The sequence below is a fragment of the Anabrus simplex genome, chromosome 4, assembly GCF_040414725.1.
Source record: "Anabrus simplex isolate iqAnaSimp1 chromosome 4, ASM4041472v1, whole genome shotgun sequence".
NCBI classification, from domain to species: Eukaryota; Metazoa; Arthropoda; class Insecta; order Orthoptera; family Tettigoniidae; genus Anabrus; species Anabrus simplex.
This window is the reverse complement of record NC_090268.1, coordinates 306,300,211-306,876,926: the sequence shown is the minus strand read 5'-3', so window position 1 is coordinate 306,876,926 and position 576,716 is coordinate 306,300,211.

Below are 576,716 nucleotides of genomic sequence, written 5' to 3'. Positions count from 1 at the left end.
AGTACTTTAAGTAATTCTAAGGAAGAGGTAGATAAATGTGTAGAGGAGGAAACTGATATTAGGAGCGAAGATAGCGAAGGAAATAAGAGTAGGAATGACGAAGTTACGTTAGATTCAGACGATAGTACGTTGGAGGGCGAGGCGGAGGTTAGTCCTAACATTGAGAGTAATAATAATCAGTTACTTGAAATGATGCAGTTAATGTTAAGTAAGATAGAGGATAGTAAATCTGAAATAAAAAATGAAATGGAACAAAATAAATCTGAAATAAAAAATGAAATGGAACAAAATAAATCTGACCGGGCGAGTTGGCCGTGCGTGTAGAGGCGCGCGGCTGTGAGCTTGCATCCGGGAGATAGTAGGTTCGAATCCCACTATCGGCAGCCCTGAAGATGGTTTTCCGTGGTTTCCCATTTTCACACCAGGCAAATGCTGGGGCTGTACCTTAATTAAGGCCACGGCCGCTTCCTTCCAACTCCTAGGCCTTTCCTATCCTATCGTCGCCATAAGACCTATCTGTGTCGGTGCGACGTAAAGCCCCTAGCAAAAAAAAAATAAAAATAAAAAAATAAATCCGAAATAAAAAAGGAATTGGAACAAACTAAATCAGAAATTGAAAATGAAGTAGAACAAACTAAACGAGTATTAAGTAAGGCATTGAATGAACACAAGGTCGAAGCTAATAAAAGGATGGACGAGCATAGCAAACAGTTACAAGAATTATTTATGTAAAATGAAAGATTTAACAAGCAGATAGAGGAACAGAAAGAGACAACTAAGCAAAACAAAAAAGAGGTAGAAAAGAAATTTGTAGAGCAGAGGAGTGAGTTGTTGGGATTAATGGAAAAAGAAAGCAACAACACTAGAAAGGAGTTAGAGACACAGGTGACAAGTATTAATGATAAAGTTGAGATACAAAGGGAAGAAATAAAAGAATTTAAAGATCAGGTACAAAGCAATATCGATACGGTTAAGTGTATAATAGAAGACAACACTAGGGAACAAAGAGAAAAGTTTGCGATGATAGAAGGCAATACAGTGGAGATTAAGACCTTGAAAGAAAAACAGAACACTGTACTGTAGTGAATGAAATTGAAAGAAGAGATAGAGATGTAGAGAACCGCATAGCGGTGGCAGAAGCACGCATGCGACGATAAGTAAGAGAAAGGCAAGGTAACACTGAGAGGCAAAGCCATGGATGGATTTACAGTAAGGAAATCGAATTACCGAAATTCAATGGGAAACAAACTAACCCACTAGAATTTCTGAAAACAGTAGAAAAACGGTTTGGGAAACGGATTGAGGAAGGGTTTATGGACTGGGAAGAGGCGATCGACATTATTGATCATGCTTTTGTGGGAGAGACGCGTTCCTGGTTTTCAGTCTATAAAAATAACATGAAAAGTCTGAAGGAATTTAAGACGAAGTTCACAGACAAATACTGGAATGAAAACGTTCAAATCCGTGAAAGAGAAAGGGTAGTATTTGGGAAATTCAAACATAATGAATGTGTCTCTATGACTGAGTATTTTTTGTCACATGTTATGATTTGCCAGAATTTAGACGGAATCACGGCTGATTCAGATGTAGTCAGATTACTGTTACGACGTTTTCCAGACAGGGTGCGCGAAGCAGCGTGTATGCAAAGTATTAAAACTATTCAGGAAATGGAGCAGTTATTAGGGAGTTTTGATGCGCTAGGAAACATTGGGCATAGAACAGGAAACGCACATAATTTTGTTCCTCATAGTGAACCAAGGGACAATAGCAGATAGCCAAACTACGAGAATCGTAATCAGTTTCAGCCAAGGAATAACGGTAGGGGTGGCGCACCTGAAAATAGAACGGGAAATGCCCAACAAGTCAGAGGACAAGTTACTAACGAGCCAAGTGTAGGTACGCGATCGTAACCTTTAAACTAAATGCAGGCTGTAATGATGGGTCAGAATTCCAGCCTTACCAGGAAGTAGTTAGGAATTGTGTTATGAAACTATTGCCATATGACCTAGATGTTAAGGAAGATCTTATGTGTGAACCAGATAATAATTATTTAGATTCGGGTGATGAAGTGATTAATCCTGTGATTCAATTAGAAGTTTCGGGGGCGTATGTTAATGCGTTAATTGATACAGGAAGTCAGAAATCATGTATTAGTTCAGAATGGTATGACTCTTTAGTTAAACAGGGTATTATGATAGAAGAGATGCCTGTTAAATCTACATTCATTATTACAGCTGTTGGTAAAAAGTCGAAAAAATATGCAAGCAGGTTGCGGTGCCGATTTGTATAGAGGGTTTTATTTCAGTACAGGTATGTTTGGTTATTCCTCACCTTGTATTTTATCTCATCTTGGGATGTGACTGGCTGACTTTAAAATCGGCTCAGCTAGATTACGATGATGCAATGGTAAATCTGAAGTGGGGTAATAAGTATGTCAAACTCGAACTGAGAAAAGGAATTCAGAGGAAAACGAATATTTGTGCTATATGGAGTGTTATTGAGGTTTCTAGATGTGAGGAGAAACCCAGTGAGGGGTTTAATTTATGCCAGTTGTGGTTGAAAGGGGATCAGAAGGATGCCTTATTTGAAGCTGCGAGTAACAGTAAATTAGAGGAAGTCCAGAGGGACGAATTGTTGGCAGTGTTATGTGAACACGCTGAGATTTCTTCTAAGAAACCCGGTAAAACACATGCTTATGAACATTCTTTTTCAGTGCTGGATGACAGTCCTTTCAGCGGGCCACGGTATGCTATCCCACACAAATATGCCAAGGGAGTTGACGATCAGATACAAGCTATGTTAGCTGATGGGATAATTGAAGTGTCTAATAGCCAGTATGTAAATTCTTTAATCGTTGTGCCTAAGAGTGATGGGAGCGTCAGACGTTGTATTGATGGGAGAGATATGAATAGACGTATATGTGCTGACCAGCTAAAATCACAGACTATTGTTAATTCAGGGCTTTGTGGGTAAAAAATGGTTTTCATCTGTTGATTTAAGTAGTTTTTGGCAGATTCCTTTGAGAGTGGAGGACAGGCCTCTGACAGCATTTAGTCATAAGTACAGCTTGTATCAGTTTCAGCGCGTTCCCTACGGGACGAAGACAAGTTCTGCAGCTTTAATTAGGGCATTATGGTGCTAATAAGGTTCTGTTTGAAATCCAACAGAATTTTATCTGGGACAAGATGGGAAGAGAAATCAGAAAGGTTCTTGCCACTTGTGATCTATGTCAGAGAAGTAAGATACCGAACCGTTATTTAGAGGGACCTCGTCAGGCAGTAATTGCAGAAAAATCTGGTGACTTGGTGTGTATCGACCTTTTCGGTCCTATTGTAAAAGGACAATACGGCTTTCAATATATTTTCGTTTTGATAGACGCTTTTTCTAAATTTGTCAGATTATACTCTATGAGGAAAGCAACAGGAAAATCCTGTAGTCGTATAATCCAAGAGAAGTATGTCCCTGAATTAGGTACTCCTCAGAGAATACTGTCAGACAGTGGACCACAGTTTGCATCGAAGAAGTGGAAAGCCGTAATTAGTGAATTAGGTATTACTCAGGTCCATTCATCCATCAGAAATCCTCAGGGGAACATGTGTGAACGGGTGATGAAGGAACTAGCGCGCATGTTTAGGTCGCTAGTTCACGAGAGGCATTCCGCCTGGGTAGCGCAAATATCCCTTATTGAGGCATGGATCAATGCCGTACAGCACGAAAGCACTAGATTAACACCTTTGCAAGTTCATTTCGGTACTAATCCACAAAATGAATTGGTGAGAGTATTGGGTTTTACTGAGGTATCGCAGCGTAATGCTGAATTTTATGTTAGATTGGCCAGAGAAAACCTAGTAAAAGCTGGCAACCTTCGAAAGAAGCAGCAAAAACGTAAGGTACTGGATGAATTTGAGGTAGGTGACCTTGTTCTTTTGAGAGTTCCCATATTATCTAACAGCGAAGATAAAGTCACAAAAAAGTTTTTCCTTTTATATCAAGGACCTTATCGTATACATAAGAAACTAGGACCTTGTGCTTACAAATTATCTGACGGCGATTGCATTGTAATGGGTACGTACAACATCAGAAGTTTACGTAAATATATTACGAGTCCGGTGGATTTTCCATAGTGCTGGAATATAGGTCAGTGAGCCAGGCCACGCTTATCTCTTATATAATATACACCTGTCGCAGCGTGGATTTGACCGCTCTCTGGAAAGTGGAGTTTCCCAAGTTTTGTTTTGCTTGCTACACGATGTATGTGTATTCGATTGACACGAGTGCATTACCAAGGTTACGTCTGTTCTCTTTATGTAATGCCATGTATGGGTTATCTGGTAATTGGATCTAATATAACGAGGATCATTAATATTGCAGTTTAAGATTTGTAAATTCCCCGTAGAATATATGAAGTCATCATAAAGACTTGCAATAATTCTACCCTAGGCTAAAACCACGTGAATGTGTTGGCGTGTGTGAAGTGATAGTCATACAGCAAGAACGTATTAAACACTTGATAGAGTAATACGATATATTTTGATTGTGTAAATTTTGTACAGATATACATTGAATTGTCAAGTGTTGCATACACTGGATTCATGAAATCAGCAAGATATGACGAACATTTGAGAAAGCGAGACATCAGAAACTCGCTAAGTTGTAATATTGTGTTTTAATGGAAATTTTGAAGTGTTATATATTATTTGTTATTAAGTTGTAGGTGAAAGCATCAAGTTGTAATTTTGTAAAATAGTGTTATGTTGTATACAGTAATGAATGAATGTACATTTGTTTTGAAAACAAGTGAAACGTAAGTGGCAAAGTGTAAGTGTGAGCCATCAACGGAAGTACTACTTGTTTCCAGGCCCAGAGGGGCGAATGTGATGTTTGAGACATCACTGCATGTTTTTAATTATTGAACTATGTAATTAATTGATAAATGTGTATATTTAATCACTGATAGGTCATGTTTACATTAATATGTATATATATATAGGTTTTTTATCATCCATTTCAATCATCATTTCATTTCTTTGTATCGCGGCTATAACGTATTCTGAAGGAACAAATTATTGGGTAAAGTGTTTCAACATCATGCAAATTTATAACTTGCAGTAAATTTTCCAATAGCCGTTGTGAGGTGACCAGAGTCAGCAGGCTAATTTCAGCCCAGTTCCAGGAAAAGTACGTCATCGAGGTTACGAGAGATATTACCCTCTCCACCTCATGAAGAGACAGTTGATACATTATTAACACCCACTTTTCAAACTCCGCTTTGGGACGCTTTATTTCAGCGGGAAAGTTCAGCCTATTGAATGAACGTAATGAAGCAACGTGATGGATTCACAGCAATACATCGGAGAAGGGATGAGACCTCGAATCTTACTGGGCCATGTGATATGGCTGATGGAAGGAGACTTTTGAACCGATATATACCACCGACAAGAGCTGGAGAGGACATTAGCATTCTTATTCACATTCAGATTCACATTCACATTCTTATTGGACATTCTGATTCTCACTCTTGGAAGATACTCTTACTACGATTCTACGTCTGCACGTCGGAGAAGATTTTAACTTAGTTCACTTCGCATCTGAGTATATTCTATTCAAAAGTTAGTCTCATTGGGACTTGTTATCTCAATGACGAGAGGTAGTCAACGGAAGACCGGTTTTGACTAGTTAGGGGAGGAGAGTTTTTATTATGAATTTAGCTACGCTACTGTTCCGTAATAAGGAAGAATAGAGTGTATTCTCTCTATGAACATAACCCATGGTGGTTTTGCATTTAAAATTAGGACTCATTACGACTTTATGTAAGGAGTACAGTAGGATGTGTTAAAGACAGGAAGTAGGACTGGAATCCAACAACAGACGAAGCAGCCGGTACGAGAGATCCACCCATCTTCAGCTTCAAGACAACAGTCTACAATGGGTGAGCTAAAGGCATAAGTTACTGCAAGTCTTTGCGCAACAGTTCATTTTTAAAATTAATCTCATTCAATTTTTCTTTTGCTTCCGTAAGTTCAGATTTCGTTAAAACGCCGTTACGTCACGTTTTCTATCTTAATAAATAGCTGTTTTAATTTGTATTTTATGAAATGATTATTAATGATCCTTAAATTCCAAGTTAGTGTACTTAATGATTTGTGTTCCGTTCACCTCACCCCTGGGAGTTTTTGAGTCTCATTATGTATTATTGTTATTATTATTAATTATCTACTTTTGTCTTCAAGCCATAAGCTTGAAGACTGGCGCCCATGGGATATTGTTTATGGAGAAACAAGGAGATATCTTTTATTTATTTTAATATTAAAGTGACCCGCCACGTTATAATTTTGTCTAACATCTGTGGGCCAAGTGGGTACCTCACATAGTGAGTGGTGTAGTGGTAAGTGTGATTAACTGCCACATCTGGAGGGGATCTCGATTCCCGGCTCTGTCACTACATTTGAAAGGTGGTACCAGGGCTGGAACGGGGTCCACTCAGTCTCGGAGGGTCAACTGAGTGGAAGGGGGGGATTACTACCTCAGCCTTCCTCGAAGTGGTTTTCGGCAGTTTCCCACTTCTCCTCCAGGCAAATGCCACTTAAGGCCACGGCCGCTTCCTTCCCTCTTCCTTGTCTATCCTTTCCGATCTTCTCATCCCCCACTCTACAAATCCACCCTTACGCATAGAAACTAAGGCGGCCTGGACGAGGTACTTGTCCTCCTCCTCAGTTGTATCCCCGACCAAATATCTCGCTCTCCAGGATACTGCCCTTGCGGTGGTATGGGTGGTATCCTCGCAGAGTCCGAGGGAAAAACCTAATTGGATGGTAAACGGATTAAGTATATAGACTATTGAACTTTCAGGTTTACAGTTTAAAAATCTACAAATTGGTAACTGATCCATGTGAATTTTACAACAAAAATCCGCGGTGTTAACGGTTAAGTCGAATATTCACCAAAATTTATCTTTAATGTAACCATTATTGACGTTACAAGCGCACTTGGCCACATTAATGCAGTAGTATACAATAGTAAAAATGTCTGCAAAGCGATGGTTCACTATAATACTGTAAATCTAACGTACGATTTAGATTTTTTTTACAATTGGCTTTACGTCGCACCGACACAGACAGGTCTTACGGAGACGATGGGGGAGGAAATGGTTAGGAGTGGGAAGGAAGCGGCCGTGGCCGCCTTAATTAAGGTACAGTCCCAGCATTTTCCTGATGTGAAAATTGGAAACCACGGAAAACCATCTTCAGGACTGCCGACAATGGGGTTCGAACCCACTATCTCCCGATTACTGAATATTGGCCACACTTAAGCGACTGCAGCTATCGAGCTCGGTGTACGAATCAGAAATAGCAAACTTCTTTTAACTAGCATCATTTGCTCTAACAGGCCACTAGTCATTATTATTAAAACCAAACCCAGTGGCGCAACAATCTCAAAGGGCCATGGCCTACTAAGCGACCGCTGCTCAGTCCGGAGGCCTTCGGATTACGAGGTGCCGTGTGGTCAGCACGACGAATCCTCTCGGCCGTTCTTCTTCGCTTTCTAGACCGGGGTAGCTATCTCACCGTCAGAGAGCGTCTCAGTAATTGTAATAACGTAGGGTGTGTGGTCCTGGAACCAGCCCTCAATTCAGACACAAATCACTGACCTGGCCGGGATCGAACCCGGTTCCTCCCAGTAAGAGGTACACATGGTATCCCTACACCGCGGGGTCAGATTTATTATTATTAACAGAAGTTTCCATCTGTCGGATTTTGCACTGTCTAGTGAGTAGTGAGAGAAAAGGAAGGAAGAAAGGAAGGAAGGAAGGAAGGAAGGAAGGAAGGAAGGAAGGAAGGAAGGAAGGAAGGAAGGAAGGAAGAGTAGGTGGGTGGGGGGCGCATGATATTTTATGCTCCAGAGGTGTGTGTGAGTTTTGGACGGGGAGGGGTATAAACTTTTTTTGGAGGACTGCTTTAGGGGATGGTTGCTCATTCGTATTTCGTCTGAAAAACCCTGTGGTGGGGGCGGTAGGATAACAACCACAGTATCCCCTGACTGTCGTAAGTGGCGACTAAAAGGGCCCCAGGGGCTCTTAACTTGGGAGTATGGATTTGTGATCACGGGGCCCTTAGCTGAGTCCTGGCATTACTTTCACTTGCTTGTGCCAGGCTCCTCGCTTTCATCTATCCCCTCCGACCTCCCTTGGTCAACTGTTATTTTTTTCGACCCTGATGATATTACGTATGGAGGCCTAGGAAGTCTTTCAGTTACACGCCCTTCGTGGATCTAGTATTTCTTTGGCCGATATCTTCATTTTTGAAATGTCAGACCCCTTCCATTTTCCCCTCTGATTTGTATTAATAGATGATGGTTGCCTAGTTGTGCTTCTTCTTGAAACACTAATCACCACCGCATCGTCTTAAAACAATAACCACAACCGCTTCGCCTTAAAACAATAATCACCACAAATCACCACTGTATGATCCATGACTATTTGTAACAGTCACAGGTATATCCTGCAGTGCTTGGTGTAGTTTTAAATGTCCCATCACCGCTTGCTTTCGAGGTGAAGCCAATAGCAACATATGCAGTACTGAGCCGTATCCTGACGGCCCATAAGAGATACTCAGATTATTATTGGGCATAAAATATAATTTTATTGAAATAAATTTCAGTCATATTTGGAAAGAGTAATGAATCGCAGGAAGGCGGAGACCGGAAGCCCATGGAGACATCAAGTCGCTGGATGTTGCGCGATAATTCCTCAGGACCGTGAGAAAGGCTTAGCGTCACCAGAAGTTAGCACATCTCGGCACGTGTACATGATGTTGGTCAAGACTAATATTCAGCCAATGAGAACGCGTAGGGGTGGCAAGTATGGAGTCTGAATCGCGTGAAGTCATAGTACCAGGTTAACAAACATGAACAGTTGCTTGATATAAATTCTGTTATTTGACGAATTTCCACAGGTCTACAAGTGAAATATAATCAGGAGTACGCGACAGAAATAATCTGCAGAAATTTGATGTTATTTGCAGTGTGTTTTATGGTATGTTATAATTAATATTAAGTCATGATGAATGGCAAGCACGCTGATTGGGTTTTTGTCTAAACATGCGGGAATCCCATAGCTACAACGGCGTTAGCCACGCTTCCTTAGCGTCACAAGCTCTGGAGAGCGTCACTCTGATCGCGGAAGCCGACGTGATGTGAACGTTGTTCGGTGTTGCTCCGATACTTGTACGTGAAAGTTGCCACGTGATTATAAAAATAACATTGTATGGTTTTTAAGACCGATAAACAGTGTTTTTAGTCGTGCAGTTGAATAAATTAACTGGTGCAGTGTTAAATTGCAGATTATGTTATGGCGCAAAGTTCACTACAGATAGACGGTAATAATTAGCCGCAGACTGGAAAGTGAAGAAGAGACGCTCAGTTGTTTCATATTTTCGTGTCGGTCGCGTTTCGCGAGGAACTCTCGATCCGTACCGCGAGCCGCTCTCAATAACTGTATATAGAAACCCTAATTTGTTAAATTTCAAGTGTATTTGTTTTGTCAGTGTGTTGGCTGAGTTCATAGCTAACAAGGGTTTGTTCGGCACGTGCAGAATTGAGCGATGAAGAGACATTCATCTTAAGCCTTCTGTGTTGCAGTGTTCAGTAACCTTCAGCAAGAAGTTGGCACCGCCCATGGAAGAAGGAAGATTGTTTCTATGTGTTAAAGCAGTGATCAATATGGAGTAACCACATAACAGCAGGGATGTGAGCTGTTGCCAGTGTCCTGAGAGTCGTCCAAGATAAGACGCATGTTTTAATTATGGAATGTTATATGGGTTATGTTAAAATACTAGTGCAGTTTAGTGTAGGGATTTTCTTTAACGTAAATTAGGCCTGACGACATGTGTTTATTTCACCTTTGTATTGTTGTAGATACGGATAAGAGAGGAATGCATGATCTCTATATTTTTATTTTTATTTACGATTAGTTAGATGGGATAAAGAGGGAGTTGTTAGGATTATTTTGTTGTTATATTATGCATGAAATTAGCTTAGTATTATTCCGAGTTTTCCTTGTATATTAGTGATAGGAGGATTGGATTGACAAGATCATCCAATTTCCAAGTTAAACTCTTGCTACGATGAGGGTAAATTCAATTTAATTTTGGTCATTTAGAATGTTAGTAACAGTTAGATTGAATAACGCATGGTATTTCAGAAGCTGACACGAATGGAGCTGCATAACAACGTTGAAGGAATAGGATCTTCAAATGTAGGTTGCAAACTGTTTCGCCCAATGATTTGTACGGGAATCGAACCTAGATTCATAATGGAAAAGGCTAATGAGAACTGTAAGAAATATAAGAGGTACTAATGCATGCTAAGTTATGAAGTAGATTATGCAGGCCGATTGCATGCCTGATGAAGTGAAAAGAGTGATGTGCAGTGAATGTGTCCCTGCTATTGTCTTCTGAGAGAATATTAATTATCAGAATTGACGGAAATTGATTCCAGACCAAGGAGTCTGATGTGTGTAATGAATTATCGAAGCATGCCAGTAAGAAGTACGATTGTACGTGAGCTTTCATGTAGTCGAAGAAAGATGATATTGCCTCACAAGCTTACTTGTTAGCCGTGTTTACATAGACAGCGTGAACGAGATAGTATTTCCGTGATACAATCTTGGCGAAGAGAATCCAAGCCTCAGTACAGTACTGAATTATAACATTTCCTTTCAGCCCACAGCACAGCAGGACGTATGTGTCGAATGAACGCGCTTTTGGGTGCGCAAATGCAGCAGAAGAAGGAAATGTTGTCCATTGCTTTCCACATTAATAACATGTTTTCTCTTACAGGATGGTGTTTTGTGATATTTCATGTTGTTTGGAAGTATTGTCTGGTTGTTTAATGGGGAAAAGCCCGAGTGCTGAGTAATATTGATGGTCAATCTAGTTCTCACTAGATCCTTTGGTGAACCGCGTTTCACGTGGAGTCAGTGTAGTATGTAAGTTTTTCCTTTCTTTATCCGATGTAGATATGTGAGATACTTTGATTATTTTGTGTTTATTGTAAATACAGCGTAGGGAAATGCCACTAGTATTTTTCATAATTCATATTGTGTCCCATTGCGTCTTAGTTTTCCTTTTTCTCGAGAGTTTCATTTTATCTTAAATTTTCCTTTTAACGTTTAATCTTGCGACGACTCTATAAATTTAAAAACCCGTATTAATGTGATACTTTAAATGATGTGGCTCCATGCGAATCGATTACGAATCAGTATACGCGTACGTATACTGTTACATAAAATAAACACTGGACAATCAGATGAAGAATATTTTGAAAAGTTTACAAGTATTTTATGTTGTGCTTGAAATTTCATTTTACATTTGATTTTTTTGACTAATGAACGTTTTAATGTCAGTCTTTCTTCGGATTTTGAAATTATGCCAATGTCATCTTTATTTATGGTTTTCTTGTCTCATATTAGTATGGTTCGGGGCTATTTTGTGAATAAATTCATCCTACCCCATATTATTGTTTCTCATTCGAGTTATACCTCCATTTTCCTGTCATTTACTTATATTTAAGTGAGAAACTTCGACTTTTAGCGTGGCCCATCGACAACCAACCCACTTCTCTGCCCAACCCTGCGTTATTCGGATGTTCATACAGGAATGGAGGCATCGTCCTAGGTGGTTATGATCCCTGGGTACGGTACAGTATAACGTATATACCCTTTCTTATTGTGCCTGTACAATAGTAGGATGTGCAGGACTGTTGTTTCGAGCCATAATATCCTTGTCACTTCAAGTAAAACATAGCTTACTAATCCAAAATAAATAGTGAGGAGAACATAATTAAGATAAGTTCAAACATTTCTACAATTATTAGGAAGGGTGTTCACAGAATGTTAACATAAATGCATTTCTACTTGGTCATAATACTCATCAGTTAATGATTATATTACTACTTCTACTACTAATTATAATAATAAAAAATTAAACTCGTGTCCTCATCCCGAGGTGGTGCAACTTTTTCAGGCACACCCCCAATGGAGGTGAGTTGCATGTACAATTTCAACCACATACCAGCCCTCTTGTCATTCTTAAATGTCTCGCAGTACCGGAAATCGAACCAGGGCCTCCGAGGATGGCAGCTAATAGTGCTTACCGTTACGCCACGCAGGTGGGTAACAACAACAACAACAATAATAATATTAATGGGGCCTATTACCTAGATGTTAGGCCCCTTTAAACAACAATCGTCCGCCTGTGTGGTGTAGTGGTTAGTGTGATTAGCTGCCACCCCGAGAGGCCCGGGTTCGATTCTCAGCTCTGCCACGAAATTTGAAAAGTGGTACGAGGGCTGGAATGGGGTCTACTCAGGCTCGGGAGGTCAACTGTGTAGAGGTGAGTTCGATTCCCACCTCAGCCATCCTTGAAGTGGTTTTTGCGTGGTTTCCCACTACTCCTCCAGGCAAATGTCGGGATGGTAACTAACTTAAGGCCACGGCTGGTTCCTTCCTTCTTCCTTGTCTACCCCTTCCAATCTTCCCATCCCCCTGCAAGGCCCCTGTTCAGCATAGCAGGTGAGGCGGCCTGGGCGAGGTACTGGTCATCCTCCCCAGTTTCATCCCCTGACGCAGAGTCTGAAGCTCCAGGACACTGCCCTTGAAGCGGTAGATGTGGGATCCCTCGCTGAGTCCGAGGGAAAAACCGACCTTGGAGGGTAAACAGATAAACTATAAGAATAAGAATAAGAATAAGACGAATAAACAACAATCACCTTCATCATCATTAATAATAACATGGCCTCGGCTACCGAGTGCAGGGACTTTATTTGACGCCAGTTAGGCTGCCGGTGTGTCAATCTCGACGTTCCGTGTTATTCTGTCAGGCAGCAGAGAAACTGATTCCTGCTGAGCGATCTATGGCTGAGTTTTAATTAATTTTTTCAGGTAAACTCCAAGTGTGTCACCAGATATCTATTGCGTGCAGGCATCAGGCATGGGGTGCTGAATGGACTAACCTTGCCCTAACAAGCGACCGCTTCTCAGCCCAAAGGTCTGCAGATTATGAGGTGTCGTGAGGTCGGCACGACGAATCCTCTCGGCCATATTCTTCTACCGCTTATAGTATTATAAAAAAATATAATTTTGTGACATATTCGGCGACTAAGACATCTAGTTAATATAAATATTCTTATCTAAGATGTGTTGAGTCTGTGGTTCACTGGGTAGTGTTATCTACTGACCTCGTGCCATCTGCTCTTGATAAAGGAGTAATTGCTCTGTTTTCATTCATTCATATCACTTGACTTCAACCTGACCTTTCTTACTGACCCTCTTTATCACTGCTTACTGCGCGACATTCTATAAGTTATAAAACATCAGCACTTGCGGCAGACGGTGCCAGTGATCTGATAACGAACTTCCTTTTCATTGACGTGTTCACTGTTTGACCACTACCACTGCAAATGCTAGAGAATGTACAGCGTGGTTGGGAGATACGCACACCAAATATTGTTTCTACTTGTAATTGGTAGAGGGCTTTGAATACATACACCGTCAACATAATGTCCGCTTTAAAAGAATTTTAAAATTAATTTGATACTTAGATGTTTGTAGCTCAGGAAGCTCATACACTTGGGGTTTTGCTGACATACATTACTATATTTTCCAGCGTGAAAACGTTCGCTTCTTGTAGCCAGAACGTTTTCATACAAGTTAGGCATGCATACATTCTGAAGTCGCAGTGAAATGATGTATACAGCTAGAGTGCAATGGTATACTTAGAATGAGTTCGGTCAAATTAAAAAAAAGCTCTAACCCGGGCATTAAGAAATAACAGCTTAACATTGGTCGAAATATCGAGGATGATGTCCTAATTGAAAATCCCAAAGTCCCAAATAATCCTACATGGGTAAAATCCGTCATCTTGTAAAAACCGATGACATCCTGGATTTGGAGTTTTTTTAGTATAGCGTTTGAAGCAATCGTCCGATTTTCTTTCTTCCTGGGTTAAATTGCTTATTTTATTGCCTATTATCATCGTTAAGAACACGCATGAATATAAAACAGGCATTATAATGTTATACTGGGTTTTAATGTAATTTTAAACTAAAATCCGGTCGAAAAGTTCTTTTGACTAACTATGAATGATATTGATTTTACTAGAGTGTACATGCGAATTATATTGAAATAAATATAAGAGGCTTTGTCATTTATGATTAACATCAAAATGCACTCTTCAGACAAAACGCAGATATGCCGATTCAAATTCACCGTTTCTAGGCGCCGCGGGTGGTTAATTATGGGAAACTGTGTACGCAAGGAATATGGTGACCCATATACTATAGTGACCGGCCATGCCTGCACTCGACCTATCCGGGTGCGCATTTTCTGACACAAATGTCGTTATCGATCTTGATTTTGCAGGATAGGAAATAAGACTCATCTCAGTGATCGTTTTAAAAAAAAAGCGCACATTGACTTCCTTTCTGAAGATATTTCTGTGGACGACATTCTTTCGTCAGAGTACATCGCCGAAGCAGCAACTTTGTTCGACGAAAAGCTGAAGAGCCTAATTTCATCTGGATGACAAACTGCGAAGCTGTGGATGCACTAATTTCAAGTGATAGGCATCAGGCGACTGTTTGTTAGAGCTGAACGTTCTGTGTCTATTCTGTGCCCAAAGTACGATACCATATTTCCATTGAACAGTGTCGTCATCCATCAACCCACGCCCATGTGTTAGCCCACCCGCTGTCTTCCTGTATCAAATCAACACCTATTCAATGATCAAGTTAGAGCTGATCAAGTAAGATGCTGAAATGGCTACTGTCTCGCCATCCCTTTGACGACCTAACAGACCTTCTTTTCCTTACCTATGGGTGTGGCTGCCGACCACACTGTTACCTGTGATAAGGCTCTGCATGCTATAAGATCGATTGAGAGTCAACGTCTTAGTGACGTCCATTTAACTAGAAAACAAGTCACGACTCTTCCCAGTGTGTCTGAAACGACTAAGATCAAAGACACTGTTGTTGAAATCAGTTCTAATCTATGTGTTATATGTAACGACGATGGCCTTGATAACGTCCGAATTTGCAAGGTCTCCTGCGCTTTTTGACGGAACACTGATGCGAAAAGGCACCAAGTCCGGGTTGGTCAACGTTTCTTGAAGAAATAGCGTCGTCTAAGAACACCTTTCCAAACAATGCGGTATTCATAGTTGACGTTGGGTTCCTACTGCATGGAGTCGTGCAGTCGCCTCCAGCCAATTACAGCCAAATCTGCCTCCAGTACGTCAAGTCGGTGAATAGTAACCTCGGTCGGATGTCACTGCGATTTTTGATGGTCACACCTCTCCAAGCACTGAGGACGACGAACATTCTAACAGAGACGTCAACGGAGTAGAGGCAGAAACTGTTATTGACGCTGTCACACCTTCAACCACACTTCAAGGACCGTTTTTGGCAAACATGAAACATAAGCAGTGCTTCATCAGTCAGATCTCATCGGACCTGAAGGCAAGGTCATTCAAGCCGCCGATGACGCGGTTGCTGATTATTGAAGACGGCTGTGCAAGCTGCCAACAACGGTGTGGGATCAGTAGTAGTAAGCGAGGACACTGTCCTTCTCGTCTTTATGGCTACTACGTCCAAACCTGGAACTAACGTCCGAATGTTAATACTAGAAAGAAATAATGCAGAACCTCAGGTCTTCAACAGTGAGAATCTGACTGCCGTCTTGAGGATCTCCGTAACTATCTGCAACTGAAAGTGATCCTTCGAGAAACGTCAAGAATACGCTTGTTTAAGGAAAGAAGTGTCCGTCTACAACCAACTGGATGCTACACACGAGGAAATTGCAGCACCAGGGGAACAATTCCTTCTCACAATTGTACAGTTGTGATGCTCAAAGGCATCTTAAACGACATCATACAACGGATGTGCCTGAGAACATTTGTTAAGCTGTACGTCAGAACGAAATTTGACTTGGCTGCATTTTCACCTACATCCGCAGGGGCTGAACAACATTCGTACCGGGTTTACCACCAGGTTGTGACCAAAATATGTAATTCCCTCTGGTTAAAAAGCTCTGTTTTAAACTAATTTAGCAAAACTAACTATACATTCAAGTACGGAACCGCCAACCGGGGAAAGAATGGGGGTGGATGATGCATAAAGGTCAACTAAAACCCATCCCGAGTGAAGAAGATCCAACGCCGGAATGTGTACGCCCAATCATGTCTTGCAAATGCAAATATGGTTGCAAAAAAGAAATGGGAATGCGGAAGAAGTGGTCTCAGTTGCACAATTATGTGCAGCTACTGTGTTGTGCAGATCGCATGGATTTGGTCGACTTAGATATCGATGACAACGTCAAACCTTTGGCTGACATGTTGCCGTAGAAACTTCAAAATATAGAACGTCCTTTTCTTTTCCTTCTTTTCACTCTCGTTAATCAAAGGAATTCTAATGAAGGTTATATTGTCGTCATCTTTTCGACAAACAAGTGAATACCGCATAGTGTCACTCACTTTTTCGAAAACAAGTACTGCTTGTTATAGTTTTCTTCGCTTTGTAAATAATTTATTTTGTATCCATTTTTACAGTATATTATTTTAATATTCTTGGTAAAGTTAATTGGATTTTGACTATGTTTAAAAAATTGCACACATTTTTGGTCAAAACATTTTTTCAACATTTGTTACATAAAAATGAACATTATTATTTATCAAAGACAAATTTCGTCCATATTCAGTATTTGGATTCAAGATGATAAATGAGCGTAAATGAATAAATTCGACGCCAAAACGAACGCTATGCTCAAAACTCGAAATATCCAAGGCGGCGGCAGTTTATCAAAGATGGCGGATTTTCACAAAGTGAGATTTTTGGGGACTTAATGGATTATAGTTTGGAGATGATCCTCAATTTTTCCAGCAATTTTCAGCTTGTAATTTCAAGTGTCCGTCTCAGTATCTAATACGAAAATGAAAATCCACAGCCTGTTTCCAGTTATTCGACAGGGTTAGGAATGAAATGAAGGAAGCCCCCATCTAGTGGTGAGATTAGGAAATGTGCTGGCTGCCGAAGCCTGTCGCACTCCTCTGGGGAAATGATTAATGAAATGAAATGATATTGGAGAATGTTGCTGGAATGAAAGATGACAGAGAAAACCAGAGTAACCGGAGAAAAAACTTTCCTGCCTCCGCTTTGTCCAGCACAAATCTCACATGGAGTGACCGGGATTTGAACCACGGTATCCAGCGGTGAGAGGCCGGCGCGCAGCCGTCTGAGCCACGGAGGCTCGGTTCAATGTCTAATATGACTGAACTAAAATTGCTTCTTACTCATTACACATACATAAGAGGCCAGAGTAAAGTGTAGCTTCCATCGAAGTCCCAGTCAACATCTATGGCTGTGACAATATGGAAGTTGCTGGGGTATGGGTAGTGCTGGGTAATGACATTCGGAGCATGACTAGTGCATCTGAGTGTTATGAAAGGTGCTGCTCATAGGGTCAGCCGTGCTGCAATAGTACTTTCTGACCCAGTGAGGAAAGCAAAGGCAAACTACCTCACTCCTCATCTTGCCTAGTACGCCTCATGTTGGTGCTTCCATTGGTTTTTGGGGTTTCCTTATAACCGCATAACCTTTTGGTGCTATTTGAGGATCCAACCAGCCTCTGGGCTGATGACCTAATAGACAAACAATTATACTGCCTGAAGTATGGTACGGCGGGTGGTATACGCCGAGGGGCAAACGAATCTATCTCAAACCTCTCTTCCTCACAAACATCGCATTCAACTTCAAGATACTTCCTCGGACAAACAATTCGCTAAATAAATAAATAAATAAATAAATAAATAAATAAATAAATAAATAAATAAATAAATAAATAAATAAATAAATAAATAAATAAATAAATAAATAAATAAATAAATAAATAAATAAATAATAAATAAATAAATAAAAACACATTTTACGAATTACGGACATTCATTCATACTGTACCCGCTCAAAGCCTGAGTCCCAACCAGCATTTATCTCAGGGAGTGTTACGGTCCGAATCTATCGCAACTAATCATCATCATCTGTTGACCCTCCAGGTTCGGTTTTTCCCTCGGACTTAGCGAGGGATCCCACCTCTACCCCTCAAGGGCAGTGTCCTGGAGCTTCAGACTCTTGGTCGGGGGATACAACTGGGGAGTATGACCAGTACCTCGCCCAGGCGGCCTCACTTGCTATGCTGAACAGAGGCCTTGTGGAGGGATGGGAAGAGTGGAAGGGATAGGCAAGGAAGAAGGAAGGAAGCGGCCGTGGCCTTAAGTTAGGTACCATCCCGGCATTCGCCTGGAGGAGAAGTGGGAAACCACGGAAAACCACTTCCAGGATGGCTGAGGTGGGAATCGAACCCACCTCTACTCAGTAGACCTCCCGAGGCTGAGTGGACCCCGTTCCAGCCCTCGTACCACTTTTCAAATTTCGTGGCAGAGCCGGGAATCGAACCCGGGCCTCCGGGGGTGGCAGCTAATCACGCTAACCACTACACCACAGAGGCGGACTATCGCAACTAATACACAATAAAAAAATATTTTTGAGATGTAAGATCTCAAACTAAATGTAAGGGCGCCATCCAATCAGTACTACAGGGTTGAACGGGACACTCTAATTTTTAACTTTAAGGCTCATCATAAAACACACAAATTATATATATATATTCAGATCAAAGGGAACTTATGAAGGCTCCGTCCTAGGAATGGGGACGGATATTTAAACGGTCACCAAGGGTTTACTATTCTACAAGAACAAGAACCTGGAACTGTTTCCTTGCAAATGCTAAAGGAGCATTTTATTTAAGTAAACAACATAATTTTTACACACAACAAAATATGTCGACCCTTGATTTGCCGGTAATTTGGCAAATTATTTCTGAAAATGATTACATAATACTTATCACTTCTGAACACCCTTCCATTTGGGTGGTGGAACCGTTGATATCTGAAGGTATCAGATTTACCTTCGTTAACACCATGACCATAGTTGGTCGTGGACCAATTACCTGTTGGCTAAGTGGGCGCGATCACATGGACCATGTTATCGCCTCCACTTTGATTGAGATGAGACCAACCCGGGAGACTACAAACACTCCCCGGGTTCCTAACCAAGATATGCTAATCATTAGTTGAAGGAAACGACAAAGCGGCTCTAACCTAATGGTCCAGATGTAGGGATTTGCCTTCATTTTACAACTATTAACTTAACTTATTATTCACAACAAATTGACATTATTACGTTAATTCGCCAGTTGACTTCCCTAGTATCATTCATCATCAGCATCCGAAATAATAAAATAAAATAAAAAAATAAATTATTATTATTATTATTATTATTATTATTATTAACTTGAAAAAATAATTTCGCTTGTTACACGGTAGTCCAGTCTATAAATGTTTATCGCATAACCCCTTTTACAATCCCGATTTATTTTGGCACTAATCAATCCAGATATGATTTACTTGGAATATTATTATTATTATTATTAATATTCTTATTCTCTCGAGAACTATTAATTTTATTCTCCATCTTTATAATTTAGTCACATACGTTCTCTCCCAAACAGAAATCACCAAGATCCGAATTCACATCGGTCGGGACATAATAATGTTCGAACCCGCAACCTTATTTTCGTACTGTCGTTAATTCATGGAGACCATATGCTCCTAAGACAATTCTCAAATCCCATAACACCTCGCAGTTGGGCAAATACCTCCAATCTCTGCAAGTGTTAAATTATTCCTTCCTTTTCCATTTTGAAGTCCATTTATCCATTGGAACTCTTCAAAACATTTTCATTAATTAACCCTCGGTACGTGGACTCTCTTCTGCCACTCATATCACCGGTATAGAAATACAACCTCTATGTAGGCCTTAAGATCCATCTATTTCTTCATTAACATCAGTACAATTCGCTTTCATTTCGGGCCGGATTTCTGTCCCACAAAACTCCAAATCTCAACTTTTGGCTCAAATCACTCTGGGCCTCAAACATAGCGTGACCATATTATAAAAGTGCCTATCTCGTTTCTACAAAATTATTTTATGATTATTATGGAGTACAAAAAAAAAACTTGTCCGCCTCTGTGGTGTAGTGGTTAGCGTGATTAGCTGCCACCCCCGGAGGTCCGGGTTCGATTCCCGGCTCTGCCACGAAATTTGAAAAGTGGTACGAGGGCTGGAACGGGGTCCACTCAGCCTCGGGAGGTCAATTGAGTAGAGGTGGGTTCGATTCCCACCTCAGCCATCCTGGAAGTGGTTTTCCGTGGTTTCCCACTTCTCCTCCAGGCGAATGCCGGGATGGTACCTGACTTAAGGCCACGGCCGCTTCCTTCCCTCTTCCTTGTCTATCCCTTCCAATCTTCCCCTCCCTCCACAAGGCCCCTGTTCAGCATAGCAGGTGAGGCCGCCTGGGCGAGGTACTGGTCATTCTCCCCAGTTGTATCCCCCGACCAAGAGTCTGAAGCTCCAGGACACTGCCCTTGAGGCGGTAGAGGTGGGATCCCTCGCTGAGTCCGAGGGAAAAACCGAACCTGGAGGGTAAACAGATGATGATGATGATGATGACAAAAAACTTTAAATCAACAATTAGTGTTAAAATCGGATTTACTATACAAATTAATTATTCACGGCACATGTGATCTCCACATTTAAATTACTTTAATTTGCAATCATTCTATCCAACTAGGCCCGTGCCTTTATTCTCAAAGATTATCATTAAACACGCCTTTACACATTACCCAATATTAACTTATTTCTCCGACACTTCTACCGATTATTATTATTTTATCCACTGGCGAACTTCGCGATATTTACAAACAAATCAATGGACTTCATCCCCTCCCACAACAATTTACATCACTTGGCAACCCTACCTCTGGATTATCTTAACAACATGCCTTAATATCTATAAAAGTTCCGATAACGCAAAAACACTTTGGAAGCACTTCTAAATGAATATTAACATTACGTGAAACGTGCTCCATATCATATTAAACAACTCAAGCACTTGAATGAATAAAGAAACCCTACTCTACTCTATTTAATAATCAAAATTATGATGAGTGCTTGATCTAATTATGTACATATTAATTTGTCCCTTTGTCTATCTATCTTTGAATTTATACGAGCCAGAAACGGCTCGTTTCACAATTAAGTTACATGATAAATTAATATGATTTCCTCCCCTTAACGATAGCAATCTACAAATATCTCAAAAGGTTACTCATCTCTGCCTTGTAGTCTGCTAAAACCGGACAAGGAGCCTAGCCCCTCCGGTTTTTAGCACTGCATCTTACTGGTATTCATGCCAGCTTGAAGAATTAATCCTTGACCCTTTTCAACTTAACACATTTTTAATAAAAACAAATAAAATAACTGTTGCACTCTGGAATAATTTCCACCCTAAATTATACTTCAAATTTTACACTCTCGGCCTTGTATCTAGCCTACTTAATTCCTTCATTCCTTCATTCCTTCATTCCTTTCCCGGACACTAGGAACATGGGATACCTCGGGATCCCCTTTACAACGGCCCGTGCGCGCACTTGAATTTCCGTCACGCGTTCACACAGCTGACCAGGTATCAGTTTATAATCGACTATTACTAGGTGAAATACATCGAACACTTGGGACCGTTCTCACGTAACGCACTTCCTAATCTGTTGGTAGAATCTCACACTCCGTAAGTTATGCTTTACTGAGTCCTGTAACTATTTGAAACACTTCATACTAGTATACTGCTCAAGACTGTAATATGAGCTACATCACGTCATGAATCACTGTACTATGTAACAATATAATACTTCGAACCCTACTCCACGAGTAAGTACACACATGCTCGTCATGCACGTCATGAATCACTGTACTATGTAACAATATAATACTTCGAACCCTACTCCACGAGTAAGTACACACATGCTCCCTGTCGTAGTAACGGCACGGAATATTCACCAGTAAGTTACGCACCCCTGGCGTGGTGACAGCTCGAATACATTATCATAAGTAGTAAGTCCGTCTCCACGACCTCATATTTATACTTGTATCCCCTCTCTTCCCAGTTCACGGGAGGTCATCTTAGGACGCACAGTCCCGATATCCTCATACGATAATTTGCGGTTCGGCCCGTGGCTTAAATATGAGATCCAACGATGTAATTATGTTCTTAAAGGCTCTATACCAATTGTCAACTATTATCGTTCGCTGGTATTTGATATATTTGCGAATTTATCTGCCGTATCCCGGCCTGGGATTTCGCGCTATATTGTGGCGTCCTTTGCCTCCAGCCAATCAGCGGATAGCATTCATTAATTCTCAGAATTTCGCCAATCAATCTCCCCCAGTTAGTGAGTTTTAATAACTTTTATTACTTGGTTAGGCTTATAAATTCCACCTTATTCCGAATATATAACTCACTTACGTTTATAAATTGAATCCGTGGAGTTCAGGTTTCTCGTGCTTCTTACAATACGAAGTTGGCGTACCTGCGACTGGTCGATGAATTTTACTATTGGTCCACATAACCAGGGGACCGGGAAGGCTCATATTTTTTTTCTTCAAGTGCCAACCCCGCGTTCAACTCCCGCTAGTACATGGAGATACCCTGCCATCCTTTCTAAGAAATCTGCACCCGGCTCTTTGCGCTGTTGCCACTACCTATTTCGCTCGAGGCTATGAAAACTTTCCGCAAACTTGTCAACAACTCGTGCCTTTCTCTTTCCCCCTTCGTCACAATTTCTGAGAATTCTAATTCTGCTGTTCGTTGTGTTTGTTAATCTCAGTGGAGACAACAGTCTGGGGTATGTTTCACAACATCCTCTCGGCCTGGTCTGTACTTATATAAAATACGATCTTCTCGCTTCTGAAAATGAAATATATAGTCCTCCATAGATAATTACAATTGCATGACGCTTATCACACCCCCGCCAGGGCGCAATACTATTCTTGTTAATGAGCTGCTCCTCAAGAGAATCAAGTCCATGTCACCTACCGAATTCCAAAGAATACTCTGTTGTCAACTTTCCTTATACGCCTGGGTGATCATGAGGTTGTTAACCAGAGGTGTTAGTGGTGGTGGTGGTGGTGGTGGTGAATATTGTTTTAAGAGGAAGTAGAACGAGGCAACCATCCTCTCTTAGCAGTAATCAGAGGGATCTAAATGAATACGACGGACTATAAAGAGAAATCTTTGCGAACACCGCTATAAGCTCTCCAGTGCCCCTGAAATAATGCAACGCTCAATCACCGTAGGAGACACATGCACACGTAAGTAGTTGCTGCATCATTGCTACTGGAGAATAATGCAAATGGATGTAACTCATTGGTAGGATGAGGAGAAGCAGGTTCTGTTACTCCGTTAACATTGCCACTTGCTGTTACCAAAGGTCTGCCGGTCCTTAACGAGGGTAGTGCGCGTGAACAGTGTCCCATTTTTTTCAGTATTCAACTGGAAAGTTATGTATGGGGAATGCTACCAAAGTCGTTTGTTATTATTGTCAGAAAAATAATATAATAATTCTATGAAATTTCAGCGAAATGAATCGTATGTAGTCCATAGGGTAAACCTACCTTATTTCGTGACATACTTTATTTCGTGATACGCGACATATTGTTGATCCTGAAGTAAGGTAGGCGTTTTACACTTAGTTCCAACAGTCCTCAGTACATAGTAGGAGTGCTTTTACACGAGGAAACTATTTTGAGCGGGAATTTCAGCTGGGTGAAGGACAGGCAGTTGTTTGTATGTTGTGTGGATGGAAACACGCTACTATTTGGTCTGTCCCTGTAGTAAAACGTTATTAAGGTTAGTTGGTCAAGTAATTATTCAAACAAGTATATGCACTTATATTCTCTAAGGAACACACTTATAATATCAGTAGCCAGAGTTGGATTTAAGTGCGTTATTAATGATATAATTGCTTAAGAAAATGACTACGACTCTTACGTTTTGTGTCCATTTCAGACATAATGGCTCCAGCGTTAAGCAAATGTGTGAAGAAGGAAAACAGCAACAAGCTCAAAAAAACGGGTCTTGTGACCTAAGAAGACAAACCTATTCATCAGTTGACCTTCGGGAAGTGCTTCAGAAAGTTTTGCAGGAAAAGTGGTCTATACACAAGGCTGCTAAACATTTCACCGTTCCGTGGAGTACTCTAAAAGAAAATATGACTATTGGAAAAAATGGGTAGACCGTTTGCCCTTACGAGTGAACTGGAGATTAAGTTCGTTAATTTCATAGTAAAAATGCAGCAAATAGGGATCGGTCTGAACGTTTACCGAATAAGACATGTTGCGTATGCTATGGCCAAAAAACAGTATGCAAACAATGACAAATTTCCCATTCAGTGAAGTGAAAAATTGTGCAAGCTGGAAATGCTACAGGTGAATTCGGTCCACTTCTAATCATTTTTAAAGGAGTGAGAATGTCAGATTCATTGACGAATGGTGCCTTCCTAACGCCTCAGTAGTCCTGTCACAGAGTGAATGGATTAACAGTGAACTTTTCTTAAAGTGGTTCTTCTGATGCTATTGTATTTATGTGTAGTATTTGTGAATATGTCAATGACAACAATACCGATACTAAAAATGAGTGATAAGTGCGTGAAGTGAACTGTAACAATGCTCAGAAAAGTTATCACGGAGTTAAGTACATTATCACGAAGTTAGGTATACTGTGTCACGGAATTAGGTATGCTATCACGAAATTAAGTAGCACGCCCACTTCGCTTATTACATGTTATAACTCCAAATGTTTTGCATTTTTTGAACGTTCTTTATCTTGTGTTTGTAGAATAATGTATAGGTACTCAGCATGTAAAATATAAAATTCCTAGATCGAGTATTTGTCCTGATATATTACTTACAATCCTTAATATCACGAAGTTAGGTAGGTTTACCCTATAGCCCATTAAGCCGGACTGAGTAGCTGAGACGGTAGAGCGTTGGCGTACTGAGCTCAAGTTGGAGGGTTCGATCCCGGCTCACTCCGGTGGTATTTACACGTGCTCAATATGTCAGCCTCGCGTTGATCAAACTAACTGAGCAGTCATATATTTAGTGCACTTCTGTACCTGGCGAAAGAGCTGGATGACAGAGCACTGGATATAAACAAGATTGATGCCTGGCTTGGATGAGTGCACTATTTTGAACACGCATTTCTGGTATCTCGGCGTCTTCACAAATCTTCTTTCTCTTCTCCCCAATTTATTCAGGTATGCACTTGACGTGGATTTGGCCCTTTTTTCCCGAGATAGAGGAATTAATCATACGCAGTTCAAAACCTCGGCGCGGTCGGGACTCGAACACAGAGCCCCCTGAACCGAAGACCAGCACGTTGAACATTCAGCCAATGAGTCGTATTATTTAAGAGTCCACTTTCAAGACGACCACTGACCAGTCAGAAGGCCTGTCGATATTCAAGTGGCACATTCTTCGATTGTATCACCTAGGTCTTGGCCTGGAATCTACGGTGAAATGTTCGTCGAGTTTCAGAGTTCTTCACAACCACCACTACCACTATCACCACCACAAATGCCGAAATTACCAGAGGTGCAGTGATACCCAGCACACAGTGGCATTTTATTCAAGGCAGGAATTCAGGAAAGAAAGCTTGTGGATCGGTTACAACCAGCTGTCGCTGACTATAACTAGACTAGGAGAACCAGGGTTACCGGACGTACTCTTTTGTGAGTACATCTGCCTTTCTTTGAGGTGTCTACTTTTGTACTCATTCTTCTCCGTTTTACTCTGCTCTTACACTGAGTGTCTTAATAACGAACAAATTAAAATTAATTAATACGCGGAGCTAAGGGAGGAACATTAGCTAATCAAAAGAAATGGCGTATGTCTTTTGTTTAGTGCCACAGGAGACAAAATTGGCCGTGGCCTTAGTTAAGGTACAGCCCCAGCGTTGTCGTGCAAAATGATGGGTGGGTTCTGCAGAAAGTGTCGCTACTTCTTTCTCAAAGCTGGTCCCAGGTTGTGTTCCAAAATTGAACAGTAATACTGCGCATTGATGGTCTGCTGTGGAGGAACGTAATGCGTAGGGATAACATCATCACAGTCGTACACGAGAATAATCATAACTTTTACACTTCTGGAATTACGACCTTTCTATCTTCGTAGTGACTCGTGATGACGCCATTCGTTTGATTTGGTGACTCGTACGATTTGACCCATGTCTCATTGAGCGTAATGATACGGTGTAAGAAACATTCTCCTTCGTGCTCAAAGCACTCCAAGTGGTTACGAGCAGCGTCGTATCGTAACCATTTCTGCATTTGCGTCAAATCACACGGAACCCATCGTGATGCAATTTTTCTCATGCCCAGACGTTCCTTCAGAATGTGAAATACAGTCGTATGCGCTAATCCGGTGTCTCGGGCCAGCTCACGAATCGTATGGCGTCGATGAGTGTCCAGTAACGCGGCAAGAGCATGCACTTCTTCTTCACTGACACTAGGACGACCTGACCGACGCATGTCTGCCACATTTTGGCGCCCCACTTTGAAGGCTTTTACCCACCGTTCCACTGTTCTGCAGATTCCCCGCAAACCTCTTGAAACAGGGCGAGTTGGCCGTGCGCGTAGAGGCACGTGGCTGTGAGGTCGCATCCGGGAGATAGTGGGTTCGAATCCCACTGTCGGCAGCCCTGAAGATGGTTTTCCGTGGTTTCCCATTTCCACACCAAGTTGCTGCGCTTGCGTCTGGTGGCATAGTAGGGGTCTACATGATTGAAACTGCGGCTTGCGGCTCAATTGCAACTCGAGGAATTCGTTCCTTCCGTAGCAATACGGGGTTCTCACGGCCTATGGCACGGCCAGCAGGGTTCCTTCCTTCACCCCCGCGACTCCATAGTGCGCTAAATAAAATTATACCACAGTGTTATTACAAATAAATTGAATCTATTATGACATGGTTCACTTCATTTGCACCTCGTCTATTCCTAACGTCATTCAATGACCTTCTCCATTTTCTCGAAATGGCCACGTGGTCTATCTGATTTTCCGTCACACCATCGAGAGATATCCATGTTTATCTTGTGACAATTCTTGTGCGAGAAAGTAGATCCACCTATCACAAGATCCCTCTCTGCACAAAAGTCAATGAAACGTTCTCCGGTGTCGTTCCTTTCACCCAAACCACGGTTTCCCATTATATGTTCTACTCCTTCATTGTTACTGCCCAGTTTAGCACCTAGATCTCCCATCAAAATTGTTATATCTCTTTTCTTAATTAAATTTATCGTTTCATTTAGTGAGGAGTAAAAATGATTCTTGTCTTGGTCATCTGCTGCTTCACTTGGTGCATGACACCGAATTATGCTGACGTTCCTAACATTGGTATTAAATCTTGCTGTCATAATTATTCCCGAAATTGGTTTCCATTCTATAAGGCTTTATATTAGCTGTTTTGCTTAGGAGCATTCCTGTACCTTCTTTATGGCCATTTCCCTCTTCATTGCCAGAATGTAGGAAGGTAAAACTTTCTGGTGTTCGATGATCTCCAAAGTATTTACATCGGACCTCACTTAATCCCAAGATAGCAAGTTGGTAGTTCTTCATCTCTGCGCATGTCTGGTTTAGTCTTCCTGTCTGCTGCAGTGTTTGTATATTTCAACATCCAATTTTCGCGACCTGTTTCCGGCCAAAAATCGCCATCTGTTTTTCCCTCCGGTTTCTCTTTGTTGCAGTTTCAGTAATAACGTTTTCTCGGAGATGAGGGTTATTGGCCTACCAGACCCCAAAGCACGGGGGGGGGGGGGGCATCTTCTATGTCCGCCCTCTGATTACTTCACGATTTGGTGTTCGTCGCTATTCCCTGCTCGTACTCTGCAGAGTCCCTCCTCCTTTCTCAACCGGGCTTGGGACCGGATATGGTGGAGTTATAGTGACACTGACTTTATCGAAAACATTCGCTGCCTCTCCATGATCTCCCTCTGTTGTTCAGTGGTAGAATGTTGGTTTCCGAATCTCAAGATCTCGGGTTTAAACCCGGCGTTCGGATTTTTAATTTCTTTGTTTATTTTGATAATTATACTGCTACTGGTTTTTACGTCCCACTAACTACTTTTATGGTGTTTTGAGACGCCGAGGTGCCGGAATTTTTTCCCATAGGAGTTCTTTACGTGCCAGTAAAAGTATCGACACGTTTTTTGACTGAGCCAACATCGAATCGTCCAATTTGGGCCCAGAAGGCCACCACTCTACCGTCTGAACCACTCAAGCAGGCGAGATAATTAGGACAACACTGATACCTGTTGTAATGTACTTAGTCGGTAATGTACGATCCAAATGAAAGAATAAAAACATGACTTCTGAGAATCAAGCTATAAAATAGGACGTTAGTGTTACTCAAGACAGTTCAAAATAAGAAAACCACGAAGTTGAGCGGTTAGCAAGAACAATATCATGTTTAGTCCGCCCTACTTACCTCGTGTAATACTCAGAACGCTGCCGCCTAGTACGCAGATGTTACATCATTATCACAGAACAGTTCGTCCGACTCGTTGGCTGAAGGGTCAGCGTACTGGCCTTCGGTTCAGAGGGTCCCGGGTTCGATTCCCGGCCGGGTCGGGGATTTTAACCTTAATTGATTAATTCCAATGGCACGGGGGCTGGGTGTATGTGTTGTCATCATCATTTCATCCTCATCACGACGCGCAGGTCACCTATGAGTGTCAAATAGAAAGACCTGCACCTGGCGAGCCGAACCCTTCCTGGGATATCATCATCATCATCATCATCATTATCTGTTTACCCTCCAGGGTCGGCTTTTCCCTCGGACACAGCGAGGGATCCCACCTCTACCGCCTCAAAGGCAGTGTCCCTGAGCTTCAGACTCTTGGTCGGAGATACAACTGGGGAGAATGACCAGTACCTCGCCCAGGCGGCCTCACCTGCTATGCTGAACAGGGGCCTTGTGGAGGGATGGGAAGATTGGAAGGGATAGGAAAGGAAGAGGGAAGGAAGCGGCCGTGGCCTTATGTTAGGTACCATCCCGGCATTCGCCTGGAGGAGAAGTGGGAAATCACGCTAACCACTACACCACAGAGGCGGACTCCTGGGATATCCCGGCACTAAAAGCCATACGACATTTCATTTCACAGAACAGTTCAATTGTACAGTTCAGACGTTAGCAGCCTCAGAATTGAATAGCATGAACTACGCGAGATATCCGATGTTTGAATCCCGGCTCTTATGACGGTCTTTCCGAGTGTGACTCTAGTTCTCCGCTCCCAGTATTGGTAAGTGATATGTCATTTTTTTTTTTTTTTTTTTTTTTTTTGACGCAGAATAAGTCTACCGTTTTGTTCCAGTGCTGGGTCCTTCGGTAAACATCCGTGTGTCCCAGTTACTTCAGTAATTTCAAAACTACAAAAGCTAGCAAATATGTGACTTGAAAAGGGGATTGATAGCGGCTATGACCTATAATTTATAATATAGGTACCCTTCCAACGTTTGCCTAACATGATAAAACCACAGAAAACCACTTCAGGATTGATGAGAGTAGTATTTCAAATTATTCTCTTCACAATCGTTGTTGTCTTATACCCCAAAACAAGACAAGGGCAAAACAAATGGTGATTTCCGACAAAAGAATAGTGTTACGAATACATTGCAAACTTTGGGATAGGAAGACTTGGAAGTAAGGAGACGAGCTGCTCGACTAAGAGGTATGTTCTAATCTGTCAACGGAGAGACGGAGTGAAATGACTTTAATAGACTAATAAGCCTGAATGGAGCTTTTGAAAGTGGGAAAGATCGTAATAAAGTTGGAATTCAAGAGGACTAATTGGGGCAAATATTCGTTTATAGGGAAAGGAATTAGGGATTGGAATAAATTACCAAGGGAGAAGCTCGATAAATTTCCAACTTCTTTGAAATCGCTTAATAAAAGACTGACAACTGATAGGGAATCTGTCTCCTGGGCGACAGCCCTAAATGGAGATCAGTACTGACTGACTGACTGACTGACTGACTGACTGACTGACTGACTGACTGACTGACTGACTGACTGACTGACTGACTGACTGACTGACTGATGATGAAGAATATCCAAAGAGGCTGAATAAATACAGCAGGACCGGGCGAGTTGGCCGTACAGTTAGGGCCGCGCAGCTGTGAGCTTGCATCCAGGACATAACGGGTTCGAACTCCACTGTCGGCAGCCCTGAAGATGGTTTTCTGTGGTTTCCCATTTTCACACCAGGCAAATGCTGGGAATGTACCTTAATTAAGGATACGGCCGCTCCCTTCCCACTAGGCCTTTCCTATCCCATCGTCGCCAAAAGACCTATCTGTGTCGGTGCGACGTAAAGCAAATTGTAAAAAAAAAAAAAAAAAAAATACAACAACAATACAGTACAGATGGGGCAACAGTCAAGGGCGCACGCATTTTGTAGTGAATTCGGAGCTCGGAGCGTGCAATAAAATTACGGCTAAATGGTTAGCATGATGGCCTTTGGTCCAGGGGGTCCCGGGTTTGATTCCCGGCAGGCTCGGGGATTTTAACCTTGTGTGTGTGTTGTCTTAAGCATTATAAATCATCCTAGGTAAGGCTCCTCCTCACAGACGTGCAGGTCGCCTATACGGCGTCAACTCGAAAGATATGCACCAAGACTCTTCGGGGGACACATGCAAGTTTTATTATTTTTATTATTACTCGGCAACACGACGGAACAGATCACGCATTGTGAGGTGTCGTTCGTATCGTCTACACGAGATATCTGTGGCAATATTTGTGAGAAAACTTGACTAGGTGCGTGAAAACTTGTGAAACGGTTGAAAATTTTGTGAAAATTTCCGAAATGTATTAATATCTTAATTTAAAGAAGGTCCAAGCTTAACGGAAATTTTTATAAAATGAAGTAGAATGAATAAAAGAGGATCGTACAACTTGGGATGTCTGACGTAAGAGATATGTACAACGTAAGAAAGACGAGACGGCCGAGCGTCGCCAGCGACAACAACACCCAGAAGGTGCAATAGAGTCGATGGAGATTGGAAATAGTGTTATTCGATGAATTTTCAGGAGGACAACTCAGTTGCTCTAAACCGTAACTCCGCGCATTCACTTATTACTAACGTCTACCCAACACCTACGGGACGTCCTAAACTCTAATTGCACCACACTGGATTATTAGGAAAGAGATTTTTTACAATTGGCTTAACGTCACACCGACACAGATAGGTCTTATGGCGACGATGGGACAGGAAAGGGCTAGGAGTGGAAAGGAAGTGGCCGCGGCATTTGTCTAGTGTGAAAATGGGAAACCACGGAAAACCATTTTCAGGGCTGCCGACAGTGGGGCTCGTACCCACTATCTTCCGAATGTCAGCTTACAGCTGCGCGCCCCTAACCGCACGGCCAACTCGCCCGGTTATTTGGAAAGAGAAAATCTTTCTTTGGTCTGCTGCTATATGAAATAATAGGGGATGCCTAGGAAAGTCGGTAAAGTCGAGCTTGGTTCACCCGGGAGGACGTAGGTTCGATTCCCCGTAATGAAGTAGAAAAAAATAAGAAACGAGATTTCCATTTCCGAAAATGCATATGTCCCCGAGGTTCGTTCAGCCTACATAAAAAATGAGTAGCCTTCCAGGTTAATTCCTGAGGGCAGAAACCGTCGGGGCATTCTACCCCATCAAGTGCCGAGGTTACGGATAGTGGAAGCCTTTACTTTCCACGCCTCCAAGGGCCTTCATGGCCTGCACGGAGATAATTTTGCATTTATATAAAATCATATTTTACTGCATATACTCAAATTTAGCACAAACCACAGAAAACAGTCCATCTTCCATATAATCTCTGCCTGTCAGGTGGATGGTAATTTCGTTTATTACAACAATGATCATTATCATCAATTAATTATTTTTGCCTTCGGCTGTATTAGTCATACAGTCAGAAAAATATTGGATATGAATTATTGTACATTATAAACTAACATGGCATTCCTTATACCTGAAAAAAAAAATATTGTCGGGTAAACGATTTAAATTTGAATGCCTAGCATTTGCTGACGATGTAGTGTCTTTTGCGGACAACCTAGAAATTGCATCTAAGCAGATAGGAGTTTAAAGGAAACAGCAGAAGAAAATACAGGTTTGCAAGTATATTTCGAATAGACAGAGTATATGAAAATAAATGCCATAGATCCTTCCTGAACAATGAAGACCAAGTATGGTGACATCAAGAGAGCTATGGAATTCAGGTATTAGGTGAGATTCTGATTCTAAAAATCAATGAAAAGGCAGCAGTTGAAGAACGGGCGAGAGAGATGGAGACAGCATTCAGATTATTTCAGAAAGCTTACAAATCGAAATCACTCTCCTGCCAGGCCAAATTTATGCATTACAGTAATGCACCCGCTCACGTCTGAGTCCCGACTAGCATTTATCTCAGGGGGTGCCCTGTTCATCTCCAAAAAACCAAAAACCAGTGTACATACTCTAATAAGATGCTCAAGTAATACGACAGGGTTGAACGGACTACGCAAAATTTATAAGGGTAATAGCTCATCACTAGGGCCCGGACATTTTAAAAATGCATATGCGCATATGCAAATGCATATTTTGAATGTTAGTGCATGTTTTGAACGTTAATGCATATACAGACATATTTTTCTCTTATGTATGATCGATTATCTAAGATTTTTGTACAAAATGAAAAATGTAATGAGCTCCGTATGTTGCACATCAATTGGCAACATGAGAAACCTTCCCTGATCAAGGAAAGTGCTTTCAGTGTCGCAATACAAGTAGGTAGATGGATAATAACGTTTTTCACAACAACATTTTCCTTCTTTCTGACATTCCTTTCTCCTTCTCCTTACAGTAGTCTCGCAAGGTTTGCTTAAACAAGTGCGTTCCTCTGTTAACTTGCTATTCGTCTATTGCAGTGTTTTGCCAGATTAAACTGTAAAAATGCCTAAAGTCTTTGCCAGAAGAACGTTCCGAGCAGCGAGTGCCGGTGTACAAGTATTGCCCAAGTATGTCCGTCGACAGAGAACGATCATTTTCAATGCATAAATTAATTTTTTTCCGACAACAGAAAGTCATTGACTCCTGAAAACATTGAAAAACTGTTGAAGCGTATTGTCATGCATCATTTTGCAAGGAATGAAATTTGTTTATCAATTTAACACTGAGTTAAAATTAAATAATGTGTTTGGTAATTATATTTTATTTTAGTGCATATTTTCGTGCATATTTTCAACATTTTTAGTGCATATGTGCATGCATATTTTCGAAGTTTTTAGTGCATATGAATCCGGGCCCTACTCATCACGTTCAATCAAAAGGGGGCTGAGATGGGAGGCTCCACAATAGAATTGGAAAAATAATGTTATCGATCACCATGGGCAGGACCAACTATCTACAAGAAAATATAGTAGAACTGTTTCCTTCTCAAATGAACAAACAGCAATTTATTCAATGGAGTTCATGCAAGGTTTGTCAATGAGTCGAGATGACACAATTTTCATTTCAATCATGAATAAGCCTGAAAATTAGCATATCAAAATCATTCAATATCCATCAGATCATTCTGATGGCCGAAACAATGACCAACTGGGTTAAAACAGCGACCCTTATAGTACGACACGACCTGTATCAGACGAACCCTGACCCGTACGGGGCCATTTGGGAACCGAGAGCGCGAATGCAAAGGTAACCTTGAAGTCGCCTCCATGTTTCCCGAGATGAGCTACCCCAGAACTGGAATATTAACTAAGAAATGCTATCGTTAAGAAGAAGGGATTCGACGGATGGACTCTAGCCTAACCGTCCAGATGTACGAGCATGCCAGTATTAGATCGCTTGAATGAATCTCATCTTACTATTTACATCATTAGCTCAATATATAAAATCCTAGGAAGGTGTCTTTGATGATTATTACATTCACCAGCAATGGTCGTTATCACAAGGCTCCCAAGGAAAGTCTAACTTGTTGGCGTCTACATAGCCAGACTCACGGCATCCACCACTATTATCACTATTTTTGTTATTATTTTAATGTCGGCATCGTCATCATTATTATTATCATCAGGGTAAGTGGTTATTATTATAATTAGTCATTTTACTCTCATTGAGATTTTATTATTACTGTTGACCATTCGTTTAAATTGTAATAATTCGCATTCCACCACATTATCACACATACGGAGCGATAACCTCTATGATCTCTTGGGTCATGATACTTAAAAAATAACCAGGACACACAGCCTGTCCTTGTTCCTTCGTACTGGACTAGAGTGCAATCCCATGCACGCTCCGTAACTCTGTCTTAATTCCCATAAGCCCGCGGGCCGATAATTCAATATTACCCGCCCCCACCAGATGCTTATATATTCCTTATTTATCACGTAGATTCCTTATTTCTCTCGTAGCTTCTTAATTAATCTTGCAGCTCCTTTATCTATCTTCATGGTGCGGGGATCCTTCTCCCATTCTTTGTTACGTAATTTTTTGTACGTACGTGACGCTGTGGTACTAAATTGTAACGTCACCTAAGAGGTAACGCTAATGTAGACGAAGACTAATTTTCAATGAAGTCCCAGTAAATGTATATTTGTGTGCAGTGGAATGAAAATAAGAGCGGCTCAGAAAAAGAGGGCCGCCAGGACCGATGATTATAAGGGCAAATTAAGATAATTGGATTACAAATAGCATGTATATGTTTTTTTCTTTTCGAACCAACGGAAAGATAACAATATAAAATCTAGCAGGATTTTTTTATAAATAGAAAGACTACAGCAAAAAAGAAAGGGACGTACAGATAGATATCAATTAATTTTTGGTAGGAATCAGAAAATGGAATGTACAAATTTACATCATAACAATTAAAGAAGAACTGACTAAAAATTGAAAACTGTCCAGTGAGAATGGAATATACAAATGGATTTGAATTGATACTTGGTAATATATTTGAGTGCAGATGGTAAAAAAGGAGTGTACAAATAGATACAGATAAATTTATAGTATAACAATTAAAGAAGATCAGACTGCAAATCAAAAGGCTGCACAGTGAGAATGGAATATACAAATAGATATCAGTAAAGTTAGGATATACATTAATTCTCAAAACATGACTGATAAGTAACAGGAGTATATAACCCGTTGACTTTTATTCCTTTATTATCCCAATGAAGGGTTTCGAATACATCTTCCAAGGCAAGGCAAGCTTTGAAGAGATTGTGTCACCTTGTCGAGCTCCTTTGCCAACTGGGATTTTATTGGTGATGAGGTCTTCGTCCACTCTGACTACCATTGTTGCTTGATCATAAATGTTTTCCAGGAGCTTTATATATCTTGAGTTTATCATGGAATTTTGAAGTGCCTTCATGATTGCCCAAATCTCCACTGAGTCAAAAGCCTTTTTATAATCAATGAAGGCCAGATGAATCTTGATGTTGTACTCAGTGATTTTCTCAAGAAGAAGACGAATAGTCTGGATGTGTTCAACAGTTGAGACACCTTTACGAAATCCCGCTTCCTCGGCAGGTTGATAAAAATCCAGTTCTCTTGTGAGGCGGTTGGTTACAATTACAATTTTAGTCAGGAGCTTGTAAAGGTGTGATAACAAACTCACAGGACGATAGTTCTCTAAATTTTCCTTATCACCTTAGACCTCGAATACTCTAATGCCATCGGGGTCGGGAAAGAACAAGAGTTGACCAAGGGAGGTCGGATAGGATAGATGAAAGTGAAGAGCCTTGCACAAGGAAGTGAAAACAATGCCAGGACTCAGCGAAGGGCCCCGTAGTCACCAACCCCCGCTCCCAAGTTAAGAGCCCCTGGGGCCCCTTTTAGCAGCCTATTACGACAGGCAGGGGATGCCATGGATATATTCTACCACTTCTACCCAAAAGGAGGAGAAGAAAGAGATGGAGAACTTGAGAAAAATTATGGAAGTTGTGTAATGGCACACCCACACCCACAGGTGGTTCAAATAATAATAATAATAATAATAATAATAATAATATGGCCTAAGTTACAATGGGCAGTCATTTTAATAGACACACTCTAGGCTGTCTGCCTGTCAATTTTTGACGTTCCATTTCACCTCCGCCAGATTTATTAAGGATAGCCCGGACCTCTGTTGGGTGATTGATGGGTGAGTTTTCATTAATTTCGTCGGGTAAACTTTAAACGTGTCACTAGGGATATTTTAAATGTCAGCATCGTACGATATGAAATATCGAATGGACTTTCTTCCACCTATCAAAATCCGACTACCTCTGCCGGTGTTGAACTCGCGACCTTGGGATCCGGAGGCCGGCGTTGTACCACTGATGCATAGAATATAATAATAATAATAATAATAATAATAATAATAATGCAGGGCTGAGTTACTCAGATGAAGAGCGCTGGCTTTCTGAACCAAACTTCTCAGGTTCGATCCTGGCTCAGTCTGGTGATATTTGTAGGTGCTCAAATATGTCAGCCTCGTGTCAATAGACTTACTGGCACGTAACAGAACTCCCGCGGAACAAACTTCCGGCATCTCGGCGTCTCTGAAAACCGTAAGAGTAGTTAGAGGGATGGTAAAATCAATAACATTAAATTGATAATAATAATAATAATAATAATAATAATAATAATAATAATAATAATAATAATAATAATAATAATAATAATTTGTTAAAGAAATGAGTTAACAGATGACGACCCTTACAGAAAGCTTTTTAAAACAATTTCCTTCACTGCATTGTCTAACGTACACAGTTCATTCTTTTGGATCATCTCGTATCAGAAACCCGGTACAGTGCTATTTTCATTGAAAATATATAATATATACAACATTATAAAAAGGCGTAATTATTTTTAGGCCACCATTTATGAGAAATTCAGCTAAAATTGTGATCAATAATTTGTTCATTCAGTAGTTATCCTGTTCCAGTTATTCATTTTTGATAGATGATCCACTCTTCAAAATAGAAATTACATGAGAGACGGGCCGGAAAAGCAAGTACTTTTGAAACGAAGTACTGTAAGTACCGTTATAACGCATTGTTAAGTCCAAAAAAGTATAGTTAAATGGTTCGTTATTACGTTTAAGAATCTCCCCTTAATAAGTGTGTACGAGCTGGCAATATCGCCAGCAGTCCATTGTTCTGCGGGGAGGATAGATAAGATTAGTTTGAGGCGTCCTCCATAAACATGAGCAATTAACAGTCCAGTGACAGCTGTGGTTGGCAGCACTGGCGAGCAGGGTAATTACTAGCGCGGTCCCTTAATAGCAAGGTAGAGTTTATTTAGTAATGAGTCTGTGATCATGATTTTACAAGTTCAAGTTTAGGTGGCTGTTATCTCCCCTTCCTACTCTCCCTCTGCAGACTGGATTACGGTTACAGCGAATACATCGCCCAGCTACTCAGCTGAAGGGAATCTGAATCCTTCATCATCACAAACCACGATTATGATGATTTTTGTTTTATTTCGACTCGGCCAGCCAGGACCACGTTATTTCAACTGTTTTCTTCTTCATACATCTTCGGTGAGTTTCGTTTCTCTCTACAGTTCTCTTCTTGCCTGTTTTCAGTTTGGGCTTTTCCTGCAAACCACGGTGTCCTCCAATTTTTGAAGAGGATTACTTTTCAGGAGTCAACAAGAGTGTTCTCTACTTCTGGTAAGTCCTGTTTCGACTCAGGCTCCTTTAGGCCCGTATTCCAGCGGCGTAGCCAGGGAGGGGGGGTTACTGGGGTCGGAGTTAGAACCCAACCCCCAAATGGAACTTTTATAAAAAGAAAAAAAAAAACATAAACTGACAATGAAAAATAAAATAAACAAACATTCAAAAACAAGATTGTAAAATCAACAGATCTGTCTCTGTTAGGTCATCAGCCCAGAGGCCGGTTGGATCCTCAAATAGCACCACCGAAGGTTTTGCGGTTATAAGGAAACCGCAAAAACCAATGGCAGCACCAAAATGAGACGTACTAGGCAATATGAGGAGTGAGGTAGTTTGCCATTGCTTTCCTCACTGGGTCAGAAAGTGCTATTGCAGCACGACTGACCCTATGAGCAACACCTTTCATAACACTCAGATGCACTAGTCGTGCTCTGAATGCCATTACTCAGCACCACCCATACCCCAGCAGCTTCCATATTATCACATCCATGGATGAGACTGGGACTTCGATGAAAGCTACACTTTACTCTGGCCTGTGCCAAGTGAAATCAACAGATATGTTGAACCTATTTTCTAAGAAGCCTTGAAAATTGGATTTTAGTTTGTAAGCTGAACATACAATTCGCTATAAAACTGCTGACGTTGATCGTATTGTTCTTGTTCTGTTTTTTTTTTTTTTTTGCTATTTGTTTTACGTCGCACCGACACAGATAGGTCTTATGGCGACGAAGACGTAGAAAAGGCCTAGGAGTGGGAAAAGGAAGCTACCGTGGCCTTGATTAAGGTACAGCCCCAGCATTTGCCTGTTGTGATAATGGGAAACCATGGAAAACCATCTTCAGGGCTGGCGACAGTGGGATTCGGACCAACTATCTCCCGGATGCAAGCTCACACCTGCGCGCCCCTAACCGCACGGCCAACTCGCCCGGTGTTCTGTATTTTAATGTAAGTATTTGTAGCGTACCGAAATCTGAATATCAACATAATTCACTTGTTCTGAATCAATGTCTTTATAATGACAACTCATGCATGCGCACACCACACACGCACCTTCGCTATGTTCTGTCAGCATTTTGTAACAATAGCCGGCCCCGATCGGCCGATCCTGACTACGCTACTGGCATATTCACCAACGTCAGTTGCTTTTGCTGTTATCTTAGATTTCCGAAAAATCGCATAACGTCATTATATCGGATAACGGTCGCTTCTGTATTCAGCACAGAATTTATCTCGGCTTATCAAACCTAAGTTTTCGTTTCGAACTGAATTTGAACCTTACATTTTTCATACTGACGTACGGAAAATAAATTGCTACGTCCTGCCATCATTACCGAAATGTAAACAAATTTTTAATTTATTCGGTGTTTGCAAATACACTGACTGACAGAGCAAATGCAACACCAAGAAGGAGTGGTTCGAAAGGGATGAAAGTTGGGGGAAAAACAGAGACGGCACGGACGAATAATTGATGTTTATTTCAAACCGATATGCAGGTTACACAATGCGCACGGCATCGACTCAGTAGGATGTAGGACCACCGCGAGCGGCGATGCACGCAGAAACACGTCGAGGTACAGAGTCAATAAGAGTGCGGATGGTGTCCTGAGGGATGGTTCTCCATTCTCTGTCAACCATTTGCCACAGTTGGTCGTCCGTACGAGGCTGGGGCAGAGTTTGCAAACGGCGTCCAATGAGATCCCACACGTGTTCGATTGGTGAGAGATCCGGAGGGTACGCTGGCCACGGAAGCATCTGTACACCTCGTAGAGCCTGTTGGGAGATGCGAGCAGTGTGTGGGCGGGCATTATCCTGCTGAAACAGAGCATTGGGCAGCCCCTGAAGGTACGGGAGTGCCACCGGCCGCAGCACATGCTGCACGTAGCGGTGGGCATTTAACGTGCCTTGAATACGCACTAGAGGTGATGTGGAATCATACGCAATAGCGCCCCAAACCATGATGCCGCGTTGTCTAGCGGTAGGGCGCTCCACAGTTACTGCCGGATTTGACCTTTCTCCACGCCGACGCCACACTCGTCTGCGGTGACTATCACTGACAGAACAGAAGCGTGACTCATCGGAGAACACGACGTTCCGCCATTCCCTCATCCAAGTCGCTCTAGCCCGGCACCATGCCAGGCGTGCACGTCTATGCTGTGGAGTCAATGGTAGTCTTCTGAGCGGACGCCGGGAGTGCAGGCCTCCTTCAACCAATCGACGGGAAATTGTTCTGGTCGATATTGGAACAGCCAGGGTGTCTTGCACATGCTGAAGAATGGCGGTTGACGTGGCGTGCGGGGCTGCCACCGCTTGGCGGCGGATGCGCCGATCCTCGCGTGCTGACGTCACTCGGGCTGCGCCTGGACCCCTCGCACGTGCCACATGTCCCTGCGCCAACCATCTTCGCCACAGGCGCTGCACCGTGGACACATCCCTATGGGTATCGGCTGGGATTTGACGAAGCGACCAACCTGCCCTTCTCAGCCCGATCACCATACCCCTCGTAAAGTCGTCTGTCTGCTGGAAATGCCTCCGTTGACGGCGGCCTGGCATTCTTAGCTATACACGTGTCCTGTGGCACACGACAACACGTTCTACAATGACTGTCGGCTGAGAAATCACGGTACGAAGTGGGCCATTCGCCAACGCCGTGTCCCATTTATCGTTCGCTACGTGCGCAGCACAGCGGCGCATTTCACATCATGAGCATACCTCAGTGATGTCAGTCTACCCTGCAATTGGCATAAAGTTCTGACCACTCCTTCTTGGTGTTGCATTTGCTCTGTCAGTCAGTGTAATTTATCATAATGTATGCCCGCTGTTGACAATAAGCGAAAAAAGAAACCTAATATGACGTTGGAGAGAAGGAATTGTTATTGAATTTGGTGGCACAAAGTATTAACATAGATAGTAAGAAAACAAATTACAGCCTGCATATAGTACATTCCACTCAACAACTAAAGCAATATTCTTTACCTCTTATTAATTAAGAAATCATCCCCTAGCGTGTACCGTATAACATATAAGTAGGGCCCGGATTCATATGCACTAAAAACTCCAAAAATATGGATACACATATGCACTAAAATGTTTGAAAATATGCACTAAAATAAAACAAAATACACTTACCAAACACATTATTTAAATTTAACTCATTATTAAATCGATAAAAGTGTTCCATTCCTTGAAAAATGATGCGTTATTGTAGTTTATTAACACTTTTTCAATGTTTTCACGGGTCAATGACTTTCTGTTGTCGGACAGAATTAATTTATACGCTGAAAATGATCGTTCTACGTCGAATGACGTAACTGGGAATTACTTGTATACTGGCACTGACTGCTTAGAACATGAACTGGATGTCAGAAAGAATAGAATAGCGGTTGTGAAAAGGGCCATTATCCGCCTGCGACAGTGAAAGTGCTTTCCTTGATCACGGAAGGCTTCTCGTGTTGCCAAGGGAAGTACAAAATAAATAGAGTTCATTAGAGTTTTCATTTCGTTCATAAATCCGAGATAATTGATCACACATAAGAGAAAAATATATCTAAATATGCACTAACGTTGAAAATACGCACTAACGTTCAGAATATGCACTAACGTTCAGAATATGCATTAACGTTCAAAATATGCACTAACGTTCAGAATATGCATTAACGTTCAAAATATGCACTAACGTTCAAAATATGCATTTGCATATGCGCATATGCATTTAAAAAAACCCGAGCCCTACATATAAGCCATAATCGAGAATTCATCTTTGGCCTACCTATGCGCTGGGAATTCCAGGTAATGTTCGATCATGGAAGAGACTGACTGTGTCGAAGTTTCAGATAACAAAAATATATTCCAAAATCAGGGTCATCGCAGTTTTCTAAGTTTTTAGCGCGTTCTTTTTATCCACCTAGGACGTTTTCTTGTATAATCCTGGTCATATTTCTCGTCGCTGTGATTTTCTGTTTCAGATATTCCAGTCGTCTGCGAGCTGCCATCTTGAAAGGTAAATTTCTTGTTTTACCGGACAACCTTTCTGTGGTAAAATATTAAACCGAGGTAATACTGTTGATGAACTCAAATATCTTGGTTTTCTTAGCTTTAAAACAAAGATGATTTTTTTTTTTTTTGCTAGCTGCTTTACGTCGCACCGACACAGATAGGTTTTATGGCGACGATGGGAGAGGAAAGGTCTAGGAGTGGGAAGGAAGCGGCCATGGCCTTAATTAAGGTACAGTCCCAGCATTTTCCTGGTGTGAAAATGGGAAACCACGGAAAACCACTTTCAGGGCAGCCGACAGTAGGGTTCATACCCACTATCTCCCGAATGCAAGCTCACAGCCGCGTGCCTCTAACGGCACGGCCAACTCGCCCGGTATAAAAGCTTGTACTCGCGTTGGTGAATACGGACCTAAGCCTTCTTATCCAGAAAGTAGGCAAAGAACCGATTGGACAGTTTGACTGAACTCACTAGTGTCAAGTGATCATAGAACGCGATCCTTTTCTCGAGTGCTGTGCGTTATATTTTCTACGTGTCAATATAGCACATGGTTGTGCCTCTTTTTTCTTCTCGCCATTTTCTTTGACCGAGGTCAAGACTTTTCTCAGGAACATCCTTTCATTTGGTTTCTAGTTTTTCTACCAAACCTTTTTTGTTCAACACGGGGCATTCTGCTGAGTACAGGCCTCTCGCCCAATTACTATACAGAATTGCCTGCACTTGGCGTTGAAGGCCACTGAGCGCTGATTGTAGATGTCTTTGGCTATATGGTATGCCATTTCCATCTTATTGATCCTTGACACGAAGGCTTCATCTTCAGACATGTTAGACTCTATCCACTCTTCTAGGTATCTGAACTCTGCCTACTTTATTCTCTCCCCCGTGTTCCCCCGGTAGTTCTCAGGGTGCCGACCTGCTTTTTGCCGATTGTACCTTGAGTTGGATATCACGTTCATATTCTTTCAGCCCAGTCTATCCCCGAATTCATTAACATTATTCAGCCGTTTGCGCCACCCGCGGACAACTTTCTCAAGCACACAATTCAAGAGGAGAGAGCCCATCTCGCTGTAGAACTCCAGTTCTGATTTCAAAGGTGTCTGAAATTTCTTCTCTAAATTTCACTTTGGATTTGGTATCTATCAGGGTCTTGAATAATAATAATAATAATAATAATAATAATAATAATAATAATAATAATAATAATAATAATAATAATAATAATAATAATAATAATAATAATAATAATAATAATAATAATTGAAAATTTGCTTTACGTCGCACCGACACAAATGGGATAGGAAAGGCATAGGAGTGGGAAAGAAGCGGCCGTGGCATTAATTAAGACACAGCCTCAGCCTTTGCCTGGTGTGAAATTGGGAAACCACGGGAAACTACATTCAGGGCAGCCAACAATAGGGTTCAAACCCACTATCTCGCGAATGCAAGCTCACAGCCGCGTGCCTCTAATCGCACGGCCAACTCGCCCAGTGATAGGACCACTAGGCTAATAAGTAATAACATATATATTTATGAATTAAATTTCAGGCTTTCCTCTAAACTACCATTTTGCTCAGCGTGAATAAAATTATTTATTGCCTAAAGTGTAGTGCCTTACTGCCCGAATTTACATACCGATTTTCATTAAATCTTTTCAGCAATTTTATGGTGATGCGCGTACAGACAGACAGACAGACAGACAGACAGACAGACAGACAGACAGACAGACAGACAGACAGACAGACAGACAGACAGACAGACAGACAGACAGACAATTTAAAATTGTACTTCTTTCTTACCGCGGACATAACCGGTACAGAAATGCCATTCTTTTTAATCCCTATCGATGTACAGACAAACTATTATTTTATTTATATAGATTATATCTTATATTTCTTAAATAATCATATATTATCATCATCATCATCATCATCATCATAGGCGTTCTGCGAGAAATACACTTTCCAGAAGATGAAATATACAGAAGCCACTGGAATCATTATTCTTAATTATTCAAAAGCAAAAGCGCCGAAAATGTTGTCACCCCTGCACTTGATCCGAAACCCTGCACTCTGCAAGCCTGGATACTTGGCGTCCTGGGCACAGCTTATTTTCGTGCCCCCTACTAGTATATCATGAGTGAAGCCTTAGAGGATAGTAATAAAATTCGATATTTAACGCATGGTTATGATGCATTACTTCTATCACAGAAAAATGTGTTCTATGTGTAGTTTGTGAAATAGATACTGTGTGATATTTCCCTAATATATTTTCTTCTGTTGATGGAGAGTTTCACAAGAGGTCACGTCGTCAACCTAGAACTGACACAGCCAGACCTAAAGAAAAGGTGTCACTCATATCTATCTGAAATGTTCTAGCAGGTATACAAGATTGTCAGTCGTATAAGACTTGACATGACAGTGAGTGTTTTAGAGATTAATGATAGATGATTATTGATCTAGAAAATTAGCATTTGATCATAAAGTGAATTGTTAAAAACACTTTTCAGTTTTTGGTATTATAATAAATTATTAGTCTACGTACAACAATTTCCCATAACCTGAATATTTAATTCATTCATTGATTTGGGAAGGTTTTGTAAGATTTACAATGTGTATAGCGTAGGAATAGTATTAGTGTTGCTACTTGAAAAGCAATGTTGATCATCACATCGTTCGTATGAGTCAAGTCGGTGGCTTCTAGAAGGGACACAGTCCAAGTCAATGAGTTAACAGAAATACAATGATAACTTTAAATGATAACAATAATACATTATTACGTTTTGGCCAATTTTGCGCCCCACAAAATGACGCTCTGGGCTTGAGCCTAAGGGGCCAGTTTATAAATCTGACGCTGGCTCTCTGGACGGTTGCTTTAACTGACTGCACTAGGATGATCAACACGTTTGAGAAATTTACTGAGTTCTTTGATGTTGAATGTCACATTACACATTATCATGATCATTCTGTACATATTAAATTAAACGAAAATTCTTACCATTTTTTAGTAGACAAGCTGTTTTAAGGAGGACATGACACTTACCTGTAACAAAGAGTTAAAGTAATCTCAGTACGATCAGAATTTTTATTCGTACATATAAACCAACAAGAGAGACTTAGCGGAATAATTTAACATCTATTAAAAGTCACTAAATTATTGTGAGAGCCATTTCAAGTAATGCCTGTTCAAACTTCAACATTTTCCCTCGTTCCAAAATACACATGACTTGCAGATGAACAATAAATTTAGTCACATATAATTGCTGTTCGATCATTGTTTTCATTATCAATGTCCGTCTCCATGGCTAAATTGTTAGTGTGCTGGCTTTTGGTCCAACGGGTCCCGGGTTCGATTCCCAGCCAGATCGGGGATTTTAATCTTCATTGGTTAATTCCGATGGCTCCGGGGCTGGGTGTGTGCCGTGTTCATCATCAGAATTCATCCTAGGCAGGGCCCCATCCTCATACACGCGCAGGTTGCCTATACGGTGTCAACTCGGAAGACCTGCACCAGGCCTCTTCGGAGGCCACACGCCATTAATAATTAATTCTTATCAATAATTACGTATCCATATAAGCAATTATTCTTATATGTACAAAAAAAACACTTATGATAACATAAATGTATTTTTTTATCGTATGGCTTTTAGTGCCAGGAGTGTCCGAGGACATGTTCTGCTCGCCTGGTGCAGCCGATGTAAGGCAGACCTTCCAACGAGGGTAGGCAGGATTTGTCGTGTATGGGAACTGCGTTTTTTTTTTGTAGTGGAGGATAGTGTTGTGAGTTGCAGGAATGTTGGGAACAGTACAAAGACACAGTCCCCAGTGCCAGGGGGAAATAACCATTTAAGGTTAAAATCTCCGATTAGACCAGTAGTCGATCCCAGGGCCCTCTGAACCGAAGGCGACTACGCTAATCAGCTTAAGAGCCGGACATTTACACATAAATTATAATCAACTCTGGCTTACTTCTCATTACTTGACGGGATGGAACACAGCACTCGTTATAACTGTGAACTGTAGAACTAGTCTTATCATTTTTGTTATACAAGAAGTTGGCATTGCATGATTCAATAACAATCTACATTTTCACCGTAAACAAGCCACTAGACTGGCATTTTCATCTCTTCTACAACCATCAAAACTTTTATGCAGCCAATCAATTTCATTTGAAGCTGACACTCCGGCGGGCTATACGACTCTGGCAAGACGGTGTCCGAGTTGCTAAGGACCTCGTCCTTTCACGCCTTCCTGACTTTCTGTTTGACAATTCCGGTTTCTTTGCTACACGTGAGCCTGTTTTGGATCGATAGATCGGGAGTTCTCGCTTTAAAGATATCTGCAGAGGTCTGTTTGGTGTACGAAATAAAGTTACGGGAACACTTCACACCAATTTCTTCTGTTCTCCAGTCGTAAATTGACTAGCTTGAAAATCCTTAAAATGTAACGATTTCATTTATTAGCTTTTTTGACAATTTCCTTTACGTCACATGGACACAGACAGGTTTTATGGCGACGGTGGAATAAGAAAGTGCTAGTGGTGGTGGTGGTGGTGATTATTGTTTTAAGAGGAAGTACAACTAGGCAACCATCCTCTATATAACACTAATCAGAGGGAAAATATGGAAGGGATCCGACACTTCGAAAAATGAAGATATCGGCCAAAGGAAGAAGAGGGCTACGAAGGGCGTGAAAATGAAAGACTCCCTAGCCCTCGCAAACCTAATAGCGTCGGGGTCGGAAAAGAACAAGAGTTGACTAAGGGAGGTCGGATAGAATAGATGAAAGTGAGGAGCCTGGCACAAGTAAGTGGAAGCAATGCCAGGACTCAGCTAAGGGCACCGTGGTCGCCAAACCACGCTCCAAAGTTCAGAGCCCCTGGGGCCCCTTTTAGTCGCCTCTTATGACAGGCAGGGGATACCGTGGGTGTTATTCTACCGTCCTCACCCACAGGGGGGTAAGAAAGTGCTAGGAGTGAGAAGGAAGCGGTCGTGGCCTTAATTTATTAAAGTATGGCCCCAGCATTTGCCTGGTGTGAAAACTGGAAATTACGGAAAGCCATCTACAGGGCAGCCGAGAGTCGGGTTCGAACCCACTATCTCCCGAATGCAAGCTGATAACCACGGAATCCATACGACGCGGCCACTTCCTCGGTTTTACTAACGCAGGTAGGTATTCAGAGACGGTGGGTGGGCAATGGGCTGGGAATGGGAAAAAAGTGGCCGTCTTAAAATGATGCTACGGAAAGGTAATAATAATAATAATAATAATAATAATAATAATAATAATAATAATTTTTAATTTCGTGTGGCTATTTCTAGCCGAGTGCAACCCTTGTAAGGCAGACCCTCCGATGAGGGTGTGCGGCATCTACCATTTGTAGGTAACTGCGTGTTATTGTGGTGGAGGATAGTGTTATGTGTGGTGTGTGAGTTGCAGGGATGTTGGGGACGGCACAAACACCCAGCCCCCGGACCATTGGAATTAACCAATTGAGGTTAAAATCCCCGACCTGGCCGGGAATCGAACCCGGGACCCTCTGAACCAAAGGCCAGTACGCTGACCATTCGGCCAATGAGTCGGACATAATAATAATAATAATAATAATAATAATAATAATAATAATAATAATAATAATAATAATAATAATAATGTAAATTCCGAGGTGGTGCAGCTCTTTTAAGGCATATCCCGAACAGGAGTGAGCTGAATGTGCCTCTTTTTCAACCACGTTCCAGCCCTTCTACCACTTTTCATTTTCTGGTACTATCGGGAATCGAATCCACCCGGGGGTGGCAGCTAATAGCGTTAGACTAAGAAGATGGACATTGTTACATAGTACCGGTACATGAAAATAGCGTGGGATCAATGGCAGGAGGATGTTCGGAATGAGGACATACAGACAAACTTAGGAATGAACTCGGTGGATTAAGCTGTACATATGAAACAGCTGCGGTGGTGGAATTATGTGAGCTGAATGGAGGAAGTCCGCCTCTGTGGTGCAGTGGTTAGTGTGATTAGCTGCCACACCCCGGAGGCCCGGGTTCGATTCCCGGCTCTGCCACGAAATTTGAAAGGTGGTACGAGGGCTGGAATGGGGTCCACTCAGCCTCGGGAGGTCAGCTGAGTAGAGGTGGGTTCGATTCCCACCTCAACCATCCTGGAAGTGGTTTTCCGTGGTTTCCCCACTTCTCCTCCAGGCAAATGCAGAGATGGTACCTAACTTAAGGCCACGGCCGCTTCCTTCCCTCTTCCTTGTCTATCCCTTCCAATCTTCGCATCCCCCCCCCCACAAGGCCCCTGTTCAGCATAGCAGGTGAGGCCGCCTGGGCGAGGCACTGGTCATCCTCCCCAGTTGTATCCCCAACCCAGAGTCTGAAGCTCCAGGACACTGCCCTTGAGGCGGTAGAGATGGGATCCCTCGCTGAGTCCGAGGGAAAAACCGACCCTGTAGGGAAAACAGATTAAGAAAGAAACAATGGAGGAAAATAAGGGACTCGGCCATGGAGGTAAGAAGATTCGTGAGAGACCAGCGCTACGATGTTTAGACTCAGTTTTTAATTACTTATTGATAAGAGATGTGGAACTAAACAAGGCCACATAACTAGTTGGGAACAGAGGATTGCAGCGACGCACAGTTAATTCACAGAGGCTAGCACTACTAATAAATTATTTTCATTCCTCCCTGAAGGGCCCCCTAAACGGTAACGATGTCTCTCAGCCTAGATTTTTATCGGAGAAGATGTGCGGAGAAGGTGAGATGGTTGGTGGCCGTGGCCTATATTAGGAACTGTCCCAGCATTCACCTTAGTGCAGGAGGATGGAAAACCACGGAAAACTATCCTCAGGACTAGCCCCTCTCCTTCTCCTGAATGTAGAGGCGTACAGCCACGGTAGAGCGTGGCCACCACTCCTCTGCTCGGTTGGCCGGTCGGAGTGCAGAGCTGTCGGACCACGGACTAGCCGTGGCCACTTATGGGCCGAGACCCACTCTGCATCCGCCGACCGAGGCTAGCAGACTGGACGGTGAAAGGCATGAGAGTCTGTAATGAAGGTGTACGGGTCGTGAAAGCATAAATGCCAACACAATAATAATAATAATAATAATAATAATAATAATAATAATAGACACGATAGTGTATAGGCTTTTGGGCTTATGCCGTGACAAGAAAATAAGGTGAAATTCTTAACATTTCGCAGAGAACTGTGCTCTGCGTCCTCAGAAGAAATCTCGACTGTCTACGGGAAAGGCTTCTTAAACACTTTTTGAAGGGCAGTCCCAAAGCTTTGCAATAGGGAACATGCATGATCCGGGGTTTTAATTAAAAATATGCTAATCTGATTCAAAATTGCATGCAGAATTCAAAAATGTGATCAGAATGTACAAATAATAACTCCAAACATGATAAAAATCTAGGAAAATGTCACGTCACGCAAGTACGCGATCTCATTGGCCTGACGTCATCGTACAGGTTGACTGAATTAGCAGACGAAATAACACATAGTGTGCTGTGAGAAGCAGGATACACTTCGCGTATTTCTACTTTACGTTAGTGTCTAGTATGGTTAAATTCGAGGTCTATACATTGGATAATAATCTGAGTGGTATATGTTAGACTTAAAATGAATCCTGCCCAGACAGTGAGGCAGAAAACTTATAAATGGTGTAGAGTTCCGATGTGCAATAGCACATCGCATACCATAGCAAACAAATTGTTTATAAACGTTCCAAAGACGCTAAAATTAAGGAGAAATGGATTTTGGCGAGCTGGAGAAATGCTGGTGATATATCGGAAAAGTCTACAGTTTATTTTTTTGAAGATTTTAACGTAAGATGAATTTGTTTGAATTTTCAAATCACTTTTCCATGCCAGATGTTCTAGTGGTAAAACTTTAAATTTTAATGTATGATGCTTTATTTAAATGCTTCAATTACATCTTGGAATATGAAAGTAACAAACAGTGCATTAAATAATGCTGATTATTAAAGTATTCTCCAAACCTAACCTATGTTTTGGGTGATCCATATCAAGATAATAAATCGAAGGGGTTATGAACCATTTTGACAGCTCTAATTCTACCAATATATCTCGGCATGGGACAGTTATGTATGTCTTTATTGAAGAGCTTAATTGGTAAAGAAATGTAGCTATATCTAAATACTCTATAATGTAACAAAGAATAGGCGTGTACATCATGAAAGGAAACAACGTGAATTTAACAAATGTATAACTCTACACAAAACCAATGCTTGTCTGTTGGGGTCTTATAAGTTAACAATGCTCAATTATAATAATTATCATAATATTAATGAAAAAACATAATTGCACACAGGTGAAAATAGTGATGTAGGTGTTTAAAATATAATCCAACTTAGCCTAAGTTTTAGGTTATACAAGCCAAGTCAATAAACCGAAGGGTAAAAATACCGCGCGAGTTGGCCGTGCGGTTAGGAGCGCGCAGCTGTGAGCTCGCATCCGGGAGATAGTGGGTTTTGAACCCCACTGCCGGCAGCCCTGAAGATGGTTTTCCGTGGTTTCCAATTTTCACACCAGGCAAATGCTGAGGCTGTACCTAAGGCCACGGCCGCTTTGTTCCCATTCCTAGGCCTTTCCTGTCCCATCGTCGCCATAAGACCTATATGTGACGGTGTGACGTAAAGCAAAAAAAAAAAAAAAAAGTAAGTCACAGCACCCAAAGACATTCCTGTATTGAGCGACTAAAATGTCACCAGGACACTTTTCTTTCCTGATATGCTCAGCTTGTTAAAAGCCCCGCTAACTACTTCTACGATTTTCGGAGACGCCGATGTGCAGGAATTTAGTCCTGCAGGAGTTATTTTACGTGCCAGTAAATCTACCGACACGAGGCTGACGTATTTGAGCACCTTCAACTACCACCGGACTGAACCAGGATCGAACCTGTCAAGTTGGGGTCAGATGGCCAGCACCTCAACAGTCTGAACCACTCAGCCCGAGTTGTGAAAACTAGATGAAGTCATATTTATCTTTATAATGTTTAACTTTTTCCCTCCACAAAGATATTTAATTCTCTTTCATGGGCCCCGGAAGTGGGTAGTCCAGTTGTCCCAACCATAAATATATATTTTTTTGGGAATGATAGATTATAGCCCTATAGTACTATGATCTTTCTTTCTTTCTTAATCAGTTTATCCTTCAGGGTTGGTGTTCTCTCGGACTCAGCGAGGGATTTCACCTCTACCACTTCAAGGGCAGTGTCCTGGAACGTGAGACTTTGAGTATGGTGATGAAACTGGTGAGGAGGGCCATTACCTCGCCCAGGCGGCCTCACCTGTTATGCTCAACAGGGGCCTTGTTGGAGGATGGGAGGATCGGAAGGGATAGACAAGGAAGAGGGAAGGAAACGGCCGTGGCCTTAGGTGCCTGGAGAAGTAGGAAAATACGAAAAACCACTTCGAGGATGGCTGAGGTGGGATTCGAAACCCTTCTACTCAGTTGACCTCCCGAGGCTGAGTAGACCCCGTTCCAGCCCTCGTACTATTTGTTTTCAACTTTCATGGCAGAGCCGGGAATCGAAACCGGGCCTCCGGGAGTGGCACACATTAACCACTACACCACAGAAGCGGACTAGTACTATAATGCAACCTATATGTTTATGTTAGTGCTGAAATCCGATTTCTTACTTTACTAATGCTGAAAGCCCGAAAATGTAATGTTATTCTTTAATAGGGGAATCAGTCTAGAAGGAAATGTTGAAAGTGATGTGATATCTATCCAGGTTCGTTGTTATCCTAATACTATGGGTTACAGTACATTGCACATATATAAAAGACGCCACTTACAAACTTGCTTGTTATCCGCGAATTTCTGCGGCCACAAAAGTCACTATTTTTCAAGAATGATGACATTTACACATGATAGATTGTCTGATTGTGCTGTTTTGAACCTTTCTTCTGCCATTTTGAAGTTATTCGCGATCATGAATAATAAACAATCGGCTTTTAGCAACGGCTGATGCACAACGGCTGGTAGAGCTCCATGCGGTACTGGATCGTGACGTCACAGCGCGCCGCTTACGTCAGAGGCCGTTTCACTCGCCTTGCGGAAAGGCACTATTAAATATTTTTTTAATGGTAGAAAACAAGGCAACATACCACAATGTAATACGTTTACGTACTATTTCATTGGTGTACTTTTCAAAAAAAATATTTTTGAAAATGATGCATGTTCCCAATTGTTTAAGAAGTCTTTCTCGTGGACAGTAGAGATTTCTTCTGAGGACGCAGAGCACAGTTCTCTGCGAAATGTTAAGAATTTCACCTTATTTTCTTGACACGGCGTAAGCCCAAAAGCCTATACAGTATCATGTCTATAAATATGGGCCTTGAAAGCATTAATGGCAACATAATAATCATAATAATCGTCACAATCAGCAACATCATCTTATGATCCAGGCTACAGAGCTTCAGAACTTCTGAAGTGGTGCTATCTAGGCGGCTGTTTACGAATTTTGATATTGCGAATGCGCTGCTGCCTAGCAACGAAAGCGGAATTGTACTGGACGTATTCATTAATTTAATTTTGCCGGGTGGAACTGAGTGCGCTATCAGATTCGAGGGTAAACAGATTAAGAAAGAAAGAAAGATGACATGGGGTGCGAAGCTTTGTGACTGCCCTTCAAAAATTGATTACCCGAACCGGGATCAATCCAGTGAACTTCGGGTCATTAATCGGGCACTCTGGCAATTATACACTGAGGTAATATGTCCATATTTCACTGATTTTGAAACGATGTTTTAAGGATACTGTCACTACAGTTCTAAAATTATAGTAAACCCTCACTATTTCGGATTAATGGGGGTGAAACCTGGTCTGAACTAGAGGAAGTCCGAATTATAGAGAAGTTTTCTAAAATAGTTCTATGAAGTTATAAAAAGGTATATAATACCATATTACAGTACGTATGTGTATATTGCAGGTAATGGTTAAATAAAAACTAATATTATCTGAAATACTGTCCGGTACAGTACACTTGATATAAACGCTAGTAATGTTATGGCAGTGCAGTAGGATTAAACAAATTAAAGTTACGACGTTCAAAGGTACATTAAACAGGCTTGATAATACACTACTACACATACACGTCATAAAAAAATGAAAGGTCTGTATTGGAACTTCACAGGCAACATGGTACTTAACCAGTTATTTGCTACAGTCCATAGTAGCTGCCACTGCCTGATGCTCAATCCATGGATATGTCGTTATACCCAACATCTGTTGATATTGGCGTAAAGAAGGAACCGATGTTTGGTTAATTCTTTTCCTGCTCTGTTCTTTTATCACTTGTTGTCATGTCTCTTTTAGCGTTAGATAATGGTTTTGGTAGTCAGGATGAATATCAATAAAACCGAGAAGAGTGTCCAAATTTTCCCTTGTGCTTGGCAATTTAAACTTTGTTCCATTACTTTCATGTTATCATCGGCTTTATCTTTCTGTCTTGGTGCGAACACGCATCTCGGTACAGTATTGCGGTGTTTTACTGCGCGATGAAAAGTCGTCCGAATTATCGCGAATTCCGAATTAGTCATCGTCATCATCATCATCATTATCATCTGTTTACCCTCCAGGTTCGGTTTTTCCCTCGGACTGAGCGAGGGATCCCACCTCTACCGCCTCAAGGGCAGTGTCCTGGAGCTTCAGACTCTCGGTCGGGGGATACAACTGGGGAGTATGACCAGTACCTCGCCCAGACGGCCTCACCTGCTATGGTGAACAGGGGCCTTGTAGGGGGATGGGAAGATTGGAAGGGATTGGCAAGGATGAGGGAAGGAAGCGGCCGTGGCCTTAAGTTAGGTACCATCCCGGCATTCGCCTGGAGGTGAAGTGGGAAACCACGGAAAACCACTTCGAGGATGGCTGAGGTGGGAATCGAACCCACCTCTACTCAGTTGACCTCCCGAGGCTGAGTGGACCCCGTTCCAGCCCTCGTACCACTTTTCAAATTTCGTGGCAGAGCCGGGAATCGAACCCGGACCTCCGGGGGTGGCAGCTAATCACGCTAACCACTACACCACAGAGGCGGCCGAATTCCGAATTAGTGAAGTACGAAATAGTGAGGATTTACTATTCTTCACACGTAATATCACATTACACTGCAGGAGTATTTCGGCATTATTATTACCGAGCGGGTTCGCCATGCGGTTAAGTGCGCGCAGCTGTGAGTTTGCATTCGGGAGATAGTGGGTTCGAATCCTACCCTCCGCAGCCCTGAAGATGGTTTTCCATGGTTTCCCCATTTCACACTAGGAAAATGCTGGGACTTAATTAAGGTCACATCGATCTCTAGCCCTTTCCCACCATTCCGTCCCTGAAAATCTTCGATGTGTTAGTGCGACGTTAAACAAGCAGCAAATATATATATTAGTGTTACGTGAATTAGTGGCATAATTTTATATTTTGTTCTCTACTTCCCAAGAGTATTGAAATTTGTGTCAAGTAGGCCTACTAAACTTTATTTCGCACTCCATGGCCTACTCTGGAGCTATGCTACGATGTTCATATTCTTATCTTATCAGGTGAACTGTATTCAGGCCGTGCGGGTAGAGGCGCGCAATTTGAGCTTGCATCCGGGAGATAGTGAATTTGAACCCCACCGTTGACAGTCCTGAAGATGGTTTTCCGTGGTTTCCCATTTTCAGTGTTGCCAACTTAGCGGATTTTCCGCTAAATTTGGCGGAATTAGAAGACTGTTGGCGGAGAAATATATCGTTTAGCGGACAGCGGATTTTTTGGCGGAATTCTAGATTTATTATAGCGGAATTTAGTGTTTTATCCATTTTACGTTCTTTTTTAATTCGTACTCCAGTCTGTCTCCGGGCTATTCCGTATTTCTTGTTTAGCAGCTAGCAGTCACATGAGGAAAACATGTTATTTCGATTTGATGTTATGAGATAAAGGTATCATAAATTTGTAACGCGTGGGAAATGGGTACTTATCTCTTAGTTGACGAATGACGACAGATAATGAAACTGTGAGAGAGCAGCATTAATATTTATGCTATGAAGGAAGACCGTTTAATGAAGTAGCCCGTTCTGTGTGTGGCCCCTGAGGTATGGGATTCACCTAGTTTGCACCCGGCAGTAAAACAAGTTTTAGCTCGCCGGCTCCCAGTGAAACTCACAGATCTGGTGAGTGCAGACATTTACTTTTATTATTATTATTATTATTATTATTATTATTATTATTATTCGAGATCAGATTTCTTGGAGGAATTTTGGCGGATTTTTATTAGTATTTAGCGGATCTTGAAAAATATAAGTTGGCAACACTGCCCATTTTTACACCAGAAATATGACCACGGCCGCTTCCTTCCCACTCCTAGGCTTTTACTGTCCCATCGTCGCCGTAAGACCTATGTATGTCGGTGCGACGTAAAGCAAATTCTAAAAAAGAACTGTTTTCGCATCGTCAAATGTCTCCATTATTGAAACTCTTGAAATTGCTCTGCAGTTAAACTAATTTTGAAGCCCGATGTGATTACTGCTTCTTCCTTATTTCGCACGACTTGTTATGCAGAGAGCTTGGCTTCGCTTTGTGGTGTGTCGCGATGTTTATGTAGCCTGTATGGCAATGCATATTGTGGTTTTCATTTAAACCGTTCAGTCATGTGGAAATAAGGTTTAAGTGAATGTTTAATTGCATTCACGGTGTTCGTATGTTGTGGCGATCAACTGCATTTTAATTAGGATGTGATGCGTCACATTTATAGCTGGAGGACGGCTTACTGATGATGTGTTCCGACTTGATCACTCTGATGAAATTTTCCTTTCCCATATTACGTTTTTAAAAATATCCTTCTGTGCTAGTATTTTAATCTTGATTCAGTATTTTCCTTGAGGCATTTAAATCTAGTCACTTCCATCTCTACTGTTATCCTTAATCATTTTAATGATAAGAAATCCGGATTTCCCCTTAAACATGATTGCTGTTGTTATTAGTCGTAAGTCTGTCTGTATCTATTGTAGCTGAACTAAATAGTCTCTATATTCAAAGTCGTATTATTGCTCAAAGGCAAGATAATTATAAACGTTCAGTTTTCAACCAAGTTGGTTACGTTAAGTCAGTTTTTGATTTCTTAATATTTTAATTTTAATTTAATTAAGGTTCCTTTTTTCCTGAAGTGTGTTTGTTTATTTGACATAATTGCTTCTCAATTGATCTCTTTAGACCGGGAGAGTTGGCCGTGCGCGTAGAGGCGCGCGGCTGTGAGCTTGCATCCGGGAGATAGTAGGTTCGAATCCCACTATCGGCAGCCCTGAAAATGGTTTTCCGTGGTTTCCCATTTTCACACCAGGCAGATGCTGGGGCTGTACCTCAATTAAGGCCACGGCCGCTTCCTTCCTAGTCCTTTCCTATCCCATCGTCGCCATGAGACCTATCTGTGTCGGTGCGACGTAAAGCTCCTAGCAAAAAAAAAAAAAAATGATCTCTTTAGCATAAGCGTGGATATGGTCCCTTCCTTTTCTTTCGGGTATGAGTCTGTTTGCTGAGACTCGCTGTAAGTACTAAGTGATGTTGGTGTTGTTAAACTGTTCCGTGTACTTTCTGGGTCACTTTCGGTTTTCTTCCCTTTATTTTATGGTCTCAATTATTCTTTCTTCCTTTCTTAATCTGTTTACCCTCGAGGGTTGGTTTTCCCCTAGGACTCGGTGAGGGATACCATCTCTACCGCCTCAAGGGCAGTGTCCTGGAGCTCGAGACATTGGGTCGGGGATACAACTGGAAAGGAGGACCAGTACCTCGCTCAGGTGGCCTCATCTGCTATGCTGAACAGGGGCTTTGTGAGGGGACGGGCAGATTAAAATGGATGGACAAGGAAGAGGGAAGGAAGCGGCCGTGTCCTTTAGGTAGGTACCATCCCGGCATTTGCCTGGAGGAAACGTGGGAAAGCACGGAAAACCACTTCGAGGATGGCTGAGGTAGGAATCGAGCCCCCCTCTACTCACTTGTCAGTTGACCTCCCGACGCTGAGTAGACCCCGTACCACTTTTCAGTTTTCGTGGCAGAGCCGGGAATCGAACCTGGGCCTCCGGGGGTGGCAGCTAATCACGCTAAGCACTACACCACAGAGGCGGACGACCTCAATTATTATTATTATTATTATTATTATTATTATTATTATTATTATTATTATTATTATTATTATTATTATTGTTGTTGTTGTTGTTGTTGTTGTCGTCGTCGTTGCCGGTGTAGGAATATTATACCTAAACAACTGATACCTACTTTATCCGTGCTTCTTCCAATATAGGCTTATTAATACTTTTAATTTAATGAAAGTGTAATTAACTGTACAGGTTCTAATGTCGTGTATTCGAGGAGAGAATTCGTCTCTGTGGAAAGTCTGCATGACAATAATTGTTATGGGAGCACAAACTTTCAGTGTTGCATTATACTAGAAGCTCCGTTCAATTTCATTACCTAGAGTCCGACTCCATGGCTAAATGGTTAGCGTGCTGGCCTTTGGCCGCAGGGGTCTCGGGTTCGATTCCCGGTAGGGTCGAGAATTTTAACCGTCATTGGTTAATTTCGCTGGCACGAGGGTTGGGTGTATGTGTCGTCTTCATCACCATTTCATCCTCATCACGACGCGCAGGTCGCCTACGGTCGTCAAATCAAAAGACCTGCACCTGGCGAGTCGAACATGTCCTCGGACACTCCTGGCACTAAAAACCATACGCCATTTCATTACCTAGAAGTCAAACAATTCGATCCACGTATTACACGGTGACTACGTGACCCTCAGGGGAACTGGTTGGGCAGCAGTCGCGTCGGCCGGCCTAATGCCCTTAAATGACATTTAAGAATCACGAGTTTGCTTCTCTGTTTCTTTGTGAGGGGGGGGGGGATAATACCATATTTTTAATATTCCATCAACTACTAACGTAATTAAAATAAGGTTGAAGTGGGATTCTTTAAAGCACCACTAAAATACTTAGGCGTGTCGTTCACATGTAAGCAGTCTTAAACGGCAACCGACCGCGCCGGGGTTCGAACTCATAATCTTCAGCACCGAGTGTCGAAGCAACTACGCTACTCAGTCGGTCGGTTACATTGATGATGATGCTTCTAAAACGCTTTGTTGAAGCTATATTTCATTCCAGTGATTCTTCGAGTTTTAGGTTACTTGATCATTAGCCCAGTATTTTAGTACCTGTGCAGTTTTGTTCGGTAAGTCGCCTCAATTTTCCGTCGCTTTTGGAGGGAATATTCGTAATTAATGGGGCCCGGACTGGGAATTAATTGCCTGTGAGCATTTTTACTCCGGTATAAACTATTAGAACCTTTACCCAAGAATCTCTAATATCCTTAATCAATTTCAGTCCAACATTTGACAGTGTTGATTATAGCCTCAACATAATAATAATAATAATAATAATAATAATAATAATAATAATAATAATAATAATAATAATAATAATAATAATAATAATAATAATGTTTCATGGTGTGAAACCCTCTTTACAAAGATTCGAAACCTGAACATGGCGAGCAGCTCTTTGCACCCGTTCAAATCTTACCTCAGAGATATATATCAAAGAGAATTTTGGCTATAACCCGTCTTAAGGTGCTCTTTGAAGTCCAGTGCTGGGCCCGTACAACACAACACTTCGGTTACGCCTACATGTAAGTATCTAGCATCTAGATACTAAGTTCCATATAAATGAACACTAAACACCCGTTCTCATAACTGGAATACTCTGAACATCCTTGCACAAACCACCCAGCAGAACAACCACTCCTTCAACGTGGGCGATACACACGTCTGGAACTCTATACCGGAGGAGTTACGGAAAGTGGCAAACCTTCTTCTATTTCGGAAATAATAATAATAATAATAATAATAATAATAATAATAATAATAATAATAATAATAATAATAATAATAATAATAATAATAATAATACCTGGCGAGTTTGCCGTGCGGTTAGGAGCGTGCAGCTGTGAGCTTGCATCCGGGATATAGTGGGTTCGAACTCCAAATGTTAGTTGACAGGTTCGTGATCCAATCCGTGCAGCCACTAGCTCGGTCATATTCACTTTCAACCTTGGTTTAGTGCAAGAAACGGTTTAAGAACAGTGGTCTCAAACTCAGATCCTATGAACGGTCGTTTGTAGATTTGTGGGATATTTGGGGCCGCACGGATAAAATCAGAGTCTTAAGGAAAAATGACTGTTTTTCACGAGGAACGAACTTTTAATTAGCCGTTTATTTGCCCAAGGACCCAAAATCTACATCTAGTGCGATATCCGCTTATGCTGGAGAACAGTTCGGAAAGCAAGTGACAGACACTCCGAGGAATAAGACGTGTCATCAATCGTGCAGGATACAGAGCTAGAATTTCCAGAAAGAAGCTGTATATCAACATGAAGAATCGGGTGAGCAGATTAAAGTTCACAAAACCTTATGAAAGAAAGGGCCTCATTTCTGGAACAGCGTTGTTTTCTCAGACGAAAGTAAATTCAACCTGTTTCATAACGATGGCCATGTTTTAGTTTGGAGGAGCCCCAATACCGGCCTTGACATCCGGAATCTTTAGGCTACTCCTGCTGTGAAGCATGTTGAAGGTGATGTTATGATCTGGGGGTGTATGGCCGCGACTGGTGTCAGAAAGCTAGGAGGGAACTATGGCCAGATTTGCTTATTTACATATTCTGAAAGAAAATTTGAAGAAGGTTGTAGAAAAACCCGGTTTGGGAAATGATTACTGCTTCCAGTACGACAACGATACCAAGTATACAGCCGAGATTGTCTGACTGTGTGTGCTTCGAATACGCCTCAGATCCACACAAACTCCAGGACAGTCCCATCAAGCACCTCTGGAGTGAACTGGATACAAGAATAGGAAAACACATCTCTATAAATCTCAGCTAAAATGATTGTTTCTGAAGGAATGGAATAATACTGGAGTAGAAACACCTAGAAATCTGGAGCACAGTATGAGCAAGAGGCAGGGAAGTAGTTTACAGATGAGGTAGCCACACCAAATACAAAGGGCACTAGGAAAGTTTTGCAATACGCAAAAACGGCTGGCTGGACACCCCTGTTATGGTGAGGGATGAAAAGAGGGGTGAAAACCGGCCTGGAAGACAGAAGGCGCAACCTTCACACCAGTTGTTACCAAGCAGTGGGATTGAAAGCAAGTTAAGATGTCATTGTGGTCTAAAGGTGAATATCGCGCAATTATCCGCTACAATTTTGCTCGTGGATTAACTGTTGACCAGTTCCTGGAGGAAATGACTCCTGTGCAAGGGAAAGACTGTCCACACCGGACAACAATTTTCCGCTGGTACAAAGAGTTCCAGAGGGAAAGTTTTGGGGTTGAAGACGAGCCTCGTTCTGGGCGACCGTCTGAATCAGTGACTGAGGAAAACATTGAAGCTGTGAGGAAAATGTTGCAGCAAGAGAGGCGGTTGACATGTCGGCAGGTAGAAAAGACCCTCCACATCCCTGCATTCAATTCTACATGACCATCTCCATGTTAGAAAGCTTTGTTCCCTTTGGGTGTCCCATTCACTTTCAGAGGAACAAAGGGCACACAGAGTGAAATCGTGCCGAAAAATGCTAAAACAGCCTGAAAATGGGACTTCGCGTAACGTCAATAGCATCGTTACAGGTGACGAAAACTTGGTTTTATTATTACGATGTCCCAACAAAATCTCAGAACAAGGTGTGGCTGTTTGAAAATGAGGGTACTCCTGTGACTGTGAGAAAGTCAAGGTCAGTGAAGAAAAGGATGATTGCAGTATTCTTCACTAAACGGGGCATCCTGATTCGGGTTGTGCTAGAAACACAAAGGACAGTTACTGCGAAGTGGTACAGTGAGACTTGTCTGCCTCAGGTCATCCAGGCTCTCAAGCAGCTCCGTCCAAGGTCACGGCTCAACACTTGGCTCTTGCATCATGACAATGCTCCAGCACATCGTGCTAATGTAAGAATGGATTTTCTTGCCAGATCAGGGTTGACTGTGCTTGATCACCCTCCATACAGTCCTGACCTTACCCCATGTGACTTCGCACTCTTTCCAGAAGTGATGCTGAAGCTGAAAGGGCGACGTTTTGCATCCGACGAGGAGCTTCTGGCAGCATGGGATCAAGAGTGTGAAAATGTAACCGAAGAAATGTGGCAGAGTTGGTTCAGTGATTGGTTTCGAAGCATGGAGAAGTTTATTGAGTTTGGTGGAAATTATTTTGAAAAAATCTAAAGCGTTCACTCACATTGCAAGACTTTCCTAGTGCCCTTTGTACTGAGGAACAGAATTCACCATTGTTTTTCGTTCGAGAAGATTGTTACGTGAGTGTACGAATACTTCCTCCAGCTTAAACCTCATTTTGAGAACAATATTTACTTATTTGAATGAAGAACGTTAAAATTGTATCATTACTGTGTTCAACGTTCAAGTTATTAGCTACCTGTACGTATGTACGAGGGCGAATCAAAAAGTAAGTTACAACAGCTCACCGCGAGAGCGCGCTGTGTGTCGTGACCGTAGTCAATGCGGAGCAAGCTACAGTAACTGCTGTCACGTCCGATAGGAAGGTTGGTGTTGTATCCCGTCGTGTTGTGTGTTCAGAGCGCGCTAGGCTCAGTGGCGCGTCAACTGGATGTTCACTCCAAATTGGATGTGCATGCAACGACCAGATTTCTGTGGGCTAAACGACTCAATTGCACAGACATTCATCGTGAAATCACTGCTGTAGGCCCATATGGTGCGCGTGCAATTTCTCGCCCAGGTATTTTAAAGTGGTGTAAGCAATTTGACGCCGGACGCACGAATCTCACGGACGAATATCGTGAAGGCAGGCCTGCAACGTCCAGTACCGTTGCAAATATTGGCCATGTGGATGTGTTTGTGTGAAAATGGGAGACCATGGAAAATCATCTTCAGGGCTGGCGATAGTCGGGTTCGAGCCAACTATCTCCTGAATGCAAGCTGACTGCTACGTGACCCAAAGAACGCAGCTCCCCATTCGGTTTGTAGAGGTTTATATGGATCACCAAATATAAGAACAAATATTGTTTCTGCTGGTTATTGGTAGGGCCCTGGATACATCTGACGTCAACATAATATCCTATTTCAAAAATAAAGAAAATGAAGTTGAAAGTTTGTTGTTGGTAGCTCAGGTAGTATTTAATGACGAACGACTTAGGGCTTTGCTCACATACATTACAATATTTTCCAGTGTGAAAACGTTTTCATGTACGTTGAACGTTTTCACAGAACTTGTGCATGAATAGGCCTACTACCTGAAGTTGCAGTGCAGTGATGTGCTTAGAATAATTGTTTCTTATTCATTAAGCATGGTCCGGCGGATGGTATGAGCAGAGGGGCTTATGAAGCTACGACCTTTCTCACGAACATCACACTCTATTTCAAGCTCTTCCCTCGAACAAGATATTCGCTATTTTTAAAATCATATTTTACGAACTTCGGACATTCATCCCGACCTTCCATAACGTTATTTGTGCTTATCTTCCGAAAATCATGTATAAAACATATTTAAAGAGTTATAAATAAGACTGGTAACTGTGAGACGAAATTACAAAATATAGTGCAAAAAAATTGACAATTTCGAGGTATATGGTAAATTTATTCAAACTGATTTTCTGGAAACGACAATTAGAAGAAAGATCAGGGAGAGAAAAATCGTGAGGAAGCGTGAAGACACCGACCAACCTCGTACCAGTTTAAACATTACCGAAGTGGTAAAAGTAAGTGATCTAGTGATTAATGTGAAATGTGAGTTGGAACACGTAAGTATAGTTAGCGAAGAAAGTTATGCCGGATTTTAGAAAAAATAAGGCACAGGAATGTTGTTATTATTATTATTATTGTGGCCAGAATTTAAAATCACAGTAAAATACAGTGCGCCAGGGAAGTTTCACCGCAGCGTCTTCACGCTGGAGAAAGCGCTAGTAATAACAGTTATGCTGGTAGCTCAAACACGCGCTTGTAACAAAACAAAACGTAATTTGTGTACTCAACACAGACATAGCCGGAGAGGTGAAGCCATACCTCGCCGTAAAGTAAGTTAATTTTTTAAAAAAAATAGAAACTCGACTTATGAATTTCTGCAACCATTCACAATGCATCAACTTCTTTGCATGATTAGCTTGTTTTAATTCTTCAACCACAGTAATTTTAGAGGGATACAGTCAAAAAATTTCTCTTAAAATTTCATTTACTGTCCACTTAGAGATTCCGGACTCTTGTGGTAACTTGTGCGTTGATTTTTTAGGACTCCGCAAGCTTATATCCGAGATTTGATCAAGTTTTTCGTCTGTATAAATCGAAAGCCTGCCACTTCTTGGTACGTTGTGAACTGAACCGGCTACACCAAATTTACGTCTCAAATTACGTGCAGTATAGATTTGGACTCTTGGAACTAGTACACCGTGTAGGGGCCTACAGGAAACTGTACTTTTATATCTTCGTAAACTGATCACCTTCGCGAGAAACGTGTTCCACCAAGAATGCTCTCTCTCCCTCTCTTCAACAGTGAGCGTTATCACCGGTATTCTGTCGCAGTCACCAGTATTTTGTCCTAACGCACGCACACTGCACTGTTCACTAACTTTCCTGAAACAATCCACCTTTCGGGTACCGTTTGCCTTCACCATTCAAGCCCGTGCCAATGATCCGGTCTGGCTGCTTCAGCCAACTTAATGCTTTCTCCAACAGCAGCTCGTTGCTGATAAAGTGCTGCTACGAAGGTTTCCCACCGTTATATTTGCACAGAGGGGTGCTTAGCTCTCATTTCATGGACTTTACTCTAGTTGTCGGGAATCTGTAAACAGTAGGGGTGTAAAATATACACTAACAATTGAAGGGTTTCGTCAGAGATGGTAACAAGCCACACTGTGCGTGATTTTAAGTTTCATTAATGGCTGTGATGCTGTGACATTTGGTGGCAAGTTCAGTTATTAAAATCCAGAGTTGTAAATTAAAAATGTTATTGCTTTTTACGTCATACTAACTACTTCTACGGTTTTCGGAGACGCCGAGGTGTCGGAATTTTGTCCCACCGGAGTTCTTTTACGTGCCAGTAAATCTACCGTCACGAGGCTGACGTATTTGAGCACCTTCAAATAGCATCGGATTGAGCCAGGATCAAACGTGCCAAGTTGAAGTCAGAAGGCCAGCCCCTCAACGGTCTGAGCCAGTCAGCCCGGCCAAAAGTTATCTACTAACCTGCTTGCCTCTCAGTTTTTAGGGTTTTATCAAACTTTGAAAACGCTCTATGAAACAGAAAAAAGTGTTTGTGGCGTATGATTATCTCTGACGGAACCCTTCAATTGTAAATGTTGCTGCGGTTAATGAGATATGCAATTAAAATTAAAGAATAAAAATAATTAGTGTACTGCTGTTTTTGTCCTCCTTCAGAGGAAAATAATTATGCAGTAAGTGGGCAGTTCAATTAAAACGGTATTTGCTTTTTAAAATGATATTCGAGAAAAAAGGTTGACGAGGCTTTTACGTTACATAATCCTTTACCGTATAAAAATGTTTATTATACTTCGTGTTTTATGTTCCATTTTAACAGTATATTTATTATCGTTAATTTAATTACATGCCCAAGGCTGTCGAACGTTTTACGTGTTGACAAACTGGATAGCGCTAGTTATTTATCGAGCGAGTTCGCTGCAGGGTATGGGTCGTGTTTTAACCATGCATTTGAGAAATGTCGAACTCTACTATCATGAGCTTAAAGATGGTTTTCTGTGGTTTCCCATTTTCACACCTGGTAAATGCTGGAGCTGTTTCCCAAGTGAAGACACGGCTGCTGTCTTCCCTATCTCAAAGTCGCCGGCATGAGCATTGAGTATTTGTACTATCCGCGAAACTTTTAGTGACACTTCCTTTTACGGGGGTGAGGAATAAGGAGGGAGCTACAACGGTTCTTTTTTTTTTCTATTTGTTTTACGTCGCACCGACATAGATATGTCTTATGGCGACGATGGGAAGGAAGTGGCCGTGGCCTTAATTAAGGTACAGCCCCAGCATTTGCCTGGCGTGAAATTGGGAAATCACGGAAAACCATCTTTAGGGCTGCCGACAGTGGGGTTCGAACCTACTATCTCCCGATTACTGGATACTGGTCGCACTTAAGCGACTGCAGCAATCGAGCTCGGAACAACAGTTCCGATAATACTGCCAACTGAATGGAAACGAAATCTGAATTGAATCGATAGTATGATCGATCGATATGAATGTTCTAAACCGTCGTTTCCGTGTAGGAGTTCTAGGTTGTTCCTGTGATGTACTTTGATTTTCCTCACTCATGTTCAAGCTTAACCTATATTTTGACTTTGCTGTGTAAATAACATTATTATTAAAGTGTTGCAATTATACCGCTATATGTCTCACAGCGATGAATAATCGGTTCATATTTTTGTGACAGAGGTTGCCAATACGAATATCAAAGATAACCGAGGTCTACCGATTCAGCATTAGGGAGCCGAAGTATCACTAAAAGTTTCGCGGATAGTACAGCCACTAGGAAACAACCAAAGTATTTATTTGTGGAACTCTCAATAGTAGATACATCTCCTCTACATAAAAATAACTACCCAGCGGAGTGGTCGTGCGTGTTAACGCGTTACAGCTATGGAGCCAAGCTCTGCATTCGAGAAACGCGTGGATTCGAAGCCCACCGCCGGCTGTCCTGAGAATGGTTTTCTGTGGTTTCCCATTTTCACTTCCAGGAAAATGCTGGGACAGTTCCTATTCACAGGCCACATCCGATTCCTTCCACCTCCTTACCTATCTGTCTCGGTGCGACGTAAAGCCAATAGGCCTTACCTAAATTCATTCGCCATCATTAACTTCATCTTCAATAGCTCCTCAACCGAGATTGGCGTCATGAAGAGCATCCGGGCGTAAAATCATGCCATAAAATATCATCTCACTTCATCGCCGACCCCATATCAAGAAAGGAGACTAAAGGGGTAGACACACACATCCATCCATCCATCCATCCATCCATCCATCCATCCATACATACATACATACATACTGCACCCATATCCTAAACAGATGAATTATAATTGAATTAATGAGTTTCAATATATTTCATGTACAGTATTACGAATGTCTTTCATCGTAGAACAAAGTAGACTACCGCCCATTAATCCAGAAAACACACTTAGAGAAACGGTCTGTTTGCTGTTCTTTCAGATAAGGGTTTTCGCACCTACAGAAAAGGTAAACTAAAAGCAAGCAGGGGAGCTGTTCGTAAAGTTACGACGCAGTAAGAGTGACAGAGAACGAAACTGTACGAGGGAGAAAGACATATCGACTCCCCTACGAAACTGCTCCAGAAAATTCGAATATTATTCATCGCAACATTTCGATATCGACTTGTATGATGCCACAGGCCTAGGATATATAGTACATTTTTAGCTATAGGCAATACTTAATAGTACTTTCAAGTTCTCAAGAATCGCATCTAATTATGTGAACTTCTACATCACCCAGGAAGGTTATTAATGAGATGGTTGATTTATTTCAACAAGTGCGACGTACTGTACTTTGCTGTCCTAGCTACGACCACGTGACTTGTAATGAAGCCATTATGGCGTGTCTCCGCCGAAAAATACTTTACTAAGGCCGCACGTCAGTTTTTAAATAGTTGTTATGATCAAAACTGGAAAATTGCAACCTGTGATGTTTGTAAATATATTTGCGATGTGAAATAGCTTACGGCAGAGTGTAGAACTCGAATCAGTGATTTGCCGAGAAGGACAAAGTGGAGCCTCTCCTTTCGCGCAATAAAGTAGTTCTGGCCGAAAGGCTTAAATACAGGAGGGGTGTCTATGTGGCACTCATTCTTTCACTCAGTCTTACGATTCTTGCGTGATCCTCATGGGACGATTGTTCACGCTCGGTTGTATTAAAGCCCTGTGACAAAGGAGCTGTCCGCCTCTGTGGTGTAGTGGTTACTGTGATTAGCTGCCATCCCTGGAGGCCCGGGTTCGATTCCCGGCTCTGCCACGAAATTTCTAAAAGTGGTACGAGGCCTGGAAAGGGGCCCACTCAGCCTCGGGAGGTCAACTGAGTATAGGTGGGTTCGATTCCCACCTCAGCCATCCTGGAAGTGGTTTTCTATGGTTTCCCACTTCTCCTCCAGGCAAATCCCGGGATGGTTACCTAGCTTAAGGCCACGCCCGCTTCCTTCCATCTTCCTTGTCTATCGCTTCCACTCTTCCCTTCTTCCCGCAAATTGCAACCTGTGATGTTTGTAAAGATATAGCAGGTGAGGCCGCCTATGCGGGGGTACTGGTCATCCTCCCCAGTTGTATCCCCAGACCCAGAGTCTGAAGCTCCAGAACACTGCTCTTGAGGCGGTAGAGGTTGCATCCCCCGCTGAGTCCGAGGGAAAAACCGACCCTGGAGGGTAATCACATAAAGAAAGACAAAGGAGCTTCATTGAATAGCACAGTTTAAACATTTGTCCCCATTGCGGTGCATTTGAGAAGTAAGTTGTTATAGTACTGTAATTCAACGCGTGGAACAATTTTACAACCGTACATATGTGTTTGTTACATAGCGGCAGATGCTTATAGACACTTTAATGAGTGATCACAATGAAAGAGTAAGGGAGCGTTGAACACATTAACATTATCCGTTCCAGTATTGAAAAGTCATCATCATCATCATCATCATCATCTGTTTACCCTCCAGGTTCGGTTTTTCCCTCGGACGTAGCGAGGGATCCCACCTCTACCACCTCAAGGGCAGTGTCCTGGAGCTTCAGACTCTTGGTCGAGGATACAACTGGGGAGTATGACCAGTACCTCGCCCAGGCGGCCTCACCTGCTATGTTGAACAGGGGCCTTGTGGAGGGATGGGAAGATTGGAAGGGATAGGCAAGGAAGAGGGAAGAAAGCGGCCGTGGCCTTACGTTAGGTACCATCCCGGCATTCGCCTGGAGGAGAAGTGGTAAACCACGGAAAACCACTTCCAGGATGGCTGAGGTGGGAATCGAACCCACCTCTACTCAGTTGACCTCCCGAGGCTGAGTGGACCCCGTTCCAGCCCTCATACCACTTTTCAAATTTCGTGGCAGAGCCGGGAATCGAACCCGGGCCTCCGGGGGTGGCAGCTAATCACGCTAACCACTACACCACAGAGGCGGACAGTATTGAAAAGTGCGTGGTAAATCAATTGTCAGGCGGAGTTAGACTCGAAAAATTTAAGTACCCGTCACAGCTGAGAGTCATAAAGGTATTTGCCCCGTGCCCTACTGAGAGGAACAATGCCCCTGCAATAAGAAATTTGAACCGGTCGATTCAAAGATTACGACAAACGAGTGCTACAGTGAATGAATTAGCATATAAGATTGTGATCTGTGCGTCATTTATATTTTACCTATTGTGAGTGTTACCAGTGTATTAAGAAGATGTATCTGCAAATGTGTGTCCGTTGGATTATCCTGAGTCGCTTCGCTTTTCACATGGACGAAATCCATAATCTGGGTGCAGAGGTACGTGAAAGATTGCTGACCAGGACGCCATTATCAACATTAATTTAAGAACGTTGCTCGGATTTGCGTTGGCCCCGCGGTGTAGGGGTAGCGTGCCTGCTTCTTACCCGTAGACCCCGGGTTCGATTACCGGCCAGGTTAGGGATTTTTACCTGGATCTGAGGGGTGGTTCGAGGTCCACTCAGCCTACGTGATTACTAGGGCACGGATATTTCTGTGGCTTGGTTCTAAAAGGGCCAGTGTCTTTTTTAAAAATCGAAATTGAGATATTAACTGATACAAACGTGTTTTATCGTGGCTTGCAACATGTTAAAAGGGCCAATGTCTCTGTTAAGTACTAAACGAACAGTTAACGTTTAATTAAATAAGTCCTTGCCAATAATGTTAGATTACCAATAAAGATTAGAGATCTGGCAGTTTTTAAAAAACACGATAGAAAAATTAGCGTTTAATAAGGTGACTTCCATAAAAGAAAGTACAAAGTTCTTTAAAGTTAGTTGTTGAAAAAAATAATAGGAAAACTATAAGCAAAACTTCAAATGCTCATAGCTCAAAAACAGGTTTTTTGACATTGGCCCTTTTAGAACCAAGTCACAGATTTATGACCTAAAATGTATTAAAATATGACAATAAATATGACATTTTTTGGTCACATCTTCGAGATCTTCAAAATTTGCCACCGTTTAAACTAACATCATATTAAAAATATAATTTTAAAATCTAGAACATTCAATAATAATAAGTAATAATATTAATACTACTAATAATAATGTTATTTGCTTTACGTCCCACTAACTACTCTTTTATGGTTTTCGGAGACGCCGAGGTGCCGGAATTTAGTCCAGCAGGAGTTCTTTTACGTGCCAATAAATCTACCGACACGAGGCTGACGTATTTGAGCACCTTCAAATACCACCGTACTGAGCCAGGATCGAACCTGCCAAGTTGGGGTCAGAAAGCCAGCGCCTCAACCGTCTGAGCCACTCAGCTCGGCAGTAATAATATTAATTTCCTTATTATATTTTGAATGTAATTAATGTCCGCCTCTGTGGTGTAGTGGTTAGTGTGATTAGCTGCCACCCCCGGAGGTCAGGGTTCGATTCTAGGCTCTTGCCACGAAATTTGAAAAGTGGTACGAGGGCTGGAACAGGGTCCACTCAGCCTCGTTAGGTCAACTGAGTAGAGGTCGGTTCGTTTCCCACCTCAGCCATCCTAGAAGTGGTTTTACGTGGTTTCCCAATTCTCCTCCATGTAAATGCCGGGATGGTACCTAATTTAAGACCACGGCCGCTTCCTTCCAATCTTCCATCCCTCCGCAAGGCCCCTGTTCAGCATAGCAGGTGAGGCCGCCTGAACGAGGTACTGGTCATCCTCCCCAGATGTATCCCTCCCGACTCAGGGTCTGAAGCTCCAGGACACTTCCCTTTAGGCGGTAGAGGTGCGATACCTCACTGAGTCCGAGGGAAAAGCCAACCCTGGAGGGTAAGCAGATTAAGAGGTAACTCTCGACTCTGCATAGAATAAAATAAATGTCACAATATGATGAGCGATCAGAAAGAATCACGACAGCAAAGTGCATATATTTTAAAGTTCTCAAATAGGAATATTCTTCTATTTTCACGCAACATTGACTTGTAACGGGAAAAAGACCGCTCAACATCGCAGGATGTTATTGGGCCATATTTGAAATGCGTCATTGAGGCTCTCACTATTCTGTCGCTTTATACACATCTGTCCACAGCTTACTCTCCTAGTTCACATAAATATATATTTCTAAGAAAATGTTAGAAATTACAGACAACAATTAGGAGATGTGAAAAATCCATATTTGAGACGACTGAAAGCAGGTATTGCGAAAACGTGATAAAAAGACAAAAATATGACAAAAAACACAAAAATTCACGGGGAAATATGACCATAATATGAAAAATTAACGGAAAATGACAGAAACGTTTAACCCTCTACTGCATGAATTATTTTTCGTTTCCGTTTGGTGAAGAAAATTTCCAGCTTTAATGTTCAACATACGCTCAGTGTTTTAGATGTACCAGCAATTCTTAACTGGGCCTAATAGCTCAACACTCGTATGTGATGTGGATTGCCATATTGGAATATATATACGATTTTTCACGATTTACGTCTAAGCTTTTAACATTCAAAGACCGAACATTACTGCCTACTGGCGATGGGTACGTATTGCAGGGCGCAAGTATACTTGCACGACCGTAGGTCGGTAATGTCTTTGAGGTTGAGCCAGAGGTGGACGGGGTGGAAGGAGTACCTTTGGTTGTAGGGCTGTTTTGTCTTAAGTTATGTAAAAAAAAATACAAGGCATCACTGGAATATATGTTTAATTGATTGTACAGTTGACGTAAAACTATCTCTACCTACAATATTTATCCATGTATACAGGTGAAAAGTTATTTGTTGCCTAATGACAACAGTATGTAGTAGAGGGTTAAAGAGCCAAAATATGACTTTATATGACCCGTGAAAATTGCACAGTTTTAGTCATCGTAGATAAAATCATGCTTAACTTGTATTTTCCATGGCAAAATATGGCACATCATAAACATCCGGGCCCTAGTGATTACAATTGAGGAGCTATTGACGGTGAGATGGCGGCCGCGCTCTGTAAAGCCAACCCGCTACCTCGTAATATGCAGGCCGTCAGGCTGAGCAGCCGTCACTTGGTAGGCCAACACCCTTCGGGGCTGTTGCACCATGGTGTTTGGTTTGGTTTTCTTTGTTCATACTTGTAAATATGCAAAATAATCGTAGCTAGTCGTCATCCGATTTGATAATAATAATAATAATAATAATAATAATAATAATAATAATAATAATAATAATAATAATTTTTCTTTATAGTAAGTCAAGATTTATACTATTAGGAGATTTCACGTCCATTTTTTTTAATGTATTCAAAGTCCAAAGATGATGATAGAAAAGTTGATAATACTTGAAAAGTTATAAGTAAAATGTAATTAAATGGAGTTCGATTTTATTTACGGTTAGTTTTATTTTCCTTGTTTAATGACTGAACTGCGGTGTCAAGTATTCAGCATTGTTATATCGTTTGGGAATAATAATAATAATAATAATAATAATAATAATAATAATAATAATAATAATAATAATAATAATAATAATAATAATAGCTGCAACAAGTCTTGCAGTAATCGAATAATAATCATGGATTTCCCCGAGATAAGAGATGCCTAGAATTTGCTAATGCTAAAACAATGTGTTTACTACAGGAAACAATAAATTAGTTGGGATCAAAATTTGAATAGTGTGTAAAGAAATACTTGTGAGGTAATGTAAATAAGTGAATGTAATACAGAATATTTGGATGTGCTCTAATTATTGAGTCAGGTATAGTAATACACGATCTGGAGAAAATACTGAGAAGATGGCTGGAGTACTTTGAAAGACTATTGAATGAGGAAAATGTGAGAGAGAAGTGTGGGGATAGGGAGGTAAATGGAGTAACCCAAGCTATAAGTAGGGAAAAAGTGGAATACGTGACGAAGAAAATGAAAAATAGAAAGTCAGTCGGCGCAGATCAAGTCCCAATAGAAGCATGGAAAAGGCTGGGAGAACGGGGCACTGATATTCTCTGGGATTTAATGGAGAAGATTTGGAAATGAGAAAGAATGCTGCATGAGTGGAAAAGCAGTATACTTTTCACCATATATAATGGGAAAGGTGATATCCAAAACTGTGGCAATTATAAAGGGATAAAATTGATGTCCCACACAATGAAGACATGGGAAAGGATCACTGAAGCGAAGTTACGTTTAGAAACCGAAGTTTGCGAAGAACAGTTTGGATTTATGACAGGAAGAGGATCAACCGACGCAATACTTGCACTAAAGCAACTAATGGAGAGGTACAGGCTGAGCTACATATAGCCTTGATTGATCTGGGGAAGGCGTATTACGGTGTGCCCAAGCAAGAGTTATAGAGAAGTATAAGAAGTAAAGGCCTGCCAGAAAAGTACGTGAGAGTGATGAAAGAAAGGTACGCAAGTCAGGAGCAATATAGGTACAACGATGGAATTTCCAATGAGAGTAGGACTACATCGGGGATCTGCACCATGGAGCATGATGTTAGCCGACGACGTTGTACTCTGCGAACCGACCCGAGAGAAATTACAAGAGAGGGTTGAAGAGTGGAGGAAAGTTCTGGAAGAAAGAGGAATGAGGATCAGCAGGATGTAAACAGAATATACGTGTACGAAGGAAGCACAAGATCTATATAGTAACCTGCAAGAAGAAGAACTACCATTGATCAGGAAGTTTGAATATCTGGGTTCATACGTACGAAGTGATGGAGAACTGGAAGCTGAAGTACAGCACAGGGTAAATGGAGGATGAATGAACTGGAAGAAATTAAGTGAATACTGTGTGACAAGGAGGTCAGTTGCCGGATGAAAGGAAAGCTCTACAAATCTGTGGTGAGACCTGCGAAGCTGTGTAGTGCAGAAACTTGGCCGATCACAAAATGGTTACTTCAGAGGATTAGTGAAAGTGGGACCTATATGAAAGAAGGTTCAAGAAAGTAGGCTAAGATGGTTCGTCACGTACAGTGAAGAAGGGAGGACTACGTGGGGATATGTGTTGGAAATATGGAAATTGAAGGGTCGAGGACGAGAGGAAGACCATAAATGAGATGGAAAGACAAGGTGAGAGGGGATCTAAGAGGAGAAAGTTGAAAGAGGGAAGAAGCATTGGATAGACATTTATGGAAGGATAGAATCCACCAAAGCAACGCTGACCCTGCGTGACGTAGGAAAAGGCTAAGATAAAAAAGAAAATGGTAACATTATTGGAGGGGTTACAGAAGAGTGATGTATGTCCGCGGATGATATTTAGCAGATGCTGATTCATATGATAAACTCTTAGCGATGAAATATGTCCCCGTGCAAAAGGGTGGATTTATAGATATTTTCCTCCAGAGAAGAGTGTGATATTCTACGTCGAATAATAACAGAAAGAGACGAGAAGTCCTCAGTATACAGTTGATTTTAAAAGGGGAAAATAAGTGGAGAATATGACAAACGAAATGTCGATGTTCTAAGATATAAATGCTCTCCGTTAGTCCAGTTTATGATGATCACCACAACATGTGTGTAAATTCCATTCGCGAGTCAATGATGTTTACTTGGCTCTGTTGATAATAATAGGTGCTCATTAAGATAGTAGGAGCAATAACATGACAGTCCGATGCTCAATTTTAATAACAAGGAAATTTAAGTGAATATGTAGAGCATGATTTTTACTATGTTTGATTACTTTTTGGGTGAGATTGATTTTTATGTGTTTTGGAGTTATCATTTCATTAGTAATTGAGTAGGACAGAGTCTATTATTGTGTTTAAGATTTTTGTGTTTGGTCAAGGTAATTTAATTAATGCAAGGAAATTTTGTAGCACGTGAAATTGAAAGATATAATTCTAATTTTGATTATACTCAAACTATCTATGATAACAATGTTTCGCCACGGTCAGTAGATGCCTCGAGTGAAACAATTGCATTGTTACCGAGGTCCACTGAAAAAACTCAAGTGATAATAATATTTTATGACTACATTTTTCCATTAAAAAATAATCAACGTTTAAATCAAAACGTGGAAGTTTAACACTTGTGCAGAAGTTTTAGTATGTGTATTTCTATATCTTATTTTATAAGTCTTGATGGGTACTGCATGGGATTTAATTTTTTTAAATTTTTCATATATGAGTGTGTTTAATTGTGCGTTGTCCGACTCGTTGGCTGAATGGTCAGCGTACTGGCCTTCGGTTCAGAGGGTCGCGGGTTCGATTCCCGGCCGGGTCGGGGGTTTTAACCTTAATTGGTTAATTCCAGTGGGCCGGGGGCTGGGTGTTTGTGCTGTCCCCAACATCCCTGCAACTCACACACCACACACAACACTATCCTCCACCACAATAATACGCAGGTACTTACAAATGGTAGGTGCCGCCCACCCTCATCGGAGGGTCTGCCTTACAAGGGCTGCACTCGGCTCGAAACAGCCACACGAAATTATTATTATTATTGTGCGTTGGTAAGTCTGTTCGTGGTTTTGTTGCGTCAAGCCAATGTTGTCTATAGTGTACATAATTCACCGGCGATGCTATTTGCAGAGTGATAGAATGGGGATTAGGATGTCAACTAGTGCAGGTTTTTAAAATGTAATTCAATTACTGCAAGGAAACGTTGTTGCATGTTAAATTGAAAGTTATAATTATAATTTTCATACTGAATTGGAATTGTAAACGAAAGAAAACACACGCATGGCTAAAGTTAAATAGTGTATTGTTTTGTGCGGATAATAATTCCTGAGGGAAGTTTCAAGCCAAGATAGTCCAAGAAGACCAATTTAGTGGAAGGTCCAGTTTAACGTTCAGAGTGACACAACAATGTTCTTGTAAACACGTTTCAAATGCAATTGAGCATGAAAATTGTGTGTGCTTCATTACGGTAGTTTAACATCACGACATTTTCGAAGTTTGTAACTATCGTGTAGATTAAATTTCAAGCAACGTTATTATAATCGAGTTAATTAAATATTTATTTAATGTAATTCAACGCCTATTCAAGTAATTCCAATTTAATTAAATTTATATGAACCACTTAATCCACGTGTGAATAATTCAGAGTGATGTTACGTTTGTTAAGTGGCATAGTATGTTTATGTTTTGAATCACTTCTTTTTCAAAATTGAATCTATGTTGTATCTCAGTCCGACTCATTGGCTGAATGGTCAGCGATGAGGCCTTCGGTTCAGAGGGTCCCGGGTTCGATTCCCGGCCGGGTCGGGGATTTTAATCGTCTCTGACTAATTCTTCTGGCTCGGGGACTGGGTGTTTATGTTTGTCCCAACACATTCCTCTTCATATTCACACAACACACTACACTACCAACCACCACAGAAACACGCAATAGTGATCACATCCCTCCATATAGGGCTGGCGTCAGGAAGGGCATTCGGCCGTAAAACAGGGCCAAATCCACGTGTGCGACACAGTTCGCACCCGCGACCCCACAGGTGTGGGAACAGCGGCAGAAAAATAAGAAGAAGATTCTAAGTTGTATCTCAGTTTGTTTTATTATAATGTTCTTTTCATTCCACGGTTTATATAATTGAATGTTAACTTTTTCTTGATATTCGAAACTACTACAGTTGGATTTTTTTTGCTATTTGCTTTACTTCGCACCAACATAACAATGGGATAGGAAAGGCTTAGGAATGCGAAGGTAGCGGCCGTGGCCTTAATTAAGGTACAGTACAGCCCCAGCATTTGTCTGGTGTGAAAATGGGAAACCACGGAAAACCATCTTCAGGGGTGCCGTCAGTGGGGTTCGAACCCACTATCTCCCGGATGCAAGCTCACACTTGCATGACCCTAACCGCATGGCCAACTCACCCGGTACAGTTTCATTTAATCCAATTCAGTTCCAATTAATTTCGATTTCCATTGTTAAATAAATTAATTCAAGTAGAGTTCAGCTCCATGGCTAAATGGTTAGCATGCTGGCCTTTGGTCACAGAGGTCCCGGGGTCGATTCTCGACAGGGTCGGGAATTTTAACCATAATTGGTTAATTCCAGTGGAACGGGGGCTGGGTGTATGTTTCGCCGTCATCATCAATTCATTCTCATCATGACGCGCAGGACGCTTACCGGCGTCAGATCAAAAGACCTGCACCTGGCGAGCCGAACTTGTCCTCGGACACTTCCGGCACTACAAGCCATACGCCATTTCCATTTCATTCAAGTAGAATCAGTTTGGTCTCCTCATTTATTAGTTCGACAAATACATTAGGATCCTTTATGAACCCAAAACGAAGATGAAGTAACAGATAGTCTGCGCCCTGGGATGAGAGAAGAAATGGTAGGTATTTTGAGCAGCGCCGAGGCAAAATCCACAAGACTACCAACTAATGCTAGAAGAAGACATTCCAAGGGTACAATACATACATTCATACTCAACCCTCTACCCTTCCAGTCTTTGAAATGTGGCACCGGCAAGCGTCCCATATCTCGATATCGTTCCGGCCTTTACTGCCTCGTCAAAAGTTGATATTGTGAGACTATCTCACCAAATTCTATACTATTTCCACTAGCAGTATCTAAGTGAAAATGAAATCCATCGGATCCAGTTATATTTCGTCACTAGTTAAGGTTATTAGGCTGAGAAATGCTCAAGATTTTATTCTACAGCGAACACCATGCGCCTTCCGTCCGACTCGTCCCGAATCACGCAGCAGAGTGTCTCTCCCAAGCAGCGCGTGGCTTCCTCCTGCACGTACGGAGTCCAGGGAGTCCCCTCATCAGTGGTGCAATATCCCGTCGTATATAGCTACATTTATTAGTCGCGATAGTTCATCAGGAAAATATCGTCTTACATTCTTATCCATGTAAGAGCCTGAAATTGATTCTACATTGTCCTCCGGCGAATTTTTTGTCAATATTGGAGGGCTTTCATGCGGGCGTCCATATTTCTTTTCCCCATCACCTCAGGCGTGCTGTGCTCTGATTCGCTACTCAGAAGTCCTACCAACTTAAAATCTCAGTACCTCGATCACACACCTCTCTCACTCTAGCGTGGAATATTCCATTCCTTCCATATTACGCCATCAAATGACCCTGACACATGGACTCTGGCTTCCAGCTTAGGCAAGCGGAATTACAACACACATCCGGCCTCTCATGTAACTTTGCTCCATTCTTCCCGTAAATTCTCTAATTTACAATATTCTATGCCAATGATATGAACCATTCGGGTTCAATACATACATACATACATACATACATACATACATACATACATACATACATACATACATACATACATACATACATACATACATACATACATACATACATACATACATACATACATACATACATACATACATACTGCACCCGTCCACCCTCTGAGTCCCAGACTAGCATTTATCTCAGGGGTGTCGGTTCATTTTTTAAGTCGTCAAAATATAAATATAGAGGCATCAGTGAACACAGGGATGAACGGGGCATATAAAAATGAAAGGTGGGGAAAGCTCGATTGTAAGCATGAATTTAAGGACTCCATGATAGGACTAGGAAGTGACATTTAATTTTCAAAAGGGCATAACATCTAACTACAATAAAAATATTATGAGAATGGTTTCCTTTGAAATAATTGCCAGAAGGAGCAGTTTATTGCGCCATCCGGAGCGCTGAATTTCGATACACTTAATAAAACAATTAATTTGACAACACATTCACTCAACAGGTCACTTGCTTCACCGCAAGTGGTGACAATACGCTTATAATGTTCATCCTGAAAATAAAATACAACTGTGGGGTATAATTCACGGATCGATCACGTTAAGATCCATATGACCGGATGGTCCACAAGAACGAGCCTTCTTCAGATCGAGAGCCCGAGCGTAAACTAGGTTTATCGTCGGCTTCTCGATTCAGATTGAGTACCTCCGACTATCTACATTACCCGAGGTCGGCACTCGGGATGGGTAATGTTACGATGTTTTTATGGAAGTGTAATTCACTAACGGGTCCTATATTATGTATCCAGCTGATGTCATGCCCCTAGAACTAGCATCTACAAATTATTTACACATGATCTAAATTACTGCCAAGCTCGACCACATGGTCTCATTAGGTTACCGTCACTCTGCCATAACAAATGATGTAATGGAAATCCCGGCCGATAACCTTTTCTCACCCCGCAAGCAAAAATAAACAAAACGGGTCTTACGCTAGTTACGAGACACCATATGATACTCATCTCCGTTCCAATTCTTACACTGAAGAATATCGCCGTCAGTAATTTAGATTATTATTATTAAAATTATCATTCATTCATGAAATTATCATTTGCATCCATTTATCGTACTTATGAGAACGACGTTCCCGTAACTTTTAACTTGTCCCGGCCAAACATTATTATTATTATTATGGCGTCTATTGTTATTATCTACAATTTCTGACACTGCCACACTTTGATTATGATCATTATTATTACTGGACGCAAAATACAACTGTCATTATTATTATTATTATTATTATTATTATTATTATTATTATTATTATTATTATTATTATGAGTTGGTCACGCCCGCATACGTCTCAATATACCGGTCGCGTTTACAAATATTCAATGGTCAACAAAAAGAATGTCATTACTATTATTATTATTATTATTATTATTATTATCATAATAATTATGATTCTGATATTACTCATGATATTATTATTATCATTATTTATGAGTTGGTCACGTCCGCAAACGCCTCAATATACCGGGCACGGTACAAATTTTCAATGATCAACAAAATAATGTCATTACTATTATTATTATGATAATAATGATTATTATTCTGACCACGACGATTTATCGCCGTCCTAACATTATTATTATTATTATTATTATTATTATTATTATTATTATTATTATTATTATCGGTTTCATATCATGTTATATTCCATTTTAACACATTTATTTAACACGGTCCAACTTTTGATCTGCAATATTTATTATTATTACGGTATCATGATTATCATCACTCGTCATTCTTAACTATCACAACATACGATCATTTATGTGGAATCTGAACCTCTCGTTATATTTAGGTCCGTAGTATTTCAACGAATATCTGCGCAGTCTATTTATTTCGTACATGCTGTCACGGGTTCGAATCCTGCCCTCTACGTAATTCAATTTTACTCTGTTACATTGCCCGTGATTGTACACTCATTTCTCTGTGTTTATCATTAATTTCATACCTTCCTTCGTATCACATTATATTTCAACACAGCTTCATTATACGGTAAGTGTCCCCATACGGAATTTATCTCTCTTCCTATCTCAACATTATTTTATTCATTTATTAATCACAGAGTTTTCAACTGACTTATTTTCTCATCGACAACCTCGTATGACATTTTGATATCCTGACTGCGTGATCTTTATAACATCTCTCTTCACATCTAATTTACTTCTGAGGACATTCTCCACAAATAATCGCAACAGCCCGAAGTAATGTTCGCCAAAATTTGACAATCATGATCACGTAAATGTTAGTCCCACGTGTTCCGGCTAATACTTGCAAATTAAATATCTGACATTTATTTATAAAATATTGGACCGTAATTGAAACATTACGTTTATTAACATTTAAGGTTTATTAGCACCAATATTATTGCTCATGATTATTAATTCACCAATTTAAATTATCACCTTTTAAGTCCGAATTAGAAAACTATACCGTCATTAACGATTCCCGATAATCGCAACATATTATCCTTTAAAAATTTAATATCACCCACTGTTCACTTAGAAAGACGATATCTCATGAAATATTATTGGTATTATTATTAGTTTGTGACATTTCCTACAAATTTTGACGTCAGTTAGAGAATATTAACACAACAACACAACCGCAGCTGGCATGACACATGGCTGGATTTTCCATAAACCTTATTATATAACGTGTCGTCAAATGACTGACATAAAAGTAAACTCCGGGTCGAATTGAACATTACACAAAATCAAATGTCGAAAAATCTCGACTATCAAATATGATAATACATGCATGACTTAACTCACTACCCTACGCTTACAGAATTATATATACAAGAAAATGAATACATTATTCGAGCCGACATTTACGTTATTATCATTTAATCCCGTCCGTTACACAAATTTAGAATGGCATCGGGAATCGATCCATTTTGTTACATGACGTAATCAATTCAAAAATCAAACTACTTCCCTTCCCTTAATCACGGTAACATTTCCCAAATATATTTACATAGAGGTACTCATCTTGTAGTTGGAATCCTTGGCGGGCTTAGCAGACGAGAGACCCATCTGGCCCTTTCTGCTTACTCCTCCATAACGGCTGGCTTCCTTTCACATTACATTTCCTGGCGTTCCGCCATCATTACACCGATTAAATAATTATGACACTGATTTACTATTGCAAATCTTAACACTGATACATTGATATTCATCTGAATAATATAATAACACTTACGCACCCTAGACCCAAATTAATTAATTTATACTATTTTACCTTCGTCCCTTTTCCGCACAAAGGGACTAGACACAAACGGCGGAGTGTCGATTTGATCGCCCGACGCGGTTCACGGTGTCCGGCACGGCACGTCCGAATCACGTCGCACTCTTGAAGTGTTCATTATGATGGTGGTTCGACTCCCTAAAGTACAGGCTCAATTAATTACTGTTATTCCCATGTACTGTTCGTCACACAGTATCGTACCTCTGCGTTTACTGTTTTAAAAGAAGAATTATATTTCTCACCCCCTTGCAAATACTATCTATTTACTTGACTTCATATTACACCTAATTCGGAAGCTCAGATCGTAACATGATCTGGAACATCTAACTTTACTCGACTGACTGGAACACAACAACCCGATTTAAATATTACAAGTCACTTTGTCCGAGCGTGAGCACATTATGTAGAACCTGCGGTCGTTCGTACAAATGAATGTTGAATCAGCGGCGCACGACGATTTAGCGTCAAGAGGATTTCAGAATAAGCTAGTGAGTGTTCCTTGCGCTCGTATTTATTGATGAAGGCCTTCCTGGTGGCTTAGCTGACGTCATGTCTTGGAGAGAGGGGGGTGGATTTCTCAAATTGGCATTTGCATTCCGAACTGGAAATTATAATTGATATCAAACTAACCCCCTCCTCTGGAACACACACTGAATTGAATATGATCTCCTAACGATCATAGATTTCGGAGATATGGACAGATATCGCTTCCTGATTTTTCGCGGGTTTCATAGCGTCTCTTACGGCCTGGTTACCCTTCGGCCAATAGCATTTGAGATGCACTGTTTCCAAGAATTTCAGTCTTCAATCTAATTTGGAGCTTATTATTTATTATTCTTCTACGCATGACATCGAAAAATCTCCTTAATTTGATTCATATACTTGCAATAATTGATTAATGATTACTTTGGAAATTAATTGACACTTTATTTCATATCTTTCAAGATGGTACTCCTGGCTGGCCAAATGAATTTTGTGGTTGGACAAGAACAAGCGGTTCATTTGAATTTTCTCTTGTAACAACTTGACAAATACATGCCTTGAGGCTCTGGTCATTCCCATTCTCCAATTTCGAGAATACGTGACGTCACGAAAAGTTTCTGCTCGACACAAATATACCTTCGCAGCGCTAATGTTGCAACCTTCCCATTGTTTTCTGGCTTGCCTTTCACTTCTTGTACGAAACATATTTGTGGACATCCGTATCTTCTGGTCGCTAAATTAATAGGCCCCATACCGAGACAGCACTCTACCCTTTGTGACAGTCTTAATCCTCACGGCTGCTCAATGTCGCGTACACAGCTAGTATTTCAACATTACCTAGGTCTGAATATTGTCAACCAATTTTCTTCATTTCAGTACGCGTACCATATTTTACTTCGGATATCAAATCATGATTAAATTACGACCCCTATCACACAGGTTCAACACATACATACATACATACATACATACATACATACATACATACATACATACATACATACATACATATATACATACATACATACATACATACATACGAGGGCGAATCAAAAAATACGTTGCACTTCCAAGTTATGGCCATTTATGAAACCACGTACATAAAGGCAACACGGCTATAACATCAGCTCACTTTTCCACATAGTCCCCAAGAGACTGCAAACATTTCTCGGAACGGTCAACCAACTTTTCGATTTCGATTGCGTAGAAATCACCTCCAGTGCTATGTAACCACCTGGAGACAGCTGTTTTCACCTCTTCATCGTTTCCGAATCGTCGTCCACCGAGATCCTTTTTCAGCTTAGCGAACACATGATAATCGCATGGTACTAGGTCTGGACTGTACGGAGGATATTGCCATACCTCTCACTTGAATCAGTTCGGACGTTTGGCGGCCTGTGTGAGGTGTTGCGTTATCGTGCAACAAAATCACACCGGGGCTCAATTTTCCAAGCCGCTTTTTCTTTAATTGCCTTACGCAACCGGTTCAACGTTTGACAATGCAAAGCCGAGTTGGTTGTCGTGCTTTTCGGCATAAATTCTACGTGCATCACACACTGCATGTGAAAGAACACTGTCACCATTATATTGGCCTTCTTTTGTGGTGGTGATGTGGTGTACAGCCATTCCATCGATGTTCTTTGTTACGGGGGCGAAGTGGTGGACCCACGTTTCATCCCTTGTGATGATTCGCCGGAGAAACTCGTTGCTCTCCACAGAATACCGTTGAAAAAATGCCAGTGACGATTGATAACGTTGTCCCTTGTGAACACCAGTGAGCAGACGTTGGACCCATCTTCAACAAAGTTTACGAAATCCAAGGTGCTGGTGAACAATGGAGAACACACTGCCATATGGAATGTTCAAGATGCTGTAAATTTCCTGCAGTGTTATGCGCCGATTCTCTCTAATGATCCCAACGCCATGGTCGTTTCCTTCCCGCTCCTAGCTCCTTCCTACCCCACCGTCGCCATAAGGCCTATCTGTGTTGGTGCGACGTATTTTTTTTTAAACATTACAATTTTAATGAATTATAATTTACCTCTGGAACCTAGTATAAACTTGAAATTGAGTTTAATGTTCTCAGTGGCTCTGGGAGATTCTATATCGGTACACCTACCATACACTTTTGGCTATTATAACTTGGGGCCGAATACCTATGTAATTACATATTTCATTCCTTTATTTGTAGAACACTTAAAATGAACAATATCGACGAACTGTGCTTCTGATATGGTTATATTTGCTTTTATTTTACATATCTTCACATTCTTGGTAATACATTATTGCATATTTTACATATTATGTACGCCCTTCCCGCGTCCAGGATGTGCTGCCGCTTAAGTGCGGCCGGTATCCAGTAATCGGGAGATAGTGGGTTCGAATCCCACTGTTGGCAGCCTTGAAGAATGTTTTCCGTTGTTTCCCATTTTCACACCAGGCAAATGTTGTACCTAAATTAAGGCCACGGACGCTTCATTCCCATTCCCATTCTCATTCCCAGGCCTTTTCTTCCCCATAGTCGCCATAAGACCTATCTGTGTCGGTGCGACGTGAAGCAAAAAAAAAACTATATATATATATATATATATATATATATATAGCGTCCAGGATGGGTTACGTAAAAGAAATCTTGGCCAGTCTCTCAGGGTCATTGCTTGGATAGTTGTTTTACGTGGGATCAGGAAAGAAATTCGATACGCCGATTAATTATTTTATGTACCATTAGACTCGGTGGACGTCTCCATCCGACATACGCATAAATCATATGAATACCCAAAATTTTATCACTTCTATTTTATGGCATCTTATGTTATCATAGCAAGCTATAAATAAGATATCCAGTAAATCTTAACTACTATGATTTATTAATAAAAGTAAAATTTTGGAAGGGAGACGTGGAATAATAAAATAAAACAAAATTCAAACTTAATTAACAAGTTAACATTTGGTAGGTTGGAATTATTTGTTAGCAATCACATTCATCGTATCATATTTTTATATTACCATTGAAATAAGCTCATGATTCATTGCATTTATAATATTTGCAACATAACATTGTTAATAAATGCAAGTTGATCATGGGAAGCTTTGTTATATTAAGGTATCATATTCCTTGCAGCTAAGATTCCCTATCCATTGTAATATTCTTATCTGTTCATAGAATATTTTGATAAGATGTTGTTTAGTGACTTCTAATCGTGAATTATCTCATATTTACTATATCTCCTCACAAGCCTACGGAAAAAGTGATAAGTTTCCGGTTATTCAGCAAAATATTGCTTTAAATCAGTTGGAAATATCTATTCTCTCAAATTCATATCTCAAAATAACCTTCCTATTTACATAAAAGAAATCATTAAATCTAGCATGGTATTTATAACCTTTTTTTTATTTTTTATTTTTTTTGCTGGTTGCTTTACGTCGCACCGAAAGAGATAGGTCTTATGACGACCATGGGATAGGAAAGGCCTAGGAGTTGGAAGGAGCGGCAGTGGCCTTAATTAAGGTACAGCCCCAGCATTTTCCTGGTGTGAAAATGGGAAACCACGGAAAACCATCTTCAAGGCTGCCGACAGTGGGATTCGAACCCACTATCTCCCGGATGCAAGCTCACAGCCGCGTGCCCCTGACCGTACGGCCAACGCGCCCGGTTTTATAACCTATAGTGTTTTTTTTTTGCTAGGGGTTTTACGTCGCACCGACACAGATAGGTCTTATGGCGACGATGGGATAGGAAAGGCCTAGGAGTTGGAAGGAAGCGGCCGTGGCCTTAATTAAGGTACAGCCCCAGCATTTGCCTGGTGTGAAAATGGGAAACCACGGAAAACCATCTTCAGGGCTGCCGATAGTGGGATTCGAACCTACTATAGTGGATTTCAACATGATTGTGTGATCTCGCGTGATTCAATTAAAGCATTAGGGAAAATTCGTTCTTGAAGATACTGTACGGAACCAACTTATCTGCATTCTTATATACAGTAGCAATGGTCCTTCATGTTAATCTAAGTATGCCTTACTCAATTTTAGAGGAGTGCAACTTTACAGAAGAAGTCCTAAGTGAGTATTTCCAACTGTAATGCATATTCGTTCTTATAATGATATCTTTGGATGACCACGTTCTAACATCCTATTCTATGAAGGTTAAGATACGCCACAATGATTGTTATATATGGATTCTTGACAAAACATGCAATGTTATTCCACCTCGAACATAATTGATCCTAGTCTGCGCCAATCATCTCATTAAAAAACTTCTGCTTTTATTTCATCGTGGGATATAATTCATTTAACTCATCTTTCATTTCTTTCATATAACATACCAATATCCTCTTCATTTACTCATTTCAATTCGCATCCCTTCCCACCATTCCCAACCTTCAACATAATCACTTCATTCTGGCTCACAAATAACCCCATTCTCATGTTTTCTCATCATTGGATCTATATCCTGTCGAATTACAATAACATTCCCCCTGTCTACTGACATTTCCATATTTCGTAAAACTCTTCTTTATTACAGCAACGTATCACCTACCCATATTATTTCAATATTTAATCTACATTTATATTAACCTATCACTTGAAATCTATACAATATCATTAAGTATTCTTCTTGTCAGAACTTCACATCTGCTATGGCATTACTTGGATATTCGTTTCTGTATCAAGTGTTTGGTTATATTCCTATAGAAGACCGCCTAATTTTTTATATCATACTCTTTTTACACTTTGCTTTACGTCGCACCGACACAGATAGGTCTTATGGCGACAATGGGACAGGAAAAGACTGGTAGTGGGAAGGAAAGGACCGTGGCCTTAAGTAAGGTACAGCCCCAGTATTTGCCTGGTGTGGAAATGGGAAAACGACAGAAAACCATCTTCAGGGCTGCCGACAGTGGGATTTGAACCCACTGTCTCCTGAATACTGGACACTGGCCGAACTTAAGCGACTGCAGCTATCAAGCTCGGTAATTTCTTCATATCAATCTAATGAGAAATCACTCGCAAGATTCTAACATGATATAGTTTTAATTTGAAGATTAAACGACACAATCTCAACACTTCAGCTAACAATTATGTACTTATAATTATATCTAGCTAACAACACGTTTTTTTGTGAAACTTATCTCTTTCCCGTTGCTTTTTGGGATGATTTATGCATAATTCATTCTCCGTTGCCTAGGGCGATCTCCATGCTGCGTGGCTGGCTGTGCAGACGTCATCCGCGATGTCGGTCATTATCGTCCAGCTCAGGTTATCCCAGGTACACTGTCACCCATCTTTTAAAGAGCCGTCATCTTGTCTCGTTCAATTATAGAAATACAGAACGTAAATGTAATCAGCTGATACATGTGGGTGCTAGCAAAGCATTCTGATTTAACAATTTATATCGTTTTAGAATTTCTTTGACTGATCTGTAACTTTTATCAGACTCCCAATATGTCTGCAATATTATCAAAATATATGTCGAATGGATTTGCTTTATGATTTATGCTAACAATGGTATTGCGTTCTTGCGACTTATTGATTCTCTAGTTGATTCTATTCCCTTGGCGTCTTCAATCTGGCTGATTTTCAACTCCTGGTAAATATTTTAAGTGAAATTAACGCGTTTTTGTGTTCAGATATTAGTTGCGCGTTGTTTCGATGTATAACCGTAGTTGATATCCTTTTTAACCAAACTCTCTTCTTTCTTGATGCTTTTATCTGATTTAATTCGCTCCTTACTTGCGATACGTCTGCTCACTGAAAAAGTCAGTCATCTTGTTATTTTCTATAGTGTTGGGTCCATTTTTTCAACAATCCGGCTCCTGTTTTTTTTATTTTTTTTACTGCCATTATGATTAAATCTACTTCGATATTGCGTCAATTTTAACTTCTATGAGGTTATTCATTTTGCTTAATCTCAATGTGGGTAATCGCTCTTACTCCGACTCGATTACATTTTCACTTCGGGAATAGTGTAATGGCACATTCGTTAAGAAAGATACATTTTTGTACATATGAACGACCTTGTCCGCCTCTGTGGTGTAGTGGTTAGCGTGATTAGCTGCCACCCCCGGAGGTCCGGGTTCGATTCCCGACTCTGCCACGAAATTTGAAAAGTGGTACGAGGGCTGGAACGGGGTCCACTCAGCCTCGGGAGGTCAACTGAGTAGAGGTGGGTTCGATTCCCACCTCAGCCATCCTCGAAGTGGTTTTCCGTGGTTTCCCACTTCACCTCCAGGCGAATGCCGCGATGGTACCTAACTTAAGGCCACGGCCGCTTCCTTCCCTCTTCCTTGTCTATCCCTTCCAATCTTCCCATCCCCCTACAAGGCCCCTGTTCAGCATAGCAGGTGAGGCCGCCTGGGCGAGGTACTGGTCATACTCCCCAGTTGTATCCCCCGACCAAGAGTCTGAAGCTCCAGGACACTGCCCTTGAGGCGGTAGAGGTGGGATCCCTCGCTGAGTCCGAGGGAAAAGCCGAACCTGGAGGGTAAACAGATGATGATGATGATGAACGACCTTTATTTAGTAACGCTTATTTATATCATTTCCAGGGCATGAGGGCAACAGGCAATTAGCTACAAGAATAAATTGTGTGAAAAAATCTGCGATTGACAGTGCAGCCCACCTGATGGCCATGATCGCTAAGGCGTCAAATCTATAATGGTATGACACCATGGTTGGACGGTTCGTGTCTCGTTGGTCTAAAAACGTTTTACCATCAGAATGCTGGCGGCAGGGTGGGAGAGGTGGCGGTATACAATTTATAATCACTAGATTGCGTGTTAGAAGCCTGGATTCAATTCCAAACCACTCCTCAGTGTTCAAGTGGAGTGAGGGCATGTGACGTGACGGTGCTGACGGTGATTCGTCCGTCGGATGGGGATAGCAGGCCCCTTGGTACCGACTATTCGGCAGGAGTAGGCTGTATACCAGCACTGGGTTTCGCCTTCTCCCTTCCTGTTATTATATACCACGTCATTTATTTCATCTCATTAATTTTTCTCATGAAAAATTGACGTCAGGAAAGGCATCGGGTCTTACTCTTAATGATAGTTCATCTCACTTCATATCCGACCCCGTACAGAAACGGGCTCTGGGTTGAATACAGTATACTGTGCGCAATTTACAGTCCATGCCATTCCTTTTATATTTTTGAAGTACTTTAATTTGATTATTAAGTAACTATACGCACTGTCAGAATTAGAGAACGTTAGGCTATGTAAATTATTTAAAGCAAACAACGATAACTTTGTCGGAAAATATGGAGGTGTCTGTCTGTTAGGTCATCAGCCTAGAGGCTGGTTGGATCCTCAAATAGCATCACCAAACGCTATGCAGTTATAGGGAAACCACAAAAACCAATGGCAGTACCAAAATAAGGCGTACTAGGCAAGATGAGGAGTGAGGTAGTTTGCCATTGCTTTCCTCACTGGGCTAGACAGTGTTATTGTAGCACAACTAACCCTATGAGCAACACCTTTCATGACACTCAGACACACTGGTTGTGCTCTGAATGTCATTAATCAGCACCACCCATACCCCAGCAGCTTCCATATTGTCACAGCCATGGATGAGACTGGGACTTCAGTGGAAGCTACACTTTGCTCTGACCTGTGCCAGAAGATGGATGCAAAAGTACTGTGTCCATCAAGAAATGACAGCAAGTAGAATATGGAGGTATTTAACACAATTTAATTGTCTCATATCTTAACCGTGAGTATTAATAAAAGGAATACATGAACGCTTTTGTTAATTTAATGTATTAATAGTGCTACATATTTAATTACTAGAGCCCGGATGTTAATGACCTAAAAAAGTTAGAAATATGCAAGCATTTATGACCTAGAAATGTAATAAGTAATAATATTAATTTTATTATTATATTTTGAATTTATTTAATTACGCATTCCAGAAGCAACTCTCGACTCTGCACAGAATGATATTAAATGTCACATTTTGATGGGCGATCAGAAATAATTACTATAGAAAATTACATAGATTTCAAGTAGGAACGATCTTCTATTTTCACGCAACATTGACTTGTAACGTGACAAAGACCGTTCAACATCGCAGGATGTTACTGGGCCATATTTGAAATAAGTCAAATAATTAAGGTTCAGTTGAGGCTCACTATTCTGTCGCTTTCTACGCATCTGTCTCCTTCTATACAGCTCACCCTCCTAATTCACATAAATATAATACATTTATAAGAAAGATAATTGTAAGAAATTACGGATAATTAGGAGATGTGAAAAGTCTGTCCTTGAGCCGACTGAAAAAAAAAGGTATTGCGAAAATGGAATAAAAAGATTTAAAAATGTGACAAAAACACGAAAATTCAAGGGGAAATATGACCATAACAGGAAAAATTACCGGAAAATGACAGAAACGTTTAAAGGAGACAAAATATGACTTTTACGCGACCCGTGAACATTGCATAGTTTTAGTCACCGTACATAAAATCATGCTTAACTTGTATTTTCCATGGAAGTAATATAAAGAGTCTGCCTCTGTGGTGTAGTGGTTAGTATGATTAGCTGCCACCCCCGAAGGCCCGGGTTCGATTACCGGCTCTGCCACGAAATTTGAAAAGTGGTACGAGGGCTGGAACGTGGTCCACTCAGCCTCGGAAGGTCAACTGAGTAGAGTTGACCACCTCAGCCATCCTGGAAGTGGTTTTCCGTGGTTTCCCACTTCTCCTCCAGGCAAATGCCGGGATGGTACCTAACTTAAGGCCACGGCCGCTTCTTTCCCTCTTCCTTGTCTATCCCTTCCAATCTTCCCATTCCCCGCAAGGCCCCTGTTCAGCATAGCAGGCGAGGTCGCCTGGGCGAGGTACTGGTCATCCTCACCAGTTGTATCCCCCGACCCAGAGTCTGAAGCTCCAGGACACTGCCCTTGAGGCGGTAGAGGTGGAATCCCTCGCCGAGTCCGAGGGAAAAACCGACCCTGGAGGGTAAGCAGATTATGAAGAAGAAGAAGAAGAAGAAGAAGAAGAAGAAGAAGTAAAATATGGCATCTCATAAACATCCGGGCCCTATTAATGACGTTTTCCGCACCTTGATATTACATAAAATTTTGGCCCTTGACTGTTATGAATTATTATTAAATAGTTCTTAGTTTGTAGCTTTTGCAGTCATAACACGAACATGCAGTATTGAATGACAAATTCCTTGATTGAAACATAACAGGTATTTCGGAGAGGGTTCGATGTGCGCGATGTTCCAACCACGGCAACCATTTTATCGGTGGTAATAAACCTGGAGACTAATGGCCCGTTCCTCAGCGAGAGTGGGAAATACACACCTGGAGTGAGTTAAGGTTGTGTTGATGTTTGAGGACGTTTACAGGACTCATCACTGCGCTGATTGAGCCAGGAAACTGGCTGCTCATATGGCACATGTCAGAGAGCTGCGAAGGGGGTACGAGCATACAGAGTACATGCAATGGAGGAATTGAATTGAAAGAACCAGACGTGGAAACCTCCCACATTTGTCTGTATTTGAGAACAGATTGCACACGTTTGCTGTTATTGGTTCACCGGGCAAGGTGGCCGTGCGATTAGGGGCGCGCAGCTGTGAGCTTGTATCCGGGAGATAGTGGGTTCGAACCCCAATGTCGACAGCCCTGAAGATGGTTTTCTGTGGTTTCCCATTTTTACTCCAGGCAAATACTTGGGCTGTGTCTTAATTAAGGTCACGGCCACCTCCTTCCCACTCCTAGGCCTTGCGTATCACACCGCCGCCATAAACCTATCTGTGTCGGTGCGACGCAAAGCAAATTGTAAAATGTATTATTGGTTCGAAAACTATAAATCATTACAATTTTACAGGTTAATATGGATCACCCTGTAGTGCACTTCTTCTTCTTAAATCTGTTTTCCCTCCAGGGTCGGTTTTTCCCTCGGACTCAGCGAGGGATCCCACCTCTACCGCCTCAAGGGCAGTGTCCTGGAGCTTCAGATTCTGGGTCGGGGGATACAACTGGGGAGGATGACCAGTACCTCGCCCAGGCGGCCTCACCTGCTATGCTGAACAGGGGCCTTGTGGAGGAATGGGAAGATTGGATGGGACAGGGAAGGAAGCGGTCGTGGCCTTAAGTTAGGTACCATCCCGGCATTAGCCTGGAGGAGAAGTGGGAAACCACGGAAAACCACTTCCAGGACGGCTGAGGTGGGAATTGAACCCATCCCTATTCAGTTGACCTCCCGAGGCTGAGTGGACCTCGTTCCAGCCCTCGTACCACTTTTCAAATTTCGTGGCAGAGCCGGGAATCGAACCCGGACCTCCGGGGTGGCAGCTAATCACGCTAACCACTACACCACAGAGGCGGACCTGTAGTGCACTTCTGCATAAAATATAGTTTATTTTACTTAAATCGCGGATGCTCGCTACACATTCTCAAAGTAGACTGGCAGATCGTACAACTAAGCGCCAAGAATCTGTTCACACTAAATTGGACATTTTTTACACTCCTCACCTCCAACATACTCCAAATGACAGATACTCTCGAGGAAATTAAGGAGCAAAGATAAAACCAGACAAAAGAAAACAATTGCAGAAGAAGAATGAGGAGTGCAGATTTGGATTGAGAGGTTAAAAGAATGCAGTATATTTAGATATTCGTTCGTGCAACACATCTGTTTTAATTTTTTTTAGACATAAGTTAATTTTAATGTACAATTTATGTATTTTTCCTCTAAACTAGGGAATTCATTTTGATAATAATAACATTTTGAAGCGTAACTACTGCAATAGACGGTCCTCAGTCTATTAGGAATGGGAAAGGAAATGTTGTTTACTAGGGAACCAATTGCTGTACTGATCCTTGAATAGTTTGGGAACCAACTTGAGTGTTCCTCCAAAACTGTCTGGAAACCAACTAACAGATTTAAGAATCAAATCAAATCAAATCAAATCAAATCAAATCAAATCAAATCAAATCAAATCAAATCAATCCCCACTGATCTATAATAAGGGCTGTCGCAGATGGCAGATTTCCTATCAGTTGTTTACTTACTATTTTCTTCAATGATTTTAGCTGCAGCTGATGGTGGATATGTTCAAAATCCAACCAACCCTCGGACTAAAGTCTCAATATCCACACACAGTACGGTATAATTCACATCAAAGTGGCAACTTCTAGAAGTTTATCTATAGTACTACTGTACACTTTTCATGGCACACTTCACATAATGTACTTTCTCTGTGGGTCAGCGGTACAGTAGAGTGTCGGCCTTCAGATCCTAAGATCGTGGGTTCAAACCCTGCAGAGGCAACTGAATTCTTTAAGGGTGGAAAATGTCAATTCGGCACTCAGTGTTGTACGATGTCGTCAAATAAAAGATCCCTGGTGATGCATATGGTGTTTATTTTAACTCAGTCTTAGATCGCCCAACAGGATCTGTTTCTCCGCCATCCGGTAGACTAAAACGGAACGTCGAAATTGACAATCAAGCAGTCCTAAACGGCGTCAAATAAAAATTGCTTGCACAGGATAGCTGAGGCCTTATGATTTTTTATTTTTGTTGGTGTGTATCGAGTTGAGCCTCGATGAACTGCGTGGCAACAACCAATTTCACGTTGGTATTTAGGTCTTGTTCTTTTTCTGGCTTTGACTTCCTATCGGTGTTTTCTGAGCCCACCAACAAGACCGTTTCGTATTATTATTATTATTATTATTATTAGTCCGCCTCTGTGGTGTAGTGGTTAGCGTGATTAGCTGCCATCCCCGGAGGCCCGGGTTCGATTCCCGGCTCTGCCACGAAATTTGAAAAGTGGTATGAGGGCTGGAACGGGGTCCACTCAGGCTCGGGAGGTCAACTGAGTAGAGGTGGGTTCGATTCCCACCTCAGCAATCCTGGAAGTGGTTTTCCGTGGTTTCCCACTTCTCCTCCAGGCGAATGCCGGGATGGTACCTAACATAAGGCCACGGCCGCTTCCTTCCCTCTTCCTTGCCTATCCCTTCCAATCTCCCTATCCTTCCACAAGGCCCCTGTTCAGCATAGCAGGTGAGGCCGCCTGGGCGAGCTACTGGTCATTCTCCCCAGTTGTATCCCCGACCAAGAGTCTGAAGCTCCAGGACACTGCCCTTGAGGCGGTAGAGGTGGGATCCCTCGCTGTGTCCGAGGGAAAAGCCGACCCTGGAGGGTAAACAGATGATGATGATGATTATTATTATTATTATTATGAAATGAAAAAATGAAATGGCGTATGGCTGTTAGTGCCGGGAGTGTCCGAGGACAAGTTCGGCTCGCCAGTTGCAGATCTTTTGATATGATGCCCGTAGGAAACCTGCGCGTCGTGATGAGAATGAAATTATGATGAAGACTACACATACACCCAGCCCCCATGCCAGCGAAATTAACCAATGATGGTTAAAATTCCCGACCCTGCCGGGAACCGAACCCGGGACCTTGTGACCGAAGGCCAGCACGCTAACCATTTAGCCATGGAGCCGGACATTATTATTATTATTATTATTATTATTATTATTATTATTATTATTATTATTATTATTATTATCTGGCTCCTTGGCAGAATGATAAGGTTAGTTGCCTGTTGTTCAGAGGGACGGGTTCGATTCCCAACCAGACTGGGGATTTTAACCGTATTTGGCTAATTCCTCTAGCTCGGGGGCTGGATATTGTGTTCATCTTAACACACATCTTCCTTTACATACCACACTACCACCTGCCTGGTGGCCATAACTGTTAGAATTACAACATTATGTGCCAAGAGCCTGGATTCAATTCCAAAACTCTCTACAGAGTTCATATGAAGTTAGGGCATATGAGGCTGTTGGCGGTGATTGATCCGTTGGATGGAGACGTTAAGCCTTATGCAAACCCCTTGGTATTAGTCGACTGGAGTGAATTAGTTCTGACAACGGGTTTCACCCTCTCCTATCTCATGATTATCATCCCCCCAGACACATATCCAGACGCACAGGTCACCCATGGGCGTCAAATAGAAAGACCTCCACCAGGCGAGCCGAACATGTTCTCAGACACTTCCAGCACTAAAACCCATACGATAAAATGTATCGTTTATTATTTCATTTAATAAAAGAAAAAACACACTATCAATCACTACAGTAATATGCAAAGTGGAATACATCCCATAGGGTTGTCATCAAGAAGTGAAGCCGACTGTAAAACTGGACTTAAATACATTTTAGTGCCGATCCCAGATAACTGGAAAAAAGGCAACAACAAGAAGAGGAAGAAGAATAAGAAGCCGACGACGAAGATTTCTTTACTATTTTCATAGCACACTTTGGATAAAATATTTACTACAAAGGCGAAAACTAGAGCTCTGGATGGCGTCAGTGATATATCACACGAAATGATTGGAAGTGTCAAAGATACAAAAGTTGTGGTTTCCGTGCTTCTCGCCTAGTATCACTAAAGATAGAAGCGCAACAAAACTTCAATCAGATTAAAGATATTTTAGATGTAGTGCATGTTTTGTTTAGAAACTGCGCCTGTAAACATGGCACGGGAGCCTCCACACTGCTGCAATGCTAAGGGTGTGGTCGAGGCGAGGCGAGGCAGCGCAGCACACAATCGATACCCTGCCCCTCCGCACCTCATCAACTCGGCTACGGGAACAAAGGCGAGGGGAGTGAGACGGTCGGGGTATATAATCCCTGCAAGCTTTCGGATATAAAAAGAAACACATAATATGGTTCCATCCTTTTCCTTTTTACGATCCAGAGGAAAATATTGTATTCATTCTTCAACCAAGGCTGATTTCAAAAACCCCCTCACTCTCAACAGTATATAATAATCATATTGTTTGTTATTACATGTTTTTTGTAGGCTCGCGTACCATTCACTTCCTTTGATATAAAATAATAAAAGCATGCAAATGAAGAGAGAACTGTCGTGTTAAATGTAGGAGGGGTAGGGCGAGCACGAGTGTTAGCGACTTACAATACCACATAATTGATTCTGCTGTTTATACACCGGTCGCAATATCTAGCCTCCCATCGTACAAATGCTTTCACGCAGAACAAAACAATAACGTCTGGTATGCCTAATTACAAATGATGTAATGCATTAACTTGCCTTGTCAGTGGTCGATAAACAGCATCGATTATTAAACAACAGCTTTAACTTAGCGTTATGGTTTCCTACATTCACTGGCTCACTCACAGGTTCTGAGCTGCAGCGTGCTTGGTTTAATACCCGCCGCTTACAATGAGGTTTATGTTTCATGTCATGAATTACGAGACTACTTACTTCGTGCTGGAGTATAGGAACACCTGAAAGTTGCTAACCACCATTTCCCATGTAAATACAAATGAAAATTCACTGATAATATCAGAACTTTTGTATACTGGCACTCTAAAAGCATGGACGCAATGTAATTGAAAAGAGAATTGCCCCTAGGGGACTCACAATAATCACTTGCGTGGAAATGAAACATGACATTGTTCAATAGGCATTCCTATCACACTTCTAGTGTTACCCAAAATTATAATGAGTCGATGTTTCTACAACATAACAGGAAAGGATCTTCACGTTATTCCTGAGGTAACTGGAGCCATGCTGGACTTTTCTTCTTCCAGGGTAAGATATTCTCTCAAAGACGGACGCGTTTCAAATTTCGACCAATGCATGTGGGATTTTGGTTTCGATTTCGAGTAAAACAGTTGGTCTCATGTCTGTTATAGTCTATAACGTAAATCTACAAGCTTGTTTACTTCTTCTGCTTCTTATCCTGAATGTTCCTTTCCTATAAAGGGATCCTCTTGCTCTTTATGAAACAAGCTTGATGATACTACTTAGGTGAGGAATTGGTGATTATTCAGCCAACCGGGCGAGTTGGCCGTGCTGTTAGTGGCGCGCAGCTTGCACCCGGAAGATAGTGGGTTCGAACTCCACTGTCAACAGCCCTGAGGATGGTTTCCCGTGGTTTCTTATTTTCAAACCAGGCAAATGCTGGGGCTATACGTTAATAATAATAATAATAATAATAATAATAATAATAATAATAATAATAATAATGTTATTTGCTTTAAGTCCCACTAACTACTTTTACGGTCTTCGGAGACGCCGAGGTGCCGGAATTTAGTTCCGCAGGAGTTCTTTTCGTGCCAGTAAATCTACCGACACGAGGCTGTCGTATTTAAGCACCTTCAAATACCACCGGACTGAGCCAGGATCGAACCTGCCAAGTTGAGATTAGAAGGCCAGCACCTTAACCGTCTGAGCTGTACGTTAATTAAGGCCACGACCGCTTCCTCCTCACTCATTGCCCTTTCCTATCCCATCGTCGCCATCAGACCTATCTGTGTCGGTGTGACGTGAAGCAAATAGTAAAGATTATTCAGCCCCTTAACTGAAGAGGTGTCCGGCTCTGTGGCTAATCGATTAGCAAGCTGGTCTTTGGTCCAACGGGTCCAGGGTTCGATTCCTGGCCGACTAAGAGACCTTAACCTTCTTTGGTTAATTCATTTGACTTGGAGCTGGATGTGTGTGCCATCTTCAACATTCATCCTAGGTAGGGCCCCATCCTTATAGATGTGCAGATTGCACCGTCAACTCGAAAGTCCTGCACCAGATCCATCCGAAGACCACACGCCATAATATATAATGATTTCTGTTATTATGAATTCTGGAGCATTTTTTATATTTGACATACGTGTGTTTATTACTATAGAAAATTTTAACCCTGTTTTGTTGGATATCCCTTCCAAGAGATTGACTTATATTGCTGCATTTGTTAGGTTTTTTGAAAGTATGGCGAAATCACCTGTGGATGCTACACTGTATATTTCAACTACTCTATTCTTTCTTCCCAGTGTTATTGATGATAGCTTGTGTTCATTCAATTTTTAATTCCAAATTCTTACTATTTTCTCCCGGGCGCAGTTGAAGAGGACTGGAGACAAACCATGACCTTACCTTACACCTGTATTTATTCTGAATGGTTTAGGCATTTCACCCATAATTTTTACTTTTGATATGGTGTTAGGAAGATGTTTCTGAAGACTTTCATCTGGAGCGTGGCACTGTGTGGAAGTAAAACATGGACGATAACTAATTCAGAAGGAAAGAGAATAGAAGCTTTTGAAATGTGGTGTTACAGAAGAATGCTGAAGGTGAGATAGATAGATCGAATCACAACTGAAGATACTGAATCGAATCGGTGAGAGGAGTTCGATTTGGCTAAATTTGACAAGAAGAAGAGATAGAATGATAGGACACATCTTAAGACACCCAGGACTTGTTCAGTTGGTTTTTGAAGGAAGTGTAGGTGGTAAGAACGGTAGAGGTAGACCAATGTACGAATATGACAAGCAGATTAGAGCAGATGTAGGATGCGATAGTTACGTAGAAATGAAAAGGTTACCACAGGATAGGGTGAGATGGAATGCTGCATCAAACCAGTCTATGGACTGATGACTCAAACAACAACATGGTATTTGTGAGGGTTTTATATATTAGGTTTGCCAATGTGGTTTGAACTCCCAATTCTAGGATTATTTTATCTAGAGTTTCCTTATCAACAGAATCAAAAGCCTATTTAAAATCTATAAACATTACTACTATGTCTTTGGAGTTCATTAATCTGTGACGCATTATGGAATTCAGGTTGAATATTTGTTCTGGGCATCATCTGCCCTTTTGTAATTCCAGTCTGATATTCACCCAAATGACTGTCAAGACTTACTTCCACCGAGCTCGATAGCTGCAGTCACTTAAGTGCGGCCAGTATCCAGTAATCGGGAGATAGTGGGTTCGAGCCCCACTGTCGGCAGCCCTGAAGATGGTTTTCCGTGGTTTCACATTTTCACACCAGGCCAATGCCGGGGCTGTACCTTAATTAAGGCCACGGCCGCTTCCTTCCACTTCCTAGGCCTTTCCTATCCCATCGTCGCCGTAAGACATAAGTTATCTGTGTCGGTGCGACGTAAAGCAAATAGCAAAAAGAAAAAAAAAACTTACCTCTGCCCTGTTTATTAATATTATTCAAAATATCGTATAAACCACTGGAAAAAGGGATATACCCCTATAGTTGTCGACATCTTGCTTGTTATCGTCCTTATGCAAAGCATGCATAAGAGCCACTTTCCATTCTTCCGGGGTCTTCTAGGTTTTCCAGATATCTTCAAATATGATTTTTGGTTGAGACCATTTTATAAGTTCAGCTATAATAGAGTCTTCTCCACTAGTTTTTCTTTTTTGGTTTTAATAGCTTTTTCAGCTTCATCAACAGTAGGTGGTGGATCTGCTTCTAGGGTTTCATTAATCTCTGGAAGTTCTAACTTGTGGTTCGGTTCTTCGCAGTTCAGAAGTTGAAGTGTTTTGCTAGTATTTCACAGTTCTTGGTATTGGTTAGACCCATTCTGTAAATTTCATCTCTGCTGCAAACACTTGGAGCTTGATAGTCCTTCAGGTTATTTTTAAACGGTTGAGAGAAATTCAGTGAGTTTTGCAAAGTTATCCTGTTGTGATTATTCAAAAGATCGTTTAATAATCCTCAGTATTCTTGCTGTTTCTTTTCTTTGATGCTTAAATTGCTTAAAGTATTATTTCTTTCTAGAGCATTTCCATTTTATCTAAAGTCTTGCTTTATCTGTTAGCGCTTCTTCAGAAGTTTCATTCCATCAAACTTTCGTTTTAATTTTTGCTGATCCTAATATTTGCTGCACTGTTGATTTCTTTGGATAATTGTCGCCAGTAAATTAAATGGCGTATGACTTTTAGTGCCGCGATGTGTCCGAGGACTTCGGCTCGCCAAGTGCAGGTCGTTTGATTCGACCTGCGCGTCGAGATGAGGATGAAATGATGATGAAGACGACACATACATCCAGTCCCCGTGCCAGGGGGAATTAACCAATTATAGTTAAAATTTCCGACCCGGCCGGGAATCGAACCCGGGAACCCTGTGACCAAAGGCCAGCACACTATCCATTTAGCCATGGAGCCGTACATTCTTGCCAATTACCATACTGAGATACTAGAATTATATCTTGAAAACACGTTATTGTTTCCTGTGTGAGATTGAGTCTATGATATATCTCATTCACTTTTTGTCTTCTTTGATTTTTATGAGGGAGAAGTTTGAGTTTAACTTAAGAGAGGTAGTGATAAGAGTCAAATTCTCTAGTTCTTATCAGATTTACAACCGAGCGAGTGGCCGAAGGGTTAGGGGCACGCAGCTGTGAGCTAGCATTTGGGAGGGGGTGGGTTCAAATCCCACTGTCGGCAGCCCTGAAGATGGTTTACCGTGGTTTCCCATCTTCACACCAGGCACATGGCCGCTTCCTTCCCACTCCTAGCCTTTCCTATGCCATTGTCGCCATAAGACCTATCTGTGTCAGTGCGACATAAAGCGGATTGTAAAAATAATATAAAAAATAATTTTACATTCATAATCGTCCGCCTCTGTGGTGTAGTGGTTAGTGTGATTAGCTGCCACCCCCGGAGGCCCGGGTTCGATTCCCGGCTCTGCCACGAAATTTGAAAAGTGGTATGAGGGCTGGAACGGGGTCCACTCAGCCTCGGGAGGTCAACTGAGTAGAGGTGGGTTCGATTCCCACCTCAGCCATCCTGGAAGTGGTTTTCCGTGGTTTCCCACTTCTCCTCCAGGCGAATGCCGGGATGGTACCTAACATAAGGCCACGGCCGCTTCCTTCCCTCTTCCTTGCCTATCCCTTCCATTCTTCCCATCCCTCTGCAAGGCCCCTGTTCAGCATAGCAGGTGAGGCCGCCTGGGCGAGGTACTGGTCATTCTCCCCAGTTGTATCCCCGACCAAGAGTCTGAAGCTCCAGGACACTGCCCTTGAGGCGGTAGAGGTGGGATCCCTCGCTGTGTCCGAGGGAAAAGCCGACCCTGGAGGGTAAACAGATGATGATGATGATGACATTCATAATCTTTAATATTACTTTGAGAAATAGCCACATGATCCAACTGGAATTTATCTAACATTGGATTTGAAGATATTCATGTCTTACCTCTTCTTGATTGTTTCCTGATGAAAGTCGACATTCAGTTCAACAGAAAAGTTTTACAGAGATTAATTAGTCAAATTCCATTGTTGTTCTTTTATGGGTTCGATGATAATAATAATAATAATAATAATAATAATAATAATAATAATAATAATAATAATAATAATAATAATAATAATAAATTTCCCTCTTTGTACATCAAAATCTCCCAGTAGTAACGCAACATTTAATTTTGGAATTTTGAATATTTCCTCTTCCAGAAGTTTCCAGAATTCTTCTACTTTACACAGATTTTTCTTGTTATCTTCAATTATTGGGCGGTAGAGGTGGGATCCCTCGCTAAGTCCGAGGGAAAAACCGAACCTGGAGGGTAAACAGATGATGATGATGATGATCTTCAATTATTGGTGCATGGCAACTTTTTTGCATTTCATTGCGAAATGAGATGTTCTTTTTAGAACTGGAATTGAATTCTGTTACATTATCTATTACACTTTTATGAACTTAAAAAATAAGTAACTAGTAATGGAATTCCTTTCATAATTTTGATTGCTGGTGTACCCTCAAAATTCTATGGTTCTTGGTTTCTTTTATATTTTCACTTATTATTGAAAATGAAGACCTACAAACTGTTTTCCAGTCAGTGACCAGGTCAGGGATGGAATGAATGAAGCCCCCATCTTGCGGCGAGGATAGGAATTGTGCCAGCTGCCGAAGCCTGTCACACTCCTCTGGGGCAATGATTAATGACTGACAGATGAAATGAAATGATAGTGGAGAGTGTTGCTGGAATGAAAGATGACAGGGAAACCGGAGTACCCGGAGAAAAACCTGTCCCGCCTCCGCTTTGTCCAGCACAAATCTCACATGGAGTGACCGGGATTTGAACCCCGGAACCCAGGTGAGAGGCTGACGCGCTGCTGCCTGAGCCACGGAGGCTACTTCACTTATTATTATTATTATTATTATTATTATTATTATTATTATTATTATTATTATTATTATTTCTTTTCTCTAAATCTTCTTCTTACCCTATGATCAGAATTAAGAGGGTATGATTATCACTTTATATTTCCTCTACAGTGATCATCAGTAACCACCATCTTCACCATTCCTCGAAGAAAGAAAGAAAGAAAGAAAGAAAGAAAGAAAGAAAGAAAGAAAGAAAGAAAGAAAGGGACGACATGATTAATCAAAGAACGAAATCAGATAAAAGCGGTCTAAGTGTTTGCGAAGTTATTCCTGGCCCAGTTGGTCCGGGTTCGATGCGTAAGGCTGGTATATAGCGCGACTTTCTGGAACAGTGTAGACTGTAACACAAGTGAAAAGCGTTCCCCCTGTGGGTGGGAGCGGCAGAATACATTCACAGTATCCTACGATGCGACTGAAAGGAGAACCTCCAGTTGTTCTGATCTTGGGAGTGTGAATTGACTACCACGGGAAGCCTAGCTGAGTCTGGCATTTATTGTGCCATACTCCTCACCTTTCTTATGGGACTTCGCTTGGCCAACTCCTGTTCTTTTCCGGCCCCCACGGTTTAACGCTTGCGAGGTCTATGGTACACATTTGAGGTCTTCCCTTTTCTTTTGCCGATATCGTCATTCTTCGACGGGCCAGTCCTTTTCCATTCTTTTCCTCTGAAAGAAGAGAAGATGGTTACCCCACTGTATTTCCCGTTAAAACAATAATCACCACCACCACCAACCGAGAAGAGAAGTAGGTAAGCCCTAACTTACTCTCGATCATCCTAGACATCTTAAATCCTGGCGCGAGTTGGCCGTGCGGTTAGGAGCGCGCGGCTGTGAGCTTGCATCCGGGAGATAGTGGGTTCGAATCCCACTGTCGGCAACCCTGAAGATGGCAAATGGCTGTACCTTCCGCTTCCTTCCAATTCCTAGGCATTTCCTATTACATCGTCGCCATAAGACCTATCTGTGTCTATACCACGTAAAACCATTAGCAAAAAAAAAAAAATCCTTGAGAGTGCTGCGATGGCACTTAACATATTGTACTGGTCACGCCTGCTTCCTTCTGACTCTAGCTCGAAAACACGAGTTCAGATATTACATGATGTAATGACGATGATGATGATGATTGTTTTAGGAGCCATTTAAGAATGACACAGGTGAAAATGGTACATGTAGCTCACCTCCATTGAGGGTGTGCCTAAAAAGAGCTGCACCGCCTTGGGGCACGAATTTACTTTGTCCAGCTCCATGGCTAAATAGTTAGTATGCTGGCCTTTGATCCAAGAGGTCTGCGTTCGGTTCCCGGCCGGGTCGGGAATTTTAACTTTCATCGGTTAATTCCCCTGACTTGGGGGCTGGGTATTTTTGCCGTCCTCAACATTAGAATATTCAGCTTGGGTGGGGCGGAGGTCGCCTATATGGTCTCTTAGGAGGTCACACGCCATTACTATTTGGAAGAGTAACAGGTATTATTATCCACAAGGATATCGGTTATAGAGACGTCCAAAAATTAATAAGAGTGAAATATCTCCCGGAACTAATGGCACAGAAGACGCAAGTGAACCCTCTATAGCAGTCATCGGCCCGGTGCATGAGTGTGCGTGGGAACAGTGTAGTTACTTGTAATGATCTGACGTAGTTGTGTACCTGAGGTGGTGATACGTGCTCTGAATCTTGAAATAATAATACTACTATTCCATCACTTCCAACGAGAGAGTGTAGAAAACCACGCTCAGGGTGTTTTCCTGCCTGTCGTAAGAGGCGAATAAAAGGGTAACTTCCAGGGGCTCTCAACTCGTGAGCGTGATGTGGCGACCACGAATTCCCCTGGTAGAGGCACACATTGCTTTCATTTACTTAGCCAGGCTCCTCACTTTGATCTTTCAACCTCCCTTGTTCTCTTCCGACAGCGGTGGCATTTGTTTTGCGAGGTCAAGGGTGTTTTTATTTTATTTTGATGACCTTTGCCGTCATTTCGCTTTCTCTTTCCGATACCCTCAGTCTTCGGAGGCCGGGCTGAGTGGCTCAGATGGTTGAGGCGCTGGCCTTCTGACCCCAACTTGGCAGGTTCGATCCTGGCTCAGTTCGGTAATATTTGAAGGTGTTCAAATACGTCAGCCTCGTGTCGGTAGGTTTATTGGCACTAAAAGAACTCTTGCGGTACAAAATTCCAGCACCTAGGCGTCTCCGAAAACCGTAAAATAGTTGGTAGGACGTAAAGCCAATAACGTTAGTCTTCGGAGGGTTGGACCTCTGCCATATTTTTCTTCTCATTAGTGTTAATAAAGGTTACTTACACTCTTGTACTTCCTTTTAAAACAACAATCACCACTACTACCACTGTCAGGATCAGGATTCGAACCTCGAATCTTCGAACTGCTAGTTTTGTCGCGGGACGGACTCATCAGTAAGGTGAGTGTGGACGGATGAGGAAAGGAAAGACCAGAGTGTAATCCTAGTCCACGCAAGAGGAAACAATCCTTGTCCCTGTGGATAATTAATCTTTCACGAAATAGACGTTCAGCTTATTACATGGTGTCGACTGGTCGAGTATATGTTGTACGTATAGTACGTATAGTAAATGCCGAAGGGATGTTAAGTACAGAAAACCAGAAATGGCCGTTTTTTTTCTCTACTTAACATCTCTCCGACATTTACTATACGTACTAGCAAAAGCAAAGCAAAGTCATCTCCGTACAGGCCATGAAGGCCCTTGGAGGAATGGAAGGTAAAGGCTTCCACCATTCGTAACCTCGGCACGTGATGGGGAGAGTGGTTAGCTCTACCCCCGGCCGCCTTTGCTCCCAGGAATTAACTTGGAACTCATTTTTGGTGCAGGCTGAGTGAACCTCAGGGCCATATGCACCTCCGGAAGTGGAAATCTAATTTCTTAAATTATACGACTCCCTGACGGGGATTCGAACCCATGTACTTCAGGACGAACCGGGCACGCCTTTACCGCCTCGGCCAGGCAGCCTCTTTATACGTACTAGACACGTCCTAATAAGTCTATTTCAAATCCTTACCCCAGCTTGTAATCCGATGTAAAGGGTGTCCCTAGTGTTTTTCTTTTTCGTGGTAGACATTTAAGCTACTCAACATTCGGCCCCACCTCAGCCATCCTGGAAGTGGTTTTCCGTGGTTTCCCACTTCTCCTCCAGGCGAATGCCGGGATGGTACCTAACTTAAGGCCATGGCCGCTTCCTTCCCTCTTCCTTGCCTATCCCTTCCAATCTTCACATCCCCCCCCCCACAAGGCCCCTGTTCAGCATAGCAGGTGAGGCCGCCTGGGCGAGGTACTGGTCATACTCCCCAGTTGTATCCCCGACCAAGAGTCTCAAGCTCCAGGACACTGCCCTTGAGGCGGTAGAGGTGGGATCCCTCGCTCAGTCCGAGGGAGAAACCGAACCTGGAGGGTAAACAGATGATGATGATGATGAACATTCGGCACATGACTGCGGAACAGTAATTTCAAAAGCATTGATAGAGTCTAGCAAACTTGCCGTCCTGATGACTACAAGACACGAAATACTCTTTATGGTTGTGTAATATTCATAGCATGTCGTGTCGTTCATGGCAATCTGTCATTTGTGAAACACGCAAATAAACAATACTGAATGACGTACAGTACCTTTGCTGCTAGCACTTCAAAGAGAGAGAGAGTCCACACTATCTACTCTAAAAATAAAACATCGTATCTTCCGGACTCTTGCTTAGTTTCATGCTTCCTTTCATCCATTTCAATCTCAACAATGTTCACCATACCGAGTGAACTCTGCGACGAGTAACGGCATTTGAATCTAGGGTAGAAAGTACTTTATAAAAACCGGAAACCATAAAAAACGTAGCGACTCTTTGGCGTCGGGTTTCTGAAAAGTTCTGATATGTTTGAAGTGTAATTAGAACTTTTCAATGAGACTACACTATAGAAAATATTGCTCAGCAGACCTGGAGGTAAAATATTGGTACTTGGAAAATTGAACATACAAGTATGGGCGCCTTTCCGATTGCGCTTGCCCCCCCCCCCCCTGGAATTCTAAACTAAAAAGGTTGATGTTCAATTGTTTAATATCATACCAGATTATTTCATAAACTGTCCGACTCGTTGGCTGAATGGTCAGCGTACTGGCCTTCGGTTCAGAGGGTCCCGGGTTCGATTCCCGGCCGGGTCGGGGATTTTAACCTTCATTGGTTAATTCCAATGGCCCTGGGACTGGGTGTTTGTGCTGTACCCAACATCCCTGCAACTCACACACCACACATAACACTATCCTCCACCACAATAACACGCAGTTACCTACACATGGCAGATGCCGCCCACCCTCATCGGAGGGTCTGCCTTACAAGGGCTGCACTCGGCTAGAAATAGCCACACGAAATTAAAAATTAAATTTCATAAACTTAACTTACTGACAGTCATCTAGCATCTGTTATAACCAGAAATTTCTGTAAACAATTTAATGTTGCTGACGTTATATTGGTTATCCTGCGGGCGCCCATGCAATACAAGGCTGTTTTGCTATCTCGGAAGCCACGTCACTAGTTGAAACAGTTTACGGGCTACTACCATGTGCCGTCGTACTTCATATATATCTCATAGTAAGCATAATCTAGAGTAACCAAGGACAAAACGGTGATCAGCTTAGAGGGGTAATAAGCTGACTTCCCGAAGGCCGCTAGGCTACCCGGAGGTATGCCGTGAACGTACATAAGCAAAAACTAAATAGGATATTAGAAGCGTCAATAAGCACAACACAGAGTTGAGGAACACCGCAAAAGGAGGTACTTGATATGAGATCAAAAAATCACAAATACTAACTTCCAGAATAAATATATAAACAAAGATGATGCCTATTCAAAATTTACAATTCTCAAATACGATGTTACATGAATACGTTCAGTTGGCATACAAGTACTGATTTGAATGAAGTTTTCACAATACATGTTAATATCTTTATTTGTATATTGATGCCCCTTCACTACTGTTGTCAACAGAAATAATAATAATAATAATAATAATAATAATAATAATAATAATAATAATAATAATAATAATAATAATAATAATAATAATAGTAATAATATATGCCTTTGCTGCCGGGACATAGTGTTTACAGTGCACTATGTCTTCTGGTATAGGCTAGAGCAATTTTGTTACTTTCACTGATCTGTCTCTGTCTTATCCTTGGCTCTGACAATATGAAAGTGCCTGAGGTATGAGTGATCCTAGTAATACCACTCCTTATGCAGCCAGTCCCTGCTATGAATGTTGATCATAGGGTCAGTTGGTGCATGCATTTCAGTGGGTTTGGCAGACTGCTATGTAATAGTAACTTCTGAATCGGCGAGGAAAGCAACGGGAAACTACCTCACTCCTCATTTCCCTAGTATGCCTCTTCAGTGATGCCTAGGCCTTCTATGATAGCTGATGGCGGAGCTGTTGAGGATCCAACCAGCCTTAGGGCTGAGGACTGAACATATAATAATAATAATAATAATAATAATAATAATAATAATAATAATAATAATAATAATAATAATAATAATAATAATAATAATAATCCTGTCTGGGCAGGTTTCCCTGCCATGGTAACGGAGTAGATCATACAGCCAACGATTCCACGCCGAATGTGGTCAATGAAGTTGGCATCCTTGGGACAGGTGGGACTGCAATGGCTTCCGGCGGAGGAGTCATCCCCGCAAAGGGAGGTGGCCCTCAGTGGAGGAAATACTTGCCCCCGAAACCCATCTTAGTGCAGAACTGCAGCTTCAACAGAACGGGGTTGAGGACGAAGAGCGTTCACGACCAGACAGTCTCATGCTGAGCTGTAACAACAGTGCAGGCGTGATATTGCAATGCGGAAGGCAACGGAAAACCACCACATTATTAATTATCCGGAGCAAAATCAGCATGGTTGAGAATACAACCATCTATAGTACCAATGTAGAGCGACTGAACAAGCTCCGTTACGCGGACGACACGGTGATGAGCTGATGCTAGTAGTAGACAATGGAGATGACCTGTAGATATGTATTATTACATATACACAGTGTACAGGACTTATAGCAGAGGACTGAAGATTAACATTAAGAATACTCAGGTCATTTCATCAGCGGACCTCGGATTTTAGGCAAAAACCTAGTTCGTTTCTGAAGAGATAACTTAAAATGTTGTATTTACACGTTTCATGTATTAATAAGGCCCTATAATGCATGAACATGCCTAAATTGGCGTTAGAACCTATATTTGCATTTATTCATATAATTCTTATTTTTTAACCCCTAAATCGATTAAAAAGGCTTAATTTATTCCGAGATACTAAGATATTTGCAGAATAGTTTACAGTATCTTGAAATAGTTTTCAAACAAAATCTTAAAATAGGGAAAACTGTAAACCATAGTCTCCGTAAGCCTTTCCTTAAGAACCTCCCGCAGTACACTACCGCTGTTCCCATATCTGTGGGGTCACGCATGTGCTTTTAGCCACGTTTTACGGTCGGATGCCCTTCCTGACGCCAACCGTAAGTGGAAGAATGTAATCACTATTGCGTGTTCCGTGGTACTTGGTAGTGTGGTGTGTTTCTGAATATGTTGGGACAGACACGAACACCCAGTCCCCGATCCAGAAGAATTAATTAGACGCGATTAAAATCCCCAAACAGGACCGCGAATCAAAACCAGGACCTTCTGAACCAAAGGCCTCAACGCCGACCATTTAGCCAAGGAGTCGGGCTGTAACATTAGTATAACGAAAATGAAAATCCACACCCTGTTTCCAGTCATTCGACCGGGTCAGGAATGGAACGAATGAAGCCCCATCTAGCGGATAGAAATTGTGCCGGGTGCCGAAGTCTGTCGGTGTCCGGACATTCCGTACCACTTGATTTTTGAGGACATTTCGTACCACCTATGTCGTTATCTACCTGCGAACGGTTTTCCCGTAATCTCCAAATATTTACGCCAGGACAATCCGTACCACTTGATGTCAAATTGGAATTTCATGTCCAAGCCAACGGGCATAATGAGCCTCACATAAACACTTTATAAACCAGAACAAAAAATATTTACAACATTTGCAGAAGAAAACTACTATACAATTTTAATAATAGTCCTTTAAACCATGCTTATAACTTATTCTTCTTTTCCTGCCGCTTTTTCCCACGAACTGCGTCGCACATGTGGATTTGGCCCTGTTTTACGGCCGGATGCCCTTCCTGACGCCAACCGTATATTGAGGGATGTAATCACTATTGCGTGTTTCTGTGGTGGTTGGTAGTGTGGTATGTTGTGTGAATGTGAGGAGGATAATGTTGGGACGGACATATAACCACAGTCCCCGAGTCGACTTAATCAGAAGCGATTAAAATCTCCGACCCGGCCGGGCATCGAACCCGAGACCCTCTGAACCGAAGGCCAGTACGCTGACCATTCAGCCAACGAGTCGGACTATACTTATCACTTATGTTAACGTAAATAGGCCCTATTAGCACGAGAAAGTAGAATTTTTCAAGTATAAATCCTGAAACAAAACAATGCAGTAGAAATACACATCGTGTTCGGGCACAATGTGCCTGACGAGCATCAGGATGGATAATATTACCATTATTGTGAATATTTATAAACTCCTGCATTATTTCATTATCAAGTAAGTAAATAAAAGATTCTGATGAACTGGCCGATATGAGCTTGAAGGTCACGGGGAAATGGATACTACTAAAAGGTGGAAGTAGCTCGTATATAGCCCCCCACCTCCCCCCCCCCCCGCGCATGACGAATACGAGATGAGAAGTAACCCGTGTGCCAGTCAGATCAGTTGTACTCGACGAAAGGTTAACATTAGTAGTGGACAATGAATATACATATGAATTACATTATTTAGGATATTGTTTTTACTTCGCAATATTTCTCACTCTTTCAAGTGGTACGAAATGTCCTCTCCTAAATATTTTAAAGTCGTCGGTTGATACTTCGCAGGTAATCAGACGGTCAAGTGGTACGAAATGTCGTAGAACCAGTCTGTCACAGTCCCCTGGGGCAATGATTAATGTCTGACAGATGAAATGATAATGGAGCGTGTTTCTGGAGTGAAATACGGTAGGGATAAACGGAGTACCCGGAGAAAAACCTGTGCCGCTTCCCCTTTGTCTGGCACAAATCTCACATGGAGTGACGGGGATTTGAACCACGGAACCCAGCGGTGAAAGGCTGGCGCACAACAGGCATTAACAATACGAGTTAAAGTCCCCTGCCCGGCCAGGGCCTTCTGAATCGAAAACCGGTACGCTTGCCATTCAGCCAAAGAGTCGGGTTCATAGATAACGTTCTATAAATTGTCAGAATTTAGTCCCCTTTGAGATCACTGCGCAGTTCATTTTCTATTACAAATTGACTATCAGACTTAAAAATCAATACTGGAGAGTATCACCACTTTCTAACATGTATGTAAACTTGTGGTACTCACTTAGCTTCGATCTACCGGTCCAGTACCGGTGAGTACCACTCAGGTAAAGCCGAGGCTAGGTACTTATGGATGTTACACTGCACGTCAGCACAGGAACGGTCAATGACCAGGGGACGGACGGTACTTAGTTCTATTCTTAGATGATCTGATGACATAGTGCAGCATGATGTGTAACAAGGAGAGGGTATGTAAACTGTACTTAAATATAGCCACGTCAGTTTCATAACTTCCATGTGGAACATGCATCTGTTGTACCACAAGACGAATGTGCGCTAGAAATAAGGTCATTTGAAAACGTCCCACCATCGACAATTATATAATCAGTTCCCAGGCAAATCTTTTTCTTCCTGGCCAATTTATTGCTATCGGCAATCGATGTGGACTGAGCCCAGTTTTACGGCTGGACGCCCTTCCTAGTGCCAACCCTTATGTGGAGGGATGTATTCACTGATGCATGTTTCTATGGTGGTTTCTCGTCTGGTGTGTTCTGTGTACGCTAGGTGAAGAGGAGTGTATTGAGACTAATGCAAACACCCAGACCCCAAGTCAGATGAATAAACCATATGCAGGCAATCGAACCCGAGATCCTCTGAACCGAAGGTCTTGACGTTGACCATTCAGCTAAGGAGCCAGACAGTTCTTAGGTAAATCGAAATAAATAACATTATAAGTTTGTTTGTACACTGCAAATTCTTGCCTCATATTTCGTTTTTATTAGGTATACAGAGAACGAAAGTAGGTTCTGTACAAGTTTTGTCTGCTGTCCGTTTGTTACATCACGGGAAAACAGCTACACAGAATTTCCTGAAACTCTTGGTATTTAAATTCAGCGATAGCCAGATTGTTCTAGGGCTAGGCTATTATATTAGAACAGTGGTGTAGCAATATGAAGGGCGACAAAAAGGAAATGTCAATTCCTTTTTTTAACTAGTTGGTATATTGTAAATGATACTCTCGTTCGTCAGCTGTTAATTATAATTACATTGTACCACTGGTCAAGTAATTTTCAAGTTCCCACCGTCATTGTTGAAGAAGTCTTAGTCGTGGACCGACATGTTTCTCTTCCGAACACACAGAGCAAAGTCTTTGTGCGAAATTTCTGTTTGAAACGGCAAAATATCACAATATTATCATGTCGGTTCTCCATTAATATAAGCAGTATCCAAAAATCGCATATAATAACATTTGAGAAAAAAATATATTTTCCGATCATTCATATTTCATATACTTTTATTATAGAGGAATAATTTCGGAGATATTCACGATTATTATATGTATTTACAAATTTCCAGTCAACTCCGGAAACGGTCGTTCTGTCTAAAGGGCGCACTTTTACTGTACGACCTGTACTAATGGAGACGGTCAAGAATTTAGATTTTTATTACATTCTTTCTTAATCCGTTTACCCTCCAGGGTTGGTTTTCCTTTCGGACTCAGCGAGGGATCCCACCTCTACCGTCTCAAGGGCGTGTCCTGGAGCGCAAGACTTTGGGTCTGGGGATACAAATGGGGAGGAGGACCAGTACCTCGCCCAGGCTGCCTCACCTGCTATGCTGAACAGGGGCCTTGTGGAGGGATGGAAAGAACGGAAGGGATAGACAAGGAAGAGGGAAGGAAGCGGCCGTGGCCTTAAGTTAGGTACCATCCTGGCATTTGCCAGGGGGAGAAGTGGAAAACCAAGGAAAACCACTTCGTGGATGGCTGGCGTGGGAATCGAACCCCCACTCTACTTAGTTGACCTCCCGAGTCTGAGTGCCCCCCATTCCAGCCCTCGTACCACTTTTAAAATTTCGTGGAAGAGCCGGGAATCAAACCCGGGCTTCCGGGGGTGGCAGCTAATCACACTACCCACTACAACACAGAGGCGGGATTTATATTACTATGCCCATCAACGGTGAGCATAGGTGACGTAGAAATATTGTTCAGTCGTCATGGTAACTAGCTAACTGCCGGGCTGATTGCCTCAGACGGTTGAGGCGCTGGTCTTCTGACCTCAACTTGGGAGGTTCGATCCTGTCTCAGTCCGGTGGTATTTGAAGGTGCTCAAATACGTCAGCCTCGTGTCGGTAGATTTACTGGCACGTGAAAGAACTCCTGCGGGACTAAATTTCGACACCTCGGCGTCTCCGAAAACCGTAAAAAGTAGTTAGTGGGACGTAAAGCAAATAGCATTATTATTATTATTATTATTATTATTATTATTATTATTATTATTATTATTATTATTATTATTATTATTATTATTATTATTATTATTATTATTATTATAGAGCTAACTATTAATGGTGGTGGTTGTAGTGTTGCTTTTATGGCTGTAAAATGGAGCGGCGTGGTCATTAGAACCTGCTCATTATATAAATGAGAAGAAACACCTTGAAGGAACGAAGGGAAAAGGGAGTGATAAAAAGGTGGGGTGTGGAACGAAGAAGCGTTGAAAGCCTAAGCCTCGAATGCTCAAATGCGAGTGTATGTTCTAACACATCTCTGGAACGCATGGATCAATTTCAACCAAACTTGGTACACTTATGACTCACTATCTAAAAAAAAAGTTGTGGATTAAAACACCGCACGAGTTGCGGGTGGGAAGGGGTGACATGTAAAAATAATCGAAAAGACCAATATTAGTGTCGAATCCGTAGTTTTTTTGGGGGGGGGGGGTGCAGAAATGAATAGTGACACTCCGGATGAAATTTAAGTCCAAGTTCAGCCCCTATCGGCTGAGAAGAGGTAAAATAGGAAATGTCAAAAATGACCAAGAGTATGAATTTGTTTATGTTACAGCATATATCTCGACCTAACTTGGTGCACGTATGACTTACTATCTGGAAAAAAATGCTGTAGGGGTAAAATGCTGTCGCCCTCTCCTCAACCCCACCCCGAGGGGTGTCGAGGTGGGGTTGAAGAGAGGGCGACATTTAAAAATAACCGAAGACAACCAATGTTAGTGTCGAATCCATACTTTTCGGGGGTTGCTGAGATGAATAGCGACACTTCGGATGCCGTTTAAGTCCAAGTTTAGCTCCCATCAGGATGGGGGTAAGGAGGGGTAAAAAAAATGGAAATGTCGAAAATTACCGAGATTATGGATGTATTTGTTTATGTTTCAGTATAGCTCTCAACCAATCTTGGTACACATGTGACTCATTATCTGGAAATATATGCTGTGGGGGTAAAATACCCCTAGGGGTAGGGACGGGGTGACATGTAAAAATAATAAATAATGTCCAATATTAATGTCGAATCCATAGTTTTCGGGATCGCCAAGATGAAAAATGACACTCCGGATGCCGTTTAAGTCCAAGTTCATACCCCATCGGCAGGGAGGGGGGGGGGGGGGGTGAAAAAGAAAATATCTAAAATGACCGAGATTAGTGTTGCACCCACAGTTTCGGGGTCACAAGACTGACTGGCGACAGTTCCAGTGACAGTTGCAATCGTGAACATCATACAGTATACACAGCGCGACCCGTGAATACATTCAGTTCTCACTTGTTTGTATTATTTATTTGAAAGTATCAATTACTTACAAGGCAGTGAGGGCTGCCGCAAGGACAAGGTTGAACGCGGAACAAAATGATTTAAAACTAAAACTTACAATTAAACGCATCAGACAACCAGTGGCTGTCGAAATAAGAACGAAAGCAATAAACATACAAAAGTACACTTTAGTCACCTTCCATTGGGTCAAAGGACATACCGGAATACAAGGAAATGAAAGGGCTGACTATCTAGCAAAACAGTCGCAAGCTATTGAAACACGATAGTTTACAATGCAACTCCACTCAGCAGGGGAAAGGAGCTACTGAAGAATTGCTATACAACAATCTGGAATTTAACATACATTAACTCTGAAGTTGCAGCCCATACCAAATTATTCAGACCCACAGACTAACCCTACAACTACGGCCAAGCTCAGTATATACTTATACAGTTTTTGACGAATCATTGAAATTTCTAATAAACAAGGCTCCCTTACCTGGTTGTGTCTGTCCGGAATAAGCAGTACAAACGGCACATCATCTCATGACGGGATACACATTATTTTCCAGAGAAAAATTTGCAGCATTTCGAAACCTCCCACTACATCAGTATTGCTGAAATATCTACATTAACACAGCCAAAGTTATCAGATTTCTGAACTTCATCTTCGACACACTTCAAGATTAATAAGTTCTAATTGGAATAATTTATCAAGGGAGATTGTTTGATAAATTTCCAACTTCTCTGAAATCGTTTAAGAACAGACTAGGTAAATAACTGTTAGGGAACCTGTCACCTGGGTGACAGTCGTAAGTACATATCACTGGTGGCGTTTGATTGATTGATTGATTGATTGATTGATTGATTGATTGATTCACAACAGCTAGTAAACTATAAATTTCAGGTGCTGCCCATTACGTAGACTAATGGGGAAGTGTAGTTATCGTAGATGGTAAGGTGTGAGCTTACTGTGCTCAAGTCTTCGGCTCAGATTCTGGCACGATTGGTTGGTATTTAAGAACGCTTAAACGTGATATACCGATGTCAATGAATTTACTGCCACGTTAAAGAACCCATTTTGATTCCCGATACGGGAGTTATGATCTTCGTAAACTTCGCACTCCTTTATCTCCTCATTAGGAATCGTTCGAAAACTTTTATTGTGTCCTCAATTTGGCACTAGAATCAATTACTGCGTAAAATGTCAAGCGAGCTTGCTGTTAGAGGGCCTTCAAGGTGTTGGGCAGGAAGTACATTATGCCTGAACAGTTCCTAGCAAGACTTCAGCTTTTTTGTGTACTCTTTCGATCTCTTTCATTTTAGGTTATGGAAATTGTAACGATCGTACGTAGTAGATGTAACAATAATAACAGTAACATTTGCTTTACGTCCCACTAACTGCTTTTACGGTTTTCGGAGACGCCGAGGTACCGGAATTTAGTCCCACAGGAGTTCAATTACGTGCCAGTAAATCTACTGGTACGAGGCTGACGTATTTGAGCACCTTCAAATACCACCGGACTGAGCCAGGATCGAACCTGCCAAGTTGTGGTCACAAGGCCAGCACCTCAACCGTCTGAGCCACTCAGCCCAGCTGTAGTAGATGTAAAACGGCTTAATAAACTTAATCTTGACAGTATAAATAAACCGATCTATCTAGCTATCTATTGAGGGATCGAATCCCAATTTGTTGACTGACAAGTAGATTTTCTGGCCCGTTAAAGAAAGCCTATTCCGAGCATAGTTCAGACACTTCGGCTTCTCTTAAAATCTATAGTAATTTGAAAGGGTAAACACATAGAAGTATTATTATTCCACATGGGTAGGTGAACATTGCACTAAGGCAAGATTAACGCTAGGATTATTATTATTATTATTATTATTATTATTATTATTATTATTATTTAGATAAACCCCTTTAAGCAACAAGCATCATCTTCATCATTATCATCATCATAATCAACAATTACACTGGCGGAAAAATCCAAACACCATGAAATAAGGTTTGTAGAATACGGAAATGTTGGCAATATATTTGTCGAGGTAACATATTTCATTGATTAAAGGTACAAGACTACAGGTTAATATCCGCTTGAGAAAAACCATCGCAAATGTGCCATTTTGGTCCATTAATATCCGGTGTAATCGCCTGACTGTTGAATGCATTGTGTCGTACAGGTGCCGGATGTCAGCTTGTGGGATGGAGTTCCATGCCTGTTGCACTTGGTCGGTCAAAACAGGGACGGTTAATGCCGGTTGTGGATGATGCTGGAGTTGTCGTCTAATGATATCCCATACGTGCTCGATTGGGGACAGATCGGGGATCGAGCAGGCCAAGGTAAAATGTAGACACTCTGTAGAGCACGTTGGGTTACAACAGCGACATGGGGGCGTGCATTATCCTGTTGGAATACACTCCCCGGTAATGCTGTTCAAGAATGGCAGCACAACAGGTCGAATCACCAGACGGACGTACACTTCTGCAGTCAGGGTGCGTGGGATAACCACGAGAATGCTCCTGCTGTCACAGGAGATTGCTCCCCAGACCAGAACTCCTGGTGTAGGTCCAGTGTGTCGTCGCCACAGACAGGTGGAATGCAGGCGGTCACCTGGCCTCCTTCTAACCAACACACGGCCATCACTGCACCAAAGCAGAACCGGCTTTCATCAGAAAACACAAGGGACCTCCACTCAATGCTCCAATGGGCTCTCGCTTGACACCAATGACGTCGCAGACGGCGGTGGTTTTGAGTAAGTGGAACGCACGCCGCAGGGCGTCTGGCTCGAAGCTCTCCTTCAAGTAACCGATTTCGAATAGTTTGATGCGTCACTGTGGTGCCAAATGCCGCTCGAATTGCTGCTGCAGACGCAGTCCGCTGCGCCACAGCCATAGGCCGAATAGGGCGGTCCTCCCTCTCAGTGGTGCCACGGGGACGTCCGGAGCCCGGTCTTCTTGCGAGCGTACCTTCTCGTGAACACTGCTGCCGGCACGCATGCACGGTGGAGACATTCGTGCCAAGTCGTTCTGCAATAGCGCGGAAGAAAAATCCGCCTTTATATAGCCCTATTATACGGCCTCGTTCAACCGCAGTGAGTTGTTGATATTGGCCACTTCGTCATCGTAACGGCATTCTAGACCCAGTCGCAGTCACTCCGTCCAATCTCACAGGTAACTAACGCTCTCTGTAGACCACGCGTCCCGTAGGATTCATGGGTGGGACACAGATCTATGTGAGCAAATTATAGCCCTTCGGCCTTATGAGCCTTGAGTGCAACTTTCGATAAGAATTTAGCTAAACTGCATAGAAGTTGAAAGTGGTGGTACTTTTGATCGGAATCGCACCGGTCAGGATGTGACCTGCCCCCCTAGGGGGTGGTTTAGTTTAGGAGAGACTTGGGCCTCCTATGGCGAAGGCCTACGGTTTCATAATTTCCCAGGTTTGAGATGAGTGGGTTGGGATTTAAGTTTGGGTTATGGTAGAATTTTCTGGCTGAGATCATAATTCTGGTGTAGATTTCATCTATATGAAGATCATTCATTATGTATGTCGCGATTCCGTTCGTACCATTGCGCACCAGTGATCATGCGGAGTGCAGATTTTGCAAACGCTGAATTTTGCTAAGGTGCGTTCACAGTACAGCCCGTATTTAAAGTAAACCTGACGCGCAAGGTCATGGGGCCGCTACTAGTGCCACGCGGGAAATTCGAATCAGTCATCTTTCAGACGTATAAACACGCCTACCAACGTTCGTTAATCTAGCACAACCCCTTCTTGCCCTTTTCCTCCAGTTTAATTTGAGTAGTTGCTATATGTGCATTGAGTGCAGTTTTATGGCCTGATGCCTTTCCTAACGCCTGTCAAAATCCCTTTGTGAAGGAATATATTCACAATTACGTATAACTGTGGTGTTTGGCAGTGTGGTATGCATTGAGACAAAAATAGGCCTATATATCCCTGTACCAGAAGAAATATCTAAACGCGGCTAAATCTCCGAATCGTCCGGAATCAAACCCGGAGCCCTCTGAATCGAAAGCCACAACGTTAACAATTCAAACACGGAGCCGGACTTTTATTATTATTATTATTATTATTATTATTATTATTATTATTATTATTATTATTATTATTAGCTAGTAAATAAAACCATTAACACGTCGCTCCTGGTAGGACCAAGTCCAAACGTGCGATATTCGTTCCCGCGACACCTCCAGGGTAGAAGAAGAAATAAACAATTAATATCACCTCAGATGTCCTTAATTTTATGATTAGTGCCGTATCACCCAGAGAAGAGTTGTACTTTTGTGTGTCTCTGTTCGGATTATTATAACAGATAAACTGCTGAAGATAAACTTCCACCAAACATAACCAATTCAGAAAAAGAAAAGGGTACATATCATTTCAGAATCACAAAATGGATACTTAAGCAGTTTTTTTTTACTATATCTCGATCAATGTTGGTTTTATGTGAGGTACTGTAAATAGCCAATCACTGACAATTTTACGCAAAGTATAGATGCGCATGTTTTAAAGTGATTTGATAGAATATGAGGATTTTTTTTTTTTTTTGCTATTTGCTTTACGTCGCAACGTCGCACCGACACAGATATGTCTTATGGCGACGATGGGATGGGAAAGGCCTAGGAAGTGGAAGGAAGCGGCCGTGGCCTTAATTAAGGTACAGCCCCGGCATTTGCCTGGTGTGAAAATGGGAAACCACGGAAAACCATCTTCAGGGCTGCCGACAGTGGGGCTCGAACCCACGATCTCCCGATTACTGGATACTGGCCGCACTTAAGCGACTGCAGCTATCGAGCTCGGTAATATGAGGATCATTTTACAGAACGAAACATCGCATATTTTGTTTAAGAGTGTGTATTGTTTTTTTAACAGATATGTTATAGTGGTATATGTGTTATGATTAGTGTTTTCGACAGACTGTTTTAATGTTACATTAGTGTTACCTGGCCAACGGCCATCGCTGTGTTGAAACACCGGATCCCCTGAGACCTCCGAAGTTAAGCAACATCGGACGTGGTCAAGATTTGGATGGGTTGCCACGCGCCGTTGGTGCAGGGTAAGGGAATGGAGGAGCGGAAAGGAAGTGGCCTACCGTACGTAAACTCCGGCTCAGGCACACCTCTGAGGAGGTTCGGACCTGCCTTCGGGCAGAATGCACCCTTACCTTTAGTGTTAGGTGCGGCAATGTATCATTCAAGAGATGGTTTAGTTTAATGAACCTAATAAATAACAATTTGATGTCATCAATGGGGGCAGAGAGCCTTATTAATTTAATGCTTATTAACATTGATAGAGAACTTGGATATTTCTAGAAAAGGGAACAATTGGTATTTCAGTGTTCAAACTAAAAATCTGCATGGGAATAAAGCACACAAAACACACCCTGTTGCTCTGCAAAACTTCGCTTATATAGCCTTCATTTGCTGTAATCTTTGAGGGGTAGCCTGTAGGCTACACTAAGGGCCTGTACTACGACTGTCAGATAAACAGCCAGATACGTAGGCTGCAGTTTTGCAAACTAGAAGTTAAATATTTTCTTGCGTGCTACCAACGGATTTTAACTACGGTATTGTAATGCGGAAGATGTAGTAACATTTTTATTGGGTTGGTAATAAGGTTACTGAAAATATAGTGAAATTTAGCGCGGTGGTATACGTGTTCCCTGGTGTTTTCGTTTGTTTAGCGCTATTCCTTTTGAAATTGTATTACTAGAATCCAATATCAGACTCTTATTAAGCTATAATGTGGAAGTCCAGGTCAAGAACAGAATTAGGACTGAAATCCACACATACGAAGAAATGTTAAAATTATTTAACTGTATAACGAAACTGTTTTAGAAAATAAAAAGACTGAGAATGTAACCTGGACGCAAAAGTTAAGATTCAGGTTATGTATCTTTTTTGTCTAGTACTATTTACGAGGTTGCGCGAAGTTTATATTCGTAATTAATACACTGATGCAGCGTAGGATCATTAATTTTATTATTAATTCAAAAATTGTTTGCTCATTGAATAAGTAGTTAGTTTCTTTCTTTTCAATACAACGTGAGAATAGTAACTGGCAAGCATTTATCTCACTTTAGCGTAAATACTTTTGTAGCAAGTTGTTATGAAGTAAAAGAAATATAACCTCCTTAACATCCTCATTCGACGAACGAATCGCCATGAACAGCGTCGTATACCTTTACTCAATATGTGCGTCGCGGATAGATTTGGAATAGAACCCACACTTTTGGCACGCATTTTAATGATTAGAAAATGTGTACTATCACCTCTAGTACCCTACCGACTACCATTTACAAAGTGAAAAAATGTTAGACTATTGGGACTCGAACCCACGAAAAACTGTTTATCATCAAACTTTGCTGCCTAAACGACCACGGCTACCCACAAAGCTTTGCGGTTGGCTGCTTGTGTACTACTCATATACTCAATAGCAACAACTTATTACCTTGGGAAATCTTTAAGAATTCTGTGATAGCTGGACAGGAAGCATGACATACTTCATAAATATATACATAAATTACATTGTAACAACTTAATTTCGCACAGCATCATGCAGATGTAGATTCATTTTCATGAGTAGCCATCTTGATTCTTTACAGAAGCGTCCCCGATAAGAGCTAAGTCCCAGATAAGAGCGTTAACAGCCTCTCCATCTTCGGCATAGCTATACTCGAGAATATTTTCCCAGATAGCACATAAACGAAAGTCGTAGTACGCGGTTTCAACCGAACTTCCAGATAAATGTCCAAACTGCCAAATAAATTTATACCGCACTTTTATCTGGCTGTCGTAATACAGGCCCTAAGAGTACCGATCCGTTACCGGATGTTGGCGGTCCACAGGACAATCTTACTTTTGTTGACTGCATTTTGAAGTAGTTCTGTCGTTGAAACATTTCATACCATTAACTATAATTTGAGGCCAAAACATGCACCACACTGCATTATAATTCATATTTTTGATGATTGCAAATACTGTACGTCATCGAGTGCTTCCATAATGTTCGAACATTACCTCGACATCCCTATCATGGAAATCTTTCACTCGTTAAATTACCATCAATTCAGTGATAAATGCGATTACATGTTAAAAATCTACAATACAAAAATATATTACCATCTGGTGTCGAACTGAGATCCCGTCTGTTAGCAACACATTGCAACGGATTTCATGAAGAAATAAATATAATAAAAACCTATATTATATTATGCACGTTCATTAACAACGTTGAACCTTCTGAATTGAGGATTCTCCAAATATTTCCACACAAAAATAATCGTTTGATAGCAGACCATCACCTACTGAAATAACACCGGACACAAATTATCCACACACAGAATATTTACATCTGGGATACTCAGGTCCCTCGTTAAGAATCGAACTGGGTCTATCAATAAGGAAACGTCCAGAAGACAAATCGTTCCGTGTACATCTGCTGTTTTTAGATGACACATTCAAGCAATCCCAAATTGAACATTATTTACTGGCATATCAACAGTAACGTCAATGCCCCAGTACTCATTACATTAAGTTAACTTGAAAATATATTCATTCAATATTAAATAGCAATGACATGAAATTTATTAAAGAAGGAAATAATCCACTTAGCTTTAATAATTGTAAGAAGAATTTGCCAGTTTCAAAGCAGCGGCTCTATAAGTTATACATATTTACATGATTGCGTATAGTTTATTTATTCATGAAGCACAGATGCATTGAGCGCATGTCACTTGTACTTTCGACAGACTAATTAACAAATGTAAACTTTCATAATAAAATATAACAAGCATAACAAAAGATAACAAGATCACCGCCTACTAATAACAACTGTTCGAATCGAAAATGAGAATGTCCATGTCCATAGCCAAGTCGTTGTGTGTCAAGATGGCGGTGTAACTACTTTACATCAGCTTATCCTTAAGAGATTATTTACACCTCTCAGGAATATAATTTTAGTTGATGCTTTATCAAGTTCTTGTCTCCTATTGATAGTGTTAAAGAGAGTTGGGAGGCGGATTAGAAAAGACCATTGAAGTATTCGGTGCCGAGTGTGGGGAATGTGGAGAAATTCTTTGACTCTGATGGAGCGGGAAGGAACGCGGAAACAAGAAGTTCCGATCGTAGTGTCCATTTACGATTCCGTGAAGGAAACTCAGGTCAGCTGCCTGTCGCCTGATGTGCAGCGGTGACACATTTATTGTCCTTTATACTTGCTGCATAGATAGATTTCTGAGCTTGGCGTTTCTGTTCCTTCCAATTGCAGCAAAGGAGGACACTGCTCTGTCTAACTGGTTAATACTGGAGGGGGAGGCTGTTTTCCAAATCGGAGAGCAGTAGTTCAAGAGAGATTAAATGATCGTGAGGAAGAAGTGGCGAAGAGCAGTGAGATCAGACATTTCTGTGAAACGGTAAATAATGCGTAGTAATTTCAGAGCCTTGGTTGGATATGTTTGTTTGTGGTTCTTGAATTGTAATTTCTTATTGAATATTACACCTAAGTCACGCTGTTGCGTAACTATGGCGATGCGTTGGTCGAGTACGTAATATATCAGCAGGTGAGATTTGCGTAGGGTTATGGTCATATGGCTGTGTTTTCGTGGATTGGGGATAAGTTTCTAAGTACGGCACCGGTTCGAGAGGACGTTAGTGAGGACTGTAGAAGAGCTGTATCGCCTGGATTCATGATTCATGATCGGCCTAAATATCTTGCAGTCGTCAGCAAAGAGTTTGAGTTTGAGTTGAGTTTGAGATCGCCCGTAAACAAGGAAAGCAGCAAAGGACCAAGAGCACTGTCTTGTAGGACAGCGAGCATGACAGGTAACCATGAGGATGATGTACCTGATATTAGCGCTCTCTGCCAACGGTTATGTTGGAAGCCAGTAAGAAGGGTCAGAAGCCTGCCATGTATATTATATCGTTCGGGGAGTTTATTGAACAGCAGAGTATGATCTACAGAATCAAAAGTTTTCGAAATGTCTACGTAGCATCGTTGTATCGTTGTGCTTCGCGCTGGCAGGAATCCGTTCCGTTTATTTAAAATTCAATTATTTGTTCTTCAGTTTTCATTCATTAATTTTTTAAAAATTCATAATTTTTAAGTAAAGTTTAATTTACTGAAATTTAATTTTGCTTTCATTTAGTAGTTAGCAATGTTGACCTGACAACACCTCAAGTAGCCAGTTTTGATCCTGCCCTTTTCCTTTATGTTCTGTGCCCTCCACGCTAGTATATTTAATGCTGCTGCTGCTGCTCGATGGTAAGTATTTTGCTTCTTGTGCTCATTTTGTGCTATTTATGGGTTTTGATTATCATTCCTGTTTTTCTTTTCATCGGGTTGCAACCCGATTCACGTTGTTTCCAACCATCATATATATGGTAAATAGAAGCTTCCGTTGATATCATGCCAAGTTCAAGCTAGGATCGTGTCCATACGTGTTGTTGTTGTGGTGGTGGTTGTAAAGTGTTTCCTTCAGATCATATTGCAAAGGTAACGTAACTTCTGTAGGAATAATTTCGTGTCTATATTGTCGTAAATGCTTGGGTAGAATTTTCATACAGGGCATGTGGATCTTTGCGCTATTGTGTTAAACTACGAATCATCACACAAAGGCCAGTGAAGACTGTTTTACGAATTGCATGTGTTGTCGATAAGCCTTGGTAGTTGATTTAGGAATTAGCAGGTCGTTAATGTTCTAATGTATTAAAGTAACCGAGCGTCAAATTAGGACCTAGAGTTGATTAGGCCAGTGTTTTTATTTGTATTTGGCTACGAATTTATGGAGGAGGTATTTTTGGACGTGTATGTGTATTTAGGAGTGTCTTATTTCGTAAAGTATCGGCCTGTGTTGTTGTTATGATTATTATCCACATTCATGATCTGTGTAGGCCCCAGTGCCATCATAAAGGAATTCCTACTGGTGAGAAGTAAACTTGTTCTGATATCTATGTGTGATACTTCCATATAGTTCAGTTTGTTGTTTTCCATAGGATAGATAAACAGTGTAATTTTTGGATTTTCTTACTGGGATTATGATCACAATATTGGTATAGTTTGCTGATTTTAGCATTTGCAATTTCAGAATATTTCTGGTATAGTAGGTGGATTATTTAGTTTTTAAGTATCATCACAGGCCCGGATGACCTATGTCCACATTTTAGTATTTGATGTTGCGCCGTTCCCGGCTCCCTGAGAGGACGCATAATACCCAGGCTAGCTTAATTATGACCTTTCCGACTAATATAATTCTATCATTTGGGCTATGAGTTCCGAATAAGAGAAAGACATACCAAACGGAGCCAAAGAAAAACTTAAATCACATATAGAAACGATTCTCATATGTTGCTTATTCTAATTCTTATGCTATCAAGTTGTTACCGCATTCATTCACTTAAATCTAAGTCTCTACGCTACGAAACACATTGAGAGACCTGTTTAAAATTTTACATATTTGTTTATTATATAAATGTTTCAATCCAGAAGTCGAATGTTGAGCTATCCTCCCACAAGAAAATCTGGTAGAGGAAACTGCATAATCATCTGATCACTTGGCCTATTTCTATCGAACATGGACCTAACTTCATAAGTCTACCTATTTCTTCATTCGATTATATAATTATTCATTTCCTTTCCTCTTCTAATTGCTCCATATCACTCTTTCATTCAGCACTTCCGCATTTCTGGGTAAAAATAAAGAACCGAAGAAATGACGGTATCGTGCAAAAATATATGTAAGCAATGTTTATCGAGAATATGCCGGTATTTGGCACATCCGGCACCCACTATGCATTCTAAAGGAAAAGTTGCTTGATTTCGTCATCCTTTACAATAGATCTACTGAAATCCTTTGCACTAAGTGCTCAGGTCTTGTTTGCCCACAAAATCAGAGACAGAATACAATATACGGCAAATTATTAAGTTCCGCATAAGCCATTGTTCAGCTGAATATTATTATGATCCAGCTCATAATTATCAAATTAAAAATCATGAGTCCAAAAGAAAAATATCAAATTCATCCTCTTAGGCCCTTGAAGAAATAATCAAATCGAAATAAAGTGTGAAATTAATGGATTGAAACGATGAAGTCAAATATGTTTGGATACTTAGACTAGTGAAATAGTTTACAACATAGGTGAGAAATTAAAATTCGTATAAGTAACTAAAAACTTACTTGGGTAACTAAAGAAAAACTTATCTGGATAACTAAAAACTTATCTGGGTGCACCCTAGCAAAGGAAAAGAAACATATTTACAACTTGAGTCCTAACAAGCTAAAATATAGACTGAGGATGTCTTTTTCATGGTATCCAGGACGCGATTTGAGATTTATAACCATATCTCATGAATTGGAATTCTCCTCTATAGCATATCAGGTTTTGAATTAATTATTAGCTCTCCCTCGGAGCTCATATTCATTTACTGCCATATAATCATTCCTATCTTTCTCAACATATCAATAGATATCTAAGGATATTAACCTGGGAGGATAGTTCCCTAATATTTTTTATACATAACTGGGTTACAATGTTGAATATTCATGCTCCTTATTTATGTTGTTTTTCTGCGTGAAGATTGATAAGTCCTCCTTTAAATCAATGTAATTGTCATAAAAGGTTCAATCAGTACCAATAAGATACTCATACCATTTTAAGATCCGAATCCTCTTATCATTTTAAGTTGAACATACGTGCGATCTTATACTTGCTAACGACTACTCTACTAGTCTCATCTGAAATATACTATCTAAAGTGGTGCATGGTGTGAAGACTTGACCGTCGAATATAATTCCTACATTTTCATTCAGTCATCAGTGATAGGATGTTGCCTAAGAAGTTACTACATTTCCTCTCGTCTGAGAATAGATTAGAATTAGAAAACAGTTGTGACAGTACATGTGTTTAGTTCATCCTCCTAACTGAGATTTCGTTGACACTACCAAGTGTGCACGTTAACCAACAGATGTCGCTCCGATTTTATTTGAATTTCTTTATGCTTGCCCGTAAGATAAACAGTACATGAAACTGCTACACATTCATTTCCTTATTAGCAAAACTCAACATGAAAAACCATTAAGTCCACTACTACATCACCGTGCTCATCCTCGCGAAGAATCAATAACTACCACTATTCTAAATTATCAATCACGTATCAACTTCTCTTAAAATATCATTATTATACTTTCAAATATATATTCCGTCTCCTTACTAAATACTGGTTCACTTCTTTCAATCGTGGCCCTTATTATTTTAATCACGGTTCATGTACATATTTCAAGATACTATGACCTTCATTCCGTCATAACCTCCAATTATCATGAACACATTTGTCTATTTAGCAAGCATATCCTACTGCTGGTTCCTAACTTGACATTCATTGGTCATAACCAATGTACCCACGTACCTACATCGCTCTTTGACATATCATACAACTCACTGTCACCTTAACGAACTCAGTATTTCACACTACACGGATCACATCTCGAACGTAGGCTTTCATCACTGATTGACTACCTATCCAAGGATTTGTCATACATATCTGAAGATTACCTATCCACCTTTGCTCTAACTCATCACACCACTCTTGTTGCTTAATTATTTCGCACGGAACAAATTAACAAATCATATTACACTTACATATGAATATAAACATTATTACATTAATTTAAAAGTAAGACTTATCTGAATTCAGCAGCTCCAGTCGTCGGCATATGTCCAGCTGACAGGACATATTGAAACGTCGCCTCTTATTTCCCTAGGTGAACAGGAAATATTGGCATAATTCTCCTCTGGGCTTAGTCATCTCTCGGTCGGCAACGTCATCCAGCGGCACCCATTTGGGCAGTCTGGCCTATCATCTTCTTAGAACATCTCGCTCAGCTCTGGACTAGTTGGAATAGAATAGCAAATAAGATTAATTAGCATTTCCATCGTGAACAGCTGTGAGAAACTGTCTAATGCAAAGATTGTTTCCTTTTGAAAGAGTTGATCTACTTGTCAAATATTCTTCTTGGGGTAATGTAATTTTATGATTTGAAATGAACAAATTCTCTTCTTCAATCTATTCCGGGTTATTGTAGGATTCCCTTTCTGTAACTCTTTAACTTCGGTAATATCGTGTAATACGTCAGCAGAGACTGCGGTGACGTAAGCTTGTTGCCGTTATTTCAACTTTCCACGTATCTTGGAGTTCGCTGAATGAAATTACTAGTCTTCTACTTAATTCGCAACGTAGCTTCTAAAAAATCCGTTCTTTGTCCCACTGAGCTGATTTCTTGTTGTACCGTCCTTAAAATTCTGATGTAGTTACTTCCGTCTTCGACTCGTATTTTTCAAGTAGCAATTCAATCTCGTTTTTCTAATTTTTTTAAAAATAATTGTTAGTAACAATCTTCCCGTTCGATCCTTTTCACTGCCTTCTGGATCTAAATTATTTTTCTCTCCCGCCTGATGTGAATACTTTCGCCTTTGCTTGCGGTATGATCAGACCTTTTGATGTTAATTACTCTAAGATACCTGGGTTCCATCTTTGTTCTTCTTACGGACGGAACTTCTTATAACAGTGAAATGGCACAATGTCTAGGTCCTGGTCTTTGGTTTGAGATGATAGTGAGAGCTATCAGCTGTTCTGATGTCTGTTTATTCTCAGCATGAAGTGTACATATGTGATTAGCCTACAGGTTCCAGTCATTTGTTGTTGTTTTATGAGTGTAAATGTTTTTCAGATGTGTTTTTAAATGTAAGTGTAAAGTGAGTGGTTCAAAACCACCAGCGTTAGATTTCAGATTTATTCATTTTGATTCAAGTTTTGTGTGTGTGTATTTTATGTTAAAGTAAATTACCGACCCACTTAATTTGATAGGACTCTTAGCAGCAGCTAATCCGCTAGATGCGTAAGCAAGCATGATTAGGATTTCACCGTGATGTTTCATGGAAATGGGATGGAATACTCATCCAATGTAACTTCGAATAAATTACCGGGCGAGTTGGCCGTGCGGTTAGAGGCGCGCGGCTGTGAGCTTGCATCCGGGAGATAGTGGGTTCGAATCCCACTGTCGGCAGCCCTGAAGATGGTTTTCCGTGGTTTCCCATTTTCACACCAGGCAAATGCTGGGGCTGTACCTTAATGAAGGCCACGGCCGCTTTGTTCCAACTCCTAGGCCTTTCCTATCCTATCGTCGCCATGAGATCTATCTATGTCTGTACGACGTAAAGCCACTATCAAAAAAATTACTCATCGCCAGGTATCAGAATCGTTTGAACGCTAGCATAATTTCTGTTATAGTTTAGCGTACTTACCTTATGACAATAAATGTGTGTGTGTTAAACCTGTCTGCCCGAGTTCACTTGTAGTAGTAGTTGTATCTTGCCGCATTTCCTTTTAGTTAGTTATATGTTTCTTGGCCACATAATTATATTTATATTACGAACTCAGTACGCCTGAGTTCTGAGTCAGACCGGGAGCATTAATACATTTTAGAGGCATACGGGGAAAAAATATATTGTATATTTGAAACACACAACAATGTTGACCAGGGTAATATTACTTCATGTTGGATAGTTTGATGGTTCGTTAGACATAATTTACTAATTGTGCTGCGGTCGGATCTCCATATTTCCGACAGCCTTTGGCAACGTTATTCCCCCCAACCACATCCACTGGCATAAGCAATTAAATATACATAGCTTGAGGTAACTTCTTCACAGCGCTCTTCAATCTGATCTGCTGAAATATTAAGTGATCCATCAATACAGAAAGACGAGTTACTTGCATGAGATGCGTGACAGGAAACAAGCCAGCAAAGTAGAACAGAGCACAGAATTAAATTACCATGAATGAGAAATACTTGGCCGCGATACATATCAACGTCAGACCAACAGAATTTAAACACTAGTTGTTACCGCGAACCGCACGGTATAGCTCAGAGCATTTATGCGGCGGCCTCAGAGGGCTGTCCCTAGCTCGGGTGGCACATCAAAGCGAACGGGTCTCTGAAGCACAGATTTACACACCCTCCAACCGTGTAGGCGCACCCTCTAAGTATCACAGGCGGCCTTCCTCGAAACAAGCGTTCTGCCAAATATCTTTCCTCTTCACTGTGTCCCTGTATCTAAAGTAGTACGCGCGGGTTTTAGTTCTCTTTAAAGAGGTCTTAGGATTTTATGCAACTGTGCTCAAGTTAATTGCAGAAGCCCAATATTTTAAAATGTGTTTATAAACAGGTGCCTTTCTGCGAGGGTGAGCAATCAAGGCCAAGCTTGGCAGCAACCTGCTACGAGAACCAATGTACGCACAGTTAATAGCTTTCAAGTGAGTCAGGGCAAACGTCATCACGTACTTGCTCTAGGGAGCCGGTGTTACTTGCTCCGCTCGGGACGCCTGTCAGTCACGTGAGAAGAGATCAGCGGACAGGCGAGTTGCATACTGTGGCGGTACTGTACCTGCCGCTCAGAAATGTTACCATATGAACAATAGCAATGAAATACATACCGGTACATAAATAAATCATTTCTGAGGAGTTATCAAACATTATTGTACACCATGACACGGAGCCTTCGTTCCAGGACATCCCAGATATGATCGATAGGGTTCACATCGGGGCTCCTGGGTGGCCATGGCAGTCGTTGGACCTCCGCTGCATGTTCCTGGAATCATTCCCGGGTGACGTGGGAGCGATGTGGCGGCGCGTTATCATCTTGAAACACCGCAGAACCGTCTAGGCGCTGGAAGGCCAGACATGGGTGGAGATGGTGTCCGAGCAGCTCAATATACCCCGTACCCTCAAAGTCTCTTCCAGAATAACTAGGGGGCCCATTTCATACCAGGAAAATGCACCCCAGACCATAACAGAGACACCAGCGCCCTGGACCACACCTTCGAGGCAGGCGGGATCCATTGCCTGATGTGGTCTGCGCCATACACGGTGCCTCCCATCGGCATGGCGCAGTTGAAATCATGATTCGTCCGACCATATAACGTTACGCCATTGTTCCAATGTCCACCCCTGGTGACTGGCGACAAATGCTCGTCGTTGTGCCCGATGACGTTGGGTTAACAGTGGCACCCGTGTGCGGCGACGGCTCCCATACCCCATAGAACCCATGTTCCTACGGATTGTCCACTGGGAGACGTATCTAGCACGGCCTGCGTTGAATTGAGCCATGATTTGTTGCCCGGTTGCCCGTCTGTCACTATTGACAATCCGTCTCAGATGTCGCCGGTCACGGTCATCGAGGGTGGCTGGACGGCCGGTCGTTCGTCTGTTGTGGACGGTGACATCCGCATTCAACCAATCGCGATACACCCTGGACGCGGTTGATCGTGTGAAGCCGAATTCCCGCACTATTTCCAAAATCGCACTTCCCATCCGTCCGGCACCGACCACCATACCCCATTCGAACGGTGTCAGCTCACGACGACGTTCCATGTTACACCTGTCACATGCACAGCCACTGCTCACAAGGTCTCCTATACAACTGCCGCTGGCACAGTGGGCGTGTGGTGTGCAGATAACACACCTGCGCATCAGTGCTCCACTATCCCATGACATTTGCTCAGTCAGTGTAAATAGAGTTGAGTAGGGTAATATGAAATGTACTTACATCCTCAAATGTGTTGTTTTCAAGTTTTTCTAGTAACGCTATCCTTTCCCGGCCTTCATATTTATCATATTTGTTGACGTGACATAAGGAACAACGGCGCTGTAGATTAATTTTTTTATGTGATTCAATATTTTATTACATATTAAACATTTGTGTGTTATTTTCTGGAAGTATCCAATAATCTTCTTCCCAAGAAGGTTTGAAACTTGTTGGCGTCGATGGCCTACGCTGTGCTGAACTCTCTTCCTTAGTAAATGCAACATTAACCGACTAGACTTGAACGTCGTGTGGTGTGAGGATAAAGGAAGGAACACACTGCTGTCACTTCACATGAGTTCACGCGTATCGTGTCGCAATCTAACCTGTCCAGAAAGATGCGCTATACCTTTACGCCACTGACCTTCAGTACATACTACGTCGTGCACTTCCCCTACTTCTTCCCCTACTTGCTCGCTAAGCTGCTCTCGTTTCTCAAGAGCGGGGGGCAAACTGACTCCGAAGGCATTTCGCTCTCTATTGATGATGCCTGACTTAGGGGGCAAAAGCAAGTTTTATGTTGCAACTCAAAGGCCGCCGGCTGGAGACAAAATGCCCGTGGCATCTATATCTGACCCTTAACGTATAGAATAAGATGTGTGAGTATTTCATGACTTGCCATGGTCCACCGCCCAGTTGGAGCTGCTAACATCTGAGACGTAGTGCGACGAACAGTGGCATGCTTAACTACAGATAATTGCCTAAGACACACATACATAGAAAACACACTTATGGAAGATTTCAGCAGCTGAACAATTTGGAGTTTTTGAGAGATGATTTTACTTTCATCGAGGTAGACGAAGAAGAATATCAGCATTTGAAGCAGCGGAATACAAGTCTGGGTAGTGAACACAACAGATGATCCCCACAGTATCCTGATTGCAAGGATTTCACTATAATGAATTACACTTACATATTTAAACACTCAAGGAATATATTTATCCCATGAATGATTAGCATATTGGTACGAATAAAATACCGTCTGTTTTATCGCTGTAGTTTATTTCAGGATGGCCAATAAATGCACGCACACACACACACAATTATATTCTTCCATGAATGATCACACTCAGTGGAACACCTTGCATTTGAGTGTCCTTTGCGTAGTTACAGAGGCTCTATTGAGGACTTAAACTGTGTCTCAAACGAAGCTCTTCTCTGGCTATTCAATTTTGACATGGAACTTTAGTTACGAGCTTGAGATGGTAGTTGTATATATTGTAAATAATATTGTATTCATCATACGCTAAATAAATAAATAAATTGCTGCCTGTTTACAAGTCTTTGTCCTCTTCACACAGTAGGTAGTCCGGCTCGTGGATATTACCTGAGACCGTTATACTCCTTATTGACAGGCTCACCTTACTTACACATCTCCAAGTCCAGTCACCCCACACAGCAGCTGGGTGTAGACAGCTAGGGGAAAGTTCTCGCTCTTCTTAATATATGTGCTGGGGGTCAGTATGTTTCTCACAATATTATCATACAGTGGTTTTCGCAGGCGCAACAACGATATATTGACACCTTCTCCGGCTCTTTGGTTGAATTGTCGGCACAATGGCCTTCGATTCCCACACGGGCCAGGCGTTTGGTTCATTCCTGTAGCTCGGGGCCTGTGTGTTTGTGTTCGTTTAAAGATACATCATTATCTATATGAAACACATCACACTACAAACAACCACAGAAATCATGCAACAGAGAATACATCCCTCAAGCATGGTTGGTGTAAGGAAAGGCATTCGGCCGTAAAACTGGGCTTATTCCACCTATAGTACCGAGCCCAAGTAGTTGGTAAAAGCTAGGAAGAACTGACAACCACTTATCAATGAGGTGGATCTAAAACAACGCAACGAACAGTTTAGGCATCGGACGGGAAAAAATATAACAGCAGAAGGCTTGCCCGAGAAAGTAGAAGCAGTTCCAGAATAATAATAATAATAATAATAATAATAATAATAATAATAATAATAATAATAATAATAATAATAATAATAATATGCGTTTGCTGGTGAGATGTAGTGCTTACCGTGCACTATGTCTTCTGGTATGGGGCCAGAATAAATTTGTTACTTTCATTGACCTGTTTCAGTCTCTTCCTTGGCTTTGACAATATTAAGTGACCGAGGTATGAGCGATGCTAGTAATACCATTCCTAATGCAGGCAATCCCTGTTATGAATGGTGTGAAAATATCACTCATCGGGTTAGTTGGTGCATGCATTTCAGGGGGCTTGGTAGACTGATATGTAATAGCAACTTATGGCTTGGTGAGGAAAGCAATGGGAAACTACCTCACTCCTCATTTCCCCAGTATGCCTCTTCAGTGACGCCTGGGCTAACTATAACAGCTGTTGGTGGAACTGTGGAGGATCGAACTAGCCTTCGGGCCGAATAGCCAACATACAATAATAATAATAATAATAATAATAATAATAATAATAATAATAATAATAATAATAATAATAATAATAATAATAATAATAATTTCGTGTGGCTATCGCTGGCATGGTTTGGGAAACTGCGTGTTATTGTGGTGGAGAATAGTGTAGTGTGTGTTGTATGAGTTGCAGGAATGTTGAGGACAGCACAAACACCCGGTCCCCGAGCCAAGGGAATTTTTTTGCTAGTTGTTTTACGTCGCACTGACACAGATAGGTCTTATGGCGACGAGGGGAAAGGAGAGGGGTAGGAGTGGGAAGGAAGCGGCCGTGGCCTTAATTAAGGTACAGCCCCAGCATTTGCCTGGTGTGAAAATGGGAAACCACGGAAAACCATTTTCAGGGCTGCCGACAGTGGGGTTCGAACCTACTATCACCCGAATACTGGATACTGGCCGCACTTAAGTGACTGCAAGCCAAGGGAAATAGACGCATTAGTGACATGGGATTGGCGTTAGAAAAGGCATTTGGTCGTAAGACTCGGCTTAATCCACACTTGGAGCCGACACAAAAAAGTTGAGAAAAGGCTATCATGGCATAGAATATAAATAAGTTATATATTATCCGTCCGGCTTCAGAGTGACGTTCGGTTCAGAGGTTTCCAGGTTCCATTCCCGGCGGGATAGGGGATTTTATCAGAGTCGACTTAATTCCTGAACTGGGTGTTTATGTTCATTTACACACAACATATTACATTCTCTACCACCATTGGAATATTATATTTTTGCTTTGGCCTGTAATGAGGTACAAATTTACATGACCCGTACCATGCAGCTAACTCGCTCAGTACGTAGTAGTTTGATACATCCCTCCACAAGGGTTATAGTCAAGAAGTGCATCCGGCCGTAAAACTTGGCCAAGTCCACGCGTGCGACACAGACCGTACCCGTGACCCAAAGAGGGTGTGAGAAAAGAGACAAGGAAAGAGGTAGTTTTATTTATTTTACGTCACACCGACACAGACAGGTCTTATGACGACATTGGGATAGCACAGGGCTCGGACTGGGAAGGAAGGGATCATGGCCTTAATTGAGGTAGACTACACTCTGTTATGAAAATGGGAAACCATTGAGAACCATCTTAAGGACTGCCAACAGTGGGATTTGAACCACAATCTCTCGAATGCAAGCTCTCAGCTTCGTGATTCAAACCACGTAGCTTAATCGCTCGGAAAACGAGCAAGACTAAACCTTGTCCATGTGTTTTTTTTAGTTTTTTTTTTTTTTTACCTTCTGGACGTTCTTGTCTGTTCATAATATATTAGTAAGTGCTACAGTTCCATGTCCATATTTGCATAAAACGCACCGATTTCCCTTATTTTCTTGGAAGTTTCTTGTATACCTCCATTAACCACTGAATTACCCACTTTAAGAGATTCATTCTCACATTCCTGTCTAACTGCTTGCCATGACCATTAAGCCTAATTCCTACCTAATACATGAGGCAGTCAAAGCGATAGCCCGATCATTTATTATATCTGCCTGAAACTCAGCTCTATTATATCCTCTCATACTAGTGCGGATGGCTTACGACTGCAGTTTCATTTTCTACAGGGCTTTCTGAACTGAATCTGTGCTCACTTCTGACCCTGACCAGGTTATTCACTGTAGTACGATTGACCATAAGCCACTGTACTCTCAACCTGTAGACTGTCACCCAAACCATCCCTTCTCAGCACAATAATGACCCCTTCCCGTTTTCATAGCAAAATAAACAGATTTTGGCTATTGATTCCCGTTCTTTATTAAATCGAGTTTTAGGCTCAGAGGAACACCACGATCAATGCTGTAATGCTACATAATGATTTCTTAGCGGCCACATGACGTCGCTTGTCGACCCAAACTGTACGAAATAAGTAGCAAGATACAATCTGTCTTCTCGGCGGACATGCCAGAGTCCAGTTTTAACCCTTCCACATCAAGTAGCACGACAATGTGCAGTATAAACATGCTAGCAATTGCTCAAGGTGCCGTTGATTGATGAAAGTGGCGTAAGTCTTGTTCCTGACAAGCATCGCAATGTGTTTTGAGAGAATCTAAGAAAAACAGGATATCCGAAGCAGTGTAAGGCGGGTGCAGTGAGATTACATGGTGTCACTGTACGTTTATCCTGATCATTCAGGGCAACGTCAAGGCTTCACAATAGCTACACAAGATCTTACACACATTTTTCAATCGGAATGCCGCTATTTCGGAAATTAGTTCATATTTATAATAATTCGAGCGTTTAACGCCAATGACATTTTTAACAACGTCGGTACGGTTTGACTAGAGTGCCTCTTTGTTCATCAGACATGAACAGTATTGAAAATTTTCTTACATCGATTAAGGTAGACAGTATCTGGATCAAGCAAATTGCAAAACTTGCACAGAATCGCCACTGTCAAATGGGACAAATTGGAGCAACAACGGCTTGCCAGATTGGCGTATGTGTCAAGAAGGGTACATGCATGCAAAATAGTTAATTTAGTATTGAAATTTGCAGGACTTAGTAGCTCAGACAATAGATCACTGGTCTTCTAAGCCCCAATTGGCGGGTTCGATCTCGGCTCAATCTGATAGTATTTGAAGAAGCTCAAATACGCCAGCCTCCTGTTGGTCTTCCTGTGGGTGGGGGTGGTAGAATACATCCACGGTATCTCTTGACGGTCGTATTTCATTCATCGTTGTCTGCAACTTAGACACTTTAAGATCCGAAGGGTTATGCCGGATAGTAGCCCGTGGTACGACTCCTGGGCTGAATGGTTAGCGTTCATTCCTCAAGCTCGGGGACTGGGTGTTTGTGTAAGTCTTAATAGACATCGTCATTTAAATACAACAAATAACATTACAAATTGTAATCGCAACTGGCTTGATTACACAAATAAAATAATAATAAATAGTGACATTTTAAACACAGTGAAAGGAAACTTGAGGTTCAACAAAACATTGCAGCACAAAACGTAAACAGACAGGTTAGGAAACATGACAACTACAGAATGGGTGTGGAAAGCGGCATGGAACCCTGAGAGGTAATGGAACGTAACCTTTTCCGAATAAAGAAAACGTAGAGGGTAACTGCCCTTGGATTACACACATTTATTTTAAGAAAAAAGAAACAAATCAAAACTCATAATAGAAAGATCTTTACAAAGGTAAATGTAAGTGTTATACCGCGCCTGGAAACATGCGCAGTGTGCTAAAAGGAATTTAATCACGGATTTTGAATTCATATAAAGAAAATTATCCAACGATACTTGATGATAAAATGAGGGCTAATCCCAATCTACGCAAAGGTAGAAATAAGACCAAACACAGAGGTACAGAAAATTTGCATCACTACCTAAAACACTTCAGGTAACGTGCATAGATTGTCAGTACTTATGTAAGGCGACACGGAAAAACGGGGAGACAAACCCGAAGGATAATTACATTATAAGTTACAAGATGAAGGAAGAAAAAAGGTATTGCCTCCGAAACAAAGGTACAAGATCTTAGCTGAAAAGCTAAGCCATCTCGACAAATCTAGCGGTGAACGTGAAACTCGAGGATAAACTCGTGCGTAAGAAAAGAAATTATTAAATTTAAATGAAGTTAGAAACCAAAATAAACGTAGAAACCGGGTACCCCACAAGGGGACCAAGAGAGGAGCATGTCCGCTCACTAAGATGGTCAGATGATCAAAGACACAGATCCTACCTCGCTGCCACCGAAGGAGCAGGGAGAGATCCAGAAACAGGAATTGGTGCAACCACTAAACAGAACCAATCAGAAAACAGGATTTACCCTCGACTTTCACATTCACCAGTTACATTAACTCTTATTTTCTCGAATCAAAAGTCTCTTCGTTCTTGCTGACAAATGTTCGAGAAAAGTCTTGGTTTACGCAGAAGGAACTGCACGTGTAGGTACACGCCGTTTCACTCATTTTCACAACAAAAAAGTTAAAATTCACAGATAAATTATAATTTTGATACAACACATAAAAAGAAGGGTTTCTAAAACAGAATTCTTCCAAGTCCAAATGTCCAAACAAAATAAAGTCTTATACAACAACAAAAAGTTAAGGCAATACATTAAGAAATGTCAATCAATTCCCACTGCTGTCTTAATACTGCCACACAAATAATCACAGTACCACGCAATAAACGCTTATTTTACACATTGTGTGATTTAATTTGAAAATACAGTAGTAAACAGTTGTAAACAGTGAACATGATGCTCAGCGCCTAATTGCAAAAATAATTTCTACACAAATAAAGATAAACGTTTTAAGCTTTCTAAAGGACCAGCAACGGCAAGTAAAATGAGTTTATTAATTAATAAATTATCATCAACATAATATTCAGAATCAAATAAAATTCTGCAACGTTCATAAATTACCTACAGGTTCAATTATAAAATAGTAAATCCTATTTTTTGACCAGTGCAATGATATGGACGGTATACTTTAAAAGATGGCATTTGTTTAAAAAAAAGGAACGATGTAACATAAAATTGCACGATATGTACTATGCACTTTGAAGATGTTTGTTGCTACATTTTCTAAGATAGCAGTTGAAACCAGATGCTGTTCCAACATTATTTAGCACACCAAACCTAAATCTACCAAACGAATATCACTTAGAGAGAGGAACAGTGAAAAATATCAAGTGACAAACATTACATTTTGTCTGAAATACGTAGTGTTTAGCTTTCTTTTGGCAGTGAGTATAGGTAGTAAAACATATTTCTTTGAATAATTTTATATACGTAGGTCGAGTCATAAGTCATGGCAACTATTTTTTTTCTCGCAAACAGGAGACAACACGGAAAATCTAAGATGCATTTGGAAACGTACGGTATGTACTTGCGTATGATGCCACTAGATGGTGTATGTAAACAATAGTGTGGGCCTAAGCATGCCGTCAAGTTCAGTGTGTGAGTGAGAGCGTCGCAAAATGGAAGTCAACAAGTAGGAGCAATGATCGTATAATAAAATAGCAGTTCTCCGCGGCAGAAATGCACGCCAATGTCATGCAGAGCTGCGGAAAGCATTAGATGTGCATGCCATGCCCTATAGAACAGTGGCGAGGTGGGTGGAGACGTTCGAACGGGGTAGAGTATCAACTGTCGATTTGCGCCTGCCCCACCGCTTGCAATGCACAGTGGAAACCTTGGGTGATTATTTCGAAGGTGTCTATACCATAATAAAACAATGTTTACCAATGGCCTGTGTTCTGTCACTTTCCTACGAGAATCTTCTGAAGTCAGAATTCGTCTTCAGGCACTATGCATAAGTACATGCCCTTATTTCCAAATGCATATCTTATGACTTATGACTTGACCCTTGTATCTTAAGGATTAGAACAACATATGAATGGAAATGCTAGTACTAGCATTAATACAGTCCTTGAAATTTCTGCAGAGTGTTCTAAAACGACTGTTTTGTTGTAATTCAAGTATTTATTAGTTCACAGCCCTAGGGAAGAGCAATTGAAAAGACAGTTAAAATGCCTTCGAGAAAAAGTCCGTTATTTATAGAAAAGTCTGTCCTCATCTACAGCAGAAATGAGTAGTGAATTTCAGATTACAGGTGTAAATAGGCCAATTTAAAAGTTTATGTAACAGACTTCCATACTGTACCTTACTGGGTTGGCAACCAAAATAAATCACTAAAAAATAAAGTGGGACATCACTTAATAAGCCACATTTAACCATATTTCCTGTCCTCTTTTGACCTGGCTAGTTCAGCGGCATCGCCCGCGGAACGTCCGTAATATTGGTCTCCAAAAATCACCAAATAAGATCTCTTAAAGATGTAAGTAGGACAGGAATTACATTTGTGTGAGTGAATGAAGACTAAATTTTGCTTGAAAAATGTTAATATGCTAAAACATAAAAGATGGATAAGAAAAATAAATTCCCTTAGTTAATTTGATACAATTTATGTTACAATTAGTGTTGTTAGCCATCAAGTGGAAACAAGTCAAAAATTATTAACCTTGGAATCCGTGGGGCGTTACATAAACACTGTGCTGTATATTTAAATAAGTTTGAACAGACTCGATTATCTGCGTCGTACTTAAACGTCGTGGTACATGAGATAAGCAACAGAAAACTTCGCAATTATAAGAACACTAAGATAAAAATTATTCCCATTTAATTTGGGACACATAATCCACAAGAATTCCCAAAAAGACACTGAAGCTAATATGAACCCGATCTCATAATCAAAGACGAGGATTGAACCTCTCAACCGCGAAAATGCGTACGTGCTTCCCCTCTAGCAATGTATAATAAAATGACCAAACACGAATATTGACACGCAACAAAGCAACAGCAAAAACAAATCACAAATATTCCACTGGATCTGAAAAAAACACACAAAACAAACACTGGTCTTGCGGAACTGGTGATGTAATCGCATCTCTGGGTCGTCTTCTGGAGCGACGTACATTGACTTTACCTTTACTGAGGGAACAGCAAGGTAGTCTCCCCTCGTTGTTTCAAACAAAAACATATCTGTCTGCAGATACACATAGCTACACGGCGAATCCTTTTTCACATCTGCTTATTGTCACATGGCTAATGGGCCTCCTCTCTCCGCCTGGCAGTCCAAGGCAGCTCTCAGCTGAGCCAAATCGCATCCCTTCACTAGGGACAAGCGGCGGGCTTGTATGGCCTTTCATTAATACAAAATAGCATATCTCTCTAGTCTGGAATATTTTCCTCAGACTCTTAATTCACAGGTCCACATACTTGATCTCACTTCAGGCCATCCAGACTATCCGGAATATAATCAGTAAATCTCTTTTCTTCATGCAACGGACCCCGGATAATGCCACGTGCATAGCCATGTGTTAGCTTGCCGAAATTATTTCGAAAACCCTTTCTAGTGCAACGTTGGGATTTCTTCTGCATATCTGAAAAGTTCATGCTCATTAACATAACATGCAATTCCTATGCTTTAGGTCACCCGGCACTCCAGTAAGAGTCTCCGCATTCGATACTCATAACGCACCTCCGTCCTTCAATTTTCAATGATCCTAGCTCCTCAAGCTTCCACAAATAATCCCCAATAAAAATAACACTACTTTAACAGAGAACACATGCATTAGTTCTAATCGTATATAAATGATCGTAATTAAGGCATAATGAACGTTTATTTACAAAGAGAAATATGCGAAGCTGAACTGTCCCTCTCTCATGTTAAAAGTAAAATCTGTTCAAACTTATGTTACACTGCGACCTCACGGCCCCTCCATGCTGGACTGTGTATGGATTTAGCCCAACATTTCGCTAGCGTCGTCTTAGACTGCTGGTCCTCGGATCAGTTCCATGGTATGATCCATCGTGCTGCCGTCTACTTGAGCACTAGTTTGTAGGAAGGCCTCGTGCTTAATCAGCCCTTGTCGTAGATTCCCGTACCGCCAATAACTGCAATTTTACGCACACAATTAAGATGCCTGTTTATGCGCTCTCGTCACTCCTACTTCAGAATGTCATGGGTTAGAACTGAACAAACTATAGAACATATCTCCCATCCGGGATTATAGTTCGTACCGTAGAGCTCCTAATCATAAGTGGAAAGTACGAGGATTGGGGCAAAATATATGACAACTATTTTTTTCTTGTAGATATGTGAACGGATCACAAACGTATATGTGTCGTGTGGAAGTTCATCAGGCATAGTGTGTATGCAGAACAACAGATGGCTCTGTGATAGCCGGTAGCAGCGCAGCGAGGGCTGTGAAATCAGTCAGTTGGTGAGTGTCGTGCGAGATGGAAGTAACCCGTGTTGAGCAGCGCGCTTACATCAAAATAGCCGTTCTCCGAGGGAGGAATGCGATGGAATGTCACAGTGAATTAGTGGAAGCCCTTGGGAATAATGCCCTACAATACTTTACAGTAGCACGGTGGGTAGGAAAGTTTCAGCAAGGACGTGTGTCAACCAGTAATGAGCAACGTTCGGGACGACCTGTGGCACCGAGAAACGCACCGTACACAGGATATTGCGTAATGAGCTGCAACTGCGCAAAATCGCATCGCGGTGGATACCGCATGCACTGACGGAAGTTCAAAGGTGGGTGCGCTATGCAATATGCTCCGACTACCTCGCACGCTGGCAACAGGACGGCGATCAATTCTGGTCACGAATAATCGCCATCGATGAATTTTGGCCAGGGCATACGAACCAGAACTGAAACGTCAGTCCGTGGAGTGGCGACATGCTGGATCACCAAGGAGGCAGAAGGTCCGTCAGAATCCTTTCCCAGTCAAATTGATGGTGATCGTCGCGTATGACGTCAGGGGTGTCATTTTTGCCACTTTGCTCCACATGTCAGTACAGTGACCGCACAGTACTACAGGCACTTCCTGGTGCGACAGGTACGGCGTGGCGTTCGGGAGAAACGTCCGGATCTTGTGGACAGTGCAATAATCCTGCACGACAATGCAAAATCACATAAAACAGAGTGTGTCGGGCAGCTACTGCGACGTTGGGGATGGGAAGAATTGGAGCACCCACCGTACTCTCCCGACATTTCGCCCTGTGACTTTGATCTCATTCGAAAGATTAAAAAACCACTACGTGGTAGGCGGTTTGCAACACGAGAGGACATTGCTAATTTCTGGATCAAAGTTTATTAAAATATTACTTCCTAGCTCCGTGTAATTGCTACTTCTCCAGGCTACGAATGATAAAAACTGATCGACACTATATATTCTAATACTGGCTTTGTGTCATTGCTACAAACTCACGACGCACCCTGTCTCAACGTCTGTCTTCTAAAAGAATGCCATCTCCTCTCACTGCTCCTTTATATATGTTCTTGACAGAGACGGAACACACGGGGAAACCCTATGATACAAACACTTCTCCTTTCTGCAAACGAAAGCTTGGTTCCCACACTCATCCCGCTCAAATCATACTAAGAAAGGCAATTATATACTTAGCACATCGGATCAGCTCGGGGCACATAGTAAATTACTACAAAATTTTCTGTTATTTTAATTTTGTCGAAATTTGTTCACAGGAGTAATTATCGTCATATTTTCATACCTTGTCAGGTCTGCTTCATGCCGCGTTTCTTCTTATAAGTGTGGTATCGGTGAATCCCCAAACAGTACTCTAGTCTTTCCTTCTTCGCTCTCTCACACATCTTGCCACGCGCTGTCTAGCTTGCCTTGCCCCCCTTCGAGCTCCAAGCTACTTTTCACGCCCTTCCAGTTTCGACTCCCGATACAGCGTTCCTGATGCCTTAACTAATATCTCTATCACCATGAAACGATATGGTTCAATGCCAAAGTTTATCACAACTCGTTATAATTAAACTGGATTTTAAGAGATCGTAGCAAGAAAGAAATACGACATCCAAAATATTTCAAAACTGTTCGTCTAACTCTTTTAAGTTCTAAGGAAAAGTATACTATATTTGTCCACAGCAAGGTGCTTAAGACCCACGACATAATAATTACAATAATAATAATAACAATAATAATTGTTCCGAGGTATCTGTGGAACAGCAGAGGTGAAGGAAGGTGTTGGAGTGAATGGGTCTAACTACACAATCAAAGTTAATTTAAAACTGTAACAAAGGTTATATTTTTCTCTCTTTTAAAAGAAAAAACAAGTAACAAGGTACCAGTAACAACAATTTAAGTCTAGGAAAGACAAGATTGGCGGTGTAAACAGAACTTGGGCTTCAAGCCCTCACCTTACATTTCCTGAGCTCTCAGTTCACACAACACATATTTATCAAAGGGCAGAAATCCCCTTCATACATGGAGCACTTACTCCCAACTTTTAATATCAAGCCTCTCTGAGGCACGTTTCCCACAAATAAAAGAGCTGACCCGCTCTCAATTTTCTGAGCCTATTAAAGGCCATAACAGACTTTACTATTAACTGCCGTCAAGGCACAACTTACAAGGAAGCAGGGGTATCTTGTACCCAACCTACTGGGCCTTAGCAGAAAAGAACAGGTTAAGTAAATGGCCCACAATACAAAGATGAATGGAGGCGTGTACTTGCACTCCTACATGAAACTTCTTAAAACCTAAGAGGCACTAGGCCGATGAAACAGGGGCTATTCCCAAACTATGGAGGTGACTCGTATAAGAAAAATTTTAAGGTATTACAGAAGGGAAGAAAACCAGTTACCAAACGTAGTCATCTCAAACCAATATGAAGGGGAGCTCGAGAGGGTAAAGCACTCTCTATCCCCGAATTGCAGTTACAGATCCAATGAAGTTTTTACATCAAACAGCGATAATTACATGTCGAAAAGCGTTTACATTGTCAAGGGATTCGGACCTTTCCCGAGGGTTAATCTGCTGAGCTAGCAAGAAATAAAAATGTTAAACGGCCATTACCTTATTGAAGTGCTGCTGCCTGATGAAAGAGGCGCTTCCCGCCTCCTGCTACATGTCCATACACTAGGTTAGAAGTTGATGAAGTGGCCGAGAGACAAGAAAATCAGCAGTTTTTATACCCTCGGGGAAAATTCGAGACCTTTCATGAATAAAACAGCCACATCCACTCAATTTTATTGGTCAGTGTAGACAGTACACTCCAAATCGAAGAAGAAAGACATGATTGGTCAAAAATTAATTACAGAAATTCTGGATTGGCTCAATTCAAAACAGGCGGAAAGAAAAGATTAATATTGCCAACCCAAAAATGAAAGAACGAAATTTAGTAAAGTGAAAACTTATGAATACAAAATTTCTTCAAATAAAGTTCTTCCACTTCGCACCAGGGTGCATGGTCATAGTTTTTTAGTAGAGACATCTATAAGAGAATGTCCATACTTCTTGATCAATGGAAAACAAAACAAGTTGAAATCCACACAGTATTGACAACTTTGTAATCACAAAATTTACTGTAGTGACACCTTCTGAGAAACTAATGAGTTGATCCCGTTTTTAAAGTTCAGAGTTTCTCCTGTAGAGGAGGATTTATTGGCGCAAGATTTAAAACTGCGGCATAGGGATGTGCCGCCCGGTACAATAATAATAATAATAATAATAATAATAATAATAATAATAATAATAATAATAATAATAATAACAATAATAATAATAATAATAATAATAATAATAATAATTGTACCGGGCGGTACACCTCCACGCCGCTAATTTAAAATGTGCGCCAATTGAAACTCCTCTGCTGGAGGAAGTCTGAACTTTATCTACGGTATTAATTTTCTACTTTCTCAGAAGATGTCACTACCTGGAAATTTTGGAGTTTTTGAACTGTGTCATTTTCGACGTATTTTTGTTTTGCTTATAGTAAGAAGTGTGAACTTTCTCTTCTAGAGGACACTACTGAAGATCAACAATAGTGCACCCTAGTGCGGAGTGAAAGAACTGTTTTTTTTGGAGAAATTTTGAATTCAAAAGTTTGTTCTTTGCTAAATTTCTTTCAGTCATTATTTAAGTTGGCAATATTATCCCTTTCTTTCCCCTTGTTTTGTATCTTGCCAATCCCGAATTTCTTGAATTAATTTTCCACCAATTAGGTGTTTCTTCTTCATATTGTGTAGGGGTTTTCTTGGTTAGCCAATAAAGTTTTTGTGGGAGCGTGTTCTCATTCCCCAAACGCCTCGAACTTTCCGCGAGAGTATATAAACTGCTGATTTTAGGGTCTCCGGGCCACTTCTGTTCCATCTTTCAGTGTGTAAAGTACATAGCAGGGGGCGGGAAGCGCCTCTTTCGTCGGCAGCGGTCAACAACAAGGTAATGGCCGATTAATAACTTCCTTCTTTGCTAGCTCAGAAGTTTAACTCTCGGGGCGGGTCCGAAGTTGTTCCATTATGTAACCTTCCTTAAAGTGTAAAGAAACTTGTATCTATTCTATCTTTTAAACTACATATTGGGATAGAGAGTGCTTAACCCTCTCGAGCTCCCACTCATATTGCTTTGAGGTGAACTTATTTTGTTTTCTCTACCTATTCTTCTTCAACGTAATGTAAATTGTTTCCTTCTTAAGTCACCTCTGTAGTATGGGATTAGCCCTTGTATTAGCGGCCTAGAGCCAGATTAGGTTTTTAAAAGAAAACAAATGCATTAGGAGAGCAGATCGCCTCCTCTCTAATTGTTATTTTAGAGGTCATGTAATTACCCCCTTTTCATTTAATAGACCTCAGTAGGTTGGGTATGTTACCCCTGTGTCTATGTCCTGAGAGGACAACTTGAATGTGGAGTTTGGTGTGGCCTTTGAGAGGCTTAAAGTTTGAGAGCGTGTGGCTCTTTCTTGAAAATTAAGTGTTGTATGCCTCGAGGAGGCCTTTCTGTGTAATTTGGGGCAAGTGCTCTTGAACATGAATGGGGGTTTTCGGCCCCTCTGGTAAAACTTATTTTGGAGTAAAGTTGGGCTAATTGCCCTAGAAGTGTGAAGTCGGGGCGCGAAGCCCAAATCCAGTAAATATTGTAACTACATTTTGTTGACTTGCTACTCTGTACCTGCCGTACTTGTTATTTCTTTATTTTGAAAAGAAAATATAACCTTGTTAAATTTTTAAATTAATTTTACTTTCGTAGCTTGAGACCTGTTCACCACCCCGCACCTTCTTTCACCTCTAACTACCACGGAAATCTCCGTAACAAGTGGTAGCAGAGCGTGGTTGAATGGGTCTCATTTTAGCCCCTTTTGACGGCTAAACATTGTTTTGGTTCCGAACACTAACCATTTTCTCAGTTGCTGGAATTTTTTGAGTTTTTCAAAATTGTTCTGTCATCATGCCCAGCCCTCGCGATGTTCTCCATCTTAACTATTTGCGCAAAGAGGAGTTGATCTATGAGTTAACTATCAGAAATGTGCAATCTGGAGGCACGGTTGCGATAGACACCAACAAGCTTAGAGAGTCCCTTGATTTGCCCATTACCATCCCCAATTTGGGAGAGAAAGAAATTGACGACTCTCTTTCCACGATCACCGAGAATACTACTGGGCTAGCATCGGTAGTTAGTTTTTTGACGAAAATGATCCTTCTCCTAATCAAATTAATCGTGTGCAAGCCAGGCTATATCATTTTTCAAATAGAGTTAACGATCTGTTGTCTCTGAAGTTGAATGACGTTCAGAGGAAGGAAGCTAGTACGTTGCTTGAAAGTATTTCTGAATTATCTAGCAAGGTCACTCAATTGTTAACTGGGGAAGTTCCTCCCAAAATTGATCAACCCACCACGATGAATGTAGGTAGCGAGGAAGAGCCTCCTAAGAGAGAAGCCAATAGGATAACCGTTGCCGCTCAAACTATCTCTGCCCCATTGGACAACGAGTCTGAACGCCGTGCATCGTTGAGTAATATTCGTTCTGAATTAACTTCCTTGCCATTGAAACCTTTACCTACTATGTCACCCGGGTTTAGCAGCTTGCCTCATCCGTTGGCAATGTTGCTCAGAGGTATCTCTAAGTTTTCCGTTAATACCACCAGTGACGTAATTTCATTTTTAAGATTTTTAGTTGAATTTCAGGATCATGCCCTTGTGTTTTCTCTTTCTCCATGTCAAATTTTGCAAATTATCTATCCCTATGCAATAGGTATTCTCTCAGACAAAATAGTTAGAGCCATTGCCGAGCAATCATCGATTGAAGACTTCCACGCCCACTTGCTAGCTAACTTCATCCCGGCTAGGGCCAGGTCCTCCCTTATTCAGAAGTACTATTATCGTGTACAGCGTTTGGATGAAAACTTGGCAGACTTCATCCAAGATATTAAATTCTATACTAGGGTGTTTGCTCTTCACTTCCCTGAGGATCAGATTGTACAAGCTATTGTGGAAGGAATTTCACCATCCTATAGGTCATATTTGTGTTTCGCGGCGTGCCCGCAAACCTTCTCTGAACTTGAAGCATTGGCCGTCTCAGCGGAAGGAGTTAGATACGCCGACTCCTTGCGTGTCGCGAAAGAACCCCCTCCCTCTTTTAGTAATCTTCGGCCTCCACCTCGCCGACCAGTCACACCCCGTAAATGTTATGCTTGCGGGTCGCCCGACCATCTGCGCAATAAGTGTCCACTGATCAAGCCGAGTGGGACAAGGAATGGGGCCGGTTCATCACAGGGCTGTTTTAAATGTGGGGCTTTCTCACATATCGCCAAAAATTGCCCAAATTCAAATAGCACCCCCTCCTGCTCTACTTCAGGTGCAACTTCCAACAACAATCAAAAGTGACTAGTGGCTTCGGCTGAGTCGACTAATCCATCTTCCCGAGGCTCAGCCCCTGGCAAACTCGTCGTAAATTCAGGGAATGTTCAATCTGCAAATCTATCTTTTGAATGCCCCAAAGAGTGTCTTAGGATTGCGGCGGATACCCCCGCACCTGTTCCTTTTCTTAAGATTGAGTTGAATAACGAGCCTATAACCGCTCTATTAGATTCAGGCAGTGTTTGTTCAATTATTTCGGACCAATGGTATTCTAAATTGAAGTCTGTTTGTAAACTACCTGACTATGGTTCATCTACTGTTCAATATGTTTCGGCTAATTCATCTCCATTAGAAATTCTAGGTTCTGTACAGGTCCAAATTCGTATTCTTAAATTTACATGGAAAACCAGATTGTTTGTGGCTAAGCACCTGTCTTGCCCCATCATATTGGGAGCTGACTTCATTTCTCACACTGGCCTTGTGCTCGATCTTCAGAGTAAGTCGTGCACATTCAAATTTGCTTCCAATTGTAAAATTCCCTTGTTAAAGTGTAATTCTGTATCATGTTCATCTATTTCGCCTACCCAGGATGAGATGTTGTTAGACCTTAGACATCTACCTGAGGAGCAGGCTGATAGTATTCGTAAATTATGTCAGTCATTTCCAGAGGTGTTCTCTGATACTCTTGGTGTTACTGACCTTATTGAATACAAAATTGAGGTCACGGATTCGATTCCTGTCCGTTTTCCACCTTATAGACTATCTCCACCTAAAATTAAGGCTCTGAAAGAAATCATCGATCAGATGTTGAAGGATGGTATTATTAGGCCCTCTAAGTCGGCGTATCCTTCGCCTATTCTTCTAGTCCCGAAACCCCAAGGAGGCTTCAGGCCTGTCATTGATTATAGGGCTCTCAATCGGAAGGTGGTGTTGCAATCCGTGCCCCTTCCTGACCTTCATTCTTGTTTTTCATGGTTTCGTAAGGCCAAGTTCTTTACTATCTTGGACTTGAATCAGGCCTATAATCAAATTCCCCTTGCCGAAGAGTCTAAACATCTTACAGCGTTTGCCACGGACTGGAACTTATACGAATACAACCGCGTGCCTTTCGGGCTCCCCACGGGAGCAGCTGTACTCACTAGGCTGCTAGATAGGGTCTTCTCCGACATCAAATTTGAGTACTTGTATCACTACTTGGATGATGTCGTCGTATTTTCGGAGACATTTGAAGAACATCTAGATCATCTGCAAGAAGTTCTCAATCGCCTTCGTAAGGCTGGGTTAACTGTCAAGTTGTCCAAGGTTGCCTTCGCTAAGCCCTCTATGTCATTCCTAGGGCATATTGTGTCACCTGATGGTGTTGCAGTCGATCATTCTAGAACACAGGCCATCCGTGATTTTAAACCTCCCAAGGACGTTAAAAGTATCGCCAGATTCATTGGTATGGTCAATTTCTTCAGGAAGTTTATTCCTAACTTCGCTAATAGAGCGGCGCCCTTAAACCTTCTTCGTAGGAAAGGCATCAAATTCGAGTGGGGACCTTCTCAACAAGCCGCTTTTGAAGATCTTAAATTAGCGCTCTGTAATGCCCCTGTACTTGCTATGCCTGATTTCTCGAAGAAATTCATCGTCCAAACCGACGCGTCGTCGTCAGCAGTAGCTGCAGTCCTTCTTCAAGAGACTGAACTAGGGAGGCGACCCATCGCCTATGCATCTAGGACTCTATCGGCTCAAGAAACCAAGTATTCTATCTATGAGCTCGAAGGGTTGGCAGTCTTATTTGCCTTAGAGAAGTTCCGTCTCTATCTGGAACATGTCAAATTCGACCTGGAGACAGATAATCAACCCTTAAGCTGGGTCTTAGGTAGGCCGCGTCGTACTGGTCGTATAGCCCGTTGGGCCATCCGTGTTTCTGCCTTCCAATTCGATGTTCGGCATATCAGAGGTACCGAAAATGTTGTGGCTGATGGACTCAGCCGAATGTTTTCCAACGACGTTGAGAACCATGAACCGGTCGATAGCTCATCTCCTCCCGAGTCCATGCTATCTGATGTTAATGCCATCTTAACAGATGCTCCCATGCTCTTTAGGGATATCGAGAAATACCAACGTTAAGATCCGACGCTGGCTCCGATAATGGAAACCCTTTCTTCTGGGGAACATGTTGTCCCTTATGTTCTGAGGAATGGTGTTCTATGTTGCCCTTCGAGGCATGATAAGATGATGAAGGTTGTCGTTCCAGCTGTTCTTGTGCCTATGATCTTCAAATACTATCATGAGACCCCATTAGGGGGGCATCTTGGAATCTTTAAAACTCGTGAAAAGATTCGTGAAATGTTCATCTGGAAGGGTATGGACGGTGAAATCCGTGAACTAGTAAAAGCTTGTAAATCTTGTTTGCTTAGTAAACCAACCATGTCCACCAAGGTAGGCCTTTTGTCTTCGCATCAAGCGTCGCGCCCCATCGAACGCCTGTATATTGATTATGTAGGACCCTTCCCCCAGTCAAATTGAAATGCCAACAAGTTCATCTTTGTATGCGTAGATGGGTTTACAAGATTTTCCTGGTTATTTCCGACCAAGCTGGCTACCGCTCAGTCCACCATTACTTGCCTAAATTCTATTTTTGCTTCTTTTGGTCCGTGCCAATATATTGTGTCTGATAATGCTAAGGCGTTCACATCAAATCTTTTTCGTAAATTCTGTTTTGACTTGCCCATCTCTCATGTAACTACTTCTGCTTATTACCCTCAACCATCTCTGGCTGAACGGGTTAACCGTAATCTCAGGTCCGCGCTTATTGCCTATCATCATGAAGATCATTCCAGGTGGGACACGTCCCTGCATTGGTTAGCTTTTGCTTTGAATTCGGCGGTTCATGAATCACATAAATTTACTCCAGCCTCTTTGATGTTCAAGTTTGTTCCCAACACGCCGCTCACTAACCTCTGGTCCCTGAGTGACATTCTACCTGAGACAATAGATCCGGACAACATTAAAGATCTTTGGAAGAAGGCTAAAGCCAATCTCACTGTGTCTCATGAAAAGGTTAGGGAAAGGTATGATCGTGGACGGAGACCCACCCCTTTGAAGGTAGGTGACCAAGTAATGGTCAAGAATTTTGTTCCCGCGGGCAAGCTTGCCCCCAGATTCCATGGGCCGTGTGTCATTCTCGATTTCCTTACGCCGGTTACGTTGTTATTAAGCAATCCAGCCACCGAGAGGATATTTAGGGTTCACCTGTCACAGGTGAAACCGGTGTAATTTCTGGGTTAACTTGCTTCATATAATCGTGAAAGGAATATGAAGGTTATATTTTTTTTTGAGTTTCACTTTTAAGGCTTTCTGCCCCTTCTCTAGTATTTTGTTTTATATGTAAGCATTTTTGTGAAACCTGCCCCGAACCATTAAACTGCCATCCTGTCCTTGCCACGGCCATTACCACGCTCCCGTCTCCTGCTCCACTACACACAGTGGCTCGCATCTGAAATGAATTTCTGCACGCCGCTGGCCCCTCAACCTCTCCACAAAGCCTGTGCCCTCAAAAAATGATGATGGTCCAACAATTCTGCCGCCTAGCTTTAATGTTTCAGTGCCCCCGCAGCCGCGCGGCGCCGTGCTGCGACTGGGTTAGAGGAAGGGCCCCCTCGGCCCCAGCGAGGACGACATGTGCACGGCGAGCCGGAGCCCTCCTCCCGGCCAAGGCTGATGTGCGGTGCACTACCTGCTACTTGCCCGCAGCCTGTACATGTTCACCGCGGGCGCGGCGTGCTTCAACACCACTGCTCCCCTCATAGTGCGGGCGAGCGGTATCTCAGGGTACTTGAGGGGTCCGAGCGGCCGCCTTTGGATGCAAGCTGCAACGGCCGGTCTGGCCATCCAACTTAATCGACATCAACCATATGGACATTCCAGATCAACTTTACTACCTTTTCTTGGGTATTCTACTGCAATATTTGGTGGACTTAGAAAATTTTCCTCAACTTTAAAAACTAAAGTTTTCCTTCTGAATTTCTACAAACATAAAGACTTTACTTCGCCTGTCACAACACAAAATTTGAAACTGAATCAAACCAAATTAAGAAAATCCTATAAATACTTCTGCAATTAATCTCCATATCAAAATCAAAACTTGAAACTTGTTTCCAAACAAATTGCCAGTGTCACCCCTGGAGGAACTTTTGGGGGGGGAGGTCTGTACCGGGCGGTACACCTCCACGCCGCTAATTTAAAATGTGCGCCAATTGAAACTCCTCTGCTGGAGGAAGTCTGAACTTTATCTACGGTATTGATTTTCTACTTTCTCAGAAGATGTCACTACCTGGAAATTTTGGAGTTTTTGAACTGTGTCATTTTCGACGTATTTTTGTTTTGCTTGTAGTAAGAAGTGTGAACTTTCTCTTCTAGAGGACACTACTGAAGATCAACAATAGTGCACCCTAGTGCGGAGTGAAAGAACTGTTTTTTTTTGGAGAAATTTTGAATTCAAAAGTTTGTTCTTTGCTAAATTTCTTTCAGTCATTATTTAAGTTGGCAATATTATCCCTTTCTTTCCCCTTGTTTTGTATCTTGCCAATCCCGAATTTCTTGAATTAATTTTCCACCAATTAGGTGTTTCTTCTTCATATTGTGTAGGGGTTTTCTTGGTTAGTCAATAAAGTTTTTGTGGGAGGGTGTTCTCATTCCCCAAACGCCTCAAACTTTCCGCGAGAGTATATAAACTGCTGATTTTAGGGTCTCCGGGCCACTTCTGTTCCACCTTTCAGTGTGTACAGTACATAGCAGGGGGCGGGAAGCGCCTCTTTCGTCGGCAGCGGTCAACAACAAGGTAATGGCCGATTAATAACTTCCTTCTTTGCTAGCTCAGAAGTTTAACTCTCAGGGCGGGTCCGAAGTTGTTCCATTATGTAACCTTCCTTAAAATGTAAAGAAACTTGTATCTATTCTATCTTTTAAACTACATATTGGGATAGAGAGTGCTTAACCCTCTCGAGCTCCCACTCATATTGCTTTGAGGTGAACTTATTTTGTTTTCTCTACCTATTCTTCTTCAACGTAATGTAAATTGTTTCCTTCTTAAGTCACCTCTGTAGTATGGGATTAGCCCTTGTATTAGCGGCCTAGAGCCAGATTAGGTTTTTAAAAGAAAACAAATGCATTAGGAGAGCAGATCGCCTCCTCTCTAATTGTTATTTTAGAGGTCATGTAATTACCCCCTTTTCATTTAATAGACCTCAGTAGGTTGGGTATGTTACCCCTGTGTCTATGTCCTGAGAGGACAACTTGAATGTGGAGTTTGGTGTGGCCTTTGAGAGGCTTAAAGTTTGAGAGCGTGTGGCTCTTTCTTGAAAATTAAGTGTTGTATGCCTCGAGGAGGCCTTTCTGTGTAATTTGGGGCAAGTGCTCTTGAACATGAATGGGGGTTTTCGGCCCCTCTGGTAAAACTTATTTTGGAGTAAAGTTGGGCTAATTGCCCTAGAAGTGTGAAGTCGGGGCGCGAAGCCCAAATCCAGTAAATATTGTAACTACATTTTGTTGACTTGCTACTCTGTACCTGCCGTACTTGTTATTTCTTTATTTTGAAAAGAAAATATAACCTTGTTAAATTTTTAAATTAATTTTACTTTCGTAGCTTGAGACCTGTTCACCACCCCGCACCTTCTTTCACCTCTAACTACCACGGAAATCTCCGTAACAATAATAATAATAATAATAATAATAATAATAATAATAATAATAATAATAATAATAATAATAATAATAATAATAATAATGTATTATTATCATTATTATTGTCATTATTTTATGTTGTACAGGGCATTTATTGTGATATTGTATTACTGTTTCCTGTACCAAATATTTAAATCATCAGAGAACATTTATATTGGCCTATATTCTCATAATTCGTCTTAATGCTTAAGATAATAATTTAAGCCTGCAATATATCAGTTAGGTATTATCAGTAGTTATGTTGTTATATGTACCTATTTCAGGTCATACTGTGAACTGTTTTCCATGACTATACCGCCACCATTTTGTCAACAGAAGTGACTGTACTCTGTCATATACCGTATGAAGTTTATATTGACAACACTGTGAAATTTCAGTCTTCTGTGCCCTAAATTATGGGTTCTGTGCTTTTTAAAATCTAGTGATATATTCACGGTTACATTCCCCCTTACAGTGCAGCTATGCGGTTGTGGTCTCGTAGCTATGAGTTAATGCTTAGGAGATGCTCTGCTCGAATCTCACCGTCTGTAGCCCTAAATATTGTTTCCCGTGGTTTCCCATTTCCACGATTGCTGGGGCTCTACCTTACTCAAAGCTACGGCCGATAACTTCCCAATGTAGCCCTTTCCCATTCTTGCGTCGCCGTAGGGGGACGGATTTTATGTTCAAATATTCTCTAATTTTTAAATGACATGATTGGAAACACTGCAGTACGAACAGAGGGTTGATATTTGAAGAGGATACAAGGAACGACACCCTAAATGGACTCTGCGGATCAGAGTGGAAAGACGCGATGAAAATGCAATACAACCTGGTACCCGTACGTGCCCTCCCTGGACGTAGCCGGGATGGAGTCCACTGCAGACACTGCAGTGAGCCTGAAACCCTAGCTCATGTTCTTGGTCCATGTCCACCGGGGGACTTGCTTAGGAATGTTAGGCACAACAGAATAAGATCTAGAATTGCAGCAGCATTCTACCAGAAAGGTTACGAGGTACATGAAGAGGTGCCATGAGTTGCTAACGGTGGAAGCAACCGGAGAATAGATATGATCGCAATTGACGGAGAAAAGGACTTTGCATAGCCTATATTCTGGACCTCACAATTAGAGGTGAGGTCGACTCAAGTCAGTCAGCAGGATTAGATGCGGAGAAGCGAGCCATCTATGAACCAACCATCAGCTACTTCAAAGAATCATACATCTCCTGTATAAGTGTTGTAGGACATTTCATCGGAGCAACAGAAACCATATCAAAATTGGTCTGCCACTGCTAAACGGTCTTGGACGGGCGTGCCAATCCAACTGATGAGCCCTAATGGCACGTCTGGGCGAAACTCTGCAAACGCACACGGCCTAACCACCCAAAAGCTGGTTCTGTTCCCGTGATAGTCATATCCAAATTCTTGGTTGAGTTTTTCAAAACTGTGGGCATTCCCAAGAATCTGTACTGTGATTTAGTCGTCTTGGCCATTAAAGCCAGACTATCGTTGTAGGAAGTACAGATAAATAAAAAGAGGAAAAGAAAACGAACGCTCCTCAGCGGTCTCGCCCCGGAAAACAGGAAATAAATAGCAGGGTTGTTTTCACGCGCTTGAATGGGTCACTGAGAGACGTGGGTTAAAAATCCTCCCTTGGTCATCCTTGAAGTTCCCCGCATTTCAATTTCAGACGAATGCTAGGATGGTACCTAATATATATGTAGGCCACATGCTGCGCTTCCGTTCCATCAGGGTTTAAGCCACAGTCGCATTTGTCACATTTACTTACTTGACTTCTAAGAATGCGACAACCACATTGGACCTGAGAGTTCGATTGCACCAGTCAAGACAAACCGGCCAACCTCTGCAGTGTGTTCTATTGCTGCTTTGTTTTAGTGTCTTTCCAGATGACTACACATTCATTTGTCACTTCAGAAAGTAGCGTGTTGCTTTTAACCCAATCACTTATCACTCTAATAATGGTGGTTAAACAACAATTTTACAATCTGGTTTTACGTCGCACCGACACAGATAGTCTTGGCGACGATGGGATAGGAGAGGGCTACGAGTGAAAAGGAACCGACCGTGGCCTTAATTGAGGTACAGCCCCGGCATTTGCCTCTTGTGAAAATGGGAAACCATCTTTAGGGCTACCGACAGCGGGGTTCGAACGCACTATCTCCCGAATTCAAGCTTATAGCTGCGTGGCCCAAACCACACATCTACTTGCTCGGTCGTTTATATTGTATATCAAATGACAGAAACGATTTTAATCAGAAATAAAGGAGCGGATTCATAGGGGCCTAATGCTAAATTACGAAATTAATGTAAAAAAAGGAAATTGGAAGTGAAATTTAATTCTGGAATATCAACGCAATTAATAATAATAATAATAATAATAATAATAATAACGTTATTTGCTTTACGTTCCACTAACTACTTTTTAAGGTCTTCGGAGACGCCGGGGCGCCGGAATTTAGTCCCGCAGGAGTTCTTTTACGTGCCAGTAAATCTACCGACACGGGGCTGTCGTATTTGAGCACCTTCAAATACCACCGGACTGAGCCAGGATCGAACCTGCCAAGTTGGGGTTGGAAGGCCAGCGCCTTAACCGTCTGAGCCACTCAGCCCGGCATCCACGCAATTAATTAAGAGAAATGTAGAAATACTTATTATAAGTGGTGTAGAGTTTAGAGTTCAGTAATAAAGCGGTACTCTATTATTTGTGTGCTCTACGTGCGAAAAACAAAACAAATCATCATCATCATCATCATCAGGTAACTTTGCTATTTATAACATTCCAAGAAGCAAATTACATAGGATCTGTTTCCGCAACATTTTATTAATTTTATCTGTCAGCATGACGATTTGCCGCCAGTTGTAGTTTGTTGACAGATGCAGTATGTTTGCATTTGTCTCTTGGCGCAGGCCGGAGCGAAATTTAGTTTTCTTCGAAGTCTCAGTCTCATTTATGGCTGTGGCAATATGGATGCTGCTGAGGTATTGTAATAATCGTGGTCGCCACGACATTTACATAATTTGATTGCCCACCCGAATTCATCATCATCATCATCATCATCTGTTTACCCTCCAGGGTCGGCTTTTCCCTCGGACACAGCGAGGGATCCCACCTCTACCGCCTCAAGGGCAGTGTCCTGGAGCTTCAGACTCTTGGTCTGGGATACAACTGGGGAGAATGACCAGTACCTCGCCCAGGCGGCCTCACCTGCTATGCTGAACAGGGGCCTTGTGGAGGGATGGGAAGATTGGAAGGGATAGGCAAGGAAGAGGGAAGGAAGCGGCCGTGGCCTTATGTTAGGTACCATCCCGGCATTCGCCTGGAGGAGAAGTGGGAAACCACGGAAAACCACTTCCAGGATGGCTGAGGTGGGAATCGAACACACCTCTACTCAGTTGACCTCCCGAGGCTGAGTGGACCACGTTCCAGCCCTCATACCACTTTTCAAATTTCGTGGCAGAGCCGGGAATCGAACCCGGGCCTCCGGGGGTGGCAGCTAATCATGCTAACCACTACACCACAGAGGCGGACCCCACCCGAATTAATTGTATATATATGTATCATGTATCATATGTAATTTTATTCATTATTAACGTCCATCATCATCATTTATGTAATTGTACGTAAGAACGAGAAATAAGTTTTAATTGTAATATATTAGAATATTCCGTGGTAATGTCAAGACAGGTCTTGCGCTAACAGGCTACTTGGTGTCTCGCAACAGTCCAGGAGGGTTAATTTTGGATGGTTCTTGGAAACGTACGCAACAGCAAGAGGAAGATACCTAATTTCGTTGTTGCGACGCTAAATTACCCCATATCACGTGTTCCTATCAGGAGGGCTTTTTCTGTCAAGGACAGACACTTCATCTATATATCGACAGGATAGTGACGTATATCGGCTCTCATTGGAACGAGATGTCATTGACACCAAGGGAGGAAGTGGGAATCTGGAGAGGATTTATATAGATCTACACGGCGTGGTGAAGATCATTCGGTATTCTGATTCTGGTTCTGATTCTGTATTCGGCATTCTGCATCCAACTCTGCTATTTGAGTGCATCGCTTACGATGTGCTTATACTCAACATTTCTTATCGGGTCTGTGAGACTTACTCAGATTATTTAGAAAGACAAGTTCAAATAATATAGAAGGACTGGATGTTTTCCGTTCTCTCTGTCCAATTAATTCCGATGTGGAATTTCACGTTGGAAGGCTGGCACTATGTTTTTGGTACTCAGCCCAATAGGGAGTGATAGATTCAGGGTGGAATCCATTCCATGAAGCAGATGCCAAGGATGATGCTGGTGGAAGAGGGACGACAACGATCAACCACGGAAGCTGACGACGAAAAGATCAACCTACGGTGAGCATTAGTAATCCCTGTTAACGCAAGTCCGCGCGTGTAGTAATGAATTGTAATCTCAGTCAGTAATTTTTAATTTTGGTAAAAACTCGTTTTTACGTAATTTCATCTTTTTTTAAATAAAACTTTTTCTGTTTACGTCGTTAAATAATTGACTTTTTAGTAGGTTCCCTATGTTTTTCCACATGGTATTTAATGGTTTAGTATCCCTATACCTCACGACTGAGATAGTCTCATTAAATTATGTTTTGTACTTTTTATATCTAAATTCGGTTTCAAATTACATTTAATTTCGAAGCCTGGCGTCCAGCGTGCAATTGTTTGTGTGGTGATGAGTAATGATTCTAGGAGCACTACCAGTGCGGAAGGGTGCTACTGATAGGACCAGTTGTGCTGCAATAGCACTTTCTGACCCAATGCGCAATGCAATGGCAAACTACCTCACTCCCCATCATACATTTTACGCCTCACTATGGCGCCGCTATCGCTGTTTTCCCCTATAACCACATATCCTTTGATTGTGATATTTGAGAATCCTTTGATGGTGATATTTCAGGATCCAACCAACCTCTGGACTGAATACTTAACACACACATACCGATTTGGTATATTGCACGAGATTTTCAGTTTGCACAATTATATGCTTTCCTTTTGTGCTTTGTGCTTTCTTGCCGTATTTTTATTTATTTTCAAATAATTGGAGCTCCAATCAATAGCAAAGTTATCATATCGATCCAGGCTAAATCGGCGCTCACTAAGTTCAGACGGCTGTAGGTTACGATGTCTTCAGACTGTTACATGGAATAAACATGCGTTGTAATGTTCTAGTTACACTCTCACTGAGTGGTTAACATCGGCCTCAATACACGGTACTGTCTATTCTCAAGAGCAACTCCCTGTATCTGGGACTGCAAATATATGTTTAATCGAGAGGACAAGACGCGTCAAGAGATAAGAGCTACAGCGCTCTCCTTATATACCACTGCCACACAAGGAGATGATTTTACAAGCACAGATTGCTTGTCAAAGGAGTGAAGTTACCGATCCCCTTGAAGGCACAGGAAGTTTTTTGTGTGTTCACTCATGATAACTTGGCAAGAGGTTCTGGTTAGCTTACGGAACACGTAATCCCCTAAATAACAACTCGTTTCCTGTTGAGAACAGACCACAATACTAACTCGGGTTTGATACATTAAACCTCAACAGCATTAAAAGGAAAAACACAACAACAACACCATTTGGTGAACAACGTGAGTCAGGCACATATGTCCTGGTCCCCTAGCGATGCTTCTATAATAAACACAATGGACGATGAAAAAGCTATTAACATGCGGAAGTAGGGAGTAGGGTAGGGGGCATCAGATGATCTTTCAAATAATATTTTCTTTAACATGGACAAGTTCTATCGTCCTTAAGAACTAAACACGGCACTCACTCAAAGATATGCGAGTGTTCAGATCAATTCTCTGTAGCTGAACGATTATTTCCGTGAGAACTTAATTTGCCAATTTTCGTGTTTGCCGCGTTTAGAGGTAATGAGTCTACCTCTTATCGGGGAGCCCTGCATTCGATTCCCGCCCAGGTCAAGGAATTTTACCTCGATCTGAAGGCTAGTTCGAGGTCCACTCACCCTACGTGAGAACACTGGAGCATTTATCTAACCCTGAGATAGAGGCCAAGAATAACGGCCGAGAGGATTCGTTGCACTGACATCGCTTCACCTCGTAATCTGCAGGCTTGTGGACTGCAAAAATACATATCTGTCAGAGTCCAAAATAAAGGATCTGAGGATTGCAAAATTATATATCAGAGTTCAGAATACAGTACCTGAGGACTGCAAAAACATCTGTCAGTCCAATATACAGTACCTGATGATTTCAATAATACATCTGTCAGTCCAGAATACAGTACTTTAGAAGTGTAAATATATATCTGTCAGAGTACAGCATACAATACTTCAGGATTGCTTGACCGTTTTTCGTGGTCCCTTGACATTCTATAGAACACATTCGCGTTTAATTCGAATATTATATTGTTTAATTCGAAGTATAAATAACATATTATAACGCTCATATTTTCAAAAATAATGTTGAAGTCTTTGTTGAAGAGAAAAGTAGTGGAGAATCGTGCTGATGCGGGAAACGCGATTCTAGTTGCTGCGAAAATAAGAGAATGTTTAAGCTCTTCGTCACCTGAGGAATGTACCTCGAATAGTCGTCTAGGTACAATAGTGAACTTTGAGTTTCGGTGACCGGGACAATCCACTCACTGGGCCTAAACCCAGAACTCCACATGGAGGCTAAGCTTTGACCAACCATACAGTAAGGTGCAGTGCAGCAGGGATGGTTTTGAATTCGCGATTCGAGTGAGTATTGTGTGTGATATTGTTTAATTCTACTACTCCTGGGTCCTTGTGGTTCGAAATAACCAAGTTATACTGTCCATATTATAGATGTGGAATATCATGTTATTACAATTTTACGTGACATAAGCTGACGATCTGCCTACTGCAGTTTCTTGATGGATGCAGTACGTTTGTATCTGTCTCTTGGCACAGGCCATAGCAAAATGTAGCTTCCACCGAAGTCTCAGTCTTATACATGGCTCTGACAGTATGGAAGCTGCTGGGGCATGGGTGGTGCTGAGTAATAAGAAATGACATTCGGAGCACGACCAGTGCGTCTGAGTGTATGTAAGATGTTGCTCATAGGGTTAGTCGCGCTGCAATAGCACTTTCTGGCCCAGTGAGGAAAGCAATGGTAAACTATCTTACTCCTCATCTTGCCTAGTATGCCTCATTTTGGCACCGCCATCGGTTTTTGCAGTTTCCTTAAAACCAAATAACCTTTGGAGGTGCTTTTTGAGGATTGAACCAGCCTCTGGGCAGACGACCTAACAGACAAGCTGAAGATTGTTATACTGCTTTAGGAAGTTTGATCCAAGTATAAAAATAGTTTTGAAGGCGAAAACTACTAACAGCTCAACAGTGAAGGAGAGGCGGAACAGAAAGACTGAAAAGGAATACTTCTGGAAGAAAAAACTGCGGGATATTTCTAGAATCTGTTCTTACAAACGCATCGATGCCTTCAAATACATCAAGTGAGAGGGAAAGAGGTATTGTAATATCACTGCAAAGTAAACCTGGTAGCAGCAATTACAAGAATCCTGTTTTATTAACCTAATTGGTGAAAACAAAACGTTGTTAACAGTTGTTACAGGAGATATTCTCCCCGTATAAGGCTCGAGGTTTCCTTCTTTGTTCCGCTGAGTTAGGAGTATTAAAAAGTCTGCCTTCTCCGAGCACGTACAACCTCCACTACATACCGATGTATTGAAAGCAAGAAACGGAGAGCAAAAAGAAGTGAAGCGTCCACAATTAATCTCTGCACTCTCTTTGTTCTTTTCTATTTCCTTCTAATGTTCTGTATTCTTGGGTCCCCATCCTCCTTCGCTTTCCGGGCATAGGGCTTTCTTATCCACCTTCTCAAGTAGACTTCTCGATGAAAATGCAAATAAAATAGATATCAAATAAATAAATAAATAAATAAATAAATAAATAAATAAATAAATAAATAAATGCATGTTTTAAGTACTACAACTGGCCAAACATTCGCTCTTAACACAAATCATTGGAAAAATGGAAAAGGTTCGATCCTTCGGAGAATGAAAGTATCAACAAAATACAGAAAAGAGCCATGAAAGGCGTGAAAATGACAGATACCTTTGGTCTAGCAAACCTAATACCGTCGGATTCGGAAGAGAACAAGAATTGACCAAAGAAGGTCACAAAGAAAATGTGGGAGCGTGTAAATGGAAGCTAGGGACATTGTGGTTGGTATCCCACTCTACCAAGTTAAGTGCTCCGGGGTTTCCCCTATTACTTACGACATGTAGGGGATACCATGGATGTATTCAATATATTTCCCAATTTTTGAAATTATTTAAGAAAAGACTAGATAAATACTGACAGGGAAGCGTCCACCTGGGCGACTGCCCTAAATGTGGATCAGTGGTGATTAATTAATTAAGCCACGGCCGCTTCCTTCCACTTCCTAGGCCTTTCCTACCCCATCGTCGCCATAAGACCTATCTGTGTCGGTGCGACGTAAAGCAAATAGCAAAAAAAAATATATATTGATTTATTGATTGAATTTTCAGTGTAACTTCTTTATAATGTCCACATATTTTAAAATAATGCAAAGTAATAATAACTTTTCCCCGATGTAAGTTGAACATTAAAATTATGAAGATTATATTATGCTGTGTGGCATATCATATTAAGTTGTTGATTCAAACATTGATATTTTAGAAATTTTTGTAATCAGAAATAGCGTATTTCTGAGATTATGATGTTATTTAGCACTTTGTGATATATGACTATAGGCGCAATCACTTTCATAGTATTTTGCGTAGTATAATCAGGAAACGCCTACCCTTGTAGAGATATTGGGTACTGGAAATATTCCAAGATGATTACTGATGAATTTCGTTGCTACAATTTGTGATATTTGCGATATTTTCAAATGTTTATTGTGTGATCTGAGAGTTCTTCTAACACATTTTCACTAAACGATTGAAATCCAGACACCCTTCTTGGCGTACTGCAATGAATCTACAGGACAGCTTCTTTATTATATCGGACGCCTGGAAAGAACAATGGCAACAGCAATCCTCGTTACCACATCATCACATCATTGAGAACCCATGCAAGTGCCCAGTTGGATTTTTCCTTCCCAGACGGCAGTGGAGGATGCTAAACCGAATTAGGACCGGCCAAGGTAGATGTGGAGCCACTCTCTTCAAATGGGGATGGAACACATCACCGCAATGTTACTGTGGAGAAGAGGAGCAGACAGTGGATCACATTGCATTTGAGTGTCCTTCGCGTGCTTATAGAAGCTCTATAGAGGACTTACACTGTGTCTCAAGCGAACCTCTTTTCTGGCTCTCAACTTTTGACATGGAACTTTAGTTATGAACTTGAGATGGTAGTTGTACATATTGTATATAATATTGTATTCATCATACGCTAAATAATAATAATAATAACTGTGGGGTCGAGCTATGCAACTTTTAGGTTATATTTCTCAAGACTACATGGTCTAACATATCAATGTAAAATTTCTTAGACTACATAATTTATTTTATCGTAATATTTTTCCAGACCATAGAAGTAATTTTTATTATTATTCAAGACTGACATCGGATCTGAATTTTTATTCAGTGGATTTATGTGAATATTTATTTTCGATTATGACATTTTTCTGAGTCGTATCTTTTGATGCCGATGTCTCGCTTTAATCATTGATAGTGCCGCTACATGATACTGGTTAGCTTGGACGCAATGAGGTACTTATTTTGCATTTAATGCAGTGGTTATTACGATAGTGATATATACTTTGTAGATAGCATTTTGTGGTTGATTATCTGTATTTCATGTCATGTGTTTACAGCGTGTGGTATCCGCTGATTGTTTTTGCGCTTTGCTGTTTTTCTTTTGTATTATCATCGAATATTGTGATGTAACCAGCGATGATATTTGTTTTTGTCCTTACACAGAGCGAGTTTGCTATGTTTTTAGAACTGATATTCAAGCAGTCAAGTAAATGTACACTGACTGACAGAGCAAATGCAACACCAAGAAGGAGTGGTTCGAAAGGGATGAAAGTTGGGGAAAAAACAGAGACGGCACGGACGAATAATTGATGTTTATTTCAAACCGATATGCAGGGTACACAATGCGCACGGCATCGACTCAGTAGGATGTAGGACCACAGCGAGCGGCGATGCACGCAGAAACACGTCGAGGTACAGAGTCAATAAGAGTGCGGATGGTGTCCTGAGGGATGGTTCTCCATTCTCTGTCAACCATTTGCCACAGTTGGTCGTCCGTACGAGGCTGGGGCAGAGTATGCAAACGGCGTCCAATGAGATTCCACACGTGTTCGATTGGTGAGAGATCCGGAGAGTACGCTGGCCACGGAAGCATCTGTACACCTCGTAGAGCCTGTTGGGAGATGCGAGCAGTGTGTGGGCGGGCATTATCCTGCTGAAACAGAGCATTGGGCAGCCCCTGAAGGTACGGGAGTGCCACCGGCCGCAGCACATGCTGCACGTAGCGGTGGGCATTCAACGTGCCTTGAATACGCACTAGAGGTGACGTGGAATCATACGCAATAGCGCCCCAAACCATGATGCCGCGTTGTCTAGCGGTAGGGCGCTCCACAGTTACTGCCGGATTTGACCTTTCTCCACGCCGACGCCACACTCGTCTGCGGTGACTATCACTGACAGAACAGAAGCGTGACTCATCGGAGAACACGACGTTCCGCCATTCCCTCATCCAAGTCGCTCTAGCCCGGCACCATGCCAGGCGTGCACGTCTATGCTGTGGAGTCAATGGTAGTCTTCTGAGCGGTCACCGGGAGTGCAGGCCTCCTTCAACCAATCGACGGGACGGGAAATTGTTCTGGTCGATATTGGAACAGCCAGGGTGTCTTGCACATGCTGAAGAATGGCGGTTGACGTGGCGTGCGGGGCTGCCACCGCTTGGCGGCGGATGCGCCGATCCTCGCGTGCTGACGTCACTCGGGCTGCGCCTGGACCCCTCGCACGTGCCACATGTCCCTGCGCCAACCATCTTCGCCACAGGCGCTGCACCGTGGACACATCCCTATGGGTATCGGCTGCGATTTGACGAAGCGACCAACCTGCCCTTCTCAGCCCGATCACCATACCCCTCGTAAAGTCGTCTGTCTGCTGGAAATGCCTCCGTTGACGGCGGCCTGGCATTCTTAGCTATACACGTGTCCTGTGGCACACGACAACACGTTCTACAATGACTGTCGGCTGAGAAACACGGTACGAAGTGGGCCATTCGCCAACGCCGTGTCCCATTTATCGTTCGCTACGTGCGCAGCACAGCGGCGCATTTCACATCATGAGCATACCTCTGTGACGCCAGTCTACCCTGCAATTGGCATAAAGTTCTGACCACTCCTTCTTGGTGTTGCATTTGCTCTGTCAGTCAGTGTATTTATCTTTAGTAATGATGACGACTTTAATCTCAAGTAAATGCTAAACAGTGTTAATACGGGGGCGGCATAAATAATATAAATATATTTTGGACCCGAGTGATTCCGCAGTTTTAACAATGTAAAGTCAATGAAGGTAAATTTTGTAATTTTTTGAATGGCCTTCACCATGTGTTAATTATCGTCACTTTTTAAAGGTTTTCAAACTTAGCCGAGCCACAGGATCAGCTTAATTCGAAGAATTACTTAATGATTTAATAGGGTTGTAATGAATGTTCTACTAATTAATCAAAATGTATTAGTTGGAATATTGTGCTGTAATTCACCCCGTTAGTTTACGATGGATTTATATTAACTTTGTTCAGGTTTTATTTTATGTTAGTCAGGATTAACGCAGCATTCATTGGAATAATCATTCAGATAGGAATTGTTGTTTTTCAAAATGTATTTTATTATTTTTATAATAAATTAAAACGTTCTCAGGCGTCTGTTTTATGGGTCCTGATATTTTATTTCATAGTTATTATGAAACCAAGTTGTCCTTTTATCCCTGTATTCCCTACATCACCCAATACGACCTGAGGATTAGAGATTCAGAAGTGCATAATGTATACATACATGCATAAACTGAGTGGCCGAAAATCATGGGAAGACACTGAATGTGATGTTAACAACGAGCCCTCAAAACGGCAGCAATAGGGCGAGGCATCGACTCTACGAGGTGTTGGAATCGTTCTGGAGTGATCTGGACCCACATATTTTGCACTGCTACCCACAACTGGTCATGTGTAGTTGGTACAGGGTTTATGGAACGTACACCGGCATCGACAGCATCTCATAAATGCTCGATTGAATTTTGATCGGGGGATCTGGAGTGCCAAGCCATGGTCGTAACTTCACTGGAGTGCTCCTCCAACCACCTGCGTGCCACCACAGAGCGGTGACATGCCGCACTGTCCTGTTGAAACATGGCATCGTCATAAAGGTACTCTAGTGCCAGAAAGGGATGCAGATGGTCTGAAAGAATGTCCACCTAACGTGCACCTGTCAGCGCTCCCTGTAGTCGGACAATGGGGCCTAACTGCGACCACAAGAACGCCGCCCAGACCAGAATGGAGGCACCTCCCGCCTGGACACAACCTTGTTGACACGCATGATCCATAGCAGGGCCTCTCAGGGTGCATGCGCTTGGTGCATGCACTGTGCACGGTGCAAAAGACGACTTCGCTTGGTTGACCAGAGTGCAGACCCCCCACTCCTCGATTTGGAGCAATAACGCTGTCTCTCTCTTTCCCCACGCCTGTCTCGCTCGCTCCCCCTGTCTCCCTCTTCCTCACTTGCTGCGTAGCGCTCCAAATCCGAGCCGAATTGAGCCGAGTTGAGCCGAGCTTAGCCGAGTAGCCCAGAGACGAAGCGTTGGTCCGAGCCGTGCCGAGCGGGAGCGATGCAGAGTACACGGAGCTCTTGCGCCTCAATTTGCACGCGTGAGGTTTTGGGTGTTTGAGAGGCCCTGATCCATAGCTTCATGGGGCATACGCCACACTCTCACGCGCCCATTAGCTCGATACCACTGGAAGCGGGATTCATCGGACCATACCACATGCCGCCACTGTTCCATGGTCCATTGCCGGTGTTCGCGGGCCCATGCACGTCGTCGAGCTCTGTATTGAGGTATCAGCAAAGTGACACGAGTTGGTCGTCGGCTGGCGAAACCTATGCGGTGCAATTGCCTTCTTAAGGCCACCACACAGAGAAAGCAAAGCTACGTTATACTATGCTACGCTAAGCAATGCCAAGCTGTGGTGTGCTATGACACGAATAAAAAGCTAAGCTAAACTATGCTGGCAGCACTTTTATTGTCTCGCTGTTGTAAATAATCAATTACTCTCTCTGCACTACTGCTCGGTGGCATGATTCTTTTTCGAAGGGTTTCGATTGGCTGAGATTGTGTAGCTGTGGGGGCGGACGGAATAGGTGATAGATATATGTGATAGGGAGTGTTCCTCGTCACATTCCGGACTCTCACAGACATCTGGGTGGATACTTCAACTATCTTTTGACGTCGATATGTTTCCTGTCTGTCAATGTTTGAATGTGGAGCTGTAAGGAAAATTAAGCTATTAATACGCATCTAAACGTATATTAAGAAATGACACATGGAGATCTGTTTATGGAGAATGAGCATGCTGAACTGTCCTAGTCCTTGTGCTTCAAACGCAATTATTCATGTTGTTAATTTTACTAGTGAAATGTTTATGTCGTCTTAGCTGCAAATCATAACAAACCGAGACGTTCTTATTTTCTTATAACCTCGAATGAATTACGTGCGTTTTAAATTATAATATACTCAACATATAAATTCACTTATAATTTCATCAATTTTTAATATTTTAAAACTAGTTTAAATATTAGTCATACTGCATTAAAATGACCGCTCACCTTCTTGTAGATATATAAGGCAGAAGGAATTCCATTTGTTTGTGGAATCTTCACTCCTTCATTTTTTCCCTTCCCGTCCACTTTTACTCTCTTTTTGTCTCGTTAGTGACTCCCTAAAACAGTCTCTCAGTCTTTTTCATGAGTTTTAAAGCTCTTTACCTAAAACAATATATATGCTATTATTTTACCTTTCACTTTCTTAGTAACTGTTGATATATTTAAGAATATGACATACCGTTGCAGAACAGGCGCTTCAACTGTATCTGCTAAATTGTAAATAATGTGCGTAAAGCCATGTATTCTTCTCAAATAATTAGAACTGTCAAAATTGCGATTATATATCTAATTTATAAATTGTAGCCTACTTACAATCAATTTAAAGTACTGAACTTATTTCCTGGCAACAGTTTTCCTTTCTTATCAAATCTCTGTAGTAATTTGATGACATAACATAAAGGCAGGGATATCTTTCACCTCCTCAATTAGCCGTTCTTCTTTTGGCCCGTTATCCATTGTATTAAAATATCAAAGTAGTATACCAGAAGAGACTCACACGACACGACTAAACACACACGACAGCCCGCCAGACCAACTGCTCAGAAATTAAAAGCGCATGCGCCAGGCCAGTACGGCCAAGAAAATCGCCTGCCTAGCGATCTGTCTAGCTTAGCTTAACTTAGCTTGGCATAGTATAGTTTAGCATAGCGGCCTGTGTCTGTCATCGTACTTAAATGCATTGGGAGCGATATTTTTCACAACACCGCGTAGCTTAGCTTAGCTTAGCCTAGCTTTTTGTGTGTGGTGGCCTTTACTGTCCTGGTAGAAATGAGTTCCTGACTTCCAACATTCAGCTGGGTGGTGATCTGTCTCAAAGTAGCCCTTCGAGCGCCCAATATGGTTCTGCGGAGGCGACGTTATGTCCGTTCGTTAGACACCTGTGGCCTTCCAGTGCGGCGGTTTACGCGGGTGGTAACATTCTCTCTGCGATATTGAAGATCAACCCTCGGCACAGTTGACCTCGGAAACCCGAACTGGCGTGTAATCCCCGCAATGTCATGACCCAGGCGCCGTGCGCCGATGATCATCCCACGTTCAAAGTCGGTTAATTCCCGACGTGTTGCCATCTGCATGACGCTGATATCTGTGACAGACTACTCATCTACACCGCACCTAGTCGCAACGCTTAGGGAGCATACACGGCACATTTTCTAATGGAACACCCTTTCCCGTGACTTTTGGCCAGTCAGTGTGCATACATACGAGTACATACATCTTCTTTATAGACTGTTATGACTTTCATACTTTAGTTTGCAAGCCTCCGCGAATTAACTACGTGCCCAAATAATCCTCTGTTTGCAATTAGCTCCGTGGTCTCATTTAGTTTTACACATCTATCATTTAAATTATTAAAAACGGAGTCCCTCATCTTGGTCTCTCTCTGCCTCTTTTATCCTCCATGGTCGAGTCCATTATTTTCCTAGGAAACCTATTCATCTTCATCGGTCTCACATGACGCCGCCACCGTTGCTGTTTTATGCCCACAGCATCATTTATCGAGTTCAATTATAACAGCCCATTACGAAAACCCTCCTACCATTCTTCTCACCTTTTGGTACTAGAAATCGTTCTCGCTACCTTCGTGGATGTTACTTCCAGCTTATGAATAGGATATGCTAAGTCCACCCAACTTTCACTGCCGTACAGCAAAGACGGTCAGAAAAAGACCGATGTAAGGATAGTTTCGTCCGAGAATTCACTTTTCTCTTACGGTATAGCTTTTATCACGACTGTGGGCTCACTGCATTAGCTTTGCTGCACCTTGATTCATTCTCACTTACTAGACTATCGTCCTGGGAGAATATACAGTACATCCTAATGGTTCACCTGTTGCAGTTTGATATTCCCCATTAGCATTCAATACTCTCAGGTTTCCTCCTGACTGGCATCAGTTTAGTCTTATACCATACTCGCTACACCTCTTTTCAAGTTCCAAAATATTAGATTGTAGGTTCTAACTACAGTCTGTCATTAAGACCAAGTCGTCGGCATAGGCCAAACTGCTTACTACATTTCTACCTAACTGAATCCCTCCCTGCCTTCAGTAAATGATCCATATATACTCTAAACAACAGTGGTGAATGTCTGTTCTTACCCCTTTAACTACTTTGAACCAAAACTCATTCTACCATCAAGTCTCACTGAGGCCCAATTGACAGCATAAAAGAAAGAAAGAAAGAAAGATAGATAGATAGAATTTAAGATAGAAAGAAGAAAGAAAATCACAGAATATGTGCAACAGATGGTCTGAGGTGGTGATAATTGTTTTAAGTGAGTAAAACAACAAGATTATCACACCTTGTCACCCTAATGGAACGTGAAAAAGGAAGAGGTTGGGCCTTTAGAAGAATGAAAGCATCGGAAAAAGAAAGTTAAAGGCCATGACGTGCTGGCCCTTTTTTTTTTGCATTATATTAGGGTCGGTAACTGATGTGGATTTGACTCAGTTTTTTAGCCGAACGCCCTTCCTGACGCCAAGTCTATATGGAGGGATGTGTTCATTATTGCGTGTTTCTGTGTTGGTTGGTTGGTAATGTGCTGTGTTCTATGTATCAAGACGAACACAAACACCCAGTCTCAGAGCCATACGAATTCATTTCTACAATTGGCTTTACGTCGCACCGATACAGATAGGTCTTATGGGGACGTTGGGACAGGAAAGGACTAGGAGTGGGATGAAGCGGCCGTGGCCTTAATTAAGGTACATTTGTCTGGTGTGAAAATGGCAAACCACGGAAAACCATCTTCAGGGCTGCAGAGAGTGAGGTTCCAACCCACCTTACGTAGTTAAAATCCTCAGTCCGATCGGGAATAGAACCGAGGGCCCTCTCAACCGCAGGCCAGTACTACTGACCATTCATCCAAGGAACCGGAAGAGCAACTGCCTTCACCTCAGGAGCCAAATTCTATCTTTGAAATACGTGGATGTCTACGGGCGTATCCTAGAAACTTGGTAAAATAGAACCTAATACCCCAAAATTCCTAAGAAAAAAATCGTAAATTTCCTAAATTACTCGATAAGACGGGGGGTGGGTTCTAAATTGGGGCTAAGAATCATAACAGCATCGGTAAACAACATTAATTAATTTCCCCACCTGTCATGGTATTATTAGGACACCTATCTTCAGCCAATAACCGTATTCTTCGAATGGACGAACCACTTCTCGTTTCTAATAAGATTAGTACTAATAGTGAATGACAATGCCGTTGTTTTGTCGTGTAAGACAACAATCACCACATCAGCTTTATCGTGGAGAGTTTCTTGTGGAGGTAGCTTGAACAGTACACTGTTCTTTCCATATGTGTGTATAATGCATAACTGTATTGTCCATAAAGCGTCTTACGAACAGCCTACGTTTACTAACACACTTTGAACAGAATGCCTCCTATATGACACGAATGATGCATTGTGAGGAAGTTTATTGGCAGGATTACTCTGCCGCTCTGTAGAGAACAGGACAAAGACTAGGAGCGTCCCTTCCCCGTTCATCAGTCTTACACAGTGGAGTGCCCAGGAATTTTCAATGAGAAAGGGATCAAGTGAAGCCTGAATCACTTAGAGCTGCCCCAACAGTGCGCGTTTGGGCTTGTGATCTAACTCTTCGCTTAGATGTATTAGTAGCAAATTCCCTTTATCTAGTTAATTCTTAATCCATATTTAAGTTAACTTGCATGATCCTTACGAGGGAGAATACATAAGTTAGTAGCGTTTCTGTTTCCCATGGCAAGAATGCTTCGTAAGACACGTGACGGGGGTGGTTATTTTCACCGTAATGTCATATTGAACACGTCTTGAATTTTTGAAGGAAGTTAGCCTTATATTGTGCAATAAATGGACCGTATTATTATTATTATTATTATTATTATTATTATTATTATTATTATTATTATTATTATTATTATTATTATTATTATTGTTGTTGTTGTTGTACCAGGCGGTACACCTCCGCGCCGCTAATTCAAACTTTGCGCCAGTTGAAACTCCTCTACTGGAGGAAGCCTGAACTTTAACTACAGTGTTAATTCTCAAGAGAAGATGTCCCTACTTGTAAATTTTGAAGTGTTCTGAACTGTGTCGTTTTCGATGTATTTTTGTTTTGCCTGTAGTAAGAAGTGTGAACATTCTCTTCTAGATGGCACTACTGAAGGACTACCATTATGCACCCTAGTGCGAAGTGAAAGAACTGTGTTTTTGGAGAAATTTTGTGTTCATAAGTTTGTTCTTTGTTAAATTTCCTTCTGTCATTGTTTAGGTTGGCTGTATAACCCTTCTCTTTCCGCCAGTTTTGAATTCGACCAATGAGTAATTTTTGTAATTAATTTCCCACCAATCCTGGTTTTCTTCTTCAGTTTTGACATGTAATCTTTTGGCCGTCCAATAAAAGGCTTGTGGGCGGGTGTTCTCATTCATGAAAGGTCTCGAATGTTCCGCGAGGGTATATAAACTGCTGATTTTCGGGTCTCTGCGCCACTTCAGTAACATCTATCGGTGTGTAAATTATGTAGCAGGGGGCGGGTAGCGCCTCTTTCTTCGGGCAGCGGTTCATCAATAAGGTAATGGCCGTTTAATAACTTCTTTCTTGCTAGCTCAGCAGTTTAACCCTCGGGGCGGGTTCGAAACCTTTTCCATGTAACTTTCCTCTAAAATGTAAAAGACTCTTGATTTAAATTCTGTCTTTTTAAACTAAAAATTGCGATAGAGAGTGCCTAACCCTCACAAGCTCCCACTCATGTTGTTTTGAGGTGACTACGTTTTCATAACTGTTTCCCTTCTACTCGTAATGTCATAAAGTTTTCTATTGTGTCACCTCCGTAGAATGGGATTAGCCCTTGCATAAGTGGCCTAGGGCCAAATTAGGTTTTAATAAAATGTATTAGGAGTGCAGTTTCGCCTCCTCTCAAGTTGGTATTTTGGAGGCCATGTAATTGACCTGTTTCTTTACTTAATAGGCCTCAGTAGGTTGGGTATTTTTACCCCTGTTTTAATGTACTTGGAGGACAGCTTGAAAGAGTTTGGTGTGGCCTTTGATAGGCTTGAACTTTGAGAGCGAGTTGCTCTTTCTTAAAATTTGGTTTCTGTATGCCTCGAGGAGGCTTTACCGTGTAAAGGGGAGCAAGTGCTCCTAGGCATGATTGGGGTTTTCTGCCCCTTTGTTGAACCTTGTATATAAGTAAATTTTGGCTTATTGCTCAAGAATTGTGTGTCTGGCCCTCGGAGCCCAAATCCTGTAACAACTGTAATTGTACATTCTCGATTTGTTGCTAGGCTACTGAGTACCTGTTATATTTGTTATTTCTTTATTTTGAAAAAGAAAATATAACCTTGTTAAATTTTAAATTAACTTTAATTTCGTAGATTGAGACCTATTCATCCCAGCACCTTCTTTCACCTCTAACTACCACGGATAACTCCGTAACAATTATTATTATTATTATTATTATTATTATTATTATTATTATTATTATCGTTGTGTTTCTCGCTCATTTCAGGCCTACTGCCGTGACCTCGTGAACGCTAGCGCCTATAGTAGTATGTGAGAAGTGTAGTGTGTGTTAGCACGCGAGGACTCGTGGTGCCGTGCAGACGATACAGTCACGTAAAGTCGTGAAAGTGTTCAGCGTTACACATCCCCAGTAAGTAATTAGGCGGGAGATGTGCCACAGATAATGGCATATTAAAGGCAATTAATTTTCACGAGGAGGAGGCAACACAGCGAGTGGGCAGGGAACATGTTCCACAACCAGTTTGCACTTGTGTTCAACAACCGCTGTCTTAGAATCAAAACAATTCACAAAGGAATAAATTGTGCGGTTTTATGAGGTGTTGAGAACAATGCCACTAACCTCCAAGACCGCTGTGTACTTAAAGAGAGGAGAACAACCTGTTCTTAGCAAAGTAATTCGTTCAAAGTTTTATTAGTCTCCATGCCTAGAATCTTATATTCTATATAAACAAACAATTCACGTTCTGTTAATAAGGAATTATCCGTCTATAGTCCGGCTCCATGGCTAAATGCTTAGCATGCTGGCCTTTGATCACAGGGGTCCCGGGTTCGATTGCCGGCAGCGTCGGGAATTTTAACCATCATTGTTTAATTTCACTGGCACGGGGGCTGGGTGTATGTGTCGTCTTCATCATCATTTCATCCTCATCACGACGCGCAGGTCGCCTACGGACGTTAAATCAAAAGACCTGCACCTGGCGAGCCGACCATATCCTCGGACACTCCCGGTACTAAAAGTCATACGCCATTTCATTTTTTTATCCGTCTATACAAACGTCATGTTCTAATGTTAAAACATACTCACTGAGTTGAAAATGTTTGATTTGCTGAGGCATCGAATCTGAAACGAACCTTTCGTTTTTTGGTCAGAAATGTACTAGTGAGGCCATCTTGATATGAGCTACTACTTCAGTCGTAATGAAATTTATTTATTTAATTAATTAATTAATTTATAACAAGGCACCCGAGCACAGGCTCATTTATTTAGCTTATGGTACAAATTACGCCGCATACAAATTGCATAACATGTAAAAGCAAAACATAATTTACAAAACAGAATAAATATAAAATATCAAGGTAAAACACAAAGAAGAAATCGAGAGGGATATGAACAATACAGAAAAATAGAAAGGAAAAACACACAAATACAAAAATGATGTAAAATATATCTATAAATAAATAAATAAATAAATACATAAATTAACAAATGAAAAGTGAAAACTAAACTAGGATGTCCAGTTGTTGCAGCCATTGAACAGCCGTTGTTGAAGCTGTCAGGAGGTCGTCGATAGTTCCGCGAAAGGCTCTATGTGGGTATCTGAAGGTGATATGTCGCATTGTCTGGAATTCTTCACCACAGTCACAGATTAGAGAAGGTCACAGGCCCCAAGATAGCATCGCAGAGCCGCTTCTTCCATGCCCAGTGCACATTCTCTTTAAGTGGGACCCATACACTCCGCGGGAGATGAAATCCGGGTGGAGGCTGCGTACGGTCAAAGATCGATCTCCATTCGTCAGGAGCCTTAGCAGTCCATTCTTCATTCCAAGTTCGCAGTCCGCGGTGATTTTCTTCCATAAGTTTTTGAGCCAGCAGCAGGGGAGGGTGTATGGATTTCAGTCGGGTTGAAGCGATTCTTTGGATGTCTTGGTGAATTGGAAGTAATATATTGACCTGTAGTTTACTTGCTTCTCGGACGAGAATTTTCATGCGGAGTAGATCTAGAGTAAGGATGTTGCTAAGGACTGGAAGTCAGCTCAGTGGGGTTGTTTTGATGACACCGCTGATAATCCGCATTGTCTGATTCAGGGCGGTGTCAATTTTCTTGGTGTGGGTGCTATTCAGCCGGACGGAAGAGCAGTATTCAGCTGTTGTACAAACCATACTTACGGCAGAAGTACGCAAAGTTGCCTCTGTGGATCCCCATGTGCTGCCAGATAGCTTAGATAAGATGTTGTTTCTTGTACTTAGTTTGGCTGCAAGGTTAGAGAGATGTTTACTGTATGACAGTGTCCGGTCTAGTGTTACACCGAGATATTTTGGGTTTGGGTTGTACGGTAAAATGCTGTCATAGAGAGTCACTTTCAAGGTGGTATGAACCGGTATGTTACTCAGATGAAAGCAAGGTGTTTCTGTTTTGGTTGTGCTAAGTGTCAGGTACCACTTTTAAAAGAAATTTGTCAGTAAGCAGAGATCTTTCGTTAGTGTGTCCTCAAGGCTGTGGAATGTTGTATGTTGCGTGGCTATGCAAATATCATCGGCAAAGGGAAATTGACTTGATATCGTTTCTGGGGTGTATGCGAGATAAGCACTAAATAACAAAGGGGCTAATATGGAACCTTGCGGGAGTCCATTATTTAGTCTTCATGGTTTGCTCAGGGTATTGTTTATGACCACTTGAATTATTCTATCTGAAGGCATGCGATTGTAACGTTTTCAGGAGTTTATACACTAACCCGTCCCTCCCTACAGTGTCAAAAGCAGCAGTGAGATCTATGAACACCGCACCGGTCGTTGGCTTCTCTTCAAATCCAGCTTCAATGAATATCGTCAGAGTAAATACTTGGTCTTCGCAACTTCGTTCCGGTCTAAAACCAGGTTGTTCTGTGGGGAGGATCTTGAAGATTGCTGGACTGATTCTATTGTAGATCAGCCTTTCCAGTAGCTTGTATGTTGAGCTTAACAATACTATGGGTCTATAGGTTTCGAAAGCATTGTGCGGTTTTCCAGGTTTCAAGAAAGCAATTATCTTTGATCTCTTGAACTCCGGTGGGATGTGTCCTGTGCGTTAGATGGATGAAAAGAAATCAGCAAGCCATTGCCTACGTTTTTACCACAGTGAAAGAGAAACTCATTATGAGTGTTATCAAAGCCTGGTGCCTTTACTATTTTGTAGCTTTGAAGGGCTATTGTGACTTTATATTGCTTTAATAACAGTTTGAGATTTAGTAAATTCAGCAATGTACATATGCACTTGCGTCACAAAAACATACACAGTACCAACAACATGATTAGAATAATAAAACAAATAACATAAAATGGTTAGCAAAGCAGTCGCAATCATTGTACAGAACGGTATGGTACTTCCGGTAGGCGTTTCTTTATTACAGATGTGAAAAGTGTCGGGGAGGTAGTTTGTTGTATAGAACAGTCGAAAAGTGCAATAATGAACTGATGCCATATTTATACGAATTATACGATGGATTTTATGGGAGTTTCGTGTGGTCATTATGCAGGCCTATATCTGAATATCTGCTGCATATAGGTGGATGGAGGAGGAGGACAGGTTGCCTAGAAAAATAACGAACTCGAGCATAGAAAATATGAGAAGCGGAGGGAGACTAAGACGACGATGGTTCGACTCAGTTTCTAAACACTTAAAGATAAAAGGTGTAGAACTAAACGATACTAGGGAGAAAGTTGCAGATAAAGAGAAGAGCCATGTTACGCACAAGGTCAAGGTAAGGAAAAAAAGTCGCTGGAACGAAACGACATAGTCATATTGTACACAGTTGATATTTTGTTACGTACAGCCACTGTCAGCATTGCGTACAGGTGAACTTACACCTGCGCTCAGCGCAATAATGAAATGCAATTTTTCTTCACATTTTGAGATATCTAGGTTAGAGACTAGCAGAATAATGGAATAATATACTGCTAATATGTTTTTATATTATTTCGGGGGTTTGAAAATAGTTTAACAATTCAAAGTGACTTCAGCAATAAATTAATGATATTACGTCACCGAGGTTATTGTTATGAATATAACCTGTAGTAGTGAGCGTAATGAAACTAAAGCGAGTTATTTGTTCCAGTTGATAAAGATGGATAATTTCACTAAGATACTTCTATCTTTTGAAGTGCTTACGATTTCTAAAATTGTTGTTGCTTGTTGTTGACATACATATTGAACCCGTCATCCTACCCCTCAAAGGTCTCCGTCATTTTTATCAGGGTCGTATAGTAGTTGTGGGCGAGATATATATATATACAAATATATATATTATATATTATATATTATACATATAATATATATAAAATAAGAGTTTTGTCTGTACATTGCTCAGAATTTGAAAAGAATGGTATTTCTGTATCAGTCATGTCCACAGTAACAAGAAAATGCACTTTTCACTTTTCCGTAATGTCTGTCTGTCTGTCTGCCTGTCTGTCTGTCTGTCTGTCTGTCTGTCTGTCTGTCTGTCTGTCTGTCTGTCTGTCTGTCTGTCTGTCTGTCTTGTTTTAAGAGAAAAAATACAACTAGGCAACCATCCTCTACTAATATTAATCAGAGGTGGTGATGGTGGTGATTATTGTTTTAAGAGAAAATACAACTAGGCAACCATCCTCTATTAACACTAATCAGAGGTGGTAGTGGTGGTGATTATTGTTTTAAGAGGAATTACAACTGGGCAGTCATCCTCTATTAACACTAATCAGAGGTTGTGGTGGTGCTGATTATTGTTTTAAGAGGAAGTACAACTGTGCAGTCATCCTCTATTAACACTAATCAGAGGTCGTGGTGGTGGCGATTATTGTTTTACGAGGAAGTACAACTGGGCAGTCGTCCTCTATTAACACTAATCAGAGGTGGTGGTGATTATTGTTTTAAGAGGAAGTACAACTGGGCAATCATCCTCTATTAACACTAATCAGAGGTCGTGGTGGTGGTGATTATTGTTTGAAGAGAAAATACAACTAGGCAACCATCCTCTATTAACACTAATCAGAGGTGGTGGTGGTGGTGGTGGTGGTGGTGGTGGTGGTGGTGGTGGTGATTATTGTTTTAAGAGGAAGTACAAATGGGCAATCATCCTATTAACACTAATCAGAGGGAAAAAGTGGAAGGGGTCCAACACTTCAAAAAATGAAGGTATCGACCAAAGAAAGAGAAAGACCACGAACGGCATGAAAATGAATGACTCCCTAGCCCTCGACTGCTCCAATAGCGTGGGAGTCAGAAAAGGGAGGTCGGACAGGATAGATGAAAGTGAAGACCCTGGCACAAGTAAGTGGAAGCAATGACGGGACTCAGTCAAGGGCCTCGTGATCGCCAATCCACACTCCCAAGTTAAAAGCCCTTGGGGTCCTTTTGTTCACCCCTTACGACAGGCAGGGGATACCGTGGGTGTTATTATACCACCCCCACCCACAGGGGACTCTAATCGGAGAGAAAATGGAAGAATGAATGTATCAGTAAAAGAGGGTAGGGCCACGGGTGTCAAAATGAAAGAGTCCCTAGGCCTCGTAAGCCTATTACCGTCAGATCCGAAGACAAGAGTTAACCAAGTGAGATCAGATAGGAAAATATGTACCATCTCCCGAATGCGAGCTCACAGGTATGCGACCCTAATCGCGCAGCCAACTCGATCGGCCATTTCCTGTTTAAGTCCCCTTAATATTTGTACGCCACTATAGATTAACCAAATAACATATAGCTTAGTGGCACTCTCCGTAAATCCCTGAACTTTTAATATCGAGTTTCAAGAAATTCTATCCAACAGTTTGCCCATGACGTTCATACGAACTGAAACAGACAAACTGAACCCTCTTTCGACTTTTGTATACCTAATCTGAGATACAAACGAAGTATGAGGCAAAAATTTGAAGTTTATAGATAAAATTAAATAAGTGCATAATAGACACTTTTCAATAATCCACGGGAAATTTTCTTTTTATTCAAGTCTTCATTTAGTTGCATTGCAGAGTTTCTGTAGCGCTGCAATTGGAAACTCACAACTATGCAAAAAAAAAAAAAAAAAAAGAAAGCTAATTACGATCAGTTCTGACTCTGCTCTATAGGCAATGGACCACCGACACCCTGTGCTGAACTTACAACTTGGAAGCCAAGTGAAGTGTGTAATTTTTCGGGAATATTGACAAAATGGTCATGGTCATGGGACTACCATTCTACGCAGAATTCCAATCAAAGGTACGTGACTTTTCACCTAGAAAACTCAATTTGCATCGACCGGTGAGAAGCTAATTACGAAACCATTCAATTGTCACATTAAACACGTCGCCAAGAACATGGCATCTCTAAGTAAAACAACAAAAAGTATCTGACTTAAACATGTCTTAATTCACGTTGATCTGACTTTGAAAACGATTAATAATAATAATAATAATAATAATAATAATAATAATAATAATAATAATAATAATAATAATAATAATAATAATAATAATAATAATAATAATAGACATTCACTCCCATTAGGCATTCTGGTTTGACTACTGTGTTATATTTTGAGGTGTTTAGATAAACACTTTTTGTTGTAGATATTCCTATTCATACTGCATGCTTATTATTTCAATTATTTTACCGTATGTTGTTTCCATCTTGTGTATCCTTTCGTCTGGAGCGGATTTTTCTAAACCGTTTTCTTGACTTGTTTCTCCCACACATTTGAATTTCTGTACCTTTCTTATTCGACCAATTTCTGTTTTTATAATGTTTGAAGCATATTTTATATTTGCCATAATTTTTTTCTACAGAAATTCTTAAACCGCTTCTGCTGCCTATATATTTGAATATTTTGACTTGTATTGCTGCATTTGCCAAGTTTTCTGACATTATAGCTAAATCATCTGCAAATGCTAGACAGTTTATTTGAACACCTCTGTTATTTATTTATTTATTTATTTATTTATTATTTATTGATGTCTTTACTTGTGGCGAAGTTAGGGCTCTTGGCCCTCTCTTACACTTAACCACACTATGCGGCTTAATACTGAATCAAACTTAATATTCAAACTTAACACACAGTATATAATATAATAATAATATAACTTAATATAGACTAAAACTAAAAGATTACATCCTAAGTCTAAAATTAGAAAAAAAAAAAAATTCAATAACTACTCTAGGTGGAATTCATATAATATAACAGTAATTTATGTAAACGTTTGGGAACTATTTGTTCCAGACATTCACTCACACATTCACACATAACGACATGATATAGCCTACGTATTCAAGAGGAAATCTTTAGACTGTCTTTTGAAGGTAATTAATGAGGAACAATTTCTAATTTCAGGGGGTAAAGCATTCCATATTCTAGCGCCCGACACAAGGAAAGAGTTACTGAAGGCAGATGTATGATGTGGAGGTATTGCAATTCTTGACCCAGATCGCGTGTCACGGTCATGAAAAGAAGATAGAAAACGGAAATTACTGGAGAGATATTCAGGTATATTTTCAGTCAAGAGTCAATAGATAAGGGTTGATACATGGTGATTTCTCTGCTGCTCTACTTTTAACCAAGAAAGTTGTGCATAAAAAGGGGATACATGCGAGGCAAAATTCAATGAAAAAATAAATCTAATGCAGGAGTTTAAAGCTCTCTGTAATTTCCTATTTTGTTCACTGGTAGCATCCAGCAACACAACATCACAATAGTTAAAAATTGGAAGTATCAATGTTCTTAGTTCCAAATTCTTACTATTTTCTCCATGATTATTATAATAATAATACGTATGCAAAATCAAAGCAAAGCAAAGTCACCTCCGTACAGGCCATGAAGGCCCTGGGAGGAGTGGAGGGTAAAGGGTTCCACCATTGTTAACCTCGGCACGTGATGGGGTAGAGTGGTTAGCTCTCCGCCCGGCCGCCTTTGCCCCAGGAAGTAACCTGGTACTCATTTTTGGTGTAGGCTGAGTGAACCTCAGGGCCATATACACCTCCGGAAGTGGAAATCTCCTTTCTTAAATTTTACGACGTCCTTCCGGGCGAACCGAGCACGCCTTTACCGCCTCGGCCAGGCAGCCCCTAACAATACGTATGAGTCTTTCCATATCAAAGATTGACTCTGCCTCGGACACAATTTTTCAGGAGAACCAATGTATTGTTTCATATATATATATATATATATATATATATATATATATATATATTAAATATTTTTCAGAACCTTTTACACTTAAATTAGCTTTAGCCATGCAGAATCACTTTTAGAAACCTGTTATCAATATTAAACTAACTAACTAACCCCATGGCACTACAGCCCTGAAGGGCCTTAGTCTACCAAGCGACCGCTGCTCAACCCGAAGGCCTGCAGGCTACAAGGTGTCGTGTGGTCAGCACGACGAATCCTCTCGGCCGTTATTCTTGGCTTTCTAGACCGGGGTCGCTATCTCACCGTCAGATAGTTCCTCAATTCTAATCACGTGAGCTGACAAGTGAGTCGACCTCGAACCAGCCCTCAGATCCAGGTAAAAATCCCTGACCTGGCCGGGAATCGAACCCGGGGCCTTCGGGTAAGAGGCAGGCACGCTACCCTTACACAACTGGGCTGGCGTTATCAATATTACTTCACGTTATATGTTTCAATTTTATTATTGAAAATCAAGGTGTCCGTGTTTGGTTGGGAATTTGTTGTTTGTCCGTTTTGTTGTTTTGATTGGAAAATAACAACAGAAGTCCGTTTTGGAAACAAACATGTTGAGAGTGTTTTATTAAAAAAGGGACGTTATCTTACAATTTGATCATTACTGCTAAATTACAATTACAAGAGCTAATAAGAAAATGTAATGCTTCAAATAGAATGCACACTCTTAAGAATACAAATGAAGTAGAAGTAAATTTGTTATTAGATTTTAATGAATAGCCATAAAACAATTCATAAAATGAAAGTTAGGTTCAAGTGCGGTATAAAAATATTCATGAGGTGACTCTATGAAATTCATCCTAAACATTCAAAAACACAGGTTTAATGGTAGTTTAACAATTAACTGCCATGGCCACAATCTCCACTTGGTCAGCAAACCCTGGATCACTGAGGCACTCACACTCATCACAATTTTCATCTCTACAAGGTGTTTTCTCATTCCGTGTACTACTTCACCTTTTCTACGTCTCGCCCAGCTGTGCCAAAATGCTTTTGAAGAAGATTTCACATCTTGCAGTTTGTCGTTTTTCACAGTGATTCCGAGACCAATGTCACCAGGTTGTATGTCGTGGAAATATTTTCCCTTCTTTGTTATTGTGTTTGCTACACCAGTTTACAAGTTATATGCGAGTTCACCTTGGAAAAGAATTTTTCCTTTTATAGTTTTACGGACAATGATTTTCTTGCACTGAAAGATCTTGAAGTGTAACTGTGCAGCTGATTTGACTGAGTCTTGAGCTGCAAGTTCCCAATTTAATGGTTTCCAATTCTGCCACTACCACCTTCACCTTCCCATGTTCAGCAAAAAACAGTGTGGTATTCCGCAATATTTAAATGGTTTTCATCTTTTTCAACCTTTTCTCAATCGTTCCGTAAACACGGTCAGCAGGCAAGAAGGAATGACCAGTTACGGGGAAAACTAGTTCCATTTGTGTGATACCAGTGGGTGCATGATCATTGATCACACAACCACTTTCCAAACATAGTGAGACTGTTAATGTTCTTTCTAGGAACGTTAGTTTTCACATACTTCAATATGAATGCATCGGGCTTCCTTGTATCAGCAACAAGTTGTCACAGTGAGTCAATTCAACTCATTAAAAACAACCGATGCAACTTCGTTAGATGATTTCTTTCACTAATCTTCAGTGAAGTGTATATTGTAACATTATCAGGGTTCAGGGAATCACTCAACACACCTTTCATGACAGAACAATTTTAGCAATACAACTGCCTACTATAGTACGCAGATTGGTCCCTAAGCTTTGGAAGAACAAGGTTCTCTTGACATTCACATTGCTTGTTTTGTATGGATTACTTTCTCAGTCAACAGTTTTTCATCCCATCAATGCCTTCCTTAGCTTCCTCTATCTTGACATCAAGTTGCAAGCAAGTGCTACATTCACCTGCAGTAGGTGTGGAAAATCCTATGTTTAATTTACTGCTAAAAATCCAGTAAAAGAAAGACTTCTTAACGTGTAAGTCTGACCGCCCATCCGAAACTTTCTCTTCATAATAGGTTCTAAGTTTTCCAATACTTAGTTCTGATGAAATAGATCCTAGAATTCTTTTCCCTACTGCAATGACTTTCAGACCTTTGATAAATGATTTTACAACTTCTTGCTTTCCTCCATACTTTTCTTCCTTGTGATCTCCTCCACGAGTTTCAACAGGCACTTGAGCATTACCACTTCTGAATCTTATAAACACACCTATTATTCTATGCTTAGTAATTTTGAGGACTTTTCTAAAAGTACACTGACGGACAGAGCAAATGCAACACCAAGAAGGAGTGGTCAGAACTTTATGCCAATTGCAGGGTAGACTGACGTCACTGAGGTATGCTCATGATGTGAAATGCGCCGCTGTGCTGCGCACGTAGCGAACGATAAATGGGACACGGCGTTGGCGAATGGCCCACTTCGTACCGTGATTTCTCAGCCGACAGTCATTGTAGAACGTGTTGTCGTGTGCCACAGGACACGTGTATAGCTAAGAATGCCAGGCCGCCGTCAACGGAGGCATTTCCAGCAGACAGACGACTTTACGAGGGGTATGGTGATCGGGCTGAGAAGGGCAGGTTGGTCGCTTCGTCAAATCGCAGCCGATACCCATAGGGATGTGTCCACGGTGCAGCGCCTGTGGCGAAGATGGTTGGCGCAGGGACATGTGGCACGTGCGAGGGGTCCAGGCGCAGCCCGAGTGACGTCAGCACGCGAGGATCGGCGTATCCGCCGCCAAGCGGTGGCAGCCCCGCACGCCACGTCAACCGCCATTCTTCAGCATGTGCAAGACACCCTGGCTGTTCCAATATCGACCAGAACAATTTCCCGTCGATTGGTTGAAGGAGGCCTGCACTCCCGGCGTCCGCTCAGAAGACTACCATTGACTCCACAGCATAGACGTGCACGCCTGGCATGGTGCCGGGCTAGAGCGACTTGGATGAGGGAATGGCGGAACGTCGTGTTCTCCGATGAGTCACGCTTCTGTTCTGTCAGTGATAGTCACCGCAGACGAGTGTGGCGTCGGCGTGGAGAAAGGTCAAATCCGGCAGTAACTGTGGAGCGCCCTACCGCTAGACAACGCGGCATCATGGTTTGGGGCGCTATTGCGTATGATTCCACGTCACCTCTAGTGCGTATTCAAGGCACGTTAAATGCTTAAATGCCCACCGCTACGTGCAGCATGTGCTGCGGCCGGTGGCACTCCCGTACCTTCAGGGGCTGCCCAATGCTCTGTTTCATCAGGATAATGCCCGCCCACACACTGCTCGCATCTCCCAACAGGCTCTACGAGGTGTACAGATGCTTCCGTGGCCAGCGTACTCTCCGGATCTCTCACCAATCGAACCCGTGTGGGATCTCATTGGACGCCGTTTGCACACTCTGCCCCAGCCTCGTACGGACGACCAACTGTGGCAAATGGTTGACAGAGAATGGAGAACCATCCCTCAGGACACCATCCGCACTCTTATTGACTCTGTACCTCGACGTGTTTCTGCGTGCATCGCCGCTCGCGGTGGTCCTACATCCTACTGAGTCGATGCCGTGCGCATTGTGTAACCTGCATATCGGTTTGAAATAAACATCAATTATTCGTCCGTGCCGTCTCTGTTTTTCCCCAACTTTCATCCCTTTCGAACCACTCCTTCTTGGTGTTGCATTTGCTCTGTCAGTCAGTGTATCTCGACAGCCAACTGTGTAGTTACCAACTTGGTTTCGAATGATATACTCGTATGTGAAGCCCTTAGGTTTCAGCATGCATCCTGCATTCACCTTCCTACGAACGTTAGCTCTCACATACTTCAATATGAATGCATCCTGCTTCCCTTTATCACGACGGATTTCATAAAAGGAATCGTGAAGCTATTTAATATCGGTCACAGTGACAAACCTACATTGGAATTCACTTCGGTGGCTGCATGTGGGATACGAAGGCGGACCTTTAGCTGAATACCTGCAGAAAGGGAAAAAAGGCATCACCAACTACGGTTCTAATGTAAATTTACTGACCAAAAGTACAAAAATTCTGTGCACTATGTTGTAATCTGCATAGGAAGACAGTCGGCAATAGCTTACCTTTGCTTCTTTTGAATATTACGTTTCCATTTCGCTAGGCCCGATGTGGAAATCGTACATTATCTGGAGTTGCTTCTTCTAAAGATTCTATTTTTAATTGACTTGTACTAAAGCTGAATCATTTGAACAGAATGTTTACACAGAGACACGCTAAGAAAATCTAGTAGGTCCATTCCCATCAAAACAAAGTATAGCGGTGGCTACCATGACAGTTTTAGCCGGTCACGTAATGAAATCGAGATATCTGATAGGTTTATAATCAAGTGTCCGCTTTTGGTTGAAACTATACTGTCGTTTGTCCACTTTTTGTTTGAACTACTGCTGTTTAACATTCATTTATTTATATTTATGTCCGGATTTGAAGCAAATAATTAACACCGTTTCTACAGGAATCAACTCATGACTCAATTTCCATCATGCGATCTTTGATATGGATGGACTCATATACCTTGAAAAGTAATTTTTAAACTGTATGTTCTGAATTTTTGTTAAATATTTTATGACTTATTGTTCTAGTTATAATTTTCCAGCACATCATTTACCGTTTTGTTTCTTTTTATGTTTTATAGCTGCTGTAAATAAACGTTTAATTTTGCTGTGAGGTGGCCGTATAATGAACGGTTGTACGTTTACATCACAGTCTCCTGGTGAATACGCCGTTATTACGTAAATGGCTCTACAAAATAAAACTGGAAAATTTAAACTCTGTTACACCAATACAGACGGGTCTTATGGCGACGATGAGACAGAAAAGGGCTAGGAATGGGAAGGAATCAGGCGTGGCCTTAATTAAGGTACATTCCCAGCATTTTCCTGGTATGAAAATGTGAAATCACGTAAAACCATCTACAGGGGTGCCGACAGTGGGGTTCGAACCCACTACCTCACGCATTCTGGATGCTGGCCGCCCTTCAGCTACTGCAGCTATCGAGCTCGGTCTAATAACACCAATCAGAGAAAGGGATTGAAGAGGTCCGACACTACAAAGAATGAAGGTATCGTCAAAAGAAAGTGAACGACCCCAAAGGTCATGGAAATGGAAGATTCCTTAGCCCTTGTAAACATAATACTGTCCAGTCTGAAGAGAACAATAGTTGACCAAGGGGGTCAGCTGGTCAGAGAGGAAAGATGAAACTGAAGTGCCCGACTCAGCTAAGAGAACTGTGGTCGCCAACCCACGCTCCCATGTTGAAAGCTCTGGTCCCACTTTTAGTCATCTCTTACGACAAGCAGGGAATCTATGTATTCTACCGCCCTTACCCACACGGGGATATAATCTCGACACGATGATGAATGCTGCTTTTAGGGGTTAAACTTCTAGGTCATTGGCCACCAATTCTGACATGAACCGACTGAGGGTGATTTAAGTGGGAAGTTACACCTTTTTGGTACAGAAAATAGCATGTTCAATTTCTGTATTTTATTTGACCCTTACAGGTCCAACTGACGATATATCGCCATTCCTCGCCCTTGTGAAAAAGACCGCACGAGGCAATAAGACGCTATTTTGTCGATGGAATACATATACTGAACCCGAGTGATATAGGTCCATAGTCAGTCATGATTTGATTGATAAAATAATATATGGTACATTTATTGAAATACAGAAATGTAGTTGAAAATATTTCATCTGTGTAATGTCGAAATATGAGCGAGGAAGGACGACAGACTGGAGCCTGACGGATTAGCTCGACACAACAACATTTAGCTACTTCACAGCAGGGGATCTCATTAGTTGGCGAACAGGGAAATACAAGTCCACAAATAAGTCTTGGTCAGAAAGAGAAAGGGACAGGTGACACAAAGGAAGCTCGCAACATGAGTAATGCGCTGGGATATTTTTGGCAGGACGGAGATTCCGTGACGTCATGGAAAGCTACAGCGGTTGCGAGGACATTCGCTAGCCAAGGTTCGAGCAGGTGGAGATTTAAATCATGTGACCGTTTGCCGGCCAATCGCTAAAAGTTGATGGAAGACTCAGGGATACCATCTTAAGGAATGATGGATGAGATATTCTCGTAACTACAAAAATAATCAGTAATAAATTATTGTGAGTACACGGATCGAGGTAATGAATTTATTAGATGTCACGCATGGAAAAATAATGAATAATTATTGGCAAATTAAATAAATTGAAGGCTGGATTTCTTGGAAACCAGACAGCTTGAATGTCATTGGCTGGACGAAGACCACGTTGTAAGGGACGCTTCCAAAGGCGCGAAATGTGAGGAGCTAAATCCATCCGTATCTCCTAAATCTGTGATCGTTAGGAGTTCATATTTAATCCAGCAAATATGCTAGCGGAGTGGATTAATTTGATATAAATTTTAACGTCCAATTCGGAGTGCGAGTACCGATATTAAAAATCCACCCCCTCCCTAAGGGGTATGACGTCAATGAATCCGCGAGGGAAAGCTTCATCCATATATACGGGACAAGGGATACTCGCCACCACACTTGAAATAAATCTCGGGAGCTGAACCGTCGGTCGCAGCTAACTTAGAATTCTACGGGCGTACAGTAACTCAACATTTAATGGCGCGAGCATCCGCCAGTGTTTATAAAATGTGATCGCGCTCAAGCAACATGAACTGGAAATAGTTAACGTAGGACAGTGTTTGTCAGTTATAAATATCAGTGAAGTAAATTAATTGCACTGTAAGAGAGTAATATAAATTGCACCGCAATAAGTACGTAAATAACAGACTGTGTGACGAACAGTACTTTAAGGAAATAATATCCTGTACTTTGCAATATCGAACCGCTATCATGAACACTTCAAGAGTGCCGTATGAAACGGGCGCATCGCGTCGGACGACATAAATCGCGACGGGCGTAAAATTTGACACCTCGTCGTACGTGTCCAGGTCCATTGTGCGGTAATTGGACGAAGATTAAAATAGTGTAAAATATTAAATTTTTGGGTCTAGGATATTAATTTGTTGTATAAAAGTTAAAGTGTTCAGTGTTAACGTTGTCAATGGTGAAGTTTTGTGATAATTAAGGTATTAGTGTAAAATGGTAATGTGCCAGGAAATCTTTTGTGGAACTACGCCATCAAGAATGGAGGAGTAAAATGCAGAGAGGGGCCGAAAGGAGCCTCTCATCTGCAAAGCTGTAATGGAATACCGAGAAACTAAGATGAGTACATAATGTAAATAATATTTGGGAAATGTTATCGTGATGGGAAAATGGGAATAATTTGATTAGACTTGGTTACCTTCTGTAACAAGATGAGTCGCTTAACGACCCCATCCTAAATTTGTAGCACGGACAGTAGTAAATAATAACAATGTAAATAATCGGGTCTTTTTTTATGTATTCAGTTTGTTGGAGATGTAAATTTTGTAGATATAGGGTAGTACGTTAAGTCATGCATGCATTCATATTTTCTTTGTATTCAAGAATAATTTTCTTTACATTTGATTTTGGTTATGATAGTTAAATAGACCCGATATGTGTTTTTCTGTTTGTCATTTTAACGAGCTATGTAATGACATTGAAGGAAAGTCCAGCTTCGTCATACTAGTTGTGTTTTGTTGTTGATTAGTATGTTCATATTTTCAAAGTGAAGTTGTTAAATTTGTGAGAAGCGATTATAATAATAATATTCCAAGTAAATCATATCTGGATTGATTAGTGCCAGAATAAATCGAAATTGTAAAAGGGGTTATGCGTTAAATATATTAAGAGTGGACTACCGTGTAACAGGTGAAAAATAAATTTTTTAAAATTAATAATAATAATAAATATAATAAAACTACTTTTTTAAAGAAGAATTTACTTTTTTTTAATAATTTGGGTATAATAATAATTCATGTGATATTGGAATTTTTAGTGAGCCGTGCGTAATAATAAAATTTAAGTGATCAGGTGTTGAGTTTATCGGGAATCATTAAATGACGGGAGGTCGTTTTTAATTCGGATTTAAAGTGTGTGGTAATTTAACTTGATAAATTAATAATATTGAAAGGTAGATCGGTGCTAATAATCCGTACATGTTAATGAACGTGTGGTTTAAATTACGGTCCAATATTTTTTTTACGTATAAATGTCGTGTCTTAAAGTTGCAATTCATTAGCCGGAACACGTAGGACTAATATTACGAAACCATGATTGTCAAATTTTGGTAAATATAATTTCAAGATGTTACGATTATTTGTGGAGAACGAACTAAGGCGTAGATCAAAATGAGATAGAAAAATGTTAAAGAATCTACAGTCAGATAATAAAAGATCGTACGATGTCAGAAGTGAATAAATAAGTCAGTTGATAATTCTGTGAGAAATAAATGAATCAAGGAATATTGAGATAGAAAGGGATATAAATTCCGTACGAGAGACACTTAGGATATTGAAATGAGTGTAAAATGTACGGGCAGTGTCACAGAGAAATACTGAGTTACGTAGCGGGTAGAATTCGAACCCGTGACAGCATGTACGAAATAAATAGACTGCACCGCTATTCGTTCAGATACTACGGATCTAAGGATAATGAGAGTTCAGAGTCCACATAAATGATCGTATAGTGTAATCATTGTAATGACGAGCGATGACGATCATGATGTCGTGATAATAATAATAATAAATATTGCAGATAAATGATTGGACCGCCTTAAGTAAATGAGCGTTGATAAAGATGTTAAACGGGAATTTAAATGAGAATACGCAACCGATATATTAATAATAATGTAAGGACGATGTTAAATCATCGCGGTCAGCTTAATAATAATTGTCATAATCATAACAGTAATGATGCCGTTGGTTGATCAGTGAAATATTTGTAATTGCGACCGATATCTTAAAATATTTTGGCGGAAGTGACCGGTTCATTAATAATAACCTCTTGAGTGACGTGAATAATAATAATAAAATCTGGAGTCACCTATTTAATAATAATAATAATAATAATAACCACAAGAGGGATATAATAATAAAAATAACAGTAATAACCATTTGTATTTGCGTCCCGCATAATAATGACGATATTAATCAAACGTGACTGTGCCAGGAACCGTTGAGTAATAATAATAATGATAATAATAATAATAATAATAATAATTAAATGAATATTCTGACGATAGTGAATTAATTAATTGGTGACAACATCCCTCTACTCTTATGTTTCAATAATAAGAGTGATAATATTATAGTCATTTGTTACCTCGTTATCGTACGGTTTCCGCACGGTATTTCCCACCGCTTCTCGTTATCTCATCTGTGGCAGTAGTCTACTGAGGCTACTTTGTAACATTTCAGATCATATGTAAATAAAATATAAATGCTAATTCAGTGGTATGGCATCAGTTGGACATTGTAAGATAGGAACTGTCCGTGTAATCCATTTTTCGTAATTCACGAGAAACATTACCCAGTCCGAGTACCGGTCTCGGAAAAATGTATATAGCCGGGGTACATCATCTTAGTTAAATCGGGAAGCCGACCGTAACATGGGTTATGCTCGGGCTCCCGATAGAAGGAAGCTATATCCTTGAACAACGGTTCGATTCAAATGGAATCGATCCGTAATAATAATAATGTTATTTGTTTTACGTCCCACTAACTACTTTTACGGTCTTCGGAGACGCCGAATCGATCCGTAAGTTATACTCCACTTGTAATTTCTTTCAGAAGCAACCCAGCAACATATTGATACCACTTGCGGTATAGCAAGTGATTTATTTATGTAACATGTGTGGGAATTTAAATATCGTTGCCAAATGTATCAAAGTTTCGTACGTCGGATGGCGTAATAAACTGCTCCTTCTGGCAAATTATTTCAAAGGAAACCATTCTCGTAATCTTTTTATTGTAGTTAGATGATGCCCTTTTTAAAGTTAACAGTCACTTCCTAGTCCTATCATGGAGTCCTTAAATTCAATTTTACAATCGAGCCTTCCCCATTTTAATTTTAAATTGCTCCGTTCATTCCCGTGTTCATTTATGCCGCTATATTTATATTTGATGACTTAAATAATGAACCGACACCCCTGAGATAAATGCTAGTCTGGGACTCGGGAGGTGGACGGGTGCAATACAAATTTTAAAATAGTTATGTTGTCGAAAATTTCTCGTTTTCTAGCAATTCATGGGAAATACGGTAGAGTTCTCAAAACTTTGCAGAGTTTTTAAATGTTTGCTTTTACTTCGCACCGACTCAGACATGTCTTATGGGGACAACGAGATCAGACACGACCAGGACTGGGAAGGAAGTGAAAATGGCCTTAATTAAGGTACAGCTCCAGCGTTTGCGAAAACCATCTTTGCTATCCCATCGTCACCTTTACAATTTGCCTTACGTCGCACCGACACAGGAGGTCTTATGGCGACAATGGTATAGGAAGGAACTAGCAGTTGGGAGGAAGCGGCTGCGACCTTAATCAAGATACAGCCGCAGTGTTTGCCTGATGTGATAATGGTAAACCACAGGAAACCATCTTCAGGGCTGCCGACAGTGGAGTTCGAACCCACTATCTTCCGAATACAAGCTTACAGCTGCGCGCCCATAATCACAGGGTCAACTCGCTCGGTACCATAAGTACTCTTTGTGTCGAAAGGACGTAAAACAAATAGTTAAAAACACCCAGTCCCCAAACCAGATGAATTAACCATACACATACCATCAGTTCTCTTTAATTTCTCTGAAAATTCGAGCTTAAAAATCGGGGTACGAGGAATATGCGGGAAGTTAATAAACTTGATTAGAATTAAAATAATTTTTAAAAGTAATAAAGCCTCATGATTTTGGATTTTATTATGTTCAGTGCCGCCTCTGTGGTGTAGTGGTTAGCGTGATTAGCTGCCACACCCGGAGGTCCGGGTTCGATTCCCGGCTCTGCCACGAAATTTGAAAAGTGGTACGAGGGCTGGAGCGGGGTCCACTCAGCCTCGGGAGGTCAACTGAGTAGAGGTGGGTTCGATTCCCACCTCAGCCATCCTCGAAGTGGTTTTCCGTGGTTTCCCACTTCACCTCCAGGCAAATGCCGGGATGGTACCTATCTTAAGGCCACGGCCGCTTCCTTCCCTCATCCTTGCCTATCCCTTCCAATCTTCCCATCCCCCCTACTAGGCCTCTGTTCACTATAGCAGGTGAGGCCGCCTGGGCGAGGTACTGGTCATACTTCCCAGTTGTATCCCCCGACCAAGAGTCTGAAGCTCCAGGACACTGCCCTTGAGGCGGTAGAGGTGGGATCCCTCGCTCAGTCCGAGGGAAAAGCCGAACCTGGAGGATAAACAGATGATGATGATGATTATGTTCAGTAACATGTCAGTGAATACTAACAAAAGTAGTAAAATTTGTAGGATTCAATTCGTAGCCGAATATGTACCCCGCCCCCTACTGTTTCCGTTTCCATTTCACTACACGGAAGAACAAGAAGAATATTAGGACTGCTACCAGCACTCGTTATATAATACGCCTATTTTTATTTGTAGGTATACCTGAAACTGTGGCATTAAACTCTTCACATTACATCCTCGGCCCGCGGCATGATTACCGTGTTATTTTCCAACCTGAATCACTTGAATTTTAAAACTTGCCGTAAAGAAACATGTATAATAAGATCCCCAGGTATAGGAATCAACCAACTCAGCTAAGATACCCGAACCGACTGGCAATCGAACACGGAATCGTGCATACCGAAGGACCTATGCTGACCATTCAACCGAGGATTCAGAAGACACAAATTATTTCACTTTAACAATAAATAAAAAATCGACATTGAAAATTTGAATTTTTGGTAAAAAAAAAAAAAACTTTCAGTGATGACTCTCCTTAAAAGAAATGCACCGACTTTTATGATTAAGGACCCCTCTGAAGCACCCCTTCTGCTGATTTTTTCTGATCGAGTTATTGCTGTGATTCTACTCGCTCTTCTCCTGTACTTAAACGCCAAGTTACATGAAAATCCACTAATTCATTCCCCAGTGATGCCGTCAAAAAACAAAAAAAAACAAAAACAAAAAACAAAAAAAAACGAGCTCGATAGCTGCAGTCGCTTATGTGCGGCCAGTATCTAGTATTCGGGAGATAGATTCGAACCCCACTATCGGCAGCCCTGAAAATGGTTTTCCGTGATTTCCCATTTTCACACCAGGAAAATGCTGGGGCTGTACCTTAATTAAGGCCACGACCGCTTCCTTCCCACTCCTAGCCATTTCCAGTTCCATCGTCGCCATAAGATCTATCTGTGTCGGTGCGACGTAAAGGCACTAGCAAAAAAAAAAAAATAAAATAAAAAAAAAAAAAAAAAATCAACTGAACCCGGCACAGGCTATTTTTATCTTATCCGGTTTAAAAACCAAGTCACAGGTTAATATTCGAAAAGTACAGACAGAAAAGCATGTACAGTCGCTCAAAACAGAATGAGCGCATGGTAAGTTGCTCGCAGCCACACTTTTCTCAGAAACAACTGTACCTACAGATATAAGGTTTGTTGTCGGTATCCATTAGAAGGTTTCCGCTTGTAGGCTAGTCACATTCCACACTAGGCGGCTGAAAGAAAGAAAAAAAATAATTTTATGAAAGCGCCTTCGTCCTTGCGTGGGCGGGCTTTGCATGTTTACAGTGAGATAATTGATGTCGTAATATTAATTAAGTGGAGCATCTTGTCACGAGCAGTTACCCGAAATATTTCTAAGGAACGTGTTTTCAGAGTAATTACCAGTTTATCATTCATCCTGCGCCTGTATTCAGCCAAGCACGTTTCCTGTGTTAGCCGCGGGAAGCCAGCTGAAGCTAATTACAGCCAAGGGCTTCTTATCTCGTCCGCAATTGTCTTGACGAACTCCAGCTCATTTGTAGCTGTGGGAAGGTGGTATGTTACTTCTTTCGAGAAATGTGCCGTAATCCAAATGTATTATATAACTAAGAAAATTCAGACTGTTTCAAGAAGAGACATTGAAAGAAATATGACTAAGTGGAGCCGGGTACTGGGCACCATGTTGGGGGGCGGGGGCAAAGTTCAACTCCTACACCGCAAGCCCACACCCCACATGGCGCTACACCCAGATGGGCCTACGTCTACCGAGCGACCGCCGCTCAGCCCGAAGACCTGCAGGTTAATGGGTGTCGCGTGGTCATCGGCAGATAGCTCCTTAATTGTTCTCTTAAAGGCTGAGTCAACCTCGAACTAGCCCTGAGTTCAGGTAAAATTCACTGACCAGAACAGGAATCGAGCTCGGGGCCTCAGTGTGAGACGCATTCTTACTGTTGCATAAAGGAATAGTGTTATAATGTTAATTAACTTAATTTTCAATTTAAAATAAATACTTATTACATTTTATAAATACAAACAATAATCATATTATTAAAAAGATTCCACATATTTTAAAATAGTCTTTTTTTGCTACTAGCTTTACGTCGCACCGATACAGATAGGTCTTATAGCGACGATAGGATAGGGAAGGGCTAGGAGTTGGAAGGAAGCGGCCGTTGCCTTAATTAAGGTACAGCCCCAGCATTTGCTTGGTGTGAAAATAGGAAACCACGGAAAACCATCTTCAGGGCTGCCGACAGTGGGATTCGAACTTACTATCTCTCGGTTGCAAGCTCACAGCTGCGCGCCCCTAGGCGCACGGTCAACTCGTCCGGTTTTTAAAATAGTAATTTGAGCACTGTTAAAACCCGAATACGTCACTTCAGTGAAGCTGAAGCTACCTATGACAGCTGAAGTTGGATCTGTTGAGGATCCAACCAGTCTTCAGACTGAGGATACAACATACAAATAATTATTCTCTACCAGTTTCCTCACTTTTCCAAATGTATATTGTTTCAATATTGTCCTAATCATTCATGATGCTATATTATTGTGATAATATGCATATACATGGAGTATATTTTGTGTGTAGGCCTACTTCACGTGTTTTAATACTTTCACAGGGTATGAAATATGTGACCATTTAATCAGATAAGTACAGTACAATATCAATAGAGCCTACAACTGTAATTATTTTCCTTAGGGTAATTATTTGTTAAGTTGCATGTGAATTCTCTTAGGTCACATTAGATGGAATGTTCGTTTCTCAGCTGCTACAGTTCCGTAGCTCTAGGCTGAGAGCATTAATTAATTAATTCGATACTAAGGTCTCTCTCTCCCCAGTTGGTGGTTATGCTTAACTGGGAGAGACGAGTGTCTATTCATTCATGCATGCATCATGAATACAATTCAATCTTGCAAAAATTCATTGATTGATTAATTCATTCAATAATTATTTTTTTACAAATTGCTTTACGTCGCACCGACATAGGTCTTATGGCGACAATGAGACAGAAAAGGGCAAGGAATGGGAAGAAAGTGGCCATGGCCTTAATTATGGTACAGCCCCAGCATTTTCCTGGTGTGATAATAAGAAACCACGGAAAACCATCTTCAAGGCTGCTGACAGTGGGATTCGAACCCACTATCTTCCGAATGCGCCCCTAACCGCACGGCTAACTCCCTCAGTATAATGTTTCATTCGGTTCATGTAGTGTTCTGTGTGTGTTGGGTCAACGGTCTGCCATGGACGTGTCCATAGATCACGAAACGGAGACACGACAAAGAAATAAAAAACTATAACTATATATTAGGTTCAACTTGAGTGCGTTTAACGGCTTCGTTTTAATTAAAAGTGCGCTTTCCAGTCCTCTCTGCAATGGGAAGGGGCGCCAAAATGGACTGTGCTCAAGGCGCCAAGTGCCCTAAATTAGGGCTTGTGTACAGAACGTAAGTAGAGCCATTAATTAACGGCGATTAGCTCAGTAGATGAGTGACATCGGTAGCCGGGCGGAGTGGCTCAGACGGTAGAATGGTAGCCTTCTGAGCGTAAGTTTGGGGAGGGGGCTCGATTCAGTCTCGTCAGTGGAATCTGAAACTAGGCTTCGTACGTCAGCCTCGTCACGGTAAATTTATTGGCACGTACAAAAACTCCTGCGCGACAAAATTATCATTATTATTATTATTATTATTATTATTATTATTATTATTATTATTACATCGGTACTTAGTAGCTGTCCGTCTTCTTGGCTGAATTTTAAGCGTACTGACTTCCAGTCCAGAGGGTCTGGGGTTCGATTCCCAGCCGGGCTGGGGATTTTAGCCGCGTCTGGTTAATTTCTCGAGGTTCTGGTCTGGGTGTTTGTGTTTCTCTTAATGAATATCTTCATTTACATTCAACAGCCATAGAAACACGTAATAATGAATACATCTCTCCACCGGTCGGCGACAGGAAAGGCATCCGGCCGTAGAACTGGGCTTAATCTGCATGTAGGACCTACAGCAATGGAAAAAGGCCAAGAATAAGAAAAAAAGAAGAAAGAGAAGAAGGAGAAGACCTGTAATTCATTTATGCTGTTTGGACTTTGCAATGTACTGGGTATTTTTAAAGCACAACAGAACAAGGAAATAGGGACGAAACGAATCACTTTAACAACCTCTCTCCTCCTTCTTAATGCAATAATGCTTTTCGCTCTTTTGTTTTACGTCATACTGGCACAGATAGGTCGTAGGGAGATAGTGGGTTCGAACCCCACTGTCGGCAGCCCTGAAGATGGTTTTTCGTGGGTTCCCATTTTCACACCAGGCAAATGCTGGGGCTGTACCTCAATTAAGGCCACGGCCGCTTCCTTACCCACTCCTAGGCCTTTCCCATCCCATCGTCACCATAAGACGTATTTGTGTCGGTGTGACGCAAAACAAATTGTAAAAAAGGAAAAGATAGGTCGTAGGTGTATGGCAGCGATGGAATAGAACAGAGCTAGGACTGGGAAGAAAGTGACCGTGGTCTTAATTAAGGAATAGTCCCAGTATTTGACTGGTGTGGAAATGAGAAACCATGGAAAACCATCTTCAGGACTGCCGACAGTAGGGTTCGAACCCATTATCTTCCAAATGCAAGCTTATGGCTACGTGACCTACACGCGCAGCCAACCCGCTGGGTTGCAGTAATCATAACCGCATATTCCCCAAGCGATAATTTTACTTAACTATAAGAAAGATTCTGGAGTTTGGAGAATCTCAGGCGTCGCCAGCTGGTCTGTAGTCTTGTTTTGTTAATCACTGATTTGCGGCGTTTGTGCATGTGGGCGGAGACAACTCATTCACTGCAGGGGCGGGCTGGTTGACAGAACAGTAAATGAGACTTACTGTAATATCGGAGGAGGGGGCTAAAACTGTAGGTGTTACAATAAGTAAAGCAAAGAATTAGATTGTGTTACTGGGCATGACTAATGATAGTTTATTCATTTTTGTTAGTTTCGTACTTGGGCAGCACAGCCATCAACACTGCGAACATCAGCACTGGAGTTACGCCCATCAGCTGCAGAGTGTGCAGCTCCTGTTTGGAAAGCGGCCGCTCACACACAGCGTGCTGATGTGGCACTCAATGAAACTGACCGGAACATCACAGAATGCCTTAAAACAACACCTGTGCACAGATCCACACTCTTACCAGAATCACACACACTGATGTACGAAGAGAGATACCGAGCGCAGAAAGCAAATGGAAGATCCATTGTATGAACACCATCCACCTGAAGTCTAGGAAGAACTTCACCAGATATTAAGCTCTTCAAGGATCTCAAGAGACCATCAGCGTTAATTTGAGGAAGGAGGAGATCTAGCCCTAGAGGAGACCTCACTTACACAATTTGGAATTCTCTAAACAGGCTCAGAACAGATGTTTCCAGATGCAGTGCATATCTTCAAAAGAAGGGACCACACCCAGTAGAAAGCAGCACACAGTGCAAGTGCGGAGCCATCCACTGCACAGCTCAAGACATCGTGGAAGTAAATTATAAGGCCATATCTGTTTGTAACTTCTGGAAGCTTTGCACCTGACCTTGGATACTGAAAATAAATAAGCAGTAAGTTTTGTTCTGTATTATTGAAATAAATACTACATTTCTATGCTATATACCTAACAAGCTACGAATGCACTAATTATAGGGGAATTACATTACTGAATATCATCTATAAAGTATTTTCAAATATACTTTTACAATATCTGACTCCATATGCTGAAGAGAGATTGGATGAAGTACAGTGTGGCTTCAGGCGAAATAGTGTAACGTTCCAGACGTTACAGTGTAATTATGTTAATTTTATTATGTGTAATTAATTCAGGAATTTAACGTCATGATATTTATTTTGGTATGTAATTGTATTATAATTCATGTTTAATCATTTGCTCACTATCATTTCATTATTTTGTAACTACGACTTATAAACGAGGGCTGAATATCCTAATATTCACTTAGATTCTTGCGACAGTTGGTTAAAATTAACTTGCAGTAGATTTCAGTTATCTTGCCACATCACCGAGGAGGAAGGGAGGACAAATTTAGACATCAAGTTCTGAGAAAAGCGAGCACGTGTTCACGCGTCCTAACGTAAGCTACCGTATTTCGACCAGAATTATTCGAACTGATCAACGCCTATATTTTCAAAGGAGCGTCATGTTGCCATGGATACTGATTGAAAGGACGAATAGAAGAACAGTTGATATCTTGTGTGGGACCCATCTACTCTAAAATCTAGAGTGGGGAGAGAAGTGTCATCTGATTGGACCACGTGTAGTGGCCTGTAATTAGCGCGAGAGAAAGTTATAAGAGGGCGTGTTGGAGCTCCTGGAGGGTCTCTCTACAACGTCTTATTCGCTTCTGCGAGTCTCTTTACATTATTCTACGATCTTCTACGAGACTTCTACATTATGTTCTACTTGATTCTGCGTCTCGATACTTAGAAATTCTGAATGAGGTGTGTATAGCCACTCTCATGAGGAAGTACGTACAGCACGGCTACAAGACCGGTTTGAACCAGTCTAAGTCAATAGATAGTTTTAATCTAGATAGAAATGAAACTTCAGAGAACGTTATCAGTAAAGTTGGAAGGATTCTTAATTGAGTATCCTCTCCATATAACCCAAGGTGGTTCTTCTAACTATGACTTAGGGCTTATCTCCAATATATGGGATAAAGCATAATAGGGAGTGTTAGTTTTGAAGTCATCTTCCAATTAGTGGTGGGTGCAATTTGCAAGGCAGGAATGGTACTGAGCTGCAGATGAAGAGATATCAAAGACGGACGGTGATGTTCCCGCTACAAGGAGGGAAGCTTTCCAAGGACCAGCAGAACAAGACGACATGGTGAGCAAGCGAGTTAAAGATATTGCAAGTTTTCGCGAAGTAGAGTCATTCAATTTTTTGTTAAATTCATTTTCTATGTTAAATTCAGTTCTCGTTAAACCGTCGTCATTCATCTTAAATATAATAAATAGTATTTTTCTAGTTCATTGTAATCAATCTGCCTTAATTAGCCTTTTGATTTCTAATTCTCCTACTTAATGATTAGTGTACTATCACCTCACCCCTGTGATAAGAGTCTGTCCAAGCTTGATTATAAATTTTATCTTTAAGTCCTCAACTTAAAGATTGGCGCCCGTTACTTGCTTGGTTGCATTTCTCATTTGATGATTGTTCTCCGAGAGGGGAAGTCACATAAATGCCGCTCCAACGTGTGGCGAGAAAATCATTAAGTACGGAGCAGTTAATAACAGTAACAATATCAGAATTCGTATTATGGGCAAAATTTGGATATCCACGTTTCATTAAGAGTGTTTGATTGTGGGAAGGGTCATGGCTGATCAGACGAAAGAGGAGAGGATGTTGCGCAGTGGACGGGCGATAAAAGGCAATAACGTATTGAGTTCAGAGGAAGAGTTGTGTAGTCTTGTAGAGGAAATTGAAGATAGAAGTGTAAGTAGTATGGAGAGTGAAGGCAAACGGAAAGAAGTCAGTATGGAGTCAGATGATAGTAGGATGGGGGGCGAAGCGGAAGTAAACACTAACAATGAAAGTAATAATAATGATCAGTTAATGGGAATGATGCAGTTAATGTTAAGTAAGATAGAGGACAGTAAAAATGAGCTTAAAAGTGAATTAGAACAAACTAACACTAAAATTGAGAATATTAAATATGAACTTAAAGAACAGTTAGAGCAAACTAAAGCTGAATTAAGCAGGGAGATGAGAGAAAATAAGGAGGAAGCGAATCGGAGAATGGACGAACACAGTAGGCAGTTACGCGATCTGGTGGTAAAAAATGAACATTTTAATAAGCGATTAGAGGACCAGGAAAGTGAATATGTACGGCAAGGGAAAAAGGTAGAAGAAAAGTTTGCGGAACAGAGAAGTGAATTCCTGGAATTATTGGGGAAGGAAAACAACTCTACTAGGGAGGAAGTAATGAGGCAGGTCACTAGTATTGATAAGAGAGTTGAGACTCAAAGAGGGGAATACGGATATTTAAAGACCACGTCCAACAAGAGATTGACACGGTAAAGCTTAGAATAGAAGATGAGACCCGGGCAAGTGAAGAAAGGTTTGCGATAGCTGAAGAGAATAAGATTGAAATTAGGACATTGAAAGAGAAGCAGGTTAATTTGGAGAGAGAAATTGATAGGAGAGACAGAGATGTAGAATGCCGGATGGAGAGAGCAGAAAATCAGTTAAAACAGGTGGCAAAGGATAAACAGGTTTTCACGGGAAGGCAATGTCTAGGAACTAGCTACATTAGGGAAATTGAACTACCTAAATTTAATGGGAAACAAACGAACCCGCTAGATTTCCTTAAGATGATAGAAAAACGGTTTGAAAAGCGTCTAGAGGAAGGGTCTATGGACTGGGAAGACGTTATGGAAAATATTGACCATGCTTTTGTAGGAGAAACTCGGTCTTGGTTCATGGTATATAGGCAGACGATGACGAACCTGAAAGAATTCAGAAATAAGTTTAGAGAGAAATTCTGGAATGAAGCGATACAAGCTAGAGAGAGAGAAAGGGTGGTATTTGGGAGGTACAAACAGCATGAGGGAGTTACTATGACCGAGTACTTCCTGGCACATGTCATGATTTGTCAGAACTTAGATGGTATAACCGAAGGGTCTGATGTAGTAAGACTACTTTTAAGACATTTTCCGGACAGGGTGAGAGAAGCGGCCTGTATGCAAAAAGTTGGAACTATTCAGGAGATGGAGAACCTACTAGGCAGTTTTGATGCGTTAGGTAACCTTAGAAGTAGAACGGAGAATATTCAGAACTTTAGTCATCACAACGGAATGAGACATAACGGTAGTACACAGAATCACGAAACTCGCAATCAGTTCAGACCTCAGCAGAACAGCAGGAGAGGAGCAACTGAATATAGGACAGGAAATTCCCCACGGAGGCCAGAGCAATGTACTAATGAGTCCAACGTCAATACACAAAGGGAACCTTTAAACTAACGAGAGGCTGTAATGTTAGGTCAGAATTCCAGCCTAGTAAGAAGGTAGCGAAGTGTCTTGCCATGAAAGTGTTACCATATGACCTCGATGTTAGAGACGATTTGTTGTATGAACCCGAGCAGAATAATGGAGATTCAAGTAATAAAGTAGTATATCCCGTTGTTAAATTGAAAGTTTGGGGGGCGTGGGTTAAAGTTTTGATTGATTCTGGTAGCCAAATATCATGTATTAGTTCTCAGTGGTATGAGTCATTAGTGAAACAGGGTATTCAGTTGGAGGAAATGCCTGTTAAGTCTACTTTCATCATTACGGCTGTTGGAAAGAGGTCTAAGCAAATTTGTAAACAAGTAGCTGTCCCGATCTGTATTAATAATTTTATTAGCGTTCAGATATGTTTGGTAATTCCGCATTTAATATTTGATCTTATCTTGGGATCTGACTGGTTAACGTTAAAATTGGCTCAGTTAAATTACAATGATCTAGTGCTAAATTTGAGGTGGAATAATGAGGATATTAAGGTCAAGTTTGAGGAGGAAATTCAGAGGAAAACGGAAGTTAGTACAGTGTGGAGAATGAAAGAGGTTTCTAAAGTAAATGAAGAGGCTAGTGAGGGCCTGAAGTTGTGTCAGTTGTGGATTCATGAGGATAAAATATGTGGCTTGAAAGAAGCCGTAAGTAGAAATGAGTTGAATGAAGTCCAGAAGGACAAGTTATTTGAAGTGTTATGTGAACACGTGGAGATTTTCTCCGAGAAACCTGGTGTTACCCATCTGTATGAACATTCTTTTTCTGTGCTGGATAAGACTCCATTCAGCGGACCGCGATATCCAATACCACACAAATATGCAAAAGCCGTAGAAGATCAAATTCAAGCTATGTTAGCAGACGATGTGATTGAATTATCAAACAGTCAATATGTTAATCCCTTAATTGTTGTGCCTAAGTCTGATGGATCAATACGTTTGTGTATTGATGGCAGGGAGATGAACCGACGTATTGGTGCTGATCAGTTGAGATCACAAACCATTGAAGAGTTGATACAGAATTTTCAGGGTAAGAGTTGGTTTTCTACGTTAGATCTTAGGAGTAGTTTTTGGCAGATACCTTTAAGATCAGAAGACAGGCCTCTTACTGCTTTCAGCTATAAGCATAGTTTGTACCAATTTAGGCGTGTTCCTTTTGGGACCCGTACGAGTTCGGCAGCTCTTATTCGCGCACTTAGTATTGCCTTGGGAGATGATACTGGAGATTATGCTACTATTTATATCGATGATTTGGTTATAGGATCTAGTACCTTTGAAGAGCACTTGGACCACTTGGAGAGGGTTTTTTCTAAATTAGAGTATGCTGGTTTTACTCTGAAACTTGACAAATGTGTTTTCAGTAGACGAGAGGTGACTTTTTTGGGGCACCGTGTATCGGCAATGGGAGTGACGCCTGAGAGCACAAGAATTGAAAAAATATTGAATACTACGACACCTAGAAATATTAAGGAGCTCAGATCGTATATTGGTGTATGTAATTTTTTCAGACGATTTGTAGTGAGATTTGGTAACTTACTAGAGCCATTTAGAGAACTATTGAAAGCTGGCAGTAAGTGGGAATGGACACAAGATCATGATAGAGCTTTCCTAAAATTAAAAGAAGGATTCAGGCAGGCAGTTGTTTTGAGATACCCTATGCCCGATAGGAAGTATGTGTTGCTGACGGACGCGTCTCACTGTGGTATCGCTGGTGCATTATGTCAAGTAGATGATGATGGTAATTTAGGGATTGTGTCTTTAGCTTCCAGAGGTTTAAGTGCTGCTGAAAAGCGTTATACTATAACGGAACTTGAATTCCTAGCTATCGTATACTCCCTGAGTAAATTTAGGATGTATGTTTTAGGTACCGAATTTGAAATTAGGACGGATCATCATGCTCTTTCTTTTGTATCCAAGTGTAAATTATCATCTAACAGAGTTAGTAGATGGATACTCGCCCTACAAGAGTATGATTTTAAGGTAACTCACATTAAGGGAAAGAATAATGTCCTTGCTGATTTATTGTCACGTGATCCGAAGTTGTGCGAAGAAGGTAGCCTTCTAGAGCCACGTGAGGGCATTATTATATGTACATGTCTGTCTAAGGAAAATGAAACTGCTCTAAATAGACTACGTAACCTATTGGTTGAACAGTCGGTAGACGAAGAATGTCGGGAACCTTTGTCTGTACTTCAGGGAGGAGAGCAGCTCACTGTGTCGCATGGTAGGCACATGTACAAACTGGTTAACGGGTTTCTAGCCAGGAAATGTGGCGAGGATCTCTGGGGGATTTGTGTACCCAAAGCGCTACGTGTGGAATTGATTTGGTTTATCCACAAGGAATTAGGACATTATGGAGCTAATAAAGTTCTGTATGAGATCCGACAGAATTTTATATGGGACAAGATGGGAAGAGATATAAGAAAAATTCTTTCCACTTGCGATCTGTGTCAGCGTAGCAAAGTTCCTAACCGCTATTTAGAAGGACCTCGTCAAGCAGTAATCTCAGAAAGACCTGGTGACTTGGTGTGTACTGATTTATTTGGACCTGTGGTAAAGGGACAGTTCGGCTTCCAATATATTTTAGTCATTATTGATGCCTTCTCGAAATTGGTCAGATTATACGGTATGAGAAAAGCCACTGGAAAATCTTGTAGTCGTATAATCAAAGAGAAGTATATACCTGAATTAGGTACTCCTCTTAGAATATTATCAGACAGTGGACCGCAATTTATTTCGAGAAAATGGAAGTCCATAATTAGAGAGCTAGGTATTACACAGGTTCATTCATCTATTAGATACCCTCAGGGCAATATGTGTGAGCGCGTTATGAAAGAGTTATCTCGCATGTTTAGATGCTTAGTGTTCGATAAGCATACAGCCTGGGTGGCTCATTTATCCCGCATAGAGACATGGATCAATGCAGTTCAACATGAAAGCACGAGATTGACGCCGTCACAAGTTCATTTTGGTTGTAAGCCTCAGAATGAACTAGTGAGAGTGTTAGGTTTGCCTGAGGAACCCCCTCGTAATGCTGAATTTTACGTACGACTGGCACGGGAGAACCTGATTAAATCTGGAGATAAACGTAAAAGGCAACAAAAACGTAAGGTACTGGATAACTTTGAGGTAGGTGATATGGTTTTGGTGAGAGTTCCCATGTTGTCAAACAGTGAGGATAAGGTAACGAAGAAATTTTTTCTTTTATATCAAGGCCCGTATAAAGTACATAGAAAACTTGGACCCTGTGCTTACAAGTTAGCGGATGGCGAGAGCGTAATGAATGGTTCATATAACATTAGTAGTTTAAGGAGATACCTGTCGTGTGAGGTGGCTGAACCGGATTGTGAGATATAGGTCAGTAACTCGGGGAAGTTGCTACTTGTTATGTCAGACTACGAGCGGTATGTGTTTACGTCTCAATCGTGGTGGTATTTCCTAGTTGTGTTTGTAAACAAGGAAAGTGTTTGTGTGACGGTAGATTTACGCTCGTTCATTAACGATAGATCATCTGTTTTCCGTATGTGAGGCCATGAAATTTTATATATTTGTTTTCTGAGAGGTTACATAAGGCTAATTAAAGCTGACGACGGCAAATAATTAATTTTCCCGTATGTGCATTTCTAACTTGCAATAGTTTTACCGTGAGCTTAAATCACGTGTGTATGTGTGTGAAGTGTATTACATCCTGCTTCAAGATAAGGTGAAACATTCGAAAGAGTGATAAAAGTGTAAATTGTTTGTATCATATGTTTTCCATTTTTTTTAATGTAAAAGATTGGAAGAGAACGTGTTACTGCTATCTAGCAAAGATGTCGGAAAGATGGGGAAAAAGGACAAAAAGACACTCGGCAGAGTTTGTAATCTGAATTGTATATATTATGTTATATTCTCTAGGATAATCTTGTTTTTTTTACAAAAGTGAAAAGTTGCTCATGATGGGCATAATTTAGCATCTAAACCTCAAGATGAACTGAAATAACAGACAGTCGCAATGGGAAGCAGTCTAAGCGATATATGGAAAAAGAGTGAGATATAATTAATTGTATGAAAATAATGTCGCTCGTTATGGGCAGGTAATAGAGGTATTTCAAGTCAATGTGGGAGTAAGTGTGTGAGTTCTCAACTCATGTGATATTTGTTAAGAACTCATGGGGGCGTATGTAACGTTCCAGACGTTACAGTGTAATTATGTTAATTTTATTATGTGTAATTAATTCAGGAATTTAACGTCATGATATTTATTTTGGTATGTAATTGTATTATAATTCATGTTTAATCATTTGCTCACTATCATTTCATTATTTTGTAACTACGACTTATAAACGAGGGCTGAATATCCTAATATTCACTTAGATTCTTGCGACAGTTGGTTAAAATTAACTTGCAGTAGATTTCAGTTATCTTGCCACATCACCGAGGAGGAAGGGAGGACAAATTTAGACATCAAGTTCTGAGAAAAGCGAGCACGTGTTCACGCGTCCTAACGTAAGCTACCGTATTTCGACCAGAATTATTCGAACTGATCAACGCCTATATTTTCAAAGGAGCGTCATGTTGCCATGGATACTGATTGAAAGGACGAATAGAAGAACAGTTGATATCTTGTGTGGGACCCATCTACTCTAAAATCTAGAGTGGGGAGAGAAGTGTCATCTGATTGGACCACGTGTAGCGGCCTGTAATTAGCGCGAGAGAAAGTTATAAGAGGGCGTGTTGGAGCTCCTGGAGGGTCTCTCTACAACGTCTTATTCGCTTCTGCGAGTCTCTTTACATTATTCTACGATCTTCTACGAGACTTCTACATTATGTTCTACTTGATTCTGCGTCTCGATACTTAGAAATTCTGAATGAGGTGTGTATAGCCACTCTCATGAGGAAGTACGTACAGCACGGCTACAAGACCGGTTTGAACCAGTCTAAGTCAATAGATAGTTTTAATCTAGATAGAAATGAAACTTCAGAGAACGTTATCAGTAAAGTTGGAAGGATTCTTAATTGAGTATCCTCTCCATATAACCCAAGGTGGTTCTTCTAACTATGACTTAGGGCTTATCTCCAATATATGGGATAAAGCATAATAGGGAGTGTTAGTTTTGAAGTCATCTTCCAATTAGTGGTGGGTGCAATTTGCAAGGCAGGAATGGTACTGAGCTGCAGATGAAGAGATATCAAAGACGGACGGTGATGTTCCCGCTACAAGGAGGGAAGCTTTCCAAGGACCAGCAGAACAAGACGACATGGTGAGCAAGCGAGTTAAAGATATTGCAAGTTTTCGCGAAGTAGAGTCATTCAATTTTTTGTTAAATTCATTTTCTATGTTAAATTCAGTTCTCGTTAAACCGTCGTCATTCATCTTAAATATAATAAATAGTATTTTTCTAGTTCATTGTAATCAATCTGCCTTAATTAGCCTTTTGATTTCTAATTCTCCTACTTAATGATTAGTGTACTATCACCTCACCCCTGTGATAAGAGTCTGTCCAAGCTTGATTATAAATTTTATCTTTAAGTCCTCAACTTAAAGATTGGCGCCCTTTACTTGCTTGGTTGCATTTCTCATTTGATGATTGTTCTCCGAGAGGGGAAGTCACAATAGGAGCACATTAGATCAAATATTCGTGGTACGTCAAAGATGGAAAAATTCTATGAGCATAATATAGATCTACATTTGTAGATTTTAGACAAGCATTTGACAGTATATACAAGGATAAGATATATGAATATATGGAGACGATAGGAATACCACAGAAACTGATTACGATGATCAGAATCACTTTAGGAGAAGTAAGGGCAAAGGTGATGGTGTATGGAATAATTGGAAATGAGTTTGCTCTTAATACAGGAGTCAGACAAGGTGATAAACTCTCAGCTACTTTGTTTAATCTGGCAATTAACCAAGTCCTTGAAAAAATAATGGATACCGGAAATATTGTATATAAATTTAAACAAATTTGTGCGTATGCAGATGATGTAGTGTTAAAGGCCAGGGATGATAAATATTTGAAGGAAATGTTTCTTGAAATGGAGGAAGCAGGAAAACGGATGCGATTGGAGGTGAATGGCAGTAAATCTAAGTATATGCATGTGACTGTTATAGAGGGCAGAAGTAGTCAAGATAATCTGACAATAAGTGGGCATAATTTTGAGAATGTACGAAGTTTTGAGTATTTGGGAACCATGTTGACAAACAATAATAGAATAAATGAGGAGATACATCATAGAATAATAGCTGGAAACAGGGCCTATTATGTAAATCTTACATTATTTAAATCTCGTCTATTGTCTAAACCTACAAAATTCAAAATACACTGACTGACAGAGCAAATGCAACACCAAGAAGGAGTGGTTCGAAAGGGATGAAAGTTGGGAAAAAAACAGAGACGGCACGGACGAATAATTGATGTTTATTTCAAACCGATACGCAGGTTACACAATGCGCACGGCATCGACTCAGTAGGATGTAGGACCACCGCGAGCGGCGATGCACGCAGAAACACGTCGAGGTACAGAGTCAATAAGAGTGCGGATGGTGTCCTGAGGGATGGTTCTCCATTCTCTGTCAACCATTTGCCACAGTTGGTCGTCCGTACGAGGCTGGGGCAGAGTTTGCAAACGGCGTCCAATGAGATCCCACACGTGTTCGATTGGTGAGAGATCCGGAGAGTACGCTGGCCATGGAAGCATCTGTACACCTCGTAGAGCCTGTTGGGAGATGCGAGCAGTGTGTGGGCGGGCATTATCCTGCTGAAACAGAACATTGGGCAGCCCCTGAAGGTACGGGAGTGCCACCGGCCGCAGCACATGCTGCACGTAGCGGTGGGCATTTAACGTGCCTTGAATACGCACTAGAGGTGACGTGGAATCATACGCAATAGCGCCTCAAACCATGATGCCGCGTTGTCTAGCGGTAGGGCGCTTCACAGTTACTGCCGGATTTGACCTTTCTCCACGCCGACGCCACACTCGTCTGCGGTGACTATCACTGACAGAACAGAAGCGTGACTCATCGGAGAACACGACGTTCCGCCATTCCCTCATCCAAGTTGCTCTAGCCCGGCACCATGCCAGGCGTGCACGTCTATGCTGTGGAGTCAATGGTAGTCTTCTGAGCGGACGCCGGGAGTGCAGGCCTCCTTCAACCAATCGACGGGACGGGAAATTGTTCTGGTCGATATTGGAACAGCCAGGGTGTCTTGCACATGCTGAAGAATGGCGGTTGACGTGGCGTGCGGGGCTGCCACCGCTTGGCGGCGGATGCGCCGATCCTCGCGTGCTGACGTCACTCGGGCTGCGCCTGGACCCCTCGCACGTGCCACATGTCCCTGCGCCAACCATCTTCGCCACAGGCGCTGCACCGTGGACACATCCCTATGGGTATCGGCTGCGATTTGACGAAGCGACCAACCTGCCCTTCTCAGCCCGATCACCGTACCCCTCGTAAAGTCGTCTGTCTGCTGGAAATGCCTCCGTTGACGGCGGCCTGGCATTCTTAGCTGTACACGTGTCCTGTGGCACACGACAACACGTTCTACAATGACTGTCGGCTGAGAAATCACGGTACGAAGTGGGCCATTCGCCAACGCCGTGTCCCATTTATCGTTCGCTACGTGCGCAGCACAGCGGCGCATTTCACATCATGAGCATACCTCAGTGACGTCAGTCTACCCTGCAATTGGCATAAAGTTCTGACCACTCCTTCTTGGTGTTGCATTTGCTCTGTCAGTCAGTGTATATAAGACCCTTATTAGACCTGTAATGACATATGGTTCAGAAGCCTGGAACCTTTTATTTGATGATGCGAATACATTAAGAATATTTGAAAGAAAGATTATTAGACGAATATATGGCCCAATTCAAGACCAAAATGGTTGGAGGATAAGGACGAATGCTGAAATAGAGAACATATTAGACCAGGAGGATATGGTTAGATTTATTAAGGCACTTGCGATGGCTTGGCCATGTGGAAAGAATGGAGGAAGATCGAATGCCAAGGAAAGTAGTCAAATCCAGAGTAGATAAAAGACGCGACAAGAAAGGCCCCGTAATAGATGGAGCGATGTTGAAGCCGACCTGAGGCCAATGAACATCCGCCCATGGAGAGCAGCCGCTCAGGATCGAAGTAGATGGCGGACTATCGTAGAAGAGGCCAAGGCTCACACAGGGCTGTAGCGTCGGATAAGTAAGTAAGTATACCTAACAAGCCGAAGAATGATTTCTGTATAGTATACTTTCAGGTACAACTCCGATGAAGAGTGGGTTGCGTGGAAGACCTTGAATAGCCTCCGCTTCAGAAGAACAAGAACAAAGGACAACTTGTTCAAGTGGGGTTTCTACAAGGACTCGCTAGGTGTTTGCGGTGAAGAACAGTCCGTACCTCGCATAATGAACTGTCTAATCTGCCCATCTTCTTGCATCATAGACGATGTTTTGATCCAGTCAGGACAATCTATAGTAGATGTAGCTAAATGTTGATCTGAATTTCAGTACATCAAATTTAGTCATGATCTTGAACATGCTGTATTATATTTATAATTTCTGTATTTTGAGATGGACGTACAGTATTATTCTTTTGCTCCAGTTACATGTAGGCTTACATACAGTATGTTCTAGATGCCATTGACACGAGTAATAAAAAGTACAAAGCGTACTATTAATAATTTAATTTATTATTGGGCATGCATTAAACACAATAATAATACTATATGACCAAACCTACTTTCAGGCTCGATTTACAAAATATATTATGTCACAGGAAAGATCACTGTTTACATGCTCACAGTTACTTTAAAATGAAACAGCTATTTCGTCCTAAACTGGTTTAATATGAATTAAGTATTATGATTACCATTCCATTGAAAAAAGTCATTTTCTTTCCTGTAAAATATATCTTATTTGCTTTAATTGTATCGATTAAAATTACGATTCCTATTCAGTAATTGACTGCCTGGCAGAACGCCACTCTTATCACTTCTTTCCCTGCTGCACAACAGGGTAGCGATACGTCGTGAAAAAGCAGGATTGTCCTGAATTTGAGCATGTGCCCGACGTCCTGACTGAATTTTTAAAAATTCCTCGATGTCCTGAATTTCAAAAATCAAGTTATTTGAAATTTCGCTCAAATGTTTTTGAAAGTGAATGGATGTTTATTGGTTGGTCATCTTGAAGCAGAGTCTGACGTCATTACCGGACGTTGTCATGGTGTCAGGCTTGACCTACCGTACGCTATCGCTATCTACTTCCGCCCGGGAGCAGCGTGTTTCCGCTTTGGTTAATATTGCTAAGCAGATATTTTTACGGTGCTCGACGTGGTTTCGGCTTATTATATGTCTTCAAAATGGTATATTTTAGTTTATTTGCGTGTTTCTGTAATATATCATTCACTGAAAATAGTTGTCAAGGTATTATTGCCAACGGATCTTTTGGCAAATTTGTGCTTTGGTCGAAAAATGGACTTTCAAAACTGAACGAAACATAGACAACATTATTTAATATCCATCTTATTTGCATGGATTTTTAAGTAACAGATGGGATACCTCGCGTGGAATTGCTGGAAGTAGAATATGCAAAGTCATTATTATTGCTGCAATTTAATTTTAAAGAAATGTCTCGTCAGGAATTTAATGGTTAATTAAAAATGATGAGTTGTTAAAAAGTATGTCAAGTTCAGAAATGTATGGTTGTTATCAGAATCAGCACACTTCTGTGTCATAAATATCTTTAAGCAAAGGTAAATAAATGCTTCTTTTTGTTTTCACTTACTCGTGTTATTGAGCAATGAGTAACACTTCGTGAGCTGTCCCACCTGTTGTTACTTAAACATCTATGCAAATGACATTCAATATTATACAATTTTGGAGTGGTATGTAAAGTAGGTATTTTACTTAAAGTATGATTTATTACTATTTTTCTATTTCATTTGTAACATTAACATCATAAAATAATGTGTATTTTGGCAACGGACGGGACAGTTCACATGGAATTAACCAAATACACTCGTTGGAACCATATGTGTCCACTTTTGGTATTAAGCACGGGGGCAAGGATAAAAATATCAAATATTTTTACGGGGCAAGTGCTCCCGTGGAGTCGGCGCCTATGGTCGATGTTGGTGTCCTGAATTTCATCCTAAACCTTATGGCAACCCTACACATACATCATTTGAAGGACATGCCCATATAACTACAGCCTTCACGGTCGTGCACGCCCTCCCACCTACCCAGAGCTCGTGAGGTGATACAGGAGAAAGTTATCAGCATTAACTGAATTTAAAGATAAGCTTTAAGGTGAGATACTATGCTAATTGGAAAATACAACACTGAAGCGTAAGAAGTTCACGAACACGAACTGCTCCCATGATCTAGATATCGGCACGTAACGTGGGGCGCGTGTTCAAGGGTTGCAGCAGCACACCAATAAATGTACAGTCTCCTGTACAATTCATGACCTAAAACGCATTTACTGAACTCTCACAGCGTTGATTAGATACCAACCATGCTTATTCAAGGCCCGTCTAGTGACAATGAGGCTTTAAATACTATACGTTTCGTAAGAATAGTATAATAGAACAGATTTTACTTTAGTCCCCATGTATTCGTTGAATAGCAGAATTGCATTTCACTTAATGAAAAATTGATAGAATGACTTGATTGATGTTATGGTTTAAAGGCAGATGGTCGTGAATAGAACAGCATTTCGAATTGTGTTCACTCTTATTTTGAAACTTATGTCCCTCTGATCATTATTGTACATATAGCCCAGCGCCTCTCAGAGTGCATGCACCACTGTGCACGGTGCAAAAGACGACTTCGCTTGGTTGACCCGAGTGCAGACCCCCACTCCTCCATTTGGAGCAATAGCACTGTCTCTCTCTTTCCCCACGCCTGTCTCGCTCGCACCGCCTGTATCCCTCTTCCTCACTTGCTCCGTAGCGTTCCATATCCGAGCCGAGTTGAGCCGAGTAGCCCAGAGACGAAGCGTTGGTCCGAGCCGAGCCGAATGGGACCGATGCACTGTACACAGGAACTCTGCGCCTCAATTTGCACGCGTGAGATTTTGGGCGTTTGAGAAGCCTTGTATAGCCTATATGCGAATTCACAAAGAAATTAAGAAAGTAATGAAGCTTCGTTTTGAGACAGTTGAGTGTTACACAAACTTCAACTGCAGTTTTCGGTAAACTCACTTTTCTTTTTTACGTGTTAACGTCTTTCGAAACATGCACCCATAGGTCCTCCACGTCGAATCTAACAGTGTACGAAAACATGGGTAATTTTCCCTACATTTTCATTCCATTCCAATAGAACAAACGGCACTCTACATAGCAGTAGCATCAGAATGTCATAACACAGTTTTGTACGAATTAATATTTGTAGATATGACGTCATCACGAACTTAGAAAACGAAAATCGTTACTTCGAAACTTTAAAGAGCTGTAATTTCTAAAAATGAAAACATGAAAGCGAAAGCTTAATTAAAGGTGTTAAAACACTGTTTCGTCAGAAAAAGCATTTTTTGTTAAGAAAGCAAAATATTTCTTAAAATATCGAAAAGTCAAAATTGTCTTGCATCGAAAATATGGCTCACATAAAAGAGAAATACCACCCAAAGCAGCAAAAAATTCAGGGACGAATTGAGTACTAAGAAGAACCAGCCAAGTCCAAGGCGGAGTGGATGCGCGAACTCGGACGACGTCGGAAGTACGCTCCGTTCGTCACGTCGCCATTTGCACTCTGACACTAAAACTCTACAATTTTTAATACACAGTAGCTTTTATTTGCGCTATTTATAAAACATTTATAATTTTCTAAGTTAATTGATCAGTGAAGTAGTAAATATTTATCAAATGTATAAATGAACACGTTCTAAGGCCTGGGATCGAGATGGTAAAATCTGTCTGCACGTGAATTAGGGTAGAACATTTCCAGGACGAGGAAGTTAGACAGAAGTTGTCATATCCCGATAGGCTGCGCCCACATCAACCACACCATTTATATAGAAACTGTTTTATTTTTGGTTTTTCAGTTTTTCATCTGTTGAATTTGTATTATGATTGTACTATGTGACGATTTCAATATAATTATTTTTGTAGGCAGTGGGTGCCTACTTAATTATCAATTTAATTCTTGTCTGGTCGTAAAAAAATGGTGGAGAGGATGGGATTCCAAAGTCGGCTTTTATTTTCTACAGGAAGAAGTTATTACACAAACATATGGCGTCAGCCATATAATAGACATTTTTCAATATCACGACTATCCACATTCAAATAAATTATATGCTACAGTTCTTAGAGAAGAAAAACCCCAGAGATCTGAAACAGATTCTGGGACGCGTTTGACCTTGCTGTCACGTTCTAGTTTCAAAGCTCTTGACTCAAGTGCTCAACTTCAGAAATCACAGGTTGCATTTCGTTCATATAACAAGAACGTTACTTTTTCTTATCAAAAGATTACTTCGTCTGAAGAGTTATATGTAGTACCAGAGGTCTTCGAGCCACTTCTGGAGCGTGTTTGGATACGTCACTTTGATATTAATTTTCAAGAAATTGACCGTAAAGCGGAATCAAATACTAGTCATACCGAGATTCAGTCAGTCAGTAGTATTACTGAGGTAATCAAGAGATTTCCAGAAATTTTCAAAGAAAAGTTAGAGTGCTTGCCAAATTTTAAATTGTCTCTTCACCTCCATGAAGATGCCAAACCAGTTTTTCATAAAGAACGCGACGTTCCGTATGCCTTACGGGAGAAAGTAGAAAAATAATTAGATGATTTAGAAGCTGGTGGGATAATCTCAAAAATCAATTACTATGATTGGGGTTAGCCACTAACAGTAATTCCAAAGTCCGATGGTGGAGTTCGACTTTGCATGGATTACAAGATAGGAGTTAATGAATAATTAGTCGCAGCAAAATACCCAATTCGAAAAGTATATAACATCCTAAATAGCTTGAGAAATTCGGTGTACTTTTGCCTCCTGAACTTATATAAAGTATATCTTCACCTCCAGGTTAATGAAGAAGACAGCAAAATCCAAACCATATCAACACATCAGGGTACATATCCCATGCGTCGTCTTTCCTTTGGAATAAAAACAGCTCCGTCTGAATTTAACAGAATCATCGAATACCTTCTATCGGGGTTTTCAAAAAATCATTCATATTTTTATGACTTTGTTATTCATGGCTTTACCAAAACAGAATGCCAACAAAACCTACGTGTGCTTTCTTTGACATCAGCATCGAATCATCTTCTTCTACCGTTTTTCCTCACACCTGTGGGGTCGCGGGCGCGAACTGCGTCACACGTGTGGATTTGGCCATGTTTTATGGCCGGATGCCCTTCCTGACACCAACCCTATATGGAGGGATGTAATCACTACTGCGTGTTTCTGTGCTATGTTGTCTGAATATGAAGAGGAGTGCTGGAACAAACACAAACACCAAAGTCCTCTAGCCAGAAGAATTAATCAGACGCGATTAAAATCCCCAACCCGGCCGGGAATTGAAGCCACAACTCCCTGAACCAAAGGCCTCTAACGCTCACCATGCAGCCAAGGAGTCGGACTGAAATCAGCATCGTATATCTGAAGCATATTGTTGAATATAACAAATTGATGCATTCCCGAGCAAAAGTTAAAGCAATACTTGAAATGCCACGTCCGGTCAATACAGACGATGTAGGAAGATTTCTTGGAATGATAACATATTGTTTATTATTCAATCCAAATACTTCTACTATGACATACCCTTTGAGGAAGCTTCTCCACAAGAATGAGCAGCTTCATTGGACTAGTTCATGTGAATAAGCATTTGCAAGTGATCGAGGTTTCCGACTCGTTGGCTGAATGGTCAGCGTACTGGCCTTCGGTTCAGAGGGTCCCGGGTTCGATTCCCGGCCGGGTTGGGGATTTTAACTTTCATTTGTTAATTCCAGTGGCCCGGGGGCTGGGTGTTTGTGCTGTCCCCAACATCCCTGCAACTCACACACCACACATAACACTATCCCCCATCACAATAACACGCAGTTACCTACACATGGCAGATGCCGCCCACCCTCATCGAAGGGTCTGCCTTACAAGGGCTGCACTCGGCTAGAAATAGCCACACGAAATTATTGTAGTGATCGAGTGCTGACACCAAGACACCTTATAATACAGATCTACCACTGTGACGACAGTCCAACAGGTATTGTTGGTGTCCTGTCGCGCATTGTTGATGATGCTGAGAAGCCTATCGCATTAGCTTCAAGCTCATCGTTTTCAGCTGAGCGCAACTACAGCCAGCTTGATCGTACGGCTCTAGCAAATATATTCGCTGTCAATCGTTTTTAAGTGTATATTTGGACGTTAATTTAATCTGATAACAGACAATAGTCCACTTACCAGAATATTCCACCAGAATGAAAAATTACCGGCCATGACTTCTGCTAGATTGCTAAGATATGGATCATTTCTTTCGGGGTTTGACTATGAAGTTGAATATAAGGAAGGTTCAAGCATACCAGCATCGATTGTTTGTCAAGACCTTCTGTCAATCAATTACACATTTCAAAAGATATCGTGTTCAGTTAAGAAGTTCATAAACTCTGTTATTCAAATAACTAATGGCTGAAATAATAACCACTGAATTAAATCCTGGAGTATTTGAATTTCAACAGAAAATGACAAATTGTTATCAATAATCAAAGCCGAGGTTATGTCATCTGAATCCATAGACAATGAATTCACACTAGATGCTGGGACCTTATTCAAAGGCCAAAGAGTCGTCATTCCATCAAAGCTCCAGCAATTAGTCCTGAGAGAATTGCACAGCACACACATAGGGATTACAAAATGAAAAAAATTAGCAAGGCGGCATTGCTACCGGAAGAATATCGATAAAGACATTCAGAAAATGGCAAAATCTTGTCAGACCTGCGCTGACATTCGATCTTTCCAGTGAAGGCACCGATACACCACTGGGACGTCCGTACAGAAAACTGGGGCCGAGTCCGCATAGATTATGCAGGTCCATTTCAAAGTTGCTACTTCCTTCTAGTTGTTGATGCAGAATCCAAGTGGGCAGAAATAAAAGTAATCCAAGAAGCTCCGACATCTGATCAGACAATTGAATTATTAAGATCATGTTTTCATTTAATGGGTTCCCTATAACGATATTCCAAACGCCACAATATTTGTAAGTTATCTCTTCAAATCCATCTGTAGGAAACACGGCATCCAGCAACGAACGGATGGCAGAACGAAACGTCCAGACGCCCTTGACTGTATCCAGAAAAGTGCTTTAGATCATTCTGAAATATCGTGCCACCCCACAAGATGTCCGACTCGTTGGCTGAACGGTCAGCGTACTGGCCTTCGGTTCAGAGGGTCCCGGGTTCGATTCCCGGCCGGGTCGGGGATTTTAACCTTAATTGGTTAATTCCAATGGCACGAGGGCTGGGTGTATGTGTTGTCTTCATCATCATTTCATCCTCATCACGCCGCGCAGGTCGCCTACGGGAGTCAAATAGAAAGACCTGCACCTGGCGAGCCGAACCCGTCCTGGGATATCCCGGCACTAAAAGCCATACGACATTACCCCACAAGATTGTGGAAAATCACCGCTGAATTGTACCTGAATAGACTGGACGTTATTCGACCTCTCAGACATGAGAGAAATCAAGAGGAGACTCCTGGAGCTCCAATCTAAGCGTGGGAGACAGAGTCCAAGTGAAGTTCTACAAAGAGAACAAAATGTCATGAAAGTAGGGAATAGTTATTGGAAAGTTTGGTCATTTACACTACCAGATTAAGCTAGACGATGGTTATACCCTCAAAAGACATGTTGACCAAATACTTATGGCAGAGGTTCCCAAAAAGACGGAAACATTCACTGATCAGAAACTAGTCCAAAGTCAACAAGAGGAACATCCTGAATATAAATAAGCTTTCATCTTCACTGATGAATGAACCAATCCCTGGGAGAAATCAAGGACTTGAAGCAGAAGAAGACTTGCCAAATCGAGGACTTGAGACAGAAGGAAACAAACCACAAACCTGCACCCCAATCCTTGCCCACCGACCAGATAGGCAACCCAGTACCTTAATGACTATGTCACTTAAATGATAACCAAATTCTCGTCTTCAAAATAAGCGTTGGAGGCTGTCATATTCCTATCGGCTGCACACATGTTGACCACACAGCATTTAAATGGAGATTTTTCTATTATTAGTTTTTCATCTGTTTAAGTTATTCAAATTTATTATGATTGTGCAATGTGACGATCTCAAGATAATTATTTTTGTGTGCCTACTTAATTTAATTATTGTCTGGTCATAAAAGAAGTACATGGTTATGATTAGTGGAAAGTTCCAAACAATAGACAGTAAGCAGGTTCAGAATACATAAAGAGAATGGGTGGCACAGAGGGATGCTGTAGTAGAAAGAGCAAGGGAATGCCCAGGAACAACTGTATGTAAAGATGGGAAAAGCGAACATCTTGGTGGAATGATGAAGTGGGGGAAGGTTGTAAACATAACAGGGAGGCGTATCAGAAATGGCCCAAAACAGGGACTGAAGCAGACAGAGAATTGTATGCAGACGAAAGAAACAGACGGAAACAAGTAATTGTTGAATCCAAGAAGAAGGCATGGGAGATTTCGGTAATAATCTCGAAAGGCTACGTCAAGCCAAGGTAGATAGAGTATATTAGGTAGGCCATTCCCGCTCACAGCGCTCTCATTGGTTGATCGCGCGTGACGTAGCCGGGAGGGCTAGAAGCGCGCGCCTGCATTGCCTGCATGCAGCATAAACCTCGATAATTAGGTAAAATAAGTTCAATTTCTTATAAATAATCAAAAATTATAATAAAGTGGTACCGTACTTTACACACCACCTGCAATCAGTGATATAATACTGTTGATAGAAAAATAGAAGAAACTCTGAGTAATTACATCTTAAAAGCCGACTGTAAGAACAATACATACATAGAAACACTGGAATAGTTATTGGTTTAATTGTATTTAAAACTCACGTTTTGATGACTTAGGAAGTTGTTGTAGAAGCTGAAGCTGCCCACAGTCGACTCTTTTTCGCTGAATACTTCTTCATAGCATCTATATAACGTTTTTTGTTGAGGTGACGTATTCTAATAAAAGTCCTAGTTCTGACGTATAGTGATATAATATTCTCGTCAAGTTCTGGAAATTTTGATTTAATTATAGAAATCAAAGTCTGCATTACTCTTTCACATTTAGAGATATAAATCCCGTGAAAACTGTCAAACAGTACCTCAAACTGGATAACTTTTTGATACCATTCTTCGGTTGGACGAGTAAGGCCTCCTTTTGAAATGATTGATAACCAGTCGTGAGGCACTTCCTGTGGCAAGGCAAACATTTCACCTTTATCACCCAAGCTGTCATCAACAGAGCGACATTTGAATGCCAAGTAGCCTGCAAGGTATTTAATTGCATCCTGGTTTACGTCTTCAGTTTCGAAGTCCTGGCTCAAGTCTTCCATCCTTAACAACTCTAACGTTTCTTCCTGTTCATCTACGGGTACAGTTGTTAACGGCCCCTCAAAAACATCTATACATAGTTCATTGGTTACGAAGCTCAAGAAATCTTCTTCATTATGAGCATCAGGATGAAAAATACCCGTAGCACACGGCGATGAATTATTTTCGGCTTCCACTGACACACTACAGGAGAGAGGGATTTCATTACTCCCTGTGAGTAATAGAAGTCGAATTCTGTTACGAACTTCAAAAGGGGACGGATTGCTATAAAAAAAAACTCCTAGGCCACGGACACGTGAAAAAAAATTCTCCAAACAGTCTTGGTTTAATCTGGCAGTTAAAATATAAGACATATTTGCGTGTTTCATGTCTTCAAAAAGCCCTAAGAGAGAATTTATAGATATTATGAACCCCTTCTGAAACGGAAGTAAAGTTTTCCGTTTACCAAATCTCACTTGTGTAATCACCTCCAGAAAGCGCTTCAGAGTATTTTCCTGACTCCTTAAGTTTAAGCCGTACCCACTCCTAAGGGGAGTCTTTTCATCCTTAGGCGCCCTGGAGTTCAACACGTCGAAGGTGTCATTGACTAGCTCGATGAAGTTGCTTTCAGCGTCCTTGTTTAAAGTATACCGCACTGCCAGAGCTGTGCGCCTGGAAAATAACTGCGCAGCCATTCTCACATTTTGACGGGATCTGCCTGTTACACTCAGATGAGCCTCATTAATATGATGTGTAGTTGATAGATCCCCTGTTTGAGTTTGTAATAGGTGTTCTATTGTCTTCTTCTGAAATTCTGAACCATCAGCTAACGTCAAACCTTCATCTAAAAAGTGGTTTCTCAATAATTTCAAGAGGTGGGGTACATCACAGAACACCCACACCTTCCTTTTATCGTCCACTGGATTGGTAAAAAAGCTCTTGCCCTTGTGTATATTTAATTCCTTCCACACTTCGGCATTTTTGCCCCCCATGTCACAAGTTACTGCGACAATATGAATGTCACAAGCCTCAAGTTTACAAATTATGTTTCTTAACAACTCTGACGTCATTGTCAGGTCGAAATCATAAAAAATGGGCTGCTTCCATGCAGCAAAGAGCCCTCGAACCATCGCTACCTGGACGTTGCTGTGAGGTCCTAGTATGCGGTCATCAGATGAATCGTATGAAATGCGTCCGTCTATATTCATTTCATCAAATGTCAAAACCGCGATCTTTTCAGACTCCTTGTAATTTACTGCTCTGGCTTTCAACAGATATAGCACCTCTGTTAAAATTCCGGGCCTACATTTAAAGCGCCGAATCCATTTTTGTAAGGTTGACCGACATGGTAAAGGAATGTTCCGGTTCCTCAAATAATCATATGCTTTTCTGGAAAGCGATCTCAAAGACAAAGCATTTGCTATGTCCTCCGAGGACCATTTCACTCGTTTATTGCCTCCCAAGAGACATCGAATCTGACCTGGCGTAAAACATTTCGACAGAATCTTAACTACTTCCTCTCTGTGTGCACTCTTCTTTACTTTCGGGAGAGACGGTTGTTGTCTTTTTGAGACTAGATACCTAGATCCCTTGAGCTTCTTTAGAGCAGCCTCCCTTCGTCTTAAAATCGCGTTTTCCTTTTCCAAAATCTCCACCCGCTTACGGAGTTTTAAGATCTCCTCATTTTGAAGCGATTCAGTGCTAGTCGCCTGGTCAACTTTCCTTTTCTTTGGTGACAAAGTCTCTAATGTTGATCGCGCCCGCTTCTTCACGCTCCTGACTTCATGACGCAAATCTCTATCACTGGAAATCTGTAAAATGAAGATAAACCTTTATGAGCGATCACGTTTTAAACATTTATAAAATCTAAACTACGATCGTTAAGTAAAATAAGCCTTAACTACTTAACGTTCGAAGTATATGAAGAGTTATAAGTTAATATACTGTCGTAACTCGGTGTTCTCACATAAAACGTTCTGCTGGTAAACAACAGAACAATGTAAAAAAAATCGAAAAATTGTTTCAGTACCAGGAATCGAACCCAAGCCTTCTAAACGTAAGTCAGCTACCCTAGCCGGTATACAATACCGTAGTACGACAGAATAAGTTTATTCATACTTCCACGTAGCTGGTCAAATTTATTACGATTTATTAAATATTGTATTTATTAATTATTAAATATTGTATGAAAATTAGTAGACATACCTGCTCTGCTGTTTGGCTGGGAACGGTGCTAGTGGTTGAACACGAAGCTTTATCGCCATGCCAATTTGCAATGTACAGAGATGGAACAGCATCTGCCCGCAAGATTTTTCTCTGTGGTAATCCCAGTAGTTCATTTCTCACATCTCGTTCATAATCCTCTTGACGAAAATGTATGGAACATACCCTGGCATTATCAGGATTAAATTTGTCACTTCGCTTACAGCGCAACACCCACACTCGCCTAATCTCCTCACGTTTTGGAAATCTGTGGTACAAGACACCACTTGTTTTCGATCCCCAATTAGTACATTGTGCCATCGCACAATTAACTTTATAGTTAGAAACCTTACTCATCTTTAACACAACAATCAACACAATACGGAAAATCTTACAAGACTGCGTACCGTACCGCAAAATAGACCTATACTGAAAGCGATTTCCTTATCGTTTACCGCAACAGCTGCTGACAGGAGACCTCCACGTGACGTCAGCATGAGGCGATGCTACGCTGGAAGCAAAGCGCGGGAGTCGGGAATGAGCCCCCCTGACGTCAAGCGCTTGGGAAATGTTTCTGGACAGTAATAAAGAACCTGGGTATGGTGCGCAAAGGTATCACCGAGATATCACTATAAAATTTGTCACAAATGGAACATAACAATTGCTTTTACACATATCAAGTGAAAAATCCCTGGCAAATTAAGAAATACCGTCGTTATTTGAGAAATATGAAAACATACTTAAGGCTTGTAGACAGGACTGGTTTATGTCGTATTCCGCTGCTGATGCCGTCTTTTGTTCTTTTCTTGAGGTCCAGGGCTAGCACCGAGGAATGCGAGTGCTATGTCTGTGGATTCTCATTATCTTTGTGCATTAAGAGTAGAGCGGGTAGTTCAAAAAGCAAAATGGAGGTGAACAGTATTCACGACGTTATTTCATTTTTCGATGAGGCAAGTGAACAGGTTATTGTTAAATTACAAGACCTTAAGCTATTGCCGAAGGAAGGGAGATGTGTGAGCACCAACTGTAGAGGAAACTGCGCTTTGGTGAGGAAAGAGAGGAGTGGATTACTAGGATTTATTTTCAGATGCAGAAGGTACACGAATTTCAGAAGCCTAAGAAAAGGCACATTCTTCATCAATTCCAAATTAGAGTTGAAAACTATCTTTATTTTAATGTGGTTATGGGCGTCGAAAACACGCGTTTTAGCGAGTGCAAATATTCTAAACATGAGGAGGGCCTGTGTACTGCAGCAGTATAGATATTTCCGCGACATTTGTTCGTGGAAATTGATCAATGATAAAGATTACTTTCAGTTCGGTGGTGTAGGTACTGTAGTTCAATTAGATGAAAGTGTCATTACGAAAAGAAAATATAATGTTGGAAGAGTAGTTCAGCACAAATGGATTTTCGGCCTTTATGACACACACCAAAAAGGGGAATGATTATTTACGTAGATAACAGAAAATCTAAAACATTGACTGATATTATTTTGGAACATGTTCTACCTGGCACTGAATTATGGACTGACTGTTGGCGGGGTTATTCAAAATTGTCTACTTTGGTGGGGGGGGGGGGGGTTCACCGTTCATACACAAAACCGTTAATCACAGCCGAAATTTCGTGGATCCTATCACTGGTACCTGCACCAACCAAGTTGAAGGCTACTGGGCACGACTAAAACGTTATGCCAGAAACATGGCAGTAATGAACTCCAAACTGCTCCCAGAGCACATTGACCAGTTCATGTGGCTGGATATCTACGGGAAAACCACTAAGGACGCTTTCAACAACTTGGTGCAGCAGATTACAGAGAGATATCGTAAGTACCACAAAAATTTATTTTTGTTGAAAGAAATATAACATGATCCCTGGACCAATAAATATTTTTTATTTTTTTCGAACGAAAGTAGCATGATCCCTGGACCAATAAATAACTTAATGAATCAGTTAGGGCACAAGTCCACAACTCGTCCTAACGATATGTCATAATATGTTCTTTTCCGCAAAATATCCATCCTTTTTTCTTCAACACATTTCTCTAACCATTTCCAGATTCCTATAAATTTCGAAATTTTTTTAGGAGTTAGGACGTTACTCTTTCTTCTGCATCCTTTGAGAAACTCTATGAAAAAGTCCATAGGACAGCCATTTCCCAAAAAAACACTGTGATCGGTAATCTGTCTCTGTATTTTAGTTCACTAGTCCACAGAATTTTTCTTATGTACATTGGCCATAGATTTTTGTCGCCTATTAAATCTTGCATATCCCGATACAATTCACGAAATGATGTCATTTTTTTCTTCTTTTTACAGCAGTACCGTGAAAATTACAGCACTAGTCGACAACTCGTGATCAAAGAACTTCAGCGAACAAAGACATTACACACGAAATTGTTCACCGTGTGAGACAAAAGACATACGTGTGTCACTGTGAGCGTAACACCAAATGTACTTGTAAAGTGGTAAAGTACGCATACATAATATACTCCAAAAATGAAATATTTCTTAATTTGCCAGGGATTTTTCCCTTGATATGTGTAAAAGCAATTCTTATGTTCCATTTGTGACAAATTTTATAGTGATATGTCGGTGATACCTGTGAGCGTAACACCAAATGTACTTGTAAAGTGGTAAAGTACGCATACATAATATACTCCAAAAATGAAATATTTCTTAATTTGCCAGGGATTTTTCACTTGATATGTGTAAAAGCAATTGTTATGTTCCATTTGTGACAAATTTTATAGTGATATCTCGGTGATACCTTTGCGCATCGTACCCAAGAACCTTAGAAAGGGAAGGAAAAAGGAAATGAATAGTGTTTTGGGTAAACTAGGTAAAGTCGTACTGTAGTAGATACCAGGGAATTACTGGACAGGTGGAAGGAATATTTGGGAATCTTTTCAAAGTAAAAGGAAATATTTCAATTAACGTCGCGAACAACCGAGCTCACGGGGGAAAGGGCAATGTCAGTGAAGTTAAGCTTGGGGAAGTGGAAAGGATGGCAAATAAACTCCATTATCATAAAACAGCAGAAATAGATGACATTAGACACGAAATGGTGAAATATAGTGTGAAGGCAAGGGTAAAATAAAGAGTAATTAGCATGAAATATTAATAAGGGACCTTCTGATTGTAAGAAAGCAGTAATTGCACCTACTATCTATAAGCAAGGGAAAAGAAGGGACTGTAACAACTATCGAGGTATTATTTCATTGATCGCTATATCAGGCAAGGTATTCACTGGCATTTTGGAAGGGAGAGTGCATTCAGTGGTTGAGAGAAAGTTGGATGAAACCAGTGTGGTTTTAGACCACAGAGGGGCTGTAAGGATCAGATTTTCAGTATGCGCCAGGTAACTGAAAACTGCTACATGAAAAATAAACAGTTCTGTTTATGTTTCCTGAATGTAGAGAAGGCATATGAGAGAGTACCGCCATACTGTTCGCCATACTGGGGGACTATGGGATTATTAAAAGCGATCAAAGGAATTTATGTTGACAACTGGCCTGCGGTGAGATTTGACGGTAGAATGAGTTCTTGGTTCAAGGTACTTACAGGGGTAAGGCAAGGCTTTAATATTTCACCTTTGTTGTTCTTAGTTTACGTGGGTCATCTACTGAAAGGTATTGAACCCATGACCTTTGTGCCCTAAGAACATTATGCATAATGTAACAAAATAATTAAAAGTTGGATTCTTGATAGCATGGATTTGACACGTGACGAGGGGGTGATTACCTTCGGTCCCACGCTCTGGGGTACGTGACGTCAACCACACGTGTCGACGGCGGAAGAATCTCAAGTCATTTTTATGAACTATTTCAAAGCGCGTGTACACGGCGTGACAACGCCAAGTCAAAAAATATAGTGCCTATCAAAGGAGGTCAATCATCTCACAAATCGAACCCGTAAAATTTTTAAATGTCCATGAACACTACCGCCAGAAATGTAGCAAGCATGTAGTCACTTTCAAAACTCTTGAAATTACAGTTTAGGTAAGTCAGAAAATTTATAAAATTTTTCTTGGCGGCAAAGGGAGAGACCTGAAGAGAGGGGGTAACTGCTATAAATATGAAGGGACGCCATGACGAAGCTTCCTTCTCCGGCATTTGTGATACAAAGCGGACGAAAAATTGTTGAGCTGCTCTGCTAAATCAAACCAACGAAAGTAGACTGAGTTCAACTGCAGATTTTAGCCATTGCGGCTAAGTCTTGACTCCATGGGGAGATAGTTTTCTTGAGAGAAATAAGTGTATCAGATAGGACGGTCAAAGTACTGAAATATTCTAATGTGATTAAGTAATTCGTGTGCGGGAATAATTATAATCCATCGTGTGCGCTCCGCAAACAAGTGAAGGGTATTTCTTTTTTTTTTATGCTTTATTCCAGGAAACCTGAAGAAACATAATGAGATGTGCAGCCATGAATGTAAAGATGGCTAAATAAAATGCCAGGGTCACAGGTGAGCCCTAAGACGAATACTGGCGTGACGACATGAGGTAGGTGGCTTTCCATCTTACTACCTCTTATATCTCGTCTCGTGATTTCTAAAAGTGTATTTTGCATGGGGACATACGACGCAGTGGTCACCCCTACTAAGTTTTGTAAATGTGAGAGTACGACTAAAAGAGTCATTTGTTTTATTTTCCACTTGGATAAAATTTTTGAAGTTTTGCGAGGGCCGTATAATGTTGTAAAAAGTTATTGAATAAGGTTCTGAAGTGATATCACGTCCAATGTAGATCGTCATCCGTGTGAGTGTACTGCCTGTATTTTGTGATGTCAATGTAAGATGTTCATTCGATGTAAAATTCTTCTGTCTGCAATTTGACGTTAATAATAATAATCCATGGTCACTCATCTTCAATCGAGTGGAAGCGCGCTGTCGGGTGAGAGCCAAGGGTGATGAATTTGGGTCACGGAGAGAAACGTTCTTTTTTAATGCCCATTTTAAACTGTGTCTGACTGACAATAAAAGATCTAGTAGAATGTTTCAGTCATTTCTCGTAAAAATCAAGTTATTAAATACGATATCATTTATGCGAAGTTATTCATGAGTAATGCATTGTGCGATATTAGATGTTGGGATTTCTAGTGGGGATTTTATTCCAGTTCTTGGTCGATGATAATTGTGGAGCTGGGAAACAGAGGCTAGTTTTGTGAATCAGGTTGGACCTGTCATTGAAGCCGGGGCCCGGAAGCCCGAGGAATGTTTTATATGAGTTGAGATGAGATGTGCGAATCAGGTTAGAGTCATGTCATTGAAGCCGGGATATGATAGCCCGAGGAATATTTTATAATGTTGAGAATGGAAAGAAATTCATAGAAATCCATAGCGGTATAATTGGCGACGCGTATAATTAGTGTGGGCATCTTGAAGCATATCTGTGCATTTTGTTGGTTAGAATATCGTATTTGTTTAATCATGTCGGCAGAGTTTAAAGGGAGCATTTTGAGAAGTCAGTCAGGTAGAACGAACCGGGTGGTTTATGTAACTGCCAAGCGAACTTGGGGTGAGAGACCTAAGCGGACAGCGGGGATGATAACGGGAATAGGAGTGGAGTCGAGATTGTACTGTAATTCTCGGCCAGGGAAAACGTTAAAATGCTGGATTTAGTTGAAAATTCATAGCCGGTAATGATCTAAGTATTGTGAAATACTGTAATTGGGGACGTAATGAACATTGGAAACCATGAACTTTGAGTATAAGGAACAGAGTAACCCAATTTCAGGGTTGTCCAAAATATAGAGCGATGGTCGTGATTGATCGGTTTGTCTGCGAGGGGTGTGCAAAATTCAGTGATGACGAGATATGACATCGTAATTATATGGCGAGTTGTTTGGTTTGTACGTAGATTATTAGGATATCCAAGTGTTAATAACGGTTAGGATTAGATTAGATTTTAAAGTGTGATATCACGATACGAGATATATATAGCTGGACATGAATGATGTAACAAATTCTTTTCCAGCCAGATAAACATCGCAATATTGAATTCACATCACAGCTGCGTAGAAACTTGTGAAGAAACCAGAGTCCGCGGAGATAAAATTTACTGTTCTTTACCATTTCGATAAATCATTTAAATTTATTAAATTATTGAATTCAGTGAAACCGCATTTTGAAATAACTTTAATCAAGCGAATCACTTGGAGATGCATTCTAGAAATTTTAATTTGTTGTCTGGGGAATATTAAAAAATAAAGTAAAGATAAAAGGGACATATCCGAAGGAAATGGATTTTTCTGCCACAAAGTTTGTGAGCATTGTTGTTGTTGTAATTATTGAACTTTGATTGATTGAGCAGTGAATGTGCTGGGGATAGTAAAGTGGAACTTTGGTCATCAACCGATGTAACTTAATTGTGTTTAGCCTTCAGCTTAGAAACTTGGATGGTCAGGGGGTCATCAACCTCAGTGACTTAGATTAGGGCCATATGCCATTGTAGCATCATTTCCTTGCGGTCATCATCCACAATGACTTTAAAGTAACTTAGAAGATTAGATGTCGGTCCATGACATAGACGCAGGTCACATCGATTCAATTAAGGGTCCATGCCGTAGAACCACTGTGTGGCACACACCGATTGGACGGCCTTAATTATAACCAGAGTCCAGAGTTCGTGTTACGAGGGCTGGACCATAACGAATCACTATGATGGTACATGTGGTCTCACATGGAAGCCGAATTTAAGGATTTCCAGACTTTCCTTTCTTAAATGATTAATAATTGAGATAATGGTTTCTAGTAAGAATGCCCATCAGGCAGTTACGTTAAAGTCTCACACCAGTGTTCTGACCATTATGTAAAAATGATTGTGGTGTCCAGTGGATACAGTTGACTTCTATGATACCAGTGACAGATTGCTTCAGAATTTCCTGAATAAATAGGAATCTTTTAAACAGACCTTTCATTCCAGTAGATAGATTAGAATTAATGAACCCTACCTTTACCTCAGCAAGTGACGAAGAACCCGAAACGACCCAAGAGACAGATCTCATGAACTTTGCTGATAGGTAAGGAAAGTAGGTATCCCTCAATATGGACCTAAAGGGTTCATTAAAATGTCGCACGAACGATGGGGCATAAGTCACGATAACGATGAGGGAACCTAAGTCACGATAACGATAAGGATATTTTGGAAAAATCGTGTACTAGAGGAAATGAGAAATAATGTTGAGGCTATGCCACATTATGGATGATAAAATCGTGCGCCAGACTTGATAGTGAACTCGAAGAAATAGATAAACGCCCGATGAGCAAGGCTAGGAGATACCACTATGAGAATAATTTATCTACTGAATGAAAGGTATAATTTAAGTGTGTTAGTGTAATTTCCCAAATTTTTTAATACTGGTTTGAGTGTTTTGGCTGATCACTTTGATCGAGTGAACATTGCATTTCACGTTTTATTAAATAAATTTTTTAGAGAATGTTGCATTAACAGTGTGATGTGTTAGATAGGAGGATGTTGTGATGTTTATCGTTGTAGTCTTATTATACGCCGTTGAAGTCTCGGGCTCACCGATGACCTATCGTTCTGTTAAATACAGTATGTTTATGCAGGAGGGAGAATTGGCCCAAGGGCAGGTGGCCCAAATGATCAAGGACTTAATGGAGAGGATGGAAAATAATAAGAAGGACTTTATGGAGAGAATGGATGTCGATAGGAAGGACTTAAGTGAGAGTGTAAAATCTATTAACAATGAGTTAAAAGGTATGAAGGAAGTCGTAGGAACCATGGACAATAAATTAGATAGTGCAGATGTAGAATTAAAAGGTATGAAGGAAGTTGTTCAAAATGTTGACATTAAAGTGCAGGACACTCAGGATAGTTGTAAGGAAGCTAGCGTTGATATTAGGAAGGACATTGGTGACTTTAAACATGAAATAAATCAGCAGTTTATTGAAACTCGCGAGCTACATCGTGTTCTTAGTGAAAATCAGGACAAAATTAGAGGGGACCTCGATAGGCACGTCAACGAAAGTAGGGAACTACATCAGCAGTTGATGTCAGATCAAGCTGAGCTTAAGGCCGATCTGAAGACAGAGGTAGAGAAGTTCAACATCATGCGTGAAGACGATAAGTCAAAGGTCTTCACAGCAATGAATGAACATAAGGAAATGTTGTGTAAAGAGATAGCCGTCGTAAATGACAAAGTAGACCAGGTAGCCGAAGACGTCAAGGCAACTGTAGGCCAGCGTATTGAGGCCATTGACTCTAAATTAATCCAGATGAATAAAGAGGATATGAGAAAATTAGGTACAACTCAGGAAGAAACGGCTAGGAGTATTGAGGAGATACAAGCAGATATTGAGGAACTAGGAAAAGATCTAGGCGATACAAGGGTAGACCTATCGAAACAACTTAAAGACACCCAAGATAAGGTCATCACACTGAGCGACATCTGTTCATGAGGCTCTTAAGGGGGAAGTTAGTGCCCGGAAATTGGAACTGGATGGGTTAGTGAACAATATCGTAGGAGTCCAGGCCAAGATAGAGGAAGTGGTTAGTAAATCTCGCCGCCCCTCAGATATGTCGTTCAGTTGCCCTAGCAACGCTAGTAGTCCCATACATCCTACAGGGAACGGACACTTTGACAATTCTACCCATTCTCAGGGGCAAAACGTCACTAATGTTATAAACATGATTCGTCTCAAGGAAGATCAGCCTAAGAAATTCGATGGCAGTGGTACCCAGACGCCAAAGGGTTTTCTTAGAGAACTTAGGGAGTATATTCGCGATAATAGGATACCTGAAGAGAGGCAACTAAGGACTGTGGAACGGTACCTAGACGGAGTTGCGTCGCTGTGGTTCAAAGGTTTCCGATATAGCTTTGACACGTTCGAGGAATTTCAGACCGCATTTTTGGGCAAATTTTGGAATTCTGAGATTCAGCAGAACCTAAGGCTAGAGTTATATAGTCGCCGGTATAACACAGCAGGACCGCCGAAATTTTCGCTTTACTTTACCGAACAATTAGTTAAGTTCAAGGAACTGGAATCAGCCCCAAGTCAGCAAGAACTGGTTCAGGCTATCCAGAAACAGTTCCCACCGGATATCCAGAGAATATTAATTGCTGCGAAGGTCGAAACCCCGATGCAGGCAGAATTGATATTGCGACAGCTGGACCAGACCCATTCACATCAATCAGCCCCGCGAATAGTCAGGCATTCAGAGCCCCAGGTGAATGTCGTAAATCACAGCCAGGAGAGCGCGCCAGATAGGGAAGTTTCACGAGCACCGAGATATGAGAATGAGGGGCGGCGGTTCGACACCAGGCCATACCAAGGTAGGAAGAACTGGGAACAGCCCAGATACCATCACGAAGAGTGGGACAGACGCCGAGAACAATGGAGAAGAAACCAGGGTCGATACCAGGGGAACTCAGATCTAAGACGAAGGAACCCACGCGGGAATGAAGGCAACAGAAGAGGGGATGGCTACGAAAATTCCAGACGTTCTGACCGTTGGCACGGGCCTGAAGAGAGAAGGAGAGAAGGGGACCAGTATTTGAGAGAGCTGAGGTCAGGTACCGGACAGGACAAATGGAAGGACAGCATCCAGCGAAGGGAAGTCAACACTGACTGTGTACAAGCTCAAGACATGTCCCATACTGGAGCTATCCGAAAGACCTACCACCAGGATAGGGAATTAAACCCTAACGCGCCTCATTTCGACGAAAATCTGAATTCGTCAAATGAGCGGGAAAAAAACGCCAAATTTCCAGTAGTGGTTACGAGACAGGATTCCCACACACAGCCTGAATATGTTTCTCGCGACGGCTGGATAGTAGCCCAGATTGACTCCTGGATTATACAACCAGATGAATTAGTGGAAGACCACCTCAGACAGGAGGTTAGGAAAATAAGAGAGCTACCAATCATTAATGTCAGGATATGCAACTTTAAGGTGAGCTGTTTATTGGATACAGGCGCCAGCATCAGCTTAATTTCACAAAATTTCTTTAACGAATTGTCTACTCGGAAGAAATTGCCAGAAATTCCTGTAGCAAATATCAAAATTAGAGGAGTCATTCCCGACAAAACTGCCATTTGTAAAACGCAGACATTTTTGGATTTGCAGATAGGAGACATGACATTTTCGCATCCTTTTGTCATAATTTCAAAACTGCACTATAATGTTATTCTGGGGGCAGACTTCATTTGTGAAAGTAATGCCGTCATCGATTTAGGAAGGAGAGAGGTGAAATTTAGGAAGGATGACGGACCGGAATTAGTAGCTCTAAACGAAGAATCATTGGGTCAGACTGGGAGAAGAATGTGTGAGGAAGAAGTCCATTTCACTACCGTTTCTAAGGAGGCAGAAGAGGGGATAGAACAGGGAACAGAAGAGGTCAACCAGGAAGAGTGGGATGTCCTCGAGACTGAATTGGGAAAGGCTGTAGAAGATTTAATAAATCAGAAAGTATCAGAATGCCCAGGGACGGCGGAAGAGAAGATGAAGTTGAGGGAACTACTTCTCAAATATCAGGATGTATTCGATTCAAAGCCAGGATGCATTCCAAATTTCAAATATGTGTTGGCTGTAAACAGTTGGGAGCCGTTCAAACGTAGACCGTATCCCATTCCGGAGAAACATCGCCAGGAGGCTGGAAAAATTATTAAAGAGATGGAAGAAAGTGGGTTGATTTCCAAGGCAAATACACCATTCGTTAATTCCTTAGTTACCGTTCAGAAACCCGACGGGTCCCTGAGGGTATGCTTGGATGCAAGGGTCGTAAATGACAGACTAATCCCTGAAAATGATAGAGCTCCTCCCATCAAAGAAGTTATTAGGAGGTTTAGGGGCAAGCGCCGCTTCACTAATATTGATCTGACCTCGTCGTATCATCATATAATGCTCGATGAGAAGTCAAGATTGTTTACTGGATTCCTGTATGACCAGCACACGTATGTTTTTAACCGTCTCGCGTTTGGGATAAAAAACGCCGGTGCAGCTCTCATACGCGCCCTAGATCGCAACCTCACCGAACAGGTTAAGGCCATAACTACGCGCTATGTCGATGACATATTGCTTTCGTCGAAGGATTTCGAGGAAAATCTTCATCATCTCGAGTTGCTACTCGAAAATCTCAGGGTGGCTGGTTTTAAGATCAACTTGAAAAAATCAAATTTCGGACAGGAGGAAGTTCTCTTCTTAGGACACATCATTGATGGTGAAGGAGTACGCCCTAACCCAGTGAAATTGCAGGCAATTGACAACTTTCCAAGGCCTATCAAGGTAAAGAACGTCCGACAGTTCTTGGGTATGAGTCAATTTTTCAGTGATCACTGTCCAAATTATACGGAGGTTGTGGCTCCATTGCAAGATTTGCTAGTAAAGAACAATCGATGGAAATGGTCTAGGGAACATGAGATTTCTTTTCGGGATACTAAGGAGATGTTAGCTAGAAGTGTGAAGCTAGGGTACCCGAATTTCGATAAGGCCTTTATCTTGCAAACTGATGCTTCCACCGTAGGGATTGGTGCAGTTTTATACCAAGAGGAAGGAGAAGAACCCAAGAAGAAGAACTACTTGGCATTCTTTAGCCGTAAACTTAGGAAACACGAGCTAAAATACAGTGTCACTGAATTAGAAATGCTTGCAATTGTACAATCACTACAGCACTGGAGAAAGATGATTTTTGGATTCCCTATAACCATTAGGACGGATCACAAGGCCTTGACCTTTGTGATGAAGACGGTAGTTGCTAGCGAGAGAGTAGCTAGGTGGGCACTGTTTATCCAGCAGTTTGATCTGACCATCGAGCACTGTTCAGGAATGTCAAATGTCCTGGCGGATGCCCTAAGTCGAAACCCAAACGATAACGAACATGAGGTGAACTTCGTGGAGTTAACTGACGAAGATAGAACCTTTCTAAATGAGCTGACACGATTACCAGAATGTCAACGACAGGACCAGTTCTGTGGCAGGTTAATTTCGTTGTTGAAGGGAGAACTTCCACATGACGACCCAGGACGTGGAGAAGTTGAGAAGCTAGCTGAGAGCTATTTGTTTGTCGACAACACCTTGTTGAAATTCATAGACAAGGATCACACTAAATCTCGAATTGTGGTACCACCACCACTTAGGAAGGGTCTTATATGGCATGCCCATAGGATAACCGGTCATGGTGGGATTGACAAGGTCACCGCCACCCTTCAGGAAACGTTCACCTGGGTTCATCTACGAGAAGACGTGAGAAGCCTTGTAATTACATGTGACACATGCCAGAGGGTTAAGGCGAACCCGTACCTCATTCGACAGGCACCGATACCTCTCTTACCAGCTAAACCTCGTGAATTGTTCGCGATGGATATTTACGGAGTCCTTCCCAAGTCACGTAGAGGGAATAGATACGTCTTGGTAACCGTGGACGTATTCTCTAAGTTCACATCGTTATGTCCATTACAGAAAGCAAACACTAAATTGGTATTAAGAGCTATAAATAGGACCATAATTCCAGCTATGGGGAAGCCCATGTTTTTATTAACGGACCACGGTACACAATTTACCTCAGCTCAGTTTAAACAGGAGTTGCAAAGGCTTGAAATTCGACATATTCTTAGTTCAGTTCGCCATCCGGAGGGAAACCCGTCAGAGCGAATTATGCAGGTCATCGCGAAGTTCTGTCGGATCTTCTGTGCTCAAGAGCATTGGAGATGGATGGATGTGTTGCCTATCATAGAAGATTGCGTGAATAACACAATCCACGAATCTATAGGGTGCGTCCCAAATGTGGTTCATTCCAATGTTTATCCTCTGAGACCATGGCACGCAGTGGTGAAGTGTCCGAGCGACCCACGGCCGACTCAAGCGATGCGCATTGAAGAGACAGCTAGGCATCTTCGTCAGCAAGCTGACCGACGTTTGAGACGCGTCAAAAATAAGAGATTTCATCGGCCCTTGAAAGAAGGCGAATATGTGCTTGTTCGTAAACCCGCTCTCTCAAAACCTGAGGACAAGTATTACGCGAAGTTTGCACCGTTGTATATGGGTCCATTTAAAGTCATCCAGAGTTTCCGAAATAATTCCTATAAAATCCAGTCGTTAGATGGACGCTCTGAGGCTATTTTCAATGCAGCCAACTTGAAGGTTTATCGCAAACCTGAAGATATGGCGGACCAGGAAGTTAACCTCATTGAATCAGTGGTGGATCAAGATGTGGAACCGCTCGAAGAAAAGCAGGATGACCCACTGAAACGATGTAGGGAATGCAGGCAAGTCCCAGACTCTGTGATATTGAGAGCATTTGAGGAATACTGGAATCTTACAGAGAAAATCTCGATAGAACAGGGAGAATTTGAGGAAGGTTCTGAGGAGGAAGACTTTGACAGCGAGGAAGACTTTGACGGCGACGAAGGGATAAATAGCTCAGTCGAAAACTCAGTGGAGAACTACCAGGAAGCTGAAGGCATCAACCAGTATCCGTACACCAGAAGATGACCAACTGCATAAGAGAGAAGAAAGGAATTTATGTTCAAAGGTCATGTTTCATCACACGTCAAAATGAGAAATTTCGCCATCTGGAGTATTTAAAGGAAATTCCTTGTCACTGTGCGAAAGGAATTCGTGTCTTGGGGGAAATATGAACCCATGAACTTTGTGCCCTAAGAACATTATGCATAATGTAACAAAATAATTAAAAGTTGGATTCTTGATAGCATGGATTTGACACGTGACGAGGGGGTGATTACCTTCGGTCCCACGCTCTGGGGTACGTGACGTCAACCACACGTGTCGACGGCGGAAGAATCTCAAGTCATTTTTATGAACTATTTCAAAGCGCGTGTACACGGCGTGACAACGCCAAGTCAAAAAATATAGTGCCTATCAAAGGAGGTCAATCATCTCAAAAATCGAACCCGTAAAATTTTTAAATGTCCATGAACACTACCGCCAGAAATGTAGCAAGCATGTAGTCACTTTCAAAACTCTTGAAATTACAGTTTAGGTAAGTCAGAAAATTTATAAAAATTTTCTTGGCGGCAAAGGGAGAGACCTGAAGAGAGGGGGAAACTGCTATAAATATGAAGGGACGCCATGACGAAGCTTCCTTCTCCGGCATTTGTGATACAAAGCGGACGAAAAATTGTTGAGCTGCTCTGCTAAATCAAACCAACGAAAGTAGACTGAGTTCAACTGCAGATTTTAGCCATTGCGGCTAAGTCTTGACTCCATGGGGAGATAGTTTTCTTGAGAGAAATAAGTGTATCAGATAGGACGGTCAAAGTACTGAAATATTCTAATGTGATTAAGTAATTCGTGTGCGGGAATAATTATAATCCATCGTGTGCGCTCCGCAAACAAGTGAAGGGTATTTCTTTTTTTTTATGCTTTATTCCAGGAAACCTGAAGAAACATAATGAGATGTGCAGCCATGAATGTAAAGATGGCTAAATAAAATGCCAGGGTCACAGGTGAGCCCTAAGACGAATACTGGCGTGACGACATGAGGTAGGTGGCTTTCCATCTTACTACCTCTTATATCTCGTCTCGTGATTTCTAAAAGTGTATTTTGCATGGGGACATACGACGCAGTGGTCACCCCTACTAAGTTTTGTAAATGTGAGAGTACGACTAAAAGAGTCATTTGTTTTATTTTCCACTTGGATAAAATTTTTGAAGTTTTGCGAGGGCCGTATAATGTTGTAAAAAGTTATTGAATAAGGTTCTGAAGTGATATCACGTCCAATGTAGATCGTCATCCGTGTGAGTGTACTGCCTGTATTTTGTGATGTCAATGTAAGATGTTCATTCGATGTAAAATTCTTCTGTCTGCAATTTGACGTTAATAATAATAATCCATGGTCACTCATCTTCAATCGAGTGGAAGCGCGCTGTCGGGTGAGAGCCAAGGGTGATGAATTTGGGTCACGGAGAGAAACGTTCTTTTTTAATGCCCATTTTAAACTGTGTCTGACTGACAATAAAAGATCTAGTAGAATGTTTCAGTCATTTCTCGTAAAAATCAAGTTATTAAATACGATATCATTTATGCGAAGTTATTCATGAGTAATGCATTGTGCGATATTAGATGTTGGGATTTCTAGTGGGGATTTTATTCCAGTTCTTGGTCGATGATAATTGTGGAGCTGGGAAACAGAGGCTAGTTTTGTGAATCAGGTTGGACCTGTCATTGAAGCCGGGGCCCGGAAGCCCGAGGAATGTTTTATATGAGTTGAGATGAGATGTGCGAATCAGGTTAGAGTCCTGTCATTGAAGCCGGGATGTGATAGCCCGAGGAATATTTTATAATGTTGAGAATGGAAAGAAATTCATAGAAATCCATAGCGGTATAATTGGCGACGCGTATAATTAGTGTGGGCATCTTGAAGCATATCTGTGCATTTTGTTGGTTAGAATATCGTATTTGTTTAATCATGTCGGCAGAGTTTAAAGGGAGCATTTTGAGAAGTCAGTCAGGTAGAACGAACCGGGTGGTTTATGTAACTGCCAAGCGAACTTGGGGTGAGAGACCTAAGCGGACAGCGGGGATGATAACGGGAATAGGAGTGGAGTCGAGATTGTACTGTAATTCTCGGCCAGGGAAAACGTTAAAATGCTGGATTTAGTTGAAAATTCATAGCCGGTAATGATCTAAGTATTGTGAAATACTGTAATTGGGGACGTAATGAACATTGGAAACCATGAACTTTGAGTATAAGGAACAGAGTAACCCAATTTCAGGGTTGTCCAAAATATAGAGCGATGGTCGTGATTGATCGGTTTGTCTGCGAGGGGTGTGCAAAATTCAGTGATGACGAGATATGACATCGTAATTATATGGCGAGTTGTTTGGTTTGTACGTAGATTATTAGGATATCCAAGTGTTAATAACGGTTAGGATTAGATTAGATTTTAAAGTGTGATATTACGATACGAGATATATATAGCTGGACATGAATGATGTAACAAATTCTTTTCCAGCCAGATAAACATCGCAATATTGAATTCACATCACAGCTGCGTAGAAACTTGTGAAGAAACCAGAGTCCGCGGAGATAAAATTTACTGTTCTTTACCATTTCGATAAATCATTTAAATTTATTAAATTATTGAATTCAGTGAAACCGCATTTTGAAATAACTTTAATCAAGCGAATCACTTGGAGATGCATTCTAGAAATTTTAATTTGTTGTCTGGGGAATATTAAAAAATAAAGTAAAGATAAAAGGGACATATCCGAAGGAAATGGATTTTTCTGCCACAAAGTTTGTGAGCATTGTTGTTGTTGTAATTATTGAACTTTGATTGATTGAGCAGTGAATGTGCTGGGGATAGTAAAGTGGAACTTTGGTCATCAACCGATGTATCTTAATTGTGTTTAGCCTTCAGCTTAGAAACTTGGATGGTCAGGGGGTCATCAACCTCAGTGACTTAGATTAGGGCCATATGCCATTGTAGCATCATTTCCTTGCGGTCATCATCCACAATGACTTTAAAGTAACTTAGAAGATTAGATGTCGGTCCATGACATAGACGCAGGTCACATCGATTCAATTAAGGGTCCATGCCGTAGAACCACTGTGTGGCACACACCGATTGGACGGCCTTAATTATAACCAGAGTCCAGAGTTCGTGTTACGAGGGCTGGACCATAACGAATCACTATGATGGTACATGTGGTCTCACATGGAAGCCGAATTTAAGGATTTCCAGACTTTCCTTTCTTAAATGATTAATAATTGAGATAATGGTTTCTAGTAAGAATGCCCATCAGGCAGTTACGTTAAAGTCTCACACCAGTGTTCTGACCATTATGTAAAAATGATTGTGGTGTCCAGTGGATACAGTTGACTTCTATGATACCAGTGACAGATTGCTTCAGAATTTCCTGAATAAATAGGAATCTTTTAAACAGACCTTTCATTCCAGTAGATAGATTAGAATTAATGAACCCTACCTTTACCTCAGCAAGTGACGAAGAACCCGAAACGACCCAAGAGACAGATCTCATGAACTTTGCTGATAGGTAAGGAAGGTAGGTATCCCTCAGTATGGACCTAAAGGGTTCAGTATGAAGTGGCAGGGAGGGATTCAGTTAGCTGGAAATATAGTATGCAGTTTGGCCTAAGCGTAGACTTGGTCGTAATGGCATTTTGTGCTGAAATCATACAATCTAATACAATTTGAACTTGAAAATATGTGCACTGAGTATGATATGGCTTTACAAGACTAAAATGATGTCAGTAGGGAAGAAACCTACGGGAACTGAATGTCAGGTTGGAAATTCAAAACTGGAACATGCAGATCTTTTCAAGTATTTATAATGTGTATTCTCCCACGATATTAGTATAGTAAGTGAGACTGAATCAAGGTACAGCAAAAATAATGCAGTGAGCTCGCAGTTGCGGTCCGCAGTATTATGAAGAAAGAAGTCAGCTCCCGGGCAAACACCGGTCTGTTTTCATACCAGCTTTGCTTTATGAGAGTGAAAGCTGGGTGGATTCAGGATATCACTTTGCTGGCAAGATGCAGTGTTTACAGTGCACTATGTCTTCTGGTATGGGCTATATCAAATGTGTTACTTTCATTGATCTGTCTCAGTCTCATCCTTGGCTTTGACAATATGAAAGTGGCTGAGGTATGAGTGATGCTAGTAATGCCATTGCTTATGCAGCTAGTCCCTGTTATGAATGGTGTGAAAATGTCGCTCATAGGGTCGGTTGGTGCACGCATTTCAGTGGGCTTGGCAGACTGATATGTAATAGCAACGGCTGGCTCGGTGAGGAAAGCAACGGTAAACTACCTCACTCCTAATTTCCCTAGTACGCCTCTTCAGTGACGCCTAGGCTATTATGACAGCCGTTGGCGGAGCTGCAAAGGATCAAACCAGCCTTCGGGCTGAATACCCAACATACAAAAAGCTATAACGAATAGACATGAAAGTAGAGAGAATGATCGCTGATATAAACAGGTGGGAACAATTGCAGGAGGGCACTCGGAATGAGGAGATTTAGGCTAAGCTAGGAATGAACTCGATTGATGAAGCTGTACGCATATACCCAGGTTCGGGGGTAGGTCATGTGAGGCGAATATAGGAGGACAGGTTCCCTATAATAGGAGAATAAGAGGGTAAGAGAAATAGAGGAAGACCAAGACGACGATGGTTAGATTAACTCCCTAATGCTTTTCACTTGATAGGTATGGAACTAAACGAGGCAACAGTGTTAGTTACAAATAGAGGATTGTGGAGGCGTTTAGTAAATTAACAGAGACTTGCAGACTGAACGCTGAAAGGCATAACAGTCTATAATGAAGTTGTATGTATGTGTGTATGGCTGTATAGATACATTTTTATATAGGTGTGATTATATTTAATGTGTGGTGAAAATCTGGCGACAATGGAATCAGCCTTCAAAGGAATGGCTAGCTATGTAATGAGTTCATGACTTGTTTCAATGGGACCTTGAACAATCATGCAATCTTGAACAGTGATTGGAGCAAACGAAAAGTCTAAATCCATTGAACTTTAATTCGTTGGAATTAATAAGGCTTTGATTTCATAGTGTAAAATTTTGGCTTTTCAGTCTTTCAAATTTTGGAAGATGGTGTTGTTTAGGTCATTAGTCCATAGACTGGTTTGATGCAGTTTTCCATGCCACCCTATCCTGTGATAAGCTTTTCATTCTTACGTAAATATTTCATCCTACACCTATTCTAAGATGACAATATACAGTAATTCTAGCTGCTGGTGTTTTGAAACACACATTTTGTCATAGATTATTGAAGTGTCTATTATGCACTTACTGAAAGTTAAAGTTATATACTTATGTGATTCACATCGGGGGTTGTTGCAGCGAAGATTTTGCAGACAAGAGCACTGAAAATAATGTAACTTGCCTATGTTAATACCATCCTCCCAAGTATACAAACTGCCACTTGACGGTCTTCGACAGAAAGCCTCAGTAACCATGATTTTCAAGTTATACACAAAATTCGCATTATCACAGCGTATAAAGTACATTCAGATATGCATAATTGTAATATAAGAAACACTATTCAAATTCATCGCACTATTACTAACTCCTGCAAATATAGTATCAAATCATCATGGCACTATTCGAATATTCTATATAATATAATATACATTTTTTTAAATTTTTTTTTATATTTTTTTTTTTTTGCTATTTGCTTTACGTCGCACTGACACAGATAGATCTTATGGCGACGATGGGATAGGAAAGGCCTGGGAGTTGGAAGGAAGCGGCCGTGGCCTTAATTATGATACAGCCCCGGCATTTGCCTGGTGTGAAAATGGGAAACCACGGAAAACTATTTTCAAGGCTGCCGACAGTGGGACTCGAACCCACTATATCCCGATTACTGGATACTGGCCGCACTTAAGCGACTGCAGCTATCGATCTCGGTAATATAATATACAGAAATCCACTTTAATCGTAATATAATGTATTAAAATAAATACGTAATGGAGGCGTAATGCGAATTGTATAATAATTTTCATTATTTTGTTATCTTTTCTGTATTATTTGTTTTATGGTGCTGTTTCTTTTCTCAGTAATTTTCTTCTTCGATGGAAATCCATATTGTTAAATTCACTTACTCTCCAACTGTTACTAATGCAATATAAACTGCACTGCATTTAAATGAGCCTGCGGTCAGCTGCCTCGGTAAGCTTTTTTTTTTTTTTTTTTTTTCTTTCGGTATGGTAGCTTTGCCATCATTTCATTGTGCTCTCATAGCCACCTTCCCTTAAGGAGCATCGAGGTCATCAGATCCAGAGTTCAAGGACTAAATGAGAAGTAAGGGAAAGAACAGTTCCGATCTCTGAACGAATCAGGTATTGGTGAAAGAATGAGTCCGACTACGGAACACAATTGTCTAGACCAGGGATGGCGAACCTTTTCCAACTAGTGTGCCATTTTAGGTCTGGATCATTATTTTCAACTGTCTACTGTGCCACTTGTTATTTTCGTTTGTAATGGATACAACTCTCGCCTCCACTCACCATCGCCACCAGCGACTTCCATCCCTAATTCCAAATTATGTTTCATAATATATTGTATTGTAAAATACCAAATACATGTGACGTATGATGACCCAAACAAAGTAAGTAGCGCTCAAGTAAGTTTCTTCATGGCCGAAAACTTTTGAGGGAGGCCCATCCACTGTTCAAGTGTTAAGTTCTTCGGCTTCTGGAGAGAGTATTCACCATCAACAGCACACTCGATTTTCATTAATGCTTCAAGTTGTACGAACATTTTCACCCATACATGCTTTCTTAAAATTCAGTCAACTCCATTTCTAAACTATCAGTATCGAACCAGTAAAAAAACCCTCATTTGTGCAATATGAGGTTTTGAAGTAAAGTGCGATAGTTCCTCCAAATCTCGAAACTGGGATAATTTCTTGGCAACTATTTATCTTACAAAGTTCACAACAATAAACAGTTACTCACTAAGAATAATTACGCGATGCTGGCAACCACACACAAGCCGAACTTCACTCATTCACTGATGTGGGTGAGCGAATGGCTCGTCGGCCGCATCTGACATTTATATCACTTCACTTCCGGACCTATCAGTGTTGTAGTGTTACCATAATGCACGTTCGAATGGAAGTAGAATTTAGATTTTCGGTTTTTATTTCTTAAACCTGAAACACTACGACTATACGATGCACGAGATATGTATAGTCTATAGTACAAAACGTACATAACAGTTTTAATATGTGCATGTGGTGTGCCACCGAAATCGTGTTCGCGTGTCACCTAATGACACGCGTGGCATAGGTTCGCCATCCCTGGTCTAGACTCTAGGTGATCGATGAAAAAGCCTTTTCTACGACAAAATTCCGGCAATATTGCCCCTCGTAAGCCCTATTATAGTTAAGGGGACGTTACGCATGTATCATCGCCGTTATTACACAACTAGCCACATTGTCCAGTATTTTCATTTTTCACAGTTTTTTTGGTGTAACCAATAGCAAGGAAATTATCTCAGAATTTTTTGTTCAGACCGAGTTTGTGACACTTACGTAGAAGCCAGTGTCCTCGTAAGTCTGCTATTGGAATAATTTTAGACGGTTACACTGACACTGAGGCTAAGGACGTAAGTGGATGGAGTTGGGAAATTTTAACCCATTCAGAAGATGAATGTTGTACCTTAATGCAGGCCACGGCCCCTACGTTTCCTATATAATGTCACCGAAAACCTGTATATGTTAGTACAACTTTAACGTTAAACAGCTAGCAAAGATATGTTATTGCCTTTACGTCCCACTAACTACTTATACGGTTTTTGGAGTCGTCGAGTACCTGAATTCAGTTGCGCAGGAGTTCTTTTACGTGCCAGCAAATCTACCGACACGAGGCTGACGTATTTGAGCACCTTCAAATACTGCCGAATTGTGTCAGGATCGAACCTGCCAAGTTGGAGTCAGAAGGCCAGCGCCTCAACCGTCTGAGCCACTCGGTCCGAGTAAAGGATAGAAAATGTCACGTCAAACAGAGGAGAAAAAAAAACACTGTCTAGGTCTCGAAGACTAACGGACCGCCCGGGTCGGAAAAGAGCAGGTGTGTGAGAAGCAGAGGTGTGAGAGAAACGGAGGCAAGCACGGAAAAGTGAAAGCATGGTTTGACCCCGCTGAGGTCAACATATTTCTCACAATATTGAGTCTATTAAGAGTTACATTAAAGGCCTTCACCGCTACTTAGTTTGTAAACAAGTGGTAAATTGTACTCGTCTGATTGCTGGATGTTATTTCACCTGTAACCTCTATTTTCGTAGGGTCTGTTTTCACAGCTCAAAAAGTTAGGTGCCACATAAATACTTGGCTTGTTTTTATAAATCACATTCCATCCAAGGAAATACGAGGACATGGGACAAGAAGAGGCTGAAAGGATAATAATTTTTAACTCTTACAAATGATATTCCCCTCTCTCAGAATATGCCTCAAGCATTCTCACAGCTATATCACGGCTTGTCGCCTTCTCATTTGTCAGAGCCACCGTTAACATCGGTATCTCCCGCACTGATCTCCGGCAGAGAACAAGCCGTGAGACAAAAATAAGCTTTACCAGCTGGGTTCAGCCCCTTCATCATAAGGCGAATGGTAAAGCACATTGACTAAATGGAGAGAGGCTCATATTTATAAGACGTACAAGAATACATTATATTTTATGGATAAAGTACATTGTGAGGCATACATAAAAACACACACACACACAACTACCTTCATGAATGGCAGATTACGTGCAACCCGGAATCAATATACTACAATAATCATACATGTACAATTTAGGCCTACCAGCTGCTTACTCTCTCACCGAACTCGATAGCTGCAGTCGCTTAAGTGCGACCAGTATCCAGTAATCGGGAGATAGTGGGTTCAAACCCCACTGTCGGCAGCCCTGAACATGGTTTTCCGTGGTGTCCCATTTTCACACCAGGCAAACGCTGGGACTGTACCTTAATTAAGGCCACGACCGCTTCCTTTCCATGCCTAGGCCTTTCCTATCCCATCGTCGCCATAAGACCTATCTGTGTCGGTGCCACGTAAAGCAAATAGCTTACACACTCTCTCTCTCTCTCTCTCTCTCTCTCTCTCTCTCTCTCTCTCTCTCTCTTCGTATGAAATAGTCATAGTATCAGTTACAGTATAACTGGAGCCCAGATCTTTATACACTGAAAATGCTTCAAATATGCATGCAATTATGCACTAACATGGGGGAAAATATCCACAAAACTTAAACAAATATTCATCATGTAATTTTATTTACTCGTCTATTTGCATGTGTCATTCATTCCAGAAAGTAGCATCTAGAAGTCCTTCGACGTTTTCTATAAACAATTCTGATCTATTGTCAGTAAAAATGACTTTATAAACTTAAAATGAAAGTGCGTTACTTAAAGCTGAAAATAGCGTGTTTTTCTTGTTAGCAGAGAATGTTCAAAAGACAGGACAAATCTATTTTGTTCGACATTCTTGAAACTGTCCTTAATTCAAATTTAAATGGTGGAATATGCTGTTTTCTTTAGAATAAGCAATAAAGCCAAATGCCCTCCAAATATTCAATTGCATGTGGGAGTATACATTTTCAAAAATCCGGGTCCTAGTTGTAAATAAAGCAAGTTCCCAATGTTTTGTAGGTGAAGAAGTAAAGGACGGTCAACACTGCTTTATTTCTCACTGTTACCTACACGGCTACCTGTCATTAAATTTCACACCCCAGACGGTTCCCACTTTTCCCACTTCCCAGGTGACTTCCACGCATTTAAGGTCAAGGCGATTATTGATATGCCTATTATAAATAAAACTGCTCTTCTAAATCAAAGGCGTGTCTTAAAGTTTTAAACAATCAACACAGTTTAGTCCAACATAAAATTGACTAATGAACTGCTTAATATTAAATCAGTGGCCAACTATACAGCGCGCTTGGCCCCCTTTTTCCGAATTAAGAAATCTTCTCTGAAACTACTGAACTTTGCAATGCGCAGGAAATCACGGCCTGTGCTACTATGAGAAGCAAATTATCAATTAAAATGGATGTCTTCTCCAGTACATAATTCTTGTTTGAAACTTAGGAAGATGAGATGCGAGTTGATTCTACCGTCTGTTGGATTCCCTGATTAGTGAAATCGGCGTAAGATATGAACAACAAAGTGTTGCGGTAGTCACCTCAACGAACATCATTCGGAGTTAATTACAAGTTAACATTTGTCATTTTGTCTGAAGTTTTGAAAGTGAAACTTGATGCTCTATCAACAGGTATAAAACTTCCGAAAAATAACCCATCTGTCACTTTAAAGGAACGGTATCAGCCGCTTGCAGTTAAGCAACACCGGGCGTGGTTATGGTTTGGATGGGTGACCACCCAGGCCTGGCCCTTGTCGCTGGCACAAAATAATTTAGAAATATTTATTAAACACACAACCATGGTAAAAAACGCATGCGAAAGTTAAATGGACCCAATTCTCACTTTACAGTATATTACGATACAGATATAACTCTTACCAATTTTATTATTATTATTACTATTATTATTATTATCATCATCACCATCTTATTATTTTTATACTTATTTATCTGAACAGACCAGGTGAGGTGCGCAAAAGCGCACCGGTATTGTACCACACCCCCCTCGGGAAATCAACCATGCTCGTAAATTCGCCTATCGCATTGATGAAATCAACGGATTTTGCAATCTCTCTCTCTCTCTCGCTCTCTCTCTCTCTCTTTCCATTCAGTACAATTAACTACGCCAATTTCTCTTATGTTTGAGTAAGATGCACCTTTTTTTTCTTCATAATATTCAGTTTTCACTACAATCTTTCGCAGAACAACTAGTGAGTGTATTTGTAGAAAATGTTATTGAACTCAGAAAACAGAATCGTTAGAGCTTTGCGTGATCCATTGGGTCCATACGCACATAATAATAATAATAATAATAATAATAATAATAATAATAATAATAATAATAATAATACTAAATAAAGTGCCCCAGCTCCGTAAGTTTTATTATGTGTGAAAGGCAAGCAAACTCTTCTTCTAAGTTTGCAGTTGCAATATGAACCTATTTCAAGACGGTAGTTTTAGAAGATCGAAATGTTGTGCCATTTGGTTTCCTTTAACGTAAGACCATCCAAATACACACGTCCAATTGTATAATATAAGACGCGGCTAGCTGATGGTGTCTTTCTCATAAGAACACCGTTCATTTGGATTTGTTACATTATCAACGCTACCAAAGGATGTCAGGAAGTAGCGATGCATTCTGCCACGTGTCATGACCTTTAAGCATAATTATATAATTTCGCAGCAGCATTCAATTCCATGGGCTGGTACACTGTAGCTAAATGGAGGGTAATTCCTCCTGATCACATATAGCGTCCCCTCTGACTGAGCTCCTGGCTGATTCATCTATTGTCAGACAGAACTTCTCACTTCACGATGTGTGTGAGGGACAGAATAATGATTGTAGACAAGTGCACTCCATCCGCAACCAGTACTGTATACAATAGAAGGGGAAAGTGGGATACACCTCGTGGCGGGATTGCCAAAGAAACCAACGAAGTAATCGCAAAAACGTGAGATTTCCAAACAGTTTCTCTCGTTTTATGCTGTATAATTAATTACCTACCCTACAATATCTTCTTCCTGTACTTCTTCCCACTTCATTGGGGTCATCAATTTATGTATAGGCTTTGGCCCAGTTTTACGGTCGGATGTCCTTCCTGCGCCAACTCACTGTTGTGTGTTTTGTGGTGTTTGGTAGTGTGATGTGTTCATCAAGAGGAGTGTACTCGCTCCTGAAGTGCTTCTTTGTCCAGTCCATTTTTCATGATGATCTCACCCAGGTATTTGAATTTGTCTACTCGGGTGATGTCCCCGTATTTTGTATGGAGTTTTGGAGGAGCCTCTTTGATGTTAGTCATTACTTCTGTTTTCTCAAACGATATCTGAAAACCAGTTTGTTCGGCAATTTCCTTTAAAATTTCAACTTGAGCTCTAGCGGTTTCTATGTCGTTTGAGAGAACAGCAATATCATCGGCAAATGCTAAGCAGTCTGTTGCGATCCCCTTGGATTTGGTTCCTATTCTCAATGGACTATAGTTGGTTTCCTGTAATCTCATCCGCCAGGTTCTGATGATCTTTTCAAGAACACAGTTGAAGAGTATCGGGGATAGCCCATCACCTTGTCGGACTCCTGTTTTGATGTCAAAGGAATGCGAGAGACATCCGTGGAACTTAACCTTGGATTTTGTATCGGTCAGGGTGGCTCTAATTAATGCCAACAGTTTCAAATCAACTCCGAATTCATTTATGATGTTTAGCAGGACTTCCCGGTCAATGGAGTCGTACGCTTTCTTAAAGTCCACAAAGACAGACACATACTGCTTGGACCTTAGTGTACAATATTTGATGATCGTTTTGAGATTTTGGATCTGCTCGGCTGTTGAGCGACCTTTTCTGAACCCTCCTTGGTATTCACCTATTTGATGTTCGACTTGTGCTTCCAAACACTCCAGGATGGCAAGTGATAGAATTTTGTAAGTCACGGGTAGCAAAGATATTCCTCTGTAGTTGATGATGTTCTTCATGCTGCCTTTATTGTGTAATGGATGGATCAAAGCTATTTTCCAATCTTCGGGTAGGGTCTCCTTGTTCCAAATTTCTTCTATTTGCTTTTGCAAGATATCAAGTGATTCCTCTGGGGCATATTTCCATAATTCTGCTACTACTGAGTCTTCCCCCGGCGCTTTGTTATTTTTGAGACGGGCAATGTGGCGCTTGATTTCATCTCTGTCGGGTGGTCTGGAATCTGGGTACCTGAGTAAGGGTTCCTTTGTCTCAATGGGGCTTTGCGGTTTAGAGCAATTAAGTAAATTCTTGAAGTAGTCTGCCAGAATGCTGCAAATTTCTTCATCTGACGTCGCCAGTGTGCCGTCCTTTCGCTCAAAGCATAGAGATGGTGGTTTATAGCCAATGAGTTTGCGTTTGAAGGCTCTGTAGTACTCTCTGCTTTCATTCTTCCTAAAGTTTTGTTCTATCTTTTCAGTGAGAGATTTTTCGTAATTACGTTTCTCAGTTCTGAACACCCTAGCTGCTTGGGCACGTTGGTTTTTGTAGGTTTCCCAATCATTTTCTGATTTCGTAGAGTAGTACTGTTTCCAAGCATTGAGTCTTTCTTGGAGGACTGATTCGCAGGTACCATTCCACCAGGCATGCTTTTTGCTTCTCTTGATTTCTGCAACGTCTTTGGCGGCCTCAACAAGGAACGTTTGGCGTTGTTAAAGTCACAGTCATTTGGTCTAGCCTTCTCCTGGAACTCCTCGACCCTTTGCCGAAGTTTATCATTGTCTAAGCGTGTGATCTGTTTGGTTGTCTTCCTTGTGTTTGCGGGAATTGGTTTGAATTTGATAAGAGACATATAGTGATCTGAGGCCACATTGATGCCTTTCTTTACCTTGACATTCATAATCTCAGGGCTGTTTCTCCTGGAGATTGCAACATGATCAATTTGGAACTCTCCGAGAGTTTGGACGGGAGAACGCCAAGTCATTTGCTTTCTGGGTAGATGACGAAAGTGGGTCGACATGACCTGCAGGTTGTGATTTTCGCAAATGGACACCAGTCTTTTGCCATTGGGATTGGTTCTTTTGTGAGCAGGGTAATTTCCTATAACTTTCTTGTACTTCTGTTCACGACCTAGTTGGGCATTGAAGTCACCCAAAAGAAGCTTGACATGGTGTTTGGGGATTTCGTTTAATTTTTCATCCAGTAGGTCCCAGAAATTATCAACTTCGTCTGGATCAGACTTGTTCTTATCGTTTGTAGGAGCATGTGCGTTAACTAGGGCGTAGGTTTTGTTCGCGCATTTAATTGTGAGTATAGACAATCTGTCATTCACAGGTTCGAAATTTGCAACCGATTTAAGGATCTTGGTTCTAACAGCAAACGCAGTTCCAAGCATCACAGCTCCATTGAGGATTCCTCTTTGCGCTTTGCTCTTGAAAAATCGGTAGTCTTCGGATTCAAAAATCTCTTCATCTGGGTATCTTGTTTCCTGTAGGGCCATTATGGATATCTGATTTTCGTGAAGGTTTTGGTGAGGGTTTTCAGCTTGCCAGTTTGTGTAAGTGAATTTATGTTGAAAGTTGCTAGAAAGGTTTTAGATTTTGGCCTGAGTTTTTGACTCTTCAGGGTACACCGAGACGCTCCGACTCGTCTCTTGCATGATGTCGAGTCTCCCCCAGAATCCGAACGAGACTCGTGCGCCGTGGCGTTCACGACAAGGGATTTATCCGAAGATTTACCCCCTGGGGTATGTTTCTTGAAATGTTGTGCCATCATGCTTTTTGACTTGACTTTGCTTTGGACGGGTACCCATCCTTTTACACCTAGGGTTGTTAGCCCTAGAGGTTGCCTCAAGATGTTTTCTGGCTTCTGGTCATTTACCAGTCTTCGCCGTAACCCTGGCAAGGGACCAATTTTTTTTTCACGGTGGTATTTTTTTTCCTACTACCCTCTGACTCTGCTGGCGGCAGAGCCAGCGAGCTTCTCCAATTCCAATGGGACGCGCCCGATGGAGGTAACTGGTAAATCCCTACACGGGATTATTATTATTATTATTATTATTATTATTATTATTATTATTATTATTTATTTAATCCGTTTACCCTCTAGGGGCTGCCTAGCCGAGGCGGTAAAGGCGTGCTCGGTTTGCCCGGAAGGACGTGGGTTCGAATTCCCCTCAGGAAGTCGTAAAATTTAAGAAACGAAATTTTCACTTCCGGAGGTGCATATGGCCCTGAGGTTCACTCAGCCTACACTAAAAATAAGTACCAGGTTAATTCCTGGGGGCAAAGGCGGCCGGGCGTAGAACTAACCACTCTATCCCATCACGTGCCGCGGTTAACAATGGTGGAAGCCTTTACCTTCCACTCCTCCAAGGGCCTTCATGGCCTGTACGGAGGTGACTTTGTCTTTTTTTTTTGTTTACCCTCCAGGGTTGGTTTATCCCCCAGACTCAGCGAGGGATCCCACCTCCACTGTCTCAAGGGTAGTGTCCTGGAGTGTGAGCGTGAGTCATTTGGTCTGGGATACAACTGAGGAGATGGACCAGTATCTCCCCTGGCGGCTTCACCTGCTATGCTGAACAGGGGCTTTGGGGAATAGGAAGATTGGAAGGGAGAGACAAGGAAGAAGGAAGGAAGCGGCCGTGGTCTTAAGTTGGGTACCATCCCGGCATTTGCCTGGAGGAGAAGTGGGAAACCACAGAAAACCACTTCGGGGATGCCTAAGACGGGAATCGAACCCACCTCTACTCAGTTGACCTCCCGAGGCTGAGTGGTCCCCGTTGCAGCCCTCATACCACTTTTCAAATTTCGTGGCAGAGCCGGAAATTGAACCCGGGCCTCCGGGGGTGGCAGCTAATCACGCTAACCACTACACCACAGAGGCAGACGTTATTATTATTAAGGTTTAAAACATGATGCATAACGTTTTATGTAAACAAAAGTAAACATTAAAAAAGACAGCTCTTTCTAAATTGAAATTAATGTACAAAAGTATTAAAATTTCATGTTTCGGTTTTTACTTTATATTTAAATAAGAAATATTATTTTCAAATAAACATAGTGAAATATTTCGTATGGACTAGCTTGAAATTATGTGACACCTACTATGTGCAGAAAATGATTCAAATTTGAAATAGTATCCTCAGTAAAATAATATTATTAAAAATTTTCGTGACACTTCAAATGCAAATGTTTAGTATTAACAAAAAATCTGTGTCTTACCACGTCGACAAGGATTAACTGATTTTTTATTTCCTAAATCAATGTTTTTGCACGTAGGAGAATTGTCAAACCAGCGACGATATCACAATATTGTTATTGATACCGAGTGTGGGATGGCGCTACAATTCTTGGTAAAGTATTTACTCTTAGCCTGTTAGCTCCTGTAAATAGGCCATCATATCAGTCCCTCTCCCCCCGAGCTATTCACTCAATTACAGCTCCGTCCACATCCGACAGTGTGAACTGGAGTTCATTCTCTTTTACAGCGAAGCCATTCAAGTTTATCTGTGCTGTGATGGGTTCGCTGCTAAGAAAGCAGTCGTCTGGCTCTGCTATACAATCAGAGAGAGGGCGGAAGACGGGTGTGCACAAAGCTGTAGAGAGGGGAGTTAGGGTAGAGCTGCTCTACAAACAGGACCGGGAGAGATTGGATAGTCTCACTCCCCTGTACAGATATACGTTCAGCTTTTATTCATGACTGTGAAATACAACGCAAGTCTCTCACCTGTCACGTTTGATAGCACTGACCTTCTGTTCAAACCACAAACCACTTCTCCAGCTGCAGCTCATTCACTTTTATTTCCCCTGCTCTGACAAAACTGGAACAGCGATGGATGGATGGATGGATAAATAAAGGGCTGTGAAAGTCAAGATATCCACCCAAGTGTTGACTTCTCAAGAACATATGTCAGTGCTTTTAGCTGGGATAACATTTTTGGAGGGTACCGGTACTTCCAAAGAGCATGAGTAAATTGAACTGAAAAATGGGAAATTGTACCCGAAAAAAAGTACGTACATTGTGAACAGCCCTAGGAAACGAAGGGTTCCATTGCACTGAGGAAGATCGAGCTCGATAGCTGCAGTCGCTTAAGTGCGGCCAGTATCCAGTATTCGGGAGATAGTAGGTTCGAACCCTACTGTCGGCAGCCCTGAAGATGGTTGTCCGTGGTTTCCCATTTTCACACCAGGCAAATGCTGGAGCTGTACCTTAATTAAGGCCACGGCCGCTTCTTTCCCACTCCCAGCCCTTCCCTGTCCCATCGTCGCCATAAGACCTATCTATGTCGGTGCAACGTAAAGCAACTAGCTAGCACTGAGGAAGCATGTTGATAATTTTTCCGCGGACTGTACTTTTGCACTTGACCTTCGAAACACAACCTCCATTTCACCTTAGTACCATAAAACATGTTTTAAAACGTCCATAATTCCTAGTAAATGCACTGTATGTCTACCCTTTAGTTCTGTTTTCCTGATACGGCAAGATGAAGTTAAATGGCATGTTTTACGGCAGGATGCCCATCCTGAAGCCGTCATCTGAGGAGTTAAAGAAGCTGAAATGAATGATGGTGAATAAAATTGGACAAGGTGGAGGAAAGAATCGGCTGCGGCCTATGAATAGGAAATATCCCGGCATTTGCCTGGAAGTGAAAATGGGAAACCACAGAATATCATTCTCAGGAGAGCAGACGGTGGGGTTCAAACCCACTCGCTTCCAGGATGTAGAGCTTGACTCTATAGCCTTAGCATGTGAACACGCGCGGCCACTCCGCTCAGTACTTAAAACCTAGAACATGTTGTTCATTAAAAGTAATGGTCTCATGGCTTTCTTTCTTCCTTTATTTCTGTTCTTCTTCTTCTTAACCCCTTCAGACCCAGTGGACTTTTGAAGTGTTTTTGACTATTTGTCCATCTCACTTGAGATGTATAATCCATATACAGACAGTGCTGCAGCCAGTTTTGTCAGCTGGAACTACAGGAATAAACATTCTGTACAAGATGGCCGCCTCTTGCAGAGGCAGTGAAGGTATGCTATTTTTATCTTTCTATTCTGAGTATTTAAATGATCTAGTTTATCTTTTGTTTTAGCCTCATTCGTTTCACCGCTTGAGAATATATTGTGAGTTGTCAAAATATGATGTCCACTATAATGGACATTACGTCACAGTTGTTGCTGTGACTGTGGCAGACACATAACCTTACAATGACTGTTCAGGTGTTATTTTATGTAACTTACTATCATCAGAGTATCATTGTGTTATGTTCTACTTTACGGTTATTCAGTGAATGATACATTCTTGTTTGAATAATCAATCAATCAATACTCAATCAATCAATACTGATCTGGATTTAGGGCAGTCGCCCAGGTGGCAGATTCCCTATCTGTTGCTTTCCTAGCCTTTTCCGAAATGATTTCAAAGAAATTGGAAATTTATTGAACATCTCCCTTGGTAAGTTATTCCAATCCCTAACTCCCCTTCCTATAAATGAATATTTGCCCCAGTTTGTCCTCTTGAATTCCAACTTTATCTTCATATTGTGATCTTTCCTACTTTTATAGACGCCATTCAAACCTATTCGTCTACTAATGTCATTCCACGCCATCTCTCCGCTGACAGCTCGGAACATACCACTTAGTCGAGCAGCTCTTCTTCTTTCTCTCAATTCTTCCCAACCCAAACATTGCAACATTTTTGTAACGCTACTCTTTTGTCGGAAATCACCCAGAACAAATCGAGCTGCTTTTCTTTGGATTTTTTCCAGTTCTTGAATCAGGTAATCCTGGTGAGGGTCCCATACACTGGAACCATACTCTAGTTGGGGTCTTACCAGAGACTTATATGCACTCTCCTTTACATCCTTACTACAACCCCTAAACACCCTCATAACCATGTGCAGAGATCGGTACCCTTTATTTACAATCCCATTTATGTGATTACCCCAGTGAAGATCTTTCCTTATATTAACACCTAGATACTTACAATGATCCCCAAAAGGAACTTTCACCCCATCAACGCAGTAATTAAAACTGAGAGGACTTTTCCTATTTGTAAAACTCACAACCTGACTTTTAGCCCCATTTATCAACATACCATTGCCTGCTGTCCATCTCACAATATTTTCGAGGTCACGTTGCAGTTGCTCACAATCTTGTAACTTATTTATCACTCTATAGAGAATAACATCATCCGCAAAAAGCCTTAGCTCCGATTCCACTCCTTTACTCATATCATTTATATATATAAGAAAACATAAAGGTCCGATAACACTGCCCTGAGGAACTCCCCTCTCAACTATTACAGGGTCAGACAAAGCTTCACCTACTCTAACTCTCTGAGATCTATTTTCTAGAAATATAGCAACCCATTCAGTCACTCTTTTGTCTAGTCCAATTGCACTCATTTTTGCCAGTAGTCTCCCATGATCCACCCTATCAAATGCTTTAGACATGTCAATCGCGATACAGTCCATTTGACCTCCAGAATCCAAGATATCTGCTATATCTTGCTGGAATCCTACTAGTTGAGCTTCAGTGGAATAACCTTTCCTAAAACCGAATTGCCTTCTATCGAACCAGTTATTAATTTCACAAACATGTCTAATATAATCAGAAAGAATGCCTTCCCAAAGCTTACATAGAATGCATGTCAAACTTACTGGCCTGTAATTTTCAGCTTTATGTCTATCACCCTTTCCTTTATACACAGGGGCTACTATAGCAACTCTCCATTCATCTGGTATAGCTCCTTCGGCCAAACAATAATCAAATAAGTACTTCAGATATGGTATTATATCCCAACCCATTGTCTTTAGTATATCCCCAGAAATCTGATCAATTCCAGCCGCTTTTTTAGTTTTCAACTTTTGTATCTTATTGTAAATGACATTGTTATCATACGTAAATTTTATTACTTCTTTGGCCTTAGTCTCTTCCTCTATCTCGACATTATCCTTGTAACCAACAATCTTTACATACTGCTGACTGAATACTTCTGCCTTTTGAAGATCATCACATACACACTCCCCTTGTTCATTAATTATTCCTGGAATGTCCTTCTTGGAACCTGTTTCTGCCTTAAAATACCTATACATACCCTTCCATTTTTCACTAAAATTTGTATGACTGCCAATTATGCTTGCCATTATGTTATCCTTAGCTGCCTTCTTTGATAGATTCAATTTTCTAGTAAGTTCCTTCAATTTCTCCTTACTTCCACAGCCATTTCTAACTCTATTTCTTTCCAGTCTGCACCTCCTTCTTAGTCTCTTTATTTCTCTATTATAATAAGGTGGGTCTTTACCATTCCTTACCACCCTTAAAGGTACAAACCTGTTTTCGCATTCCTCAACAATTTCTTTAAACCCATCCCAGAGTCTGTTTACATTTTTATTTACCGTTTTCCACCGATCATAGTTACTTTTTAGAAACTGCCTCATACCTGCTTTATCAGCCATATGGTACTGCCTAACAGTCCTACTTTTAAGACCTTCCTTTCTATCACATTTATTTTTAACTACCACAAAAACAGCTTCATGATCACTAATACCATCTATTACTTCAGTTTCCCTATAGAGCTCATCTGGTTTTATCAGAACCACATCCAAAATATTTTTCCCTCTGGTTGGTTCCATCACTTTCTGAATCAGCTGTCCTTTGCATATTAACTTATTTGCCATTTGTTGGTCATGCTTCCTGTCGTTCGCATTTCCTTCCCAATTGACATCTGGCAAATTCAGATCTCCCGCTACAATCACATTTCTTTCCATGTCGTTTCCCACATAGCTGACTATCCTATCAAATAATTCCGAATCCGCATCAGTGCTACCCTTTCCCGATCTGTACACTCCAAATATATCAAGTTGCCTATTATCTTTAGAAATGAGCCTTACACCTAGAATTTCATGTGTCTCATCTTTAACTTTTTCGTAGCTTACAAATTCTTCTTTCACCAGAATGAAAACTCCCCCTCCCACCTTTCCTATCCTATCTCTACGATACACACTCCAGTGCCGTGAGAAAATTTCTGCATCCATTATATCATTTCTCAGCCATGATTCAACTCCTATTACAATATCTGGTAAATATATATCTATTAAATTACTTAATTCTATTCCTTTCTTTACAATACTTCTACAGTTCAACACTAACAATTTTATGTCATCCCTACTTGATTTCCAGTTCCCTGTTCCCTTATCACCGCTCCCTAGGCCATCCCGTTTCCCTGAATGTACCTCCCTATTACCCTTCCAAACAAATTTCCTAACTTATACGTACCACTGCGGTTTAAATGAAGGCCATCCGAGCGCAGATCCCTTTCTCCTACCCACCCATTAGGATCTAGAAATTTCACTCCCAGTTTCCCACATACCCACTCCATAGTCTCATTTAAATCCCCAATCACCCTCCAGTCAGTATCCCTCCTACACAGTATTCCACTAATAACAATCTCCGCTTTCTTAAACTTCACCCGTGCTGCATTTACCAGATCCCACACATCTCCAACTATGTTGGTACTTATATCAGCTTGCCTTACGTTGTTGGTACCAACATGAAACATGTTTTGTTACCTTTTTGTGAACAGCATTAGTTTATATAAGTAGGCCTATGTTGTGCAGATATTTTATCACTGAATTTTTTATGCTTTTCAATTGCAAAAGACGACTTTGCTGCCTTTAATAAGAAATATAACAATGTGGTTGCATTGTTTCAGAATAATACAATCCTTCGTCTCCATTAGAAGCAGAAAAAATTCTTGACCTTTTGGAAAATGGTAAATGATCAGATTTGGATGTATTAGAAAGTGATCAGAGTGACATTGAACAACCAATTCCAACTCGGCGCTGTACAAGAATTGGTAAGCAAATAAATTTGTTTCCAAACAATGTCCTGTATTTTAATTTGTTGGTATGGAGCTGTTAAAACATCTTTTTAGTTTTTGTGTATGATTTAGATCATTCCTCTGTTTAGGTGCTGATGTACTGCGAATGGGAGAATTAGAAGAGGAATTTGAAGAGCCTGATAATGAGTATGAAGAGGCGACCCCTGCGGATGATGAAGACTACGGTGTAGGATTATCAGCAGAGTGGTCATACACACAGAAGAGTGAAATAAGTTGGAGACGAAGACCATTCGTGCCACCAGATATTCACTGGGAACCTCCTGAGGACTTGTTCGACGCTGATGTATTGACTCCAATCACATACATCAGTAAGTACGTATCTGAAAAGGACTTCGAATTAATGCACACACAAAACATATGTGCGCTGCAAAAGAATATTCCTTTCAAGATGACAAGTGCTGACGAAATGCAATCTCTAATTGGACTGCACATTGTAATGGGGTGTTTAAAATTTCCGAGAGCTCGTTTATATTGGTACAATGCTCTTCATATAGATTATTTTCGGATACAATGTCAAGGGATCGATTCTTCACGCTGAGGTCCAATCTGCATATGGTAAATAACCTAGATATTCCAGAGAACTGCAGTGATAGACTATTCAAAGTGAGACCTATTTATGACAGCATAAGGAAACGCTGCCTTGAACTAAAAATGGAAGAAGAGCTATATATAGATGAACAGATAGTTCCATTCAGAGGACAGCCATCTAACAAGCAATACGTTAAGAGCAAACCATCTCCTTGCGGTGTAAAGAGTTTTGTATAATATGGTAGGAGTGGACCAGCCTATGACTTTTTAAAATACTGGGACCTTTCCCATTATCTCCCATAGCTCATGGGACCATGTGACAACACAAATTTACCCCGCCCGGGTCTTAACATATGGGACCACGCGCTACAGAAAACAACAGTCAAGGGACCTTTTCTGCCAAGTGACAAATGCCGCCTCATTTGGATTTTAATGACTAATCCGAACACATGAGATGACAAATGCCCATTACAGCATAGCGAGGTCTACCGCTACCCTTCCGTTCCAAGATATGAGCATAATCCTCTCAAGGGCATGGTGCGTCCGCGGATACGAACTAGTACCAACTTATATCTAACTTATAGGCATAAAATGAACGGAAGAGGTCAGAATGCTAATATCGGCAAAGATAGGCACAAATAATTTTTTCCTAAATATTTAATTAGCTCTCGTTGAAACATACTTTACACTCTACAACCCTGATGATGAAATTTTAAATAAATACATTTGACATTCAATAAAGCAACGGAAAATCAGGTCCGGGCTGTCACTCAAGTAAACTTTTCATCCACATCTTCACAAGTGTCTCTATGTGGACTACTGAAATTACGGCATTGAATTTAATGATAGACCAAATCACGCATTTAAAAATTAAGCACTTGAGTGTTACTTCATTTCCATCCAAACAAATCGGAGAAGGTTGAATTACCTTCCTAAAGTTTCACATTGTATAATTGGTTTCGTTGTTCATCGGCCCTATATTTTATTTCAGGTGTTGAATACGACAAACAATATCATAATAAAACACTTGATTATTTACAGTGATAAGCTACGACCTTGCGACTGCGAAATATTCCCCGGGATTGACTCCCAATTTACATATTTTTAAAAAACACTGGTTTACTCTGAGATTAGTCTTAGAGTGGCCGCCTAAATTAAACATAGCACGATAAATGATATATTAAAACCCTTTATAGCTTGGTGGGACATATGTGGAACACTTCCGTATTTCTTTCATAGAATCTTTGGGATCTATTTGGAACACATGAAGCTGGTGCTGCTATCTACTGAAAGGCGTGTATAATGATGACACACGGAAGTTATATACGGACATTCACTGTAGATCGTGGTGGCAGCGCCTAATCTCTGTGGAACAGCTGATTCACCAGAATATGGAGGCTACACAAGTCTGTTTTGGCACAAATTGGTTATTATCTAATGTTCATCATAGATGAAGTGAGTACACTGACTGACAGTAACAATGCAACACCAAGGAAGAGTGGTTCGAAAGGGATGAAAGTTGGGGAAAAAACAGAGACGGCACGGACGAATAATTGATGTTTATTTCAAACCGATATGCAGGTTACACAATGCGCACGGCATCGACTCAGTAGGATGTAGGACCACCGCGAGCGGCGATGCACGCAGAAACACGTCGAGGTACAGAGTCAATAAGAGTGCGGATGGTGTCCTGAGGGATGGTTCTCCATTCTCTGTCAACCATTTGCCACAGTTGGTCGTCCGTACGAGGCTGGGGCAGATTTTGCAAACGGCGTCCAATGAGATCCCACACGTGTTCGATTGGTGAGAGATCCGGAGAGTACGCTGGCCACGGAAGCATCTGTACACCTCGTAGAGCCTGTTGGGAGATGCGAGCAGTGTGTGGGCGGGCATTATCCTGCTGAAACAGAGCATTGGGCAGCCCCTGAAGGTACGGGAGTGCCACCGGCCGCAGCACATGCTGCACGTAGCGGTGGGCATTTAACGTGCCTTGAATACGCACTAGAGGTGACGTGGAATCATACGCAATAGCGCCCCAAACCATGATGCCGCGTTGTCTAGCGGTAGGGCGCTCCACAGTCACCTTTCTCCACGCCGACGCCACACTCGTCTGCGGTGACTATCACTGACAGAACAGAAGCGTGACTCATCGGAGAACACGACGTTCCGCCATTCCCTCATCCAAGTCGCTCTAGCCAGGCACCATGCCAGGCGTGCACGTCTATGCTGTGGAGTCAATGGTAGTCTTCTGAGCGGGCGCCGGGAGTGCAGGCCTCCTTCAACCAATCGACGGGAAATTGTTCTGGTCGATATTGGAACAGCCAGGGTGTCTTGCACATGCTGAAGAATGGCGGTTGACGTGGCGTGCGGGGCTGCCACCGCTTGGCGGCGGATGCGCCGATCCTCGCGTGCTGACGTCACTCGGGCTGCGCCTGGACCCCTCGCACGTGCCACATGTCCCTGCGCCAACCATCTTCGCCACAGGCGCTGCACCGTGGACACATCCCTATGGGTATCGACTCCGATTTGACGAAGCGACCAACCTGCCCTTCTCAGCCCGATCACCATACCCCTCGTAAAGTCGTCTGTCTGCTGGAAATGCCTCCGTTGACGGCGGCCTGGCATTCTTAGCTATACACGTGTCCTGTGGCACACGACAACACGTTCTACAATGACTGTCGGCTGAGAAATCACGGTACGAAGTGGGCCATTCGCCAACGCCGTGTCCCATTTATCGTTCGCTACGTGCGCAGCACAGCGGCGCATTTCACATCATGAGCATACCTCAGTGACGTCAGTCTACCCTGCAATTGGCATAAAGTTCTGACCACTCCTTCTTGGTGCTGCATTTGCTCTGTCAGTCAGTGTATATTCAATATCACTGTGTTGAATAATGTGTCTGAAGTAAAATGAACCAGAGTTTGATAATCAGGTGTTATATAAATAATTTCAATGGCGGTTTTTTCAAGTGTTCCCTAACCTCAAAATTCGCACTATAATTTAGCAAATACTATCGCCAAACTTCTTCATTTAGTAAACATATGTTAATTTTATTGATATATTTATGCATAAAAATCAAGTAGTATTTATACTCGTTCATAAACGTAAGAAATAAGTACTATAGTGACGTGGTGGACGAAAACATGTGCTAACTTGATGGTATTTACTTTCTGAACTTGTGATGTTTCTTAATGAATTTTCTTTTAAAATTACATTGACTTATTATTAATTAACTAATAATAGTATTCAGGCGAGTATATTTCAAGAAATTTATAAAAATTGCTTCCCTTCCAGAGATTGCGGGAGGAAGACATTTTTCAGTACCTGCATGCCTTGCCAGATGATACAACTTTTTCTGATGTTGAAGGAGATGATAGGGACGATTCTGAAGATAACGAAACCGTATCAAGTGGCAATTCTTCCCTGTTGCATGCAAGTGGTTCCGTTGTGTTATTGATGGCTATTCATCCAGGAAGGAAAGGGGAGTAAAATTTCAGTTTATGGCACGTAAAAAGCTTGGTCATGTAGGGGTTCCTGATGTTCGACTCCAAAATATGGGCAACCATGTTCCCAAGCAATCTGAGAGAAGAAGCAGGTGCAGAATGTGCAGCACAAAAGAGGAACAGAAAAAATTAAAATATTATACAAAGTCCGCAATATACCCTTGTGTGCTAGCCCATGCTTTGCACATTTTCATAATAAGTAATATGCCTCACTATTAAGGACCAGGTGTATTTTCAACTTTGCTAGCCTATTACTAAGAAGAAAAGTGCTTTGTAACTTTGCAATTGTAGACTCTGTATTTCTAGTATAAGGGTATTTTATAGCAATGTTCCATTTGCTAGACAAATTTTGCTTCACATCCTTGTTTGCAAATTGAAGTCAGTATTATTTTATGGTACTTAGTATTTTGTGATTTTCTTTCTTATTTTACAGCTTTTTTACTGGTAATAAATTCATTTTGAAAGTATGATATGTTACATTGTTTATTTGAAAACTATTCCCAAAATATTTAGAACTCGTAAAATACAACAATGCCTATGTCACGTTTGGTGGGACATATGTGTCCCACTTCAAATATTTGTTAGAATTGACCATCCAAAATTTTGAAAACCATGTTTTATCAAAAAGGACCTTCTAAGGAGCTAAAAACTACAAAATATATTTAATTACACCTATCATAGAATTTTGAGCTATAAAGGGTTAAAAATATATAAAATTAGAAAAACAATAAGCAAATTCTACGGAATTACAACATATTCCCACAAATAATAAAAATGAACATAATTCTGGTGACTACAAACCACCTCATTTGATGAACTAACTGTACACGTCATAAGGGTCTCAGTCCTTCACTTATACAAACTATCAATGGATTGTCACGAAAACTAGCTTCAAGATATCGCAAATTATCTAAACATCATGTTCACACACTTCTACCACCTGAAAAAGAAAAACACTTATAATACAAATAATGGCTGCATTTTTGTTTTATTATAATCCGCAGCCGCGTGACTAACAATTCTTATCGTGCCCCATGGTTTGAAGTAGTGACCTCGGTTCCTTCCAAATCAGGTCTCCTGAAAAACAAAACCCTGTCTGCCGCATCATTAGGGGTAACAATTAAATGTTCCTACATTAATTTCGACATAGCTTGTTGTGAATGTGGTAATCAAGTAAAAATATGTCTTCTACTGACAGAAGAACGCAGTGTCTGAAAAACAGTCATTTCTTTGTCAACCGGCATAGATATCCCGGCTCAGCTGTCTTTCTCACAAGAAGCTACAACCCTCGTGTCGCCAGCCGTAAATCTCTCGTGACAGCACTCTCGACGGGACAATAACCTTTTTGAAACAAACATATCCATTCATTAACGCACTCTCAATGAATGGTCACCGGCTCATTATATTCACGCGATAGTACTGGGGCACTTATAAACATGCTAAAATCAGCTCGGTCGTTCATCATCCTATAAATATCTCTCAAAAATTATGACGCAATATCACTTTACCTTTCCTCTACTTTACAGAAGTCCGGAGTTCAAACATCGTTCCTTTCACTGCAGAGTTGACCACAATTTCACAAGCTCACAAGCTAAAATTTCCTATTATCTCAGGCCAAAGAGATGAGAAATGTGTACCTGATATAAACTGATACTACGTTCAGTAAATCTGCATTTAATATCCAACCAAATAAATTAACTTAAATAAAATGAAAATACCAAACAACAACAAACAAGAAAAACACAGGGGCCTAGCTAGTGTTTGGAGGGTGGATATTCGAACTTGGGCACACTGAATTCTTCACACACATCTAGATACAGCTACGTATTAACCTACCATGCAACAAAATCTACTACTTTACATTAGGAAAAGAGTGCTGTGAATACCCCACATTAAAATACTGTTCAAAGGCAGTTGGCGAAAATCCTACCGTCATATTATCCTGACACATCTTGAATAGTCACTCAGAAGAAGGCTACTTCATTATCTCAGCAAAATTCAATACTCTCTTCACCCTTTTCCTCTGACAGCACTCGGAAATACAAATATCCAAACATGCACAAGCAATAAAATAAAATGGGCCAAAAATACATGCAATTATCCTAATTTGTTTCCTTCCCGAATAACCTCAAGTAGTTAAATTAAAAGGGATCCTTCTGACCACTCTAAGCGAACTAATCTAACAATTCAATACTAGAAATTCTCCTAACCCTATCCTTACATTTCTACTTATTTACAAAGCGAATATTAGCATTACAAAGTCATAACTTGGTACTCAACAGTTTTTGATTTGTCCTCCATAATCCGAGCCCTCAAGGGACTGGCTTGAAGCGTCTACTCCATGTCGCTGAGGTGGGAGGTCACGGGTTCCAGACGTCCCTCGATGACTTGAGTAATCCATGGTCTTGGAGTCGTGAACACTGGAAAGATACTACTCACACTGATTTTCACAAAGACTTCTTCTGCACACGTCACAGTAAAAATTCTTACAGTCTGGACGCAGCTAGACTACCTCAGTCAGACAAAGCTAGTACAGAAACTCACGGTGTCGTCCCTGCAATAGTTTATTACTCTGAATTACCGTGATATTGGATTCCTATATTTATTTCAAAACCCTAACTCGTACGTTTGTTTCTCTGTACTTCTACAATTACGCCGTCATTCAGCACGATAACTTAGTACTGGAATTCTGTTTATTTTATATGACACGGACTTTCGTGCTACCCTTTTACATGTCCACCTTCACAAAGTTTCAAAATTACTATCACACTCCACGGACTTTCTCTCTCTCTCTCTCTCTCTACTACGGGAGATTAATTGAAGAACAGTTTTCTCCGTCCGTTATTCGGCACATCATACCGTCACAGTTTCGCGATGCGAATATACGACGTAATTCACGTAATTACGTGCCGTGTCGCGATCGATCTCTAAGGGTGCGTCCAGACAGGATCCGTCTTGTCCGGCAATCCGTCTTTTCAGGCAACTGCGCTATGTGCGTCTTGAACAAACCTACCTGTGTTAGTGGAGGTGGCCGCACAGAATGCGTGCGCGGCTTATCAGTCTTCTCCGCCGAGTCCGTCATCCGTCTTATTTCAAAACAGTTTGTTTCTAGACGCAGAACGGACAAGACGCAGTGACTATAATGAGTAGTGAGCCATCCAAAGAAGACATTATTTCACGGGTGTTCAAGTAACCGCCGCTGTGGGATTCATCCAATAAAGATCACAAGGACCGCAATGTAATCCAACGTATCTGGCGAGATTTAGCGACAGAATTAGGAGCAGACGAAGGTATGCAAATAATGTTATTAAAGTGCATTTAATTTAATATTGATACTGTATTTAATTAATATTAACTAATATTTCAAAATGTAATAATTCAGTATAGCAGAAGCAGAATGTATGTTTACAAAATGCAAGCACATGGAAGGTGTTTATTGTTCTATTTCTATAACAAACGGTACTGCCATGGAATTTCTCCCTCGGAACTACAAAAGTACTGTGTGAATCTCTGCCTTATCAATTTCGCTGAAGTGGTATAACGGTTGTGAGCTCTTGTTACTGGAATATGGTCCACAGATGTTGTCTCACAATCGGGCAAATTATCTGTTGATGTTACACCGTCATGAGTCATCACAATGTTATGAAGTAAACAGGCTGCTTTAACTATTGACACAGATGTTTCTACACTTGTTTCTATAGCTGAATTAAGCACTCGCCATTTGGCTGTAAGAATTCCGAAACTGCATTCGACCATTCGACGGGCTCGTGCCAGTCTGTAATTGAAAATTGTTTCTGAATCCCCCAGTGATTTTCGCGGATATGGCCTCATGACGTGTTCCATCAATGGATAAGCTTCGTCGGCTACAAAAATGTACGGTGTTTTACATGTTGTTCCCGGTAAATACTCATCTTCAGGAATATTCAGGCAATTACTTCGTAGCTGATCGTACAAAACAGCTCTTCTGAACACTCCATCGTCACTTTCACTACCGTAGGCACCAATATCCAACACAGTAAATTTATAGTCCGCATCACTGACGGCTAATATGTTGATGGAATAGAACTGCTTGTAGTTATAATATTTCGATCCAGATCGAGGGGGGCACTTGATAGCTACGTGCTTGCCATCCAGGCTGCCTAGGCAGTTGGGAAAATTCCACTTTTCCCAATACTGTTTTGCTATGGCAAGCCACGTATCAGCTGTCGGTGTTTCAATATACATACTACTTAACAGGTCCCATAGTACATCACACGTTTCCTTCACTATTTCTGCGACAGTACTTTTCCCCATGCAAAATGAGAATGCCAGTGCCCGAAACGAACTGCCTGTAGCCAGATACATGAAACAATTTTTTTTTCAGAGAACCTCAAGATGAAATGGCGTGGAATACGGGACTATTACATAAAGGAACTGAAGAAACTGGAGAAACCCCGATCGGGTGACGGAGCTGATAGCAATTCAACCTCCAACTGGCCCCTTTTCCCCCTGTTATCATTTTTGAATGATTCAATGTCTACTCGGCCCAGGACAACAAATCTTGAGTCAACAAGGAGTGAAGATTCACTGGAGCCAGCGCAAGAAACTATTGAAAATGCCAGTAATGTCTCCGTTACGGAAATCAGTCAAAAAGCAGGACCCAGTCAAGACATCACACAAAACTCTAAGTCATTATCTATAGAAAGAAACACTCAAAGGCAAGAGGGACCGATCTGTACCGGCAGTCCATGTTGTAGTTTGAAGCTAAAAAAGTTAAGATTCTTGAGAGGGACTTAACTGAGGATGAAGATGAAGATTTATGATTCTTTAAAAGCATGTTAAAAGATTTCAAATCCCTTCCGAGAGAGAGAAGAATGTTACTAAAGCTTAAATTTCAAGAGATGCTGTACAAGGAAATTACCGGTGGCTCAGTAGCTGACGGATTAAATCAACAACAATACTCCACGTCGCCAATTACAACATTATCAACATGGAGTGAACAGACTGACACTAGTATGGGTGACTACCAGGCTCAGTTCTCTTTTATTAATAATGAATAACTCACAGTGAATTGTCATTATTTTGTATCTATCTGTACTTAATTTTTTTAAATAAAAAGTCAATGATAGTGAAACTCTAAAGAAAAGTCTGACCTTAACGTAACTGTACCGGGTGGTACACCCCCATGCCGCTAATTCAAACTTTGCGCCAGTTGAAACTCCTCTACTGGAGGAAGTCTGAACTTTATCTACTGTGTTAATTTTCAAGTTTCTCAGAAGATGTCACTACTTGGAAATTTTGAAGTTTCTGAACTGGGTCGTTTTCGATGTATTTTTGTTTTGCCTGTAGTAAGAAGTGTGGACATTCTCTTCCAGATGGCACTACTGAAGAACTACAATTGTGCACCCTAGTGCGAAGTGAAAGAACTATGTTTTTGGAGAAATTTTGAATTCATAAGTTTGTTCTTTGTTAAATTTCTTTCAGCTATTGTTTAAGTTGGCAATATTAACCCTTTCTTTCTGCCAGTTTTGAAACTGGCCAATCATAATTTTCTGTAATTAATTTTCCACCAATAAGGTGTTTCTTCCTCATCTAGTGTAGGGGTTTTCGTCGTTAACCAATAAAATTTTTGTGGGAGGGTGTTCTCATTCCTGAAACGCCTCGAATCTTCCACGAGGGTATATGAACTGCTGATTTTCGGGTCTCCTGGCCACTTCAGTAACATCTATTAGTGTGTAAAGTACGTAGCAGGGGGCGGGAAGCGCCTCTTTCTTCGGGCAGCAGTTCAGCCACCAGGTAATGGCCGTTTAATAACTTCTTTTCTTGTCAGCTCAGCAGTTTAACTCTCGGGGCAGGTCCGAAGCCTTTCCACCATGTAACTTTTCCCCTAAAATGTAAAGACACTTGTATCAGTTCTATCTTTTAAACTACATATTGGGATAGAGAGTGCTTAACCCTCTCGAGCTCCCACTCATATTGCATTGAGGTGAACTTATTTTCACAACGGTTTCTTCCTTAACGTAATGTAAATTGTTTCCTTCTAAAAGTCACCTCTTTAGTATGGGATTAGCCCTTGCAGTAACGGCCTAGTGCCAAGTAGGTTTTATATAAAGTGTATTAGGAGTGCAAGAACGCCTCCTCTCAAGTTGGTATTTTAGAGGCCATGTAATTTACCTGTTTCTTTACTTAATAGGCCTCAGTAGGTTGGGTATTTTTACCCCTGTTTTCATGTCCTTGGAGGACAACTTGAACGTGGAGTTTGGTGTGGCCTTTGATAGGCTTAAATTTTGAGAGCGAGTGGCTCTTTCTTGAAAATTGAGTTGTTGTATGCCTCGAGGAGGCCATACCGTGTAAAGAGGAGCAAGTTCTCCTAGGCATGATTGGGGTCTTCTGCCCTTTTGTTGATTTCTGTATATCGTAAGGTTGGGCTTATAGCTCAAGAATTGTGTGCCTGGCTCTCGGAGCCCAAATCCTGTAATCACTGTAATTGTACATTTTCGAATTGTGTTTCGACTACCGAGTACCTGTTCTATTTGTTATTTCTTAATCTTGAAAAGAAAATATAACCTTGTTAAATTTTATCTTAACTTTAATTTCGTATTTTGAGACCTGTTCACCCCCGCACCTTCTTTCACCTCTGCTAATCCACCAAACCACGGTAACAGTAACTACTAGCCTTTCCTCCGCAGAAATTGGACCACGGTAATTTAATTTCACTTTTGACAGTCTGTCTCGAATACTCTCATGAATAATGTGAAAGCAGTACTTCGACATCCTGAAGTACTCAGCAAATTTTTCATCGTGCTTCAAAAGTTTCGGAAATAATGTATGGTATTTGCCATAACTTCGTCTATCATTATGACACCAACTTCTCTCTTCACACAAACTTAATTTCAGTGCAACATTTTCACCTCCGTCCTATCCTTTCCAGTGGCATGGTGAAGACTGACAAAACGGATGACTGATCCTGTGTGGCCACGCCGTATAAGACTGATAAGACGCTGTCGTATAAAACGCATCACGACGTGTTGCACGCAGCGGAACGGATCCTGTCTGGACGCACCCTAATTCATACAGTACTATCGCTCAGTTAAGTTCTCTACTGACAATTCGTATGAGAAATTATACGTATTGCACACCCGTTTATTTGCACATTTTCTATACAAAGAACAGGAAAGTCCGACCACAGAACGACCGTCTGGTCACCATAAAGACTGCCTGTTGACTCACTAGCCATCCTCAGAGTGCGAGCATATATGGTCTCACATGGAGTGGGGGTTGGACAGAGGAACGCCCCCACTATAATTTTGAGATCTCCAGATACATTAAGTTTATGGAAATCAGCGATGCGGCAGATTGTGTGGCTCGCCAATCACAAATACTAGATGTAATGCGGAACGTAAAACGATCAGTGGTTTAATCGTAATTCGGCCTATAAATCAAGAGCCTAACGGGGAACCCCTGTTGGGTGTCTGGTTCACAGGTAGCGTTAGGAGGCCAGAGCATCTTACGTAATTTCTTTGAGACGTAATTTCATAAATAATATATTTTTATTTATAATTTTGTCAATGATCCATTATTCTTGCTATTATTTCGACATATGCTTCATGATTTAAGCGTTATTATCCCGAAAGTACTTCTAAAATCACCTCCTCACGTTGGTTCTTCTGTGAGTCGGCATTTTTTTAGGGCAGAGTCAGCAGAAACTATACTTTTTTTTTGTCTTCCCTCTTCACGCGCGCTCAGTTCGGGGGTTTTATCAGCCATAATTTGCGTGCGTTAGGCGCCAGGCTGGCGAAGATGTTACGGAACATGATGCAACTGAGCCCCCATACTAACAAAGAAGCTCCAAGCATACATATTTCCCACATATATATATATATTTCCGAATAAATATTCAATGTGACGATACGGTCACAATATCAAGGAAACACACCCGAGCTGGACGAGACTATTGTGAAAACGTTTGGCCTCGGTGCTGTAGTAGTGCTCCATCTGTCAAACAGGATTCATGGAAATCACCATAAGCTATTGTTTGACAACAATTTTACTACCTGCAACTTGTTGGAGATACTAAAATGTAAGAACATCCATGCGGTTGGTACTGTTAGGGTCAACCGATTTGCCAGTCCTCATTTAGTGATAAAGAAGCAAGCAAGAAAGAGAGAGGCTATAATGACCAGGTGACAAGCCGGGATGGGAACATTGTGCTGTGCAAATGAGTTGATAATAGATCTATAGTACTAGCCTCAAACTTTGTTGGAACTGGTGAAGAAGATGAGGTACAGAGATGGGAGAAGAAAACTAGGAAATACATTATGGTGAGGAGACCAGAAATTATAAAGTTGTATAACCATAGCATGGGTGGTGTCGACAAGATGATCATCTTCTTGAATTTTAATAAAATCAAGGAATTGGACATTACGCATGTTCTTTCATGCAATTGATATGGCTTGGGTCTGGCTTGAATACAAACGTGATTGTAAAAAAATATGGGATCCAATCCAAGAAGATCCTGGACCTGCTGCATTTTAGAATGAGGATTGGAGAAGCCCTAGTCAAAATGAATAAACGAGCAAATCTCCAAAGACGAGGTCGTCCCAGCTTCAGTGACATCAAAACTCCACCGTCTGTGAAAAACCAGAAGGTTGAAATTTGACCAACTGTTGAGATCCAGAGAGATTTGACAGATCATATGCCCAATTATGATGAGAAAGATGAAGCAGCGCGATTTAACACCGGGTTCACAGGGAAAACCCATGTGTATTGTGACAAATGTAATGTCCATCTTTGCTTCGTAAAGAAGCAAAACTGTTTCCTGTCTTAGCCTCACGAATCATGAGAGAAAAAAAAGAAACCTATGTCATATATTAAATAATGCCATATTATGAACCTTGATCAGATAACTTGAAATAAAAGAACTTCTAATGTAAATCTACTTGTACAGTTATAACAGTTCAATTGTTACTGTTGAAACACTTGTGTCCACTATAATGGACATGGCATATTTCTGAATAAAATTTTAAAATATTCAAAGAAACATAATATTTCATTTGTTTGGACTATTTTAAGGTGGAAATTACAACCGAATAATGTTTAGTGCCTGTAAAAATAATTCATGTCTGAAGGGGTTAATCTATTTACCCTCCAGGTTCGGTTTTTCCCTCGGACTCAGCGAGGGATCCCACCTCTACCGCCTCAAGGGCAGTGTCGTGGAGCTCCAGACTCTGGGTCGGAGATAAAACTGGGAAGGAGGACCAGTACCTCGTCCAGGCGGCCTCACCTGCTATGCTGAACAGGGGCCTTGTGGAGGTATGGGGGGATTGGAAGGGAGAGGCAAGGAAGAGGAAGGAAGCGGCCGTGGCCTTAACGAAGGTACCATCCCGGCATTTGCCTAAGAAGAGAAGTGGGAAACCTTGGAAAACCATTTCCAGGATGGCTGAGGTGGAAATCGAACCCACCTCTACTCAGCTGACCTCCCGAGGCTGAGTGGACCGCGTTCTAGCCCTCGTACCACTTTTCAAATTTCGTGGCAGCACCGAGAATCGAACCCGGGCCTCCGGGAGTGGCAGCTTATCACACTAACCACTACACCACAGAGTAGATGTTATGCCCCTTTAAACAACAAGCATCATCATCAGTATCTAAAGCAGCACGCGTGCGCTTACTTCTCTTTAGCACTTTCAAGTTTTTATGTAACTGTGTCTAAATCTGAAATGGGGTATTTTGAAGACAAATACGCGGAAAGTGTGCAGTCAAATATTAACTGAGAACAACTAGAAGCCCAGGTACACGCCGCTAATGTCTTTTAAGGGTGTTAAGGGACAAGACCAAGCGTTCCACTACAACTCAAAGGATCTAATGGGCGTGACGATTAAACGGCCGTAGATTTCCTGCATGCAGTTTTATCTGCTGACCTCCTTCCTTCAAAAGCCTCGTGCAGCCATACGGCGCTAGGTCGGAAGTAGTCGAAGGTGCCCAACTGGGGAAATAAACACTAGATTTTGGCGTCTTCAGTCTCCTCTTCTCCGACCGTGATTTATATTTTTAACTAAAATTCAATCTATTTATTATCATTCTTTAAAATTACAGGTATATCTTTGGTCATATTTTGTCATTTTAACGTCGAAATGAGCTATTTTAAGGTCATATCCGCATGCAATATCTATTTTTTTCTTGTCATAAACATCTGAATTCTTATAAATATGCACACTGCGGTAGTGCTGACAATCAACGTTCGAACACAAGTTTTGAGACTATCGTCCATATTTTTTACCGGCATTCCTTTCCATAGCTCTACAGGGCGCACTTAATATTTGATTCATGGTTTAGTTGTTCAGGCAAGATTAAGGCCAAATGACCTCTATAAAATCCAACCAGATTAACATAATGCTATAAATTATATTTACAAACGCTTAACACGAATATTTCTTATTCAGTATATGACAACTGATACGGCAGTTTGTAGTACGTAACTTACATATGGCGTGTGGCTTCCGGAGAGACTTGTTGCGGGTGTTTCGAGTTAACCCGCGCGTCTATGAGGATGGGCCCCTACCTATGACGAATTCTAGTGCACGCACACCCAACTCCCAAGACATCGGAGTTAACCAATGAAGGTTTAAGTCCTAAACCCGGCCGGGAATCGAACCCGAAACCTCTTGGACTAAAGGCCAGCATGTTGACCATTTAGCCATGGAGCCAGTCTCATATACGATAAAAACACAAAAGCACAAAAACTAACACATGTATTTAATTCAGTCTGCTGAAACGTGTACTGACTAATCACGAACTACGAGAAGCCTAACGTTATGACGGATTAGGCGTACATGTAGATCTTCTTCTTAATCTGTTTACACTCCAGGGTCGGTTTTTCCCTCGGACTCAGAGTGGGATCCCACCTCTACCGCCTCAAGGGCAGTGTCCTGGAGCGTGAGACATTGAGTCGGGGGATACAACTGGGGAGAATGATCAGTACCTCACCCAGGCGGCCTCACCTGCTATTTTATACAGGGGCCTTGCGGGGGGAAGGGAAGTTTGGAAGGGATAGACAAGGGAGTGGGAAGGAAGCGGCCATGGCCTTAAGTTAGGTACCATCCCGGCATTTGCCTGGAGGAGAAGTGGGAAATCACAGAAAACCACTTCCAGGATTGCTGAGATGGGAATCGAACCCACCTCTACTCAGTTAACCTCCAGAGGCTGAGTGGACCCTGTTCCAGCCCTCGTACCACTTTTTCAAATTTCATGGCAGAGCCGGGAATCGTACCCGGGCCTCCGGGGGTGGCAGCTAATCACACTAACCACTATATCACAGAGGCGGACCCTACATGTTAATAATTAATAAAATTAAGGAATAAAGTCAGCCTTTGTGCTGTTGTGGTTAGTATGATTAGCTGCCACGCCCCCCCCCCCGGAGGCCCGGGTTCGATTCCCAGCTGTGCCACGAAATTCGAAACGTGGCTCGAGGACTGGAACGGCGTCCACTCAGCCCCGAAAGGTCAACTGAGTAGACGGGGGTTCGATTCCCACCTCAGCCATCCTCGAAATTGTTTTCTGTGGTTTCCCCGCTTCTTTTGCAGCCAAATGCCGGGATGGTAACTAAAGGCCACGGCCACTTCCTTCCCTCTTCCTTGCCTATACATTCCTATCGTCCCATCCCCCAAGAAGGGGGATAGCAGGTAAGGCCGCCTGGTCGTGTTACTAGTCCATCTCCCCAGTTGTATCCTAGACCAAATGTCTCACGCTCCAGGACACTGCCCGTGAAGCGGTAGATGTGGGATCCTTCGCTGAGTCGGGGGATAAGAACCATCCCTGGAGGGAAAATGGATTAACTAATAAAATAACAGTGATATAATTTAGATGCATATAGGCTATACGGACAGTAAGATACGTACACCATGAATATGGGTGCTTGAATTTAACATGAGTGAGGGAGTAAAATTGTGACTTTCGATAAATTAAATGCTTTAACGACTAAAAGCAATTCGTAAGTTCACTCAGATTTGGCCATACAAAACTTCCACACAGTTGCTTTAAATGTGTTATTTTGTGATTAATAAAGATCTGGAAGAACAGAGGAATTGCTGATAATATAAAGGTCCGTTTCGTTGAAGCCCTTGTATTCTCTGGCTGTGAGACCTGGACCTTACAGGTTTTAGAAGCATCGATGCCTTTGAAGTGTGGTGCTGGCGTAGAATGCTTGCATGCGCCTTGGACCACAAGAAGAACCAATGCGTTCCATTCTTGAGGAGCTGAAGATTGTAAAACGCCTTTCATCTGGTATCGATGAAAGAATATTCCAGTTCTTTGGACACATTGCGAGACGACCTGGAGAAAATCTAAAGAATTTGATCATGGAAGGGACCGTTGAGGGCAGCAGACGACGGAGAACAACTGCAACCAGATGATGAGACACGTGAAGACTATCACCGATTTATCTTTCCAATGTATCCTGAGGAAAACTGAGGATCGCCCGAGATGTGATCAGCAAAGAGAAAAGCAGTGGGATCGCGACACTTGGAAATAAATAAATAAATAAATAAATAATAATAATAATAATAATAATAATAATAATAATAATAATAATAATAATAATAATAATTGTACCGGGCGGTACACCTCTACGCGACGCAAGTTCAAATCTTGCGCCAATTGAAACTCCTCTACAGGAGAAGCTCGGAACTTTAAAAACTGAACTAACTCTACTGTTTATCAGAAGATGTCACTGTGTGTTTTTTGATTGGCTTTTGTTTCTTATTAATCAAGAAGTGTGGACAGACTCTAACAGAGGTCTCTACCAAAAACTATGGTAATATACTCTGGTGCAATGGAATGAACTCTCTTGAAGAAATTTTGTATTCATAAGTTTTGTCTTTACTAAATTTGGTTCCGTGGTTTGTGGATTGGCAATATTAACCCTTTCTTTCCGCCTGTTTTGAATTTAACCAATGAGTAATTTCTGTAATTAATTTTCCTCCAATCATAGCTTTCTTCTTCAAATTTCCATGTGTAATTCATAGTCTACCAATAAAAATTGAGGGGGTGTGTCTACTCATTCTTGAAAGGTCTCGAATTTTCCACGAGGGTATAAAAACTGCTGATTTTCTAGTCCCCGGGCCACTTCAGTAACATCTAGCTTAGTGTGTGGATATGTAGCAGGGGGCGGGAAGCGCCTCTTTCTTCGGGCAACAGATCTCCAACAAGGTAATGGCCTTTTAACATCTTTATTTCGTGCTAGTTCAGCAGTTTAACTCTCGGGGAGGGTTCGAAACCTTTCATATGTAAACTATTAAACATGTAAACCTTTTTCCTGGTAAACTTCAGTTTTCTTGAACTTTAATTCGGGGATAGAGAGTGCTTTACCCTCTCGAGCTCCCCTTCATTTGAAATTGAGGTGACTACGTTTTCATAACCGTTTCTTCCCTTCCTTAATGTATTAAAGTTTTCTCATACGAGTCACCTTCCTAGCTTGGGATTAGCCCCTGTGTATCGGCCTAGCGCCACTTAGGTTTTAAAATGTAGATTTAGGAGTGCAAATTCACGCCTCCATCCTCTTTGTTTTGGGCCATTTAAATTAACCTGGTTTTTGCACACTAAGGCCCAGTAGATTGGGTACGAGATACCCCTGTTTCTTTATTATGCCTTGATGGCAGGTTGCGTAAATGTTTGTTATTGCCTTTATAGGACTGAAAGATCGAGAGCGGGTCAGCTGTTTATGGTGTTGTGGTAAAAATGCCTTAGAGAGGCTTGAAATGTAAGGTTGGGAGCTAATGCTCCATTTAATTAAGGGTTTTCTGCCCTTTGGTGTTTTGTGATTGTGAGCTGAGAGCTCAAGGATTGATGAATTTGGGCCCGTAGCCCAGAATTTGTAAAGACCACTTAACTGGTGCTTTCTTGTAAAGCGGCATTGTACCTGATTTTCTTTGTTATTTCCCCCTAGTGGAAACTGTTTAAATTTTTCTTTTGGTTCTGTACCTGATTTAACTTGGTGTTATTTGTTGTACGCTCAAAATTCTATGTCACCATCGTTAAGTTTTGAAAATATAACCTTGTTGAAGTTTTAATTCATCTTTCGAACTTGTAGTTAGACCCATGCCAGCCAGCACCTTCTTTCACCTCTGTCTTCCACGGATAACTCCGTAACAAGTGGTACCAGAGCGTAGTTGAATGGGTCTCAATTTAGCCCCTTTTGACGGCTAAACATTGCTTGTGTTTCGAACAATTTTCTCCGTCGCTGGAATTCTTCAATTTTTTTAAGGGGACTTGGGACACATTTTTTTCGGTAAATGGATGAAATTGTCGGAATTTGAATTCTGGCATAAATAAATTATATTAACCTTGCTCTACATAATAAAAGTGGTTTTGTGCCGCTGTGACTATTTTTGACGTAGTTACGGCCGTTTTTAAGTGGCTCTGCATGGTCATTTGATTCTCCACCACGCCCCCCTTTTCTCTGTACGCTCGGCTATCCGTGTCCCTTCTGTTACCATTAATTCCCTCTTTTCAGTAGCACTGAGATGACACAATTTTTGAATATTGGAATATATACTGCCATCTGTTGGCTATGTTATGAACTACTTCAACCTATAATTTAGTCAACATAAAACTTTATATTTTAGAACATGTTTATAATTATATCCATTCTAGTGACATGTTTGACTTGAAAAATTCTATGTGTTTATAGAAGTAGTATTTTAATATGTTTGAGAGTTGTAACCAAATGCATATATTTAATAAGTTAGTGGACAGCCTGACATCAGCATATACACTTCCTTGTTTACTATTGATTTTGTTTTGGTCAGTTTTGTGAATTGCAAGCAAGGTTGCAGGAAATTGTTAGTGAATATTATATCAAATCATGAGGAAGTAGATCCATCCAATGTAGGTAAACAAGTGCTTGACATTGCTGCATCATTTGACGGAACATGGCACAAGCGTGGCCATACATCTCTCTATGGCATTGGCATAGTGACTGACATTCTGAGTGGATTAGTTATAGATTACCATGTGTTATCTAAATTTTGTCACATGTGTGTTGTAACTGCTCATGAACTGGGTGAAGATTCTCCAGAACATAATGTATGGCTGGAAGGTCATAAAGCATGTGGGGAAATGCTCCAGAATTATGAGGGATCATCTGTAGCAGTGAAAGTATTTGCAGCTGATAATTTATGGATAAGATCAGTGGAAGAATGTGGCATGCGCTACACAACTGTGCTTTTTGATGGGGATGCCAAAACATTTCTCCACCTGTCAAATGATGCAGTATATTGACCAGATGTACAATTGAAAAAAGAAGAGTGCATTAACCATGTTGCAAAAAGGATGGGGACTGATTTGAGGAATTTGGTGAAAGAGTGGAAAGTAAAAGGAACTACACTTGGTGGAAGGGGGCCTGGAAGTTTGAAAGAAGCAACTATTGTGAAGCTCACAAATTATTATAGGCAGGCAATATGTCCAAATATTCCCTCAGTAGATAATATGAAATCTGCAATATATGCCTTGTAGCAGAGTTTAGAAGGCAGTGAAAGACAAGAGACAAAAGAAATAACAAAAAAAAAAAGAAGGTAGGAACCCGATATCGCGAATTCATTAAGATGATGTGTTGTGCTTGTAAAATCTTTGTTGTACATACAGCAGTGTAAATAAATGCATTAAATAGTGATTAGTGACCAGGAGTTATAAGCAGTAGCATTGGTGACCCCGACGTGATACAAATAACGGCAAGTTTTCGAAGTGTAGTGAAGTGAAACATAAAGAAGTCACCAATGTTACTGCTTATAACTCCTGGTCACTAATCACTATTTAATGCATTTATTTACACTGCTGTATGTACAACAAAGATTTTACAAGCACAACACATCATCTTAATGAATTCGCGATATCGGGTTCCTACCTTCTTTTTTTTTTGTTATTTCTTTTGTCTCTTGTCTTTCACTGCCTTCTAAACTCTGCTACGTCACTCTCCTGCCAGTAACTAAGTTACGTTAACAGAAGATGAAAACTTTTATGAACTGTACATGACAAAAGGCTAACCTAACCTAACCTAACCTAACCTAAGAAGCCATTAACTGAATTCTGTCCCGATATCTGGTAGGAAATCTTATCACTCTACCACTACGTGTAGTCTTGACTCGTGCACTGTCCTGGAAGGTATTTTCCTGTTTCTGGTTGGCATGGTATTTTTCGGAAACAGGGGGTGTTATAGGAGGTAGGTTAGGATTCCTCACTGTATCTCGTTCTGTTTCTTCATCTGCTAGTATATAAGCAGGTTTGAGTCACTATACCATTACTCCTCCAGAGATGAAGATCCTAAGCATAAGAAATGCCTCTTAGGACCTGAATCATGGTGCTTCTACAACAAGAGTATCGCAACAGGACAAACCCCTCAAAACCCACAAAAAATGTCAGTTTAATTCACAACTGCAATGCTGCTGAAAATTGTGCCTGTATACCAAACGCTGGCATCAACAGAACTTCTGTCTAGATGTTGTAGAGGGGCTACTCAAAATTCCAATGAAAGTCTTCATGCATGTATATGGAAAAAGTGCCCAAAAGAGACCTATGTGTCCTCAAAAAGACTTGGAATACCTGTTTCTAATGCAGTTTCAGAATACAACATGTGATGCAGTGCAACACAAGAAATAAAAATCGCTGTAAGGAATTATAAACTTTCACCAGTATCCACCAAACTTGCCATACAGAGATGAAAGAAGAAAATTTGACAGTCAGCGGTCAGTCACCCAACATAAGAAAACAGCCAGGAAAAGACTGAAAATCCTCAAGGTGCACAGGGAGGAAGCCAAGAAGAAGAAGGAGGGTAGGAGGTATAATGCTAGTGAATTTTAAGAGATTTGGAAAGGCCATTATGAAAATTTGTAATGGTTTTAGAACTAAAATTCATTTAACTCAAAACACCATTTTTTGTAACCTGCAGTGTTCCATGCGGGTCAAATCTAAACCTATATTTACCAAAGTTAGTGTGTAGCTTCTATGTGACCTAACAAAGAAATTGTAGGATGGATTTTGCATTCTTTTTCAATATACTCATTTTATGAGGCAAAATGTACAGAAAATTAGTGGAAAATTAAATGAAATAAAATTAAAAATTTGAAACAGGAGTTAATTGATCAACATAGGGTGAATCAAAAATTCCATCCTAGAGTTTTTTTATGTTATAAGGAAGAATCATTTCACAAGTTTTCAAACTCTCAGGTAAAAATCCATCCCGCAGGGAACTTTTTGAAAGTTGCCTGTTTTGCGAGTGTCATAAACACAAAGTACACCATATCTCATAAACTAATAAGGATATTCAGCTGAAATTAAGATATATTCTTTCCATAGTAGTCCTACATACTCCATAAAAATGTCATTGTGATTGCTCAAAAATTGTGGAAAATAAGAGAATGTGTCCCAAGTTCCCTTAAATTTGTAAAGTGTTTTATCATGCCCGGCCCTCGCGATGTCCTCGATCCCGGCTATTTGCGCAAGGAGGAATTAATCTATGAATCAACAATTAGAAATATGCAATCTGGAGGCACGGTTGTGGTAGATACCAACAAGCTTAAAGATTCCCTTGAGTTGCCTATTTCCATCCCAGCTTTGGGAGAGAAAGAGATTGACGACACCTCTCTCCACGATCACTGACAATATTACTGAGCTAGCATCCGTAGTTAGTTTTTTTTTTAAGAAAATGATCCTTCTCCAAATCAACTTAAACGTGTGCAAGCTAGATTGTTTCATTTTTCTAATAGAGTTAACGATCTGCTGTCTCTAATGTTGAAGGACATTCAAGGGAAGGAGGCTAGTGCTCTTCTCGAAAACCTTTCCAAATTGTCCAGTAAGGTTAGCCTGTTGTTAACTGGGGCAGTCCCTCCCAAAACCGACCAACCCGCTACGGTAAACGTAGTTAGCGAGGAAGACTTTTCTAAAGGAGAAGAAAATATGAAATCAGTAGGAGTTCAACAAACCTCTGCCCCATTAGACAATGAATTTGAACGTCGTGACTCTTTGAATAATGCACCTTCTGAATCAGCTTCTCCGCCACTTAGGCCTCTACCTACTATGTCACCTGGCTTCAGCAGTTTGCCCCATCATTTAGCAATGTTGCTCAGAGGTATTTCGAAGTTCTCCGTCAATTCCACCAGTGATGTTATTGCCTTTCTAAGATTTTTTGTTGAGTTTCAGGATCATGCTCTTGTTTTTTTCTCTTTTCCCGTGTCAAATTCTGCAGATTATTTATCCCTATTCAATTGGCGTTCTATCTGACAAAATAGTGAGGGCAATTGCCGAACAATCAACTATTGAAGAGTTTCATGCACACCTTCTGGCAAATTTTATCCCCGCTCGAGCTAGGTCATCGCTAATTCAAAAGTACTACTACCGAGTACAGCGTCTGGATGAAAACCTTGCCGACTTTATTCAAGATATCAAATTCTATACTAGAGTATTTGCCCTCCATTTTCCAGAAAATCAAATTGTACAGGCCATTGTGGAAGGCATTTCCTCATCGTACAGGTCATATTTGTGCTTTGCGTCGCATCCGCAAAACCTTTGCCGAATTGGAAGCTATGGCTGTTTCAGTCGAAGGGGTTAGATACGCCGACACCTTACGCGTCGCGAAAGAACCCCCTCCATCCTCTAGTTATTTTCGGCCTCCACCTCGCCGACCCGTCACATCCCGTAAATGTTACGCTTGCGGATCACCTGACCATCTTCGGAACAAGTGTCCATTCACTAAATCTAGCGGGACAAGGAATGGAGCAGAGTCATCTCAAGGTTGTTTTAAATGCGGCGCTTTCTCCCATATTGCCAAAAATTGCCCGAATTCGAATAGCACTCCCTCCTGCTCAACTTCGTGTACAACTTCCACCAACAATCATAAGTGACTAGTGGCTTCGGCCGAGTCGGCTAACTCTTCTTTCCGAGGCTCAGCCCCAAGTAAACCTGCCGAAATCTCAGGGAAAACTCAGTCCTCTAATTTATCTTTCGAGGGTCCCAAAGAATGTCTTAGGATTGCGGCGGATATTCCAGCACCGGTCCCATTTCTCAAAATTGAATTAAATAATGAGCCCGTAACTGCTCTTTTAGATTCAGGCAGTGTTTGTTCCATTATTTCGGAAGAATGGTATTCCAAATTAAAATCTGTTGGTAAACTTCCTGATTTTTGTTCGTCTTCGGTTCAATATGTTTCGGCTAACTCATCTCCATTGGAAATTTTAGGTTCTCTGTATGCCAAAATACGCATTTTGAAATTGGAAATTGGAAAATAAAACTGTTGGTGGCTAAGCACTTGTCTTGCCCCATTATATTGGGAGCGGACTTCATGTCTCACTCTGGTCTAGTGCTCGACCTTCAGAGCAAGTCGTGCACTTTCAAATTTGCTAGTAAATTCAAAATCCCTTTATCAAAATGTAGTTCTGTGTCATGTTCATCTATTTCGCCTACCCAGGATGAGATGTTGTTAGATTTTAGACATCTACCTGAGGACCAGGCTGAGAGTATTCGCAAGTTGTGTCAGTCGTTTCCAGAGGTTTTTTCTGATACTCTTGGTGTCACTGACCTTATCGAATACAAGATTGAGGTTACGGATTTGATTCCAGTCCGTTTTCAACCTTATAGGCTATCTCCACCTAAAATGAAGGCTTTGAAGGAAATCATAGATCAGATGTTGAAGGATGGTATAATTCGGCCCTCTAAGTCGGCGTATTCATCGCCTATTTTCCTTGTTCCGAAACCCCAAGGTGGCTTCTGGCCTGTGTTTGATTACAGGGCTCTCAATCGGAAGGTGGTGTTACAATCTGTGCCCCTTCCCGACCTTCATTATAGTTTTTCATGGTTTCGTAAAGCTAAGTTCTTCAGCATCTTAGACCTCAATCAGGCTTATAACCAGATTCCTCTGGCTGAAGAATCTAAACATCTGACAGCATTTGCCACTGATTGGAACCTGTACGAATACAACCGCGAGCCTTTCGGGCTCCCCACGGGAGCAGCCGTGCTTACGAGACTGCTACATAGGGTCTTCTCCGTCATCAAATTTGAGTATTTATACCATTATCTTGATGATGTCGTCGTATTTTCTGAGACCTTTGAAGAACATCTAGATCATCTGAAAGAGGTCCTGAGTCGCCTTCGTAAGGCAGGGTTAACGGTGAAGTTGTCCAAGGTTGCCTTCGCTAAGCTTTCCATGTCATTTTTAGGGCATATTTTGTCGCCCGATGGTGTCGCTGTAGATCATTCTAGAACACAGGCCATCCGTGATTTCAAACCTCCCAAGGACATCAAAGGTATCGCCAGGTTCATAGGCATGGTGAATTTCTTTAGGAAATGTATTCCTAACTTCGCTAATAGAGCGGCGCCCTTGAACCTTCTTCGTAGGAAAGGCATCAAATTTGAGTGGGAGCCCTCTCAACAAGCAGCTTTTGAGGACCTGAAATTAGCGCTTTGTAATGCCTTTGTTCTTGCTATGCCGGATTTCTCTAAGAAATTCATTTACCGACGCGTCGTCGTCGGCGGTAGCTGCAGTCCTTCTTCAAGAAACTGAACTAGGGAGGCGACCCATCGCCTATGCTGTGACTTCCCCGCTCGGAGAACCATCATCAAATGAGAAATGCAACCAAGCAAGCAAAGGGCGCCAATCTTTAAGTTGAGGACTTAAAGATAAAATTTATAATCAAGCTTGGACAGACTCTTATCACAGGGGTGAGGTGATAGTACACTAATCATTAAGTAGGAGAATTAGAAATCAAAAGGCTAATTAAGGCAGATTGATTACAATGAACTAGAAAAATACTATTTATTATATTTAATATAAATGACGACGGTTTAACGAGAACTGAATTTAACATCGAAAATGAATTTAACAAAAAATTGAATGACTCTACTTCACGAAAACTTGCAATATCTTTAACTCGCTTGCTCACCATGTCGTCTTGTTCTGCTGGTCCTTGGAAAGCTTCCATCCTTGCAGCTGGAACATCACCGGTCGTCTTTGATATCTCTTCATCTGCAGCTCAGTACCATTCCTGCCTTGCCAATTGCACCCACCACTAATTGGAAGATGACTTCAAAACTAACACTCCCTATTATGCTTTATCCCATAGATTGGAGATAAGCCCTATGTCACAGTTAGAAGAACCACCTTGGGTTATATGGAGAGGATACTCAATTAAGAATCCTTCCAACTTTACTGATAACGTTCTCTGAAGTTTCATTTCTATCTAGATTAAAACTATCTATTGACTTAGACTGGTTCAAACCGGTCTTGTAGCCGTGCTGTACGTACTTCCTCATGAGAGTGGCTATACACACCTCATTCAGAATTTCTAAGTATCGAGACGAAGAATCAAGTAGAAAATCAAGTAGAAGCTGTAGAATAACTCGTAGAATAATGTAAAGAGACTCGCAGAAGCGAATAAGACGTTGTAGAGAGACCCTCCAGGAGCTCCAACACGCCCTCTTATAACCTTCTCTCGCGCTAATTACAGGCCGCTACACGTGGTCCAATCAGATGACACTTCTCTCCCCACTCTAGATTTTAGAGTAGATGGGTCCCACACAAGATATCAACTGTTCTTCTATTCGTCCTTTCAATCAGTATCCATGGCAACATGACGCTCCTTTGAAAATATAGGCGGTGAACAGTTCGAATCATTCTGGTCGAAATACGGTAGCTTACGTTAGGACGCGTGAACACGTGCTCGCTTTTCCCAGAACTTGGTGTCTAAATTTGTCCTCCCTTCCTCCTCGGTGATGTGGCAAGATAACTGAAATCTACTGCAAGTTAATTTTAACCAACTGTCGCAAGAATCTAAGTGAATATTAGGATATTCAGCCCTCGTTTATAAGTCGTAGTTACAAAGTAATGAAATGATAGTGAGCAAATGATTAAACATGAATTATAATACAATTACATACCAAATAAATATCATGACGTTAAATTCCTGAATTAATTACACATAATAAAATTAACATAATTACACTGTAACGTCTGGAACGTTACATACGCCCCCATGAGTTCTTAACAAATATTACATGAGTTGAGAACTCACACACTTACTCCCACATTGACTTGAAATACCTCTATTACCTGCCCATAACGAGCGACATTATTTTCATACACTTAATTATATCTCACTCTTTCCATATCTCTCTTAGACTGCTTCCCATTGCGACTGTCTGTTATTTCAGTTCATCTTGAGGTTTAGATGCTAATTTATGCCCATCATGAGCAACTTTTCACTTTTGTAAAAAAAAACAAGATTACCCTAGAAAATATAACATAATATATACAATTCAGATTACAAACTCTGCCGAGTGTCTATTTGTCTTTTTACTCTCCCTCTTTCCGACATGCTTTGCTAGATACCAGTAACACGTTCTCTTCCAATCTTTTACATAAAAAAATGGAAAACATATGATACAAATAATTTACACTTTTATCACTCTTTCGAATGTTTCACCTTATCTTGAAGCAGGATATAATACACTTCACACACATACACACGTGATTTAAGCTCACGGTAAAACTATTGCAAGTTAGAAATGCACATACGGGAAAATTAATTATTTGCCGTCGTCAGCTTTAATTAGCCTTATGTAACCTCTCAGAAAACAAATATATAAAATTTCATGGCCTCACATACGGAAAACAGATGATCTATCGTCAATGAACGCGTAAATCTACCGCCACACAAAACATCTCCCTTGTTTACAAACACAACTAGGAAATACCACCACGATTGAGACGTAAACACATACCGCTCGTAGTCTGACATAACAAGTAGCAACTTCCCCGAGTTACTGACCTATATCTCACAATCCGGTTCAGCCACCTCACCCGACAGGTATCTCCTTAAACTACTAATGTTATATGAACCATTCATTACGCTCTCGCCATCCGCTAACTTGTAAGCACAGGGTCCTAGTTTTCTATGTACTTTATAAGGGCCTTGATATAAAAGAAAAAATTTCTTTGTTACCTTATCCTCACTATTTGACAACATGGGAACTCTCACCAAAACCATATCACCTACCTCAAAGTTATCAAGTACTTTACGTTTCTGTTGCCTTTTACGTTTATCTCCAGATTTAATCAGGTTCTCCCGTGCCAGTCGGACGTAAAATTCAGCATTACGAGGTGGTTCCTCAGGCAAACCTAACACTCTCACTAGTTCATTCTGAGACTCTAGTAAGTTACCAAATCTCACTACAAATCGTCTGCAAAAATTACATACACCAATATACGATCTGAGCTCCTTAATATTTCTAGGTGTCGTAGTATTCAATATTTTTTCAATTCTTGTGCTCTCAGGCGTCACTCCCATTGCCGATACACGGTGCCCCAAAAAAGTCACCTCTCGTCTACTGAAAACACATTTGTCAAGTTTCAGAGTAAAACCAGCATACTCTAATTTAGAAAAAAAAACCTTCTCCAAGTGGTCCAAGTGCTCTTCAAAGGTACTAGATCCTATAACCAAATCATCGATATAAATAGTAGCATAATCTCCAGTATCATCTCCCAAGGCAATACTAAGTGCGCGAATAAGAGCTGCCGAACTCGTACGGGTCCCAAAAGGAACACGCCTAAATTGGTACAAACTATGCTTATAGCTGAAAGCAGTAAGAGGCCTGTCTTCTGATCTTAAAGGTATCTGCCAAAAACTACTCCTAAGATCTAACGTAGAAAACCAACTCTTACCCTGAAAATTCTGTATCAACTCTTCAATGGTTTGTGATCTCAACTGATCAGCACCAATGCGTCTGTTCATCTCCCTGCCATCAATACACAAACGTATTGATCCATCAGACTTAGGCACAACAATTAAGGGATTAACATATTGACTGTTTGATAATTCAATCACATCGTCTGCTAACATAGCTTGAATTTGATCCTCTACGGCTTTTGCATATTTGTGTGGTATCGGATATCGCGGTCCGCTGAATGGAGTCTTATCCAGCACAGAAAAAGAATGTTCATACAGATGGGTAACACCAGGTTTCTCGGAGAAAATCTCCACGTGTTCACATAACACTTCAAATAACTTGTCCTTCTGGACTTCATTCAACTCATTTCTACTTACGGCTTCTTTCAAGCCACATATTTTATCCTCATGAATCCACAACTGACACAACTTCAGGCCCTCACTAGCCTCTTCATTAACTTTAGAAACCTCTCTCATTCTCCACACTGTACTAACTTCCGTTTTCCTCTGAATTTCCTCCTCAAACTTGACCTTAATATCCTCATTATTCCACCTCAAATTTAGCACTAGATCATTGTAATTTAACTGAGCCAATTTTAACGTTAACCAGTCAGATCCCAAGATAAGATCAAATATCAAATGCGGAATTACCAAACATATCTGAACGCTAATAAAATTATTAATACTGATCGGGACAGCTACTTGTTTACAAATTTGCTTAGACCTCTTTCCAACAGCCGTAATGATGAAAGTAGACTTAACAGGCATTTCCTCCAACTGAATACCCTGTTTCACTAATGACTCATACCACTGAGAACTAATACATGATATTTGGCTACCAGAATCAATCAAAACTTTAACCCACGCCCCCCAGACTTTCAATTTAACAACGGGATTGACTACTTTATTACTTGAATCTCCATTATTCTGCTCGGGTTCATACAACAAATCGTCTCTAACATCGAGGTCATATGGTAACACTTTCATGGCAAGACACTTCGCTACCTTCTTACTAGACTGGAATTCTGACCTAACATTACAGCCTCTCGTTAGTTTAAAGGTTCCCTTTGTGTATTGACGTTGGACTCATTAGTACATTGCTCTGGCCTCCGTTGGGAATTTCCTGTCCTATATTCAGCTGCTCCGCTCCTGCTGTTCTGCTGAGGTCTGAACTGATTGCGAGCTTCGTGATTCTGTGTACTACCGTTATGTCTCATTCTGTTGTGATGACTAAAGTTCTGAATATTCTCCGTTCTACTTCTAAGGTTACCTAACGCATCAAAACTGCCTAGTAGGTTCTCCATCTCCTGAATAGTTCCAACTTTTTGCATACAGGCCGCTTCTCTCACCCTGTCCGGAAAATGTCTTAAAAGTAGTCTTACTACATCAGACCCTTCGGTTATACCATCTAAGTTCTGACAAATCATGACATGTGCCAGGAAGTACTCGGTCATAGTAACTCCCTCATGCTGTTTGTACCTCCCAAATACCACCCTTTCTCTCTCCCTAGCTTGTATCGCTTCATTCCAGAATTTCTCTCTAAATTTATTTCTGAATTCTTTCAGGTTCGTCATCGTCTGCCTATATACCATGAACCAAGACCGAGTTTCTCCTACAAAAGCATGGTCAATATTTTCCATAACGTCTTCCCAGTCCATAGACCCTTCCTCTAGACGCTTTTCAAATCGTTTTTCTATCATCTTAAGGAAATCTAGCGGGTTCGTTTGTTTCCCATTAAATTTAGGTAGTTCAATTTCCCTAATGTAGCTATTTCCTAGACATTGCCTTCCCGTGAAAACCTGTTTATCCTTTGCCACCTGTTTTAACTTATTTTCTGCTTTCTCCATCCGGCATTCTACATCTCTGTCTCTCCTATCAATTTCTCTCTCCAAATTAACCTGTTTCTCTTTCAATGTCCTAATTTCAATCTTATTCTCTTCAGCTATCGCAAACCTTTCTTCACTTGCCCGGGTCTCATCTTCTATTCTAAGCTTTACCGTGTCAATCTCTTGTTGGACGTGGTCTTTAAATATCCGTATTTCCTCTCTTTGAGTCTCAACTCTCTTATCAATACTAGTGACCTGCCTCATTACTTCCTCCCTAGTAGAGTTGTTTTCCTTCCCCATTAATTCCAGGAATTCACTTCTCTGTTCCGCAAACTTTTCTTCTACCTTTTTCCCTTGCCGTACATATTCACTTTCCTGGTCCTCTAATCGCTTATTAAAATGTTCATTTTTTACCACCAGATCGCGTAACTGCCTACTGTGTTCGTCCATTCTCCGATTCGCTTCCTCCTTATTTTCCCTCATCTCCCTACTTAATTCAGCTTTAGTTTGCTCTAACTGTTCTTTAAGTTCATATTTAATATTCTCAATTTTAGTGTTAGTTTGTTCTAATTCACTTTTAATCTCAGTTTTACTGTCCTCTATCTTACTTAACATTAACTGCATCATTCCCATTAACTGATCATTATTATTACTTTCATTGTTAGTGTTTACTTCCGCTTCGCCCCCCATCCTACTATCATCTGACTCCATACTGACTTCTTTCCGTTTGCCTTCACTCTCCATACTACTTACACTTCTATCTTCAATTTCCTCTACAAGACTACACAACTCTTCCTCTGAACTCAATACATTATTGCCTTTTATCGCCCGTCCACTGCGCAACATCCTCTCCTCTTTCGTCTGATCAGCCATGATCCTTCCCACAATCAAACACTCTTAATGAAACGTGGATATCCAAATTTTGCCCACAATACGAATTCTGATATTGTTACTGTTATTAACTGCTCCGTACTTAATGATTTTCTCGCCACACGTTGGAGCGGCATTTATGTGACTTCCCCTCTCGGAGAACCATCATCAAATGAGAAATGCAACCAAGCAAGCAAAGGGCGCCAATCTTTAAGTTGAGGACTTAAAGATAAAATTTATAATCAAGCTTGGACAGACTCTTATCACAGGGGTGAGGTGATAGTACACTAATCATTAAGTAGGAGAATTAGAAATCAAAAGGCTAATTAAGGCAGATTGATTACAATGAACTAGAAAAATACTATTTATTATATTTAATATAAATGACGACGGTTTAACGAGAACTGAATTTAACATCGAAAATGAATTTAACAAAAAATTGAATGACTCTACTTCACGAAAACTTGCAATATCTTTAACTCGCTTGCTCACCATGTCGTCTTGTTCTGCTGGTCCTTGGAAAGCTTCCATCCTTGCAGCTGGAACATCACCGGTCGTCTTTGATATCTCTTCATCTGCAGCTCAGTACCATTCCTGCCTTGCCAATTGCACCCACCACTAATTGGAAGATGACTTCAAAACTAACACTCCCTATTATGCTTTATCCCATAGATTGGAGATAAGCCCTATGTCACAGTTAGAAGAACCACCTTGGGTTATATGGAGAGGATACTCAATTAAGAATCCTTCCAACTTTACTGATAACGTTCTCTGAAGTTTCATTTCTATCTAGATTAAAACTATCTATTGACTTAGACTGGTTCAAACCGGTCTTGTAGCCGTGCTGTACGTACTTCCTCATGAGAGTGGCTATACACACCTCATTCAGAATTTCTAAGTATCGAGACGAAGAATCAAGTAGAAAATCAAGTAGAAGCTGTAGAATAACTCGTAGAATAATGTAAAGAGACTCGCAGAAGCGAATAAGACGTTGTAGAGAGACCCTCCAGGAGCTCCAACACGCCCTCTTATAACCTTCTCTCGCGCTAATTACAGGCCGCTACACGTGGTCCAATCAGATGACACTTCTCTCCCCACTCTAGATTTTAGAGTAGATGGGTCCCACACAAGATATCAACTGTTCTTCTATTCGTCCTTTCAATCAGTATCCATGGCAACATGACGCTCCTTTGAAAATATAGGCGGTGAACAGTTCGAATCATTCTGGTCGAAATACGGTAGCTTACGTTAGGACGCGTGAACACGTGCTCGCTTTTCCCAGAACTTGGTGTCTAAATTTGTCCTCCCTTCCTCCTCGGTGATGTGGCAAGATAACTGAAATCTACTGCAAGTTAATTTTAACCAACTGTCGCAAGAATCTAAGTGAATATTAGGATATTCAGCCCTCGTTTATAAGTCGTAGTTACAAAGTAATGAAATGATAGTGAGCAAATGATTAAACATGAATTATAATACAATTACATACCAAATAAATATCATGACGTTAAATTCCTGAATTAATTACACATAATAAAATTAACATAATTACACTGTAACGTCTGGAACGTTACAATGCTTCTAGGACTCTTTCGGCTCAAGAAGCCAAGTATTCCATCTATGAACTTGAAGGTTTAGCAGTCTTGATTGTTCTAGAAAAGTTCCGTCTCTATCTGGAACATGTCAAGTTCGACTTGGAAACGGATAACCAAGTCTTAAGTTGGGTCTTAGCTAGGCCGCGTCGTACTGGTCGTATAGCCCGGTGGGCTATCCGAATTTCTGCCTTCCAATTTGACTTTAGGCATATTAGAGGTACTGAAAATGTTGTGGCTGACGGATTAAGCCGTATGTTTGCTAGTGATGTAGAGCCCCTTGAACAGGAAGACTGTTCTTCACCTCCTGAGTCCATACCTGCTGGCGTAAATGCCATACTAACGGATGCTCCCATGTTGTTTAGGGATCTTGAAAAATATCAACGTGAAGATCCGACGCTGGCCCCTATCATGGAAACCCTTTCTTCTGGGGATCATGTCGCCCCTTATGTATTGAGGAATGGTGTTTTATGTTGCCCGTCGAGGCATGATCAAAAGATGAAAGTTGTGGTTCCAGCTGTTCTTGTACCTATGATCTTCAAGTACTACCACGAGACCCCATTAGGGGGGCATTTAGGTATCTTCAAAACTAGAGAGAAGATCAGAGAAATGTTCATTTGGAAATGTATGGACGGTGAAATCCGGGAGTTGGTAAAAGCTTGTAAATCTTGTTGGCTTAGTAAACCCACCATGTCCACTAAGCTAGGCCTATTGTCTTCTCACCAAGCGTCGCGCCCCATGGAACGTCTTTACATCGACTACGTAGGACCCTTCCCCCAGTCAAAGGGGAATGCCAACAAGTTCATCCTTGTGTGTGTAGATGGCTTCACTAGATTCTCATGGTTATTTCCGACTAAGCTGGCTACCGCTCAGTCCACCATTTCTTGTTTAAATTCTATCTTTGTTTCTTTTGGTCCGTGTCAATATATTGTGTCTGATAATGCTAAAGCCTTCACCTCCAATCTCTTCCGTAAATTCTGTTTTGATCTGTCCATCTCTCATGTGACTACTTCGGCTTACTATCCTCAACCATCTCTGGCTGAACGGGTCAATCGTAATCTGAGGTCGGCTCTGATTGCCTATCACCATGAAGATCATTCTAGGTGGGACACGTCCCTGCATTGGCTAGCTTTCGCTTTGAATTCGGCGGTTCATGAATCCCATAAGTTCACTCCAGCTTCTTTGATGTTTAAGTTTGTTCCCAACACGCCGCTCTCTAACCTTTGGTCTCTTAGTGATATTCTACCTGAGACAATAGATCCAGATAATATTAAAGATCATTGGAAGAAGGCTAAGGCCAACCTTAAGGTGTCTCATGAAAAGGTTAGGGAAAGATATGATCGTGGACGGAGGCCCACTAATTTAAAGGTAGGAGACCAAGTTATGGTCAAGAATTTTGTTCCCGCGGGCAAGCTTGCCCCCAGATTTCATGGGCCGTGCATCATTTTAGATTTTCTTACGCCGGTCACATTGTTAGTGAGCAATCCAGCCACCGAGAGAATTTTTAGGGTTCACCTGTCTCAGGTGAAACCTGTGTAAATTACTTGCGCATTGGACCTTTAAAATCTTGTAAGAACCCCAAAGGTTATATTTTTCTCTAAAAATTAGGCCTTCTGCCCCTTATATTTTTACATTTGGTTTTTTTATCTGCTTCGTATAAATATTGTAAAACCTTCCCCATAGTTACTCTGCTGTCCTGTCAATTCGGCCATTACCACGCTCCCGTCTCCTGCTAAACCACACCCGTGGCAAATAAAATAAACTTTCCACGCCGCTGGCCCCTCAGCCTCACCTCCAAGACAGTACCCTAAAACATTAAATTCCAACAAAAATTCTGCCGCCGAGATCTTACTGTTTCAGTGCCCTCGCAGCCGTGCGGCGCCGTACCGCCACTGAGGTAGGGTACGGGCCCACTCCACTCCAGTGAGGTCAACCAGTGTACGGCGAGCCGGAGCCCTCCTTCCGGCCAAGGCTGATATGCGGCGCACCATCCGCAAGCTACCCGAGGACTGTAAACAAACTTCGCATCTGCGGCGTGCTTCACCACGACTACCAATCTCATAGTAGCGGGAGAGAGGTATCTCAGGGTAGTTGAGGGGTCCAAGCGGCCTCCACTGGACACAAGCAGCGGCGGCAGGTCTTGCCGTCGAAATTAATCGGCAGCTAATGTATTTCAACAGTTACATGGACACTTTAATTCTGCAATTAATAATTGCTTCAAATCAACCTTTGGTGGACTTAGAAAAATTTTACTTCCATGAATTAATGTTTTGTTTCGCAATTCTACAACAACAAAGAAATTCTAAAACTGGATTTAAACTAGTCCCACCCATCAATATCAAACAAATTAAGAGACCTCCGACTACTGAAAAATTGTATTTCCTCTGCTAAATTCTTCTTCAACCAATCAGCAACAAACTTGGACTTTGTTTTGGAAAAAAAAAATTATCTTCTGTGTCACCCCTTGGAAGGACTTTGGGGGGGGGGGAGGCCTGTACCGGGCGGTACACCTCTACGCCACGCAAGTTCAAATCTTGCGCCAATTGAAACTCCTCTACAGGAGTAGCTCGAAACTTTAAAAACTGAACTAACTCTACTGTTTATCAGAAGATGTCACTGTGTGTTTTTTGATTGGCTTTTGTTTCTTATTAATCAAGAAGTGTGGACAGACTCTAACAGAGGTCTCTACCAAAAACTATGGCAATACACTCTGGTGCAATGGAATGTACTCTCTAGAAGAAATTTTGTATTCGTAAGTTTTGTCTTTACTAAATTTTGTTCCGTGGTTTGTGGATTGGCAATATTAACCCTTTCTTTCCGCCTGTTTTGAATTTAACCAATGAGTAATTTCTGTAATTAATTTTCCTCCAATCATAGCTTTCTTCTTCAAATTTCCATGTGTAATTCATAGTCTACCAATAAAAATTGAGGGGGTGTGTCTACTCATTCTTGAAAGGTCTCGAATTTTCCACGAGGGTATAAAAACTGCTGATTTTCTAGTCCCCGGGCCACTTCAGTAACATCTAGCTTAGTGTGTGGATATGTAGCAGGGGGCGGGAAGCGCCTCTTTCTTCGGGCAACAGATCTCCAACAAGGTAATGGCCTTTTAACATCTTTATTTCGTGCTAGTTCAGCAGTTTAACTCTCGCGGAGGGTTCGAAACCTTTCATATGTAAACTATTAAACATGTAAACCTTTTTCCTGGTAAACTTCAGTTTTCTTGAACTTTAATTCGGGGATAGAGAGTGCTTTACCCTCTCGAGCTCCCCTTCATTTGAAAATGAGGTGATTACGTTTTCATAACCGTTTCTTCTCTTCCTTAATGTATTAAAGTTTTCTCATACGAGTCACCTCCCTAGCTTGGGATTAGCCCCTGTGTATCGGCCTAGCGCCACTTAGGTTTTAAAATGTAGATTTAGAAGTGCAAATTCACGCTTCCATCCTCTTTGTTTTGGGCCATTTAAATTAACCTGGTTTTTGCACACTAAGGCCCAGCAGATTGGGTACGAGATACCCCTGTTTCTTTATTATGCCTTGATGGCAGGTTGCGTAAAAGTTTGTTATTGCCTTTATAGGACTGAAAGATCGAGAGCGGGTCAGCTGTTTATGGTGTTGTGGTAAAGGTGCCTTAGAGAGGCTGGAAATGTAAGGTTGGGAGCTAATGCTCCATGTAATTAAGAGTTTTCTGCCCTTTGGTGTTTTGTGATTGTGATCTGAGAGCTCAAGGATTGATGAATTTGGCCCCGTAGCCCAGAATTTGTAAAGACCACTTAACTGGTGCTTTCTTGTAAAGCGGCATTGTACCTGATTTTCTTTGTTATTTCCCCCCTAGTGGAAACTGTTTAAATTTCCCTCTTGGTTGTGTACCTGATTTAACTTGTTCTTATTTGTTGTACGCTCAAAATTCTATGTCACCATTGTTAAGTTTTGAAAAAAATAACCTTGTTGAAATTTTAATTCATGTTTCGAACTTGTAGTTAGACCCATTCTTTCACCTTCTTTCACCTCTGACTTCCACGGATAACTCCATAATAATAATAATAATAATAATAATAATAATAATAATAATAATAATAATAATAGTAATAATAATAATAATATGCTCATTCGGGACAAATATTTCAGATTCCCTATGGAAATTAACATCTATAAATAAATCAAGTAGTGATGATTTGCGTCCGCCTCTGTGGTGTAGTGGTTAATGTGATTAGCTGCAACCCTCGGAGGCCCGGGTTCGATTCCCAGCTCTGCCACGAAATTTGAAAAGTGGTACGAGGGCTGGCACGGGGTCCACTCGGCCTCAGAGGTCAACTGAGTAGAGGTGGGTTCGATTCCCACTTCAGCCATCCTGGAAGTGGTTTCCGTGGTTTCCCACTCCTCCTGCAGGCAAATGCCTGGATGGTACCTAACTTAAGGCCACGGACGCTTCCTTCCCTCTTCTTTGTCTATCCCTTCCAATTATCCCATCCCCCACCAAGGCCCCTGTTCAGCATAGCAGGTGAGGCCACCTGGGTGAGGTACTGGTCATCCTCCCCAGTTGTATCCCGACCCAGAGTCTGAAGCTCCAGGACACTGCCCTTGAGGCGGTAGAGGTGCGATCCGTCGCTTAGTCTGAGGGAAAAACCGACCCTGGAGGGTAAACAGATTAAGAAGAAGAAGAAGAAGAAGAAGAAGAAGAAGTTAGTGCTGCAGGATGTAGTATTTCTGTCATGATAAGAGTAAAGTACGGTAGCTAGGTTAGGTTGTGAAGTGTATAACATTTCGTGAAGGGCATTTAGAGTGTGGTAAGTGCGTCACACGCCAAGACAAGTGGAGTAAATGATGGCGATGCATGGTCAAATCATTGCAAGTTACAGATATATCGCATACGTTTTTCCCTCGTTGCGATCGGTTTTGCAGAGCTTTTTCAGTGTCCCTGAACACAAAGTCACAGTAATTGAAGTGCCTCAACCATAGCTCTCTATAATATCTCTGGAAGCATATACGTGGTGTAGGAGTAGCATACATGCCTCTTACCCGGAGACCACGGGTTCGATTCCCGATCAGGTCACGGAATTTTTTTGCTGTTTGCTTTACGTCGCACCGACACAGATAGGTCTTATGGCGACGATGGGATAGGAAAGGCCTAGGAATGGGAAGGAAGCGGCCGTGGCCTTAATTAAGGTACAGCCCCAGCATTTGCCTGGTGTGAAAATGGGAAACCATGGAAAACCATCTTCAGGACTGCCGACAGTGGGGTTCGAACCCACTATCTGCCGGATGCGAGCTCACAGCTCAGGGATTTCTAATTGGGTCTGAGGATCCACTCAGCCTACGTGATTTTAAGGATCTATTTTATGATGTAATAGCCGACCCGGTCTAGAAAGCCAAGAATAATGTCCGAGAACATTCGTCACGTTGACTACGTGGCACATCGAAATCTGCATGCCTTCGGACTAAGCAGCGGTCGCTTGGTACGCCAAGGGCCATTAGGGCCGTTGTGCCGTGAGGTATGTTCTACTTGTAAGGGAGAAAACACTCGTTCCATTATGTTCGAAACATGCACAGTCCAGGACAAATTTTCTTCCACAGCAGGGCGCGAAATTTGCGATCGCCAGGTCGCCGCTGGCGACCAAGTATTTGAAACGAGCGAATAAGTTTTAAAATTTATAAAATGTTAGCAACTTCACGAATGACGACAGTGGACGGCAGTGATGTGTTACTGGTTACATCTCATGTTGTGTTCCTGTATTAGAAATGCTTTCATCTTTTAGTAGCGGTACTTTTTGTGAGTTCAGTGTTTAGTAAAGTTGACAATTATTATTGTGGTCCATGTTATTATTTTCCATATACCATGGCAATTAAGTAACTGCCATGGAGAAGAAAACGAAGCAATCTTCTGTTCTTTTATATAAGGGGGTAATAACCTACTTACATAAAGTAGTAGGCTTATATTTTAATCCACGTGCCCTAATCTAGAATAATGCCAAGGCATTTCACAATTGAAGTGAGTAGCATCTCAGTATTACATAGAAGTACAGGGAAAAAGTTTCGCTCCATTCCTTTTCAGGAGGAGTTTCAAGTTACAGAGGGAAAGGAACAATGACTGGCTCATCTATCAAGTCTGACGAAGCATTTTGGTCCATTTTCTACAGATAGAGCTTCGGTACTTGTATGACTTGAAATTGGAAACCATCTTCAGGGTTGCTGACGATGAAGTTCAAACACAACTCTCAAATGCAAGGTTACAACTACAGAACTCGATTTTTACCCTATATCTAACTCATTTTGATTTGTTCGTAAATATCGAACATAACTAAAATTATTATTTCACATCCTTGGACACCCTGTGCCAGGGATAGCGAAGCTTTTCTAACTAGTGTGTTAACTGAGTTGTTTATTCAATCAATCAATCAATCAATCAATCAATCAATCAATCAATCAATCAATCAATCAATCAATCAATCAATCAATCAATCAATCAATCAATCAATCAATCAATCAATCAATCAATCAATCAATCAATCAATCAATCAATCAATCAATCAATCAATCAATCAATCAATCAATCAATCAATCAATCACTCAGTCACTCAATCAATCAATCAATCAATCAATCAATCAATCAATCAATCACTACTAATCTGCATTTAGGCCAGTCGCCCAGGTGGCAGATTCCCTATCTGTTGTTTTCCTAGCCTTTTCCTAAATGATTTCAAAGAAACTGGAAATTTATTGAACATCTCCCTTGGTAAGTTATTCCAATCCCTAACTCCCCTTCCTATAAATGAATATTTGCCCCAGTTTGTCCTCTTGAATTCCAACTTTATCTTCATATTGTGATCTTTCCTACTCTTATAAACGCCATTCAAACTTATTCGTCTACTAATGTCATTCCACGCCATATCTCAGCTGACAGCTCGGAACATACCACTTAGTCGAGCAGCTCTTCTTCTTTCTCTCAATTCTTCCCAACCCAAACTTTGCAACATTTCTGTAACGCTACTCTTTTGTCGGAAATCACCCAGAACAAATCGAGCTGCTTTTCTTTGGATTTTTTCCAGTTCTTGAATCAGGTAATCCTGGTGAGGGTCCCATACACTGGAACCATACTCTAGTTGGGGTCTTACCAGAGACTTATATGCACTCTCCTTTACATCCTTACTACAACCCCTAAACACCCTCATAACCATGTGCAGAGATCTGTACCCTTTATTTACAATCCCATTTATGTGATTACCCCAATGAAGATCTTTCCTTATAATAACACCTAGATACTTACAATGATCCCCAAAAGGAACTTTCACCCCATCAACGCAGTAATTAAAATTGAGAGGACTTTTCCTATTTGTGAAACTCACAACCTGACTTTTAACGCCGTTTATCAACATACCATTGTCTGCTGTCCATCTCACAACATTTTCGAGGTCACGTTGCAGTTGTTCACAATCTTGTAACTTATTTATCACTCTATAGAGAATAACATCATCCGCAAAAAGCCTTACCTCCGATTCCACTCCTTTACTCATATCATTTATATATTGTTTATATTTATATTTATTGTTTGCAATTGCCTAATGTGCTATTTGTTCGTTTCCTTTTAACATTGTCATGAAACTCTTCCTGTGGCCGTCTAAACGTTGAACAAAAAAGTTTTCCAGATTGTGGAAATGTAGAAAGTTTCTAAAGCGGCCTTCCATCCAAACAAATTGGTGACCCCTAGAATAGAATGTTTTAGTTCCCTCCCCTTGGCTGCGCCCTTACAAAGAATTGAAGCCTGTGATACGTAAACAGTTCAACCCTACTTCCATCGCCAAGAGCGCCGACAGCCTCACCGTAGGAGTGGGAGGCCAGAGTTAGTGATTTGATTCCAGGGTTTGTTGTGACTTTCAGCAGCAATGCTGAGTGTACTTTCCCCTACACTAACACACACAAAATACCACTACGGTATCTTATTTCACATCTTGGGATACCCTACACCAGGGATGGAAAACCTTTTCCAACTGGTGTGTCAACTGAATCTGGTTTATTATTTTCAGTTGCTTAGTGTGATATTCGTTATTTCCAACACCAAGATGAAACTCCTCCTTTGACTGCCAACTTCATATTATATTGAAATATTCCACACAGTTTTTAGATTGCAAAATCACATATAAATACACTGAACTGCACATTCCATGACTTTATTTCGCAAATACCACAAAAATTACTTTTTAGATGTATTTCAGAATACCTATAGTGCGCGAACCTTTTCTTGAACCCTGAGCTCCATAGTGCTGAATGGGAACTAGGACTCAAGAAAAGGTTCGCGTACTATAATATTTTAGAATACATTCTTCTTCTCCTTCTTCTTCTTCTTCTTATCCTTCTTCTTCTTTATCTGTTTACCCTCCAGTGTCGGTTTTTCCCTCGGACTCAGAGAGGGATCCAACCGCTACCGCCTCAAAAGCTGTGTCCTGGAGGTTCAGACTCTGGGTCGGGGGTACAAAGCGAAGGAGGCGGCCGTGGCCTTAAGTTAGGTACCATCCCGGCATTTACCTGGAGGAGAAGTGGGAAACCACGGAAAACCACTTCCAGGAAGGCTGAGATGGGAATCGAAACCCCGCTCCCCCCGTGGACCCCGTTCCAGCCCTCATACCACTTTTCAAATTTCGCGGCAGAGTCGGGAATCTAACCCGGGCCTCCGGGGGTGGCAGCTAATCACACTAACCACTACACCACAGAGGTGGACGAATACCTAATATAATTAGTAAAAATATAAGCTTAAAGGATTAATTGCTATTTGTTTGTTTTACGTCTCCCCGACACAGATAGGTCTTATGGCGACGAAGGGATAGGAAAGGCCTAGGGGTGGGAAGGAAACGGCCGTAGCCTCAATTAAGGTACAGCCCCAGCATTTGCTTGGTGTGAAAATGGGAAACCACCGAAAACCATTTTCAGGGCTGCCGACAGTGCTGTTCGAACCCACTACCTCCCGGATGCAAGCTCACAGCCGCGCGCCCCTAACCGCACGGCCAACTTGCTCGGTAAGGATTAATTGTAAAGCACTTCTTTATTCAAGCATAACGTTAGAAATGAACAATTATAAATAATTTGCTAATTAAGTTTAAGTGACATGTTATACAATTATGTTTAGTGTGAAACACGTCATTTATGTTAGGTTGATAACATGCTGCCTTCAGTAACACGTAAGATGCACTTACATCTAAATCAAGACGGTTTCTAACTGTTGGCTTCACAAAACTCATTGCGAATAACAACTGCTCACAGGTGTGAGCCAAAGTAAGTAGAGCTGTAGCAACTTTCTTCATGGCTCAAACTTTTACTCGATTCCCTCCAATCCTTCGCCAAATTTGACGAGAATTTGAAATTCTATCAACTCCATTTCCAAACTGTCAATATTTAACCACACGGGAAGAGCCACGTTATTAAGCTCACTCATTTTATCCATCTATATATATAAACGCAAGTCGGTCTGGAGCGATCTGTGTATATAAAATAAGAGTTTTGTCTGCACATTGCTCAAAATTTAAAAAGGATGGTATTTCTGTATCGGTCTTATCTACAGCAACGAGGAAATGCACTTTTTAATTTTCTGTAATTTCTGTCTGTCTGTCTGTCTGTCTGTCTGTCTGTCTGTCTGTCTGTCTGTCTGTCTGTCTGTCTGTCTGTCTGTCTGTCTGTCTGTCTGTCTGTACACGCATCACGAGAAAACGGCTGAAGAGAATTTAATGAAAATCAGTATGTAAAGTCCGGGAATAAGCCGCTACAATATCGGCTATAAATAATACTTTTCACGCTGAGAGAAATGGTAGTTTAGGGGAAGGCCTGAAATTTAATTCTCAAATATTTATGTTAGTAGTGATCCTGTCTTAATGAATATCGGTATGTTAAGTCCGGAAATAAGTTGCTACAATATAGACCATAATAATCTTATTCACGCTGAGAGAACAGGTAGTTTAGGGGAAGGCCTAAAATTTAATTTTAAAATATTTATGTTATTTTTTGTCCTATATTAATGAAAGTCGGTATGCAAAGTCGGAGAATAAGTCGCTACATTCTAGGCCATAAATAATTTCATTCACGCTGAGTGAACTGGCAGTTTGGGGAAGCCAAAAATTGAATTATCAAATATTTGTGTTATTAGTGGTCCTATTGAAAAATAGTATATAACTAAATTATATATTATTAAATTTACTATCATTTATGTCTTATACAGTTTTACTGTACCGGTTATGATAACGGTGATATTCATGAATTTGGATTTTTATTGCTAAGTCCATATCAGCGCCGCCACGACAAAATGGATAATAGAATTTAATGAAAATCGGTATGTAAAGTCGAGGAATAAGGAACTACAGTCTGCGCTATAATTAATTTTATAAGACGGCCTAATATTACAGTCTAAAGAAAACTGAATGCGAAGGCCTACAATACAGAAAGCTCATAACACTGATTAACAATATGACAATATTACATTGACCATTGTTTCTTGTAATGTGCTTTGAGTCTCTGTTGCCGCTCATATCCGATAGATGGGATTACTGCTGTATACCGAGTTTTTTAAATTTGCTTTACGTCGCGCCGACACAGATAGGACTCACGACGACGATGGGATAGGAAAGAGCTAGGAGTGGGAAGGAAGCGGCCCTGGCCTTAATTACTTTACAGCCCCAGCATTTGCCTGGTGTGAAAATGGGAGACCACGGAAAACCATCTTCAGGTCTGTCGACAGTGGGGTTCGAACCACTACCTCCTGGATGCAAGCTCACAGCTGCGCGCCCCTTACCGCACTGCCAACTCTCCCGGTCGTACTGAAAATAACAGCCTGCCTGAATATTGGCGGGAAGTAGCTGGGGAGTCAGATAACTTTCTTCGTTAGCATGCCGTTCCTCTGGTTCATACATTTTCTGATACTACTGATATGTAACAAACTGGTTCATCATAGCATTCAAGCTATTCAATCCCTACTCTGAGGCACTGATTGGAATGGGCAGTGTGCATATTTAACGTAATAATGGCAGAGGAGTGTTCACGGCTGTCTGCGGTCTGGTCATTCCAGCACTGGAACTTCGCACTGATAGATCAGTACCATGATACTGTTCGATGAAAGTTAGAAAATGTGCGGTTTTTCATTTGATCGAGTATTTTGTATGATAACATTGCTTTTAATCGCTACATTCGCACTGACTACTTCAGGTAGGAAAACCTCAAAGACAGTCTTTATGACAATCCCGTAGCGAAGCACGGGTACATCAGCTAGTAAAGGTATAAACATGAAAATAGACGTGAATTAATGAGGCACTTCCAGAAATCTCAGAAATTTGAAACTTGGTACCGGAGAAGCTGATGACCCCAGAATCCCTAGAAAAATCGAAAATTCTCAAAATTCTGTGAAGGGGGCACGCTGGGGACTCCATATTTTGGGCTCAGCATAATAGCGACAACCTATAGGTTCCGGGGAGAAGAGAGAAGAGAAGTCACCTCCGTACAGGCCATGAAGGCCCTTGGAGGAGTGGAAGGTAAAGGCTTCCACCATTTGTTAACCTCGGCACGTGATGGGGTAGAGCGGTTAGCTCTACGCCCGGCCGCCTTTGCCCCCAGGAATTAACCTGGTACTCAATTTTGGTGTAGGCTGAGTGAACCTCAGGGCCATATGCACCTCCGGAAGTGGAAATCTCGTTTCTTAAATTTCACGACTTCCTGACGGGGATTCGAACCCACGTCCTTCCGGGCGAACCGAGCACGCCTTTACCGCCTCGGCCAGGCAGATAGGTTCCGGGGGCTTAACATTTTTTCAGGAACTTCCCAAATTTTATCCCCTTCCACTCAAATCAAGATGGCGGCACAATCTGCCAGTGGTGCTAGAAAATTGAAATTTGGAAAAAATTATAGCTTTTAGCGTGTAACCGACGCAAAAATTCCAACATGTCCAAATTTTTCACATTTTACCCCCGAAAAATATCGAAATACGGAGGCAATTTTAATGACTGTCCAGACATTCCTTTCGAGGTATTTGTTGGCTAAACGGTAAGTCGTATCACAAAACGGATGGCACAATCTCGGTTCAATTTGGAGTGATATACAACTTTGGTCCTATGACTTTTTGTCGTATCTCTCTCCCTTATACGTTAGATTTGGCTGTATTTCTGGATTGTTCGTAAATTTGGTGATTTTTACACTTATATTTCATTGTTTGACACACACTTGTAGGAAAGATATAGTCATCAAGTTTGGTACGCATATTGACACGATCGGAGGCCATGTATGAACCAAATTTCATAATTCTAACTTATACATGAAAAAATAATGTAAAGTGTTAAAAATGTACCCAAATTTCACCCTATTCCCATTCGATATGGGAGATACGAGAAAATGCTTTAAAACCAAACATGTAGAAGGATAAAAGGGGCGTCTGATGACGCAAACCATTTGTTGATATGATGTACCGTTTAGGAGCAGTAAATCTGTAAATGAATGCCTGTTAAATTGTAATTGTGCATATACCTTCGTATATCGATTTATATTCATTAAAGTCGATTTGTAGCGATCTAGAAAGGGTGCAACTGTCAATATTATTAGTACTTTACAAATTGATAGTGACTGTCAGCAGGAGAGCGTCTCCTGTTGTAATCAATTCTCCCCCTCATCTACTTTGACTGGCAGTAGGAATGTGGTCCTTCTCCAACTCCTGTGTAACTGGCATTAATAATGAGGGCCTTCTATTTTAATGAAGAATTCCCTTCTCGGTTTGACTAGCAGAAGGCAATGGAGCATACAATTTTGTGCAAATCTCCCCTACTCGATTCTTTCTGGCAGTAGGCAAGGGTGCCCGCCATTATAAACAAGTTTACCCATTTAAAATTGACTGGCATTAGGCAAAGTGCCCTGCTATTATAATCGAAACTCACCAACTCTAGTGTGACTGGCAGAAAGTTGACTGGCATTAGGAAAAAAGGACCTGGCATTATAATTACATAACAGCATAACTCAATTTTGACTAGCAGTCGCGGAGGTGCCTGCCATTATAATGATAGCTCCTCAACTGGAATGTGTCTGGAAGTAGGAAAGGTGGCCTGCCATTTTAAGGAAAACTCCCCAAATCGATTTTGACCGACAGAAGGTAAGGGAGGTTCACTTCCCGACTGAAATTCACAATCGATCGGGAAGTTCCATTATAATGGCAGGTCTGCCATTATCATCACAGCTCTACAACTCGCACCTTACACGGTAAAGAACGTATGGGAACCTCCCCACGGCGTTTCTTCGATAACGCTAAGTGGCATGCAATTTAATAAAATCTCAGATCAGCGCGTGTAAAGTAATTTACGTAGAAATCCGTATACGGTGTAGAAAACCGCAACGAAGCATGGGCACATTTGCTAGTATGCAATAAACTGCAGTGTTAATATTGTATGATGTGCGACGTGCCATCGAAATCGAGTCCGCGTGTCACAGGTTCGCCGTCACTGCCCTAGACTAACCCTAGAAGAGTCAAAGACCACCTCAGATACTCTAAAGGGCCGTTCAAATAGAAACTATTAACGTTAACGTGACGATATAGACATTACAGCAACAGTAAGCAGTCGAGTCATCATTCACAATGGAAGTCTGACGTTACCCCAGGCCATTAAATAAATCGATAAAACAAATGCGTGAGAACAGTCGCAACAAGTAAGTGAAAAACGGGTTTTGGTACAAATTTCATAACTGACGACATAGCAATGAAGTAATTACACAGTTTAGAATCAGATAAAGTAATAAATAAATAAATACTTACCCTGGGTAGTGGGTGAGATTAATCTCTATAAATATAAAAGTGAAAGGGCGTACGTTACGAAACGACACCAGGGCTAAAGTAAAGGGCAGAATTAAAATTATGCATAAACAATCTCAGAGGACACTGTCACAGGATTTGAAAATATATTATTTGCATAATGATGTGGAAAAAATCCCATAATGATTTAAAATGGCATTGTGTCTTTCTTTCTCCCTCGATTGGTCTGATGGCCATGATATTTAAGGCATCAAGTGTATAGGCCTATGGTCTGGCATCGTGGTTAGCCGGTTCGAATCCCGCTGGTCGAAAATATTTTCACCATCAGAATGTAGGGCGGCAGGATAGGAGAGGTGGTGGTATACAATTGTAATCACTAGATTGCGTGCCAAAAGCCTGGATTATATTCCAAACCGCTCCGCAGGGTTCATAATCCGTTAAAACCCAAAATATTGGGCAAATTATTAGTCCTATCACAAAATAAATCCGAGAATGTGTACTTAAAATTCAGTTTTACAAAATGTCGTATGCATTTTCACTATGACTCCAGTGGTTCTCCAAGAAATTACACTTTTACTTATTAAAGCATAACCACGCGTTCCAGAGCCTCTACAACTATTCAACAGTAACTTTAGACTGGCTGACTCTCACTCATCCGCACTAAATGACAGTACTGGTGAAAGTGTATAAAATTATCCCATCATCGAGAAGTACAGCATATAGGTTAGCCATGATGATTTTGATAAAATTTTAGAATCAATACCCTTGTCTTTGTCCTCCTTATCCACAGTGATTGTCTTACTCAGTGGATTATCTTCATACGAGTGATGCGTTTTGATATACAGGTAGCGATATGACTTAAAAAAGATGATCAATTTTACGTCAAACCATGCCATTGTGTTTCTTTCTTCCAGCGTTCTCCTATAGTGTTCTTTTATCATGCGCCTTCCAATATTGTTTTCTTTTCAATACAATCGCTGTCATTACCGCAAACGAAAAGGTTGGAGTTTGCAAGTTTCTGCTTTCCCGTTTCTGTTTACGGCCCAACGTTTACGTTAACGAAACTCATTGTGAATGATCCCATTAAATAAGCTGGTCGCCAGCTTTTATGTTCACGTCCCATTTACTGACCCCTTTCTATATACATGGCCCTTTTATCAGTATAGTTTAGTCAGCTGAACACTGGAGTTTCCTAGGGCATTGTCTCTTGTACTTCAACTTGACATCGATTCCCAGCATTGTCTGTTGGCTTTTAAGGATGCTTAAGTAGCAGAGGGAAATTTTACCTACTTAAGGGATTAAAATACAAAATTACGGCGCTCCAGTGTTCCTTAAGTAAGCAAGTTTGTAGTTTTAAGTGGCTGTTCATAAAAACCACGAGAACTTCATGAAATTCCAGCAAAAGGAACATAGCCGAAATATTTGCTTAAACATTTCATATGTATTGACGGCGATGCTATCACATCCTTTTCCTTATAATCGAGGAAAGGGGAGCGTAGAGTAGATGATAGGAAGAGGAAGGTGGAACAGGGTAGTGAGACGGAGAGAAGCGAGGAGGAAGTTCTCCAGGAGCCATGGAAGTTAAGGGAGACCAGGAGAGGAGGGAATCTAGTAAGGACAGTGGGGTTGAGGCGCTGGTCACGGCTGATTCAATTGTTAGGTACGTGAGGAAAGTGTGTGGAGGAAAGGAAACCAGCGTAGAGTGTTATCCAAGAATTAGGTTAAGTTGAGGAAAATAGAAGGAAAAGAAGAAAAAGATGGTAATTTTCCACGTTGGTAAAAATAACGTAAGGCAAGCAGGAATAGGTACTACCATAGTTGGGGATGTGTGGGACCTGGTTACTGCGGCACGAAACAAACTTAAGGAAGCAGAGATTGTTATCAGTGGGATGCTGTGTGGGAGGTATACTGACTGGAGGGTGAAAGGGGATTTAAATGAGACTATGGACTGGGTGTGTGGGAAATTGGGAGTGAGATTTGTAAATCCTAATGGGTGGGTATGTTAAAGGGATCTACATTCAGATGGCCTTCACTTGAACAGGAGTAGTACATATAAGTTAGGGGGTTTGTTTAGAAGAGTTATAGTGAGGTATATCGGAGAAACGCGGTGGGCTTGGGAGAGGTGGTGCCATTATAGGAAGCAGGAGGTCAAGTGCGAATAATACAAAATTGTTAGTGTTAAACTGCAGAAGTACTGTACAGAATGGAATAGAATTAAGTAACTTAATAGATACACTCATGTTCATAAAAACAGGACACATTGAAACACTGCGATAGGAAGTTCATATTAACAGGACAAGTTCATTAGTATGTTCTGCAGAAACGATTAGCATTTCAGTCACCTAGGTTCAGCATGTGTCCTGTTGCCAAGTAGGCACTGGGTCCTCCACTGATAACTTGTTCCATGCGCGATGGCATCGACGCGTATAAGGCATGAATGGCGTCCTGGGGTATAGCCATCCATGCTGCATTCACCTGGTTCCACAGTTCATCTTTGGTAGTTGGCAGTGGGTCACAACTTCGCACCCGTCGTTTCACCATATCCCACACTTTTTCGATTGGCCACAAGTTCAGTGATCGGACGGGCCAGTGCAACAGTCTGACATCCTGTGACAACAAGAAGGCACGTGTTCGTGCAGCAACATGTGGTCGCGCATTGTCCTGCTGAAATATGGCGTCTGGGGTGTCGTGCAGAAAGGGTATGGCTACGGGTCGCAGGATGTCATTCACGTAGGTCAAACTGGCCACAGTGCCCTGGACACACACCAACTGTGATTTGTCGTTGTACCCAATAGCACGCCACACCATAAGGCCTTGAGTTGGCGCTGTATGTCTTGTGCGAATGCAGTCAATGTGATGCCCCTCTCCCTGTCTGCGGCGAACCAAAATGCGGCCATCATTTTCAAACAAACGGAACCTGTATTCGTGCGAAAACACTACCTGCTGCCATTCCTGTCCCCAGTGACGTTGTTCCATACACCATTGCAGTCTAGTCTAACATGTCTATGCACATTAGTCAAAGGTAGGCGGAGAAGTGGACGACGCGCCGGTAACCCAGACCGTAATAAACGACGACGGACTGTCGCTCCTGATAGTGTACGATGTGTTACACTGTTCCACTGTTGCGCCAGAGCCGAGGAGGACGCAGATCTGTCCTGCAATGCCATTCAAATGGGGTGTCGATCTTCTCGGGAGGTGATCTGGGTGGTGCGACCAGACCCAACCCGTCGTGTTCTACGGCCTTCTGTGAACCATTCTGTACACACTCGTTGCACTGCCAACACACTTCGTCCTACACGAGAAGCAATTTCCCGAATGGATGCATCACGTTCTCTCAAACTCACTCATTTGACGGTACGGTTCTCGCGCACGTCTGAGAGGCATCCTGCACGTCTGCTCAAGTCACACTGATCCATTACCTTCGGTTGATAGCGACAACGAGAGCCGCAGGCACATTTTACCAGTCGGTGGTAATGCGCCGAGATATGGATGTGGACCTTGAACCTGCGAGCCTACATGGTTCAAATGCTAATCATTTCTTCAGAACGTACTAATACACATGTCATGTGAATATTTACTTCCTATTTGTAGTTTTTTCAAGGTGCTCTGGTTTTTATGAACAAGGCTGTATATATATTTACCAGCTACAGTAATAGGAACTGAATCGCGAGTGAGAAGTGATATTACGCATGCGGAGTTTTTCTTACGGAACTGGAGTGTTTACCGTAGAGACAGGTTATATACCCTACAGGGCATAAAACAATAATGGATTACAGAACTTACCTGCTTACCTGTCCGTAAATAAGTGCACCAGCCTAGCTGCAACCGGCAGATGGGCGTTTCGGGTTTTTGTGACGAGAGTATCATTGGACAGGGATACTACACTAATAATTTTAATTACGGAAATGAGGAACTCCATAGTTATTTGACTCTTTACTAGACAAAGCATAGTATACTAAAAAAGAAAATGTAGTTATCACAATACCTCTTTTACAATGGATCGCACTGGTAGTGCAAAGATCACTACCGTGTAATTTACAAAGATAAAAATGAGATGACTTTATTGTTATTTACAAAGATAAAATCATGTGATGACTCGGTGCAGGCGAGTAAATCCGTGAACCAAATTTGTATCCCTCTGTAGGGAACAACCATTTGAGCCGTATCCTGACGGCCCATAAGAGACAATCAGACATATATTTGCTATATTAAATAATTATATTGAAATGGATTTCAGTCAGGCATTGGAAAAGTAGCAGATTGCAGAACAGTTGAGATCGGAAGTCCATGGAGACATAAAGTCGCTTTATGTTGCGTGATGCTTGCTTGCGACCGTGGGAAATGTTCAGCTTCACCAGGAGTTAGCACATCTCGGCACGTGTAGAATTCGTTGGCCACGAGGAGCGTTCAGCCAATGAGGAAGCGAGGGTGTGGCTTATATGAATTCTGGACCGCGCAGAATTAAAATTCCAGGTTGACCAACATGGATATCTGTGTGAAGAATACATTGATCTAGAGAAGTCAGTTCTGTTAGTTGACGGGTTTCTACAGGTCTGAGAGTGAGAAATAATAAGGATTACGTTATAGCAATTATCTGAGTCATTATTAAGTCATCAGGAGTGTGTTTGATGTTAATTTTAATAAGTATCAAAGTCATTGTGGGTAACAAGCACGCTGATTGGTTGATTCTTTGAACATACGGGAATCCCCTAGGTATAACGACGTTGGCAATGTTACTTAAGCGTCCCAATCATCGGGAGCGCCCTTCTTATTGTGTGAGATGCCGTGAAGTGAACATCGTTCTATACTGCTCTTTTATCTGTGTGCGAACGTTGCCACGTGGGCAGACATCTAACAGTGTAAGGTCTTTTCGACCAAAAACAGTGCATTTATTTGTGAAGAGTGCTTAGTAAACTGGTGCAGTGATAAACTGCCAATTGCATTATGTCGCAAATTCTTAATCTAAAGTAATAAACGGTAATGTCAGCCGCAGACTGGTGACTGAAGGAGAGACGGTCATCCGCATTGTACTTTCGGGTTGGTCGTGTATTGCAAGGACTTTCGTATCGAACCGCGAGCCGCTCTAAATGACTGTATCTAAACCCTGACATTGATATAGTGAATCTTACGTGTGTATGTGCTGTTATATTAATGTTGGCTTAATTCACAGCTGGCAAGGGTTTATTCGGTACGTGCACATAGAGTGGTGAAGAGGTATTTACTTGAAGTCTTGTGTATTGCAATGCACAGGAACTTTCATGGCACCGCCTTTAGAGAAAGAAGATTGTTTCCATGTGTTGAAAACGTGTTGAAGATGGAGTAAAGCACCACCGGAGCGGGGATGTGAACCGCTATCGATGTCCAGGAAGTTGCCAAAGATAAGACGCATGTTTTTAAATTAAATGGCATTTTACAGTATATGGATCATGATTAATACTAGTGAGGGTTAGTGTAGGGATTTTCTTTAATGTAATTTTTGCCTGACGGCATGTGTTCATTTTACATTTGTGATGCTGTAAATATGGATAGGAGGGGATCGCATGATTTCTCTATTTTTCTTTTACTTTACTATTAGTTAGAGGGGATATTGAGGGAGACGTTAGGATTTATTTTGTTTTATTGGTGATTTATGCATGTTACTTAGCTTATGGTTATTCCCATAGTTTTGCATGTTAGAGATAGAAGGATTAGATTGCCAAGATCATCCACTTTCCGAGTTAAACACTTGCGGCGTTGAAACCAAATTTTATTTTTCAATTTAAAAAGATTAGTAACAGATAGGATGCATGACGCATGTTATTTCAGGAGCTGTGACACGTGTGGAGCTGTATATACAACGTTGAATAGGAAAGTTTCTTCTAACATGGGTTGGAAACTGTTTCGTGCATTGATTTGAGAGGGAATCGAACCCTGATTTATTATGAGAAAGGCTGATGAGATAGTAAGATATACAAGAGAATTTAATGCATGCTGATATATGAAGTTGAGATTGCATGCCTGATGATATTATAAGAATTGTGTGCAGCGAGAATAGGCTTGTGATTGTATTCTGAGATATTATTGAGAATCAGAATTGACGGGAAATTAACGTCAGGCCAGTGAATATGATGTGTGTGTTGAATTTAATAGCATGCTAGCAAGAAGTACGATTGTGTATGTGAATCACCGAGTTAGTTGTGGAGATACGAGCTCGCCTTCAAGTTTGCTTATCAGCCGTGTTTATATTGACAGTGCGAAATGAGATGCTCCTTCCGTAATACAAACTTGTCGGAACAGTGACCAAGTCCACAGAGCAGTATTGAGTTTTAACATTTCTTTTCATCCCACTGCAAAGCAGGAAATGTGTGACAGATGGAAGGCACTTTCCGATGCGCAAATACAGCAGAGGAACGCAATGTTGCCCATTGCTTTCCACGTGTTTATTAAAGTATAGTATTTGTTTCCTCTTACAGGATGGTGTTGTGTGCAATTTAAAATTGTTTTGATAAGTTATCTTGTTCTTTAATGGGGAACAGCCCGAGTGCTGACTGAATGTTTGTGGTCAATCTAGTTCTTACTAGATCCTTTGGTGAACCGCGTTTCACGTCGAGTCAGTGTAGTATATAAGTTTTCCCCTACCTAATCCAATGTAAATGCTTGAGATATTTTAATTATGTTGTGATTATTGTGAATATAGAGTAGGGAAATGCCCCTAGTACTTTTCGTAGTTCATATCATGTCCCATTGCGTCTTAATTTTCGTTTAATGGTAACTTTTGCGGCAACTTCCCTGAATTTCAATCCGTATTATGGTGATACTTAAAATCGTGCTATTCCATACTAATATGAACATGAACACTGGACAATCATGTGAAGTCATTTTTGAAGTTCACAAATATTTTAACGTTATGACTTTGAAGTTTCAATTTATCATTTATTTGTTTTGAGTAATTAGCGATTGTTGTCCATATTTATTTCAATTTTATTTCTTTGATAATTTTCATTCATCGTTTTATTATTTTTGTACTTTTACTTGTGATAGTATGACTCGGGGTTATTTTATGGAATAAACTCATCTTACCCCATATTAGTGTTTCTCATTCGAGATAAAACTCCATTATTCCTGTCATATATTTATAGTTATATGATAAACTTCGACATTTAGACTTACCCTCGACAATCAACCCACTTCTCTGCCCAACCCTGAGTTAGTCGGATGTTTAATCAGGAATGGAGGCATCGTCCTAGAGAGTTATTACCTCTGGGTACGGTACACATTGGACCTAAAAAAATTAAAAAAACATGATGCCAAGATTAACGACGCTTCGCAGAAATAAATCTACCACTAATGTTCCCTCACATTTTGGGGGAAATATTTACATATAAACAGCAACTCCGCATGTTACAAACGACGACTAAAATAAACCAAACACTGAATCGATATGTTACCCAACTACATATAAAAATTCATAGGGATGTGAACCCATACCTTCTGAGTAATCTTTATACTTACTAGACAAACTAATAATCCTAATCCCCTAGTACCAATATATCATATATACACATACACATCAATATAGACAAGTAAGTGGAAAAGACAAAGAGAAACAAAAAGAAGGAATCGTTGTCAAAAATAACTCTCGGCCTGAAAGAAAAGATCCCTTACAACACTTGGCTTTTAAAAATGGCTGCGACTTCTTGGAATACAGTGTTGGGCCATAGACCTGGTTGTCTAGCCAGTAAAGCCTCCCCCTCGCTTAAAAAGTTGTAAACACGGCTGCCCCGTGACCTGGTTTCTCTGCGTTCTGGACTGAATATCACAAGAGGGTTCTTATTTTCGTTTTCTCTCGACAAACCTATAAGTCATAACATAACTTCTTAAAACAAATAAGGAGCCAATTCTCATTCTATATGTCTGGCTCTAATAACTGACCATACAAAGTACTATACCGTACTATTTCTCATAAAATCACGACCGTCTATACTTATGACGTGTCTGATACCCTCTAGGTCCAAGGTTCAAGTCCATGTTTGGCAGAGTAAAACGGAGTCAAAGATTTTAATGGCACTGCATACAACGTGGTTTTAATTTCACCAGGATTCAATCAAATAGATACATGCATATAAATCATACTCAGACAGCATGCAAACACTACGTTACGCAGATCTATCTATCCTTCCAAATAGAGAGAATGATAAACTAATTCAAATGATCCTTACTTACAAGAAAATTATATCCCCTGACAGAAACTAAGGAATATACTGACCTAATATTCACTAAACAACCTTAAGTAATACTTGGTACTCTTCTTTCACCACGTAACATAACTCATGTTGCTATTCCCTACATACAAACATGTATACCTTACAAGAATTTCAAAACCATCGTAATAACTAGCCTGATGGGCTATAATCAAGTCGTATCCTACTATTTACATACTTAATTACTACATTCCTGCGTAACGACCCCCAATCCTAACACATGTTACAAGTATAGTTCACTTACAGTATCTATAATTTGGTGACCTCCTTATCCCTCTGTCAGGGTTAGGCTGTGCCTGCTCAGCCCATCATGGTAGCAATGTGGTCCTGGGTCGATCCTCTGGGTCCAGTCTCCATGGGTAGCTCGTTCATGAGGCCGTCTTCTTGAGGGATGACTCGTTCATGAGGCCGTCTTCTTGCGGTTGCTGTCAGAAGGTCTCGTATCACACGTCTCGTGAAGCACGGCACAGGTCTTCACTGGAATGAAATGCTGATTTTTTTTAACAGTACGGCACTAGCGGTACTTTTACTTAATTTCAGACGCATAAATCAGTACTGGCGATCTGCGACGTTAAAAATCATTGTGCCCGTTTAGCTGCTTAACCGCGCACGAATGTATATAGGTAATATATCTGCGATCTGAAATCAGCAACCTAATCAATCGAACAAATTATCATTATCTCATGCTCGACTGATTCCGACTCGTAAGTCTAGCGAGAATAACACAAATGGCTTTAGTTTATACTTGCACTTCTTCCGCACTTCGCAATCTATTTGCGCGGTTACCCGTACCGCTTCGTGATGAAGTTTATATGTGCGGCATTGTCTACAGTTGGATAATTAGGCTCTCGGGACCGCACTGTAAAGCGTCTAAATATAATCACACAATTGAACAATTACTGCAAAGATCACTGACCCGCTGAATAAATGTTAGCGCAACTGCACTAAAGTAATCACAGTTTTTGTCCTAAGCAAAGGTTTCTGGCGCAAATACAGAAGGACACGCGACACGGACTAACAGCAATCTCACCGTCGAATGAACAACCTCCCTCTACATCTCTCAGCTCTTATAGGGAGCAAAAAGCGAAGCGACGCCGGGGAAACTCCCTCGAAACCCGCTTGAGTTTGGTATGCAGCCACTAAACAGTTTCAAACGGTGGTCAGATTAGTGCGAAGTTATTAATCTCGTTACTTGTTAACGGTGTTAAATATATCATTGGCTTCTTAAAATTCTGGAGATAATTTTCATCTTTTTATTATTCTGGAAAACCTTCAGATAGAGGAGATAGCCCTCGATTCCCGTGATGTGGAGAACCTGACTACTCCCGCTTAAAATATTGTTAGGATGGTATGGTACTTCCCAAAACAAAATTCTTATCTCTCTTTCCTTCTCCAACACATCTTCTATTCCACTCATGCATAGCCACACCCTACCTAGGGAATCACCTCCTAAGTTCCCGCGTTCTATACGGCATCACGCCCTTACATTTGGCGTCATGTTGCACAATATTTCATCTGCGTTAAATATCGCTTATTAACGAATGAACAGAATGGTTCATTTAGGAACGATAGGAGGAGAAGTATTCATACTGGTGAAAGAATCTGTAACCTACGAAAAAGTTAATGATGAGAAACATGAAATTCCAGGCGTAAGACTCATCTCTAACGGTAATAGGCAACTTGATGATTTTGGAGTGTAAATATCGGGCAAGACCGATGCTAAAAGTATTCTAAACTTGGTGCTGATAAAACCCGATGACCTCTATAGAGAAACTGATGTGATAGGTGGTATAAGTGTTCATGTAGCTGTCTTCGTCGTAGTTGTAAATAAATGTGTTCATGTCGTATATTTAAGACTATTAGGCAATATCATAATGGTTAGGAAAGGCATGGGGAAATTAAAAAATCAATTAAGATAAATGGAAAATGGTAAATAAAAATGTAAACCGCATATGGGATGAGTTTAAAGAAATTGTTGGGAAGTGTAAACACAGCTATGAACCTTTAAAAGTGGTAAGGGATGGTAAGGAGCCATTATATTAAAGAAGGGAAATAAAGCGATTAACAAGCAGGTGGGGCCGATGACCTTCGATGTTAGGCCCCTTTAAACAACAAGCATCATCCTCATCAAGCAACAAGGAGGTGTAGACTGGAAAGAAACAGAGTTAGGAATGGCTGCGGGGTTAGGGAGATGTTGAAGGAGTTTACTACGAAATTGAATTTAACTGAAATGGCAGCTAAGGATAACATGATGAGGAACATAATTGACAGCCATATGAATGTTAGGGAGCAATGGCAATGGAAGGACATGTATAGATACTTTAAGGCAGATACAGGTAGTAGTATAATTGGATGGTTCTGCGGCCTCCTCCCGCGGGAAATTTGAATTTTGGCGGGAGATTTGAATTTGTAAACAAAGCCACGTGCGTTTTGACAGCTGTCATCGACAACAACGCATCGCTAACCTCACTGCTGCCATCTTGACGGGCCTAAACCTCAGTGGTACCAACTTAACCTAACTAGCGCGAGGTAAACAAAGCCACGTGTTTTTTGACAGCCACGTGCTTTTTGACAGACAACAACGCATCGCTAACCTCAGTACTGCCATCTTGACGGGCCTAAACCTCAGTAGTGCCAACCTAACCTAACTAGTGCGAGGTAAACAAAGCCACGTGTTTTTTGACAATCACGTGCTTTTTGACAGACAACAACGCATCGCTAACCTCAGTACTGCCATCTTGACGGGCCTAAACCTTAGTGGTACCAACTTAACCTAACTTGCGTGTGGTAAACAAAGCCACGTGCTTTTTGACAGCTGTCATCCGCCATCTTTAAACCACAGAGCACTGTGCTGCCCTCTTTATCGTAGTAGATGTAAAATTCGTCACCTGTCATCGGCAGTGCTGCCATCTTGGCGGGCCTAAACCTTAGTGCTACCAACTTAACTTCACTAGCGTGAGATAAACAAATCCACGTGCAGCTGTCATCCGCCATCTTTAATCCATAGAGCACAGTGCTGCCCTCTTTGTGGTGGCGGATAATTTGAAAAATGCTTTTTGATAGCAGCCATCTTTGAGCACCGTGCTGCCCTCTTTAGCTACTTACCTTTGAAATGTGGTGGCGGTAAATTCCACGTGCTTTACAAACCTATATGCTTTTCTGACAGCTGTCATCCGCCATCTTTAATCCAGAGAGAACAGTGCTGCCCTCTATGTGGTGGCGGCAAATTCCACGTGCTCTTGTTTGGAAACAAATCAACATGCTTTTTTGACAGCTGTCAACCGCCATCTTTAATCACCGTGCTGCCCTCTTTAGCTACTTACCTTTGACAGCTGTCATCCGCCATCTTTAATCCAGAGAGAACAGTGCTGCCCTCTATGTGGTGGCGGCAAATTCCACGTGCTCTTGTTTGGAAACAAATCAACATGCTTTTCTTTTGACAGCTGTCAACCGCCATCTTTAATCACCGTGCTGCCCTTTTTAGCTACTTACCTTTGACAGCTGTCATTCGCTATCTTTAATCCAGAGAGAACAGTGCTTCCCTCTATGTGGTGGCGGCAAATTCCACGTGCTCTTGTTTGGAAACAAATCAACATGCTTTTTTTGACGGCTGTCCACCGCCATCTTTAATCACCGTGCTGCCCCCCTCTTTAGCTACTCACCTTTGAAATGTGGTGGCGGTAAATTCTACGTGCTTTACAAACCTATATGCTTTTCTGACAGCTGTCATCCGCCATCTTTAAGCTGTAAATCCCCGATTCTCATGTTAAAAGAGCATCTAGTTGTAAAACAGATTCTTAATCCGAGTTCTTTGACGTCAGGAAGGGCAATCGGTCGAAAACAATAGTGTATGATGTAAGAGGCTAGATACTGCTAGTTTTGCGTCAGGAAGGGCAACTAGTCTTAAAACAAATTCTTGCGATTTAAAATCTTAGTTTTGCGTCAGGAAGGGCATCCGGCTGTAAAACAATAGTTCGTGATACAGGGATTTAAAATCTAAGAAGTGCATCTAGCTGTAAAACCCCGATTCTCGTGTTAGAAGTTGTAAAACAGATTCTTAATCCCAGTTCTTTGACGTCAGGAAGGGCAACCGGTCGAAAACAATAGTGTATGATGTAAGAGGCTAGATACTGCTATTTAAAATCCTAGGAGGGTATCCAGTTGTAAAACGGATTCTTATGATTTAAAATCTCGCGTCAGGAAGGGCAACCGGTCGTAAAACAAATTCTTGCGTTTTAAACTCCTGCGTCAGGAGGAGGCACTCGGCTTTAAAACATATTTTTAATCCCGGCCCTGCTACGTTAGGAACCACATCTAGCTGTAAAAACAGGAGCTTCAATCATTTACAGTTTTAAGCTTTAGGAACGGGTTATGGGTTACATTTTCTGTTCTACTACATAGAACACTATCTTTGAAGTTGTATCAGCGCACTCATTCAGAGCGAGGTGCGGAATGTATGTGTTGGCTGAAATTGTACACTCGGCTTCCGGCTGCATTAACCTTGAACGAAGACACGGTGTGCTGATAAGCAACTTGTAACTCATAGAACGTCTTATTGCTAGATTATAAGCGTATTAAGGTTGTAAAATATTCTGTTCTGTAAAACTGAAATAGTCCTCCTCTGTGGTGTAGTAGTTAGTGTGATTAGCTGCTACCCCCGGAGGCCCAAGTTCGATTCCCGGCTCTGCCACGGAATGTGTAGCATTTAGCCCATGTAAAATATCATGATTGTACGGAGAGGTTAAAACACAGTGCCAGCATATAGCCTACTCCTATCGAAAGAGCCTGCACGGCGCCGGCACGTAGGCTTCTCCTGTTAAAGGAGCCTGTACAAGGTTTAACACCCCTCCATCAACAGCCCTTACTTAATGCTGGCTTTTTGCACGCCCTCGAAACTACCTAAGAATGTAATATACAATAGTAGGGAGAGGGTAAAACCCGGTGCCGGCACATAGCCTACTCCTACCGAAGAAGCCTGCACGCAGCTTAACGCCTCCATCCGACAAATGAATCACCCTCAACACTCTTGTACTCACAATCATTTTCGAAGGAGTCTGCATAAGGTTTAACGTCCCCATCAACAACCCTTACTTAATGCTAGCTTTTTTGCACACCCCGCCTCTTAGATCATACACCATAGTTTTACGACCGGTTGCCCTTCCTGACTAGGATTTTAAATCGCAGTATACGCGATAAATTTGTTATAGCGGGTTTTATAACTAGATATCCCGGTACCGGCACATAGCCTACTCCTACCGATGAAGCCTGCACAAGGCTTATTGCCTCCATCCGACAGATGAATCACCATCAACGTCTTGTACTCAAAATCATTTTCGAAGGAGCCTGCACAAGGTTTAACGCCCCCTATCAACAGCCCTTATTATTGCTGGCTTTTTGCATACCCCGCCTCTTAGATCATATACCATAGTTTTACGACCGGTTGCCCTTCCTGACTAGGATTTTAAATCGATAACTAGATGTCCCGGTACCGGTACATAGCCTACTCCTACCGAAGAAGCCTGCACACAGCTTAACGCCTCCATCCGACAAATGAATCACCCTCAACACTCTTCAATCATTCTCGCTACTTCGGAAGATAGCGGGTTCGAACTCCTACTGTTGAAAGCCGTAAAAAATAGCAAATGCTAGGCGAGGGGCCTGCGCGATCGTCATAACGTGTAATTACATGATCTAGCTAAATGTAGTTTTAGCTCAATACCTTTAAGTGCCTACAGGTAAGGAATACCGCGGATGTAGCTTAGTACCCTCCCGTTTAAGTCCAGAAGTCGAGGATCGCGCGCTAACTTTCCAAGGCTCGATCCGTTGCAGAACTCTTAAATTCTGACATCTCGGCATCAACAGGAGGTTCGATTCCGGCTTAAATACGTCAGCCTGCGGGACTCAGTGTAAGACCCTCAGGAGAGCTCTTGTTGCATAAACACTTCGTTCCGACTGTACTGCAGTTGTCAGCGATTTTCACATCCGCTTGGTAACAAGCAGCATATTTACTCGGTGCAGTCTGCGTGAAGCGCTCACAGTTCTCTGTATGCGTTTATTACGTACACATCTCCCGTCTAAGTACTGTCTGCTGTGAATATTATTCTTCAGCCTTTATCTTAAGCTAAGCTAGAACTGTTAGGTACTGTTTGCAAAGCAACTTCTACGCTAGATAATAGACATCTACATTCATATATGTTTGTTCTTTTCTTTTTTAGGTACCGTTCGAGTTACAGGCTTGAAAGTACGCATTTTATTCATCCGAGTAACAGTCTGCAGCACATGCATTTTTAAGGTATGTTTTCGAACTTTGAGTTGTAAAGATAGCTAGGTTAACTGATGTACCGTACACTACATTCATATATGTTTGTTCTTTTCTTTTTAGATTCGACCAGAATATTATCATTCGAGTTTCGGGCTTGAACGTACGCATTTTATTTATCCGAGTAACAGTCTGCAGCACGTGCATTTTTAAGGTATGTTTTCGAACTTTGAGTTTTAAAGATAGCTAGGCTAACTGATGTACCCTACACTACATTCATATATGTTTGTTCTTTTCTTTTAGGTACGACCAGAATATTACCATTCGAGTTACAGGCTTGAAAGTACGCATTTTATTCATCCGAGTAACAGTCTGCAGTGCGAAGATTTTGAGGTATGTCTGACCTCTATTCCTTGAAACTTGGTTTCTTCCGAACATCGTAACTTTAAGCTAATCATAAATAGTTGTTCTCTTCAATCCTCATGCTATAGACGAGGTTAATCTTATAATTTCAAACACGCACACATAGCTATGTCTGTCCTCAACAGGCTGAAACTTGGTTTCTTCTAAAACTTCGTAACTTTAAGCTAATCATAAATAGTTGTTCTCTTCAATCCTCATGCTATAGACGAGGTTAATCTTATAATTTCAAACACGCACACATAGCTATGCCTGTCCTCAACAGGCTGAAACTTGGTTTCTTCTAAAACATCGTAACTTTAGTCTATTGATAAATAGTCGTTCTCTTCAATCCTCATGCTATAGACGAGGTTAATCTTATAATTTCAAACACGCACACATAGCTATGTCTGTCCTCAACAGGCTGAAACTTGGTTTCTTCTAAAACATCGTAACTTTAGTCTATTGATAAATAGTCGTTCTCTTCAATCCTCATGCTATAGATGAGGTTAATTTTATAATTTCAAACACACACATAGCTATGTCTGACCTCAACAGGCTGAAACTTGGTTTCTTCTAAACCATCGTAACTTTAGACTATTGATAAATAGTCGATCACTTCAATCCTCATACTATAGACGAGGTTAATTTTATAATTTCAAACACACACATAGCTATGTCTGTCCTCAACAGGCCGAAACTTGGTTTCTTCCGAACATCGTAACTTTAAGCTAATCATAAATAGTTGTTCTCTTCAATCCTCATGCTATAGACGAGGTTAATCTTATAATTTCAAACACGCACACATAGCTATGTCTGTCCTCAACAGGCTGAAACTTGGTTTCTTCTAAAACATCGTAACTTTAAGCTAATCATAAATAGTTGTTCTCTTCAATCCTCATGCTATAGACGAGGTTAATCTTATAATTTCAAACACGCACACATAGCTATGTCTGTCCTCAACAGGCTGAAACTTGGTTTCTTCTAAAACATTGTAACTTTAGACTATTGATAAATAGTCGTTCTCTTCAATCCTCATACTATAGACGAGGTTAATTTTATAATTTCAAACACACACATAGCTATGTCTGTTCTCAACAGGCCGAAACTTGGTTTCTTCCGAACATCGTAACTTTAAGCTAATCATAAATAGTTGTTCTCTTCAATCCTCATGCTATAGACGAGGTTAATTTTATAATTTCAAACACACACATAGCTATGTCTGACCTCAACAGGCTGAAACTTGGTTTCTTCTAAAACATCGTAACTTTAGTCTATTGATAAATAGTTATTTTCTTTAATCTGCATGTCATAGAAGAGGTTAATCTTATAATTTCAAACTCACAGCAATGTCCGACCTCTATACGTTGAAACTTGGTTTCTTCCGAACATCATAACTTTAAGCTAATCATAAATAGTTGTTCTCTTCAATCCTCATGCTATAGACGAGGTTAATCTTATAATTTCAAACTCACAGCAATGTCCGACCTCTATACATTAAAACTTGGTTTCTTCCGAACATCGTAACTTTCGCCTAATCTCTATCGGTCGTTCTCTTTTCAGATGTTCCCCTGCTGCGAGGAATGTAATGTAACGTTTACAAGGCGAGATAACTTCATGCGCCATATGAAATCAAAACACCCTAGCATAACATCTGCTTTATGTAAAGTTTGTAGTGTGTATTTCGCTAACGTAGAGCGATACGAGGCTCACTTAGTAGAGGTACATCAAATATCTACTTGCCCTCAGGTAGTAGTAGGGAAAAAGCGTGCAGCTACTGATGTAGCTGTAGAAAGTACTAGTAGTAAAAAACCTAGGAAAAATGAACTTCAAACTATTCACTGCGAGCACTGTAACACTGATGTACCATCTCCGCATTTTCAGGGACACTTACGGAGTAATGCACATAAAAATAATGCATGTAGAAGTGGTAGTAACGCAAACATCGAGGAAATTAATACAGCATTTAAAACTAGGATTGCTAGTTACAGAATTCGCACTAGTCAAAAGTTTCAGAGCACTTCAAACTTTTTAAATTACGTTCAACCGGATGTACAACAGCTTCTTGCTAAATCTTTGTCCAATCATAATTTGTTTAAAGTTAATTTTGAACTTTTCGCCTTGTACATTAAAAGCACGGATGAATCCGAAATAACGGACATTAAATCATTTAATACGAAGACTTTTGTCATAAGTGAGTCGACTAATTTTGGTGATGTACTTAGGGATGTCTCTAACATTATTTCAACTAAGAGCGAGGAATTTCAGGAAAAGGAATCAGGGTGGGCTTTAGTTGAAATAATGTATCTAGAAGTTAACATCAATAAGTACAATCCCATGCGAGGTTCATCGTACATCGAGCTGCCGACATGGATTCAGCAAAGAAAAGCTGTTGTAAACATCCAAAACAATGATGAAGCATGTTTTGCATGGGCGGTGATGTCGGCTTTAAATCCTGCGAAATCAGACGTAGCTAAGAGAACATCATCGTATCCACACTATTCAACGCAACCAAATTTCGATAGTATAGAATTTCCTGTGCAGTTAAAAGATATTAAGCGCTTTGAGGAACTAAATAGCATTAGCATTAATGTGTATGGTGTAGAGAAAAAGTCTGTAGTAGGTCCTCTGTATTATACATGTCATAAGAAGAGTACTCATGTTAACTTACTCTATATTGAAAACAGTGAAAATAGCCACTTTTGCTGGATTAAAAATCTGAGTAGACTTGTTGGTAGTCAGTTGTCAAACAGGTGTAACAAAAAGTGGCTATGTGATGGATGCTTGCAGTATTTTAGAACTGAAGATCAGTTAACGAAGCATTCCAAGAATGACTGCAATCATGTACGTACAGAGATACCTACTACAGGCAATAATGTTTTAAAATTTACAAATTTTCACAAGCAGATGTGGGTACCGTTCGTGATTTATGCAGACTTTGAAGCCATCCTCACGCCATGCAACACATGCTTACCTAATCCTGACAACTCTTTCACTAATACTACGCACATGCATGTCCCGTATAGCTTCGCGTATTACATCAAGTGTAGTTACGATAGTACGCTTAACAAGTTAGAGCTGTATCGAGGACATGATGCTGCTAAAGTATTTTTAGAAAGACTTGAAAGTGATGCAGTTCGTCTTGGTCGTATTCTAAATAGTAATATTCCTATGAAGCCACTCACCGAAATTCAGTTAAATGATCATGAACGTGCTACAAAGTGTAGCATTTGTGATGGGGAATTTTCCGAAAATGACCCTAAAGTTTTTGATCATGATCATTTAACTGGTTTCTACAGATGTGCCGCTCATTATAGCTGTAATCTTAAGTATAGAGTTCCTAAATTTATCCCTGTAATTTTTCATAACTTATCTGGTTACGACTCTCATTTCATCATTTCACAATTTGGAGCTTCAGATGAAAAAGTAGATATAATCCCTCAGAATAAAGAGCGGTATATTGCGTTTGCAAAGTCTGTAAAAGTAGATGCTGAGCATTCTATAAAACTGAGATTCCTTGACTCGTTTCGCTTTATGGCGAGTAGCCTCGATAAACTTTCTAGTCATTTACAACCTGAACAATTTACGGAAATTCGACGCGTTTTTCCCGAAGAAGCGCAGTTTAATTTACTTCGGCGTAAGGGTGTTTTTTGTTATGAATATCTTGACTGCTTAGAACGCCTCGAAGAACGTGCCTTACCATCGAAACAATCCTTTTACAGCTCGCTGAATTCAGCAGATATTAGTGATGATGACTATTTACATCCACAACATATCTGGGAGCAGTTCCACATTCAAACGCTGGGTGAATACTCCGATTTATATTTAAAGACGGATGTACTTTTGTTAGCTGATGTTTTTGAAAATTTTCGCTGTGTTTGCAAGAAAACCTACAGCCTTGACCCATGTCAGTATTTTACTGCGCCTGGGTTAAGTTGGGACGCGATGTTAAAACACACGCAGGTGAATTTGGAACTGCTAACTGATATTGATATGGTGCACTTTATAAAATCATCTATTCGAGGCGGTGTAAGTCAGTGCAGCGGGCGGTATTCCAAGGCAAATAATAAGTACATGCCGAGTTTCGATTCTAGTCAGGAATCTCAGTATATCGTTTACCTCGATGCTAATAATCAGTATGATTGGGCGATGAGTCAGCATCTACCGGTGAGTGGTTTCCGCTGGCTAACGCAGTGCGAAATTGATGCTTTACAGCTACACGCCCTAGGTGATGAAGCTGATAAAGGCTATTTCCTCGAAGTTGACTTACAGTATCCTAAAGAGTTACACACTTCTCATAATGACCTACCGTTCTGCTCTGAAAATATGAAGCCCCCGTACATCGCATCAACGACGAAAATGCTAATTGCTAATTTGTGCGATAAATCTAAGTATATCATTCATTACCGAAATTTAAAACAGTGTTTGCAGCATGGTTTGAAGTTATCCAAAATTCATCGCGTACTAGAATTGAATCAGTCACCGTGGCTAAAGCCATATATCGATCTGAACAATAATTTAAGAACGAATGCGGTTAACGAGTTTGAAAAAGATTTCTACAAGCTCATGAATAACAGTGTGTTTGGTAAGACTATGGAAAATGTTGACAAACGCGTTGATGTAAAATTGATTACAAACTGGGATAATATTAAGAAAAGGTATGGTGCTAACTATTTAATAAGTAAACCAAATTTCCACAGCTGCACCATCATACATGAGAATTTAGTTATTATACAGATGAATCGTGTTAGGGTTAAGTATGACAAACCTACCTACGTCGGCTTTGCAGTACTTGAATTGGCTAAAACACTCATGTATGAATTCCATTACGGTTATATGATGAAGAAGTACGCGCATAATGCGCAATTGCTCTACACAGATACCGATTCGTTTATTTATCAAATCAAAACTGATGACTATTACAATGATATAAAGCCAGACTTGGGTAGGTTTGATACAAGTAACTATCCTGCAAATAATCAATATCATCTACCGCCAGTGAACAAAAAGGTTCTAGGTAAAATGAAAGATGAATGTGCTGGGAATATTATCGATTCATTTGTAGGTACTAAATCCAAGTCATATTGCATAAAACTCTTAAATGAATTACAAATAAAGAGATTGAAGGGGGTTAAAAAGAATGTCGTTCAGAATCAGCTAAGTTTTGAAAACTATAACAATTGCATTAAAAGTAATCCACCTGTTTTGCATAAGCAAATGTCTGTCATTAGAAGCAAGAAGCACCAGTTGTACACTCATTTAATTAGTAAGGTAGCCCTTAATAATGTTGATTGCAAACGGTTTGTCATTCCAAATTCTACCAACACGCTAGCCTGGGGGCATAGTAGTATTGATAGGTACTACTTTACATAAAGCAGATGTGTGTGTAAACATTATGCTAGAGGTGTGTACTTACGTTACGCTGTCTTACATCACAATTCACTGTACATATTGTAGGGAGAGGTACGCTGAGAGAGTAGTACGGCAAGTTTAAACTTGTACATTCAAGAATTGCGTCGAGAAGTACGCAAACATCACTAGGGTAAAATGATTCGAGATAAAACTTGTACATACAAGATGTAAATAAATAATGTAGAATTGGCATATTCTTTTATTTTAGGTTAGGTATTACCTTCCTCCCGCTCCTTATTTGCAAGATAGAGTTTTTGTTTATTACTCAAAGAAGAAAAGCAAGAAAGAAGGTGTTGAGCAGATTCGTAAGTATGTTATTGTCTAGCTCATGTTGAGAAGAGATTTTTTTTCTAAACAGTGTTTGATTGCAATGCAGTGCCAAACAAGAGCACGTGGAATTTGCCGCCACCACATAGAGGGCAGCACTGTTCTCTCTGGATTAAAGATGGCGGATGACAGCTGTCAAAGGTAAGTAGCTAAAGAGGGCAGCACGGTGATTAAAGATGGCGGTTGACAGCTGTCAAAAAAAGCATGTTGATTTGTTTCCAAACAAGAGCACGTGGAATTTGCCGCCACCACATAGAGGGAAGCACTGTTCTCTCTGGATTAAAGATAGCGGATGACAGCTGTCAAAGGTAAGTAGCTAAAAAGGGCAGCACGGTGATTAAAGATGGCGGTTGACAGCTGTCAAAAAAAAGCATGTTGATTTGTTTCCAAACAAGAGCACGTGGAATTTGCCGCCACCACATAGAGGGCAGCGCTGTTCTCTCTGGATTAAATATGGCGGATGACAGCTGTCAAAGGTAAGTAGCTAAAGAGGGCAGCACGGTGATTAAAGATGGCGGTTGACAGCTGTCAAAAAAGCATGTTGATTTGTTTCCAAACAAGAGCACGTGGAATTTGCCGCCACCACATAGAGGGCAGCACTGTTCTCTCTGGATTAAAGATGGCGGATGACAGCTGTCAGAAAAGCATATAGGTTTGTAAAGCACGTGGAATTTACCGCCACCACATTTCAAAGGTAAGTAGCTAAAGAGGGCAGCACGGTGCTCAAAGATGGCTGCTATCAAAAAGCATTTTTCAAATTATCCGCCACCACAAAGAGGGCAGCACTGTGCTCTATGGATTAAAGATGGCGGATGACAGCTGCACGTGGATTTGTTTATCTCACGCTAGTGAAGTTAAGTTGGTAGCACTAAGGTTTAGGCCCGCCAAGATGGCAGCACTGCCGATGACAGGTGACGAATTTTACATCTACTACGATAAAGAGGGCAGCACAGTGCTCTGTGGTTTAAAGATGGCGGATGACAGCTGTCAAAAAGCACGTGGCTTTGTTTACCACACGCAAGTTAGGTTAAGTTGGTACCACTAAGGTTTAGGCCCGTCAAGATGGCAGTACTGAGGTTAGCGATGCGTTGTTGTCTGTCAAAAAGCACGTGGCTGTCAAAAAAACACGTGGCTTTGTTTACCTCGCACTAGTTAGGTTAAGTTGGCACTACTGAGGTTTAGGCCCGTCAAGATGGCAGTACTGAGGTTAGCGATGCGTTGTTGTCTGTCAAAAAGCACGTGGCTGTCAAAAAACACGTGGCTTTGTTTACCTCGCGCTAGTTAGGTTAAGTTGGTACCACTGAGGTTTAGGCCCGTCAAGATGGCAGCAGTGAGGTTAGCGATGCGTTGTTGTCGATGACAGCTGTCAAAAAGCACGTGGCTTTGTTTACAAATTCATATCTCCCGCCAAAATTCAAATTTCCCGCGGGAGGAGGCCGCAGAACCATCCAATTATACTACTACAGGTTCCACCCTTCATTAATGAATAAGGGGAGTGTACAGTATATGTGAGGACTTACAGATGGGATGTCATGTTACGTAAAGAATGATGGTGCAAACAGATTGGCGGATTAAATATTTCCTTTCGAGAAAATGAGACTATTTTGTCACCTTCAGGCGCGTGATTCAAATCGACAAACTAGCCGTAATTGCTGTGCCAGAGCGCATACCGCTGCCCGCAGGGAAGGGAGGGGAAGTGGGGTGATAATGCTCCGCGCGAATGCACAAGTTTCTTCATTCGACTCGCACAAAATTATTGTCCTTGTCTCTTACAGGTAATATCCACAGTTTGTTTATTAAGCAGCCGTAACTGCACACAGAACGTAAAAACATACAGCAATTAAGGTAGCTGATGCACCCGATCATTTCTCTCGTCTGGTGGCTTCAGTAACGTTCTTTATTATTTAACATGCGCGAAGATGCATTGCTGCCGCCACATGATCGTGCATTACTTTACACACAACACTGTATATGGAATGAAATGCTGAAACAATACGCCCAATGGTTTGATTACAGTAAATGTTCAGTAGTCCCCACTTCTACTTCGATCTTCATGTAACAATGAAAGTGCAAGGGAGTTAAACCGGCCCGAGCGTTGATACCATCTAACTGGCCCACCACGAATCCGATCCGAATACGTTTGCTACCCTCCAGCGCCGGGCGGTGCCAGTGGAATTGAAAGGTGGGACCCCCGACCTATGTGGTCCTATGTCCCTTACCTAGGGGTTGGTTAATTGCTTTGTGCAACGTAATTGCATTCGGCATGTTGCTTGCTGCAATGATTCCAGTATTTCGGAAGTAGGAAAATTGGAAGGATTGCGGCGGTTGATATAGTGAGATATGGTGGTGGCGATTTTGAAATAAGGAGGAGGTACCCATCTCATTCAAGTGCTGTGTGACACGGCGAGGAAAATGCAGTGGAGTGCCATTATGACATAGCTAAATCCGCTGCCGAATACAGGCAGTGATTCTACCAAGAAACGGTAGCATTCCTCACCATTCCGGCAAGGATGAAGGACATGCGGCTCACGCAAAAAGTCACCAACAATGGCGGCCCAAATATTGACACGAAACCGATGCTGAAATGTGCGCACTGCTGTTACATGAGGGTTTTCTTCCGCTCACCTTCAGACAGTCGCCTGCAGTGAACGCGAAGTTTGAATGATTTATTTGGCGGTGATTGGGGTTTCGGACACTATAAATCATTACGGCTTCTCTCCCGTTGTCATTTGTTGGCGCCAAAGCCTAGGTGCATATCAGCCATTTCTTCGTTAGTGACCGAGCAAGTGGTTGTGCGGTTTGAGTCACGTAGCCATCAGCTTGTATTCGAGAGATAGTGGGTTCGAACTCCACTGTCTGCAGCCCTGAAGATGATTTTCCGAGATTTCCCATTTTCACACCAGGCAAATGCTGGGGATGTACCTTAATTAAGGCCAAGGTCACTTCCTTTCTACTCTTAGCCCTTGAGTCTACGCTGTTCTTGATTAGTACCGCAACTTGAGAAATACTATGGTTCTACTTTACTAGCGATAAGCACAATGAGGGGCCGTTGATCTGGATTTTGGACCCCTTTGGACAACAAGAATCATCGATTCAGAAATGTGCTTTGTAAGCAGTCCTTTGGTCAGTAACACTAATTTTTCAATATAGTTTCTGCCGAATACAGATTCCCTATCAATTGTTTACTTTTTCTTACCGAGCTCGATAGTTGCAGTCGCTTAAGTGCGGCCAGTATCCAGTAATCGGGAGATAGGGGATTCAAGCCCCACTGTCGGCAGCCCTGAAGATGGTTTTCCGTGGTTTCCCTTTTTCACACCAGGCAAATGCTGGGGCTGTACCTTAAATAAGGCCACGGCCACTTCCTTCCAACTCCTAGGCCTTTCCTGTACCATTGTCGCCATAAGACCTATCTGTGTCGGTACGACGTAAAGGAAATCGCAAATAATAATAATAATAATAATAATGAGACTGGAACTTCGGTGGAAGAAGTTATATTTTGCTCTGGTTTTTACCAAGAGTCAGATGCAAATATACTGCATCCATCAATCAATAAATGTCACCAGGCACCACCGATCCACAGAGCGATAACAACATTCAAAAATGAAGCATATAACAATATGCCTCGCCCATTACCAAGAGCAGTAGCCCGTAGCTACTGCCACGCCTATGTTCGTGATACTTTCTAGTTCCTCCACCTCTCGTGAAAAAGATCGTGAGGAGAAAGAAGAAATGACATAGCTGAAACCGTCTCATTTAAAGCACAACAAACATATCCAAGCCAACAACAATAAAAAACATATTTCACGTTATTTATACTTTCACTTCATAATTTAATTTGTGAATGGAAATGTAATTGACTACAAATTGCGATCATTTTACAAGTCAGCGATGATTAAGTGCCAGTTATAAAAGATAAAATGACATTTCAAGTTATTTGTCAATAGAAAAAATTAAAAAAAAAAAAAAGGTTCCAATAGAGCAACATTACAACGTGTCGATGGGACCGGTTGGTAAAATGCGGGAACTGGTTTGGCACAGCAGGGCGGACCCCACCGCAGGCAGGTATATTGCACCCTACAGACACTTACACGGAATTAATAGCCTTTTGTTTCAACTTACCTACATAACACATGGGAGGTAAGATGTTTCTTTTTCCACGGTCGACGTATTAAATGATGTAAAGTAGTAGCCTATTGTTTGGCCCTCTCCTCAGCTTTTTATTACAGTATTCTCAGCAAGATAACAATGATGATGAATATCCAACATTCTTAGCTTACGACGTAGTACTTTAGTTATTCAAGATATGCGCGCGGATGACCGACAATATAGTATTTCTATTGTGTACATGGTGTCTACAAAGTGACATAAAAGGACAAGGAAAAGGCGTGTTAAGTGTCATTGCAATTCTGATTCCTAAGTAGTGCGTTAAGCAGGAGATAGAATTGTATGGGTAAAAAAATGGTATTTTTCGATACGGATTTCTTTCTTTACGAGCTCCCTCTGCGCATCAGTGGTAGAGTCTCAGTCTTCAGATCCCAAGATCGCGGGTTCAAACCCGGCAGAGTTAGTCGGAGTTTTGAAGGGCAGATAAAAATCAACTGAACACGCCATGTCGTACGAGGTCGGCATGTAAATTATCCCTAGTGACACATTTGGTGTTTACGGCACAAAATTAATTAAAACTCAGCCATAGACTCCTAAGAGAGATCCGGATTACTCTGTCATCTGGGAAAGTACAACGGAACTTCGAAATTGACGCTCAGGCACCCTAAATGGCGTCAGATTAAAATGCCTGCACACACTGGTTGAGGCCACACAATTATTATTATTATTATTATTATTATTATTATTATTATTATTATTATTATTACCAACGGGCGTAGCCATGTTGAAACACCGGATCCCGTGAGATCTCCGAAGTTAAGCAACACTGAGCGTGATCAAGATTTGGATGGGTTGCCACGCGCTGTTGGTGGGGGTAAGGGAATGGAGGAGCGTAAAGGAACTGGCCACCCTACCGTACGTAAACTCCGGCTCAGGCCCACCTCTGCGGAGGTTCTGACCTGCCTTCGGGCAGAACACACCCTTACCTTATTATTAGTAGTATTACCTTTCTTTTTTAATCTGTTTACCTTCCAGTGTTGGATTTTCCTTCGGACCCAGCGAGGGATCCCACCTCTACCAACTTAAAGGCAGTGTTCTGGAACGTGAGACTTTTGGTCCGGGGTTAAAACTGGGGAGGAGGACCAGTACCTCGCCCAGGTGACCTCACCTGCTATGATGAACAGAGGTCTTGTGCGGGAGTGGGAAGATCGGGAGGGATAGACAAGGAAGAGGGGAGGAAGCGACCGTGGCCTTAAGTTACGTACCATCCCGGCATTTGCCTGGGGGAGAAGTGGGAAGCTACTGAAAACCACTTCGAGAATGGCTGAGGAGGAAATCGAATCCCTCTACTCAGTTGACTTCCCGATGCTGAGTGGACCCCGTTCCAGCCCTCGTACCACTTTTCAAATTTCTTGGCAGAGCCGGGAGTCGAACCAGGGCCTGCAGGGGTGGCAGCTAATCACACTAACCACTACACCACAGAGGCGGATTATTATTATTATTATTATTATTATTATTATTATTATTATTATTATTATTATTATTATTATTCAACTTCGCTACTTTACATTCTGGCATTTGTTCATTTTTCGCTTGATCCACATCGTCTTCATTAGCTCACTGTGTTTAGCACGATGTTCGTCTGTCCATTTCGCACCAGTTGCCCGGTTTTCGTCCCGGAAAGTTTCTGAAAAGATTTCGGTCTTGTGCGTCTTCTGCTTGTGTGCCAAGTTCTTTTTCTTGACATTAACGTACCATGTCTTTTGAAAGGAAATTTGTAAACCTGTTTGTTCTGTTACTTCCTTCAACACATTGATCTGTTTTGAGTCAAATATACTGAAGATACGTTTCGTCCATCGAGAGTCGATCACCCGTCCTATATGCCCGTTGAAGCGAACTCTGCCTTTACGCATTGTGTGCGTGATCTTCTCTAACTTAGAGTATACTTCTTGCCTGGATTTTCAAATGTAGATGCCATTTTTGAAGTTTGGCCGAGTATGGTGTGTAGGATCTTTCTTTCCTTCCTTCTTTCTTTCTTTCTTTCTTTCTTTCTTTCTTTCTTCTCTAAATCCGCGAGCATTCTCGGACAGGATAAATCATTCAGCTGCATATAGCGATACTGGTTTGATAACAATGTTGTAGTGACGAACTTTTGTGTTCATGTTGCGGGTGGTTTGGAAAGTGACTTCCATTTTCTTGATTCTTGCTGTTATGGCCTCTTTGTCAAGTCCATTTTGCTGGATCCATTTCCCAAGGTATTTAAATTTATTAACACGGTTTATCATTCCATATTTGGTGTTTAGTTGTGCCGCATCATGTTTGATGTTCGACATTACTTCTGTCTTTCGAAAGAAAATGTGTAAACCTGTTTGTTCTGCTACTTCCTTCAACACATTGATCTGTTCTCTTGCACTTTCGAAATTTGTTTTCATCAGGGCTGTATCATCAGTGAACGCTAAGCAATCTATTTCCACTCCGTTTTTCTTTGTCCCAATCCTTAAGAGTTTGTAAAGGTTTCTTTCTTTTAACGTCTTTCGCCACTCCTGTATTACCTTCTCAAGTACGCAGATGAACAAAAGAGGTGACAGCCCATCTCCCTGTCGAACGTCCGTCTTGATCTCGAAGGGTTCGGAGAGACATCCTTGGAATATTACTTTGGATTTGGTATAATTTGATCGTTGCCAGCAGTTTCTCTTACTTACTTACTTATCCGGCACTACAGTCCTTGAAGGACCTGGGCCTTGTCGACCACTTGTCTCTTCGAGTCGTCTCTCGAAGCGGCCAGCCGTCTCCAGTTCCGTATTCCTAGTCTTCTCAAGTCCGCCTCTACCTCGTCCAGCCATCGTAATCTTGGTCGTTCCACTGAACGACTTCCCTCGGGCTTCCTGACTAACACCTTCCTTGGCACTCGGTGTTCCTCCATTCGCTGCACATATACCAACCACAGTAATCTTCTAACCTTTACATCTGCAGTTATTGATGAATTCTTATAAAGTTCATACAGCTCTTTGTTGGTCCTAATTCTTCAGCCACCCTTCTCGAATACTGCACCATGTATCTTCCTCAACACTTTTCGTTCCCATGCACCCTAAGTATTTCTAATTTGTTGTGTAATTGTCCATATTTCCGATCCATACGTAACTACAAGTTTTATAATCGTTCTATACACTGTCAACTTCAGCTGTCTTGAGATGTATGACGACCGCAACAAGTTATAGAAACTATAATAGCATCTCTTGCCTGCCGCCATTCTTGCCTTTATCTCTACTACTACTACATTATCTTCCGTGACAATTCCTCCCTAATAATTGAACTGATTTACACTTTCAAACCCTTCAAACTGATCTGTGCCTCTCCAAACTTGTTTTATTTCTGGCGTTGATCATATATTTTGTTTTCTTCCCAGCAGTTTCTCATCGACTTCCAACACATCACGGTCGATGAGGAAAGCATACGACTCCATCGACCGTGATGTGTTGCTTAACATACTTGCAAAAATGGGAGCCCAGCAGTGTCTCATCGACTCCCATTTCTGCAAGTATGTATGTTAAGCAGCACATCACGGTCGATGGAGTCGTATGCTTTCCTGAGGTCTACAAATGTCGATACACAGGTTCGACCTCTCAGCATATGGTATCTTATTATGGTTTGTAGGTTAAGTATTTGTTTTGTACTTGATCGGCCTTTCAGAAAACCTGCTTGGTATTCCTTGAGTTTGTGTTCAACTTGCTGTTCTAGTCTTTCAAGAATGGATCGTGACAGGATCTTGTAGGCTACTGACAGAAGATAAATACCACGGTAAATGTTCACATCTCTTATATTTCCTTTCTTGTGTAAAGGATAAAACAAAGCTCCTATTTCTCTGGTAATTGTTCTTTTCACCATGTATCTACAATGGTTTGGTGTAGGATGTCAATTGCTTCTTCCGGGGCGTGTTTCCACGGTTCCGCAATCATGGAGTCTTCACCAGGAGCCTTGTTATTTTTAGTCTCTTTATGTGGTGTTTGATTTTATCGCGATTTGGTGGAGAAGATCGCAGGTTTTGGCTCACAGGTTTGTTTGTTTGGATGGAGTTGGCTGGTTTTTCACAGTTTAGAAGATCGTAAAAATACTTAACTAAGATTTCACAGTTTCCTACATTTGATGTTGCAAGAGTTACACCTTTCCTTAGAAAGCAAAGGGAAGGTGCCTTGTACCTTCTTTTTAAAATTCCTGAAGTATTCACGGGTCTCACCTCTATGAAAGTCTTGTTCAATCTTGTCCATTAGTTCCTTTTCCAACTTGCGTTTCTCACTGCGTATTTTTTTGCTGTGTGTGCTTGTTGTGTTTTGTACATTTCCCAATCTTCTTCTTTTTTTGAGGTGTAATACTTTTTCCAGGCATTCAGGTAATCGCCTAAGGTCTTCTCACAGTTATAGTTCCACCATGTGTGCTTCTTTCTCTTCTTGATTTCGGCCACTCCTTTTACACCTTGTAATCGTTCTGTTGAAGTTTCTTTCCCCTGGTTAGACAAATTCTTTGAATTCATTCTCTCTTTCTCTGAGCTTTTTGTGTCAAAGCGATTTATGGTAGGTTTGTTTTTCTTTATGTTGAGAAGGATTGGTCGAAACTTTATTACTGACACGTAGTGATCTGAGTCTATGTTTATTCCCTTTTTTACGGTAACGTTCATGATTTTCGGACTGTACCTTCGAGATATAGCAGCGTGGTCTACGTATATTTGGAATTCTCCTATTGTTTTGTTTGGGCATCTCCATGTCGTCTGTTTTCTTCTGCATTCTTTTTGGTTCGTTTGTGTGCTGGGTAGAGCCCACCAACTTTCCAATGTTTCCGTTCACGTTTTATCTGTGCATTAAAATCACCCATTAGTATCTTGACGTGGTGTTTCGGGATTTTCGCTAATCTGGCATCCAGAAGGTTCCAGAATCTATCTGTGTCTTCCAGGTCTTTTTTGTTTTGTTCATTAGTTGGAGCATGTGCATTGACTAGCGTATATGTTTTTTTTTTTTTTTTTGCACAACACAGGGATAGTAGGCATAACCTGTCATTAACAGCTTCAAAATTTGAGACTGGCCTAAGGATTCTGGTGCTGACAGCAAAATCTGTACCGAAGATAGGGGTGTTTTTCATTACTCTCTTATGGGATTTGCTCTTAAAGAACCGACACTCTTTAGACGTAAACATATCTTCGTCAGTGAAGCGAGTTTCTTGCAGAGCGATTACTGCCATTTTATTTTCGCGGAGTCCATTGGTCAGCTATTCCATCTTACCAGTTTGTATTATACTGTTTATGTTGAACGTTGCCAAAAAAAGTCTTAGATATGAGTTTCAACTTTCGTGACTGTTCAGGATTTCCAAGACGCTCTGACTCGTCTTTAGCATGATGTTGCATCACCCCCCCCCCCCCGCAATCCGAACGGGATGCAGGCGTCGTTTGTCGGCGACGGTGGATTTCTTTGAAAAGTTGCCACCTGGGGTATTAACTTCATGTCTTTGTTTTGACATCATGCTTGAGAAGCTTTAGCTTAGCTTGGAGCAAACTGCTCATTCTGAATACAACCAAAGTTGTTAGCCCTGGAGGGCCTCGAGATGTTCACCGGCTCCGGGCAAGCATTTCCTCCTAACCCTATTTTCCAGCCAATAGTCGGGTGGGTGATTGCAGTGGTTTCCCACTGGAAGATGGGTTCGCCACATCCCTATTATTATTATTATTATTATTATTATTATTATTATTATTATTATTATTATTATTATTATTATTATTATTATTATTATTATTATTTCAGCTATCGGACTTCAGAGTATCACTTTTCACAAATACTACCTGTGTGACAGGAAGCCCGCTTGGTGACTATGATCCTTAAGGCGTCAAATCTATATGGTCTAAAACCGTGGCTTGCCGGGTCGAGTTCCAGTAGTTCTGCATCCTGAAATATTTGTAACACGTGCCCCATTATTTATTATTTGTTTAACAATTTCTTTTACTTGTGCCCATATAAGCTCGGTAGAGTTAAAGACAGAAGGTACGAAAGTGAAATGAAATGTATGGCTTTTAGTGCCGGGATATCCCAGAACGGGTTTGGCTCGCCAGGTGCAGGTCTTTCTATTTGACACCCGTAGGTGATCTGCGCGTTGTGATGAGGTTGAAGTGATAATGGAGACAACACATACACCCTGCCCCCGTGACATTGAAATTAACCAATAAAGGTTAAAATCCCCGTCCCAGCCGGGAATCGAACCGGGACCCTCTGAACCGAAGGCCAGTACGCAGACCGTTCAGCCAACGAGTGGTACGGAAGTAATCGAATTACACTATGTCCAATTTTTCTGCAATGTTATCTATTTCTGAATTGTGGTTTCTACAGCTGTATGAGTTCATATAATACAGGCTTAACCACGCACTCATCAATGGTGTTTCTTTTACCTTTGGCGCTTTAGAGCTATTTGATGTGGGTGCTTTGTCTAGTTGGCGGGAGTGATTACTCACATTGTCCATCACAATAAAAACTTGAAGGTATATTGCGGATTAACTGCTCTTTGAATCACTTCAAGACTTTATCAGTACCCATTTCCTCGAGGTAGTCTTTGGTAGATTTAGACCGACAAGCAAGCAGTGCGTTTTTTATGAAACCGTCCTCACCGTCGGCATGGACTACAATTCCCTATCCAATAGAACTTCCTTGTTATTATCAGTAATCTTCATTTTATCTCGTGTGAGATTACATTAATAAATGTTTCATCGAGATACATTATGGGCCTTCCTGTTCCACGTCTTTCATTTTAGATAAAATAAATAATTCCTATTGTGTACGATATCAGCGTGTTCCATTAAAAACTTTCTCTTGGAAGCGTTCGTTTTGTAACGGAACCCAGAGTCACGCATACGTTTCCAAAGAGATCACCGATTAATTTCAAGTTTAAGCTTCCCCTTACAGGCAGTAAGTATGCAATCTGAATAGAGAATAAACCTTCTCCAATACAGACTTAAAAATGAGTCGCTGCAGTGTTTTGCGATCAAGATGATCGGCGAGGTTTCTTCTTAACGGGGCTATGAAGAGAGCCTTATGCGTGTTTCTCATGTAAAATATTTCCTACTACACTCCTAAACAACCCCGTAACTTCAGTTGTCCTTTCCCTCACATTACCAACAGAAATTAGTTTTCTATCATATTTTGTTTCCTCCTACTTACACTGACTGACAGAGCAAATGCAACACCAAGAAGGAGTGGTCAGAACTTTATGCCAATTGCAGGGTAGACTGACGTCACTGAGGTATGCTCATGATGTGAAATGCGCCGCTGTGCTGCGCACGTAGCGAACGATAATTGGGACACGGCGTTGGCGAATGGCCCACTTCGTACCGTGATTTCTCAGCCGACAGTCATTGTAGAACGTGTTGTCGTGTGCCACAGGACACGTGTATAGCTAAGAATGCCAGGCCGCCGTCAACGGAGGCATTTCCAGCAGACAGACGACTTTACGAGGGGTATGGTGATCGGGCTGAGAAGGGCAGGTTGGTCGCTTCGTCAAATCGCAGCCGATACCCATAGGGATGTGTCCACGGTGCAGCGCCTGTGGCGAAGATGGTTGGCGCAGGGACATGTGGCATGTGCGAGGGGTCCAGGCGCAGCCCGAGTGACGTCAGCACGCGAGGATCGGCGCATCCGCCGCCAAGCGGTGGCAGCCCCGCACGCCGCACGCCACGTCAACCGCCATTCTTCAGCATGTGCAAGACACCCTGGCTGTTCCAATATCGACCAGAACAATTTCCCGTCGATTGGTTGAAGGAGGCAGGAGGCCTGCACTCCCGGCGTCCGCTCAGAAGACTACCATTGACTCCACAGCATAGACGTGCACGCCTGGCATGGTGCCGGGCTAGAGCGACTTGGATGAGGGAATGGCGGAACGTCGTGTTCTCCGATGAGTCACGCTTCTGTTCTGTCAGTGATAGTCACCGCAGACGCGTGTGGCGTCGGCGTGGAGAAAGGTCAAATCCGGCAGTAACTGTGGAGCGCCCTACCGCTAGACAACGCGGTATCATGGTTTGGGGCGCTATTGCGTATGATTCCACGTCACCTCTAGTGCGTATTCAAGGCACGTTAAATGCCCACCGCTACGTGCAGCATGTGCTGCGGCCGGTGGCACTCCCGTACCTTCAGGGGCTGCCCAATGCTCTGTTTCAGCAGGATAATGCCCGCCCACACACTGCTCGCATCTCCCAACAGGCTCTACGAGGTGTACAGATGCTTCCGTGGCCAGCGTACTCTCCGGATCTCTCACCAATCGAACACGTGTGGGATCTCATTGGACGCCGTTTGCAAACTCTGCCCCAGCCTCGTACGGACGACCAAATGTGGCAAATGGTTGACAGAGAATGGAGAACCATCCCTCAGGACACCATCCGCATTCTTATTGACTCTGTACCTCGACGTGTTCCTGCGTGCATCGCCGCTCGCGGTGATCCTACATCCTACTGAGTCGATGCCGTGCGCATTGTGTAACCTGCATATCGGTTTGAAATAAACGTCAATTATTCGTCCGTGCCGTCTCTGATTTTTCCCCAACTTTCATCCCTTTCGAACCACTCCTTCTTGGTGTTGCATTTGCTCTGTCAGTCAGTGTACTTTCGAAATATGCAGGAATACGACACACCAGTTCTTTCGTATCAGAATACATTGTTTTACCACCTCCTCCAAGTAAACACACACAGTGGCGGCGATAAGGACCCCGCAGACCCCACGGGGTGGGGGCATGGCTTGTGAAGGACCCGTAACTCTTTCTTAATTCAGTTGCTGAAGAGTGATTTTACGCACTGATAAAGCTACAGCACACAACACACTATTATTTTTATTACAGAGGGTTATTCCAAACTTAGGCCGTCGTAGTGCAGAGCTTCTTTTATCAATAGTACAGTAGTTATTTCTGAAAGAATGTGGGTTTCCCAACCTGTTCCAATAATAAGCATCCCTTGCTGCCACTCACAACAATCAACAAGGCTCTTGGCGTTATTAGTCGGTTCTGAGAACCCAGCAGTCGGCGAAGATACGATAACAAAGACATCCTCCTCATCTAAACTTTAAATACTGAAGTCTCGAGCCTGTTTATAACTCTCGACACTCAGTGTAGGTAAGTAGGCTACGATTGACGGTTGAGTTGTAAATAGTTAGTCCTAGGAACGTGACCGTCAGCGTGTTTTGGTTACTATAATTGGAATAGGAATTTCTTGTGTGTGTGTGTGTGTGTGTGTGTTCGTACCATATAAGTGTATTATTTAATTCCTTCGGATTTGAAAACTAAATTGTGTAAATTATTATTATTATTATTATTATTATTATTATTATTATTATTATTATTATTATCATCATCATCATCTGTTTACCCTCCAGGTTCGGTTTTCCCTCGGACTTAGCGAGGGATCCCACCTCTACCGCCTCAAGGGCAGTGACCTGGAGCTTCAGACTCTTGGTCGGGGATACAACTGGGGAGAATGACCAGTACCTCGCCCAGGCGGCCTCACCTGCTATGCTGAACAGGGGCCTTGTGGAGGGATGGGAAGATTGGAAGGGATAGGCAAGGAAGAGGGAAGGAAGCGGCCGTGGCCTTAAGTTAGGTACCATCCCGGCATTCGCCTGGAGGAGAAGTGGGAAACCACGGAAAACCACTTCCAGGATGGCTGAGATGGGAATCGAACCCACCTCTACTCAGTTGACCTCCCGAGGCTGAGTGGACCCCGTTCCAGCCCTCGTACCACTTTTCAAATTTCGTGGCAGAGCCGGGAATCGAACCCGGGCCTCCGGGGATGGCAGCTAATCATACTAACCACTACACCACAGAGACGGCTATTATTATTATTATTATTATTATTATTATTATTATTATTATTATTATCGTCGTTGCTGTTCATTGTAATAATATACAACCTTTTACTATGGAATAAACTAACTTTCCTTATCAGTAAACGAGGGGCCCATTTTTAATTATTTGGGGGGGGGGGCTGGCGAACTTCTTAGCACCGCTACTGAACACACAGAAGCAATTATACAAAGCAAAGACACGCCGAATTTAGTTCATCCATTGCTTTCTTATTAAAATGCACTGTAATAATATCATATTTAAACGAAATCGTCCAACTAAAATATGCAGAAAGAATACTTATCCTTATCATCATTATGCACTGCGCTGTTTAGCACAGATCAAAGCGTACTCGACAAGTGAAAGTATTGCTCTTCATATAGATGTTTATTTTCCTCTCTCTGTAGCTGTCTGCTAGGGGTGGTAAGAATTCCCCGCTCATTCCTGCTTGCCCCGTTGAAGAGGAAATCTTCAAATGCTAGGCGGGAGGAACTCATCATCTCGACAAACAGACTAGAAAATATACCATCAATACGCCAATTGATACTAAAGTAATCAAATACTACAGTTTAATTATGCATTTGACAAAAATATCCAAGGAAAAATATTTTAACATATGTTGATACAATATCGAAAGGTGAACAAGACCAAGACCATCTGGAAAAGTTCTTTACCGGAGCAGCTTTTCGCCTAGTTATTATTATTATTATTATTATTATTATTATTATTATTATTACTTCGTATGTTCTGGAGATACAAATTAAATTACATATTATTTACAGACATAGTATGTACATAAAAAAACAAGCAAGAACGGCAGATCAGATCCCTGATCAATAATAACAACAAACTGTCACAGGTCAATGTCCAGCATTTCTAATCGCTGCACTGCTTCATCCCCGGCCTCATGGATGTCCAAAACACTTCCATTATATTTTCGAAGTGAGCAGTCCATGGCGACATGAAGAACGGTAGGAGGCACGTTACCACAATCTACTACTTTCTGTTCTTATTAATTTTCATCTGATAATCCGATGTCACAGAAAATGGGAATATGAAAGATGATCTTCCGTAACATCAGACAATCTTTCATAATACCATGCAGGGCATACTTTAAGTAACAAGCTTTTGGATGTGGAATCTCTTCAAACTTAAGCTAATATTAAAAACAGATTTCAGAGGCAGTTTCTTTGGGATTGCAGGGTGAAGAATGGTGCAGTTATTGCTACAATGAATCTATAGTAAATGTCATCATGACCACTCCAAAACCTGTCCTTTCGCAAACATGGCGGAAGAGAATCTGCTTTAGTTCTCTTCTGGGAAGAACAGCTATTAGTATTATTTCACTATACCAACCACAATTGCTGCTACAGAGAGAGAGAGAAGTTATGCATAAAAGGAGAAGACCCACAGCATAGTTTATAAATGAAGAAATAGATGGGTTTACATCAACTCCAATCACCTAACGTAGCAAAACACACCATTAAGGGCCATCGTCTGCCAAGCCCAGCCAGATGGTCTGCATATACTGAAGCGTTGCGTGGTCAGCGTCAAAACATCCTCAGCCGTACTGATTGGGTTTCGCAACCGGTGCCTCTCACATCAGACAGCCCGTCAGTTGGTCTTACAAGACTGTTTGAACCCCGTTTCGGCCCTCAACCCGGAATTCAAATCCTTCGACTAGCAGAGAATGGAATCTGGAGTCTACAGCTAAAAGGCAGGCGCGGTATTTCTACGCCACGGGGCAGAGGTCAACTGGAGTTTAACGCAATTGTAACAGACATTTCCATAGATATGAGGAAGGCTAGGAAAATTAATTAATTAATTTGTTTGTCTAGCTCTGTCATGGCGAACAGTACATAGCTAGTTAGATGACAAACTGACATATGGTATGAAGGATATGATTTCATCTATTTAAACTGTATATAAGGAAGTGTCCACTTCCGTGGTGTAGTGGTTAGTGTGATTAGCTGCCATCCCCGGAGGTCCGGGTTCGATTCCCGGCTCTGCCACGAAATTTGAAAAGTGGTACGAGGGCTGCAACGGGGTCCACTCAGCCTCGGGAGCCAACTCAGTAGACGGGGGTTCGATTCCATCCTCAGCCATCCTAGAAGTGGTTTTCCGTGGTTTCCCACTTCTCCTCCAGGCAAATGCCGGGATGGTATCTAACTTAAGGCCACGGCCGCTTCCTTCCCTCTTCCTTGTCTATCCCTTCCAGTCTTCCCATCCCCTCACAAGGCCTTGTTCAGCATAGCAGTGAGGCCGCCTGGGCGAGGTATTGGTCCACCTCCCCAGTTGTATCCCCTTACCGAAAGTCTCAAACTCCAGGACACTGCCCTTGAGGCGGTGGAGGTGGGATCCCTCGCTGAATCCGAGGGAAAAGCCAACCCTGGAGGTACCTTAATTAAGGCCACGGCCGCTTCCTTCCAATTCCCAGGCCTTTCCTATCCGATCGTCGCCGTAAGACATATCTGTGTCGGTGCGACGTAAAGCAAATTGCAACCCTGGAGGGTAAACGGACTACGATACGATATAAGGAAATAGAAAAAAACTGATGGATACAAATATACATAATGCACAATGATATTCTTGTATTAAATGAAAATAATAATAAATTACAAGATGCAACGACATAAGCAAAGAGCAACTCTAAAGAGCGAGAACCTTCTTAAATAAGAAAATGAAGTACATGAGACGATTATAAAAGACTAAAACAGTAGTTAAATATACAAGTAAATAGCACAATAGATTATAATGGGCAGTGACAAATCAGCAAAAAAGTGTAATGATTAATAAAAGCAATAGAAAAATTGAAAAATTAAAAACATGGTTAATTATATAGGTAAAGTGGATTATGGTCATGTATAAATAAAAATATACTGTTAAATATTCAAGGTGTGGAAGTAATACCTTCTAAACTTATTACGAAATGGCCCAATTGAATTCTTTTTCTAAACTTCTAGAATACTGCAAACAAATTTTAAAGAAAATGAACAAACCTGGTTGCAATTCAAAATGAAATAAAATAAGAAAAATGTATTTTACTGAAATTACCCGAAAACCTACAGGAAATATTTTTAGGCACGTTTATTGGGTGTGAAAGCTTTTGAAAGCTTTGCCTGTGTAAGAACAATGTGGCAACATTATAACTAAACGAAGTATCTCTTGTGTTTTAGATAAGTCCGTATTTTAAGTTCGTATGATTAAGGTTCAAGATTTATTCAACCCTTTTGTTAAATAGCCAACGGCCGTAGCCGTGTTGAAACACCGGATCCCGTGAGATCTCCGAAGTTAAGCAGAATTGAGCGTGGTCAAGATTTGGATGCGTTGCCGCGCGCTGTTGGTGGGGGTAAGGGAATGGAGGAGCGTAAAGGAACTGGCCACCCTACCGTACGTAAACTCCGGCTCAGGCACACCTCTGCAGAGGTTCGGACCTGCCTTCGGGCAGAATATTCCCTTACCTTACCTTTGTTAAATATATAAACATTTTGGAATCTGACAAACCAGATATAAAGATTTTGCCAAATAATTCGCAGAAATAGAAAACAATGCCAATGCGAGAAGAATGGTGGAAAAGAATCTGCTTTGTTTCTCCTTTGGGAACAATAGCTGTTAACAGTATTTCACTATACCAGCCACAGCTGAAGCTACAGAGAGAAGTTTCCACTCCCATGGTGTGGCCCACACAGCTAAAATAAACAGACTAACGTGAAGAGAGCTGGTGAAGTAACATAAATAGCTCATAATATAAAACTGCTGAAGGAGTGTCAAGATAAAAAAAGAAAGATCACAGGAATTCAATTCAAGCAAAGTGAGAGAAGAGAGTGTTTTATGAAAGGCTGCATCTGAAGGAGAAGATGTTGACTGGTCATATGTCGCTAATTTTTGTGTGGTGGAATTTATGATATTTTGCGTGTTATGTTAAATTTACAGGTATCCATCGTTATATGCATTTCCACTTTACGCGTTTTCACTAAACCGCTATTTTAAGAATATAATTTTAAAAATCACAACCAGTAGAAAGTTTGCAGTCACCTTTTGTGTGGAAGGGATGATGAAAATTAATGTGCTGTTTTGTTAACCACCTTGATTGCCTAGGCAAAAGCGAAACTAAAACTCAGTATTTTCTTTAGGGACAACTTCTAAAATTGTCAGATTTCAGCTCATTTATAAAAGGAATGTGATCTTCATTTTTGCAAACTTTACTTGACCCTTTTACATTTTCGCAATAATTCACGATCTAATGGATATTCATCTCTGGGCCATTCATTAATTTATACAATCTAATCTAATGGAACCTAATTCCTATTTATCCTTGTGGGGAGCAAAAGGCACTCAGTAAAGCTTATAAGTTTAAATAATTCGTTCATTAACACACACACACACATATATATATATATATATATATATATATATATATTATGTGTAATCCTTCTGAAGAAATCTATGTCACCCAAGCTAAGATCTACTCACTTTGTGCAGTTTCATGTTTAAGCAATCATTTCATAGAACTAATTAATCGTGTAAAGTGAGACACACCCGTGCTTGCTTAAATACTGAGTTCACTTACTTTAAAAGTGTAAAGTTATACATGTAATAACATTCGTGCTTTCTCCTATCGCGTCAAGTGAGTCTACAAGGGCGGATCGAAAAGGAACGCATAACATTTTTTTTACGGAAAACTATTGGTTTGTGGTGTGGGTTACTGTAATAACGTCCTAGTTCGTGAACCATGGCCTAGTAAGTGGTCCTAACAGTCGGGATATCAGTTGCTATGGAATGGGAGTAGGCATCTCGGACATAATGCAAGTCATGGCGATACTTGTTTTCAGGAGGCTAGGACTATAGTATCCACCAGTGGTCCCTAACCCGTTGGAAGAAAGATCCTCACTAGGATTATATGTGACTAGGGCAGCACCCTGCTTCACAGAATTTTCCGAGCTCAGAACGTTTTAAGCAAACCTCTGACCTATGGGAGTAAATATGGCAGGGGAGGAACTCGTTGGAAACAACTTGGTGTACGAAATGAAATACTGTGGGGAGCTATCAATATTAACGGGGCTTATGGAAGAAAAAAAGTAGAACTGGCTGAGTCAGCAAAGAGTATGCGGATGTGCTAGAAATTAAAACTATTGAGCTAGGGGAAGGTAAGGGGGACGGGTTAGGAGATTATAAACTGCTCTTGACGGGTGTTAAAAAGTGAAGAGCAGAACGTGGCGTTGGATTCTTCTACAGGAATACTATTGCACGCAGCATAGTTTTTGTTAGGCATGTAAATGAGCTAATGATGCGGGTAGATTTCGCAGTTGGAAGAATTAGGACGAGAATTATCTGTCGGTTCACCATGTGAGGTTGCAGATGAGGAGAAAACTGAGAAGTTTTATGAAGCACTGAGTGTCATTATAATCAGGGTCAACAGAAAGTACAGGATAGTGTTAATGGGCGATTTTAATGCGAGAGTTGCAAGTAGAAGTGAAGGATACAAGACGTTGACGAGTAAATGGGGAGGAAGATATTGAAGCTAATAGTAATGGGAAGCGTTTACTGGAGTTCTGTGATAGTATGGGATTAGCAGTTACGAATGCATTCATCAAGCATAAGGCTCCACATGGGAGTGTAGGGGCACTAGATCCATTATAGACTATATCATACCGAGCTCGATAGCTGCAGTCGCTTAAGTGCAGCCAGTATCCAGTATTCGGGAGATCGTGGGTTCGAACCCCACTGTCGGCAGCCCTGAAGATGGTTTTCCGTGGTTTCCCATTTTCACACCAGACAAATGGGTAACAGGGTAAACACCCACGGATGAGACTAGAGTGAAGAGCGGCTCGAATTGCCTAACGGGCTTCGAACTGATCCCCTTCCTACTTTCTGTGCTGGCCTCCGCAGCTCGAGCACTTGGGAGGTGGTATGTTCGAAGAAAAAAACACTAATACTTAAGATGGAGCCTTGTGTAATCTGAAAGTAGGATTCTCTGGGTTCAACTGTCTACTGGATACTGCTTAGCACTGCTACAAATGACAAGAATCATATAAGGGGAGTTACAAAGACTAATTTATTCAAAATATGACATAAAAAATAGTTACACCCCTATACAATGAATTCTCCGCATACGGGAGGAAAAGAAAATAATTAAAACTTTAAAATTCGACTCGCCCATGGGTGTCGTCTGCACAACGGTATAATTGAGGTTTTGCGATTGCTCTCGTTCATCTTTCCCTCATTAGTTCAAACCGTGAGATGAGCTGTGTCCCTACACATAATATTTCCTGTTCTTAGCACGTAACTAACCGGTTCCTGCACTACATGATTACCATATTAAAATATATATTTACATAATACATAGACAAAACACACATACCATTAGCTAAAATCCCCCCCTCCCCCGGTCTTCCCCTATCTGTCACCAAGACAAAACAACGTTGAACATTGGTTCTGTTTGAATTCAAAATAAATGCACATTAAATAATAAACACACACAGATATGTACACCTCATGCATAAAGGAGGCTATTCCTGTAAGAAAAACATGGTTATCAGTATCTTCTGCCTCAGCCCACCTGACCTGGGCTCGAACTAGATGACTTCGACTGAGAGGTACATTCCTTAAAAATCCCTACAATAGCTAGGTCTCATATTACCGGATATTGGGGGAAATCCCTACTCATTTATTAAGTACCTTCTAAATCACCGTGATATTATCATTGACAGAAGTATCTTAGCTGAACCATTTAAAAACAACAAGCAATTACGGGCGAGATCCACAGCCTCAAGCCTTAACTATAATAGCCCAGCGGAACCGCTCTGTCGCGAGGGCGAGAAGCGAACACTCACAAAAAAGGGAAGGGACGGTCATTCGCTTCATACTACCATTTCTCATTCATTGGCCACGCCGTATTCTTCTCTCCCTCACAACGTCCAGCCCTTCTTCCTCGAAGACACATATCTATGGCCCACTTCATTTGTTTATTCATCTTACCGCAAAATTCCCAAGAAATACTCATTTATTCCATACATTCTCATTTTCTTCGTAGAGCGCCGACTATGGGCACCATTACTTCCGAATCATCTCATCATAAAACTATCTGGGCATTCGGCCTCTCATTGCGTTCCATATCGCATATCTTCTTTCCTTGGGCATAGGACTCTCATGATTCCTCAATTCCAGGCTCCTCATCTTCTTTGCTCACCGCCCAAAGTTATGCATATATTTATATTTCTACCATACATACGACTCTGGCTTCCCTGGATCTCTGCCGGTTGCAGACAAAAAACTCCATACATTTCTGGTTAAATAATCAAGAATCACGGGAAACTCGCGAACTGTCCCTCAGTATTATACCTAAGTAACATATTTATGTACCGGTACCTCTCTCGGACAGGATTTCTTCTCTCTTGCAGCATGCAATTATTATATGTGTAAGTTACGCATGCATCGTTTGATTGACCCATGAGTTTTCCCCAGCATATGCGCTAGCCACCTTGGACATTAACTAGCAAACTTTGGACATGGTTTTCCCTGCTCATTTATTATTGTTCCAGCCACCTCTATGGGAACTCAAAATATTCTCCTATTCTTGTTTCCCTTACTTGCTAGAATATTCTACATACTCCTAAGAATAACCCCTCACGATAAACTAATCATTAAGAAGAAAACAAATGGGTTGTCCGGGGAGTTAGCTTTCCTTGAATCTTACGTTAACATGATCAAGAACAATAAACTTTCCATATTAGGACATGCATTATTTTACAACATTTAGGTGTTACAGAGGAGAGCTCATCCTACTACCGGTTCTACATAAACGTGCTAAGAAATTTATATTGACATCACTCATCTCTTTAGTGGCCGTGGTTTTTCCTTCCACGGGAGACCCATGGCGGTGCTTACTGCTGCATGACCTCGGCGCTGGAAACGGGCGTGCTGTCCTTCAACCCTGGTCCATACAAGTCTGACATCCTGGATATCTCGTTCACAGCTGAAATCTCAGGGTAATCCAAATGGGTAACACTTCACCACTCGTCACAGGGTCCTCTGTTTACCGCGACACGCACACAGAGTTTACACCACGAACAAGCAGGTCATTCTAATCACAGCGGGCGCGTTCCCAGCAGGAATCGGGTAACTCACGTGACTTGAGCATCCTTACTTAGAGTAGCAATTTGGGTGATACCAATTTACTAATATCACGGACTCACTTAGGCTGGCACTGTATATAGCCGAAACCCGCTACTCGTTTATAAATTATGCTCGCAGCTTATTTAATGAAATGCGGCACAGAGACATTCGCCTAGGCTCGCTTGTCTTCCCGTCCACACTTCACAAAGGCTTCGTATTTCACGGCCCCGACGGACACAATAGCACTGTCTTAGTATGCGGTCACTAGGTTTCGGACTATAAAACTGGAGCACCACGGGACACATCGTCCCCTCTCAACGACCCGCTAAGAACTGTGTCCAGCGAAGGTCAGTTCAGCTTTTATGGTATACGTACCGGAAGACAATGGGCGTACACGATTCACGGTTCATTAAGGACAGCAGCTCCTTTCATCCCAGGAATTCAAAACATTTAAATGGTGCATATTGTAACCCGACGATCGGCAGTTTTCACGTAATTTGCTTCCCGCTTTTAATTATTCCATTAGCGTCATCTGGGGGGTGGAGTCAACTTTGAGCGCGACTCAGCTTGGGGGACGCTTTCTCGTTCACATGTGTTTGCGATATGTCACGGCTGGACATCTGGTGACCTCCTTTCTTCCCCTGAATAAAGTATTCCATATTTTTAGTCAGGGATACGCAGAAAATTCAGCTCTATTCATCGGTGTGCCTCTAATAATTTTCCCATGTCTGGGTCAAAATATCGTAGAATTTTTACGCGCCAAAATTCGACGTTGGCACCGTGAAACATGCATAAAAAACGGAAGTTCCTGTTAGTTTGGATCCCTGGTAAAATAAGCCACACCCCGGGGCGTGTTTGACTATTCCAGCGTCGCGTCATATCTCCAACTCTCTCTACAAGTTGAGAGGGCCTTTTCGCGGGGGCTTGGCTCCTGTTCAGCCTTCCCTTTGTTTTCCAGGCGCTCCTTCGCGGGTTCCGTTCTGGCCGGGCGCTGCTCGATCCCCATCGCCCATAATTTTACCAATGACGCGACCCTTAGAATTGATTGTAATGAGATAGAAAGGCACCTATGATTTCAATGAGCTGTACAGGACACTGTACGGTTTCAATACAGAGATGCTGTACTAGAAAGAATAAGGGAATATCTAGAAAAAACTGGTGTAATGATTATAAAACCGAAGATCTTGGTGGAATGATAAAGTGAGAGCAGATTGTAAACTTAAAAAGTAGGCGCGAAGAAGAAGTCTTGGTAAGATATCGGTAAAAACCTAGAAATGCTAGGTCAAGCTGCAGGGAAACCTTTCTGGACAGTAATAAAGAATCTTAGAAAATATGTGACTAAGGCCTAGTCACATTATTATCCCACCTTTAGGCATAATTTGAAATTGGTGTCAGTAATTTTAAGGATTTAAGTCATAAGTTGTAACCTAAGAGTTATTTGCTCATTTAGTGTTATTTGATATGAAGCTCAATTCGTTTCAAGTACCTATTTAACTTGACATATTTGTCTTGCTTTACTTTTTCCCCCACTATGCAACGTGCCGGCGCTTTAGTTGCGGTCGGTATGCTGCTGCTGCTGCTGCTGCTGCTATCTGACTGATTGCGCAACTGTCAAGTATCATGAGATCGGTAAATATATACATTATAGTAAGAAGATGGACAATGTGTTGATTGTCTTTTGTCACTGACCATTTGGAAGCAACTTCATCATGCTGCTTCCTTTAGTTCCTTTAACGGGAATATTGCTTAATATGTCTGCAATGTTTGATCCTGGTTAACGGGACCCATCATCTGAATATGTTTTATGAAAACTCGTAGTCCGGGGTTGTAATTTTTTAAATCATGAGATAGTTCTATTTCACTTAGACCTGGTGCGTGAAAACATGTGTCTCGGCAAGTATGTTATTGAATAATTGAAGTCATGACTCAAGTAAGTAAGTGTTCAAATGACTTTTAACTAAATTATTTTTCTTCGGAATTGTGAATTCTCCTGGATGTGCTTTAACTGTGTTAGATTTTTGAAATGATTATCATGCATCATCTAAACGTAAGACATCGCCTTTACGACAAACGAAGTTTGAACAACATATCCTTCTATCTTTTGATGATTACTAAATTATAAGTCAGATTTGGGCTTCATTTATTCCTTTAAACATTGTCATTCTATTACGCATATTACAACTAGTCCATCATGATTTCACCTGCTAATTCAATTGTAATCTCGAGTTGCGTAACAACTTTGTGTTTGTTTCATGTAATAATCTGCATCTGGATGTTTAGCATTTGGGTAACACTTCATTTAAATTTAAAATCTTGTTTAGGCGAAAATCCAATTTTGGTATTATATCTGTTATGTGAAGGAAATCTTAAATACTAAATATTATGCCGTATTAAGATAGCTTGGGTCGTCAACTTGTCCATATTAGGGCAAACACATGTAAATGATCACGTACGATGACAACCAATTCAATTTATTGTCCCTAGAAGATTACCTCCTTCTTATTCTTTCATTAATGTAACTATTCAAGAGGAAATTTACCGTAATTACTCAGTGGTTTCGAAATTAGGTAATTTGAAGATTATTATTACTTGAATACCACTTTAATTTTAATATTCGGCCATGTGGTGATATTCTTGTTGGTGTGTTCATATCTTCGATGGCCTCTGCTTTTCCTTGTAAAAATGCGTGACCCTGATTTCTAATGCCGATCACAAAAGTAATTTGTTTTTGTTTTGCCTTTGTTTTTGGAAATAATGATGATGAAATGGTATTTTGATTTAATGATTGGCTGACGGTGGTGTTGAGCACTATTTTCCTACTGTTCTTGTGAATAACTTCAATTATTTGAGATTTCATCAGCCACAGTCTGTTCTCGAGTTAAGTACCAATTAATTAATTTATTAATTAATAATTTGCTAGTATGTGTAAGTTAGAGGAAAGTGAACCTTTGAAAATCTATATTATCTTCAAATTACCCCAGTTCATGTGAAACATGCTTTCTTAGGTTAATTAAATTGCAATTCAATTATTTCCCATGAGATGAATTTTCTTTACCATCGAACTGGAAAGATATTTATTTTATTTTAAAGAACATTATTAATCTTGAGTTCAAAAGGCTCATACCTAGTACTTAATTTACTGAAAGTCCTTCTTACCTTTTGGTTGTAATTGTTTACTTAATACCATCCTTTAATAACTTCATTATTGTAATTGATTTTTAGTTTTATATATAACTATTTTCCTCTAAACGAAAAGCTTTTATTTCAGCCATATTTAATATTAGTTACATTTATTTCTAGTAGCTACTGAAACCACCACCTCCTTTCACGCATTTGCCTTATCTCTTGAAGCAAGACTGGGCCTGTTTTTAAAGTAAGTTATCAGTAATTTATTGTTTCCTGTATGTACAATATTAAGTGTTCTTGGTTCATATCTATCAATATATTCTATAAGTTTTGAGTTCTTGTTATCATTTAGTAAATTAGAACAGGATCTCGTTATTTTAACTTTTGCATTGCGGTAGTAATGTTAATCCACTCTCTGGTCCCTAGCATTTTCCACGTTTGTTTTTGATTAATAACTCCGGCCTGGATAGATTACAGGTAAGTTGATTTATTTATATATATGCTCGATGTGTACTTACTTGTATCTGGTGTTTGATTTCTGTATGTATCCGGTCTGGGTTGAAATTGTAATACAATTAGGGCTATTTTGCGACCTAGCTCAGTGACTACTTAGTCATTTCGTTTATTGTATTACAAAAGGGAGGGGAAAGGAATTGAACAGTGTTTGGGGTACATCAGGTGAATGCATAATAGATCCCAGGGAATCACTGGAGAGGTGGAAGTAATATTTGGAAAATCATATCAATGTCAAAAGAAATCTACCTGTTGTCGCGAGCAACCGAGCTCATTGGGAGGAGGACAATATTGTTGGTGAAATTACGCTTGAGTAAGTGAAAAGGATGGACAATGTACTCCATTGTCAGAAAGCAGCAGGAATAGATGAAATTGCACTTGAAATGGTGAAAAATGGTGTGAAAGTAGGGATGAAATGGCTTCACAGGGTAATAAAATTAGCGTGGAATATTAGTAATGTACCTTCTGATTGGAAGAAAGCAGTCATTGCAGCTGTCTATAAACAAGAGAACAGGAAGGAATGCAACAACTACCAAGGTATTTCACTGATCAGCATACCAGGCAAAGTGGTCATTGGCATTTTCGAAGAGAGCGTGCGATCAGTAGTTGAAGGGAAATCGGATGAAAACCAGTGTGTCGCACAGGTTTCTGTTATCCGATTTGTTATATTCCATTGATTATAGGAGGTATAAAAAATGGCAGAATATCAGGTGATACTAGGTGAGGTGTTTCAACCTTGGCCGGAAGCGGCGAGGCCTTCGTCACCCGCTCCACATCAACCCGCGCAGAGCTGACGTTTAAAAGCGTGTTGAAATACTTCGTAATTCCAATTGTAATTGTTGTATCGGCATTTCGGGTATAGTATGTATGTATGTATGCCAGTATGTATGTTTGTATTGAACCATTCTGTTCATGGACCGATTGAGATAATATTTAATGCATTGGGAATAATTGTATGAAACCACAAATAAAGGGCGCGATCTGGAGCAATAGCGCGCTTTTGGGAGCAATCACCGCGTCAGTTTCGGGTGTGGTTCACTGTATGACAAGGACAGAGACGAGGGACGCCAACTGGTTGATGCTAGGGGATTTTCTAATGCCAATCTGCGAGCAAGAAACACGGGATATTCCAGACCTGACGAGAAAATAATCTTGAGACATATCTTCGCTTACAGACGGAATCTGGAAGAAGATAAAATAATAGTTATATCAGAAATAATTTTCTGGGTGATATGATATGCAAGGCTATGCTAATTATCATCTCCTGTAATTAATTGATGTTCATCTCAAGTACCGTGAGAAGCACAAGGGAATCAAGTGTATCTGAAGTACCTTGGATGGGGAAAACTTGGCTTGGCTTGGGTTATCAAGCTAATAAATAGTGAGCAGACGTGGCCAGGACCGTACTCTACACTCAACTCCGATCGTGAATGTACGTGTCGTTTGTCGATCGCGCTGAAGCATAATTTTGTGTAACAAAGCACCTCGGAACTGTGTTAGATATCTGAAGAAATTTTCTTTTGTCTGCGTGGTTAAAATACCGGCCAGTTACTTCGAAACTGTATAATAAAAGCGAGCTGCAGTCAGGTCATGATGGTGTGAATTAGAGACATTCTTATTCTAGCTAGAATCGCCCGCTGGGTAGGCGTAAAACAAATAAAGCCTGAGTGCTAACTTGCTCTCAGAACTGTGTGAGCTCAGACTCAACTGTGTAGATTAGCAGTCTTGTATTTGAACTTTTCATGTGGACAGGAATTATCTGCCGATGTACAGGGCACTAGGCTAGGTGAAGCTAGGTGAATCGCACTAACAATAGTAGGCTTAGCAGGAGGAAGGATGAACTAGCGTAGAACATTGCCGTACAAGTTGCTAGAATAGAGGTGCGTGTGCGGTTTAGCACTTGGTTTGATTGAAACTTCCTATCAGATAAATGACGTATAACGCTGCTGAACGATAGTAAGGTAATATGCATATACACAGATGCAGATATTAAAACTGCATTTCCTTTCAGTTAACATTATACCGCACGTACGCTCATCAGTAAATGCTGATACATAACGACTCGTCCCAGTTGTACGAGAGGGTGCCAGAAGACGTCAGTTGCTGCCGGGAGAAGAAGATCTAGAATCAAACAGAAGCCAGGATCAACACGGTCGTGAACGAGCCAGCAGCCCAGGAGCAACGATAAGAAGAAGCAAGACCATGGCGAAGTCACTGGAGGTGAACCGAAGACCCTGGACCAGTGACAACAGCTGTACTATGGTGTGCTAAAAGCCTGTGATCCGCCATGGAAGACCGCTAAGATCAGAATATATTAAGGTGGGACAGACTCTATTTTAAGCATGGGTTAGGATAGGGTAGCTTCGCGGATGTTTGTAAATATATATTTTTCGCCCTTCAGGCAATAGTGATGTATTTTTCGCACCCAGAACTTGCATGCGTAGACAGCGTTGTTTCTTTCATTTGGTTGTGTTAATTCATATAGATTCATATTGGTTCACAGCTGTAGGTTTGATTCTTGTTGTTTATGTAAATAAATTTGTGATATATTTCGGTGAGAGGGCTTGCAGTGTAAGATCATTTAAAGAAGGAGACCTGTACGGTCTAGTAACATCATAGGCAGATCTTGTGAATTAGGTGTGCTAGTTATAGCATGAGCATGTATTAGAGATATGGTTTCCATAAGTTGATGTTTTCAGCCTTGTAGTCAGTAAGATTATCACAACTATTCCCTCAAATACTCTAACAGATATGAGCATGGTTTGAACAATGGACCACAGAGTTCAGGGATATGATGTCAAGACTAGACGAATAAATCTGAATAGCCAGTGAGTGGCCAGGCTGGATAAGCCTTAATTTGCGTGGTTACGCACGAGACAAATGTATAGTGTACGATGTTGAACGGCCTGTAGAGAGCTCCGCAGATGAGCTGTATTGTTTGCAGATGTATGCACAACATGATATTAAGAATTTATACTTCGCGATGTATAATGATATGAAAGAGGGCCAGATAATTAAGCCTCTTATTAGCATGTATGCCATAAATGAGGGATATCGTGATTTGTTACGGGCCCAATATACTGAACAGTCAGATAGTCAGGCTGATAATTTATGAGGGTCAGCATGGCAACAATAATGGCCACCGTTGTGACGTAATATGTCTGGAGAGGTAAAGGAAAGGCAGAATGCTAATGCTGACGTCATTTATTTTAGTTCGAGTTCCCCTTCACTCAGGAGGAAAGTCAACAGCCCAGGCAGAATGGCTTGGAAACAAGGTCGTCTGTATTCGTTTGAAAGCTGCAAGAATCTACACATTTCATTATTGTACTTTATTACAGGGATCGAAGATGCACGTGTTATTCCGTATGTTGTCATCATATTATGTCTTTGTTTGTATATATGTTACACTTAGATATATTGCATGGATACGAGAATGGTCCCGTGTTCGTATCCCAGCTGATGAACGATGATGTCTGCGTGTGTAGTTTCAAGTGTATTGTTTAATAGGGTAATTTCAGTCCTGTAGTGTAATGTAAATATTTCCCTACACTAGGAATCTGGTAATTTAAGTAATGCGAAGTTATTCCTCCCTAATCCCATGCATACTCTCGCCTTTCTATTTACGAATTACTGTCTACACCAAGACACCACTTTAGCTCATACGAGATAACTCAGCGGGGATCGCCAGATGAAGACTAAATATGCCACTTCATAGTAGAATTATTTGTGCAAATCTTTATGTAATTAATTAGCCTATGGGTTATGTTTGATTTTTGGAATTTGCATCCACCTTTATGTTGCAATTAAGTGTTAATTGTTTTAAAATCATTCGTGAACTCACACAACATTTGAGGTAAAGTAAAACCCTATGCATATCTCCTGTACCTCTCAATTTTATTTATAAGACGCCCGAACATATCCACGAATACCGCCGACTGAGCAGCTTGGTGCCCAAGAGGACAGGATAAAGTGGTAAGCTATGTGCCACCAATTGCGATCCATGATGGTAGGTATTTCTTCAATAGTACAGTACTTCCGATACTTTCTCAGGTTTCGCTTGACGTGTATTGGAGGCTGTAGAGCACAGTATGTATGTATGTATGTATGTATGTATGTATGTATGTATGTATGTATGTATGTAAAACTATTTTAGGTCTGGATGTTCAAAGCTGGCAGATAGTAAGTTTGAATCTTATACTACAGACAGTAATCTCGGCCATAGGAAGTCATATTTAACCCATTATTCACAGTCATCAAAAGGCACCCCTAAACTTATCAGCCAGCATAGCCACAAGATACGTTGTTGGAAAAGGACCATCCATTTTTGCATCATTACTTAAGCAGCATCATGTGACATCTTCATGTTTCGTATCCACGAGACGAGAGCTTAGAAGTTGAATTGTAATCACTTTGGGTAGGAAATGTATCCAAATTTATAAGATCCTAGGGGGAATTTCTGATGAATTCGAGTGTACCCGTGGCTAAATTCTAAAATACGATGATTATCCAGATGTAAATTAAAACTTGGATTGGTACAGTGGAACGCCCAATAAATTAGAAGGAATTATCATTTTATCAATTCTCTTCTGGCCAAAGATCGAAAGATTGTGGTGAGACCGTGGGAAGATTCGAAGCTACACGCGTATGTCGTCATAGTGGGAGAAAATTATCTATCCGACCCACTCTTCAGCATTCTTGACCGTTTAGAGGCAAAGTAAAATTATGAAAGCAGAAACTCCGTAATCCTAGACATTTTTCTTATCATTATGGGTACTAATAACATAAACTCCTTGCGCCAAACATTGGGTGTATAAAGGAACCTCAGAACAGTAGCAATTCAGTCTACTGCTGGCGGTTTATGAGTTAGGATCTGCGTTCGCCTATGATCCATAATAATTGTGGAGAAGTGAAAAAAATGCATATCGAGCTGGTGAAAGTGGTGACACTAATCCTGGGTGCAGGCTAAGAGCCCAGTCTGTTTTCATGTAAGAGAGAAGAATATTTAAAAGTGCTAACTTATCTGTCTGGTTTTATGATAATTCTAAATCATCCAATGTCAGCCATAAGATATTAGCCCTGAGTGCAGGCTAAGAGCCCAGTCTGTTTTCAAGTGACAGAAAAGAACACTAACAAGCGTAAAATTAAATATATGTTGCGAAGTGCCAAGTAAAAATAAGAAAAGTGATAGACATATACAATTGCATCACAGAAGAACATATTTTGCTTCTATTGTATTAAAATATATATATTCGAAAGTTGTAAAATACAAGTGTGAATTATTAGTGTGATATAAAGTGAGAGGAGAATTTGTGATATGTTGTCCATGTGCAGTGAAATGACGGAGTAAGCATCATAAGCACAGGTGAACTGCCTCGCCTGATGGCGTCCACCGTTTAACAAACAAGGTTAGTGACATGTATGTATGTTCAGTCCGTCAGCGATTCCGCTGGTGGGATCCTCAACAGCTCTGCCATCAGCTGTCATAGATGGCCTAGGCATCACTGAAGAAGCGTACTAGGGAAATGAGGAGTGAGGTAGTTTCCCGTTGCTTTCCTCACCGAGCCAGAGTTGCTATTACATATCAGTCTGCCAAGCCCACTGAAATGAATACACCAGCCGACCCTATGAGCAACATTTTCACACCATTCATAGCAGGGACTGGCTGCATAAGGATTGGCATTACTAGCATCGCTCATACCTCAGTCACTTTCATATTGTCAAAGCCAAGGATAAGACAGAGACTGATCTATGAAAGTAACAAAATTGCTCTAGCCTATACCAGAAGACATAGTGCACTGTAAACACTAGGTCCTGCCAGCAAAGGCATTTAGTGACATGAATTGTGTTATTTAAGTGTATTCTGCGTCGATATGTTTCATAAAGAAATAGTCGAAGTTTGTTTGTTTGTTTGTTTGTTTGTTTGCGTAAATAATTGAGCGCTTTGTGAGGCAAGGTGGTGCTCGTGGGGTTATTGGCAGAAATATTGTGTGCGAGGCCCGATGTCCAAATATCAGATTTTCAGTTAAGGGTTGTAAAATTTATTTCTGAAGGTAACGGGTAAAGATCGGCTACAGCCCGTGGTTTCGTTGTAAGAGAATTTATATGTTGGGATCTGTGGGCAAAATAAATAAAGGTATAAAGTGGCAGGGAGGGATTTAGGTAGGTAGAAATGTAGTAAGCAGTCTGGCCTATGCTGACGACTTGGTCTTAATGACAGATTGTTCCGAAAGCTTGCAGTCTAATATCTTGGAACTTGAAAATAGGTGCAATGAGTATGGTATGATAATTATCCTTTCGAAGACTAAATTGATGTCAGTAGGTAATAAATCCAAGGGGATTGAATGTCAGATTGATGATACAAAGCTGGAATAGGTAGATAATTTCAAGTATTTAGGATGTGTGTTCTCCCAGGATGATAATATAGTGAGATTGAATCAAGGTGTAGTAAAGCTAATGCAGAGAGCTCGCAGTTGCGATCAACAGTATTCTGTAAAAAGGAAGTCAGCTCCCGGACGAAACTATCTTTACATCGGTCTGTTTTCAGACCAACTTTGCTTTACGGGAGCGAAAGCTGGGTGGAATCAGGATATCTTATTCATAAGTTAGAAGTAACAGACATGAAAGTAGCAAGAATGATTGTTGGTACAAACAGGTGGGAACAATGGCAGGGGGGAACTCGGAATGAGGAGATTAAAAGTTAGGAATGAACTCGATGGATGAAGCTGTACGCATGGCGGGGTCATGCAAGTCAAATGGAGGAGGAGAGGTTACGTAGAAGAATAATGAACTACGGAGGGTAAGAGAAATAGAGGGAGACCAAGATGGCGATAGTTAGACTCAGTTTCTAACAATTTAAGAGGTATAAAACTAAACAAGGCCACAGAACTAGTTATGAATAGCGGATTGTGGCGACATTTAGTAAATTCACAGAGGCCTGCAGACTGAACGCTGAAAGGCATAACATTCTATTATGATGTATGTATAATAAATTATATAAAAGTATATCGAGTGTGGGAAAATTTTCCTTTTCATCAATAACAGTTAACTTTTTATCGCGCAAAAATTTAGTAGGGATTAGCATCGCGCCGATTCGCTGGAATATATATGAGTAAATAGGTAGAGTGAAATTTACGTGTTAATTATTCAGGCAGCGTGGATAAGAATGCCCCCTGATGTTATGTTGAAGTCCGGGAAGTAATGCCCCGTGGAAATATATAGTGGGATGCCAGAGGCAGTGTTTATGATACCTGTGGTTAGGATTCCGAGCGAAAATGTTTATGGCTCGAAAGAGTATTGTAATTAACATTAGGCGATGTCAGATATTTAGATGTCATGAAATGTATTGGGAGAATGATTCCACCATCAGATTCACGAGAGAAATATGTCTTGTTTCAAGGGGATTCTTATTGTATTAATGTCACCGCAGACAGGCCGATAAGAACAGGTGTTCAGGTCGATGGTTCACTTAGCAAGGGAAGCGAGAAGCCAGCAGTCTGGGATTCTGAAATAAATGTCATTCCGTACGCTTGTTGGAGTTATACACGAAAATTTTTAATATTACATTTTAGCATTCTGTAAATGTGGCACTGTCATTTTGAGATTTAAATAACGTTACAGGATGCTCGAGCTGCGAGATTTATTGAGGACAACGCCTGAGTCTGGGAAGAAGAAATACTTTTTGGTTGATATTGCAATAAATATTTGGATTTCATTATTTATTGAATCGGTCCGATTCTCATTTGGTTTCGTGGATTCGTTATGTTAGTTGTGAGATTTAAATTTGTATAAATTTGTTAGTGTTCGTGTCATTACGTATGACAGTGAGTGTGGCTTTGACTCAGATATGTTTATTGAAGATGGTTAGATGATAAGACGACCACGCGGGATAATTTGTTGTAAATAATAATGAGAATAATGTCGGGTTAAGAGACATAACGACGCAAGAATGATTTATCATGTCATTATTCCATGTTTTACGAATAGCAATGAATTAACATCCAGCACTCGAGAGGTCACTAGTTTACAAAGTTAGTTTATTTTTTATCATAGTTTTTATGAAAATAAGACGATCAGTTTAGTATGCAATGATCAGTGTTCAGTTTATTTTAATGTTAATCATTATTCAAGTCAACTCAGTCTGCAATGATCAGTGTTCAGTTTATTTTCAGTGTTAATCATTATCCGAGTTAGACATTCAGTTCAGTCTGCTATGATCGGTAGTTGGCTTTTTCATGGATGATTGTCAGTCAAATAAGACATCCAGTTCAGTCTGAAATGATCAATGCTTAGTTGTTTTAGCGACATTCATGAGTTCAGTTAGATCGTTAGCTCAGTCTGCAAGGACCAGTGGTTGGTTTATTCCAGTGAGAGTGAACATTTTGTGGATAATCTTTACACGATCAATTTACTCTGCAATGGTAGTGCGTTAGCTCATTTTTATTGGTGTTGATCACTGAAGTTAAATGTTTAAGATAAAATTTAATTCTGCTTATGAAAGTACTGATCATAGTTTTTGAGTAGCACATTTCTCCACTGGTCATGCTGATGGTTGTGATTACTGAACTGAACAATAAGTTTTTATTTTATATGAGTGAGAAGTTTCACTTTGTTTCCTATCACAGTAGTGTTCATGATTATTGGAATGAACTATGTTTTACACATTTTGATTAAGACCATTTGTTTAACATAAGTTCGCGTTAGTTGCTATTGATAACTTGGTGATGTGTATTATGACTCCGTCCATTGACGTTACTCTTTTCATTCTGTTTTGTTGGTACCGTTCATAAACGGTCGGATTAAATTAATTGAATTGTTCTTCAGTGAAGCGATAAGATTCATTTTCGGATATCCGTGCTCATTGGTTTATTCATTACAAATCAGTCTATTATAAACTAATATAACCTGAAACTTGTTTGTGTGTTAACTCAAATGTAAATTCAAGTTTTAGTTTATAAATATTGCAGTTCAGTGGAACTTTATTTCTGAATGTCTGGTTGTGCCACAACACGGTGCGATCATGTATTTTTATAGAGAGATCAGGGATTGATAACACTGAATTTTGGAGCACCATGCCTTCTCAAGGAGTGAGTTAACCTGTGAAGTAAACTCTTCTTTTGTATAACCAATCGGTTCAAACATAACCGGAGGTTATTTCGGTTCGATTAAGGGTCCATTCGGTGGCTGATGATATCCTAGGTGGTATTTTATAATCGGTGGATAACCTTAGTTAAAGAAAAATTCGGAGTCCGGTTGAGGAAACTGAATTTTCACGGACCAGGTGAATCCACCAACGGCGTTACTTTTAATCCGATAGTCATTTTTAAGTTTTCTCTTTTCTTTTTTGTTATTAAATTCTATTGTGGCAATGGCAATTTACGTTAACTTAATTCAATAACATTAAAATTAATTTTTCTGAGGTCTTCATTTTATCCACATTTTGGTCAAATTTCTGTCAGCTCTTTCATTAACGTCATTTTTTATTCAATGCCTCACATCTATTGAACTTAGTATAAACACTTTAAAAAATAATAAATCCATTTTAGCCCACTTCTTGAATTGTATTTCAAGTAATAATTAGATTTCCTTATGCCACCAGCCGATTCATGTCAACAAGTTACTGAAGAACCCGGAACCCCTGAGAACAGAAGAATCGACATTATTTTACAAGAGTTAGAGGCAGATATTGACAATCAGTAAGCAAGGGTGCAATATGTGTACCAAATTTGGGTGAGATGTGTGTGGAACATACAAACATACATCCGAGAGTCGGTCATTCCGGACATAGTTTTACACACCTTCTCAATCGCCATTCCGATTGGAGCTGAACTTCGACTTAAACGGCGTGCAGAGTGTCACAATTCATCTTAGCGACCTCGAAAACTACGGATTCGACACTAATATACGTCGTTTTGGATTAATTTATATTTCATCCCCTCCCCGAAGCTGTATTATCCCCGACAGTTTTTTTTTTTTTTTTTTGAGATAGCAAGTCATATGTGTATCAAGTTTGGTTGAAAGCTATGCTGGAACATACACCCATAATCTCGGTCATTCTGGACATTATTTTTCATACCTTTTCAATCGCCACGCCTATGGGGGTTGGACGTGGACTTCAACGGCATCCGGAGTATCACTATTCATCTCAGAGACCCCGAAAACTATGTATTCATGTCACTGTCTCCCCACCCCCATCTCTAGAGGTTCTAAGGGTGTTTTATTTCCACAGCATTTTTTTTTCAGACAGTAAGTCATATGTGTTTCATTTTTACCCGTTCTGACTCCACATGCCGATGGGGACTTAACTTTGACTTAGCGGCATCCGAGATGTCACTGTTTATCTCAGCGATCCCGAAAACTATGCATTCGACACTAATATGGGTGGTTTTCGATTATTGTTAAGGGTGTCATGTCCCCGCGGAATTTTTTTTCCAGATAGTAAATCATATGTGTACCAAGTTTCGTTGAGCGCTATCCTAATATGGGTTGTTTTCGATTATTTTTTCATGTCACACTCTCCCCACCCCCATCTCTAGAGGTTCTAGGCGCGTCTTATCCCCACAGCATTTTTTTTCAGATAATAAATAATTTGTGTTTCATTTTTACTCGTTCTGACTCCACATGCCGATGGGGACTTAACTTTGACTTATCGGCATCCGGAGTGTCACTATTCATCTCAGCGATCCCCAAAATGATGAATTCCATATTAATGTTGGTCGTTTTCGATTATTATTTTTACATGTCACTCAGTCCATACACACGCCTCTAACGGTCCTAGGGGTGTCTATACCCACAGTATATTTTTCCAGATAGTAAGTCATATGTGAACCAAGATTGGGTGAAATTGCTCCAGAGATTTATGTGGAGAGTTGAAAACACACACACATTATATACATTTATTTTTACTACTCGTTGGCTGAATGGTCAGCGTACTGCCTTCGGTTCAGAGGGTTCGATTCCGGGCCGGGTCGGGAATTTTAATCGTTTTTGATTAATTCTTCTGGCTCGGGAACTGGATGTTTGTGTCTGTCCCAACACTCTCCTCTTCAAATTCAGACAACACACCACACTACCAACCACCACAGAAACACGCAATATTGATCGCATTCCTCCGTTGGCGTCAGGAAGGGCATCCAGCCGTAAAACAAATTACCATGTGCGACGCAGTTCGCACCCGCGACCCCACAAGTGTGGAAAAAGCTGTAGAAGTAGAAGAAGAGGAAGAAGAATATATGCATATATTTATTTATTTATTTTATTTATTTATTTATTTATTTATTTATTTATTTATTTATTTATTTATTTATTTATTTATTTATTTATTTATTTATATATCGTATGGCTTTTAGTGCCGGCAGTGTCCGAAGACATATGCGGTTCTACTGGTGCCGGTCTTTCTATTTGACACCTAAGGGCGACCTGCGCGTCTCGATGTGGGATGATGATACTGATGTAGGGAGAGGATGAAACCCGTCGTCAGATATAGCTTACTGCTGCTGAATAAAACCAAGGGGGTCTACTCAAAGCTTAACGTCGCCATCCGACGGATGAATCATCATCATCATCATCATCATCAACACCGTCATATGCGCTCACTCCATATGGATACTGCGGAGAGGTTTGGTACTGAATTCAAGCTTTTGGCACACAATCTAGCGATGAGAAATTGTATAACTCCACCTCTCCTACTCTGTCCGTTTCTTTCGCGGCTGTAACTTCCACCTTATGAATAAGATATCCCGAGCGAGCGCAGATTTCACTCTCGTTCCGTGATAATAATTTCTTTCGAGAGCTGACGTATTTCTTACCCAAGACCGTTGATCACAACTGCATTCTGCTGGTGATATTTTTTTTCCACCGGTGGGACTCGAAGCAGTTAACCACAGTTTAAAACCATATAGGATGTCTTAACGATCCCGGCTACAAGGCGGGCGCTACGTTTGATAAACATTTTATTTACAGTTTGGATTATGTTGCCGCCTATGCAAAAAAAAAAAAAAAAAAAAAAAAACGTGTTTCACAAAACATTGCAGGATGGTTAACCTAACAAGAGTTACAAGTTGAGTCGTGTATTACCTAGCTGAGGGAAAGTTCCCCTATTCCTCTGCTCGCCCTCTCGATGACTGGTCCCATTAAATCTTCAGCAGTGACATCAATACATCCCCCAAGCTGTGCTCTCCGATAAAGGGATGTTTTAAATTATCGGGAAACTTCTTTCCATCACCAACTTTTGTCACATTTACTGCAGCTACCAGAATTAGCGACGTTCCTTTACACAATAAAATATATGTATGTTGTATTTATAGACTCATAATTCCCTTCTGAAAAAATATCTATAATAATAATAATAATAATAATAATAATAATAATAATAATAATAATAATAATAATAATAATAATAATAATAATAATAATAGACCTTCATTACACAGTGTTATGGCGTTAAGTGTTCAGTCTGCAAGCCTCTGTTAATTAACCAAACGCCTCCACAGTTCGCTATTTTCAACTAGGTCTGTGGCTTCGTTTAGATGCACACCTCTTTATCTTTAGACCAGGGTCTCTCAGTGTGCATGCACCAGTGCATTGCGCGGTGCACGGTGCAAAAGACGACTTCGCATAGTTGACCAGAGTGCAGACCCCCACTCCTCGATTTGGAGCAATAGCGCTGTCTCTCTCTTTCCCCACGCCTGTCTCGCTCGCTCCGCCTGCCTCCCTCTTCCTCACTCGCTCCGTAGCGTTCCAAATCCGAGCCAAGCTTAGCCGATTTGCTCCGAGACGGCGCGCTGGTCCTAGGTGAGCCGTGTGGGACCGATGCACTGTGCTCAGGACCTCTGCGCCTCAGTTTGCACGCGTGAGATTTTGGGCGTATGAGAGGTCCCGTTTTAGATAATCAAAAATTGTGTTTCACTATCATCACCTTGGTCTCTTTCTGCCTCTCTCATCCTCCATTGCCGAGACCGTTACTCTCCTATTTAGTGACCTATCATCCTTCAGTAGCCTTAGATAACACCATCCTTTATCCCCTCATCCCGTACTCTCCTACAATTGTTTCCACCTATCCCACTTATCATTCTAGTTTCCTTTATGGTGGTAACTTCCACCTTATGAATACGATATCCTGTGCCCACGCAGACTCCACTCTCGTACAGTGATATTTACTTTCGACAGTTGACTTCTTTCTCACACAACTGCAGCACATCGCAACTGCGACTCACTGCATTAGTTTTGCTGCACCTTGATTCTGTTTCACTCACAATTGGTATGTTACCACCCAGACAGAAAACACATCATAAGCAGTTGAAATGATCTACCTTTTCTAGCTTTGTGTTTTTAACCTGATAGTCAGTCTTGCAAAGTTGTCTTCGTACAGGCCATTAAAGCCCTTGGAGGCGTGGAATGTAAAGGCTTCCATTATGCGTAACCTCGGCACTTGGTGGGATATAGTGGTTACCACTACGCCTGGTCGCCTTTGCCTCCAGGAATTAACCTGGTACTAATTTTTGGTGTAGGCTGAGTGAACCTCAGAGCCATGTGCGCCTTCGGAAGTGGAAATCTCTTTTCTTAAATGTTCGACTTCCTGGTGGGGAATCGAACCCATGTTCTTCCGAGTGAACTAAGCACGCTTTTACTGCCTCGGTTAGGCAGCCCCTATAATTCAGTCTTCTTATAAGGTATATTTCTGAATAAGAGGCGTTCGACTGCACTGGTCACATGGATCCGGAAGACAAAACAAGTATATAGGCCACTTCACTGGAAATTTTAAAAACCACAACAAATGAATTGCTGTAAATTACTATAACCAGTGCTTTTTTCTAAAAATTGTTTAAGGGATACTCTCAGTTGTAGTCGACAAAACATCACGATCTTACAATTTTCGGTAATTATGCACACTCCGGTTACCAATTTTCGGGTTGACATGTTTATAGAAAAAAACAAATTTTTGTTTGCTAGTTGCTTTACGTCGCACCGACACAGATAGGTCTTATGGCGACGATAGGACAGGAGTGGGAGTGGGAAGGAAGTGGCCGTGGCCTTAATTAAGGTACAGCCCCAGCATTTACCTGGTGTGAAAATGGGAAACCACGGAAAACCATTTTCAGGGCTGCCGACAGTGGGGTTCGAAACTACTATCTCCCGAATACTGGATACTGGCCGCACTGCAGCTATTGAGCTCGGTATATATAAAAATTGATTACGATATTATATTTGTGGTCAACATGTCAAGGAGGTAACTACACTCAGTATTTTTAATCATTTTAAAATGAAGTGAACACATCAATATAAACACTGTGGTAGAGTCTCATTTTGCTGACCTGCTTTCAGTAAATTCTACACTGGTAAAAGGGGCTGATCACTGCCACCTTCACTTTTCCACTCCTTGTTTTTCGTGTTGGTCGCCAGATGTCTTCCTTTCAGGAACCACGTAATCCGCAGGTTTGAAAATTCTTCGTGGAGGGTCAACTAACTTGATGAATATAAGATTTTTGCAACTGTATTCAGATGCAATGATGCTCATGTTGGAGTCATGATCAAGTTCATTTGTGAGGAGCCTCTTTCACATTCACTTGTCGAATTTGGGAAGCTGCTCATAGTGTTCATAAGGGGCAGGAGGGACATTGGGCATTTCTCAAATCGTTTCTGTTCAGGTGTTTAGGTTAATGAACAACGTCCAATATTTTCTTAGCATTATTCAAAGTTACACACGCCGTTAAGGAATTCAAAAATTAATCACGGAAGACACGCCGCTCTTGAATGCAAACCACACAACAAATCACGTATTCAAGTAAATTGGAAGGCACCAGTATCACATCAGACAAAATCGAGTAATAGTAAGCACCTACAGTACATTAACTGTACAGCCAACATACGGCACTAAAATACTTATTTTTGCCTAAAAGCGTAAAATTTCTTCCAGTAAAGCAGCACTTGCAAAGCTTTAGTCGAGAAGATAATAATATAGCCTAATGTTTCGATCCTGCTGCTTAGTGCCGAGTTACCGACCAGAGAAACTGATTCGTAAGTCGATTTAAATCGAAGATTACTCGAAATCTTCTCCGGCTGTTGTGAACAGCGTGTTGACGCCAGCTGATCCGTGAACTTTCAAGTCGGAAATTATATATGGAGCCATGCTCCGCATTCGGAAGACGAGTGTTGTTCGAACTCCATTGTCGGCTGGCGTTGGTTTCCCATTTTCATTTCTAGGCAAATGTGGGGACAGTTCCTATTCATAGGCCACAGATTATTCGTGCGACTTTCCACCCAATTTAATTCACCATCATTCACTTCATCTTCATTAGCTTCTCAGCTGTGGTTGGCATCAGGAAAGGCATCCGTTTGTTGAAACATGCAATATAAATTCATCTCACCTCATCTCCAGCCGCTTATCAAGGAACGGGACAAAAAGGTAGACATTCATTTTTCAAAGTAATCTTGTAAAATGTCGTGTATTGCAGGACAGGGTGAGGTTACAAATCTTTTCGCATATGGTTAGGCTCTAATCGTGCTCGGTCTCAAGCTGTCTGAGACAAAGAATAGAGTTTCTTCCCCCAGTCTCCCCTCAGTGACTCCGTTCTATAGCTTGATAGCATGGCTTAGTAGCTTGATCCCTCTGTAATTTCCGCAGCCTTGCGCGTCCTATTCGTTTTTGTAGATTGAGACAATTCTGCTCCTCTGCCAATCTTCCACGATCTTTTCATAGCTCATGATCTTATCAAAGACATCATCCTTGAACCACTAGATTCTCTCATCCTTCAGAATTGTCATGTTTCATTGAGGTTATTATCCGGATTTCACCCTGCTCGTGAAATATAAAGTAATCCAAAACGTTGTATGTTAGTGTCGAATCCGTAGTTTTCGGGGTCTCTGAGATTAATTGTTACACTCTGCATGCTGTTTAAGTCCAAGTTCAGCTCCAATCGGAATGGCGATTGAGAAGGTGTGTAAAACTATATCCAGAATGACCGACTTAGGAATGTTCCAGCACACATCTCATCCAAACGTGGTCATTATGTTACCTGATAGATGCACAAGCCATTCATTTGTTGGTAGAAATTAGGATTATCCGAATTCAGAATTTAATAATTAACTTTCTAGCACATGGGTATTTCCTCCTATCGAGTCAGTTCATGTTATTGCGTTACAGTCAGGGCTTTTTTTTTTTCAGGGCGAACGCGGGGGGGTACGCGTATCCCCTAAACACTCCACCACGTAATTCGGTTGGACGAAGCGGCGCTAGTGTTTGTTTATCGCAGTTAACAGACGACAGCGGAGCTAACAATGGCCATGTCCGTGTACAGAACACGGTCATCACATGACTCCCGCGTTACTGACAGGAGTAGGTGAAATTTATACAATAATTTTTGAGTGGTACAAATGCAAAAACAATAGAGGGAATTCAGAATGGAATGTGTGTTGATCGTTCAGGAATTACTGACGTTCAAACGAAAGGAACCACTGTATCACTAAGGACTGACCGACCAACTCAGCAGTCATATACAGGATTGAAGAAAACTGATGCACTAAATTAACATAAGTAGTAAATCTTAAGGAGAGGATCACAGTGTCACACGTTTCAGGTCTGTAACTTTTACCATTACGCTATAAGCCCACAATGAAATCACTGATGTAAAATGTTAATGGCTCGAAGCGTAGGACGATGGACTGTCCAAACACTTAGGAATGAGTGTCAGAACAAATGCTTATTGGTTATTTGTCCTGTATCTCGATGCGTCCAGCGGTAAAAAAGAAATAAAACGTTATGACTTGAATAGTAGCAAAGAACATGTGGCAACGCAGCTACGACGAAGAGAATGGTGCACAAGGTCGGCAGCTCGTTGGGAGGGGAGAAGCGATCTGTGACGTGATGTTTACAACCCGAACGTGACTATCGTGTAGCTATGAACTAGGGATGGGCATGAGCGCAGCTCGAGCGGCTCGAATTGATGACGTCACTGCTCGATCTAGGTCGAGCAGTACTCGAGCAGGAGTATGGCCTGCCATCTATGAGTGATTACCTTGTACTAAATCAGATGAGTGGCAATCTTCTTTGCTCTTTTAATACTAATGAAATGAAACCAGTGTGTGTACAGGAACACAACTGAACTATATCCTCACCCGGCAATTTCAGAAATAGCTTGTTACATTTCGTACCATGAAAATAATATTTATAGTGATAACGCCTTAACATTATTAACGGAATACATTGAATCCCTTACACAGCATAGGAGTATATGGATTATATGGTTGTTATCCTAGAGTAATATTATCACCTGAGAAATGATACGGCGTAATATGTAAGTAAGTCCGCCTCTGTGGTGTAGTGGTTAGCGTGATTAGCCGCCACCCCTGGAGGTCCGGGTTCGATTCCCGGCTCTGCCACGAAATTTGAAAAGTGGTACGAGGGCTGAAACGGGGTCCACTCAGCCTCGGGAGGTCAACTGAGTAGAGGTGGGTTCGATTCCCACCTCAGCCATCCTCGAAGTGGTTTTGCGTGGTTTCCCATTTTCACACCAGGCAAATGCTGGGGCTGTAGCTTAATTAAGGCTACGGCCACTTCCTTCCCACTCCTAACACCTTTCCTATCCCATCGCCGCCATAACACCTATCTGTGTCGGTGCGACGTAAAACCAATAGCAAAAAACCCAGTTATATTATATCGGACGCAGGACTTCAGGTCTGTTCACATTTTTTTATTATGTAGGAGAAATAGTAAATATAGCATTATAATAAAACTGAACAGACTATATTATTAAAATGATACATACATTGTTCAGAAGAACCATCGCCATGTCGAGCAGTCACTTCCTTTGATTTAAAAAAAAATGTAATTCTGGACATATATGGATTTAATAAACTGATGCGTCCACTATGCCTTACGGTACGTATGTATTTCTGTAGAATGGACGCTATCGCTAATTACTCTACTTCTACTCTACGCGTAGTGCCGGAAGGTGCATATCAACGTGAATGAGTGCAAACGGAATTGTGGCTCGAGTCCTAACACACACTCCTGCTTAGCGCACATGCAAGCCTACGTCACGAGGGAATTCCGTGTTGCTCGATCTGGCCCGACCACGCTCGACACACCAGTTCGTGACGTCAGCACTCGAGCCTGCTCGAGCAGGCGATCGAGTGGCCCATCCCTACTATGAACACATACCGAGTATCCATGGCATGGTTCACATCGAGGGAATATTTAATTTACAGCGAAGTAGGACAGAATGCTGCTGCAGCTGCGGAGAAGTATGCAGAATGACTTCAACAAAGAAGGGCTCCATACGGCGTACGATTGTAGCAGCTATACAAAGAATAGCTGACGCTAGAAACGTCATGCCCAGGCACGAAGCTAGTGGGTCTAGACGCGATCTCCGTGCAGAGGACAGCATATTAGGACTTACTGCAGACGACCCCGGCAGGAATACTCACCAAATCGCGGCAGCGGTAGGGGTGTCCCATTGGACCCTCCTACGAACATTGCGGGAAGAACGGCAACCAACATACGTACGTGCCATCTGCAGCGTGTTTAACACCTATCGGAGAGAGATTATGCACCGCGAATAGGCTTCTGTGAATGAGTCCATCGTCAACCTGAAGATTTCGTGGATCATATTTTGTTCACAGACGAGGGCTCATTTACGAGGAGTGGCATCTTCAATTTTCACATCGTTAACCCGAAGAATTTGTAAATAATATTTTGTTCACAGATGCTGCCTCGTTTCCGAGGGGTAAGATCTATATTTCCACAACATGCATGTGTGGTCGGAGAACAATGCCTTCCTATGTATGCTATGAGACGCTTCCATCACCAGGTTCGGTTTTCCATTAATGTTTGAAAGGAGATGTTGGGAGGCCTTATCATAGGACCTGTGGTATTACCTCAGAGACTGACTGGCATACCTTATCTACAGTTTCTGGATGGCACTCTGCCACTACTTCTAAAGCATGTTCCACTCCATACCCGACGGCACATGTTGTTTCAACATGATGGAACACTCTCATACATTACCAACACTGTGCCTCGCCACTCGGACGCCACCTATCTGCAGCTGTGAATTGCGCGTTTGGGCCCTATCTGCTAGTCGGCAAGAAGCCCCGATCTAAACTCATTACATTAGAGTACTTCTTTTGGGGGTACATGACATCTAAGCTGTATCGCAGAGAAATGGACACCCTGCAAGAGCTCCGGGAGCGTGGCTTGGAAATTGCTCAGGATATCAGTCAAAGCACGACGTGAGTTCAAAATAATTTTCTCCGAAGGTGCCGAGTTCGAACAACTTATGTAACAACGTGCACCATTTCCCACGACCAATCTGGTCGAGTCTGCCATACTCTAAAAGGTACATAAACGCTAACTGTTAAAAATGTTAGCTACGCTTAGAGTTTTACGTGACCTGTGGTTTTGTGACCGTAAGCCACGCAACGTCAATTTTTATGTGGAATACCATCCATAGGAAGTGACATTTCCTTTCGTAAATCCCACATGCATTGGTCGAGGATCAATCTCGACTGCCTTGGTGAGAAGCGAGCAGCGATGCCGCAGGAATTGATTCTACTTTGGCAGAGTTTTAAGGCCGGATGCCCTTCTTAACGCCAACCATTAGAAGAGAAATGCTGCGTTTTAATACAGTGTTGGTGAGTGTCATGTCTTATTGTGTGCTGCGTACAAGTGTTGAAGACAACAGGAACACCCAGTCCCCAAGCCATAAGAATGCGCTTGTTAATGTAATAACCCTTGGCCCGAAAGGGATTTGAACCCGGAGCCTCCAGGATGGAAGGCCAGTTCGCTAGCCATTCAGTTATCCAGCCAGACAGTTGTGTTCTCATTATGATATTATTTATTCACGCGCTGGCCAACCTGAGCAGCATGGCGCAGTTGTCAGCGATACGTTATTCCGGCGAGTTTGCTGCAATCGGATGGTGAGTGGTTTGACTGCCACAGCCATCCGTCTTGAAGATAATGTTCCATGGTTTCCCATTTTCACCTTAAGGATATAAGTAATGGGCAGAAATCACCATTGCTGGAACAGGCCAAGTAACGCTTAATGTCATATTGTTGAATAATTACCGAACATTTACGTACGCTAAGTTTAAAGCGTGTGAAGTTACGCCCTGCGCTGTCACAAAATTGAGTCAATGCACTAATGTTAGTCCTTCCTCTGGAAAGAGGATAAACAGTATATGTTGTTATTGTTCTTGTTGACAGTGGACGCTCGACCAGGAAGTTAACAATAGCAGGCAACAAGCGGTTTAAATACTTGCGCACGTACCCCGACAGCCTCATCAATAGTAGTCGCCGCCTTGCAGTTCCCAAAACAGGACTTTTCTCGAAAAGAGTGCAAGCTACAGACCTGAAATTTCCGACATTGTGATCCTGTCCCAAAGATCTATTATTTGAGTAAATTTGGTGCATCAGTTACCTTCCATCCTGTATTTAACGCTCAACTGTACTGTACCCGGCGACAGCATCGGATAACAAGCAGTAGTTCCTGGCAAGGCCGAATGCAGTCACATTTTGAACACGTAATGCTCGTACTTTCAAATATCTTGGGTTAGTGATTAGGATAATGATGACATAGATAATGGTCACCGATAGGTCATAAGTGGTGGGCTTTAACTTGATTTCAACGTGCTGGTGATTACGACATGATGACTATCATCAATTGTTTAATTAAAATAAATGTTGGGAACAAAAGGACGATGGCCAACCAACTGCGTCATTGAAGTCGCCTAACAAAAGTTGCGGTGCGCTACTGGGCTGGAAAGTGTTTAATTATTCATGTGCCTTTGTTACGGTAAAATTAACTTTTATATTTTTGATTGTGTGTCCCTTTATATTTATGCTGGTCTCATGGTCTAGGGGTAGCAACTCTACCTCTTAACCGGAGGCCTAGGGATCTATTTCCAACCACGTCAAGGATTTTCACCGAGATCTGAGGGCTGATTCGAAGTCCGTTGAGCCAACGTGAGAACAATTTCTCTTTTTTTTTTTTCATTTTCTATTTGCTTTACGTCGCACCAACACAGATAGGTCTTATGGCGACTATGGCTTAGGAATGGGAAAGAAACGGCTGTGGCCTTAATTAAGGTACAGCCCCAACATTTGCCTGGTGTGAAAATGGGAAACCACGGAATACCATCTTCAGGGCTGCCGACAGTGGGGTTCGAACCCACATCTCCCGATTACTGGATACTAGCCGCACTTAAGCGACTGCAACTATCGAGCTCGGTATGTGAGAACAATTGACGAGCTGATGTGAGATAGTGACACCGTTCTAGAAAGGCAAAAACGGCTGAGAGGCTTCGTCGAGCTGACCACGCGTCATTTCGTCATCTGCAGGCCTTCGAGACGAACAACGGTCGCTTGGTAGACCAAGGTTCATCAGGGCTATACTTGCCATTTGGCGGGAGGCGGTTTCCCTTTGCATGTTGCTCACTCGGGTTATTGACGGATCTTTTAAAATCCGTGTTGCAATTTGTCTTTCAGTTTTGAAGTACTTCCCAAGCCTCTACGATGATCCGTAAGAAGTCCATGTTCATCTTCTGAATTTCTCAATGAAAATCCTTCAACTTTTATGACTGCGAGTTCCAATATTGCTCGTTTTGAAGTTTCAGTTTCTGTTGTAGTTTTATCTTGTCGAAGGAACTTTGTCAATCTGCTTATAAAGTTCTTATATGGCTAACGTACAAACTTTTAGCTACTACTGTCTCAGCCACGGGGATGATCTCCCGAGTCAGCGGAGATAACGTGTGGCTTCAAAGATATGTATTTGCTCAACAACACAAATTGTTTGAGAGGCATGCATGCATGCTCGTACTGGCTGAATCATACGCTGCACTTGTAAATGAAACGACAAAGGAAGTTCTTAGGATCCAGGAAAGTGTCAGAAAGATTTACTTTTACTTAATGTCCAACAAGGAACGTATGGATAAGATTATTACCAAAATGAAAGAGAAGAGGTTTATCTTCTACGGACACCTGAAGAGGTGCAACGACAGGTGCATAAAACAACTCATTCTTCATTAAAAATGAAAATCCCGCTGGCTGACAGAGGTAGACAAAGATCTGTGTGAAGGTCATACAAAAGCAGCAGAAATACAAGACAGGCTTGTTTCTCGAAAGAAAAAAATGAGGAATGAGGGATAATCCTGAGAAACAGGCTGCTAAACCGCGGAACATCTCGGTGAGTTATCGGCCTTGTCTGGAGTCAAACAAAGTGAACAGTTGTCGTGTGTTGTGATAGTTAAACAAAAAGTGTTCGAACCCAACTACAGAGAGCTGCCAGGTGGAGCGACTGATGAACGCGTGCGAAGTGAAATCTAATGTTACACACGGTACAAACACCTAATCCGCGAGCCAGAGGAAATAACCATTAAAGGTTAAAATTCCCTACCCGGCCAGGAATCAAACTCAATCGGGATTACGGAGGGACCGCCCGTACCAGGTAAAGACCTGCTGTGAGGATTGGAAACTTTGGGTGCTATTCATAGTCGTGTTTAGTCCGGCCTAATGCCGTACCAACTAAGAGCAGACGAACATTTTTCTTATTCACAGACGGCTTTTCCCGTTAGTCCGAGGATGATCCGGCTTTGGTCCGGACTAACTTTAGTCATGGTCTAGAGGTAGTTTAGAATATGTTTATTTATTTATTTATTTATTTATTTATTTATTTATTTATTTATTTATTTATTTATTTATTTATTTATTTATTTATTTATCACCTACAGGGTGTCCCAGTACAGATAATATGATAGAAAATTAAATAAAAATTTAAATAATATATACATATATTCTCATATTTTCTACAGACTATCAACATAAAAATTCACATAATTTATCACGTTCCAACCTTGAGAAGAGCTTTCCGAATCGCAGTGCAAGGGTGGTAAAAATATCGAGTGACCCTTCCAGCTGATTTATAGTCTTAAGGGCTTGCATGAACCAAGAATGTGCAACCGTCCTACATTTGGGCAGGTGGAATGTGTGTTTTTGCCTTGTTCGCCTGCTTGCAACATGAAGTGGTATCAACCCCCGTAGAGCCGGACTGTCCACTTTACTCTTCAAGCATTTAGTTGCTAACATTGCGTTCGCACATTTTCGGCGAGTTGCCAGCGATGAGTCGTCAAAAGTCCAACTACATTGTCAAACAGAGACGCGAGGAGGTATTCTTATTTCTAGAAATTATTAATGAATTCGATCTCGGTCAGATTTGTGATTTCCCTATTAGGAATGATAATTTTCTACACTTATTTTAGTCTCAAACGAATTACTTGGGAGTGGAGTGTGCGTCAAAACCGAATATGTAATTCACTCTGATCACCAAGCCAAAGACATTTCGCTTCAAACCGCAGAACAGTCATATTTTCATGGAAAAAAGCTGACTTTTCTTTAATGACGGACCTTTTATCCCTGTGCCCCTGGGGTATGATTAAAGAATCCCACTCTGAGGATGAAGCTATGAAAACTTTTTATGTCATAAAAGACAGCGTACCATCTCGAAAAATTAACGTCAAAAAAGATCCATACGACTCAGAACTACTCCAGAAACTGAAGGGAAAAAAGGGCGAGGAAATAATACCAAAGATCAGGCCAAGAGTGAGACTATGTGCACTTTTCCACATTACGAAGTGAATGTAAAAAAGTGCAGCGTGCCAAGTACAGGGACTATGTTAGGTCGGTAGAAGATGACGTCATCACACGCCCTAAGCGCTTTTGGAATGTCATTAATAATAAAAGAAAATCTTTCCGTCTGCCTTCAACTATGCTAATAAACGGAACGGAAATCCACGAAAAAGATGAAATTCTAAACACATTTGTCTTCCGTGAATGTGCTTTCCATTCCACTATGCGAAATTATAAATAAATCATTTAAGTGTGGGTGTTTTCCAGCCGAGTGGAGCAAATGTTACGTAATCCCTATCTTCAAGAGAAGTGATAAGGTGTTATTCGATAATTATAGACCAATAGTGCTGCTTTCACTTTTATCGCAGGTGGCGGAGAAAGTCATATACCGGGTGGTCCACTAGCACTTGCGATCCAGTTTTATGCATTTCTTCACACTTTTTTCTTTCTTTCTTTCTTTCTTTCTTTCTTTCTTTCTTTCTTTCTTTCTTTCTTAAGCTGCTTACCCTCCAGGGTTGGTTTTTCCCTCGGACTTAGCGAGGGATCTTACCTCTACCGCCTCAAGGGTACTGTCCTGGAGCTTCAGACTCTAGGTCGGGGGATACAACTTGGGAGGATGACCAGTACCTCGCCCAGGCGGCCTCACCTGCTAGAATGAACAGGGGCCTTGCGGGGGGATGGGAAGATTGGAATGGATAGACAAGGAAGAGGGAAGGAAGCGGCCGTGTCCGTACGTTAGGTACCATCCCGGCATTTGCCTGGAGGGGAAGTGGGAAACCACGGAAAACCACTTCCAGGATGGCTGAGGTGGGAATCGAACCCACCTCTACTCAGCTGACCTCTCGAGGCTGAGTGGACCCGTTCCAGCCCTCGTACCACTTTTCAAATTTCGTGGCAGAGCCGGGAATCGAACCCGGGCCTCCGGGGGTGGCAGCTAATCATACTAACCACTACACCACAGAGGCGGTCCCTTCACATTTACTACAATTCTGAAAGACATCGGTCCCTCTCCCTAAACCGGGGTAATATAACGAGATGTGTGTTTACGGGTTAGAAGACAGCAAGAAACGTGAGTGCCACTATTAATTCATTATGGGTACCTCGAATTAACCCGTAACACGAGTACAAATACGCAGAACACGTACTTTAAAACAGAAGGTGGACGCACAGACCGGGAACACGGTAATGGGCAATGCTCGAGGTAGGAGGTTCGGATCCCTCATGATAATTTTTTTAACAGTCAGTTGCCTGGGATGTGGTAAGGTTGCTTACTTGATAGCTTCAAAGGACTGATCTGTTTATTTGACCCTGTAAAAGACCGTTTGTATCGTTGCACTGGATGTGGTGCTGGGATGTTAGTGTCTTTGCAGTTTTCTGCAATTACACTTTTTGCTATCAAGTAATGATATCAGAGTATTTCTGATATGCTTGTCAGAGAACGATTCCCTTACATTAATAAAACATCCTCATTGGGCTGGTAGCAATGTACGGCAGGTGTTCACACGGTTTCCCCATGGAAGGTCTACCAGTCTTTTCTTCCCTACACACTACACCAGGTTGTTTGTGTAACCTTTTGTCCACCTTCATGTTCGGGGCATCTAACTCTGGAAGCACATCTCTCGTACCCAAGCACGACCTGCTTCTTCTGCCGCTTTTCACACTGGTATGAATTGTGTCACACATGTTGACCCTGTTTTATAGCCAGATTCCTCTCCTGATGCCAAGCCAAGAGATGTATTCACTAATGCATGTTTCTCTGGTGGTTCGTAGTGTGGCGTGTTGAAGAGTCGTGTACTGAAACAAACATAAATACCCAGTCACCGATCCAGAGGAATTAATTACATATGGCCAACATCCTCCATCCGGCTGGTAATCGAACTCAGCACCCTCTGCACCGAACACCGCGACGCTCACCATTCAGTCAAGGAGCCAGACTCCTATACACGCACGATTCTTGACATGATAGTGCTGAAGCAGTTAGTTAAGTGACTTCATGTACTCCTACAAAGTTGTATACCGAGTGAGTTCCGTGCGATTAGGGGCCGCGGCTGTGAGCTTGCATTCGGGGTAGTTTTCCGTGGTTTCCTATTTTCACACCAGGCAAATGTTGGGGCTGTACCTTAATAAAGGCCACGACCGCTTCCTTCCCACTCGTAGGCCTTTCCTATCCCATCGTCGCCCTAAGACCTATCTGTGTCGGTGCGAAGTAAAGCAACTTGTAAAAAAAAAAAAGAAAAAAAAAGATGTATGTGGGAGATCGAAGACAAAATTACTGGAGGTTAACTAATAATAATGCTTGATTATGATAATTTCAAAATAAACTTTCTTTTACACTTACCAGATAAAACAAGCAAAATTATGGCTCATTTTAGCTTTAATCAGAAGTATAAACAGTTCTAGATTTTTTAAGGTACTGTAGCTGATACTTACTTAAAACAACAGAATGCATATTTGAGAAACTCAGCCATCCTGGACTATTGTGGCTCTGCCTGTCACAATCCTGGACAAGCGGAGGAGTGGTGGAGGAAGAACACGTCTGGCATGAGTGACGAACCCCTGTACGGGCCCCTGCCAGGAGGTACATGTAATACTAATGGCATGTAGCCTCCGAAAAGCTCTCGTGCAGGTTTTCGGGAGATGAAGAGCACAGGCAACCCACGTGTCTGTGAGGATGGAGCCCTATCTAGAATGAAATGTAATGTTAAATACGTCACAAACATTCAGTCACCGAGCCAGAGGAAATAACCAATAAAGGTTAAAATACCCTACCCGACCAGGAATCAAACTCAGGACCCCGTGGAAGAAAGGCTAACCATTTAGCCAAGGAGGCGGTCTACAATTATTACAGGTGAAACCGGTAAACATGTCGCGGATTGATATTGGCTACGACAACTATGAGTTATCTATGTATTCTATGTATTTGTATATAGTTATTTTTTCTCTGTGACGAGCGTGTGTGATGATGGTAATAAATGTAATATTGTGAACACGGCAGTGAAGTTCTCTTATAATTTAGTAGTTTTACGATTTATGTAACAGATATTTAGTGCCGAAATCTCGGGCATATTACGAGTTCAACGCGACACGAGAGGATCTTCATATCACGGTCATGGATATTGAGCGACTTAAATCTCGACATATCTACGCATTTCTGAGGAGAAGAAGAGATGACCAACACCGAACTAGCTACAACTTCAAACGCAACAGCTAAGACGAAACAGAATTGCGGTATACGTATACTTAGTGTTAACCGTAGATTGGTCATTTTTTGTGAACATTTAATGCATGAGAAGATTACTTGTAACAGGAAATACTCCTATAACCTCATCAACGTCAAAATATCCGTAATGGCTTCCATTCCAGAGAGATCTACTGTATTACTTTATCGTCTAAAATATGTCCTTCATTTATTTAATTAATTGCAAGTAATTTCTGCATTTTTTGATGCATTTACTATTTTGTTTATGTAAAATAAAAACGGTTTTGATGCCAATGATGGCTGTTAAGAGAAATAAAATATACCTTATGTCCGATGCTGCCACGTGGTACGACATCCGGAAATAGGAAGGAACGGCAAACTAATCCCTTGAGTTTATCGATTTAATTTGTCAACTGATACCGTTCGTAGCTGAGGCCATCAAGACCGACCCGATTCTTCCAGTGACAACATGTAGTGCTGAAGACTTCAAATCGGTCTACGATGAGGGAGGTGAAGTGGACTTACGCATGTTCAGCGTTCACAGGCAGAGAATGGAAGGGAACACTGAATTCACTGACTCTGTGACAAACAAATTTGGGCAGCAACCAAGAATGTTAATTTGTTTTTAAATGGACTAGATTTTCCAGATTGTTATGGCTTGTTCATTAGAAGATGACGTTGGAATTCAAGAGGACAAATTGGGGCAAATATTATTTTATAGGAAGAGGGGTTAGGGATTGGAATAATTCATTAACTTAATAAATTTAATAAATTTTCAGATTCTTTGCAATTATTTAAGAACAGACTAGGTAAACAACAGATAAGGAATCTGCCACCTGAGGACTGCCCTAAATGCATATCAGTGGTGAATGATTGAACTTTTATACACTGAAAGTCTGTTCTGTTGAATAAAAATGTTCGCTAAGTTCTACCGTTTAGATTCATTCGTATTAAATGTATGTACTGAATTTCTGTTTTATTGACTAAATTACATTCTATATTACTCAACATAATCTTACTGCGGATTTTCCAACTTCAAGCCACCTTTTTCATGTGCCAGAATTATGCAAGTACACTCCGTTGCATCGTCCTCCGGGCGCCCATGACTGTTTCAACAATCTATGCTGAATAAATACATCATGGACATCCTAAGTTGCATATACCAAGCTAAGGAAAACGGAAAAGAAGTTCATCTTATGTGGATCAAAGGTCACACTGGAATTATACACAATGATACCGTAGACCAACTGGCAAAGCAGAGCATTACAGAAGGCCAGTTCCAAGCACTACGCCTACCATACACGGACTTCCAAAGCCACATCAAGAAACAGGCTTACAAAGAATGGTCAAATTACTGGGCAACAACTCAACGCATCAAAGGCAAGCATTACGCCGATATCCAGAGACACATCCCACAGAAACCATGGTTCAGTTTACTATCTCTAACTCGCCGCCATATGACATCAATTATCAGAATGCGACTTGGACATGCATCTTACCCCAGTCATCTGTTCAGACTCAAAGTCATAGACTCCCCAAATTGTACCTCTGACCCCAATCAAGAAGCGGACCTCAACCATACAATTTTAGGATGCACTAGATACAAACCACAAGTGACCAACTTATATCAAACGCTTATACAACTGAAAGTTCCACTTCCCACTTCCGTTTCGTCGTTGTTCAGCAGCTATGACATCCGTATATATCAAGCAATAGCCAAATTTTTAAGTGAAGCTAATTTAACATTGTGATAAGTTTGTTCTGTAGTCTGTAGTTAAACTGTTCTCATCCAACCAAAGTTCCTGTAGCGTGGCTTTCCATCACCAATTAGTCATAATGCCATGAACGGTCCCATGTTGTAAAGATGTTGCTCTTTGACTCTCCTGTTTTCTAAATGTACGGACCAAACGCCAAAATGTAATTTTAAAAAAATAATAATAAGGACTAGCTGCATAAGGGATGGCATCACTAGCATCGCCCATACTGCAGTCACTTTCATACTATCAAAGCCAAGAATGAAACTGAGACAGTATATTAATTCTCACGGACTCCAAGAGTGCACTTCAAAAACTAGAACAACCATGCAGGAACACGCGTTCGAATAAATACATCATGGACATCCTAAGTTGCATATACCAAGCTAAGGAAAACGGAAAAGAAGTTAATCTTATGTGGATCAAAGGTCACACTGGAATTATACACAATGAAACCGTAGACCAACTGGCAAAGCAGAACATTACAGAAGGCCAGTTCCAAGCACTACCCCTACCATACACGGACTTCCAAAGCCACATCAAGAAACAGGCTTACAAAGAATGGTCAAATTACTGGGCAACAACTCAACGCATCAAAGGCAAGCATTACGCCGCTATCCAGAGACACATCCCATAGAAACCATGGTTCAGTCTACTATCTCTAACTCGCCGCCATATGACATCAATTATCAGAATGCGACTTGGACATGCATCTTACCCCAGTCATCTGTGCAGACTCAACGTCATAGACTCCCCAAATTGTCCCTCTGACCCCAATCAAGAAGCAGACCTCAACCATACAATTTTAGGATGCACTAGATACAAACCACAAGTGACCAATTTATATCAAACGCTTATACAACTGAAAGTTCCACTTCCCACTTCCGTTTCGTCGTTGTTCAGCAGCTATGACATCCGTATATATCAAGCAATAGCCAAATTTTTAAGTGAAGCCAATTTAACACTGTGATATGTTTGTTCTGTAGTCTGCAGTTAAACTGTTCTCATCCAACCGAAGTTCCCGTACCGTGGCTTTCCATCACCAATTAGTCATAATGCCATGAACGGTCCCATGTTGTAAAGATGTTTGTCTTTGACTTTCCTGTTTTCTAAATGTACAGAGCTGGCAGCATGGTCTTACGGACCAAATGCCAAAATGTAATATTTAAAAAAAAGCAATCTGTGCTGCGCAACCGGTCAATTAATACGTAGTTAATTAATAAGCGCATGCTCTCTGATGTACTTCACCCACTGTGGTCTACAGGTTGAGAAGAAGATAACACATGGAATACAGGTATGTGGGAGTGGTTGTGCTGAATCCGCGCTAGTATCGACCACTGATATATCTTCGCTTTGAGAGTTCACTTTTCTGTTGTATCTGCACACACACCACGCCCATCATTCATCTTAACAAGCCATGCGCTCCCACTCCACAAAAAATGTCGAGGACACAAATCGCATCTGCGGCGCCCTGTGCTGTGTGGGGAGGAGAGGAATGAATAGAACTCTCTCTCCCACACATTGATAACCACCAGCCGGGGAGAGGGTAGTCGTTATTGTAATCATTAATAACACATGCAGTTACTTTATAATACAAAATACTGAAGATAGTCCAACTAACAAAATGTTACAAAAATAATTAAAATATAGTTTACTTATACAGTGTTCTCATTTTACGAGAAAACTCCTGCAACATTAAGCTGCCAGCCGACTTCCGCCCCCCCCCCCCCCCGCTCCCCCCAATTATCCCAGCAGCCAGTTGCTTGTGAGAAGTATACCAGAACGTATGTCCGATTGTTGCTTGCGTATTATTGTGCATATTGCTTGCGCATGAAGTAATCTATTGGAAAATAAACTATTCAGTTAAACAGCGAATTGATTTGGTTGAATGTTACTTGAAAAAATATAGCCATAGAGGATGCGTTCGAAGATTTGCTCGTAAATATCCCGAGTCTACTATTCCTCCAAAATCTTGCATTTCGAAATTGATGAAAAAGTGGTGTACAACGGGTCCAGTTCGTCATGTACGGAGGAAGAAGAAAAGACACATTTTTTTTACACTTTGCTTTACGTCGCACAGACAGAGATAGGTCTTAAGGCGACGAAGGGAGACGAAAGGCCTAGGAGTGGGAAGGAAGTGGCTGTGGCCTTAATTAAGGTACATTTCCAGCATTTGCCTGGTGTGAAAATGGGAAGTCACGGAAAACCATCTTCAGGGCTGCCGACAGTGGGGACCGAACCCCCTATCTCCCGGACACATTTTTTTTTTTTTGCAAGTTGCTTTACGTCGCACCGACACAGATAGGTCTTATGGCGACGATTGGATAGGAAAGGCCTAGGAGTGGGAAGGAAGCGGTCGTGGCCTATATTAAGGTACAGCCCCAACATTTGCCTGGTGTGAAAATGGGAAACCACGGAAAACCATCTTCAGGGCTGCCGACAGTGGGGTTCGAACCCACTATCTCCTGAATACTGGATACTAGTCGCACTTAAGCGACTGCAGCTATCGAGCTCGGTCGGACACATTTTAACTGAAGATAAACTTGGGGATATTCGGGCGCGGTTAGAAGCACGTTCTAGAAAAAATCTCTTAATCGTCTAGCGCAGGAAACGAACATATCCATGGGGTCGGCCCACAAAGCGACCAGGCTGGTGAAATTTCGACCAGATAAAATAAAATAAGGTTTGTGCAGGAAATTCACCAGACAGATTTCGCCGCAAGAATAAGGTTCTGTAATTGGTTACGTGAAAGTGTTTACAGTGGAAATTTGGATCCATGGCGAGGCATTGTTCCATCTTTCTGGAACATATAAATTCTCAAAATGTGAGATTTTTGAGTACTGAGAACCAGTATGTTGTACAGGAAGTGTTATTGCATCCCATTAAAATTGTGGTATGGGGTTTGGCAAGTGCGGGGCGGATAAATGGGCATGTATTTTTAATTACAGCGTGAATTCAAATGGGTATGTGAGAACACGCTTGCGTCCATTCTTTAATGAAGTCACACAGTAAGAAAAGGATTAGGGATATTTTCAACAGTGAGCTGGCACAGCCCAAACTGTTCTTCTATAGACACTTTTCGTCAAGGTTTTGATGATCGGATAATTAGTGCAGGCTTATGGCCCCCTAGATCAGACAACCTAACTTACTGTGATTATCATCTTTGGGGAACACGGAAGGGCAAAGTCTACCGAAATAATTCCCGTATTACAGAAGAACTAAGGCCGAAATAATATGTGCAATACAGTCTATAACAGAAGCGAAAATACAGAAAGTGATAAATAATTTGTTTAAACGATGTGAGGCATGTTTTGATGCGGAAGGAGGTCGTAATCAACAATATCTGAAATAAATTATGAGTATTAAACCTGCATACATGTACAGTATTTTAATAATATTTCAATTCTTGGGCTTATTTCATTCTTATTCTGTAGTAGAGTAGAGAAGATGAATATGAAACAGAAGAAGTGGGTATCGGAAGAGGAGTGAGACAGGGATGTTGCGTGTCACCGGCTCTGTTCAATATACATGCCGAAAAATTGATACAGAAGGCCCTGGAAAAAACAAGAGGCGTTGTAGTGGGAGGAGAACCAATCCTATCTATCTATCTATCTATCTATCTATCTATCTATCTATCTATCTAAAAATGGATGTATGTGTGTAAATGACGAAGACGTGGGCTGTTGGAAGTTCGAGGAGGGGAGCGTGAAGGTTCCACTTGATGTTGACGACCGTAGATACGTGCGCCGCTGGTAAGAAGACGTTGGACTGCTTCTTCCGTAGGCAGGTGGAGACGGACGAGATAGGTTGGTCCGGAGTTGTTCCAAATTCGGAAGGCACGTTTTTTTTCTTTCGAGAGTCAATATTAATATTCATTTCAGGAGTCGGACATATGGAGGGACTGAGGATAACTACTGCGCTGACCTCTTTGGGGCGGGTGCCATGTTTCCTCGATAGCATGTCCGAGAAGTTCCATTTCTTACAATAATATTTCTAACACACTTTTCAGGCCATTCGTTTTTCTGTTCAACTTCTAAATTACTCACAAATACTTGTATTAAATTTTTATTCATCATATTTCCGGACAGGTTATTTTTTATTTGTGCTTTTAGTGCACGTTTTTCAATTATACTATAATCATTTTTGTAAACTGCATGTATCGAAAATTAAGATTAAAATAATCAATATCATCTCCCGGCTCTATGATTTCCGAAATTACGGGAGGTGTGTATTATCTTAAATCTCCCGTTAACACTATGGTTGTGAGCTTTTCAAAAACCCATCAGTGTAAATAATTTAGCCTTCTTTATTTGCTTGAATATTAAAAAATACTGCAGTTAATAACAGTGATGTTGAATTTTATTTAGCGAATATCACAGGGATATACAAAATTATCCATACATAGATTTTATTACCATCCATTGATACCAACATTTTACAATTGAAACTCTTCACATCAACTGAACATGCGTCATTTTGTCGATTCACCGCACGTTTCTTCTTTCTTGTCAGATAGTCGGTAGACCTTCTCCACCATGCCTCCTTGACCTAACGCAGGAAGCTTTCGTAGAGGTGATGGCTCCTCCCCGCCATCACCCGTGGCGACCATCCAGTAAGTCGATGCGCTTTGTCGCCCCCGGAATCCTTTCGGACGCGCACCTCATCCCGCGTATTTGTTAATATCTCCGAAGTTTCAGTCGTTTCCGACACTCGGGACTGAATCCCCAAAACAGAGAAAACCCCTGTTCTGAGGAACAGTACCTCGTGTCGAGTTCGACTGTCACCCCGACGATATTAACAAGTACAATGGGGTAGTACCAACTGCGATCGCAGCAGGCTTCCCCGTAGTGATGGCCCCTCCCCGCCATCACCCGTGGCAACCATCCAGAGAGTCAGCACGCTTGATCGCCCCCGAAATCCTTACGGACGCGTGCTGGGTGTACGGGGAATAGCGACAACTTTTCTTATCGTTCTTATATGAACTGAATGCGGACTGCACAGTAAGCGACCTGTTCAACAATAGTATGTTTCTGTCGTGTCTTATTGTTGACTGTGCACCGAATGTGTTGCGATTATGGAGCAGAAGGAAGGCCTCTCCCAATTCCATTATTTCCTACCAGAACTTAAAATTATAGGTATATTACACTAAGGAATAAGGTCGTAAGAAAATAGAACTCAGTTTCTCTCGTATATTATATTGTTTCCTTGCGGAGGATTGTTGAATTGGGCTGTGAAACTTCTGCCCTCGCATTCTGTTCTGGACACTTTTTCCTTTAAGGATATCAAATACTGTAGTAATGTTTCTACCTCAGTCCTGGAGATGGTGCATTACGCTCAATGATCAGTGATTACTGTATGTCGCATGTATGAGAAGCTACCACTAACGTTTTTGTGACAATAATGAGATTATACGTTTCCTTAGAAACAAACCCGACATGTCAAGCTTCCAAAAACTGAACCGTAATATAATTTCCAGTTATTCAGAGAACTTCCTTAGTGATATACAGGCCGTATCTAGGCTTTCATCCACCCGAGAGTCCATATGCATGTCCCATAAATTCTAAATACTACTTTACATTGCTATATAACATCTTCCCCCACGAGCTACATCTCACATTAATATAACAGTTAACCTTTTTTAACTCTCCATCACATAAAGCCCCAGGGCTCTTAACTTGGAAGCGTGGGTTGGCGACCAGGGAGCCTTTTGATATATTACACAACTCTAAATCACAAAATAAATCTAGTGCTTTTTCTAAATCTGGAGTATACAGATTCAAATATAACAACTGCAGCTCCTCGTACATCGGTCCAACTGGACGCAGCTTTAATATCAGATACTCCGTACATATCAACGCCATTAAATACAACAGATTCTCTGTTATAGGACAACACATACGAGACTCCAAACATAATTTCACCAATATTGAAAAAGACATAAAAATACTTAAAATCATTAACAAACGCCCCCTTCTAAACACTACTGAAAATCGTTTTATTCGCCTTGACCAATACTTCAACCCTAATTTCAGTTTAAACGACATATCTGAAAAAAATTCCGGAGTATCACTATTCATCTCAGCCACCCTGAAAATGATGAATTCGGCTCTATTTTCTATTCTTCTTCTTCTTCTTCTTCTTATTATTATTATTATTATTATTATTAATATTATTATTATTATTTCTCACTCCTCCTCGCTCTCGCCCCGAAGGGAACTGAAATTGGACTTTAAAATCCGGAGTGTCACTATTTATCTCAGCGACCACGAAAACTATGAATTCAACACTATTTTCGATTTTTAACTCGTCCCCCAAGGCCCCCTTTAAGGGTGCTTGTGGTGTCTTTACCCCAAGAGTTGTTTTCCTGATACTAAGTCGTAAGTGTACCAAGTTTGGTTGAAATCGCTCGAGTGGTATAGGAGGAGATGCAATACATACCTACATACCCACCTATAGACCTATAGATTACATAGACTCGCCTTTGCTCGTTGGGAACCCCCAGTTGCTCTTCGTTAGGAGGGGGGGGATAACTCTTGTCATTCCATTGTTGATATTCTATATTTATATTTTTAAAAGTTTCTTAAATATTTTACACGTCTAATACACAGCTACATTCTTCAAAATGGGCATACCTATCAATGTTGGTACTATGACATGAAAGTACATCTCGATCACGGCATGTTGGATGCTATTTCAAAATAATAGGCATAAGAATGCACCTCCTATCAAGGAAGGTACTTTGTAAGTCAATGCGGCGTGTTTTCATCCTTCTATATACAGCAAATATTATCCTCATCACGACGTGCAGGTCGCCTACGGGAGTCAAATCACAAGACCTGAACGTGGCGAGCCGAACATGTCCTCAGGCACTCCCGGCAATAAAAACCATACGCCATTTCATTTAGCGGACTATCATGGTATAACGTAAGCTGCTGTCGCCTAGCGACAATCTGTCCATCAAGTCGATCCAATCTTAGTGCGGCTTTGCAATTTAATAAAATTACATAAAATTACTCATAATAATAGAACTACTTTACCGATTTCGTTCAAACCACTTCATAATCCCTTTCAGATGAAATAAGAACAAATTGTGAACATTTCAGCAAAATCGGTCCAGTAGTTTTTGAGTCTATTAACGTCAAATATACCAACATTAAAAAAAATCTAAATTAATAAAATAATAAAATAAATAAAATATAAGTTAAGGCATAAAAATGAAAACAGACGTGAATTAATGAGACCATTCTAGGCATCTTAGAATCTTAAAACTGGGTGCCAGACAAGCTGATGACTTCAGGATCCCTAGAAAAATCTAAAATTCTCAAACTTCACTGAGGGGGACACGCTGGGAGTTTTAAATAAGCATAAGAACACAGACGGTGATATTTATTCAAAACGATAACCTATAGGTTTCATGGGCTTAAAAGTTTCCTGAAAGTCCTCATTTTTAACCCACTCCCCCATATCAAGATGGCAGCACAATCTCTCAGACGAGTTAGAAAATATAAATTTGGCAAAATTATAGCTTTTTGCCTGTAACCGACGGAAAATTTACGAGATGTTTGAAAATTTTATTTTTTACCCCCGAAAAATATCGAAATATGGAGGCAATTTTAATGACGGTGCAGACCTTCCTTTCGAGGTATTTCGTGGCTAAAAGTCGTATCACAAAACGGATGGCACAATCTCCGTTCAATTTTGAGTGATCTACAACTTTGGTCCTATGACTTTTTGTCTTATCTCTATTCCTTATACGTTAAATTTGGCTCTATTTCTGGATTTACGTAAATTTTGCACTTTGTACAGGTATAATAGGTGGTTTGATTCACTTATAGGAAAGTTGGGATCATCAAATTCTCCACGAATATTGGCCCACCCAGTAACCATATGTGAGCCAAATTCTATGTTTGAAGCTGTCGCATTAGCATCTGAAAAGTAATTCACTGTGTAAAAACCTTACACAAATTACACCCTATTCAAATTTTCTAAAACAATTTTACCTTTAAATAGATGATACGAGGAAATATCATAGGGCCAGCTATTTAGATCGCTAAATGAGGCCAGAGGCGTCTTTTCGTACAATCCGTTTATCGATATGATGCACCGTTTAGCAGCAGTTATGCTGTAAATGAAGGTAAACATGCATATACTTCCGTATGTCGATCTACATTTATTCATTTAAGTCGATTTGTAGCGATCTAGAAGGGGTGTGTCTGACATTGTAATTAATACTTTACAAATCAATAGTGACTGTCAGCAGGAGGGCGTCTGCTGTTGTAATCAGTACTCCCCACACCGACTTTAACTAGCAGTAGGAATGGGGTCCTCCTCCAACGCCTGTGTACCATTGTAATGAGTAATTCCCTTCTCGATTTGACTAGCGGAAGGCAAGGGAGCGTGCATTTTTTCAAAACTCTTTTACCTGATTCTCTTTATCATTAAGTATAGGTGCCCCCTTGTAAGGGTGCACCTGATTATAAACAAATTTACCCATCAAAATGTGACTGACGTTACGCATAGTGAATTGTGGTAGACAAGTGGACCTGTCGTTATCATCACAACACCGCAACTCGCACTTTACATTGGAAACAGCGTCTGCGGACCTCCCTATGCTTTTTCTCGGATTAACGCCAAGAGACATGCAATTTAAAAATTCTTATTCTCTTCATGTACAGTAATTTACTTCGATATCCGTATACAATGTAGAATACCGTAGCGAAGCACGGGTACATTTGGTAGTAAAGACAATAAAATACGCAGATGATGTGGCGGTATTAGCGGAATCAGAAAAAGGTCAACAAGTCATGTTGGAAAATATTGAGAGAGTGGGCAAAGAGTTTGGAATGAAGATAAACATTGGGAAGACTAAGGTGATGAGGGTGGCCGATGACCTTAGATGTTAGGCTCATTTAAAAACAAGCATCAACATAATCAAGAGAATAGGAGAGGAGGATATTGCTGTTAATTTAACACTAGCGGGGAAGAAATTGGAACAAGTAAAGTCATTCAGACACTTAGGAAGTTCGCTGACTTGGAATGGAAGCTGTTCAAAAGACGTAAGAAGCAGAATATATATGGGAAAAGAAGCCTCCGGAAAGGTGAGAGGGCTTTTGACATATAAGGCAATCCCTATTGATTTAAGAAAGAGATTCGCAAATTGTTTTGTGTGGAGTGTAGTGTCGTGTGGAGCTGAAATATGGACATTAAGAAACAAAGAAACAAAGTATTTGGAAAGTTTTGAAATATGGTTTGGAGAAGAATGGAAAAAGTGAAGTAGACTGATAAAATGAGAAATGATGAAGTGCTAAGGAAAGTAGGACAGAAGAGACCCCTGATGAAAACGATAAAGAAGAGAAAAGTATCCTGGTTGGGTCACATACTACGTAGAAATTGTCTTCAAGAGAGGGTGATGGAGGGAAAAATAGATGGAAGAAAAGGAAGAAGGTTTGGAATGTTAACAGATGTCAAACAAGGGAGAAGCTATGAACAACTGAAGCAAGATGCTCAGGACAAAGAATCATGGAAGCTGTCCAGCTGATACCTGTCTCAAGACAGATTCACAGAAGAAGAAGAGGAAGAAGAAGAAGTGTTGCTAAATGAAATGGAACACGCTCCATGCCGCAAGCACAGTCGGGGAGAGAGGGCCGGTGGTTCAATGACGCAAAAGGTTCCTATAAAATTGAGAGCACTGTATATATACCATAAATCCTACTTGACCGCAAGAATAAGGTTCTGTAATTGGTTTCGTGAAAGTGTTAACAATGGAAATTATGGATTCACAGTTAATGTTTATGTCCGACGAGGCATGATTACACTTTTCTGGATATACAGTATATATATTGTGCCCTATTGTGCCTTGGTCCCCATCAGGCAAACGCCGAGATCGGACCAAGTGCATTATAGTGATCAACACATCCACCAAGGTGGTGGTGCTCGGCACATAGCTTACCTTGCGATGCGTATCCACTTTTAGCTGCTCAGGAGTGCATGATTCAGGGGAACAGGGTAAAACAAGGGCCTAATTAGATAATAAGGAGGATACCAAAAAGTGCAAGGTAAAGATAGATCCTACAAAAATAAATAACAGAAAACTATGCTGCATTCAAAGTTTTACAAACAGGAGGTTCATTACAATCAAATCAATATTATTGAAATACAAATATAAGAGCTGCCTAGATACACATGGGATTAATAAAATATGGAGCCGTCGATAGTCAGAGCAATTAAGCAGTCGAGAAAACATCTTCACGAATCCTCACGGCTGTAACAAGCATAACGCGATAGGGTAAGTAATGGAGTATAAAACGTATATCTATACAAATACTGGTCTAACAGCATCACCCTACACCTCTCTATTCTATGCCACAGTCCTCAGAACTCTCCATCTAACTAATATAAATAGATATTATACAGTGCTGTAACAGAGCATCGATCCCTGGGCCAGCTAAGAGCAAGGCACCTAACATAAACCTACATTATACAGTGCTCAAACAGAACCTCGACCCCCGGGCCAGCTAAGAGCAAGGCACCTAACATAAACCTACATTATACAGTGCTCAAACAGAGCCTCGATCCCCGGGCCAGCTAAGAGCAAGGCACCTAACATAGACCTACATTATACAGTGCTCAAACAGAGCCTCGATCCCTGGGCCAGCTAAGAGCAAGGCACCTAACAAAACATAAAAATAACAGGAACTCAACTACGTCGTCCTATGACCAACACATAAAGGGCTAGGCGTATAAAATGACAGATACAAATGGAAATCTAATCACAACTAGTACCGTAACAAAAAAGGTCGATGTCTCCCTAAACACTTGACAGACAGCAGTCTGCTATTTACTGCCGCATTCCTGTGTCGTGACGTCACACGCCCTCCTCCCTCGCTCACTCTGGGCACGTGACAGGAGTCGGCCATGCTTTATTTCTATAAATAGCTTACAGCTGACGACTGGGGAGCTAACTGCAGGGTGAATCTTACTTTCACTGTCCCTCACGGAAACTGGCCCACATAGCGCTCACATAATCATGCATGGGCTACATGCAATCGTATCTATTTCATTATCAATACAGCATATTCTCGCTGCTGCCTCCACGGGGCTTATCCATTACTGTACAAGGCGCAATCCACTGCGCTATCTCTACTTGGCCTTTACCAGGCATATCAAACTCATATAACACATCATTAATCTGCGCTAGGGCTTTCTCTACTTCAATTTGCACAGTTAGCTAATTATATACTGCTCATGTATCTCAAACATGATGACACGTACCTCCTGATACGTTAACCTGAGTAAGTTAAGGGATAAGTCACGATCTCCAATAAATTATGTAAGACCTCAAAGCTATGTACCTGCCTCTGCTCTATCAACAATATCTGTCTGCCTGACATCGCTTCCTTGACCCTAATGGTCCGACATGAAAAGTGGAGACAACAAGTACTCTATCCTTAGAATAACGAATGGAAAAGTTATCACACAAACAAGGAATATACAACACGCAACCTACAATTTAATTTACTGAGTTCGAGTCCTGGGCATAGCTATATAGTACAACGATTTATCCTAATATATATTTACATGTTGGCTGACGGCCGACGTTGTTCCTATCCTGTTGAGTTTAACATGGCATGCTTCTTACAAATTGGAAAGCTCTGACCTGAAATGATCGATGGACATGACGGAACGGCCCCTCATTGGACAGCTGGAATTATTGCATCATGACAGGCTTCGACGCTGGTGGCAGATACGGGCTGTTGACTGGAGACATTCTGGCCGGCGAGAACATTTCTTGCAGCTTCTCAGGTGGTTGGAGGATGTCCCCTTCGGTGTCGTGATGAGCAGGTGCGCCAGATGTTCCTAGGTCGACTCCCGATGTCGTGAGGACTCCTGGTCTTCTTCAGCTCCCGTTACTGCTTCCTCAATATAAATGGGCAGTTGCTCGTACTGGGTTGATATAGGGAAAACTTAAAGAAATGTCTATTACACACAGTCCGAATTCGATGCCTGTTTCCACTACCACCATCCCTCACACGATCTTTTGACCAAGTCACTTTCAGAGTTTAGACTTGATACATAAATGTTCTCTTTACAAAACATGACAGCAGTTCCATGTTAGACTTTCACTCAGACCGACCTTCCTGATACAATAGATAACCTGAACCTTCAATAATCCGTGCGTTACGTTTGTTACAACTGAACCTCAAATAATATGAAGCTACTAGTCAAACAGTCTAATTATTAGCATCACATCTTATCATGACAGCAGATCAGCGCATGTAATAGCAAGAATTCAGCTTAATTATGAATGTTGATTACTTACTTTTCCTCAGATTCAATCGTGCTAGGAGTATGCAGCTCGAAGATAAAGACGCTATTCTGGATGCCGACTCGCAGCGTGCCGACCTCGTTCTAGCAGCCGTACAGTCAATGAATGAATCTGACGCGCTCGGCGGTCATGTATTTATAATCAGGTTGGCGTTACCACGCTCGCGTGTTGGCGGTCTGTATAATCCGCGCCCGCGACTGGAAGTTTCTTCCGCACAAAGAGCGACAAGTACCTAACTTAACGTATGCACTTATAATTATAGCCATGTTGCATATCAAAATTTACCGGAAATTATGCAGGTTGCAATTCTCTTATCAGATCCAGTGCATCTCTTCTGTAGCCGGAGATATTAAATTAATTTCTTCTTCCCTCCAAAGCTTAGTCAGCCCGCGAAATTCACGAAGTGGTGCGCGTCCAACACTACTAATAAAGAGGCTTCGCTTGGGCAATAAATTCCTTTTAAGAGTCTCTGGAATTTTCATAATGATACTGCTGCTATGTTCTCACGAGAAATGCTCCATCTGGACTTTCTTATATAATAAACTGCTATACAATGACTTTCATGGTGGTCTCATGTAATCCCAATATCTAAGGCTAAAATCCAGACTATTTGCACATGAACTGAATGGTTCAATATTATCAAATTTGGAGTTTTAAGATACGTTCTAGGATTTAACTAAATCACAGAGACCTGATACCTCCACATCCATATTCTTACAACTACCTACATGAATCTTCTCTGTGTTCACCTTTTTTTCAAGTTGCTTTACTTCACACCGACGTAGATAGCTATTACGGCGACGACGGGATTAGAAAGGGTTAGGAGTGGGAAGGAAGTGGCCGTGGCCTTAATTTCGGTCCTTACTGTCATATTTTTATTTACGGAACTTTACAGAACTGTAATACTGTAACGTTCTTTTGCTTGGCGTGAAAATGGGAAACCACGGAAAACCATCTTCAGGGCTGCCTACTATCTCCTGAATGCAAGCTCACAGCTGCGAGCCCCTAATTGCATGGCCAACCCGCTCGGTTGTTTTCAACTTCCCTATACTGTATTTATTTTCTCACATTCCTCCGATAACATTACATAATTTTGCTGTTCACACTAGTTTCTTCTTTTCACTGTTTAATAGTGTAAAATTTAGGTCGATTTTCAATTTTACCTCTTTATTTCCCATCAATATACTTGTATTTATTTTCAGTTTCTATTCAATCTTTCAATAGGCGTGCCACTCATATATTCTAAAATTTCCTAAAATGCCTACGGTTTCCTTATTTTATTGCCGTAAGGATTTTTTCTGTATACTCCCATCAACCACCAGATTATCCTTCTCATTTCTTATGCTAATATTTCGGTCCTTACTGTCATATTTTTATTTACGGTACTTTACAGTACTTTAATACTGTAATGTTCTTTTGTTGTTATATTCTGCTCTTATTGTCTTTCTGTGCCTTCCACTCTTTGGACGAGCTTCTTACACAACCTCCTGTCGTCCCTAGAGAAATTCCCAATAGTATCTGATTCCTATGTTATCCAGTAGTTTTCTCATCCGTCAATACATTAACCTAAGTCTTCATTCCAATGTTTCATTTGGTATTGATACGCTGTGTGTAAAATTTCACCGGAACAGGTGGGGAAGGCAGCCTGTACAGCTCAATAGGCGATTCATAGAACTATTTGTTATTATTAATTGTGGTGCAGTAGTATTATCCCCAGAATTTCAAACATTCATTTGTTGCAGTCTTGTGGAAAGTTGTGTTAACAGAGAAGCCAGTGACATTTACGAAGGGACAAATTCAGTTCAAATGACCTCTGGAAAACTCGTACCCGCGGAAATTCGATCCTCTATCATGCTTTGAATTTTTAAAAATCTGGTGTGTTGAAAAAAAGAGACACTGTAGGTTATACAAATACTGTGTTGCCAATTCCGTTCACCAGAAAACTATCCATTTTAAATTTGTGCACGACATTTCTAGTTGTATCATCAACTTGTTTGTGAGTACCTTTGAGCGCACATTTACATTTCCACATGCAGTACAACCATCGCATAACGGCTGTTGTTCTTCCGATAGTAACTGTTAAAATATGAGAATGTGTATCTAATTATATCATCTAGTAGATAGTGACCTACGCCAGGGATGTACGCAAAAATATCTCTCGCTGTACATGTCAGGGTACGGAGCATCGCCACAGCGATACAGTGATTAGAACTAGGGCTGATGACGAGACTCGGTCAACTGAATACGCAGGTGTCCGTTGTCGGTTACCTGAAGCAAAATATCCGGGAATTTACCTACCCGTTACACATAGTATCAGTTGTACGCGATGATATAATTCGCTTACGATACGTTTGATTCTCTTTTTCTCTGCGAGCTTGCTTCTCTGTTCCACCACCTGTCTCTCGCTAATCATATTTCTCTCTGCCCAGAGAAATTTAATTTATTTGTTTTACATAGATTTTCTGAAATTTTGAAAATGAAAATTCACAGCCTCTTTCCAGTCATTCGACCGGGTCAGAGAAGGAATGAATGAAGGCTCCATCTGGCGGCGAAGATAGGAATTGCGCCGGCTGCCGAAGCCTGTCGCACTCCTTTGGGGCAATGATTAATGACTGACAGATGAAATGAAATGATATTGGAGAATGTTGCTAAAATGAATGATGACAGAGAAAACCGGAGTACCCGGAGAAAAACCTGTTCGCAAAAATCTCACATAGAGTGTTCGGGATTTGAACCAGGGAACCTAGCGATGAGAGGCTGGCGCGCTGCCGCATGAACCACGGAGGCTCTTCTAAAAGTCTTATTTCATATTATTTAAAATATATTTTTTGTAAAAGTAATTTGATTTGTTTACAGTCTATTTAGAAATAGTCAACCAACTATTCGATAGATTCTTCCTCTGGTGGGAATGTTTAAGTTATGCTTTATTTTTCTTCATAAAAATTTGATGTATGACAGTCAGATTAAAGTGGGTAAATCTAAATCATATTTTTGAGAAGAACCTACCCTTAACATTAAAACATATTCTATGACTAAAATACAATTATTTCAACTCATTTATAGCGTAGGGGCACACATCTATCCTACATTTAAAAAATCCTCACTTTCAGACTGGTGTATACAAGGCAGAAAAATATAAACGGACTATTATACTCAGATTTTTACATGTAATTTATGTTACACAATATATTCTAGAACAAACTTTACTCTGTTACTTTTTGAGATTGTACAAAAGATTCGAAATGCCTGGTCGTTAACCATCCTCCTTATTATTATAAGTTTAAAAAGTGTTACGAATACCCGGGTAGTCGACTACCAGCGTATTACCCGAACATAGTCTGGCTCCATGGCTAAACGATTAGCGTGCTGACCTTTGGTCATAGGATTCCCGGGTTCGATTCCCGGCGGTGTCGGGAATTTTAACCATAATTGGTTAATTTCGCTAACACGGGGGGTTGTGTATGTGTCGTCTTCATCATAATTTCATCCTCATTACGACGCGCAGGTCGCCTACGGGGGTCAAATCAAAAGACCTGCATCTGTCCTCCGACACTCCCGGCACTAAAAGCCATACGCCATTTCATTTCATTTTTACCCGAGCATACTGGCTGATGCTCAGATAACTTGGTACGTGGGTATTATCGGAAAGTATCAGCTAATGCTCGGGCAAGTTGGTACCCGAGTACTAGGGTACTACCCGAACGTACCAACTATTGCTCGGGTAACTGGGCACCCGACTACCAGGGTATTACCCGAACGTACCAGCTAATGCTCGGGTATCTGGATTCTTCGCCTCCTCGCCGGTGAGAATCTCTCCTTCCGCTGTTGGAGCTGTTTTGTTATATAAATCGTAAAACTACTAAATTATAAGAGGACTTCACTGCCGTGTTCGCAATATCGCATTTATTATTATCATCACACACACAGAGTAAAAAGAACTACATAGTGTACCCACTCAAAGCCTGAGTCCCAACCAGCATTTATCTCAGTGGGTGTTACGGTCCGAATCTATCGCAACTAATAAACAATTTTAAATTATTAAGATATAAGATCTCAAATTAAATGTATGGGCACCATCCAATCAGTACTACAGGGTTGAACGGGACACTCTAATCATTAACTTTAAGGCTCACCATAAACACTCAAAATTATATAAAATCAGATCAAAGGGAAAATATATGAAGGCTCCGTCCTAGGAATGGGCACGGATTTTTAAACGGTCACCAAGGGTTTACTATACTACAAGAACAAGAACCTGGAACTGTTTCCTTGCAAATGCTAAAGGAGCATTTTATTTAAGTTGAAAAATTTTACACACAACAAAATTCGTTGACCCTTAAGGCTTGGTTTCTCAGAACCGACGCATGCGAGGTGCGAGGTGCGAGGCCCGCCTCGCACAAATCCAAACTACACGAGCTTATGCAAGTGGTTTCTCAAGCTGCGCGGTGCGCAGTGTGCGCAACCTCGCAGTGAGACCTCGCAGCGTCACCGCGCACTGATTCGTCCGGCCAGATTTGTGCGAGGCGACAGCAGTGCGAGGCGACATAATTTCTGTTCTTGTTTTTACTGTTTTAAGCAACACGATGAGCTTTACGGACGAAGTGGACGAGGAACTTATTAAAGAAATTCGAATACACCCAGTGTTGTATAACTTACAACACAAGAGCTACAAAAACAACGTTGTGAAAGACAACTTACGGAAAATGATATCACTGAAGATGGATAGAACAGCTAACAAATGTTGCTAGTTTTATGTATTATACGATGGTCTTGGGAAGGAAAGAGTTCGTAAAAATAGAAACTCCAAAAACGGAGGTACCAGACGATTAATGTTAATTTACTGTCATTTGGAACCTCCGTTCTTGGGATTCTTTGCTTTTTCATTGATGTGGTAGCTGCCTCTGTGGATTGGTGGTAGGGTGTCTATTATTATTATTATTATTATTATTATTATTATTATTATTATTATTGCTGTTACTTGTAACAAATATAATGAGTTCACTTTCAAAGGATTAAATAATTAACAGATTTAGAAATGATATATCAACCAATAAATCCATTACTTTAATATCAAATATGCCAGTATATATAATTTTACAAAATTTGAGTTCAGGATTGTTCATTTAATAAAATCGCGTGTTTTATTTTAATAACGGTGTTCATTCCGTTATTATGCTAATTGGGTCACAGAAAAAGTAAACTATAGGTAAACACAAATACATGTTTGTCCGTTAGAAAAAGAACTTTCACTCCACCCTGTTAGCATATTCTCTTTGTCATACCGATTCTCTCTCCCTGCTACAAAAAAATTTCTTGAAGCTGTCTCTTATCATGAAAGCATCATGTCGGCTGTCAGAGGAATCATCTTTTCTGTTAATTCCAAATAGCCAATAAAGTGTTAATTTGGGCAAGGAATTCGCTCATTCCGGAGAAGGTTGTGGACGATACAGGCTGACATCACAAGATCATCAACAGTTTCCATTGATACTGCTATAGGGGTGAAGAAAACCCTCCAGTACTGACACATAATCCGCTTCCTCTTCCAACAGTAGCGCACAGGCTGCGAGCCATGTGCTCGGCAACTGATCCACTTCGCAGCCTGGGAAACCACGAGCCTCGCAGCGTCATTGGGATGAAAGTACGCAACGTCGGCCTCGCACCTCGCACCTCGCATGCGTCAGTTCTGAGAAACCAAGCCTTTAATTTGCCGGTAATTTGGCAAATCATTCCTGAAACATTTACATAATATTTTACACTTTTGACGACCCATCCACTTGGATGGTGGAACCGTTTATTTCTGAGGGTTTCAATTCGACCCTCGTGAACACAATGACCATTGATGGTCACGGACCAATTACCTGTTGGCCAAGTGGGCGCGATCACATGAATCATGTCATCGTCTCCTCTTTCATTGAGATGAGACCAACCCGGGATACTACAAAACTCTCCCCGGGTTCCTAACCAAGATATGCTAATCGTTAACTGAAGGAAACGACAAAGCGACTCTAACCTAATGGTCCAGATGTAGGGATTTGGCATCACTTTACAAATAACAAACTTAACATATTATTTACAACAACTTGACATTATTATGTTATTTTGCCAGCTGACTTCCCTAGTATTATTCAACATCATCATCCGAAATAATAAAACATTATTATTATTATTATTATTATTATTATTATTATTATTATTATTATTATTATTATTATTATTGGAGATCATGATTATCGTAACACGTCATCAACATTGATTTAATATTTCAATTTCAATTGTTCCCTTTTATTATTCTCAGAAATAATCTAATACATTCTTCATCTTATCCTTCTTCAAATTATTATTATTATTATTACTATTATTATTATTATTATTATTATTATTATTATTATTATTATTATTATTATTATTTCGAAATTTTATATTTTAATTTCAATTTTTAGAATTTAGTCACATATGTTAACTCCCAAATATGAACCACCAAGATCCGATTTCATATCGGTTGGGACATAATAACGGTATTCGAACCCGCAACCTTATTTTCATACTGTCGTTAATTTATGGGAACACCATGTCCTCCCAAGACAAATCTCAAATCCCATGGCACCTCGCAGTTGGGCAAATACATCCAATCTCTGCAAGTGCTAAATTATTCCTTCCATTTCATTTTGAAGTCCATTTATTCCACTGGAACTCTTCAAACATTTAATTTATTAATTAATCTTCGATACGTGGACTCCTGCCACTCATAACACCGGAATCGGCATATTATATCGACGTAGGCCCCAAGCTCCATCTATTTCTTCATCAACATCAGTACGATTCATTTTCATCTCATACCGGATTTTCGTCTCACACGACTTCCAACATCAAAATTTGGCTCAAACCACTCTGAGCTTTCAACATAGCGTGACCATCATATACAAGTGCCTCTATCGCTTTTAAACAAATATTTATGATTATTATGGAATCCAAAAACGTTAAATCAACAATTAAGGTTAAAATCAAACTTACTGCCTGAATTAAAGTCTTCCACGCCATATGTTATCTCCACATTGAAATTACTTTAACTTGCAATCATTCCATCAAACTAGGCCCGTGCCATTATTCACAAAGCATTATTATTAAACACGCATTTACACATTACCCATGTTCATATATCACTCGGATACTTCAACTGATTATTATATTTCTGTCCACTGGCGAAACTTCGTGGCACAAATAATCATCGATATTTACAGACAATTCAATGGACTTCATTCCGTCCCACAACAATTAAAATCTCTTGGCAACCCTCTACCTCTGGATAATCTTACAACCTGCCTTAATATCTATCAAGTTTCCGATAACGGAAAAACACATTGGAGCACTTCTAAAATGAATACTAATCTTATCTTTACTTGAAACGTGCTCCTCTATAATCACAAACCATTCAAGCACTTGAATCAACAAATCAACTCTACTCTACTCTATTAAATAATCAAAATTATGAGTGCTTGATCTAATTATGTACATATTAATTTGTCCCTTTGTCTATCTATCTCTGAATTTATACGAGCCAAAAACGGCTCGTTTCCCAATCAAGTTACGATAATGAAAGAATATGACTTCCTCCCGCTAACGATAGCAATCTACAAATTTATATTAATGGTTACTCATCTCAGCCTTGTAGTTTGCTAAACCGGACGAGGAGCATCGCCCCCATCCAGTGTTTAGCACTGCATCCTACTGGTATTCATGCCAGCTTGAAGAGTTAATCCTTGACACTTTTCAATATTACACATTTTAAATCTTATATAAAAACAAATAACTTTTTGCACTTGGAATAATTTCCACTCTAAATTTAACACATAAATTTTACACTGTTGGGTTTTTATCTAGCCCACTTAATGTAAATATACATTCTTCGTTCCTTCCCCGGACACTAGGAACGTGTGATACATCGGTATCCTCTTTAACGGCCCGACGCGCACTCGAAATTCCGTCTCACGTCCGCGAGGCTAACCAAGTATCAGTAATTGACCGTTCACTTGGTGAAATTACGTCGACCACCCGCGAACCCTTTCTCAGGTAACATACTTCCTATCCTTGATTTGGAATCTCTCCCTCCTATCCGTAGGTTTTGATTTAATGAGTTCTGTGAATATTCGAACTCCTGCTAGTAGACTGTAATCCGAACTAATGCACGTCCTGGATCACTGTGCTACGTAACTTAATAACATCTCAAAAAATTCTCCACGAGTGAGTACGCACACGTGCTTGCGTATTAACGGCTCCGACAATTCTCCACGAGTAAGTACGCACCCTGGCGTAGTAACGGCTCGAACAATTGGGAACATGCATCATTTTCAAAAATATTTTTTTGAAAAGTACACCAATGAAATAGTACGTAAACGTATTACATTGTGGTATGTTGCCTTGTTTTCTACCATTAAAAAAATATTTAATAGTGCCTTTCCGCAAGGCGAGTGAAACGGCCTCTGACGTAAGCGGCGCGCTGTGACGTCACGATCCAGTACCGCATGGAGCTCTACCAGCCGTTGTGCATCAGCCGTTGCTAAAAGCCGATTGTTTATTATTCATGATCGCGAATAACTTCAAAATGACAGAAGAAAGGTTCAAAACAGCACAATCAGGCAATCTTTCATGTGTAAATGTCATCATTCTTGAAAAATAGTGACTTTTGTGGCCGCAGAAATTCGCGGATAACAAGCAAGTTTGTAAGTGGCGTCTTTTATATACGTGCAATGTACTGTAACCCATAGTATTAGGATAACAACGAACCTGGATAGATATCACATCACTTTCAACATTTCCTTCTAGACTGATTCCCCTATTAAAGAATAACATTACATTTTCGGGCTTTCAGCATTAGTAAAGTAAGAAATCGGATTTCAGCACTAACATAAACATATAGGTTGCATTATAGTACTAGTCCGCTTCTGTGGTGTAGTGGTTAATGTGTGCCACTCCCGGAGGCCCGGTTTCGATTCCCGGCTCTGCCATGAAAGTTGAAAACAAATAGTACGAGGGCTGGAACGGGGTCTACTCAGCCTCGGGAGGTCAACTGAGTAGAAGGGTTTCGAATCCCACCTCAGCCATCCTCGAAGTGGTTTTTCGTATTTTCCTACTTCTCCAGGCACCTAAGGCCACGGCCGTTTCCTTCCCTCTTCCTTGTCTATCCCTTCCGATCCGCCCATCCTCCAACAAGGCCCCTGTTGAGCATAACAGGTGAGGCCGCCTGGGCGAGGTAATGGCCCTCCTCACCAGTTGCATCACCATACTCAAAGTCTCACGTTTCAGGACACTGCCCTTGAGGTGGTAGAGGTGAAATCCCTCGCTGAGTCCGAGAGAAAACCAACCCTGAAGGATAAACTGATTAAGAAAGAAAGAAAGAAGGAAAGAAAGAAAGAAAGATCATAGTACTATAGGGCTATAATCTATCATTCCCAAAAAAATATATATATTTATGGTTGGGACAACTGGCCTACCCACTTCCGGGGCCCATGAAAGAGAATTAAATATCTTTGTGGAGGGAAAAAGTTAAACATTATAAAGATAAATATGACTTCATCTAGTTTTCACAACTCGGGCTGAGTGGTTCAGACTGTTGAGGTGCTGGCCTTCTGACCCCAACTTGGCAGGTTCGATCCTGGTTCAGTCCGGTGGTAGTTGAAGGTGCTCAAATACGTCAGCCTCGTGTCGGTAGATTTACTGGCACGTAAAATAACTCCTGCAGGACTAAATTTCTGCACATCGGCGTCTCCGAAAATCGTAGAAGTAGTTAGCGGGGCGTGAAGCCAATAACATTAATTACATTTGGCTTTTAACAAGCTGAGCATATCAGGAAAGAAAAGTGTCCTGGTGACATTTTAGTCGCTCAATACAGGAATGTCTTTGGGTGCTGTGACTTTTACTTTTTTTTTTTTTGCTTTACGTCACACCGTCACATATAGGTCTTATGGCGACGATGGGACAGGAAAGGCCTAGGAATGGGAACAAAGTGGCCGTGGCCTTAGGTACAGCCTCAGCATTTGCCTGGTGTGAAAATTGGAAACCACGGAAAACCATCTTCAGGGCTGCCGGCAGTGGGGTTCAAAACCCACTATCTCCCGGATGCGAGCTCACAGCTGCGCGCTCCTAACCGCACGGCCAACTCGCGTGGTATTTTTACCCTTCGGTTTATTGACTTGGCTTGTATAACCTAAAACTTAGGCTAAGCTGGATAATATTTTAAACACCTACATCACTATTTTCACCTGTGTGCAATTATGTTATTTCATTAATATTATGATAATTATTATAATTGAGCATTGTTAACTTATAAGTCCCCAACAGACAAGCATTGGTTTTGTGTAGAGTTATACATTTGTTAAATTCACGTTGTTTCCTTTCATGATGTACACGCCTATTCTTTGTTACATTATAGAGTATTTAGATATAGCCTACATTTCTTTACCAATTAAGCTCTTCAATAAAGACATACATAACTGTCCCATGCCAAGATATATTGGTAGAATTAGAGCTGTCAAAATGGTTCATAACCCCTTCGATTTATTATCTTGATATGGATCACCCAAAACATAGGTTAGGTTTGGAGAATACTTTAATAATCAGCATTATTTAATGCACTGTTTGTTACTTTCATATTCCAAGATGTAATTGAAGCATTTAAATAAAGCATCATACATTAAAATTTAAAGTTTTACCACTAGAACAGCTGACATGGAAAAGTGATTTGAAAATTCAAACAAATTCATCTTACGTTAAAATCTTCAAAAAAAATAAACTGTAGACTTTTCCGATATATCACCACCATTTCTCCAGCTCGCCAAAATCCATTTCTCCCTAGTTTTAGCGTCTTTGGAACGTTTATAAACAATTTGTTTGCTATGGTATGCGATGTGCTATTGCACATCGGAACTCTACACCATTTATAAGTTTTGTGCCTCACTGTCTGGGCTAAAAATTCTAAAATATACCACTCAGATTATTATCCAATGTATAGACCTCGAATTTAACCTTACCAGACACTAACGTAAAGTAGAAATACGCGAAGTGTATCCTGCTTCTCACAGCACACTATGTGTTATTTCGTCTGCTAATTCAGTCAACCTGTACGATGACGTCAGGCCAATGAGATCGCGTACTTGCGTGACGTGACATTTTCCTAGATTTTTATCATGTTTGGAGTTATTATTTGTACATTCTGATCACACTTTTGAATTCTGCATGCAATTTTGAATCAGATTAGCATATTTTTCATTAAAACCCCGGATCATGCATGTTCCCTATTCTACACAAGTAAGTTACTTCCGTCCCCACGACCATGTATTTATATTCGTCTCACCTCCCCTCCGAGTTCACGAGAGGTCATCTTAGGGCACGCAGTTCCAATATCCTCATACGACTATTTGCGGCCCTGCCAGTGGCTTAAACTTGGGATCCACTGATGTAATGATGTTATCATAGGCTCTATGCCAATTCTCAAATAATATCGTTCGCTGGTAATTAATATAATTGTGAATTTAGATCCTGTATCCCAGGCGGTGTATTTCGCGCCGTTTTTAGCGTCTTTTTCCTGCAGCCAATCAACGGATAGCATCCATGAATTCTCATAATTACGCCATTCGTTCTCCCTCAATTAATAACTTCTAACAATTTTTATTATATGGTTAGGCTTCTAAATTTCACCTTATCTCGAATTTACAAATCACTTCCTTCTATAAATTTAATCCGTAGAGTTAACGTTGATAGTGTTTCTTGCAATACGAAGTTGTCGTGACTGCTTCTGCCCTGCGAATTTTACGATTGGTCCAAGCTTACGCGGGACTGAGAAGTTTCATATTTTTTTCTTTAAGTACCAACCTTGCGTTCAGCCCTCGGCTGGTATACTGTAGTTACCCGGTCGTCATTTCTAGGAATTCTGCACTCGGCCCATCCGTTGTTCCAACTATAACTTCGCCCGCGGCCATGAAACTTTTCCACTGACTCAGAAATAACCCTTCCTTTCTCTTTCCCAACATCTCACAAATTCTGAGAAAGCTAATTCTGCTGGTCATTGTATTTCTTAATCTTAGTGGAGACATCGGTCTGTGGTAGGTTTCGCCATATCTCGAACTGGCCCATACAATATATAAAGTAAGATATTCTTGCTTCTGAAAATGAAATATATATTCCTCCATAATTAATTACAATTGAATGACGCCTATCACACCCACACCAGGGCGTATTAGCCTTTCCTTCTTCTTACATAGTTGAGAGATTGTTTAGTGCGGTAAATAATCTTGCCACGAAGTCTAGAAATAGGTTAGAAATTGAAAGCGAGGAGATCTTAGAATTTTTCTAATAAAAATAGCTCCTGACATCGACAAATTGATTGAAACATTAAATCCATCCCTCACATTAATTAGACATAGGTATCCATGATGTTTAATTAATTAGGTATAAACATTCATGTAGTTTTAATTTTTCTTTAATTCGTTTCATTGATTGTTATTCCTTTTTTAGACCTATTATTTGCAAATTTTTATGTACATAATTATACCTAAATAAACATGATGTGCCTGTTAAGAGAAAAATGTCCGTAAAAATCCTCATTTCTCAACTTATATGTAGGTATTTGAAAGTATGTGTTAGTAATTTTAAGATTTGTGCGTTTTTTGAAATCAGGTGGGCGAAAAAAATATCAGTTTCGAAAGTGGGCGGTAGTCAGAAAACGTTTGGGAAACCGTGATCTAGACCAAACATCGTATATGAAGTATACTCTTCCAGGGAAAGGTTTAGATATGCATATGATTTAAAAATCACTGAACAGACTGGGGGGTTTATAGGGAAACCACAACAGTTTCCTTCCATTTTCTCTTATACTACTGATTTTCTGTAAAGTCCGTGGACTTTATGTGAAACGACACTTCATTTTAAACAACTTTTGTCATGATCATAATTTCGCTTACTCTTCAAATGAATGGGAAAATTGCTACTTTCTGCGGGTTTCATTCTGGCCAACAGACTGAACAACGAACCTACCGGTCACCACGGCGACGTCTCTGGCTGCTTGCCAGCATGGAAGTAACATACTGTCATTTTCAACATCATTCCTGTAATCTCGTGGTTGTTCCTTGCGTCGAAGACGAGAAAGACGTCATGCTGCCATTCTGCGGGATATTTTCGGAATACCGTTGAAGATTGCAATCGTCTTCGAATAGCACTAAAGGGGCTGTTAATATTTGAACGGTACCGCGGAGTGTAGCCCATAATTTCACTCCGTAAGGTGTTTTCTTTAATTTCTTGCTTCGGTCTTGCCTCTTTACACCAAAAGTCGTCTTCTTACCTGTTTACCTAAGAATCCCTGCGCCTAAATGTCTTCTCTGTTACTGCCTTTTTATACGTGTAACTCATATAATCGCAATTTAGTAAGGGATATTTCAGTTCACAATACATCCACTTGGTTTTTACATATTTTTCCTATTCGGTTGTCCTCAGTTATAATACCATATTCTGTTAATTTCATTTTTCTTACCTGTAATACTTTCTTCCTCAATTACTCCGTATGTATGCGAGTGCTAATCCATAAACCTGGACAGCCTTTCCTTTGAGGAAAAATTCCTTCCTTTCGGGGTAATTGGTGGCTAAACGGTAAGTTGTGTCACAAAACAGATAGCACAATCGCCTTTCAATTTCAATTTTGGTCCTACCCCTTATACCTTAGATAGAGCTACATTTCTCATTTTTAAGATAATTTTGTACGTTTTACACGTATATCTTATCGTTTGACATACATATAGGAAAGACAGAATCATCAAATGCACATTGTTACGACCAGTGGTCATATGTTAGCCAAATTTTATGATTCCAGCTGCCACATAAGTATCCGAAAAATAAAGTAATGTGTGAAAACTGTGCCCACATTTCATCCTATTTAATGTTCCTAACTCAATATAACCCATAAATATAGGAGATACGAGAAAATGTCATAGGTCCAACCAAATGGAACACCAAAGGAGGCGTCTGATGGCGGAATCCGTTTGCTGATATGACGTACCGTTTAAAAGCAGTAAATCTCGAAATGAAGGTCTGTACTTATAAACATGCCGATGCTTATCTATATAAATAAAGTTGTAGAGGGTCTGTTATCTGCAATTTCGTTTGTTTTGCCAATTTGTCAGATAGTTATTCGATTTAGGTCTCATTGTCCGTCTGTCTGTTTGTCCGACTTTTCCACCATTACGGCGAAACGGCTGGATAGGTCTCGACCAAATTTCGAGTATAGAGTATACTCATCCGGGGGAAGGTTTAGATATGCATATCGTTAAAAATCACTGCATAAACTGGGGGTTTATACGGAAACCACAACAGATTTCTTCTACTTCCTCTTATACTGTTGATTTTCTGTAAAATCTATGGACTGTATATGAAAAGTCGCTTCATATTAAATAACTTTTGTTATGTACATAATTTTGCTTAGTCACTTGACATTCTTTCCTTTGAGAGAAAATTCCAGGCTGTTCAAATCTATCGTTTTTAGGCCCCAGAGAATATCTAAATATGGAGGCAATTGAGGCAATTTCAATGACGGTGCCTACCTTCGATTCGTGGCAACTGGTTTCTAAACTTTAAGCTATTTCATAAAGCAGATTACACCATCGCCACTCAATTCGGAGAGATCTCCAACTTTGGTCCTATGTCTTATTGTCGTATCTCGATTCTTTATATTTTAGATAGCTCTGCATTTCTTGAGTATAATCAAATCTCTCCAACTCGATAGCGACTCGCATTAGGAAAAGGGGCCCGACATTATGATGAAAACTATCCACCTCTATTGTGAATGACAGGAAATGTAGCCTGTCATTATCATCAATATTTCCCCAACGCGCACCCTACATCGATAACAACGTATGGGGTTCTGTCCGTTTTGTTTTTCGGATAACGCTAAGAGACATGCGATTTAATATAATCTTACTCACTGCGTGTAAAGTTACCTTCGTAGAGCTCCGTATACAAGGTGGAATACTGTAGCGAAACACAGGTACATTTGCTAGTAATAATATTTCCATGTGGTTGATGCTAGTCTAGTGCAGCCCTTGTAAGGCAGACCCTCCGACGAGGGTGGATGACGTCTGCTGTGTATAGCAAACTGCATGCTATTACAGTAGATAGTAGTGTTGTCTGTGGTGTATGAGTTCCGGGATGTTGTGGGCAGCAACAACACCCAGCTCCAAAGCCAAGATAAATTAATCATTTAAGATTACAATCCCTGGTCCTGCCTGGAATCGAATCCGGGGATCTCCGAACCGAAGGCCACTTCGAGAAACATTCAGTCAAGGAGCCTTACCATGCATCAGTGAGTAATTATTAAGAATTAAAAAGTAAAATTAAAACTTTAAGGCTCATATGACGGACTTCGTGACCTGTTACGATTGGCAGTTTGCGATATAATTTTTGATAACAATTCGACAATACTCCAAAATGTATGCGAATGAAAAGACCTAATGTCAGTAGATTTTGTTGTGTTAACGCTGAATGCATAAAACCAAACCAAACTCCATGGCGCAACAGCCCTGAAGGGCCTCGGCCTCAAGCGACCGCTGCTCAGCCCGAAGGCCTGCAGATAACGAGGTGTCATGTGGTCAGCACGATGAATCCTCTCGGCCGTCATTCTTGGCTTTCCAGGTCGGGGCCGCTATCTTACCGTCAGATAGCTCCTCAACTGAAATCACATAGGCTGAGTGGACCTCGAACCAGCACTCAGATCCAGGTAATAATCCTTGTCCTGGCTGGGAATCGAATCCGGGCCTCGAATAAGAGGCAAGCACGTTGCCCCTAGTCCTCTACACAGCGGGGCTGGCACATTCAACGCATACATGCAAAGAATGTTTTATATCAGATTGCTTTTATTTCCATTTACCTCGAAGTTTTAATTATTCATAACTGTTCATTTCTAATGCATTTCCGATCTGTTTAAATGATTTATTATTACACTGTTCAAAAGTCTATAAATGGCTCCTTCATTTTAATGCTGATTAATTACTTAAATTTACGGTATACCGTGAATGCACGCGAATCGTTAAGTTCTCCTGTAGCTTGTCTCCTTCACACGGCAAAACCCCCAAAAGATGTCGCGTATAAGCTTAGGGGAAGTTGGTGTACGATTCACGAAGAGTTTGTTCCGCATTCTCGGAAGAGAAACTCAACCGACCACGACTACTATTAACAGGAGCAACGTCTTCACGAAATGTGTACGTTTCTCCCCAATCTGTCTCTTTTATGTGGCTAAAATTCAAACGATGCCTTTGCTGGTAGGACGTAGTGTTTACAGCGCACTATGTCTTCTGGTATGGGCTAGAGCAATATTGTCACTTTCATTGATCTGTCTCAGCTTTATCCTTGGCTTTGACAAAATGAAAGTGACTGAGTTATGAGTGATGCTAGTAATGCCATTCCTTATGTAGCTCTGAAGATGGTTTTCCTTGGTTTCCCATTTTCATACCAGGCAAATGCTGGGGCTGTACCTCAATTAAGGCCACGGCCGCTTCCTTCCCACTCCTAGCCCTTTCCTGTCCCATAGTCGCCATAAGACCTATCTGTGTCGGTGCGACGTAAAGCAATTAGCAAAAAAAAAAAAAAAAAAAAAAAAAAAAGATCACAATAAACGTTTGAGATAGGCGTAATTTCGCCGCTTTCTGAATGAGGTACGTCTACATTACTGAGTAAATAGATAGGGTGACTCATACATTAATACGATAAAGAAAACAGAAAATTTTAAAAAAATGAGATACTTCCTTTAGGACGGCGGTAATAGGAAAACCAAATATGATACTAGCAGTAAAAATAACTTAGTTGGTCATTTTGCAAAGGGCACATTTTCTATTTTCATTCAAAAGCATTTTTTATTATATTTGTGTTAAACCTAGATGATTTGGTGCGGTTTTAAAGCACTGGCTTCCAAAAAATGGAAAACTTCAATTAATGTTAATAAGATCAGTGGCATAAGGAAACACATTCTTTATATTTATAATGAGTGTCCCTATCATGGCATTGGCAGAAACTGGCCAACTACTGCGAGGGAGGAACTGTTTGAAATACTTTGTTTTTTAAATGTTGCTGTACAAAATAATCAGTCAATGTAACAGGTAAAATAAATTCGTGTCCTCATCCCGAGCTGGTGCAGCTCTTTTCAGACACACCCCCAATGTAGGTTAGCTGCATATACGTATTTAACCGCATATCAGCCCTCCTGCCAATCTTAAATTTCTGACAGTACTGGGAAACGAACCCGGGCTCCCGATGACGGCAGCTAATTGTGCTAACCGTTACGCTACGAAGGCAGACATATAATAGTGGAGTATAATGATCATGATATTAGAGAATATAAACTGCTTATAGTGGTAATACTAGATTCAATGGGGGGGGGGGGATAATTAGCAAGTTCATTTCTTGCTGTTTTAAATCATTATATATTTTGTAAATGCTAGAGACCTAGATTTGTTGAAAATAAAAGTTACGATGTGTAGGTGTAGTCAAAGTCCACCTCTGTGGTGTAGTGGTTAGTGTGATTAACTGCAACCCGCGGAGGCCCGGTTTCGATTCCCGGCTCTGCCACGAAGTTTGAAAAGTGGTGAGAGAGTTGGAACGGGATCCACTCAGCCTTGGGAGGTCAACTGAGTAGAAGGGGGTTTGATTTCCCCCTCAGCCATCCTCGAAGAGGTCTTCCGTGGTTTCCCACATCTCCTCCAGGCAAATGCCGGGATGGTATCTTACTTAAAGCCACGGCCACTTCCTTCCTCTTCCTTGTCTATTCCTTCCAATCTTCCCACCCCCCTACAAGGTCCCTGTTCAACGTAGCAGGTGAGGCCGCCTGAGCGAGGTACTGGTTATCCTCCCCAGCTGTATCCCCAACCCAATGTCTCACGCTTCAGGACACCGCCCTTGAGGCTCTAAAGGTGAGATCCCTCGCTGAGCCCGAAGGGAAAACAACCCTGGAGGGTAAACGGATTAAGAAAGAAAGAAAGAAAGAAAGAAAGAAAAAGAAAGAAAGAAAGAAAGTATAGTCAAAAACAATATTTTAAATCCAAAGATTAAATACAGTATATGAGTTTAATTTGTAAGAGAATTCAATTCACTTCGAAAAAGGCACATCTCGAGAACAAAATCTGCTCTTCCGTGATGAAATCCGAAATCAGTATTTGCTTGTTATAGGCAATGTCAAAACGGAGCTTTGATAGCCCCACTCATTCATTATTTGTTCAGTTTTATTGCCTCTCCTGAAAAATATTACTTTTGTGGACATGTGCCCTTTTCCTAATGATCGATTATATTATAGAGCAGAAAACGTTTAGAGGCAATACATAACGTCTGATACTGTAGGTTCTGTATCAGATATCTTTCCTCAGTGGAGGGTGAGGCTCCAACCAACTCAGCCGCACATTGTCTACCTGATGCATATCTCCACACTTACCTGCTTCTTCCCTTCCGTCACATATGTTCTTTATCGCTTCATCGCCTTTGTCACCAAACAATAAAGAGTCCCAGCTGTATCAGCAGACTGATCGCAGCCCTCCTCACACCGCTAACCTAATGGAGGAGTGTCAGACAAATGATGAAGTGAGACACACAATTGTATCATTCTAAGTCGATCGCCACACCATTGGATAGACGTACAATGAAACGTGTTCTCAAGCGTGGGACGTATCATTAGTTTTTGTATTTTATGTTATACCAGCTGGGTTGTGTACCCGATGTTGACGGGTAGTTTTCGTAAATCTAGCAGTAATGCCAGCTAGCAGAGACGAGTGACAACAGAAGAGACAGAGCCTCCGCCGTCTCGAATCTCCTATACCGCCTGTTGTATGCAAGGATTTTTGCGAAAACGCTGCGACAAAAATTCCCCGCTAGATGACAGGCATAGATGCAGAAAGTTCTTAACGATGCAGTAGTAGTCATACGTTCACTGAAGGTCGTAAATTACATCCGTAATATTAAATATGATATTACCTGTATGAATTCGTAGTTGACCTCTTCATGTCACAGTTTAAAGCTATTCCTGGACGAAGGCTTGGAGTGATACACCGGGCGACTAACATTTTGTGTTCTTGCCAACGCAATATCAGTTAATAGAGGTCTTACGAACTTGGTTAGGATAATATCACTACCAGTTTGCTGATATTCTTTGACCTCACACTATAACAGAACACATTCTAAAAAGGAAGAAGTAGCAAGTCCTCGTATTATTCTAGTAAGTTTGCAGTAGGACATAGTAGCTTCGACACACTCCTGCAGATGCTTCATTAGAGCAACAAAACAGGGTTTTGGGTATCAATGTCCTCCTCTGTCACGATGCATAATCAGTTCCATTTAATGGTGTCAAAGCTCTAGGCAGCGAGATGTTACTGACGCAAATGTCACACTCCACCCTTTCTTCAAAAACATGAACCAAGTACCTGCAAATTAGGACTTTATTTTGTGTTTCTAGATTGACTGGGACATCATCATTTGGGTATTTGAGGTTGAGGTTGTCCAAAATGTCTAAACATCAAGACGTTTGTTTTGTGACTGTCGTCATCATTCTTATCACAAGGAATCCACTATCCTCTACGAAAACAAGTACACTTTAAAATAACTTTCAAAATATCTATAAGCATAACATTATTAATTCATTTCACAGTTCTGTACAAAATATCACTTGTGCAAACGGAAGTGAACAGGCATTTTACTCATTGTACGAAATAACTCAGCTTTTCACACACATGCATGTACAGTATCAATAACATAAATGCTACGCCCACACTAACCGCGAAGATTATGCGTCTATGACTGCACAGTTGCGGCGACTTTAAGAAATATTGGTATTCGCGCCTTCCTGTGTTAAACTAGTGGCATAGAGCAGGCAGTATCAATCAATCAATACTGATCTGCATTTAGGGCAGTCGCCCAGGTGGCAGATTCCCTATCTGTTGCTTTCCTAGCCTTTTCCTAAATGATTTCAAAGAAATTGGAAATTTATTGAACATCTCCCTTGGTAAGTTATTCCAATCCCTAACTCCCCTTCCTATAAATGAATATTTGCCCCAGTTTGTCCTCTTGAATTCCAACTTTATCTTCATATTGTGATCTTTCCTACTTTTATAAACGCCATTCAAACTTATTCGTCTACTAATGTCATTCCACGCCATCTCTCCGCTGACAGCTCGGAACATACCACTTAGTCGACCAGCTCTTCTTCTTTCTCTCAATTCTTCCCAACCCAAACATTGCAACATTTATGTAACGCTACTCTTTTGTCGGAAATCACTCAGAACAAATCGAGCTGCTTTTCTTTGGATTTTTTTCCAGTTCTTGAATCAGGTAATCCTGGTGAGGGTCCCATACACTGGAACCATACTCTAGTTGGGGTCTTACCAGAGACTTATATGCCCTCTCCTTTACATCCTTACTACAACCCCTAAACACCCTCATAACCATGTGCAGAGATCGGTACCCTTTATTTACAATCCCATTTATGTTATTACCCCAATGAAGATCTTTCCTTATATTAACACCTAGATACTTAAAAAGGAACTTTCACCCCATCAACGTAGTATTTAAAACTGAGAGGACTTTTCCTATTTGTGAAACTTACAACCTAACTTTTAATCCTGTTTATCATCATAAAATTGCCTGCTGTCCATCTCACAACATTATCGAGGTCATGTTAAAGTTGCTCACAATCTTGTAACTTATTTATTAATCTAGACAGAATAACATAATCCACAAAAAGCCTTACCTATCATTCCACTTCTTTACTCATATCATTTATACACTGACTGACAGAGCAAATGCAACACCAAGAAGGAGTGGTCAGAACTTTATGCCAATTGCAGGGTAGACTGACGCCACTGAGGTATGCTCATGACGTGAAATGCGCCGCTGTGCTGCGCACGTAGCGAACGATAAATGGGACACGGCGTTGGCGAATGGCCCACTTCGTACCGTGATTTCTCAGCCGACAGTCATTGTAGAACGTGTTGTCGTGTGCCACAGGACACGTGTATAGCTAAGAATGCCAGGCCGCCGTCAACGGAGGCATTTCCAGCAGACAGACGACTTTACGAGGGGTATGGTGATCGGGCTGAGAAGGGCAGGTTGGTCGCTTCGTCAAATCGCAGCCGATACCCATAGGGATGTGTCCACGGTGCAGCGCCTGTGGCGAAGATGGTTGGCGCAGGGACATGTGGCACGTGCGAGGAGTCCAGGCGCAGCCCGAATGACGTCAGCACGCCGCCAAGCGGTGGCAGCCCCGCACGCCACGTCAACCGCCATTCTTCAGCATGTGCAAGACACCCTGGCTGTTCCAATATCGACCAGAACAATTTCCCGTCGATTGGTTGAAGGAGGCCTGCACTCCCGGCGTCCGCTCAGACGACTACCATTGACTCCACAGCATAGACGTGCACGCCTGGCATGGTGCCGGGCTAGAGCGACTTGGATGAGGGAATGGCGGAACATCGTGTTCTCCGATGAGTCACGCTTCTGTTCTGTCAGTGATAGTCACCGCAGACGAGTGTGGCGTCGGCGTGGAGAAAGGTCAAATCCGGCAGTAACTGTGGAGCGCCCTACCGCTAGACAACGCAGCATCATGGTTTGGGGCGCTATTGCGTATGATTCCACGTCACCTCTAGTGCGTATTCAAGGCACGTTAAATGCCCACCGCTACGTGCAGCATGTGCTGCGGCCGGTGGCACTCCCGTACCTTCAGGGGCTGCCCAATGCTCTGTTTCAGCAGGATAATGCCCGCCCACACACTGCTCGCATCTCCCAACAGGCTCTACGAGGTGTACAGATGCTTCCGTGGCCAGCGTACTCTCCGGATCTCTCACCAATCGAACACGTGTGGGATCTCATTGGACGCCGTTTGCAAACTCTGCCCCAGCCTCGTACGGTTGACAGAGAATGGAGAACCATCCCTCAGGACACCATCCGCACTCTTATTGACTCTGTACCTCGACGTGTTTCTGCGTGCATCGCCGCTCGCGGTGGTCCTACATCCTACTGAGTCGATGCCGTGCGCATTGTGTAACCTACATATCGGTTTGAAATGAACATCAATTATTCGTCCGTTCCGTCTCTGTTTTTTTCCCCAACTTTCATCCCTTTCGAACCACTCCTTCTTGGTGTTGCATTTGCTCTGTCAGTCAGTGTATATAAGAAAATATAAAGGTCCGATAACACTGCCCTGAGGAACTCCCCTCTCAACTATTACAGGGTCAGACAAAGCTTCACCTACTCTAACTCTCTGAGATCTATTTTCTAGAAATATAGCAACCCATTCAGTCACTCTTTTGTCTAGTCCAATTGCACTCATTTTTGCCAGTAGTCTCCCATGATCCACCCTATCAAATGCTTTAGACAGGTCAATCGCGATACAGTCCATTTGACCTCCAGAATCCAAGATATCTGCTATATCTTGCTGGAATCCTACAAGTTGTGCTTCAGTGGAATAACCTTTCCTAAAACCGAATTGCCTTCTATCGAACCAGTTATTAATTTCACAAACATGTCTAATATAATCAGAAAGAATGCCTTCCCAAAGCTTACATACAATGCATGTCAAACTTACTGGCCTGTAATTTTCAGCTTTATGTCTATCACCCTTTCCTTTATACACAGGGACTACTATAGCAACTCTCCATTCATCTGGTATAGCTCCTCCGACCAAACAATAATCAAATAAGTACTTCAGATATGGTACTATATCCCAACCCATTGTCTTTAGTATATCCCCAGAAATCTGATCAATTCCAGCCGCTTTTCTAGTTTTCAACTTTTGTATCTTATTGTAAATGTCATTGTTATCATATGTAAATTTTATTACTTCTTTGGCCTTAGTCTCCTCCTCTATCTCGACATTATCCTTGTAACCAACAATTTTTACATACTGCTGACTGAATACTTCTGCTTTTGAAGATCCTCACGTACACACTCCCCTTGTTCATTAATTATTCCTGGAATGTCCTACTTGGAACCTGTTTCTGCCTTAAAATATCTATACATACCCTTCCATTTTTCACTAAAATTTGTATGACTGCCAATTATGCTTGCCATGTTATCCTTAGCTGCCTTCTTTGCTAGATTCAATTTTCTAGTAAGTTCCTTCAATTTCTCCTTACTTCCACAGCCATTTCTAACTCTATTTCTTTCCAGTCTGCACCTCCTTCTTAGTCGCTTTATTTCTCTACTATAATAATATGGTGGGTCTTTACCATTCCTTACCACCCTTAAAGGCACAAACCTGTTTTCGCATTCCTCAACAATTTCTTTAAACCCATCCCATAGTCTGTTTACATTTTTATTTACCGTTTTCCACCGATCATAGTTACTTTTTAGAAACTGCCTCATGCCTGCTTTATCAGGCATATGGTACTGCCTAACAGTCCTACTTTTAAGACCTTCCTTTCTATCACATTTATTTTTAACTACGACAAAAACAACTTCATGATCACTAATACCATCTATTACTTCAGTTTCCCTATAGAGCTCATCTGGTTTTATCAGCACGACATCCAGGATATTTTTCCCTCTGGTTGGTTCCATCACTTTCTGAATTAGCTGTCCTTCCCATATTAACTTATTTGCCATTTGTTGGTCATGCTTCCTGTCGTTCGCATTTCCTTCCCAATTGACATCTGGCAAATTCAGATCTCCCGCTACAATCACATTTCTTTCCATGTCATTTCCCACATAGCTGACTATCCTATCAGATAATTCCGAATCCGCGTCAGTGCTACCCTTTCCCGATCTGTACACTCCAAATATATCAAGTTGCCTATTATCTTTAGAAATGAGCCTTACACCTAGAATTTCATGTGTCTCATCTTTAACTTTTTCGTTGCTTACAAATTCTTCTTTCACCAGAATGAACACTCCCCCTCCCACCATTCTTATTCTATCTCTACGATACACACTCCAGTGCGGTGAGAAAATTTCTGCATCCATTATATCATTTCTCAGCCATGATTCAACTCCTATTACAATATCTGGTAAATATATATCTATTAAATTACTTAATTCTATTCCTTTCTTTACAATACTTCTACAGTTCAACACTAACAATTTTATGTCATCCCTACTTGATTTCCAGTTCCCTGTTCCCTTATCACCGCTCCCTAGGCCATCCCGTTTCCCTGAATGTACCTCCCTATTACCCTTCCAAACAAATTTCCTAACTTATACGTACCACTGCGGTTTAAATGAAGGCCATCCGAGCGCAGATCCCTATCTCCTACCCACCCATTAGGATCTGGAAATTTCACTCCCAGTTTCCCACATACCCACTCCATAGTCTCATTTAAATCCCCAATCACCCTCCAGTCAGTATCCCTCCTACACAGTATTCCACTAATAACAATCTCCGCTTTCTTAAACTTCACCCGTGCTGCATTTACCAGATCCCACACATCTCCAACTATGTTGGTATTTATATCAGCTTGCCTTACGTTGTTGGTACCAACGTGAAACACTACCACCTTCTCCTTCCCCTCCTCCCGCTCTTCTACTTTCCTCAACATCTGCCTCAGCCTAATTACTGGGTAACATTCTACCCTGGTTCCCTTTCCTCCACACACTTTCCCCACGTGTCTAACAATGGAATCCCCCATGACCAGAGCCTCAACCCTACCCACCTCATTTGATCCCCTCCCCTCCTGTTCAGCCCTATCTTTCCTGATAGCTGAAGAAGCTACTTCCTCCTCCCTTTTCTCCTTCCCATGACTCTGTTCCACCTGTCTTTTCCTATCCTCTACTCTACATTTCCCTTTCCTACCTTTTCCCTTCCTCCTACTTCCACGCATCTCAGCAACAGTTCCCTGTCCCTCATCTTCCCTCTGTTGTTCTACGTGGAGTGACTCGTACCGATTTCGCACAGACACCTGTCCTGAATTCTGATCCTGAATATAGCCCTTAGCCTGCAATCTCCTTCCCCTTAGAACATTAGACCACCTGTCTTCTACAAGTCCTCCCTTTCCTTCCCCTCCCTCTTGTACACCTACTGTAACCTGTACATTGTTTGAGGGAGTCTTATCTTCCTTCCTGTCTTCTGTGAGAATCCTAATTATCTCCCTCAAACTTTCCAACTCCTCCCTCGCGCTCCTTAGCCATTCTTTACGGGGGAGGGGGGGAATTAAATTAAAAATAAAATAACTTATTTGCAAAAAAATAAATGAACGGAGGGATATATTGTCTGGGATAGTACACGACAATAAGGTAATTAATATACGACTACACTACAATACTACTTAGTCGTGCTCTATTTCTTTATCCTACAACCCCTAACAGGATAAAAAACTGCTGTTAATTACTGAATATCGATAGTAATACACAAGAACTACACAATTCCAAACTGCAATTAAGCCTATCCTAATTACAACAACAGTATTTTAGTAAGAGTTCCTACGGATACCTCTACTACACCAGTACTACACAAATATTTTACAATAATAAAATAAGCACACTAAATTCTAATAGGATATTACTCGTATACTACTGTACAGTACACTACAGTAATTTTTAAACTACTTTCAGACGTATCCTAATTACGATACCGGTACCGTACCGCATGTCACTACTAAGCATAACAGAAATGAAATTTGCAAGAACTACTGTACTCAAAGATTACCAACGAAGTCCAGTCAGGTGGCTTGTAGATAATGAAGTGTCCCGTGATCAGTATGGTTACATACTTAGCCGTATCCCTTGGCTTCTGTGACCGGGTCCACTGATGCCTATATCAGACAACTCTTGAGTTGTTCTCACGAGGTTTGCTTGAACCACGTCCGTCTTTCAGGCTAGAATTGAAATCCCTGCAATGGCACGAAATCGGACCTGGGGCCTTTACTGGCTTTACGTCTTACTGACTACTTTTATGGTTTTCAGAGACGCCGAGGTGGCAGACTTTCGTACCGCAGGAGTTATTTTACGTGCCAATAAATCTACCGACACGAGGCTGACGTATCTGAGCACCTTCAAATACCACCGGACAGAGCCAGGATCGAACCTGCCAAGATGGGATCTGAATGCCAGTGCCTAAACTGTCTGAGCCACTCAGCCCGGCATACTTAGCCGGGAAGAAAGTGATGATCTCCCATTATCATCATCATTATTATTATTATTATTATTATTATTATTATTATTATTATTATTATTATTATTATTATTATTATTATAATATATGCGTTAGGCCCTCTAAGGAGCACGTAGAACCATTAGTTAGCATTCTTCTTCCTGTTTCTCTTATCCTCCCAAAACTTCTTTATCCTCGCACTGTGAGTCTGTCGTCTTTCTTGAGTCCATGCCTCCTGAAGTTTCAAGTTTCTTGTACATTGTTTGGCTTCAAAGCTGTGCAAGTTAATTTTGTGTCTAAATGTAGCCCGTGTAGTTGTCAGTGGGTCAACGCCGACTTCTGCGAGATCTTTTTGGGTGTCAGCAAGCCACCGTACTTTATTTTGTCGGGTTCCGCTGATAATGAGGAAGATTTTCTTGGTCAGTCGCGAGTCGTCCATTCGTGCTAGATGTCCGTATAATTCTTTTCCGGGCGATTGAAGTGAATCTTTCGGTCAGCGAGTAGAGTTCTTCCGAGCTTTTTCGCATCCATATTCCATCTTGGAACTTTGGTCCAAATATTTTCCTAAGTATTTGCCGTTCCATTTTCTCGATGCCATTGATATTGATGGTCAGTGTTGATGTTTCAATCGCGTAGAGTGCTTCAGGAAGAACTACTGTATGGTAGTGACGCAGCTTGGCTTGGATGGAAAGGGATTTCTTATTGTAGATATTCCAGGTGACTGTGTAGGCTTTACGTAATTTTTCGGCACGGGTTTTGTTGGCTATCCTGTCGTTACCAGTGCTTCCGATAATTTCACCTAAGTACTTGAAATGTTTAACTCGTGTGATATTGCCATATTTGGTCCCAAGTGATTCCACACTGGTGTTCTTGGAGTCCATGTATTGTGTTTTATTATTATTATTATTATTATTATTATTATTATTATTATTATCCGACTCATTGGCTGAATGGTCAGCGTTGAGACCTTCGGTTCAAAGGGTCCCGCGTTCGATTCCCGGTCGGGTCGGAGATTTTAATCGCCTCTGATTAATTCTTCTGGCCCGGAGGCTGGGTGTTTGTGTTTGTCCCAACACTTTCCTCTTCATATTCAGACAACACATTACACTACCAACCACCACAGAAACATGCAATAGTAATTACATCCCTCCATATAGGGTTGGCGTCAGGAAGGGCATCCGACCGTAAAACAGGGCCAATTCCACATGTGCGACACAGTTCGCACCCGCAACCCCACAGATGTGGGAAAAGCGTAGGAAGATTATTATTATTATTATTATTATTATTATTATTATTATTATTATTATTATTATTATTATTATTATTATTATTATTATTTTACGGGAGGGGATGTATTATCGAAGAACTCAGTGTATATCATTAAGAGCGCAATTCGGAGATTTCACACAAATGTTGTGTTGTGTATTTTGTGTGGTGTTGTGTGTTGTTTAGTGTGTGTTTTGTAGTTTGATAGATTTGTTATCAGTTCGACTAAAGCTAAAATGTGAAGAGAAGAATAATCTCTTTCTTCTACTGCTAGACCTTCTCTCAATTACTCGGGTCGGCACTGGGTATGGATTAAACCCAGTTCTATGGCCGGACGCCTTAACAGATGCTAGCCAATATGGAAGAACGTATTCGCCACTGTATGTTTCTGTGGTGGTTGTTAATAATGTTATTGGCTTTACGTCGCACTACCTACATGTACGATGCCGAGGTGCCGGAATTTAGTCCTGCAGGAGTTCTTTAATGTGCCAGTAAATCTACCGACACGAGGCTGTCGTACTTGAGCACTTTCAAATACCACCATACAGAGCCAGGATCGAACCTGCCAAGTTGGGATCTGAAGGCCAGTGCCTCAACCGTCTGAGCCACCTAGTCCGGCGTGGTGGTTGTTAGTGTGATGTAATTAAAGACGTGTATTAAGATGAACATAAACACCTAGACCCCGCGATTCAGAGGAATCAATAAGACGCGTCTAAAATCACCGGCGCAGCCGGAAGTCGAATCTAAGGCTCTCTGAATCAGAGACTAGTATGTTGACCTTTCAGCCTAGATTGCCGGACTACAACGTAAAGAATATTTGATTCTCGACTCTACCACTGAAATGAGAGGCAAATGAAAGACAGTAAGATGTCATCATATGTACTGTAGTACCCATGACATCGTTTCCTATCCCACAGCTTGGAGTGCCATCACGTAGAAAGTTCTCTACGAGCGCAGCACTTCAACTAACTTGATGTCCCAATGCCGACTAAGAATAAAATACACATCTTTTCACGTCAATAGCGATCGTTCTACGAACGTGACCGGTTAACGGCTTCTTCAAAGAGTGTCAACACAAGCTTTCTTCCCTCCTTGCTTACAGCTTTCGAGGCAGTATTTTATTTGCTGAAATATCAGCACTGCGAGTTGGACGAGAACCAAACCATTTGGCTGGCAGAACGGAATGCGCTATTTGTTACGGAAGCCAGCGGATGTTAGGTCCAGCCTGCCGGTCAGCTCAAGTAATCAGCGCCCCATCCAATTGAACCATATGAATGAATGATATCACTCGTTTGCCTCCCCTCTCAGCCACCTCACTCATGCCGAAGAGTTTCAGGAAGGCAGATTAGCAATATGAGAATTTACACCTTAGTCATCTTAGCCCTACAACTAGGTAACTTAACATTATTATAGAAAGCAGGCTTGAAAATTTCCTTCAACCCTAATGCTTTGCTGCAGAAAACCCTGAAAAAATGCACTCAATTTGTGTAAAACATACTGTATTTTATATTTTGTTGCACAAATTATTTTTTTGAAATTACAAAAAGTTATCTAATTGTTGCACTGGTCTAAAATTTGCGAGATGTTGATTTTTAAATGCAACATACGCGGTATTAAACACGCATTCATGATCCACAAAATTACAAATTGTAGAAAAATGTAAGAATCTCTCATAGTTGGTTTCCTTAAGTGCATTTAATTAACATTTTACAATTCTGATACCAACAGAAATTCGCGTAAAAGTCACTTTATTTACACGCATGTTCATGAAAACAAGAACACCTTGAAAGACTAGAAATAGGAAGTTCATATTCACGGAACATATGCACTAGTATGTTCTGAAGAAATGATTAACATTTGAACCATATCGGCCCTCAGGTTCAAGGTGCACGTCGATATCTCGGCACACCACCACCAACTGGCAAAATGTGCCTGTGACTCTCCTTGTCGCTAGAAACCGATGGTAATGGACCAGTGTGACTTGAGCAGACGTGCAGGATGCCTTGCAGACGTATGCTCGAGCCGTACCGTCAAATGAGTGAGTTTGAAAGCGGGCGCATTATGGGCATGAGAGAACGTGATGCATGCATCCAGAAAATTGCTGCTCGTGTGGGATGACGTGTGTCGGCAGTGCAACGGGCGTGTACAGAATGGTTCACAGAAGGCCGTCGAATACGAAGAGATGGGTCTGGTCACACGCATAGAGTCAGTTAGTTGTTAAGTTACCTAGTTGTAGAACTAAGGTGACTAAAGTGTGAATTCTGCAGTCGCGTGCGAAGTTGAGTGAGCGCGCTGTTTGGCAAAAGCTGGATTGTTTGGCACTGTCACTACTGGAGCTTTCCGACAAATTGGAGTATATAGGCTACTTCTCTGAAGTAAAATGTCAGTTTTCTGTGCAGCTTATGGCTGCATGGAGAGTTTCATCAAGGGCAATGACGTATCATTTTCCCTGAAATTCATTTTCGTGCGTATAAAATAATACTGTTTTTTTGCTATTTTACTTTACGTCGCGCCAGCACAGATAGATCTTATGGCGACGATGGGAGAGGGAAGGCCTAGGAGTGGGAAGGAAGCGGCTGTGGCCTTAATTAAGGTACAGCCCCAGCATTTGCCTGGTGGGAAAATGGGAAACCACGGAAAACCATCTTCAGGGCTGCCGACAGTGGGATTCAAATTGTTTGAAAATGATGGCCGATTTCGATCGTTCGCCGCAGACAGGGGGAGAGCTATCACATTGATTGCATTCGCACAAGACATACAGCGCCAACTCAAGGCCTTATGGTGTGGCGTGCTGTTGGATACAACCACAATTCACAGTTGGTGTGTATCCAGGGCACTGTGACCAGTCTGACCTACGTAAATGACATCCTGCGACCCGTAGCCATACCCTTTCTGCACGGCACGCCAGACGCCATATTTCAGCAGGACAATGCTCGACCACATGTTTCTGCACGAACATGTGCCTTCTTGTTGTCACAGTATGTCAGATTGTTGCGCTAGCCCACTCGATTACCGGACTTGTCGCCAATCGAAAATGTGTGGGATATGGTGAAACGACGGGTGCGGCGCCGGCGCTGTGACCCAATGCCAACCACCAAAGGTGAGCTGTGGAACCAGGTGAATGCAGCATGGGTAGGTATACCCCAGGACGCCAATCGCGCCTTATACGCGTCGATGCAATCACGCATGGAACAAGTTATCAGTGGAGGTCCCAGTGCCTACTAGGCAACAGGACACATGCTACCTAGGTGACTGAAATCCTGATCGTTTCTGCAGAACATACTAATGAACATGTCCTGTGAATATGAACTTCCTATCTCTAGTCTTTCAAGGTGCTCTGTTTTTTATGAACATGAGTGTACTAGCTGTCGGATGAGACTTGGTTTCTATCCCTTCGTTGCTTTGGCCCTTCCTTAGAGGTTTCAGAAAACGACCTGTACTCTGGACTACAGCTGGAGAAATTGACTTGAACAGAAAAACCAAAACATCATACTTTTCCTTTGATACAGACTGGTCAGACGTGAACAAAGGTTTGATGTTTAATAATGAGGGCCTGCTAATGTTTCTTGTTTTTATGTTCCAATCTACAAATCACGATAGCAATCTAGAAGCTACTTGTTTAACGTCGCACTAACACATCGAAGGTTTTCGGCGACGGAACGATGGGAAAGGATTAAGATTGGGAAGGTAGGTGGTGTACCCTTAATTAAGGTGAAAATGGGAATCCACGGAAACAATCTTTCAGGGATGCTGACGGTGGGGTTCAAACCCACTATGTACCGAATGTGATTTCTGCCTTAGAACACATAATGAAATCTTGGAACATGCACGAAATAAAAGCGTTCTGCCAATCATTTGGGAGCTGTTCATTAGTTTTATTAAAAGCATGAAATACAAAATTCAGGAAAAAGTAAATGACACTGATTGAGGACACTTGCTAACGCATGTAGACAATTAATTTATTACTTGCCAGCACTTGACCCTAAACTACGAAGAGGAGCTTCAACCTTCTTCTTCCGTCTGGAACACATATAGTAGCCTACTTACAATACAAAACTCACTGAAAACACATGTCTACACACACCTCTCTTGTTCACTGTTTACAGCATGAACCGCTGTGGGTGGAAGCAGTAGGATAATACCCACGGCATCCCTTGCCTGTCGTAAGAGGCGACTAAAGGTGGCCCCAGGGGCTCTTAACTTGGAAGTGTGGGTTGGCGACCACAGGGCCCTTACCTGAGTCCTGGCATTGCATTCCCTTACTTTAGCCAGTGTCCTCACTTTCATCTATCCTATCCGACGTCCCTTGGTCAACTCTTGTTCTTTTCCGACCCCGACGGTATTAGAGCATTCGAGGCCTAGGGAATCTTTTCCTTGCCTTTCTTTGACCGATATCTTCATTTTCCGAAGTATCGGATGCGTTCCATTTTCTCTCTCTGATTAGTGTTATATAGAGGATAGTTGCCCAGTTGTACTTCCCCTTAAAATAATAATCACCACCACCACCTGTTTACAGCATGAACTGGACATAGCCAGCTACAAGTAATAGGGCGTACTATGCTGACAGTAGACACAGCAGAGCCGAAATGAGCATCCACTGCATACGCCTGTTTTGTCTCAGCCGTCCCCTATCGCTGCCTACTTCCACGCTCGTTGTCGTGACGACCAAGGTCGCACGCAGTCATTCTCACATTCGTAACAATCTTACAGACACGTATTTCTTCGAAACGAAGCACTTCCCAGACATGCCGCTTACATAGTCGGCCTTGAAAGTTGACCGTCGTAATATTCATTAAAAGTATTTTAGACTAGCATATGTACCCGTGCTTCGCTACGGTATTCTACATTGTATACGGATTTCTACGTAAACTACTGTACACGCACTGAGTAAGGTTATATTAAATTGCATGTCTCTTAGCGTCATCCGAGAAACACGACGGGAAGGACCAAATACGTTGTTTCCGATATAAAGTGCTCGCTGCGGAGTTTTGATGATAATGGCAGGCCACGTCTCTACTGCCATACACAATCGAGTTCGTGAGTTTCTACTATAACTTGCTCACTTGCCTACTATCATTCACAATGGAGAAGGAGACAGGCTGCTTTTCCTAATGTCAGTCACAATCGAGTTGGAGAGATTTTATTTTAACCGAGAAATTCAGCTCTATAAAGGATCTAGATACGACAAAAAATCATAGGACTAAAGTTGTAGATCTGTCTAAATTGAGCGGCGTTTGTGCTATCTGTTCTGTGATATGACTTACCGTTTAGCCAGCAATTACCCCGAAATTACCCCCGAAACCAACGACTGCACAGTCATTAAAATTGCCTCCAATTTGCGATATGTTTCGGAGCCAAAAAGTTACACATTCGAACATCTTGGAATGTTTGCTCAAAGGAAAGTGTCCAGGGTTCGGCATTAGCACTCGCATACATACGAAGAAATTAAGGAAGAAAGTAACAGAGTTAAGAAAATTGACATTAAGTGAACATAGGATAATAACTAAGAATATTAACAGCCACCGTTTGATGCTATTTGAAGACGATTGTAACCTCGAATAGTATTCCGCAAATATCCCGCAGAATGGCAGCTTGACGTCTCTCTCGCCTTCTACCCAAGGAAAAACTATGAGTTTAGAGGAACGATGACGAAAATGGCAAGCAGCCAGAGAAGTTGCCATGGTAACCGGTAGGTTCATTGTGGGTCAACCAACGCAGAGCACGAAACCCGCAGGAAATGGTAATTTTTTCCGTCATTTGAAAAGTAAGCGAAATAATGTAGATGAGAAAAAATATATTAAAATGACGGAACGTTTCACATTAAAGTCTACAGTCTTTACAGAAAGTCAATAATGTATGTGAAAATATAAAATGACTCGTTTGACCTCCCTATAAACCCCCAGTCTGTTCCTTAATTTTTAAATCATATGCATATCAAAGCCTGCTCCTAGATGAGTATACTCCAAATATGAAGTTTAGTCGAGATCTATCCAGCCGTTTCGCCGTGATGATGGAACAGACCAACAGACACGAAAGCTAAAAACCACTTATACCGTCTTGAGTTGACCTGAAATCGAGAAACGTCTGAAAAACTAGCAAAATAAACGTAATTACAGACAGCGGACCCCGTACAACTTTATTTATATAAATACATCCTGTGTGCTTGTACGGTATGCGGAAAACAAACGACACTTAAATTATAGCTCATCTTCTGGCCACGTTTCCCCAGCAACGAAGTATTTATTTATTTATTTATTTATTTATTTATTTATTTATTTATTTATTTATTTATTTATTTATTTATTTATTTATTTATTTATTTATTTATTTATTTATTTATTTGCATATTGTGAATTCCGTGTGTTGTTAAATTCTAAGATTATGGTTCTCACTACAGAGAAGGTGTTAATCGTGGAACATTATTTCTGGTCATATGGACTGGGGCGTCAGAATGGGCCGAGTTTGCTTTACGTAAACGAACAATACAAGGAGCGATTTAATAAGGAAGCACCAAAAAACAGAACAATGTTAGCTGTCGTTGACAAGGTCCGTCGAGATGAGTCTTAATATCAACGAAAAGGAAGAACAAGGCGCCCAAAAACCGTCACCACAACGAGAATCATGGATGACTTCTCGAACAGGTGTTACGTGTCCGGTCATGGAATATTGGTCCCTTATTTCGTCGAGGATCCTAGACCAGTCGTTCCAAATTATTTGTTGATTACTTCACGAACAATTGGTTCTTAACATTCTCATAGCTAAGCCTCGACCTTTTCAGGGAAAGTACATCTTTGCATTTACTGAAAAGAAGCTCTACAGAGGCACTTGAAGGAATACCTGTGTTTAATTTTAAGAACATCCCCAGCAGTGATGGATATTGTTGGATAAGTTTGATATCTTTGGAAATACTGGAGAGTCCCTCATCTAGCACTGGGGAAGCTACCGTTCTGCTGTAGAAATGAAAAGTTATCTTCATCATCACTTAACTTTTTTGTTCTACGTTGCACGACACAGATATGTCTTATGGCGACGATGGGATAGGAAAGGGTTATGAGTGGGAAAGAAGCGGCCATGACTTTATTTACGGTTCAGCCCCAACATTTAACTGGTATGAAAATGGGAAACCACAGGAAAGCGTCTTTAGTGCTGCCGACAGTGGGGTTCGAACCCACTATCGCCCGAATGCAAGCTAACAGCTGCGCGATCCTAACCGCACGGTCAACTCGCTCGAATCACTTAATTTATTCTCGTTTCTGCTTCTAGCAGCAGTCACTTGAACAATTGGTATATACTCTAAGAACATCTAAAGTTAAACTTGATGTCGTTGAGTACACCAATAATGTGTGAAATTATTATATTGCCATTCATGTTTTTTGAATTGTATCTTTAATAATTTATGGAATTATAATAAATCTTTCCCCTGTTTCAGAAACAGTGTTAATCCAGTCCTCCCACTTCACTCTCATATACCTGTGAGATTTGCAATGACCGTATTATTCACTTAGGCTATATAGTGTCCCAGGAGGAATGGCCAATATTCAGGGATATGACAGGAGCGATCACTTGAAGCAAGAAACTTTATATGGACATATGCCCTATTGCGAATGTTTTCCGAGATAGAACAAATTTAATGTGTACAGTGGAACCTTGGATTGCCAGCATAATTCGTTCCGGCAACATGCTCGTAATCCAAATCGCTCGTATATCAAAGCAAATTTTCCCATAAGAAACTATTGAAACTCGGATGATTCGTCCACAACACAAAAACATTTATTCGCATAACATTTCTAAAACAAAATATAACTTAAAACAATTAAACTGCACTTTACCTTACAATAGAATCATTGTTGGTGTGAGGGAGACGAGAGATGACATGACAAGAGTTACTGTGTAGCACGAATTTCACTAACGGAATCACTGCTATCGGTTGGCTCATTTGAAGTGTTTTCTTTTCGTGCAACTTTAACGAGGAACCTGTCCAATGACTGTTGCTTTTGCCTCTTTTTGAGGATTTCACGAAAGTGTGACATTGCATTGTCATTGAACAGATTCATCCACTGTAATCATCTCCTTCTTCCGACCGAATTCCTTTTTAGGCTTCTTTTCGTTCACAGGGCCCATCGTTGCAGAACAGTTATATCACAGATGACAGAAACAAAATATGTACACTCGTACGGTGTTGACTATGCGAGCGAGGCACGCCAACTGAAGTCAAGCGCGGGAAATGATTACACACACTTTCCCAGGAAAGAGAGTGGCGCAGGGGGAGGGGAAAACAAAGGCACAGGGGAGGTGGAAACGTACGTACACGTGACGCTCGTATTGCGAAACCTCACTCGCTTATCAAGTCACAATTTATTTAAAATATTTGCTCGTCTTGCAAAACACTCCTAGACCAAGTTACTCGCAATCCGAGGTTCCACTGTATTTCATTTTGGGCTAGTGGTGCACACGTATGTATCTTACCCAGCCGACCTCTTGGGTGTTTTATTCTAGCCCAGCCTACCTCGTTGCTTTCAACCCCTTTGCTCGGGATGTCTTTCTGCCATTAGACTAGCTCGTTGAACGTGCAGTTGTCCACGGTGTGTTGTGAGTGAAGTAGTGCGAGGGACTGAGAGTGCATCAGAGAGAAGTATCGGCTGTGTTTGTACATGCGCTGGCAAAAATGCCACACTTCTACACTGATGAATATTATGCAGGTATGGTGCCTGTTTACGGCATTTGCGATGGTAGTGCTCCTGCTGCTGTCGAGTAATACCGTAGGCGCTTTCCGACACGTCGAATGCCTGATCGTAGAGTGTTTACCAGAGTTTTTAGCACATTGCATGGAAAAGGTATTCTTTCAAGTTCCCACATTTTTTTCTGAATATGTAGTTCAACAACCTGTGCAGGAACAGCAACACATTGTTGAAATGGTGCAGCGTAGTCCTACCACCAGCAGACGGCGACTTTTTGCACGTATCAATGCCCCACGAACACTTGTATGGTGAACATTACATGCAGAAATCGTGTACTCATTTCAAAACGTGAAAGAGGTTGGGTGGGAAGACACATACGTACGCCCCACTAGTCCAAAAACAAATGTATGTTAAATTTCTATCTTGGAAATCATTCGGAATAGGGAATATGACAATATGAAGTTTTTTGCTTCAAAGGATCGTTCCTGTCATATTTCTGAATACTAACCATTCCTCCTGAGACACCCTGTATACGATTGAGAATTATCTTAGCCATGAATGTATGATGAGCTGAAGGACACTTAAAAGAGCGAAAATAATTCCATTGAAAAGGCTTTGCCTAGAGAAAGCTTCTTAAAGTTTGCTTGTATCCAATTTCAGAAAGCAGATAACTGAGAAGAGATGTCGGTTAAAAGCTCGCCCACTATCCTTTCTTCCGATTCAGCCCTTTATAAATGATGTCTACATCTTAAGTGTACAATCCATCAAAGTAACGTACTAAGCGTGAAGACTTTGTGATAGATAAAAGACATGTTAGCAGTATGCATGTAAGGTTTCTACTCATTATAGAACATTACAAGCAAGACCAGCGTCCTGGAAGTAATCCAAGTTCCAACTCTCAGTTACAGAAAAAAATAATCTTGATACCACACAAAGTTGTCCCGTAGAAAGACTATGGGCGAACAGACAAATCTGAGACGCGTCAGGTAGTTGAGGCCATGATGTAATATTAATACATTTTCTTCGAAGGAATGGAGTGTTTTAGTATTTTGTGTTTCCCGTGTCAAAGTTGCCTCATTGCCGATGTCGAAACACTGTCTGGGGTATCAAGCTCTGGGTTATCTTCTCCGCCCAAGTCCACGTTTCCCTTTTATCTTACCTTCTATACTCATTTTGTTGTTGTTATTGTTAAGAAGAAAGCCATGTTTTTTCAGCATCGACTCGGTTAATACAACTTTAAAACGAAGTCGCTTGAGGTGTACCGGGCAAGTTGGTCGTGCGGTTAGGGGTACGAAGATGTGAGCTTGCATCCGGGAGATAGTGGGTTCGAACTCCACTGCCGGCAGCCCTGAAGATGGTTTTCCGTGGTTTCCCATTTTCACACCAGGAAAATGTTGGGGCTGGACCTTAATTAAGGCCACGGCCGCTCCCTTCCCTCTCCTAGGCCTTTCCTACCACATCGTCGCCATAAGACCTGCCTGTGTCGGTGCGACGTAAAGCTAATTGTCGCTTGAGGTACGGACGGTCAACAGCTTAAGATAAGTACAGAAAAGTACAAAGTTTCTAAGGTGACAGTGGAGGATTTCTGGTTTCATAATTTGTCTCACTTGTTCATAACATCACCAGTTCACAGCCGTCGACAAGTTTACGCAAATACAACAATGTACGTGTGTATGTCCAACCCTTGTCCCGTTTCTCTGCGGGAGATGAATATACGTAGCGAGTTTTTACGACCAGATGCCCTTCCTGACGTCAACCTCATCAGAAGAGTTAAATGTAGTATATGATAGTAGCATGGAAGAGGGTGAAACCAGGTGCCGGGACGCAGCCTACTCCTGTTTAACAGCGCCAAGGGGTCTCCTCAAGGCTTAACGTCGCCATCCGACGTACGAATCGCCATCAACAGCGTCATTCCATATGAGCATTGCGGTGAGGTTTGGAACTCCTCTTCTACTCAGCCGGCTAACATTCTGATGGTGAAAAATGTTTCAACTAACGGGGTTCGAACCGGCTAACGACAGTGTCAGACCATGTAGACTTCACGCCTTAACGATCACGGCCTCCAGGCCGGCTATGCAATGTAAACTATGTTCTAGATGTATGAATCGTTATTTATCATGATCTACCAGGTAAGAGGCATAAGATAATTGATTGGAATTCATAATTGAAACAGATTAACCTTTCATGCACGTACTTCCTCTTAAAACAAAAATCACCACCACCACCACTTAGGTTATATATTCTCGCAGGACTGCAGTATAGTGAGAAAAATCAAGGCGTAGAAAATCTAACGCAATGAGTTCAAAGTTGTGACCTGCTATAGTTTGCAGGAAGGAAAGGAAGGTAAACCAAACAACCCTGTGGCTAGTATTACATTAAAAACTATCTACAGGTTATCGCAGCTATTTCTGGGGTCTATGGAGCTACCCAGACTCATTTTTGTATTGGGCGAGAGTCTAACGCTGGAGTCATTCCAGACGGCACGTGATTTTTGAGATGAGCCCAGGATAGACTGGAATTCGAACCTGAGCCTTCCAGGTGAAAATTCAGATAAGCTACTGAGCTACCCACCCCCAACGATCGTCAAAGGCTGGTATTACACTATAAAAGTAATCCGTCAAAGATATTTTCTAAATTATTCTTAAGAAAATATGTCTGTCTGTTAAGCCTTCAGTCCGGACACTAGTTGGATTCTCAAATAGCACCACCAAAGGTAATGTCGTTATAAAGAAACCAAAAAAAAAAAAAAAAAAAAAAACCAAACACATGGTGGTGGTAAAATTAGGTGTACTAAGCAGGATGAAGAGTGAGGTAGTTTGCCATTACTTTCCTCAGTGGGCCAGAAATTGCTACTGAACTGACACCTGTGAGAAGCAATTTTCATAACTTCCAGATACACAAGCTGTGCTCAGAATGTCTACATTTTACTCCGGTCTGGGCCAAGATTCAAATGTAAAAATACTGCAACCATATAAAATGGCAGCAGGAGCTTGTAAAACATATGACAGAGTAATGTGAGAATATTTTATAACAAGTAATTCCATTTCTTTTATACAAGAATACGTATCGTGTTATCTTCTGAAAAAGATTCGACTTGTTTGAATCCAAAATGTCGGATTGTTAAGTTCAGCTGGAATGTTGTCACAACCAAATTGCTTATTTCATAATGTGACATAAATTTGTTTGCCATTTAAGTGTATTTAAGAAAAATAAAATAAATGAAATACTGAACGAAGTTTCACAAGAGAAACAGTAAATGATGGGACTTTATTTTAACTGAAGAAAACTACTGCTTTTACAATAATATATCACAGATACGCTAAGATCTTTCTCCATCATCATGCTGCATTGAGTTCAGTCTGCCTCCAGTGTTGTAAGCGAATGGTCCTAATTTGCAGAATATCCAAATTAAGACTGTAACGAACTTCCAATATAACAATATGTCCGTCGACATAACGCAGTTTACTCTGGTCATTTCGGAGGACAAAATACTATTTGAAATGAAAATAACTTTCCTAGTATCATTTACACCAGGGAGACACAGGGTTTGACACAGTTTGAATTCGCAGCATGAAGGAGCATATGGAAAAATGACACTAAACCACATCAGACTCAATTTTGTCCGTGGGTGGACAAAATACTGTTTGCAACGATATTACACAAATATCCTTACCATTATAAATTAATAAGTCATTGACTAAATACTCGTATATCTCTGAAAGTTTGATAGAGAGAATGCATTGAGGAATTCAGGTACTATTGCAGACTTGAATTTCTTCCGTTGCTAGAAACAGCAGTGTAACATAAAGCGATCTTCAAGAATTAAACACTTTCTGAGGTGAGTATTTTGTTTAGCGATAAATGATTACTCTTTTGATGCATTGAACTTGAAAGTATCTTGATTTAGTCTCAAACAATTTCTGTGACTATACATGTCCTCGTACGGTACTGAAGTCCTTTCAGTAATTTCTGGTAGATGCCTTCACTGTTACGTTTTGCAATTCATGGTTCAACACAAAGACATCTTGTTTATCGTGTTTTTTATTAGCTCATATATTGTCTTCTCTTTATAAACAAAAGATATCGTAATGAGATTAAATCAAGTCACAGTTATCCAAGTGCACTGGTTATGGCCAAGTGTAGAGTTCAGCTTAAGGAGAACTACAATTTGAGACATGGGGACAGGTTAAAAAAATATCAAATTAAGAAACTATACCAGAATAATAATACCAATCAGCTGGCATGCAAGAAATAAAGTCGAACATGATGGAACAGCATCGGATAAAGACTATCACAGACAGCTCAGAAAACATTAGGAATAAGGAAACTAGAACCATGAAAACCATGGATTAGTGAACAAGTATTAGACTTAATAGCAAAGTGAAACAAGTTCAGGAAAGTGAACACACCAGAAGGTCATGAAAATTACAAGAGAGTAAAGGATCAGTTCATGATTCTGTGCAGGAATGAAAAAGAGACCTAGATGAAAGAGAGATCTGAAGAAATTGCTGCTGGCATGGCCGGAGGGAAAGCCGCCAAAGCATGCAGTAGGCCTAAGATTAAAACAAACCAGCGGAACCTAAATCAAAAAGCTCGATTATAAAAGACAAAGATAGAAACTTCTTGATAACGAAACCATCAATGCGTGCTGGAAGGAATAACTTGAAGAACTATATATCGGAGACAATGTATCTGATGAAACAAAGTACGCTGAACCAGAAGAAACCATAGACTCAGTTCATAAGGGTCCATCAATTTTGAAGAGAGAATTTGAAGTATCACTAAACAATCTTAGAGAAGAAAGCTCCTGGATCAGAAGGTATATAAGCAGAGCTTCTGAAGAATGTGGGAGATGATATGAGTGAACATTTGTTCGAAGTTTTACGAAGGTGCTATGAAGAGGGAACATTCCAGACGATTTCATTAATAGCAGAACCACCATGGCACCAAAGAAAGAAAATACTTTATAATGTACTGGATACAGGACTATAATGCTTCTCTCACACACACATATAAAGTATTACTACAGATAATAACGAACATGATAAGGAATACAATAGACCTACACATATACAAGGAGCAGTTTGGATTCAGAAAAGAAAGAGGAACAAGAGAAGCTATCCTGGCTCCTCGAACAATTTTAGAAAGGAGACTGGAGCTGAATAGAAATACCTATGTGACCTTCGTAGACATCAAGAAGGCATTTCAGGATGTAAACTGTGTGAAAATGTTCAACATTTGGAAAACGACTGGTTTCGACTGGAAAGACAGAAGATTGATTCTCAGGCTGTACCAAGCACAGTCCACGACAATAGAGATACAAGAATACATCAGCAAGAATCGGGAGGGGTGTCAGACAAGGTTGCTCATTATCACCTTACCTGTATAATGTACTTATCGAAGAGGCCATAAAGAAGTTCAAGGCCAACACAGAGGGTGTTAAGATCTACGGTCAGCAGATTCATTGCATTCGTTGTGATGACGATATTATAGCAGTAGTCACCGACTCAGGAGAAACGGTCGAAAATGTTAGAAGTGCTATCATCTGCACTAGCTGACTTACACATGAAAATCAGTGCTAAGAAAACAAATGTGTTACTTGTGAGCAAACATCCTGAGCTAGTTCGTATTAACACCAAGCTTGCGAACAAGAAGATAGAACAGGTCACAAAATTCTCCTATCTTGGAATTATTATTACACAAGACAACAGATGTAGTATGGAGATCAAGAGGAGGATAGCACTGGCTAAACAAGCGTTCATCAGCAAAAGAAATTTTCTGGCAAGTAAACACCTGGACATGCAAAACCTCTTGTATATGTTGTGAATCCTGGACATTAACTAAAGAAGACAGGAAACGGTTAGAATCTTTTGAAATATGGATCTGGAGGCGAATACTGACGACTAGCTGGTTGGAAAAAAGATCAAATGAAAGCGTCCTGAATGAAATCAAATGCAAGAGTGAACTACTCATCATAATGAAGGAAAGGACGGCCAAATTCCTTGGTACGCCCTGAGACATAACAACTTCGTGATCAACATTCAAGGAAAGTTCTGGGGAAAAAAATGGCGAGAAAGACTAAGGACCAAATATATCACGATCTGATGCTAAATATACCATCTACCATGAGATGAAACATGAAGCTGAAGATAGGGGAATATGGTTGCTTCGATAAGGTATCGCCTTTAGTAACTAATAATAATACAAACATATATTATAACTATTGAATTAGTAATAACTGAGCAAGCACACAATTGTCCTTTGTTTTGATGAACTATGATATTTTTGTAATGATGCAATGACTGTATGTTTTAATCATTAATATTCGATAAATGGCAACTTTATAAAATATTTTACAAAATATCTTTGAGAAATTTCTTTGATAGTATAATACCAACGATACACTGTTGTCTTATCCAGCCAACATCGTTATATTGGAATGGAGGTTGGCTAGCCACAGGATATTTTATACTTAAACTGTTGGCAGGAGACATAAAAGAATGCTAGAACGATTGTAGGAGATGGAAACAATGGCTGGAAATAGAGAGTAAAAGCTATGCTAGGAATTAAGTTGTGCATTGAAATGGCCTAGATCAGAACTGCTCAAAATTCCTGCTTAGTGTATTTGTATCCTTATCCACGTTCTCTAATCGTGTGGATCTGTTCGCACAGAACTTCATTAGCATGGGCACATAACTGTACCATAGCATCAATAATAGTGACGTGATATAGGCTTTTGGGCTTATGTCGTGCCGTGAAAGCATCAATGGCAACATCAATAATATTTACTGTAAGGCTGATTTTGATCAATCACTGACTTGGAATGAGTTAAATATTGTGCGAATACTCCAGTCTAGTGACTTAATATTAACGTTCTTTTCAGTCACCATGAAGCATAATCACGGATTCAATTTGAAATGAAGTGTACAGATTACATTTATTTGCATAGGTTAATGACACATATGGAATATCAGATCATTAAAATCTTCACAGAAGAAACAGCAAGGAAGATATTTTGAACGATAATGATACATTCATAATTTATGGAAATACGGAATTTCCTTTTTTGTTATAAATAATAATCTCATTTACTCAACAAAACAGCTGGCGACATTCAGAGGTGTTATAATTTCATTATATGCAGTTTTAGAAATTACTGGCGCCAGTTATTACTGGTCTGTGGTTACTGAAACGTGATGTTGGCAGATAATTACATTTTTAGCCTTTGATAATTTTTATGCGTGGAGGCGCCTCTTTGTATTTTAATAATGAAAAGGAACCGTCACAATGAACTGTTATTACGCAACGAGAATATTTTCATAAAGTTTTTACGGTGTCCAGTTCGTTGTTGTTATTATTATTAATGTACGATCGCAGTAGCAAGTCACTGCATGATTATATTTACAAAAAATAAATAAAATTGCATATTCTTTGAACAATTAATGTCCCTGCGATCAAGACGACAAGCATGGTCGACGAAGCTGCAACTAGTGACCCTTTTTAAGGAGGTATGGCAAGGAACCTTACGAGATACAGTAAGAATGAAACAGAGATGGAGCATGATGGGCTCCTTTCTACCAGCCGAGCAGTAACATCATATTTGTACAGGGTGAGTCCCATAAGAGTTGCCGTCCTTCCTGGATGTTGTGTGTCGGTAAAGGAGAGCCCGGTTGCCATCCCCGTACGCGCATAGAAAACCCATCAACTTCGGTGTACGGTTAATCAGACAGAAAAACAATCAAATGTATCGCATTATAATAAATGTTGAAAATTCTCCCCCTCAGCCTTTGGACAATCATTGTAGTCTGTGATGATATTACGGTTCACTTTCTGCAATTCAGCCTCACTGATCCATTTCAATCAGTTCGGTACGTATTGCATTTTTCAGTTTTTCTATGCTGCGGGGGCTATTTTTATACACTCTGTCTTTCAAACGAACCCACAAATAGAAGTCGCAAGGCGATAAATCGGGAGAGCGAGCTGGCCATAAACCTGCTCTAATTATTCAGTCTGTGAAAACATCACGCACAGCATTACGAGCGGTATGTGCTGTAGCCCAGACTTGCTGGAAATACCCGAGCAACCTGTTCAATCATTTGAAGTAAAAACCCGTTCATTATAAATCTATGTGAAATGAAACGAAAATCCACAGCCTGTTTCCAGTCATTCGACCGGGTCAGGAATGGAATGAATGAAGCCCCCATCTATCGGCGAGGATAGGAAATGTGCCGGCTGCCGAAGCCTGTCGCACTCCTCTGGGACAATGATTAATGAATGACAGATGAAATGAAAGGATATTGGAGAGTGTTGCTGGAATGAAATATGACAGGGAAAACCGGAGTACCCGGAGAAAATCCTGTCCCGCCTCCGCTTTGTCCAGCACAAATCTCACATTGAGTGACCGGAATTTGAACCACGGAACCAAGCGGTGAGAGGTCGGCTCGCTGCCACCCTAGCCATGGAGGATCGATCAGAATGAATAGTGTCGTTAAAAAATGGTTCCAACATTATTTTAGAACTTGTAGCGACCCAATTTCCTAGTTTAAGGTCGTGAAGTGGAGTTCCATTAATTATTCTTGGATTCTCACAAGACTAATACCCGTTATTTTGCGAATTTACACGTCCTTGTTAATAAAACCACGTTTCATCAGAAAACAGCGTTAATTCAGGATTCTGTTCATCAGTGTTGACAGAGTGAAGACACCAAGAGTAAGAATAGTTTCTTGCGGCTGGTCCTCTTAGGCTTAAACTTTACTCTTCTATGACTTGTTGGGGCTTAAATTCCAATTTTCTTTACTCCCACCGTACAGAGAAATATGAAACATCACTTTGCTGAGTCAGTTTCCATGAAGATTTTCATGGGGGGATCACTCAAATCTTTCCTTTTTCGTCAGTTCGGACAATTGTTTAACTCGGTTTTATTTTGTTTAGCACTGAACCCACCGTTTTGAATTTATTCAAAATACGAAGGTCGATCAAATATAAACGGGATTTTTGTTCCTGAACATCAACAGTTGTTAGGACTGGCCCCGCGCTTCTGCTATGCTTAGGTGGGGCCGTTAGGAGTAGGGACAGCGTGCTGTTGGATATTTCCCACCGTTTAGTCAGTAACGCTCACGATGTCGGAGCAACAGGTGCACCCCTCCAATGCGCAACGCATAATTGTAAAATTTCTTGCTCGTGAAGGAGTTACAGCGCCGGAAATTTGCCAGAGAATGACTGCACAGTTCGACGATCAAACACTGTCAAGGACGCGTGTGTTTGCTGGCATAAAAGGTTAAACGAAGGACGAGAACGTGTGGAAAATCAGCAACACGATCGCCGTCCTCGGACCAGCATTCGTGAGGTTAAAGGCATTATCGACGGGCGATAGTATCAGAAATTGCAGAACCAGTAACAATAATTTCATGTGGCTATTTCTAGCCGGGTGCAGCCCCTGTAAGGCAGATCATCCGATGACGGTGGGCGTCATCTGCCATGTGTAGGTAACTGCGTGTTATTGTGGTGGAGGATAGTGTTGTGTGTGGTGTGTGAGTTGCAGGGATGTTGGGGAAGGCACAAACACCCAGTCCCCGAGCCACTGGAATTAACCAATGAAGGTTAAAATCCCCGACCCGGCCGGGAATCAAACCCAGGACTCTCTGAACGGAAGACCAGTACGCTGTCCATTCAGCCAACGAGTCAGACTGCAGAACAAGTCGGAAGCAGTTATGGCAGCTGTCAAGCAATCATCACAAACGACCTACAGTTCCGTAAAGCGTGTTCCAGACGAGTTCCTCGGCTTTTGAGCGAAAATCTGAAGTTGAGACGTTTGGAAGTCTGTCAGAGGCTTACAGCAATGTTTGTGGAAGAAGGTAATGCATTTTTGAGTCGGATCATCACCTGTGACGAAACATGGGTCCACCACTACACTCCCGAATCCAAACAAGACAGTAAGGAGTGGCGGAGGAAAGGGGAGGCAGCCCCAGTGAAAGCCAAGACTCGACTGTCAGCTGGCAAGGTTCTTGCAACTATTTATTTCGATCGGTGAGGCATTTTTTGATTGATTTTTTGCATGAGCGTCGCACAATCAATGTTGCTTACTACTGCGAGCTGTTGAACAAGGCGAGGGTTGCACATCGCCCCAAAAGACAAGACCGACCGATTCGACAGGTCATCCTCCTCCACAACAATGCGCGGCCCCATACTGCAGCTCTAACTATCTCCAAGCTACAGGACTATACTTGATCATCCTCCTTGCAGCCCAGACTTATCGCCCTGTGATTTCCAATTGTTCGGACCGCTTAAAGAAGCTCTAGGAGGGCAACAATTTGAAGATGACGAGAGTTTGGAAGACTTCGTGCTCAACTGGCTGGTGACACGACCCTGTTCTTTTTACGATGAGGACATCAAAAAGCTGCCCATAGGCTGGGAAAGATGCATTTCCAAAGCAGGAAACTATGTGGAAAAATAAATTGTAATTGCCTTGTGTTTTTCAATAAAGGAATTTAAATAAAAAATAAAATCCCGTTTATATTTGATCCCCCCTCTTCGTATTTTTAATTCCGTAACGCTTTAGCACTCGCGCCCCAGTAAATTGTTCGCAGAATGCTCTTCACACTCTCCCAGCAGATTCGTGTTTAAAATCTACAGTACATGAACATACCCTCTTCAACACTTAATTCCGAAGCCATGAAACGCACTAAACCCATCAATTACTGCTATATAAGAAGCAATCACGCTGTGCACTCTACGGAAGATTATCGCAGACTAGCAGAAACCATGACATCACTGACATCTCTCACCATTTTATCCATTCATTGCTTTGATATGTGGTTGAAGAGGGCCTAAATATTGGCCGAAACATGTACAAAAATATGTTAATCATAATTTCTTAAGTGATTTTAATATGTGGATTACCCACGCCCTCAGAGTCTACTATGTATCTTGCATCCTACCGAGTATTGAATTCGCGTCTCCCATTTGGTCTACCTCTTCACCCACTAATCTGAATCACATTGACCGCATACAGTCATTCTTCTCTGACATTGTTAGAGCCAGAGTATCTCTTTGTCGAAACATGAGCAGCAATCAGACACTGGATAAATTAATCCTTCATCCGTTATCTACTCGCAGGAAAGTAGCCGACCTTAGATTCCTACACACCGCTTTATTTATTTATTTATTTATTTATTTATTTATTTATTTATTTATTTATTTATTTATTTATTTATTTATTCGTATCAGACGCATATATTTTACATAACATAATGGTACTTAATGATATACATATCAAACAGCGTCTGCCCAGAATTTTTCCAAATCACGGGCATTAGGTGTCATAGCCATCAAGTCCTCCATTGTGCAACTTAAAGGACACTTACTACAGTTTAAGAAATGGGCTGTGGTTTGGTCTTCACCATATTCACATAACCTGGATGTGCCAGGAAAGCCCCACTTTACCATATTCATTCTTGATCTACCATCCCCGTCCCTTCTGAGATTCTTTTTTTACAGTCCAGAAGTGTTTCCCTGTCGCTTGAACAAGATTTTCCAGGTTGTTAACGAAATCGTGTCACGATTTCTTCCTAGACTCCAATGTAACGTTTCTGTCTGTTTCTTCCTCTCTACAACAGTTCTTGGGTGAAGCCATTTTTGATAAGCCTTCTTTTTAAGTTTACAAGCTGCCATGACTTCATTCCTAGGCATTCCTTTTTGTTTCCATTGCAGCATCCCTGTATGCCACCTTTATCTTTCTTTTCCCTGAACTTGCTGCAATTACGACAGCGAAATTGAATACTGTTACGTGGTGACGCGACTGTCAGTTCTCTTGAAGCTCCCTTCAGTAGGTCCTGAAAGGGATGAGTGAGTCAGACTGGGGAGATACTTGTCGACCTGAGGGCGCATGGCAGCCACTGCTTTTGTCCCTTTCATTTGCTGACACCGTGAACTTTATGGAAGGCTAAAGAAAACTCGTATTCTGGCCTTACCCCAAAGGTACTAGAATTTTATCAACACACGTATATATATGCAAGCAGAATAGCCTCAAAGAGGAGTGTGAGTGTTGAGTAGTCAGTTGCGAGTCGTAAGCTTAATGTTCAGTGTGTGTGGTGCGGTCACGTGAGTTGATGGTGCAAGTTGCCGGTCTTTGCTGGAGTCGAACTAAGTGTTCAACAGTCGTGCGTAGTCGTATGTTCGAGCCTGACTGCATGGACCTACTGTGTGAAGCGACTGTCAGTCATAATTATGAAGGGCACCTATTCCAGGTAAAGTCTGCCAGTTCAAAACACGGTGTAAGATCAAAGGACTGTTGTAAAAAGCCAATGATTAGTGAAGTACTGCCATTCATTGTTTGGAGTATAATTTTGTGTGTGTGTGGGTTCCAACCCCATTTTTGGCAGCCCTGAAGAGAGTATACCGTGGTTTCCCATTTTCTCACCTTATTAAGGCCACGGTCGCTTCCTTCCCACCCCTAACCCTTTCCTGCCCTGTCGTCGCCATAAGACCTATTTGTGTCGGTGCGACATAAAACAACTTGTAAAACAAATTGTGTGTGTGTGTGTGTGTGTGTGTGTGTGTGCGTACGTGTGCGTGTGCACTGTTTGGGTCATCCTCAATTAAATTAGTTCAATACAACAGCCAATGTTTTATTTGTCACAAAAGTGGTGTCAGAAGTGGGATAAGCCCGATGAGTGACACATCATTGTAGTCGGCGTGTATCAGCGGACCGGATATTGCAGGTTTCGACCGCCGTCGAGAGCATTCCAGAACATCTGTATATAGTAAATCTTACACATATAGATCTTAGGTTTCTCTTGTGATAAGTTACTGCGTACCAATTAAGACTAGAAGTCATGCGAAATTGTAGGATCAGTTAAATGTGCTCATTGAGATGATTAAGAAGGTGGAAGACCAGAAGATGAGAGAGAAGTAAATGGAAGAATGACCATAAGATAATGCAGGAGGATATGTAGGAAGGCAAGAAGAAGGTGGAAGACGGACAGACGAAAACCGAGTATTCGGTGTGTATCATCGGAGGACTCCCCGGGTTCAGAAAACTCTTCAGAAAGTTAGAGAATGGTTCTACCGAGTGGGATGCCGAGCCACCCCTTGACAACCCCAATCGGAAGGATTGGTGGGACGATTCAATACGACTATCGAAAACCACCTGCGAATAGTCGTCTTCGAACATCAGATGGACTAAGATCGTCATATTCCCCTATTCATCTTTGCATACCGCTCGGCATTGAATGAGACCACGCGATGCACACGATGAACCACGAGTTCATTTTTGCAGGCAGATATAGCGAAAGTGAAAGACGAACTTAAAAAGGAAATGAACACGGTACAACAACAAGAAAATGGTTGAAAATGAGAACATTTGACCAAAAATTAAATGCTACTTGCCAGGACTTGTAGAAGACGCTTCAAGAATTCGAGACAGATGTAGTCCGTCTCGTCCAAATGGCCTTCCCGTCAGGGTAGCTGGGTAGGCAGACATTTACAGATGGACTACGTGACCCAGCTGTTCGCGGAACTATTCTGGTGCTGACGGGTAGTCCAGGCGGATGAAGATGGGCGACATATGCCTTGTCGAAGACCTTGTTCAGATGACTGCAAGTTATGTTCCAAGAGAGAGAGCGAACATTGGGCTTCCCACCTAAAGATCATCGTGCAATTCAACGGAAACTGGAGTCATGACACCTGGAGTGATGACGATTGCATAGGACTTATGGCAAAGTTGATAATTACCCGTGTTACGAGGCCTAGATGGACATACATCAGTAACCTCAACCCCAAGAATGTGTCCTACTGCTCAGAATGGGATTCGCTGGGGAATACCTATCCATCTGTCCAGCGCGTCTGGGAAATCAGCTACGGCAAGATGTTCCGGGCGTAGGTCGTTGTCTCACGGAGTATAGTGGCGGAAGTCGAGAAGGAAGTTCATGGTGTAGCTTCGGGAGGACTCCTCGGGATCAGGAAACTCTTCAGAAAGTTAGAGAATGTTTCTACCAGGTGCGATGCCGAGCCACCCCTTAACAATCCCAATCGGAAGGACTCGTGGAACGATTCAATACGACTATCGAAAGCCACCTGCGAATAGTCGTCGTCGAACATCGGATGGACTGGGATCGCCATATTCCCCATATTCATATTGGCATACCGCTCGGCATTGAAAGAGACCATGCGGTGCACACAAGCAAAAATGCTGTTTGGAAGACCACTGTGCTTCCAGGAGGATTTACCGTTTGGCTGACCTGAGGACCATCATGACTAGATCTGGCAAAAATACTGAACGATGTACACTCCGCTGTCCGACTCAGATTGAAGATGGAAAGCGACCGAAAGAAGACACGATGCGACCTAATGTGGCTATATAATCCTACACGGAAGAGAAGCTCTTATCTACCAAGCTCTACGAAGAATATTGGCCCAGAGGAGTTCTTTTATGTGCCAGTAAATCCACCGAAACGAGGGTGGCGTATTTGAGCACCTCCAAATACCACCGAGAAGAGACGGGATCGAACCAGTTAATTTGTGCACAGAAGGCAAGCGCTATACCATCTGAGCCATCAGCCTAGAATGGTAGAACGAGTTACTGGTTCTAAATACTTATAGGGGTTTGAAAAGGCTGTCATATTTCATCTTTATTGTTCATATTTTACACGGATTATTGAACCCATGGCCTTTGTGTCCCAAGAATTTTGAGTCTTAAAGTTACCACACGAGGCCCCATGCCAACCATAATGAGAAGCTCGAATATATATTTATATCGCAGAGGCAACAGGAGGCAGGAAGATGGCTGCTTTCTTTCCTACGCTATGAGATGTGACGTCATCCCCACGTGTCGAAGGTGGATGGATACAGAAGAAAGTTTTGGTTAAATAAGTATATTTAAATAAAGGAAGTGACAGTGAACGTAGTATAATGAGTGTCCTGTAATTATCTGTAAGACAATTGGTCTTTAGTAAGACAGATTTGAGATTGATAAGCCATTTCCGTGGATATTTCATGAAGGACGCGCGTGTCTATTTTACCCACGCTGAGTCATCAGAATATAGTGCCTATCAAATGAGGTCAATTAACCAGTTAATTTGGTACGAGGTGATTTTAAATGTTCATAAACGATGTCACTAGCAAGTTAGCAAGTACTTGGTTACAGCAAAACCTGTTTTAAATACATTTCCACAAAGTCGGAAAAGTACGCAAACTTTCTTGGCGGCAAAATAATGCCTGAGAGAGGGGACAGAATATATAAATAAGAGGGGACGCCATCTTGAAATCACCCTACATTGTATTATTGAAGATCGCGAGAGAGGGTTATACTGTTAAGTCAATCAATCATCGAAAAATAGACTAAGTTCAACAAATATCGATTTTTGGCCGAGGTGGCCGGGGTCTTGACTCCAAGTGGAGATAGTTGTTCATCGTAGAATTAATCTGACGTAATGACGGTCAAGATACCGAGGTAGTATTTGTGAAATTATAATATACTGTGTTGTAAAGGAAAGTATTTCGTGTGCGGGCAACAAATCCAATCATTCGAGTTCGATCTGCGAAGACACCGAGTGAAGGGTATTTCTTTTTAATGATTTATTTTTCAGGAAAGAAACATGAATAAAACCAAGTGTGAAGCCAGAAATATTAAAATGGCTAAATAAATGCCAGAGGGTTGCTGGTGAGCCAAAAATGAAAGCTGACGTGCAGTTAAGGTAAGTGGAATGCCATCTCACCGCCTATTATATCTTGTTTTATGATATCAAACTTATATGTATTTGTAATTGATATTTATGACGCAGTTTGGTCACCCATTTGTTTCGTGAATGTCAGAAATATGATGAAAGGTCATTTGTTTTCTTCTTCTGCTTGGATAAAATTTATAAATTATTACGAGTGCCGTGTAACGTGTTGTAAATAGTCAATAATGAGGGCTACGAAGTGATATCATGTCCAAAATAGATCGTCATTTCCGTGAAGTTATTGACTGCATTTTGTGGTGTCAAGTTAAGATGTTTTTATCTAACGTAAAAAGATTTGTTTGAATTGATTGAGGTGGTGCAAGATGTCCGTGTTTACCCAGTTTCAGCCGGGTGTAAGCGCGCTGTCGTGTTGAATAATGCAGATCGGTGAATATTTGTCACGAAGGGTAATGCTATTCTATGTCCGTTTAAACTGTGTCTGATTGACAATAAATAACAGTAAAGTTTGTCAGTCATTTTTTTGTGAAAATCCAGTTTAAAAAATACGAGATCATATTATGAGACGTTGTTCATTATTAAAGTATTGTGCATAATTATGCGTCGTGGATTCTAAGGATTATTATTCCATTCTTTTGGCAGTGAGATTTGTCGAGTTTGAGACAAGAGGTTAGATTTGTCGTATGAATTGAGGTAGGATTTGCGAATCATGTGATTGGAAGCCTCTAATGACGCCGGGATTTCTGCGTGAGCCCGAGGAAAATATTTGTATAAAGTTTGAGATGAAAAAGTGTGATAGAATCCACGTAAGTGTTAATTTGCGACGTGTATAATTACTGAGTGACATCTTAAAAGTAAATCTATGTGCATATCTGTTTGGGTCAGGAATGTTGTATTTATAATTCTATTTGCGAAGTCGAAGATTTCATTCTTGTGAGACCAGTTAAGCATGAACATAGGACAAGTGTTTTATTTCAAGGCTGTCTGCGAGGGTGGCTTATGTCCAATACCGCCAGCTGATCGGGAGTTCGCCGCTCGGAAATAACGGGAGTTGTGCTTCCTCTTACGTGTTGAAAATGATATTGTATCCTTTAGAATGGAGATCGTAATGGAGAACTAGTTGAAGTCTTCATCCAGGAGTAACGTGTAGGTTATTAGATAATAGTAATTTATTTAACCGAGATCTGAATGTATATTTGAAACCACGAAGTTAGACTATAATGAGCGAATTCAGCCAATTCCAGGGTGTCCAAAATAGAGTAATGGTAGTAGTGATTGATTTATTTTGAGGGTTGCACAAAGCTTTATGGAAATGTCATGATGGGATATTACATCGTAATTGGCTTACACTTTACGGTGTGTTACTTATGCAGATTTTGTTTGTATTTAATAATTAGGGTTATCCAAGTATTAATAATTGCTGGTATTAGATTAAACTTAAAGTGTGATGTCATGAAACAAGATATAATACTGGAAATAAATTATGTTAATTTTCTTCCAGCCTCACGATAAGCAACGACAACAAACATGATAAAGGAATTAAAATTAATTACGTCAGAATTTGAATAGGGACTTGTTAAAGAAATCATTCTTCCGCGTAGATAGAATTTGTTGTTAATTAAGATTCGTAAAATCATTTAAATTTATTAAATTATTAAACTCACTGGAAACCGTATTTGTGAAATAACTTAGAACCAATTGAATAACTTGAAGGTGCATTCTGGAAATCTTAGTTTATTTTTCTGGGAAAGTTCAAATATTAACGTAACGCTTAAGGAGACATGTCCGAAGGTAATGGATTTTACTGCCACAAAGTATAGTGAGCGTTGTTGTTGTATTGATTGATTGATTGATTGATTGATTGATTGATTGATTGATTGATTGATTGATTGATTGATTGATTGATTGATTGATTGATTGATTGAGCATTAAATGAGCTGAGATTAGTAAAGTGGAAACCTTGGTCATCAACAGATGTAACTTAATTGTGTTTAGCTTTCAGGTTAGAAACTTGGATGTTCATGGGGTCATCAATTTCAGTGACTTAGATTAAGGCCATATGCCCCTGTAGCATCATTTTCCTTTCGGCCATCATCCACAATGACTTTAAAGTAAATTAGAAGTTTAGATGTTGGTCCATGACATAGTCACAAGTCACATCGATTCAATTAAGGGTCCATGCCCTACAACCACTATGTGGCACACACCGATTAGACTGCCCTAATTATGCCCAGAATCCAGAGTTCATGTTACGAGGGCTGGAACATCACGAATCATTATGATGGTACATGCAGTCTCACATGGAAGCCGAATTTAAGGATTTCCAGACTTTCTTTTCTTCATTCATAATTTGTGACAATGGTTTCTGGTAAGGATGCCCATCAGGCAGTTAAGTCAAAGGCTCAAACCAATATTCTGCTCCTCTGCGTTGTAATTATTGTGGTGTTGATTTGACAAGATGAGTCTAAATTATATATTGATTTCAAAAAATCCTCGTTATTCCTTTAATAAACACAAAATATTTCTTGAATAGACCTTTCATTCGAGTAGCTAGATTCAGTAGTATGAAACCCCACCTTACCTCAGCAAGTGACGAAGAGCCCGTAACGACCCAAGAGACAGATCTCATGCTAATTGCTGATAGGTAAGGAAGGTAGGTATCCTTTATGGACAACCAAGGGTTCATTATATACTGACAGATATAAAATGTCAGACTCCGATTCAGCGGAACCTGGAATCATTTCAAATATTTAGGGTGCCTATTTCCTCAGAAAGGTAGAATATATGATTTCATGTAGAGACCCTCCGACGAGAGTGGGAATCATCTGGCGTGCGTGCTAATGTAATGGAGGATACTGCTGTGTGTGATGTACGAGTTGCAGGGCTGTTGGGGACATTACAAACACCCAATACCCAAGCCAGGGGAATTAACCTTTTAAGGTTAAAATCTCGGACACGGCCGGGAATCGAAACCGAGGCCCTCTGAACCGAAGGTGACTACACTGACTATTCCGCCAAGGGGCCGGACAGGATGCTAGTAAATAGTCAAGGTATAGCAAAGCTAATGCAATAAGCTCATAGTTGTTTCCAACGATGTTCTGTAACAAATGAAGTAGGCCCCTAGGATGAAATTATCATTACATTACTCCGCTTCCACACCGACTTTGCTGTACCGGAGTGAAAGCTGGGTGGACTCAGGATAAGTAAAATATTGCCGACATTAAGTAGTGAGAATGACTGCTGGTACAAACAGGCGGAAACAATGGCAAGATGGTAGCCGGATTGTGGCTATAAAGCTTAATTTAGGAATGAATTCGGTGGATAAAGCTGTACGTATTAACCAGCCTTGGCGATGTGAGGCGAATGGGGGAGGATAGGTTGCTTAGGAGAATAATGGTATCGGGTATGAAGGGTAAGACAACCAGAAAAATACCAAGGTAACTATGATTAAACTTTAAATAATGAATGATAAGAGATGATAAGAGAAAACAACGAGGCCACAAAGCGAGTTGCAAATACAGGATTGTGGAGCACTTAATTAATACGCAGAGGCTTGTGGACTGAACACTGAAAGGCATAACGCTCTATAATGAAATGTGTGTACGTATGCGCTTATGTAGCCAATGCATGAATGTCTGTATGCTACATTTGAAAGATCATGTTTAAAATTTGAAATATAAATGACTATACTGCATCCAGATCACAGAATTATACATAAAATTTTAAAGTGTTTCATTAATACTACCGCATCGAGCATTACATCAACCTTTGCAGCAGTACAGAAGTTGTTCATAAGCTTATAATATTCGGTTCTCTGCTACATTGTAAAAGTATATTTTTAATACGAACGGTAAAACTTCCTGTCTGCGTTCACTGCGCTGAGAATCCGAGAGTAGCATTAATTATTCACAAAAGAGATGCAATTCGTAACATGATACGAGCTTTTCATCATAGCCACGCCCCCTCCCCCGGATTGCTCTGTTCGTCCCCTACTTTGTGGACCACTGCTTTACAACATTCAAGTGAACTCTTAAATTGAGCACAAAAGGTACTTCATAAGAACCCGATTCATCACATAAGCTATCCGTCGCTGTTGGTCCATCGTCTGGGGAGCTACGTTCTATAGGGTCTAAGATAGCGGGTTCGAACCCAACCATGGTCAGTCCTGAAGGGGAAAACATGTTATAATTTCACCAGGTAGAAGAAATCCGATGGGCACATGAGAGGTTCGTCCTTATGTATACAGTAATTCCATAAGTAATACAAACTTATTGAGGTGCGGTACAACGTACAACCATGGGGATGGCTCATCCTAGAAATCACAAAAAAGGATCTAGGTAAAGATAAATAAGTAAATAAATAAATCATCATTTATCTGCATTTAGGGATGTCGCCCAGGTGTCAGATTCTCTATCAGTTGTTTACTTAGTCTTTCCTTAAATACAATTGGAAAATTATCAAAACATCATCCTTGATCAATTATTCCAATCTCCAATTCCTCTTTAAATGAACGAATGTTTGGCCCAATTTGTCCTCTAAACTTCCAACTTTACCTTCATCTAATTTAATTATTGGAGTTCTATTTTCTTGAAATTTTGCCAACCACACAGTCACATTTTTGTCTATTTCAATTACCCTCATTTTCGATAATCCTCCATGATCTACCCTGTCAAGGGCCATGGATATACCAATAGCGATACAGTCCATTTGACACCCTGAATCTAAAATATTACTATATCTTGCTGGGATCCTACAAGTTGAGCCTCACAGAAATAACCCTAAACCCACACTGCCTTCTATCAAACCAATTAGTAATTTCGCAAACGTGTCTAATACAATCGAAAGAACTGCTTTCCCAGAGCGTATATGTAACACACGCCAAGCTGAATGGCCTATCCCCTTTATCCCCTTTCCTTTGACACTGAGGGTTCCTGTAGGAACTTCCAATTTATCTGGTATAGTTCCTTCAGGCACGCATTAATCAAATATGTGGTTCAGATATCGTACTATATCCAAACCTATGGCCTTTAGTATATCCTCAGAAATCTTATTAATTCCAACTGCCTTTCTAGTTTTCAATTCTTTGTGACTCTTTTAAATAACCTTCTTATTGTAGATAAATGTCAGTACTTCGTTAGCATCAGTCGTCTCCTTTATTTGGACATTATTCTTATAGGCCAACGGCCGTAGCCGTGCTGAAACACCGGATGCTGTGAGATCTCCGAAGTTAAGCAACATTGGGCGTGGTCAAGATTTGGATGGGTTGTCACGCGCTGTTGGTGGGAGGGGGGTGAGGGAACGGAGGAACGGAAAGGAACTGGCCACCCTACCGTACGTAAACTCCGGCTCAGGCACACTTCTGTGGAAGTTCGGACCTGCCTTCGGGCAGAATACACCCTTACTTTGCCAACGGCCGTAGCCGTGTTGAAACACTGGATCCCGTGAGATCTCCGAAAGTTAAGCAACGTTGGGGGTGGTCAGGATTTGGATAGGTTGTCACTCGCTGTTGGTGGGGGAATGGAGGAGCGGAAAGGAACTGGCCACCCTACCATTTCAAATATTCCGGCTCAGGCACACCTCTGCGGAGGTTCGGACCTGCCTTCGGGCAGAATAACCCTTACCTTAGTCTTATAGTGAGCTATATTTACATATTTCTTACTAAATACTTCTATCTTCTGTAAATCCTCACATATTCACTCCTCGTGGTCATTAATACAGTAATTCCCGGAATGTCCTTCCTGAAACCCGTTTATGCCTTGAAGTACCCTTACACTCACTTCCATTTTTCACTAAAACTCATATAACTGCCATTTACGTTCGTCATTATGTTATTCTTAGCTGATTTCTTAGCTAAATTCAATTTCTCAGGACGTTCCTTCAATTTCTTCAATTCCCACAATTTTTCCTAACCCTGTTTCTTTCCAACTTGCACTTTTACATTTTTACATTTTACATTTTTTACATTTTTTTACATGCACAGGAACCACTCTGTGCATAACAGTTCCAGCGAACGTAATCTCTGCAGCTGCTACATGTAGCATGTATATGGGGGATTTCTGCGCGTTGTGACAATATAAAATCCTTTTGAGTTAAAGAATGCTCTTTTTCTCTGTGGATCTTTGCCATTCCTTAACCTAACTCCTGGGTAACAATCTCCCATAGTTCCCTTTCCAACACACACTTTCCCCACGTGTCTAACAATGGAGTACCCCATGACGAGTGCCTTAACCCCTCCCACCTCATTAGATTCCCTTCGCTTCTGGTCTCTCTTATCTTCCATTTTCTCACTCTCATGACTCTGTTCTACATCATTCTATCCTGTACTCTATGTTTCCCTTTCCTGCCTCTCCCTGTCCTCTTACCTTCTCCCTCTTCTGTAACACTTCCATTTCTTCTCTTCCCCCTGCTGTTCTACCTGCAATGGCTCATACATATTTCGTACACATACCTCTTCTGAATTCCCCACGTGAGTAGATCCCTTAACCCTCAGTTTCCTTCTCCTTAAACATGAGCCAGCTTGTCTTCCACAACTTCTCCCCTTCCTTCCCCTACCTATTTTATACCTATACCTGTACCTTCATTCCTGTACCCGATAGAATCCTAATTATCTCCCTCAAACTCTCTCTTCTCTCGTATTCCTTAATACCTGCTCACACCCATAGTCCCAGCGCATACATTCCTTAACCATTCGTTAATCTTCTTTATGAAAATATGAATACTTTTTGAATAAATAAGACTTAAAAATGAAACTTCTGTGAATAAAATTAAAATCAAAATAAAGAAATGATGTATACTACACAATGATTACACGACAATTTTAAAGCAAGCAATATACGAATAAAATAACTACACTGCAACACTGGGGGGTCTACGTTGCTTTACGTCCGTAGGTTTAACCACTACATTGCCCTACACGTGTCCCCCGTGTGATGCTAAGAAAGCAACAGTGATAAGATGAGACCGAACTGTCGGAACAGACCTCTCGGTCAAAGAGCGAACAAGAAGGAGATGTATGGTCCTTTTCAGGACCTTCATGTTCGTAGAAATGGACCATCGCTGCGCATTTGACAATTGAATATCGAAGGGATTAGTCGAGCGAAATGTGAGTATCCTTCCAGGATTGCACTGAAATATGCAGTTGATGTCATCGTACTTCAAGAAATACACACAGCAGACGAACTACAGTTACAGAGTAGGGGGAAAATTCCAGGCTTTAAATTAGTAGCGTCTGACTATCATCAAAATTACGGCCGTGCTAATTATGTCAGGAATTATATAACAAATCACCAATTACTATCAGTAATCTCTGAAAATGGCATTTTTACTACTACAGTTAACATTGAAAACTTGACAATAGTTAATGTGTACAAACCACTAGATATTACTTGGCCTAATCCTCCTATACCTTCTCTGCAGTATCCTAATATATACCATGGTGATTTCAACAGTCATCATCATCTTTGGGGATATAACAAGGATGACTCTAATGGTGAAGTTCTTGTGGAGTGGATGGAAACTGAAAATTTGAATCTGATTTTTGATGCTAAGGACCTGTCTAACTTTCAATCAGCTCGCTGGTCTCGAGGCTACACCCCAGATGTTTGTTTCACAAACTGGCTTCATAATTCACACAATCAAGTTCGACGTACAGTGCTCAACGATTTCCCACATAGTCAACACAGGCCTGTTCTCTTGGAGGTTGGGATGTCTTTACCTGTTGTTCGATCACATCCTAAACCGAGGTGGAACTTCAAGAAAGCCAACTGGACTGAATTTGCAAAGCAAACAGACTCCAATATAAGATGGATCAAACCAACATACGACAACTACAGCAGATTTGTAGGGGTTATAAAAGGTGCAGCCAGACGATGCATTCCTAGAGGATATCGCAAGGAGTATATCCCTGGATGGAGTTCAGAGAGTGAGGCATTACTAAGAGAGTATGAAGAACATCCTAATTCCCACGATGCAGCTGCTCTCCTCCAATCCTTGGCTGAGAGTCGAAGAAGGATCTGGCATGAAACAGTGGAATCCCTAGATTACACCCATTCTAGCAGGAAGGCCTGGTCTATAATTAGGAAATTGGATTCTTCAAACCCTGCAACTAAGAGATAAAAAACAGCCATCCATCTGAATGATTTTGCTAATCATCTAATATCAGTTTCCAAAAACACAAAAGGCAAGCAAACCGAAAACGATATCAAATTAAAGTTGAACATCAAGAAAAGAGCAGTGCTGCAGTCTTCTGAATTCTCTACTCCATTCAAAGAAGGTGAAACTAAACCTGCAATAAAAAGTATGAAACTTGGAAAAGCTGCAGAATTTGATGGAATTTATCCTGAATTTTTGGCTCATTGTGGACCAGCCACAATAAAATGGTTAACCAACTTCTTCACTAATATTCTGCAAACTGGAAACATCCCACCTCTGATGAAGAAAACAAAGATAATAGCCATACTGAAACCAAATAAAGATCCATCTAAAGTGGAAAGCTACCGTCCAATAGCACTTCTAAGTGTCACATATAAACTCCTTGAGCGACTGATCTACAATAGAATTTATGAAACAATCAATAGCTACATTCCTAAAGAGCAAGCAGAATTCAGACCCTGAAGAAGTTGTAATGATCAAGTACTTTCTCTCACCACGTATATCGAAAATGTATATGAGAGGAAATCAGTAAGCGTGGGTGCCTTTTTGGATCTATCAGTTGCCTATGATACTGTCTGGCGAGAAGGACTCCTTCTAAAATTTTTGAGTGTTATGCCATGTCGTAAACTTACGGCCTTACTTAGCAATATGCTTAGTAATAGGTACTTCCAGATCTACGCTGATAATGACAGAAGTAGAGTGTTTAAATTAAACGACGGTTTACCTCAAGGATCCGTCCTCGCCCCCCTTCTTTTCAGTCTGCACATATACGACTTCCCAGGCACATCATCAAGAAAATTCATTTATGCTGATGACAAATGTTTGGTGACTCAGTGCGCCAACTTTTATGACGCTGAAACTACCTTAGTCACTGATCTGGAAGCCTTGTATGTATACTTAAAAAAATGGTGCCTTTACCTAAATCCGCAAAAAACAGTTATATCTACATTCCACTTACGCAACAGACAGTCTAATTACAAACCAACAATAAAATTCCGAGGTCAAGTGTTGCCATTCTGCAGTACACCTAAATATTTGGGAATAACACTTGATGGAACTTTGTCTTTCAAGCAACATCTCTCAAATGTAGCTGCTAAAGTTAAAACTAGAAATAATATTCTTCAGAAACTTGCTGCTACATCATGGGGAGCCAATACTCATCAACAGCATTAGCATTATCATATTCTATTGCTGAATACTGCTGCCCCTTTTGGATCAATAGTGTTCACACTAAGAAGATCGATGTACAACTCAATCAGGCAATGCGCATAATTACGGGTTGCATTCGGAGCACGAACACGCTATGGCTTCCTGTTCTCAGCAATATTCCACCTCCAGCCGTAAGACGAGCAGAAGCTCTCCTAAAGGTTTGGAACAACATTCAGGAGAACTCCCAACTACCCACATATCAAGATATTACACACACTGAACATCAACGACTGAAATCAAGGAAACCACCCAGACGTACAGCAATGGAACTTGAAAGAAACTCTTTTCATATTAACAGTTCATGGAAAGCCCAGTGGGATCAGTCTTCAGTAGTCAACAAACATCTAGTTGAGAATCCTTCTAAGTGCGTACAAGGATTTTATCTTCCAAGACGACAGTGGAGAATCATCAATCGGATAAGAACTGGACAAGGCAGATGTGGTTATCTGTTGTGCACATGGGGTTGGACTAGGTCTGCAGATTGTGATTGTGGTGCCTCTTCTCAGTCAATCCACCACATTGCTTCTGACTGCCCAATTCGAGCTTTCAAAGGAACGCTAATGGACATTCACTGCACATCGGATGAAGCAGTTGATTGGGTCAAAATACTAGACCTAGAGTTGTAGTATTGTACGGACTTGTGACTACGCACATTTATCCCGAAACTATATATATATTTATATGTACATACATTCATCATACGATAACTAAATTACTGCAACACTACTTAAGCGTATGTTTACATTCCAGGAAAAATCATGCAACATCCTCAAGGACTCTTTCAGTGGCACTAGGGTACAATATATACATAATTAGGGATGGTTGTGTTCCTGATTCATTTGTCACGGACATCGGCAATCCGATGGCGGTCAAGAGACCTGTCCGTGCGCAGTCTGTTTTGACTCTGCAAACAGTAACTGTGCTCAGGTTAGAGATGAACAGTGTTTGCGACATTCATTCTAAGGTACAACCATGACTCGCCGACGAGTTCGCCATTTGAACGGGGTCCTATTGTGGGCCTGCGGGAAGATAGATGGACGTATCGACGGATTGCTGCACATGCTGGGCACAGTGTATCGGTGGTGTGTCGATGCTTTCAGCAGTGGTCTGTGGAAAATTCTCACACCCGTAGACCACGCTCCGGACGTCTGCGTAGTACGTCAAGATCGACTAATTGCGGGAGCAGTGGTGGCCGACCGTACATCACTCAGGAACAAAATCCGGTCACATGTTGCACCAGCTGTGCCACCACAACTATGTCACACGATCACGTGTGCCTCTGGCTACCACTGACACGATGACACCGCTACTCTGGTGTCATAAAGAGTCGACTGGAGAGGGGAATGGCGCTCTGTTGTCTTCAGTGATGAGAGTAGGTTCTGTCTGTATGCAAGTGATGTACGAACACGTGTACGGCGTAGACCTGGTGAGCGACCTATTCCTGAGTGCATTCGCCCACGACACCCAGGTCCTACCCCAGGCTTTATGATGTTGGAGGGGCCATCAGTTACAACTTGCCGTCACAGTTGGTGTTTCTCCAGAGTAACGTAACCAGTGCCCGCTACATTGCACACGTTGTTATCCCTGTGTTACTGCCCTTTTTCGACAGGAAGGTGATGAGCTTTTTTAGCAGGACAATGCACGTCCACATACGCCTGCTGCTATGCAACGTGCTCTACGTGGTGTACAGCAACTGCTCCGGCCAGCAAGATCGCCGAGTCTCTCACCGATTGAACACATATAAGACATTGATGAAGCGGGAACTTACGCGTTCTCCAGAGCCTGCAACAGCAATTGCCGAATTGCATCAAAACGTGCAAGATGCTTGGGACAATCTATCGCAGGATGCCATTCGGCACCCTTATCATAGTTTGTATGCGCGAATACACGTCCGCACTGCCGCCAGAGGGAGCACACTGTGTATTGATGCGACTGTTTGGGCACCCTTTACTGTGGCATATGTGTTTCATTTGGTCTGAATTTGTAATCATATACTCCTCCAATGATGAACTATCTGTCACATCGCTTGTGAATAAACTGATCTTGTCCTTGAGGATGTTGCATGTTTTATTTCCGACATTCCTACGCATTATCTATATAAATTAAAATCGTAACAACCGTGTGCCTGTACAATGAATACTTTGGCGAAATGTTTGTACAGTTATCCATTCCAGGTCAACTAATAACCATCTGCATATTTTTTAGCTTTGGTGTCTTTTTTCGGTTTGTCTGTTTGTTTGTTTGTCTGAGTTCTTATAACTAAAAAACTACTGAATGTATTGCTACCAAACTTCATATTTAAAATTTACCTGTCTTTGGGTTTATAGGAGGATCAAAACAGTAATTTTACACTGCAACAAAATATACCTGTCATAAAACTGTATATAACACACATTTAAGTATATGTTATTTTCAGTTATTTCATGTCGTATTCGTATTTATCGTACGACTATAGATAACGGAGATGCTTTCGATAAATCGGATTTTTTGTCCAAATCCTATGGAATACTTGGTGCATGTCACTTCAAGGTGGGTTAACGGGAAGAACTGAAAAAAAAAAATGAATTGGCGTATGGCTTTTAGTGCCGGGAGTGTCTGAGGACAAGTTCGGCTCACCAGATGCAGGTCTTTCGATTTGACTCCCGTAGGTGACCTGCGTGTCGTGATGAGGATGAAATAATGATGAAGACGACAAATGCACCCAGCCCCCGTGCCAGGAAAATTAAACAATAATGGTTAAAATTGCCGAGCCTGCCGGGAATCAAACCCGGGACCCCTGTGACCAAAGGCCAGGACGCTAACCAGTTAGCTATGGAGCCGGACACGGCAAGAACTAAAGAACCATTTTTCTTTGTCCGATAGAACAAAATATATGGGAGGTTATCATCAACGATGGGATTCACGAGTCTTCTGCCACAGTGCCACTCCAGTAGTCAAAGAAAAACATGTAACCGAGAATTTCACACTATTTCGGATCAGGAACTGTACCGTACAATAAACTCTCTGATCGTCCTCATTCTGTCCCTCCTTTGTTCATCTTTATCGTACTTCACACTATTGCCACGTGCTTTCGTAGAAAATATCAGTTTGCCACGCCGTATTAAACGTTCGAATACAGGCATGCAACTTCGCATAACTTCATGAAGGAAACATGTAATCCACTGCAAATTTCCGTGCGAAGGACAGGTAGGCCTACAACTGCTACATATTTTATGAATATTACGTATTTTACTGATATTTACTACATTTTATGTACATATTTCGCACTGTGATGTGAAGTAAAACCTCGGGCCGTAATGATGACAGTGCGTAGGTAGTAACTTTTTTGGCTATTGCTAAGCCTGGTGAAGGTTTGTAAGACTGATCCTACGAAGTTGGCGGGCACCTTCTGCCAAGTTAGCTTGAAAAAAATTGGCTGTCACTATTGTAACGGTCGCAGAGTTTTGAGGCTTTCGTAGACTTGTAGAGCCCGGATTTTTATGCATTAATAGGTTAGAATGTAAACTTACTGGAGCGAAGAGCAAGTATAGTCTACCTTCACAACGATTATGCTATGAGGTTTTCATAAGCATTAGGGGTACGGCCCATCAGAACCTCTATAATTTATGTTACTCTTGCTACATTATGGAAGAGCGGGTGGCCGGCACTTCCTACTAACCAAATTAGTTTGCAATCTAACCTATTACTCCATAAAAATGCGGACTTTAGTTATTAGGAATAAAATACAAATATTACGTGGATAATAAATGTTATTAAATAGAACGTGATACACTTGGAATATGGTTAATAACTCTGTGTAGTATGGGTCTGTGATACGAGAAATAAGATGCATAATTTAAGAGTTCGTGAGTAATGAAAATGAAAATTTTTTTGCTAGTTGCTTTACGTCGCAACGGCACAGATAGGTCTTATGGCGACGATGGGGCAGGAAAGGGCTAGGAGTGGGAAGGAAGCGGCCGTGGCCTTAATTAAGGTACAGCCCCAGCATTAAAATGAAAATTTACAGCCTGTTTCCAGTCATTCGACCGGGTCAGGAATGGAATGAATGAAGCCCCCATCTAACGGCGAGGATAGGAATTGTGCCGGCTGCCGAAGCCTGTCGCACTTCGGGAGTAATATTACGAGTAATAAAAGTTAGATCAATAAAGAAATTGCCCAATGTGCTGGGATAGTTGGTCGGCACAACTTTCAAATTAAAGTGATGTTTCAGAAAATCAAATGCCTTTTCATTTCTTTGGATGTCTATATTAAAATCGGCCATCATGACTTTTGGCACATCAATATCAAACTCGTCGTCAACCATTAAACTTGATTCAGAGTAACGTATGAGTGCACTAAAGAGAAACATTTTTAAATCACCAGAATATTTTTGTTAGTAGCTTTACGTCGCACAGACACAGATAGGTGTTATGGCGACGATGGGATAGGAAAGGTTTAGGAGTTAGAAGAAAAGGGCCGTGGCCTTAATTAAGGTACAGCCCCAGCATTTGGCTAGTATTATAATGGGAAACCACGGAAAACTATCTTCAGGGCTGCCGACAGTGGATTCGAACCCACTATCTCCCGGATGCAAGCTCACAGCTGTGCGCTCCTAACCGCACGGCCAACTCGCCAGGTATATCGCCAGAATCGATGGGAGGATGAATATATACGGAGGCTAAATTGAGCGCGTAACTCAACACATCGCCATCTTATTACAGAGTATGCGTGTGACGTCACATATTTAGCACAAATTTGGCCATACTTTGAAGCGCTATTTCATGAAGACTACGTTTCAGATATTCTGTATAGATTGTGCAACCGGTAGCCTCGTCTTTTACCTGTCAATTGAGACATTAAATATAATCGTAAGTTGAATACTCTCGGAGATATACGCGTTCTATCCAAACACTAAAAGCGTCTTAAAACGTTTATTTTCGTGTACCTGTTGTAGATAAACGCAAATCTACATTAAAATAACAAGAGATCGTGTGGAAAAACTTTGTTTTACAGCCAGATACACAGTATTAGGGCATGGATACGCTTTGCTATTGAACATACAGGTACTCCCCATTCTTGTCCCAGCTCTTGGTCAACGGCATGCCGAAGGGACTGCGTGACAATTTCAATGCTTCATCCTTTGTTGTTAATTCTTCTTCCTCCAACACTCCTTCATCTGCTCACTATGTCACCTTTTCCTCTGCTCGGACCATTCTGAGCCTGTTTTCTTTCCCTTCCGACCTTGGAATCCTTCCACTTTTAACACTTTCTCTCTAAAAATATATATCTATCTCTCTCTCTGTTCCTTCTTCTTCCCTTATGTTGTTTCTTTCCAAATATTTATTGACTTTGAATCCAGGTTGTTGTTGACTTCTTTTTCCAAAGATACTAGAAGATCCGTTTGATTATTATTATTATTATTATTATTATTATTATTATTATTATTATTATTATTCTTTCTTCGTTTCGGCCTGCTGTGGACCACGTTATTTCAACCGTTTGCATCCTTGAGCTTTAATTCTTCCCCAGTACTCAAGCATTCTCGTTCTGTGAGCCTCCTTTCTTTCATCAGTCCACTCCTGTTTTCAACTTTGTCCTTTCTTGGAAACTCTTGTATCCCTGGAGCTTTTTCTGGAGAGGAGCACGTTTCTGGATGTCTTCGAGTGTGATTCCTATTTCTTGAAGGTCTTTTTTAACTTCGATAAACCAGGGTCCCTTGGTTTTCTTGTTAAGAAAGTAGGAAAAGATCCTAGACAGACGTCTCTGTGTGCTCATGCGTGCTATATGGCCATTAAAATTAATCCTCCTTTTCCGAATCGTGCCCGTTATCCTCACCATATGCTGGTACAGATCGCTGTTGTGTTGTCTCCTGTACTCACCATTTTCTTTGATTGGTCCCTGAATCTTTCTCAGGATTTTTCTTTCTTTAGCTTCTAGCTTCTCCACCAGACCTTTTCTGTTCATTGCAAGGCATTCTGCTGCGTACAGTGCTTCCGGGCGTACAACCGAACAATAATGCCTAAGCTTGGCGTTGATGGACACTGATCTTTTGTTGTAGACATTCCTAGTCCGCTGATATGCCACCTCCATGTTGTTGGTTCTGCACATGCTTGCTTCTTTCTCAGAGTTGTTAGGTACTATCCACTCGCCTAAGTACTTAAAATTTTCCACCTGATTGATTTTTCCCTGTTCCACAATGAGCTCTCTGGGAGCTGGCTTGATGTTGGTTATAAACTCTGTTTTTTGGAAAGAGATTTGGAGGCCAGCTTTTGCTGATTGGATTCTCAGTTGGTTAACTTATTTTTCAGCAGTATCTAGGGAATCAGAAAAGATCGCTAGGTCATCTGCAAAAGCCAGGCAGTCTATGATAAGATCATCTTTCTTATATCCTATTCTAAGGCCATTCTCAACCTCTTCCTTCCACATCTCCTTGCGCCATTCCCGAATGATTTTCTCCAGAACGCAGTTGAAGAGAAGCGGTGATAGTCCATCCCCTTGCCTAACACCAGTCTTGATTTCGAAGACGTTCGAAATTTCTCCCCTGAATTTCACCCTGGACGTAGTGCTGGTTAAGGTCTGTTGAATGATAGCTCTCGTTTTGTTGTCTAAACCCATTTCCTTCAGAATGCGGAGGAGTGTATGTCGATCTATGGAGTCGTAGGCTTTTTGGAAGTCAACAAAAGTAACTACAAAATTCTTATTCCTGGATTTTAGGTACGACAGGACAGACTTAAGGTTCATGATCTGCTCTGCACAAGATCGTCCTTTTCTAAAGCCTCCTTGGTATTCACCCAACTGTGAATCAAGTTGCTCTTCTGCCCGAGTTTGAAGGGCTTTGGAGAGAATTTTGTATGTTACTAAGAGAAGGGAGATGCCGCAATAGTTGTTTACATCTGTTTTGTCACCTTTCTTATGTAGGGGATGAATCAGGGCTACTGTCCAATCATTTGGGATCTTCTCTGTTTCCCAGATCTCGCGAATGATCTCAGTTTATCGATCGCCTTTTCACCTGCAGACTTCCAGAGTTCAGCAATTATCGCATCTTCTCCAGGTACTTTGTTGTTCTTTAATGATGTAATTATCTGTTTGATTTCCTCTTTTGTGGGGGGAGAAGAGTCTGGGTTGGGATGTCTGGATTTTTCAAAGGTGAATTCTGATTCTGGTTCTTCGCAGTTAAGAAGAGATTCAAAATATTTAGCCAATATTTGGCAGTTATCCTTGTCGTTGTAGGCAACTTTTCCATTGTGATCTGGGAAATATAGACTTGGTGAGGTGTACTTGGTGAGGTTGCGTTTGAAGGTTCTATATAAATCCCTAGTATTATTTTTATTGAAGTCCTGCTCGATCTGTGTCAGTTGGTTTTTGTCAAATGCGCGCTTTACTTGGCGGATCACTTTCGCTGCATGTTTCCTAGCCTCCAGAAAGTCTTCATATCTTTCTGGATTCTTCAGGGAAATCCATCCTTTTCCAAGCGATTTGTCTTTGTGTTATGGCTTCATCACATCCTTGAGTCCACCACAGATGCTTCTTTGGTTTCTTTAGCAATACTGTCTCCTCAGCCGTTTCAACAATGGCATTTTTCAGTTGTTCCGAATTTTCTGTGTCCAAAGACTGAAGTTTCTGAGTGAATTCTTCGCTGGTTTTCAGCTTTTCTGTATCAAATTTTCTAGTTTTCTTTAACTCTTTTGGTGTTTCGTGGATGAAGCTTAATTTTGATCTTGAATAAATAGTGGTCTGAGTCAAGGTTAGCACTTCTCAGGACTTGGATCTCTTGTGTTGCTTTTCGTGCAATGGCAACATGATCTATTTGAAATTCTCCCAAGTGAGGATTTGGTGATATCCATGTCTTTTGTTTTCTCGGTAGATGTTTGAAGGCTGTTGACATAAGAACAAGATTGAATGCCTTACAAAGCTCTATAAGCCTTTCCCCATTTTGGTTGGTTCGTCTGTGGACTGGATAGTTTCCAACGATATTTTGGAATTTCCTTTCTTTGCCAATCTGGGCATTGAAGTCTCCAAGCAAAATGATTGTGTGTTTGTCAGGAATTTTTGATATAACATCTTCCAGGTCCTCCCAGAATTTGTCTGTTCCTTCTTCTTCTTCTTCTTCTTCTTCTTCTTATTATTATTATTATTATTATTATTATTATTATTATTATTAGTGGTGCTCGTGGTGGTTATTGTTGTTTTAAGAGGAAATACAACTGTGCAACCATCCTGTCTTAACGCTAATCAGAGAAAAAATGGTAAGAGGTGCGACTGGTAGAAGAATAAGGTTATCGGCAAAAGAATGGTAGGCGCCGCCGCAAAGGGCGTAACTATGAAAGGCCTCTTAGGATTGCGAGCCAAATACCGTCAGCATGGGAAGAGAACAAGAGCAAGGAAGGTCGGATAGGAAAGATGAAAATGAGCCTGACACAAGTACGAGGAAGCAATGTCAGACTCACCTAGGAGGTCCATGATCAGCAACCCACGCTCCTCAATTTGAGAGCTCCAGGGTTACCCATTTTAGTCACCTCCTACGAGTACCAGGGGATCCCGTGGATATATCGACTTCCCCTATCAACAGAGAGTTATTATTATTATTATTATTATTATTATTATTATTATTATTATTATTATTATTATTATTATTATTATTATTATTATTATTATTATTATTTCCGGGATGAGTAGCTCAGACAGTAGAGCGCTGGCCTTCTGAGCCCAAGTTGGCAGGTTCGACAATGGCTCAATCCAGTGGTATTTTGAGGTACCGGTATTCAAATACATCAGTCTCGTGTCGGCAGAATTAACGCCACGTGAAATAACTCCTGTGGGACAAAATTCCAGCACCTCGGCTTCTCCGAAAACCATAAAATGTAGATAGTGAAACGTAAATAAATAACATTATTATTATTATTATTATTATTATTATTATTATTATTATTATTATTATTATTATTATTATTATTATTATTATTATTATTATTATTATTATTATTTAATCACCGAGCGAGTTGGCCGTGCGGTTAGGGGCGCGCTGTTGTGAGCTTGCATCCGGGAGGTAGTGGGTTCGAACCCCACTGTCGGCAGCCCTGAAGATGGTTTTCCGTGATTTCCCATTTTCACACCAGGCAAATGCTGGGGCTGTACCTTAATTAAGGCCACGGCCGCTTCCTTCCCATTCCTAAGCCTATCCTATCGTCGCCATAAGACCTATCTGTGTCGCTGCGACGTAAAGCAAACAACAAAAACAAAAACAAAAAAATAGGATTGGAATGGTAGAGCTGCGGAAGAAAGCCAAAGTTATGAATATTTTCGGCAATACAATGCACATCTGTCCATTTTGAGTTGAAAAATTCAAGTATTCGAATTGATTTCGTACTGTCTTCTTCGAGTCATCCCTACTTCTCATCCGTAAAATATGATACTGCTGAAAGTCCTATATCTGCTAACCGAACTGTTGAGCGTAAAACCCTCGCTTCGTCACAAATTACTTCAGCAGTTACGCGTACCAAAAAAAAAAAAACACAGAAAACAAAATGGTAGACAAAAGATGTGTTTGCTGGGGGTAGATTGGGGGGGGGGAGACTTAAAGCTGCACCGTCGTCTCGTCTATACTCACACACCCACACAGAGTGTGTGAGAGAGAGAGGGAGAGGGGAAGAGATTAAAACAAGATGAGAGGAGAGGGAAGATGAAGAGGGAGGTGTCACAGAAGATGTGTGTGCTGGAGGGCTATGCCACTGTTTGCATAGGACACACGCCTGCCTGCTTGCTGAAACCACATCTGGCCCTTGCTTTGTACCGAGCCGCCATGTGCCGCGCTATTACAATCGATGAGATCTTCACAACTACTATATTATTCACCGTAACCGCTTATTATAGAGTGGTTATATTAAGCAATGTAATTTCGATGAAAACCCTATTTATCGACATCTGCGTTCGATTATAATGAGTTTTGTTTCATCAGCCAATCAGGGAGCAAATGCACACACGAGCATTTCGTATCATGTAATTATAATAAGATTAATGACATGGTTTTCAAGATATTGGGACGTTTCTGCTGACAGCAACGACGACTAGGTAAAAACAGGGACAAGGCATAAAAAATCAAAACATTATTTATTTATTTATTTATTTATTTATTTATTTATTTATTTATTTATTTATTTATTTATTTATTTATTTATTTATTTATTCTTGTTTCGTTTCGGCCAACTAAGGACCACGTCATTTCAACTGTTTCTCTTGAGCTTTAATGTTGATCCAGTATTCCTTCATTCGTATACGGTGTTGCTCCTTTCGTTCTTCCGTCCATGCCTTTCCAGTTTTCATCTTCGGCTTTGGTAGGAAACTCTGATGTTCTTGGAGTTTTTTCTTAAGTGGGACACGCTCCTGGATATCTTCAAATGAGATCCCAATCTCCTGCAGATCTTTCTGTACCTCACTGAACCATGCCCCCTTTGCCTTTTTCTCTTGGAGGAAAGTGAAAATGCGGTTGGTTAATCGTGTTGAATTCATTCGGGCCATGTGTCCATAAAAAGTAATCCTCCTTTTTCGCATCACAGCAGTTATTTTCTCCACATGCGAGTACAACTCCTGGTTGTGCTGTCTTCTAAACTCGCCGTTGTCTTTGACTGGACCTAAGATTTTTCTCAAAATCTTTCTTTCCTTGGCCTCCAATTTCTCCATCATGCCTTTTTTGTTCATGGCGAGACATTCCGCAGCATATAGAGCCTTTGGCCGGATAACAGTGCAATAGTGTTTGATTTTTGCATTCAGAGATATAGATCTTTTAGTCAGATGGTAAGCCATTTCCATTTTATTCATGCGTGAAGAAAAGGCTTCTTTTTCGGACAAGTTAGGTTCTATCCATTCACCAAGATACTTAAATTTTTCAACTCGCTTGACTTTTCCGTGAGTCCCTTCTAGCTCACTTGGCGCCAGTTTTATGTTTGTAATGAATTTCGTTTTCTCAAAGGAGATTTGGAGACCCGCCTTTGCAGCTTGTGTTTGAAGCTGGTTGACCTGCTTCGTGGCCACATCCAAGGAATCAGCGAAAACCGCGAGATCATCTGCAAATGCTAGACAGTCAATTGAAAGGTTCTTGTTCTTGTGGCCTAGTCTGACTCCGCTTTCGACTCCTTCATAACTCATTTCTCTGTGCCATTCACGGATCACTTTCTCAAGAACGCAGTTGAACAACAGAGGCGAGAGACCATCTCCTTGCCTAACTCCTGTCCGTATTTCAAAGGCCTCTGAAATCTCTCCTCTAAACTTCACTTTTGAGATGGTGTTGGTGAGAGTCTGTTGGATGATCACTCTTGTTTTACCGTCCAAGCCAAATTCCTTTAAGATCTGAAGTAGGGTAGTTCTATCAATTGAATCATAGGCCTTCTTAAAGTCGATGAACGTTACTACAAAAGGCTTGCTCCTTAGTTTAAGATATGAAAGGACAGATTTCAGATTCATAATCTGCTCCACACATGACCGTCCTTTCCTGAAGCCTCCTTGGTAATCACCCAGCTCTGGATCTAGCTGTTCTTCTGCCCTGATTTGAAGAGCTTTCGAGAGAATTTTGTAGGTTATAAGTAGGAGGGAGATGCCGCGATAGTTGTTAACATCCGACTTGTCGCCTTTCTTATGAAGTGGGTGGATTAGGGCAGATGTCCAGTCACATGGAAGTCTTTCAGTGTTCCAGATTTCATGTATGATGTCCGTTAATTTTTCCACTGCATTGTCACTAGCAAACTTCCACAATTCAGCTATTATCGAATCTTCACCCGGCGCTTTATTATTCTTCAAAGATTGGATAATCTCTCCGACTTCCTCTTACGTAGGTGGAGCTGAATCTCGGTGAACTGTTGTTTTATCTTCAAATGTGAATTTATTTATTTATTTATTTATTTATTTATTTATTTATTTATTTATTTATTTATTTATTTATTTGTTTATTTATTTCTTTTATTCATAACTATATTTACATCGGTCCGTTTACAGACTGACTTGGCTGTACGAGGTGAAAGTTAGGATATATTATAGGGAAAGTTAGAATTATTTAAGAAACGAGAAAACCACTTCCGGAGGTGTATATGGTCCTGTGGCTCACTCAGCCTGCACCAAAAATTAGTATCAGGTTAATTCCTGGGGGCAAAGGTGGCCGGGCTTAGAGCTAACCACTCTACCCCATCAAGTGCCTAGGTTACGGATAGTGGAAGCCTTTATCTTCCACCCTTCCAAGGGCCTTCGTGGCCTGTACGGAGATGTAACAGACATGAAAGTAGCGAGAACGATTGCAACGGAAACAGTGGCAGGAGTATACTCGAAATGAATAGGTAAGTGCTGTTAGGAATGAACTCGACGGAGGAAACCATATGTACAAACTGGCTCCGAACAGAGGAGGATAGGTTACCTAGGAGAACAATGTACTCGGTCATAGAGGGTAAGAGAAGTAGAGGAAGACCAGGGTGACGATCGTTATACTCAGCTTTTAATGATTTAATTAAAAGGACCGTGGAGCTAAACGAGGTCACAGCGCTAGTTGCAACAGAGAATTGTGGAGACGTTTAGTTGATTCACAGAGGCTTCCAGACTAAACGCTGAAAGGCATAAGAGTCTATAATGAAGATGCATTTATTTATTTTATTTATTTATTTATTTATTTATTTATTTATTTATTTATTTATTTATTTATTTATTTATTTATTTACGCCGTGTTTTTTTAATCGGACAAGCACCAACGTGTTTCATTTACCAGCCGGTTACGTGCCAGATGCGACCGTGCCGGATGCGACCCGGCCATTATCGTGCCAATAGCGACCGAGCGGATATGCACCGTGCCGCATGCGACCCATCAATCACTTACAATTGATCTGCATTAAGGGCTGTCACCAAGTGGCAGATTGCTTATCAGTAGCTAACTTGGTCTTTTCTAAAATAAAGGACTGACACCGTTGTTAGCAGGTTCGAGTGCCGTTGGTCGAAAGAAAAATATTTTAATGTTGCTGGCTTTACGTCCCAGTAATTACTTTTATGGTTTAAGGAGACGCCGAGGTGCCGGAGTTTAGTCCCGCAGGACTTATTTTACGTGCCAGTAAATCCACCGACACAAAGCTGACGTATTTGAGCGCCTTCAAATACCACCAGACTGAGCCAGGATCGAACCTGACAAGTTGGAGTCGGAAGACCAGCATCTCAACCGTCTGAGCCGTCGAGCCACTTAGCCCGGGTGAAAAAAAAAAAAAAATCACCATTATAATGTAGGCCGGCAGGGTAGGAAAGTTGGTGTATACAATTTGTAATCACTAGATTGCGTACCAAAAGCCTGGATTCAAATCTAAACCTCTTCGCAGTGTTCAAATGAAGTGAGGGAATATGATGCTGTTGATGGTGATTCGGCCGTCGGATAGGGACGTAAAGCATTGAGCAGACCCCTTGGTATTATTCGTGAGGAGTAGGGTACGTGCCGACACCGGGTTTCATCTTTCCCTACCTCATTATCATAATCTCACATCCAGACGCGCAGGCCTCCCATGTGCGTCAGGTAGAAAGACCTGGACCAGGCAAGCCGAACACGTCCTCGGACACTCCCGGCACTAATAGGACACGATAAGTAAGTAGGCCTAAGTCGTAAATAATTTCAGAGAATTAGGATCTTCTTTTTTTGCTAGTGGTATAACGTCGCACAGACACAGACAGGTCTTAAGGCGACGATGTCCGACTCGTTGGCTGAATGGTCAGCGCACTGGCCTTCGGTTCAGAGGGTCCCGGGTTCGATTCCCGGCCGGGTCGGGGATTTTAACCTTCATTGGTTAATTCCAATGGTCCGGGGGTTGGGTGTTTGTGCTGTCCCCAACATCCCTGCAACTCACACACCACATATTACACTATCCTCCACCACAATAACACGCAGTTCCCTACATATGGCAGATGCCGCCCACCCTCATCGGAGGGTCTGCCTTACAAGGGTTGCACTCGGCTAGAAATAGTCACACGAAATTATATATATTATAGGTGACGATGGGATAGGAAAGGGCTAAGAGTGGGAAGGAAGCGGCCTTGTCCTTAATTAAAGTACACATCGACTTTCACATTTGCCTGATGTGAAAATTGGAAACCACGGAAAACCATCTTCAGGGCTGCCGACAGTGGGATTCGAACCCACTTTCTCCCGGATGCCAGCTCACAGCTGCGCGCTCCTAACCGCACGGCCAACTCGCCCGGTAGGAAATTTATTGAACATCTCCCTTGGTAAATTATTCCAATCCCTAACTCCTCGTCCTATAAACGAATATTTGCCGCAATATGTCGTCTTGAGTTCTAACTTTATCTTTATATTGTGATCTCTCCTACTTTTAAAAACACCACTCAAACTTATTCGTCTACTAATGTCATTCTACGCCATCTCACCACTGACAGATCGGAACGTCCCGCTTAGTCGAGCAGCTCGTCTTCTTACTTCTAAGTCTTCCCAGTCCACGATTTGCAATATTTTCGCAACGCTACTCGTGTGTTTTGTTACCAAACATTATCGATTGTTTTCTGAAAGGGATTCAAACTTAATTTCGGAGTCCCCGGTACAGCGTAATTAGATTCTGATACAAATTTTGATATGACTAGCTAATGTACCCGTGCTTCGCTACGGAATTCTACATTGTATTCAGAATTCTAGGTTAAATACTCTACACGTTGTGAATAAGATTATATTAAACTGCATAGCTCTTAAAGTTACTCAGAAAAGCGACGGGCAAGTCACCATACGTATTTTCGCATGTGAAGACTTGGTTAGGAAATTATAATGGCAGGTCTTCTTGCCTACTGTCAGTCACAATCAACTTGGTAAGTTTTCATTATGATGGTAGGCCCACTTGCCTACTTCAAGTCAGTGGAGTTGGGCAGTTTGATGATAATGGCAGGCATTCACTCTCTACCTGTCTTTTTACATCATCAGAAAGACTGTCTTTGTGGTTTTACCAACTGAAATCATCATAGGTCATTACAATGAAGTCAACAGAAATGTCGCAGTTACAAGCAATGCTATCATAATTATGAAATACTCGATAAAATAGAAAACCGCACATTTTCTCATTTTCAACAGTACTATGCTGCCGATCTAACAGTCCAAAGTTCCCGACCTGGAATGACCAGGCCGCAGACAGCAGTGAACAATCCTCTGCCATTATTCCTTTAAGTGTGCACACTGCTCATTCCAATCAGTGCCACAGAGAAGGAATCAAATGCGTGGAGTACTATGATAAACCAGTATGTTACGTACCAGTAGTACCAGAAAATCGATGAACCAGAGGAAAGTCATGCTAAAGAAGAAAGTTACCTAACTCCACATTCCCCTGTGGAGGGGGGCGGTAGAATTACACCCACGGTATTCCCTGCGTGTCGTAAGGGGCTCTCAACTTGGGAGCGTGGGTCAGTGACCACGGGGCACTGAGTTGAGTCCTAGCACTGCTTCCACTTATTTGTGCCAGGCTCCTCATTTTCATCTATCCTATCCGACTTTCCTTGGTCAAATCTTGTTCTATTCTAATCCCGACGGGATTAGAACTTTCTAGGCCTAGAGAGTCGTTCGTTTTCGCGCCCTTCGTGGCTCTTGTCTTTCTTTCGCTGATATCTTCCTTTTTCGCAGTGTCGGATTCCTTCCATTTTTCTCCCTGATTAGTGTTAAATAAAGGATGGTCACCTAGTTGCACTTCCTCTTAAAACAATAATCACCACCACCACCACCACCACCACCACCACCACCACCACCACCACCACATTAACACGTAGCATTTCTCCTCTAATGGTTGACGTCAAGAAAAGCATCCAGCCGTAAAAGAATGCCAAATCTGCTACACACCCTGACCCGCAGTAAGAACCGTATAGAGTGGGGAGTAATAGAAACGAGCCCAGTGGCATCACTGCTCGCTTCTCACCAAGGCAGTCCGGGTTTGATTCCCGGCCAATATTTGTGGGATTTACGAAATAAAATACCACGCCCATTTTCCTGGAGATGAAAAATGGGAAACCACGAGAAAGAATTTTCGAGGATGGCCGACGGGGTATTCGAACCCAGCAGCCTACTGAAGTAGCTGTAACTAGTCGTCCGGCAACGCACTGACCTAACCTGCTTGGTACCTTCTCCCAGACATGGAGGCGCAGCTCCATATATGGAGATATTTTAGGAAAATACTATTTATTTGCTAATGGCTTTACGTCTCACCGACACAGATAGGTCTTATGGCGACGATGGGATAGGAAAGGCCTAGGAGTTGGAGGGAAACGGCCGTGGCCTTAATTAAGGTACAGCCCCAGCATTTGCCTGGTGTGAAAATGGGAAACCACGGAAAAACCATCTTCAGGGCTGCCGACAGTGGGATTCGAACCCACTATCTCCCGGATGCAAACTCACAGCCGCGCGCCTCTAACCGCATGGCCAACTCGCCCGGTGGGAAAAGACGTAAACGCATCACCATATTTCGTGTTGTAAAACGAGTTTCCCCCAGAAGTGCTATGTAAAATACGGGCAGTAGCTGCTTATAAGACTTTTTGAAATTACATTGCACTTCTTTTAGCTTGCCTTATCTTGGGTGATGACACAACTTATCAAATGGCAATTTGCTTGTCAACGCCGGTCGCATCCTGTCAACGCCGGTCGCATCCGACACGGTTACAGATTATGCGGTCGCTAGTGGCACGGGTCGTATGCGGCACGGTCGCATCTGGCACGCCACCTACCAGCCAGTGACTGACCTGTTCGATTCGCGCTACGTATGGAACTTGAGTTAGTTGTTGACATACAGTACATCAATGCTTCATCTTCTTCTGACAGGTACTGTAGGTATTCGTTCTACTGTGCTCATAAATACCCTACGATAAACGTATGATTTAACACCTATAATATCACCGTAGGTAACGGGTAGAGGAAAAGCAGATATGTGACGGGTTTCCTACCCGACCTCCCTTAGGCAACCCATGTCCTTTCCTGATCCTGACGGTATTATGTTTGCGAAACGTAAGGAGTCTCATTTTCGTGGCCGTTCTTTGTTTTGTTCATTCTTCGAAGAATCGAAACACTTCTTTTTTTTTCTTTTCCACTTCTGATTAGTGTTAAGAACTACAAACTACGCCATGTATACAACATGATCCGGTGGCCATGGATTCCACGCAAAAATATGCCTAACCACCAGATTCCACACCCCAGACAAAAAATGTATCTGCCGTCTCTGCGACATGGCCTGTTCTAGGTACCACCTGATGAACAAACACAACGCATCAGCACACTTGCTAAGCAATGGTAAAAACGAAGTGACGTAACAAAAGAAAAATAATGACAAATTTTAACCTTTAACACATATGTACACATTGTGTAATTTCAATTTTAAAAATAGTGCTAAGAAGGGGTGATTCCCCTGTTGTATTAGTTATACCTGCTCTTCTTCAAATTTTACTCACTTCCACTACCACAATTACTAGGCCTTTCTTTCTTTGTGTTTATTAATGTTTCTCCTTCTCTGTGATTTTTCCCACAACTTAGTGGAGATGTGTTGTGATCCGTATCACGCATAGTGATTTGGCCTAGTTTTACGGGCAGATGTCCTTCCTGACGTCAGTCATGTATGGTTTTCTTTTTTCTTAGTGTTAGCACTAACTCAGGTGGATCTTCGGCGATGATGGTATAGGAAATAGCTAGGAATGGGAAGGTAGCGATCATGGTATTGATTAAACTGAAAATGGCAAACCACGAAAAGCCATCTTCAGGGCTGCCGATGAGGTTCGAACCTACCATCTCCCGAAACCAAACTAACAGCTAAGCGCCTACACCCCGCAGCAAGCTCCTTTGGTCCTGTGTGGTTTAATAATGATGTTATTGGCTTTACGTCCCACTACCTACTTTTACGGCTTTCGGAGACTCCGAGGTGCCGGAATTTAGTCCCACGGGAGTTCTTTTACGTGCCAGTAAATCTACCGACATGAGGCTGACGTATTTGAGCACCTTCAAATACCATCGGACTGTGCCAGGATCGAACCTGCCAAGTTGGGGTCAGAAAGCCAGCGCCTCCATCGTCTGAGCCACTCAGCCCGGCTGTGTGGTTTAATGTGGCGTCAGAATAATAATGTTGTCCCACAAAACCCGTCGCATATCCGGTTTTTTCTTTACCTGTTACCTACAGCGATAGTGTATTTTTGGGATCGGCGAATACCGAGCTGTCAGAAGAAGGTGAAGGAATTCTGTATGTCAACAGCTAGTTCATGATATGATTCATACATAGCGGGAATCGAACAGAGCAGACCCCAATTGGCAAATGAAGCACATTTGAGTACATTTCATTTTCTCGAGGACTACTTACACAATTTTCAAAATAATGAGGATGCCGAATTCGTAACATTTGTAGGTTTAAGGTTAGGTGTAGAAAACAGTGTAGTTCCACTACCATCTCGTTGCAAACGTCGGGCAGAATATCTGAGACCTGTGATAATACCCTCTAATCACGTTATCCGCGATCCTCTTACTTCGAACATAAGGCGAGCATTCGTAGGTAAACCGGAGTCGGTTCCCATGATTTCTTACCTTTAAAGGGCCGTATGAACTTGTCATAGGCGGCGGGAATGCAGATTGGCATCACGGACCTGCCGCTAACCATTGGACCGGTCACACGATATCTTGCACCCACTACGACCACCGAAATGAGCCCTACAGCTTTCAGCTTGGGGTTCTCCGAGCCAACAGTTGGAGATGGAGATAGCAATCGACTGCAGTTGTAGGACTTGGACAGCTTGCACGGACTACATCAATACTGCCTGGTGTTCTGAAACGATTGCATGCTCGAATCACATAATTTTGATTCACTCTCACATGTCCAGCGACTCCCCTCGTTGACAATCATTCTTGACATAAATTTAGCAATTTATTGACCACTGAACATAGCAGGCTTTCGCCCAGATACATGTTCACCATATCCATAAAAAACAAATATACTATTCCTCTTACCCCCTCCTACTAAATACGATTCCTAATTTAACTCAATATACAGTATATAGAACTGATAAAAAAAGAGAAAATTATTGACATAAAGGGATTATTGAGACTCACCACTGTCCCGTAAGTCAGGGTGCGAAACGTCCGATCGCTAGGCCAGAATGATGAAACAGGCGACCAAGTTTTAAAATGTATTGCTTCTTCACGAAATAACGGCGTGTGGCCTCCGGAGAGGCCTTGGCAGGTCTTCCGAGTTGACGCCGTATAGGCCCTGCCTAGGATGATTTCTAATGCTGAAGACAATACACACACACCCAGCCCCTGAGCCATAGGAATTAACCAATTAAGGTTAGAATCCCCGACCCCGCCGGGAATCGAACCAGGGAGTCCTTGGAACAAAGGCCAGTACGCTAACCATTTAGCCATGGAGCCGGACTTGTTCACGAATGACGACAACGGACAGCAGTTGTTAGTTTATCTTTCTGAGTGTTCCGGTATTAGAAACCTGTTTTCGATTCCGGAATTTGAAATGCTTTGATCTTTTGTTAGTAGTACTTTTTGCAAGTCCAGTGTTCAGTTAAGTGGGAGGTGGATTGACTGTAGGGGTGATGTACAGTGGAGGCTGTGTGTGCCTCACGACCGCTACGGTAGCCGTGTAGGCCCTGCAGGAACCCTGAAAAGTGACGGCTAACGGGGCTCTGGTGAAGACCTCAACAGCAGCCACGGCGGAGGAGTCCTTTGGTACGGCGAAGCTGGCGGAGGAGGCAGTCCTTCTTCTTGGGGATAAACAAAGAAGAAACTACTTCCTTGTGGTGAAGAGGGATCTTTAAAGGCTAAAGTCCTGCAGTCTAGCGCAGACAGGAGGCAGCCCCTCTACACACACCTGAATTAAACTCATTACAGAAACCAGACGAAATTTATGCCGGCCGGATTTTATGGACACGACTTATGCAATGAAATACAGGACACGAATCGGATTCTGGAATGTGAAAACAATTTATGAAACTGGCAGACAGAGAAGTAGTGGCAGAAATGGAAAGGTATGAACTGAAGATACTTGGGTCGAGTGAAACAAGATGGACAGGCTACGGAGAGGTGAGGACAGAAGTGGGTGGTGTCATCATTCACTCTGGAAGAGAAGAAAATGATCAGCATTCAAGTGGAGTGGGTGTCTTTCTCAAAAAGAAAGCAAAAAATATCATAATGGAATGTACCCCTGTATCACACAAGATAATTACTGTACGAATAAGAACCAAAGTTAGACCTGTGATAATAGTACAGTGCTATGTGCCAACAGAGGTAGCAGAAGAGGAAGAGAAGGAGGAGTTTTATGATAGGCTGACATCAACACTGGCAGGGATAAAGAAGGAGATCTAAATGGAAAAATCGGTACTGAAAATGAAGGAAGAGAAATCATCATGGGTAGACATGGAATAGGAGAAGAAAATAATAATGGCCAGAGATTCATGGACCTATGCAGTAATTTCGTTTTGGTTATAGGTGGATCATTGTTTCCACATAAGAACTGCAACAAGATCTCGTTGGTGTCACCTGATCTCCGGACAGAAAATCAAATTGATCACTTGGCAATAAGTAAAAGATGGAGACATTCACTCCTGGATGTGAGGAATAAACGTGGAGCAGATTTAGGGAGCGACCATGATTGCTGATATTAGATTGAAGGTGGCAACCCCAGTAAACCAGGCAGCAGTGCGAATGAAACGTTTCAACTCCAGAAAATTTGGGAAACTTGAGGTGCAAAATGAAGATACATCTGAAGAGCAGGTTTGAAGCCCTCGCCGAACAACCAGATGAAGAGATAAATACTAAACGGAACAGAGTCAAGGAAATCTTTCATGGCACATGTGAAGAGAGAGAGTGGGCTACAGAGAACCAGGGAGGAAAGAATGGGTATCGGCTGACACTTGGGAATCAATCTAAAAGCGAAGACAGTATAAGGCACTCGTCAACTCCAGTAGAACAAGAAACCAGAAAACAGTAGCAATGGAAAAATACAGGGAGGGCAATAAGGAGGTTAAGAATAAAGTGAGCAGAGATAAACAAGTGTTTACAGACCAACTGGCAACAGCAACAGAAGAAGCAGCAAGAGGCGGAAACAGTAATGAAGTATATGCCATTACCAGAAAGTTTTCTAGGAGGTACTTTTCAGTCAGAGATGCAAACGGAGTAGCCTTAACATCTGAGACATAACAATTGGAAAGATGGAGACATCACTTCATGGAAGTACTCAATAATCTTGGTGAGAAAACAAGAACTGAAGAAGTTGAAACCATTTTGGAGGATCCAGACATCTCAGTAGAACTACCAACACGACAAGAGATTGCACAAGCAGTGAAACAAGTGAAGAGTGGCAAAGCACCAGGTGTAGATAATAATTATTATCCCAGAAGCCCTAAAGGTAGATCCAGATTTAACCGCGAAAATCATAGAGCCACTTCTAACACTAATATGGAACGAAGAACATCTTCCTGCGGAATGGAAGGATGTCCTCATCAAGATACCTAAGAAGGGTGACCTCTCAGATTGCAATAACTGGAGGGAAATAACGTTGCTCTCATATGGGGGAAAAGTGATGTCAAGAGTCATACTGAACAGAATAAGCAGATCCGTTGAAAGGAAACTACGTCAAGAACAGGAAGGTTTCAGAGAAGGTCGGTCTACTATGGATCAGATTAACATACTAAGGCTGAGTATCAGATATATATATATATTGTCTACTGTCACCAGTCTTGTTTATCATGACACTGGATTGTATGCTGAGAGAGGCAACGAACAGAAAGCGTGGCATTCAGTGGGGATTAAATAACATGGAAATTAAACTGAATGACTTAAAAATAGAAGCCAAAGAAGTAGGCTGAAAGATTAATAACAAAAAGACTAAGAAATGCGCAGAAACCATCGTAACAATTCTAGCTTGACACTAGATGGAATGGATATAGGAAGGGTAGAGGAATTTTGGTAAGCCAGGATGGAGGTGCTTTTAGAGATGTGGTGAGTCGTATAAATAAACCCAAAGGAACTTTTACACAGTTACGACCAATATGGAGATCCCCTCACATTCGTATAAAAACGAAGCTAAGGATATTCAACTCAAATGTTAAATCTGTGTTACTGTATGGAAGTGAGACCTGGAAAGTGACCAAAGACATTACCACAAGGTTACAGACTCGTTGTTTGAGGTATATTATGGCCAAAGACCATCTCAAACAAAGACCTATGGGAAGCCACAAGTCAAAGACCCATACAGGAACAGATAATGAGAAGAAAATGGAGATGGATTGGGCACACCCTGAGAAGACCACAAGAAAGTATCACAAAGCAGGCATTGAGTCGGAATCCACAAGTTAGTCACAGGCAAGGCAGACCAAGGATTACCTGGAAGAGATCCATAGACAGGGAGATTGGTGGAGTTAACAAGACATGGAGGGAGGTGAAAGCATTAGGGGCAGATTGATTGGAGAAATTTCTTCGAGGGGCTATGCTCCATCTGGAATTAAAGGAAATAAGTAAGTATTTTATTTTATATGCTACAGCATTTGAGTATCTAATCTGGTGTTAATAAAACGTGGTAATCTTCCTTTTTATTAAAGGAGTATTATAAAGAATTAAGATGAAGGCCTATCTCACGTACAAACGCAAGCGTCTCTGATACAAAGTGAGAGTGAAGGAGTGAATCGATCTGTATCGTGTTGTAGTCAGTTCGCCTTCTTGTTCTGTGAAAAGAACGTGAAGACATAAAAATATATATTCCCATTAAAAGGAAATTCAACGAAGACCGGCCAGGGAATTTTGAGTGGTTGTTACTGTACATGTATGACGATACGGCTAGTCTCGCAGAAGTCAAATACTGTAAACAGATGTCTAGTTTTAATATTTTGCCTGTGTATAAGAATATTTTATAACTGCTATTATATTGGAGAGGAATAATATTGGTCGGGGCAACATTATTTAGAGTATTTACACTTCAGAACACCACACCAATGATTCCATACTGGAACTACAACTGAAATACTCTCTCAGTTTGAGTTTTTCATTCTTCTTCTTCTACTACTTTGCATGTTTATATGGGCTCGGCCTTACCTTCTATAAACTTCTGATAGAGAATATTCCTTCCAAGGTCAGATGGCGCAAATGAGCTGCGCGCATCTGCCATTTTTTGGTGAAATCGGTGCTTGGAGTGACCTGCTAGCACGGTCAGTGTCGTTCGTTTCGTCTATTTTCTGTATTAATATTTGCGAGAAAACTTGATTAGGCCGCGAAAAATTGTGAAATTTTGGAAACGTCTCAATATCTTAAGGAAGGTTCAAACCTACCGCAAAACGGAAACAAGAATACAGAATGAGTCAAAGGGAATCGAGTAAGGATACTAGGCTGAGAATAAGAAAGCTGAACGCAGCAAGCCGTAACCGAATACGTCTAATCCTTATGTCTTGCCTATGGAGGTAGATACGCCCGAACACACCCAAGAAGATCGAATCGATGATTGGAGATACAGTGAAACCCCTCACTTTAGACACTCCTATAGCCAGGACACCCCTTTTGATTGGACATGAATTATATCGAATTCACCGTTGAATTCCTCATACATTTGCATGTATTTGTATGGACATTGGAGAGCCATTAAATAACAATTTGGACAGGCCAAAACTATTTTGTTTTGCTGTTTTGTAATGGTTTAGTGCAAGCAATTTTAGCATTGTAATTAAAAATGCTGCCTCCCCAAGAACATTTCAAAACAATAATGTTAAGGCAAAGAGTTTCCTGCAATTTGGCTGATAAGTGTATCAATGCAATCGAATTTACACGGCTCTCGACGCAATTGGCTGGATACACGGTGCTTGGATGGGCATGTCTAAAGAAATAATTTGTGAAATATGTTAACTGAGGAACTGAAATGTCTCCCTGAAGTCCTTCGCAGGGAAATGTGAGACCTTAGGGTTTTTAGTGATTTCGATAATGTGTTGGAAGTCCACGATTGTATTCCTGGAACAATTGATGGATTGTGACAAAATGTTATTTCTTCAAAAAGATTTACATCTTAACGTTAAATTCAAAAAGATTGTCTTCGAAAGAAGAAGAAGAAGAAGATTATGTCCCCAAGGAGTGACTTATTAAAAAAACGCTTTGCAGTGTTTTTTTTTCTATTTGCTTTACGTCGCACAGACCCAGATATGTCTTACGGCGACGATGGGATAGGAAAGGCCTAGGAATTGGAAGGAAGCGGCCGTGGCCTTAATTAAGGTACAGCCCCGGCATTTGCCTGGTGTGAAAATGGGAAACCATGGGAAACCATCTTCAGGGCTGCCGACAGTGGGGCTCGAACCCACGATCTCCCGATTACTGGATACTGGCCGCACATAAGCGACTGCAGCTATCGAGTTCGGTACTTTGCAGTGTATTAATGAGTTGGAACGTTATACGTTTGTATATAACCAACCGGAAATGATTGGAACTCTGTTTGGATTACGTCAGAAATTTAAATCAGAATGAGCACGTACAAAACTGGAAAACTGGAAAAATAAAATGGTTTTGTTATTGTTTTTTTTACAATTTGTTTTACGTTGCACTGACACAGATAGGTCTTATGGTGACGATGGGATAGGAAAGATCTAGGAGTGGGAAGGAAGCGGCCGTGACCTTAATTAAGGTACAGCATTTGCCTGGTATGACAATGGGAAACCACGGAAAACCATTTTCAGGGCTGCCGACAGTGGGGCTCGAACCCACTATCTCCCGGATGCAAGGTCATAGCTGCGCGACCCTAACAGCACGGCCAACTAAGCATTGAATGGTGAGTACTGCAAAATAAACCATAAGACAATACAGTTTGCTTTTAAAATATAAGGTTTTTGTAGGCATGAAATTCAGTGTACTGTATTGTGTATAAATTAAAATAACCAATGTTTTTTATTGTGTACATACAGTACACAATACCTCAGAATTTTTCCCTTCCTGCACTATCAGTGTGCTTTTAAGATATTGTACACCCACCCTGTAGACTGGGCACCCCACTACATTGGACACACGTTTAACGAACCGTAGATGTCCAACTTATAGGGGTTTCACTGTAGTATGATTTCACACAAAGCCCAGTCAGAACAACAACAACAACAACAACAACAACAACAACAACAACAACAACAAAGAACACCTCTCTAAATCTTAACTCTGGCCACTCACTTGCTTCTAACATGCATCCAACACCCACGCAACGTTCTACGCCCAAAAGACTTGTGGCCGAGACTTCGACACAGCCCCCGCACATGCTTTTCTACATATCTCCATACATGCCATGAAGGCTCTTCGAGGAGTAATCTCAGCAGCAAGTGCGATGGAATCTTTAGCTCTTCTGTCTGTTAGGTCATCAGCCCAGAGGCTGGTTGGATCCTCAGATAGCACCACCAAAGGTTATGCGGTTATAAGAAAACCCCAAAAACCAATGGCAGCACCAAAATGAGGCGTACTAGGCAAGATGAGGAGTGAGATAGTTTGCCATTGCTTTCCTCACTGGGTCAGAAAGTACTATTGCAGCACGACTGGCCCTATGAGCAGCACCTTTCATAACACTCAAATGCAGTAGTCATGCTCTGAATGTCATTACTCAGCACTACCCATACCCCAGCAACTTCCATATTGTCACAGCCATGGATGTTGACTGGGACTTCGGTGGAAGCTACACTTTACTCTGGCCTGTGCCAAGAGATGGATGCAAAAGTACTGTATCCATCAAGAAATGACAGCAGGCAGTCTTTAGCTCTTATATGCGGGAATTAACCTGGTACTCACCTTTGGCGTAGGCTGAGTGAACTTCAGGGCCATGTGTCACTTCAGAAGTGGAAATATTCTTCTTTTCTTCTTTTTCTACCGCTTTTCCCACACCTGTGGGGTCGCGCGTGAGTACTGCGTCACACATATGTGGATTTGGCTCTGTTTTACGGCCGGATGCCCTTCCTGACGTCAACCCTATATGGAGGGATGTAATCTCTATTGTGTGTTTCTGTGGTGGTTGGTAGTGTGGTGTGTTGTGTGAATATGTAGAGCAGTGTGTTGGGACGGACACAAACACCCAGTCCCCGAGCCAGAATAATTAATCGGAAGCGATTAAAATCCCCGACCCAGCCTGGAATCGAACCCGGGACCCTCTGAACCGAAAGCCAGTACGCTGACCATTCAGCCAACGAGTCGGACACTTCAGAAGTGAGAATATTGCTTCTAAATCATTTGCATTGACGGGGAATCTAGGCCGCGACCCTCCGAGTAAACCGAGCACACCTTTACGGCCTCGGCTAGACAACCTCTGTTTCTCTCTACAAACAACTGAAGGGTTGCTTTACAGTTTAAACTTAGACATTCAAGACAATAACACACTGACACTACTTACAAGTGTGACACAAAACATTTTTGCGATGAGTATATGAAAGAACAAACTAAATTATACATAATTCAATATAAAATCAACAATTGCACGCGGCAATTTAATTTTTGCCGGAAATTCTCATGAGCTTCATAATAAGCCGAATATTTTACGGCTATGATCACCCAGTAATGAGCACATGTTTCAGAAAATTACAACAAGCTTTTTCACAAATACCAGATGAAATAAACACTTGGTATACAGATCAACAATAAGTTGCTTTAAGACGTATTGAAGTTTGGTAATGATCAGATCAATATTTTTAAAATTATGAATTTTCAAAGTGGGTGCTCCGTTGGAAATGAAAAAAAAAAATACCGGCACCTTTTATTGTTCAACCTGCGTTAACATTTTAACTGGGTACGATATAAATTTCTGCTCATATAATTAGACGTAGAATAAAATAAAATAAATTTTGATGTGGCTTGTTTCTATGTGGGACAAAGGATAAACTTATAAACGTATAAACTCGGGTGTCTATAGTTTTTTCCACGACAGTAGTGACATTAGATTTGCTCTTAAACTCTATCATTATAATTAAATAATAACGGTCATGTAACGCGTAGATTAATAGGCTATGTAGCAGCATTGGAAGCAGAAATAATAATAATAAGTACCTCAGATGGCATAATCGTAAGCAGTCTCTATGTAATTCATATTAGTAGGATGACATTATAGACTTCGTACACCTGGAAAGTTGCCAGGCGACATCCATTTACATGAGACATGGCCTCTCATCTGTATGCAGCGCCGCAGAATACGTGAACCGAAGACTATTCGCTGGCGACTGCTGTATTTGTGTTGACATGGCGAGTGTAAAGTTCAACAAACGTCTTTTCAGAGAGCCTGATAATCGCAGAGCAATAATATCGCAATCAGACGAGTCACAATGGTATTTATCAATATTGCAAGTTTTTAAATAAGGTCGATCATAACAGGAATGCATTGATCCAGAACATAACATTGCATGTAAACCTCACAATGAACGATGCAATGAGATTCTTCATGTGCGGACAGTTACTCATTAACAATCCAGGATTGGATTTGGAGCCCTGGTATCACCTTCTCTTTAACCTACCTAGACTGGAGTGAAACATTTACACGAGGACGATTCCAAAGAGGAGCCTTCACGGGAAGGTATAAAGAAGACTAAATTTTCAATCTTCAAGAAACTGGTTCTTAAGTCTGACGAATCTGACGCCGGAATTGTGACAATCTTACAATCCTAATTGAACACTCGGGTATGTATAGCACATTTATTTGAAAAGAAACGTAGCTATTAGGGCATGAAAAAGCATTTCCAAGACTAAAGTGAAGTCAGTTGTGAAGAAACCTACGAAGGTAGAGTGTCAGGTAGAAGTTACAAACCGAGCTCGATAGCTGCAGTCGCTTAAGTACGACCAGTACCCAGTTTTCGGAAGATAGTGGGTTCGAATCCCACTGTCAGCAGGCCTGAAGATGGTTTTCCGTGGTTTCCCATTTTCACACCAGGCAGATGCTGGGACTGTACCTTAATTAAGGCCACGGCCGTTTCTTCCCCACTCGTAGCCCTTTCCTGCCCCATCGTCGCCATAAGGAAATTACAAAACCCGGGCGAGTTGGCCGTGCGGTTAGGGGCGAACAGCTGTGAGTTTGCATCTGGGAGATAGTGGGTTCGAACCCCACTGTCGGCAACCCTGAAGATGGTTTTCCGTGGTTTCCAATTTTCACACCAGGCAAAGGTTGGGGCTGAACCTTAATTAAGGCCACGGCTGCTTCCTTCCCATTCCTAAGCCCTTCCTATCCCATCGTCGCCATAAGACCTATCTGTGTCGGTGCGACATAAAGAATTGTAAAAATATTATTTTTTTCACCGGGATGGAATGATTTCAAAGTTTGCAAAGAAAAGATATTACTAAATTTTGTGTGTGTGTGTGTGTGTGTGTGTGTGTGTGTTTTGTTTTTTTTTTTTTTTTTTTTTTTTTTTTTTTTTTTGTTTTTTTGTTTTTTTGCATAAAGACGCCCCATCAAAAAGCGGAAGCTGGAATACTTCGGCCATATAATGCGGAATGAAAAGTACAGAATCCTCCAACTTGTCATACAAGGAAGAATAGAAGGACGCTGGAGACCTGGCAGACGACGAACTCTGTGGCTGAAGTATTTCGTGCATTGGTACGTCTTGAGCACGATGTCCCTGTTCCGCGTCGCTGCATCTAAATTCATGATCGCCAACCTTAGCTACAAGATGACACATTAATAATAATAATAAGAAGAAAATATTAAGCGGCTACTATCAATAAGTGTTAATAAACATGATATCTTGGGACTTCCAAAATGACTTTCCCATAAAAAATTTTTAGTGACTTTGAGCATTTTTAAATAATTGTCATTTGCTTCTCAAAATAACTGGTTCTTAAAATTATCATCGCTGAGCCTCAACCTCTCGGTGGAAAGTACATCTTTGCATTAGCTCTAGAAACACTCTACTCTACAGGAGCACTTGAAGGAACACCTGAGTTTAATTTTAGAAACATCCCCAGTAGTGATGGAGATAGCCCTTTCCTATCCCATCGTCACCATAAGACCTATCTGTGCTGGTGCGAGTAAGGCAAACTGTAGGAAAAAAAGTAATGGAAATTGCAGGATGTCTGATGTCACTGGAAGTACTGGAGAGGTAAATGAAATGGCGTATGGCTTTTAGTGCCGGGAGTGTCCAAGGACAAGTTCGGCTCGCCAGATGCAGATCTTTTCATTTGACTCCCGTAGGCGACCTGCGCGTCGTGATGAGGATGAAATGATGATGAAGACGACAAATACACCCAGCCCCCGTGCCAGCGAAATTAACCAGTTATGATTGAAATTCCCTACTCTGCCGGGAATCGAACCCGGGACCCCTGTGACCAAAGGCCAGCACGCTAACCATTTAGCCATGGAGCCGAACAATTGGAGAGGAAAATAAAGTACTTCATACCCTGTTGTAGTAGAAGCGAAGAAGTTAACTTCATTATATTTTCCCCCCGTTTCTGCTTTGAAGCGAAGTATATCGACTACTGGAATGTAACGATCTATCTTTGTATGCTGATTATACCAATATTTTCTACGTAGATCTTTCCTATCATGACCCTGAAGAGAAAGTGTAGCACGATGTAACCTTAATTCAATATTAGCTGGATGAAAATAGATTATCAATCAACCTGGCAAAGACAAATTATATTGCTTTCCACAAAATTTCTGCGGAGGTTCGGACCTGCCTTCGGGCAGAATACATCCTTACCTTACCATCCACAAAATTCATACAGCCTTTCTTTGAACATATAATTGTCACTCTATGGACAATAATGGAATTCGTGCAAAGTCTACGAGATTTATTGGATTAATTATGGAAGAAACACTATCTTGCGATAACCGTGTTAAAGCCATTTCCTGCTATAGGTATCCTCAACCAGGTGAATACAAGGTAACCCATGGACTGCTGAGGAATTTTTACTACGCACTTACTGAGAACCACCTCACATACATAATCCATACTATTTGGGCATGTTGCAGGAAGGAACAATTTGAAGAAAGCAATATCTTGCATAAAAGAACATAAAGAAACCGCTTTTCCGTTTGCGAAAATCAAATGGTCATAAATATGTCTGCCGGTCATGGCCATCCATCAACGGCTGCTAATTTCAGATGGCAATCAGCCATAAGACATAGCCTGCACGGTTGCTAGGTAACATTGTCTGACCATCCATACATTACATCACTGCCTACACGGTTACTATGGTTCCACTTCCGTCACACATTTTGTCTCGTCATGTTACAGAAATTCGCGGATGTCTCCCAGCCATAAGACATATTTATGTCAAAATAGTCTTCAGCCTACCCATATCGACCCCAATGCACATTCGTACAAAAGAATGTTGTAACATCCTATCATTCACTAGTCTCAAATGCCTCAGCTGTCATGCATGGTGTATAAGTTGATACACTCCAATACTTCCTGTAAGGCTATTGAAGATATTCATTTATTCAAAACTTGACTTTTCACAAATTCATACTTGTATGTTTGGTAAAAAATGTTATGGAATTACTCTGTGCATAGTTTAACATACATACATACATACATACATACATACATACATACATACATACATACATACATACATACATACATACATACATACATACATACATTATCATTATAGACTGTTATGCCTTTCAGCGTTCAGTCTGCAAGCCTCTGTGAATTTATTAAACGTCGCCACAATCCTCGATTTGCAACCAGTGTTGTGGTCTCATTTAGTTCTATACCCCTTATCTTTAAATCGTTAGAAACTGAGTCTAACCATCGTCGTCTTGGTCTACCTCTACTTCTCTTACCCTCCATAACAGAGTCCATTAATCTAATAGGTAACCTATCCTCCTCCATTCGCCTCACATGACCCCACCACCGAAGCCGGTTTATGCGTACAGCTTCATCCATCTCGTTCATTCCTAAATTAGCCTTTATCTCCTCATTCCGAGTACCCTCCTGCCATTGTTCCCACCTGTTTGTACCAAAAAAATCATTCTTGCTACTTTCATGTCTGTTACTTCTAACTTATGAATAGGACATCCTGAGTCCACCCAGCTTTGGCTCCCGTAAAGCAAAGTTGGTCTGAAAACAGACCGATGTAAAGATAGTTTCGTCTGGGAGCTGACTTCCTTCTTACAGAACACTGTTGATCGCAACTGCGAGCTCATTGCATTAGCTTTACGACACCTTGATTCAATCTCACTTACTATATTACCATCCTGGGAGAACACACGACCTAAATACTTGAAATTATAGACCTGTTCTAGCTTTGTATCACCAATCTGACATTCAATTCCGTTGAATTTCTTACCTACTGACATCAATTTAGTCTTCGAGAGGCTAATTTTCATACCATACTCACTGCACCTATTTTCAAGTTTCGAGATATTACACTGCAGGCTTTCGGCACAATCTGCCATTAAGACCAAGTCGTCAGCATAGGCCAGACTGATTACTACATTTCCACCTAACTGAATCCCTCCCTGCCATTTTATACCTTTCGGCAGATGATCCATGTAAACTACGAACAGCAAAGGTGAAATATTACAGCCTTGTCTAACCCCTGTAAGTACCCTGCACAATGAACTCATTCTACCATCAATTCTCACTGCAGCCCAATTGTCAACATAAATGCCTTTGATTGATTTTAATAAATTACCTTTAATTCCACAGTCCCCCAGTATAGCGAACTTTTCTCTTGGTACCTGTCATATGCTTTCTCTAGATCTACGAAACATAAACACAACTGCTTATTCCTCTCGTAGCATTTTTCAATTACCTGGCGCATACTGAAAATCTGATCCTGACAGCCTCTCTGTGGTCTGAAACCACACTGGTTTTCACCTAATTTCCTCTCAACGACTGATCGCATCCTCCCTTCCAAGATGCCAGTAAATACTTTGCTTGGTATACTAATCAATGAGATACCTCGATAGCTGTTGCAATCCTTCCTGTTCCCTCGCTTATAGATAGGTGCAATTACTGCTTTTGTCCAATCTGAAGGTACCTTACCAACACTCCATGCTAATTTTGCTACTCTATGAAGCCATTTCATCCCTGCCTTCCCACTATACATCACCATTTCAGGTCCAATTTCATCTATTCCTGCTGCTTTATGACAATGGAGTTTATTTACCATCCTTTCCACTTCCTCAAGCGTAATTTCACCAACATCATTTTCCTCATCCTCGTGAGCTTGGCTGGCATAGTTTAATAATAATAATAATAATAATAATAATAATAATAATAATAATAATAATAATAATGATGATTTTTCCCCGTCCCACTAACTACTTGCGACTGTTCTCGGAGGTGCCGAGGTGTCAGAATTTTGTTCCGCAGGAGTTCTTTTACGTGCTGCTAAATCTACCGACACGAGGCAGGCGTATTTCAGCACCTTCAAATGTCACCGGACTGAGCCAGGATCGAACCTACTAAGTTGGGGTCAGAAGGCCAGCGCCTCAACCGTCTGAGCCTCTCAGCCCGGAATGCATGTTTTTAATAGAGTCCCTGAAGACATAAGAGAGACATGCACATTGTTTATTTTTAAGCGTAAACTAGTTAACTACTCCATGTCAGACTCTCTTTGTATATAATTTAGATTACATCTGCTGTGTAACTAGATAGATGTACAGAACCGTTACGAGCTTAAGCTCAGGTTCCCCTTGAAAAATAAATAAATAAATAAATAAATAAATAAATAAATAAATAAATAAATAAATAAATAAATAAATAAATAAATAAATAAATAAATAAATTACTTAATTAATTAATTAAATATATAAATAAATGTTTAAACGATTACAATTTTTTCAAGAAGTAAGTTATTAGTGCTCTGCTTCTGTGTTGTAGTGGTTAGTGTGATTAGCTGCCACCCCCAGAGGCCCGGGTTCGATTCCCGACTCTGTCACGAAATTTGAAAAGTGGTACGAGGGCTGGAACGGGGTCCACTCAGCCTCGGGATGTCAAGTGAGTAGAGCGGGGTTCGATTCCCTCCTCAGCCATCCTCGAAGTCGTTTTCCGTGGTTTCCCACTTCTCCTCCAGGCAAATGCCGGGATGGTACCTAACTTAAGGCCACGGCCGCTTCCTTTCTTCTTCCTTGTCTATCCCTTCCAAACTTCCCATCTCCCAACAAGGCCCCTGTTCAGCATAGCAGGTGAGGCCGCCTGGGCGAGGTACTGGTCATCCTTTCCAGTTGTATCCCCGACAAAAAGTCTCACGCTCCAGAACACTGCCCTTGAGGCGGTAGAGGTGGGATCCCTCGCTGAGTCCGAGGGAAAAATTAACCCTGAAGGATTAACAGATTAAGAAAGAATGAAAGAAAGAAAGAAAGAAAGAAAGAAAGAAGAAAGTAACGATTACAAAATTAAAAGTTATTTCAAAGTACTTGTCACAAGTAGGGCCTAATCCGATTTTTAGTCAATTACTTCCTAACTCTGAAGATAAGTGAAATCGGATCAAGCCGTAACAAAGCTGATATTTTGAGCTCATAGTTGCGATCAACGGCATTCTGTAAGAAAGAAGTGAGTTCTTGGACGAAATTATCTTTATATCGGCCTGTTTCCAGTCTCGTTACACCTAGATTCGATTTCACTTACTATACTACCATCCTGGAGGAATACATCTCAAGTACCAATAGCTGAAATGATCCACTTGTTGTAGTTGTTCGATTTTCAGGTAGTAGGTAGGAACAGATGGGAATAATGGCAGGAGGGTGTTTGAAATAAGGATATAAATGGTACATTAACATGAACTGGATGGATGAAGCAGTGCAGAAAAAAAGGCTTCGTTGGTGGAGACGTGTGAGACGGTGATAGGAGGATAGATTACCTAATAGACTCGGCCATAAGGGTAACAGAAGGAGAGCGAGAACAAGGCGACAATGGTTAGCCTCAGCTTTCAATTATTTAAATCTAATAGGTGTAGAACTCAACGTGGCCACAGAGCAAGTTTCAAACAGAGGATTGCGGCGCCGACATAGATAAGTCTTATGGGGACGATGGGGTGGGAAAGACCTAGAAGTTGGAAGGACGCGGCCGTGGCCTTAATTAAGGTACAGCCCCAGCATTTGCCTGGTGTGAAAATGGGAAACCACGGAAAACCATTTTCAGGGCTGCCGATAGTGGGATTCGAACCTACTATCTCCCGGATTTACCAGTCTAATAATGTTATTTGCTTTACGTCCTAATAACTGCTCGTTGCCAGAACATAAATATCAAGGGAAGCCCTATCTGAAAGCACATGAAATCAAGAGTAAGGAATTACGTCCTCCTGTACAATGTATAAAGGGACATAGAATGTGTCACGAGTATGCTGAGAGCAAAGAGGACTACAGTGGGAGGGAGAAAAGGAATGGCTCCTTCTGAGGTTACGCTTGTGCGTGCAGAGGTGAGAGAAACCTCACGACCTGTGTCTGTCCACCTGTCCAGACCATATTTTCAAATAAGGAAAACCCTACGTGGCTGGAGTACGGTGTAGACAGGTCGGCGTGCGGCAATGTGTGCAGCCCATCCTGCATGCTAATTTATATACTGAAAATTGGCGTGATATCATTATCGAGTGCTACACTCTGCCGTGTTGACCGTACATGTAGGCGCGTGGCGTGCAGTTCGATAAGGGCACCACAACAACGGCTTTACGTCCCATTAACTACTTTTACGGTTTTCGGAGACGTCGAGGTGCCGGAATTTCATCCCTCAGGAGTTCTTTTACGTGCCAGTAAATCTACCGTCACGAGGATGGCGTTATGCGAACACCTTCAAACACCACCGGAGTGAGCCAGGATCGAACCTGCCAAGTTGGGGTCAGAAGGCCAGCGCCTCAACCGTCTGAGCCACTGAGCCCGGCGATTTCTACACGGATCAAAGGGTTGAATCGAGATCCACATACCCTACGTGAGAATAACTGAAGAACTATCTGATGGTGAGATAGCGTCCTAGGTTTAGAAATCCGAGAATAACAGCCAAAGGGGTTTGTCGTGCTCACTACGCGTCACCTCTTAACCTTTTCACTCCCAAGTTCCTTTCAGCCTTATGCATGCCCCATACCAGATTTTTCTGGACGTTTCGACAGTGGTTGCAATAGGCCATAAATACTTTGTATTTACACAGCTACTGAAAAGTCATGGAACGACAATATCTATATAAATAAAATTGTAGGGGGTCCGCTGTCTGTAATTTCTTTCGTTTTGCCAATTTTTCAGATATTTATCCGTTTTAGGTCAACTCAAGACCGAATCGGTGGTTTTTACGTTTCGTGTCTGTTTGTTTGTCTGTTTGTCTGTTTGTCTGTCTGTTTGTCTGTTCCACCATCACGTCGAAACAGCTAGATCGATCTCAACCAAACTTCATATTTAGAGTATACTCATCCCGGAGAAGGTTTCGATATGCATATCGTTTTAAAATCTTTGAATACACGGGGGTTTATAGGAAAACCAGAATGCTTTTTCCACCATCACGTCGAAACGGCTGGATAGATCACAACCAAACTTCATATTTAGAGTACACTCATCCCGGGGAAGGTTTCAATATGCATATCATTTTAAAATCTTTGAATAGACGGGGGGTTTATAGGAAAACCTGAATGGTTTTTCCACCATCACTTCGAAACAGCTACATAGATCTCAACCAAACTTAATATTCAGATCATACTCATAACGGGGAAGATTTCGATATGCATATTATTTTAAAATCTTTGAATATACGGGGGGTTTATAGGAAAACCAGAATAGTTTTCCTCCATTTTCTCTTATACTATTGATTTTCTGTAAACTTCGTTTACCGTACGTGAAACGTCTCTTCATTATGAACAACTTTCGTTATGTTCATAATTTACCTTACTCTTCACATGACGGAGAAATTTACTATTTTCCGCTGGTATCATGCTCTGCATTGAGTGACCGACAGACCGACAACGAACCTACAGGTTACCATGGCAACGTCTCTGACTGCATGCCAGCAGGGAAGTAACGTATTGCCATTTTCCTCATCATGCTTTTAAATTCGTGGTTGTTCCTTGGGTAGAAGGCAAGAGAGGCGTCAATCGGCCTATCTGCGGGATATTGGCGGAATATCGTTGGATGTTATAACCGCCCTCGAATAGATTAAGTAATAACACCATTAGTCATCTTCTTATTATTTGTTTACCTAAGAATCACTGGACCCCAATTTATCCTCTGTTACCGCTTTATTATATCCATAACTCACACTAGCATAATTTATTGAGGGGCATTTGATTTTCCAATACATTCACTTGGCATTTACATATTTGTCGTTATGCGGCTGTTTTCAGCTTATAATCCATTTTCTCTTAATTTCAGCTGTCTTGACTGTATTATTTCCTTCCTTAATCACTTCGTATTACGCGATTGCTAGAATCTACTGCAGATATGTCCACCAAACTTCATATTTAGAATACACCTGTCCTTGATAGGTTTTACGGCAAATATTGTTTCTAAATCCCTGAACTGACTGGGGGTTTATACGAAACCGAAACAGTGATTTTGCACTTCCACAAAATATACACAACCAAACTTAATGGAAATCTACCTATCTTGGTAGAAATTAATTTCTAAACCTTTTTTCTCATGTGCATCATTTCGATACGAGGATTAATAAGGGAGATATCATTAACGGACCGTTTTTCTGTACAAGTCCCATCGGACTTAACTCACGACCGGGTGCGTGCAAAGCGTATTCCTTACAACTTGAAAACTACTGAAGACATTTGAACCCTTTAGGTCCATATTGAGGGATACCTACCTTCCTTACCTATCAGCAAAGTTCATGAGATCTGTCTCTTGGGTCGTTTCGGGTTCTTCGTCAATTGCTGAGGTAAAGGTAGGGTTCATCAATTCTAATCTATCTACCGGAATGAAAGGTCTGTTTAAAAGATTCCTATTTATTCAGGAAAATTCTGAAGCATGTCAATGGTATCATAGAAGTCAATTGTGTCCACTGGACACCACAATCATTTTACATAAATGTCAGAACACTGGTGTGAGACTTTAACGTAATCGCCTGATGGGCATTCTTACTGGAAACCATTGTCTCAATTATTAATCATTTAAGAAAGGAAAGTCTGGAAATCCTTAAATTCGGCTTCCATGTGAGACCACATGTACCATCATAGTGATTCGTTATGGTCCAGCCCTCGTAACACGAACTCTGGACTCTGAGTATAATTAAGGCCGTCCAATCGGTGTGTGCCACACAGTGGTTATACGGCATGGACCCTTAATTGAATCGATGTGACCTGCGTCTATGTCATGGACCGACATCTAATCTTCTAAGTTACTTTAAAGTCATTGTGGATGATGACTGCAAGGAAATGATGCTACGATGGCATATGGCCCTAATCTAAGTCACTGAGGTTGATGACCCCCTGACCATCCAAGTTTCTAGGCTGAAGGCTAAACACAATTAAGTTACATCGGTTTATGACCAAAGTTCCACTTTACTATCCCCAGCACATTCATTGCTCAATCAATCAAAGTTCAATAATTACAACAATAGCAATGCTCACAAACTTTGTGGCAGTAAAATCCATTTCCTTCGGATATGTCCCTTTAATCTTTACTTTATTTTTAATATTCCCCAGACAACAAACTAAAATTTCCAGAATGCATCTCCAAGTTATTCGCTTGATTAAAGTTATTTCAAAATGCGGTTTCACTGAATTTAATAATTTAATAAATTTAAATGATTTAACGAAATATTAACAAACAACAAATTTTATCTCCGCGGACTCTGGTTTCCTCACAAATTTCTACGCAGCTGTGATGTGAATTCAATATTGCGATGTTTATCTGGCTGGAAAAGAATTTGTTACATCATTCATGTCCAGCTATATATATCGTATCGTGATATCACACTTTAAAATCTAATCTAATCCTAACCGTTATTAACACTTGGATATCCTAATAATCTACGTACAAACCAAACAACTCGCCATATAATTACGATGTCATATCTCGTCATTACCATTATGAAATTTTGCACACCCCTCACAGACAAATCGATCATCACGACCATCGCTCTATATTTTGGACAACCCTGAAATTGGGTTACTCTGTTCCTTATACTCAAAGTTCATGGTTTCAAATGTTCATTACGTCCCCAATTACAGTATTTCACAATACTTAGATCATTACCGGCTATGAATTTTCAACTAAATCCAGCATTTTAACGTTTCCCTGGCCGAGAATACAGTCTCAATACCAAGCCTGTCCCGTTAGATAGCTGAGGTGTCTCACCCCCCTCGCTCGCTTGGCAGTTACAGGAACCACCTGGTTTATTCACAGTTGACTGACTTCTCAAAATGTTCCCTTTAAACTCTGCCGACATAATTAAACAAATACGATATTCTAACCAACAAAATGCACAGATTATGCTTCAAGATGCCCACACTAATTATACGCGTCGCCAATTGATACCGCTATAGATTTCTATGAATTTCTTTCCATTCCCAACATTATAAATATTCCTCGGGCTATCATATCCCGGCTTCAATGACAGGACTCTAACCTGATTCGCACATCTCATCTCAACTCATATAAAACACTCCTCGGGCTTCAGTGTCCCGGCTTCAATGACAGGTCCAACCTGATTCACAAAACTAACCTCTGTTTCCCAGCTCCACAATTATCATTGACAAAGAACTGGAATAAAATCCTCACTAGAACTTCCGACATCTAATGTCGCACAATGCATTACTCATGAATAACTTCGCATAAATGATATCGTATTTAATAACTTGATTTTTACGAGAAATGACTGAAACATTCTACTAGATCTTTTTATTGTCAGTCAGACACAGTTTAAAATGGGCATAGAAAAACGTTTCTCTCCGTGACCAAATTCATCTCCCTTGGCTCTCACCCGACAGCGCTCTTCTTCTCGATTGAAAATGAGTAACCATGGATTATTATTATTAACGTCAAATTGCAGTCAGAAGAATTTTACGTCGAATGAACATCTTACTTTGACATCACAAAATATAGGCAGTACACTCACACGGATGACGATCTACATTGGACGTGATATCACTTCAGAACCTTATTCAATAACTTTTTACAACATTATACGGCCCTCGCAAAACTTCAAAAATTTTATCCAAGTGGAAAATAAAACAAATGACTCTTTTAGTCGTACTCTCACATTTACAAAACTTAGTAGGGGTGACCACTGCGTCGTATATCCCCATGCAAAATACACTTTTAGAAATCACGATACGAGATATAAGAGGTAGTAAGATGGAAAGCCACCTACCTCATGTCGTCACGCCAGTATTCGTCTTAGGGCTCACCTGTGACCCCGGGCATTTTATTTAGCCATCTTTACATTCATGGCTGTACATCTCATTATGTTTCTTCAGGTTTCCTGGAATAAAGCATAAAAAAAAAGAAATACCCTTCACTTGTTTGCGGAGCGCACACGATGGATTATAATTATTCCCGCACACGAATTACTTAATCACATTAGAATATTTCAGTACTTTGACCGTCCTATCTGATACACTTATTTCTCTCAAGAAAACTATCTCCCCATGGAGTCAAGACTTAGCCGCAATGGCTAAAATCTGCAGTTGAACTCAGTCTACTTTCGTTGGTTTGATTTAGCAGAGCAGCTCAACAATTTTTCGTCCGCTTTGTATTACAAATGCCGGAGAAGGAAACTTCGTCATGGCGTCCCTTCATATATTTATAGCAGTTACCCCCTCTCTTCGGATCTCTCCCCTTTCCGCCAAGAAAAATTTTATAAATTTTCTGACTTACCTAAACTGTAATTTCAAGAGTTTTGAAAGTGACTACATGCTTGCTACATTTCTGGCGGTAGTGTTCATGGACATTTAAAAATTTTACGGGTTCGATTTGTGAGATGATTGACCTCCTTTGATAGGCACTATATTTTTTTTGACTTGGCGTGGTCATGCCGTGTACACGCGCTTTGAAATAGTTCATAAAATGACTAGAGATTCTTCCGCCGTCGACACGTGTGGTTGACGTCACGTACCCCAGAGCGTGGGACCGAAGGTAATCACCCCCTCGTCACGTGTCAACTCCATGCTATCAAGAATCCAACTTTTAATTATTTTGTTACATACTGCATAATGTTCTTAGGGCACAAAGGTCATGGGTTCACATTCGAACCAAAATTTATATTTAGCACCCACCTGTCCAAAGATAGGTTTTAAATGTAAATAACATTTCATGTTCCGGAATGGACTGGCAGTTTATAGGGAACCGAAATGGTGATTTTACTCTTCCACAATATATACAGAACACGACCAACCTGACTGGAAATCGACCAAACGTGATGGAATTCCAACTCTAAAATTTTTTTTTCATGTGCATTTTTTCGTCAGTAGGATTAATAAGGGAGATATCATGAATGGTCACTTTTGCAGGTTAAGTCCAGCGGACATAGCCCAAAATGTGTTTTACATGGAGCAGATTCCTTATCTATATAAATCAAATCGTAACGACTGTGTGCCTCTACACTGACTATTTTGGCGAAATTTTCGTACAGCTTTCCGTTTAAGGGGTAATAATGACCATCTCCATTATTTTTGGTTTAGTTTCCTGAAAGTCCTAATTTTTACTCGCCCCGCCCAAAATCCAGATTGCGGTATAATCTGCCAGAAGAAAAAGGAGATAATTGAAATTTGACAAAATTATACGTTTTAGCCTGTAACGAACGGAAAACATCCTAGATCATTAAATTTTTCACTTTTTATCCCCGAAGAATATCGAAATATGCAGGCAATTTTAATAATGGTGCAGACCTTCGGAAATTCCTATCACATAACGGATTGCACAATCTCCGTTCAATTTGGAATGATCTACAACCTTGGTCTTATGACTTTTTGCCGTATATATATCCCTTTTACGTTTGATTTTTCTCTATTAATCTATGTTAAATCAATTTGGAATTTTCACATGCATAATTCATACTTTCAATTACTTATATGAAATACAGAATCATCAAACTCTTCACGAAAATTGGCCCACCCAGTAGCCATATGTGAGCCAAATGCTATGTATGTAGCTGTCACATAATTATACGAAAAGTAATGTAATGTGAGATAATCTTACAAAACCTTTACCCTGTTCCACGTTTCTAACTCAATCTGACCCAAGAATAGGTGACATATCAAAGGACCAGCCATTTAGGCCACTAAATCTGGCGTGTCTTATGGTATAATCCTTTGTCGGTATGACGTACGTTTAGTAGCAGTTAATCTGTAAATGAAGGTCTTCAATATTGTAAACACGCATATACTTTCGTATGTCGATCTATATATATTCACTGATGTCGATTTGTAGCGATCGAGAAAGGGTGGGTCTGCTGTTGTAATCGGTACTCCCCACACCGACTTTGACTGGCAGTAGGAAAGGGTTCCTTCTCCAACTCCTGTGTAACTGTCATTAGTAAGGAAGGCCTACAATTGTAATGAATAGTTCCCTTCTCGATTTGACTTGCAGAAGGCAAGTGAGCATGCAGTTTTGTTTAAAACTCCCCTACCCGATTGTGTTTGGCAGTAGGCAAGGGTGCCCGCCATTATAAAGAAATGTCCTCATCTAAAATGTGACTGGCATTAGGCATAGTGGCCTGCTATTTTGATAGAAACTCACCAACTTGGTGTGACTGGCAGTAAGCTGGCTGGAAGTAGGAAAATGGGCCTGGCATTATAATGATAACTGCACAACTCAATTTCGAGTGATAGTAGGGTAATTGCCTGCCATTATAATAAAAACTCCTCAACTGTAATCTGTCTGGAAGTAGGAAAGGGGGCTGCCATTTTAACGAAAACTCCACAAATCGATTCTGTCCGCGTAGTAGGCAATGGGGCCTGCAATTATAATGTTAACTTCCCAACTCGATTGTGAATGGCAGTAGGCAAGTGAGCCTGCCGTTATATCACAAATCCATAATAAACACTTTACATTGGAAACAACGTACGGGGACCTCCCCATGCTCTTTCTTGGATAACGCTAAGAGACATGCAATTTTAAAACAATCTTATTTACTGCATGCACACTATTTACTTCGATATTCGAATACAATGTAGAATACCGTAGCGAAGCACGGGTACATTCGCTAGTTAGCAACAGTTTTCTCCTAACACTTTTTCCCAAAACTTGAAAGAACTTGGCGTGATAAATGTCGACAGCTTGTTTCACTGAAACTTATCTCCACTATATTAATAAAAAATCAGACTACCGAGCTCGATAGCTGCAGTCGCTTAAGTGCGGCCAGTATCCAGTAATCGGGAGATAGTGGGTTCGAGCCCCACTGTCGGCAGCCCTGAAGATGGTTTTCCGTGGTTTCCCATTTTCACACCAGGCAAATACCGGGGCTATACCTTAATTTTTTTTGCTAGTGGCTTTACGTCGCACCGACACAGATAGGTCTTATGGCGACGATGGGATAGGAAAGGCCTAGGAGTTGGAAGGAAGCGGCCATGGCCTTGATTAAGGTACAGCCCCAGCATTTGCCTGGTGTGAAAATGGGAAACCACGGAAAACCATCTTCAGGGCTGCCGACAGTGGGATTCGAACCTACTATCTCCCGGATGCAAGCTCACAGCCGAGCGCCTCTACGCGCACGGCCAACTCGCCCGGTGTGTACCTTAATTAAGGCCACGGCCGCTTCCTTCCACTTCCTAGGCATTTCCTATCCCATCGTCGCCATAAGACATATCTGTGTCGGTGCCACGTAAAAAAAAAAAAAATCAGACTCATCATCATTGCCTAAAATTTCTAAAATATAATCTTTCGTTATGCTTTCTTTACACTCCCGTGCACCCATCTCAGAAGACAGCTGTGAATGAAAAACACAAGGCACATAACTAACGTCAAAAAACGGTGAGGCGATTTATAAATCGTCCGTCGTCTGTCAACAGCGTTGGACTGAACTCGGAAGTGAACAAGAGCGCATTGCTTTAAATCCGAATTAACTCGTGTTTGGGACAGCGGAAGAAATGTTGACATCCGAGTTAACTCGGGCATGGGATAGGCCAGGCATGTCAAACTTAGCTATGCGTGGCGCTGGCTACAGCCGTGGCCAGAGAGTGTTTAACTGTAGCTGGGTTGATAGGCAGCTTTCAGTTTCCCATAAACCCGCACAACACGAGGTCACATGTGATGGCTGGGTTTTCTATTACCAAATCAAAGTAGACAGTCTTGTCTATTTGCGATCACTGAAAGCCAATTATTCTCTGCATGGACACGGTCACCAAGGATTTACAGACACCTTGTTGTACGCTGACGATGTGGTGGTGTCATCCGATTCAAGAAACTTGCGTCTGAACATGAGAGACATAATATCGTGAGTGTGGAGAGCAAACAGAGGGAACATTATCCGCTAAGAGGTGCATATTTAGCAATGTGTCTGATTTTCGCTACCATGGCTCGCATCTCACATCTGACTACAGCACCTTAATGGAAACCCAACATAAGGTCAGTTCCATTTGGATGGAATTGCGGCATGTTACTAAGATTCGCTGTGACCGTAAACTGTCTGTTTACCTCCAAAAGACCGTGGTGAGACCGGTGCTGCTGTATGGGGCAGAATGTTGGCCCATTGCTAGAAAATAAGGACAGAGGGTCTACGTTACAGAAATGAGGATGCTACGTTGTCACTAGGTCATACCAGACTTGACCACATAAGAAACTAATGTATTAGAGAACAACCTGGTGCATCCTCCATAATGGACGAAATGTCTGGCTCCATGGATAAATGGTTAGCGTGCTAGCCTTTGGCCCAAGGTGTCCCGGGTTCGATTCCCGATCGAGACGGTGATTAAACTTTCATTGGTGAATTCCGATGGTTCGAGGATTGAGTGTGTGTGTCGTATTCAGCATTAGAACTTTCATCAGAGGTAGAGCCCCCGGCCCTATTCTTACAGACGCGCGAGTCGCCTATCAGTCGTCAAATCGAAAGACCAGCACCTGACCTCTCCGGAGGCTAAATATTATTATTATTATTATTATTATTATTATTATTATTATTATTATTATTATTATAGCGGGAGATACACCTCATCCCCGCGCATTTAAATGAAGCACCTAGAAGAACGCTATCTAACATACAAAATTTGAAACATCTAGTACAAGAATATGTCACTACTAAATGGTAGAGTAATATGTTATTTTTAAGTTTCCTAAACTGACTGGATTTCTTTGTTTTGTTTTGTTGTATCACTGGTCGCAACAACTATTTCAATAAATTTGGACTTGTATCCATAGATGTCTCTAATAAAAGAACTGAGGCCATGCACTCTGGTGTAAAGTGGAATAATTAGAGATATGAAGAAATGTTGTGTTTATAGGTTTTCAGAATTGAATTGACTTTTCTTATTTTTGGTAGTTCAAGGGTTGAAACAGTTCCTTCTCATCCTGCCAGCTTTGGAGTCTGGCCAATTACACATTTTCTGTATTTATTTTTCAGCTAATCATAGCCTTCTTGTTTATCCGTCAATAAAAATGAGAGGGTGTGTCCGGTTTTAGTCCAGAGCCTTCTCGAAGCCCCCTCTCGGGTATAAAAGTTGACGCCTTTTCGAGTTAACTTCTCTTTCTGATCGTCGTCTTACTGAGTGTGTGTGCTAAGACAGGAGGCGGAGGCCTCATTCTTCGGCAAGCAGAACATCAGCTAAGGTAATGGCCAATTTTAGAATTTAACATCTAAAAAGAAATATAACCTTTATTTTAACGTTTTAAATTAATCTTTGACTACCATAGGTAGACCCATTCCCACCAGTACCTTCTTTCACCTCTGCTTACCACAGATAACCCCGGAACATTTATTATTATATTATATTATATTATATTATATTATATTATATTATATTATATTATATTATATTATATTATATTATATTATATTATATTATATTATATTATATTATATTATATTATACTACGGCCATGTAATCAAGAGTGCAGACAATTATGTTGTTAAAATTGCGCTCAGATATCTCCTCCAGAACACCGACCATGAGGACGGTCAAAAAAAAAAAAAAACGGTGGATGGATGTCATCAAAGAAGATATGATCAGAGGTGGAGTTACAGCTGAAGATCCTATGAAATGGCAAGTCATATGCACTACAGCGGACTCTACTATTCGTGATAAATGCTAAGCCGCAGAAGCAGAAGAAGATTTTTTGTTAAGAGAAACATTACGACGTTTCAAAATATTCTCATTTAATGGGTGGCATTTTTTTGGTGTATGATCAATATAACTTCAGTTATTAAGCATATTATCTTTATACACACTGTAACCCCTCCCCATCTCTCTTTCCACAAGAATTATTTATATACATTTGTGATTATTTCGAGGGGGATATAATCTATACAATAAGGATGCTTCTTATCACATTTTCTCCGTAACCCATTATGTGAAATATATTTAAATGTGAAAGAACATTTTCTTTTTAATTTTGCATACGGTGTGAACTGAAAGTGAGAACTGAAGTTCGTTCTGTTTACACTGTGCAAGTAACACACTGACCAAGGGCTAAGTTCGTCACCAACAGCCGTTTGCCATGACTGCCATGCTTGCCGCAGCTCTCTCGAAGAGCTGTAGACTGAGCAGCGGTTGTTTGGTAGGCCAATGCCCATCAGGGCTATAGCGCCACGGGATTTGGATGATTGAGTAATGTTAGACCTATGACTATAACATAATTCTTTCTTTCTTAATCCCTTTACCACCGAGCTCGATAGCTGCAGTCGCTTAAGTGCGGCCAGTATCCAGTAATCGGGAGATCATGGGTTCGAGCCGCACTGTCGGCAGCCCTGAAGATGGTTTTCCGTGGTTTCCCATTTTCACACCAGGCAAATGCCGGGGCTGTACCTTAATTAAGGCCACGGCCGCTTCCTTCGACTTCCTAGGCCTTTCCCATCCCATCGTCGCCATAAGACATATCAGTGTCGGTGCGACGTAAAGCAAATACCAAAAAAAATCCCTTTACCAGGGGCGGTGCGGGGTATTATTGCAGGGTTGCACAACTCCCAATAATTTTACGCTTCATTTGTCGTCATTTATTCTTATTTTGTAGTTTAATAAACCTAACATGTACTCTAAAATGTGTTAAAACCAACCACCTTTTGTCGTTCGATGTACTAACGCTTCGTAACGGGCAATTAAACTCCGCCGTCTTCAAATCAAACTCAGGGATATGACTTTCCTGCGCCAACACCCTAGCGTACAGCGCGCCGCTCTTTAGTTTCAGCAGGTTCGAGCCTAAGGCTGTATACGATGCATAGCATCAGGTAGCAAGCCCGCCAGTATCGGTCCTAGGGAGTTGCATGAGACCAGCAACTCCCCTATCGAAAACGATTCCAAATGGTCCCATTAGATTGCACCACTCTGCAGAAATGACTTCATCCCTGCTTTCTCTCCTCTCGCAACGGTAATTTCTTTTCCACGTCACTAAGGTAAGCTGCACCGCACAATTCACAATGTTACCAACATTGGTATTTCATGGGTAATCATAACCCTTTTTTAAATCCCAAATTTTGTTTTGAGGATATACTTTCGGAGGAGACGTTTTCTCATCAGCATAACTTCATGTTATACATTTGTCAACCGTAAAACGAGCTTTGTGCCAACATTGTCACATGTTGGTAAACGGCTGGACTATTGCGACATGGAGTTATTGGTGTTAATGTATAGTCCTCTCCATGTAAGGACGTACCCTAAGGATGCAACCTTACCCTTTCTCCCCTGTGATATTAAGGTATTGATTTATAGTTACTTTTTTTGCTGTTGGGTATTTTGCAGGTCTTTTTCAGTGTCGGTAACCATACAGTTAGGGACCCTACTTGCCGATACGACGTCTTACATTTACCGTTAATCTGGCACGTTGGCAACGTTCAATCACTGTTCTAGCGTGAAATGCGTGTTGCCACCGCATTGCCGTTAAAGTCACTAGTGATACATTTGCGAGAATATTTAAAGCATATTTTCTTTTTCTGTGGGATTGTAAATATATTTGGCTAATACCAGGTAAGTAGAATTGTGGCATGTTCGAATAATGCATTTAATAACATAGTTTGTGTGAAATGATGAAAGTGCTCAAATACGCCAGTCTCATGACTAGATCTACCGGTACATGAAATAACTCTTGCGGGACGAAATTTTGGCAGTAGAACTTATAACATTATTATTTTCAAATCCGCAGTGAACTTGAAAGCTGACCTAATTTCCGTTCACGGAGCTTGGCAGATTAGTATTCCTACATATTTCCTGATAAGCTTGAATATATAACCAGCCTGGAGGCTGAAAATATGCCCAATAATCTCTCTCCTTACTGGTTACTGGTATTGAAGAGAGAAGGAAATGTTCGCGCAAAAGAAAGGGAAGTCATTGGATGTCTGGAACTTTCGAAAATCACACTGCAAAGACTTACTAAATAAATTGCATCGTTTAACACGCCCCTCTTTTCAAGAATATGGTTATAGTACGCCTACTGTATATCAAAATAAAGACAGATATATGTAACATTAATTTGAGTGAGAAAGTGTGTTTATTTCCTTAATTCCTCATTGAGTGTGGAAATCGACTTAATTTATGAATATCTTGATTTATTTCATCTTAACTTTTATCATTTACTAGGGTAGAGAAACATTCATTATCGGTGTTTACATAGAGGTTAGTTTGTTATGGTTATGTCTGGTGATTTTAATATGTAACCAGGCAGGTTGGCAGCAGTGATCAGCCATTACGAAAAAGAGAAAAGAAGAGCATCGGGCGGCGATATTTACTTTCTGGGGTATTGCCTTACGTGGCGATTACTATAGACGTTATGTTTACATTTATCACGTGCAAGTCTTGGTGTGTTTTCAGGTGACTGAGTGTTTTGGTTCTAGACAGTTTTCCTGTGCGTTATTATTATAACTGATGGATTCTAAATTGTGTTCCTCACAAAGCTGCCGGTGTTTGTGTAGTTTAGTTTCAACAAATAGTGTATACGTTCTTGGACAAACTGAAACTACGCCATGAACTATCGTCCATCTATTTAGCACAAGAATACAGATCATGGTCAGGTGCTGTTAGTCTAGCAGAGTTTATAATAACCAACAACCTAGGGAGGACGTTCACTGAACTGAGTGCTTGAAACTCCTGAAGTTAATTCTTACACTTCCTATGGTGTCTGTCGAAGCAGAAAGATGTTTTTCTACTTTGAATAGCATAAAAAACTTGCTTAAGGAACTCTATGATCCAGGAAAGATTGTGGGCCTTGGCAATGCTTTCTATAGAAAGAGATCTGGTGATGGAAATCGCAGACTTCAATCAACGGGTGACTGACAAGTTTGCATCAATAAAAAACAGGAGGGCGAATTTTCAATTCAGGTGAGGTACGGTAAGAATAAATGTAGTTATACTCTTATTTCCTGTGTTTTAATTGCTGGATATATTTCAATCTTAATATGAATGCATTTCATTACATACGGATACTAGGGATTCTTGTTATTTCTATAAGATTCTCATTTAAAATTGCAACATTGAACATTTTGGTGCAACACCCAGCTTCAGATACCACCAGCCGCCACTGCCGTTTACCATCCAGGGTTGGATTTTCAGTCGGACTCAGCGAGAGATCCCACCTCTGCCGCCTCAAGGGCAGTGTCCTGGAGCGTGAGACATTGGATCGGGGATACAACTGACCAGGAGGACCAGTACCTCGCCCAGGCGGCCTCACCCGGTATGTTGAAAAGAGACCTTGTGGAGGGATGGGAAGATTGAAAGGAAGAGGGAAGGAAGCGGCCGTGGCCTTAAGTAACATCGCGGCATTTACCTGAAGGAGAAGTGGGGAACCACAGAAAACCACTTCCAGGATGGCTGAGGGGGAGAATCGACCACCCCATCTACTCAGTTGACCTCCCGAGGCTGAGTGGAACCCATTCCAGTACTCGTGCCACTTTGCAAATTTCGTGGCAGTGCCAGGAATCGAACCCTGTCCTCCGAGGGTGGCAGCTAATCACACTAACCGCTGTACCACAGAGGCGGAGCTATGACTATAACATGAGTAGAAAATTAATTACGGTACACTTAATTCATCATGAACAGAGGTAAACGTTCACGTCGGATGGCAGACAATTATCATTTAAATCGCCAAGGGAAGATTTATTATACACCACTTACGATGTGCCTATGGTTCACGGGTTAGGTTTTTAATTGCACCGGTAATAATAATAATAATGGCGTATGTCCTCCGGAGAGGCCTGGTGCGGGTGTTTTTCTCGTCGACGGCCTATTAGGCGACCTGCATGTCTGTAAAGACGAAGGCCCTACCTAGGATGATTTCTAGTGCTGGATACGTCACACACACCCAGCCCCCGACCCATTAGAATTAACCAATTAAGGTTAAAACCCCCGACCCGGCCGGGAATCGAACCCGGGACCCTCTGGACCAAAGGCCAGCACGCTAACCATTTAGCCATGGAGCCAGACATTGCACCGGTTATGCCATCTAGCAGAGTAAAGTGGTAGAGGAAGAAAGAGAGCACGTCAAAACCAACAACAAGACTTGATTGCTCCTAGAAAAAACGATCGTATTTCAGGTTAGAACTCTGACCAGGAAGGTTCAGTATTGCATGAACTACATGAACGAATTTTCGTTCTAACTGATACAGGTGCTGCTGGTCAATATTTATCTCCACAACATTTCGATGTCCGCCTCTGTGGTGTAGTGGTTAGCGTGATTAGCTGACACCCCGGAGGTCCGGGTTCGATTCCCGGCTTTGCCACGAAATTTGAAAAGTGGTACGAGGGCTGGAACGGGGTCCACTCAGCCTCGGGAGGTCAACTGGGTAGAGGTGGGTTCGATTCCCACCTCAGCCAGCCTGGAAGTGGTTTTCCGTGGTTTCCCACTTCTCTTTCAGGCAAATGCCGGGATGGTACCTAACTTAAGGCCACGGCTGCTTCCTTCCCTCTTCCTTGCCTGTCCCATCCAATCTCCCCATCCCTCCACAAGGCCCCTGTTCAGCATAGCGGGTGAGGCCGCCTGGGCGAGGTACTGGTCATTCTCCCCAGTTGTATCCCCCGACCCAGAGTCTAAAGCTCCAGGACACTGCCCTTGAGGCTGTAGAGGTGGGATCCCTCGCTGAGTCCGAGGGAAAAACCGACCCTGGAGGGTAAACAGATTAAGAAGAAGAAGAACATTTCGAGGCACAACAACGACGGTATTCAGTTATTGTGATAAGTAGAGCCCAGATATTCAAGTAATAATACGTTAGAATGCAAACTTATTTCAGGGAGTAGCAAGTATCTTCTAACTCGCACAACGGTCCTGCGATGCCATTTGCATAAACATTAGGGATACGGCCTATTAGAACTGTAGAGCAGGCTAGACGCCACGTGCTACTCGATTAAGTGACGTTGCATTCTATGCTTAAAATCTGGCCTCTATCGAAAAGTTTTGGAGACTTAGGACATAGTACATCTTCATTACAGACTGTTTCCGGCTCCATGGCTAAATGGTTAGCTTTCTGGCCTTTGGTCAAGAGGGTCCCGGGTTCCATTCCCGATCGGGTCGGGTTTTTTAAATCTTCAGTGGTTAATTCCAATGGCTCGGGGGCAGCGTCCTATCCTCATACACGCGCAGGTCGCCTATACGACTTCAACTCGAAAGACCCGCACCAGGCCTCTTCAGAGACCACCCATCATTTATTATTATATCCTACTCCCTGGCTGAATGGTCAGCATTGAGGCCTTCGGTTTAGAGGGTTCCGGTTTCTATTCCCGGCCGGATCGGGGATTTGAATCACGTTTGATTAATTATTCTGGCTCGGAAACTAGGTTTTTGTGTTTGTCCCAACACTCTTATCTTCATATACAGATAAAACACCACACTAACAACCGCCACAGGAACACGCAATAGTGATTACATCCCTCCATATAGGGTTGGTATCAGGAAGGGCATCCCGACGTAAAACTGGGCCAAATTCCCTTGTGCGATATAGTTAGCACTCACGACCCCCATATGTAGGAAAAGCGGTAGAAGAAGATTATAGACTGTTATGCCTTACAGCGTTCAGTCTCGCCTCCACAATCCTCCAATCCTGTGACCTCATTTAGTTCCACCATGGAGTTAAAAACTGAGTCAGACCATCGTCACCTTGGTCACCCTTTATGGGCTAGTCCTTTATTCTCCTAGGTGACCTATCCTCCTCCATTCGTCTCACATGATCCCATTACCGAAGTCGCTCTGTGTGCACAGCTTCATAATGCCAAACCGTCAGACCGTTAACATGGCTGGAATGGGCTGCTGTTTAGGTTGCGTACGTACTACAAGATATTGAGAAAGCCCAAGCTCCAAGGTAGGTAAGGCACGCATTTGCCACATCCTGTAGTTATAAAAGCGTCATTCATCCTTATTCAATCCCCGCCCCTGAACTGCCTTTAACTTTAGGAGGGAAGAGACTTTCTACTTGCCACACACATTAAAATAAACCATATCAGCTTCACTTGGAATTAACTACACGCAGTTAAAACCACAGACCCTGCCGAGAATCGAATCGAACCCTCCGAAGTGAAGGCCAGTACGCTGACCATTCAGCCAAGGCGTGATTATCGAGTTTATATTAGGGAAACCTGCAATTTACAAATAGAGATTGGAGGAATATTATTACCCGCTTTATGTTTGAAGTATACAAGGCTGTTTAGTATAGTGTTACTTCAAGCGAGAAAACCATAATGGTGAACACAAAATTCCCTTTTCCTCTTTCTCCTCCAAGTTTTGATGGTCAGTTCCGTTTTTGCCTTGGTTGAGTCAACATCGCGGTGCTTCTTGCCCTCCGTACTGTGTAGTGTGTGACTGCTACTAGTGGTATCTCAAATGTTGCACCAGCTACTGACAACAGTATATCAGGTATGCCTTCTGCTTTAAATTTAGTTAAAGCTAGGTATAGAAATCAAATCAAATCAAATCAAATCAAATCAAATCAAGCCACAGCTACCCTGGCGCTGAAATGAACAGTGATCACACACTTGTGATGCCAAAGTGCAATTTCAGATTTAAAAAGATAATCAGAAGGAAAAACGCAACTTGGATCCGCTAAATGAAGATGATAGTGTTCAGCAACGTAAGGAGCTCCGTGTTCATTCAGAGCATGAAGAAGTAGACGAAATAATGTCAGACACTACCAACTCTACGGTTGCTGAAGAGTTACTGACAAATGGCACACTTACTCCTTTGAAATTTGATTGTAATTGATATCCAATTGCTTGGCCGCAAGAGAATAAGAATCGAAACAAAAACAGCAGTGAGCGCAAACAACCTTATTAATTCCAATGTTCTACAGCAAAATAATTTCGAAGTGTATATCCCGAACTTTTAAATTCATAAATATGTCATTATCCGTGACGTAGACGTCACTTTGACAGAACAGAAAATAGCTAGGAGAACTTGAAAGCGAGTTTCCTGTTATTCATGTGAAATGCTTCGCGGGAAGAAACGATAGGAACATCAATTCTCCCATTGCACTGCTGGTGTGTTTACTAACATTTCGATCGCAGTGTTTACCTTCACATGTTATGAAATTGGGGACGCGCTGTCCAGTGGAAACTTATGTTTTTCCAACAATTCAGTGTGGACACTGTTTACGATTCCATCACCGTGCTTCACAATGTAGAAGTCAAGGACATTGTGCTAGGTGCGGCGACACACATGAGACAGAATCATGTGCTGTTTTGACACCGCGGTGTATTCATTGTCAAGGTCCTCATTTAGCAACAGATAGAGATTGCCCAGCTTTCAAATAACAGGACTGGGCGAGTTGGCCGTGCGATTAAGGCCGCGCTGCTGTGAGCTTGCACCCGGGAGAGAGTGGGTTCGAACTCCATTGGTGGCATCCCTAAAGATGGTTTTCCGTGGTTTTCCATTTTCAAACCAGACTGTATATTAATTAAGGCCACGGCCGTTTCCTTTCCACTCCTAGGTCTTTACTATCCCATCGTCGCCATAATATATATCTGTGTCAGTGCCATGTAAAGCAAATTGTGAAAAAAACAGGTCATACACCACCCTTTCTTACAACCCGACTGACTTTCCTATTCTCACTCACACTAATCTTATACAAAGGAGTGATCTATGGCGGAGCATCCTTCTCAGTGTACAGACCCGCACTCAAGTAACACTTTTACATGTCCAGAACAGACAGGAATTCCACTGGCTCAGCCTTTGGAGCAGTCTCTTCTACCTCGGTATATTTACAAAGAACCGCCAAATTCTACAAGAGCCGTCCCACTACCATCTGTACCGTCGACTCCATACTTTCCACGTGTCGTCCAACTAACTTATATCCCACAGCATTTACCTATTTCTCCCATCTTTCCCGATACTTATCCCCCTCAATATCACTAGAGACGGTCGACAACAAGTTCAAGAATGAATATTTGGTAGATCAAATAATCCGATTCATCATGACCCTACTTACTCAAGCTACATCTGTACCGCCGGGCAATGTACAAGTGGAATCTATTCGTCATCTTCTTTTTTTACTACTAAGCAGTCAGACTACTACACAGGAGTTACAAAATATTTCAGCGAACTAGTCAATATTGGGAGGAAGAATATGGATGCAATGAATATCTTACAGTAGAATGTTCGATCTGCTGTATCAAAGAAAGAAAGTCTTCAACGTGTCCTGTATGAACGTAATATCAAGATAGCAGGCATATCTGAAACTTGCTTTCAGCCTTCTAAACTGGTTGTAATTCTTAACTTAGATCTGATTGACCAGATGGAAAAAAAAGGAGCCACATTAATTATTCACAATTCGTGTGTTTCTCAACATATCCCACTCACCTGTGTTCTACCCCCTTCCGCCCAAGTGATCACTGCGTATATTCAGACTGGAACTATAGATTTCACTTGTGTCTCCATTTATTCTGCACCACTTTCTATAATTGACATGACGACATGGAATACAATATTTTCCCATTGCACTGCACCCTATCTTGTGTGTGTGCGGGGGGGGAGGCAATTTTAATGCCCATAACCCTGCATGAGGATGTGATATCACAGATCGATTTGGGGATTCTCTTTTACTAACGGTTAAAGCTTATGATTTTATTGTTTTGAATGATCATTCTCCTACATTGGTACCTTCACCGTACGCCCGCCCCTCGGCTGTTGATGTAAGCATATGCTAGTCTTCTCTCGCCACTATTAATAACTGGTCAGTTCTTCCAGACTCAATGGGTTCAAATCATTATCCTATTGAGATTCAACTGCAGACAACTGTATTCCTCACAATAAGTGGAATATTAAAAAAGCTAACTGGAATGTCTATTCTCAGGAAATGATAGAAGAAGCTAATCTGTCAGTGGTAGATACTATATTTCTACGAGCTCTGGAACGTGCTGCAGACTCAGCTATGCCGTGCACGAGGCCAGTTACCACAAACGGGCATCTGGCACCGTGGTGGAATTGTCAGTGCTCACGTGCAGTTGCTTTACGCCGAGCCTCTCTGTGCCGGCTTCGACAACGTTTTACATATGGCAGTTTTATACAGTACCAGCGTACTTCTGCATATGTTAAAATTGTTTTAAAGAATCAGAAGAAAACGAGTTGGCAGCAGTTTTTTTTTCATCTCTAAATCCTGACACACCTATCAGTGATGTATGGCATCGTATTAAATCGTTAAAAAAACAGGAATTACAGACATCACGAGGATACTTCGGAAAGCTCTTGGCTGGAAGGCTTCCTGGGTAGAATAAATACTCCACCTTCTGCTATAACCCGTCCTGTATCTTTCAATATACAATCAATAGATCATTTTTCCTCTCTTACGATCCTGAGGAACTAGGAAATGCCTCTATGATCCTAGTTACAATGAAGGGGAAATCCAAGCATTCACCTCCCCGTGGTAGAGAGGGGACAACCAATGTATGTAATGGCAATGTTATTACATACAGGCGGCTAACGAATGATGGGACCGAGTGTCTCCCGGTATAAGAAGATCTCTCTGCCAAGTGTCAACAGGGCACCCTATTGCCCATGGTGTGAGACATTGCCCCTAAAGGCGGATGAATCGACTTATTTTGGTCAACGGCATTGGGATGCAGAAGGCAATGGGAAACCACTGCATTATTATCCCTCGTAATGCAACCATGCAATCATCTCTACTTGAGCAAAATGACTACTGATCATGATAATCGGAACTCAAGATCCGGCAGGGGAAGACAGACTTGCAAGGCTTCCCGGGTCTCGAGTCAGCGAAATCCTTGCAAAGGACAGGAAGAACAGATGAAAATCGCAACTTGGAATGTCAGAACACTGATGACACCCGGGAAGTTAAAAGAGGCAAAAAGAGTTATGGAAGTTAATAATACTGATATTTCAGGATTTGTGAAACACGATGGCAAGGAAATGATGATTTCATTAGTGATGCATTGAGGATAATCTACAGCGGAGGAACAATACCTAGTCAATACGGTGTGGGGCTAATTATTGGGAAGAACTAGGCAAAGAATATTGAGAACAGCTATCATGTAAATGATAGAATACTGATGGTGAAGAAACAAAGCAAAACCTAGGAATATGACCATTATACAAGTGTACTGTCCAACATCGAACAGTAATGAAGATGAGGTTGAAGAGCTGTATGAGTGTCTTGATGAGCTACTAAAACTAATTGATGACAAGGAAAATCTGCTGATTATGGGAAATTTCAATGCTGTGGTTGGCTCAAAACCAGACAGAATGGGAATAGGGAAATTTGGACTGGGAAAGAGAAACAGCCGACGTGAAAGGCTACTAGATTTTTTTGAACAGTATGATATGGTAATAACTAACACCATGTTTGAAGTGCTTCTGAGAAGACGATATACCTGGATAAATCCCGGAGACATGCAAAGATACAAATCGATTTCATATTAGTTAAAGCTAGGTATAGACATCAAATCAAATCAAGCCACAGCTACCCTGGCACAGAAGTGGACAGTGATCACACGCTTGTGATGGCAAAGTGCGATTTCAGATTTAAAAAGATAATCAGAAGGAAGAACGTCAGATGGGATTTAAACAGATTTGAAAACAAACAAATTAAACAGAAATATGCAGAGGATACAAATGCACTCATGGAATCTAATAATTGTGAGATAGACTGGGAAATGATGAAACAAGAAGATAGCACATAGAACTTTAGGGAATAGACGACTAGAGCCAAGAAAACCATGGATTACTGAAGAGATATTAGACCTCATTCAGAAACGAAACCAATATAAGAAGATAAATACAGCCGCAAACCAGGATCAGTACGGAAAAACGAAGAATCTCATTGTGAAAAAATGTAGGGAGGCAAAAGAATTATGGATGAACGAAATTGCGCAGACTATAGTGTACCAGTAAAAGAGCCCAACTCTCAGATTAAATTTGATAGTGGCATGAAATAGAGATCTCAGGGTGAAAAACTGGGTTAATTGTAGCTAGGGCTCGGTACAGGAGGTAGGGTCCTATCTACAGAAAAACTTTGACTCTGATTGTATAAGAGTTTATTCAAATATGTCATGAATTTGCACATCACCTCTGAGTAGAAACGGACTGTCTTCCTCGCATTCCAATAGTATGGCTTGGGTTCTCCAGCTCACCAAGCCAAGCTGGTTGAAGCACGTTCCAGAAGACTCCAGGGATTCCAGGGACTCCAGATACTCCAGACAGACGCAGCTGGACTGTCTGGATTGACGGCAAGTAGAGATGTCTCGAACTCTGAGGCCCGGGTTGAACCCCGATGATCCAGGCGATGTTGTAGATAGTCACGCACTACCTCAGTCCAATGAGACTGAAAGGATTGATGTTCCCAAGGTCACTAGTAGCACTGAGTCCGTGAACACCTTGGATGATCAACTTATAAGCAGGGATCTTGATAATTGTACATCAAGACTTCCAACACTCCTAAAATGATATGAGTGGTATTAATAATTTTAGAGTTCATCACTAGGAAAATCTTCGTCTCTGAATAACGTTTGGCAACGAAAAATACAAGTCCCTTCTTGCGAAGTTATAGTTAAACTCAAAGTTCATTACTGGTGAAGGTGCAAGTCTTTGCCTAAACTCGAACGAAAAAACACAAGTCCATTCACTTGGAATTCTGAATATATTTAAAGTTAATCACTGGTGAAATTCATAAAGTCTTTGAGTGACCACTGACGAAAACACAAGTCCATTCGCATAAATAAATTCACTGACGAAATTTATAAGTCTTTTAGACCAACACTGGCAAATGTACAAGTCTTTGAGTAAATGCAAGTGAAATCCTAACTTTGTTCAAAGCCGTTGGAAAGTTAAAGTTCATCACTGGCAATGTTAATCAATCACTGTCTATTAGATGAATGAGTTCCTCAACAGTTGCAAATATTCCACGTAAAAAACACAAGTCCATTTTACGAACACTTAGAAAAGTTCCAATCTCGTTTACGTGTAAATAATACAAGTCCGTTCAGTGAACACTTAGAAAAATTCCAGCTTCGAAGACGCGTAAATAATACAAGTCCATTCAGTTAACACTTAGAAAAATTCTAACTTCGAAGACACGTAAATAATGTTCAGTGAACACTTAGAAGAATTCGGGTCTCGAACCCATGGAAATAATACAAGTCCATTTAGTTAACACTTAGAAAAATTCCAACTTCGAAGACACGCAAATAATACAAGTCCATTCAATGAACACTTGTAAACATTCTAAGTTCAATTACGAAGACTTAGGAAAATTTCTACAACACTCGAAGTCTTATGAGTCCACTTTATAAAACTTGGAAGAATCGTCTTCCCACACTGGTATAATGACAGAGTTCCACGATGATAGTAGCAGCAAGAGTGTCCTCGCTGACTACTCAGCTGAGACTGTGTGAATAGGCTACAGTAGATCCCCTTTTATTCAATCCGGGATGTCTACGTCATAATACGGTTTGATTGAATATCTCCCTAATCCCTCGATGGATTTGCTTTAAACTCGAGCATTGGGACGTTTAGGTGATCCCAAACAAGATGACATATCGCTCGACTCGCTAGCACAATTATTATAGAAATTTCCAACATTTTCTCCATCGAACTCACTAGAACAAGTGACGTGGAATCCAGAAAATACCAGTCAAGGCTGGCAACACGTGTTGAGACGAGCGGACGGCCTAGCTAGCCCCTGTGGCTATGTCACAGCTCACAGTCGTCATACACTTCGCTAGCTGGTCCTCGCTGCTGGGAAACAAACCATCCGCGCTCGGAACATTACGCGTGGTAAATAAACGTAACTTATGTTCAAAAAATACTTATGTACAGGTCGTAACCGGTACAATAGGGAATGATGTAATAGGAGGAACAGATAGCGCGTATGGCATGATCAAATCACTCCAATCTAAACCCAAAACAAGAAGTTCAGTTATAAAGGATAAGAATGGGCAACTACTTATTGATAGTGAAGATATCGCAGAACGCTGGAAGGAATATCTTGAAGACTTGTACTGGGATGAAGAAGTAATGGCAATTCCAGACTATATTGAACCTGAATAGATGGTGGAAAAGGGCAATATAGGCCCAATAATCACATGGGAAGAATTTGACCTAGCAATAAATTAAACGAAAAAAAAAAGCAACCGGACCGGGCGACATACTAGCAGAACTTCTCAAGGGAATAGGAGAAAGAATGAAACAACAACTGTATAATATAATTGCAAGATGCTATTACAATGGCGAAATTCCTGGAGACTTTACTAAAAGTAGGACAGTTATCTTACAAAAGAAAGGAAATGCTACTGACTGTTCCAACTATAGAACACTAACATTGCTATCGCACGCATCTACAATACTGCTTAATGTAATTAAGAACAGGATTAAAAAGAAAATTGAACAATATACATCGCAAGAACAGTTTGGTTTTACAACAGGGAAGGGAACAAGAGCTCCTCTTCTAGCATTAAGAACTATTCTAGAAAGAAGACTGAGTGTCAACAGGAAAACATACATTGCATTTGTGGATATAGAGAGCTTTTGACAAACTAAACTGGAAACTTGAAGAATGTAGGACTGGACTGGAGGGACAGAAAACTCAATTTACCCCTGTACAAAAAATCAAAGCACAAGAATAGAAATCAATGGTAATGTTAAGACAGCATCCATTACAAAGGGAGTGAGACAATGTTGTGCGCTATCTCCATTTTTGTTCAACATGTTCATTGAGGAGGCCATATCAAAACCACAGGAATTAATAATAACGGACAAGACATCCACTGTATAAGGTTTGCCAATGACATTGCATTAATTGCAGATTCAGAGAGGGTGATAAGTAAAATGCTACGAGTTTTAACATCAACACTACAAGAATCAAATTTGTCAAGAAATCAACTGAGGAGATATCAATAAAAATTAAGATAGGTGATGAAACTGTACAACAAGTAAGTCAATTTTGCTACTCGGGAAGCATTATCACTCAGGACAACAGGTGCACCACAGAAATCAGGAGGAGGGTTGCTGTAGCTAAACAAGCATTCAGTAACAAGAAACAGCTTTTGACAAGCAGGAACATTAAAATTGGGAAAGAATGTGCCTAAATGATTGTGTGGAGTGTTTTGTTGTATGGTTGCAAAACATGGGTCTTAACAAAACAGGATATAAAACGCCTGGAAGCAATAGAAATGTAGATATGGAGGAGGATGCTGAAAATAAATTGAACAGAGAAAAGTCAAACAATAGGGTCCTTAAGGAAATAGATAAAACAAGGGAATTTATCAACACTGTAGGAAAGAGGAAAACCACACACTTCGACATAACACATTCCTCACGACTATGCTCGAAGGAAAGGTTCTGGGTAAGAAGGGAAGAGGAAGGCCGAGGAAGAAGTATCTGGATTCCGTGATGGACAGAACGAATTTGAAAAAATATGTTGACCTGAAACTCCCAGCAGTGGAGAGACAAATGTGGTGGCAGCGACAAGGCCTTGCCTTTAGGATGTGAATGAATGAGACCATTTTTGAAGTACTCCATTTCGTTTAGAAAAGCTTCAATTTGCCGTTAAGTACAGTTCAAATATGTCACCTGGTATCGATCATATTGGATGCCCAATGTTACAACATCTCCCCCTGGAAGCTATGAGGTTTTTTTTTGTGGAGTATAAACATAGTTTGGTCTACACAAACTATTCCGACTTTATGGACAGCGCAGATGGTAGTCCTAATACTCAAGCCAGGGAAGACACAAGGAGGTCCCGCCTCATAAAAATCATTAGTACTATCATCATGTAATTGCAAGACTGTGGAACGGATGGTTAAAATATAACCTAGAATGGTGGTTGGAGAAACATAATTTATTACCAAGGACAAAAAATGGTTTCCGCCAGAATCGAGTAACTTATGACAGTTTACCATTCACTCTGCCTTCATTAAGAAAGAATTTTTAACAGCTCTATTTCTAGACATATACTCTGCTTACGATAATGACCGTATTCCAATCTTAATGTATAAATTACTCGTGTTGGGCATTCCTGACACCATTGTTGTAAGAATCTATACTCTACTACAAACAAGGCAGCTACATTCCCGACATCAGAATGCACTGTTGGGTCCACGGCATGTAGTTCAAGGTATCCCACAAGGGGCAGTTTTGAGCCCCTTGCCATAAACGATATATACCATTGATCTGGAAGCAATATTTCCTCCATCTGCCACCATTCTTCAATATTCTGATGATACCTGCATCTTCGCTTCGGCGAATACGATTGGAGACACCAAACTGCAACTCTGTGGGACGGTTCATAGTATGGAAAACTGGCTAATTAGCAACGGACCGGAAATCACTGCAGGCAAGTCCACAGCAGTTATTTTTACACGTCGAAGACGACAGCATCTAATCTTTAACATGATTTTAGGTCCGTATTGTGACCGTCCACAACGTCACATATAGTATCTCATGATACCCAGGAGATGAAATATGTCGTTTTCCGCGTCATTCTGCGGTAAAAACTGTCCAAGTTAGGATTTATCCACCCGCTCCGGGATGCGATTTGCAGTATGCCGGCTCGCGTGACCCAACTCTAGTTAGATCAAAAATTAAGATGTATGGCTTTTCAGGCGTTTGCTCTATTACATCTCCTCTCCATACTCGAGATCAACTAATACACCTGTATTTTTTCGGCTGGGGTGCCCTCGACTCTAAATCGCAACTCAGTCAGCCCAAGCAAGCAAAAATAGGCAGACGCCTAGTTGGCTGTCGCCTCCCCATAAAAACATGTATTATTCCTGCCTTATCACAGGTGTAGACACCGATCTCTCTGAACATGTCATCCGGACCCAGCTACGAAAAGCCGGCCTCCGAGTTTACGATGTCCGCAGACTCCTAGACCGTACAACTTCTCAACCTTCAACGCAAGTCTTGGCCTACCTACGAAATGACATCGATGTAGCAGTCCTGGAAGTCGACGGAGCGAAAATCAATAACAGGCTATATACAGTGGTGCCAACTCCAGAATATATCCTGCAGCAAATGGATGATAACCCCAACACTCTCCCCACTGTTATTGAAAACCAACCCACAATCCAGGAACCCCCACCACCTCCCTCCGCCATATCGTCCATATCAATAACTACTACCACTACTACCATCACTACCTCGGCCATCACTCCTACCTACACATCTATCATCACCACCACTACTACGCAACCTTCTCCCATAATGTCAATACCCATCACCCCCCTTAGCTCCCCACAATCCAGTACCCAGCAACCCCCTGTCAACCGAGTAGACGCAACACGCACAGCTCAGCCAGCCACTCAAGAAGAAGCAATCGTCAACAGAGTAGACGCAACCCGCACAGCTCAGCCAGCCACTCAAGAAGAAGCAACTGCCACAACACCAGCACCTCAGCAACCACCAGCGCCGAGTTGTGTCATGCGGGGTATAGACCCAGCCATCACCACAAGTGACATCCTCGAAGAACTCAAAACAGCAGGCATCCCAGCCCTCAGAGCATACCGAATCTACAACAGGAACGGCCCGATATTCATGGTCCGCATTCAACTCCCCTCTGAAGAAGATGCACATCACCTCATCACCACCGGCGTCCGAATCCACAGTCAGCACCACCGAGTAGAGCAATCCCGCTCCCCACCCCCAACTACGCGTACACCTTCCAACAACTCTCACCGTCGCCCCCGCCCACCTCCACCATTCATCCACCCACCTATTCCTCAAACCAATTACCTCATACCACCCCTCCCAATACTAGACCTTCTCCGTCTACTAGCTACATCTATCACAAACATCACAACAACCCTCCACTTCCTAACATCCCAACTGTACCTCAGCACCCCGTCCAACTCGCAACTATACCGTCACTATATGTAAAACCGTATTGTAAACTCTATATGTACTTGTAAAACTAAATCCTATATGTACTGTAAACCGCACATGTATATAATTGTAACTCAATGTATCTCAAGAAAACTCAATAAAAAGCACAAGAGCAGGTACTGCACCCTTAGCCAAGAGGCCAAACACACACACCCACTTCACCAAACCCAAAGCTTCTTCCTTTTAACTTCAAACCACTCCAAATCCCCGAACCCCACCAAATCTCCTGGCCAGAGAGAAGGCGTGAAGGAATGAAAACTTCCCCCTTGGTCCTTGGTCATATTGGTGAGGGAAGTTGCATAGAGACGAAGAAGGTCTAACATCTGGAGGAGCGGAAGTATGATGGTTGGTTGTGGGGCAAAGAGACTAACTGCTGGCGAAGGGGGGTTGTGAGGGGGGTCGGGGACTGTCGAGGAAAATGATCAGTTGGTGGTGGAAGGATAGGACGGGGAGAGGAACGGGAATGTTCCACACGATATGTCCGCCTGCGGAAGAGAACTCCATCGGTGACGAGACGGTCCACTTCAGCGGCTGAGGTGAGTTGAAGGCGAACCATATAGGTCGGGCCATCTTCATTGTAGATCCGAAACGCCCGTTGAACGGAGACGCCGGCCAGGCGTAGTTCTTGTAAGATAACCTGGTCAGAGATGGTAGGGTCCAGGCCACGAATTACACAACTGTGAGTGGGAGACTTGGTGAGCGGGAGAAGCTGCAGTCTGGCCTGGCGATGCAAGAAGCGAAGTATCAATAAAACTGGCAGGGGGCAAAGGATAATTAGGTAGGGAGGTGGTGGTAGTAGTAGACATAATAGGAGACGGGTGACTAGTGGTAGAGAGAACAATCGTAGTAGTCCCGGGAGGGGAGACGGACGTAGAGCAGGTGGTAACAGTAGCTGTGGTGGTAGTAATAGTAGGAGTAGTAGTGGTAGGCTTGGTGGTGGTCGTGGGGGTAGACGTAGATGAGACGGAAGGTGAGGAGGACTGCGTAGGTTCTTGAGAAGCAAGGGTTGGAATTGGTTTGAGTGGTTCAGAGAGAATACGATAGTTTGTCATTATTTCGTCTGGAGGATATCCCACTTTATGTCGACGACCATTGATGTAGGCACCGTTATTCGTCCGATCCAGGGCCTCACGCCATTTCTTGTAGAAGACCAGGATATCCGGGGAGGGCTGACCTGAAGAGCGGTCTTGAAGGCGAACAACGTCACGTATGGAGGAGGCACCAATATCTAGTTCTTGGAGAATGAAGGAGTCCGAGAAGTTGACGTCCACGCCCTTAACCAGGATCAAGTACATAGTGAGGTAAGGAAGGCGACAGCCAACGAGGCGTCTGCCTAATTATTGTTGATTGGGCCGGCTGAGTCAGTGATGAGATAGGCCACCCAGCCGAAAAAAGAGCGTGGAAGAGTATGTGCTAACGACACCCCATCTGCCAATATAGAGTCTTGAGAGTCATGCAGGTGAACTTATCAGAAGCCTTTTATTAGGCACAGTCTGATAACTGCATACGGGAGATAAGACTCCACAATGGAAATTTTGCCCGCCTAGCAATTCCAAATGGAAATTCTAAGTTCCCATGGAGGGAATGAGATATTTTTCCACCAATAGAGCATATCAAAATCAGATCAAAAATTAAGATGTATGGCTTTTCAGGCGTTTGCTCTATTAACCAGCATTTTGTCTTAGGTCTGACACTAGACTCTTCAGAGTGGGATGTGCCAGACCCTACCCACTGATGCTGGGGTGTATTCAGGTGAACTTATCAGAAGCCTTTTATTAGGCACAGTCTGATATGCTCTATTGGTGGAAAAATATCTGATTCCCTCCATGGGAACTTAGAATTTCCTACTCTAGTTGTCGGTAATTAGCAGCGAGGCATTGCAGGAGCGCTGGTACTCGAAGTTTTCTCACTCCAACCACGAGCGAGACGGAAAGAGACGCGTTATCACGTGACAGAGAATCTAGGTCACTAGCAGAGCTCAGGGAGTACATCCAACGTGAGAACTAACAGTATACCCTATTTCCCTCATTCATTCACCACTGCCAAATCATCGAGTTCAATGGTTCAATGGTTCAATGAATCGCAAAATACTCGACGGAGAGTCACGTGCAAACATTCAATTGAATCAGAGAATTTTACACATAATTATGAGACCGAGAAGTGCTCTACATAAGTGAAAGCTACGCCGTCACAAGGGCTCGTCTTAATGGTTACCAGATGTTGGGTCCCAACCGTGGCAGCCAGCTCAAGGATTCCCCTGGCACTCGTCATCATTCACCGACAGAGACAAAAGATTACTTGAGAATCCACGAAGCTATTTTAATAATATTCACTCAGTGAAAATGGGAATACAGGAGCTACAATTTGATATCCTGTTCGTCATTCTACGTTGCGTATTACCGGAGCACATTTTGAGAAGGGGGTGTGTTTTACCCCCACTGCTAGCACCAAGGCATCTCGCCTATATAGTAAGGAGCTGAGGAACGGACACCACCAGTTCATTTTCAGTTCAACGCCAGTTCGTTACCAGTTCGTCGTGATTTGTGTGTGAGTCCTTTATGAAGAAATCATTATGTAAGATAAGTAGTGTAATGCAGTGATTTATTAAAGTATGTGAATGTATGTGGGAATAACCACAAGCTGAGTAAGTTGTTTGCGCGTACAGTGTGCCGCTAACAAATATAGTAGGAACGGTACGGAACCGTGATGATCGCTGTCCGTGTGTCGAAGAGGTCGTGCATCGAGCCTCATATGTGCCTAAACTAATACGGCTCAATTAACATAAATAGGCACTATTTAACTAAGTGCGTGGAGCGAGTGTACTCGATATGAATGTAAAATATAAGGAAAGGAAATGAACGGCTCATTGTCGGTATGATTAAGGGCAGTGCCACGTTAGATCGATCCTTAACACAGTAGAGAGCTCGACTTACGTATGCAGTAGAGTATGCCTGAATTATTGTTGTGTAATACGAGAGTGCTAATACATTAGTGGCTTAACCAGTGACGTTTCTAAGTGAACCAGTGGAGCTTCAGGACTTAGAGTAGCTGTCAATAAAAAGGATAGGGAATAATGTCGGGATTCAGGGACACAACCGACGTTAGGTTGGGATGCTTGTGTCATTAAGCAGACCCAACCATATATTTAATCTGTCATGTGTATTATAAACTAACGCATTCACATGAGATAACTCCCCTCATTTACACAAGGATTCTACAAGAACGTCGGAGTGAACGAGGCATCTAGCTGCCTACCGGAATTTCGCCTCGTGTAACAGAGAGAACGAGACATCTAGCTGCCTGTCGGAATTTCGCCTGGTGTAGCAGAGATCGTCTGAAACTTCGCACGATATCAAGCCGTCATGTTCGTGACTTGCCAGTTGGTCATCAAAGGACTCCACATCGCTGATGGCGTCGTGAGGGCAGAGTAAATATATGGGCGTGCCCTCCTATAATGCTGTGTTCGTGGTTTTCCGGAGGATGGTACATTTACAATTATGTGTAGTTTTGAAAGTCATATCCTATTGCAAATATAGAATAAATTTCCATGTAGACGAAACGTAGATCGCCAATATGCCATTTCAAAGGGATAATAATAATTTCATTTTATTTTGGGTTTTTATGGAATACTTTCATCATGGTTTGGAACAACCATATTTTACTTCAGTTTTTATAAGGGTTTTTGGTAATGCATGACGTAATTCTAAGGGCCTTAGATTAATTAAGTGTGAAGCGTTGTCGAGTAAAGAGGGCTTAAATATTGTGTAAAAATGACTCCAGTTATCTTCTTTATAGCAAATATGTGTGATCAAAGATCTCTCAGTAATTGATTTTTTTGTTTGCACTTCACACCTGGTAAGGAGTCCTCCTAACTAGTAATTAAGGCTGCTGAAACAACTGATGGAGACATGACATTGAGGTATATATCGTCGAACTATTTAACTCGTGAGTGCGTGATGTAATTCGGAACCGTGTGGCAGGGGTTCATCATTAAGTAGCATTGTATTCGAGGTACCGAGAGGAGGAACGAGAGGCTAGGCAGACTGTAGCCCTAATATATATTGTGACGTAGAAATGTAAAGTCCCCCCTGGAATCTGTTATTACTATGCGTGAAGTGGATACCGTACTACGAAGATGACGATTACGGCCGGATTTAGAGCCAATATTTAATGTGCTGCCATTGTGGCCAGGAAAGAAAGAAGTGAGATTTTTTCCGTGAAGCAATTGTATGAGAGGACTCATTGGCCCGCTATTTGGAAGTGGGTCGTGGGCGACTCACAGCTGGGTGATTTACGAGCCCGTCAAAGGGGACGAAGTAAAGTGTTTGCTCCATTGAAAGGGAACAGAATACAAGTAGTTGGTTCATTCCTCTCGGCACAGCGATTACGTGCGTCAATTTAAATATTACCAACGTCGCATAGATTCCAATGTGCATTAAAGGAAGGATCCCTCCAATTTCTTTCCTTAATTATTTACAGCGTGCAGGGAATTCCAGGTTAAATATACCCCGTCTCAGAAGATCCTGGGTTCATTCCAGGAGACAGTGAAAACTTCTACTCACTGTCACCAGCAGTAGACGACCTATACCATCTGTGACTCATCGTGTGTGTTTGAAATGTATTTGTTCTTGCCCATGTCTTGCAGGAAGTGCTATGATACTCTGTTTACGATGTTTGGATATTTTAATTGCTTTATGATTGTCCACAAGTAGCAACGTTGTGTAAATAATGTCGTGTTATGTGTATTGATAAAAATCCTAATGAAACGAGCGTGTGTATTATATTGCACATTCAGCAATGATTAATTTAGGGAAGTGTTGTGATACGACTTTCAAAGGTTCAAAAATGTATTTATAGAAACATACGTTCACTTCAGTTCATAGGATATCGTAACTTGATATAATTTGAATATATTAAATCACAACAGGTAAACAGAATTACAGCAGGGTATGCCTATACTAATTAAATGTGTGCGCAAAGTGATAAATGTAAATAATTAGAGAGGACACGCCTCTCTAAGTTTGAAATAGTGTAAATAATTCAAGAAGAAAGGCTTCGTTGAATTTGAAATAATTTAACGTCGAATGAGGTGTAGAGAAAGAGTAACGAACATTCACGACGTCAAGATCAATCTAAATAATATTTGTAAAATGCGTTGTATGGCATATCCATGTTAATAAGATGTGTTTCACTAGTATAGTAAAATTGTTATACAAGATATTGTTTCTCTCCTCATTAGTAATGAACTAGTGTTCCTCTCATCATTAATATTCCCCTACTATAGAGATTATTAGAAAAGTATCGCCCCATCGGACGCTCCAGTCAGACTCGAAATGCTATACCGACTCAGCTAGCGAATCACTCTAGTAGGGCAAGATGAGACTTTGATAACCGGGCTGAGTTCGAAGCCCATCGGAGGTGCTCCATTCTAATATCATATTCATGAACCACGGTAACTTGTTTATGTATTGAAGCCTAGGACAGGTACAGTATAAGTTCCTATTGCCTTTGCTGGCAGGACCTAGTGTTTACAGTGCACTATGTCTTTTGGTATAGGCTACAGAAATTTTGTTACTTTCATTGATCTGTCTCTGTCTTATCCTTGGCTTTGACAATATGAAAGTGACTGAGGTATGAACGATGCTAATAATGCCATTCCTTCTGCAGCCAGTCCCTGCTATGAATGGTGTGAAAATGTTCCTCATAGGGCCAGTTGGTGCATGCATTTCAGCGGGCTTGGCAGACTGATATGTAATAGCAACTTCTGGCTCGGTGAGGAAAGCAACGGGAACCTAACTCACTCCTCATTTCCCTAGTACGCCTCTTCAGTGATGCCTAGGCTGATCGCAGAGCTGTTGAGGATCCAACCAGCCTTAGGGCTGAAGACTGAACATACATACATACATAAGGTCCTAGTACAACCTCACGCCAAATTTCTTGGGCTCATATATGATAGCATATTGACGTGGTCCGTACATTCACATCTTTGAAGAGCGCAGAGAAAGCCATTTATATTTTACGTACTTTAACTAGAACGTGATGGGGTGCCCATCCCAGTGTACGGCTCACATTATATGATCCCTTATTAGATCTAAATTGGATTACGGCTGCATTTTTTATCATATGGCTTGAGACCCTATATCAAGAAATTAGATATATCACAGTTCCGATGCATTCGGCTTTGTATAGGGGCTATGAATCCATCACCGACTAACGCTCTTTTACTAGAAGCAGCCGAAATGCCACTGCAAATACGGAGACATATGCTATCAGATAGACTGATCTTGAAGCGAGCATCTATGTCACATTCTCTCACCATTTCACGACTTCAACATAATATATTAAATATCATTACACAACAACGCCGACCACAGCTATTAAAAGGATATCCGCTCTACAGTAGTACTAGCTTTCTTTCTAGCTTCCAATTATTCACAAGCAAGGCGGTGAGGCCCACTATATATGGTATTTCGTATCAGCAATGTCTTCGTCCGATACCATTCCATATACTAGATACAAGCTGCAGCACCCAGGGTATTCCGCAAGTTTTGCAGGCATTTTTATCAACCAACTGGCGTAATGCACTGGGAATATATACAGATGGTTCAAAGGATAACACTACTTCTTCTGTAGGATAGGCTTTCTTCTGCCCAGAAACCTCAGTAGCAACGCAATATTCACTGCCTTCGGATACATCAATATTTTCTGCAGAAGCCATAGCGATTAGTGCAGCTCTTGACCCCATACGAAATACTACATGGACAGAATGTGTCCTCATAAACGATTCTCTAAGTGTTTTACTACGCTACCTACTCCTAAATTACGCCAATCTACCAATGTCCATTTCATTACTATTCTGCAGAATATGTACGCCTTAATGCAAAGAGGATATAACATTCATTTTGTGTGGATACCTTTGATAACCGGGCTGAGTTCGAAGCCCATCGGAGGTGCTCCATTCTAATATCATATTCATGAACCACGGTAACTTGTTTATGTATTGAAGCCTAGGACAGGTACAGTATAAGTTCCTATTGCCTTTGCTGGCAGGACCTAGTGTTTACAGTGCACTATGTCTTTTGGTAACTTGTTTATGTATTGAAGCCTAGGACAGGTACAGTATAAGTTCCTATTGCCTTTGCTGGCAGGACCTAGTGTTTACAGTGCACTATGTCTTTTGGTATAGGCTACAGAAATTTTGTTACTTTCATTGATCTGTCTCTGTCTTATCCTTGGCTTTGACAAATCACAACAGGTAAACAGAATTACAGCAGGGTATGCCTATACTAATTAAATGTGTGCGCAAAGTGATAAATGTAAATAATTAGAGAGGACACGCCTCTCTAAGTTTGAAATAGTGTAAATAATTCAAGAAGAAAGGCTTCGTTGAATTTGAAATAATTTAACGTCGAATGAGGTGTAGAGAAAGAGTAACGAACATTCACGACGTCAAGATCAATCTAAATAATATTTGTAAAATGCGTTGTATGGCATATCCATGTTAATAAGATGTGTTTCACTAGTATAGTAAAATTGTTATACAAGATATTGTTTCTCTCCTCATTAGTAATGAACTAGTGTTCCTCTCATCATTAATATTCCCCTACTATAGAGATTATTAGAAAAGTATCGCCCCATCGGACGCTCCAGTCAGACTCGAAATGCTATACCGACTCAGCTAGCGAATCACTCTAGTAGGGCAAGATGAGACTTTGATAACCGGGCTGAGTTCGAAGCCCATCGGAGGTGCTCCATTCTAATATCATATTCATGAACCACGGTAACTTGTTTATGTATTGAAGCCTAGGACAGGTACAGTATAAGTTCCTATTGCCTTTGCTGGCAGGACCTAGTGTTTACAGTGCACTATGTCTTTTGGTATAGGCTACAGAAATTTTGTTACTTTCATTGATCTGTCTCTGTCTTATCCTTGGCTTTGACAATATGAAAGTGACTGAGGTATGAACGATGCTAATAATGCCATTCCTTCTGCAGCCAGTCCCTGCTATGAATGGTGTGAAAATGTTCCTCATAGGGCCAGTTGGTGCATGCATTTCAGCGGGCTTGGCAGACTGATATGTAATAGCAACTTCTGGCTCGGTGAGGAAAGCAACGGGAACCTAACTCACTCCTCATTTCCCTAGTACGCCTCTTCAGTGATGCCTAGGCTGATCGCAGAGCTGTTGAGGATCCAACCAGCCTTAGGGCTGAAGACTGAACATACATACATACATAAGGTCCTAGTACAACCTCACGCCAAATTTCTTGGGCTCATATATGATAGCATATTGACGTGGTCCGTACATTCACATCTTTGAAGAGCGCAGAGAAAGCCATTTATATTTTACGTACTTTAACTAGAACGTGATGGGGTGCCCATCCCAGTGTACGGCTCACATTATATGATCCCTTATTAGATCTAAATTGGATTACGGCTGCATTTTTTATCATATGGCTTGAGACCCTATATCAAGAAATTAGATATATCACAGTTCCGATGCATTCGGCTTTGTATAGGGGCTATGAATCCATCACCGACTAACGCTCTTTTACTAGAAGCAGCCGAAATGCCACTGCAAATACGGAGACATATGCTATCAGATAGACTGATCTTGAAGCGAGCATCTATGTCACATTCTCTCACCATTTCACGACTTCAACATAATATATTAAATATCATTACACAACAACGCCGACCACAGCTATTAAAAGGATATCCGCTCTACAGTAGTACTAGCTTTCTTTCTAGCTTCCAATTATTCACAAGCAAGGCGGTGAGGCCCACTATATATGGTATTTCGTATCAGCAATGTCTTCGTCCGATACCATTCCATATACTAGATACAAGCTGCAGCACCCAGGGTATTCCGCAAGTTTTGCAGGCATTTTTATCAACCAACTGGCGTAATGCACTGGGAATATATACAGATGGTTCAAAGGATAACACTACTTCTTCTGTAGGATAGGCTTTCTTCTGCCCAGAAACCTCAGTAGCAACGCAATATTCACTGCCTTCGGATACATCAATATTTTCTGCAGAAGCCATAGCGATTAGTGCAGCTCTTGACCCCATACGAAATACTACATGGACAGAATGTGTCCTCATAAACGATTCTCTAAGTGTTTTACTACGCTACCTACTCCTAAATTACGCCAATCTACCAATGTCCATTTCATTACTATTCTGCAGAATATGTACGCCTTAATGCAAAGAGGATATAACATTCATTTTGTGTGGATACCTGCGCATAGTGGCATTATACATAATGAACATGTGGATGGGCTTGCTAAAGACACATCAAGGACACTTTACAGTACCGTACGTTTGTGGAACTCTCTGATATGCCACCTAACGTTAAAATTCGTGTGTATAATATTTGGGAATCAGACTGTATACATAGTAAGAACGATCGAGAATATCATTACCCTACAGTACAGAAACTCTCTCCCACAAAATCGTGGTTCTCCAAATGGAACTGGAATCGACGATACATCACGTCCATCATCCGTTTGCGCGTTAATCATGGGAGCTTCAATAGCCATTTATATGGCGTACATGTTGTTGATACTTTGGCTTCTCGTCCATTGGAAGCGGAAACATGTGAACTGCGAGTTTGGACGAATCTGTGCGAAGTTAGTTCGTCCGAAATCGTACGTACGCTATCGTTCTTTGGTTGCGCATTCGGCCGAGTTATAAGTAGGTATATGCGTCAAGTAATGGCGCTTCCTGAAGATTTGTGTGATCTTTATGCATTAGCTACACCTCTGCTAGTGAGAAGAGCTCAGAAAAGGAGACTGGAGTGGTTAAGTTATATTTTATCAAAAATACAAATGTTTGGTGAATTTTCACGTATGTGGGCTGATCTGGAAAAGGACCAGTCACAGTACTTCATTTATTTTCGCATGAAATGTTAAACATTTCGGTACATATTACAAAAATGAAGAGCTCAGAAAAGGAGACGGGAGTGGTTAAGTTATATTTTATCAAAAAGACAAATGTTTGATATATTTTCACGTATGTGGGCTGATCCGGAAAAGGACCAGTCACACTACTTCGTTTATTTTCGCATAAAATGTTAAACATTTCGATACATATTACAAAAAGCACAATATTAGTTAAAAAGTACAGTAACTTTCGAGATACAGTGTCACCTGGAAAACGTCTAGCTGTAACTTCGAAGTAACCAATGTTCGTTTTGAAATGGGAAGCTGGAGAATTTCCCCCTTTCTACTATCTTTTTCCTATTTTAACATTCATTTCCTAATTCACAACCAAGCAAAGGCAATCTTCTCTTATCCCAGAGTATGTTTTGTAACAGCGAGAGGTAATAGAAATAGTGGAAATGATTCTCTGTCATCAGTGCGATACAGCGTGGTTCGAGCGGCCACAGCACTTGGGAATATGTGTGGAGTTTCGTTGTCAAGTCACAGAATTATAACATTTATCTGAAATGAGGAACTTCATCTTTATTTTCTATAATTCGAACTCTGGAGGCAATGATTTATTATATACGGCACTTTTTAGAACATATTTTACAAAATATAATCAGACGTAGGTATGAAGTGATCGGAAGGGAAAATAAAAATACACTATTGCTAGAGCTTTTGATGAAAATTATATTTTGAACTTGTGTTGTAAAGAATCTTCAGATAAAATAATCAAGTGGTATAAAATGAATAAACTATATCAAATTAAATTTACTTGGCGCACCCATTTCTCTCGCCACCTCACTCCATCAGAACTACTGCACATCCCGCATGTAGTAATTAGACTATCGCTTGTCCCACAAATATTTCCCATCTCGTACCAGAAGTATCAGCTTTTCAGCATTGATGATAAAACGCAGCTCTTCGGTCGAAAAATCCAAACCAATCTGGATAGTTCGCAGTTCGCTGGTATTCGTGCGTTCACTACCGAACAACGCCGGTTCCAATGGACGCAGTCCCACTTGAATTCAGCGGTTTGGATCGTTCGGCCGTTTACGTGCGTGTTCGTACGAATTCGTCATCGCAGCTTTTCGCAGGTTTCCGCATCCAATGGACGACAGCCCTGGGCGGCGGCCTATCCCTAGCTACATCAGATCATTATTTCTTTGCCTATCAACGTTAAAATATACAACAGCAAATCTTTCTCCAGACATTGATGTTTCTCAGACAGTCATTGCCAACGAAGATTATAGTACTCCGAGCTACCAATGACTTTGGAATTTATACAGCACTAGCAATGTTTATGCAAGAGACTCAACTCGTTTTTTAATCCTTAAAGTGAATAACAGTGTTATCTCTCTCTCTTCATATCGAGTGTTGCTTCTGTGTCAGTTTGAGTGTGTGTGTTTTTTATTTTTTTAATGCATTGTAACAGTGACTGCTCTACATGCAATATTTGTAATATGTGCTAAATAATTCATTTCGCCACTAGCTTGTTTTATTTCAAACTTGAGCAGAGCAGCTCATTTCTTGTATAACATGAACTCTGTAGTTTTCAGTGCAGAATTCTACATGTATATTGTTGGCAATATGGTCAATCCAGACCAAATGTCATATCTAATTGTTTTTAATGTTTTGAAGGTACACACACACATGCCGAAATCCAAAAGTTCAATTGCACTTGGACACTCATCACAACCAGGTGATCTTTGAATTGTATTCTGTGTGAGGACCAGGGTTTCGGCCGATCAAAGAGTTGAACAACTGAAAATTTCACATGGGACCGAAGCGTAACTCCGCGTCGACCGCGATAGCGCTAGATGAAGCTGGCAATGCTCTCCCTTACTTCTGCCAAACTATTTCCTTTCATGTTTTCTGTCCGTCTTACAGGTGTTATCTCGATTGCCTACTGTCCAGGCGGCTAACAAGCCAAGGAGATCTACAAGTTTATGACTCATCCTAACTTCAAGACGCAACTCAATAAAGATAGAAAACATTACAAGGTTATATCTTCTGGGGCAGCTGATGGTGGATCTGTCGAGGATCCAACCAGCCTTCGGCCTGAAAATTATACACAGTTATTTGAAGGCTACAGGTGTATCTAAGGACCAGTTCCCCCGGGCGCAGTTCTACCCTTAGGTCATAGCGTCACGTGCATTGCCCTCCATGAATCATTTAAAAGAACACGTATTTATGACGTAATTTTTATTTATTTATTTATTTATTTATTTATTTATTTATTTATTTATTTATTTATTTATTTATTTATTTATTTATTTATTTATTTATTTATTTATTTATTTATTTATTTATTTATTTATTTATTTATTTATATCTTTCTGTACATGGCGGGGCTCAGGCTATGAAGCCTGCTATTATGCCAAACCATATAATTATGCACCTGCATAAACATAATATACTGAACATTTTAACTAAAAATAAAAAATAAAAATAATTATAATTCTTTAAAAGTTACTTTGTGTAGTTTTTACGCTCCTTTCACGTATGTTAGAATAAACTTGGCAGCACAGCCATGGTCACATTCTAGTTGTGAACTTCGTCTCTCATTCGACAGTACCATACCCTCGCTTACAGCTGCGAGATGAGTAAGGGGGTGTTACAATTAAATCCACTGACTAAGGTCAGTCCGAACGCTTCGGCATAAGAGTTTTAGAAATGTTGGGGACAGTATAAACAGCCAGTCCTCGAGCCAGGCGAAATAATCATTTAAGGTTAAAACCTGTGACCTGGCTGGGAATCGAACCGGGGGCCGTCTGAACCGACGGTGACTACGCTGACCATTTGGCGATGGAGCCGGACTTCCGCATAAGTGACATTCTGTACATTAGGTGGTGACAGGAACAGTTTTGTTGGCTTTCTTAAGAGCAGTTTTGTAGGTCGAACGAAATTCCCTTTCTTTTTCCTAGACAGTTTCAATCCTCTTTCTCATGATAGAAACTATATGAAACTAGAAACACAAACAATGTGAGGAAAATATAAACCAAAAATAGAAATATTCGTGCAGTATTTACTTTCACTGTTTTAGAGTGAACCAAGAAACAGGTACTTCAACAAAAATGTGAATGAAAAAAATGGGAACGGATGTGTGATTGTCAATTAACTAATTCACTGTTTTGCATTCCGTGTATTTTGTAGGGTAGAGTCTCCGAAAACCATAAACGTTGTTAGAGGGACGTAAAACCAAAAACAATATTATTATTATTATTATTATTATTATTATTATTATTATTATTATTATTATTATTATTATTATTATTATTGCCTAGGGAAGAAATTAAAACCGTCGTAAAAGGCCTAAAACATTGTGCCCCATCTCCTGTGAACTCCACGAACCGTCACTGAGTCTCCGTAACAATTAATTGAAACTGGTATCTCTTTGTGTCTGCCTGCTGCCATGGATGTTGACTGGGACTTCGGTGGAAGCAGTCCCAGTCAACATCCATGGCTGTGACAATATGGAAGTTGCTGGGGTATGGGTAGCGCTGAGTAATGACGTTCAGAGCATGACTAGTGCATCTGAGTGTTATGAAAGGTGCTGTTCATAGGGTCAGTCGTACTGCAATAGTACTTTCTGACTCAGTGAGGAGAGCAATGGCAAACTACCTCACGCCTCATCTTGCCTAGTACGCCTCATTTTGGTGCTGCCATTGGTTTTTGGGGTTCCCTTATAACCGCATAACCTTTGGTGGTGCTATTTGAGGATCCAACCAGCCTCTGGGTTGATGACCTAACAGACAGACATCTCTTTGTGCGGGAACGGTACTGTTCACCCATTTCATAAGAAATGGAATTCACTTAGTCTAAAACAAATAAATCTATGGCGCAACAACCCATTAAGAGCCTTGGCCTGCCAAGATGGATGCTACCCACCCAGACAGCCTGCATATAATGGAGTGTCCCATGGTCAGGGTTATAAATAAAAGTCTCAGCCGCTTAGCTTTCACTACCGGGTCCGATAGCTTTCATATCAGACAGTTCCTCAGTTGGTCTCGCATGGCCGATTGGAATCTGTTCCAACCCTAAGTCCAAGATTAAAATCCTTCGACTGATCGGTAATCGAACTCGAGACCGCCGGGTAAGAAGACACCCTCCTACTACACCACGGGGCTGGAGACTATAATAATAATAATAATTATAATATAATATATAATATATTATATAATATTATTATTATTATTATTATTATTATTATTATTATTATTATTATTATTATTATTATTATTATGTTTACCAACTACCACCGTACTTAAGAGACGCCAAAGCCCTGTGATATTACTCCAGAAAGGGGTCCTCCAAAGTGCCAGTAAATCTACTGACACATGTCTCTCGCTTTTAATCAGCCATTATTATTATTATTATTATTATTATTATTATTATTATTATTATTATTATTATTATTATTATTATTATTATGTTTACCAACTACCACCGTACTTAAGAGACGCCAAAGCCCTGTGATATTACTCCAGAAAGGGGTCCTCCAAAGTGCCAGTAAATCTACTGACACATGTCTCTCGCTTTTAATCAGCCATAATAATAATTATTATTATTATTATTATTATTATTATTATTATTATTATTATTATTATTATTATTATTATTATTATTATTATTATTATTATTATTATTATTATGTTTACCAACTACCACCGTACTTAAGAGACGCCAAAGCCCTGTGATATTACTCCAGAAAGGGGTCCTCCAAAGTGCCAGTAAATCTACTGACACATGTCTCTCGCTTTTAATCAGCCATTATTATTATTATTATTATTATTATTATTATTATTATTATTATTATTATTATTATTATTATTATTATTATTATGATGTTTACCAACTACCACCGTACTTAAGAGACGCCAAAGCCCTGTGATATTACTCCAGAAAGGGGTCCTCCAAAGTGCCAGTAAATCTACTGACACATGTCTCTCGCTTTTAATCAGCCATAATTATTATTATTATTATTATTATTATTATTATTATTATTATTATTATTATTATGATGTTTACCAACTACCACCGTACTTAAGAGACGCCAAAGCCCTGTGATATTACTCCAGAAAGGGGTCCTCCAAAGTGCCAGTAAATCTACTGACACATGTCTCTCGCTTTTAATCAGCCATTATTATTATTATTATTATTATTATTATTATTATTATTATTATTATTATTATTATTATTATTATTATGATGTTTACCAACTACCACCGTACTTAAGAGACGCCAAAGCCCTGTGATATTACTCCAGAAAGGGGTCCTCCAAAGTGCCAGTAAATCTACTGACACATGTCTCTCGCTTTTAATCAGCCATTATTATTATTATTATTATTATTATTATTATTATTATTATTATTATTATTATTATTATTATGTTTACCAACTACCACCGTACTTAAGAGACGCCAAAGCCCTGTGATATTACTCCAGAAAGGGGTCCTCCAAAGTGCCAGTAAATCTACTGACACATGTCTCCCGCTTTTAATCAGCCATAAATGTCAAGCGACCTGACTGCGATTCGGTCCTGAAACTCTAAACCTGGCTCTTTCAACCGGAGTCTGCGAATGAGCCGCTAGTGTGCCGCGAGAGAATGAAACAAAAATAACAATGATGTAGACCCCATTAATGAAGCAAAATACCCACTATAATACCCGTAAAACAGTTCATTGTTTTTAATAGTAATATTTATTTACAGTATTTATTACTAATCCAATCGCTATTCTGCAATACAAAACTGGTATGATTGGTTCGTTTTAGTACAGCTATCGTTGAATAACTAGTTATGTTCTATCGTTAAAGATTGACTCTGTAAGACAAAGAATAATTGTTTTTATTTAGCTTTCCCCTTTGATAGAACACAATATTATTGATCGATGTGGCAGTGCTTTAAATGAGTGTATAAACACTTGTTACAAGGATTGTAATTCTGTCTTAATGGAAAGATAATATAACTCATTTCTGTTTGCTCGTGTACAAGAAGTCTCCTCCCTGTACCATCACTTTGTCCGACTCGTTGGCTGAATGGTCAGCGTACTGGCCTTCGGTTCAGAGGGTCCCGGGTTCGATTCCCGGCCGGGTCGGGGATTTTAACCTTCATTGGTTAATTCCAATGGCCCGGGGGCTGGGTGTTTGTGCTGTCCCCAACATCCCTGCAACACATAACACTATCCTCCACCACAATAACACGCAGTTACCTACACATGGCAAATGCCGCCCACCCTCATCGGAGGGTCTGCCTTACAAGGGCTGCACTCGGCTAGAAATAGACATACGAAATTATTATTACCATCAATTTGCCACCAAAAGGGAGATTCGGACTTCCAACTCTTCGTATGATTCGTGATATTCAATCCTTATTTTGGAAGCGTCGGAGCTTCATTCATAAGAAAAATATCTGTTTCTGCCAATTACCTGGCTTTGTACGATCCTGGTTTGATCCTTGAAACTGACTCTGGTGTAAGTGGCACTTTGAGTCCAAAGGTTTTATGAGAAGTACGACCATTAGGGAGTAGTATGGTTGCAATACTGGTAAATGTTATACATTTTACGTTAAGATGTCTCCAAATAGGCATGTAATAGAGAGTTTTATAGATAAAATGTCTTCCCAGTGCTACCAGGACCATCAACGAAAGAGCATTTCATTTCAACATTTGCATCATTTACTGCATAAAGTACGGTACTCACGATTTCTATGTGCCTCTCTTTGAGAAGCCGATACATTTGCTCTCCCAGTGCTGCTGACTGGTCGGGATTCAGAATATCCCGATTTATTTCATTCTCGTGTAGTCAATATTCTCGAAGCCAAAAGTTTGTACCCAGCATTGGAAATTTCTGCCTTCTGTTGCTTCAGTGTTTAATTTATGAGCAATAATCTGGTAAGCGCACTTAATTGCGTCTTGTGTAGACTGTCCGTTTTGTCAAGCTGCATCTATAAAATCTTCTCCCAGATTTTCTTTAAATGTTTCCCAGAGCCGCTTAGCGTTTTCAGGAGATCCAAAGGTTAATATTTGCGTAAAAAGTTTTCGCATCGGTGTGGGGCATTTTAGATAGGGAAGATTCTCGTCATTCTTCTACCCATTGGCGATCGTCGTAAGCTAAACCACGAGCTAATCAAGTTTGTTTATATGTCCATTATCGGACGTCATTTACACTTCTAAGGTCTCCAAAACTTGTTGCATCTTTTACATGATAAATTAACAATCGCAAGTGGTATAGTTCCGGTTGTGCAATGTAATTTACATTGTGAATCTACCAATGACTTTCAGCTGGTGAACTCTCTGCACCCATTCATTCAATCTTCCAATCCATCTGAAATTTCCAGGCTTCTGCCAGTAATAATAATACGGTACACTTTCAAAATGCCAATGTAATCGATTGATCTCTTTTTGTTGTTTGATGTTTGTATTGTGTCTGAATTAAGCTTCTAATGTTGAACTTCTTTGGCCAATAGAGGCGAAATCTTCCTGAGCTTTTTCTAAGTTTGCGATTCGATATCGACCTGGTAAGTGTATGTTCTAGTGTTGAACGTTCTGACTTTTCTTTTGAATTTCAAACGAAAATAATGGCCAACACGCTTCTGTTGGTGTAACACACCGTCCTTCAATGTATGTGTTCGCTTTATTGCAAATTACTGTTCTTTGTTCTTCAACAGTTTTAATGCTGCACAGTCATGTCCGTTGTATACGTAGGTATGTGTAAAGATATTTCACAGCCAACGTTAATATGACAAACATTATCAGTAAATATACATTGTAAGGAGATCATACACAATTACTTCACTTCACTTTACTTCATACTGTCCATTTCAGTGAATGTCTCACGTTTCTACAATCAATGACACAATCCTTGAAACTACACTTGGTAGATCTGAACTCTTTTTCCAGTTGCGGCATGCACAACGACCTCTCTGGTAGCTGAAATTTTCAAAGCACCGTTCTTTAACTCCGAGATTGAAAATTTCACAGATCCTTGACGGAATTGTATGTGGCAATGGCAAATTACTCATGGCAACTCGACCTCACACACGCTTCGAGAGAAAATCGTAAGACAATCGACGAAAGAACTTTCCGTGGCATGTACAGTAGGTGTCTGGGTTATCAATTATAGCACACCAAAGAATTAATAGCAACGACATTCAGTAAGGAATAAAATGTCCGGCTCCATGGCTAAGTGGTTAGCGTGCTGGCTTATGGCCACAGGGGTCCCGGGTTCGATTCCCTGCAGGATCGGGAATTTTAACCATCATTGGTTAATTTCGCTGGCACGGGGGCTGGGTGTATGTGTCGTCTTCATCATCATTTCATTCTCATCACGACGCGCAGGTCGCCTACGGGAATCAACTCAAAAGACCTGCACCTGGCGAGCCGAACATGTCCTCGGACACTCCCGGCACTAAAATCCATACGACATTTCATTTCAAGGAATAAAATACTTACGTAATCATTGTCTTTCTTGGTCTCTTCCAGAACTTCCTGATGTTTTTCTCTCAAGCCCTCTTTCATACGAACTCATATACAAAAAAAATCGTCACTTACGGAAGAGCTACAGTCAAAAATAGTATTAAAACTCCAATTAAAACCATTAACGACAAAAATCTTCTGTTAGCAGCAGCAAGGAATGTTCTATAATTTTCTATAAAAGCGTGTGTCAAATGGGAAGCTGTTTCCCACTGCCGTAGTTTTTATGAAGTAAAAATATTTTGGTCTTGTGCAAGTGATATTCAACTCATTGAAATTATCCGTGAGCGCCGCGCGTAGAAGGTGAAATAACCGACAATATAGCAGCTACTCGGTTGGACAATTTCAAGTATCCTCTCCAGACCAAAATGGTTCCCATTTGCCACAGACTTTAATAATATTGTTCAACTTCAAACCATAATAATTCGAAGAACGCTGACGTGTTTCAGTTTTAGCACTGCTACCACACAAGACAAAAGAGCATGCAAGCCTACCACTTGAAACAGATCGATGCAGCATATTATGTTTCTCGTCTACTGAGTTAAAAAGAAGTATTGAAACAGAAATGTAATTAAAACAAAACATGCGAAAATATTCTCGATTTATGGTCAGGCTGGACCCCCACCGGAAATAGGATGGCTCAAGATAAGAGGCTGATGTCTCCAGGTTCCGGCGCCTGTGTTCAGAAAAGACTTCATGTTGCTGTACATTATTTTACACATTGGTTTCATAGGTGACAATTTATTTATTTATTTATTTATTTATTTATTTATTTATTTATTTATTTATTTATTTATTTATTTATTTATTTATTTATTTATTTATTTATTTATTTACCGTCTGGTTTTTAGTGCCGGGAGTGTCCGAGGATATGTTCGGCTCGCCTGGTGCTCGCTATATGAAAATAAGAAAACACGCCTGTAAAAACGCACACATAATGCACGGTACGACGCCTTTGAGCTACCTACGCATCTGGATGTGGGATGATGATGATGATGAGGTAGGAAGAGGGTGAAACCTGGCCTGCTCCTGTGAAATAACACCAAGTGGTTTGCTCAAGGCTTTAAGTCCCAATCCGACGGACGAATCACCATCAACAGCGTCATATGTCTTCACTACTTATGAATACTGCGGCAATGTTTGGTACTGAATCCAGGCTTTTGACACGCAATCTAGAAATTATAAATTTTACACCACCACCTCTCCTAATCTGACGGCCAACATTCTGATGGTGAAATTTATTTCCACTACCGGGACTCGAACTGGCTAACCACGGTGTTAGACTACATAGATTTGATGGACGATATTCCCTATTCGCTATATGAAGTCTGTAACTGTCTAAGAACAAGAATATCTCCAGTCACAAAGTTCTAATCCACTATAAAATTTGAGGATTAAGGTTAACATCCTTCTACTGAAATAGCAATAACATCTTGCATCAACTTATTCGTCATCAATCATCACTGGTCATTGACATAAACGTTGGTTGAAATTATGAACTGGCCCCCACGGTGTAAACTTCGTTCATTACAGCAACATACAATTTCACACATACTCCACTAACACGGTTAGGATATCTGTAGCCTGTACGTACTTTGAATACACAGGAGTGATGACCATACATGTTGCTAGAAGGAACTATCAACAACCAATATCAATAAAAGTATTTGACACAAAATAAATTCCACTGTTGTAATTGAGGCTTCAGATTTATGCGTTTCTTATCGTGAAGGGGTACTTAAGCTACTACATACAGTAGCGTGAGTCGCGAGTTATGATCATGTTGACACACCGTCTCTTGTAAAGCACCATAACATGTACAGTATGCCACACGGCAGCAGTAGTCAGAGTAAATTAGGAAGTGTCCCAGGTTCTATTTCTGATCACCTAGTTCTATATTTAACATCTGAATGCTACACAATCAACGTGCCCTACACAACCATACATGTTAAAAAATATTGTGCAACGTAGTTGTTCCATGGTGTTCGTTTAGGAGTTAATGTTGTTTCTACTTCAACAGAATACTTTGATCTTTATGACTTCAGAAGATATGCACTAACAATGTATAATGAGTCCTCATCCCGAAGACTGGTTAGATCCTCATCAGATCCACCGACAACTGCCACAGGTAGACGAGGTGTCATGAAGAGACGTACTACGGAAACGAGTGAGGTAGTTTTCCGTTGCTTTCAAAACCGAGACAAATAGTGCTGTTACATTTCAGCATGCGAAGCCCACCGAAATGCATAGACGAACCGACCCTACGACTGACACTTGAACACAGTTCACCAAAAGGACTGGATGCTTGCAGAATGGTGTGATTAGCATTGCTCATAACTCAGTTACTTTCATATTGGCATAGCCAAAGATGCGACTGAGACAGATCAATGAAAGTATGAAAGTAGGCCTAACATACTTGATCTAGCCTTTACCAGTAGACATAGTGTATTGGCAATACTACATCTTACCCCAGATGGAAAGCTAACGATTTCTCTACAGGTGTGTATGACAAGCAAGTTACCTCTTTAAAGTACTTTCAACCGACTATATTTGGCATCTCCTGTAATTGACTAGCGCGACATAAACGTTTTATGAGATGTCCCCGTTACCAACACTTGATATTCAACAAAATACGCAAACAGAAACTAACAACACCAACATACTACACAATTAAGTTCAGAAACAAGACCACTCCAGTATAGAAAATAAGAAAACAAGCCAGTAAACGTACACAATCAAGTCACAATGAATGTCCAAGATTTTCCCCCATAATATAAGGATGCACCATATATGAGACGTTTTATCTTCTCCTTCTTGCAATTTTTTCCGAATTTATTGCCAGTTTGTGCGGATCTGACCAAGTCGTACGATCTATTGGAGGGATGTATTTACTGTTGTAAGTTTCTGTGCTAGTTGGTGGTGTGATTTGTTGTATGGTTATGAAAATGGAGGTGTATCGAGAAGAACGCAAATACCCAGTCTCCGAGCCAAACGAATTAACTAAACGCAGTTAAAATCCCCAGCCCGGCCAGGGATCGACCCACAGCTCACAGAATTGAAGGCCAGTACGCTGACCATTCAGCCAAGGAGCCGGACACCATGAATCAAATATAGATATGCAATAAAATTTAAACACTCAAAAAGTACACGAAAAGAAACGAATAAACATAAAAACGAAACAACTACATTAACTTTCATCCAAGAACGGCCAACCTCACAAACGTCACACAAACAATAAATAAATAAATAAATAAATAAATAAATAAATAAATAAATAAATAAATAAATATATATATATAAATAAATAAATAAATAAATAAATAAATAATAGATGACGATGATGGTGACTGTTTTAAGGGACCTACATCTCTACCATTGACCCAGACTAGTGGACAAAGGACTAGAACATAACATCCAATTCAAGTAATCTGAGATATATCATAACCGACACTGAAACTAGAGAACAGCAAACTCACACACAGGCATGCGATAAAACCAAGCATAAAAGATAAACATAAGCGATAATAATGAACTCAGCCTAACCATAACTAACATTACTGAAACACATAAAACAAACAAGTACAACAACGAACTCACCATTCAAAAATATACACAAAAGAACAAAATGAACTTCCACGAAACCAGACAAATATAACACAACGGTCTCCATGCACAAGGAAGAACTCACGCCAAAGCAGTGTTAAACAAATCATCAAGTCCAAACATCTAATTTCCAAGTAAAACAATTGCGCTTCCAGCTGCACTTAAACTAAGTGTCCATCCAAACTACATAAATACGTCTAGTTATCAGCTAAAGGCATGTAAACCCATGTCCTCGTCCCGAGATGGAGCAGCACTTTTTCAAACACATCCCCAACGGAAGTGAGCTGCGTGTACCATTTTAACCATATGCCAGTTAGTACGTTTACATGGGGATTGAGATTTATTTGAGTACACTTGCCGTATTGAATACGATCCCCGTTTACTTGTAGTAGGCTATATGAGTATCGTATTAACTCCGCCAGGCAACACCGACGTATACGATCGATGCAGAATTGTAGTAAAATCGATATCACCTCTTAGAATTTAAAAACGCCAAATGCAGTAGAAGCCCAGGAGATAACTTTCAGTTTTGAAAGTATGTGTAGTATTCCAAATGTAATTGGTGCAATAGATGGAACGCACATCCCAATTTTACCCCCAACAGAAGGTTATCGTGGTTTTGTTAATCGCAATGGCTGGCCGTCTTATAATATGATTGCAGTTGCTGATCATTTATACAGGTAAATATATTTACTGGCTTATTATATTTGTTATTTAGACAGAACTTTGAATGATGATGATGATGATGATGATGATGATGATTTCGTCAGAACAAACATGGAGTGTGTGCGCAGTCGTTTTCAATATTATCTCAGTATGATTCGCGTTTACATGGAACTCAATTCGAACCGGGTACGATACGATCCCAGATTTTACCGTATCGACCTCGAGGCTCAATCCGAACTGAGTCCCCGTTTACATGGCGTTTCCAATACGGGAATTATACTCAGATCGATCTGAATCCTGCATGTAAACGTACTAAGTCTTCCTGTCATTCTTAAATTTCTCATAGTACCGCGAATCGATCCCCTCTCCTCCCCCAGAGGACGACAGCTTACACTGTTAACCGGAGGCGGAGGTGGACAAGTCATCAACTGCAAACACGTTTCAGCCTATACACTAGCCAGTTTTATGGACCAAGTCATCGGGCAAAACTTAGAACTTGACACAGAAACACACTTCAAGAACAGTAGACCCTGAGATCCAACACGAACATAATTTGACATCACTAACCAATGCAACAATATACCTATTGCAGAAAAATGAGATATTCTGAAAAACACACTACAAAGTAACAACGTACTAACAGAAAACATAACAGAAATAATCAATATTCTAATCATCCTAAAAAACAAAATTACTTCACTTTTTAACAACAAACACTATATCCAATCTGAAAAACTCCCAATCGGTTCACCTGTTGCAAGTATACTTCTCGAGATATTTCTGCTACATACTGAACACATCAAAATCCTTCACAACAGCAACGACTAAAATTCAAACAAAATACTACTACTATATACAGGATGGAGCACGTAAGTTGAGACTGTACAATATCTCAAAACCTAAGCGTTGTATAAAGAACTGTCTGAAATAAAAAAGAGTTGTTTGATATTAAGGGGCAAAGAACACGCTGTTTGTAGTGTTTTATTTGGAGAACGTTTGGATAGCCATTAGAGGTTCACGTGACATTTTTTAAAGTTGAAAGCAATATTTTTATTTCGTTTTCGCATTCCTCGTACGAAACTAAACAACTTTTCATATACCATTTTTATAAGTACATGGTCCTGTCCCTGGTGTAGGCAATGCAACATTGATGACAGGTAAGTACACAGAGCATTACCAGTTATTGCATACGCATCGGACCTTAGCGTAATAAATGTTCAAAATGATGCCCTTCTACCTCAGTGCATTTTCCAACTCTGTGAATGAACGATTGATGTATCCGTAAAAGCATGTCTCTGTCAATACTGGCACAAGCATTTCGTTGTTGTTCGGAGTCGTTGGTTTTTCAAAACACACTCAATCTTTCAGGTAACCCCATAAAAAAGGCCGGGGATGTAAGGTCAGGAGACCGTGGAGGTCAAATGACGGGACCTGCGCGTCCTATCCAACGATCATGGTATTTATTATTTAAAACATCCCGAGCAGTACATGCATAGCGCACGGGAATCCGTCGTGCTGATACCACATTTTCTTCCTGGTTTCTAATGGTACATCTTCCATCAACAACGACAACACCTCCATTAACAACTGTCTTTACTTTGAACCTGTTAAGGTGCCACAATGAAGTACGGTCCAATTACCTTGGCAACCAAACTCCCACACCACACATTAACCGACCAGGGTCTCTGCTGTTCCACTTCTCGTAACCAATGTGGATTGTCCAAAGCCCAATGGTGCATATTGTGTCGATTTACTTCACCATGATTTGTGAATGTACACTCATCACTAAACAATACTACCTCAAAAAAGTTAATATTATTCCGCATTTTTCCCTGTGCCCACCTACAGAACGTTAGTCTATTCACAAAATCATCACCATGTAGTCCTTGATATAATGACATATGGTAGGGACGGAATTTATGCCGTTTCAATATTCTGAGGACACTGCTTTTGGATATTATCTTATTGGTACCTAATGCGCGAGAACCGGCTAATGCGCGAGAACTGACTTCTTCTTGAGGCGCCTTCTCCTATCGGAGGTTGGCGGTCCACATAGCCAGCTCTGGACGTGATGTTGCAGCATGGAAAGCATCTTCTGAAGTGCAGTTGCGCCATCTTCGGATGTCCTTCAGCCATGAATTCTTCCTCCTACCAACATACCTTTTCCCCTGTATTTTACCTTCAATGATGAGTTGTAATAGCTGGTACTTCTCGCCTCTCATAATGTGGCCTAGATATTGGGTTTTTTCTTTTTTTAACAGTAAGTCATAGTTCTTTTTGTTTCTTCATGCGATGAAGGACTTCGTCATTTGAAATTTTCAGCACCCATGGTATTCGGAGTCGGCGGCGATATAGATACATTTCAAAAACATCAATTCTTTTTTCTAGATTTTGGTCAAGGGTCCAGCTTTCACATCCAAAGAGAAAAATGGAGAATACATAGCACCCAATCATTCGCATTCTTAATTGCACACTTAGGTCCGATTTTGTAAATAGCTGTTTCATGCTAAAAAATTGCCTTCTGGCCTGTTCTATTCTAGATTTTATCTCTCTCTTGGAATCACATTCCTCATCTAGCACAGTACCCAAGTATTTGAAGGAGGATACTTGTTCAATCTTACTGCCGTTTATTGACAGGGTTGCTGGAATTTTTCTTTTAGAGAAGACTACAACTTTGGTCTTGGAAGCGTTGACAAACAGACCAAACTCTTCACTGCGCTGGACTAATTTGTCTATCATGCGTTGGAGCACAAGTAATTCATTTGCTATGACATGGGGCCATAATTCACTGTTGCACCGCACCTGCCCTATCGTCGCCAGTAGCGGTTTGTCTGCGCCTCCTTTTCTTTGGCTGGGCACAGCCTTCTTCGATGGATTGTTTTATCACACGATAAAGTGAAGCTCTTAATGGAATTTCTTCTATCAGGAAACAATTTCCACTTTGTATTGTTGTGAAAGTCGGTCCAACCCAAAGACAACTGCGTACGTTTCGAATGTTAAACTATTTGCATGGAACTGATGGTTGTTATTCGGTGATCACTAATTGTAGTAGGTACGTACTGCCAGTGGATACACCTGGACTCGCAGGCGGTTGCAAATACAATAACGACAGATTCCAGGAAACCGTCCTACCGCGGAAAGTAAACAGAACAACGGACACAATGTCTCATGGCCTCCTCGCCGTAGTGTTATACTGGAGTGTGTCGGATGGATTCAACCATTCATTGCGCTCTTCGAACGCATTCATGTAATTCGTTCGCACTTTTCGTTATGTACGTTGGTTTACGAACAATTTCAAAGTGCTTTATATAAAATTTGTTTAATTTTGTATGAGGAATTCGAAAATAAAATAAAAAGCGTTGGTTCCCACTTAAAAATCGTCACGTGACCCTCAAATGACGATCCAAACGTTCTCCAAACAAAACACGACAAATAGCATGTTCGTTCCCCCTTAATATTTAGCAACTTCTATTCTAGGCAGTTCTTTATACAACGCTGAGTTTTTGAGATATTACGTGGTCTACCCAGTATTATGGCTCAATTATCCTAATGATGTTATCCATCTATACACAGTCACCATCAGACAATGTGCACAACTCCTCACTCATACCAGCAGAGTTCACAAAAACTTACCTTTATAGTGCGAAGCAGATCAATCAGTTTCTTAAACTTCACCATCACGAAGGGCCTTAGCCTACCAAAGTACTGCTGCCCAGCCCGAAGTCCTGCAGATTACGAGGTGTCGTGTGGACGATGCGATGAATCCTCTCGGCCGTTATTCTTGGCGTTCTAGATCGAGATGCACATAAGAATGGAAATTCTCCACGTCAGCCCCAAAAGAGCATTATCACTCTAGAACAATGTGCATAAAACTCAAAAGCGTCAATATTCTCAATGAAGAGACGCAATTAGTTGACCGAAGGTACTTAAACGACATAAACTGTTTACCATAAAAACTATAGTAAAGTCTTCGAAAATGTTTGAGACTAGTAACGCGCCGCAGCTTCGCACGGGAGTAATTTTGAATTTATGGTGGTAGGCCTTACAAGATTTTCCTGTGGACAATACTAGTTGTCTCTCTCCTGATGTATGTGCCGTTTTTCCAAGACCCTTCTGGCGGCCATTTGGCTACTATCTCGCTCCTGCCTATCTCATGGGATATTTAAACCATTTCTGCGTTTTTACTAAAACGACAACTCATAAACCATTCATAAAAATTATAAAGTGCAAAAGACATTTTTATCTGAAGACTACTGATATGAATACTAATTATTTCGATAAGATTTCTGAGATTTATCTCAAAATATGTTTTCTAAATTTTAGAGTTAATATTTTACTGCAAACTGTAACACAAAAACGCTTATTGAGACCGTCGCGGTTTGTTTAGAGCTTTCTATGCCCAACAGTTCTTCTACACATAAGTGGGGTCTATCCTTCACGGTTTAGGCAGCATAAGCCAGTGCTCGGATGGCCGTTTCTTCTCTGACTTCCTTCACTAAAATCGCCACTGTCGATCTTCGTCGTAGACTAATGTTTGTACACCTAAAATTCTTCTGTAAATACTCCATAAAATGGTGAAACCGGCATCATGATCCATTCCGTAGTTTTCGAGATTAGCGCGTACAAACACAGACACATACCATTAATTAGATATAGATGTTTGGTAGATAAAAATACAATTTGATAGGCGACTTGATAGGTGCATGCTACCAATTCTACGTAGTAAACATGTTGTCCACCTTACCTCCAATTTTATGCATCTGGACAGATTAACACTGTCAGAGAAGCAGCCAATCCCTCATCACGGTTCCTGCGAGAAAAACACAATTAACACTTTTATAATGAGACATTAACTTGCATTTAAACACACTGTACATCTGGATCACTGCCAATACAACAGTAGCTTTCAAAGTAAACGAATTGCAGCCTTAATTACCCCTTGTCTAATGGCTATAAACCACTTTATGTTGACTTCCATCTTAGTTATAAGTACTTGTATGGGATTGTCTTATGAGAGGAAAGTGAGATACCAAGCAATAATTCCTTCTCATTGCAAGGAACAAGAATCCTTTCTGCCACGGCGTAACAACAGAAAGTAAAGCAAGCTTGCAGTTTTACATCGCTGCCGATATCGTGATTTTAACCACAGGACCTCCAGTCTTACCTGGGATCCGAACAATACAGGTATAATTTTTTCATTTAAAAGATCTCACATGAATTGGTCAGGATACAAATTTGAAGTGACCATTCGAAAAATATATCGGTAGTGTTCTAGCATTTTTTGATAATTTGCATTTTTTTACTTGTTTCTGTTGAATTCTGGCTTGAACATGTACGAACGAAAGATCGTATTCCACAAGTAACCAGAAATGTATTTTATTGAGGTGAACTCGTATCCAACGAATAGTCAAGTTTGAAAAACGACAAACGTACCGCGTGGCATCACGTTTACCTGTAACCGGCAACAGTCCCAACATTTGCCTAGTGCGAAAAAAAAAGACGTCAGGAAGAGCATTCGTTCGTAAAACTCACTACGTAGTTCCATATCACTTCATACACGACCCCCTAAAGAAGTGTCTGTTCAAAAAGGCGCTATTTCCACTTCCAAAAAATAAATCAGTATTTCGTCCACATGCATTACAGTAGTTGAATATTGTGAATTGCCATGAGCAATCCAGACCAGGAAGATGTAATTCTTCAGAAGTTGTACCAAACCCGATCGTGGTTACGTTCCATGTGTACCGGGCTGAGTGGCTCAGACGGTTAAGGCGCTGGCCTTCCAACCCCAACTTGGCAGGTTCGATCCTGGCTCAGTCCGGTGGTATTTGAAGGTGCTCAAATACGACAGCCCCGTGTCGGTAGATTTACTGGCACGTAAAAAGAATTCATGCGGGACCAAATTCCGGCACCTCGGCGTCTCCGAAGACCGTAAAAGTAGTTAATGGGACGTAAAGCAAATAACATTAATATTAACACGTTCCATGTGCCTTTTATTTTACGTTTCTTGCGCATTCACCACAACTTTCTTAAGGTGAAAATAGCACCTTTTTGAATAGGCGCGCCTCAATTGTAACGGTAAGTACATAAGTACCTGTGTTCCTTACGACATCTCTCTGAACTCTGCATCACTAAGATGTTCGGACTTCACAGACATAATACTCTACATTCGTTTGTATCAAACCTGGATCGACAAGGTAACAAAACACGACACACTAAAGATAGACATCACAGATATATTACTCGACATTGTAGCAAAACATGGCACGTTAAAGCCAAAGTCACGTGTGTGCGGCGAAATAGTCCTCGATATATATTATATTAGCATTCTTAATAACAATATTTATGAAAGATACCCTAAATTTAATCTTCTTTTAAAATTAAACCATTACCTATACTAATATATAAAGAGGTAAAGTTTGTTTGTATGTAATGGCTAATCTCGGGACTACTGAACCGATTCTAAAAATTATTTCACTAATAGAAAGATACATTATCCCTGAGTGCTATATGCTATATTTTATTTTCAAAACAATTCGAGGGGGGGGGGGCGAAGTGGGGAGATATAAAAATACTAGGCTAATACAGGCGAAAAATCGAATTTGTCGTACAAGGACGAGACAAAGCTCATTTTAAGCCCATTAACGCAAACAACAAAGCTCATTTTAAGCCCATTAACGCAAAGAACAAAGCTCGGTAGGACCTACGGACCCGAAAACCATGCGTTAAGGCCCTAAAACAGCAGTATAAGTGGACAATTCAGCGGCTTCCTCCACCTCAGGCCCTCCTGAGAGGCCTCCTCCTCCACAGGCTCTCGGGAGAGGCCACCTCCTACTCCTCCTCCTCCACCGGCCCGTCCGCAGAGGCCTCCTCGACACTGACTGCGCTGGCTAAGAGCGCGAGCCTAACCTCACATCCGCCATCTTGGAGGGGCTTAACCTTACTTTTTATGAGTAAGAGAGCTAGCCTAACGTCATGGAAGGGCCTAACCTCAGTTCCACGGCAGGATGCCCTTCCTGACGCGAGCCTAACCTTACATCCGCTATCTTAGAGGGGCTTAACCTAACTTTTAACGCACAGGACAGCAAGCCTAAACTCACGGAAGGGCCTAAACTCAGTTTCACGGGCGGATGCCCTTCCTGACGCCAATTGCACAAGATGGCGGCATTACACAGCTCCATATGAGATGCCTTAAGGGTGTTTGCGCAAGATGGTTGCTATACATAGACTCTTATGAGACGACCTAGGGATGCTTGCGCAAGATGGCGGCTATACATGGCTCCTTATGAGACGCCTTACGGATGCTTGCGCAAGATTGTGGCCGCAAGATGGCTGCTATACATAGGCTCTTATGAGACACCATAGGTATTCTTGCGCAAGATGGCGATATCTAATTCTAAAAGATGGGGTCTATACACAGCTCCTTATGAGACGGCTTAAGGGTGCTTGCGCAAGATGGCTGTTATACATATACTCTTATGAGACCCCCTACGGATGCTTGCGCAAGATGGCGGGTAAAAGATGGGGGCTATACACAGCTCCTTATGAGACGGCTTAAGGGTGCTTGCGCAGGATGGCGGTCGCAAGATGGCTGCTATACATAGGCTTTATGAGACGCCCTAGGGATGCTTGCGCAAGATGGTGGCTATACATGGCTCCTTATGAGACGCCTTAGGGGTGCTTGCGCAAGATGGTGGCTGCAAGATGGCTGCTGATCTTATGAGACACCCTAGGGATGTTGGCGCAAGATGGCGGCCATCTAATTGTTCAAGATGGCGCTGACAGCAGCCATCTATAATCAACAGAGCACCGTGCTGCTATCCTTACGGCACACTACATTAAGCACGAGATCGTGTGCAATTTGATATTCCACGTGCTATTTAAAGCCACATGCTTTTTGACAGCGGCCATCTTTTATCAACAGAGCAGCGTGCTGCTATATTCAGCTACTACCTTTGAAATGTGGTTGCGGGATCAACAGGGCATTGTGCTGCCATCTTTAGCTACTACCTTTGAAATGTGGTGGCGGGAAGTTTCTACGTGTTTTTTGACAAGCTGCCATCTTTAACTACATGCGCATAGCTTACTACTACTATCTTGACGGAAGTAAACTTTATAGCGCGGGACTTAACCACGCCGCAAGCAAGCAAGCTACCCTATAGTTATAAAGCAAGCTGCTCTTCTCAACATACTTACCGAGCTGCCCTTCTGGACATACTATTATTCTCTATCGAACAAGTTTAAACAAGCATCGCGAAGACAAGAGTGAGCACGTGCTGCAGCGATAACGTTATTGTGCATGTTTAGATTTTCAGATTACAAAAGAAACATAACAAAAATAGAATCGAACACTGTACTCGATGTCGTTAACTTCGACATGCGTTCAGAACATTGTTTGATGCGTCCAGATCTCTAAATAAGTGATTAAAACATAACAAGACTAGATTCGAACACTGTACTCGATACAGCATGTGTTTAGAACATGTCAGGGGATACGTTTGTTCTAAGAAGAACAGATTAATAAATAAGTGATTAAAACATAACAAGGCTAGAATCGAACACGATGCAACATGTGTTTGGAACATGTCAGGGAATACCTTTGTTCTAAGAAGATCAGATTACAAAAGAAGTGTTGAAACATAACAATACTAGAATCTAACACTGTACTCGACGTCGTTAAATTCAACATGTGATCAGAACATTGATTGAAGTGTTCAGAACACTGAATAAGAGATTAAAACATAACAAGACTAGAATCGAACACTGTACTCGATACAGCATGTGTTTAGAACAGGTCAGGCGGTACCTTTGTTCTAAGAAGATCAGATCACTAAAAAGTTATTAAAACATAACAAGACAAGAATCGAACAGGATACAACACGTGTTTAGAACATCTCAGGAAATTCCTTTGTTCTAAGAAGATCAGATTACAAAAGAAGTGATTAAAACATAACAAGACTAGAATCGAACACTGTACTTGATGTCGTTAACTTCAACATGTGATCAGAAGATTGATTGATTGATTGATTGATTGATTGATTGGTTGATTGATTGATTGATTGATTGATTGATTGATTGATTGATTGATTGATTGATTGATTGATTGATTGATTGATTGATTGATTGATTGATTGATTGATTGATTGATTGATTGATTGATTGATTGATTGATTGATTGATTGATTGATTGATTGATTGATTGATTGATTGATTGATTGATTGATTGATTGATTGATTGATTGATTGATTGATTGATTGATTGATTGATTGATTGATTGATTGATTGATTGATTGATTGATTGATTGATTGATTGATTGATTGATTGAGAGTTTAGTAAAAGATTATCAGATAGCTTGACATCAGGAACTCTGGCAACAACTAGATTGCAGATGCCAAGTGGTGACCTTGCACCATTAAATTTTATAACGGTTTCACATTCTTTTAAAACGTCATGCCAACCTTTTCATATTCTTTTAAAATATTATGTCCTATTATGAGATCAACGCAAGAATCATGTAGTAATGGTATTTTAATGTTTTGAAATGTCCGTTGATCTAGACTTAGATTCACGAAACAACAGTGTGTAATAGAACCTGTCAAAAATGAGGATAAAGATATTAGTTCTAGCAAATAATTCATCAATGTAACTAGCAGAACTACCACTATCAATTTAGTGCTTTTGCTTTAATGCCATTCACGAATACGTCAATAATTGGTTTCGAAGTGCTTGGAGGAGCAGTCACAGTAATGGGAGCCTCGATTCGCGTATTCATTTAGTCCTTCTTGAGTACTGATTCCTGTTGCCTATCATTTTCAGTCCCAAAAGTTGTAAATTGCTTTTCCTTCGAACGGCAAACCTTCGAGAAAGGATCAGGCTTTTTGAACGATTTGCAAACTGTATCTTTTGCTAGACGCTGAAAGCGGGTGTGCGCCTCATTGCACAGAAATGTCACATCTGGGCTATTGAGGAGCATCAGAATACAGTTTTCAAATAAGCGTCTCATATGCCCATATAAACAAATTTGATTTTATACCGTCATAAACTGGGCTTTATTGGACAAAACTGCAAGTAATTTACACAAAGATATACAATAAAACAAAATCGCCTTAGCAACCACTTCCTAAAGTATTACAATGGACACACAGATTCTGTTTGTTGCGTTGCTCTTTCGGGAAGTGCCGTGTAATTTCAACGCTTTAAGTTACAGCAATAGTGTTACGTGTCAGCCCTGTCGTAGCACAATTCATTATTTCCTGGAAGGGATGAATCAGTCAGGCCAAAAACCTCCCAGCCGGCCCGATGTATGGACCGCCTCTTCTTGTATTGTTATCATCCAGTTTTTCCTTGAATGTGAGCGTCCCTGTTTTCCTCTGCAGTTACAGCTTTAAACTAGCATTCTTGCCAAGAAGCTGTAAGGCGCTGTGGTACTGATTTACTGAATCGTGAGAGGTCTGACACTGAATAGCAAGCTGATGGCGAGCGAACATTTCACTTTAGGGTTTGACATATAATGATTTTACTTATCTTTTTCCTCTATGCATGTGCTGATTTCACTTATTACAATAAATACTGACGGAGGAACATGGTTGATAACTAGGTGCAGTTTACCTGCATCGCCCAGGTCATTCGAACCGTTGATGAAGATCTCGAATATTTTCTCCCAGTGGGGCCATTCCAAAGTTGCGTTTGCAGAATACGCGTCAACATTAATTCAAGTCGAAGGAGACGTTCCATAATTTTGTCGAACAAATTTGATTTTATACCGTTATAAATTGGGCTTTGTTGAGTAAAACTGTACGTGTAATTTACACAAAGAAAACAAACAAGAGATACACAAACAAAATCACTATAGCAACCACTTCCTAAAGTATTACAATGTAAATACAGATTCTGTTTGTTGCGTTACTCTTGCGGGAACTGCCGTGTAATGTCAGCGCTTTATGTTACGCTAATAGCGTTACGTGTCAGCCCTGCCGTAGCCCATTTCAGTATTGCCTGGAAGGGATGAATAAGTCAGATCGGAAACCTTCCAGCCGAACCGATGATACGGCCAGCCTCTCCTTGTACTGTTTTCGTCCAGTTTCCGTCAGGCCTTCTCGAGAGCGAAACGAGAATGTCCCGCCTCTAGCTGACCCCCGAAGATTCTAGTATCCCACCATAGCAATATAAAAGGAGGCTAGATGCGAACAAAGTCAGTAGTTGGAATTGGACGGCAATATTGCTGGATGTCTTCAGTGTTGGGTGTCTCGCCGGAATCAGTGTCAGAGTATCGTCGCGTTAGAGTGTTGTTGAAGTTCTGAGTGGAATGCTGCCTTGGAGTACTGAGTGGAGTACTGTATGTGTACCGACGTGGGGAGAGTGTGCGGAATTGTAGGTGTAAGTAGAGTTGGAGCAATGTCTACTGTCGTTGTTGAGAGCAGTAGTGTAGTTCTGGTTAGCACTGCTAAGCTGTTGCTGTTAGAGCGCTGCTAAGTTCTCAGTGTTAAGTAGTTCACTGTGTGGAGCAGTTACGTTGCCTATGAGTTACTTGAATTGACTATGTTGACTGTGTGAGTTATCGGACTCATCTGGAGTCAAATCAAGGAACAGATTATGTGTTCGAGCCTGGCTGCATGCAACTGTGTGTGAAGTGACTGAGCGTGCGGAGCCAAGTGAAAGTGAAGCCAATCAATCAGGATTATCGCCGTCCACATCATATCAGCGAACGGGACTACCCACTGTGAGAAGGACATAGACTTTGTAAATACACTGAAGAAAATAGAAATTGCAACACCCTGAAGGAGTGGTGCTACATTGCTACAATTGAACATGCAGGACTAGTGTTCGGTTGTGATTCGATGATTACACTTTCAAGTTCCTCTGACCGCAAGTTTGGACAACAATCAATACAGGATGTGCCCCCCACGAGCTGCAATACATTGATGAATTCGTCGAGGCATGGAGTCAATAAGGCCCTGGATCGCTTCCTGAGGAATTGTGGCCCATGCTTGCTGCACTGCACGGATCGGTCAGTTGTTCCAGAGTTGTGGGTGGCTGAGGTCGGTTGGCCAGTTGTCGCCCATCATGTCCCACACATGCTCAATAAGACTGAGGTCCGGGGATCCGGCGGGCGATTATAAGGTTGTGATGTCTTGGAGAGCTTCTCTGGAGATGCGTGCAGTATGAACCCGGGCATTGACTTGCTGAAACATCCCATTAGCAATGTTCGCCATCATAGCGACAACCACTGGATTGAGTACCCTATCAACGTACTGTTGAGCAGTCATAGTGCCCTCAACAAGCACTAACTGTGATTTCATATTAAAGCCAATAGCTCCCCAGACCATAATGCTTGGTGTTGGCTCAGTGTGCCTCTCGAGAATAAGATCTGGGCGGCCCCTCTCCCCCGGTACGTCGGCGCACACGATTCCGGCGATCACTGCGGACAAGACAGAAGCGCGATTCATCACTAAAGACGACCCTATGCCATTCGTCGACCCACGTCGATCTTTCTCGCCACCAGGCCAGCCTTACACGTCGCTGTTGTGGGGTCAATGGAACACCTTCTGCAGGGACACGGGCTCGTAAGCCAGCTGTACGCAGGCGATTACCAACTGTTTGTTGTGTAACGTGGGCTGTCACAGCTGCTCGAATTTGCGCTGCTGTTGCATGGGGTTCCATCCGGGCCATCCGAATGATGCGGCGATCCTCTCTCACAGTTGTCTGTCGCGCTGGGCCTGTGCCAGGTCTACGAGTGTGGGTACCTTCATTTGACCACTGCTGTCATACACGTTGTACCGTAGATGCCTGTCGGCCAACGCGTGCAGCGACAGTCCCTAGCGATAATTCAGCCTCACACAGCCCAATTATCCGAGCCCTCTCAAACGGGGACAGTTGTTGATAGCGTGCTCTTCTCTGTTGTCGAGGCATGTTTGACGGGGAACACTTCACTGCACAGACTGCAAGTCAACTACGCTACACCAGAGTCCGTATACTGAAGTTGATTCCTCCGTGACCAATCACGTGGGGAAACCTGTAACAACAATCAAATGGCTCTGAAACTTTGATCGTTTACATACCTATGTGGCACCGTTCCATATCTTGAAAATCAACACAAACGACCAATGCATTCATGGTGTTGCAATTTCCATTTTCTTAAGTGTAGATTAGCAATTAGTGGAGTGTAGTCATCCATTCTCAAATATAATTGTGTGTGTGTGTGTGTGTGTGTGTGTGTGTGTGTGTGTGTGTGTGTGTGTGTGTGTGTGTGTGTGTGTGTGTGTGTGTGTGTGTGTGTGTGTGTGTGTGTGTACTAACTGGATCATCATTAATTAAATTATATCGATAAAACAGACTGTTTTTATATTTTATTTCGTGCTATTTCCCATTCTTTATTCAATATCGTTAAGCATCATCGTTAGAATAGGTCGCAATTACTCGAAAAAATTACAAATGAATGGAAAAGATATACGCTCTTTACTGGCGATGACCCTTTTTATAAACTTCCTATTAAACCTACGGTTTATGCCAATTGACTCCCTTTACACAGTGTGTACGGTGGTAAGATTGAATTATCCGCATTAGTTAATTATTTCTTGATTGTTTATTTACAGTACACAGAAGTTTTAACACACATTTTGACCCGATACTGGGAATATTATTAACTATTTACTTTTCTCTGGCAATATTGATGTAGGGTTATTATGTAAAGTTGGATAATTTCGTTCCATATACAGTACATTTCTTTCAAAAGCCTGCTTCTGATGTAGAGTAAATTCTAGTGCCCGATACACACTAATGTCCGATGCAAAAGCCTCAATGCTGTTACTAAATGGTAGTGCAGTGCATAGCAAAAAATTAAAGTTACCTTCACAACCGTATGACATTTCTGTGTCAACTTCGAAAATCAATAGCAAGGCTGCATATGACAGACTCTCCGGCTAATTATATGGCATGAAGTTCCCATGGCTAATGTGTGTGCATCGCTGTGCGTTGATGGACTCCTCACAGATTTTATGGACTAGTACTTCTATTGTAGAAAAAATAATTGTACGTGGAAGAAATTTTAGATATATCTTACCAGTACTTCCACAAACAATAATTCAAAACTGTATTAAGTTTTATCCACCTTGGTCAGAATTTAAGGTAGGCCTAATTAAGTAATTTAAAAAACAGACGGACAAAACGAACTGAATTAGAATCCTCTGATTTCTTACTTCAAATTGGTAATGGAGTTAACTGTCACTTAAACGACAAATCTTCAGAAATGTCTAGCGTTATACATTTACCATCTATAATAATAGCGAAAGACGGCATTGTACCAGACAGTTTTCAAAAAGAATGTATTATAAATTTGCTATTCCTGACCCCAAAAAATGAAAACTGAAATTAAATACTTACAAACCTTGCTAAAAATCATACATCCATGTAAACACTTTCATAACGTAAGACCAAAAAAACACCGTTAGTTTCCAATAGAATTTTAAAACAGTTTCGAATTAAATTGAACACATTAAAAGCCGGTGCTATTGTTATTTCACCAAGAAATGTAAATGATTTAGAAGGCCTTTTGAATTGAACACGATTAATTGCACGAACTGCCTAGACATGGAAATTGTTTACAGGTGAAAGAATCGATCTAGCCCCAACATACAAAACACTTCCTATTTCATTCTATTCGTCATTCAGTTTTTATGTACTCTCAATGTAGTATGTAAAGAAGTCCTTTAAAAAGGGCTTTGATGCAATGAATACTAAATCCGTTTTATCATTTACAGAAAACTAACTAATGCACTATAATTCTCTTCCATCATTAGAAATGTACTGTTTCTTTTTTTTTTGCTAAACACTCTTTCGTGAAACCCGGAAACGGAGGAAGGCTTGAACTAAAGTGAAATTAAAATCTCATTTGCATGGTGCTAATATTAAAATGAAAATCCATAAAGTAAAATAAAATAGTACAATTAATCCAAGTTGATATAGAAAAACAAATTTAAATCGTTGAAAAATCAGAATATTACGAAGAAAATACACAAAATTACTGAAGTCATACTCATGAACCGATCATTTACAATTAAAGTGTATTTACTGAAATATCTTTCAGTATCTATAATATTAGTAGGACCCCGAGCACTAGGCAAATTCCGCGTATTTCATATTAATAGCCAACAGCATTTGAAGGTGGTCCAAGGAAGCACAAAGTTTCCTCAAGGCGGCGGCTCTGTCTTCATATTTACACGGTTGCGTATAGTTATGGCTTTATTATTATTATTATTATTATTATTATTATTATTATTATTATTATTATTATTATTATTATTATTCGTTTCACCCACTTTGGGGTACGATAGATCAATCAAATGTGAGTCGTGTTTTCCTGTCCTCCCAATACTATTTCATCCTTTCAGATCTTGCCTTCCTCTCTTCAGAAATTCTGTACAGTCGTTTGGGCTTCACCCTGTCTTGAAAACTCTTTACTTTATCTTTGGTTATTTTCTTCGCGGAACCATCTACAAGCATCGTAATTTAGAACTCTCGTAGGTCCTTCTAAGTTTCCTTAAATCAGTTCGGCTTGATTTCCTTATTGCGGAAATAGTCGAAGATTCTTTTAGTTATCTTTAAGTGTCCATTCTTAGGACGTGGCCGTAGAAGTCAATTCTCCTTTTCCTTACTGTGTCGACAATCTTTTATATTTTCCTATGCAGGGTTTCATTTCTGATGTGTTAAAGTTCGTTATTATGTCAATCAATCAATCAAATCAATCAATACTGATCTGCATTTAGGGCAGCCGCCCAGGTGGCAGATTCCCTATCTGTTGCTTTCCTAGCCTTTTCCTAAATGATTTCAAAGAAATTGGAAATTTATTGAACATCTCCCTTGGTAAGTCATTCCAATCCCTAACTCCCCTTCCTATGAATGAATATTTGCCCCAGTTTGTCCTCTTGAATTCCAACTTTATCTTCATATTGTGATCTTTCCTACTTTTATAAACGCCATTCAAACTTATTCGTCTACTAATGTCATTCCACGCCATCTCTCCGCTGACAGCTCGGGAATTTGGGGTCAAGAATTTTCGACTCCTTCGTAACTCATTTCTCTGCACCATTCACGGATCACTTTCTCAAGAACGCAGAGGTGAGAGACCATCTCCCATCCTAACTCCTGTCCGTATTTCAAAGGCCTCTGAAGTCTCTCCTCTGAACTCAAATGTTCAGATGAGATGGTGTTGGTGAGAGTCTGTTGGATGATCGCTCTTGTTTTTCGGTCCAAGCCAAATTCTTTAAGATCTCAATTAAGGTAGTTCTGTCAATTGAATCATAGGCCTTCTTAAAGTCGATGAACGTTACTACGAAAGGTTTGCTTCTTAGTTTAAGATATGAAAGGACAGGTTTCAGATTCATAATCTGCTTCACACATGACCGTCCTTTCCTGAAACCTCCTTGGTAATCACCCATCTCTGGATATAGCTGTTTTTCTGCCCTGAGAGAATTCTGTAGGTTATGAGTAGGAAGGAGATGCTGCGATAGTTGTTAACATCCGATTTGTCGCCTTTCTTATGAAGTGGGTGGATTAGGGCAGATGCCCAGTCACTTGGAAATCTTTCGGTATTCCATATTTTGTGTATGATATCCGTTAATTTCCCCACTGCATTGTCACTAGCAAACGTCCACAATTCAGCTATTATCGAATCTTCACCCGGCGATTTATTGTCCTGCAAGGATTGGATAATCTATCTGATTTCCGCTTTCGTGGGTGGGGCTGAATCTGGGCAGTTTTCCTTGCCGTTATGGGCTAGTTTTCCATTGGAATCTCTGAACTGTAGGCTCGGTGGGTCTTATTTCCTCAAGTTGCTTTTGAATGTTTTATAAAAGTCGCGTGTATTGTTCTTCTTGAAATCCTGCTCAGTTGGAGTCAGCTGTTGTTTATCAAGAGCACGTTTAACGCTGCGGATGGTTTTTGCTGCACACTTTCTCTCATTCAAGAAGTTTGTCCAGTTGATTTGGTTCTTTAGCGAGTTTCATTTCTGCCAGGCAAACTGTGTTTGCCTTAACGCTGCATCGCATTCACTGTTCCACCAAGCATGCTTCCTGGGCTTAGTAAGCTGAACCGTCTTTTTAGCTGTTTCGACCAGGGCCTCGCGCAGTTGTTTCCAGTTTTCTGCATCCAAGGGTTGTAGTTTCTGCGTGAACTCATGGTTAGATCCTAGTTTTTATCTATCAAATCTTTCAATCTTTTTGGCTCTATCTCTTCTTGTGTTTCTCGGGAGCTGTTTGATTTTTATCTTGGATAGATGAGTCCAGTTTTACATTTCTTAGAACGTTCTCATTCTGAATTTCTCTTTGAACCTCCCGTGCGATCACGACATGGTCATTCTGGAATTCACCAAGGTGAGGATTTGGGGATTTCCAAGTCTTCTGTTTCTTGGGCAGGTGTTTGAAAGCAGTAGACTTCATTACGAGGTTAAATGCCTTCCACAGCTCTATTAGCCTTTCTCCATTACCGGTACTATTTCTTCTCTGGTGAGCAGGATAGTTTCCAACGATGTTTCGGAACTTTCTCTCTTTGCCTACTTGGACAATGAAATCTCCAAGCAAAATGATGGTATGTTCATCTGGAATCTTGGATAAAATATCCTATTATGATTATTATTGTCGCGTGGGTGGTTAAAAAGCTTTGCATTCTTAAAGTAAATAAAGTACTCATCCTACAGCAACTTGAATTGATAATGGACCGGGTGGTCTTATCCTTTTACTCCTCCATGGCGGAAACAATGGTCAGTGGTCCTTGTTCATCCTGCTCGTTATTGCTTACAACTATGGCTAGTTAACACGTTCAATCCAGAATTCACCAAACTTCTTTCTTCCCTGAATTAACAGGAAGCACCACAAATACTGATTGGCAAGTTCTCGATTTCGATTACCACTGTTTCTACTATACTTTAACCCACCATTGTGCCTCGCTCAGCCCCACTAAGATCTGAATATCTAGCGATATGATATTTACTTATTACACATTTGCTTTGCTGACTAAACAGTTTGTAATTCAATTGTGATACATGACCATGTTTTTATGATAAGTTCCATCAAGTTGAAACATTTACCGACGCGGTAGGCGCGATAGTGAATATATCTAACAGTTACAGAACATGGTCTTGTTCACTAATAAATGAACTATGGTCACTCGATTTAAAATAACGAAATCACCTATTTAATATTTCACGTAATATTTACCTGTAGTATCATTGATTGGGTACATTTAAGCTTCAATAAAAATCTGTCTTTTCAAAGCACCAAAACGACTCACAATGCATGACGAAGTGATTGTCTTTCTAGCGTTACGAAATGGTGGTGGTGATTATTGTTTTAAGAGGAAGTACAACTGGGCAACCATCGTTTATATAACGCTAATCAGAGAGAAAAAATGGAAGGGGCCCGACACTTCGAAAATGAAGGTATCGGCCAAAGAAAGACAAGGGCCACGAAAGGCGTGAAAATGAAAGACTTCCTAGGCCTCCATACGTAATACAATCGGGGTCGGAAAAGAACAAGAGTTGACCAAAGGAGGTCGGATAGGATAGATGAAAATGAGGAGCCTGGCACAAGTAAGTGGAATCAACGCCAGGACTCAGATAAAGGCCCCAATCAATCAATCAGTCAATCAATTAATCAATAAATCAATCAATCAATACTGATCTGCATTTAGGGCAGTCGCCCAGGTGGCAGATTCCCCATCTGTTGCTTTCATAGACTTTTCCAAAATGATTTCAAAGAAATTGGAAATTTATTGAACATCTTCCTTGGTAAGTTATTCCAATCCCTAACTCCCCTTCCTATAAATGAATATTTGCCCCAGTTTGTCCTCTTGAATTCCAACTTTATCTTCATATTGTGATCTTTCCTACTTTTATAAACGCCATTCAAACTTATTCGTCTACTAATGTCATTCCACGCCATCTCTCCTCTGACAGCTCGGAACATACCACTTAGTCGAGCAGCTCTTCTTCTTTCTCTCAATTCTTCCCAACCCAAACTTTGCAACATTTTTGTAACGCTACTCTTTTGTCGGAAATCACCCAGAACAAATCGAGCTGCTTTTCTTTGGATTTTCATAGTTCTTGAATCAGGTAATCCTGGTGAGGGTCCCATACACTGGAACCATACTCTAGTTGGGGTCTTACCAGAGACTTATATGCACTCTCCTTTACATCCTTACTACAACCCCTAAACACCCTCATAGCTATGTGCAGAGATCTGTACCCTTTATTTACAAGCCCATTTATGTGATTACCCCAATGAAGATCTTTCCTTATATTAACACCTAGATACCTACAATGATCCCCAAAAGGAACTTTCACCCCATCAACGCAGTAATTAAAACTGAGAGGACTTTTCCTATTTTTGAAACTCACAACCTGACTTTTAACCCCGTTTATCAACATACCATTGCCTGCTGTCCATCTCACAACATTTTCGAGGTCACGTTGCAGTTGCTCACAATCTTGTAACTTATTTATCACTCTATAGAGAATAACATCATCCGCAAAAAGCCTTACCTCCGATTCCACTCCTTTACGCATATAATTTATATATATAAGAAAACATAAAGGTCCGATAATACTGCCTTGAGGAATTCCCCTCTTAATTATTACAGGGTCAGATAAAGCTTCACCTACTCTAATTCTCTGCGATCTATTTTCTAGAAATATAGCAACCCATTCAGTCACTCTTTTGTCTAGTCTAATTGCACTCATTTTTGCCAGTAGTCTCCTATGATCCACCCTATCAAATGTTTTAGACAGGTCAATCGCGATACAGTCTATTTGACCTCCAGAGTCCAAGATATCTGCTATATCTTGCTGGAATCCTACAAGTTGTGCTTCAGTGGAATAACCTTTCCTAAAACCGAATTGCCTTCTATCGAACCAGTTATTAATTTCACAACAGAAAGAATGCCTTCCCAAAGCTTACATACAATGCATGTCAAACTTACTGGCGTGTAATTTTCAGCTTTATGTCTATCACCCTTTCCTTTATACACAGGGGCTACTATAGCAACTCTCCATTCATCTGGTATAGCTCTTTCGACCAAACAATAATCAAATAAGTACTTCAGACATGGTACTATATCCAAACCCATTGTCTTTAGTATATCCCCAGAAATCTGATCAATTCCAGCCATTTTTCTAGTTTTCAACTTTTGTATCTTATTGTAAATGTCATTGTTATCATATGTAAATTTTATTACTTCTTTGGCCTTAGTCTCCTTGTCTATCTGGACATTATCCTTGTAACCAACAATTTTTGCATACTGCTGACTGAATACTTCTGCCTTTTGAAGATCCTCACATACACACTCCCCTTGTTCATTAATTATTCCTGGAATGTCCTTCTTGGAACCTGTTTCTGCCTTAAAATACCTATACATACCCTTCCATTTTTCACTAAAATTCGTATGACTGCCAATTATGCTTGCCATCATGTTATCCTTAGCTGCCTTCTTTGCTAGATTCAATTTTCTAGTAAGTTCCTTCAATTTCTTCTTATTTCCACAGCCATTTCTAAATCTATTTATTTCCAGTCTGCACCTCCTTCTTAGGCTCTTTATTTCTCTATTATAATAAGGTGGGTCTTTATTCCTTACCACCCTTAATGGTACAAACCTGTTTTCGCATTCCTCAACAATTTCTTTAAACCCATCCCAGAGTCTGTTTACATTTTTATTTACTGTTTTCCACCGATCACAGTTACTTTTTAGAAACTGCCTCATGCCTGCTTTATCAGCCATATGGTACTGCCTAACAGTCCTACTTTAAGACCTTACTTTCTATCACATTTATTTTTAACTACCACAAAAACAGCTTCATGATCACTAATACCATCTATTACTTCAGTTTCCCTATAGAGCTCATCTGGTTTTATCAGCACGACATCCAGGATATTTTTCCCTCTGGTTGGTTCCATCACTTTCTGAATCAGCTGTCCTTCCCATATTAACTTATTTGCCATTTGTTGGTCATGCTTCCTGTCGTTCGCATTTCCTTCCCAATTGACATCTGGCAAATTCAGATCTCCCGCTACAATCACATTTCTTTCCATGTCGTTTCCCACATAGCTGACTATCCTATCAAATAATTCCGAATCCGCGTCAGTGCTACCCTTTCCCGATCTGTACACTCCAAATATATCAATTGCCTATTATCTTTAGAAATGAGCCTTACACCTAGAATTTCATGTGTCTCATCTTTAACATTTTCGTAGCTTACAAATTCTTCTTTGACCAGAATGAACACTCCCCCTCCCACCATTCCTATCCTATCTCTGCGATACACACTCCAGTGCCGTGAGAAAATTTCTGCATCCATTATATCATTTCTCAGCCATGATTCAACTCCTATTACAATATCTGGTAAATATATATCTATTAAATTACTTAATTCTATTCCTTTCCTTACAATACTTCTACAGTTCAACACTAACAATTTTATGTCATCCCGACTTGATTTCCAGTTCCCTGTTCCCTTATCACCGCTCCCTAGGCCATCCCGTTTCCCTGAATGTACCTCCCTATTACCCTTCCAAACAAATTTCCTAACTTATACGTACCACTGCGGTTTAAATGAAGACCATCTGAGCGCAGATCCCTATCTCCTACCCACCCATTAGGATATAGAAATTTCACTCCCACTTGCCCACATACCCACTCCATAGTCTCATTTAAATCCCCAATCACCCTCCAGTCAGTATCCCTTCTACACAGTATTCCACTAATAACAATCTCCGCTTTCTTAAACTTCACCCGTGCTGCATTTACCAGATCCCACACATCTCCAACTATGTTGGTACTTATATCAGCTTGCCTTACGTTGTTGGTACCAACGTGAAACACTACCACCTTCTCCTTCCCCTCCTCCCTCTCTTCTACTTTCCGCAACATCTGCCAACCCACCCTTCAAAGTTCAGAGCCCCTGGGACCCCTTTTAGTCGCCTCTTACGACAGGCAGAGAATACCGTGTGTATCCACAGGGGATACCCACAGGGGGATAGCATTACGAAATACGTATGCTCTTCCACGACAATCAAGAATAAGCGCGCTTCAAACACTATACACAACAGAGGCTGTGAATGTATTGAAAATCTGAAATCAACTGTCACAACGAAACTCTGAAAAAGACGAGCGAATGTTATTATCTGTCTTGCTATCCATTAAGTTAACACACGAATTTTCAAACAGGCCTGGTCCTCGATCGGGGCCTCCCTCATATTACTGTACTTCATAACCAATCACTAAATGCCTAAATTTAGCGTCTATAACATTTAAAATAGCTTGACAATTTTCAAATAACTAGCCAGTCAAACACGTCACGGCTTCTTATATTTCCACTCCGTAATTCAAGTATATTTCTCAGTATTGGCTTCCGTTACACCCAGTTCGCAACGGCTAATTTCAGACTTCCCTCATCTTAGATGTTTATTTTAACATGGAGGCACGCATCGTGCTGTATTTTCCCAACTCCTGAACGCAATCAGCTTTTCTCCATCGGTATTTGTTGGCAAATCCCAGTAATCGGCCTCCGCTTGGAAATATTCTGGCACCGATTGAGCAGCTCAGGCTATAGAGCTCTGTCCTTCTGACCCCAACTTAGTAGGTTCAATCCTGGATCAGTCCGGTGGTATTTTAAGGTGCTCAAATACGCCAGCCTCGTGGCGGTAGATCTACTGGCACGTAAAAGAACTCCCCAGGGACAAAATTCCGGTACTTCGGCGTCTTCGAAAGCCATTAGACGTAAAATCAATAACATTGATCAAAATAATCCTCACCCTCTACTGGTTCAAACGTAATTTATACTTGCAGTGAATAAGTATCAATGCTTGATATCATGTGATCGTGCATAAGACGTACGGTTACAATATATTCTTCACAATGTATAGAATTATTAAATCATTATTAAATTAAAATTATTAAATTATTAAATTATTAAATTTAAGGTCTGTATTTCAACTTCAGTCTAACTCCAACTACTTTCCGTTTACTTTGTACAGCAATAGGGTCCAAGAGTACGTTCTCTTGTGCGGCGCTGTAAAGTAGAAGGACCGCAACATGCATTCCTCGGTAGAAATGTCCCGTAAATTGCGTTCTATGGTCTTTAAGAATTAAGGGATGTACATTTGTTCTAAATTCCATATAAATATTTTTTCCTGCCGGATACACGGATCGCCTAGTGTCTTTCTTTTACCTGAATTACTTAACGTCTTACTACTAAAGCCTTTATCACATAGCCTATCGTTAAAGAAACTATTGTTATACTCAGATCACCGAGCTCATAGTTGCAGTCGCTTAAGTGCGACCAGTATCCAATATTCGGGAGATAGTGGATTCGAACCCCACTGTCGGCAGCCCTGAAGATGGTTTTACGTGGTTTCCCATTTTCACACCAGGCAAATGCTGGGGCTGTACCTTAATTAAAGCAACTGCCGCTCTCTTCCCACTCCTAGCCCTTTCCTATCCCATCGTCGCCATAGACCTATCTGTGTCGTTGCGACGTAAAGCAACTAGTAAAAAAATATGTATATATCATCGTTGCAATTACTGGATACTGATTCAATGTATGTTCTGACACGGGTATATGCTGACAGGTCAGGTGCATGATTAATAGTGTACAAATAAAATCTCGAAAAAAAAAAATGAAATGGCGTATGCCATTTAGTGCCGGGAGTGTCCGAGGACATGTTCGGCTCGCCAGGTGCAGGTCTTGGGATTTGACTCCCTTAGGCGACCTGCGCGTCATGATGAGGATGAAATGATGATGAAGACGACACATACACCCAATCCCCGTGCCAGAGTAATTAACCAATGGTCGTTACAATTCCCGACCTGGGACCCCTCTGACCAAAGGCCAGCACGCTAACCATTTAGCTATGGAGCCGTGCATAAAATCTCGAAGTTTACAGGCCACTGAAGTCCATTTGGTTTAAATGACAAATAGATTGTGTAATGAAATCCATTTCCTTTTTATAAAATGCTATTTGTGAAGACAGTTTCAGTATATTTGGTAAAGAAATTTAGCAGACATTTTTTGATGCACATTATTACTATTATCATCGCACTGTTCTTAAGTTCTTGTGATTTTATCCTCCATCAAAAGTATTGTTTCTAATAATGCTTAGTTAAGTACGGCTCGAAAGAACAGAAGTGTACAAACTGATCAGGCACGAGTGTATGTGAACGGCTAACTGGCAAATAGCTTAAGCAATACATTTTCGTTTCAATAATACTCGTTATTATGACTGCATTTAAAGAAAATAATCCCTCTTTGAATTCAATTCGTTGTAATAAGCTAATCATCTGCTCAAGATTTTAGTTCACAGTAGTGATACATTTGTTCCTTGTTTTCATTTTGAGAATCTGACAACCTTCGTGCCAATGAAAGCGTGAGTAGGCTACCTGTGATCAATTTGGCCTGAGATGAAGGTAAGTGCATTAAGCTTCTCCTAGAATTTGTTAAAATATGAAAAACCTTGTCATAGATCGCGTTTAGGGCAGCCACTCAAATGTTTTAAATGTTCAATACACCAGCAAATTTAACTTTTCTTAAATGTAATTTATTTAAACGTAATTTATCTTTGAAAGTCAAGCATGCATTAACCGCAACGACATTTTTTAGTTCATTGTTTGCCTTATAATCTCCATCAACAACGAAATGTATGGCAGTATTAATCCTACTTTGTGTACATACACTGACCTGTTTAGACAAAACAACGAGCATTGTGTAGTTCTTGTTTGTTTGCCTCTTTGTTAGCAGCTTTACCTGCTATCGTTTTACCTTTATGCTTCATCACCATTCATTGTTAACGTGACAATCAAACATTGATCATTATTCTACAGAGAGCAACATCGAAATAAACAGCACATTTTCATATCATTGTGTGCATGTATGGAAACCACACACCAGGCACTCTTTATCGATGGCCTCAAAGTGTAAATATTAACAAGTAGATTTTCAATCACCGAGTTCAATAGCCATTTATGGGCATACACAGAGTTTACAACGCATTAAGAATGTTTTTTAAATTAAATTTTTGACGTCCCTTATTTCGGTTACCATGTAAGTATGTAAGAATACGAAAGTTTCTATACAAGATGCAACGATCTCCATAAACTCATTTCTAAAAAGATTTTCATATTCTGAAGCAATCGTCAAAATAATATAAAATTGGACACAAACACACAACTCGTTACATCAGATTTCAACAAACAACCGTACAATGCGAGCAAAATTCATCTTGAAAAAAATATTTCTGTGATTTTCCGGCACGACGGAATACCTACCCGTTGGTGGCGTGGTCTACCAGAGGGATCTTCAACATTCTGTAGCATCATCATCATCATCATCATCATCATTATCTAAAGGCTTCGCCTTGTCGCTGCAACCATTGATCTCTTCTCTCTGCGATCATTTTCATCTCTCCATAACCTTGGCATCCCAAGGGAAACCACGGAAGAAGATCATTGAAGAGGTAGTTGAGATGATTCTGTGGCATATCTACTGTATATTTCAAAGCCGGTAGTCGGTTCGTTAACGAAGCCTTCAGAGTCCAGCCGTAAGGGAACGCACGAGAACCCAGCGAGTTTCGAATCTGAAGTCAAGGTTGCATACAAGATGTTTTAACTTCAAAAACACACTTTCTGCAGTGCCGATTCTAATTTTGATTTCTAGATCTGGATCCAGTTTTGAATCAAACAGCATCCTTTCAAAGGTATTTCTGGCCAGAGTAATAACGACATCTTCTCACTGATAACCATAAGTAATGTCCGAAGTACGTATACATCTCAGTATCTACAGTATAGCATCCAGGTTTGCCAAGTTCTCAGAGACTCATCAAACTTACACACGCTGCCACAACAAGAACATCTTTAACATCTCGCACTATCCACCAAGCGGTACTCCCACTCCTCCAGGGGCTGGAACTCCATATCAGGCAACTTACGGAGCCTGATGTCGGGCTCATCATTCACAAACCAGTGTAATATATATTTAGTTTCCATTTACATGTGACTAGTATTACTGTTAAATTACAATTACTATTATATATTATTATTATTGGAAGCCTCCGTGGCTCAGACGGTAGCGCGTCGGCCTCTCGCCGCTGGGTTTCGTGGTTAAAATCCCGGTCGCTCCATGTGAGATTTGTGCTGGACAAAGCAGGGGGCGGGATAGGTTTTTCTCCGGGTACTCCGGTTTTCCCTGTCATCCTTCATTCCAGAAACACTCTCCACTATCATTTCATTTCATCTGTCAGTCATTAATCATTGCCCCAGAGGAGTGCGACAGGCTTCGGCAGCCGGCACAGTTCATATCCTCGCTGCAAGATGAGGGCTTCATTCATTCCATCCCTTATCCGGTCATTGACTGGAAAACAGGTTGTAGGTTTTCATTTTCACTATATATTATTATTATTATTATTATTATTATTATTATTATTATTATTATTATTATCATTATTATTATTATTATTATTATTATTATTATTATTATTATTATTATTATTATTATTATTATTATTATTATTATTATTACAATTGAAGATACTGTTATATCTTCCAGACAATAATTATGTCAATAGAAGACTTAAAATGCATCTTAGTCGGTACATGTTACAATGGACGACCAGATGTTTCAAATTTTGAGCAGTAAAACTTTGCTTGTTGTCGGCTAATATATTTTTAACCCTAGAACACTAACCCTATTTCGCCACACATTATTACTAACCCTTCGTAAATTCGACTACTCCAAATTATAATTGTTATATTTTCTACGTAACAGCTTATATTTGGCAAGATTTTGGTTATTTAGGGTTCATATAGTGTCGCAAACTTAACATGAATAAAAATGCGTAGATATTAAATAATTTTATGTGATTATTTATTAAATATAGTAAACTTGACATACAAAAAATATTAAATGAACATGTTTTGTAAGAAATGAATTTTATAATACAACATATTCAAATAAACCTGTAAAATTATGAATGTGGGTTATTTACATCGCAAAGAAACCAAAACTACGAAGAAAAATAAAAAAAGTACAAATGTAAAAAAAAAAAAAAGGCATGAAGACACATTATACTTTTAAGTTCACACTATCACTAACCGTTCGTCAATATGACGACACCCTCCCAATTATTAAAACAATGAGCAAAGATATCAACAATCGCACATGCCACAGTCAATAACTGCTCGAAAAAATCAGCTACACAAAATGACACACATGCGCGGAAGGAAATAAACTAAACCGTTCTGCTACCCACCGTCGTAAAATTTACGAAGGGTTAGTGTTCTAGGGTTAAATTGAGAAAATGACCTTGAGGTCAGGGGACAGTGTTTAAGAGCAGTTAGCTCTATTCGCTCCAAGCAGAATCAGAGAACAGAAAGAACACTGTTGTCCTTTAATGACATTTAAGTGCCTGTCTTTCGCAGCTACTTGCAAATAATGCATGCCTTCAGCGGCTATCTGGTAAGAAAATAATGTAGAGATGGGTGGACAAATATTATTTAAAAACTTAATATTTGTCGTTTTAGGCACTTAACATGCAAATATCTTCAAAATAAGCATTAATCCATGAAACAGGCACTTATTGGTACTACGAAACCCATGTATTTCCTTCACAAATTGACTGAAACAGATTTTAGACTTAATAGCATTCCCGAGAGTGTTTTCCAACAGGATAATGCAAGTCCCCATGCCGCTGTTGTAACCCAACATGCTCTACAGGGTGTCGATATGTTGCCTTGGCCTGCTTGATCCCCGACCTGTCCCCAATCGAGCACGTATGGGAAATCATAGGACAACTCCAGCGTCATCCACAACCGGCATTAACCATCCCTGTATTCACCGACCAAGTGCAACAAGCTGACATTCGGCACCTGTACGACACAATGCATTCAACAGTCAGGCGATTACACCGGTTATTAATGGACCAGCATGGCACATTTGCGATGACTTTTTTCGCGCGGATATTAACCTGTAGTCTTGTACCTTTACTCAATTAAATATATTACCTCAACAAATATATTGCCAAATTTCCGTATTCTACATTCCTTATTTCATGGCGTTTGGATATTTCCTTCCGCCAGTGTAGAAAGAAAATACATAGAGAAAGGAATCATGGAGGCCAATCTTCTCAGTTCTCCGCATCCTTCCCACCTTGGTCGATCTCCAAAGGAAAGACCAGTTGTACAGGCCGACAAATCTTCTTCCCCTTGGCCATCTGAAGGATGAGGGTTCGTACCTTATTGTCTCTGCTTGCTCTTCTTTCTGTGAGTCGCGCCTTCTGCCACAGATGTCTAGGTCGCAGGTCATCCTGAAGCAGCACAATGTCTCCTACCCGGCACTCCCTCTTCTGTCCGTTTGGAAGTCGAACTTCGTGGTAGCTCCTGAGGTGAAGACGATACCCTATAGCAAGTCGTACTGCATTTTCCCCCCGAGTCTGACCTCCTTCCTCAGGTCTATTTGGGTCGTGGGTTTGGAAACGGTGGGCAGGGCAGTTAGCCGTGTACCATTCAGGGAATGACTTGGACTCCGTGTCTGAGATACATCTTGAATTATTGTTATTGAGTTAATGACGGCTTCTACTTCCACCAATAGTGTTCTGAGTGCCTCCTCACTAATTAGAGTCCTCCTCAGAACATTTCCTAGGCATCTTTTAACTGTCGTCACCATTCTTTCCCACCAGCCTCCCCACCAAGCTGCCAGTGGTTCTATACATTTCCACTGGATACTGTTATGTGCGAAGTACTCGCTCGTTCGCGGGTCATTAAGGACTTGGCTGAGCTGTTGCTTTAACTTTCCTGTTTCTCGTTGTGTTTTAGTGGGCTCATTAGTTGACTTCGGTACCGACTTGGCGGGTATTAGCTTATAATCCGAGACTTGTTCTTCCTGTTGCTTTTCTTATTCTTTGCCTTCAGCCATGGTGAAGGCCCTGACGAGCTCCTCCACGTGTTTTAACAATTCATGGCCTCGTAATAGTTATTCTTGAACGTACTTGTTTTCAATTTCATCATCACCTTCCTCTTCTTCAGTTTCATCAGATTCACTTTCATTGTCTTCACTGTCACCTTTAGTCTCCCCATCATCGGTGACCTCATCTTCACTTTCATCATCTTCGCTGTCTTCAGTTTCACTGACTTCATCATTGTCGTCGTCTGAAGGTTCCTCATCTTCACTCGTATCTGAACTATTCTCTGCTTCAGAAATTCCATCGTCATCTGCTTCTGCCAGATATGCATCAACTTGCAGTTCCTTCGTCTTAAACGGTATAGTCCTTCATGACTTTTCTGAATCCTCTTCCCCTCATTCCTCCTCATTAGATGTTACAATAGCACGTGGGTCTACCTGCGTATTCTGATATTCTCTTACATCTAAGATCTCTAGATCACAACATATCATCGTCCACACGAGATGGTTCCTCATCACTGTGATTGTGGTTCACGTTTACCTTGCTGACTATAGTTCCTGACTTATTTCCATTCAGAATCCACCCAAATTTAGAATGAATGAGTACTAATGAGTCTGATGGGCGCATTGGCTGGTCGTCAAGGATCACCTGCCAGTACTGGTCTCCGCCTGTGAGAAGTTCTTTTTGGAAGAACAATCCTTGGGATTAGCAAATATCAATTTCCAGAAGTGTGACGGGGACAGTACTTCGTGTGAAACAGGCGGATGCGACGTGTAGATGTTTTCACTCTCAAATGCTAAAATACGCAAGGTAAGTTTCGTCCATACTTCACTGGTGTTAAATGAATGAATGAATGAATGAATGAATACTGATCTGCATTTAGGGCAGTCGCCCAGGTGGCAGATTCCCTATCTGTTGCTTTCCTAGCCTTTTCCTAAATGATTTCAAAGAAATTGGAAATTTATTGAACGTCTCCCTTGGTAAGTTATTCCAATTCCTAACTCCCCTTCCTATAAATGAACATTTTGCCCAGTTTGTCCTCTTGAATTCCAACTTTATCTTCATATTGTGATCTTTCCTACTTATATAAACGCCACTCAAACTTATTCGTCTACTAATGTCATTCCACGCCATCTCTCCGCTGACAGCTCGGAACTTATCACTTAGTCGAGCAGCTCTTCTTCTTTCTCTCAATTCTTCCCAACCCAAACTTTGCAACATTTTTGTAACGCTACTCTTTTGTCGGAAATCACCCAGAACAAATCGAGCTGCTTTTCTTTGGATTTTTTCCAGTTCTTGAATCAGGTAATCCTGGTGAGAGTCCCATACACTGGACCCATACTCTAGTTGGGGTCTTACCAGAGACTTATATGCCCTCTCCTTTACATCCTTACTACAACCCCTAAACACCCTCATAACCATGTGCAGAGATCTGTACCCTTTATTTACAATCATATTTATGTGATTACCCCAATGAAGATCTTTCCGTATATTAACACCCAGATACCTACAATGATCCCCAAAAGGAACTTTCACCCCATCAACGCAGTAATTAAAACTGAGAGGACTTTTCCTATTTGTGAAACTCACAACCTGACTTTTAACCCCGTTTATCAACGTACCATTGCCTGCTGTCCATCTCACAACATTTTCGAGGTCACGCTGCAGTTGCTCACAATCTTGTAACTTATTTATCACTCTATAGAGAATATCATCATCCGCAAAAAGCCTTACCTCCGATTCCACTCCTTTACATATATCATGTATATATATAAGAAAACATAAAGGTCCGATAATACTGCCTTGAGGAATGTCCCTCTTAATTATTACAGGGTCAGATAAAGCTTCACCTACTCTAATTCTCTGAGATCTATTTTCTAGAAATATAGCAACCAATTCGGTCACTCTTTTGTCCAGTCCAATTGCACTCATTTTTGCCAGTAGTCTCCCATGATCCACCCTATCAAATGCTTTAGACAGGTCAATCGCGATACAGTCCATTTGACCTCCAGAATCCAAGATATCTGCTATATCTTGCTGGAATCCTACAAGTTGTGCTTCAGTGGAATAACCTTTCCTAAAACCGAACTAAACTCAATAAGTCTGCGAGCTGAAGATGTGCGACAAGATGATCGAATCCAGCAACTGTCCAATCCTGATTTCCCACGATAGTTAACTGAAACTGGTCTGCCACACTTCTATTTACAAAACTTTATTGACTTCCAGGATTCAAAATGCAGCGTGTTCGTTTTCTGAGACCGGTTGGCCCGGTGACCCAGGAAGTAGCTGTTTGAAGATATGTGAAGTTCGTTTTATTAACTTCGATTTTTCCCACGGATACTGGTGCGACCTGCTATCAATTGCATATCGAAACGTGATGAGATTGTCTGCATTTTATGCATAACGCCTTACTCTTCTTTCATACTGTGACCTCTATTGAGACGCAAGAAGCATCGGTTGGTTGCTTTTAACTTTTCAGCCCGCTCAGCTATGTTTGAGATCTTTGTACAGTCCTAGGCCCAGTGTCCTCGTGTCTCACAATACACGCAGAATGCAGAAGGTGTTGCTTTGTTTTCGTTTCCGGACATTTTGATGAAGGAATCCGGTGAACTGAAATCTCTCCTGATATTCTGTGTGATCGTAGCGCCCTCTACCTCCTCATTTAGGAACTCCATTAGGTTGGTGATACGACCTTCGTGAATGCCCTCTCTTCTGGAATAAATTATCCAACGGCGGACAGTATCTTGAGGGAACGCTCGTAGAATTTTCGGGCTAACATCTGTCCGTAGTAATCTACGTTCTTACCTAAAGCTCGTCGATTGCATTCTATGTAGGTGGTATTTAGAGCAGAAGAAGTGTTGTCTGAAATTTTTTACTAGGCTTCGAGATAATCGAGATGGGCTTGAATGATGAGCTCAGTGTTTCCGTAGCGAGAAATTAATATCTGTTTTGTTTCTTCATATGCATCAGCCGTCACTGGTATTCCATCAACCACGTTCTTAGGCTCTCTTTCCAGATATCCAGAAGGAAAACGTGCTTATCGATGTCAGCGAGAGATTGATTGTTATCGATAGATGACTTGAACTGTTCCCAAATGCGTGCCCAGTTCTCAACGTCACCTGTGAATTTTTCTAATTTTACTGCAGGGAGCTTTATTGTGTGCGAGACGGTTGTTGCTGTCGTAGATATTTCTTTATCGATGCCTTTGATGATTTTAGAACCGCTCTCTTCGTGATCTCTACGTATTCTTCACATTTCCCGATATCAACCTCATATTTAGCGTCTGTTAACATTTCCTATACGGCATCTAAAGCATCTTGGAGTCTGATATGATTATATTCGTATTCTGAGAGGTCATCATAAGTTGCGCTATTTATTGCTGTGCTGAATTTTGTCACAGCTATTATTTCGGTCTTTCGAGTCCTTCGCAAGAGGGCTAGCTTATTCACAGAATTGTCGTCTGTCATTTTGTAGGATACGGTACCGGTAATAATTCTTGATTGACAGCTGCTTGACCGGCCGTGTTCCGGAGTAATTACGTACTTGTACTAGCCTGCAGGGTGAGCTAGCGGATAGAAAAGACTGCATATGCTGGCCGTGTGATCGCGTAACTTGATCTTAAAGTTCGAACTCTGTTGATAGTGGCGGAATGTTCGTGTAGTTGAAGTCTCGTCTCTCAAGCACGTATCCGACGAAAGATATAACCTACAAGCATGGGCACCCATACCTGGGGGCAAGGTGAGGACGCCCCTCCCCCCACTCTAGCTCTCAGAGAAAGGAAAAAAGTCGAATATAGTGAGCTGTTTTTCTTTCAAGAAAATGGTTTAAAAATCGGTATTACGTAGAAGTGGTAGGGGATACCGTGTGTGATATTCTACCGTGGAATACAAGTCAACATTCATCTTCCAAAATATAAAAAATTCTACATAACCCCATGTCTAACCCCTCCCACCTACAAGCTATCCTATGGGCGCCCATGCCTACAAGCAGTTTCAAAGCTCGTGCATAAATTACGCTGATAGTTATATTTGACTGCTATATAATGAACTGGAATATCGTGAATTAAATTACTCATCTGTAGTGAATGATGAGCTCTGGCAGCGTGTTGCCGTTGATAGCGTGACATGATTTGAGCTGACGTGGCGTGGTGTGATGTTGTTCCCGATGTCGAGTTTCCTTCCGTAGGGTAGAAAGCGACGAAAAATCTGAACACTATACACAAACAAGGGTGTGACCGAACTCGATAGCTGCAGTCGCTTAAGTGCGGCCAGTATCCAGTAATCGGGAGATAGTGAGTTCGAACCCCACTGTCGGCAGCCCTGAAGATGGTTTTCCGGGGTTTCCCATTTTCACACCAGGTAAATGCTGGGGCTGTACCTTAAGTAAGGCCACGGCCGCTTCCTTCCCATTCCTAGCCCTTTCGCATCCATCGTCGCCATAAGACATATCTGTGTTGGTGCGACGTAAAGCAAATATAAATAGCAAAAAAAAAAAAGGGTATGTCACTGGTTTCCACGTGTTTCGGCAGTAAATCTTTCCGAAACTCTCGCCAGCGTAGAAACCGCTGTTTAATGTTCAAATGTTCAATTGTCACTGGGGACGGAAGTAGGTTCTTGGCGACTGGAACCAACTAATGTGACGTAATTAGTTCCTGGTACCAACTTAACTTACTTTCTAGTTCCTAGTACCAAATTTGGGCGCTCTGTTTAATTTGTTCGTGGTTAGTTGCTACGGTCATATATGAATTTCTTCGTTGCTATGGCAATCAACAAGTTATTGTAAACATGGATGCCGTTCTGTGTGGAGGTTGCTGTGTCAAAACTACTGATTTTTATGATTTCAAGAGTAAGTTCGAAGATTTATTGTCGTTTTATGTTAACCGCGGCCTGATAACTAGGAAAGGGAATTATGAGAAATGTGGGCATAGCATCAAACTCAGTGTTCGGCGAGGAAACGAATTTTTTTATATATTTTTTTTAGGTTCTCTCTAATAAGGTATGCTAAATTTTGGTATAAATCTTCCTTCCCCTTATGTACTTTGTTTATGTGTTCATGTTTATGCAACAAGCGTATAATGACAATAATTAAGACACGAGTATGTTTACAAAACGAGTGAAGCGAGTTTTATAATTTCCATACGAGTGTTATGATCACCATTATAGGCGAGCTGCATACGACTGTTTATGCTCGACGATAATTATAACTCTATGTTTTTAAATATTCATACATTTCTGTCGAGATGTCGCTTGACAGTTGAGTTTACTGAACAGAGCGCAGAGCGCATGCGCTGGGTTATTGATTTTCCGTGAGTGGATCAGAGACCTTGACAATGTCATATGTTTTCAAAGCTTTGATAGAAGGTTATCATAACCTAGCTTTATTTCAAATACAAATTGTTTATTGTACAGTTGGTGAAGTGAATTTGCGGGAATGCGCCGTGTGGTTGTGGAATATTGGAAGTAGAGGGTGCATTGATGTTACTATGTGTGACCGACATGTTTGATTTTGGAAACAAGTGCAAAGCTAGTGCTTTGAGCGCAGGTGCGATGCTATCCTTACCTGGTCAAACAGTTGTATCATAATGAAAATCTGAACTTTGATTGGTGGAGAACCTGTATCATAATGAAACTTGAACTACAATGAGCCTCATTAGGATTCAGTTCTCTGGCATATAACATTTATATTTTGGCATCGTCGAGCATAATTAATGTTTCAGCATTCGTCTACCCTGGACCATTAGATTCACTTCTCAGAAAAATATGGCTAGCTATGGAACAATCACATATGTTTTTATTCCTGTCGTAAAACATAAATTATAATGTTCATAATTTCCCTCGAACGGTATCAATTTATTATAAGACTGACATCAGCACAATCTGCGCAATCTATGCTTTACAGTGGTCAAATCAGATAATAATCATCACACTTCCTTTTCCCTGGACGAAACATTACGGCTTGTCCTGGACCACTTACAAATGTTATTATTAGTATTATTATTTATCCCGCAAAAGTTGAGTTTAGCAGCACTTTCGTCCGGCTAATGACAAAATCATTCGTCCGGATAAGTTAGTTCCAGCTATTGACAATACCATTGGTCTGTATCTGTTAGGTCCGACTAGTGGCAAACCCATTGGAGTGTGATCAATCAAAGGGGGTCTGGGGGGGGCATAAGCCCCCACCTAGGTGAGGGCCACGAAGCGGCTAGTGAAAAAGCATCGGTCTGGTTAGGTTAGGTCCGGCTAGTAAAAAAACCATTCGTCTGGATAGGTTAGGTCCGGTTAGTGACAAAACCATTGGTCTGGATTGGTTAGATCCGGCTAGTGGAATTCCCCCCCCCCCCCGCCAATTTAAGGCCGCGAGGCGGTTTTAGGCCTCTGGACATCAGCGCAATCTACATCTCACTGTGTCCAGTTTTAGAATCAACATTCTTCGTTTTTCCTGGAACAAACGTATTGGTTCGCCCTGGACCATTTACAAGGGTTATTACTCCTCCTGCACAAATATAATTCTATTCTTGAGTTATATTTTGGGATTATGCCGTGTAAATAATTGTAAACACACTCAACGTTTCGAAAGGAACCTTGCCTTTCTTCATCAGGAGACAACAGAGAAAAGGAACGACGTATTAATGGTTGCCAGGAGAAAGCAACAAGGAATGTTGAAATGGTGCCCAAAGTTGTAAAAGGGACGCCATTTTAGCCCCATGCTAGGGACAATGAATGACAACAACAAAGCATTACTCTCTAATGGTTCTGATAATACGTAGCCATGATTCACTGAGGTTGTATCCTGTATCGCGGTTGAAATTATCTGGGTGTTTACGCATTTCAACCGCCTTCCTGATAATTCTTGGGCGATATTGCTTTATACGGCAAGAACATCCACTTCTTGGAACAAGACATCATGACCAGGTGTTAAGGCATGATCAGCAACAGCTGATTTATCAGGTTGGTTGAGTCTGATACATCTGGTATGTTCTTTGATGCGAGTACACACCGTTCTCGAAGTCTGCCCAATATAAACCTTGCCACAAGTACAGGGAACTCTGTAGATACCAGGTTGTTGCAATTTAGGCAAACTATCCTTAGTTGGTCGCAGGAGTTGCCTAATCTTAATTAATGTTCCAAAAACAGTTCGTACATTGTACCTACGTAAGATTTTAGCAAACGATCCGTCGTGTTATGTATGTAAGGTAGGTAAGCAGTTCCTTTTACATCTTTTTCCTTAACAGACGTCCGATTGTGTGTCGATTTCAGAACCCTTGAGATCAAAGCTCTGCTGTAACCGTTGCTCTCAAAGGTGGTTCTCACGGTGTTAATTTCCTCTTGTAGAGCTGACGCTTCACAAATCCTCCTGGCCCTGGTAGTCAGAGTTGTAAGGATACCATGTTTCTGGGCAGGGCGATGGTGAGAATCTGCGAGGAGATATCTATTGGTGTGTGTAGGCTTACGATACACGCTGTGTACTAAAGATCCATCCTCTTTCTTGGTGACGAGAACATCTAAAAATGGTATCTTGCCGTCAGATTCTATTTCCAAGGTGAAACAAATGGAAGGGTGCTGGCGATTAAGGTGATCCAGAAAGTGACCAAGATTGTCTTCACCTTCTGCCCATACGACGAACGTGTAATCCACATATCGCCACCAGATCTTCGGTTTGCAAGGTGCCGACGACAAAGCTTTCTCTTCGAAGTTTTCCGTGAAGAAATTGGCCACAACAGGAGAGAGAGAACTTCCCATGGCCACACCATCTGTCTGTTCATAATATTTCCCATTCCATAGAAAGTAGGAAGAGGTCATGCAGTGATAGAAAAGCCTTGCGATCTCTTCAGTAAAAATATCATTAATGAGAGACATAACACCATCAACAGGTACTCTCGTAAACAGAGACGCTACGTCGAGACTCGCCAAGATATCGCCTGGCTGAAGTGATATAGTCTTTAACCTCGCAATGAAGTGTGTGGAATCCTTAATATAGGAAGGGCTGTTACCCAGGTGTGGTTGAAGAAGACTGCCTAAATATTTAGAAAGGATTCCACACACTTCATCAGACTCAACCAACCTGATAAATCAGCTGTTGCTGATCATGTCTTAACACCTGGTCATGATGTCTTGTTCCAAGAAGTGGATGTTCTTGCCCGTATAAAGCAATATCGCCCAAGATTAATCAGGGAGGCGGTTGAAATACGAAAACACCCAGATAATTTCAACCGCGATAGAGGTTACAACCTCAATGAATCATCGCTACCTATTATCAGAACCATTAGAATGTAATACTTTGCTGTTGCCATTCATTGTCTCTAGCATGGCGTCCCTTTTACATCTTTGGGCACCATTTCAACATTCCTTGTTGCTTTCTCCTAGCAACCATTAATACGTCGTTTCTTTTCTCTGTTGTCTCCTGATGAAGAAAGGCAAGGTTCCTTTCGAAACGTTGAGTGTGTTTACAATTATTTACACGGCATAATCCCAAAATATAACTCATGAATAGTTACACGGGCCGTGAAAGTCTAAATGATAATATAATTCTATTTCTATAATTTCTGTCCCATAAACTACAGGAGTAACGAGATTCGAAATTACTGTATGGCTGGCCCTGGAACATTCAAAATGCTATTTTTTCTCCTTGTTATTGATAATATTAATCATGGCTGGCGGTGGCAAGAATGGACTCTGCCACTGGCTGAAGATTTGCCCAATGAAACATCACTCCTATAATTCAAGGCAGCAAGATGTTATTATTGTTGTTAATTACATACGCTTATTCTTTCCATTCTTAATCCCGACTACAGCGATGTGTCTGCCACATTGCCTCAACGCTTTAGGACTTTTTATACCGCCTAAGTTGGTCAAAACATCTCACTGTTTTGGATTATAGGAGTGACGTTTCATTGGACTAATCTTCAACCAATGCCAAAATCCATTTGTGCCACCGCCAGCCATGATTATTATGTTATTTATATTGGTGAGGTTTTCATCAAGTTTTACCGTTTCGGCATCAAATGTTAGATATCGTAACATGATATGGTAAGATTTGTGTGTAATGATAATACGTCTTACAGCGCATCGATCTTTTATTCTGACCGTCAACTATCAAGAATATACATTACGAAGAGGAAAGGAAACATAGAAAGAAAATATATTGAGAAAGGAAATATGGAGGTTCATCTTCTCAGTTCTGCACAACGCACATTACCCAAGCATGCCCCTTTCGGGCAATATAGCTTGAAACAGGCTCGCAGAGAACAGCTTCTAAACTCAAAGGTTACCGCCAATAACAAATCTATGCAGAGGCCTGTGTCCCGTACTACTCAGCCACAAAAAGGAAAACATGGAACATTACTTAACGGCCCGACACAAAAGAAAGAATGGAGTAAGAAAATAAGCACTCCAAGAGAATTTCAAAGATAAAACCTAAGCCAGCTTAAGGTTCAAAGACTCAGGGAGGGGGGGGGGGGGAATCCCATTCTACAGGGTGGCCAAAATGCCGAAAGTGAGATCCAATATTTGGACGTTAATAAAATTGAGTCACCCAAATGCAATTAGAAGAGGAGTGTTCCGAGGATAACCACTCGCGCTCCCTTACATCATTTTAATTTCCCACAGGGGTAATACGAGTTAAGTCCAAAGACAGAGCAGAAAGTTCTACATTACACCAAAAAATAAAATTCTGTTACATTCTAAAAGGAAGGTTGCTAAATCCTTCCCCGCACTTCACACGTTGAACAATGGATTCTGCCATACCTGATGTATCTGGACCTTTTTCAGGCCGTGATGCCTCGCCTCCTTCTCGAGCTCTTACGGGAGCCGCTCTTAATCCTCCTCAACGATGCTGACTGCCCCACACTATCAACAAAAAAGATATGATTTTACGTATTGTCTTGTGATAGGCTGTAGAAGGAGGTAGAGGAGGCAGGTATATGACAGACAATTTTCTAGCGCAAAAGAAACAACGGCATTTTCGCAGGTTTTGCCAACTTCGAAATAGAAACTTTCTTCTAATTTTATTTTAGGCTTGACCCTCCAGATATTGTTCAAAATACGGCGTTGCAGCCATTTAACCATTGGCGGAAAAAACTTGTTCAATATTTCCAAGTTCTAGGGTATCATGTTCAGTCTCATTTATTGTCCTATTGTAGCCACTTAATGTCTCTGTGTTATAGTTTATTCACTGCACACTTTGGTACCCATGCGGAAAATAGTCAATGATTTCCTTACGACTGGCGTTCTGTGAATTAACAGTCATTTTAATGATTAATTGTTGAAAAGGTTATTTATTTATTTATTTATTTATTTATTTATTTATTTATTTATTTATTTATTTATTTATTTATTTATTTATTTATTTATTTATTTATTTATTTATTTATTTATTTATTTATTTATTTATTTATTTATTTATTTATTTATTTATTTAAAAGTACACAGGCAGTACGCCAAATACAGCATACTTAAGTAAGTAAGTAAGTAAGTAAGTAAGTAAGTAAGTAAGTAAGTAAGTAAGTAAGTAAGAAAAAGGAATAGATACATTCATACATACATTATGATTATAGACCCTTATGCCTTTCAGCGTTCAGTCTGCAAGCCGCTGTGGATCTGTGAATCAATTAAACGTCGCCACAATCCTCTATTTGCAACTAGTGCTGTGGCCTCATTTAGTTCTATACCTCTTAGCTTCAAATCGTTAGAAACTTAGCCTAATCATCGTCGTCTTAGTCTCCCTCTGCTTCCCTTACCCTCCATAACAGAGTCCATTATTCTCCTAGGTAACCTATCTTCCTCCATTCGCCTCACATGACCCCACCACCTAAGCCAGTTTACGCGTATAGCTTCATCCATAGAGTTCATTCCTAACTTAGCCTATATATTCTCATTCCGAGTACCCTCCTCCCATTATTCCACCTGTTTGTACCAGCAATCATTCTCCCTAATTTCATGTCTGTTACTTCTAACTTTGAATAAGGTATCCTGAGTCCACCCAGCTTTCACTCCCGTAAAGCAAAGTTGGTCTGGAAACAAACCGATGTAAAGATAGTTTCGTCTGGGAGCTGACTTCCTTCTTACAGAATACTGTCGATCGCAACTGCGAGTTTACTGCCTTAGCTTTAATACACCTTGATTCAATCTCAGTTACTATATTACCATCCTGGGACAACACACAACCTAAATACTTGAAATTATCGACCTGTTCTAGCTTTGTATCACCAATATGACATTCAATTCCGTTGAATTTCTTACCTACTGACATCAATTTAGTCTCCGAGAGGCTAATTTTCATACCGTACTCATTGCACCTATTTTCAAGTTCCAAGATATTAGACTGCAGGCTTTCGGCACAATCTGCCATTAAGACCAAGTCCTCAGCATAGGCCACACGGCTTACTACATTTCCACCTAACTGAATCCCTCCCTGCCATTTTATACCTTTCAGCAGATGATCCATGTAAACTACGAACAGCAAAGGTGAAAGATTACAACCTTCTCTAACCCCTGTAAGTACCCTTAATCAAGAACTCATTCTACCATCAATTCTCACTGAAGCCCAATTGGCAACATAAATGCCTTTGATTGATTTTAATAATCTACCTTTAAATCCATAGTCCCCCAGTATGGCGAACATCTCTTCGCTGGGTACCCGTTATATGCTTTCTCTAGATCTACGAAACATGAACACAGCTGTCTATTCCTCTCGTAGTATTTTTCACCTACCTGGCGCATACTGAAAATCTGATCCTGACAGTCCCACTGTACTCTGAAACAACACTGGTTTTCATCCAACTTCTTCTCAACCACTGATCGCACCCTCCCTTCCAAGATGCCAGTGAATACTTTGCCTGGTATACTAATCAATGAGATACCTCGATGGTTGTTGCAATCCTTCCTGTTCCCTTGCTTATAGATAGGTGCAATTACTGCTTTTGTCCAATCTGAACACTCCATGCTAAGTTTACTACTCTATATAGCCACTTCATCCTTGCCTTCCCACTATACTTCACCATTTCAGGTCTAATTTCATCTATTCCTCCTGCTTTATGACAATGGATTTTATTTACAATCCTTTCCACTTCTTCAAGCGTAATTTCACCAAGATATTATTCCTCCTACCCGTGAGCTGCCTGCTCGTAACACACCAGGAAGATTTCCTTTTACATTGAGAAGATGTTCAAAATATTCCCTCAACCTCTCCAGTGATTCCCTGGGTTCTATTATGAGTTTACCTGAATTATCCAAAACACTGTTGATTTCCTTTTTCTCTCCATTTCTATGATTCTTTATTACTGTCCAGAAAGGTTTTCCTGCTGCTTAACCAAGCCTTTCCAGGTTATTACCAAAATCTTCCCATGGCTTCATTATGGATTCAACAACTATTTGTTTCGCACTGTTTCTTTCATCTACGTACAATTTCCCGTCTGCATCGACCCTTGTTTGAAACCGTTTCTGATAAGCCTTCTTTTTACGTTTACAAGCTGCTCTCACTTCATCATTCCACCAAGATGTTCGCTTCTTCCCATCTTTACACACAGTTATTCCTAGGCATTCCCCTGCTGTTTCTACTACAACAGCCCTATATGCCACCCATTCTCTTTCTATATCCTGAACCTGCTTACTGTCTACTTTTCGAAACTTCTCACTAATCATATCCATGTACTTCTGTCTAATTTCCTCGTCCTGGAGATTTTCTACCCTTATTTGTTTGCAGACAGATTTCACTTTCTCTGCCCTACGCTGTAGAGATCCTTAGTTCACTACAGATCAGATAGTAGTCTGTATCATCGACAAATGCCCGGGAAACTCGTACATTCCTAACAGACTTCCTGAATTCAAAGTCGGTTAAGATATAATCTATTACGGATATTGTACCTCTAGCCTCCCATGTGTAGCGGTGAATAGCCTTATGCTTGAAGAATGTATTCGTAACTGCTAAACTCATACTAGCAGAGAAATCCAGCAAACGCTTCCCATTCCCATTAGCTTCCGTATCTTCCCCGCATTTACCAATCACCCTTTGGTATCCTTCAGTTCTATTTCCAACTGTCACATTGAAATCACCCATTAGGACTATTCTATCCTTGCTGTTGACCCTGACTACGATGCTTCATAAAACTTGTCAACTTCATATTCATCTGCACCCTCACATTGTAAACACGCTGAGACAATTCTCGTCCTAATTCCTCCAACTGCCAAATCTACCCACATCTTTCGCTGATTTACGTACCTAACAGAAACTATGTTGCGTGCAACAGTATTCCTGATAAACAGCCCTACCCCATAATTTGTCCTTCCCTTTCTAACACCCGTCAAGTACACTTTACAATCTCTTCCTCGTTATCTCCCCTTACCCGAATATCGCTTACTCCTAGCACATCCAGATGCATCCTCTTTGCTGACTCAGCTAGTTCTACTTTCTTTTTTCCATAAGCCCCATTAATATTGATAGTTCCCCATCGAATTCCATTTCGTTCGCCAAGTTGTTTCCAAAAATACATACAAAATAAAATAATAATAATAAAGAAAAGGAAGAATAATAAAACGAAGAAAATACACACACACAAAGAAAATAACGATCTAAAGTACATCAAGGATATTTCTATACTATGAAAATACAGGAAGTGAAACAAAGATATAACTAAGGTAATAAGTGACTACAATAATAAATACCATTTGAATTTATAAATTAGAAACACAAGCTTTAAATGTTTATTAATGAGAATAGATCTATTCCTGCAGCAAATGTGTTGTGAAAACGTAGCATTTTAATAAATGGTGAATTCAAGTGATGAGATATTCTGGGTCTTTGAACGTGAAATACTGTGCTCTTTCGAGCTCTAACCTGTGGAACATTAAAGGAGATAAAATTCAACAGTCCTCTGGAATCAAATTCATTGTATACAACTTTGTTTAATGTTTTAATGAAATAATAATTCTTCTGTTATGCAGCGACGTGAGGTTAAAATTACTTCTTAAATACCGTCCTGATGTATCAAAAGGGTAAAATGTGTTATTTGTTATTGTTATTTGTAGTTATAATTGAGTAAATTATTTCTCAGGTAACTATAATACAGCCCAATTACTTTTTTCTTATACTTTTCCCCTCACGGTATGTATGTATGTATGTATGTATGTATGTATGTATGTATGTATGTATGTATGTATGTATGTATGTATGTATGTATGTATGTATGTATTGTAGCGGAAACACCGCTACGTGAAAGCAAGTTCGAAGTATGAGAGTCAAACTTCGCGCGAGGTGAAGGATAGGCAAGCCCGCGGAACTACGCTGACGTACACAGCAGTGATGTGACCGCCTCGGGCCGGCTTCACACAGCGAGCATGACCATATATGGTGATGTTCCGACCCATCTGTGTAAAGTCTATTTGGAGGTAGAACACAATTACATTTGCACCGCCAACGTTGAGACCATAATAACAGCTGAAAACTATAAAATTCTTGAGCAAATCTACCATGTACTTTAGGAGTTATAGAGGTGGATCATATCCACGTTTCGAGATGCTTCGTAGGCTCCAAGTATAAAAGCACGGTGATCTAGGCTACAGACAGTCAGTAATATTCCACCGTCTCTGCGATACGGGTGACGGGTGGAGCTCTACAAGTGCGGCAGACCGAACCTATATCCAGTCGGGACTCTGTATTTCAGTGGGACGATACTCTGATTCTCTAGTGCTCGGCTCCAGTGGAAGTGGAACATAGTATTTCTCTTCAAGTGCCATATTAGAAGTTGTATTTTCATAACAAACTGTGGGAACATAGAATATTTCCAAGTGCCATATTGAACTTGTATTTTCATAACAAACTGTGGGAACGTAGAATATTTCCGAGTGTCACATTTGAACTTGTGTTTTCGAAACAAACTGTGGGAACGCAGAATATTAATATCATATTTCAACTTGTGTTTTCTTCTCGTAAAGTTCCGAGAGAACATAGAATTT